At 49.3% G+C, this 483,602-nt stretch overlaps 12 protein-coding genes and 1 long non-coding RNA gene across 42 annotated transcripts; 6 read left to right on the top strand and 7 right to left on the bottom strand.

Annotated features, from left to right (window-relative positions):
- Positions 1-14,530: 14,530 nt before the first annotated feature.
- Positions 14,531-17,640, top strand: LOC129213224 (uncharacterized). Its single transcript, XR_008579392.1, has 3 exons — positions 14,531-14,686; positions 16,411-16,581; positions 16,842-17,640. It is a non-coding gene; the product is annotated as an uncharacterized LOC129213224 (long non-coding RNA).
- A 31,848-nt stretch (positions 17,641-49,488) lies between these two features.
- LOC129213418 (ATP-sensitive inward rectifier potassium channel 12) lies at positions 49,489-82,695 on the bottom strand. 2 transcript variants are annotated; one of them, XM_054843383.1, is made up of 2 exons: positions 81,857-82,695; positions 49,489-53,875 (listed from the first exon to the last, which is right to left on the bottom strand). In XM_054843383.1, exon 2 carries the CDS (start codon positions 53,715-53,717, stop codon positions 52,428-52,430), a length of 1,290 nt encoding a protein of 429 aa, XP_054699358.1. In that variant the 5' UTR covers positions 53,718-53,875; positions 81,857-82,695; the 3' UTR covers positions 49,489-52,427. The 2 variants fall into 2 exon arrangements, with proteins under 2 accessions (XP_054699358.1, XP_054699359.1); XM_054843384.1 differs by lacking the exon at positions 81,857-82,695 and adding an exon at positions 61,608-61,654.
- Positions 82,696-120,007: 37,312 nt separating this feature from the next.
- On the bottom strand, positions 120,008-154,529 carry MAP2K3 (mitogen-activated protein kinase kinase 3). 2 transcript variants are annotated; one of them, XM_054843243.1, is made up of 13 exons: positions 154,418-154,529; positions 134,924-134,956; positions 134,449-134,518; positions 132,529-132,577; positions 129,525-129,638; positions 128,912-129,031; positions 128,325-128,441; positions 128,111-128,162; positions 127,169-127,296; positions 126,458-126,535; positions 124,127-124,266; positions 123,300-123,345; positions 120,008-122,824 (listed from the first exon to the last, which is right to left on the bottom strand). In XM_054843243.1, the coding sequence occupies exons 1-13, from the start codon at positions 154,431-154,433 to the stop codon at positions 122,741-122,743; spliced, it is 1,047 nt and encodes a 348-aa protein (XP_054699218.1). In that variant the 5' UTR covers positions 154,434-154,529; the 3' UTR covers positions 120,008-122,740. The 2 variants fall into 2 exon arrangements, with proteins under 2 accessions (XP_054699218.1, XP_054699219.1); XM_054843244.1 differs by lacking the exon at positions 154,418-154,529 and adding an exon at positions 140,164-140,709.
- Positions 154,530-158,522: 3,993 nt separating this feature from the next.
- Positions 158,523-170,943, top strand: NATD1 (N-acetyltransferase domain containing 1). 3 transcript variants are annotated; one of them, XR_008579432.1, is made up of 4 exons: positions 158,530-158,808; positions 166,574-166,692; positions 167,518-168,955; positions 169,783-170,943. XR_008579432.1 is itself a non-coding variant. In XM_054843362.1 (3 exons), the coding sequence occupies exons 1-3, from the start codon at positions 158,712-158,714 to the stop codon at positions 167,632-167,634; spliced, it is 333 nt and encodes a 110-aa protein (XP_054699337.1). In that variant the 5' UTR covers positions 158,523-158,711; the 3' UTR covers positions 167,635-170,943. The 3 variants fall into 3 exon arrangements, 2 of the variants coding, with proteins under 2 accessions (XP_054699337.1, XP_054699338.1); XM_054843362.1 differs by having other exon boundaries at positions 158,523-158,808; positions 167,518-170,943; XM_054843363.1 differs by lacking the exons at positions 166,574-166,692; positions 167,518-168,955; positions 169,783-170,943 and adding an exon at positions 159,805-160,264 and having other exon boundaries at positions 158,523-158,808.
- A 2,677-nt stretch (positions 170,944-173,620) lies between these two features.
- On the top strand, positions 173,621-182,744 carry TMEM11 (transmembrane protein 11). Its single transcript, XM_054842743.1, has 2 exons — positions 173,621-173,770; positions 181,694-182,744. Exons 1-2 carry the CDS (start codon positions 173,706-173,708, stop codon positions 182,208-182,210), a joined length of 582 nt encoding a protein of 193 aa, XP_054698718.1. The 5' UTR covers positions 173,621-173,705; the 3' UTR covers positions 182,211-182,744.
- A 2,911-nt stretch (positions 182,745-185,655) lies between these two features.
- Positions 185,656-200,060, bottom strand: DHRS7B (dehydrogenase/reductase 7B). Of its 5 annotated transcripts, none has more exons than XM_054842742.1 (7): positions 199,521-199,643; positions 192,379-192,554; positions 190,791-190,906; positions 189,876-190,086; positions 189,110-189,202; positions 187,480-187,632; positions 185,656-187,133 (listed from the first exon to the last, which is right to left on the bottom strand). In XM_054842742.1, exons 2-7 carry the CDS (start codon positions 192,527-192,529, stop codon positions 186,928-186,930), a joined length of 930 nt encoding a protein of 309 aa, XP_054698717.1. In that variant the 5' UTR covers positions 192,530-192,554; positions 199,521-199,643; the 3' UTR covers positions 185,656-186,927. The 5 variants fall into 5 exon arrangements, with proteins under 5 accessions (XP_054698717.1, XP_054698713.1, XP_054698714.1 ...); XM_054842738.1 differs by lacking the exon at positions 199,521-199,643 and adding an exon at positions 198,994-199,296; XM_054842739.1 differs by lacking the exon at positions 199,521-199,643 and adding an exon at positions 198,581-198,945.
- A 17,371-nt stretch (positions 200,061-217,431) lies between these two features.
- On the top strand, positions 217,432-329,727 carry USP22 (ubiquitin specific peptidase 22). 6 transcript variants are annotated; one of them, XM_054842481.1, is made up of 15 exons: positions 218,169-218,287; positions 223,084-223,383; positions 259,151-259,283; positions 272,186-272,299; positions 272,836-272,880; positions 277,782-277,883; positions 301,893-302,062; positions 308,866-309,013; positions 316,238-316,343; positions 318,040-318,198; positions 320,374-320,500; positions 323,182-323,273; positions 324,774-324,836; positions 326,745-326,894; positions 328,761-329,727. In XM_054842481.1, the coding sequence occupies exons 3-15, from the start codon at positions 259,172-259,174 to the stop codon at positions 328,801-328,803; spliced, it is 1,431 nt and encodes a 476-aa protein (XP_054698456.1). In that variant the 5' UTR covers positions 218,169-218,287; positions 223,084-223,383; positions 259,151-259,171; the 3' UTR covers positions 328,804-329,727. The 6 variants fall into 6 exon arrangements, with proteins under 6 accessions (XP_054698452.1, XP_054698454.1, XP_054698453.1 ...); XM_054842477.1 differs by lacking the exons at positions 223,084-223,383; positions 272,836-272,880 and adding an exon at positions 252,137-252,217 and having other exon boundaries at positions 217,432-218,287; XM_054842478.1 differs by lacking the exon at positions 223,084-223,383 and having other exon boundaries at positions 217,433-218,287.
- Positions 329,728-334,442: 4,715 nt separating this feature from the next.
- Positions 334,443-341,752, bottom strand: TNFRSF13B (TNF receptor superfamily member 13B). 3 transcript variants are annotated; one of them, XM_054843001.1, is made up of 5 exons: positions 341,620-341,710; positions 339,306-339,446; positions 338,089-338,205; positions 337,183-337,434; positions 334,443-336,239 (listed from the first exon to the last, which is right to left on the bottom strand). In XM_054843001.1, the coding sequence occupies exons 2-5, from the start codon at positions 339,442-339,444 to the stop codon at positions 335,965-335,967; spliced, it is 783 nt and encodes a 260-aa protein (XP_054698976.1). In that variant the 5' UTR covers positions 339,445-339,446; positions 341,620-341,710; the 3' UTR covers positions 334,443-335,964. The 3 variants fall into 3 exon arrangements, with proteins under 3 accessions (XP_054698976.1, XP_054698978.1, XP_054698977.1); XM_054843003.1 differs by lacking the exon at positions 339,306-339,446 and having other exon boundaries at positions 341,620-341,752; XM_054843002.1 differs by lacking the exons at positions 339,306-339,446; positions 341,620-341,710 and adding an exon at positions 338,845-339,204.
- A 9,328-nt stretch (positions 341,753-351,080) lies between these two features.
- On the top strand, positions 351,081-439,586 carry MPRIP (myosin phosphatase Rho interacting protein). 10 transcript variants are annotated; one of them, XM_054842419.1, is made up of 26 exons: positions 351,081-351,676; positions 362,638-362,715; positions 364,517-364,582; positions 386,379-386,530; positions 389,628-389,712; positions 394,228-394,438; positions 395,441-395,600; positions 395,721-395,957; positions 401,906-402,047; positions 402,579-402,695; positions 405,321-405,377; positions 406,793-406,861; positions 407,093-407,182; positions 407,642-407,751; positions 408,710-408,748; positions 412,194-412,779; positions 413,703-413,819; positions 416,828-420,688; positions 423,563-423,710; positions 424,227-424,344; positions 425,057-425,216; positions 425,343-425,462; positions 425,980-426,066; positions 426,741-426,903; positions 427,366-427,451; positions 431,434-439,586. In XM_054842419.1, the coding sequence occupies exons 1-26, from the start codon at positions 351,557-351,559 to the stop codon at positions 431,503-431,505; spliced, it is 7,251 nt and encodes a 2,416-aa protein (XP_054698394.1). In that variant the 5' UTR covers positions 351,081-351,556; the 3' UTR covers positions 431,506-439,586. The 10 variants fall into 10 exon arrangements, with proteins under 10 accessions (XP_054698394.1, XP_054698393.1, XP_054698392.1 ...); XM_054842418.1 differs by having other exon boundaries at positions 395,688-395,957; XM_054842417.1 differs by adding an exon at positions 428,641-428,702 and having other exon boundaries at positions 395,441-395,957.
- A 360-nt stretch (positions 439,587-439,946) lies between these two features.
- PLD6 (phospholipase D family member 6) lies at positions 439,947-443,401 on the bottom strand. The gene is made up of 2 exons (XM_054843062.1): positions 441,345-443,401; positions 439,947-441,260 (listed from the first exon to the last, which is right to left on the bottom strand). Exons 1-2 carry the CDS (start codon positions 441,754-441,756, stop codon positions 441,019-441,021), a joined length of 654 nt encoding a protein of 217 aa, XP_054699037.1. The 5' UTR covers positions 441,757-443,401; the 3' UTR covers positions 439,947-441,018.
- Positions 443,402-443,524: 123 nt separating this feature from the next.
- FLCN (folliculin) lies at positions 443,525-455,238 on the bottom strand. 5 transcript variants are annotated; one of them, XM_054843057.1, is made up of 12 exons: positions 455,014-455,238; positions 453,865-454,143; positions 452,903-453,049; positions 452,011-452,232; positions 451,368-451,528; positions 450,554-450,645; positions 449,613-449,803; positions 448,337-448,450; positions 447,848-447,971; positions 447,368-447,499; positions 445,790-445,895; positions 443,525-444,995 (listed from the first exon to the last, which is right to left on the bottom strand). In XM_054843057.1, exons 2-12 carry the CDS (start codon positions 454,111-454,113, stop codon positions 444,794-444,796), a joined length of 1,740 nt encoding a protein of 579 aa, XP_054699032.1. In that variant the 5' UTR covers positions 454,114-454,143; positions 455,014-455,238; the 3' UTR covers positions 443,525-444,793. The 5 variants fall into 5 exon arrangements, with proteins under 5 accessions (XP_054699032.1, XP_054699034.1, XP_054699033.1 ...); XM_054843059.1 differs by lacking the exon at positions 455,014-455,238 and adding an exon at positions 454,905-454,996; XM_054843058.1 differs by lacking the exon at positions 455,014-455,238 and adding an exon at positions 454,706-454,956.
- A 1,183-nt stretch (positions 455,239-456,421) lies between these two features.
- COPS3 (COP9 signalosome subunit 3) lies at positions 456,422-471,383 on the bottom strand. 2 transcript variants are annotated; one of them, XM_054842925.1, is made up of 12 exons: positions 471,204-471,383; positions 468,451-468,580; positions 466,708-466,820; positions 466,559-466,608; positions 465,630-465,722; positions 464,735-464,914; positions 463,341-463,481; positions 462,002-462,175; positions 461,044-461,130; positions 460,588-460,701; positions 459,912-459,992; positions 456,422-459,651 (listed from the first exon to the last, which is right to left on the bottom strand). In XM_054842925.1, exons 1-12 carry the CDS (start codon positions 471,256-471,258, stop codon positions 459,598-459,600), a joined length of 1,272 nt encoding a protein of 423 aa, XP_054698900.1. In that variant the 5' UTR covers positions 471,259-471,383; the 3' UTR covers positions 456,422-459,597. The 2 variants fall into 2 exon arrangements, with proteins under 2 accessions (XP_054698900.1, XP_054698901.1); XM_054842926.1 differs by lacking the exons at positions 468,451-468,580; positions 471,204-471,383 and having other exon boundaries at positions 465,630-465,790; positions 466,708-466,797.
- Positions 471,384-472,990: 1,607 nt separating this feature from the next.
- On the top strand, positions 472,991-482,106 carry NT5M (5',3'-nucleotidase, mitochondrial). The gene is made up of 5 exons (XM_054843485.1): positions 472,991-473,613; positions 477,007-477,107; positions 477,591-477,651; positions 478,047-478,161; positions 478,369-482,106. The coding sequence occupies exons 1-5, from the start codon at positions 473,350-473,352 to the stop codon at positions 478,524-478,526; spliced, it is 699 nt and encodes a 232-aa protein (XP_054699460.1). The 5' UTR covers positions 472,991-473,349; the 3' UTR covers positions 478,527-482,106.
- Positions 482,107-483,602: the final 1,496 nt, after the last annotated feature.

Below are 483,602 nucleotides of genomic sequence, written 5' to 3'. Positions count from 1 at the left end.
TTGTCTTTATGCCATCTTAATCCCGGACCAAGCAGGAAGAGTTAAATGGTATGGATGTGCGGGAGGTTTTGCAGCACACGTTTCCTCCCTTTGACCCGTGCTGCTGGCCAAAATTCAGGGTCTTGTTGGTTGATCCAGATTGGAGGAGGAGTGATGAAGAAAGGTATTTCTGATGTATTTCTGGTTGCTTACAAGAATGCTCACCGCCCTTCTTTCCTGAACACAGGCGAAATCACGCAGTTGAGAGCCAGTTTCCTTGCTTATAGCTCCAGACCTGCTCCAGGCAGCAATGTGACCCCAAATCCCTGTTTCTTGTATTCAGTCCAGGTTTTATATCAGTGATTGTTCAGGCTGTTTGAAGTTTCCGTTCCCTGCCTGTTTCAATATGCTGTCTTTCTGTCTCCTCCTCCACCTGAACTGCATTGTCCATCCACACATAACCTTCTTTCCTTTTAATATCCTACCCAACACTGTCCTCCCAGAGCCTTCAGGTACTTGAGCAATCTTGCATTGTGGGTGGAAATAGACTTAACGTCTTCTTCAGCTACCCTAAATAAAGGAATGCAGTTAAACCTACCAGTTTCAAGAAGGTTTAACCCAACCTACAAAAATAAAAGCCTAATGGAGTGTTGCCCTGAGGTTTTCATCTTACTGCAGACCCCTCTAGAAAATGCTGTGCAGTTTATAAGTAATGGCATGGAAATAATAGGGAGTACGTCATTCAAAAAACCCAGAATATTTTGCAAAAGACATTAATAGATACAAAAGAAGTTTCCTTTTTCCGGTAGCAACCATAACACATAATATTGCAGCTTTGAGACCAAAGATTCAGTTGTGGCCTGAAAAGTTAAGTAACACTCTTCATTAAAGTTGCTGAAAAGGAGAAGTAAAAAGCATAAGACAAAACTCAAGGTCTCACCTGGGCCTGGTGGTCAGTGCTACTACAGCAATATGCAGGCGCAGCGTCCACAGGTGTGTAAAGTAGCACAGAGTGGCCTTCAAGAAGGTCGAGAGACGAGGATTTACCTAACTGATCCTGCACCCACTGAAACTGATGACAAAGCACCCAGCGTTTTTAATAAAGGATCAAACCTACACAAGTGGACAGATACAGTTCCGAGACATGTGGTTCGGCATAGGATGCTTCTTGGCTCCTAAACACTTATTTCAACCTGATGTCTTCCCACCAGCACAGGCTAAGCGGCTGCAGCCGTCATGGAGAAAGAGAAATCCTGGGCTACCAGCACTTCCAGAAGGTCAACGGAGAGGTGCATGTTTTATCAACCAGCAATTTGGAGAAAAGTTATGGTTCCAGGTAGCTTGATCCTATCTGTTATTTTTTAATTGTATGAACAGTTTGATGCGGTGAGAGCAGTGCAGCTGCTCAGCGTAGGTGTCAACCTCATTCATCTAAAATTGTGCTCACAGTGGAAACCAGACTCCTGAGCTGAATAGGATGAGAAAGGGGCTTGGAGTTTGGAATCTCTTCCATGGCCAGAATTCCTCAGGAAAATGGTGAATTGCCTTGCATAGATAATAATACCTAGGGATTGACCCAGCAAAAGCAGTCGAGAGAATTAACCTATGATTGTAAGCGGATTGCTTGCTCTGTGTTATTACAGAGCCATTTTCCTTAGTCAACCTCAAAACACTTTACGAAGGAGATCGCTTACCAATGATTAATGGTTTAGCATGTACATGGTTCTTTTCTCCTTCACAGCACTTGAGTATCGATGCATCTTCATGCTCTTCTGATGAAATGTGTAAGTTAATGTTATGATTATCTTTTCAAGTGGAGAAATTTGCGCCCTGTGTTTAGGACCGGGGAGGGGGAATTCCTCCCTCCTCCTTTTGTCCCATCTTGCTGGCCTCTCCTTGTATCTAGTGTCAGTTGCAAAAGTACCTTATTTTGTAGGTCTTTGATCAGCCTGCTGGTTAGCTAAATATATACCTGTGGGGAGATAATTACATGCTATCAGTAGTAAAGTGTAGTAAAATAATTTACGTTAATTAAAACACTTGCAAAACCAAAGCAGGAATTTTCACTAAGATAAATGTGCTGCAGTGACAGCTGTATCTGAGTCTGCCTGCTTCCCATAGACAAACATGAAAATAAAACCAGAGACCAGTCAAAAACAGTTTCTTCATGCTAAAAAGAGGAAAGACCTGTACCCGCTGGGAAGACCACGGTGGTATCAATCCAGGAGGGTAGGGCTGAACACATCTGCCACCTGTGCAAGCAGATCCGTGTTCACGAGCGTGGGGAAGATTGGTGTGATGAATCCCAGCTTACCAATGTGTCTGTTGGGCAAAGCGTGAGTGGCCCAGCAGGAGGGTTGTACAAATGGGCCTCATATTATCAGGGGAGGATTTGGAGACTAATTAAATAGTGTGACAGGGGCTTAAAAAAATCACCTCGTTACCATCTTTGAATCCACTGTCAGTTCCTCCTGCACAATCCTCAGACTTTTCCTCTTTTCCCACATTTACATCTGATGAAAATACTCAGCACTTTCACAGCCTTGTGTGGAAATTGTCTGTCTGACCTTCCCAGCTGAAGCAGTCGATGGCCATTCTCCCTCTGCTACCGTGTATTTTGGAAGAAGCTCAGTTGCCGGCATGAGTCTTATTTGGACCAAAGTCACCGGAGGGTTTGGGACGTTATCGCTTCCACTGCCCTGTGGCACCCATTGCCATTGCTTCCTGCAGATCTCAGACCACGGCTGGTCTCCAGCTCAACCCAGTGCATCTCCCCAGTGCTTCTGGAAGGGCTTCTACCCCGGGTTTCTCTTTCCTCCTGACAGCTGCAGTCACTTAACTTGTCATAGAAGATGTGCTTAGGAGCCAAGCACTACTGTTTCATTTAGATCCCATTCTTATTTTTTTTACCAGTGGGTGAGCTGAGCATCTTCTCAGAAGACACAAAGGAATCAGGAGGTTTGTAGGGCAGCAATGGCAGAGCCACAGCTCAGCCTCCACCAGCAAATTGTCTCTCACTAGAAATGTAGCCCAGGCCTTCCAGTTTGGTACTTGCACATCCAGAGTTACACCGTGCCTCTCTCTCCGATCAATAGCTGCAGTCACCGGCACAGGATTTGTGGCTGTGTTTGATTAGTTGGTGAGTGAGTTGGTAAGATACCTGCTCCTCCATCTGTTCTCCCTTTTCTCAGTGCTCCTCTGTGGCGCAGCATGGATGCACACGTGTTTCTTTGCATCATTCTCCCCCCGCACGTATCTCTGTGTTTTTGTTGTCGTACTTCACTCACAAATGAGCAGTGCTTTGCACCCCCTCCCCAACTTGCACCAGATCAAATTCTAGCTTTTTGCAAGGTAGTGAAAGTGCCATAACAGATCTGTCTAATCAGGCTTGCCCAGTGGCCATGTTATCCTCTACGCTCGGCAAGAAAGGAGCTTAAAGCCAGGGTGAGAAAGAGATTCCTCTCTAAAGATCAGCTAAGAGTCGGGCTCCTGCTCTGCAGCATGAGCTGGGAGGGACCGCAGGGGACTGGGACGGGGGAGCCAAGCTGCAGCAGGAAGTATTCAAACGTATTTCATTTCAGGGTGACCTTTAACAGGTGTGGATTTACTGATGGGGAGGGGAGAGGGAAGTAAGCAAGGGATTAAGGGGACTTTACCCTCCCTCCACTTTAAGCACCAGCTTGTGCAGCATTCCGGTACTGTGAGATGCAATTTGTGGCTGTATGGTTTTATATCTTCTGCCTCCCTCAGTTCTGGTCAGGGTTGTGGCTGCCCCTGGTCCTTAGCGCTGCTGGGGATTCAGTAGACGGAACACTGCACTGCGGGTGTCTCAGGTATAAACCTGGGGTGCGGGGTGGGCGAGAAGAATCACCCTCTTATCTGCAAGGATCGGGATTTAACCTATAGTGGAAGTGCACAGTTCAGGCAGACACAAGGTGTGTGGTGCCTTCCCTGGGTGACTTTGCCTGGAGATCTTCTCTCCTTGCCCTAGTGCTGCTGCATGCTGCTGAACAGCTGCTTTCCTCTAACCCACGGTCTGCGGCAGTTCGGTGATGGATTAAGGCAACTCTCCATTTTCCTTATCCCTCTCCAAGGGGAGTTGTAAAGTTTAATTAATTACATTTTGTAAAACATGATGAGATTCTTGGATGATAAATGCTATACAAATGTAGAGTATTTTTTAATGAGCACTGTATGACGGCTGCAACAAAATGCTTGTTTAATCAAACCGTTCTGAGCTGCAAAAAAATCCTCTCCCTGCTGCTATCAAACAGAACTGTTGCCAAGCACTCTGTCTTTCATGGGCTATTTGATTTGAGGGTCCCAAGGCATTTTTCGAAACTTTAACAAAATAAAAAGGCAAGGAGTATATATCCTTACAGTATATATCTGTATGTTACAGACCTTTCCCTTTCTGTATGCGTTTAGATGATGTGACAACACCATTTAGCAACAGGGAAGGGAAAGAGCAGCTCACAGTGGGGCTAGCTGTCATGGCTGTGTGGCAGGGGTACGTATACCCGCTCCAGTTTTGCCTGGCCGTGGCAGGCACCAGAGTTCTGGCACCATATATTTTGTGTTTTACAAGTTTCCCACAGCTGTGGGTATATGGAATCAGCCTGGCTGCAGCTTCTCTGGTGCTCCCTCCTAAGCAAGCAAGGTTAAAACGAAGTCTGGGGATGTTTGCCTTTGTTGCACACCGCAATGTAAGCCTACTCACAGAACTGAAGGTAGTTTCCGTAATGAAAATTGCAGCCTGCTGTAATTGTAAGCAGAGTGCCGTTTCTTTTGCTGGAATTCAGTCAGGAAAAAAGAGAGTAATTTCTGGAGCTAAAAGACCTGCCTTGGGCTGCTTGGTGGCTAGAACTTCAGCCTTACGCTTCCTCCAGAAAGCTGCTTCTGCTGTGATCGGAATGCTGAAGCATCAGATCACCGGTGAACAGAGGAGACCTACGACTTGAGGCAGCACTTGAGGCAGAGCCTGGAAGAAGCAGACTATAGATTTCCATCCAGTGATGACACAGCCCAGTCCGACCCAGCCTTTGGGATCCAAGGATGCTCTCGGCAGAGGCCTCTCCGGTTTCTGGCACTGGTGTTGTGGGACTGAAATGGTGGCAGCAGTCGGTCAGAGCCCCCTGTACTTCATCCGCACCACCATTTCCTTAAAGCTGCTGCTTTGCAAAATTCACCTCTTGTGGACCTTTTATAATCTCTGCTTCTTTTGGCCAGCTGGAGTTTTCCTTAAGGGGAGAAGCAGAGAACAGCCTCTGCGCAGATATTGGCTGGCTGTGCCGGGAAAGAAGAAGAAGACACAAGAAATGAGCTGTTGAACCCATGGTGATATGAGAGGGATGAGTGAGACATTTTAAGGAATAACCAACCAATCAACCGATCTCACAAGCAATTTGTCTTTCCTCATTATAAGGCAACACCATAGTGGGAGAAATGTAGGGCCATTCTTCAGAAGATTTATTGCCCTGTAGCATCTGCATGAGAAAACGCTAAGCACTGAGTAGAGCAGGAAATTGGAAGTATATTGCACAACCTGCAATTCAACAAAGTTTTTGGACCTTCTGTGGAAAGAGAGTGCTGGAGTTTCAAAGCTGGCTCTTGCTTGTAAGGCTTTCTCAGTTCTGGGAGAAGAACCAGTGTAGGTTTGGTTAGAGCTGATGGAAGCTTTGTCATTTACTGGGCTAGATAATAACAGCATCCCAGAGCGCTGCTTTAACCAGTACGGAGGAAAATACCTCCCAGTGCCATGATGGATCTAACTGTGCCTCAGATTAGTGAACCAAATGCATTTATGTGAGCTATTGGAGTTTACAGGACCTCTGACAAGAGAGGGGTGCCTGTGTTTCCTGCCTGTGAACATATCTCTTTACAGCCCTCTGTATGTACAGCATTTTCTCAGAAACCAGCCTCAGGGACAATTATACATTAATAGCTACTTCTTTCAGAAGCAGCCAGCCCTGCTCCTGAGAAACAGCTATTTTCAGGCAGTCTTGTTCCTGAGGAACTGCTATTTTTAGTGAGTTCTATTTCTGAGGCAAAAAAAAGAAGCAGCAGCCATTTCTGTATCCCTCCACCATGGCCCAGACCCACTGGCTGTGGTTGAGTTGCATTTTGCAATAAACATTTCCTCTTTGCATCTCAGTAGCCTGAAGAAAGTGGCTCTCCAGCCATTACAGAAAGCAGCAATCAGAGCTGGGGCTAATTATGCAGGAAGGGCTTGTGGGAGGCAAAGCCGTGCTCACATACTATAGATTCCATTAGAACAAGTAGGGAGATGTAATGGGGCTCTCCTGGGAGATGCAGGACTTTTAGATACCTAATTTGGAAGTCCGTTCTGGTATCCATTTTCAACATCCCAAGAGTAATGATTAATCCTGTACTCCAGGTTTCTCTGAATCAGTTTGTAGCTGTAGTAAATATGGGCTGAACATGATAACGTCATTGATGCTACGGGTAAATGACTTGAGGCAAGAGAAGCTCAGGTTTTGTGGCCGTTAACTCACTGTGCACAGTCATCTGGCAGCGATTTTGACTCAGGAATCTGCAGCTGAGATAAAAGAGGCTCCGTCAGAGCTGAGGAATGTGGTGTTTTGCAATATAAGTGTCTAATATGCTAAAGGCCCCATAAAGGCACCCCAGCAATGCTGTGTTCTCATTCCTGCAGCATCCCAACAGCATGGACCCGGAGATCTTCCATATGTTCTTGTGGCCATGGCCTTTCAAGGGGCATTTGCTAGATGCAACCACATGAAAATTCCAGTAATACCTTTTTGCTGTCCGCAGATTTAACGCAAATACTGGTGTCCTGATGCAAGGGTGAAGCGATTCTCACCGTGCTGAAGCTGTCCTGAATTTCAGCTGAGCCTATACAAAGTTCATCTCAGGTGTGTTCTGATCTCTTCCCTACAGCTACTTCTGCCTCTCGTAGGCATGTGGCTGGAGGTAACGGGTTTGGATGACAGTGGCATCGCAAAGGATGTACACTGGAACCGTGTCTTGGCAGGTTTCTATGTACTAGTAGGTCTTTCCTCGGCGGGGTGTTGCTATCCGGATTCAACAGAATCAGCAGCTTCAGCCTTTGAACAGGGTCACGGCAGTATTGAAAACAAGCCGCCCATCCTTGCTCCGGCACCGCTTGCTCAGGGGCTGCTCTCTAAAGGCTCCGGCGTGTGTGTGGTCTGAAGGTCACTTTTTCTTGGAGAGAGGCTCTTCTTTCCTGCCTGAGTGGGAAGGGGAGGCTGTTAGCAGTTCAGCGTTGTAAGCAGTTTCCCTCTGCTCTTGTGCAGGCAATACTGATGAACTTAGTCTCTAAGTGATGATTATTTAACTTGTTTTTAACCCTCTGCAAGAGAAAAACTTGGATGTGTTTGTCCTGCAAAAACGGACACTTCCCCCTCCCCTCTTTTTTAAAAATATTCCTCGTATTCTCCCATCTCCAGGAAAAGTCATTATCATCTCTCGACAGTTTCTTGCAACCCAATTGCCTTTGTATTCTGGTCATAAGCTGAGCATTGTTCAAAGTGCGAGTGAGTCGTGGCTGCTTTTATCACAACGAGAGCCCATTATTGGCACTTTTCCCTTTTTACTGCTTCACTAGAGAAAGGCGGGCGAAAAATGGGACAGAAATCTAGGAAATGAAGGGTAATTTACAGTTCACAAAGGAGCAGTAAAAATTAATTAGCTGTCTGAGGATCCATACCGACCTGGGCCGTGGAGTTTGTGCCAGCTCTTTGCATTGCATAAACTGTCTGTGCCGTGCTAGTCTGCTGAGATCAGGCTCGTGCTGTGAAATTAAGGCTCTTTACTGAGGTAGAAGTCCTTTGGGGCATGCAAAATGTGTATGCACACCTAATTTCGTGTGCCAAAGAGACATGATGGTGAATATAACTCAGGTCATTACATGCTCAACTGGCTACTTATGACGTTCACTATTAGTTGTCACAGTAACTGCTCATGTAAATTACGGATGCAGTTATCCACATAATTTAACACTGAGCTCCTTTGACAATCCAGGCCTAATTCCTCCTCCTTTTCCATGCTGGTGTCTGCACGAACGAAACGCACTTTACACGCCATATCTGTATGGTCCCGTTCCAAAAGGGGACAGAGCCCCAGAGGGACCGGAGAGGTGACAAGACAGTGGCCCAGCAGGGCCATGGGCCACTTTGGTCCTGCGGCGGGATGCAGGAGCTGAGTGACTCCAGCATCTTGCCAATCATGTTGCCAGCCCTCCAGTCAAGCCTGAGATCCCCACCTGGAAAAAGAACTTCACAAATCAGAAATGTCCTAAATTGGATCCTTTTTTGGTGCATAATTTTCAAAACTGTAATTTCCATTTGAGAACTATTTGTCCTGATCCTGAGCGTCAGCTGAACTCATTTTTTTTCCCTGTAGTTTAATTTAGGCAGCAGATGCCATCAGAATGTTAATGCCTTCTTAATTCTCACCTACATGCTTTTATTCTTATTAATTTGTTATCTGGGGCTTTAATATTCTATTTTTTTTCCTACTTTGATCAGTTGAAATAATTTGATGGCAGCATTTCAACAGGGCTTGCAATGGGAAAGTGTGTAATGGTGCATCACCAATGTATGTTGCTGCGTATCCTGCAGCGTGCTCAGCTGTTGTACTGTGAGAGCATGAATCATGTGATGTTTTTAGGTGATTATAGATGAGGCCTTACTTATCCCTGCTGTGAATAACTAGAGAGGGAACAAGCTTTAAGGACCTTTGCCCTGGTTCAGGATTTTGCCCAGTGCAATCTAAGGGCTGGCTACGCTGCCATCCGGGAGCGCGATCCTAGCCCATGGAAGTACAACTGACCTCGGGTGGCTGCCCAGCCACGGCACCCTTAAATAATTGGTACGGGGAGGCGATGGAGGTGTTCCCACGGGTCCCTGTTCTCAGCTCAGGGATGGTGCTTCCTAACTGAGAGCCACGGGGAGCGGGGCAGGGACCTTTCCCGGCTGGGATGCAGTGCTGGAGGATGCCAGCTCCCGGGACCGGAGGGCAGCAGGAGCTCTCTGCGGAGACGGGGGGGACACGGATGGGCTCAGTGCTGCTCCCCAGCCGGTACCAGCTCTGGCTGCGCAGGACTGTCTCTGTTGCTTGGGTGCGGGGACGCAGCAGGTTTGGCTTCTGAGACAGGTGTGGTGAATGTTACCTAGGAAGGGATGTTTCAAGCTGGCTAGAAGTAAGAAAAATAAAATTAAGGCGTTCCAGAGAAAAAGAATGGTTTTACTGATTTAATCAAAACACTTCTGCTGAAAGGAAGAGGAAGAAAAATGCCCAAGTCCCAGAGAGTTTCTGTCAGTGTGGTTCACTCCCTCTTGGCAGCAGAGAGAGGGGAAGCCTCGCCAAACCTTGCTGGCTACTTTGGTATGACTTCAACTAGTAAAGAAGCCTTTTTGCCCAGGAGAGGGTGGGAATGACCTGAATCCACCTGGAGGAGGTAAATAAATGGAGAGGGGAACTATCTGACCCTTTACGTTATGACAAAACTCTGCTTTTAGTGCACTCGCAGGTAGGTTTGGGGTAGGCAGCTGGAGGGTTATTTTATCACAACTAAAAGATACAAGATGAGATTTTCTAGAGGGACTCTCCCCCATTGTGAGAGAAAAGACAGGAGAAAGGGACGAGGATGAATCAACATTTTACTTGTTGCTTCTCAAGCCCAGTTTCTGCAATGGGTTCCAACATGAGCGTCCTTAGTGCTTTAAATTGGGTTTACCTACTCTTAAACTATTCACTTTCTCCTAGGAAATCTAAGTCTGTGGGCTTGCAAATACACCTTTTCCTAATGTCACTGGCTCCATTTTGGGAGGCACTAATTCAGGAGTAAGGGTGTGATTCTCTGTGTTCTTGTTATTGCTTGTTATTTGGGGGATGGAATATGTGTCTTGGGTTGTCCCCCAGGCTTTCTGGGAAAAGCATGGGACCACGTTCCATTTTACCCCTCCGATACGATTTGCAGACACCAGAGGGTCACAGCGAACATCTCTTCATTGGATCCTACCTACAGATGAGGGGGTGCAGAAAATTGCAAAAAGTCACGTGGTTAGCTTTTTGCAAAGAAGTTTTTGAAGGTGAGGTTTGTGTTCAAGCAAGCAATGGCCTGCATTTGCACTCCCAGCTGTGTCTGAGTAAAGCCCCAGACCAGATGTGCCCTTTATGGACTGTTACGAATAACCGGCTGGTCTGTGCGGGTTTTTGCACAGGATCTGTGCTCCAAGCCAGGCAAACGCTAGCCAGTACGATGTGCTCAGAAGTGCTGACTCTGTTCGTTGGAGCACAGTGACTCCAGATCAGAGCTTGCTCATGTCCAGGCAGCCTGAAGGGTGACCGAAGTGGTAACGAGCTTGTGAAAGAATATCTCCGCATCCAGACCAAAGACTGCGTAAGGCCGGGAACAGCTGCATCCAGCAGTTTGGTGGGAAAAATCTGAGTAGGGTGAAGCTGTGGCTTTCATTTGGGCAGATGTAGTCCATCTGCTGATGGGATCAGGGATGGGACAGCATCCTCTGGAAAGTTGGGATTAAGCTACACAAGCGGTGCATGCAAATTAGGCATCAGATTATGCACATGTGAACCATGACGGTCTTCTGGTATTTTGGCTGGCTTCCAGTTTCGGATTTGGAGTCCTTTGTTTCTGGTGCATGAAGGCAGCAGCTGATGTGCTGTGCCTCAAAAGATGTTTCTGCCCCTGACGTCCGGATTCCAGCGTGACCTGGTGCAATGTCAGTCGCACGCTCTGCACCCCCCCACCCCCCCGCCCCGTACTTCGCTCCACAGGAAAGTGGATCCTTCTGCAAACCAGTCCCAGCTTGGACAGAGACTGGGACAGAGATGCCAGAGGAAGAAGTTTCAGAGGCCAGGTCCTTCCACAGGCTTTGCCCTGTCCATCACCCTTGAAACTCAGTCCCATTAAGAGACGATAGCTTTCTGGCTGATGCGAACTGCTGCATGACACATCGGATATTGTGTATAGGACTTGAAGAGGTCGATGAGAGCTATCTGAATCATTCATTACCCGGTGAAGTAGGTGAGTGACTGCTATTGTCCTTATCCTTTTAGAGAAGGATGCTCCAGCACAAAAAGGTTGAGAGATTTAGTGAAGGTCCCTAAAGGAGGAAGCATAAGAGCTCAGAAATTGTGCTTGGTCCCATGCTCAGACAATTATTATTCACTCGTTTCTCTCTGAAAATCATGTACTAAGGATTAGTGTTGTTATGGCTGGTCAGCTTATGCCGTAGAAACACCATAATGTGAATATGGTCTTTTCCACTATTTTTTGGTAGTCCATGAATCAATCCCAGCTCACCAAACAGTTCCCACTGTGTCTCCATGATAAGCTTTCTCTCTTGGTAGGTGTTCTGTGTGCTTGGTTGGTCATTCGGTTCACATGGGGGTTTTCCTGCTTCTTGTTCTGAGGAATGAGGCTTTTTTTAAAAACAAGGAAACCCTAAATGTTCGATTGCTGCTAACATTCCCTGGGGCTGGGTGGAAGGGTTCATTCTGTAGGCTTCCTGAATGGTTTCTTTGGTTCCCAGCAGCTCTCGCACCATTCATGAACAATGTTGTTATTTGTGTTGACACTGACTTGGGCAGCAGCGGTGCAGAGCAACTGGGTGGTCCTTGTCCTAAGGAGCTACGAGACCAAGGTTTGCAGTGTGCTGCAAGTCAGGGCTGTGATCCTTCCAGCTCTGGTGCAATTGTGAGAGGTAAATAATAGAAAGGGCAGAGTGGGAAGAAGGTCTTCTGCCTCAGGTGTGTGTCTGAGGTAATTCCAGGGTGGTGGGGAATAGAGAAATTCACACATATACACTGGTAAATATGTATAAAGGAGGGACTTGAAGAGACCTTCTGTCTGTTTGGGAACAACCGGAATTCCTGCTAAGTAAGACTCAGCAATTCATGTGGCAACCAGGGTGGTCTTGATTTTTAACCAATAAAAGAACCAGCCTCTTGATCCCTGGCTCTTTTTTTTGCAGTATCTGTTTCTTTCTCTCTTTTTTTTTTTCCTTTTCCCAGCCAAACGCTCCAACATACCCAGAAAAGCCTGTTCTTTTTCCAGCTGGTCTCTGTGGAGAGTCTGTGGCCCTCTCCCATTTCAGGCCCATTTGACCTTGCCTTGTAACCAGATGTTTCACTGGAGAACTTACACTTGGGAGAGCCTGGGTTGCATTCAGCTGCTGGTGAACTCTCTGCCTCGGTCAAGAGGCTGTAAACAAAAACAGCCCAAGAAAAACAAAACCTTTTTTAAACTGAGTTGGCCAAGGACAGGACTGAATCCAGAGATGCAGATGGCTGTTAGCATGTCGGTGAGGATGCAGAGAGAAGCTCATCTGCAATCCCTGGTCTTCAAAGATGGGTTTCGCTTAGCTGAGGAATCATTTTTTTGGGATAACAACTATTGTTCCCCCCGGTTTCCAGGGGTTTGGAGATACGTGACACGGAGACCCCTTCCGATGCTGCCCGTGGTCCATCACGCTGTTTGCAGCTGTCGATGCATTTGAGTGAGTTTCTGGCCAAGAGTATTTAGAAAGTGGTGGCTTGCTGGCCTGAAAGTCTCAGAAGAAGGAATCACAAGAATACCATAGCAAAATGATTAGTCAGAGACATCCTTTCTTCTGTGAGGCATCTGGCGCTTGTAGACTGGTTTTCTGCAGAAACGGTCCTGTCTTCCACATTTGGGCAGGAGAAGATGTGAGCAATGTTTTCTGGAGTTAAAACTACAGCGGGAGTTTAGATTGTCAGGATGTTGTTCTTCAGTTTGGGAAGTGGCCAACTCTCTGAGTTTACCATTTTGCACAAGATACGGTGGGGCTGATCATTAACTTAGATGCGGTAAGAGCCTCACTCGCAAGATGGCATCTAGAACAGCACGGGGTCCCCTCATCCTGTTACAGTGACAAGTTACAGGAGTTGGGAGCTGCTGCCCCAGGCTCTTCCAGCTTGCTTGGGACCTGGGGTTCAGATCCGAGAAGGCTTTTTCCATGTGAGTTGTGCTTGGCCTGGTTAGAGGGCAGAGGAGCTTTGCAAACAGTGAGATTCGCCCCATCATCTCTGAACAGAATCAGTTCTGGAGCCTCAGCCATTCTCCGGTGAAAGGGCGTATTGACATCGCTGGGAGTGGGATTGTTTGGCACGCTGATCACTGCTGTACCAGGAAGGATGGAGGTCTGTGACTGAGCAGCATACACACAGAATCGTGTTGATATCCACATCAGTGATTTCTCCTCCACAAGGGTCAGGAGGGACAGCTCCTGTCCCTGAACATCTGCTACCACTCAGCAGACATCCACCGCTGCGTTGAGATATTTATCCAATATTCAGTATTCCCTCAGAGGGAAATATGCTGTCTCCTGCTCCTACATGTATACTAGCTCCACTTTCTACAGCCAAGTACCAGCTTGCTGCAGGAAATGTCGAGGTGACCTGGCTACAGCCCATGGCCAGTTTCTCCTCTGATCCATCCCTGGCCCCATAAATCATTTTTAATAACCAGAGTGCGCTTAATGCAGCAGTTCTAATGTGGGCTAGATCTGTTTAACCTAATCTGAGTATTAAAGCTGGTCACAGTGATATCTGAGCACCTGTGACTTCCTCAGACCAGGACTGTGAAGCCAATGGCTTTTCCTGTTCATGCTGTACTGACACATCCCTCTTGGGGTGATGAATACCTTCCCGAGATGGCATGAAGGTCAGTTACACCAAGGTAAGGAAGAGATGAATGGGACCGTAGGGTAGGTAATCCTTTCAGATTCCCAAATGAAAAAGTTTTCCGACTTTCCAGTCCTTGGCTTCAGCGTCTCAGGGAGACATTCCTCTTTTGTAAGAAGCTCTGGGGGTGGCATTGCTCAGCCAACTGGGCACAAGGAGAGAGCTGGGAAGAGGAAGGGATCTGATAACAGTATTTTGCCCTCTGTGCTTAGATCGACACTTCACTCTGTTTTAAACATCCGCTTCATCATTCCTGCTGTCCAATATCCCACTATGGCCCCAGCAAGAGCTATTTTAATCCCTCATCATTCATCGGGAGGCCCCTTCCTGTTCCCTTCCTATCTGGTCCCGCATGCATGTATGTGCATCTCTCCACCGAGAAATCCCCTGTGCTAGCTGTTGTCGGAAAGGTCACCCAGGGATATTCACAAACAGCAGGTGTAAAATTAACAACTGGTGTGATTCCAATCATCTGGCAGGAAGGAAAACATTGGACAATAGGTAGGGCCAGGGTAAAGTTTCCAGCTGAAGGCTCATTGCCTGATATAGGACAGCAGATCGGTGGGCCGGGAACTCTCCTAAGAATGTGAAACCGATAGGGTATTAGCAGGCCCTCTCTGCCCCTCCAACACAATTGTTTTCAGCTTGCTCAAAAATATTTGGAAATGTTACCGAGCAGGACGTGTGGGCGAGAAGGCATCCTCCAGCCAATCAGCCGGGTAGATTTCAGCCCTCCCCTTGAATTTCAAGCTTTTGTTTTCCCTGATGGAAAGGAAGGTGAATCCTCCATGATTAATTTAGGGATCTTAAAGCATTTTGGATGACTTCCTGCAGCAGACTAACAAGTGGTGCTCTCAAGGATTACGGAAATTGTGGAGAGATGGCAAGATAGATGGGTGGATATATGATCGATATGGATGCTGGCCCATTATCATTTTTGTTGGTGGAACTGATTTTAGCTGCATGAAACAATGTGAGTATCACTCAATAACGGCATCTTGATGGTATAAGGTTTTTGGAGGCATGAATGGTAGATCCTGTTAGACCTTGACTAGTGTCAGCAACCAGAATGGTGGCTTGAGTCCATGAGCACAGCAGTAAGATTTACTGTATAATTCAGGCTGTGGATGTACCCAAGGAAAGTTGGCAGCACTCAACACAATGAAGACAATGGAGAATGGAAAAAGTTGTTGAGAAGTTTGGTTTAAACTGTGGTGAGCTGAGTTGTTCTGCAAGTATTAGAGACTGCAGTAGCTGTTCCCAGCACGGAGAAAGAGTTTGGGCAGAGGTTCTAACTAACACACAGCCTTTCCTCTGCTAGAGTTCAAACACAGAGGTCTTGCCTCTATGAAGTAAGAGTAAACGTATGGGGATTGCTGCACATCAAGAGCGGTACGTCGGTGCCCACAGCTATCTGGCTTCTTCTCTGCCCTTCTCCACCCTCGAAGCTGTCAGTTAGTGTGACGTGACACCAGATTTCTTTTGGCAAAACATCACAACCAGAACTTGTAGGCTTCTGTTCAGCTTACACAGCGTCCATCCTTTGCTTAAACAGGTTTGGTACAAGCTCCATCCACCACAATACAATTAGTGCTGAAAAACTGCTCTCGCGGGTCTCTGAGCCTACGTAAGGACCCCATTGCGCTCGCTTAGCAGGGATCTCACACATGGACTGTGCTGACAAAGGATGCCTGGGCTGAGAGGAGGTCTGATAACGCAGTGTAACCCTGACATACGTTGTCAGCAGCGCTGCCATCGCCAACGAGAGCAAGGGGGAGGACTGAAATTCTCCCGTTCAATTGGGCGAATTTGACACCTTCTCGTTCTTGTGTCCTCGTGGCTCGGCCACTTGACATTTCTAAACATTCTCAAGCAAGTTCACTGGAAAACTATCCCATGTCAGGAGCTGGTGATGTCAAGGCTAATAACAGTCCTGGGGTCAAATCCTTCTGATCCTTCAGGCAAGGACCTCAAGATTTGGCTCCACGTCAATAACAAGGTCTGTCACGTCGACGACAGCTTATTATGAATCCCAGCGCAAGCCTTTCCCAAACAAAGTGCGTTCATTTGGTTTTCCATGCAGGGAAAGGTTAGCAGTTTCCAAAGGCGAGCTCTCTCTTCCTTGCGTGGAACAGCAAGTAAAACCAGTGAGCTTGGAATGGGCAACAGCTCTTTGCCTTAGAGCAGGAGACGGGGACGGTGATAAATCTTTATCTGAAAAATTCTTCTCTTCCCCTCTAGAATGGTGCAAGATTATTGTTTTCATCTCTAGAGATGCTGAGGGGTTTTTTTCCGTGTCCCCTTCCATCATTTGGATGCTAACAATACCACTTGGCTGCCTTTGTTAGTGTTACAATGGACCTGAGAAGGAGGGAGCTAGCCATATTGGGAAACGCACGGCTGGATGTCGGGGAAGGAGATAGCAAGGATCTTGTTGGCTCACACTTGTGCTGCCGTGAAAAAAAGAATTGTAGGATGACATTCACTTTGCTATTACATTATAATCCCGACAGCCTGTTGAGAATGATGCCACTGGAATGGTGTCCAATATGATAATTATAACCACTTCCTATTTTTAATTTCCTCTTAATAAGGGAAGCACTGGTCATCATCCTAACAATAATGATTCTGCTCTGCCCTTCCAGATGTCAGGACATTATAAAGCATGGGTTAACAAACACTGATGTCTCTCTACAGGCCTTTCTTCTGAACTGAAAGCTCCTGCGCAGCCCAGCCCACCCAGACACGAAGGGACAGGGACAAACCAGGGCGCTACAGAAAACGGGGTGCCTGCTTTTCTGTCGGCCTCATTTTACAAAGGAGTCTTTGAATCATGGAGAAATAAGATGGCTTGCTCCGTGTCCCTTGGTGAGTCAGTGGTAGAGAACAGATTCAGCTGTTCACATCTCCCCATTTTTCTCTGTCAAATTACCTTTTAGCTATTTTTTAGAAGGCATTTGACATAAGTTCCTAAATACGTAAGCTGATGTTCAGAATTGCCGAGTCCTCGCTAGTTCCCCTCCAGGCAGTACCTAAACAAGGTATCTGTGGGGAAAGCTGTCTTGTCTTGAACAGCAGCAACTGCTGATGGTTACTCCTCTTTACGCACTCATATATGTGTTTTGCAGGTGGAGTCCAGCTCTGCACACCCATCCAATCTGATGCACGCAGAACCAGCACAAGACAAGGAGGACCATAGCAGATAGCCCCAGTTTCCTGAAATGCTATTAACAACAACGTGACTAATTCACACATCCCTCCTGAAGACCCGCCTGATGATAGGAAGTCCTGTGGCTGGGAGGGTTTGAACTAGGGTTGTCAAAAGTTTTGGTTAAGGGAAGGTTGGTCCACATGGCTTGGCTGAGTGATGCTTCGCTTCTGAACAGCTCCAGACTCCAGAGAGTGGGTTTCTCATTTTGCAAAGTAATTATCTCCTGCTGGCTTATAGGAAGTTTCTGTAGGATCTCTCTCCATTGAAGGTCAGATTTCATGTACCTTTTGAGATCCTAGAACCAGGGTTCTGCTGTGCTAGAAAAGCAGAATGGAGAAGACTATATGAGGTTAGCAACATCTGAGCAAAACAACGTTTATGGCTCAGACAGCAATTCCAATTATCCAGCACTTAGGCATCGAGAAGATTCAGATAAGAGGTCTCAGATTTAGCTCCTCTCTTCTCTCTGCAAGTTAATGTGCCACTTTTCTTCTTCTTTTTTTTTTAAGCAGACAATCAAATCTGTGATAGCAAATTTCAAGTTAAAAGGAAAAGATTCTCTCTGCAGAGAATGGAAAGAACCATTTTGGATCTAGGGTGAGTTTTGTGATCCACCTGAAGCATGGGTAGCTGTCATTATACACATATTAAACAGAAGCTAGTGAGCTTGTTGCAAGAGTAGCTGGATAAAATCCTATGTTTTTTTAATAAAAATATTTGAGTCCTTCATTTGCTGTACTGGCTAAAACCTAAATGAGCTCCTGTTATGCTTCCATCAGGGCTATTTATACACTGTGACAATGCAGGAACCTAGTTTCTGACTTCTCCCTTAAATCTGAGAAAAGTCAATTGATAATCATATAGTTCCTGCAGTATTAGATCATATGAAAACCTTAACAAAAGCTCTGCTCTGTAGCCCCATCCATTTCTTCTCCATTGCAAGGGGCCAGATTGCCAAAAGAAGAGATTTTATCACCATGCTGATAAGAGTTATCTCCCTTCCCTGGAGTGTTTATACTGGTCAGTCCCTCTAATACGTAAGCTCTCATCTCCTGGCAGTTTCCTCATAGGAGAGCTTCCCAATTTTCCTTCTCTCCTCACTGCATAGCCACCCACAAACAGCTTTTCAGTCATCTGAATGCTCAGAGATCACTAGCATATAGCAAAGCTTTAAGGAGCATGTGCAAACAGCCCATATACTGATCCGACAGCACCGTGTTGAGGCTTGTCCTTATTTTCTGGGATAGGTGATCATCATCTTTAGAAGAGCTTCTTCCTTAACACCTTGCTTCTAAGAGGCCATCGATCCAACCCAGCCATGTTTTCCACAAGGAGAACCCTGGTATCCTTCTGAGCGATGCCCGTGGCTCTCACCCATTCTAGCTGCTTCTAGCTACCTGGGTTTGTCAGCAGAAATTTCTGCAGGGTCCTGACGCCTGACACCAGACAAACTCTGCTGCTCTGACCCTTTTCTATCTACCACAGAGTTGATTGAATCTCCCTCCCCCGCTCGCCCTTTACATTACGCTATGGGGTGGAGAGGAAGCAATCCTCTGAATCTAAAACTCTCCTACCCTTCTTTTCCCACACAAGTTAACTCCCAGCCCTTGCTTGCTTCTGCTCCAGCCCCCTTCTGAGCGTGCTCTCATTAAGACCCCAGAGGGAGGAGGTGATGCTCTGAAATTGTCTTAATTGCTCTTGTTTATGCTGGTTACGATGGCAATAAGTTGCCATGCAGAGGAGGCTTTCTTCAGATGTGCAGGTTCTCCATTGTTCCGTATTCTGAAGGATTGTCTGTAGGCAGCTCCAAGTCATTTACAACAATAGATTAATATGAAGATCAGTAATACTGGGTGACTCACAGTCACACACATGCGAGACCCGCCAATCGCTGTGACCTGCCACCGGATTTGAGGGGAGGTTAAATGTTGCTGGTGTGCTCTTGCAGGATGCTGAAGAGATAATGCTTTGCACTTGAACAGTTTCTGCTATCCAGGAGCTCCCCAAACATGAATGGAGAACGCTGTTTTGCTAGGGCAGGCAATGACTGTTACACTTGCTGGAATGCAGGGAGCGGGAACAGAGCGTGTCTTTTGTCCAATGTAAATTTTCAGGTGCCAAAGTTTAAACAGGGGTTGGGAATCCTGAGTTTTAGTCCCTGATCTATCTGCCAGGCACTCTATCATCCAGATCCTAAAGAGGATCTTCTATGTGTGTTGTGCACTATTTGTACTGTATCCCATTTATCACCCTTGAAAAACAACAGAGAACAGCTTCATCTCACGGGTTCTTCTCTAGACCTCTGCAGTACAGTGTCTGGGTCTTCATTTGGCAGAGACCCATTGGAGATGATGTTGGTATAACCCAGCTGGGGGTTTGCCCCTCTGTCCCACTGCTCAGACTTAGGGCTTCATGCTGGGACCGCCTATCTGGACTAGGGGTACTTTGCTTTTCATTCTTTCTTTTTTTTTTTTTCTTACTTTTCTGGATAGTCCCAGTCTGCCACATCAGTATCAGAGACAGCCTACATCCCTCTGATCCATCCCTTGAACTAACAGGTCCGTGTGCCATCCTTTCCCCTATATCCTTGGCTCAGGGATATATGTGCGCTCAGGGATATACGTGCCCTCCTACTATGTCCCCGCTAGTCCCCATTCCTCCAGGATCCACCGTTCTTCTTCCACGTGCCAGGCACTCGGTGCATCCCCTGCCTCTCTCACCCATCATTCTCCCTACATCTCCCCTCCTGTCAGGGGCTCATCATCCCCCCCATCTTTCCTTTCCCCCATGCTACGTGAAAGGGGAGATGCCCGCTCCCATTTTTCCCCTGTTTGGGAGATACATTATTCAAACAGAGGGGAACACAGGCAGAGCTGAGAAGAAAGCTGGGTTGTGCTGGAAGGGATTAGCAGCTGCCATCAAGCTGCTCTTGACTCTGAAGTCCATTACAGAGCTGGGTCAAGCTGCTGAAACTCCTCACCACTTTCCTATTTTCTGCCTATTTTCAGTTCTTGGATGCTGACAACAGCCCCATAATTTCCAGTGTCAGCTAGGTTTGGTGCTCCGTGTTACCATGTTGTATGTACTCCAGCAAACAGACAAGTGGAGAAATACTTCCCAGCTGAGAGTGAAAAATTGCCTTGCTCAGTCCGTAAGTTGTGTGCTTCGATGAGTCTAGCTAATTTTCTTCCCCATAGAAAACACTGCAGTTTCTGCATAATTTTGTGCATTACAGAAACACCAGACCTCAAGAGCCTGATGGTGGGCCAGGCCCCAAGTGTGTCGCCAAGCAATTACTGAGTCCCCGCCTGCCTCAAGCTGAATAAAACCTTGAGGCAGAAGCTGAGGACCTGACCCCTGATTAGTTCTGTGTGCTTTTCCATATTCATAACAATAGAAGTGTGCTTATACTGGGTCAGCAAAGGGCTGATTAAGTATCCTGTCTTATATATAGCCCCGAAGAGGGTGCCTAGGAAGGACTGTGAAGACTTTTTTGGAAATATAACTTACATAAATGGTTAGAAGTTCTATGTAATTAGTAACCCTCAGTGGATTTCTCTTCCACAAACTTTTCCATACTGCCCTTAAGTTCGTGTACATATTTACCCTCTACAGCATCCTACGGCAAGGCGATCCTCAGCTTAGCCACACATCTCCTTCCATTTGAACCTGAAGTCCCCCCGTTCCCAGGAGGTTTTGAACCACCAACATTTTAGCTAGCAGTGGTACACAGTCTCAAAGATTTTGAATTAACCGTATATTTAGCGGTAAAGTTTGTCTACTTTCTCCATCCATTTGAATCCACTATCTATCTGCTGTAAATCCGCACTGCAAGTGTAGTCACCATGCTGGAAGGAGAAATGCAGAAGAACTCGAAGGTCTTTGAAGGCAACAGTGCAAAGCACCTGCATGAGGTACCAGTGGTCACCTACGAAATAGTGCCCTTGGAGTCACCACACATTGCCATCACTAGACGGTGACATCTCCCAAGCTTTGGAGCAGACCTGGTTGACAATCCAGAAGAGGGCAATGGTGACACATCCTCACTGATGCTCTGAGCACCAAATCAGCTGAGGACAGCCACTGTAGGATTGTAGCCAAATAGCCAAACCACCTTGGCTAGCAAATCTGCATGTTCCTGGCTGTTTTGTGGCAAGCAGATTGAAGTGGGAGGCAGCTTTCAGCTACTGTCTCAGGTCAGATGGGACTGTCAGTCAATTGTTAATTATGACTCTTCTTCTTACTAATTTCTGTAACTTCTATCACCATGGCAGCTAACTGCCGTGGAAAGATTCAGCCAGAAAAAGGAGAAGACAACCAAACTTTTCATAGCAAGAGAACAGGAACAAGCTACAGAGGAGGGGGGGGTGGAGGAAGAGATCTGTAAATTGTCTTCTAGGAGAGTCTAACGCCATGCTCTGAAAGCTGGTCAGGTTTGGCTTTGCATGGTCCTATCAAAGGGAGTCAGACCAGTTTTCTGACTGTCCTGTGCCTGAGACCTTACGTGCAGCTAGTCTGGTCCCAGCACAGCACACGATGGGTACATGGTACCCGTTCATGGCGCAGGATGCTGGCCTCTGTGTCTTTTCTTACTCTGTGCCGATTACTGGAAAACTGCATTATTATCACATCTTCTCTGCCCTGACCTGGTCAGTCGATCACTTCTAATCTTTGGTGATGGCTGTGTGTCAGCATAGCAAGGGAGGAGGAGAAACTTGACAGCACTTTGAGCTCTGATTAATTTTTAAACTTCCTCTCTTTCTGCTTATTTTGTAGCTTTTGTCCCAATGCTGAATGTGTTCTTTCCCCCATGTGTCACTTCCAGGGGAATACTGTGGAGACGAAATGCCACTCAGCCATCACAGGGCGTTTTATCTGCGGGGACTGGGTGGAAAGCCATAGGCTGGGACCACAGAGGGCCCTAGGACAGTTGGCCACTTCTGTCACTGCAGCAGCCCGCAGGAACACGGTGCCTGAGCACTTCTGTAACATGGGCAGAGCAGGTTGCGTGGGATCGTTCAAACAACAGCCATTTTGTTGCTGTTTTGCAGCAACGCCACGCGATTCTTGCTAAAATGACTGTGTCTGGCCCATTCAGCAACCTTCATTTCTGATTAAGCTTTCCAGCCTGTAGGTCTCTTCTCTCACACCTTTCTAACCATTTCCATTTAGAAGGATTTAATTTAGAAACCCATTGTACCTGGCCCTGCATAGACCAAGCCCATTTATTTTACATAATGCATCAGCACGTCAGGGAAACAGACTCGTTCAAAGTCCTTTCTGAAGGGAAGGATGGACTCGTGCTTCAGGTATTGCTTTGAGATCTAGGAGAAATGGACCCTGTCGTGACAGTGTCCACAGATTTCCTGAGACCTTTATCAAATCACTTACCCTGCCTTGAACATAACTTCTGTATCTGGGAAATAATCAACATAACAACACTTTTCCCTACCTCTGGTTTTGGGAGGATAAACATAGTATCTAGGTGGCATCAAAGTCCTTGCGTTCTGTGCTTTACAAATAGAATAAAAAGCTGATTTCTGTGCTGGAGGGACTTCAGTGCGTAAGTGCAAGATGCAGGTGCAGGTCTGCTGAGAAGCAAGGAACAGGGCAGAGCAGACAGACCCTGGGCATTGCCCACCAGCTGCCTGGCTGCTGTCAGCCTTTCCGTCGGCATCTCGGCAGGGATGTGCAGGGAGAGAACAAATCGCTCCGGGGGCGTTCGCAGGAAGCTACCCCCGAGCACGAGGGAGAGGCACGGGACAACGCACACGAGGGGCGGTTTGAGAATCCACGTGGGTGATCTTCCCAGCAAGCCCGGGGGACAGGAGACGCTGTGATATGTCTGAAGGAGGCACAAACACCCCCCCTCCTCAGCAGAGATCTCAGCTGGCAAGATTTGATCTTGTCATTCACTTGAGGCTTTCTGTTTGCTCACCAAATGCCCCAGAACCTTGCTTTTCAAGTCTCTTTTCCTTCTCTTTCTTTGTCACTGCCACAGCAACACATGAGGTTGAGAAGTTACGCGCAGGGGAAGATGAGTTTGCACTGAGGAGGTGACTCGAATCCTTTGCGGACCCCACTGGAGCCAGCAGATCCGAAGGCAGGTGCTCTCCATCCATCGGACCACAAGCATGGGTGAAACTTCCAGTGGCTACGTGTCCTCCGGAGCTCTCGTCACCGTCAATCAAGCTCTTCCCCACAAAACAGTAGCGGAGGAAGCTCAGATGTATTGCTTTTTAATTTCAGTGCTGCCACAGTCACTGACGTCCTCGCTAATCCTCTTGCGGCAGCAGGCTGCTAATCAAAAACTCTTTGCTCGCCACTTTGGCATCATTCTGAGAAGCCATCGGAGCGCGGAGATGCTCAATTCCTCCCCCTCCACACACCTTCCATTGTCTTCAGGACTGACAGCTCTGATGTGGAGCAGTGATAAAAGCCAGCTGATGCTGTCAGGGCCTGGTACAATTGCACCGCAGGGAAAAAGGCGACTGGCTCTGACTCATCGTAGCCGCCTGGAGCTCGAGATGCCTCGCACGCGTGCTGTCTCCTGGCACGGCTCAGCACAGAGCGATGCACCTTTGGTGGGTTCTGGATACGGCCCTGTGAGGCCGGAGTTGACCATAGGACTATGAAAAGTCTAGCGCTGGTGGCCAGCTGCGTGGCCAGCCATCCTTTGAGATGCTAGAAAAACCCACAGGAAAAAAAAAAAGACTCATTTGCAGATCTCTGCCAAAGTCTTTGGTGTGCATGGGGGAATAAAGGTAGTTGGTTGGGTGTTCCTCTGCTTGACCTCTGTCCAGGGGTGTTTAGCAAAGCATTTGTGCAACTCCTGAGTGGTAATGTATGACAGTAGCACCTCTCCTTCAGCTCCTCACATGCCCATCCTTATGGAATGAGCTGAGCTGGGGCTGAATTGCTGGGAGGCTCCAAAATGCAGGCGGTCCAGTCATGAAATGCATCAGGAGTGCCAAGCCAAGAAGGTAAGGACATTCAAAGAGGGGATGTTGGACCATGATGTGAACTTCTGTGTGACCTTGAGGAAACTGGCTCAATGCTGCCCATCCTGGCCATGACAGCAGCTGAAATTGCCATTACTGAAGGTAGAAACTCAGGGGTCATTTCTGTTTTATTTTTCACTTTTTCCCAAACATGACATTGAATGAGAGGCATTAGGAGTTCCTCCTATAAATAGGATCACCCCTGTCAAAGCTGGTTAAGTCATACCCAGTGTCAAACCCATAAACAAGGTGCCTCTCAGATGCACTGTCTGGAGGGTGCAGAGGGGTGTACGGGGAAGTTTGACAGCTCCCTCTTTGACTAGTTGGCACTGGGACACCAGCTGTGTTCAAGGCAACAAACAAAATCACCCCCAGCTCCCATTTGGAGGATTCGGGGAGCGATGCAGGACAGAGGCAATGCAGTTCAGGACTGCTGCTATATGTTGTAGCAGAAGCGACGTCTCCCACCTACATTGTGAGAGGAGGCAGCTAAAGCATAGAATCATAGAATCATTTAGGGTGGAAAAGACCTTTAAGATCATCGAAGCCAACATAAGTGTGCAGGTGCTGGGACCTCCATGGCTGCCATCACAGCAGGGGTTAAGCACCCTGATTCGGTCCATTCCTTCAAGGTCTTTCCCCAATTCTGCCCTAGGGCTCTGGGATGACCTGGAAACCCTGCACTTTCAGTTGACTCAGTTTCCCCTGGAGGGAGCTGCAGTTTCCTCTTCCTTTAGAACTGCCCAGTTCTTCTTTAGCTCCATGAGAAGCAGCAGTTTCAGCGGCATCTATTACAAAGCGGCTTTGCCGTACTGAAAGCCAGCTGGGGCATGGCAGCGAAGCCAGAGACGCAAAGCAAAGCATCTTTGAAACAAGAGAGTGTAAGCGTCCTCCTTTGCCAGCTGCAGGAACATCTGGATGGAGCCGGCTTGGCAGAGCTGCAGGGGTCACCAGAGTAAAGCACCACGGGTGACTCCGTAGCAGAGCCCCTTGGGGTAGCGGGAGCTGGAGGAGGGACCCTGAGGTCCCCTTCGTTTTCCTTCTCACTCCTGGGAGCTTCTTCCCACCTCTTCACCAAACTTGGTGCTGCTCTGAGACTGGGGGCTGCAAGGAACCTGTTCTGCTGAAGTGATGCAAGTGAATGTGTCTTAAAAAAACAAAGAAGGATTTTAATTTTTTTTTCTAAAAAAACAGATCATTTCTGTGGTCTGATTTCCCCACAGATCCACAAGCAGTTGCATCAGTACAGCTGAGGGGGTGGAAAACTGAAGTGGGGGCAGAAAGGAACAAAAACTTTCTAAGTCAGCTCTACCACTGAAAATTTTCTGTAACTATATGGAGACTTATAGCTGCTTGTCCCCTCCAGACCTTAAGAGCTGTCTGGTTCTCGTGCGCGGAGACACAGGCAGCAGAGCAGAGAGGAGAGATGATTTGTCTGAAGCTGAACCGGGAGAAGCTTAGCAGGGGAGGAATCGCTACTTGTTCTGAGATCGGCTAATTATATTCTGTGTCCTTGGAAGCCAACCCTTTTCTACTCTGCTTGCATAATCGAGATCCTATAGCTTTTTACAGAAGTACGAGGGTTTCCCTCCCATCGCTGCTGTACACAGCAGCCTGTCCCACTGCCAGCTTCCCCCCCCAGAAGCGTCTGGATGTCAGTCCTGCATTCCCCGGAGGGCTGCTGAAGCACTTTGGATTCCTCGGAGATGGAAACCTTTCCAGAAACACAGGGTAGAGTTACTCTAATTCCTTGCTGTTTGGGATCAAACTGAAGCCTGCTGCTTAATGGGGGATAAGTGGATGTAATGCAGTCAGTCAATAACTTCACGCACACACGCGGAGCCCTTTGGATTACTGATTTCCAAAAGAGAGAGTCTCTCCCTCACGAACCCTGCAACTCACTGACTCAGCCCTGAGCCTTTTGACTTTGTTTTTCCTTCTTTACAAAGTGACTTGTACTTTTAATTCTCCCCCCCACTTACTCATTTTTTTTTTCCCACTTATTCATTTTTTTCCCCCATAAAAGTTTTCAGCTTGTCAAACGACTCTCCCTCTCCCTGTCTTTTTTTTTTTTCTCTTTGCCTTTTGCAGTGGGAGGAAAGATAATAATAAAAGGAGCAGTTTTCAAATAAAAAGCCCCACGTGTTACCTGGGAACTGTCTCTCAGCATCCAAATACCCGCTGGGGCAGAGATCGCTGAGTCCCCGCTGTTGTTTTGTACCCGCCAGACACTGTTTGTGTTTCGTCACTAAATGCTGCTGTCAGGTCTGTCACTCGGTACAAGCAGGACTGGCTGGGCCCTTGTAAAATCGGATTTCCCTTTACACCTCCCTGCGAAGCGCTGCTCGCTCCTTCCCTTCCTCCTGACAGGGGAAATTGCTGCTTCGGCTCCTGCCGTGGTAGTTCCCGGGCTGGAGGAATGGGTTCGGGGAGGTTTTAGCTCTCTGCCTCGTCGCCCCGAAATGCTCCTTGTCTTGGGCAGCCCTTTGGTCCTGCCTTACATCTCAGCGGGGAGGGAAGGGCGAGACGAAGGAGTCGGTGAACCTGCTGTCCTCTCTCTGTCGGTCCTCGGTCCCTGCTCAGCTTCAGGCTGAGCCCTTCAGAACTTCAGCACTCTCCGCAGCCTCTTGGGACATTTAGGTTTTGGCCACCTTTTTCACAGCCTTACTGAATTGCTCCTAGATGGAGAAACTTGCAGGAGAAGGAGCTGCGGGCCAAGGTGTTCCTGTAAGACCAAAGGACTTGAAATGGCTCCCTTGGGCACCCCAGATGGGGAGATGCCGGAGGCGATGGCCCTCGCTGCCGCACTTATCCCAGCCCTCTCCATTTGACTCCAAGGCTCATTTGACTTTATGAGGGCTGGAGAGACCAAGCAAAGCAAGCCCTGGGGGTCAGTCAGCACCAGCGGGTACAGCACATGCCTTTTCCTTCTCTCCTCTCCTTTCGTTCCTGCTGACAGCTCTCCCGAACATGTGGTGTCTGCTCGGCTCGGGAGCCTCTCATCAGGAATGAGCCTGTTGATTGGGGCAGGAGAGCATTTGAGAGCATCTCAAGTGGGGGCTGCCTTCCCTTTCACCTCCAGGACATCTCGATACCCTCGGAGCTCCAAGGAAGTTGAGAAAGGCAGGGAAAAAAGGGGAGAGATGCTGGAAGCATCTTGAAGCATGGAGATGCTCTGTTGGATGGAGAAGTGATTCAGGCATGAGCCCAAAAGCTTCCAGGTAGAGGGAGCACGGCATTTTCCCTCTCTGCTCTTTGCTGGAGCTCTGACTTACAACCACAGCCTGTCCTTTCCACTTCATCAGTGATGGGGGGCAGAGGAATTCACAGATCCCGAGTTACAGTCCCCACACCATCAGCCTCCCCCACGCTGAGGGTCTGGCTTGGGTCGCTGCAAAGGTGGAACTGGAGGCAACGTTTGGAGCTGCAGCAGAAAAAGCTCCTTTTCCTACACATCACTGGGTTTTGTTGACTGTAACAAACCTCTCCCTTGGCTGCTGGGACTGTGCTCTGGGGCTGGGAATGAAGTATTGCTCATCCTGCTCATCCGTTCATTACAGGAGTTTTGGGAATCTTTGTAAATAAGCCAAGAACATGAGAAATAGAAATTCCTCCCGTTCCAGGCCCTGCCTGACACTGCACAGATCCTTGGCTCTTGGCTTCTTTCTCCCTCCCAAGGCCTCAGAGAAGTCCTTCCAACAACACACCATCCTGCTCAGCCTCTTCCACCAATTAGCAGTTATCCATTAACTAGCCATCAATAATTCCATCAATCAGCCCATCTCTTGAGGGCCTCCTTCCCCAGGTGCTAGCAATGCCACTTTAGCACCAACAAGAAGGGAGCACTCAAGAGCTCTCTCTATATAAGTGCTTGTATAGGACCTCTTTGTTCTTGCTAAATTTATGGTGCTCTGGGTTTCAGCTTGTCCCCAGAGAGCTCAGGCTCAGCCCAATATCCTTTTTATCGCTGGGATCCTGTATTCTGGGCTGTGCTGGCAGAGGGGTGTCAGACCTGTTTGGCATAGATTTTCTTTTGGATTTGGAGGGAGTGTGTGAGCATGCTAGGAAGGTTTTGAAACAGCCCATAGTATCCTGTCACCTGGTCAGGTGTGATGGATCCAGGATGGTAAGAAATCAGCTGTATGTGTTGCAGTGGAGACTGTTCAATAAAATCTTTTCAAGAAGAAGGAAAGTGGCAGGAATCAGTAGAAGAAAGGATGTTTTCAGCCCTTGAAGGAGAATCTGGAGAAAGAGAGATCCTTTTTAAAGTGTAAAATGGTGTCACTAGGAACATAGTATTGTTAGTCCTTTGATGACAGCAGTTAGCTGAAAACAGGAGGACTTGCAGGCTATCCCAGGTAGGAGGAGAAAGCGGCAATGGAGTGGAAGCTCCTTTGAAGAACTCTGGTCCTACAAAGAAAGGACACGCTCCTGCTCGCCTGAAGCCTGCAGGAATCAGAGGCAGGGGACACGGCCATGCTCACAGCTCTGCCTGGCTGAGCCTGGAATTTCCCTACTGTTTTTCTCCCTTTTCCATGGTTTCTCCTGTTTACTTCCCCAGACCTGTGTACTCTGCATTTAAGACATCACCTAGCAAATTCCCTCAGCCCATTCCTGGGTGCTTTGTTTGTGCGTGGTTTGAGGTGCGGATTGCTGCTGGTTTATTATCTTCTATGAATGCCTGTTTCAAAGCTAAAGGTGAGCCATAAGGACAAGATCAAGGCAGAGGAGGAAGAGAGAAGGTAAGTGGATTAGCCAGGACAGCTCTGCGTGTCCAGGAGCTCTTAAACTCTGTGATGGTCTTGCAAGGGAAATGATGGGAGACTGGAAACTGGGGATGCCCAAACCTAGCCTAAGGTGGAGGGCAGAGAAAGGATGTGATATTCCCCGGCATCTGCTTTTTGTTCTTTTACCCTCCAGCTTTCAGTTCCTGATACAAGCAGGGCAGGACCCAGCTGGTATGAAGGGAGCCGTACCTGCTTCCATCGGCCAGGAAGGTGCGTGTGTGATTTGATGTGATGCTCTTAGTGCCCAGATACCTCTTGAAAACTTCTCCACCTTGTCTCTTTTCACAGGGCCGCAGGGGAGTGTGGCCAGCTATTTCCTAGTTCCCAAAGGGAAATGCTAAACAGGGACCCGAGAAACTATATTCCCAAATTCCAGTGATGCAGCTAGGCGGTGCGCTCGGTTCTGCTCAGGTAACATAAAGGAAAAGGACAGTGGCTGCAAATTAATTACTGTTAACGATGCCACCTTCCTGCAGAGCACAGCAATTTCTGCAGAGGGCACAAGGCTTGGTTTTATCGAGTGCCCAGCCTGTAAAGATGCCTTCTGGCATCCCTGCGCTGTCCGTGAGCCCATATGCTCCCAGTGGGAGCCACGGAGCCATCAGGCAGTGCCGGATGGAAGCATGTTTTGACTCATGGGTCAGAGGCTGTGCAGAGAAGTCTATCGTTCCCAGTCACTTCTTTAATTGACACAGTGAAAGAAGCCACATCTTCCTGCCTGATTCTGACTGGGTCTGTAATTGAATTCAACTCAACATCTCCGCTTCAGCCCCCCCGTCCCGGGGCCCGTCAATTAACAATGGATTTTTTCTCGCCTTGGGAATTTCTCCTTGCTCCCGTTCTTTTTATTTAATAGGATCTAGCGAGAAAACCGGTAGTAGTAAATCTCCCACCCCCCATTTCCTACCTTTCCCAAAGGTGCCTCGTGAAGAAATGTGCTTGGGCATTAAAAGAGAGACAAGTGAACTTCAGGGATTGAAAACGTGTGCAGCTTTCCTGCCTTTTGTTCATTCATCCTTTCTCTCACTCCTCTCAGGTCTTTTGTTTCTCCTTGCCAAAACTGCTTGCGCACACTTCACTCAGGATCTAATGAGACTGTTTTAGAAGCTGCGAAGCTGAATTGGATCCTTCTTTTTCTCCCCTCAGAGTGCAATGTCTGTTTAACCTTTCTCCCTTGGCATCCACCTCTCCTGGCAACCTATTTGCAACTTCTATGGTTGCAAAGAAATCCCAGTGCTGACTGGGTTTAAAATGGGGGTTGCTGGGGATGTCGGCGGGAGCATGTGATATGCTGTAGGGTACAATTTTAGGCTGGCTGCAGGGGGTAGTTACTCCATGGATCTGACTTAGCCTGGTCTCTCCAAGCCCTGCCAAGATGTAGAGGTTTTTCGTTGCTCCTTGAAATGGAAATGTAATTTGCATGTCAAAGAGTGAGAAAGGACAGGGGTCGGCAGTTCTCCAGCCTCTTTATCTTCTAGTCTCTCTCCCGCTCCCCACATCCCCCCCCCGGCTTTCCTTTTGGCATTTCTGTGCCGCTAATGAGTTATTGCTGCATTAAAGCTTCCAGTCATCACGGGAGAGATCTTGGGGTTTCTTAAACTGTAAGATCCTGTTGAACACCCTTGTTAAACTTCGCCCTTACTGCTGCGTGCGGGGAGCTTCCCACGCAGACCAAAGTTTGGTCCCCAGCCCACCGGTTCTCCTCCACAGGCGGTGACGTACGAGTCTCTGCACGCAGGAGGTGGTGAGGGGAGGGTGTTGGGGAGAACATGTCTCTGAAGCAGTGACTGTGTGGTGAATGTGCAGAGACAAGTGGATTGGGTTTGGTGGTTAGCCGGGAGAGAGCGTGGTGTCTCCGGTCCCTCCTTTTAGAGAAAGCCAGCTAACCCTGCTCCTTGTCCTTGCAGCCACAGCTGGCGATGGGTGGGAGGAAAGCGTGGAGGAGGGAATCCCTCCCTGACCCTCTCCTTGGTTGTCCACTTTTCCTGTGTACACATGAGAAGGGATGAAGCTGCCCAGGTTTTGTAGGAGACCTGGGTCTGTTATAGGTGACGCCTGTCTGAAGGACTAGAAGGCAGAGAGCTTTTTCCCTCCTCCCCTTCACTCTGTGATTCTTCCCTAGTTTCCAGGAGTTTTTCTAGTTTGTTGGGGTTTTTTGTTTTGGTTTGGTTTTGATTTGGGGTTTTTTCCCCCCACATGTGGCTGCCAGGTCTGCGCTACACTTCTCTGTGGGGATCCACATTCGCTGCCCAGATCTCGTGGAGCAGCCGAGCTAGGAAGGTGCTCATACACAGCTGGGAAGCGTACAAACCTCAGGGTGTTGCTTCCAGCTGCTTGCTCCCGCGCCCATTAAGACAGTACCTTCGTATGATGCTGAGGCTGGTTACACCAAGAACTCATAGGACAACACAGCTCTCTAATGTCCCAGATATACCAGCCCCTGCCATGACTAGCAAAAGCAACAACCTGCTCTCCATGTGCTGAGACTCCCTTTTAGCTGGCAGCAGCAGTCCTGGAGGCAGAGACAGTCATACCAACATGTGTTTGTGGCCTCCCTCCACCACCTGTGAGGAGGAGGAGAAGGAGATCCTTGTTGTTGGGTTGTGCTGAGACATGACTGGGATCATCGGCTTAGGGAGATTTAAGCGTTTGTTTTCTATTCAGGACCTTACTTTCCCAGGCCTGGCAGAGAGCAGGGGGAAGTCATCTGCAAGTCTGAGTTCAGGTCAGTGGGAGCAGGGCTGTCACCCTGCGCTTGTACAGGGTTGTTCTCACGCCCCGTTTCCTTTCTGGACAGAAAGAAGAGTTATCAGGAACCTGCACCTGCTTCCAGCTGAGGAGAGGAAATGCTTCTGGAAGGGGCAGAGGATGATGGTGGTGTCTCAGGAGTCCAGGAAAGTTCAGGGCTCTCTTGGACTCGGCATGGTAGAGACTGATATTGCAAGCTTGTGGACAGAGTGGTTGGAAAAATCATTGCCATCAGCAGGAGGGGGCTCGGAATTAAAGTCATCACCCTGATGATTTGTAGAACTGAGCTGCTGGTGTAAGTGTGAGCTGCCCCAGGCCACAGAGGACATGTTCCCCAGCCCATGGGTCAGTAAAGGCTGTAGCTTCCCTCCTTGCACTACCTGCTGCCTGGCTGCTCATGAGTCAGGAGCACCCCAGCTGCCCCCATCACCCCCTCAGCTGCTTTTGGGCACAGGTGGGGCTTTTGGCTTCATCCCACAGCAGTGATTTAGTCCTGGGGGCCCCCAGGTCTGTCTTGGTTGTGTCCCAAAAGCTGTGGAGATCCAAAGGAGATGTCCAGACAGCTAAGCTGCATGGCTTGAGGGAGGGGAGGGCAAATACATCAGAGTTAAGGGGTGATCGTGTTAGTGTGATGCATTAATGGGGAAATTGAGTTAAAAGGCTTTATCAGGGATGCAAAGTGAATTGGTGGGAGGCTGAAAGTCTCCTAATGGGTGCCCTCCCCTGGGTTTTCTACCCTCTTGTGAAGCCAGGATGTGCTGTTTTCAGATAGTACATTAACTTGACACTAAGAGACTTCCTAGAGGTGGGTGGGGAGGAGGAAGCCAGGCTAGAGTGCACAATGCTGAGAGATGTTGCTCCATCAGGGTCAAGCTCGACCTGAACTCCCCTGTGACTCTGGGCATGACCAAGAGCCTGGACACTCCAGCCATGGGGCGTGAGGTGGTGACTCAGCTCTGGACACCACAACCTCAGCCCTTCCCTAACACTGATGTGTCCTTGGAGGCACCTTCCCACATGAGGAGTTGGGCAACAGCAGAACCCGGTCCCCTCTGGCACAGGGCACCCAGCAGCTCTACTTACCTTTGTGTAATAAGGTTAAATCACTGCCTCATTAGAGCCCTCAAATTAAGTCACCACCTTGCCGGATCAATACTATTTTCCATGATGCACTTGTGACACTAAGTCCGGGAGATGGATTGATGCTGGGAGGCTGAAGCGCTGCAGGGGAGCTCCAGTTAGACCCAGCACTGGGCAGGGTTTGTTATCAGGGGAAAAACAGCAAATTTCCATGGAGAGCAGCCGCTGATGGGAGAGGCAGGAGGTGTGGTGGAGTGGAGACATGAGGAGAGTGCCTGTGTCTCTTGGCACCTCATGGGACTTGGTGCTGGACCCCATTTTAGACTTGCAGGGCTATTATAGGGAGAAGGTCCTTGTCTGTGAGAAGCCTGTGGCAGCAATGATTTCCTCCAGGTGTGTCTGCTCGTGAAGCTTGGGCTAGAATGGGCTGTTCTCTCCCCTCCCCTGCCCCGCCATTCCCCTTCTCTCTGAGCAAGGTCTGGGAGAGGAAGGGTCAAAGGAGCAGCTCCCATGGGGTGATCAGTGGCATGCGGGTGCCCAGGGCTGCCTGGTGCCATAGTGACCCCTCTGCAGAAGAAACACAGTCGTCCCACCCCAGCAGCTACCATCGCAGAGGCTCCCTGTCCCCACTGTCCATCAGATCTGCCACCATGTACTGGCTGGGGTATGATGAAAGGAGCCCTCCAGCTGCCTTGAGCCCTCTAGAAAGACATTAGCTGATGCCCAGCAGGTTGCTGTGGCTCAGCTGGGGACCGGATCCAAGTGAGGAGTCCCTGGTGCTTGGCTCGAGGGGAGTTGTGGGGCAGTTTGGGATTCTGGGTGCCAGATCACTGTGCTTTGAGCTGCAGCCAGGCCAGAAAAAGTTTGTGGCAAGAGTGAATCCTGGCAGTCCCAAATCCCAGCCCTGGGATGTTTGCACTTCTGCCAGCTCCCCACACAGGGAGGCTCAGAGTGGACATCTCTGCCCTTTCCAGCAGCGTGGACCAGAGACCACCCACCCTGCTCTGGGTGCCAGGGCTAAGGTCACTACTGCCTGCCTTGCCCACGTCCCTCGCCGCTCTGCCCCCGGGACCACTCAGCACACAATCCCCGGCGCTGGGGGCTTGTTCAGCTGGGTGGGTGGTGCGGGACTACGGCCCCCTTCCTGCTGCTGCAGCTAAAGCCACGGCGCTGGGAGGGGAATGGGACCAGTCTGCTGGGTGGGTTTAACCCTTCCAGGACAAGTCTGGCTCTGTTAAACCTCTCTGTGCAAAATCAGAACCTTCTGCAGAGCCAGCACTACTCATCCCCCTCACTGGGAGCAGGGGGGGGATCTTCAGAGGAGCAATTGTAGCCCTAAAACCATTCCTCACCCCCCCCAGCCCCAAACACCCCCTGCCCCCAGGGTGCCCACATCACTGCCAAACCAGAACTCTGGGGTGCTGGCTGTATTTTCTTTCTAAACCTGTAACAGCACAATTTATTTGAGAAGTTTGGCCTAAAATATGGGATTCCTTCTTTAATCCCCGCCCCCCCCAGCATGCCCAGAGGTGACCTAGCGGCTGTCACAGCCTCGTATTTGGGCAGAGGCGGAGGAGTGGGTACCAAGACAGCAGGTTGCTGCCCACCCCAAGGTGTGAGGGGAGGTGAGTGGGTGCTTCTGAATAAAATAGTAAGGCAACAGGAGGAGGGCAAAGCTGATAAAAATGCCCAGAGCAGCTGTGGCAATGTGGGCAATGAGGTGACACCGCAATCGGCTGTCACTTATTTTGAGGCTTATCGTCTCTGGCTTGCTTCATAAACCTTGTTCTTTCTGTCCCAAGAGCCCTCTTAGGAGCTGAAGCGTTTCTGCAACCCAAACGTCTCTGATGCAGCTCCAGCAGCGACACAGGAGAAAGCACAGGACCTGTTGTGAGGAGTGGGGGCTGCTGGCCTCTTTGGGATGAAAAGGTCTGATTTAAAGGTGAGAGGAAGGAAGAAACTTTCATGTGTTTCCGGCTCACGCAGTGAGCAGTTGATGAGCTGATCCCCTCCCCAGGGAGCTCATCCCTGGCCTGGAGAGCAGGGAGAGGACACGGAGCTCATGTCGGCGCTGCCGGGGCAGCGGGGCTGTGCCCGCGGAGAGCTGAGCTCTTTGTTCATCCCTCCCCTGCTACGAAGCAAGAGAAAAACACTCCTGCCGAGCACAGCCAGAAATAACCCAGGCCTCCAGCAGCCAAAAAGCTTCCAAGGGGGAATTTTAAAGTGCTGGGAATTTGGCCTCTCAGCCTGTTCTTCAGGCTCCTCTGCTGTCGTAATGTTCCAGGCAGGGAAAGGCAGACCCTGAACGCAGCCCTGCTCCTGATATCCAGGAACCAGCATCTCAACTGGGAACAGCTCACTCCCAGGTCACCCCAAGACTCGCTCGGCTCCTGTTTTCACCACAGCCTTTTCCATCACCATCGCTGTCACAGCTCCTGCTTTGAAAGGCCACTGGTGATGGACTTCAGGGGTTGTGATGCCCCAACATCCCTTGAGAGCCCTTCACTTTGCTGCATCGCTGGCTCAGGACGCCCCTGAGATGAGGCCACCTTGCAGTGACAGCCCTGCTGCCGGTGAGGCCAGAATTTGGGTGTCTAAGGGGGATGTAATAAGGATGAATAAACTTGATCGGTGCCATTGCCCAAGGGAGGAAGGAGTTGGGGGCAGTTAAAAACAGGCCATCCCTGTCTCTGGAAAGGACAGCCGATTCCTGCACTATCCAGATGGGATTTGAGTCACACCGTGAAGAGAACGGTCTCCCTGTGGCACGTGTCAGAGGCTGCAGGGAAGATAAATGTTGCTTCATTGCTTTGGCCCCACCGTTCATTCACCCACAGGGATCTTCTGGCCAATTTTTCTGTGTGTCAGCATCTTCTCACCACCCCAGAGCAAGGGCATCGTGTAGCAGATGCTCCACGGAGGAGGAGACACCTCGTCACGCAGCAACAGCTCTGCTCCAGCTCCTGGGCAGCTCGAGGCTGCTCCATCCCTTTGCTCTGGGATGTAACTCAGTGCGTTGCTCGACTTCCAGCATCCGCGGGCAGGATGCAGTCTTTCGAAACCTCCCGTGCCCGACCTGTGCCTGCACACCCCAAACTGCACCTCTGGTGCAGGATGCCAAGATGGAATGAACCAAGTGGTCTGGGCACATGTATGAGGTCATCGAAGACATACCGGCTTTGCAAAACAGATCCTGTGATGAATACAGGATCATCTATTTATTTTAAGTTTTATAGGGGGCATTTTCCCTTGCCAGGAGCCGGAGAATAGAGGACCCGGGTACCATCTGCCCAGGGGACTGGTGAATCATCCTATTTTCCAGTTAACCGCACTTGTTTGCTTTGGGAGATCTCCAAGTTAAGGGGGAAGAAAAAAAAAAAACCAACCCATGGATCTTTTCCCACACAATAAGAAAAATGCCTTTTTTCTTTTCTTTTTTTTTTTTTTTTTTTTTTTTTTACAAAAGCCAGTGTCAACTCTGCTTTTACTTAACAGTGGGCTGGATAAAAATAGACAGTGAAGTCATGACGCCTTCAGAAGAAGAACCAGGTATGGCCTGGGAAGAGAGGGGGGAGTGCAGTCAGGTCTGGGGGAGAGGGACAAAAAGCCAACGTGATGGGGGGCAGGCAGGGTTCTTGTCCCAGGACCACGCTGGGACACAGAGAGCTGCTTACCCCCGTGCCTTGTGATTTCCCCGGCATGTTGCTGGGAGAGGCAGGAGGCTCTTCGGTGCACGCACCACAGTTCAAGCTGTCGTTCACGTGGTGCGGATGGGGCTGCGGCCCAGCAAACACCAGGAGATCGGCTCTTTGCAAAGCTGAGACATTCAGAGCTTGAGGCACGCTGGAAAGCGAGGGTAGTGGCAGGGAAGGGAAGCCGAGGCGTTGTGCTCCTGCTTTCTCCAGGACCATATTGCTGCAGCCTCTTCTCTTAGGTTTCTGCTCAGATCTGGCTTTTTCTCCTGTTTTATCGCTGTGCCAGGCCGTGAGCACGCTGGGCTGGTTGAAAGGGGTGTACGTGTGAGGGACTTTGATGTCTCCTGCTCAGGGCAGGGGCCCTGGAAGCCACTTGGCCACCTGGAGCATGAGAAGGTGCAGCTGATGCCCACATCTCAGTTCTGCTGGTGGGAGGCTCCGGTGGCAGACCTTCACAGGGCTTTTCACACAGGGTCCAGGCATGTCCTAAGCTCGGCCAGGCTCTGCGCTGGGGTGGCTGCAGGTGAAGATCCTCTGGGACAGAGTCTCTGCTGTATTTCTGCATCACAGGAGAAATCAGGGATGTGAGGGCAACTCTATAGCCCCCCAAGGGAACGTGAAAGCCCAGCATGTCCCAGGGACATGGTGAATCCCCCCTGCAGGGCTGGCTTGTGTCAGATGCGTCGTGGTTGAGTGCTGAAGACAGACCCGAAATTGCTGGTCGTCCCCAGCCCTTGTTGCAATGGGACTCCGTGGTGTCCCCTCGGTCACCACGCAGCTCTGCCTCTGCCAAAGCCACAGCTACTGCATCGGCTTTGTGCTCTTGCAACCAAGCACCAACTTAGGTCATGACTGAAATGAGTTTGGCAGGCCTCAGCGCACCCTTCCATGGGGATTTCTTTACGTGCTCGGAAATGACATGGTAGCTGCAAGGCGATGCCAATTTTACATAGCAAAAGGATGCTGCACAGCAGGGGCAACGTCCCCTGCCAGAACTGGGGGAGCCAGAACTTCAAACTTTCAATTTTCAGGATACAAGGTGAAGATGTTTTTGCCCTTCTACTTAAACAAATAAAAACTTCCAAGGAAAAAATAATCCCTGTGGAAACTTTAGCCTCACCCACAAGGAAGGAACCTTCTATCAACAAGAAAATTCACATGGTAGGGAAAAAAACATGTCCTTTTCTACTCAGCAGCAAATGCTTCCATCCGCTCCTGGATGCTGAGCCATGGTTTCTCTGCAGCAGGAGGCTGGAGAGGCGCGAGGGGAATATCTGCATTTCTCCCCGATCAGTCACTGGAACTAGCATTATCGCTGGAACAATGGGCTCAGCCCAGGCCCGCCTTGCCAGAGCGTCTCCGCTGCAGCGCTCCCAGATTTATTTTTGTCCGGGCTTGGAGCGGGTTGCGGAGATCAGGTGACGGTGCCCGAGGAGCGCTTGGCATCGCCTGTCCTGCTGCCGTGTGTGCACATGTCCGTGGGAGTGACGAGAAGGCAGGGATGATGGAGCGGGGCTCGGAGGCAGGGTGGCTGCACTCTCGTTGCTGGGTCCTTTTCTCTTGGCTGAGCCCGCTCTGGTGACCAGCTCGCAGGAGAAGGGATGTTCTCTCACACTGCAGGGACCACCGGTGCTCCTGCTTGCCCTGGCTTATAGCTTTGCAGCGCAGTATGGGGAATCAAAACCAGTGACTGTGCTTTGGCACTGGGATTAGGACCTGGAAACCAGTTTCTGATGGAATGGCGTCATGGGCATTAAGGGAGGGAGGTGACCAAGGAGACACACAAAGGACTGTGGCGGAGCCGGGGAAGCCTAGCTTCCCAAGGACCAGTACAAGGTCTCCATCTCTGAGCTTGCCTCCTTTCCATAGGATTTCCATACTGGGTTGTGTTTGAGCAGTGACCGAGAACCCAGTTCGTTCCCAGTGCCCCCATGCTGTCCCAGAAGAGCAGTCAGCCTGGCAGATGCAGCTGAGAAATCCTTTGAGTTGGCTAGTTTGGCAAGGCAGCCAAATCTCAGCAGTCTTGGAGATAACAATAAATACTGAGGATCCCCGGGGTGCATCAAGGAAACCTGAGCTTCTTGGTGACTCCAGAAAGCACCAGGACACAGGGGTTTGGCGCAGAAGCTGGGTTCGTGGTCCTGCGCAGTCGGAGGGATGCTGGGATGGGATTTTCCTGCCCCCGCTCCCTCTCGGTGCCATGGGGATGTGGTACATTCCCAATGTGCAGTGCTCAGCTGTGCCATGCAGACCAGGCTGGCAACCAAGCCATTCGGAGCCAAACCTCCCAACCTTTGCTATAAATCAACCAAAAATCTAGGTCATGCCAGCCCTGGACTGTGACATGGTCAAAGCCTGGATCAGAGCCATGTGTGAGGGTGATCCAATCCCAGACTGCCCACGGTCATGAGCAGGGATTTTTGGAGCTTACTTCCCCCTGGCCCCCAAATATCTTCTTCTAAAAGCACCCAGTGAAGCTGCTACAGCAAGGAGCCAAACTCCGGCTGAAAACATCCCCCAGCAACATGGCTTGGACTCAGTTCTCCAGAAGTGATGTGAAGGTACCCGCGGGGGTTCAGGGACACCCCGCTGCCTGCCAGCATCCTTGCCCACACAGGGCCACCTTGCACACAAGAAACCATCCCGGCTCCGTCCCCAGCCTCCACCGAGCCCCTTCTCAGAGGCGAGTGTGGCCACCACCGGCAGGTTCGCCTCCTGCTTTCTCCATCAGCTGGAAACAATCTGTATCACTGGAAGTTTTTATTTCCCAGAGGGCTGTGAAGAGAGAGGAGCCTGGAGTTAATCAAGGTCTGGGGAGTGCACGGGAGCAGCCGTGGCTGGAGGAAGCTCACAGGCTTCTGCGCTGGAGGGGGGGCAGAGCTGCACTGGGGTCTGGGGAGATGGGGCGTGCAGAGGGCTGGAGGCTCATTCAACGAGCGGCAGCATGGGAACATGAGGAACAGGACCTTAATTTTTCAAGCGTGGAATGAGGAAAGGGACTAGGGTGCTGTGCCACAGCTGGGGGGCCAGGCAGTGCTAGAGGCACGTGTAGCATCACTTGATGCATGCGAGTGGCCCAGAGCCCTGTCCTGTGACTCCACGCACGGGTCCAGTCTGACCTCAAAGGGAGCTGAGTGCTCTGTGGCAGAGGCTGGGGCTTGCCCTGATCCCGGGGGTATTCAAACTGCGGTCTGTGAGCAGCACACTGCGAATGTCACCCTCCATGGTCGGGCCATCCTACAAAGAATCCCCTTTTATATAAATCCCAGCACATGATATGAGGGTGGAAGGAGCCTGCCCTGCCCCAGCAGGTCATTTCAGGCTTGGCTGAGCTTCTTTCCTCCTGAGGGGATGCTTGCCAGCATCTCAGAAATGGCACCGATGGGATCTGCAGCCCAGGCACAGCACCGTCAGTCGAGGACCTGCTCTTGCAGCTCGGAGCAGCAAATACCTCTTGCAGCAGGAGGATGAGGATGGACGGAACAAGAGCAGCTCCCTCTGCCAGCCTGGCACCGTCCTCGCCGAGCAGGAGGCAGCGGCACCTGCTCCCACGTCGGGAGCTCATGACTGAGTCCTCATGTGCAGCAGGGACACGGTGACAATCCCGGCCCTGTGGTTTCTGTGGCTTGTTGTCACGTGTACGACAGATGATTTAAGTTGACGCTGTGCCTCCAGGGGATGCTTTATGGCTTGTGGCATATGGAAATCTATGGACCCCTCTGGCAACAGTTGCATTGAGTCTAACACAGCTCCAAGGGACTGACCCTGCCGGCGCCTCCCAGCTGCGTTTCCCTGGATCACCGTGTTCGGATATCTCTGATGTTGAGATCAAAGAGCCCGTGTTCATCCACAGGACTGGAAACACCCAGTGGAAGGGATGCAGGCACAAAGTACCGTCCTCTTCTGCGCTCAGCGTAACCCTTACATTGCTGTGTGGGGAAAAGACGCAAACACACAGAGAAAAGTAAAATTGAGGATATCGCCTGTCAATCTTCCCATGGGGAAGATTACTGGACTGCTCTGCTCCATGAAATTCTGCAACATTTAATGCTGAACCGACCCACGGGAGCTGGCTGTGTTGCAGGTAAGGTGCATCCAGGTGGGATTTGTACTGGGGGGGCTGATGTGCACCCCAGTTGCTGGACCACCGCGATTGAGGCAACATGTCTTTCGGGGTTTATTAGGGAAAGCGTCAGGGACCTTGCAGCCTAACACTGTAAAGCAGCCACAACTGACAGGCCAGGGCTTCTCCTCTCACTCCATTGCTGTGCCACTAATTGCAGCTCTCCCTAATTAAAAGTCAGTGATGTGGCTTTGGCGGCTGCAAGCTGGGTCCCCCAGGCAGAGGTCAGGCGATGGAGAAGGACGGGGTCATCCCTGGAGCCCAACGCACTCCCAGCCGAGCCACAGTCGGGCACCGCAGAGGAGCCAAGCATCCGGGAGAGTCTTCAAAAGGAGGAACAAAATCGCTACCAACCTTGCTGGTGACATGGGGCAGCTGGGAGATGCCCCAGCCCCCGAGCCATGGCACTGAGCTGGAGGGAAATGCTCTGTGCCAGCTGCAAAGTCGCTTTCCAGGTGGCGATGGTGGGTCTCCGCTAACCACACCGCTCTGGGAGCTGGGGCTCTGCAGCGGAGGTAGAAAATCCCACGACAGACTCACATGAGCTGGCAATGCTCTGCCTCTCCCAGGGGAAGAGAAGGGCCAGCTCGCTGCCAGGCACTTAAAATAAGGCAAAGTAAAAGCTGGATGATCTTTAGAAGTGCAGATTCCTGTTGGCTTGTTGATTGCTGATCTAACAGCTCTTTCTCCTTCCTTATTTCCATGTGAGGACAACTCGGTTTTGGTTCAGGTATGTCTTCCCATCGAATAATCATCTCTCCAAGCAAACTCATCCTGAGCGAAGCCAGGAGGAGCAGCCAGATGCCAGCACAAATGTATCATGTAGGTGACTCTGGGGTGATTTCATTAAGAAGTGCTCGTGCTCCCCCTGCATCAATACAAATTCACAGACAGCAGTAAATTTTCACCCTGGGCACATCCTCAACCCAAGCATGTGTCCTGCTCTCTCAGGCTGGAGCAAATAACTTGACTTAGACCTTTTCATACCAGTACACGTCCTGGTTTGAAATCCACAGGCCAAGGGGATGTTAATTATATGTCAGGAAGGATGTCAGTTACGAGCTTGATAGATGATGCTTTTATCACCTGCAGAAGCCAGAGATGGGAATAGAGACCTCAGCCTCAGAGGTTGCTCAGCTGAGGTCTTGGGAGAGGGATGATGGTTTGGGAGAGGGTGACCTGCATGGCAGCTACCTCAATGGGACGGTACAGGGAGGGTTTAGAAGAGGCAGGACAGGCTGGGCTCTACTGGGCACGGACATCTTCCAGGTATCGGTGAGCAGACTTTGGAGAGTGGCTCGAAGCCTTCAGTGTGGCGCATCTCCCCGGGGAAATGGGGAGGATCATGCACAGCTCCTCTCCCTGGCCCGCAGCCGGGGAGGGCTTGCAGATGGAAAGCTCGTGGCTCGGGCTGGCTGCTCTCGGCAGGCTAATAATACCTCTGGGAGAAGGTCAGGTGGGCAGCAGCAAGGGCAGCTCCCATTACAGGCTGTCACCCTCGGCTGCCAGAGCCTCCAGAAAAGTTTGGGGATGTCTTGGAGGGGAGCTGGTACTACAGTCTCTCCTCCATCAGCAGTGCATCCTCCGTGTCACCACACTGTGTCCTGCTTCCCTGTCCCAGCAGGACCTGGCTGCCACCGGGCAGGCCCCCGTGCTGTCCCACTGCAGCAAATGTCCCAGCAGAGAGGGTTTTTCTTGCTGAAAAGCTGCTTAGCAGCTTATGGAAACAATAAAAGTAGTATTATCTTCAATGGCGAGGCAGATGGTTTGGATGATTGGTTTGACTTTTAAGCTGGATTTGAGCTACGGATATTCTGATTTTTAACAATTTTTGGCTGGTCAGACTCCGGCGACGTAATCCCCAGATTCCTGCTCCCCATAAATCCAGTCCTCTGTGCACTGGGAGCTGTGGGATGGAGACCTGCCCTGGAGCGGGGGGACACCATGCAGAGACCTGCATGGCAGAGGGCACCCAGACATTCACCACCTGGGCTGGCAACCACCTGACCCCGCTGCCACCGCCACGGCCACCGCTAGCCCTCCACGTGCCAGGTGTCACCGCTGCCACCGCAGCCTTGCCACGTCGACCTTGTGGGGACAATGCCCCTCTCTGCTCCGGTCCAGCGTGGGCGGCAGCGCTCTGCAAATCCATCGCTGGCAGGAGCCCAGGTCCGAGCTTCTCCCCCCTCACATTGTCTTTTTCAAAGGGATTTATTTAGACTTTCTCCTAATTATCAGGAGCTGCGGACTTCCCCCTACCATCTGAGCGCTGTTACCAGCCCGCAGCGCTCCTCCTGCTGACACCGAGCGCCTGTTCTTGCCGTCGCCCCCACACCCAGTGTCATTATGGCGCTGCCGTATGGAGTGCTCAGCAGACGTCGTCTCGCTTGTCGGGGCACGGCCGGGGACCTTCTCCATCCCTCCTGCAGCGGGGACCCTCGGCCATCCAGGACCCTCCCTGAGGGCACGGGGATCCGCCTTGCTCCAGGGCTTGCAAGCAGCCTCCGAGGCTTTTTGGGGTTGCCCCCGTACCCGTGTGTCTGGCTTGACGCAAGGCAAAGAAGGTGTTTTGGGGATGAAATCCAGGTTCAGCCCTGATGGGGTTGGAGAAGGCTCCTCCAGAGGGCAAGTCCAGCCAAATAAAAGCCATCCCTGGGGGTTCATGGTTAACCCCGGTGCTGAGGGACGTGCAGCACCCACCCAGGCACAGAGTAGGGTCTCAAGTTATTAATTACCTGGCCCAACCCCCCGGCTGCCCCGCCTGAGAAAAGCCATCATCACACCCAGCGCATCCTTCGTACTAGAATCGGTTTTATTTAGCAAATCTCCAGAGCATTAAAATAAAACTCCCATAAAACAAGGGTCATCTTTGTGTTTACATGGAATTTGTAAACTGGGCAAAAGAGGAAGACTTCTACAGAGGTCAAAGGTCACCCAAAACATCCCTTTAAGAGAAATAAACATCAGTTTTCTGTTGCAATTGTGAGCTTCGGTGCTGGGTGGCAGTTGCCAGCAAAGCCAAGGGTACAGGAGGGAGGGAGGGAGAGATGGGGGTGAAGGATGCGAGGTGGGGAGGTGTCTATGGAGTTCGGTTCAGTCCTGCAACCAGACAAAAAATCACTTCTCTGCTGCACCCAGGTCGTGAAACACCAGGGAAAAAACCCCTGATTTAAGGAGCAGGGGTGGTTTGGGGTCTGTGTGCAAAGGGCAGCGCAGAGGCTGCAGGAAGGCAAACCTGGAAAGGGCGAGCTGCGACTGAGCGCCAGCGGTACCCGGCGGGCACCGGGGAGGAAAAAGCAGCTGCTGGCAACGGGATGCAAAGCTGCTCCCCCCCCGCCAGCTACACACCGGGCAGCCAGGACAGCGAGCGTGGCCGTGGCCGTGGCCGTGCCCATGTGGCTGCGACGGCTGCGAGCTCGGTGCCCGATCCCCAGCAGCCTTTCCCCTGCCGGCTCCCGCGGGGCCTGGCAAAGCAGTGCCGGAGCTGCCAGGCTTATCTTTAGCTCTGTTCCTTCCCTCCCTCGCCCCCGCGCCCACCTCCTCGCCGCGCACCGCGTCCCCGGCCCCCGCCAAAACACGCCGTTATATAAGCGCTCGCAGCAGCCATCTGGGGCTGAGTCAGCCACGAACCCAAACGGACAGCAAGCCCACGGGGCGGGGATGCCAGCCCCCGGATAACCGGCTTTCGGGGTCATCCCCCCACCCCAATGCCATCCCTGGGTGTCCGGCACCCCCCCACCCCGGCCCCGCGTGGGTGCTGCAGCCGGGTGAGCAGGGACTCTGCAAGGGGACAGCGAGAAACGCCCCAGCCTGGGGGACGGGCGTGATGCTTGGGGTCATCAGTCCACTGGCAAAGAGGGGAAGGTTTAATTACACGCTAATGAGGTATTGCCCAAACAAATGTGCCAGCTGCAGGGGAAGGAGGAGGGAAAGCATCAACTGGCTGGGGAAGGGGGGGTTGGTCTGCCAGTTCCGACATGTCTCCTCTTCCCTCTCCATCCACAACCCTGACATCCCATCAGAAACCCTTCCGCACATCTTCTCTTAAAGCAGCACCACCGTCCCTGGTCTGACTCCAAATTTGTTAATTTGGGGTTTTTTTCCCCCAAAGCCCAGGGGCAGGGGTCTCCTTCACCTGCTTTAAATCACCGTTTTTCTCTTGGAGCAGCATCGTGGTGAGCGTTTGCGACCTGAACTTTGCAGTGTTGTGCTGATTCACGACGGCTTGTCACTGAAACTGCCTAAAACCGACAGAAAAAGGGACGCTGACTCATGTGTTTGCCTTCCCCAAGCGGGGAGAAATGTGAAAGGTGAACAAAGTACTTAACGGGTGATAATTACATTCAGTGCTGAAAAATTCAATCCATATTAATATATCCAGCATGTTATTACTAATAGAGGCTGTTTACAATTAAAAAAAAAAAGAGTATTTGAAGTTTTTAACCTTGACAGTGACCTTTTAACAACCAGTGTAAGGAAACCCCTAATTTTGTCCCACTCACACTTACAAATCTGTGTTAAGGAGAAACTCCAGCCGCCGCCTCCCTGGTCTCCCTGCAGGATGCTGGGGGATGCTTCCCATGCAATATCCCATTATACAGCGGGATGAAACCTGCCATGGGATGGGGTGGGATGTGGCACAAGGAGCCGGAAAGCCAGGCCCTCAGTGGGAGAGCTCTTGACATTGCCGTTCAGGGCAGGCGGAGGGGAAGAAACAATCAGAGAGGGTCCACCTTAATGCAGGATGAAAAAGCAAATTGCCAGCAGGAGAGCAGAGATGCTGCTCCGTTACTATGGTTACCCCCAGAGACAACCAGCATCCCTGGGTATCGCCCTGCGTACCCCGAGCTGCTCCCAGCCACCCGGGATGGCACTGGGCCAATTCGGGTGGGCAAGGGAACAAATTTGGAGGGGTTTGTGGGGTCTGAGCTTCTCAAAGCAGCCAGGAGGGAGGATGCAGCCAGGCTGGGTGGAGGAGCAGCATCTCCAGCGGGGCCGGGGCAAAGTTCCTGCCTCAACCCCTCTGAACCATGGTGTATCACCTTAGCACAGCTGGGGAGGATTTGTTAGGAGTCAGACAAATGTGGTGCCTTCCCTGCGTGGCACCATGGTTTTGTCCAGTGAGACACAGCAAGCCCTGCGCCGGCACACGCAGCCAGGATGGGCAGCTCAGCGTGCAAAGCCCATGCCGGCTCCATCCTGGTGGGAATCCAGAGCTAACGGAGGCTCACAGTCCCTCTGCCCAGTGGCAAGGGGTCGGTGCACCCAGGTTTTGGTGGTGGTGTGTTTGAGCCAAACCCATCCAAGCCGATGGAAAGACACTCTGCTTTTTGGGAGGTCAGAAACCTCTGCAGGGCACGGGGAGATGCCCTGTCCCCTGAAGCCAAAGGGAAAGAGGCAGGAGGGCAGTCAGCGAGGGCTGGTGTAATGCTGAGGTTAGAGAGGGTTTTAGCATTCAAAGACATCCTGAGTATTAAAAGTGCAGGTTGCCAGCTAAGAAACAGCCCCAACCTCAGCCCATAGGCTAGCATCCCTGCCAAAAACACCCTGGCCGTGCCTGAGAGCGGTAAGCAAGGTCCTTCCCCACAGAGGCAGCCACTGCCTTCCCCATCCCCACTGCTCCCGGCCACCACCACCACCCTTTCCTTTAGCTCTAACCCCCAAAGAAGAGGATGGTTGGAATGGAAGTAAAGCAAGGACCGAACGTCCTGGTAGCACATTTGCCGTGGTGCCAGCATCAGCTTGGCTCCCCAGGGATTTCTGCTACAAGCAGCCACTGAGGGAGGAATTCTGGAGGAGTGGAAACCATCCCTGGGGAGCTGCCGGCTCCTGAATCATTAAATGCTTCCACAAATGAAGCGATGGGGTTTGTAGTGCAAACTGCTGTGCAAGGAGTCACTGCCGCATGCAAAGCAAACCCTGAGAGCGGAGGCACAAGAGCTCTGGGAAGCTGCTGCACGGGCTGGTGCTTGTCCCCAGGAGAGAGGCTGACAGGGTCCTGCAAGAGCGTCCCCCGCGCCCTCCGTGGCATTTTCCTTTCCGAGATCCAGCCCATGTTTTGGAGGAGAGCAGGGAGGTTTTTCCCGTCTCACCTCCTGCCTGCCTGTACCAGACCATTACCTTCCCCAATAACCCCCGCTCCTCTCCTCAGCAAGAGAAAAGCTTCCAGAAAAGCATCTGGTCCAGATTTAAAGGCATTAAGAGACAGAGATCGGTAGCTTGTTCTAATAGCTAATCATTATTAAAAGATCGCTCCTTATTTCCAAGATAGATTTGTCTGGCTTCAGCTTCCAGGAAGAGGTGGTTATTATGCCTTTCCCTGGTAGATTAAGTTACGTCTTTGTACCAGTGTATTCTCCCCGTGACAAATGCTGTAATCAAGTCACCTCTCAGTCTCCCCCTTTGATAAATTAAACAGGCTGCATTCTTAAATCATGCTTAGCCCCGGCCCTATCTTTGGTGATTAGAGTGAGTGGCTGGCAGTGATTTTTTTTTAATGAGTAAAAAAACTCCCTTATGGGGGAAAGGATGGAGCTGATGGGACCCAACTGACCATCATCGGTGGGTGGTAGCTATCGGTTGCCGATTGCCTGACCCGGATTCAGACCCGTGACCAGCCTGAGAAATGATGATGAATAATTTCTCCAGGTTACCTTGGTACACGAGTCCCGTTCCCTGCAGCAGCCAGGTGCAAAAGCCAGGAGGAAAATCCAGGATGGCGGATCCAGGGGCTCCGTGTCCACCAGGCCATTAACCTCTCCATAAATAGCATCCCACGGACTTGCTCTGCTTTCCTTCGGCCGTGACGTACCATTAAAGACATTTAAACTGTCACTTGGCCGCGGCGTGGTGTCCCCTGAGGTCCCTGGAAGAGGCGATGCCCGTAGGAAGTAGATCCTCATGGAGCCCAAGGGCGACCAAGGTTGCTCCGAGAAGATTTGTTGGGTCAGTCGCGGATGACTGGGCTCTTTCTGCCTGGGCTCCAGACACATTTTCCAATCTCCGGGCTCCCCGCATGGCTGACCTGCTGCGATCCGTTCCCCTGGCGAAAGCCCATCAGGGCAGTGCAGCAAAGCAAATGGTACTCACATGCGGGGCTGTGCGGGGACGGGGGGGATCCTGCAGCCCCTTCATCCCACCGAGCATCCCTGCAGCCCCTTCCCCAGCGGAGAGGAAAAATTATCCTCTCCTGCAGGGTAACGAGGAAAATTCAGATTTGGGGTTTCTGCTTCTACTTAGAGGCAGCAGGATGGACGTTTGCTAAAAGGCTCCTAAAAAAAAAATAATCTGTATTTGGCCCACTGGCCCCCAGTCTTGCTCAAAGTTTGCTGCACATATATACTATATGTGTGGCAACTGATGGCCTCAAAACCGTGTTTGAAATTTGCTACAGGCAGACACTTCCCTGTGATCTTTAAAATATACAGCATGACGCGAGATATTTTAAATAGATCAAAATACATTTATTACATATTTATATTATTTTCTCTAGTCTATTTATATCTTTTGGAGACTCTTATATATAATATATATAATATATTTAAAATAACATAAAATTGGCCAGTTTTGTCATCTGAAATACATTTTACAAATATATATATACATTGTCACATATATCTCAAATATATGTGCAATGAGACAGAGAAACACCGGAGGTGGCAAAGGTACAGATACTGTCATTGCATCCATCAGCTTCTCTATCGCTGCACGTCACCATCCATCCCCAGCAAACGGACTCGGCGTTTTACTCCTGGGAAACCAGTGCTCCCAGTTGCCAACCTGCCCGTGTGAACTGGTGCCGGGTCTCGGTCCCCAAACCCCACGGGGCCAAGCCTGGGGGAGCACCGGGGTGTGTTCTGGGGGGGGGGGATGGAGGAAAGATGGTGCCCCCAGGAGGGGGCAGCGGGACAGATGTGCACAGCTGGGGCTCAGCGAGGTGACGTGTGGCATCGGGTCAGGCACCATCCCACATCCCCTCCGTGCTCATGACGCAGCCGGATCCTTCCCTGAGCCAACCCCCCCGTGGCAGCATCCCTGAATTGGGGGGGGTGGGAGAGCAGGGTCCGGTGCTCCGGCCAGACCCGGCTGCCACACACTCGTTTCGGCGTGCAAGAAATGGCGGGGGGACACAGGGGACTCTTTTGGTTGTCAGCACGAGAGGAAAGGAAAGAGCAGGAGGGTTTAAAAATAAATGTATTTGTTCTGCCTTATTAAAGATAGAAAAGGTGGCTCTGAATTCATCTCCTACAAAAGGTTTGAAGGTCAAGCAGGCACCGAATCGCGAAAGGTTAAGCGCTAAGTGATTGTCCCAGCCCTAAAAGACTAAGTGCACTAAATTCGGTTATGAGAAGCTAAGGCTTGTCCCGACGGCTCCCGGCCCCGGGGACCCACTGCCCGGCCGAGCGGGGACACATCACGCCTTTTGAGGGGAGAGGATGCTCCTTCCAGCTGGTGGGTTTGGGGCGCAGGGATGTGGCCGCTTTCTGCTCTCACTGGTGCAGCTGTTTGGGGTGAAGCCAAGCGGGAGCAGCAGCAGGTATGGGGTATGGCCCCCGGTCCCCAGGCAGGGCGGCTGCTGCCGGAGGCTGCCCTGAACCCCGGCCGAGGGCAATCCCTACGGGATGCTGGCCAAGAGGATTAGCGGCTGTCTCCTTTCTCGGACTCCCGCCATCTTCCAAGGATCAAGTGTAACGCTGGAGTTAACTCCACGGATGGAGTGGCCTCGGCTCGGAGGAAATGGCCGGCGGCTGTTTTGGGGGGCAACCTGTCCCCTCGCTCGGCTCCGAGCGCCCTTCCTGCCAGGACCCCGCTCCATCCCTGCCATGACCGACACCAAAACCCCGAGAGCATCCCTGTGCCTTTCCAGCCCCTCCAGGGAACCCGAGTGCCGAACAAACACCACTTTTTGACTTTTTTCACCTTTTTTTTCTTTTTTTCTCCCCCTTTCTTTGACAATTCATGTGATTAAAAGTACCGCTGGGCAGCCTTCCCAACGCTCCCTGATGGTAGGAAAAAAACCCAGTAGCTCAGAGCACTCACAGGTAGGCAAAAATAATATTTATACACTATGTACCAGCGTGGTCCATGGCCAGGACGAGGACTATACAGTGTATATATATATATATATATATATATATATATATATACGACAACTCGCCGGAGCTAGATCCTCACTAGTGGGGTTTGGGGAAGGGGGTGCATGAACGGGGGCTGGGGAGGGTCCGAACCCCCCTTTGCTATGCCGGCCACGGGCACTCCCCAGCCCAGTTCACATCTTCCTACACAGCAATTTAAAAATACATCTGTATATATTATTCTATTCTCCCAGGTAACACTGTACAATCATAGAAGTTTCTTTAAAAGCAATAATTTACTTAGACATCTCTATTTCTCTTTCATTTTTATACAAATATTTACTGTGATATATATATATTTATAAAGAAATTAACCCTCTGAGAATCCTACAGCAGCAAGATGTGCACCTTTTTTTTATAATTATTATTTATTCAAAAGAACCTAAAACCACTTAAAAGCATTTGTTTAAAAAAATAAATAAGTAGTGCGCACACAAAATCTCTCTGCCCTCCCCTCCATCCTTCCCACCCCCCAGATGCTATGAGGCAAAAAGTGGGTGGCAAAACCATCCCCCCCGGGAGCAAAGGGACCGACGATGGGATGGCGTCTGTGTTTCTGCGTTTGCTGCCTTAGAAACATAAACGTTGTGGCTGGAGCTCAATGACACGTCCCTACGTGTCCCCCCCGCTTTTGGGGACAGCCTGCTTGGGACACTCGGTGCCAAAACCGGCCGGCTCCCTCCCAGCGCTGCCCGCGGGGATGTTTTCTCCCAGTGGCTGTGTTTTAGGGGAAGCCGAAAATAGAGCAGCCCCTTGGTGGGCAGCACAGGGTGGCAATGATGGATGCTGGTGGGAACGGGGTGAGAAGGAACTCTGTGGGGACAAAGTGCCGGTCCCCATCCTGCAGCCGGCCAGCGAGACGTGATGCTGGGGGGCACAGGGCAGTGGGGGGGCACCGGGGCAGCCACTCCCCAGAGCCCTCTGCAAGAAGGAGACAGGGATGGGGACACAGGACAAATCCTGCCTCTGCCACCGATGGTTGGACATGCCACAGCAAGTTGTAACCCTGGGATACAGCTTCCCTGACGTGGGCAGGGGGCAGAAAACACCGGGAGCCCATCACAGCCAAAACGCTGCTGGGGACCCCACTCTCAACCCCTGCTCCCCGAGGCCAGGTGCTGCCAGGGCTCCGCACCCAGGGTCGGGTGCGGGATGCCTGTGGGTACCGAAGCCTTTCCCACGGCCACGGGGAGCAGGGACCCAGATTTTGGCTCCCAGAGCACCGATGAGCAGCACAGCCAGGCTGAAGGGACCTGCAGCCTGCATCTTCCCGGCTCCTTCCCTCTGCGCAAAGGCAGGGAGCGGGGCAGGAGCAAGGGCTCCCCATGCGCCGGGTGGTTTGCCTTGTGCCGTGGCAAAAGCTAAATCAGCGTGCCACCAAGGCCAGCCTACAGCGCAGCAGACGGTGGGATGCAGGTGATGCCACAGGGACAGAGCGAAGGGGACGTTGCCCCAGGGTAGGGATGCAAGTGGGGTGCTGGGGAGGAGGGGTAGAGCGCGGGATGAGTTTGCATCTCTAAGGCACAATCCACCTTGAGGCTGGGACGCGGGGACGGGTTGAAGCACAAGACGGGGTGGTTTTTCTTGACTGGCATCTGTTGTTTTTAGAAAAGCATCTGCCTCTGAAGCAGGACTCTCCGGTGAACGGGGAATTCATAAATCCCAGCCTGGCACAGAGACGGCTCCTGTGCTAGAGGAAGTGCAACCCAACAAGATGACTTTCACATTGATTTCCATGCCTGAAATAATTTTCAAGGGAGAAAATACCAAATTGGTTGGAAAAGTGGGAAAATACCCAAATCTGAGAGCTTTCCACTCTCCTTTTTGTGCTTTTCGCTATTTTATCCCAGTTACGGTGAAACTTATGAATTCCCCATCGGAGATGTTGGGGGAGACCCAGCACTTCAGCAGCTGATGCCCCAGACCCAATTGCCACCCTGAAGATCAATATTTCCAGAAATTGGCTAATTACTGTGTTTACAATGATTCTTTCTATTGCAGTCTGCCTTTTCCTTATTAGCTACTTTGCCAGTAATTACGCTACTCGCTTTCTCTGCCACAGACCTCCAGCCACTTATGTCTGTTTTCTGCCTACGAAGCCATGCCAGTGGGAAAAAAAACCACCACCCCAAAATTGTATGCACTCTTGACTTCTAGCTCTTGCATCTGCCCAGCAAGTCACCCCCTCAAAGGACCCCGGTGGCTTATTCATTCCCTTGTTCATTTTTAAAAAATACTGAATCACTTCTTTCAGATTTAATATTATTATTATTATTATTATTATTGTTATTATTATTATTTTGGTAAACAGTCTCCCAAACGGTACGGTGAAAAAATTTAAAAACCTCTCGCCTCCCTCCCCCCACTTTTTCCCAAAATTAAAAAGAAGTACGTTAATGTTGCATGTTATTTCAAGTGTTGTTCTTGTGCAACTGAATCAGACCGCCTGCCGGAAGGAGCAATTTTTTTGTTGTTACTGCTCAGTTAAAAAATAAAAGGAAAAAAAAGAAAGAGAGAAAGAAAGACTTGTTTCCTGATATTTCCTCTTTTTGGATCTCGCAGTGCTCGGCTCCAAGAAAACGCTGGCATTTTCCCCACGGGGAGAGCAAAGCCCCGTGGGGCCGCGTGGGGCGAGCGCCCGCCTGCACCCCACGGACCCTTCTCTCTCTGTCCATCCGTCCGTCCGTCCGTCCCCCCAGAGCCATCGGCCCCGCTGCAGGCGCCGGGCGCAGGAGACGCGCCATGGCCTGCCGCCGTCCCCTCCTGCAGACCGCTCAGTGGTTATTGCGATGAAACTGAAAACTATGAACGATACTAATTTCTCAAGCATTCCTATGGCACTTGCATTGTTCTGCATAAGTTGAGCGGGTTGTAGGGGAAGAGATTAGAGGAGGAAAAAAAATACCCTCGGAAAAGTCAATGGAAGGACCAAGAGTCATATTTCCGACTCCCTCCTGTACGACCGCTGATCCAACGCTATTGTGGCTTGAAGCCTATCGAACTCGTGCCTGTTGTCTGGGCTCAGGTCCTCCAAACCCCGGCTGTCATCATCTTCCTCTTCCTCGTCGCGGCTCATGAAGGCCAGCTCGTTCTCGTAGCAGAAGGAGTTGGTGCTGGGCAGCAGGAATTTGTTCTCCACCAAGTCCTTGGCGCTGCAACGGGGAGTGGACGGGACCTCGTAGGTTTTGTGGAAGTGGGAATAGTCTACTTTGTACTGGTTTTTCTCCTCGAACAAGACAGGCTCGAAGCGGTGGCCCCAGAGGATCTCGCTGGCCAGGTAGGAGCTCCGAGCTTGTGTTGTCATAGCGGTGGCTTCTACCATGCCTTCCAGAATGACCACAATCTCAAAGTCGTCTGTCTCCAAGTCCTGGCGACTGATCCCAAACAAGGGGCTGTCTTCATTGATCTCGTGGAGAATGGTGATGGGAGACACCAAGAAGATACGGTCCAAGCCTTTATCAAACCCCACGTCGATATCTATTTGGTCAAGTGGTATGTACTCCCCTTCTTCCGTGATCCTGGGCTTAATTAGCTGAGCTCGTACGTGGGCTTCTACTATGTGGCTTTTCCGGAGGTTCCCAACTCTCCACATCAGGCAGAGTTTTCCATCTCTCATTGCCACTACTGCATTATGGCTGAAAAGTAATGTCTGCGCCCGTTTTTTGGGCCTGGCCATCTTTGCCATTATTGCACCAATCATGAAAGAGTCAATTATACACCCCACGATGGACTGAACCACCACCATGAAGACCGCGAGCGGGCACTCCTCCGTCACACAGCGGAAGCCATAACCAATAGTTGTTTGGGTCTCGATGGAGAACAGAAAAGCAGCCACAAAGCCATTGACCTGCAGAACACAAGGCTTAAAGGTATCGTCTCCACCCGGGTTTTCTAGATCTCCATGAATGAGTGCAATTAGCCAGAAAATCAGCCCAAACAATAACCAGGACACCAGAAATGCCAGGGAAAAGAGCAAGAGCATATACCTCCAGCGGATGTCAACACATGTGGTGAACATGTCTGCAATGTACCTCTGCGGCTTGTCATCCATGTTGGTGAACTCCACGTTGCACTGACCGTTCTTCTTTACAAACCTGTTCCTGCATTTTCTCCTGGTATGGATTTTCCCATTGCCAAAGCCGTTGATACCTGGCATGGTGGTCAACCTCAGCCCGTCTTCCTCGGAGGACACGATGCTGTAAGGGTTGACTCTGCCTGCAGTCATCCCTGAGCCAAGCCCACAGTGAAGGTGAAGGGTCTTGTGACTCCCAGCGTCCCCCTGGCCCACCCCTGCCCACCCCCCAAATTCTGTTGTGGTGGAAGAGAAGTCCCAAGCTTCCACGTCTTGGCTGCCACGTCACCACACGGATCCTGTGAGAGGTTCTGCAATGAGAAAACAAAGACACAGCCGTTACCTCTCACGGCAAAAGGATCCAGGGAGGTGTTTGGCCATGGGTCTGATGGGGTGGGTGGCTGCATGTTGAGTGAGACCCCCCACAACTGTCCTTACTTTCCCTTCTAGGCTGTTCCCAAAAACCACACGTGAGGAAGGAAGAAGGTCTTAGAGTTTGTTCTTTCGTACTACAAAGTGAGTGAGCAAACCTTGCTGGGGCGATGCAGCATTTGTGGGACCTTCAGTGACACCAGTGGATGAAAAACCTTGGGTAGCACTGGAGTCTCTCCCCTTCGCTTTTCTCATGAGTTCTGCTGTTGGAGCGGGGTCACGCTGCTGGAGAGGAAACCGGAGAGGCCAAGCTGCTCTCCTTAGCACAGAGATATTAATAAAGGTACGCCTGAAAGCGGCTCCATCAGTTCACATTGCCCGTGCCAGATGGATCGCTGCCCAGCACATCGCAGCAGCGCTCGCCTGACCTCCCGAGCACCAGCTCTTCTGGGGTTGAGGGAAACCACAGGGAGATGTGGATTTAACCTCCGTCCCCCAGCCTGGGGATGGGAGAGGACACGGCCAACGTGGAGCCAGTTGAGGAAGGCCCCAGGAAGGCACTCGCTGAGGGCAGATGTTCTGAGGAGCAACTTTCCCAACGCATCCATTGGGACACGGAGCCATCTACGGTCACAGATGGGTTTTGCTGGCCAAGTCTTATGAAGGAACAACTGCCACTGGGGAATGGGGAGCTGTTTTGATCTCTCCTGGAGGGCTCAGCTGCAGGGTCAGGGACCTACATGCAGCTTTGCCTGGGAGAGAGGCGGCATGGACATGGGAGAGGTGGCCCAAGCCGGGTGGGCTTCCTGGTGCAGATGAGCCCATGGTGAGGAAACCCAGTGGCACCCTGCCAGGCTGCTGGCCCCCCCAGCCCATCTGCGATGGCACGTAGGGCTGTGTCAGGCGAGGGTCAGGATTGTGGAGAAGTTACGTGGCACGTCCCAAACACCCTAAAGAGATGGCACTGCGGGAACGCTCCCCAAACCACCCTCTGCCTCAGCTCATCCCATTCTTTAGCGACATGGGATGTGTCACTGGGGATCAAACCACCTTGCTAGCAATGAGACCTGCATGGGGCCGCAGTGCGGTGGGGGAGCAGGTGCAGAGCCCCGCACAACACGCCGTCCCCCCAGCGCAGAGGTGCCCGGCTCATGCCTCGAGGTGCAGGCGAACCCACCAGGCTGTACATGCTGTGTCGGATCCGCTGGCCCGATCAATACGGTCGATTCCTGCAATCAGCTCGAGCGCCCAGGGACACGCTGGGACGAGCACACCCTTTCCATTACACGGTGGCCAGGGCCAGCCCAGCGCCGGGAAGCATTGCCAGGCACAGCCTGCCCGGGGCTGCATCAGCCCAGCTAGCAGCGATACGCTGGATTGCCTTGTACAGAAATTTGCCACAAATCCAGCCTGGGACTTGGGGATCCCCGCAGAGTCCCAGCACCACAAGCAGGAGCACTAACAACCTGCCCAAACCTCCCAGGTGCTGGAAACAGACCCAGGCGTGACACCATCTTATACACCAAATAGCATATTTCCACCTGCTGCAAACCAGGCACAACCATTTTTTATCCAAAAAGCTAATTTTTCAAGCACCACAGTTATTTGTTGGTGTGTTGGCAGACCAAGCAATTGCTCGCATCCAGCTGGGGCAGTTGGCACAAGATCCTGTCCCTCCTTAAGGCCATGGGGAAGAGTAAAATAGGCACAAACCGTTAATATTTACAGCCCCATACTCACTGGAAATCAAATGGGACCAAAGTGGCCTTGCAGAGCTGACGTGTCAGACTGGCTGCAGGCTCACGCTGCCAAACTCCAGCCTGGTCACCCGTCCTGAGTCTTCCTCCTGACCACACTGGCTACGTTCATTACGGCTTTCTCTCCTCTTTTTTTAATGAGAGCTCAGCATTTGGAGACAAAAAAGGCCGCTTCTCCATCACCCCACCGGCGCACCCAGGGGAATACGCTGGATGCTTTTGCCACGGGATGAATTTACTGTTGGGTTTTTTTAATTAATTCTAGATGCATTTGAGAAGTGAACAAAATGCAATGAGCTCCCGGTGACCTGCGAGAGGATTAGCAGGGGTCTGGATTAACTGTGCTGGGAGGGGAGACGTACCCGGGTGACTGGGGAGGCAGCGGCGCTGCCCTCACCCAGGGGTGATGCTCCCGGGAACCCTCGGGCTCCCCAGTCACCTTCCCCCTCCCCCCTTCCCTCCTTCCTTCCCTCCTTTCTCACTTTCTCTGTTTCTTCCTTTCTCTCTTCCTTCCCGCTATTCATCTTTCTCTTTCCTTTCTTTCTTTCTTGCTTCCTTGCTTTCTTGCTTTCTTTCCTTCTCAATTTCTCGATTTCTTAATTTCTTATGTCTTAATTTGTCTTTCTCTTTCTTTCTCTTTCTTTCTCTCTTTCTTTCTTTCTTTCTTTCTCTCTTTCTCTCTTTCTCTCTTTCTCTCTTTCTCTCTCTTTCTTTCTTTCTTTCTTTCTTTCTTTCTTTCTTTCTTTCTTTCTTTCTCTCTTTCTCTCTTTCTCTCTTTCTCTCTTTCTCTCTCTTTCTCTCTCTCTCTCTTTCTCTCTTTCTCTCTCTCTCCCTTATTTTTCTCTCTTCCTCCCCCCCCACCCCGCCCCATGCCACTCAGGGCTCACCCTGTCCGAGCACCCTGGACGTTGGGGAACCCTCTGCTGCGGGGGGATGCCAGGACAGACCCAAGGGGCTGACACCGCTTCGGGGATGGGGCAGCTCTCGTGACATAGCCCACATCCCACCTGGGCCCCCACATTCATTCGGCTGTGGAACCGAGTCCTCCCCAAAGCACCAAAGCTCCTGGGGGGACAAACCCCCCCGGCCCCAGGCCGGCTGTGGCAGCACGGGGAACCGGCAGCTAAATAAAGGCGAGCAACGTGGATCTGTCGGAGCAGGCGGCTGCCTGCGGCTCGTACTTTATTTAGCACAGTTTTGTTTGGAAATACGCTTTCTCGAGTTCGCTGAAAGCTGAATTTCTGGTTTGGTTTTAATTTGAATGCTGGAGCCCCACGCTGCCGCTGCGGGAGGCTCAGGCTGGGAGAGGGCTCGTGTGAACGCGTGGAAGCCTAGGGCTGGAGAGGCTCTGCTGCCGGCACCGGCCCCATGGTCACCCGGCGTTTCCTCGGGTCGTGAGTGCCACCCTCCAGCATCGCCCACAACCAGAGCTGCCCAGGGCAGAGGAGATACGGGAGGTCACATCCCCCTCGCCACCCCCTTCCCTGGAGTTTCACACCCCTGACCATCACAATTTTACCCCCCGGGAACAAACTCAAAACTTCCCCTAATACCTGGAGCCCCTTAATCCCACTGCCGGCCCCAGCGTCGGCACAGACAAACCCGTGCTGGGAGTCGGGCAGGACCGGGACCGTCCCCTGCCGCTCGTGCCACGCGTCTTATGCAGCACTAATAGCGTTAACACGTAGGAAACAAAACAGGCCCATAATATTAATAGCGGGAAGGAACGGCCCACAGCTCCCCGCGGGCTCTGAACACAGCGACGCCTTGGACTACCCCAGCTAATGAGCTGACATTAGAGGCAGCGACTCCTGCCACTAAACTGCAGCAACCAAACTCCCACTGCGGAGCGGTTTCCCGCAGAGAATCCAAGTGTCTCCAGCAATCTGCCAACTGCACGGCTAATTTTATTTATTTATTTTTTAAAAGGGAGTTAAATGTTACAACAATATTCTGAACAGCCAGCGCACCGGGAAACTGTGTCGAGTGCCGGGGAGGTCATTAGTTAGAGCCGGCTGAATGTGTCGATGCGATTTATCACCACACCTTTCGCTGTACCTCCGGAGGGGATGTGTTTTGGGGCCAGGGAGGCAGCGACCAGGCTGCCGTTCCCCCCTCGCTTTGGATTTTCTCCCGACTTATGGAGGCGTGTGGGGAACGGGGCTGCGTTTGAGCGGGATCAACCCGGGTGGGGACTTGGAGGAGCCAAGCTGGGACACGCGGGTCCCCTGGCAGGAGAGATGACCGTCCAAGAGGGGATGGCATGAGGAGGTCACGCTCGGTGCTGCTGCCTGCCCTGGGCTGGGAGATAACGCTGCTATCTCCTGCAGCGATGCCCTTCATGCCCCAGCAGCGGGATGGCAATGTCAGTGGAGAAGAGGGAGCTCTGCTCCTGGCACGGGGCTGCGGCCATGACGGCACAGCCGAGGGTGCCCAAACTGCTCCTGCACACCCCATCCTGATGGAGTCACCCAGCTCTGAGCACCCACAAAATGAGGGGGGAGCAGCAGAGATGGGGGCTCCCCCAGCTGAGATGCAAAGCAGGGAGCTTGCAGCCGGCCCCCGACCGAGCGTGTCCCCACCGCGCGGGGGGAGCACTGCTGCCTGAATAACTCCTTCCTCTGACACCCTGTCTCTGGGCTCTTCCAATAAATTAAGGGTCGACACAGGGTGGACCAGACCCTGACAAATCCGGAGGATAAATGACCCCCTGCTTCCCCTCTGCTGCCAGGGAGGACAGGCGAGAGACTCCCACCACAGTGCGTTCCTAATGAGACAATACTGCTCTGTTTTCACAGGGACATGGGTAGAAAACAGCCATGGGCATGCACCCCTCCCCTGCACCCCCAAGCACCCCCCTAGTACCAGTAAGCAGCCGACACATCACTGTCTGCGAGACTTGACGGCGCACAGAGGAGGGAAACTGAGGCACGGGGGACAAGGAAGGCCCTTGGCGGGGAGACCAGAGGTGACGGGGTGCCTGGAGAGGTGCTGGCACATCCCCGTCCCCCTGAGCCACGTGCAGATGCCACCATGGACATGGGAGGAGAAAAGGAGCCATGTGCAGCACTCAGCACCCCTGGGACCAGGTGGCTTGTGCTTAAGCACCTCAAAAGTCCTGCTAAATGTGTCCTGGATCAGAGGAGATCCTGGGAAAGATGCCTTCGGAGGGTTAGTCCCCAACTCCGTGGCATGACGGGGGAGGGGGGGGGCGATGAACATTGCAATCCAGCCCGCTCCATGCCCGTTCCAGCACCAGCAGCACCAGCACCCAGCCCCGCTCCAGCACTCACAAGCCACGGTGACGGGACCCCAGGGCTGTACGTCTGCCCCCGCTGCCCCCCCGCCACTCCTGGGTGATGCCCCCCGCCCAGCTGCAGCACCGGGGGGGTCGGGAAACACCACAGCACCCGCAGTCCCCCCAGCCCACAGCCAGCCCCGCCGCCCCACTGCGTCCTGAAATCCCATCTCGCTCGCCTGGGAAACACCGGTTATTTGTCCGTCTGCTCGCATCCGTACGGCCGGACAGCAGGACATGGCTGGGGGTGAGGATGAGGGCAAGGGGGGGAAAAGGGCCTCAGCAGGTACAATCAGCACTGGGGGCTGCCAAAGGATGCCCCAAAACCCCAGGGGATGCAGCCAGACTGCCCTGCCCCTACCCTTACCCAAACCTGGGGTACCCGCAGCCTCTTCCCGCGTACCCCTTTCCCCACAGCCCCCCCGCAGCCCCCCTGCAGCCAGTCCCGGCTGCCCCGGCTCAGAGGACGGCTGTTAATACCCCAGCAAATCGCCCCGGGAAGGGGCAGAGCCCCGGCTGCCCCTGCGATCAGGGGGGCTCTGGCCAGACCCCAGGACGAGGGGGTCAGCCCTTACCTGGCACGTGCCCGGGGGGGTCTCCCCAGCGCTCCCCGGCCATGGCTGCGGGGCGCAGGGTGCCCCGTGGCCCTGCTGCAGCCCGGGCGAGAGACAGAGAGTTTTAATTGAATTTCTAGATTATCCTGGGGGAGAAGTTGTAATCTCCTTAAATCCAACCTCTGGTCGAGTCCCGTAACCTACTGTCCTGTGCAGGGGAAGGGATTTAGCAAGGGGGAGGGGAGGTTTCCCAGCCTGCTGATGCCCCGGATCCCGCACCCCGCAGGATTTGTCCCGCAGGACGTCAGAGATCTGCTCCCGGCAGCCCCACGGTCCTGGGAACAAAGGCTCTGTGGTGGCGATGCCCTGTCCCCTCTCCCCATGTCCTGCCACAGCGACCAGGGGTGTCCTGGGAGCCTCCCAGAACCGGCGGGGCTGGGACATGGGTGGTGGAGATGTCTGCTGCTGGGTGGAGGGAGCTGGCTACGGGGTCAGTTGGGCGTTTGGAGGGTAAAGATGAGTCCCCCCCGGGTGGGACTCGTGGCTGCGAGGTGTCTGGGGCTTTGAACTGAAATATCACCTAGCCTGGCTGTGCCCAGGGTGCCGGTGGGATGTGCAAGTCCCCAGGCAAGTCCCGTTCCCCGCCTGGGCTGCAGTGGGTGCCTCCCTCCTGAAAAGACCCATCCCTGGACCGCGTGGGCCAGAGGGTGTTTTCGGATGGGTGACCTTGGGGTGTCTTTGCGCCCACCACGTGCGCTCTCATCCATCACATGGCCCTGGTCTCTCCTGCATGCTCCCAAATCTGGATACATGCTGGGCTCCAGCGCTGGCCCCAAACCATCCCAAATGCCAGCAATGGGGCTGCGGGCAGACGATGGCAGAGCCGAAATCAGCCAGCTGCACTCCTGCCTGCCCTGCGCCTCCGTTGTGCCATTCCCGGGGCCTCTGCAGGGACTCAGGCTCCCATCAGGGATGGTGGGTTCCCATCCAGCACATGCCAAGAGGCTCTTGCAGGGGGAAGGCACCAGCCCTGCTCCAGCCCCAGCACGGGGGGATCACTCAGCTGCTAAAAAGCACCATGGAAAGAAAGGGAGAAGGGGACTGAAAGGGCAAATGTCTTCAAGTGGATTATATCACCAACCAGATGGAGATGAGCTGAGGGCTGCTGCATCAAGGGGCTCCCATGCCACAGGTAGCACCAAGGCAGCGCTCGGCAGCATCCGTGGGGTAGCACAGGCATGAATTATTTTAAGAACCCTCTCACGGAGCGATTGCTTCCTGCACCTTAGGGTTAGAGGCAGAAGGTGATGGATCTGGACCCCGTTCAGCCCCAGCTTGCCTGCGGCAGGACTAATCCTGCGTCTCCCACTTACCCAGCTCCCATCAATGTCCCTTTCCCAAATCCCATTACTCCCAAGGCAGGTTTTCCCATGGAGCTCCGCTCTCACCCAATGCAAACCCCCTCCCAGGAGCCGTGTCTCCCGCTTGAGGGAAATCGCGCGTGTGGGCAGAGCCTGCGCCCGGGAAATGTTTATCCTGAAGGCGCGACGTGCGGCAGGTCGGGAGCGATGGGGCTGCCAGCCGGAGCCGACAGAACCGTGAGCCGCGGGGAGCGTTTTGGCTGGGGAATCTCATCTCCTCCCAGAGAAGAGCGGGATGAGAATAAGAGCCAGCTCGGGATGCACAGGTCCCTTCCAGCAAGGGGAGATGGGATGTAAGCAAGGCTGAGCCATCAACCACTCATCAGCATCCTCCACTCTTTTTTGGGGCTTCAAACCCACGGTTACTCCTGCTCCGGCCAAGCTTTAGCAATTGCTCAACTCTCGGTGAGAAATACAACCCGTGCCCCACTGTCCTGGCCAATTTTCCTGGCTCCTTGGCCATGCCGGGATAAAGTTGCCATTTCCACCCCAAAAGCGACTGCGTTTCCAGCGCCTTTCAGCATTGCCGTGGGTTAAGGTGTTGGAAGAACCCTAAACTTGGCTTTGAATCCCAGGAGGAAGGAGATGGGGAGGAAGGACATGCCATGCTCGGGCAGAACCACCCTCCCAACCCTGCTTACCCTGCGATCGCAGCGAGAGCCACAGATGCTGAGCCCGATGCCGGTGGCCGAGGGAGCGAGCGAGTGGCAGGGACTTTGCAGGGCAGCACGCCGCCGTCCTGGCTAATTGCTCCCGAGCTCAGATTACAGCCTCTCCTCTTCCCTAAATGTACAGGAGCTGGCACCTCTGCTGCAGCCATGGGGAGCCACCGCCAGCGAGGGGGACATCCACCTTCGGTGACATTTCTAAGGGGTAGCAAAATTGCGGTCTTGGCAGTGTAGGAAGCCCAAGATACCTTAATGATCTCGGGTGACTGGAAGAGAAACAGCTCAAAGGGGATTTCAGAGATTTTGGGGATGCGAAGGACCAGCCATAAGGATGCAACAAAGTCAGACCTGAAGGATCAGACACTAGGCTGGGGCGAGGCAGTCGGTGGTCCAAGGCAAGACCTCGGATCTTTGATCTTGCCATTTAATGATGGCCATGACCCAAACCCCATCTTCAAGCATTTCCCAAGGGAGAAAGAAAAATCCCCTTCCTTTTCTGTTGGGGGTGACAAATTCCCCTGGCGCACACATGATGCTGCCTGTCATCTTCAAGATGAAAGAGGGCTTTGCACTGCTTTGCTGCTACTAGTGTTCCTCCAGCTCATGGCTCTGCATGCACCAGTTCAAGAGTTTCAGCGTCTTTTAAATCCTCCGAGGATTCCCTTTACCACTCTCGTTCCTCGAGCTGAGCCTGGTTGGAGGAGATCTCCTTCCCAGGAGGTACCGGGTTTCTGGCCCTGGGTTTCTGCCTTTTTCGCCTTGCCCCAGTGTCACTGGGGAGCTGGACACCCCCAGATTGCAGACATCACCCCAAATCCAAGTAGCTGCGAGGCCGGCAAAGCAGGGCAGGGTATTTTGGGGACCGTCTTTATCTGCCGCAGTGAAGATTTAGCACAGGCATTGCATAACGCCGGGGGGGCTCGCTGCTCCCCGTCCCCTCTCGCCATCAGAGATCAGCAGCTCAATTAATCCTCCCTCATTCCCTGCCTGCGGCTACCAGCCCCGGGTGCCCTCTCAGCCCGGCCCCGGCAGCAAGAAATCAAATCTCTGCCCGACGTCAGCATCTACCGGGGCTGGTACCCCACAAGCTGGGGGTGAGGGGGGGGGCACCCCACCACCACTGCTCAGGGCTCCCACCTCGTTTGGGAAGCCCTGTTCAAATGGGGGTGGCCATGAAGGTACCCACCGGGCAGATGTGAAAGTCCCTAAAATAACTCCCTTCTCATTATTTCTGTGCCCCAGCCTCTGGCGCTGTTGTGCATCACTTCGTTAAGGGGCCCGGCAGCTGCAGACTCTGTGGGCAGAGACCTGGGCATTTAAAAGGTTGTTTTTAAACCAGCGAGGTTCGGCTCACGCCCGGTTGCTTTCCCTCCTCTGCTCCTTTGCACAGCCCAGGTCACTGATGGGGGGGCTTGCTCAGGCACACACTGTGGGATTGCAAAAGCAATAAAGTAGAAGCCAGGAATCCCTTTTTTTTTTTTTTTTTGCCAGCCCTAAAATCCAACCCTGCCGTGTGTTCCTGGACAACCCTACAATAAACAAGGTGAGTGCAAAGCCCGGTGTTGGTGAGCCCGGGCACGGCTGTGTGTACACGTACAGGTTGACAAGGAGCAGGGCAAACCAAAACACCAGCAAGGGAAGATTTTGGGGGACAAAGGCAGTGGCATGCTGCTGCCAGCCACAATGGCCAATCTAACCCCTGGGGTCGCAGTCCGGCCGCCAGCATCCCTTGGAGGTATAAAGCCAGACGTCACGCAGCGTCGCGGCATGGCTGGGTGGCAGCGGGCGGGCACGGAGCAAAGTTCCCTGCGGCTGGGGCAGCGGTCAGGGCTGGTGGCACTGGGGAGGGTGGGACACGGTGACATGCCCCCGGTGAAGAGCCACACGGACAGTTACACAACGCCGCCCTGGCCGCCCTTGGCTGCGTGCACCATGCACGCTCCTATCGACACGGCCCCGGCCGCCCTCCAACATCCCCGCGGGGAGATAACTTTGCAAGTGGCATAAATGCAAGCACACGTGAGCAGGGGGGCCCTTCTCCAGCCCCCCCCCCAGCCCCGGACCTCCTGTAGCGGTCACCAGCGGTGTTTGGGGGTCGCCAGCGATGTTTGGGACTCGCCAGCATCCCACTGCCCCTGGCTCGGCTGTGCGGACGGCGAGGAGGTTGGGAGGGCTGTGACGGTGCTGTGCGGAGTAGGGGGGACAAGGGGAGCACCCACCACCAGCACCCCGCCAAGCCATCACAGCAGCTAAAAAACCGCACAGCCCCAACCCAGGGATTTTTAGGACATGAAGCACCAGCCAGAAGGATGCAACAAATTAAAACCTGGGGGATGTGACACCAGATTAGGGTAAAGTAGTCGGTGGCCGCAGGCAGGACTTTGGTTCTTTGAACTTGCCATTTAATGATGGCCATGACCCAAAAAGCACCTTCAAGTCTTTTTCAAGGGAGGAATAAAAATTGCCTGCCTTTTCTGCTGGAGATGAAAAACACTTGCTGGTCCCACCGGCGCTCACGCCAGCAGCAAGGAGCCCTCCCCTTAGCGCAGCGGCAGGGTGCAGCAGGGACGCTTTCACCCATAGAGAAGGGGAAACTGAGGCACAGCAGCTGGATGGGCCTGAGCGTGGGGACTGGCTGCAGCCCATGTCATCGCCTTCCCCCAGCCTGGCCTGGCCTGAGTTCGAGGTATTTATAAAGCCGATAAGGGAGCAGAAAGAATTTTCCAAACGCCGAGGTTACGTAACCTCCCCGCGCCCTCCGCGGACGTCGTCTGTAATTAGAGGCTGGGGTGGGGGGGGGGGGAAAGAAACTCTGTGCAGCCGGGCTCGCGGGGGGCACTGCTGCCAGTGTCACCCCAAAGGGCTTCACCCTCCTCTCCCTCACCGCGGCGGGTCCCCAGGGCCAGGCACCGGCACGCACCATCGCGTGGGACCCCATCCCTGGGGGACACCGGTGGTGTCACGGCCGGTACCCCCCACCCTGTGTGTGGGAGCCCAGGTTTTTGGCTGGGCTCTGGGTGGCTGATCCCCCCGGGGTGCGCACACCCCTCAGCCCATCCCGGCACGCGCTGGATGTCAAAGCGGATGACAGCCCGAGCGCGGCTGACATTGCCATGGTGACTATCGAACACTGCTGCTGGGAGGACGCGTGCGGAAATGCTGCACCGGCACCTGCCCCCACAAAGCACTGACCCCCCCCCCCCCAGGGACTGCAGGTACCCCCTGCCCCCCACCACCCCATTTCCACCACTTTTTGCCCCATTACACCCACAGGCAGCTTCCAAAACCTCCTCCATCACCTGGCAGCTGCCTCCAACTCTACCAGCCGTGCCTCAGTTTCCCCAGTCCTGTGCTTGCCGCCCGGAGGGGGGGTGTCCCCTCCCCGGGATATTTTTCTCTCGCCCAACTTTGGCCAAGGCAGCAGAGTTGGAGGGATGCTGAGCGAAGGCTCCGTCGCTGTGGCAACCTGCCGCGGCCGTCTCCAGGCGACGGCCCGAGCCTGTGCGGGCGCAGGGATGCTGCAGAGTCGCTCTGGAGGCAAAGCAAGAGGGACCAGAGCCGGGGGGGAAGGAATCCATAGGAATGCCAGCCTCCCCCCCCCCCCTTCACTCCCCTAACAAACCACAGCCTGGATCGTTGTAAGGGGGTGTAAAAACACCCCAAAAACTGCCACCGATTTGACTCAGGAAGCCAGCTGAGCACCGACAATCTCGTGGCACCCCAGGCTGGCTGGCGGTGATACCAGCAGGATGCTCCTGGGCGAGCGCGGGGCCGCGCCGTTTTCAGGGACACCTGCAGGGCTGTGGAAATAATTGCTGGTAATAAGCCTGTTAGCCTCTTAACCCTCATTAAGCAGCTTAGGGGGGACACGCGCCATTATACGCAAACCCGGAGGTGGAGAAGGCCCTTGTCAGGGCAAAGGGGTGTTACTGATGGGGACGGGATTTCAGCGGGTGCTACGGGGGTGCCATGGGGGGCACAGCTCCGTCCCTCCCCTCGGCAAGCTCCCCTCCTGCATCCAGCCCCCCCCGGTTGCTCTTTGCCAGTCGGGACCGTCGGCAGCTCCCGGCAGCGCTGAGCAGCAGGCAGGGATGGTGATGATGGGCCATCATACCCGTGTGACGAGTGTGGGAGGTCTCAGCCACAGTCACGCCGGCGGGAGGTGGGGGGAGCGGAGCGGCTGACAGCACGGGGCGACGGCCCGGCCAGTGCCTGACACCACAGCAGGGGAACGGAGCGGGACATTTCTAATCGCTCCAGTTGGAAAAGGTCCCATTTTTACATTTGCTAAATTAAAGGATGTCAGCATCTGATGCCAAGCTCAGACTCCCTCGGAAATTTAAACTAATGACAGCGAAGAAAATTAGCTGAAACCAGAGCACAAGCGCTCCCACGTTATCCAGCTGCACCAGCCCTGCCCAGCCATGACCACGGCAGGGTTTCGATGGCAGCTTGCAAAGCACCAGCCATCACAAAGATCTCAACTTTTTGCCCCAAAATGCAACCTTGCTCATTCTGCTCAGTCAGAAAGGGCATTGCTGGTACCTGGGTAAGCGAGGCTGCCATGCCGGGGTCCCCAGCGAGACCCCCATCCTCCTCCAGCCTCCCAAAGGGGAAAGAGCTCCCTCTTTCACGTATACAGCTGCTCTGCACAACGGGGTTTCGATCAGCACGGGGTGGAAATGGGGAGAGCAGAGTGGCGAGTGCGATGTCTGGATTTCTCCAGATCCGGTGATTCCTACAGCCGGCTCCATCCTGCCCGGCCCCACACGGGCAGGCAGCAGAGTCCTGGCAGAGCACCGGTGCCGCCGACTGCCGCACGGCCCCTTCGCTGCCCCTCTCCCCGATGGAAATACCTGGGCTGAGGCGAGGGTTTCGGTCCCCGGCGCTCTCTGGGCTCCGCTGGGGCGTTTTTGTGCTGCAGCTGAGCAAAACCACAGGGTGGTGGTTGGTTTGTTTTTTTTTTTTTCCTTTTATAATTTTCTCTGCAAGATAAAATTAAACAAACAAGCCCTTCTAGGAGCAGTGCAAGGAAGGGAGCCTGCTTTCCTACAGATGTGCATGTCCTCAGCGATTACAACCGCCGAATTAAGCTTTCCCTGTGGCTGGGACATTTGCACAATCCCCCTCCTTCGCCTCCTGTGGCCTTGCTGGTAGGAGACTGGCTCGCTCCGCAGCCTCCCTCCCCATGAGGTCATTACCCAAACACCTATTTTTCACAGAAGGATCGCGAATGTTTTTTTTTTTTCCCCTGACCTCATCACCTCACCATCAAATTAATGTTCTTGAGCACGAGGCTGGGAGCACTCAGCAAAGCAGCACACTGTGGCAGAGAATAGAATAGAATAGAATAGAATAGAATAGAATAGAATAGAATAGAATAGAATAGAATAGAATAGAATAGAATAGAATAGAATAGAATAGGAGTGGAATGCGGTCAGGCATCTCCCAGGGGACGGGGCTGCTGAGGAGGGGGAATGCTGTGGGTCAGGAGCAGAGAGGGGGTTCCCAGCTGCCCTCTGAGCCTCGGCTGCGGCCCGTAAACCAAAGAGGAAAGGCTGTGGCACAAGGATTGCAAACACACCTAAACTTTCCAGCTTCATCTGATTCAGGAGCCGGCGCAGAAGCTGTTGCCATAGCTTTGCAGACCACCGGTGGGTTTTGTAGCGCAATCTGGACCACGGATCTATGCAAATCCCCAAGGCAGAAGTCTTTATGGAGGCATATGACAACCGAAAAAGAATAGCGCTCAGTGCTCTACTCCCACATGCCACCCCCCAACTTCACCATCATTTAAATCAGTCTTAAGTTGGAAGAATTCAAATCAACACTGTCGTCACAGAGCCAAGCAAAGAGGTGACACAACTTGGATGCTGCCAGGGAAATTGCCCCCCTGAGACTCCAAACCCATCAGCCCATCACTTTTTGAAGCCCCATTGAGGAAAACAAATGAACTGGCAACCCGCTGCCCCCAGCCCTCCATCCCCTCCGGCCAGGGCTGCCGGCAGGATTTCCAACCAGCCTTCCCCCTGGGATCAACGGGAGGGGGACCGCGGGGAGAAAAAAATATCCAAGACATGCTGCTGAGGCTGGAGAGCCACAGTTGGAAAAGAAATCAAAGCTTCCAAAGAGAGAGATGCCAAGGAAATATGTTGTTCCCAAGAGAAACAGGACATTCCTCTCCAAGGGGGAGGAAGGGAGGAGGAAGGCTCGTACCACCTCTTTCAGCTACCCGGCATAGGTGCTCAGGAGGCTCCGTGCATGGCAGCCTGCTCGGGCATCTTGTCCCCGCTGTGCAGTGCTGCAGACACAGATGGCATCACAGCAACCGACTTTTTTTGTTGTGGTGGGGGTTTTTTGTTGTGGTTTTTTTTTTTTTTTTACCCTAAAAGCATGTTTTCAATTTTTGGGGAAAGGTTGCTGAGTCCTGCCAGCAGCAGCCAGGCAGACGCAGAACTGCTCTCTGGGCTCCTGGAGACCTCCCTGCCTTCCCACACCACACTTCCAGACCCTCCAGGGTCTCAGGGGATGCGGTTTGGCATCGGCAGACTCCTCGGGGCTCTTATGGGAAGGAGCTGGGGAAAACCAGGTACTTTGCTATTGCCAGAAATGCCAAAATCAGGTCCCAGTCCAGTCCAGAGGATAAAGGATCGGCAGTTTAGATTTTTCCTCTCAAAACATTTTTGGGTTGCACAAGCAATGGGATCGAGCTGGGAGCAAGCGGGGGAGATCATTTCAGTGCACTCCCGGTTGCTCCCCTGAAGCCACCCAATTTGGCTAGTTCAGCATAATTTCTGCAGCAAATTGTTCCTGCAGGAAGTTTTATACCTGTGCCCTTGGGCAAAGCCCTGACAGCATCCTTCGCTGAGAACAAGCTACCTGCCTCCTCAAGGCAGCACCTGGGGAGGAAGGGAGGAGAGGAGGACGGGGAGCAGAGTTGGCCCAGCTATAAATAACCCCATGGAAAGAAAACAGGAGAAAAAGCAGCAAATAGGAACCAATAAATCCAGGAATATGGGTTCGGCTACGGATGCTCTCTGCAAACAGCTCCTCATGGTCCATGTGACCCCGTAGAATCAGGAACAAGAGAAAATGGGATCCATCGCAGCTCAGCGGAGCAGGATGCAGCCCGGCCATCGCCTTTCTATGAGCAGCACATCAAACCAACCCAGAGCCCCGGGCAGGGTGCGCAGTACGCAACACATAGTTCACGGCAAGACCTCGTTCACTCTTCTTCATTAAAAAAGATAAAGATGAGAAAGGGGAGAGTTAAATTAAGGAGAGTTAAATTAAGGCGCCCGTTGGACCATGCCGACACAGCACTATCCTGGCTCATGGTGTCACTGGCACCGAACACCCAGCGATCCCATCCCCAAAAGCGCCCGCAAGCTGTGAAATAGCCTGTGTTTAAGGCAATCATTATTTGCAATCTGCGATCCCGGAGAAAAAGACAGAAAAAGCAACTTCTCGTTTTTACCAATAAAAGGGGAATTACAGAGGCTCAGTAAGCACGGTGGCCAGCAGGTCGCAACCAGCAGTGCTGGAGTGATTCATCCTAAACAAGATAGATTTAGTCAAACTACCCTAGAATAAGGAAGGAAACCAGCCCAGAGTTTGCCCTGCTGATGCCTGCACGGTATTAGCCCATGGAAGCGATGGGGCCAGCAGAGAGGAGACAGAGTGGGATCATCCCCACCGCTGCTTTCCCCACTGCCTCCAGAAAAATGAATTAAAAGCTTCAATCCCGGCTGCTGCATCTGGATACCGCACTGAAACGCATTAAAGAGGGTTTATTTTTTTGCCTCTTGTCCCAGCCCATCTTCCCGGAGCACATCGGTCCCTGTCCCCAAAGACTGCTGGAGGAGCCGGGGAACAGGCACTGCTCCTCAGCATCCACTGGACTAGTTTTCCCTAGAAAATTGTCCAAGCCACTTCACTTTTCCTTGTGTGTAACTTATTATTAAAGCTGAGCAAATAATTCAGGGCAAAAGCTCCAGGAACAACATTTTGCCTTTTCATTTTCCGCTCTCGAGCTGTCTGCGATTTTCCCAGCGCTCGGGGATGATTTAAAGACCTGTCTCCGGACGGGAGCGCCTTGCTGCGACGGCGGCTGCGAGTGTTTGATGGCCTGAATTTCACGTGTGCAGATGAGGACACACCGGACACGTAAGGATGGATGAGCCTTTCCTGGTACCCTAATTAGACAAGCAGCATTGGCAAGTGAGTTTTTGAGTGTTTTTATGAGTCTGAGACCTGCAAACACTTCGTGCAGGGTTAACGACTGTCTGTTCGTTAGGCAAGGCTCAATGATTGCTTTGCTTTATAGCTCATCATTTTTCCAGCCTACGGTACCAGCCCAGATGCAAGATTTCCAGGGAACACCTTGTTCCCGGCCTCTCTTTGCATCCCAAAACATCACTAAGGACACGGGAAAGACGTGAGGAGGATGGGACCACGGGCAGAGCCGCGGGGCTGTCAGGCTGCGACAGCTCTGACCTTCCAGCGCCGCAGCCATCCCAGGCATTTGCTTCCTCATTAGCGGAAAGGTTAGGGAGAAGGGATCGGCTCTGTGCAAACTCCCCGTGGTGCTCGCATGACGCAGGCTGGCAAAAGCAGCTCACCCCGATGCTCGGGCAAACACCAGCCAAAAAAAAAAAAAAGCAGGGAGGGGACAGCCACGGTGACAGCTTGCGGCACGGGGGTGCCCAAATCAGAGGTCCTGTAGTCATCCCCCCACCCCATCCACCACACCCTGGGAACCCCACGCTGGGGTAAAGCAGAGTCCGTCCTCGAGGCCATACAAACTCCCCGCTCCAAGAGGTGCCCTCGACGCCTTTCCCGGAGCACAAGGGCTGGTGTTACCGCGGCTGTGACCCCAGGCACTCCGCGGGGATGCGGCAGGGGCTGAAGAAGGGACTCCCTACCCCGGAGGTGGAGCGTGAGAGCCCGCCTTGAGGGAAATCACGTCCCATCGGGAGCCAGTCAGCCCAGCCCTGGAGAAAGGAACTGCTCCCAGGTTTGGGCAGGGCAGCCGCTGCCGCCCAGTGTGTTTGCTCTCGGGACGGAACAAACTGATGACGTTAACCTCCTGCTACAAAGACCCCTCAGAGCAGCTCACGCGCGGGACAGAAAGGAGCCATTGAATGCCCCCCAGCACCCAAAAGGGGCCGAGGCCGCTCTTGGGGCCATCCCAGGTGACCAAGCCTGCGGCTCCATTAGTCCCTGCTGGAAACCCCTCTCCAGCCGAATGGCTTTCTCCTCCCATTGCATAACTGCACTTTGTCGAGCAGACCCAGCCGCTGGCGATGCATTTTCTCCAGCCTCGCTGCTCTCCCCGGATGTTTTCCTTATTCCTTTCACTCGCTCTGGACCGTCTCCGAAGCACGCGGAGAGGGAACGGAGAGACAAACGCAACGCTCATCCCACCCATAAAGCAAAACCCAGGATGAAAAAAGGGGGGAAAAAAAGCACAGAGCGGTGTCAGGTGCCTCTCCCCAGCCCAGCCCCTCCCGGTTTGCCTGTGGGGGTTTGACAAAAGTGCTTTTTGGCTGACAAAATGATTACAGGGTGCTGAGACAGTAAGTTGCACATGGATTTCTTTCCTGCATTTCAAGCAGGGCGAGGACACGGCTGCAAAAGCAGCTGCACTTCTGGAGGGGTCACAGTGGTGGGGGAGAGGGGAGGTGGCAGGAGGGGGGATTTGGGGAGAGAAGGAAGGATATTTTCTGCTTGGAAATAAAGCAAGGAGCCGGCGGGTGGGAGTGTGCATGAGTGTGCAAAGCCAAACGCAGGCGATGCTGCAGGTCCATGATGGAGTGGGGACAGGTTTGGGAGGATGCTGTGTCGGTGCCTGGACCAGCCGCAAGTGGGAAGGGGAGAAGCTGGGGCCGCTGCCCCCCTGAGCAGGGTCAGATCCTGTGGCCTTGTCATGGTGGGGGGGGGGAGTTCAGCAGCGGCAGCGCTGGGAGCATGCGTGCAGCATGCGTGCATCTCCCCGGTGGGAATGTAGAGTGAATGGGGCAGAGCGGGGTGCCCTGGGCACACTTGGACTCCCCGTGCCTGCAGGCAGTGGGTGCTGGGCAGGGGGAGGAGGAGAGGAGGATTTCAGCTCCAAACTCAATCTGTTGGAGAACTTGGCCTGCTCCCCGTCAAGCTGAAAATAGCACATATGTAAGGACGTGCACGCAGTGCTGGCTGTGTCCTCACCGAGCGCTTCCTTCCTGCTGCGCTCCACGCAGCGCCCCGGCCCTCTGCCTGCCGCCTCCGGCCCCCCGCAGCCCCCACATCCCCCCCATGGGGGCGAGGTCTCAGGCAAGAGATTTTTTTTTTGCTCCTTAGAGCATCCTCATTTCGGCAAAGCAGGGCCGGTGCACGAATGCGGAGCTGGAGCCCAGTCCTTTCACCTTCAGCCGCTTTTCAGTTTACCGTGAGGTCCGTCCAGCGGCGGCATCCCTGCCGTTATCACCTGGAGCGGGTGAAGATGAGTGTGGCTCACGGCAGGAGCTGAGCTTTATTAGAAACAGGCATCTGGCTCAAGCCCCCCCTGCGGCCACCAGCCTGGGCTCGGGCTCAGGATGGGGCCATGAACACGCACTAGTGTCCAGGCAGCTGCGGCAGCGGGCGGGGAACCTCCACGAGTCCCCATTTCCCCTGAAATTTATCTCCAAACCCGTTACTGGCCATGGGAAAATAAAGACATCGTCCTCCTCCGTGGGGGCACGCGCTGCCTGGCCGGGGTCGAGCCCCAGCCCTCAGGGGGACGGTGAACTAGCAGAGCGTGCAGCAAGCTGGAGGATGGAGATAACCCTGGCAGCAGCTGGAGCTGACTCCTGCAGCAGAGGAGGAAGAAAAGAGGCCGAGCTCGCCGTGGGCATCGGGCACAGGAATAACGGGAGAGTTCTGCGGGACATTGGCCACAGCTCGGAGCACGGCTTGTGCAAAGCCACGCTGCTCTCCCGTCACTGCTTTAAATCCCCCCTAAAGAAATGTTCCACTAAAGGCAAGTAACCTGGGATGGAGGAAATATAGGGTTTCTCTGAACGAAGCTTTCGGGGTGATAACTGGGGGATCTAGTAAGTGCAAAAAAGGAAATAACACCAGGGGCTGGGGAGGATGTACAGGCAACCCGCACGGCGCTTGGCGTACGGCAGAAGAGGATTGTTGTAAGCCGCAGGTTGTCTTGCGCTCAGTGGGTTTGGGGTGCACTCTATAGCTGCTAGAGGATGATCTCCTAACCAGAGGGAGCGAGCAGCCCTCCGGCCAGGCAGTCCGGCGTTTCAGGGCATGGCCCCACAGCAGCACCCAGCAGGAGAGGTATCGCTTTGTGAAAACACATTTCTCACCCCACATCTCCGTTCTGCCGCGTTGTTGCTTTATGACGACGGCTGCCTCATGCTGCAGAGCCCGGCTGGGGACAGCAGCCGGACACCAGGGGACATCACGGGCTGGGCAGGAACCAAGCACAGCTCTAACACACGCTCGCATCCACAGCACACCAAAAATGCACCCGAGCATCGCCAAAACCCCACTGCTTTCCGAAGGCCTCTGAGGAATGGCATTAGCGAGCGTGTGGTATCAGCCCTCCTGAAACAAAGCCATTGTGGTCGAGGCAGGATCCTTATTAATTCTTTCCTCTCTTTCATTTCCATTTTTTCTTGGTTCCCTTTCCAACTGCTCAGGTAGGGCTGGGGTAGGAGCCCCCCCACCACCAGCCTGTGTCCCTGCAGCACGGTGCCACCGGCGTTATCGCTCTGTGACATGGGGAAGTGATGGGTGGTTGCATTTGGGGTCGATGGTGATCTCAGAGGCACACGAGGGGAAGGGAGCCCTGGATGGGGCAGAGAACCCTGGGTGGAGGGGAAAGGGAGGGTGAGGAGCACTGAAATAACACCCCAGGGCTGCTGGGGGCCAGGCAGCGGGGTGGGGGGGTGCACAGCTGCGTCCTGGCTCCAGCCACCCTCCAGCTGGGAGGATGGAGACACGAAACCGCCACTTACTGGTACGGCATCATCGTTTGGTGAAACATCCTGCTTCTCCCCAGACACCAACCCTGGGGACAGACCGCAGGGAAAGGGGTGGGACAGGACCCCCTCAGCACCCACAAAACCCACCCAGCGATCGCTTTTCCTGCCTCCACCCGCAGCACCCGCCTCGGCCACCAGCACCAACATACTCCCCCTCCACCCTTGGGGCCCCCATCACCCTCATCCCCCAGGACCCTAAAAAGCACCACTTTCCCCGCTACATCCCACATCCTTCGCTCCTGCAGTGCCCTCTGGCAGGAGCCCTGCAGTGCCCATCACCATCGATGCCATCGACGTGTCCCCAGACCCCGGGAGATGCCGACGTGCAGCGGCCCCTACGCAGGGGACAGCGCGTGGATGCTATATGGCCTCGGGGCTCCTGCGATGCCCACCTGCCCGCCGTTACATAAACTGCCTGGAGCCGGGACTGTTTTCATTTGTGTTGCCTACAGCACTGTGCTCTTCAACTTTATTTGCATAACAAATAATTAATAATAATTAATGACTGGGAGAATGGTGCGGATTGCCAGATTTTGCTAATTAGCAAACTAGTGCCATTGCAAAAGTGAGGCAGGCATCACGCGGTGCCCCCCTCTCCCCACCGAGGGTGGGCTGTGGCTGGGGACGCAATGGGGACGGTGGTCCCATGGGACTCTCGGCCCTTTTGGGGAGGAGGAGGAGGCAGCGGTGGTGATGGGATGGGTCAACGGTGCTCGCAGGGTTTCAGCTTGTGCCTCGACGCAGCCCTGCTCCGTGCCCGCATGCATGCCATCGCACAGCATCCCACACCCCGCTTTCTCCGTGCCCTTATTAGAGCCTGGGACAACACTACTTAATTGTCTGATGATGGCACCGCTCCATGTAATTAATGGGAAAACCGGCACCAGCTCATTAGAGAAAAGACTTTGCTCCAGCAGCCCCACAGCCGAATCGTGCTGGGGACGTTCTTCCCCCGAGTCCCCTTGCAGGTGGCACCTCCTCGGCCCGGGGGGGGGAGCTGAAAGCACCGGGGACACCCCGCTGCATCACCGATGCCAGAACATGTGGAGGAACGAGGGTGTGAGCTACCGGCTGGGCTGTTCGGTGACACTCAGGGTGTAGGGTGACACGGCAGCTTCTGCCTGGACCTCACACACCTGCAGGAACCTGGGGCCTGGCAACACTGACCCTGAGAGGGAGGGAAAAAGGGGAAAAGGGGAAAAGGGCAGGAAAAGGCAAAGAAATGGGTCAAGGGAAAGGAAAAGAAATAGGGAAAGAAAAAAGGGAAAGAAAAAGGGAAAGAAAAAAGGGAAAGAAAAAAGGGAAAGAAAAAGGGAAAGAAAAAAGGGAAAGAAAAAGGGAAAGAAAAAAGGGAAAAGAAAAAGGGAAAGAAAAAGCAAAAGGAAAAGCAAAAGCAAAAGAAAAAGAAAAAGGGAAAGCAAAAGCAAAAGAAAAATAAGAAAAAGAAAAGAAAAAGAAAAAAGAAAAAAATAAGAAAAAAGATGGAGATGAAAGAAGAAGAGAAGAGAAGAGAAGAGAAGAGAAGAGAAGAGAAGAGAAGAGAAGAGAAGAGAAGAGAAGAGAAGAGAAGAGAAGAGAAAAGGAGAGGGACCAGATTCTCCTGTCTTTGATCGCTCAAGCACTGCCTGCTGTACACACACGAGTGTACGCTTGTGCACACGGGAGCGCTGGGAGCAGCAGGGTGCTGGGGCGAGCAATGGCCAAAGCCCCCGGACCCGGGTGGCCAGCGCCAGGGATGAAGCAGAGCAAACTCTCTCCCTCTGGCCCCACCACGAAGGCCGTCAGGTCCCACTCGCTTTCCTTAACCCTTGCAGAGCCCCAGCGCCACTCGGCATCGCTCCCGCTGCAGCTCCAAACCAGCCCTGCGCTTTACACCACCCTTAGAGCAGAGTTGTGTGTAACTACGCTTCACCGGCTCTCCTCTGTAACTGCAAGTCCTTTGCTTCGCTGAATTGCTTCCCCTTCAGCACCACACATAATCCATTGCACTGTAATTATACGGGAATTTTAATATCTGATGTATTTATAAGATGCACTTAATTCATCAGCCCCTTTAAGTACATTGTCATTACAGCCTTCAGCGCGGTAGGAAGGATGACTCGCTGTCAGATGGAGATTAGCTGGCCCCTGTGTGTAACGAGTTTGAGGGCGTTCTCAGCCCAGCTGAGAACCACACTGCCAGACCTGGCCCTGGGGCATCCAAGGCTGGGGAGCAGGACCCCACCGTGCCGAGTGTCCCGGACCCCCCCAGGGGGATTGGCGGTGCCAGGGCTCCCCTGCACTGCTGCAGAGATGAAGGGCAACAGGATCCAGGTCAGCACCCGGCCCCCCTTTCCCAAACGTCTGACTCACGCGGCAGGGACAGATTTGGAATGTCAGAACACTGACTGGCCGGAGTTAGGGGAGGTTCATCCCTGCAGCCCGAGCACTGAGGGGGTCCCCAAGGGGCTCCCCAAGGCGAGGCATCCGCATTTGGATCCCTCCAAACCTACAAAGAAAGTAGCCACCACTGAAGGCTTATTTTTCCTGGCGTTTGTTTCGGTGGCTCCTTTCCAGATGCGTCCTAAAAGGGAACCAAAGGCCTTTGAGCCTCTTGCAGCGAGCACAATGCAATGATTTTCCCAGCCCGGGCAGGAGGGATGAGCTCACTGGTGTCCTTGGTTCCCCCTGGCTTTGGGGTGCGGGGTCCCTCTGCCATGCACCGCGGGCGCCAGGGCTGGCCGGGTTGCCCAGGGAGGGCAGCGGGCTTGGCGGTGTGCCGGGGGGGGCTGGGCTCCGTCCCACCGAGCCCCGGGAGAAACGCCAGCTGAGCCTGGGAATGAGGGGCAAAGGGGGAGGGAAGGGGGGGGTCAGGGACTCGGTCCCTGCGGGAAGTGCTGGCTCTCACTGGTGGGTGACAGCACATTTTTTGCACCAGGATCACACTGGGTTTTCCCGCAGCGCGGCAGTGATGTCCGCATTGCCCTGCCAGGCATCCCCGCGGGCGGGTGGCACCCACGGGTGGTGGCATCTGGCCCCACTGAGGCCATCTCAGCATTGGCCATGAGGCACCACGGAGATGCAGCCCAGCTGCCGGTGGCACTGGGTGACCCCGCACCCCCGGGGGGGGGTACAGAGACCTGCCAGGCGCCCACAGCATTGGGTGACCACTGGGACAGAGCCAGGGCCCCGCGTGCCTCCAGGCACAAACCCCCCTCCTGCTGCGTGTCACCGGGTCATGGCACATGCAGCAAGATCCAGAGCTGCACCTCCCTGCAAGGATGCTGCACCGAGCGCCAGCACGTGCCAACCCCAAGCGGGGACACCGGCTCTGGGGGCAGAGCTCAGGCTGGACCAGGGCATCTCCAGCCTGGGGATATCTGAGGGGCTGGTAATGTCCCATCTCCTCATCCAGAGAGACCCTGGTACCTGCTCCCCATGGGAGGTCACGGCCTCCTGCCTCAGTTTTCCCATCTGCACAGTGGGGCTATGGTCTCCAAGGAGGGTAGAGATGGGACCGTGGTTGGCAGAGGGTGCCGGCAGGGTCTCTAACCTGACCCCTCGCTTAGGACTGGGCAGGGCTCTCTCTGCTCTCCCCCTCCCCGGCCCCTCCTTCCGCAGGGGGGATTTCAGTTCCCAAGGTCACTGGACAGACAGGGCAGGGGGCACACTCCCCAGCCCTCGTGCCCAGCCAGCCCTGCCAACCACCCCCTCCACGTCCTGGCCACCCCCTGCGGCTCGCCTGCCCCCCAAGAATCCCGTTCCCTCCTTCCTCTCCCCAAAAAGCAAATATCCAGGGAGATGGGCTCCGCGCTGCAGCTCTGCCGGTGGCACTGGCGGCTGAGCAGAGCAGACTGCAGCACGGCCGTTACGTAAGCCCGAGCTGGGCTCCGGGGATGTAGGACACCGGGGTTATCCCCCAGCCTACCTGGGGGCTGCCACCCCCACCCCACCTCGGCCTCAGGGCTCGCAGAGCATGGGGGGGATGCCCCGCTGACTCAGTGCGCACTGCAAGGGGTAGCGGGGGGCTTGGGGTGGCCCTGGGGGTTGCTGTGGCCCTAGCGTGGGGCATGTGGTGGTGGCAGGGGGCAGAAGCCAGGGGACAGACATGTGCAGGAGGGTTGCATTGATGTGGGGCAGGGACTGGGGTGGGACGGGGCTGGGAGGCGGCAGGTGCTGCACCCACATCCCACTCAGTCCTTCTGCAGCCCTCAGCCATGACTTCACCAGGTCTTATCCGTGCAAGCGAGGGCACAGGGATGGAGCCAGGTGGCCAGGCTGTGACTCCTGGGTTGTGCCTCCCTCGGGGTGACTCACTGAGCAGGATGAACGCAGTCGGGGCAAAGGATCCCGTTCTCTTTCCCAGCCTGCATCCACCTGCTATGGCTGCATCCCCATCCCTGCATCTCTAGAGGGTCGGCATCCCTGGAGACAGCCTTCCTGGGGTCAGCGTCCTTGGCATTAGCATCCCTGGGACAGCATCCCTGCGGTCAGCTTCCTTGGGATCAGCATTCCTGGGAAGAGCATCCCTGACATTAGCACCTCTGGGTCAGTATCCCTGAGGAGAGCATCCCTGGTGCCTCCAGCACAGGCTGAGGAGTCAGGATCAGGGCTAAAAGGGAGAGCCTTCCCCCGCGGGACAGCCCCAGCATTACCTGCCCCACAGCCCTGCGGGGAAGCGGAGGTGAGGAATGGCACAGCCAGCATCACCACCCACAAAACACCCATGCCCTGTGCCGGTGGCACGGCGAGCGGGCAGGCAGTGCAGGCAGCACCGGGGGTCCCTCAGGACCAAGCCCTACCTCAGCTAACAGACTGGCAGGGGGCTGGCAGCATCCCCTGTTGCGGTGTGGGATGGGGACAGGGATGGGGAGCCCATGGTCCCCCAACCCTTGGCTTCTCTCTGGCTTTCTGGCAAACGTAGTCTGGATCCGGCCATTTCTGTTTGGGGATGGGGGGAAAAAAAAAAGCCCAGGCTAAGGCTCCCGGCAATAGGAGATACCAGAACAGGGAATTAATGTTAATTAATTCATAATGACGCTGAGATAGTGATACCAGATGCTTCAAAAGTCCAACAGGGGAATCTGAAAGCGCTTTGCAAAAAACCATCGCCCACCGGCAGTCCTGCCTCGCTGCGAGCTGGGAACAAGGGAGTAAGCTGTGAACCAGGGATCGAGCTGGGACCAAAGCACCAAGCTATAGAACAAGGGAACAAGCTTGGACCGAGCCAGGAATGGTGAGAGAGGGGCATGTCCCAGAGAGGTGACAGGCCCACAGTCACCCAGAGCTGTGGGGGCAGCACCGGGACCCCCCCAGCCACCTGCCACCCCACTCCCTCCTTTCTCCTTCCCATCCCAACTCAGAAGCTGGAGTGGGGCTGGGGCAGCAAGGCGCCCACCATGCTCTGCTCCCTGGGACTCAGGGGCTCTCTGGGCCCCTTAATGCTCATTTTTGCTCTCCTCTCCTCCATTTCAGGCACGCCGGGTGCAAGGCAGCTGGATGGGTGGGCACCCGGGGGCCCACAGGAAGGATGGAGGGACAGGTTCATGATCTGGGACAGGGACACAGGTCCTTTGCCAGGCAGTGTCCCCACACTTGGAGGACAATTCCCAGCTCCTGCAGCGAGTCGGTGGCACGAGGAATGGGTGCAAGCTGGGCTGGTTCCTCCCTTCTCATCCACGAGAGCCAGCCCTTGCCCTGCGCTGTCAGACCCAAACCGGGCTGGACCTTAGCCAAGAGGCACAGAAGAGCCTAGAAAGGGACTTGAGCCCAGGTGCCACCTCCCCAGCACTGGGGAACCCGGACCCAGCACCAGGAAAGCTGCAACCATGAACTCTGCAGAAACCACAGACAAACCCCTGGGCTTGGAGCCATTCGCCACCCTGGGACCCAGCGGTTGGGGGGGATTACGCTCTCCCTGCTGTGATACAACAGCACCTGCACCCAGAGGGAACTCCCGAAACGGGGCTAAGGGAGGTGGTTGAGGCCACGCGGGGCCCGGCAGCGGCGGAGCAGGACGGCAGGGCATGGCCGGGGCACAGCGCTGCCATCACTGCTTACATAAGGTGCCCGCTCCGTGTGCCACGTGCCCGAGCGGCAACGGGTGAGGGGGGCAGATCCGTCCCTCCAGCAATCCCCCTTAGTGACGGCACTCCCACTCTTTCTAGAGACAGCATCCTCAAAACGGCCAACCCATCCCCTTTTCTACCCGCGCAGAGCTTGGGTGAGCCTCCCATCTCTCTCAAGCACATTTACACCCTAAAAGCTGATGTCAACTGGGGAGAAAAATGCCAGATTTAAGCTCGCTGTGCCATTCCTCCAACAGCTCCTCCGAACTTTATCTGCAGCGGGGAACGATTCCCACCGCGCCGGCAAAGCCGTCCCTGCAGCCTCGGCCAGCAACGGGGAGAGGGGGAACCCACGGCAAGCCGTGGCCATGCCCGGAGCATCACGGAGCACCACGGCACCGTGCCGCGCAGCCAGGGGGGAACACCACCATCCCACCCCGGCTGGTCCCGAGGGACTCACCATATCCCCTGGGGTCATTTCAGGGCTCAGGAAAAAAATCCACCTTGACTTCGTAGGTAAAGCAACTCTTTCGGGTAAAGAACAGCAGAGGTGATACAGGATATCAAAGCGTCTCGCAGATGAGAGGCGAGAAATAAAGTGGCCTTTAAGGTGCCTTCCCCAGCAAAGCCGATGTTTTATTAAGTCTATCCGGCATGGATGGGAATGCTCGTTGTTATTCCAGGCCTGAAAGGAGCAGGCAAGGATTTTTTTTTATTTTTTTTTTTAAGTCTTGTTTTCATTATTTTCTGGTGGTTTCGTTGCTTTGTGCTCACACAAAGGGAATTTCACCTGCTGTTCAGAACAAAAGGCCCCGGAAAGTTTTGCGAGTGAGGAGAAGGGGACGAGGGGAAGGAGCTTTACAGAAGCAAAACGAGTCGTTGCAGGGTTTGTTGGGGGTTTTTTCGCAGCAAGCTGTAAAACATCCCCGGCTCTTTGGTGGCTGCGGGAGACCCAGCACCGGCACGCAAGTCCCCTGTCCCCACCGGTGTCACCCCCAGGCTGGGCGCAGGGAGGTCTCACAGCCCTTAGGAGATTGGGGTCAATTCGGGGTGCAGAGCGGGCTGTTGGAAGGCAACAGGATTGCTTCCCATCCTTTTTGCACACAAGCAAAGTCATCGCCACGCTTTCTAAGAACAGGAAAGAAAAAAAAATCCAGCCCTCGTTTGCCGACACCACTGCAAAACAGGTGGTTCAAAATCACAAGGGAGGGGGGAGAAAAACCCCTGTTTGGTGATTTTGCGCTCATATTCACTGCAAAACTGTCCGGGAACGAATGCTGCTAAATACACACCATTTTCGCTCTAACACTCTTTGCTCTATAATTAAGAGAGACTTCTAAAAATACAAATAGCCTCAAGCACCCAGAGAAGGCGTGCAGGTGCTGCTAACTGGAGGCACTTTAGTACAGCTCATTTTCTGGACAATTTTACTAGCCTGGCTCGCTCTCAGCGCCGATACTATTACAGTGATGCAATTATGCTGCTGCTGCTGCTGTCGTCGGCTTGCTTTGCTTTTTTCCCTGCGCTTTGCAGTTTGCCTTCGAAGCAAACACACACACATACACACACACCCCCCCCCAGCTCCCAGGCTCAGCCTAAGCGTGCCCCCCGCACCGGCACGCAGGTCCAGGCAGCTGGGAATCGGAGGGTCACGCGAGCGTGCATTGCACACGCGCGTGCATACACATGTGTGCACATGCACAGGGACATAACCCTGCACAGGCATTTCCAAAACAGCCAGTGTGCAAAAGTTTTGGCTGAGAAAGCGAGCTGGCCGGGGGAAGCAAGCAGAAGCGAGCGGGAGCCCAGCGAGGCACCAGTGCTCCCCGAAAGGCAGCGGCCGTTGGCCACAGAGGGAGGGGGCCCATGGCACTGGCACGGTGACGGCGGTCAGCTTTGCAAAATTCCCCCTCCCTTCCCCCCAAAACCTGGCATTTCGGGCACAGGGGTGAGGGGGGGAACTTCACCCGTGAGGCTGCCGCGGCGAAACTTCACCCTCTTATTTCTCCATTAGGGCTGCAATAGGTGGAAGTGATTGACTCACTATGAGACTGCTGTTTTTGCCTCTGACTTGGGATTAAGACGGAGCTGGAGGAGTGGAGGAGCCGTCGCCCGGGCTCTCTGGCAGGCAGACGCCGGAGCCGTCACTTACCTCTCACTGCATCCAGCCCCCCCCCGGCCGTGGGGCTGCGGGTCCTGGAGAGTTAGCTGGTGGGGGACCCCAGATCCACTCGGGTTTCTCCCAGGACCGACGTTCGGCTGCTGCTTCTTAGGCACAGACCCAACCCCTCCATTCCAAACACAGGGAAAAAAATATATCTTCTTCCAAAAGAAAAAAAATGGAAGGGAAAAAAAAAAAAAAAGAGGGAGATTTTAAAAAACCCCACGTTTTTTTCTTGGTTCTGTTTCCCCTGTCACCCCCTGGAGAAAAAAAGAAAAGATAAATCCCAGCGACCGAGAGATCCAGACTCAGGTGAATTTAGCTTCAAACTCCCTCTGTGCTTTCAGAGCCTTCACCCTCAAATGGGCTCTGGAAGATGCTAAGGGACCCATCGTCGCCAAATTGTCATCAAATATCCTTCGGGCTCAACTCCGCTCCTGCCCGGGGAGGGTGGACTTCTTCCCTGCTTGCTGCGTGCTGTGGAGTTGGCAGGGACCTGCCTGTTTCAGCCTCAGCGTGGAGGGTGGGTGAGTTGGTTGGTTGGTGTGGGTTGGTTTTCTTTTTTTTTTTTTTTCTCGCTGCTATTGGTTTTCTTGCTATCTGATCCTGAGCGAGCGCTGCAGCTCGCCGCTTCCCTGCTTTTTTCCCCCAGCTCCCAGCCTTTTGACAGGGAATGAAACACAGACACCCAGTGAGACAGGCTCCGGCTTCTACAAAGCTCCACTCCCTCCTACCGCCTTTGTCCGTGAACAGCAACTACTCCAACTCTGCCCGTAGACACAAGTGAACCTCTGCATCAGCACTTTCCTAATGGCTGCTTCGCCCGAGTCCTTCGGCCCTTCTTCTTCTTCCTCGCTTCCTCTCCTCCACCTTGATGGCTTCCGCTTGCTTTTTCTAGCCCAGCCCCGGCTCCGACAGCCACAGCCGCGATGAAGCAACAACCCTTTCCTGACGGATCCATCTCAGCTCCCCCGCGCCGGCTGCTGCGGTCGGGGGGTTGCGGCCCCGCAGTCCATCACCATCCTCTCTGGGCGCCTTCCATGAAAAATCGATGGCGGGTACCGCGTCCCCAGAGGCTTCGCTCTGCTTTTGGCTGGTTTAAGGGGCAGGGTCTGCGTGTGTGGAGAGGAGTCGGGGGCAGAGGGAGGGCTGGGAATCGAAGCCACTTCTTTTTATTGCAGGCAGGGATTTTTTTTTTTTTTTTTTTAAGATTGATTGGAGTCCAAGTTTATTTCTTGGTGGTGAGCATTATTTTAAGCCGTTTGGGAGGCTTTGGGTGTCTCCAGGTCACCCTGTCCTTATAACAGCAGGCCTTTTTGGAGAGGGTCAAAGTGAAACCCCGATCCGGCAGCCTTTCCCCCCCGCAGCGGGGAGCGGGCGGCAGAGGGATGCTGCAGTGGCCTCACAACCCCGGCTGGCTTCCAGCCAGAGGGAGATGCAAACCAGCCACCATCTGTAATTTTTGTTAGACTTCCTCCACACTCGGTCGCCCGTGAGATCCCAGGGCTGCTGCCTGCTCCTTTTTTGGGGATTCGCGGGCTTCACTCAAAAAAAAAAAAAAAAATCACAGGCGGGAGACCTCCAGCCTTGACAGCGATGCTCGACACTGCTCAGCCTGGCTGTCACGCAGCCGGCAGGTCATGTAAAAGCCATGAAGCCCCCCAGGACCCAGCACATGAAGAGGGTGCCTCCCCACCTGCCCCATCTCCCTGTCGCATCGCCTCCCACCCCTTCCCAGCCTTCTCTTCACTCTTTGTCTCCCATCACAGGTTTGGGACCAGCAATCCCTCCCTTTCCTCTTCCCTTTGGCAGTGTCCAGAGCAGAGACTTTCCTCATCCGCAGCTCCCATCCTCTCCCCAGCACAGCACTGGAGCATCGTCCTTCTCCTTGCCGCTTCCACACCCCCCCAAATTCCAGAGCACCTCAGGGCAATGCTTGCAGCGCTGCCTCCTCTCCTCTCTCCGCACTACCTTGCCCCGTCTCACCAGCCCCACAAATACTGAATTTTAACCGACACTTTGAAATCCCCGGATGAGAAGTGCTGCAGGGCCTTGTTCTGGCAGCGGTACACCTAAACCCCCATGGGTGCTCAGCTAACGGTGGGGATTTGGGGTTTACAGTTCGGAGGGGACACCAGCCCGCACGCCAGGCATGGTGACAGTGAGCACGACCACCCAGGGAACCAAGGGGCAACCATCAGCGTCCCGACCCCAAAACACTCCTCCCTGTCACCCCTTGCGCCCTGGCTCCCTCCTCTCCTGCCACCCACCATGCCCATGGCTCACGGAAAGCTTTCCGAACCGCCCCCGGTGCCCAGTCGGCCGTGCCAGCCCCAGGCTCCCCATGCCGGCCTGCCGGCTCCCTCCACTCCCTCCAGCAATAAATATAATTAACGTGCCGGGCAGCCCGGAAATTGGCCGCAGGGCTGGGGCGGGCAGCTGGCTGCAGGCCAGGGCCGGGCAGGGAGGCACCGTCCGGGGAGGGGGGAGCAGCTGTGGGGTCCCCAGCCCTGGCCCCCTCTCGCCTGTCGCTCCCCGGCACGGTGCTCTGCCGGGGCCGCCAATGGCAGCATCGAGCTGCGCGAGCGGAGCGTTTCTCTGGCAAAGCAGCAAGAGGGAGATGTTTGGGGGTTGTACGCAGGGGGAGACGTGGGCACCCCGGGGGGGGCTGCAGCCCTTAGGGTCAGCTGGGAGGGCAGGATGGAGCTGGGCAGCCAGAACTGGTGAGGCTGGTGTTCCCAGCGCCCTGCCGTGCTGGCGGCTTACCCCTCACTCCTCGGTTTGCTATGGGAAATGCAAAGAAGTAGCCCGGGATTTCCATCCCGGCAAGCCCTGGGATTCACCCAACCCACCGGGGAGCAGAGAGGCTCCCCACGTTTTTGCCGTCGGCTCTGTGCACCACTGTCCCAGGGCTGGGGAGGGCCGTGGGGAAGCCCATCACCCCCAGTGTGTCTGTCTGTGGGTGCAGGACCACAGCCCCGAGGACCCCCGTGGCCCTCTCGTGCTGGGGAACAGCTCGGGTGAGGATCCGGCCTTGCCCTGCAGCCAGGCCAGCTTCGGCTTTCGCTCAGGAGCCTTCGAAGGGAGGAAAGGAGGGCGAGAGGGCAAAGCGAGGGGGTGCCCCCGGCGGGGTCTCCGGCGGGCCCCTTCCTGACGCCTGCAGCGCGGCTGCGCGGGGCCGTGAGCAAGTCAGCACAGAGCCATTAGGGCTAATTTAATCAAGACGGATGGCCCAATTGGAGGGCTGCCGCCCATAAATCCCATGCTCGCGCTGCATTAGTGTCAGGCCTCCCGGAGAAAGAGGCTGAGGGGGAGGCGAGGGGGGAGCGGAGATGGGGAAACATGCTAAGTCACCGGTCCTCCCGATGGCACGGGACCGCTCGGAGCAGGTGCCACCACCCAGGTGTGCTCCCCATCCCGTGGTGAGCTGCCTGGCCCTGGGGACACAGTCTGCCATCCTCCAGCCCCTCCAAAAGCCCAACAGCTGGAAGAGGGTGGGATTTCAAGAACCTGGTTTTGCTGAACCCCAAAAGATGCAGGGTTGTTCACAAACCCCCCACACCAAGGCAGAGTTTTGCTCCCATGGGAATCTCCCTCACTCACTCCAAGGGATTTTGCAGCAGGAGGGATACGGGGTGCTGGGGAAAACAGGCTTGAAGCCCCACAGTAGATCACAGTGCCATCACTGGGACTCAAAAGTACAAGCTGAGAAAGACCCCAGGCTGAGGGATGCAGCATCCACCCCAGAGCCCAGCCGAGATACCCCAAACTGAAGGCATGCCAGCCCACCGCGGGGCTGTGGGACATCCCTGTGGGATGCCAGTCCAGCTCTCCCAGCACCCCGCTCCCTTCCCACTTCTGCTCCTAGAAAGACCATTTTTGGGCTCCAGGTTGCCATCAGATGACCCAAACCAGCCACGTCCCCTGTCCCCATCCACTCAGCACAGGCAGCGGGAGACACACGTGCCACTGTGCCGCACAAGCTGAGTCAGGAAATAAGCTCTCATCTATCAAAGTTAAAAATAGCCGTTATCTGTGCCATTAACACGCCTTGCCCCTGACTCTCCGGCCGAGCTGGCTCCCATCTCACCGCCCGCCCGCGCACCGAGGCCATCGCGCTCCCGGCCGAAAAATGGGCTGTGGGGAAGGGACCGGACGGCTGCCGCCATCTGCTCCGGGCACTGGCATCGCCATCAGCGCGGGATGCCGGCTCTGCCAGGCCACGCTGTTGGCCGGCACGGTGGCGCGGAGGGCCAAGTCCCGGCGGGTTTCGGGAAGACAATGGGCCAGGGGGTGCAGCAGACGGATGGGAGGACGGCGTGGGTTTGTGGGCATCACTCTCACCCCCGGAGCACTCACAGAGGCTGCACAGTCACCCGGCAAGGCAGAAAACAGGGGCGCTGGCCCGGTGCAGAAGAAAAGATACTTGTGCGATAGGGATGGGGGTTACCAGGGGGATCTCAGTCTGGGAGAGCGGCTGAGGACATCAAGCAGCAGTTGTATGATGGAGAGACGGATGCTCAGACCTAGTCTCTATGTCCAGAGCGCCTCGAGGGCTATGCCAGCAGCTGATTAGCAGGGAGCATGACCGAAACAGCTCAGGGAAGCTGAACGCAGGGCACAAGGAGTGATGAACAGGAGCACTGCCATGGATTGATCTGGAAAAAGGAGAGCGCGCATCCCTGCACACCTCTGGTTCCTGGCTGTGCTTCAGAGCGGCCAGGAGGGAGGGCAGGGAAGGAGCTGGACTGCCGGCAGGAGGAGCACAGCGGCCGAGGTCAGCACTTGCAGTGCTTTTATGAGACCACACGCAAGGTCCCAGGGACCAGAAAGTGCTGATGGGGGCAAGAATCGGCCACCACCGTGAGGGGTGCCGAGCGGCTCTCCGCAGGCTGGACACGAGCAGCATTGTGCCTAGCAGGTCCAGCTCCCTGGGCTCAGCACCTTTGCATCTGCTTGCCCGGGAAAGAAAAGCAAAGGCAGGACTGGGCCCGAGGAACCATCAGCCAGGAGCAACAATCTGTGTCCCATGAAAAGCCACGGAGCAGGTGAGCCATTTCTCCCCCAAAATGGCTAGCGCAGGGAAAAAAGACATTTGTATTTCTGCCAGACGACAAAATGAGACACCACTTATAGCCAGTGAAACTCTGCAGATTTTGCTAATAAAGGATTGCTCCGTCCAGCTTCCAGCTGGATTCCAGCCCCAGCCATGACACGGACACTGGCAGCATCAGCCGTCGCATCCCAGCACTGGCGTCTCTAAGCGAGCCGGCCCCATGCCACACCGCGGGTTCAGGCTCGCTGCAAACTCAAGCGCTGCCGCATGGCAGCTCCCGTGCTGAGGTTTGCTCCCACCCTTTGCATCCCCATGTTTGCCGTGGGGACCATGCTGCTGGGATTGCACCGTGTCCCTCGAGAGACTCTAACATCTCAGGAAATTTTCCTTTCTATTCAGCTCAATTTCACCCATTAGAGCTTGTTTCAGCAGGGTCCCGAGGGGATATCGCTCCCCAGCATCCTCCTCTGACTCTTCCTCTGCTTCTCTCCTCCTTCATGCGCACACCACTTGCCTCAGGGAGGCTGATCCTTGCTCCATCATGAGCAAAGCTGGTCCAAGCCATCACGTCCTCCATAAAACATGACCCTACACCACCCTAGTTGATGGCATGTACATTTCCCACATGGTCACAATATTTTTTTTAGGTATTCAGAGGTGCTGACCCTGCCTCACTGCATGCAGAGGGGACCAGGCCATGTCTGTGGGACAAATGCTTGAGGAGACCTTGGCCGGTGCCTTGCACCATGGCCAGAGGTGGGAGCCTGCTCCTTTCTGCAGCTGAAGAGCAGAAAAAGCGCCAGTTTGGGAAAACCATGTGCCCTCAGCATGACACCACCCTGAGATCAGGCCAGAGACTATGTCACACTGGGATCCTGCCCGGAAAATATAGGGCAAAGCAGGAGGCAAGAAGCTTATCGGCTGCTGTTATGACCTGCCCCCAGGATTTGGGGCAGCAGATGGGATTTCCTAGACCTCGTGCGTAAGCCCAGTGCTAGCTCCACGTCCCGGGCCAGCTGGGATGAGCACAGCTTTGGCTTTTTACCATGGGATGCTCCAAAATGAAGAGTGAAGGGCAGCTCCCCTGGGCTGCCCATGGTGCTCACAGCACCCAGGAGAAACCATGGATCCCCTCACTACTCCACCAGTGCTCAGCTCCCCTTTCCCTCACCTACAGGGTGGATTGTTTTAGGACAGGGAGGAGGAAAGAGCAGCAGCAACCAGCCGACCGATGGCTGCTCATAGCAGAGCCCAGGCGGGCTGGACATCCCGGGGGTCAGAGAGGCACCTCGCATAACCCGGAGGCTTTCCCAAAGGGCTCGCTGCGGCCCAAGAGCCCAGCCGGCTTCTTACATAAACGACCTCAGGGCAGCGCCTCCGAGACCACCAGACCAGGCAGCAGATGCTCCGAGGCAAAATCCACCCCGTCCTGAGCAGACGTCACCTAATCAGCACATTGGCTCCTTCCCAAGGCGGTCTTGGGGCACACAGTAAATATCTTATATAAGCACCTCTGGCCTGGGTTGGATCCAGCTCAGCCTTGACATGCAGCGGTGAACTCCTGGATGGAGGCACAAGAGGTGGCCCAAGGGGCCAGAAGGGGCTTTCCCCCACCGCGGACCTGTTATAAGGTTGTAGGACCCCTTGGTGACCCATCTCCACAGCTTTGCCAGAGGAGGCTCCAGGAGAAACCCTGGTGTATGGAGAAGAGCCGCCTATCCCCAGTGGCAAAAAAAAGGATGGAAGAAGGGATCAAAATGACAAGTCACTTCTGCCACAACAGAGGTTCTTCCTCTTTGTCTTGAGCAGCCTCCTGGAGCCCACCGGGGTTGTGAGGCTGGAGAGAGCTCATGGCCAGACACAGACAGGGTAAAAGCAGCCAGGCTGGGGCATTAGCAGGCTGCAAAGGATAACCTGTGAGCATCTACAGCACTTAAACCGTCAGCGCTGGCTTTCCCTCCAGGCTGCTCAATGAGGTGGAAACTGAGGCAGGGGCTCAGCTGACAGATGCTAATTCCTCCTTCAGCGTCCTCCCTCTGGGCTCACATCTCCGGGGGATTTACCCACATCTCTGTACAGGGGTTTTGGTTAAAAGAAAAAAAAAAATGGGCTTGAGACCCACTGTTGCCTATACCTGCCAGCACGGGGCTTAGGGGACTTGCCCATCCATGGGACATCTCCTTTCAACCAAACCAGACCACACACGAGCACGGCGGGTTCAGACGTGAGCAGGAGGATGCTCAGAGGCACAGGCAGCAAGTGGCCGGGGGAGCAGACAGGACACGACCTGCCCTCTGCCCGCCCCAGCCTCCCTGCTCCTCTCTGGCAGGTCACTTAAGCGCTGCGGCCACCGACAACTCGTCCCCGTCTTTCACAAGAGGCATTTCACACCAGCCCTCGCTGCTAAATAAAGCAGCCTGAGCGTTACTTACAGCACCCGGGCCAGTCCTGGATGAGGAGCAAAGTTAAACTCCTCCCTGCAGAAATGGCACCAACAGCTTCTCCATCAGCGCTGTCCCCCCCGGGCTGAGCTGGTCGTGCCGCCATCGGCCAGGGCTTGGGCAGAAAATAGAGTCGGACGGAGAATTTGGGTCTCTGTCACTGCAGCTGGCAGAGAGGAAAGCGTCAGCAAATATTTGTGCTCTCCTGTTATTGGCAAAGCCTCTTTGCCCCATCGCTGCCCTCTCGCAGGCAGCTCTTGGGGTTTGGGAAAGGGCAAACGGGTCCATCCAGCAGCTGCCCGGGGCAGCCACAGCCCTTGGACCCAGGGTACAGCAATAAATATAAAATCTTAACAAATCGCTCAAGACCCATCTCCGAGCATGCAGCATTAAGTGACACTGGGCAGCTGCAGGCTCCAGAGGCAAGCGCTCAAACTTTGCAAACGGAGTTGAAGAAACGGTGAAAACTGGCACAAAAATCCCACTTTTCATCCTCTGCTCAAAGCCACAGGCAAGACCTGCACCAGGCAGCTGGGCTGTGTCAGGGAAGCCAGGACAGCGAGAGGGAAGTCTGAAATAGCTGGATTTTAGGGAGTTAACAGGGATCAGTTGCCTGTGACAGGTATTCGGAGGATGGGGGCTTGGAAAACCGGAGGTGAGTGGTGCCCAGAGCTGGGTGGATGAAGGGTTGAGCATTCCTTTGGCTTGCTGAGCAAAAAAAAAAATATACATTCTGATGGAAACAAATTATTTAAGTGAAAGACAAAGTCATAAAGGTTTTTTCCATGAGGCTGAAAACAGTTTGCTCGATGCAAAATGAACCAGCTTCTCAGCACGCTATTGCACCCATTTGTAAAATCACAGTTCTCCTCCAGGTTAGTTAAAAGGCATTTTCCAGACCAGAAAAGGCAAAGCCCCATTTAAAAAAATAAATTAATCTCCAAACCGGGTATTCTGACTATTCTTGAAACAAAACCTTCACGTTTCTGAAAGCCGAGGTGAAACACCGTGATCTTCTCAGATGTTTCCCTCCCCCATTTTGTGCAAACACACGTATTTTCCAAACACTGTGTGAGTTTGGGATCAGTGCCAGCCTCTGCAGCGCCGGTGCTGAGCACGCACAGCTGCCGGCACACGCTGGATCGAAGCCGTGGCTGTGGCCGTAAGGGCAGAGCACCCCAGCAAAGCCAAGGGCAGGGAGCTCGTAAAGGGGTTGGGAAAGGCTCTTTCCCTTTTCCTGGGGTATTCATCCCTCCGGGGTGACTCAGGGAATCCCGCCTGGAATATGGGTTTTGCATGGCAGATTACATTGGGTGATACCTGCTGCTGCTGGATGCTCCAATGACTTGCAAAGACAAGGGAGGGGTAATTCCCAAATGGAGCTGTTAAGGATCTTCCTACATCCCCTTTTTCAGAGGGGACCTCACCCTCCTGCCGTGCACAGGTGGGACGTGCGCCTCGCGTGGGGACAGCAAGCGTGCGAAGCAAGAAGCATCGCATAGAGGAGGTCTAGCACCCAGGGAAGGTGAGATCCAGGTCCCTGGGAGAAGAGGAAAGTCCTCCCTCTGCTACAGCAGCCTGTGCCCTAAATTCAGCCCCGCTGGGCCGGTAACCTGGCTGTCACCAGGTACACATGCGAGAGGAGAAACGTATATATGTTCTTCCCCAAGGACTGCAGCCAGCACGTGGGGCTACCTGTCACGCCAGGCACTCTGCACTTTTCATCAAAGACACTTCTTTGGGATTTCTTGATTTTTTTCCCCTCTCTTTCCTTCCGTTCTGGCTGCTAGATAATAAAAGACAAAGCAGCAAAGGGCTGCCAGAGCCCAGCCCCAAGGGACCAGGACCCCTAAGTTCCCTCATCTCCCTTGATGTAAGGGAGCTTCCCAGCATAAATTTTTGGGTTAGTTTATCAGGGATCAAACTCTGCCTCTCCCCAGGGGATCTCCCACCTCAGTTCTATTAAAGAAAAAAAGGAAGAAAATTTTAAACCCCCCAACGTTTAACAAGACAGCTGCAGGGAGGCTACTTGACTGATTGAGTTTTTACCTGGCCCTTACAGGCAAGCTGAAGTACTTAACATAGAAATGAGGTTTAGTCACAGCAAGGCATTTGGGATTAGAGTTGGCTGGAGAAACTCTGATGGAACCACGTTCCTCCAGAATATGCACTCCTGTCAAAATTGAAATGCTTTGTGAGATTGAATAGGTTTAGCCAGAAGTTCATTTTCTAAAGAAAATCAGGGAGCAGGTAGAGAAAAATATGTTGACTGAAAAAAAAAAGTTTTTACTTTTGAGCCATACTGGTGTGTCTGTTGTTGGGGAGTTTTTTTGTTTCATTTTTTAAATCACACATTGCTCAGGGAGGAACCTGAAGAACTGTTTTCTCTCTAATGACAAATTTACCCAAACTCAGCAATTCCCTGCTCCCTGCTGGCTCACAAGCTGGTAGCCCTGAAGACATTTATGGCTCTGCAAGATACGCTTGCCGTTGGACTCCAAGGCCAGCACGACTCGATAAAAACACGCTATCAAAACCCACCTGGAGTGAGCCTGGGGAGGCAAGGAAAGCCCAGCAGGACCTGAGCAGGCAGCGTAATTGCAAACAGAGCAGCAATGACCTTCACTAAGGTGAGTCCAAAGCAGCAACTGGGAATTTCTCACCCCAACCCCACACATTTTGGGGAGCATCATCCCACTGGAAAGCAGCGGAAAGGATCAGGGAGCCCCTCAGCATGGAGAAGATGGGCGAGTAATTTAATTTCCATCCCAGATAACAGAGCCTGGGGGTTTCTGCAAGCCCAGTGGTTCCCATTTCCCTCTGCCAATATCCAACATCATTCCTGTTGGGTAAACTTATTACTTGAGTCTTGGCAGATACTTGTGCTCCTGGATCAGACGTGTAAAATGTCAGGGTCAGGTTTTTATCAGGAGGTAAGGATCTCTGCTCAGGTCAGACTCATGCTGGGTTACTGGGCTCTGGTTTGAGCATCGGTGGGGAGCGATGATGGCCTGGGCTTCTCTTCCTCCTCCGAGGCAGCACCCTTGAGCATCTGCCTGCTTACCAGGTAGGGGAAGGAGCACTGGGATTTTGGGGTGTTGGAGCCAGCAGCAACCCCCAGACCAGCCGCAGGGATTTTGCCCAGCCCTTCCCCAGGATCACAGCCCACGAAGGGCTGCAGCCACCTCCGTGCTTATTTAGCAAATGCCAACAGCATCCCTTGCTCATCTCCAGGAAGGAGAGACTCCAAACCCCTCAAGATCACGCTTCCCATCAGGCTGCCGCAGCTCAGTGTTTCCGCAGCCCTGCCCGCGGCAAATAAGCTCAGAGGAGCCACTTGTCCAACGGCAGGAGCCGCAGGCAGAGCTGCTAGACCCAGCCACAGCACAAACCACAGCCCGTATTACGCCAAACCCCCTTCCCCAGGCCGTGCGGGGCTGCAAGCTATACGAGAAGGTTTTGGGGGAACAACCAGCAGCCCGTGGTCCACGGGAGCAAATTCAGTTCAGCCCCGTTAGCCGCTCACTGCCGTTCAAAACCAAGGAGGGTCTGTGCCAGATCTCGGGCTGGGAGGTGCCCGTGAGCCCTCTGACTGCTGTCCCTGTAACCCCAGCTGCGTGCCCAGCCATTCAAATCAAGCAGTGTTGAGGGGGTTTGTTTTTGTTCCCCCCTCCCCTTGCTTTGGGATGAGAGAACCTTTATAAATGACTTCCGCTTAATCTCATTGCCAAGCGGACATCGTTGGCTTCTGCCATCACATCATGCTCTGAAGACAGATAGAGTTTTCTGCCCGGGCTTAAAAAGAACATTGTTTGCAGAACAGAGCGAACAACATGTGAAAAGGAGAAGGGAAAAAAAAAAAAAAGATCTGTGATGTTTGCTGGAAGAAAAACCTGCTCGTTTGTTTGGACAAGGATTCACTGCACGTACAATTTCAGGAACAAAAGAAGATGCTTGTTCTCCACTGTGTTTGTGGAAAGAGTCCTGTAAATATTCAGGGGTGTTTGTTCTGTGGTGAAGATCACCTACCTGCCTCCAGAAACTGCTCCCAGCATCCCCAAAAATCACTGCTGAGGGGTCCAACCCTCACACAGCCCCACGGGTCCAGACCCCAAATCCTTCCTTTATATTCAGTAGAAAACAAACCGCCTCTTCAAATAGAAGTAACTGCAATAATAAAACTCCTTTGGGCACAAGTTTTGGGAAGAAGCACGGCTCCATCTGACCTTTCTGGTACTCAACTAGATGTAGGTCAAATATTTTAATTGCCAAGTCACTAATCCCCCCACGCGCAGCATTTCAATATTTGTATTGCTGTGGACTTATTGCCTTCTGAAGCCGCAGGGGGAAAGAAATAGCTGCCTGGATTGATGGGATAGTAATTTCTGCCAAAATACAGCGCTGGATACAACTGCTCAGGATGAATGGTTGTGACTGCAGGGAAAAGTGAGCGGAACGGGGGGAGTTGCTGCTCCACCAGCTGCGTTTCTAGTTGGGTTCAAAGCTTTTCCCACCTTCCCAAAACAACAGCTGCATCCTCCAGCATCCGAGCACAACTGTCCCAACCTACACAGGCAGCACATCCAGCCCAAATACACCCATCAAACCTCCCCTCTCCCATCACCATCCAAAAAACTCAGAGTTGTTTTATTTTGGTAAGCAACCAAACAGCAAACCACCCCACCAGCGTGAGCTCTTGCGAGCATCCCACAGGCTCGGGCACTCGCACGCCTGCAGCACGGCCACCTCCAGGCTGCAGCGCTCGCTGCAACCCAAGACTCCTTCATCAGGGAGAGGGCTAGCAAATTGCATCGATGATCCCCAAGGAATTTGAAGAGACAGAGTGTAATTACCCATGATGGAATTTGGTTCGCACAAAAATAAAATACTACAGCAGGAGTCAAGACTCCCAGGTCACGCAGGGACAGACAGGAGGGAAGAGGGCCCTGAATCATCAACTCCAGACCCTGCCATCACTGGTAACCATGTCACATAATCCAATTCGGAAATCTATCATGGAAATCTTAAAATTAGCTCAATTTTCTACCCCCACCCACTGCTGCTGGCATCCTGCTCTGTAGCTGCCTCCTGACAGCACTGAGGATGCTCCGTTCCAGGCGTGCCCAGCTTGGGGTGGGCTTCCCCACATGTCAGGGCACGCAGAGGTCCCACATGGGCACACATCGCCCCGGGGCTGGTTTCCCAGCCGGGCACAGCCAGCCTTAGCTCAGTGACAGCATCTCGAGAGAGGAAAGAAAATGGGAGGGGGAAACGCAGTGTAGAAAGCATCGCATTTTCAGGCCAGAATTAAAAGGTCAATTACTTTATAATCACTCGGGTACAGGAACGGTCTTGCTCGTTCAAACAGGGCTTAACAAGACAAGGTCCTGGCCCAGAATAGAGACGTTGCTGCAGACCTGAGAGCAAATAATAAATTCTGATGAAGATGGGTTGCGTCATTAAAATGGAGTGGGCTGGATTCTGCCCTTCTATCTACCCCTGTAAATCCCAGACAAAGGATTTTCTAGATTACGTATGCGCATTCCTTTCCCTGCTGCTTCATTAAGTAATACACAGGGCCCGTTTCCCAGCACATGCTGGAGCACTCACCCCGGGTGTGCGACAAGCAGGCAGCCCTCCGGGACCTTGGGGCTGCCCAGGGAAGAAGATATCCTGGAGAAAGAAAAGAGTGTGGGTTTTTCCCTCCTCCCCCTCTTTCCCAATTGTCAGGGAGGATGTACCTTTGCCTTCGTGCGGTGGATGGAAAGCTCAGGCTGTGACACCAGCAGCCCACGAGGCTTGATGCGTGGCAAGAGGAGTTGGGCAATTTGTCTCGGCCACACCAGAGCCCTGGGGCACAGCGTTGTCTGCTGGGGCATCCTGGGGAGATGCTGCATTTTCAGTCTTGCTTTTGTGAATAAAAGAAAACTTTGATTTTTTTTTTTCCTCCTTAGGCTCATTCATGTAAATTTGTTCTTTGGGCACCTGATAGCAAGGGATGCCCCGACTTTGGGATGCAGGAGGATGGAAGAGGCTGTGCCTGCTGGGGTACAAGGCTCATACCCCTCCTTTACTCCATTTCCCCCAGATCTGGCTACTGCCAAGGGAGCAGTTTGTGTAACTGCCCAAAGCCCATCCCGTGGGGGGCACGGAACAGGTTCCAACAGAGGATGCTGGCCTCTGGACCAGACTGGTCCTTCAGTGCATGAAAACTCACCGGTGTCCCACAGGGACAATTATCAAATGGGAGAGTTAGTCATCCCAACCCAAAGCCATTAGTTACAAAACAGGGAAGAGGGCTTAAAGCTCTTATGCTTGAACATGTTAGCTCAGCCCTTCAGGGAACTCCTGATGTGCCAGAGCATCTAATCTCTGCAAATCACTTTTATTCTGCCTTGCTCTGGGTTTTCCTTTTTAATCAACTTAATCTTTATTCATGAGGTGTGTTGCTACATTACAGAAACGCCCAGATCCTGAGCATCAGGCTCAGGGAACGGAAATTGGGGAAACATGGTGTTTGTTCCAGCCGGGGCTTAAGGTCTGGAGCAATTTGTCTGGACTCGTGGCAGGCCCAAGCACTCCTCCACATCCCGGCAGGGAGGAGGAGGAGGGAAACGGCCCAAGTGCACAGAGGACAAGTGCTACACCCCGAGGCTGGCGTGCTTTGATCAGCACGTCTCATTGCTATATTTAATCAGCGAGGTCCACACTCACCTCATCTTGCCGATGGAGCCTTTTTTGTAAAAAAAAAAAAATAAAATTCTTTGAAATAAAAATAATAAATTAAAGGGATCAAAGAAATGAGCGACCAGCGAGTGACAGCAACACGAAACAAAGAATAAAGGAAGTGCTAATGGGATTTCGAGGGGAGAAGTGGGGCAGGAGGGAGGCTTTGGTCCTGGAGAGAGCAAAGAGATGGGATGCCAGGACCCCACGACCTGTCCCAGGACCCCACGACCTGTCCCAGGACCCCACGACCTGTCCCACGTGGGCTCAGCCTGTTACCCTGATCCATCCCCACCTAAGGCAGAGTTTTACAAGCCATCCCCAAGAAGGGACGTAGGCAGAGGACGACAGGAGGGAGCGTAGTTTGACACCCAGCACAAGCTCCCAGGCGCGGGATGGGAAACACCAGTGCCGGCCCTTCTGTTTTGGGAAGACAGCAGCAATTTCCACACGTGCTTCCCTGGAAGCAAAGGGCTATCATTGAGGGGTTCACTGGCTGAGTGTGACCCCATCCCCACAAACCAGCCCCAAAGCACCCCCAGTTTCCCCAGTGCAGACAGCAGCGCTCAGCAGCCTGCGGTGCCCTCGCTCGCATCATCCGAGGATCAGCTTCCCCCCTAGCCACGATCCAAAAGTACTAATGGGATTGTAATTCCTCTAATGAGCTGTAATTAATTAATTACCCTGTTAGCACAAGAGTTTTACATTTTTTGGCAAACACGGTGCCATTTTGTAGCTAGAGGGCGGCTCTTCCCCAGCACCATCACGCTCTGCAAACCCCATGTCAGCTCTGAGCACACGCTCGCTTTTTTTTTTTGCGCCCAGGGAGCTCATTCCCCTCCATCTCAATCCGACACTGTTTGTTCCTCAGGGAGAGGACCCTGGAAACAACCACACAGCTCACAGATCTCCCCCAAGTTACAGACAACCAAGTCAGACATTAATTCAGAGGGTTCACAGACATCTCCTCCATCAGCCCCTTGAGAACATCAATTCTCTCTGGCAAATTTAACAAGAAAAACACACCATAGGCAGAGAGTAAGAGATACCAGGACCCTCCGTGGTCCCTGCGGAGCAGGAACATGCTGGGGGAAATCCCCAAAAGCACCAAGGATGGAAGCAAAGCAGGCTGGTGGAGGGCAGAGGCAATATCTGAGCTGTCTGAAGCAGCACAGCAGCCCTGCGATGCTCAGAGCCGTGCTGCAGCCTCCCTCATACACAGGGCTGCACCCATGCACAGCAGCCACCTCTCCCAGCCTTGTTTCTCCATTACCTCCACACTTACTAATTGAAGGACTAGGGTAAAGGCATTAAAGTTCCAGGGACTGACACCTTCAGAGCAAAATGGACAGGTAGGGGCTGCTGCTAATTAACCCCACACAGCACAGGCAGCGAGGTGCGGGTCCCTGCCTGTCTGCCCCATGGACAAACCCTTTCCTTCCCATGAATCTTGTCCTCCCAGATCTGCTTTCCAAGAGCATGACCCCACACTACAGGGGAGGTTTGCTCAACATCAGTTGCCTCTAAAAAATCCTAAGAGAGGAGGGATCTTCACGCAGAGCACGGCATTTTATAGAGCACGTGGCTTTGCATGGAGCCAGCTCTGAGCAAGGGTTACGAGTTACCTTTGGCTGGCTGCGGAGGCTGAACAGGAGGGCTCTTCTGCGGGAGCAGATGGAGCTGCCGTGCCTGGGAGCCAGCCCAGCCCTGCTGCAGTGACAGACTGTCCCACGCTGCCTCCCCCAAAGATGCTGTGCTGTGACCCCCATGCAGGAGTTGGGCGGGGGCACCTGACGGGCAGAGCACCGGCACAACTCATTCCACCACCAAACCCTACACCAGGCAGCCCTTGCCTTTCTCCTCCTCCAGCATCCAACTCACCCTACTCATTTCCTCCTATATATAACCCAGCAGGCTGGGGAGGAAGATGCCTCTCCTCTCATTAGGCTCAGCTGGGCAGAGTGCACCATCTTCCCTCAAATACTCCCAGCAATTAAACTAATTGCATCCCCCTGGGTAGTTGATGCTGGTTCCCTGACCATGCAGTCCAGGCTGCCCCAGGGCAGAGGCTCTGGGTCCCTCTGCACTTTGGGGGATATGAGCCCCTTGCACACAGGATGGAATCCCCCAGATGAAACTCTTTAGACACATTATTTGCTCTTAGAACCTTCTTGAATGCGACCACAGCCTGCAGCAGCCAGAGGAGGTGCAGGAGCGGAGCCTGTCCCCCCACAGAGCGGCAGAGGTTCAGTTCAGAGGAGCCCTGCCCATGGGGTAGCAGGTCCGGGAGCGGTTTGGGGCTAAGAACGGGGGCCAGGAGTGTTCGGGCAGCCCCTTTGACTTCCCTTTGCTCGCTGCATCTCCTCCAAAATGTGCTGTTTGCATTAGGAAGCACGGACGAGTGGGGCCACCTGAGCCTAGGCTGTAGCCGGAGTCGGGTTTTGGTGTGCCAGGACTGCAGCTCGGCAATTAATCCTCCCCCGTGACACTGCCTGGGCCCGGGCGCAAGTGAGCATTACCTTGATTAAAAGCGATGGGTTAATGCAGCGCTTGGTCCCAGCCGCCTCTCAGGAGAGCGAGGCAGGACTGTCCCCCGTCATCGAGTCCAGCTCCCCGAATTGCAGGTGACAGCGGGGAGCCCGGTGGGTCCCCAGGACCCCGCTCAGCACCACGGGCCACCCGCTGCCTAACGCTCCCAGGGACCGTCCCTCCTTGCCAGGCAGCCAGAGGTTGTTTCCCTCATTAATCCAGCATTTGCTCCTCTGAGGATGCTCCTGCGCCTTCAAAGCGTCTCCTGCTTTGTCGCCTGCCTTTTCAGACACAGCAGACACAAAAGACCCTGTTCTCTCTGCAATGCCACCAGCTGGGTGCCTGGCCTGGGCGTGCACCAGCACCCCTGGGTGCAACCCTGGAGCCGAGCTAACGATGCTGCTGATTGCCCTCTTCTTCCACCCCCAGGTCGTTGTCCCAGTTTCCAGCTTGCTTTCACCACTTTGGCCTTTCAAAGAGATTTTTTTTTTTTTTTTAGAAGTTTCTTTCATGGCAATATTATAAATGTGACACCTTGTTTTTTGAAGGCCACCTTCTCAGGGGCTCTCAGAGCTGCCCAGGCACAGAACTGTCCTGCTGCAGTCAGTCCTGTCTCCCAGTCTGGTCCTGTTTGGGCTGCTCCCTCTCCTTCCCATCTCTGGAAGCTGCTGCCACCTCTCACGGGGATCAGCCGCAGGTCTCTTTTTTCCCCTTCTGCTGTTCTTGCACCTGCTTTAGTTTGCTTAACACCAAATATTTTATTACCACTCTGGAAAGTTACTGGGGAGATTTCCTAGAATAGGAAATACTCAGAGCTGTGAGCTGCTCCCGGGGGTGCACCAAGCCCAGGGGTGGTTGCAACCACCCTCACCCCGCGCGGAGGAGCTGGGCAGAAGCCAGCCCCAGCATTGCCAGCTTGCCCTGGTCCCACTGAGCACGTTAGGTGTGCTTCAAATATGCTTTTTTATATCATCATCCCTTTTTATTTGGGCGTCTGACCAAGCCGTGAACTTGCGCTGCTTCACCGGCAGCTGCCAAGATCTTCTCGGCGTCTGCCGGCGGGGAGGGCGGTGATCCGCTGCGGCTGCTCGGCTGGCGGGCGTCCACCCTTGATGCTGCCTCCGGTTTTTTTTGGCAAGGCAATGCTCATCCCCTGAGCGTGGTGCGGGGTGGCAGGACCCACCAGGCAGCCAAGGAGATCCAGCATCATGGATGGTTGCAGGGTGGAGAAGAGGGGCTCACACCAGCAGGTGAGCCCACGCTGACGTCTTGGCCCCGCGGGCTCCCCATGCCACCCCAATTCCCTGCGTTGGGTGTCAGGATGATAAAGCCGAGCCGAGCTCGCCGGAGCAAGCGCAGCACCCAGCAGCTCTCATAATTAATGGCACTACCAGCACTTCCCTGCTGGGCCATGAATAAAACATCCTTTCTGAGGACCCAAACTCTGAAAAATCTTTTTTTTTCCTGTTAATTAAATTTGATGGGACACTGTGCTTTTGTTATTTTCTCCTCCTGCTTAATCAGGGGGATGAAAGCTGATTTGGGGCCCCTTCCTTCAGACGGGCACCCCATTTCCTAAAGGGATGGTATAACTGCCAGGGACATTTCCACCCACAAATCCCCTTTCCACCCCCTTGGAAAAGCACCCACCTCTGCGGCTTCAAACCCGCTGGATCTCTAGGTTTGCTACAGCCATTGGATTTTTTGGCATTTCTGGGTTCTTCAGCATCCAAGAGCCTCTCCTGGAAACCAGCCTCCCCAGACCCTTTCCATCTTGCAAATGTTTTTGCTGCATACCTGGGTTATGAACATGAAGTTTTGGGTTTTCTTTATGAAGAAGGGGCTGCACCTTGTCCCTGACCACTTTAGTTTAGGAGGGATACGAAAGAGGGTAACGTAAGCCAAGGGAGTCCAAGCACTTCAGATTAACTCCTGGCATGACTTCCAGCACGTCTGGCACAGGTTACCCAGAGAAGCTGTGAATGCCCCATCCCTGGCAGTGTTCAAGGCCAGGTTGGATGGGGCTTTGGGCAACCTGGGCTAGTGGAGGGTGTCCCTGCCCATGGCAGGGGGGTTGGAACTAGATGGGCTTTAAGGTCCTTTCCAACCCAAACCATCCTATGATTCTACGATCGCTGTGCCTCAGTTTCCCCATTTCTCTGTAAAATCCACTAAACGCAGTGGAGGTTTTTGCCTACCTGCCTGGTTTTGACCTTTGGCTGAAGCAGCAGATGCTCGCAGGGGGCTGGGAACAGCTTGGGGGAGAGTGGATGGATGCAGGCTGCTCACAGCTGTGGGTCTCAAATGAGACCTTGTACTTTTTCCTCTGCCCACCCACCCTGACATGGCTTATATATTTACTTCCTTGATGCCAGCCAACAACTCACCATATTTGTCTGTGTCATGCCTGCAGCATGCAGGGGTTTGCGTTCCCAAGTGCTTTTTGGGAGGCTGAGCGTTGTGTTTGTGCCACAAGCCGGACCCACCCAGCGGCTTCTGCTGGGCAAGCAGTTCCCGTTGCCGCTTGGCTAGGGGACTCACAGCGACGTCCGAGCAGAAGAGAGCTGATGCCTGCACACATCCAAGTCTCTGAGCATCTCCCTCTGTGGAGAAAGGTGAAATTCCACCCCCGGCTTCGCTGGCTCCGATCCAGAGGAGCTGCATTAGCAGAGCTTTGCCAGGCCAGGATCAGACCCAAAGCCAGGTCCTGCCGTTGCAGAAGTGTCTCAGCCGCCCAAAGCGCTGCCGCCTGGCCACGCCGGCTGCCAGCCAGCAAGAGAGGATGCTGCCCTGCGCCGAGATCCCACGTGTGCTGGGACCAAGGGACCGGGAGCTGAGCTCAGGGCTGTGCCGTGCTGGGACATCGCAGCACGGTCCCCTTGCAGGTGACCACGGCCAGGACTTGCTGGTTTTGAGCTGCGGATCTGCGGGTCGTGTTGGGCGGCGCTCAGGCTGGGTAAGGCAGCACTGCCCACGCCATCCCTGGCCAAGGGGGACCTCTAGCAGAGATGCAGGCTCTGGGAGACACAGCAATTTCCTGCCTGAGCAACAAGCGCTTTACTTCTTGCCGGATCCTCTGCCAGACAATTTTCTCTCTCTGGGCTCCTTCCAGCTCAGCGGTCCAGCCCCCAGCGCGGTGCAGGGCTGCAGCCAGCAATCAACAGACCCAACCTGTTTGGGACGGTCGCTAGCACTGGCTCAGCCCCGCTCTCCCATCCTGCAAGGTGCCTTCTCCTTTCCACGCATGCCCCAGGGAGCTGATGGCATCCTCTGCATGTCCTCCCTTGCTTCTGTCTTCCTGAAGGTCCTGGAAATGTTCAGCTCTACACAAGATCTGTGCCGTAACTCTCAAAAGCTGAAGTGTAAGTGCTTGAAGTGCTCTCAAAGGAAAGAACTGGCACCTTTAGCAATAAGAAATATAGTCGCATCCACTCGCACAAGCTAAGGATGCTTCACTTGTTTTTTAAGAGGGGGGCCTGCAGAGGGAAGGGATCTTCTAGTAGCTTTGTCACCTCAGTGGAAGTCTAGAGCTAAGAAAGGAAATTGGCTCTGCCAAGGTGGAGAGGAAAATGAATGAGTAATCTAAACAGGACCACTAAAAATCCCCTAGTGCTCTACAATAAAGCAGAGATTAGCAGGAGGATTTGCAGCCACGCTGCAGGCTGGGACTCAGATCTGCCGCTGAGGTTTTGCATGGGCTTGTGTGAACCACTTCATCCCACCCGTCCTCCTGTTCCCCTGTCTGGGAAGCAGAGACAGTCTTGATTCCCCAGTAAAAACTTAATTTGGTGATGGCCGTGAAGTCCTTTGAGATCTCCCGGAGAGGGGAGAAGCCGTAGGGAGGCAGAGCACAGCATGCCGGGGTGATGGGGAACAGAGGTATGATCTGTGCTGCTTTCTGCAAGCGAACTCTTCCCTCGGATGCTTTCAGCAGCCTCAGCTAATCGCTCATTTGATGTCACCGGGATCCTGGCGCTGCAGATCAGCCCCAGCTCCGCACCACACCGCGCAGGAGAGGCAGCGAGGACTGCAGCAGCTCCCGGCTCCCCCGGCCCCGTGCCCACTGCAGCCGGTGCGTGAGGCTCCCAGCCCACCGAGACGGAAGTCCCCACCAAAAACTGCTTCATGCCACGCACCGAAGCCAACAGATTCCCTGTTGAGCAGGGGATTTTTATAAAGTGGTGAGATCAAGACCTCAAAGTAAGGGTGAAGCGCACAGAGGACATATAGGACACGAGTCTGGACCGCTTGATGGCCGGGGTGTCACCTCCAGCGGTGCCGAGGTGAACCCCTCCCTGCCTGTGTGTCCCAGGGCACCTCCCTTCATCTCCCTAGGGATGGAAATCAGTCTTCCTCACCCTGGAGCCACGGCAGGGACTGGCCTTTGCTGGGCACTGGTACCACGAGGCAGCAGGCTTTCCCAAGCCCTCCTTAATACAAAAAATAAAGAGGGATTTGAACTGGCCAGCAAAGACGGAACCAAAGCAATCCCAGCGGGAGCATATTTTTATAAGCCGGGGCTATAAGAGAAAGGGCAGGAAACCTGACACATCGCAAATCACTCTCCTGTCACTTGCTGTAATCTAGAAATGCTCTATTAAAAATAAGAGCAGCTCCGGCTGCCGGCAGCGAAGCAGAATGGAGGCCAGGGCGGAGGGCAGCTCAGGTTCGGGTCTGGCTGCCAGGTAGATGGAAGTCTCAGAGTAAACATTGCGCTGCTCTGCTACGATTTATAAATATATAGAACTGCCCGGCTCAGCGACACCCATCACCCACAGCCAGCAGACGTAGCTGGGGGGAGATGTGTCCCTCCCTCCTGCCTGGCCGGGCTCGTCTCTGCTGCTCGGTCGGGAGAGGGCTCAGGACAGAGCCCCATGTTTACAGATTGTCCCCGAAAATGGACTCCCCGGATGAGGAAGGGGCAGACAACAGGCAGGGCTCCTGCATCCTGCCTGCAGTAAGCAAAGGGCTCCTGTCCCCTGGGCAGCCAGAGGGGGGCGAGGGGACCCCCCGAACCCCCAGACCAGGGCTCAGCACCACCGGGCAGGTTGGCTGGTCTGGCTGATGGCAAAGTGTTGGGCACACAGGGATAGCACACCTCCTCCTCCTCCTCCTCCTCCTCTGGGTGTTTGCTCTTAATGAATCAGACCCAGCACTAACGAGGTCAGGAAGTCGTCTCCTCTTCCCTCAGCCATGGCCATGGCTGCTGCGAGCCCCCGCGGCCCACTGCTGAAGTGAGAGCAGCAAAAAACATCAGCTAACGGTGATTCATCTGGAAAATGAGGTGCCAGGGGAACGGGAGCTCTTTGCCAATTCAGCACAAAGTGAGGCAATAATTACGGGGGGGGAGCAAAAAACATTCAAGGGTGTTGAAGCACTTCAGGGCTTCCAAAAGGAGAATTTTTTTCTTGAGAAACACAGATTCCCATTTGTTTTGAGGTTTTCCAGGTGAGACCTTTGACAGCATTTTAACGTTTTCTATTTTCAAACCCAGCTGCTCTGATCACAGAGGACGGAGCAGCTCAAGAGGAGGCAAAAAGCCCCTCAGAGAGGATCAGGAGCCTCCTCCCTCCCTCCTTCCTCAGGTCCATCAGGGTTTCTGCCACCACGAGATCTATTTTCCCACATCTCTCCCACAGCAGAACCAAACTCCCTGGACCTCCTCAGTTCCAAGCACCGGTCAAGAGACCTGGGGATCCCGGGCATCTCCTGGCCATGGGAAAAGCCCAGGGAAGGGCTAGGCGAGGTGCCCCCACCCCAGCACCCTGCCGCACCATCTTCTGCAGCCAGTTCACATCAGCTTGGTCAAATAAAGCCCCATCTGTGCAGATTATTTACAGGAGGATGTTTGCTCTATTGCAGAAGCTGATTTGGTGATAAAAGTTTAAACAGGATGGAGAAGGGAGAACCGAGCAGGGTGTCCTAGAGATGGGACACGGCCCCGTGGGTCCTCCCCAGAGTCAGGTCCCCACAGAAGCACCCCTCGACCCCGGACACCATGAGCACCTCATTGACACAGACACAGAAGCTGGGATCCACAGAGAGCCACCGGCCCCAGAACAACCTGCCCTGCAGGTTATAGGAGACGCAAAATGACTTGTCCATACGCAGACTAAAAAATCCCTGTTGGTGACTGAAAGTCCAGGGAGTTCCATCAGATATCACCCCACGTGCTGTGAACAGCCCCCAGGAACGGGCACAGCAAAGCCACTGGTGAGCTGGGATGGGTAGAGCAAGGGAAACCCTTCGCAGAAACAGTTCCCACAAAAGCAGATGCCTACTCTTGCCTTGTTGCCCAGCTGGGAAAGAAAAGCCCTGCTCGGGGCTGGAGCACGTTGCTGCACCCCAAGGTAGACCAGGAAACCACCTTGAGTCCCTTCAAGCACCGAGATAATCCCCAGGCCACCACATCTATTCTTCCCTTTGCCATTGGGAGCAGATGAGGAGATCAGCCCTGGAGAAAAACACTCAGTTTCTTCCCAACCTTTCTTGGTCCCATGGGAGACGGCTGGTTTGTTCCCCGAGCCTCTAGGACACCTCTGGCAGGCATGAACTGTTGGAGATCATCCCTTTGAACCTCCAAATGCCCCTTCCTGGCAGGCAAGGAGCCTCCTCGACCACGGTAGGAGATGAAGCATGGCTGGAGCTGCCACACGCACTCACCCATCCCGTCCCGACTCACCCAAATAGACTCACGCTCACTCAGCTCCTTCTTTCTCAACACCCTGAAGATGGCTCCTGGAAGTCTCCTCTTGCTCCTGCTTCCAAAGCATGGGTGGAGAAAGATCTCACCTCTTCAGAACCAGCCCTCACCACCCTCTTCTGCCACTGGAACCCTGAGCCGACCACCACGTGTCCACTCCTCCCGTGGGTGAGGCTGAGGAGCTGGGGAGCATCAGCAGCTCAGAGAAGTTGTTTGCCCGTGGACGGATCAAGAGCAGAGAAAGGGCTGGGGAAGTAGGAAAACCTGCATTCAAGCTAGCAACACTTGCTCAACTGCTGGTTAGTGGCTCCACAGGAAACACCTTCCCGTGCTCACCTGGAAAGACATGTTCCCTGCAAGGCAAGGCCACCAGCGGACAGGGAGTGGACGGGAGACTGCAGGAAGTACACCCCTTGGCAGATGCAACCTCCTCTTTGCCACAGCCGGCAGCAGAGAAGAGGCTGCCAGCCAGTCCTTCAGCTCTCAAGACGCTTTTGCTCTCTGTTTTGCAGCATTGGTGTCTGCTATGGCCATTTCTAGAGGAAAAGGGGCTTTCTCATCTAGGACTAATCCAACCTGGGCTTGCTTCTAGGTAGCTCCAGCATTTGCTGTTACAATACACCTTCACACTCTGCAGTTTTATTTTAGACTGAAGCTGTGAGGTTGCATGTGAGGGTTTTGGACAAACGCTGCTCCCTGCCCCTTCCTGAGCTGCCCCAGGGCCAAGCAGCACGTAGCCAGAGCTCTGCAGGGACACAGCATGCTCTGAGTCCAAGCTATGTCTCGTTAAAACCAGCAACATGGGTGAGAAATTGGTAGACCATGAGGCTGTGGGCTTTCTGTTGCTCTAGAGTTTGTTTGACCCTTACGGTATGGTCAGATCCTGGGGGTAAGTATCAGGGGGGGTAAGTAAGTGGTGGGAAGGATCCCAGGCCTTACCACAAGCTCACCTGGACATCTCAGCACTGGTGAGACATTTCAGGACAGGTGATGCCCCTGACAGGGCTGGCTCAAAGCATTGCAAAGGGCTGGGGACAGCAGAAATCTGGAGCAGGAGGTTGGGACAACATCATACCAAACAGATCTCACCTACTTTGTGGAGAACAACCCAAACCTGCCTGTCCCAGTCATGGCAGAACTGCTAGGTGACAAGGAGAAGCCACTTAGGCTTGTCCCACCATGGAACTCCTCCGTGGCCACCCTCCCACTGCCCGTTCTCACAGGCAAGTACTAGATGTAGCTGCCATGCTTTGGGACACAACACCCGTGGCCCTTCCACAGACTTCCCCAGGAGCACAGGGTGCAGCAGAAGGCTCCTTGCTCTGTCAGGAGAAGGTTACTCAGATTAAAAGCATGTGCTTGTGTGTCATAAAACCAGACACTGCTTCCTCCTCCTACCACCTTCACCGCGGAGCTGGGTGGTATCTCCAGTGCTCACCACAGCACTCCAGCCACATGGCTGGTGGCCTCGCTGGCCAGGAGCACCTTTCCCGTCACATCCCTCCGAGGTGGCTCCACCATGTCCCCTCAGAGCACGGTCTGGAAAAGAGGAGACCTGCACAGACATGACAGGTACAATCACTTCCCCGAGGGGTCCAGCAAGGCGCTCTCAGCTGGCACCCAGCCTTACCTTGAGACATGGGACGTGTCATCTTTTCCCCTCCTCTGCCATGATGGTGCCAGATGCTCAGAGCAAGGCAGTGTAGGTCTGCTGTCATCAGTGACACAACTCATAGCCGTCTCCCAAAGGCTGGTCTCACTCCTCCTAGGTGTCGGGTACTTTTCATGCTCAGATGCCTCTGCAGATGCTGCTTCAAACAACTTCTGGATGGCTGAATAAGGTCTGTATCAGCTGCCTATTCACACCTCGATGAGATGTTCTGGTGCAGAGCCATGGCTGCCCTGGGCCCAGGAAGGCTGGGATATTAAGTTGGGAAATGCTGATTTCACAAGGGTCTCTAACCACACAGAAGCAGCAAAGCCATGCTTGGGAGAGCTGCAGATCAAAACAAGCTAGGAAGCATTTCTTGCCAGCCACAAGTGAAAGAAGGAGAGGAGGAGAACCAGGTGAAGCCAGGGACAAAGCACCATCTGCTGTGTGTCTTTGCAGGATGCCAGCCAGATTTCAGAGCCCTGAAATGGAGACCTCTCGTTTGCAAATATGTGGTGGTGTTTGGTGAAACCAAAGGGCTGTGGGGTCAGGATGAAACACTCCTCCATAGCCATGAGTCAGCCTGTAGCGCTGCTACGGACAGGAAGCCTGTGAGTCATGGGCTGCAGCTGGGTTGGAGATGACCACTAAGAACATCACTGTTATTTATAGGCAAGACACTGATACGGGCAGAAGACCCCAGCAGCTGTCCCAGGGCAGGGGCCAGACGGTGCATTGCCAGCACATCACATCCTGGACACCTGCTGCTCTCATCTTCTGCATCCCCATACTGGATTTCCAACCTGGAGCTGGGCTCCTGGTGTGCTGGATGTACCCCCTTCATCCAGATGACACTCCCCATCCAATAACCAGTCTCAACGCTAAAGCCAATGTCACTGGTTGCCTAAATACAGCATTTCCTGAGGCTCTCCACCCATGGGTATCACCGTTGAAAAGAAATGCATGAAAGAACAAACACAGACTTTGCAGAGGGATTTCTAACATAATTTATCTGTAATTCAAAAAGCACTAAGGAGATACAGGAACTCTTGCATGAAGCCTTTCTTCCACCTTGAAGGTTTGGTTTCTCTGGGTTTTCCAGCCAGACCCCATGTTGGTGGCTCGGGACTCTCCTCCCAACTCTGCAGCCAGCCCTCATCTCAGACTCATCCTCCATCCTCCTCTACGCCCTCTTTTTGAGGCATTTGGGCTGTGCCTCACCAACGGCGAAGGAGCAGCTGTGGGCACAGCATGCGGAGCTGCGAGGCCAGAAGCAAAGCTTGCCAAGAGATTTGAAGAAGGGCTGGTTATGAGTAGCTGCCCTTTGCTAGCTGGTTTGCTTCATGCCTTCCTTCTGACTGCGTGGTACGCTCAGCCAAATATCATTTAAGGTTTATCCACATGCTGATCGCCTTATTTGCCTTCAGAGCTGGAGCGAGATCTCTGTCCCCGGGGAGAGGCAGTCGCTGTTGCACCATGTTCAAAGCCAACGGAGGCTGCACGCGCTTGCTCCAAGCTTCACACGGCTGCCGGAATTGGTCAGGATGCTTTGGAAAGAAGTGGCTGATGCCTTCAAAGTGGAGTATGGTTTGATAAGTGGGGAGTGGAGAGAGACATTTTAGCTCCTACTGGGTAATTATCACCTACGGAAGGCTGAGGAGTTAGCTGGTGGGAGGGAAATTATAACCTAGCATAAAACCAATCTCGCTCCCTAATCCAGTCTCTTTAGTGTTCAGGAGTGTTTGGTCTAGTTCCAAGGCTCAGCTTCTGAAGGAGTCTGGAGAGGTCCCTTGACAGACCTCCAACACGGCTGCAAAGCAGAGACCGCATCCCTTTGTTCAGAGGTGTGCAAAAACGGGCGATGCTTCACAGGGAGAGGCTGAAGGAAAAAAAAATGGCTTCATTCAGGAGAACCAGTTGTGGTGGGACGAGAAGTGACTTAATTACAATAAGTCCCTTTACAGCAAAACTGCCAGGTGCTAAAAGACTTTTTAATTTAGCAGAGAAAGGCAGATCAACGCCAAGCATCTGGAAGCTGAACCCAGAGAAAATCCAATTAAAAATCAGGCAATGCTGCAAGTGGAACAAGCTATGAAGTGATGGATTATTCATTCCAGGATGTCTCAAATTCAAAGGAGAGGGAATCTAATAGATCCTTCCAGCACTATATCTGACGATGACGAACACTCCTACCCAACTTCTATGAGCATGCTCACTTCATGCAAAAGCAAGGCCAGGAATCTGGCCAAATGCAAAGTTCCTGTGCATGTGATGGAGGATGACCCACAAGTCCTACTAGGTAAGTCGCACTGTTTTATGCTTGGAGGCATTAATAACCCAGAACTAGCAGCCAACTCCATGGAAACCAACTGGTAGTTGGTGACAAGTTCTCCTGTTGCTATAGGAACAGGCCCCAAACAAATAAAAATTACCTATAATTTTTCCTCCCCAAAGTTCTCCCACATTGCATTTCCATAGCAACTAATTAGCTCATTAGTGATCTAAACCAAACCAGTGGACTGGTGGAAGTGCCCAGCTGCCATGCCCGCTCTGCTCTTATGGTTAGCTGAGAAGAACCATTAGCATAGTTTATGCCGGGTTTAAGGGGAAAGGCTTGAGCATGAGGAGTTGTATATGTCAGGGCTGGATTTCTTCATGCCTTCCCCATGATATCTCCAATACAAATATCACTCGGTCCCTTCTATTTCTAGCTGTCACCTTACACTTCAGTTTCTTGACCTCGTCGTTTCCTTTCCAGACTCCCCATGTCTCCTCCAGGCTCAGCATTGGTCTGTTTGACAGCTGCACGACTTGGCAATGTTCTCTCGTCCTTCTGGCCGTGATATTTGGATCTCTTGGCTTGTTGTTATCTTCTGCACCAAGCTAACACAGGGTCCTTGCAGGAGCCTCTCTTTTCTTTTACACTCCACAACTACAACCCTCCATCCTCCCCTGGCAGTTTACTGTCATGGGTCTCTTCCATCTCCAAGCCATGCTGGAGCACTGTTCAGCCACTTCCACCTAAGTCCCACCAGTCTGAGCCCTGGAAAGCCACCACTCAACCCTACTCGGCCAAACCAGCACCAATCACTTAGTTCTAAAGAGACCCACCACTGCCTTGTTTAAAGTAGCAATAGATGCTGTTGTCACCTTCATGGCCAAGGAAAGACTGCAGCTTTGCAGATGTAGGGCTAGAAGGATGCATTGGATCATGCTCTGTTGATTTCAGGACATCCTGGACACAACATGATCCTCCCCTGAGGTCGATGAACACATTCGCATTCCTCGTACTGCCTGTTCGGCAGAGCGCAGGCTGAGCAGCTTGAGCCAGGCTGGATAGCGTAAGTGCACGGGTGCTGTGCGTCCTGCCTGAGCTCAGCAGTCACAGGAGATGACAGAACCATCAGGTGTTAAAAAGTGACCAGGAAAAAAATTGTTATAAAAAAAAAAAAAGAACAAAGTGGCAGAATTGCTGTTGACAAGTGTTGGTGTAATTAACACAAACAAGTGCATCCAAGGAGATTAGATGCATTAAACCACAGTTGCATGCCCACAGAGAGGAGACGCTACCTTCAATTAGTGTCAGAAGCTTTGGAAACCAGAGATCAAGTCTGATTTCCTTCACTGTAGTAGAAATCCACTGAAACCTGAAATCCGCTGAAAATCCCCAGAAATCTGCTGACTTGGAGCGACAGGGAAACACAGCCCAGATCATCTTGGTTTTGTTTCCTATGATGTGAATATTTTGGCACCTCTCAAGGAGTTATGAAAATAAGGTATAAGGGGGGGGGAACCCCAAATCAGCAATGAAAGGCAAGCAACTGAGTGTCTTTGAAACTAGCAATCTTGGGTCTTAGTCTGGTGCCTTAGATACAAAGTGAGAACAAAAAACTCCAAAGTTAGGGGCATTCAAGGGAAAACAGCTTTTCTCCCCTGAATTTGCCCAGCCTCCCTTTCTTCCCAGCCTTTTGGATGGAGAGACCTACTTCTGGACACCGCAGGTCCATGCCGAGCTACTGGAGGGGAGTGAGTGCCTCAGGGACTCAAAGCCCGGCAGAAATGCAAAGTTTCTTTCTCCTGTTCCGTTTGTTTTCTCCATTCCAGCATTCCTGGGAGTCTGGATTATTCACAGAGAGAACAGCAGAGTATTCCTCACTCCAGAGAGCCGTGTCTCCAACCCTCCCTGGGAATCATGCAAAGCTGCCATGCCTTCACCTTTCGCTCCAGCGCGATGATTAGCAAACTGCTCCCAAGAAGAATATAAGTAGGTGTCCTTGGGGACAACCTGAATGGTCAGGACCTTCAGTTAGTTAAAGTCCTTTCCTGGGAGTTCTGATAGAGTCGGTTGTGCTGAACGTTTCTCCTGAGCCCCTCATAGAAATTGTTGATAAGTCAGTGGAAACAAGAGACCTGAGTGTTGGTTTCATCAAAGGCAAGAAAAGTTACCCTAATTTTTGTGGATTGGGTATCACCAGATGGGAGGGAACCTGTTGCAGAGACCACTGATGCCCACCCATTGCATCCTCAGCTCGTGATGCTTTCTGGTACAACCTCAGCTCCGCAGGCTCCTAAATACAGCAAATTCTTTGTCCTCAATGGGAGGAATATGATGTTCACGGTGGTGCTTTCTTCTTCCTCACTTTAGGATCCACTTGGGGTCATTTTTAGATGCTTGCTAACATTTTTACACCATGAATTTTCTCCACTGGTCTGCAACTCCACGTTAAAAATCTGAATTTACTATATGCCATGCCACTTACATACGTTAGCTACTATTTCTTTGTTCTCCTTTTTACCCCTGAAATCAGTTCTGCACGTCCTTCACTGATGAGTTGTTTATAGCCATGAGGTCTCCACTGCTAATCCTGGCACCCCAGGTCTCACCATCCCATGTCTGCGCTCCTCTATGCTGCATCCCACATCTCCACTTCTCATATCTCTCCTTTCATACCAGGCCTACATTTCTCTATCCCACATCATTATATTAAAAACCTATCTCATTCTACAAAGAATAACTGATTGCTACTGTTATCTGTATAAAACTAGGGCTGTACCGTACAAACAGAAGTAAAATAAATTAGCCACAGAAGCCTGCTCAATTAGAAAAAACCCTGTTACATCTAAACCAAGTAAAACAAAGCTACGGAAGGTCAAAAAAAGTTCAGACAGAGCAGGTCCACCAAGCCTCAGTCCTGAGGCCTTGCAAACTCAGTGCAAGGCTTATGGTCTCGTGCAATTGCAACACCATATCACAGGGCCACAGGTATCAGGGAAGCGGAGCCCCGTCGTCTCACCTCCACACGCCCTGGGGTAAGCAGCAGTGGCACCCCGGGGCAGGGGACAGTTGTGTCCCTTCGATGGCTCATTGACGAGGTTGAGGTCAGGATAGAGGATTGTTGTTTTCCCCCCAACTTGGGGAATAAATGCTCAGTGTCTCAGGCAAGGGACCACAGCCCCACTTGGGATCTCTGATGCCTTCACTGCTGCATCCAAGCCGCCGCCGAGGACCGGGGATGGAGGACAGGCTGCCGGCTCGCTCTTCCCCGCCTGCTTCATTACCTCCAAAATTGCACACACAATAAATGCCCAATTAAACACTTGCTGCCAGAAAGGCATCTGGAGCAGGGTGTAGCATGGCTCTACGAGGAATATTGCCCCCATCCCAGGGGCTGTGCTTCCAGGTGAGTTCACATAAATCACACATGAATTTCTGTAATTAATTGCTGCCGTCCCCAGCTGCACACGTGCTGGTGCAGCGATAGCAGACAGGGTGTGCATGCAGGGGAGGCGGAGAGCTGAGCCCACATCCAGACACCAGGCCAGGATGAAGCCAAGCTGGGTACCACACGTGCTGGAGCACCAGCGGCGGGGGACGCTGGAGGTGTTCCCCAACAGCCCCCAGCTGCAACAAGATGGAGCCACCCCAAGCAAATTGGCTTTTTTTGACCAGAAGCAAGACACCCTGTCTGGTTAAGTCCCCATTGAGACATGCAATAAATTCACCGAGCCCCAAAACATGATCTGATCCCAGGATGGATGGAGCTTGGTTCCTGGGTAGCTTCTCTGGTGTCTTGTAAGGACCAAGCAGCATCTGCACCAGCACACAAGCCCCCATCTCACCACCCCCCTCCACCAGCCCCATCACCGTGTCACCCATGGGAATCTGATTATCAGCGAGATCTCTGCTGCCGTGAGACGTGATCAAAACCACAATTCAATTAAATTTGATTGGATTGAAAGCTGAGGTTTTCGAAGAGACAGGCACGTACACTCAGAGTGGGAGGCCATGCCCCGGGAAAGCGGGCTGAGATTTGCAGGGTGAGAAGGAAAAGCTAGGACGTGGCTCTGGCCCCAGGATGAACTCCATCCCTTGGGGCCAGGAGCCTTTGCCAGTTCATACATCTGCCTTCTGGAGGATCCCAGATAGAGTAAGGTGAGCCCAGTCTCCCAGAGATGCTTTTAATTCTTTCTCATCTTTTGAAATCAAATAAAATTCTGAAGGAGAAACTTTGTCATATGAGCAACGGAGAGAAAGAAAAAAAAAGAACAAACCCCACATGCCTGGAGATGAAAGGGAATTCTAGATGGGTATTTCATCTCTTGCTCTTGTAACGAACGTGAAAACAAAAAAAGAAAGAAACAAACAAAAAATCCCAGACACGGTTAATGAGCTTTGCATTTAAATGTGGCACCAATGTCACCGCGCAGACTGTTCCTTCAAGGTCCCGCGTACCTGCTCACACTGGGCGATGGGCGCGGGACAGCCCGTCGGAGCAAATATTGGATCAGATTAAATTTCACTAGTGTTTACTAAATAAAACATGCCTTTCAAGAAATCAAGAAAAAGTTTGTTAAATATTTTAGTACATCTGGTCTCCTCTTCCCCACCCATATACGGACTTACAAAATGCTTTGCATATTTATTTTAGCATGCACTAGATTTATTTAAAAATAGCATCACCAGCACTGGAAACAGCCCACTTGCTTTTCATCTAGATCTTTGCATTGAATCAATGAATCCAAAATTAAACAAGGTTGGGTGAACTAAATCTATACAAGGACCTATTTGCTGATCAATACAGAAATGGATGCCTGGAATCTCTTTTCTGTGTGAAATATGAGGACTTATGAGAGAGAAATTGCTTTTGTCATTATATTAAAAAAATAAAACCAGATTTAATCTCCCCACATAAAATTATTTATTGGAGAGATGCTTTGTCCTAAATAATTCATGCTAGTTGTATAGTACCCAGAAGAGAGAAGATTCCCGTCTTCCATTCCTAATGAGAGGGAAAAAGACTCCAATATTTTTCTTTGATTCAGTTTCATCAGTGCAAGGAGCTGAAACTGTCCTTGGCTTCAAGTGGGTGTCCTCCCCCACCACTGCAGGGCAGCTGACTCTCCCAAAACACAAAGAGAAGCCACCACATGCTGCATATGGAGGGAGAAGAGCTTCAGACACATCTGGAGGCCAAACTCTGATGACCAGTAAGAGACACCTGGCCTTGGCATTGAGGTTCAAGGGATACTGATGATGACCGAGTAGCCAGAATCCATCTGGCAGAGGAAAGAAGGGTCTCCTGAAGAAACCACCTCAATATGGCCATAATATTAATCCAGCCTCTACTGTCTGTGGCTGGATGTGTTCCTCCGAAACAGGGGGGAAGGTGAAGCCGTCCCAGGCTGCACCAAGCATTGGCTCCTAACAAAGTGGAGCTGGAAGAAGGCCAGAAGTCAACCCAGGCCACCCCATATGAAGTACATGGGAGACACGAGCCACAAAGGTCAGTGGAAATCTCCCCTGGTCCAAAACAGGAACAGAATCAGGGCTGAAGAGCATGGCTTTGGGGGAAAGACAACAATTGGCTTTTTGGCCCATCTTGGACACAAAATTTGGGGCTGGCTTTGGGAACTGCCTTGCACAGCCATGTGCTCAGCCAGGTACCTTTCTCCTAAGCATGCTGCAAGAATTGATCCATCGAGGGCTGAACCTGCTCCACTCTGAATAAATCTGCATATCAGCCGCTTCCATGAATGAAAAATGCATGCACCAGTAAATTGGAGGTGAAATAATACATCTGTTGTCAGCACTCTTTTTTTTTCCTCCCCTCTTCCACGAGTTTCATTAAAAAGAGACGTACCGTCTGTGATAAAGTTAACACCACCAGTTCACTAATTGTTCCTGACACTTCCCTGTTGCTTTGATGATGGATTGCTGCAGAAACACCAGCCCCAGGCAGGCAGGGAGGAATAAAGTCACCTCTTCAGGCTATTTCTGGAAGAAAACACAGTGAAGCTGCAGAGATTGTGCCAGGGAATGGCCCCGAGCCGTGGCGAGGCAGGGGACACAGGGGTGGCAGGGGTGTCCCAGGGGCGCTGCGAGGTGCCAGCGCTGGATTCGGATCCTGCAGTGCTGCAGCTGGCTCTCTACGTGCTTCCCCTCAACGTGCAAGTGCATGAGTGAAAGGAGGAATGAGAAATAGGTGACCCTGGCCGGACACATCCCGGGGGTAAAGTGAGTTCAAAGGACGATCCCAGCCCCAGTTTCCCCGATGACCTTCACCCACCTGCATCTTTCAGCCCTTCTCCAGACCAGGAGCTGGGCAAACCCAAAATGGCTGGGTTTGGGTCTGGTGCCCACTTCCCAGGGTGCCGGTACTCCTGCCATTCGCACCCCCGCAGGAAGGGTCTCCATGGCGCAAAGGGACTGGGTGCTTGGTTCCCACCCACACCTCAGATGCTTTCAGCCCTCCCATGGGCACGGCAAGGGTGGTCATCACAGCGAGCTCCACTCAGCATCACCTCAGGATACCTGGAGAAGGCAGGTGGGGCGGTGACGATGCCAGTGCCCCCCACCTCTGCATCCCCGCACCGTCCCCATGCTGTCCCCCACCCCACCCCTGCGTGGCCAGCAATCAGGTTAGCAGCTTGCAACACACCCAAGCACGCAGCAAAAAGGCAACAGCTGCTTCCCACTGGCCCAGATCGAGGATTTTAATTAAGGAGAAGATTTGGGGGAATAAAGGGGAAGATCCCTCCCAAAGCCGTAATTAAAGAAACTCAGGGTGAGGCGGGACAATGAGAAAGGACACGTCCTGCTGCCAACGGGGCTCAGCTTGGGAGTGGAGACCCTCACCATGGTCCCGTGGCACAGCCCCCTCCCCGGGGGAGGTATCCCCACGCATGCAGGTCATGGAGACTGCTCCACACCCACAAAACCAACCTTTGAATTTTCGCTGAGGTCCCCCAGACCTCCAGCCAGGGTCACTGAATGTGGAGCAAGCAGGCACTCCAGCCTACATCAAACCCAAGTCCCTGGCGATTCGGCTCCACATTATGGCAAAGGTTTGCTGGGCTGGCGGGGCAGGAGAGTCCTCATGGCACGTGGTCCTGGCCCTGGTTCACAGCAACAGTCCCTTGTAAGGGGGAAGAGCCCCCAGCTGAGGCATGGAGCAAAGCAACAGACCCTTGCACATGATAGCCACAGCATAAGTCTCAAAAAAAACCCCAACAGCCCTAAAAAAAAAAACAAACCAACAACCCAATGTGGTGGGAAGACAACCTGGAGGTACCACTCCCTGAGAAGGGCTTCTCCCACCCCAACACCTCGCGCTGGCAGAGCCCTGGGAGCCACCAGCACCTCTGCACCCTCCTGGCTTACCCCAGGCTCCCAAAATTGCACCCAACAACATTGCCCATCGCTCTGGCCCAGTTTTGCCAAGTCATTCCCTGTCTCCGGAGCTGCACAGCACCAACCAGCCTGTATCAATCCGGGTGAGGCAGCGCCGGATTCGCATGGCAGCTGCTGCGTATTTACACAGCGATTACGAGCCCTGCGAAGGGGGGAGGCAAAGAGCATCACTGGGGCTCCCGTTCCCAGGGCTGGGGATGGCGGTGGGGGCAGCCGCACACCAGCTAAATGCCTCCTGCCACCAGGAAGGGCTCACCAGGCACGGTCTCCATTGCAAGGTCACCTCCTGGGGTACCCTCAAGCTCAACCTGCAACAGCTTCTCGTTGCAGACACAGAACAGGACCTGTTGCAAGTGGTGATATTCTGCAGGGCCTTTGCAGAGGGTCGAGATGACCTAGGAAATACTTAACTAATTGCCTCACTGAGCCAGAGCAGTGATGCTCTGGCATTCGGGGCAGCTTCAGACCTAAGCTGGAGCTTTTGTCTGAAACCTTGGATTTTACGAAATCTCAGCTTCCACGAGAAGAGAGCATATCACTCTAGAAGAGACATAAGTGACCCTGAGCAGTGAATGACACCAAGGAAAACACAGCTGATATCGAGGTAACTGCTTTGGTTCATCAAGGTTCCTGTCTCCTCCACTCCGAGCTGCTCCGAGATGTAAATCAAGTGTAAAAGCCACCCTGGCTCGCCAGGCTTCTCCGCAGCCCTCTGCCCACGTGCCTGCAGCACTCGCCATCGCTTCCAGCGTCTGGAAATAAACAGCCTGTTCCAGCACCGCTTGGTATTTTGAGAAAGGTTAACGCAGCATGTGAAGGGCCAGAGCCACCGCTCACGGGGGCTGGAAAACATCCAGGCAAACCTGCTAGAGGACCTGGGCTCCCTGCGTAGGAGGTGACCTCCTCAGCCCGTCCCCCCTTCCCCCCCCCCCCCAAGCATTCACTTCAACCTTCGGTATTTTCAGGCTTTGCACTGCTAAGGCTTCCTTCTCCCACTCCCACGTTTCCCCCCCAGCATTCCCACCTCTGAAAAATCAACAGGAATTTCAAGCCAAGAGGGAAGCCAGGAGGTCTGCGCTTGCTGGGCAAGGTGGGAGTTTCCCCCCTACTTTGGAATTCCGGCTGAAGGCAGCAGAAAATCACCCCAGTTTTCCAGCACCACATCAATAGGGCATTGCCGTAGGTCCTGGTGCAAGTCCCAGGGGAATGCTGCAGCAAAGCAGCTACGCGTGGACCGGTCCCATGGCTCACTCCAAAAATACACACACACACAGCCTGGATTTGCAAACCAGACTGCTAGGATGGACAGAAAAGGCTTAGAGATGCTTTAGCTGAGCCAGTGGTTAAAACAGAACAAAGCTTAGAAACTCATGTCCAGGGATGAGCAATTACTGGATAAAAAAGGGAGGGCACCAAAGTACCTGGACACCCACAGTTAAACCAGAGCTTGAGCTCTCCTCACCCCAAAACAAGCCGCCTACCCTTCTGCTTCAAGAGAAGTGCTGGGAGACATCCACAGCATCTCGCCATGGGCAGCAAACACCTTCTCCACCCAAGTGCACCTCACTTAACCCCTTCCCTCTCTGACAGGCTGCATTAGTCCCTCCAGGTGCCAGCTGAACTGATTTTAAAGCCTCTGACTAGCCTGGCTGGGCCTGGAAAGGCTGATCCATATTCCTGAGGTCTCATTGGTATTCTGCAGCTTCAGCTCATTAGCACTTAGGTGCTACAAGAGCAGGAGCATTGGAAGTTTCTGGGCGAGACATCTATTAGGGGAGGATTGAACACATCTCGTACAAACCAATGGCCTGTGTGAACTCTTTAATTTACGCTATCGATCTAGAAGGTGCCCACAGGCCACCTGAACCAAAAAAAACCCAACCTGCCCTAGATACAGTCTCAGCCACCTTCAGAAAAAGAAGAAAAAAAATAAGCAAAATAAATAACCCACGGCCCCAGAAAACTGGCTGCATCATCACACCCCCTGCTAATGCTATTAGCCAGCCCTCCTCCACAAATGGCTCTTCAGGAACGGCGTGAGCTCCAGCTCAGCAGCTCCTGGAGAGACCCGCCAGCCCTGCGAAGGGCCAGTATGACCAGTACAAACACCCACGCTGTACTGGGACAGCACATTTGGGGGTCTGCCCTCTTAGAGAGACCGTGTTCCCAACATGCTGCTCAGCAAAGGGCAGAGAAAGCTGCTGGCATTTAAATTGAGGAGGGCTGTGCTGCTGCAGCCCTGATGGTCCCTGTGTTGGATGTGATGAGTTTTCCCTTCTCTGCAGCAAGAGCCGTGTCCTCCTCACCCAGGTTTGTGCACTGCCTGTTTACACCTTGTGGTAGACCCACGGGGAAGTCAACAGGCAGAAATAACCTCTTTTTGCCTGTATTTGAGACAAATGAGGGGAAAACCCACCATTTCTCCTAATAAGGGAACTCAAAGTGATGAATTTTCCGCTTCCCCTGAAGTTCTTTCCTCGGAGGCACTGATGTATTTTTAATGGGTCTCGATGTAGCTATTAAGTCGGTAATTGGAACGGAGGGCCCCGTCCCCACGCCGCGCGGGTGGGCCGGTGGGTTTTCCCGAGGTCCCCGCTCCCCCACAGCATCGCTGACACCCCGCGGCCCCGCCGAGTTCCCGGTGCTCCAGGGACCCGGTGTCCCCGGCCTGATCCTGCCTGGCAGGGGGTGACAGGGAAAACGCGTGGGGAGGGAGCCGTTCCCCTTCTCCCCATCCCATTGCGTGGGGGGGGTGTGAAACAACACACGCACCCCCACACCGCTAAACCGGCGGCTCCGCCGCCCGTGGGGACGATGCTCGGGCGGACCCCCCCAGCCCTAATCCCCGCCACGCACCCCCGAGAGACGGCTGGAGGGTGCCCGGCGGTGGGGGGGGGGGCACAGCAGGTTGGGGGTGCGCGGGGAGGGGGCGAACCCCGCTGGGTCCCGCCGCCGGCCGAGGCGCATCCCCGCGGGCCGGGCGCTGCCTCCCCCTCGCGGCCGCGGGCAGCCCCTGCCGCCCTCGGGACCCCCCGGGGCCAGCACCCCGCTGCCCTCCTGCCCCCGGCAGCCCGCCCCCCCACCCCCCCCCCCACCCCCAAGCGGCACCCTCCCTCCTGCCCGGCCCGGGGGGAAGCAGAGGCCGGGGTGCCCCTGGCAGCGCTCTGGGGGTCCCGGCTCCTACAAGCCCCGGATCGGGACCAGTGTTACCCCACGGTAGGAGGAGAAAGCACACTAGTGGCAGGACCCCTCCCGGGCTGCCCCCCACCCATCATCCCCGGTGCACTCAGGAGCCCCAACAGAACACCACAGATGCTCAAACAGCAACAAGAGAGGCAACAAGAAGCAGGTCTGAGGGTGAATTTTATTGAAAACAATGACTGGGTTTAGTGGGTACAGACCGTTCTCGAAAATACAAGGCTAGAGGGGCTTCTGATGTGAGTCAAAATCGTCGTCCACCTTAAAGCCAAGCTGGATCCCCCAGGGCTGCCGTTCCCACCATGGCAGGAGGGACACAGCAGGACAGGAAAGCCTCGGATGTGAAGAGGGACACACAGGTAAGACTCACGTAGAATGAAGCAGAGCAGATGGCACTCGAAGGTGTGTTTGCCTCTTCAGCAAAGCCTTGCTTCATCCACAGGGGCCCAAGCCCAGCCTGAAGGCATCTCCCCAGTGTTTGAAAGGGCAGATGCTCTCTTTCCCCAAAATACAGGAATCAGGACTTTCTCCAGGAGGAGAAATGCAGCCAAAAAAAAAAAAAACCCTTAAAAAACATGCAAAAAACTTAAAAATCGCCATTCCCCAATGCACCAAAAAAGGGTGAGATACAGGAAGGGGAAAGGGGTTGAAACAAGGAGAGAAGGGAAAAAACAGAAGCTCAACTTCAAAACAAAAATCAATCCAAAGTAACCAACTATGAAAAAAATAATACAATTGTACATCTCAGCTGCAAAGCTGTGAGACCAAGCAGGTAAGGGGGTGGGTGCTCCCGGAGAGCATCGGGGTGGTTTGCAGAGGCAGAGCGGGACAGAGGAGGGAAAGGTGGAGAACATCAATCACTTTCTGATTTTGCATAAAGAGGTGGGGTGGGGGGGTCAGGGTCAAACAAGCTGAACAGGGTTTGTCCAGCTCAGCCTGGACTGGTTCTCTCGGGGTTTGTCGACCCAGGGAAGGGGATCAGAGCGGTGATGGGGGGGAAGCGCTGCTGCATGATGCCCCAACACGGGGGCATGAAGGACTGAAACCCATTTGCCTTGAAGCAGCTTCCCCCCCCAGGAGCAGCTCAAAGGAAGAGATGGTGTCAAGCAGCCCTGTCCCCAGGCACAGGGTCCCCAGCGCCGCTTCAAACCCCGGGCTGCAGGAGTGGGGAGCAACAAATTCACAGGGACTTCATTCTTCAGTGGGTGGGGGACCCTGAGCACTGGAAATGCACCCTGTAATCCAGACCTCTGGGGGATGAATTTCAGGAAAAACGTTTTTTAAAAGATTCAGTTAAAAAATAGATATATTTCTTTTAAAAAGGGTGTTTTCTAGTGGCCCCTTCCCCACCACCCCAAATTTAGCCAGAAAAGTGTTAGCCATTTCACCAAATCTGGCCACACAGACATTCACACATTCATCGATTTAAAAATATATAATATATATTGCGCACACACATACACACACAAATATATATTAGAAAAGAGAAAAAAATCCCTCTGAAAACTCAATCTATTAAAAAAACAACAAAATCCACAGCCGGTGCGTTTATCCCGTGATCATATACAGTAGAAGACAGAAATCCCTTTTCCTCCCGTAGCTCCTTGCAGAGTGCTCAGGCTGGGAGAGTGGGGAAACACATCAGGTTTTCACAGTGGATTTGTTAGCGGAGAAGGAACTGCTCCTCCCTCCTCCCACACAGAAGGGCTTTAATTTATAGTAAGTTAGATTAAAACTAGGAAACATGTTACAAAGTCCATTATATATAGACATAAAATGTACAACTGTCAGCAGCCCCCGTGGGAGTCACTGGGGTTTCGATCTTGGCTGACACCTCGGCAGGCAGCTGGAAGGTTCAAAGGCAGTTTCGGACACGAGGGGTACAAGTACGGCCTCCGAAATGAGTGGGCGTCACAGTGCGAGGTCTTACATGAGCTCCAGGGTGGAAGGGAGATAGAGCAATGTCTTCTCCAGGAGCCAGGGCAGGTGGAAGCAGGGGCTGCAAAAGGTATCAGATGCCCAGAGAAGGGATGTGTCCTCCCAGGCCAGGGCCGGAGGGGAAAGCGGCAGCACCCGGGACCTGCTTTTCTCCCCGTGTCACCCCGTGCTCGTGTGGGGAAGGGAGACGTGTGTGCTGGATGAAGTCCCATGGGGAGAGCGTGGGTTACAGCTTGCATGAAGGTGGGCTCATTGAAAAATGCTTTTTTTCCCTCTCAAGGGAACAGTGTATCAATTGAGGGAGGTGAATGCCCGGTCTAGTGCTGCCTCAAAAGGTCATTAAGATGTCAAGCCAGGCATTAAAACAGCCTCTGGTGTGAACAGCGGCGTGTCCAGGGAGCCCCACAGCCCCCTAAAAAGCTGTGTAGGCTCCTGGGGGCAAGAGTGCCAGGCACAAAGGGAAGGCGAGCGAGACCAGACCCTGGGGAAGGGGCTTTGGGCAGGCCCGGGAGAAGAGTGGGGCAAGCGCAGCAGCATTTTTTTCTCTCTGCCTTTCTCAGGCAGCAAAGAAACACAACCCCCCTGCGCTGTGCACCAGGCTCCTGGGGAGCGGAGATGCCCTCTGGCACCCTCTGCCCTGGCCCCGCTCAGGTGCCACAGGTACGGTCCTCTCCTCGGGAGGGAGACGCTGGTGTCAGCAGGGAAGTCCTGAGCCTTCAGTCTCCATAGCTTAGTTGGAAAGGTGCTGGCTTCAAAAGGCTCATCCTGCAGGATTTTGTTTAGAGGGCAAAGAGAAAAGAGATTGCAAGGCCGGATGGTGCCAGAGATGCCCACGGGTTGGGGAACTGCGATTTGTGCAAACCACCGTTAAGTCGAGTCCTCATTCGCTCTTCTGCGGGGAAGCCGGGATGGAGGGGACTGCACGAAGCCGTGAGGTTTGAGTTAGGAGTCTTCCCCGAGAATCTCTGTCACGAAGGAGGCCATGTCAGTCTCTTTGGTGTCGTGCAAGGTAAAGAAAGGGTGTTCCTGCCAATGAGACCAAAGACAACATCAGTTGACACCCAAGGACAGACAAGCCCAACAGCAGTCCCTGGGGGATGTCACGAAGCTGGCAACTTGCTATGGGAAGAGGTGGACACCAACCTTCTCCCCAGGCTCCCACGGACGCCATCCTCTAGCTTAAAGATTAACTAACGCTTTCAAGCGTTTCTAGGTTCAACTCCAGCGGGACAGCCCACCTTGGCAGCCGTACTACCGTCATCTGAGGTCTAAACTTGCCAAGAGCAGATAGGAGAGAGGGAGAAAACACCTAGAAACCCTGACCTTAACACCCATGAAAACAACATGCCCTTCCACCTTGGACACACTACACCCATCCCGCTCCGTGCCTGAAAAATCACCCACATGTCCTGTTGTCCCATTTCCCTAGGACCTGCTGGACCATTCATTCAACTTTTGAAACGCGTTATGATAACGACCAGCAGAAATGGTTTGTACTTACCATAAGTTCTAAATAGTTCATTCGCTCAGCAGGGTTCTTCCTTAAGCTAGAAGACAAAAGAATGGGAGAGAAAGGCTGTAGGATTTTTTTTTTTTTTGGCTGTATATGGTCTATCACAAGGGATCTCCCCTTTCCAAGCAACATAACATCCTTCTTATGGGCAGCACCCACTCCTCTCCCTCCTTGGCCAAGCAGGTTTGAACCACCAGCAAAGCGGCCAGGCAGGTAACTGGGAAAGGCCAACTCATGGTGTTTTGCCACAAAAAGCACAAGCCAAGCAGCTCACTGCAGTCTGCCCCGCACAGACCAGAACAAACACGGAGGAGAGGAGATGATTTCCCACCATCTATAGGGTGGGCAGATCATGTCAAGGCTCGTTCCAGCCTTGGTGGGCTCACCCCTGCCTGGCAGCTCCAAGCAGCACACAGGGAGCAAAGGGACACCCCGAGGGGAGCAGCTACTCTACATAGTACCCACAAAACCACAAATCAGCTTTCACCCAGTGGCACCCAGACGCTGCCAGGGGTTTGTTCTCGTTTCATTGCCGCTTTGCCAGAAACCACCAAAATTCCAGCAGCAATGATGACAAAAGGGGAAGAGAAACCTCCATGCCTTCCAACCAGCCTGAGTGAGTCAGGATGAGAGCAAAACCAGTTAGGGCAACGCTTCCTACCGTGGCTGAGCACCAGCCTCGGTACGGTGAAGTGGAGGGAAACAGGCTCCAAAAGGATAACAAACCGAGCCCCACACTTTGCTCCAACCCCCACGGATCAGGGCTCCTCTTCAGCCAAGCTGGGAGAAGCCACCAGTCCCTGATGGAGACTCACCACTGCGCCGTGAAGTCCACAAACTCCTTGGAGAAGCGATCGGTGGGCAGCTGGGGCGAAGGCTCCTCCACCACTTGCTTGAGCTGTTGGAAGGGGGTCCCCCAGGACTCGTACGGGAAGCGAAGAATGGCCAGCTCGATCTGAGGATGGAGACAGGCTGACATGAGACACCAGGATGAGCGCAACTCCACGCAGCCTGCCTACCTCAGCCTCTGCAGCCAGCTCGGATTCAAAATGAAAAACCTCTTTCCTTACAAACCATTTCCAATTTGGGTCATACCACTTTTTTTTTTTTTTTTTAAATACAAAGACCCAGAGGCCAAAAATACTTCGAGGCTGGCTCAGCATATTAATGCATTTACAGGAAGCCGCCAAAGATACGTAAAAGGGGATTATTTAAAAAGATAATAACAGCACATCGTTTCTGCACCAGCTTCCAAAGTGCTTTGCTCTCCCACAAGCCAGCCTCTGGGCTTCAGACTAGTATTGTATGAGCACACAAAAAAATCCACAAACCCAAGAAAAACTAAGTGCTAGAACATCACTTAAGAAGATCTTTGCCAAACCACCTCCATTACTGGGTCCTTCTGACAAGTCACCTCTCCTCTGTCACCCATTCAAGCAGGATAAAGCCCATCACAGCTCTTGGGCAGTCACCTCATGTCAAGGGTGAGCTCCCACCTCAAGACAGGCAGCAGAACATCCAGACCTGCCCGGCAAGGTGGGACATGATAGGATGGAACAGGAGGAATGAGAAACCTGAAAGGATGCAGGGCAGAGCCAGGGACCCCCACCTGCCTCTGGCTCAGCCTGGGGAGCTCAGCTCCTGCTGCTGGAAAACTGAATGAAGCCACCAGCCCTGGATTAGCTCTGCAACTCAATGGCCCTAAAACCAGCTGGTGTGACATCAATCAAACCCTCTCAGAAATAAAAAAAAAAAATAAAAAGAACAGGAAGCCAGCCCAGGAGGAAGACATTAGAGGGAGTCAGACAGGTCAGGGCTCTGTTCAGCTGCAGGCTGGCAGGCTTTCAGCAAGGTCCCCTCTCCCATCCAGCTTTGGAAAGGTTGAGAGGTTTCATCATTCATCCAATCTCCCATCTCACAGCTTCCTGCATCTCAGGACGAAAGCCGGACCTGTTTACATTTCCAGCCAGCCAGCCCAGCTCTGCTCCGCACTGGCATAGGGACACCAAGGAGAGGGGCTTGGGGTTGGCACAGTGGACAAAACTAGCTGGGGAAGAGGGAATATTTGCCAAGAGATCTGTGCAGTGCACACAAACATAAGGATGCGGTGCCCAAAACAAGTCACTGATAACAGGGCACAGGTTTAAAAATTCCTGAAAATAATCTACCCACAGAAAGACGGTCTCCTGGAAAGCGAGACACGCGTTCCCAGACGGCATCCCCTTCAAGCCAACAGCTGGGATTTCCTTTGTCCTCTGGTGCCAGAAGATTTCAGCTGCTTTCTGCAAGATCCGTTTCTTGCAGGAGGTAGATAAACCATCCTAAGCAGCTGCGATTTTGGAACCGAAAGTATTTCCCCTTCCTGTTGGCTGCTCTGAGCTACCCTGCAGGCAGGACTTGCTGCAAACCATGCACAGCACCCCTCGCTGAAGAAGGGCAGGCTAACGTACCCCGATCCTCCTGCAAGGCTTTGCTAACACGAGGGGGTGGTGTGCATGCAGACGGCTGTGACCCAGCTACAGCAAACCCTGCTCCACTGACTACTTCTCCAGCCAGCACACGGGGAACCGCAGAGCAATTAAAAACCAGACTCTTAAATGCCCAACTAAGCCCACTGTCATCCAGATATTGCCCCCTGGGACTCTGCCATCCACACCAACATAGTTCTGAGCTAACTGGAGCTATGTGGAGCTGGCAATGTGCACAAGCAGCTCTGTGAAACCAAGCAGAGGGGTACAAGGGAACCACCTGGGGATAACAGGCCTTTATGTATCCCCCAGGATCCAGCAGGAACATGCAAGAATGGAGAGGAGGAAAGAGAAGGGGCAGAAGACAGATTATCTCCTGGCAAGCTTGCCAGCCAACTCTGCAACAGCTGCAGCAGTGGTGGCAACCCCGGCTCACAGCTACCTTGCCCTGGGGTGAGGTACCCCTGTGTGCACAGGGCAGCAGCACCACCCTGTGCCCTGGGTACTTCATCTCATGCCCTGAGCTATCATGCTCAGAGTTTAACCCCTTTTGGTCAGCATCCACCCAGGGGTGAAGCCACCAGCTACCACCGCTCACGGCAGGGTTAAAGCCCCACCAGTCCAGACCCCGTCCCAACCCCAGGGCTACAGGGTGCCGGTCCAAGCCCTTGGTGTTACCATTGTGATTCCCAGACTCCAGACATCCGACTTCACGTTGTAGCCCTTCTGGTTCAGCTCAGGGTTTATTCTTTCCGGCTGTAACAGCAACATGGAAGATATTACAACTCTATCTTGTTTTCCCAGTGAAAACCCCACAGAGCAAATCTCTGGCTCAAAACCCAGGTTGGGTGGATTCCCCTGGCTCATGTCCCCACGGAGGCAGGGTCTGAGGTTAAATCTAGCACTGATTGCTCCACACGACCCACATTAACTCTCCCCTCCAGCTCCTGAGTGAAACTTGTACTATCCCTGCAGCACGATCCCTGTCCCAGGAGCACACAGATGCCACAGATGGCAGAGGAAAATTCATACTGACTTGAAAGGATGAAATTAAATGATCCTGTCAAGAAGAGCCTCAGCATTTTCTAGCAAACAAGGAGCAGCCCTTCCAACCACCACAACCAGCACCAGCCAGTCTTTTATCCTTCTGCAAATGGAAGGTGGCAGAGGAAGAGTCTGCTGTGGGATTAACACATGCAGCAAGGCTTACAGGGAGGGTAATCCCGTCCTTGGAGGACTCTGCTGAGTCAGGAAGCCCAGAGCACTCTGAAGTGGCTTCTATCTCAGGACAGAGGTGAACCAGGACTGATTTCTAAGCAGCAGACTCTTCAAGTAAAGGCTGAAGGCAGCCAAAGGCTGCCAGCTCCGGCCCCGCACAAGCACACTTACAGCCATGTAGGGTTTGCAGCCAGCATCCATGGTCTTTGCAACCGAGTCCACCAAGTAGCCGCTGATCCCAAAATCACACATTTTCACATGTCCCTCCTTGTTGATCAGCACATTGGAAGGTTTCACATCTAAGAGAGAGAACACGAGAGGACAGACTGGACCTTTGCAGAGGTATCGCAGAGTCTGAGACAAGACGGGAAACTGGGAGGGGAGCAGGCAGGCCCTAACACAAGGGAAGGGAGACAAAACCCCGCCAGTCTTATTTCAGCAAAAGTTGTTCACAAGTAAAACTATAGCTATGTCCCTCCAGGCAGAACAGGCCTCCTCTTTAATGAGGCAAGTCAAAAGGCTGAAACAAAATGTTGATGAGTTAATGCCCAGCTCCTTAGGAGAGATTTATGTGCCCAACACAGCCTTAAAAGCTCAACTCTACCAAGTTCTCAGGACAGCTTGTCTCATGCCCATCATCATCTGTCCACAACTACACAAGGAACTATACCAGGATGAAGAACAGAACCTGAGTGTTAAAATTCCCATCTGTGATTTGAAAGATCTCCTTCAGCCCTCACCTTGGTAGAACTACCCAGCCAGGAAGGCTAGGGGATTTTGTCCCCAAGAGCTGCCTTCAATGCATCTCTGTACTCAAAGAGAGCTAGAAGCGTCCATAAAAATACAGGTAGTGAGGAATTCAGTTATTATATTCAACCCTTCATCTGGAAAGGAGGATGAGAACATCATCATGCAAGCAGATGTGTGAAGGATACACCTCAGGAATAGACCTCAGGCATCTAGATCTGTCCTCCATGGTCCCAAGTACCATTAGACCCGCCCCGCAGGCATCCCAGAGGCACACACCACACATGTCCTAGGAAGGAGTCCTGACATAATCTACTTCAAGGCTAGATCTCCAGCCACATCACACTAACCCCATCCAGCACCTACCTCTATGGATTACGGACAGTTTACTGTGCAGATGCTCCAGAGCTCGTACAATCTGGGAACAAACACAATTAAAGAGTATCTGTTAATCACACACAGCACCAGCCTTCCACTGCAAACACACCACCCATTTCCACATGCTGTGGGCTTGAACAGAAACTTCCAACAGGCTCAGGGGATACAAAAAAACCCACATAAGAACTGAAGAAATACTCACAGACACAGCCATTTTCCCCAAAATGTCTTCAGGGATGGTTTTCTTCTTCTCCAGTACTTTCTTGTAGAATTTATCTAGGGAGGTGTCCATGAGCTCCATGCAGATCCACACATCACCCTGCGGACAGAAAGCAGTTGAGAGGGAACTCCCTGGAAATCCCCGAGAGCTGAAGGGAGAGGTGGGGACAGATGGACAAACAGACACTGCCCCTTCCACACAGGGCAAGCCAAGGTCCCTGCCGCACAGCCGCTGTTGGCCACACCACAGGCACACAGGCTTTGCACTAGATAGTGATGGGTACAGATGTCCAGGTACCACGAAAACTACCTACGATGGCTCCCTTTGAGGGTCTACCCCAAAGCTGGCCCAGGCCACAGACAACATGGTTGGGCACTTGCCATGGAAGTGAGGAACGGGACCTGCTCAACACTGCCTGATGGAGGCAAGCCTTTAAGTCATGGCAGCATCTCAAACAGCCCAGCTGGGCTGAAGAAAGCAGAGGTGGTTTGGGACAGTTTAGTGTCTCCAGCACAATTGCAGGGGCTGCAGGTGCTGTGCAGCCCACCACCCATCCACCAGCTCAGTACCTCACGGAAGAGGGCTCCGTAGAAGGTGACTGTGTAGAAGCAGTCAACTGTCCTCATGGAGATGTCCAAGTCCATCAATAATCTCTTCTGCTCCTGAGTGTTCACAGTCGCTCGAATCCTCTGAGACAAATATGAAAGAAGAAGGGTTTGATGTAGGTGGGATAACACCATTATCCCTCAGGCTGACTCAGAGGACCTGCAGTTCTGAGGCCAGGGCAAGTGTTTTGGGCTTATTTTGCAGCCAGTAGCACCCCAGGAGATGCCCAGATTGCCTCTTCCAGACAGCACCTTAATGAATGACAAACCCTTGGCAAGCTCTTCAGCGGATGCAGGATCAGGCCAGCCGCCTGGACAGACACTGTGACATCCAAGCCTTGCACTATCTAACTGCAGGCACCAAGCTTGGCTTTCAGAGCCTGCTGATCAACCCTACAGTGTCCAGCTGGTATCAGCACAGACCCTCCAACAGCCGAGCCACACCAGGGGCTGCCAAACTGAGACAAGTCTGCCCCCTCCCGTTGTGCTGCGACCGGTAGAATTCAGCACAGTCTCTCTGCTCCCTCGGAGCTACATGTCCTGACCTCCATGTCCATCAGCAAGTAGCTGTCCTCACCTTCACGGCCATGATGGTGCCGCTCTGTGCGTGCCGGACTTTCTCCACGACGCCATAGGCTCCACGGCCCAGCTCTGAAATTGTCACCAGGTCATCAGCTTCCACCTCAAAGTTCTTAAAGAAGAGAGACAAAAATCAGACACAGGCATGCTTAGAACCAAGGATATCAGCAGAGGTCCAACACTTGCAGCTTGTTTGTGCAGAGCACTTCTAAACAGCACTACCTACAGGACCCCAACAGCTCCTACACGTACCAGAGGCACCATGCTTAGAAAAGCTGGGTATTTTTTTTGCTCTCTTGAATCAGAGCCCAAACCTTCTCACCCTGTACTCACCAGGGCTCATTTAATTCCCCCTCTGCAGCTAGAGATCAGGACTTTCATCCTTTAAGCCAGGGCACGCTGCCACTGGAGAGGGCACCAGAGGTTGGTGCCTCCCTGCCTGCTCGGGATTACCCACACAAGGGTATTTCTGCAGTTGCTGAACTACTTGCAGGATTTAACAGCTCCTGTGCCAACATGGGCAGCAATCAGGAGCCTCTGCCACAGCTCCAAATCCCTGTGCACAGCCAGGGATCCCCCACCTCACCCCACATCCCAAGAGACCATCGCTCACAAACACACCTACATGTCTAGTAACACCTCTGCCTGTGCAAAGCCTTAGATGGGATGGTGCACGCAGCAACCCAGCAACTCAATTCCTAATTATCGGGGAGTTCAAATGGGTTTTACTTGCTTTCAATACTTTCTCCTGCTATCGGAAAGCAGCCAAAGTAAAATGTGAGTTAGCACCAACGAAGCAGCTCAGGCAAGTGCAACTACATGAGTTTCGCTTCAAGCTGGAAAAAAAACCCATCGCCAGTGCTCAGACGAGCGAGTGCCCCACGCAGCAGGGAGCCAGCGAACTCCTGCGCAACCCACGAACAAGTTTCCCTAAAGACGTGTTACCCTGTAATTGCTTGCTCTGCCGGGCAGGGCACAAACTGTTTGAGTGAGACATCGGCTATTTTTGGACGCTGCGTTCATCGCTCCTAATAAGTCACAAGCCTTCTTTTAGCCAGGCTTTATCCAGCCTCCAGTTTTCCTCCGGTCTCAGGGAACAAAAATATAATACCAGGATGCCAAATTGCCCCAGTAGCCACAAAGGCAGTGAGGGTGGGAAACATCCACAGCACAGCGCCGGATACTGTGCCTGCGAGCTACGCCCAGAGCGGAGAGGAAACAGCCTTTGGCGTTAAGGAGCCAAGCTGGGAGATGTGGCTGCCAGGCTCCTGGCCAGCAAGCTCCCCTCGGCGCGGGCCACGGCACGGCCAGCAGCAACTAGGTCTGCCGGACCTTCCTGCCAGCCCTGGCTCTGTTTATTTGAGCCAGATGTGCCTGGCAGGCGGCCGAGGCAGGGAGCAAGAGAGGTCTGTGCTTGAGCTCAGCACTGAGCTATGCACTGCCCAGCACAGGAAGGTGCCGGCCCTTTCCTGGGCAGGACGGTGTATCCAGAAACGAGGAGAGTGGGACTAATGGGGACGCATCCAACCCCCCACCCTGCCGCCCCGGGCAGCTGGCAGAGGAGCGGTGCAGGCTCGCAGCTCCTGCAGGGGCCTCCAGGAAGGATCTGGTGGTGCTTTTCAGGACACGTGTTCTGCTGTTGTTCCAGGTTATTGTTTGGGGTTTTTTTCCTGGCATTTACCCTAAGGCTTCCCCCAGAAGCTGGCGGTTCCCAGCACACTCCAGGAACCAGCCCAGCCCAGCAACAGAGGCGATGCACTGACAAAGCCGGCACTCCCCTCCCTGGCATCCCTTACTCTGTGCCCTGGGGGGCTTGAGCCAGTAGTGGGGACGCAGGGCATCACCCGCACAGCTCCAATGGACCCAAGGTCATCGTCCAACCCCACAGCCCAAAGCTGGCCTTCTGCCCAAGCCCTCTTCCTCCATCCCACATTGCATCGCTCCAAAAATACCTGGACTAGACCCCTCCTGCAAACACTGGTGCAGGCAGAGCAGGGAAGGAAGAGAGTCTAGAGAGCTTTCCCCAGGCTACAGCACTCTCCCATTGCACACTCCATGCCCAGGCTGTTACAGAGAGCATCTCTCCCCACACTATTAATACACGAAACAATGGCCAGAAAATTACACAAGCAGTGGGGTTGTTCCCTGGACCCAACCAAAGCTTCCAAAGCTTCCTCTCCTCTCCTACCTGTCCCTAAACCTAAAACCTCGCACCAAGGCCGAGGGGCCCAGATCCCATCAGCTGAGCCACCTCCCAGCCTGGAAGGTAAGCAGCTAGATATAGGGCTGATCCAATGCATGGTATTTTTAGCTCGTTTGCAAACAGCCTTCTGCAGCCCCAGGAGAGCCCGTAACAAGAGAATGAAATAAAAGAGAGACAGTGGCTATTTCTAGCAGTGTTTTTCATCAGGTCACTAAGGAAAGGCTTTGGAGAGCCAGAGAGAAGTTTTGCGTCCAGCTTCTCCTGGGCCATGGGCAGTAAAGCCCTGCGGGTCAGCAGGACAAAGAGGACTTTGTCTGGGGCAGTCAGAGAACGCGGTGAGGCCACACGGATTTAGGGTAGATGGGCTGGGTCCGTGCATTCAGACCGAGGTGGCTGGTGGGGCTGACAAGGGACCACTGTGATCTCCCACTGCAACGAAACTGCACACCCAGCCTTCGGCACCCACCTGCCTTGCAGGGACTGCCCGCAGGCAGTGAGCGCACGGGCTCAGAGACTCTCTTGCAGGCAGGGCAACATGTTCAGCTCCCCAACAGTCACTGCTCTAAGTACACACGGACACCCCATTGCTCCACAGGGGAAAGGTCCTGCTGTGGGACGTCTCATCCCTGCGAAGATGCATCCCATGAGGCTGCACCAGGATTGCAAGGTCCTCCTTGCGGGGTGCTCTGACATCTCAAGCTCTAATTTACAGGTTGTCAGGCATGATCTATAAAACTCCCCATACAAGGGGGCAAACAAAATAGGAAACAAGCAAAAAATAAACGACGTTGACACGTACTTTATCTCCAATGGTAATGAATGCTCTGGAATCCAAATTCCTTGGGGGCCTGCAAGAAAAAAAGAGAGAGTCAGGAGAAAGCCCAGCTTTGTTAACCCTCTTGGCCAGAGCCAGGTTCCGCGTTCCTTCAAGCACTTTCAGCCACTGCTTTCCACTGTGCCTTGTTGTCATGGGTTCGAACCAGTCCCCTCCAAACGCTCACAAATGCTTTAATTGTGCCAGTAACACCTCAGCCCACACCCACGAGGCACTCACTGCATGCAGCCAGCAAGAACCCCAGAGAGTCAGCTGGGTGAGACATGTATCAAACCAACAGACTACGAAACCATCCCTGCTCAGGAGCCTGAGGAACCGAGACCAACGGGATGAGACGTTTCTGTGGCAGAGCAGCTCAGCTGTCATGTTTTGACAGGCAGGTGCTGTAACAGGGCAGCCACGTAGCCCGAAACGCACGCCGAGGGAACAACAGGTAATTCCTCACCCGTGAGTCATTTGTGTACACTCACAGGCCTGTTTCAGGCAGCACAGCAGGCAGGACTTCAGCGTCACACTTTGCACAACACCATGCAGGCGAAAGTCTTCCTTTATGGCTTTTTTCCTCATCACTACCCACTTCCCATTATGGGCAGCACGGTACTTTTAGAGCCAACACGAGCATTTTGTCCCTCGTGCCTTGCTTCTCTGTTCTCCCCATCCCCCGGAACCTTCTAAGAGTGGAGATTGCCCAACTGGTTTAACCTCCCAATTCCCATCAGAGTAATACGGCAAGCTCCGGCTTCAAGGAAGTACTTCAGGTTCACAGCAAAAGCTTTGCACTGCACAAATATTTGCACTGCAGCTTGAAAAGTGCAAAGAAAAGGAGTTGCAGATGGCTTGTGCCAGCTTTTACAGGAGCACTCTGGGTATGCAAGTGCCCTGCAAACTCTCGCGTGACACTTTCTCCAGGGGAAATTGAAACACCGATAGGAGCAGAGACAGATGCAGCCGTGGGGGAAGGAGGTGGCTGTTGCACGCAGGGCTCAGCGTGTGCATGCAGGGCTGCACAGCAGTAACGGGGGAGTTCCCCTGACTCCCCTCCGACAGATCTGCCCTATCTGTCTGGGGTTTTAGGTAGCAATATCTCCCCTTCAGGGATTTCACTGCTCTCCTGGAGCTGAGAGGGTCTCTAGTAAGGGTCTCTGGAGCAAACACGGCTCAGCGGTGGAGACGCAGCGCAAGGTGCTTTGGAAGAGCACCATGGAAGAAGAATTTAAGCTGTCTGCTCTTTGTCAAACCAAGTGCTGCTACCCTGGGCTCTCCCCCACAACATAACAAGCATCAGCCATACAAAACAAACACGGCAGAGAGAAATTCCAGTGCCCTGAGATACTGCCGGGCACTGGCCCCTGGCACGGAGCAGCACAACAACACAAGACACCCATGCCCTCCTTGCACCAAGGCAGGGAGCTGCAAATGACTCAAACTAGCCCTGATGCACAGATCGGGGGAGGATGCCCTGCCATGCAGAGCATCTCCCAACCCTCATCTCCCTGCTCCTGCCGTGGTCGAGCTGCCACCATCCCTCTCTTCCCCTGCATTAAAAGCCTTCCGCTCTTCTTCGCTCAGGCAGATTTGCTCTCTCCACCATGTCTTTACCCTTCGGCATCACCATAGCCATGGCAGAAAGACTGAAGAGAGTCTGCCAGCAGTCTCCCAGCCTTTGCCTTTCAGCCATTTCAAGTCAAACAGGCACCTGTGCATGTATGTGCATCCACATCTGCATACATGTATAATTCCTTCTTATCACCTGCAAGCCAGAGCTTAAGAGAAAAAATTAACTATCCTGACTCTGTAAAGTCTACACAGGCCATTCCCCCTGACGCAGCGTTGAATCCAGCTCTGGAGAACTGCCGTCTGGCTTTAAGCAACAGAGACACTTACGCTGTGTTGGCAACGGGCTGTTTGATGGGGACACATGTTATCCTCAGCTCCCGTTTCTTCTTGCTTTTCACTGGAAGAAAAGATGCACACATGAGCAACCAGCATTTTTACTTTTCTTCCTCCAGCCACCAGGTAGAGGAGGCAGAGTGTGGGCCCCCTACACTGTGCAGCTGTGGCAAGATGACAAGAAGGTCACAGTGCTCACGACCATTTGCCCAAAATTTCAGGCAAGAGCCAGAAGCACAAGTGGGTCTCAGTGTCCCTGTCGAGCACTTGCCTGCAGAAATACCCAGGGGTGCACTCACAGAGACCATTTTTTCAAGTCTTGCAGCCAAGCACCACCTTGCAGTGCTCCTCAGACACCCCAAAAGTGCTCTTTACCCTTCATGGCCATTAACAGTACCCTCTCTTTGGGGATTTTAATTGCTGATGTTCAGGAGACGGGTTAAAGCTGCAGTTTCTGCTGGGCACTTACCTGGTTTATGCGGCTCCAAGGATCCTTTGGAATCTGAAAAACAGAAAGAAGACATCGGCTCAGCCTTCATCCCCCAGACGAGCCGGGTACCAACGCCGCATCCCTCACGGTCCCACGCACAGCCCAGGGAGAGCAATCCCAGCTGCGCCACAGGCAGAGGGAAGCAGAAGGGCTGCCAGAGCCCAGCCCAGGCCGATCCCCGTTTCTCCAGCCACAAGAGGTCCCCACGCCATCAGCAATGCTCCCAAAAACGCTCCCTGTCCAGCACATCCTTGCCCCACAGCCCCCCACAATCCCCCGAAGACTTCTTGGGAAGAGCCAGACCCGTTTTGCAGCGTGGGTTGGATCTGGCACGGACCTCAAGCAGAACAAGGAGTCACTCCCAGCACCCGACGAAGGGAAACCAGGGCAAAACCAGAGATGAGCTGACTCCAGTCAGTAGTAAACTGGCCACAAACCCAGGCTCACAGAGGCTGAGACCCTGCCGGACAAGGCACGACCTCATCAGGGGTGACTGGTGAGAGGATGCACTCTTCCTGCTCCTTCCCAACTCCAAACAGCACTGAGATAACATACCCCACTGCTGCAGAGGGAAACGGGTTTAGGCAGGGCCAGGGCAAGCCAAACATTTGCAGATGAAACTACAGGAACAAGAGGTAACCAGCACGGGGGGCCAGCGAGCAGCGACGGGCAGAGGAGACGTGCACAGGGCTGAGAATCAGCTCCCTGCAGTGTCACACAATCCCTGCTGCTCAATGAAGCTCCAGCCATTCCTCCATCAGCAAACAGCTCACCCACCTACCCCAGCTCACTGGGAAAAAACCCAAACCATTAAGAGTGAAGTGATACAGCCGAGAGTGTCGAAGTCCTGATTCCCCCAAGAGAGACAAAGGGGCAGCTGCACTTTGCAGCTAAAGGTGCTTCTGGTTGCACCGACCTGGAAGATGCATTAAAAAGCACAAACAGCAAGGTGTGCTCCAGGCACTGGGCTGGGAGCAGACGGCACAGCGTGAACTTGGACAGTCCTTCAAAACAGCTCCCACCTACCTGGCTCCTGGGAGCAGGCGTGCGGACAAAGTCCAGCACTCCAAAGGCTGCTGGGAAAGGGAGGGGTGAGGCAAGGAGCTGAGATTTCAGCAGGAGACACAGCACCAATCGAGAGGTCCCACAGCAGCAGCGAGACAGAAGGACAATGCGTGTCCAGCATGTTCCCAGCACAGACAGCCCCCATCCCCATGCCTGTCCCCCACCAGCTCCAGATGCCTCAGCTAGGACGGCTACCTAAACCCCACTTTTCCAGTCCTGTCCTTCCCCAAACGCAAACCTCGCTGAGGCTGCAGGTGAAAGCTGGTCTGCAAGATACTGCAAAGGTCCCAACTATGGGACCAGCAGCATCCCTCCCCGATGAGGGCATCGGCACAGATCAGTCCATATCCCCATCTTATCTGCCACATTTCCTGCATCAGAGGCAGCCCGTAAGGTCTGGGACCAGCACAGTTCCTGTGAGCTACAGGAGCAATGTGAACTTCCAGCTCAGTGAAACCAGCCAGCAAGCTGCTCTACACCAAACTGATCCCACTTGGCTGGAAACCATCTCTGGAGACCTGACCGTGTCACTGCAATCATGGCTTCTAATTTGTGAGCCTGCAGTTTCCCTTCGCCCTCACCCACTCAGCAGGGCTGGAAGCAGGACTATCAATAGCCCAGCATGCCCACTGATGACACTTTGCAAAACACCTGGTTGAGCAATGATGGGAGCAAACGCAAAACAGAGCCAAAAGAAAGATGCTGTCCACATGTTCAGAAATGCCTCCCCTTCCCGCATCCAGCCTCTCGCTACTGAGCATGGGGGGTTGACCACAGAACCTAAAAACCAGGGTCCCTAGAATCCTGCACCCAGACAAGTTGAGGAGCTCGCTGTGGCCACACATCCCATCCAGGGGGACAGATTTAGCTCACTGCTGACCGGGAGCCTTGCACCAAGCATTTCTTCCCCCGACCTGCTCTGAAACGCAGACAGAGGGTTTGCACACAGCTCCCCCAGGCAGTTACCAGCCAGACCTCTACACGAAGCCCTGAAACGCCCCCCCCATCCTGGCTGGTATTTTGCTTCATCTGTTTGGTCTCCCTCTCCCCAATTGCCATAGTAATCCTGTAGCCAGCACAAAGCGCCTTCTGTGCCGCCGGCTCCCCTGGCAGCGCCGGCTGCAGCGCGGTGACTCACGCGGCAGGAGCAGGGTCCACACGCTCCCCGAGCCAGGCGTCCCGCAGCCTGCGGCGTCAGCCTTTCCTTAGCCCTGGCTGCAAGAGCCAGGCCAGAGGGAGCTGGGAGCACCCAGCCCGGGGTCAGGAATCAATGGGGCGCGTTGTTCAGTGGAGCCCAAGCTTGCAGGCAGGAGGATTTGCAAGCGTGGCTTAGAGGGGCACTGAGGGATGGGGAGATGACCCATTACAAACTCCCTGCATCATACAGGATAGTCATTTAATATTTCTGTGCATCAGTCATCCCCTATGAACTCTGCTATAATGGGGGTCCTGCAAATCAGCCCGCTCCCCTGTACCCCCAAACCACTGCTGCTCACTTCCCAGCATTGTACCGCCAGGGTCAGTGACGATTCCCTTCCCATCCTGTCACACCTAGCCCCAAAATGCATTTCCTAGCTCTAACCTGAAAAAGCACCGATTAAACCGGAGGTATTCTGCTACCACTCCCAGGCTCTGGCTGGGCCACCTACGCTGCTGGAAAACCCAGCTCAGCCCATGCCTGCAGAAATACGATCAGCCACGATGCTGCCCTGCAGCTGGGGGAGCTGAAGCAGAGATTGGATTTGCCTATTATGGCTCTCCCAAAATTTGCCACGAGCTTTCCAGCACCCTGCAGGCTGGTCTGAACTCTTGCTTTTTGCTGCAAGCTTCTCTTGCTGCAAGCAGCGGCAGCATGGGTCTGGCCAGGCAGAGGTTGAGTGGGCAGACACCACTTCCCCTCGAGTACAGCCCGGAAAAAAAAAAGAAGAAAGGGAAAAAGAAAAAAAAAAGAAAAAAGAAAAAAAAAGAAGAGATGAGCAGTCCTGCCCTGAAGTTCTGCACAGCCTGCTCGGGGCGGGCAGAGCCCCGACATGGGAGGTGGGGGCACGGCACAGCCTCCCCGTTACTGCACAGCCCAGCGATCGCCCCCCAAGTGCCCGGAGGCTGCCGAGCTGCCTGCTGCAAGCCCCAGAGCTGGATGCATCAGCCCCCGGGAGGTAACCTCTTTCCTGAGCCTCTGCAGCCCCCCAGAGAAAGCCCACGCACTGTTTCAGGGCAAATGAGGGAGGAGGAAAGACTCGGGGAGAAGGGGAAAGAAAAATAAGACGGGAGGAACAAAAAGGCAGTGGGATGGGCATGACAAGACCTTGCAATTCAAGCCCTTCTGTCCTGAGTACATCCCAGGGCAGCATCTGCTTTTAGCCCCCGCAGGCAGCTGCTGTCAGCTCCTTCTCACCAGCGAGGCCTCAGCACTCTCTCCCCCATGTTTGGGATCCCGGTAGGGTTGGTGCAGGAGAAATTGCTATAACCTGAGGAACGTTTTATGCCACCAAAAATCCTAGAAACATGCTAGTTTCCCAGGGCACTGGGCTCTTGCAGGAGGGGTGGCTGCAAGCACAGAGCAACACAGTTTCCCTCTAGAGATCTCTCCATGTGGGCAAAAAGACAGCAGCAGGACAAGGCAATTTGGGGACATGTCCCGGTTACCCCTGCGAGCCCCAGGGCTCTGTCACCAGCCCTGAGCTGGCAGGACGGCTGGGCGCTGCCGGTGCGGTGCTCCGGGCAGCAGGAGGGGCTGCCGGCCGCAGGGGCCCACAAGTGCAGTGCCTTGCACCCAGGCAGGGGAAAATTAGCTGACAGAAGTTCCTGGTGCAGACAAGATTGTAACCCACGTGATACTGCAGGCATGTAACTGCATCCTTTATGCTAAGAAAGGAACCATTTCCTCCTAAAGAGAAAAAAAAAAAAGCCAAGCATATTTTTTCTCATGCTATAACCTCCACCAGCTAAGAACTGACACAGACATTTCCTGGAACTGCTTAATTCAATATCTGAATCCTCATCTTTGCCACCACCAACTTCAGGCCTATTAAGTTGCACCTCTCCCCAGGAGATTTATCCTTCGCACTCCATTGGCGTGGGCGGAGGGAAATGAACAGGACAATCTAAAGAACTGCAAATAAAACTATTTGCCTGAACCGACCTTTGAAATTAAACCTCCCCACTGCCTCCCCAGGGCTCTGGTTCCAGCCCCAGGTGAAGTCCTGGAGACGGCTGCAGCACAGGAGGCTGCTTCCAGAGCTGCACCACTTTGTTAGCACTGGGAAAAAACGTTTCGGATGCATCCCAGTTCTCCTAAATCCAAGGAGGAGAGTCAAATGCCACAGATGGGACAGAAGGCTGGAGGGTGGATCCCAGCCCTGCTGCAAAGAAAAAGCTGGAACAAAGAAGCATCAAAAAAAAAAAAAAAAAGAAAAAGAAATTAGAGGCAGGGTACAAAGCAGAGGGGAATTTGGTTGCTTTGGTCATGAGAGCCAGCTCCTCACAGGCACACTTCATGCTGTTTTCCACTGTTGAGAGTGGAAAAAGCTATCTGTGGAAGTGGAAAAAGGGCTCTCAACCTGCCGAAAGCCGTCACTCATCGGCCGCTGAGGTCCCGCTGCAGAGAGGGGCTCCTGCGGGTCATTGCTGCCCCGCGCGCACCACTTCTGCAAAAAAAGCGAGCAAGGAGGAAGGGAAAAAAAAAAAGCGCGCTTCAGAAAAAGCCCCTTGCAGCCCCAAAACAACCTGTCAGCCTGCACTGAATCAGAGCTCCTGACTGCCGGGGGCTGCCGTGGGTGCCCGCCTTTCCAATGCAACAGGCTTTTTAGCAGGGGAGAACCACGCAAGAGCTGCTGGAAAACCCTGCGTCCCAGGAATGCAACCAAAACCGGAGCCAGCAGCTAGCTTTACCCTCCGAATATTTTCCTTTAGCCATGCTAGATTTTTTTTTTCTTACAATTAAGATGCCAGTGTTTCAACCCTACACAAAACATCCAAGTTTCCAGTGCTTTAAAAATAGATCCCCAGCTGCAAATGCTGACCCTCCCACCCAAGCAAGTAGAAAGACTGAAACCGCATGGATTGACCCAAAAAAAAGTTACACGGCCCCTTTTAGCACCAGAATCAGCCTTTCATTCTCCCCCACCACGTGTTTTGGAAATTGCAACATCTACCTTGCTTCTTGTCCATGGTTTCCCAGAAATGAAGAACAGTGTCGGCACGCCTGGCAGAAGAGAGGGATGGGGGCGGACTGGAGGAGGGAGGGGAAAAAAATCCTGCAGGATCCAGCACACAGCACTTCTTGCAAGCACTGATGATTATTTTCAGTGGGAATGCATGGCCCGAAGAGCTCACCAGCTTCACACAACCCTTCTCGCCTGGCGTCCCCAGGTCCCAGGGGTCCGTGAGGCTAGGAGCAGCAGCGAAGGCAAGCGGGGACAGACAGAGAAGGTAGCACTGCGTTCCCTCATCGGCAGCTGCCGAGGTTGGCCGGTCTCGGCTCCGATTACCCTTGAAAGCTCAACAGTTGTAAAAACTGCAGCAGCGGAATAGCAGATGACGTCAACAGGAAACTGGGGGAGAGCCAGCTCCAGCTCCGGGAGCCATTGAAGCACTGGATTGCTACAGTGCATCCCAGTGGGACACGTTTTCTTCGGACAAATTAAATCATTCAAACCCAGTCCGCAGGCAGAAAGGCAGAGCCTGCTCCTGCCTCCTCCATCGCCCTTCCCCAGGCATCCCACGGGAGCGACCCTTGCTCGAGGACAGCCCTGCTGCCAGCCAGCACCAGCCAGTCAGCAGAGCAGAGGGAAGCCCACGCTCGCTGCTTTGGGCACTGAGGGGGTGCCGGGAGAAAAAGAGGTCACATTTCTTTGTGCTGCAGGTGACACGCTAATTGCTTTGCCACTAACAACTATTACCACAACAAATAGTAGAAATATTGTTCCATGACAATACCAGCACAGAGCTTAGCAGCTATTCCAGGGTGACAACCGAGACGGCATCTCTGGTGGCAAAATATAAATTGTTGCATGGATTTGGCTGGTAAATAGCAAGGGAAAGAGATGAAGGCATGGAAAAAAAAAAAAAGTCATTCATTTCTCTGCAAACACATGCAAGAAAAGCCGTGGCAAAGTATTGCTGCTCTTCCCCTTTCCCTCAAAACCAGCCCAGCAGAAGCCAGCGCTGACATTCCTGATCAAAGCCAGACTCTGCTTTGATGGGCTGCAGTTTTGTTTTCAATTTCCCAGTCAGCCTGGAAGGGAGATACTGTACCAGCTTCTTTACCTTAAACTAATTATAGAAAATACGCCTCTTGTTCGCTCCTGAGCTATTCCCTAACTTGTAGGCTATGCCAGGCCAATACACATTTGCAGGCAGAAAAGTCAGAGGTCAAGGTAAACGCACATACCAACATAATGAGTGACTCTAATTTTAAATAGTGTTTATATAAGCCCCAGAAGGACTGCAGAAGCTATTTTCTCAGGCACATTTCCACTCCCGGGGTATAGTTTCAGGCACAGATCATCAGCACATAAAGGATGCTGACGCAGGAGCTGCTATCGCAGACAGCGCCGACAGCCACCGGCACCCGTCCCCAGCACTCCTGGGGAGAACGATGCTGCATTGTCCTCCCGTCATTAACTCTCCGGCTTGACAGCTAATTCCCTGACCCAGACATAAGACACTGCAAGAATCTTCACAGACACCCACAAAGTCCATGCTGCTTTGGAGCAGAAAGTCCCTAACCCAGCAGGTGGGATGGGAAACATGATTTCCTTTGAATTAGTCCTGTTGGGTTTCAGTGCCCAAGGAGCAGGGGTGGTATAAAGCAGAGCTTCCCAACATCTCAAAAGCATCTTTAAAAAAAAAAAAGAAAAAAAAAGAAAAAAAGAAAACAAAACCAAACCCAAGCATCCTTTCAATTCTCACCATTGGCAGCTCTTTCAAAAGCTTGCCGACACAGTAGGAATTGCTCAGCCTTGAAAGACACACACCGTTTGACATTAATCATCCAGCTCTTTATAAGCTACAGGTAATCCCAGAGGAACGAAAGGCATCGGGTGTTTCACTGGTGTTCAGGAAACCTCCCCACCCCTCTGGGCTGGGACATCACCCCGTAACTGGTGAGGGAAGCCAGAGGAGCAAATACTGTGATGGGGAGAAGTCAAGGCACTTGCTGCAGGTCCAGGTTCACTGGGACAGAACAAGGGACAAGGTGGGGGTCCGGTGGGATGGCAGCCATGCTCCCAGCAGCCTCCTGCCAGTGGGTTGGCTTGAATACATGGAAGAGCACACCCTTAAAAATAGCAATGAGCTCAAACAGCACCCTGCCAATGCTGGGGCCTTCTCCCCTCCCTTCCCCTGCAGAGAGGCAGCATCTCCCAACGCCGGTTTGGTTAAGGCTGGGTCACCATTGCCGCCGGGGACCAGGAAGAGCCGCTTTGCCACAAGTGGCAAAAAAGGAATGCCCCATTTAGGGTTGGCAAGGAGCTTTTTATAGGTGTGTGTTTGGGGTTGAGAAAAAATTAACAGTTTCACCTGCCCTGAAAGAGGAGTCACTGCCGAACCAGGGGAGGGGGCAATTTTCACAGGATACCACTTTGCCTCTGACCAGAGAAAAGTCAACGCACCAGCTGGCCATGCCGTCCCAGTGCCATGGTGCCTGATGCCCACGGCACCTCGCTGTCCGACCGGGAACTGCAGCAGTTTCCCTGGCCAAGGCTGTAGCGCAGCTGCTGCTCCAAGCCCGGGATGCACTTGCCTTTCCACATACAAGGTGCACGTCCCACAGGAAAGCCCCACGTGCCCGAGCCATGCACGGGACCTGCAGCCTGGAAACTCTGCAGCAGCTCTATTTTTAAACAAAGCCTTTGAACCAAATCCAATCGGAAAGGGAACAGGGTCATCTTTCTCATCCCCTGGGACGGTGCTTGGGGATGATCCATCACTGATACCTCGCAGGGCTTGTCTCCTCTGGCAGAGCGGGATGTCACACCGATGGTGCCACCGGGGCTGGGTGAGGGGGAGACTGATGCAAAGGTGAAGGGTGCGACCTCCTGGTACCCTGCGAGGGATTTGAGGATGGGCACATTAGCCGAAGCTACCGAGAGCCAGAGCCCAGCATTCGCATTGCCACCTCTGGGGCTGGGAGCCACACCCGGCCTCTGTGCACCATCCAGATAACGCTGCCGCGAGCCGTGCCGGCAGCTCTGGGAGGATGTCACCGCCCAGTTACATTCCAGCTGTATTTTTAGGTTACCTGCATAACCCCGAGGGTTGGAAAAAACGTTTGATTTTGTGTTTTGTTCCCAGGTGGCAGCTTGCAGTCCCGCAGCCCTGTGACCATGGAGCGCACAGGCTCCACCCTGAGAAATCCACAGGAGCAGAGACCAGACTGCCTTTAGGAAGCTTAAAAGCACAAGCCAGTTGGCATTGGCGCTATGCTGTTATAGGACACGCTGTGTACATGCCAAGAGTCGTGCTGCTTTGCACCAGAGCTTGTGCAAAACCCCTGTGTGAAGGTGGTTACAGTCACAGGGGCATCTCTTTGGAGCAGGCACCGAGCCGGGGTGTGCGCAAAGCATCCTCCACAGGGCTGGAGACTGCCTCCTCTGCATCCATCACTCCGAATGGATTTTCTCCCCAAAAAAACAGCGGCACAGGCTGCACATCCTCAAAGCTCAGCTGCAGCGCAATGCCAACGCGGACACACCAAGGGTAGGCTGGGGGGCAGTGGGGAAAGTAATTAATGGGTAATTAACCCAACCCACTGCTCATCAGGAACCATGGAGCTGGGCACCTGCAGGGTGCACGGCCAGCCCAAAACCCGCAGCCACGAGCCATCTCATGGGACCGGCACGGGCTGCACCGACTCGGCTGCAGACGCTGGCAAGCCGCCATGAGACAAAGGTCTGGAAGCAATCCCAGCCCTGATGGCTTAGTTGTCAGAAGGCAAAGGAGACTGTGCTTAGAGAGAAGCAAAGAGCACACTAAAAAAAAAAAAACCAAACCAACACAGAGAAAAAGGAAGAGGCAGAACCACCATCACCTGTGCCCATCTCCCTGCCAGCCAGTACCCAGCCCTGCCCAGAGCAACGCTCCTCCCTTTGGCTTCTCAGCCCATAGACAAAGCCGTGAAAAAATAAAACATGTATGGAATTGTTGTGACTGGCTGGTGACAGTTTCCTGATGGGAGAAAAAACTCAAACTGTTTTTGGAATAGATCAGCTTGACAGGGGGCACATGGTTAGGTTTTTTTTCTTTCTAGGAAAGGAAGAGAGTCATTTGACTTGTCAATTGTCGGTTGTAACTCAACTCCAGAGTCAACAGACACTCTTCTTCTATCCAAACTGGTGCAATTCAGGTACTTCCAGGTGTCCCCAAAACTCTGTAAACTTGGCAAGAGAGCAAGTATTCCCCCTCTGCTTCTAATGCAATTCTTTTAAAAAAATTAAAATTAGCTTTCTACCATCCTTTCTCCAATTTATTTTGGGCAGGGATAGAGTGATTTCATCTCTGCAACTGATGTAAGACAGAGCAGGCAGCGGCTCTGAAAACAGAATTTATGGATGGGGAAAAAAAAAAAAAAACAACCAACCAAGGAAGGTTTTAGTGTCCACAGCTGCCTGCTTCAGGAGAGAGGCAGAAACAAGAGACCGACCCCAGGTGCTTCCCTGGCCTGGAGACTTCAGGCAGGAAAACCTTCGATTATTTCTTTTGGAGCAGGGTGCCGACCCAGTGGCTCATGGAAAGCAGCAGGCGAGTGCTGTGGCATACTCCTCCCCTACGACTCCTGCTGTCCCACACCAATTCTTTGCTCTTTTCGGTGCATCTTCAGTGCCATCCCTCTTCCTTGGTCCTCTCCCCACTCCAGAGAACTGAGCAGAAGACTCAAATGCAAAGGACTCATCACACCAGAGAGCTGGTGCAAAGCAGACACAGCCAGCTGGAGTCCCCGGTTTCTCCACTGAGTTTTTCCGAGAGAAGAATCCACCTGATGACGAGGTGAAGGGGGAACCGAGATGCCTCCCCGGGCTCGGATGAGACAAAGGAAAACCACAGGCTGAGAGCAGCCAGGGAATATGGAGACTGTCCAATTCCCCTCAGGCCACCGCTCATCCTTATCTCCTGTTATCGCACTCAAACCTCAGCGCCAACCAAAAAGCCTCAATCTTAACCACTAACGATGCTCCCAAGTCAAGAGAGGTGGCAGGTGACCCATTTGGTCCCCATGACCTGCTTGCAACAGGGGCCAAGAGAAAGGGCTGATGTAGCAAGGGGAGAGCTGGCTCCCGAAACCCCCAGGAGAGCTCAGCCACAGCGAGCTGGACCTGCAGCCTCTGTTCCTGACATGAACCACACCACCACTCTGACTCACGCCACAAGCCTCTTGCTCTCCCATCGCTGCTCCTCTGTCCCAGAGGACAGACTACATCCACATTCCCAGAGCAAGTCCCACGTCCCGCTGGTCCACGAGACCAGCTCCTGCTGCTCACCAGTTTAGGAAGGTAAAGTAAGATAAGATATATCTATCTTACAATGTAAGGCGTATATGTATATAGACATATCTAGATACGCATAAATATCTACATATAAAGACAAGCACCGCATACTTGCTAAGCTCCGTATTTTGCAGAAGTCACCTACAAATATTTCTTCTATGTTCCCCCAAACTCCATGCTGCAAACTTAAAAATACCCCCCCAATTAAAGGTAGGACCATCAGCACACTGAAAGCCACCGCCAGCCCCGCTGCCCAGCATCGCCCTCCGTGGTCCCCTCCCATGGGCTCTTATCTGAGGCTGCAACAGCTCCGCGTGGGGAAAACTCACATTTTGCAGCAGACTTGCCCAGTACCCGCAGGGCAGCTTTGATTCACGCCTGGGAAAGGCATGGGCTCCACGGGCAACACGACCACAGGTCAGCAGCGTTTCACCACCCCGGTCCCACGTGCCTGCCGGCAGGAAGGGCACAGCCTCGCTCCGCTGCTCCCTTTGGGTGGGCTTTATTCCTAACCCCCTTTTCTTCACTCCTCGCCTCTCTCTCTCAAATCCAGCTATTGCACTGCAATTTTTCAAACGTTCAGGGGAAGTAAGCATTGCAGGCTTTTCCTAGTAAAGGCGTCCCAGGAAGCCAGTGGTCTCCGCAGACGGGCCAGTCCCAACGCATCCGGCTCACGTCCCGGCTCAAGAGCTCACAGGCTGTGACTCAGTGACTTAGTTCAGCCTGCAGCTTCTCACGGGGCATGCTTAGGGCTTCCAAGAACTGTTTCCATTTAAATGAGAAATTATAAATTTTTAAAAATCCCCTTTACCCCTGAAGAACAAGCCTCACATCAGCGTTTTGGGGAAAGGAGCGGTGCTCTGCAGGGCAACGTGCAAAACAGCAAGGAGAGGCGCTGGAAGGAGACGTGTGAAACCTGTTCAAGATAAAGGGAAACACACACTGACTCCCGTCCCTGCGATGGTTACGCATGGTTTCCCTTGCTGAGCTGCAACTGTAAAATCCCACGGGGAAATCCACAGTTACCGAACAAGAAATTCTTTGTGGATCCAAAATTAAGGGTAAACTCTTGCAGCAACATGGAACATACACAGAAAAGGAAACCACGCGTACAGGAGAGCTGCTGGAGGAAAAGCTGAGTTGTTTTCTAGCACCTTAGCAAAGCACACGCAAGGCTGATAAGAGTTTCAATTAATATTCACCCACAATTTCTGCTTGGCGATTTCTAGAGGCACTTCCTCCACCAGCCTCCACTTTACTCTCATCACCCAGACATCATTCAACAAACCAGGCAGGGGCAGGCATAATTAATACCTGCAAAAAACTTCTTTTGGGCAAGAGAGCAGCATCAGCAGAGCGCAAGTGGCAGCCCGGCCACGGTGCAGCCCTGCAGGCAAGCGATGCTCACAGCCAAGCAATCGCAGGGATCAACCAAAAACCTGGAGGAAACAGGCTGCAGATGCTAATGAAGAGTTAACACGGGGGGCTGTAGAAGCAGCAGACCTAAAACACCCACCCCCACCCTCCTTTTTTGGCAGCCTTAGGCAGTGTACGACTGCTTCCAGCCTTAAGTTAAGCAGGAGCTGCCAAAGGGAGAAAGCCAGAGCGCAGAACGGAGGCTGGTACAGGTCCGTGCCGGTCCCCTGGCAGCATCGCCACCCACTCCCCCCCACCTCCAGTACCCGCATCCTCCTTTCTGCACCGTCACATCATTTGGGTCCTCTGACCACCGAGCTCTCCCCAACAGGGATGGTGGTTGGCAGGGACCATCGGGGGCGAGCCGGGTAAAGATTTGGCACAGAGTGGATGATTTTAGTTGCGGGGAGACCAGGAAAACCTTGAAAGTCAGCTGAGCGCACGTGCACACACGCAGAAATGCCTTGTGCTGCCCTGCCCTGTGCTGGCAGGGATTTTCTGGGCGCAAGCACGGGGTTTTACAAACAGGCACGTGGGGCTGCGCCTGCCACCTTCCCCCCGAGCACCTTTTGAAGGTGCTTGGAAGATGACAAAGAACAGCCAAAGCAATGTATCAGCACAAGACCGTTTCATCTTCGGCTGAGGTACAACTTGGCAGCATGTCAGGAGAGAAACCAAGTGGTCTGCAGCGGCAGGGGATTTTTAACTATGCAGAGCAGCTTTCTTAAAAAGCCTTGATGGTGAGCACATCTGGCTCTCAGAAAGCCATGTCATTTTTAGTGACGAGCTGCAAAGACATCCCTCAGGACAACACACCCCCTGCACCGTGGGGCACATGTTCAGGACTGACTCAGAGGGACCATCCTCGCCAGTCCCGGAGCTGCACGCTCTGCTGCTCCATCCTCTCTCTCTCAAGCCTCAAATTTGTCACTCCGACACCAAATAAACCAAGATCTCCATCCTACAGCAAAAAATACCTCTGCCACACGGTGCGCTTGCCCTTCACTACCTTTAATAGGAAACAGTCTCCTGCAGGGAGAGATGCGTGCAGCAGGAGAGGACATCTGCTTCAGCTACAGCAAATGCCCTCCAGCCAGCGTGGCCAACTCCTGCAGCACAGGCAAGCTGCTTCGTCAGCCGTCCCTGAAAGATTCAGGAGGGAATTTATATACACACACCACAAAGCAGTATCTAACTGGCCTGCAAGCCCAGACAAGCTGACACTCCCTAGATAACCCTGTCATTCTCCCCTAAACCACCCCAGCCCGTCCACGTACCCAGCCCTGCGTGTTTATGATCTGTCAGACACATGACTGTCACCTGCCAAGCCCTGCAGATGGGCTTCCTCCCGTCTGTCCCTCTGCCCTGCACCACGGGTCATTGCACCCTGGTCCCACCCGTACCCGTCACCGGCAGACAGTAAGGGAGGACGCGGCTCTCGGCACCGCCAAAGAGATGCTGGCAGCACCCCATCCCAGCCACAGGGTTTTATTCATTCCTTATGGGAAATCTCAGAGACCTTTCCGGGAATGAAATACAATCATTAAAGGCTGCTTTTAAGTTTCCTAAAAGACAGGACAGGAACTATGAAGGCAGGAGACGAGGCAGCAGGGTACAAACACCCCGCAACAAGGGGCGCTTGGTGCCCAACAGGCAGCTCCCGGAGAGGAGAGGGTCCAAGCCCCACCATCATCCTCAGAGAGGTTCATCGGATACAAGCAGTCAGGCTGATGCCAGTGCCAAACCACAGCTAAGGTTAGCAGCCTCTGATGGGAAATGACTTGTATTGAGCACTCTGGAGGTTTCTTCCTTTCCAAAACTAGATTTTTCTTTGTTTTTGGTGGTGGTGTGGGGGGGAGGAAGGGTGGATGCACTACAAACAACTTCTGGTAAGTTTTGTCTCCTCCTCATCCTGCCTCCTCTTCCACTCAAGTTATGTTTTTAACAGAAATTTATCTTTCTTTTAAGAAAATAAGCATTTCACTTGAAATTATGAAATTAAGGCTTAAAGCACAGGATAGACCAAGTTCAGCAGTGACCTCCCAGTGCTCAGTGCAGGCAGGAGGCCGGAGGCTGCGGCAGCCCAGTGGGTGCCGGACCCTCCCCAGCTCCTCGAGCACCCTGCCAGCCCCCAGAGGAGGAGGTAGCAGCCAGGCCATCCCCTTCACATGTCTCCTTCCCTGGCTTCCTGGCGAGCAGGGCCATAAAGCCATTGCTCCCAGGGTCAGGGCAGAGACATCCTGCTGTACCACACCCCAGTACACCAAACAGCTCCCCAAGGTCCCAACACTCAGATTTCAGAGAAACCGAACTCCAGCACTGGATGTCTTTAAAAACAAGACTGGGTGTCTTTTTTGCACAATCTGGCTTAATTCACCCAAAAGCTGTTGGACCAGCTGCAGTAATTCCTGTAAGCAACTTCCTGACCTCCAGCTGAGCACGATGCCCGTCACTCCTGACCTTAAAGCCCATGATTCAAGTGTTTCCTGATTTCTCCCTACATTAGATCCAGCAGCACACAAGGGCAATCATCCCACGCAGAAAAGCCCACCAGCCTCCGGGGCTGAAAAGGGATGTGCTCTTGCAAAGTGCTGACCATCTTCTCTTGCAACAGGTCGATGGAGCAGACTGCACAAAGGAGCCTGTAGTATTAAACCCACGGACTAAGCAAACCACGTGGACAACACAGCGCAGGATTACTGGGCGAAAGGATGCTGGAGAGGGTCTGCCTTGCTCCCACCTTCACCCCACTGCAGGTCCAGAACCTCCCCCAGCATTAGGCAGCGATACCCTCCCTTTCCTACCTGCTGGGACCATGAGACCCCCAAATCCTGCCCTTCCTCTTAGTCACACCATAACCCATTGCATCCCGCACAGGCAGCAACTCTGCTCCAGCCTTTTGCTGGTCGGAGAAGTGGCTGGAAGAGAAAGGTGCAGAGAGCAGAGACTCGGACCCGCTGCAAACCAAAGCCAGCTGTGCTGCAAAATGCTACCATGATATCTGAGATAGCTGCAGTTGTGCCCAGTAATTATAGTATTCCTTGAGCTGATGAACATTTACACTCACAATGCTGCCACGGTATCAGTGCACGCAGATAAGGGGCTGTGGGGAGATGAGGTATCTCCCAGGCTGAAAAAAAGAACAGGAACTTCCATTTTCCACCATAAAAAGTCCTCTCTGCCCCTTCTCCTCCACTTAAAATCCCTGGCTAACACTTGACTTGCACTACAGAGTGTTGTCAGCAAAAGAGGCAGAGGGTAGATCTAGCTCCACACGTACCCACAAGCAGTCCTGAGTCATGCCAGTAAAACCCCAAACTTTTTGTTGGTAGAGTAAAATCACGTCCCCAGCCAACAGAAGTTCCTCTCCCAGCTTTTCCCCCCAGCAAAGAGCCTGCCTGGGAGATGCCTTATTAACACCAGTGAAAACCATCTTCCGGCCAAAAACCCACAGAGCCCCATGTCTGCAGCGGTGGCTTCTCGGGTCACAAAATCACTGGGACCAGAAACTCGCACCCATTCCCAGGCACCCAAAGGGAAGCTCTTACAAGCACTTATGAGTTTCCTCCAGCAACGACCACCTTTGCAAAGCAAACTCCAGCTCAGCCCTGGACCACAGTCCAGAGCTGGAAAATAAAAGCAGGAGCCTTCAGGGAGACACATTATCCACTGAAAAAAAAAAGCAGGGGAGCATCTCTCCAGGGAGGGAAACAGATTGCTGAAGCACAGCTAAATATTTATCACGTCCAACATGATATTTCCCAGGCACCCACTGTTATGCTAGCAAAAAGCAGCACGAGAAGGAGGGCAGGAGCAAAGCATTATGCTCTCTCTCTGACTGTTATAATTAATTAGATGCAAGCTCTGTGATGCTTCAACTACAGTTAAAATAAAAACCTGACTCCGTGGGTTCAGAGCTCCCAGCTCTGCCACCCCCCTGCACACACGCACCCAGGGGACACCAGGCTGGCGGCTGCTCTGCCCGGGGGCGACAGGAGCCTGAAGCCAAAGCCCTGCTTCTGCAGGCCATGGCCCCACGTGTATTTTCCACAGAACTGCCTTTTTCTTGGGGGGAGGTGGCGGCAGGAAAAGTGTGAATGGTGCACAAGACAGTACAGGATTCACAGCCGACTGAATTGCATAACGGTGGTGTGTGCCCGCGGAGAGCATGGCCAGGGTGCAGGAGGGACAGGTCCCCACCGCTTATTTACCTACCCAGAATAGACACACCACCAGAACAAGAACCAGTTCATCCCCAGGTTCTGGCATTTCTCACCGCAGATTTTTCCAAGCCTCAGTTTCAAAGGAGAGCTGCCTCCCCAGAAACACAGCCCTGCTTGGCCGGTCCTGCCCCCTCTCCCCAACAGCACCCATCTTCCCCCAGGAAGGTCTCTCCCCTGTAGAGAAGGACTTGCTTTTGAATTACTCGGGCATCGGCTCTGGGTGAACCCAGGGGAGGCCAAGTAGGTCTTCTCCCTCCAGACCCCATCCACGCATCCTCCCTCCCCGCAGCTGCACGGCTGCTTCCTCCAGCAAACTCCCCGGTTTCAGGAGACACGCACCTCCCCATTGGCATGCTCCTGCCTGTCCCTCCAGGCTTCCCGGGTGTCAGGGGCCACCCAAGTCACAGTCAACAGCCATGGGGACAGCAGCATGGGCCTTCAGACACCCAGGCAGAAAATATGCCTCAAGCCCCAGAGGAAAGGCAGCAGCCTGGATTTGTACACAGCGTCTAACAGACCCTGCACCCTCCGTCCTGCTTCTGCATGCACCTGAGGGCTGCAAGCTCCCCACGGCTTCATTCCCTTCTGCTTTAACCCCTCAGATACAACGCCCCTCCCTTCACAGCATCCATTTCACTGAAAAAGGTGCAGGCTTTGTTGGAAAATCATGCCCAGGACCAGCCATGTGTTGCAATTTGCAGCTAGAGGTTGCGTCCCTTGCAAAGCCCTGCAAGGAGGACACAAGGCAGCTCCAGAGCTTTGCAAGCAATTCCTTCCCTCAGTGCCACCCATTCGATGAAAGACAGCTCGACGGAGCTTTGGTGACCTGAGACAACTGGGAGCTTTTGCATATTTTAGTAAACATCAGCATTGACAGTGCAAGATAACACCCAAATGGAAAGCAACATTTTCCCACACACCTGATCCTGCAAGATAATTTGGATCAACCAGATACAGGCAATGGGAAGAGGAAGAAAGCCGAAATCCTTCCTAAGCTTCGCATAATCCCCAGAAGGTGTTTATCTCGCAAGCTATGTTTAGCACAGAGCGAGGCAAAGCTCTCACCCAGCACCATTCCTATCGCGCGTGTCACAGCCAGCCACGCGCATCCCCAAAAACTCCCGAGGCAGGAGACAACCCCATGACTAAGCCAAAATGACGACAGGTGAGTTTTGGTACGCATCTATCATGGAAACAGCCAACCTGAGAACTTCAACACAGCACCTTTCATTTACTACCACGATCTACTCAAGCCCAAGAAGGGAAAGCAACCCGCAAAAGGAAACCTGAGACCACTTGCTGAATTTCCCTAAGGAAAACCAGGGAAATTTAGCTTAAATTCAGGCTGCCCAACAGGGGAGGCAGAAGGAGCTGCCACGAGTGCTGGCAGCAGCATCTGCAGTCCCAGCAGCAGATGCACGCACTCGGACCTATGAGCATCCCTATGTAGCAGCGGGCAGCCAGCAAACCTGCTTGGACAGCTGGCACTGCCCAGGCAGATGCAAAACTGAGAGGCACAGCAGACAGCTAGCAGGACGAGAGGAAAGGGTTCTGAAGAGGCAGCCAGGTTACATGCATCTGGGATCAATCCCAGTGCTGAATGCTGCCCCAGTGGAGGCAAAAGGGGCTTGGGTCAGATGGGGACCCAGAGCTGCCGGTGCCAGCAGAGACCGGGGGCACTCAGCACACACGCAATGCCTCCAGCACAGGGTATCAGGAGTAATTGTATGAATGAACCGGTTCGTCACAACCAACAGCCCCGTGCAACCAGAAACCTGCAGACACAGGAGGGTTCCAAACTTCCTCCGAGGAAAACACCACGGTCCCAGGTGCTCCTGCAGGCATCACCTTTTGCTGTCAGCCAAACCGCTTCCCCCAAAATCCTCCTGGGCCCAGCTCGGGCCTCATCTCCCACAAGGCACGATCAGTCCCTCAACCAGGCTCACCTCTTCCCTCCATGCACACATCCACACACCACCCACGGCACCTGCGAGCCGAGCGAGAGGTCTGGGCTCGGGCATCCTGGCAAGAGCCTTTTTAAGAAGCCCGGTTGATCCCTTTCAACGCAGGACAGTGGCTGGAGGCATGTGCTCCTACCTGTGAGTCAGCAGCTCCGCTCAGCAGCACCGTAAATCGCTGCTGATTCACACCCTGCTTACACAGCAAACAGGAAACTCAGGTCCACATTCCCTCCGGTTAAGACACAGATCATTTAAAAGGGGGGAAAAAAAAGTCACGCCGAGGTGCGTTCATCTGCTCACATGGTTCCTGACTTCAAGTTTCCAGTGCATCACTCCCGAAGAAGGAAAACCCCTCAAATTTTATTCCGGTGATAAGAGAGAGGCAGCAACCATACTCCGCACGCTCCCTCCTCTGCCTGGTCCGCACTCACGGTGCTGATGCAACCGGCTCCCCAGAGCACCGAGACACCAGCGAAGCCATTTCCCCGTCTTCCTCAACCCCAGCATGCTGGCGGTGTCATCCCGGGCCAATGCCTGCCAGCCGGCGCTCACCTTGGGACAGCGACCGGGCCACCTCAGTCACGGCAAGGCTCTCTAAATGACACCCGCGACACACGGCTACGTTTGCCAGCCACGTACGGGGGAGACAATGGGAAACTCCACCGCGGCGCTTTCAGCACATGCCAGCACCGAGCTGGATCCCAGCTGCGCCTCGGCCACCGAGCCGCCATGCCGTGGGGACCAGGATCCTCGGCCCCGTCCTTCCCGCCTCGTTAGGCCAGGACGAGGGCTCCGCTCATCCTTGGCGCGCTGCTCCGAGCCAGCCGTGACGCTTGCTGAGCTGCCACGGGCGGTTTCGTTGAGGGGGAGAGACTCCAGCAGCGACGGATGAAACTTGCATTTTTTGACCGTTACTTTGCACGGACAGGACCCTCACTCCCTCCCTCCCCGCAGGCCCAGCGGGCCGCCCGCTCCCCTTCCCCTCCACACACGCCCCGGGCTCTGCAGCTCAGCGGGACGCGGGAGCCCGGCCCCGGCGAGCGATGCCAGGCTGCAGGCGGGGAGCAGCGCGGCCCTCAGCCGGGACCAGGCGGGGAGAGGCACTCAGGGCCCACGCAGAGGAAGCCCCGGCCGGCGGCAGCGGGGAGCCCACGCCCGGCGGGTTGGGCAACAGCCCCGTCCCCGCGGGTTACGCCAGACCCGGCGACGCGGTTCAGCCCGGCCGCAGCCCCGCTCCCCCCCCGGAACACCGGGCCCGGGGACCCCCGGAGCGCGTACACAAACATACACCCCCCCCCCCCCCCCCCCGGCCCGCGGCCCTACCTCTGGGCAGCGACATGGCTGGCGGCGGCCCCGCGGCGCCCGGGCAGAGCGCGGCGCCCGGCGGACTCCGTCCCAGTGCGGCGACCGCCGGGGAAGTGTCGAGGGGAGGGGCGACGGACGGAATGCCCCGCCCTCCCGCGCTGCGGGATTGGTCAGCGGCGAGGAGGAGGCGTGGTTACTGCCTCCGCGGGAAGAGGTTCGCGATTCTCGGGCACGGCTGTGAGGGTGAAGTGAGGCGGGCGGGCGAGCGGCGCTGCCCCGCAACCGAGGCGTCTCCGCTGTCCCCGCCACCGGCGTGACCCCGCCGCGGCACCCGCGGTTTGGGGCGCGGAGCCCTGCTGGCAGCACGGCCCAGGGGGCCCCCGTCCTGCGCCACGCCTCACGCCACGCACCTGGCACAGGCGCACAGAGCATCGGGGCGAGGGTGCTGGGAGGCTGGTGCTGTGCAGCTGAGACCAGCCAAGCTCATCGCATCTTCCGAGGTCCCTGCTCTGGGCCGCCCGGGGTCAGACGTGTCCCACCTGCCCCAGCAGCTCCTCCGGGCTTTAGGAATAAGGAACAATGTGCTATGGCACGTCCCGGGGCAAGGATGCTCCCACAAATGCCTGAGCCCTATTGCCTGCAGAAAGTAGCAGCCAAACAGGGCAGGAGCGCTGTAGTGGAACAAGCAAAAATGAGATTATGAGTGTAATTTTCTGGCTGAAATTCCTAGGGTGATCCATACAGGTACAAAGGAGAGGTTGGAGGGCTGGCGACTGCGGACAGCCCTGGTGAAATCACAGCTGGTCTGTCACAGCCAGTTCCCAGCTCTGCATTTTGCAGAGCATTTTGGATCAGTTTGAGGGCTGGGAAACCTGTCTCAAAACCAGACAGCTCAAGGGAATCACTGCAGGGGGGAAGGAGCTGGGTGGACTGGTGTCTGTGTGAGGACTGGTCCCTCAAACGGACCTGCAATCCAGCAGCGATGGCGTAAGATCCGTCAGCTGCAAATTGAAGCTAGAAAAGTTCAAATGGGAAATAAATTACAGGTTTTTAATAGGGAGAGCAATTACCTTCCCGAGAGACGTAGCAGATTCACCACCTTTCAAGTCTTTCAACACAGGCGAGGAGTCTTTCTAAAAAAACTCCGCTGCAGTTCAACCGCAGGGTTATTAGCTCTGATGCAAGAGCTGCGGATGTCACTGCCTGGGCTGGGCAAGCAGGAGCTGGGAGCAGAGCGGACCTTTCTGGCATTTAGCCGTGCAAATCTCTGAATCAACAACAGTATTTGAACTCCAGCCTGGCTGATCTGAATGCTTTTGGGCTGGGCCAGTGTTTGGGTGCAAGATTCAGGGGGTGCTGCTGCAGGGCAAAGCATCATTAGCACCTTTCCAAACCTGGAGCAGGACGTGGACCTGTGAGGACCGGTGGGACCAGCTTCAACACCCGCCCTCGGTGGCACCTGGGGGTGTCATTGCAAGCACAGGGCACGACCCTGCTCTCCCCAAGCACGTTGCATGCTACACCATTCCCCCGCCTGCATCCCCAGGCACAGCTGGAGATCGCTGCCGGCCCCAGCTGCAATTACAGGGGTGGATGAAACAGCCGCCCAGCTTCTCTTCACCGGGCGCTTCACAAGCAGGGGTTTGTCAGCTGCTCCGAGGCCTCCCGGTACAGGAGCGCTGCAGAAGCATGAATGGAAATTTTTGTATGTTCAGCATCAAAATCCGATGGGGTGGGAAGGTGCGGGGCTGGGGAGGGAGCCATGCGGGCTGCGAGGAAGGGACCGGAGGCAGCATGTGGTCACCTTCTCGGACCTGGCACATTCTGCTGGAGAAGTGTATCTGGGAGATCAGAGGCAGCTGTAATTGCTGGCCTGAGGCAGAGGGAATCATCACAGGCGAAGGCAGAGCAAAGCATCCCAGCAGAGCCCAAATGCTCCCAGAAATTTTGGCATGGGTGCTGGAATTTTGGCACCCCTGGAATGCCGCTCTGCATTTCCAGGGTGCTGTAGGTAAACCTGTGGGTTTGCAGGCTCTGGAAGGAAAGCCCGACAGAGGGAGGGACAGAGGGAGGGGGGCATCGCTGCATCCCAGGGCCAGACCTCCACAGACACGCTGGGACCTTTGCTGCTGGCGCTTGACACTCGACTCTTTGGTGCTGGCCCCTCACTGCAGGGCTGCACCAGGCCTGGTTTGGAAATGCATCCACGGCAGGACGGGGTGTCCCCAGTGTCCCCAGCGTGGCAATCGGGGGAATCGCCGAGAGAGCCAACGAGGAGCCCCTTACCTTTGTCTGTGCAAAACCTGCTTCTCCTTTTCTCTTTCTCCTAAGGCTTCCCAGCAAAGCAGCTGACTTTCCCCTGAGCATCACTGTGCGCTGGGGGGCATCGGCTCTCCCTCGCAGCTCCAAGTGGGGTGCAGATTAGGCCCCCCTCTCCATCTGCCCCAGGCTCCCCCCTGCCCTCGGGCTCACACCACTCGTCTCCTTCCTCCCTGCAAAATCGCATCCGTGCTTGGCCTGGCTGTTTGCAGCCTGTTTGCGTTCCCCTGCGTTCCCCTGCTCCGGGTGTTTTGCTGTTTTTATCTTCCCGCACAGCCATACGGTGTGGAAGCACAGGCGGAGCGAAGGCTGCCAAGGAGGGGATGAGGAGAAGGACAACATCTCACCACCGCCATTTTCTAGCCTTTCATGGAGGAGGAGGGTAACGAAGCCCTCTCTCCTAGCTGACACCCATTTCTGCGGGCCAGCGGGTGCCGCGGGGGTGCCTGTGCTCGACGGGAGCAGGAGAGTGTGACCCCGACAGGACAACGCCAGCACCCGGCACCAGCACCGGCCGATGGAGCAGCACAAACCAGACAAATCGAGTGGCCTCATGAATTAATCAGCTGATGGACTCTAACTCAGGGAGCAGGAGCCAAAGGGATGAGTAAACAAAGGCCAAGCTACACGAGATGGTATTTAGGTGCCGAGTAGGTGCCGGTGAATTATTACAAGTTCCAGATTAATTCTAGGTGTTGCTGCTTTTCCTGTTGCACAGGCAGCCACCAGCCTGCCCCACTGCACAGCCAGCGTGCAGACACCTCGGACAGGCCCAGCTCCTACTTCTGAGAGCTTTCGATTCAAATATATCGAGGTGTTGCTGCTACAGCTCCACTGGCATGGAGACAAACGCCCCTATTTCCTCCCGCAGTTTTTCACATGCTGGATACACTGGGGTTGTTGAGCAGACCCTGATGTACATGATGCGGTGTGTGGAAGCTCAAGTGCTTCTGTTTTTGAGGGTGCACTTAGTGCAACTGTCCCACAAACAGTGGTTATAGAATCTGTGTCCCCCCCAGGTGCCTGTGGTGTCCTGGGACAGCTGACCCACGAGGTTTCCATTGCTTTTGGGAGCGCTGGGATGAGCAGCTCAGAGCTGGCTGTTCACGTGGTAGCATGGCCACTCTGATGAGCCTCCTCGTGCTTTCTGGGGCTTTTTGTGCTGCACGGTGACGGGACATGGCATCGCCCCGCAGTGGGGCTGGACCCCCCTGCCCTGGGAAAGGGCCTGCTCCTGGGGGGGGCAGAGCATCGCATGGGGTCGTGACCTGGGGCTTCCACCACACCCCACAGCGTGAGTGCAGGGCACCAGCACAGCACCAGTGCACGTGTGCTGGTTCAGTACCAGTACAACAGGGCAGCAACAGCACAGCACCAGTACACCAGCACAAAGAACCAGTACAGGGCCAGGGTACCCAGTACCGTAACTACTGTAGAGCAGATAGCACAGCGGGGCAGTACCAGTGCCCCAGTGCTGGGGCCCGGCCCAGCACCGCTAAGCCCGTACGGAGCACCCGGTGCGGGACCGGTGCACCGCAGCAGCACCGACACAGAGCACCAGGGCCGCACCGCCAGCGGGTGAGCGTGAGCCCGAGCCCGAGCCCGAGCCCGAGCCCGAGCCCGTGCCCGTGCCCGTGCCCGTGCCCGTGCCCGTGCCCGTGCCCGTGCCCGTGCCCGTGCCCGTGCCCGCCCACGCGGGGGCGCCGGGGCCCGCCGCTCGGTCCCGCTGGGGTGGGCGGTGCGCGGCCCCTTTAAGAGCCAGACGGCCGTACCAAAACAAAACGGCGGCGCGGCCATTGGCTGGGGCGCGGGCACGTGGCGCACAGCTGGTTTCCTGCGGCCGCGCGCCGGTGGCAGCCCCGCGGCGCCCGCCGCCACGGCCCGGCCCGGCCCGGCCCCGCCGCCGCTCCCGTTCCCTCAGCGCCGCCCTCGGGATTCCGGGGCGGGACCCGGCGCTGCCGGGGCTCCGTGTGGCGTACGGCCCGGCCCGGCCATGGCGCACTCGGCGCCTCTCGGCCTCCTGGAGCAGGGCTGCCCGATCCAGGTGGAGCACGATCGGAAGCGGCGGCAGTTCACCGTGCGGCTGAACGGTAAGGGATGGGGGCCTGCCCCCCCCCCCCCGGTGCCCTCCCTGCGCTTCTGTCCCCTCGGTTCTACCTCCTAGGGGGGTCCCAGTACCCACATCCCCCCGTCTATTCCCCCCCAGCCCTCCTCCCCCTGTGCCGCTGTGTCCCACCGCCCCTTCCCCTGTGTACCCCCGCCCTGTGCCCCCCCCGATCCTCTTCTGACCCCTCCCGTGCCTTCCCCAGTGCCCCTGGTTCCTGCTGGTGCCCCCTATCCTTCCTGCCCCGCGACAAGCTTGGCCCAGGAGATCTGGGGGGGCTCTTGGCTCCCTGGGTTGGTGTTGGGGTGTGCAGCCCCGTGCTGCCCTGGGCAGGTCTGGGGGGGGCTAGCTCGGCCCCCCCCCCCCCCCCCCCCCCCCCAAGACTAGGTGTCTTTGGGCAACATGGAGGTGCCATGCCAGGTGGGGGGGGGGGGCCGCACCTCGGTGTGTGAGCTGCTCAGTGGCTTTTCTGGTGGGATGCCTGTGCGGAAGCCCCTCGGGGGTTTGGGGGTCCCAGATCCCCAGCAAACCGGGATCCTCCCCGGTTCAGTAGGATCCACAGCATGGAGCCACACTGCCACGAGGATCCGTGGGACAGGGGCTGCAGGGATCTGGTGATGCGGTGACCCCCCAACAGATGTGTCATGTATCAGGCAGAGTGAAGAGAAAAGTAGGTGCCACCGATGTTTGTTTATGGCATGCCAATTCCTTTCCAGCCATCCTCGTAATGGTTAATCCCAAATATTCAAAAATCCCAATGTCTTTTCCCTGTTTGTTTGTCAAGGCCAGAACCACTCTGGGGAAAACAGGCCGCCTTGCTGCCCTACAGAAATTGCAGGGTAGTTGCCTTTTTAAAAAATAAATTAAAAAAATGGGTAGTTCAGAAATTATACAGACCGTGGGAGGCATTCTCAATAAAACAACAGGAATAGTCTGGATTTTATTTTAGACTCTTCTTCCCCCCACCCCATTTTTATTTCAGCCACTAATTACAAAGTGCAGGCTGGAGGCTCAGCAGTGGTGGAACAAGGAAGGAGACGTGCGTGCTGGGTGCAGAGAAAACAATTTCGCCAACTGCTTATTTCAAACAGAGAGAGATCAAACGAGGTCCCAGGTGACAGGTCCACGCTGCCATCGCGAGACTGTAGCACGGCATCACTGTCGGCAAAGTTCATATGTGCACAAAAGAGAGAGCTGAGGAGTAACAGTTATTAAGGAAATGTAATCTTTTTATCGTGGTTTGCTGAATAAAACCTCTGCCAGCCACGCTGTGGGCTGAGTAGCCTTTGCTGGCTGAACATGGATGAAGTCGGATCAGGAGAGGGTGAGCTTTCAGAGTGCGAGAATCAACTGTGGGACACGTGGCAGGAGTCGTGTGTGAATTGGCACAAAACCCCCTGCTTCAGGAGGGCACCGTCGTGGCTCAGGGGAGCCACAGCCTTCCCCAGGGTTGTAGGTGGGTCCCAGTGATCAGGGTTGTGTTTCTTCTGGGAGTTCAGGGAGGCTGAACCCTTTTTTGCGAGTTCAGTGCCAGCCACCTGAGGAAGCCAAGCCGAGCAGTGTCCCAGCATGACGGTGTTCCTGCTGCTGGGCTGACTAACATCCACACGGGACAGGTGATCCATCTCTCCTTCTTGTTAGGCATTTGCTGATAATAGCCAAGCCCTGGAAGATGGTCAGAAGATAACCATGTCTGTGGGAATACGTGGCAGGGTGTTTATTTCCTGGGCCGCTATCTTCATTGCGCCTGCTCCTGGCACAATGAGCATCAGTGGTGCTGAATGCTCTGGCGGGTTTTCCCTGCTGCATGCAGGGGAATGGCAAGAAATGGGTCAGGCACAGATTTTAGCTTCGGTGTGACCCACATCTCCCTCTGAGAGCACTTTTGTCCTGTGTTACTGTGCAGAGATGAACAGCAGCCCGTGGGGCAAACCTGCAGTTTGCTGGTGGGCTCCAGGGTCAGCTTGTCTCTGGTGTCTCAGTCCTAACTTTAGCTGGATACTGAGCGTGGGTGATGCTCTGGGCAAACACAGGTGCATCGGGCTCATGGACCAAGGAGCCAGGCTTTGCTTTGCTCATCTCCAGTAATAGCTGCTCTCTGGGCTGATGGCTTCGTGGTTTACAGTAGTGTGATGTTGGGTAGAAAACTTTGCATGGTGATACTTTTATGGAAATCCTTGTAGCGAGAGGCCTGAGACACCATGAAAGCTGTTAACTAGCTGTGAAAGTGTTTCAGCACTCATCACCCTGTGTTTGCCTCTGCACCCCCATGTAACCCTGTGTTGGGACTCCCTCCTCGGATACGAGAAAGATGAATTGCATTTGGTGTTTCCTGGGTTGCCCCCTCTCTTCTTTCCTCTGAGCCCTCATTGCTGCATGTGGCTCCTAAACTTCTGATAGAAACAGCTACTTTACTTTAAAACATTCCCCTTTTCTTTGCATCCCAAATGCAGAAGCATTGAGAAGCTGGAAGTAAAGCTGAGTATAACCAGACTTCACTGAGCTGCGTTATCCCTGTAAGAGGCAGGCAGAAAGAAGCCCAACTGGATTTGTAATCTGTTAAGATGTGACTAACAGCACGAGCTACTCAGAAACCTCCTCGTGCAGCAACTTTGCTGGAAAATATCAATTTGTCAAAGCTAAACACTTCCATGGGAATCGTATAGGCTGGTTGTGTCAGGAATAGTTGGAGGGTTTTTTTGATCAGAGATAATTTCTGGTCAAAACAAGAAACCCAAAAGACCCCCACCCCAAAGCAGTCAGCCAGTCAGTCCAGCTGCTGGCACTGTTGCTTGGGGCAGGGGAACAGAACTTTTAGCAGTGGCTTCTTTGACTTCTTGACGCCTGTCAAACACATCAGGCTCCCCGGTCGGGAGATGGGCTCACCGCATGCACCGAGCGGCTCTGGTTCCTTGGGGATGTGCGGGCTTTTTGCACGCCTGTGTTCCCATTCACTCATTGTGTGGGTGCAGCAAGCCATACTTCCCAAACCTCCCGCTCCTCCCCAGCTGGGTTTGGGCAGGATCCAGTGATTGGAAGCTCCTGCTTTGCTGGCTGCTGATCTGAGTCTCAGGAGCTCCTTGTTGGGAGTCGAGGCTTGGGTTTATTAGGAAAACTGGAGCAGGTTGTGCCTTGGTGCTTTCCTCCCTGCTGGGGCAGATGCCCTCCAGGAGGGGGAAGCTGCTGAGTTTGCAGTAAGGATGAAGGGATCTGGTCACTGGACACTGCATCAAGATGTCCCCGCTCTTCTTCTGCGCCACAGTTGTCTTGAGAGAGCTCCTAAACAGGAAACTGCTTCAAACCAGAGTGCCCCCCCGCTGCCGCTCCTGCAAGTGAGGCCCCTTCGTGACGGTTGCGCCGTCTCCGCTCGGCGCTGTTATGCTCTGTTGTGTTTTCTCTCCGTAGTAACATGCCAGTGGCTCCCTGGGGAGCAAGGCCAGCCTGTGGTACAGAGTGAGCTCCAGCCTGGGATGCATGAGCTCCTCGGGACGTCTCGTCCTCTTGGCTCGCCCCACGCGCAGCTTTCGGCAGCCACCTTTTGGCTCAGCAACCAGAAGAGCCGAGCTGCCGTCTGCCTCTGGGCTTTCCTGGGTCTGAGAGTGGGAAATGGCACCAGCTTTCTCCATCCTTGCTCTCAGGGAATGGCTTTGCAGCAGTGCCCCAAGGAAGCTGGAGCTCAGGGGCTGCCTCTAAAGGCCGGCAGCTGAGTGCAGAAATTGGCCCGCAGGCAGCAGCCAGCTCTCGCCAGGCCCCTGCCCTGCTCCGGTCCTGGGCACACAATGGTGTATTATGAGCTGGGATGGGGAGAGGGCCTCAGGCTGGGGGGACGGGTCCTGCTGTGCTGCTGGTGCTGCAGTGTCCCCTTGCCGGGCAGGTACTGTGCACACCCCAGGAAAGAGGGTCAGTGAAGGATGGGCTGGAGCAGGTTGCCTGTGCCTTCCTTGGCTTGGGGCTCGGACAGGGCTCACTGCTTGTTTCCCTGAGGCTGATGAGCTGCCTGGCCTGGGGACTCGTGTGTGGCGGTGCGGTTGAGCCTGCGGTGTGGGGGCCTTGTCTGCTGCCCAAAGCTGCCTGCCCTGCTGGGGTGGAAGCTCTGTGCCACTGGTCCCGGTGGAAACCCTCCATGGAGAGCAAGTTTAGACCTGGTCCCTCTCACACCTCGTGGAAACGCTTCCCCTTCCCCGTGTACGCTGTGATTCGAGGGAGGGAGGGCTGCGGGCCAGCTGTGCTGCCATTGCTGCCATTTTCATTGTGCAGCCTCCTCTTGCTGTGCTGATTTGCATTGACTCAGACTTCCTTGCTTGCAGTGGCCTTGAAGCCGAGGTGCTGCCGGGGGAGTGTCCGCGAGTCAACATCATGATCTGGCTCATGGGCCGCTGTTCAGGCCGGCCGAGACCCGAGTCTGTTTTGCCAAGCTCAATCTGTGCTGGCTGATAAAATCACTGCCCCAGAGTCTAAGCAGACAAGACAGACAGACGGGAGGCCAGCTTGTGGTGTCCCTCTTTTGCCATGTTTTGGTGTGGTTTCTGCTTGTGCGCCCCCTCTCCTTAGGGGGGATCATGACAAGCTGGGGCTGGGCTGCTGCAGCGAGGGGTCAATGCTGCTTCCAGCTCCCCCGGCTTTGCAGCATTCCCTTTGGTGGGAGCAGCCCCCTGTGCCCAAGGCACCACGTAGCAGCAAGGCTTCTTCCAGCATTGTATTGCAGCGAGGCGCCTCCGCTCCCTCGTCTCATCCCTCTGGCCCTGGGGGGGGCCTCTTGGTGGGAAAACAAGGGTTATGCCTGGAGCTGCTCATGGAGAGCCCAGGAATAGTCCTGGTTTGGGGGTACAGCCTGCTTTTCCTGGAGGCTCTGGGTCCCACTGAGGACGGTGTGGAGAGGATGTGCAGAGCAGCTGTTTTTGAAGGAAACAGGCTTTCCGCCAGCCAGTCCTTCCCCTCCCTTTGCAAGCCATTGGCCATCTTCAGCCTTGCTCAGCAGAGGAAGAGGGATCTCGATCTCCAGGAGAAGCTGTTCCTGCAGGACTGTGCCGTGAGCTGGCATCACTGCGGAGGCAGAGCTGCTGGGAGCGCACAGCCCAACAGCAGACAGTGGAGAATCTAGGTGGGATGCTGTCTCACAAGACTGAAATCCTTTTGGATCCCGGCTTGTTTCTCCTTTGTTGATCAGAGCTTTTTCCCACCTCCAGCCCCCGTGGTGGTACAGTCCTGTGTGTCCAGTTGTGCCCAGCTTATGGGTTTGGCTTGGCATGTTCTTGCCCAGAGGGGCTGCAGGGGGTGTTCGCGGTGACCTTTAAACATAACCACTCACCTCTGGCTGTCCCCACGCATCAGCTCCTCCTGCAGCTCGGGTGCTCAGTTTGTGGCTCTGCATCAGCCACCATCCTGCAGCAGCTGGAGACGAGGGACTGGGAGATGCTCAGTCAGCACAGCACAGCCCCGGGGCTGTGCAGGAGTGGGGACACAGCAGCGATCTCCTCCCAAGCTGTAGGTGTCACCTGCAGGGCTGATGCCAAACCCTGTGGCACGAGTGTCCCTGATAGTGTGTGCTGGGTGGTTCAGGGTCCCATCCTGAGGTGAGCATGTACAGGTGTGTTTATGTATTGGGCTGAACCAGGATGTTTTTCTGAACTGGGACCAGTTTCCCACAGCATTGGCAGCACTGGCTTTCTCTGCAGAGCCAGTTGTAAAACCCTTTGGGCTCTGTGTGTGTTCACCTGTATGCTGGTGGTACCCTGCAGCTCCCATCCTGGCTGGGGTTTTGTGGTGCTACTGTGATACAGCGAACATGGAGGGGAAAGTCTGTCCAGGGCAGATCTGAGGTCCTCCAAACATTGCATCATCTTCTGCTTTAAAATGCATTTCTATGCGTGATACTTCTAACCAGATCATATATATAAAACTACATTAAAAAAAAAAAAGACCTTTTGCTCTGTCATCACTTTAAGTTTAAAACTAAATTCTTCTCTAAGCTTCAGGCAGAGGATATGGAAAGTTTTGGCCTGAGAGGAGAGCAGGGTGGAAGGACTGGAGCATGTGGAAGCCGCTGTTACAAGAGCATTTTACAGCCTTGGGTGCTGCCAGCTCTGCTGATGCCACCTCAAAGAGAGCTGCCACTGAATGTGTTGCTTCCAATGGGTGAAGGCACCTGGCTTTGCCTGTGCCTGACCTGGGTGGGCTTTCTCTTGAGGGAGATGGGTCTGTGCTGCTGGGAAAGAGCTGGGCTTGCAGCTGCTCCCTTGGCTTTTTTTGGGTGTCTGGATCCACACAGGGAAATGTTGCAGTTCTCCCTTTTTTTCCTAGCAAAGATTTGCAGCTGTAAAATGGGGCTATAAGATCTCATCTGCACGGGTCTTGGTAATGGGGAAGAGGTGAGCACCTCTTCAGCCCCTTCCCCACCCCGTTACCTCTGCCTGTCCCAGCAGTTCACCCCAAACCCTCTGTCCTGAGACAGAGCGGGGTGAACTGGAGGCTGAGAGGGGTAGGACTGATGTCTGTAAATACTTGGGGGAGAGGTGGCAGGGAGGGAAATTATTTATGTCTACCCAAGAACAATGTGGGCGCAAGAACAAGTGAGTGGAAACCAGCAGGAATAAACTCGGGCTGGAAATGCAAGGGTTTCCATCCAATGTAGGTGGATTGAGTCTCCATGTAAAAGGAGCAGGAACAAAAACTTGAACTGCTTTTCTTGAAATACAAAATTCAAGTGGGATAATTTCTAGTGCCCCTCAAATACAGGGATCAGGCGAACTGGGATGGAGTTGTCAACTGAAATGCGATAAAATAAAGCACATTGAGCTCAGCTAAAGCATATAGTTCAAGTGAACCTTGAGGCCCTTCACCCTCCAATAACCATTGGAGGGGAAGGAAAGTGTTCCATTATCTTAATTGAGCTTGTCTCTTTGATTGGAAGCTTGCATTTCTAAAACTCGCTTTTAAATACAGAAAGCCTCTAGAAATGAAATGTTTTCTCTTGTGCTGAAGACAGAAGCTTGAGTTTGGCAGACAAAGCCAGAGGGGTGTTATTAACTCTCCTCTGATTTACACGTGTGCTGAAACTTCTTTTTTTCCTGTAACTGAACTGCTGTGAGAAAGGTCAGGGTGTCACAACAGGAAGCCTCTGTGTGTGTGTGCATGTAAATGTGTGTGCACAAACCCCCTTGCATGCCTGTGTGCACTTTCCTGTGTGTTTGTAGGATTCATCTCTCAGCATCTTCCCCAAAATGTGTCTGTCCAAATGCTGCAACACCTGGCCAAGAAGCCCTTGTCCTGTTTTATATGCTACAACAAAAAACTCTGCTGTAGAGAGAAAGGAATCGGCTGTTACCTGGGTCAGCTTTGTCCTGTTCCTCCTCCTCCTCCTTTTGCTCACTCCCCCATCAACACATCCCACCCCTCCCCACCAGCTGCCTTCCTACTCTAAATGTGTTGTGTTGGCACATCGGCCCTTGATTCAGAGCTGGGTCAAAAAGGTCCAGGGGCTTGAAAAGCCAGGCAGACCTGCCTCTGCTCGCACCTCAGTGGGGGGGAGACAAACAATGACATCCAAGAATCACCAAAAGCAAAATCTCTGCTGAGACTACCCAGCGCCACAGCTATTCCCGTGGGCACAAGGAGCCATGCGAGGGCTGTTGGAGCAGTCCCAAAGCTGCCCGTCCTGCGCTGTGGGCTCCCCGGTGAATGGGGATAGGGGGCTGGGAGCCTGGGGCACCCCGGGGACATCCCAAGCCTCACCCCTCTCTCACATCCCTCAGGTTGCCACGACAAGGCGGTGCTGCTCTACGAATACGTGGGGAAGCGGATCGTGGACTTGCAGCACACGGAAGTACCAGACGCCTATCGAGGGAGAGGAATAGCCAAGCACCTCGCAAAGGTACAGCCCCAGCTGCCCCTTCTTCCCTGGGCAGAAGCTGTCGCTGTCCCAGCTGCAGCTAGAGACCCTGGCTGAAACAAGGCCCTGTTGCACTGGCATTGCACGCGTGCCTCACGGGAACCATCCCTGCTCCAATGGGAGACAGGGGCAGATGGAAATCTGTGGTCAGATATTCCTATTTCTGGCAGCGAGAGGGGCTGGGTGAGTGCCAGCACATCCAACCGCTCGCCCAGGCTCAGTCCTTTCCTGCAAACAGCCCTCATGTCCACCTTGCAGGGGCTGATGCAGCACCTCTCCTGGGGGCTGTGCCTCTCCTGGGGGCTGCACCCCTCCTCTCAAAGCTTTGAGGCCCTCGTGAGCCCTTCTCCTGCCTTGGGCCCTGCTTTTGAGGCCCGCAGCCATGCAGGGAGAGCTGAGGAGCCATGAGCACAGTGGTCAGGGGCTCAGTGAGGGGTGATGCTTTGGGGTTACAGCTGCTCCCTGGCCCTGTAAGCCAGGGCAAATGGGTGACAAAGGTGGCCTTTGCATGATGTGGCTGGGTCACCTGCAGTGCAGCATCCACCAGGCTGGATGCGTTGAGGGTTACCTGGGGGTCCTGCATGCCTCTGGTTAAACTGGGGGCCCTGTGGTGGCTGTGGCAGGATGGCCATGCTGTGTCCCCAGCCTTCTCCCTCCAGCTGCCTCGTGCAGGGGGTACATGAGGGCAACCTGCCACTTTCCCCAGCTGTGCGGGGTACAGGAGCCCAGACCTCCGGGAGGCTTTGGAGGAGAGCGTAGGCTGGGGGTGCTGGTTGTAACCCATCTGTCCTCTCTGGTTGGTCACAGGCAGCCCTGGACTTCGTGGTGGAGGAGGACCTGAAAGCTCACCTGACGTGCTGGTACATTCAGAAATACGTCAAGGAGAACCCACTGCCGCAGTACCTGGAACACTTGCAGCCTTAAGGCAGGACTGTTCTGATGCCAGCGCACCTGTCCCTGACTGTTCAACGCGGCCTTCACTTCTCTGCGGTCTCAGGAAACCCCCCTCCCATGCTCGCAATTCCCATTTTTTTAAGCACATCCATGTGGCGCATGAGTGTGGGTGTGACCTCCTCCTCTCTGCCCACGTGTGAGCATGGCTACTGCCCTTGGGCCAGGCTGGCTCTGGGCGCACGGTGCCCCCCGGTGCTCTTCTTCCCAAGCCAGGGGGTGGAAGAGGATGATTTTTCCACCAAACTCCATCACGAGATCAGAGAATGACTCACTCTGCACCTCATCCTCTCCCCTCCGCTTGGCGACAGCTGTGAACTTGCTGGGGGATGTTGGTTAGGGGTGCTTGTGGGGTACCAGCCTCCTTTTCCTCCCAGCAGCTGGGGGAGATGCTGTGGATTAAGCCTTGTGGGACAGAGGGAGGTGCTGGAGGAGCCCCAGCCCCATGGCACGTTCATCCCCTGCAGCATCTGCTGGGCACCAAGCCTTATCCAAGGGGGATATCCACGTGGGGCACAGATGAGAAGACATGGACCACGGTGGTGCCTCGGGGGCTTTGCTGCACCAGCTGTGGACATGCTGGGATGGTGACACCTTCGAGGCTAGAGACAGAAGCCACATGAGGAGTGGGCTTTGGCTGCGGGGGCCGTGGCAGAGCACGTGCAGAGGAAGAAAGGCGGCTGAGTCGCAGACGCTGCTCCCTGGAGATGCCAGCTCCTGCCCAGCCTTCTGTACATAGCCCCGGCATGGCATCCCCGCAGGGCTGCAGGCCGTTGTTCCTGTCTCTGCTCCCTGCTATCACTGTTGTCTGTGCTGGTGTGGACACAGCCTGCTGAGGAGAAGAGCACCAGCCCTGGCCTAAGCAATGAGGGGACATCCCGTGCTTTTCCAGGCACCAGGGTGGTTTCCTGCAGCTGAAGAGGAAGGCTTCCCCCATCTCCCTAGACTCCAGCTCAGCACTGCTGCCTGCACCCCAGATCGTAAGGCCTGAGCTGTCATCTCATCCTGAGAGCAACGGGTAAGGCCTCTGGGACCAGGTCCTGGCCCATCTCCAGGGCTCGATGCTAGAGCCAGCTGCCTCTGCCTGGATGCTGATCACTTCTCCTCACGGCCTTTGGAAAGAAGCCCCGGCTGAGGGCATTGCCCATCACTCACTGATCTCCTTGCAGCTTCAAGCCCTGGGCACTGGCAGCACTCGGCCAGCAGCAGGGAGGAACACCCTCACGTTGCACTGTTACCTCCACGGATGATGACCTCGTAGCACAGCTCAGCGTTGCCACAGACGGAGGTAGAGGTAACACTGTGATGGCAGGGCACCGCCTTGCCCAGGCTTTCCAGGGCCTGAGCTAGACCCCAGAGCATCTCCCCCCGAGCTCTTAGGATTTTGTGGTGTCCCGGGGCTGGGCTACAGTGGGGGAGATGGTGCTGCCGGCACACCAGCCCCAAGCAGCTGCTGAGGGCTACGGCCAGGCAGAAGGAGATAAAGAGCCTTTCACCTGGAGGCCAAATCCAGACCTAGCTTATCTCTAGGGACTAAAGTTTACAATCTGTGCCATGGACCGAGTGAAGCCCTGGTCAAGAGGCAGCTCAGCCCTCTCCCAGAGCCCAGCGCAAAGTCCGCAGAGGCAAAGGCAAAAGCTCCTACAACTTTCTGTCCTGGTTGGGTTGGTCAGAGATGGAGACCCTGGGACACCCTGAGCTGTTCCTCCTGGCCACCAGGTCGAGGCGAAGCCCTGCCACCTGCCTGTGCTTTTGGGCTGCCCACCACCAGCATAGCGCAGCCCTCTGCCCACAGGTTTGAGTAAAACCTCCCAAGCTCCATCCCTGCCCTGCCACACCGCAGGCTGCCCATGTCTGTCACCTGCCTGGGGAGGGACCTGTGCCTTGTGGCAGACTCATCTCCAGCTTGTGCTGCTCAGGAAAGGCATCGCGCTCAGCCCTGCCACTGCCTCGTGCTTCTGCCCTCTTGCTGCCTATTTCAACCTGGCTGCAGCCTTCAGGATGGCTTAGAGTGACTAGGAAAGGGTCAAAGGTAACGAACTAAAGAAAAAGGGGCTCCAGAAGAAATCTGGGCTGCTAAATGTTCACTCTCTAACATGCAAAACACACTTCAACATCTAGTTACAGGAGAAAGGCTGGCTCTGTTATAGCCAAGTGATGACAGAACTCTTCATCCCAAGGTGAAGCTGAACAGTCTCCTCTCCTGCAAGCCAAGATAAGACACCGTTGTATCTTTGTCACAGTGGGACGGGGTGCTTGGAAGAGATGTGTGCCTCGTTGCCCTGTGGGAGCAATAGCATGAGCTCAGTGCTGCAAGCGTCTGCCCTGGTTTTGTGCTCGCTTCCACTGTGTGATGGTTCCCAGAAGTACCCTGTCATGTCTGCCATGTGAGTGTGGCTTGCTGGAGGGTATGCTGCGGTCACTGCACCGGCAGCGTCCCAGCGTCCAAGCTCAGCCCCGGAGCCCTTCGTGCTGCTCTGGCAGGAACCTCGTGCTTCCCGGTGCTGGATCACAAGTGGCGATCACTGCCTTACATCAGGCACAGCACACAGTTTTGCTGCTGCTTCCCTTTGAGGTGCTACAATCCCTCTGGCGTCTGACCTGATGGAGATGTGTTCCAGTGTCCGTGCCAACCGTTTCACTACTGTACCCATCCTCCACCCTGGCCTTTCCTTCCCCGTGGTGTTTGATGTCAGCAAATAGCAATACCCACAGGTCACCAGCGATGCCCCGGTCCATGGTGCTCCTGTGATCTGGCACTGCCAGGCGGGAGATGGCATGGGGTCCCTCAGCACTGGGCAGCCCTCCCTCCTGCCTCTGCACCAGCCGTCCTTTCCCAGCTTGCCTCTGCAGGACGGAGCTTTCATAGTCCTACGCTGCCCCTTGGTGCTGGCTAAGCCTGGAGGAGTCAGGGATCCTGGACTCTTTCCAGCAAGGGGACTGTGGAAGTGGTTTGGTTGAATATTGAGGTCCCCAAACCCATTTGAACTACAGACCTTGGTGAGTGGGGACATGCAGATTGCTGTCAAGCCTGCTTCCACATCACCCAACTTGAAACACCCCCTCCCTCATCTGCTTTCCAGCGTTGTCTTCCTCTGTCCAGGGTTTCCATTCTGTTGAATTCGGTGGTTACAATGTGCCTTTCCTTCTCAGGACCTGTTACAAATGACCTTTCTGCTTTTGTTTATGTCTAACATTTATCTTTATCCTTCCCTCTGTCCTACTATAAAACATGAACATATTGCATGGAATACAATACAATAAAAAGTGTGGCTAAACTGACCTGCGGTGGTTCTTTGTGCCGCCCTTGGTGGGAGGCAGGAAGAGATGCTTGCCGGACCAGGGGACCTCAGGCATCTGCAGCTCTGTGACTGCTGGGCTGGGTCACTTTCGCAGAGAGCTTGTTTCACAGGTCCTGTCCAACAACTCTGCTCTCCAGTCCACATCCAGGGTATGATTTTTGCTGCCTTGTTGCTGCGTATTAATATTCTACATAAACAATCTTTTCCTCATCCTCTAACAAACTAACCTCAAATCTCTTAGGGAGTAACTACTGTGCATATGTCTGTGTCTTGGAGGTGAGAGAAAAGGCAGAAGTTGGCAGATCTGCGTGTTGGTGTACTTGGCAGCTACTCTCCTACTGCCTAACCTTCCCCTCCAAAAAAATGGAGAAAATGTTCCTTCTCTCCCTCTCAAGGAAGAGGATCTTGTGGAAGAAGGAGCCCATCCAAGAGGTAAGGGTGATGGAGGGTCCGTAAGACCTTTGCTAGGTGCAGGGCAAAGGAGTCCTAGTCCCATTGCTGGCCACGGCTCCCTTTCACCTGCGGGCAGCCACTCTTGGCTTTTCATCACCTAACCTGGGTGCCTGCAGCACCCTTCTCCCATTGTGGAGCACCTTGTAGCCAGATCCCAGGCAAGCCCAGCATGCAGCTGAACAGGGAGACATGGGCTGAAGCTGTTGAATTCTATTTTGGACTATAGGGCTGGCTGACCTTGTGATGACTGCGTAGAGCTCGGGGTGAGTGGGATCACAACTGGTTCCTCTCCTTTGCCGGCTGATCCGCCCCTGCTCACGCTCTCTAGTCCTGCCTTGAGATTTCAGGCCAGTCTTCAGGAGTTACCCTGCAAATGCAGCCTCTGGTGAGCAGGCACTCAACAGTTGTGTTCATCAGTTTGAGATGTTTGAAAACATTAACCCATGAAAACATGTAAATAGCTCAGCTGGTGGAGTTGTTCCCTGCTGTACTCATCCAGAGCAGGGTGGGCAGGTGACTCAGAGCAACACAAGGCGCTTCCTTCCTTCCTGGGGCCAGTACTCCTCAGCCCCAGGAGCACAGCCAGAGCACTCGGGCTCCCAGCACAGTGTGTTTACGTCGCTTCCCAAAGCTGAGTGCAAGCTACGGAGGCTGAGGCCAGAGTTTCAATAGCTGAAAATGCCAGGGCTGGGGGGGAGAAGGGGCACAGCTTATTTACAGTTTTGATTTGATGCAACGTGACAAGTGACAAGTGGCCCCTCGGCTGCAATTTTGCTCCTCCCAAGGGACAGCACGGTAGGTTTGGGTTGTAGCACGAAACCGGGCTGTTGCTGGTAACACGCTCTGTTTACATTCCACATTCCAGACAGTCCGATGCTCTGGCCTGCCCCAGCAATGCTGCCGCTCAGCTGCGTGCTCTGCCAGGCTGGGCACGCTTCCCAAACACCTCCTGTTCAGGCAAATGCACCATTTACCTCCACCAAAAGAGCCAGACCCCCAAATTACAGCTGACAAAGCAGGGGTGCGGGAGAGCCCTGCAGTTCGGAAGCAACGCCTGGCAAGGTGGAGGCAGCCATGGGTTTATTCTCTTTAGTTACATTACATCACTTGGAAATAATGTTGTAAAAAAGACGCTTTTTCTAGGAGTGGGAGATGCAAAGGCAGCGCCCCACTCTTCTGAAATTCAGGGCTCGTCATGCTGCGGACAGCTGGCAGCACGTGTCTGTCCAAGAGAGGGGAGGCCGCGGAGCAGGGAGACGCTGTTTGTCAAGGGAAAACTAATTCCTGAGGAAAAGGCTCCTCTCCTGGGAGGAATCAGAACCGGGAGCTAGAGAGGGCCCTGGCAAAGCACAAGGATCCCCAAGATATGCTGTCCAAGCACCCCAGCACAGGTCCCCTTGGATGACCTTGCTGTGCTGGGGGGCTGCCCCTGGGCCAGAGGCTGAGGACAGGGTGGGCCCAGACACCCCCCAAAACCTTCAGCATCGGCCGCTGCTGGGAAACCTGTGACAGTGGCAAATCTGCATTTCCCTGTCTAGTGAAGTGTTTGGCTATAAACTGTTATTCCTCAGAGAGACAGCAGTGGTGGAGCCTTCCCATTCCCCGCTCCTCTTTCAGAGCTGAGGGGGGATAAACCGACCCCGACAAGGCTGCATCTCTCTTCCCCAGGGGTGTGCTGCTCTGAGGAGGTTCTCCGCTCCTCCTCCGCCTGTGAGAACAAATCGCGTGTCTCTTTTCGAGCACGACAACAAGGCAACGCTCCGGCCCTGGAGGACTTCTGTACCTCACCGAGAGCGGACACCGCTCCTGCCTACAGCCACTTCCACGGCCCGGACCAGGGCGCCGCGGCTCAGGCCGCATCCCGGCCGCACCCCCCTCATGGCGGGGCCGCGGAGCAGGCCGGGACTCGCCGCGGCGCTCCTCCCATGGCTGGCCCGCTCCTGTTGGGGCGCGCCGGCGGAAGAGGGCGGGATCAGGGGCCGAGCCAAGGGCCGCGGGGTCGCTCTGCCCGCAGCAGCCGACCGCCGGTGACGGGGGGCCCCACCCGGGCTCCCGCCCCGGTCCCCGTCCGGTCCCGCCACCGCCGCACCCGCCGAGGGGACTACACGTCCCAGGGGTCCCCGCGGCCGCGTAGTGGCGCGGGGCACTGTGGGACTTGTAGTCCGCGCGTGAGCTCTCCCCAGCTCGCTGAGTGGTTCCGGCGCTCCCTGCGCACTACATTTCCCGTCGGGCGGCGCGGCGGGCCCGGGGTTCGTTGGCGGAGACATTTGCGAGCCGAGAGTCTCCAAGATGGCGGCGTGGGGAAGGAGGCGCGCTGGCCCCGGCAGCACCAACAGTGGTGGCGGCCGGGAGAGGTGAGCTGCGGCAGGGGTGGAGGGCGCGGGGCTGCTGGGGCGCCTCGGGCGGGTAGGGAGCGGGAGGAGGCGGGTTGTAGCCGCCCGGGGCTCCCCGCGACCCCGGGGGCAAGGGCGGGGACCCCGCTGAGGGGAGCGTGGCCGGGCAGGGCGGGTGGGGGACGCGGCCCCGCTGAGGTGGGGCTGGGGCAGAGGGGCTCGCTGGGGCCGGCGGTCTCCCACTGTGGGCGGACGCGGGGATGGGGCTGCGGAGGGGGCCAGGGCCGCGGAAGGTCAGCGCGGCCCGCAGGGTGGCGGTGGCGGCGGCCGCAGCCTTTTCCCGCCGCGGGGATGCGGCGCTCGGGGCCGGGGTGGAGGAGGGCCAGCCCTGGGGAGGCTCCTTCCACGGCTATTTTTAAAGGTGGTAAGGGCAGCGGCGAGTCCTCCAGGGTGACCTCCTTCTGTGGGCGGCCGCGGCGGTCCCAGCCGCTTGGGGGGTCAGCGCGGAGCCGCCGCGCTTCCCCGATCCGCGGGGCCGGGGCGGGCGGTAGCGGCTGGGGCGGGCGGCGTTTGCCGCCTCGGCGTTCGCAGAGAGCTCTGTAACGCTCTCTGTTTGCCTCTGTCAGGACGGAGGAGCAGCTAGGACATGCTGGAACTACCCACGGAGTAGCTGCAGAAGTTCGGGAATCATAACTTTAAAACAGAAAAAAAGAGACAGAGGAGAATCTTGTTGAGCTACTTTAAAATCTGTATGCACAGTTCTTTACTTAAAATGTCTGGTTACATCCTGTATTTCCTTACGTTGGCGTTTTCCCTGTTTTGCCCCAGGGCTGACTGATGTAACCTGCAGCTGCTGAAAGCTGCTGTGTTTTTATTGGGAGTTCTCTTTTTGTCCTGCTGCCTTACCTAGAGACTCTGATATCACTCTTAATTCTTGCTGTGGCTTTTGCTTCATTTTGTTCCCCTGCAGTAATTCAACAGTATATTTTTTTTAGATGGTGCTGAATCTACATAGCCGAGGATAGCCACAAGTAGCCCTTAAAATTCTGGCGCTAATGTGAAATGCAGGAATGCTGTCTGTGTTCAGGGAATTTAAAAGTAATCGAACTGGAAGAGCCAATGGAATTACTGCATCAGTGTAGTTTATATAAACAACTAAGAATACCACAGAGCTCAGTGGCATAGTGGTAAAGCTGTCTGCACCCGGTGCTGGCACCTGCCCCAGCATGAGGTGTGGAGCTTTCGTGTGGTAGACCTGTCCTCCCAGCAGAAGTGAAGAAAAAAAAATACGGGAAAGAGCACTTAACTTCAATGAAAATTATTCTACCAGGATGAAAATTGATGCGGACTTAACAGCGAGTTGTTACCTTGTAACTTAATCTGTGAACTATACAATAATCTAATTGTAGTTTGCAGTGTTTTTTTAAGCTATGATTACTCTTGATCTTATGATCAAAAATACTTATTCATAAACATGAGTTACTTCATGAACCTGCAGCATATATTATTTTTCCTTTGGCAATGAGAACTATATAGTTAAGTATAAGAAAGCACAGAAGTGACATGGCAGAACAACAGATACACCATTGACCAGAGTTTCACAATCCCTCTCAAAAGATGGTGGTTCTGTTAGGTGTCATCTTGTACGAACGTGACGGAAGATCATACTTCTAATAGGTGTCGGGTGATGTCAGCTAGGTACTACTTCGGCTCTGCAATTGCAAGGAAGGAGATACGCATGACTGGGCCTCTGCCTCAATCAGTGGCTCATCCTAAATCACACCTACTGATCTTGTTTGGCTGCTGGCAGCGCGAATGGTGTAAAAGGCAGTGCTGACAGACCTGATGTCATCAAATGATGACATGCTTTTTATACGGTGAATACAGTTTTCTTACACTGGGCAGGATTCTTGTCCAAAGACACATTCCTTTGAACTGAATATGCTAATCCAGTTTTCCTCATAAATGAGCTGCTTCAAGGAGTTTTTATAGTTGTCAGCCAGCTTGTCTAAAAGGCATCTGTGTGTTGGGAGGTGGTGTGAGGAGACTCAGTAGTGAATAAAATACTGTCTGCTATTGGACTAGACCAGCTTTCATTTTTAAAAAAAATTTAAAAATGCAGCAACTCTATCTGTGGAGATGGTATCCCTTCATGAACAACTTTATTGATACAGGGAAGTCTGTAATTGGTCAAAAAGTGCTTTGCTCAATAGGACTAAATGTAAGGACGTTAATTTCAAAGGATGTTGGCTGTGAGCTCAAGCTGGTGCTCTGGTAGTGAAATAATAAGGTTAAACAGAATAACTCAAAACATTGAAGAGAACCAACTAAATATTTGTTTTTCTTCATTCTGGATAGACTCTTTAATGGAGACTGTCTAAAGGGAATTGTTAATCTGTAGACCAAAACAACTTTTTTATACAGAACAGACACTGAATTGTACTTAGTGTTTTTGTATAAAATTCAGCACGATGACCGCCAGAACACAAGACAGAATGCCGTTTGTTCCCCCGGGAGATGTTCTAACAAACTCCAGAAAGAACAGCTTTAATGTCATCACCGCTGCTTGTGTCGGCTTCTCTGCGCCCTTAAAGAGGTCTCTCCTTTTGCTACCTGCACTGCTCAGATTTCTGGTACTCTGTTTGCTTACAGCTATGATTGACCTATTTCCATTAGCCTGGCTAATCATTAGTTTACTTAAAATTGACACCTCCTTTTCATCTGGTGGCTGGAATTTTTTTGTTATGGTCTGGTGATGTCTTCCTTAGTGTTGTCTTCCCTTACCGAGGCTGCTTGAAGATCTCACCTACCTCCTCCTGTTCTCCTTCCTATTTGTATTTAAGGTACATCTTTTGAACTAAAGCCTTGCTTTATTGCTGTGCAATATCCTGTTCTTCCTCTGCTTTAATGCACGCGTTGGCAGCCTGTTGAGAATGGCTGCCTTAAAGCTGTAGGCCTGACAGCCATGGCTAATGGCCTGAAACTGGTAGATCGTGTAGACATTCAGCAGAGAAACAATTTTTCAGGGGTTTAAGCTCAGCTGTGTTAGCACTTTATGCACTCCATATCCTGGAGCTCTCCTGGGTAGAAAAAATACACTGTTGAATATGACTTTGAGGTGGAGTGTTTCCACTGACAGTTAAAGCCAGACCACAGCTCATTCCTTAATCTTGAAATTAAATTAAATTTCAAGAAGGGTTTAAGTGGGGGGAGAGAAGTTTAGGTTTTTTAATTTGTCATGCCTTGACTTTGACTTACTCAAGTTTAGCTGAGATGCTGCTAATCACCCCAGACACTGCTTTGGCCATCAGTAATGTCTTTTTCTGCAGTTCACTTGCACAGCCAGCATGAATTCCCTCTGTTGCATTGCTAAACTAGATTGCGTGTGTGTGCGCGCTGCTTGTGACAGGCGTTATCGCACTGCTGCAAGCCTCTATTTTCTTATTTTTTTTAACTGCTAATCAGACTGGTCTTGATTTACAGTTAATCCGATGTATGTTTGGTGCTCTGAGCAAGACTGTTGTCCAGGAATGTTGTTCTTTAAAAAAAACAAACTTGACCTACGTGTTACGGGAAGGGTTTTAAAAGAACTTTGTTTGCCCAGAACTGTACCTGTGCTTTGTGCAGATTGAGATTGTTTCTAATTGTGCTTCTGAACGTTTTGCAGACCTGAGATAGTTGGATGACTTGAAACCCTTGCCAAAAATCTGTCTGGCAGATGGAGGAACACCTTTAGGCTGAGGGCAGCATGCTCGTGAGGCTCTCATATTCTCCCCTGCAAGTGGACAGTGGTAGCAGGATTTGGGGTTTCTTCCGGGATGTTGTCATCTGCCCTGTTTTCAGGACTCTGTTCATTTGTTTCTTTTCTTGTCAGTCGGCACCTGGCAAAAGTTGGGTCTTTTTACATTGAGTGGCATTGTGCCTCCTCCTTAGAAAGGTATTTATTTCTTCATCCATAAAGACTATCCAATTGAAACTTAAATTTAACAGACAGGCTGCTGTTTTCAAGAGGCAGCTAGGAGACTGCTTCCAAGCTGGAGGCAGAGAAAAACGGAGCTGCTTTGAGGACTGCGACTGGGAAACTGCTGGAGTTGCTATTGTTTAGCCAGCTGCAGCACCCCTCTCCTGGTGCTCTCTGATATTCCCATGTTAGGAAGATAATCCAAATGTAATTTGAAGCTTGCCCTATAGCTAAGACAGACACTTCTGCCCCTCCTGCTGGTGGTAGCTCTGTTAATGACTGATTCCTTATTTATAACTTTGGCGATACCAAAATTTTACATTGGTGATTTTAAATTATTTTCATCTTTCTATGCTGAATACTTGAGTTGTGTCACATCCTCCCATCTATGCATGCAGTTGGTATCAGGAATGAGACATCTGAAATTTCTCAAGAATAGAATGTGTGAAGCTGCAATAGAATAAACTATTTGGATATAAGGTCCAGAACTATTCCTATAGAACAGCTGTACAACTTTTTAATGTAGCCCTCTTTTGTTGGGGTGGAGAGGCAGGTCCTGGAAAAGCATTTGATTGAATAATACTAATAACTGCTTTTAGGTTCATGTCTGTCTAGTAAATAGTATGCTGGGCTTCTGAACATGTGGTGGCATTTTATGGCTTCTGGAACTAGATCCTCTCCAACACTGGTTATTTACTTTTTTTAAAATGGAGTTTATATAAAATCACCACACTTCATAATTGGTGGATGTCAGCTTGGAGTTGATTGCATAGCTCTGCATTTTTGTTTGTCATCGCTGGGGGGCTGGGGACAAGCTCCAAAAGGCAAACTCCATAGCCTCCAGTGTTTGAGCAAATCCAGTTGCTTTGACTGGATTTGTTCGTGTGCAACTGCTGCATTCAATTGAAAGGCTGTGTCAGGAGAGATTGCCTCTGTGGATCGAGGTCCTCGGTCCTACTTTGCATGCCAACAAGGTCTAAAACCTTCTCAAGCCCACATATCTCATCTGTATCTCTACATTGTCTGAAAACAAACCAGTCTTCAGCTTTCCATTCTCCAGGGGCAGCCAGTTCTTGTGTGGAAATAATACGTGATAAACCCCACTTCCTCTGTTATAGAAATGGAGACTTTTTGCTTGCGTTGCTAACTCCTCATGTGTCCTGTTGTTTGAGCAGCTAATTTTTCATTCTTTGTCCTTTGTTTTTTGGATTGCCTGTTTTGCCATTTGCAGCTTCTGCACTGTGATAGAGATTTATTCCCATATTAGAGGACTAATTTGGAGAAACAGCATAGTTAGGGGGCCAGACCCTATCAGGGATGAAGCCTTTGTGTGGTTTATTTCCCAGTGATTTTTTTTCAACAGAACATATTTTAAGTTCTGCTTGTTTTGGCTTAGGAGGATTGTGCTTTTCTTGACTTTATTGTTATAAAGGCCCAGAGCGTGGTAAGCCAAAAGATACCAGAAGAGATGGACAGCACTGCATCAGAGCCTGTTGGATTCCTGTTGTCTTTGACAGGTGGCTGTTGCTTGTGGTATGGCTCCATTTGTGTACGTGATGGTGAAAGGAAAGAAGGGATATTCAGAGGGAAGAACAGGCAAGATCTGAGTGAGGAGAAATGAGGCTGATGGGTTTATGCAACCTGTCCTGATGCTAGGCCTGGAGAATCCCATGTAATGTAGTTACTTGATTTAATTCCTAGAGTTAGAAGCCCAGTTCCCTGTGGCTCTTGTACAGGCAGGGAAGAAATAAGCTTGCTTCACCTGTGTTTTCCCAGTGATGGCAGGGAGATCCTAGGGTGACTAGGCTATTGTGCTGTTCCTAAGCCTCTGTGGAGTTCGTAGTTGAATTTGGGTTCTGCTGGTCTGTTTTTCAGACCCATGCAGCATGTTCCTAGGTGTTACAGAATGCTGGAAACGCTCCTCGGTAGGAAACACTAATTTTATCTGGAGGGTTGCGTTAGCGCTGGGTCAGCTTCCAGCTTGAAAACGCCTTTCAGCAATAGCTTTTCCCTGAAGCTGTTATGCCTTAGCAAGTGGTCTCACATAGTCTGTGAGTGGTGTTTTACAGAGTTACCTTCAATCTCAGTACATCTTCTATAGTGAAATGGGAATTTCTGATTTGGAAGAAGCTGCACTTGAAACAGTTGTCATCAAGGAAAAAAATCCTTGGCAGAAACCATTATCAGCTGTGTCCTTAACCTATCGGTGCAACACCTGGTTAACTAGTTCTTTAAGAACTCTAATGTTAGCTGATACAATTATATTAAAGATGTAGTACTCAGTTAAATTTTTAACTGAAAGAGTTAATTGTATTTTTCCAAACAATGTCTGACAAGATGATGGCCTTAAAGAAGCAGCCCCTGGTATACACAGCATCCAGATGGATTTTTATTTTTCTTTCTACGCCTGAACAGGCCGGGGGAAATGCACTGCAGAGAACTCAATAACTAGCTTGTAAGCTGAATTTTCCTTGTAGTTTATATAAATTCCAGCCATACTTTTAATGAAACTGCTTATTACTCAGGTTTGAGAGAGGCTGGTGCATCTTGGGTCCTGCTGTTTGATATGTTAGCTGCTGTTCACAAAAGCAACTACTTCTGGCAACAGCTTGTAATTTAACAATATTCTTGATTACAGATGGCCACTGTACGATACCCTTTGCAGCATGAATGGAGCTGCACATTAAGGGTAATGTCTGGTAATGCAGCAGCTTGCGAACGTGTATTTTTCCTTGTGAACGTGTATTTTTCTCTCCTTATTTTCCAGTGTATGCACACGAGTACCATTGTGTGGAAATGTTAGTTTCATTCGCCATTTCAGCAGTGTCTTGCCTCCCAATATTGGGAGGGTCTAAATGCTGTTGGGATGAGGTTGTTTTGTCTGCTGTGATTAGGTCAAATATGTGTGCGATTTGTTCTCCTTCTGCTAAAGGAATCTGCTAGATATTTTTATCCTTGAGAGGCCACGTGCTCAGTTTTGTTCTGGTTAAGCGCAAGTGTGTCAGAAATAGTTATTTCTTCTGCTTAGAAGGGAGGGATTTTGCCTTGTTCTAGTGGATAGGTTTTTACTCTTTCTCAGCACAGGTTAACAGTCATAATCCTATTTCTTAGCAGTCTGTTATGTTAATGTAGCTGCATCTAAGGTGATGTGTGTAAGGAAGGTGGAAATCGATGTGATTTTAGATTTTTAGGTAGCTAAAAGCTGCTACTCAAATGGGGGATGTACAAGTCTTGTGAATCCCCTGTCAGTAGGGACCCTGCTCCAAGGCAAAGCAAGCAGTTCTTCACTGTTAAAGCCTACCTGGGTTAAAAAAATGTTCCTTCCTTGCTTTGCTGTGCCCTATTTCAGCAGAGGGAGTGAATCATTCTGTAAGAGTGCTCTGCTACCTCTTTCACCTTCACTTCCAGCAGCATTGGCCATACTTGTTGGATTTACTACGGAGGACTAAATAGCAAGCTGCATCAGTGGCAAAGAGGTAGTTACTGTGGGGAGAAAGCAAACACCTTCATCTGAAGGTGCTTCCTCTCTTAAAACCTTCCAGTGCAACTTTCCCTCTTGATGGATGAGTTGCTAGTCATCTTTTCCATGAAAACTCCTTAAGTCTGTGTGGCTCACTCATTCATTGCTGAGGTGTGGTATTTCCAGTATCTCTGGAGAAACTGCTTAGGAATCAGTGTGAGGAACCATTTCAGGATTGTTAACAAGATCCTGTTTTCTCAAAATGTTCTAGTTCCTCCAAGTTAGGAAAAGGTAAGGAAAAATAAGTTGCCTCATTTTGGCATGACTTCATGTACCACAGGCATAATTGGCTGATGTGAAATGAATCTTGAGTTGAAAAAGCTGCTTGTTGTTGAACGGAGGCAGTGACAGACTGAGGGGCTGCCCTCACTTTGGGCATTTTTCCCTCCTGTTCTCACAGCTGGGTAGGTGAAAAGTCTGTCTTTAAGCTCTGTAGTTTTAATTCTGTGTTTCCTGTTAACAGGGTCACCTTGTCCTCCACGGAATGTTACATCGTGCATGAGATCTACAATGGAGAGAATGCTCAGGACCAGTTTGAGTATGAGCTGGAACAGGCCCTGGAAGCGCAGTACAAATACATAGTGATAGAGCCCACTCGCATTGGGGATGAGACGGCCCGCTGGATCACTGTCGGGAACTGCCTGCACAAGACCGCCGTGTTAGCGGGCACCACCTGTCTCTTCACCCCTCTGGCACTTCCAGTAGATTATTCTCACTACATCTCCCTGCCTGCTGGTGTGCTGAGTGTGGCTTGCTGCACCCTTTATGGTATCTCTTGGCAATTTGATCCCTGTTGCAAGTACCAAGTAGAGTACGATGCCTATAAACTTTCCCGCCTGCCCCTGCATACGCTCACCTCCTCCACTCCGGTGGTGCTGGTGAGGAAGGACGACCTGCACAGAAAGAGACTGCATAACACGATAGCACTCGCTGCCCTGGTGTACTGTGTAAAGAAGATCTATGAACTCTATGCTGTATGACTTCAGCAGGGAAGAGAGAAACCCACAAAGACAAGTGTATTAAGACTCCCACAGTAACATTTTGTTTTTCCTCTTTGAGAAGCAGTGGAGACTGGGAAGGATTTGGTTTAATAGAGCTGTTATTTTTAAAATAACACATCACTGGTGCACCAAGGTTTTTCAGTTCTTCGTTACACTTAAGATGTGGATGTGTGGTGACTTGAGAGCTGTATGTTAGGCCGTGGGAGTCCAATCCAGCAGCGGAATGTCGATGAAAGAAAGCTATAGAAAGAGGGGGTGTGAGAGCTTCTTTCTTTTTTTTTCTTTTTTTGAAACATTTAAGTATATTGTTTAATTGTATTACACAGAACCAGCCAGAAGTTATCATTGACCATTAAAGGATGAGAATTTCAAATGCTTTTGCTTTCTTGTTACTGTTATCATAGTGCCCTTTTATAGCGTGCTCCCAGGGGATGGAGGTTTTGCTATGAGAACTCCAGTGGTGGTAATTATTTATGCATGCTCACACACAGACCTGATAGTCCTCTTGCCCATTGCACATGGCAGCAGCATCCATGTTAGCTCACAGCAGTTGAAGTTCTGTTGAAGGAATAGCTGTGGAGTGTTGCTTTCCCTCTTGCTTGACTAGTTTTCTTTCTTGGAAGAGGGCTTACTGGTTACCCCAGTGTTTATATCGTTTTGGTAATTGCTTAAACATTGATGGCTGGGGCTAAAGGTGTCCCAGTGCTCTGCTGCCCTGCCACCTCCAACTAGTACTTCTCTGAACAATGGAGATAATACTGTATGTTTCTAGCTACAAACACATTCTGCTCAGTTCCTGTACGAGTTCTTCCTTACATAGATACATCTCCATGAAACGTGTTTTACCATGTGCGACTGTGGACTGCCGAGGTGGGAGTCCAGCTGTCTTTGTGCTTTGTTACCGCTGCTGACAGTCGGAGGGCTGTGCCCTGACTGCGCAGTTCCACTGCTCTTGCTCAGAACACACACTTCTGGAGCCACCTGCTACTGCTGCAAGGCATCCACGTGACTGTGTCTTGTAACTGTGTTCTCTGGGATTTTAGAATTCAGTCTTGTGCATTAATTCATCTTTTAGCTCAAAATTGTCAAACTCTTGTTCTTAGAATGGGAAGTATTTTCTGTTTTGCAAGATCTGCCAGTTACTTGTAAAAGAGAGGGGCTTGCTTTCGTTAATCTCCTCCTACCAGATGGAAAATAGGTGTGGCTTGGCACAGCTTCAGGTGTTATGATCTAACTACAAGAGCAAAGCCCTGTAATAAAACTGCCTGCATACAGGTGTACTGCTTGCTTCAGTGGTAGCTGCAGTCTGACCTCCACAGCTGAAGCACTGACCTTGGAAGGGAGTCTCATGAGGTCAGAAACCAAATTCAGTAGTTCTATCTTTATCTTTCCAAATTGCAACAGCAGGCATCAAGAACTCTTCGCCTCCAGACTGCAGCAGGCTTTTCTGGCCATGGTTCCAATGCTTTTCTGCTGATGCAGCTTTTGTGTTGGCAGGGCGTGCATCCCAGTCGTGTGCGTGCTGGGCGAACGGGCTTTGCCAGGAGTTCTGAGCACGTGTGTTTACCATCCGCGCAGGCGGCCGTACCTGAGTGGGCACGTGGGCTGGAGGAAACTCCAGTGGCATCGAGACATTTCTAGGTGGCAACAGCTCTTTGCTGGTACAGTGGCTGAGTCGTCTCCCTCCAAGGTTAAAAGAAGCTGGGATCCGGAGCGTCTCTAATTATAGCAACAATGTACAGTTGCCTTGGCAGAGAGGAGGGGAAGAAATGCAGCTACTTCATCGTGCTGCGGTTAGGCCAGGACTGCTGGGCAGGCTGCCCTTCCAGTCCTGACGTCGTTTGTTCCTAAAGTCCCGTCTACTGGATGGATTTTAAACTAGTGACAGATCTGCTGTAGCCAATAAGTACTTCATTGCTGCAGAACATCCTGAAATATCCTTGTGCTAGCCACACAAAAGACATTCCTGCTCCTTTGATAATCAATGCAGAATAATTCTCAGGGCTGTTACTTCCTTTTCACCAAACCTCTGTGGTCCTGGGCACTTTGTGTTAAGCTTTCCCTTGTCTGGAATGATCACTATGGCAGGACTAACACTGTGTAGGCTCCCTAAATGCATGGCTTGCATCAAAGACTCGAGTTTAAAATGAGCAAGTTTCCTGTGTTCTCTCATTGCAGGAAAAAAGGTGAAAAGTCAGCTTTAGTGGTCACAACAGGTAGGTCTGTTTTTAAAACGCACCCTTTGCTCCATTCTGAGGTGGAGAGGACATAGGTGGGGTGTGGGGGGCTGGTTTTACAATAAATATTAGTGATGATTAGCTAAAATGCTTAGTGACATCCTGGCTATTAAGAAGTCAGTGCTGTAATGATGCAAAATGACCTGGGAGAATGAGAGGGGTCTCGACAGTCGTGTGTTTGACTGCATCGCACATGATGGTTGCTGTATGTGGGGCTTTGGGGTCAGTCTCTGCCCCCTCCCCCCCCCACCAGTAGTGGTGGGTTACAGTGGCTAGGGACAAACCTCCTTTCAAAAGCCCCACACGCTTTGCTGACCGTTATGGAGGCGCTCTGAAATGGAGTGTCCTATGTTCTTCCCATCACAGAGAGGGAATTTGCTTTCAAAGGGGAATGTGCTCGCTCTGGGTAACCTCTGACTTGGAGCGGTACTTCAAACAGTAGCTGCAGTAATTCTCACACGTAATTTTTTCCCTCAGGCCTGATGTGTTACACCCCTCAGCACCCTCGATGATGACACAGAAATGCAAAGTGGCCCCTTGGCCCTTCCGGGGTTGCCATGACTGAAACACCAGAAGACGGGGCAGCTGGACAAGACTGGCTGGAGTACTGTATTTTGCCAAGAAATGGAAGACCTGAACGTGCAAAACATGAAAGGAAAAGCACAACTAACACTTACAGAAACTCTTGTGGAGGGGGAGCGGAGGTAATGCCTTGGTTTCCTATCGTAACAGGAAAGAGATACGTACACCTGAAAGCTTCAACCTGCAATTTCAACCTTAGGTATTATGTAAAAAACCTGCAACCCCAGCCACAGTGAAAATGGTAGAGGATGTCCAAACTGAGAGGCAGCATTCTTATCATTAAACGCGTACTGGTCACCATCTAGGATGGATTCTCAGAGATCATTTATAAATCTGTAGTGGTCGAGAAAAGACTTTTTGAAGGAGAAGGTCCTGCTGAGCCTGCACACCTGTAATCATAGTTTTAGTGTGACTAATCCTCTGTGAGGATTCACACTATGTCCCTGTAAACTAGCAGAAGATGTAAAGAGGGCTGGGATAAAGTATGTTGTTCTGCAACTACTATTGGTACAATAGCACCTTGCGGGAATGTAAGAAAAGAAAACCCAAACCCTCCTGCTTTCCCTTCCTCTAATGTTACCTGCAAGCTGAAGTAGAACAAAGGATTAATTTCACAGCAGTTTAATTTATTTGTCATCAGATGTGCACTCGCAGGCAGGAACGTACAAGGCAGTACACGTGGAAAATGCTGGTAAGTGCATGGAGGTGGCAGCAGGGGTCTGGACCTTGGTTCCCACTAGTAGGCTTTATTTCAATTGTAAGTTAATTATTTCTGTCCTTAGTGAACTATCTCTGTGCAGTGATTCTTTTTTCCTAGTGGTGCAGGTATCCCTCACATGAGGACAAGGGGTGAGGAATGGAATATGGCACTCCCTCAGGCTGTCAGACTCCCTGGAGCCAGTGATATCTGAACAGGCGGGTATTGTTCCCCCTCTGGATGGGATCCTAATTAGCATCTGTGATTGCTTTAAAACAGATGAGAAGTAAGGGTCTGTCTCCTATGCTGTCCACCGTATGCACACAGACTCTCCTCTGCTTTGCCAGGAGACAGTGCCTGGCTTCTGAAGAATCACACCTGCTCTGTGCTCTAGGCCTGCAGGTGGACCAGGTGTGCTGCCATTAGCTGCACACTATTTACACGCAACAGTACACCTTGCTGTGCTATTTTTTATCTGTTCAGTGCTTCCCCTGCATTAACTGGTGCTGGGGTTAATACTGTACTGTCAGGTAGTACAGAGTTAAATGTACATCAGTAAGGCATTATTCAGACAGGTAAAACAATTGCCAAATAAAACATTTTACATCAGTTACTTTTTTAAAAGTGGCACTGGACTTAATATATCATGATTTGGCATGTTAACAAGCAGAGGCTCTGTGAAGTTTTCTACTTCAAGTAACACGTTCTAGATAAGATTGGAACGGGTGGGAAGGAGACACTAATAAGGAGGACTCCCAACTGAGGATGATTTCACAGAGGCCACAGGGTGGGGAAAGCTAAGATCTGCTCGTGTGAAGGCAAACCAGGGGTTTTATTTGTAGTGGGCCAGTAAAGCTGAGCCTGCCTGGAGTGAGGTGAGGTGCAGTCTTCCCACACATGGGCCTCCCCTACTGCAAAGTGTGTTCCCTTGAGTTACCCTCCCCTGCAGCCTCAGCTCTCCCCCTTTGTCCAAGCACCCTTCTTCAGGTGAGGTTTAGGTGCTGTCTCCCAGCAAGCGGGCCTGCCCTGAGGTGGGGGAAACTGCTTCCCACTCTCCATGCAATGGTAAATTGCAGAATTTTGAGAAAGGTTTTTCCTGCAGGAGCACCTCTGCTGATGTCTCAGCCAAACTGCAGGGGGTTGGCCTCTCCCTACAGTTACTGCTCGAATTAGCTGAGCTCTAAGAGTCCTTTGCTTTTCTCTCCTTTTTTGCTCTAGTTGCCATTAAGGTGAAGAAGAGCCTGGGGAAGAGGTTTCGCAGGTAGACAGCCAGGGAGGGTGTTAGACCAGCCACAAGTACTTCCTTCTTCTTCTGTCCCACTGCATTGAGAACCACCTGAGCGACCTCTGCGGCTGTCTGTCCTTCGGCGGTGTTCTTGTCCATAACTGCCAAAGGAAAGCCAAGTAAGCACCAATGCCAGCAGGTAAGCCCACGCTTAAGTACCTTTCCTAGGAATGCTCTGTTCTAACTGAACATAGCTGCTTGTATGGTTTTGGTTTTTACACCAGGAAGCACAGGCAGGTATAATTCACGGTTGGGCTAGAAGTCAGTAGTTGCTGTTTAGGAAGGTTAATTTTGGGGTGTTACAGTTCCTACTCTGCATCTAAAGTTGTCTTTTATACTTCAGGGCTAACCTGTGTCCCCACCAGAGGCCACATGTTGCAGGCACACTTTGCAGTAACTCAGTGATGAGGAGATGCTTTAGATATAGGGCACAAAATCATATCTCACCTCCATAGCGAGATCCATCTGCTGTTACAGCATTGAGAGAGAGGTTTGTCTGAATGTATCCGGGGCTTACCACTGTCACATCAATGTCATACTGCTCCACCTCTGCTCGTAGACAATCAAAGAAGGCCTGGGTAGCGTGCTTAGAGGCAGCATCTGAAAAACAGGAAAAGGACTATGCACAAAGGAGAAGGAGCAAGGCTGAAGGAAGATTCTTTCTCCTGAATGGGTTTTTTCACTGCAATGCAGCCACTTCTCAGCAAGAACCCAGCAGCTGTTCTCTAACTTGTAGAGTTTTTTTTACTGAATGCCAGCAACAGGTAGTGGGAGTGAGAGGCAATTTAGGAAGGCAAAACGTAAATACTCAAGTTAGAAACTGGCTAGGATCCTGAGCTTAATATCACAGCCATGCCAAAGGACTATGGAGTGAACCCAAGCTGCCTCCCACTCGTGATAAAGGAGACGCGAAGCCTGGCTGGGGAAGTGTTTGATAAGGCAGGCTGGGGCTGGGGGAATGCGATGCCAGTACAGGAGGGCAGAGCTGACATTTGTTGCCGAGTGCCCGGCTGGCGTTCGTGCGCTGAGCGCTATGGACTTGCAGAGCAGGTTCAGAGCTTGGCTGCACACAAGTCAAAACCTGATCACATGAGCAGACAGGAGTAGAGAAGTGTGGCCTAGGGCAGGATTTCCCCCTGTTAAATGGCTGAGCAACTCCTTTTGCTCACTCCCTTTCCATGTATGCTTGGTCGCTACCACCGTGACTGCCATCACGTCAACATGGCTGCAGGGCTGACAGCAGCAGCACAGAGCTGAGCGCAGGCTCCGTACCCTGTCTGAGGACCTAGGCGAGAGCCGAGCTCTGCACTGCCAGGCCCACGCAGCTCTGGTCACGGTGCAAGTGCTCTGGAAGCTCCTCAGAACACAGTTCTTGGTGCAATCATACCCACGTCATCTGCAAGACCAGACGGTGCAGACGTTCCAGGCTCTCCTTCACTCAGCATCATGCCCTACCATTCGTGCCATCCCCACTGTAGTTTTCCATTTTTATGTTTATTTTCAGTGATTTACAGATGTTTGTATACCAAACAGTCTCCTTTCAGTTCCTCTACCTTTTATAAGGCTTTTTCCAGTAATCTCACCAATATTACTACTTCTCATAACTGATTTAGCATGAAGAGTTTGCCAGATCAAGATCACTGTTCAGGCTGTTATTTTGGCATTGTTTGTACTATGGCACTTCAAAACTTATTAAAACAAGAAGTTCCTACTTTCTTATGGGAGATTAACCAGGCAAACAGCATGGATAAAATGCAATAAAATCATGGAATTAATCAGAAAGTTTATAGGGACTCACAAGTGATAAGATAGGAATATCAATCTGTTTTCAAGACATTGAAAGCATCTTCTGTTTCCCCATCCCTTAACAACCTTAGGACAAGGCTAAGATTTTGTATTTGAGAGTGCATTCCTCAACAGCTGTCAGTGATTTGTGACCACAGTAGGAATGATGCACAGCTCTGCCTTGCCTGCATGCAGCCAGCTCTATGGAGAGCTAATGTGGAAGCAGTAGCCAAGTATTCATTCGGTCTGGTGCCCCAAATACGTCTTCCCCATCTTCTGTGGAGGTACTTACATGCTGATCTGAAAGGAATGCTTATTTTGCCTTGAACGCTGCTGATGGCCACAATGTGGCCTTGTCTCCTCTTGATCATGGACGGGAGAAGTGCTAGCAAAAGACAGAAAAGAGCCATTCAGAATAACAGTCCTGCCATTACTGCTGTCAAGAATTGATGCTTTCAGAGCATTCAGAGACTCCTCAGTGAATTACAAGATCCTTGTTCAGTGTAGGGGTTGGGCAAGGGATAGTGCTCGGGATGCCTCTGCCTGAAGCTGCAGTCTGGGACGTTCACCTATCAGGAGATTCCTTGTGCTCACCAGGCTGCACAAAGGCTGGTGCAGTTGCTGTGATGTCCCACAGTCAGTGGGATTTGCTCTTTTCTGCCACCAGTACATCTTTCCAGTTCCTGCAGCTGACACCCTCCTGGCTGAACTTTCTGTAAACAAAGAAGCTTCCTAGGAAAGCTACAGCTTCACCTAGAGCCCATATTGTGTTCTCTAGGGTTTTATCAGAGCAGCCAGGCTAACCGTATCTCTCTTCATAAGTTCCCGCCAGACTACAGTCAGGAGGTGTTTTATCAAGGTGGTATCTCTAATCGGGTACTCCCCACACCATCATGCCCAAGCATCAACTTGAGGCCTGCCCATAAAACGAAACTTGCCTTCCCTCTTATACTGTACTGCACCAAATACAATTACAAACAGAAGTTAAGCTGTGCTTAGTTGTGTTGGCCTGCAGAAGGTATTGGCCATTGTCCCCTCCTAATCCGGATCATGGGTACCTTTGGTGAGGGCTATAGGACCAAAATAATTTGTTTCCATCACTTTCTTGTCCACATCCAGTCCTGTGTCCACAATTGTGCCGCGGAAGCTAATGCCTGCATTGTTGATCAGTATGTCCACATGACCCAAGTACTTCAGGATCTCTTCAGCAGCATTTAGGACAGTTTTAGTGTCCGAGAGGTCAAATACCACAGTGTGAGGTTTATGTGTCTGTGAATAAACAAAAGTTGGCAAAAGACCAGTTCAGGGTGTGCTGAATGTGCTGAATGTTCACGCTCATGATGGGATTTCCCAGCCCTGGCAGCACAGAAGCAAGGCCATCCAAACCTTGTGCATTAGAGTGCAGCAGTTCCATTTGGTTGGAACACACGACAGAAGCAGGTTATGCTCTCATCTTTACTGTTCCTGTAGCCTGTTCCTTATACCAGAGCCTAGGAAAGGGGCAAGTGAGATCTTCCTCGAGTACTAAAGTTTGCTATTGTCTTATTAAGGAAAATGCATCTGAAATAGTAAAAAACTTAACCCATGTGTCTTCTTCAGAAGCCAGCGCTACCTTTCTTAGCCCCTGTCAGCAGAACTAGACGTGAAAAATAAAAGCCAACAGAAGGAAAGTCACTTTTCCAGATTCAGTAGATGACATACAGATGCAAGGGGTCTGGGCACTCTGCACTCTGATATACTTCCACTTCCATTACAAGGCAGGGAGTCTTTCAGCTGACTTATTTTTGTAGGTTTTTTACAAGATATGACATGTCAGCTCAGTGTACTCTTACAGTAGTATCTATCCCTAACCACAGAGTTGCATTTTTCCTATTGCTCAACAGAACAGGCCACAAGCAATTCTGTAACTTCTGTAACAACATGAACAGAAATCCCAGCCACATGAGACAACAAGCCTCTCCTTCCACACTTACGTTCTTTCGGTGATTGGTCGTGGTAGATAGCTGCTGCACCAGGTCTTTGAGTTTCTCGCCGTCTCTGCCACAGAGCACCAGCTTGGAGCCAGCTGCATGGAAGGCTTTTGCACATTCTTTGGAGGAAGCAAGGAAGAGAGAAAAGTAGACATTTGAATGTCAGAGACAAACAGCAGACCAACATCATACCTGGTGATAGGCTAAAACCGCTTTTAGCTAGCGAGGATCTAAGGTAGCTTTATTACTCTGGAGCAATAGGCTGATTTACAGTGAAGTCGCAGCAAGATGCCATTTTCCTGTGACTTTGACAGACACACGACAGCGGTGAGGCAGCTGGTGTGTTCACAGTTACTGTGCTGGTTATGCAGTTATTGTGCTGTTTACCTATCCTCCCCATCAGCTGGTCGAATTTGCCTGTGCCTCTTAATTTTTGACTATATGCCCTTCTTAAGAGGGACTACAGTTACCTCATGTATGTCATCTAATGCAGTGGGGCCTGATCTTAGGAGTTCCAGTTTTAGTGAACACCTCCAAAGGTTTTGGAAGCCTTGGAACTAATGGCTTCATCGAGGTGATCCTTTTCGTCAAGGAAAGGCTGAAGAAGAGATGCCAAGGGATGCCATGCTCTTGTCCTCCTTTCCGTGCTACCAGCTGCTGAGGCAATTGCACGTTCTTCTGCCCTACCCCTATGTGATCCAGTGAGACAAATTGCTTATTTGTGCAAGAGATGACAGGGACAAAAGGTGTCTAAGAACACACAGTAATTAGAGGTAGTCTAGTACATTAATAACTGGGAGTGAGGGGAATAGTATAAGATCTTGCCAATGAGTCAGTAAGGGAGGAAACTTCACTGTATGACAGTGGAAATCTATGGTCATTCAGTTACTGAACACCCCTATCCTTAAGGACAAACTCACATGCAAAGACAGCATCAATGTAAGCTTTATTTGTTCTATAAATGTACTCATCCTAATGAAAGGCCTTGATAGCAGTGAGCACCTTGTCTTCTCTTCAAGAAAGCAGAATTAGAGAAAATACCTACTCACACAAAAAATAAATTTTATTTGGAAAAAAATATACTGTGTTTCTATTTAGGAAAAAAAAAAAACCCTCACTGGTGTTAATGTTGCCAAGAGTTTGAATTTAGAATGGATGGATTTGTACCAAAAAAAAAAAAAGGTACCTTAACTTGGGGGGCAGGGAGTAGAAGTGGAAGGTATGGCAGGGTATCTGGAAATACAACAAACATGAATGCAGAACACCAGTTCTGGGAAGTTTTGGAGAAACAATTTGACTTCCTGGCTTTTTCAGGATTTAAAGACAAGACCCCTGACAGTACAAGAACAGTACAACTTGTTCCTTACTTTGATGAGCTCCAGTTTATACAGCACGATTAAAATTTTCCTCACCAAATTTTGAGACTTTCTTGGATCAAAATTTGCGCTGGCTGTAGTTATAACTGGTATGACTGTGCAAGCTATGTCTCCCAAAATTCAGAGCAACGGGAACTTTCTGCTTTATTCCAACAGGTGCCCCTTCCACAAGCCTCTGCTTGTCCTGCTTTTGGTGCCTGCCTTCTGGTACCTACCTTTTCCCAGGCCAGAGGTAGCCCCTGTGATCACGACCACTGCTTCCTGGAGGTAAGCTCGCATCCGCATCCACTGCAGTAGCCGAAAAAGGGCAAAGATCCCCAGGCTGCCAAAGAGCAGTGGGATGATGACACTGCGTGTGAGATCCATGAGTTTTCTTTTCTGAACGGTCTTCCTAGAGCCACAAGATAAAAGGAAACAGATCATTTCACCATCAAGAAAATTAGCAGAGGCTTGAAAACTAGGGAAATCCTTTTTCTTAACCCTGCCTTAGACCACCAATAAACGAAATCCCATACAGAGGTATCTTCAACAGATTTCTTTATCCCTTTATTTAGACTTTCAAAAGTTCACATCAGTACCCAATGTTAAGCATTTAACCGCTAATCTGAACATCCCAGCAGAACACTTGGTGTTGGATCTTGTCAGCTGTCATGTAACAAACTTGGGTTCAGAGATGCTGTTCCCACGTTTTGCTCTAGATTCACTCTCTTGTATGAAGTTTATTTAGAGTGAAAGCTCCTCAGGGCTGGGATATCTCTCTGCATTCTTCTGATTGTAATAAAACCTCTTAGATTTCTCTAGAACAGCCAGTACCACAATATCTACATGCCAGAGACCAGTTACTATGTATTATCCCAGATGGATGTAAGCCAGTCTACTTTCTGGAAACGCAGAGTAAGTTTTCTCTCTGAGCACGTTATTTGCTCAGTGCACTGAAATCTGTGCTTCCATCTCCTGTGTCTTTCACCACCTGTTAGTAGAGACAAGTTATCTGATTTAAATGAACCACATGTCCAATCTAGTAGGCTAAAGCCTACATTCATGCTCTTTACTTTTAGGCCAACATTAATTATGGAGTTTAACAGCATGAACCTGTGTTCTAATATACTGAAATTAAACCTGTGAATGAAACCTAAGCTAAAGCTATCTACAAGACCTAGCTCATCCTGGAACTGGATTCTGATACCAATGCATAGCCCTAATCTCCTTGCTAAGCCATTGCTTTCAGGGGAGTAGTTTATGTTACAGCTTACTGCATGGCCAAAGAGTAAGTGATACTTCTGCTGTAAAAAAGGTCACTAATTTTCCCGCTGTATATACCCCCAAGGTTTTATGCTTGATGCCACAGTAAAAAGTCAGTTACAACCCCGTCCTGGAATCTATACGACTTTTGGCTTGTTCATAAAGTCAAAATCAAATATTAGTACATCTTCCCTGTTGTGCAGATAGTTTGAACTCTTGCAGTTTGAACTGCAAGATAGGTCTTTACCAGGAAGATACGGGAAAGGTCTGGGCACACAACTCATATGCTACTTCAAACAAAAGGACAGCATGAGAAGCAGAAAACAAGAGGTAACTAATAATGCTAAGCCAGAATTCAGTGTCATGAAGTAGGACTGAGCTTGCACGGAGCTGAGGGGATGGCAGAGGCTCTACGTGCCACAGAACAGAGCTAATGTGGAAAATGTCAAGCTCTTCCAGATTTTCATCCAGGGCTTTGACAGAATTCCTCAGGTAGCTGGTCAGTGAACAGACTAGCTTGCCGAAACAGTAATGAACTGTATAAAATAAGTATTTCTGGAGTTAATAGCTAGAACACAATAAAATAACACATAAAGATAGCTGAGCTATCTCTAAATAAGCTTGACAAGGTCTAAAAATAAAACCATCAAGTTAGTACACAACTCTTCTCAAGGTACTTCCCTTGGAGCTTCCCATTCCTGAGCTAACTCATGTATCTACAAAGTACATCCTTGTGTAATATACTGTGCATAATGCAGCTAGACATCCAGGCCACAAGCTCCCCCAGGCATAGGGAGTATGCCCAAAGTGGGAAATCAGAAACCCAAAAGGAGGATTAAACTCATTCCGTTGCAAAGCAGTGCATGAGCACAGCACCCAGCTGCTCAGACCAGCATCATCTTCTTCCACCTCTTTGTGCTGAGTGCACACAAATAGTGTGTGTTTTGTACGGATGTACAGCAGAGGACTGGTAGAGTTGATTTAACGTAAGAGTGCGTTTCACCAGTAAAATAATTCCTGGGAAAGAGCTGTTGAGACACGACCACTGGCCTTCTTTAAGCTGGGTAAGAAGAAGGTTCTCCTTACTAGCTGATGTTCAGCTAGTTGTTTAAAGCAGCTGCCCTCTTTATGTTGTCCCTTTTTTTTCTTTTTGCTCTCAATGGTCTCTTGAGATTCAGAAGTCAAGGTGTGGGCAGGGACAACAGGTGCTGTGCTGACATTGAGCAGCGTGGTTTACAGGACATTTTGGAACCAAAAATCTTTGGCTCCCATTTAGGACCTTTTGTTATTTCCAAAGTGGGAGCTGACAGGTGGAGTGGCACCTTCTTCATGAGCCCATGTTGAAGCTGAGGCATTTTAAAAATCTGATCCTGACCAGCTTTGCTTCTGATTTCAGTAAAATGCAGATGACCATAAAGCAGATGAAAAGGTAGCTGGGAAGATGGGGCTTTTCTGACACCTTTTCTAACTAAACCACACTAGGAGATAGGAGGGGTCCCATGTTTGATTACAGCATGGTTCTTTCAGATTCTTTGACAAAAATAAGGGTTGTGTTTGCAAGGACTGAACTCTGCCACAGAGGCTGGTGGAAAAGAGCCCCCAAGCCTATCAACTGAAAGCTAACCTGGTTTTGGTCAGGTAGCATCCATTGCTCATCAATATGAACCTGCTTAACTTATTCCTTAATCATATCACTTATGTACTTTCTAAACAAAGGTCTGCCTTTAATCCTTTTTCACTTGAAAACTATTTCCTAGCCTTTCATTGTTCTTTCTCTCCCCCACCTATTATATACAGCAACTGGGCAAATTTCCCACTCTCTGCCCAAAGGCTGCAGCAAGCCCAGAACCCAGTCAGCAGCAGCAACAACCCACTTTTGCAGCTTCCAGGCTAGAGTGTGAATCAACAGGTAACTCCTCCTGATATGGCATGGGGAAGAGAAAGACTGGATGAAGGAGGGTAGCAAGAGGGAGAAGGACTAGCCAGCTGATTAGAGATGTAGGTCCTTTTTTATTAAGGCATACAGTTGCAGTATCTTCTTCCAAGGAAGGTACTCAAATGGCCCCTTAAAAAAAGCCCCTGACAGAAAATCTCAGTTCAGTCAGGCTTGAGAAACAGAACAACCTAGATGAACCAAATTATTTTGGAAAGAAGACAGAATTCCTGTAGCACTTCGGTCCTACAGCAACAAGTTTTTCTTTTATTTCATAGACTGGCTTATACCACAAACCCATGAGTCCTTATTTTAGCTTGTCATATTGAACATGCTTTAAATAGTCATTGATAAAATAACTATCAGTGGGACAAGTGAACATGGAAATCAGCTCAAGCCATACTGCAGTATGTTCAACAATATCCGGCTCACAGAGCCCCGGGCCAGGCTACTGACACAGCAGGGTGGCAGTTATGTCTTGTTCAGTTCTCAGGGCTATTTAGTGGAAAACCCAAAGGAAAGAATTGCTGCAACCTGAAGGAGAAGTTATATTCTGTTCAGCATTGGGGTTATTTGTTGCAAAATCCAGGGGGAAAAAAACTGCAATCTGCAGGAGAATGAGATAGATCATAGATAAAAAAGGACTTGATTCACATCAACAAAAACGCTAAGTTGCAAGACAAAGGCTGGGAAAAGAAGATAAAAAGCATAAAACCCAACTTAAGATAGATAACTCCCTGAAGTAGCTAAAGACATCCCAGGGCACATAACACCATGTCACATTAAAAACGTGGGGGAGGGTGTGGAACACATGGCTTTCCACACCTAACTGGAGATGAAGTGGATATCCTCAGACCTCTCGCTCAAAGGTCTGAGACCTCACTGTCACCTTTGTTCAAAAACTTGGTGATTAATGCTGTTTTATAACTGTTATTAATTCTTGACAGATAATGTTTATGACACCAGGTTACCAGCAGGAGAGAAGCCACTGCTCATTATTGGTTCAAATAAAGTCCTGTAATTCTCAGTTCTCCGTCCCAAAAGGCAGGATTAGAATATGCAGGTTATTAGACAGCAGAACACCAATAATGTAAGCAAATACAGGTGATTGGAAGCTTTTTGAAAGGCTTACCAGAAAATAAATCACTTAAATCTATTTTAAAAAAAAACTTTCCCCTTAAAACAAAATCTGCATGTTGTCCTGTAAAATCCAGGACAATGATTTCTGAAGGAACAAGGATCTTGGTTAATAAGGTCAAGAGTGCACTAAAAGCACCAAAGATGACATCAAGTCCTAAAAGAAACTAAAACCGTGATAGTTTCCCTAAACACCTATTCTCCTTTAGCTTCAGCCACCTAGAATCACATTGTCCTTTACGTGACAAATGGCAGCAACTGGGAGGCTATTCTCAGAAATCAAAAGGTGCCATTTAAAAGGTGGGGGGATAAAAGGAAGGAAAAAAATAATTTTTTTCTAAGGAAGCCCTTGGCCAGAAGCACAGCAGCTCTAACCTTGGTTAGCTACCGACTTTAGTCTGAAGAAAGCACAATATCCTACCTTTGAAAAGAACTCACTTGCCAGTGACTCTGTGAGACGGTGTCTCCCTCTGGTCTTTTAACAGGACAGCCCTGACTTAAATTTGGAACTGGCGGCAGTCCAAGCAAACGCACTCTGTCCAATGCTAGCACAGCCAAGAACTGCCTCTAAAAACAAGCCTCAGCAGTACGGTCTGTGACCTTTGAAATGTGGGGGTAATTCAACCCCCAGATTAAAAAGGTAGAGGTGAGTTCAAAATGATAGAAAACTTACGATGACCCTCTGATTATTTCTAGCACTAAACAAATAAGTTCTAGTATTGAATCCAGAGCATCTGTAAAAACCAAAACTAGTCTTTACACATTCGACGGGGCGGGGGGGGAAGCAACTTGTGAATCAGTTGCAATTCTCTACTACTGTAATTAGTTTTGGGGTATATGCTGATGTTATAGTGCACACTCTAAAATGGGTATCATGCTAATTTAAACAGACTTTTAATTTCTTCTCTTAAAATTCTTGAGAACTTTGAGCACAACTGAACAGACAGATGAATTTCTCATCAGACTCTGCATCAAAAGCTGGTATTTACTGGGGAAATGGGCATTCCCTCCAGCAGACCAAATTCACTAAATCCCTTATAAGCCATGTTTGATGGGGAGAAAAGTGAGCATTACTTGCATTTAATATCAGCTAGACAGTTTTACTGACGCAACTGCTTTGGAAAGAAACTGAAATCAAACTTACAGACATCTAAGCCAGAAAAAAAAAGGTCACATAGCATTGTCTGTTAAATCAGTGATTTAATAATAAGCCAATGGGAAATTTGCTGACAATTTCTCTGATGCACAAGATCCCCATAAATGGTAAGTTAAACTTCAAAAAACGCATTCAAAACCCAATGAGAAAAAACAATGATTATATTAATTCAAACAATTGAATTACTGAAATGCCAGTGTGCACTTACATGCCTACATAATCAACTTTCATGCCAAACTTCATAAGCAGAAAATAATGTAAAAAATACACTGAGGTCATTAGAAACCAGTAAAACTAAGGAATGCAGGAACTGGACAGAGCCCCTCACTGCAATACGATCATTTCAACAGGAAGACAGAGAAGGGGTTCAGGAGGAGGAATACAGTAACACAGCTGGAATTCTCAAAAGAAACGATGGCAACTGGCATTATGAAGAGTGCCACAGAAGTGGTACGCACTGGTCGCTGGTAGGTCTCATTGTATGTAGCTGGCAACACGGAAGGAGTGTTTGAGGTTTGCTGAAGGGTTGGCAAGTATCAGTTGCAATATTTTGAATTAATTTTTTTCTAGTGCGATTTGAACAAGCTATCGTCTCACAAGCATTATTGAAGCAATGTCTAGGAAAACCATCTGTTGTATTTCAGTAGCCATGCAATGGCATCCTGCTTACGTTTTTACATAATTGTTATGCAAAACCACCACCTCACCCCATGGTACAGGGAGGGGGGGGAAATATGTTTCTAGCACTGAACACTGAGATTGGATTTGAGAAATCATCTTCTCATAAACCTTCCTGCCACTTTTATTCAGTTATAAGCTTCATTTCCAACCCTTCCACTTGGTGTTTGGGATGTAAAAGTAAACCAAAGCGGCACGATTAGAAAATTAAAACATTTGCTGTACCAGAGAAAGTATTTTGCAGACATTTATCAAATCAAGAATCACCTACAGCATAGTGAGAAAGTGAGAGCTGGCTCAACGTCTCTCCCGCGCCGATGTGTCTATAGCAGGTATTTAACAGCTGCAGCAGCGATGAGCTATGCACTCGAGAGCCCAGGGTTTCCCTGCACGCAGGTCGGGGCCACGTCGACCCAACCTCTCCCACATCCCAGACTTCCAGCTCTCAGAACACCGCGCCCGCAGCCCCCTGGCCACCTCCCCGCGGGTTCCCCGGGCGGATCACCGGCGGGTGGGGGTGGGCAGACCCCGCGGGCACAGCGGGGTGCCAGCAGCCCCGTCCCGCTCGCTGCTGAGCGGGGCCCTGAGGGGCCGCCGGCAGAAAGGGGTTGTCTCCCCGCCGGGAAGGGACCGAGGCGGCTGGGGGGGGGAGGGAAGGCGCCGGGGGAGGCCACCGGGCCGTACCTGGCTACCGCCGTCACCATGGCCACCGCCGGAAGTGCCGGGCGCATGCGCCTGAGGCGCCGCCGGGTCGCCCAATGACGGACAGCTCCTCCGCGACGCGAACCGGAAGTGGCTGCCGGAGGGCGCTGTGCCCTCTCCGGTCCTCCCGCAGGTTGCCGTCCGGCCGGGGAGCGGCGGTCCGGGGCCCGGGGTTCCCCCAGGCGGGTCTGGCCCTCCCGCCCGGCCGCGCCTTGGCGCCTTTCCCTCCCCGAGCAGCGCGGAGGCCGAGGCAGGTCGCCGTGGGCGCGGGGCTCCAGCCCTTCGGATGGGCTTTGCTTATCCCGTGTCTCCTGCCGGGGCCCAGCCGCTTCGTGGCGTTTGCTGCCCCGGGGCGGGGGAAGGCCGGAAGCGGGTCGGTGGGTGCCGGTTGGCGTCACCAGGCACGTGCAGCTGGGGCCCGTTTGTGGCGTCAGAGCGGAGACACGGCATCGCGGCTGCGCGGAGCCGGGCGGGCTGCGCCTGGGCTTGGGGGAGGTTTGTGTACTTACCGGTCTGACCGCCAGCCGGGATCCCCGAGGAGCTTGGGACATCTCCCATCCGCAGTGGTCGTTACGGGGTGCGCGCGTTGCTGATTGCGCTGCCCCAGTCTCTTCTTTGACGTCTCCGCGGGAAAGGTGGAGAGTGAGACGGTGCGATGCGTGACTGCGAGGAACGATGGATGGCGAATTCCTGTAAAAGGAGAAAAAGAGGCATTTCTGCAGAGTCGCTTTCAGCGCCGCGGTCGGGGGAAATCTGATTTCTGGGTTTTGAGTTGAGCCCTTCGCAGCGATGCTCAGAGACTGCAGCGGTGGTGCGGAAACATTTCGCTTGGTCTGTGATGAAGTGGGGCCCGAATGCGCTGCGGGTTCTGTAGCTGTAAATCCCCTCCTTGAGGTAACAGCACTGACGACCCGCAGTAAAGCGTTACCAGGCCGTAGCACAAATCTGACCAGGCCTTTGGGAACCCGAGGCCCCAGCGATCCCAAAAACCCGAATGGACTCGGTGGCATTAAGGAGCTTTTGCCCTGAGGAAGGAAAAGGTGCACGGCTTCACCCCAGCACAGGGAGCTTTTCCCTCTTTGTTACGGTGTGCATGAGCAGAAGGTACATTTACAGAGGCAGTCGGAAAGACTTCGGCGTTATCCAAAGGCAGTTATTGCCAGATGGCTTTTCCCTGAGCACAGCAGTGAGATAAAGGATAGCTTTTTACGTCAGCTCTTTGAAAGACAGTTTTATCATAAGTTATTATGGTAGCAGTGTTCTGCTCCTCTCTTCTAATAAAATACACTGAAGCTATGAATTTGTTTCAATAAGTTTGCCATTAGTAAGGGACCAATGTTTCAGGAAAAAGGAGAAAAGAATTCAAGATCTTCCTAAAAAATCACATTCTGGAAGGTCTGATGGTAATGCCCTTTTTTGGCTTTAGGACCAATGTGAAATGAAAGAGTCGGTTTTATTAACAGAAATGATATTGAAAAACAAAAGCCAGAAGGCGGCAATTTATGTCATGGCAACCTTACTGGAAGCTGTAGTCAGTTCAGTCTTCTGCAAATCAGAGCTGGAAAAAGGCATTTCAGCTCATCTTTCCCACCAAATCAGGGCAGGATGAGCTGCAGCCTAATGCTTTCTCTTTCTTAAGGACAGTGGTCACCTGAGAGCTCTGTCCAAGCTCCTGTGGTCCTTTACCTGGTATCTGCCAGCTCATTTAACGGGGAATCGTCTGTCACCAGACTGGCAGGTGCTGGCAAGGTTGACTGAAACCGAGTGCCCTGCAGTGACTGAGTCATGCGGCAAGGGGTTAGGCTGGAGCTGCAGTCAGAGAGGGGAATTCATTGAACTAAGGCTCGATGTGTTGCTTTGATTGGGCTTCTCTTTCCTTAGGTTAACCTGCTGTAATTAGCAGCAAATTCACTGTTAATTTAAACCTGCTGATTCCCACGCTGCACATTGGATGGCAGTTGGGTGACTGACTTACGTCGACCTGCCATTGTTCTCAGAAACATCAGAGGGGATTCTGTCCTGAATCGAGGACTTTTGTTTAGGAGACCTTACAGGCCCGACTGGTAAATGTTGGTATAATCTTCTAAAACTACACCTGCTGTTTTTATTAACGCTGTCTCCTCTTTTCTTTCTCACCATGTCAGGCCAGAACTGCAAAGGGCTGGAATCCTTTTAGCATTTTTACACTTCCTTGACAAACATCCTGCTGTTCTATCGCTGCCCTCCTGAAGTGTAGGAGCTCTTTTTTTGAGGGGAAAAATATCTCCAAACTCAAGGAACTATTTGCATTTGTGTTTGGTGACATCTGCTTTACTGCAGACATCACTGAATGCAGATCTACAGCCTTTTAACCCTGTTCTCTAGGGCAACAATTTTGTGCTCTAGTTCTTCCAGGCTCTTATTTGTCACCTTTTTTCAAGGAGTAGAAGATGTAGCTTCTCTCTTAAGAAAAGCTCTGGTTGCTTACACTAAGAGCAAAGATATGTGCAGAGATCCCCACAGGGTAACAAAAACCTTCCCCAGGGAAAACATCCTTGAACTAGTTTGAACTGAAAGCTCCCAATTTCACAGTGCCTTTGGCTGGAAAATGTAAATGTTCAAAGGACTGCGGCATGATTAAAGATTTTCTTGTCTCAGCCTCTGATGCCGACTTTTCCTCCTCCCCTCCCTGCTTGCACAGATTGGGTTAATAGCAGTGAATGAAAACAGACTAGGGCATTAGGGGAAAAAACAGAGACCGCAGGTAGAAAACAGAGAAAGGAGGGCTGCTCGAGGCTTCTTCCACTCTTTGCCCCTGCAGCTCTGTGCAGATCAGTCCGTGTCCCTTCCAGGCAGTGGACCCAAGAAGACGGTCTTGATTTTTGCACCAGCTACAGTTCTGGTTTGGCACTGGGCTCTGACTCAAAGATATCAAACTCTTCTTGGGGAACTCCTGCTGGTCACCAGTTTCAGCTCTTCTTTCTGGGGGAATTTTGCTCTAGGTTCAGTTCGCTGTGCTCCCCGGTTTTTTGCTCCACCCAAGTCTTTTTTTTTTTTAAGCTAGTTTCTAGGAGGTTTGGTTCCAGTTTTTTATAATTGTCTTCTCCAGACCCTGCACTGCAGCATTTCCAATCTCAGTATGAAAACAGTGTAGACTTAGCGAGACTGCATTTCTGATGTATTATTGTGCTGCAAGTCCCTGATCTTTGCAGCTAACCCAAAAGCCGGGGAAGAGGGAGCAATATCCTCTCCTCCTGCAGCTAAAGATCCTCAAACACACACCACAACCATTCTAACCTGGCTGAATGCCTCCAGGGGAGATAGTGATGTTTTGTCACATGCAGAAATGGAGACATGGCAAAGCTACTATTTCCATTGCTTTAATTGCTGAGGGGACAGCTCAGGCTCGGTGTGTAGGAACATCTCCTACCTGCTGATCTCAGGATATCCAACCCCATCTTTCCCTGCTGCCTTCCCTTTCTGTTTTAGAGTGGCAAAAGTGGGTAAGGTCTGAGGGCTGGGCCCTCAAGAGCTGTAAGGCAGCAGGCACGTATGCAGAGAAGTGTTTAGCCTACCCCTCTCTTTTTTTTTGGTGGGTTAGGAAAGAGTTAAATGACAACAGAGGGAGAGGCTGTGCTATTGTTCAGGCATCCCTGGGTCCAGGGTGGCTGGTCTCTATTCCCGGATCTGCCTCTGGCTTCCTGCATGACCTTGGGTCGGCCACTTACCTTTTCTTTTCCTTAGCTCCCAAATTATAACATGGAAATCATTCTCTTCCTGTGGTGCCTCGTTCCCTGCGGGTTTCAGGGTGGCTGAGATTCTCTGGTGGGAGGGGGACGACGGGAGGAGGAGAACACATTTCCACTGGAGAAATATTTACGCAGAGGGGAGCAATTCTGGGACATGTTCACTCAGATACGGCGCGGGCTGCGCATATGGTGATATTTGGTTTTTTTAGTAGGCAAACCTGTGGTGAAAGTCAAATTCCATTTGTCGTTGATGCAGCTGCCCGAGAGCAATGCCAGCTGCAGTGATCCTTTTCTTCACTAGATGGTGCTTTTGATCAAAGATTTGAATTACTGCAGTTCTTTTTCGCACAGAATTTCCTAATTTTTCTTCCCCAGTCTCCATTCCTTCCACTCTTCTTTCTGTGCTTTAACACTACGGGGGACACTTAATGATGCTGGATATTGAGCAAGGCTAATCTGGTGGTAATACAGGCTCCAAGCCACCCACACCCACCAGCCAGCTTGTGGTCTGAGCTTTGGTTTTTGAAGCGTGTATCAGTGCTGCTGGGCTGTGGCAGAGAATTGAATTCTTTCCGTGTTTTCTATTCCCATAAGGAAAAGGCTTCAAAGAGCAGGTCCCCTCCCCCTCTCTGCTGGTGAAGGGCATTTAGGGAAGCTGGGAAAAAAAATCCAGCTCTGACAGACGCATTTATTTAACAAACCGCTGCCTTTCCCTACCTTAGCAGAAGATTGGTTGGTTTGTTGTTTTTTTTTTTAAAGGGAATTGCTGCTTTTATATCCATCTTTGTATTCAGGAGATGGTTACCTAGCCAAGGTCATTGCTGCTGCATGCCAGTATCAAGCAGCGAGCCAGCCTCCTCTTCCTTGAGTGAACACTGATTTCAGTAAGGCTTCCCCAGGTAAGGAATGGGAACGGGCTTGAATCTGCCAGTGCAAGGTCCCAAGCTGCTGCTGGGTAGAGGAAGCTGCAAGAACAGCCTTCCCTTTGGTAAAGGCAGCAGAGGAGATGAATGAAATTGTAATCAAACACTTCCTGTGCAGACATGCACGGGGATCGGTTATTCACTCGTACAGTATGAGGCACAGCAGGGTGTGCGGTGGTGTGCTGTCATCATCCGTGACTGCGTGTGCAGGGCAAATCGGGCTGCCTGCTCCCAGCACCCCGGTCTAGCACCCACAGACAGTAACCATCCTGTGCTGGCCCCTTCCAAGCGTGCCCCGAGGCTCGCGTCCCTCCGGCACTCGCCTGCAGCGATGACGCTTGTTCACATTCGCACGCTCACACGGCTACCTGCAGCCTGCTGTGCCCGCGCCTTCGTGCCAGGCTGCCTCGCACGCCGCGAACGTGCATCCGGACACTCCCATCGGGGAGGCTGCGAGGTTACATCACTCACAGCTCCTTCCCCGTGGAATTTTACAAACATTAATGAATGGGGCTGGATTGCTGCTGTGATGCCAGTCAGCCATGCACAGATTTGTTGTCTGAGGCCAGGAGAGATTATGCTTCTGACTCTGGCACCGCACCAATGACAGCAATTCCATGTGTGTGCTGACAAGCCCACGAGGCCGGTGCCCACAGCAGCTCTGTCCTCACGTGCTGGATGTTACGCTTACGGCAGTGACGTCCCCACAGCAGGGACACGAGCTAAACTGCAGTGTGACACAAAACTCCTCTCGGGACTGGGAGCTGACAGTGATTTCTTTGTCATTCCCCTGTTGTCATCTTCCCACTGCACATATATTTGTGCATCATTAGTAAGATATTGCTGATGACTAAACCCTGGGTCTGCATCGCAGAGAAACAGTTTGAAGGAGCAGCCCAGGGCTGCAGGGTTCAAGCTCGTAAGAAGAGCGAGAAGTGGGGACAGTACATTTCCACACATCTATTAGATCTGGAGAGCAAACTACTCTCCCAGTCCCTCCTGGCTGAGACTGAATTGCATCACTGGCGCGTGCAGATATTTTTCCTGAAATCTGCTTGTTTTATTGTTTTCCTCTGACGGAATTTGCCAGCGTGTCCCAAATGATGTGGTTCTGAAATTTAAAAGCAACATACCTGTGTGGGGGAGAGAATGAGTGGTTCTCACTTTGCAATCTGGCTCTTCCCTCCCTCCTCCCTTTTCCCCACATCCCCATGTGTTATGGAGCCAGCTGCTCCCAGAATAGTTTGGGAATGAAATGTCACCGTTTGAAACTGGTGAGTCACACTTTTTTTTGGGGGGGAGGAGGGAAGAGAATACGAAATCTTGCGGTGTGGCAGAGCGTCTCCTGGTGAGTACAGAGAGATTTTTAAAACCACAGACTCCCTGATGATGGGGTTGAGGGGCTTTGAATAAAGGCTGCTGGGTGTGTCCACGCTGCTTTTTGCAGGAGGATCTCAAAACCCTCTGCAAACTTTGTCTTCCCTAACATGCCCACCGCAGCTGGATCCCAGTGCCTCCTCCAACAGGACTAGGTTGTATCTGTCTGACAACACACCTACAGTGACTCTCTTAATTAAGTCTCCCTGCACTGCTCTGAGGTATGTAATTACAGTGAGACCTGACTTAAGCAACCGCTCGAGGGACTAACAAAAAAAAAAATCTTTACTAGAGCAGGGAGGAACAGAATTTTACTGAATACATTTTTGGGGATATTTTAGGGGAAGTGTACTAAACAAAGGGGATTAATGATTCTGGTTTCTTCTCAGTGTATTCCAATATTAGGATGATGCCTTTAATATACTGGGTGTTAACATAATCAGGGTTTTTTTTTTTCCTTCCAGAAGGATACTTGAGATCTTTTGTCTTTTAACAGAGATTGCTATAAAAAAGTGTCAGAGCAAATGGTGGCAATGGTCTTGCGAAATGAACTATTGTTTATCAGAAGCTGAGCAGCTGTCCCTCCCTGCCCAACCCCTGTCCAGCGGTAAAAATTTTTAGTGAAAGAACAACATCAGGATTCCTGCTCTAGGGTGTTACAACCACCCATTTTTACGACTCTACATGGCAGCTCCGCCTAGTAGGTACCAAGAATTGTGTATCGTGAACTAAAGTACCACAGTAGTTGGGATACTAATGGTGTCTCCCAAAGAGCTCTAGCTGTTCCGGGCAGAGCGATGCCCCAGCCCGCTGTCGGAGGTCTCTGCCCAGTACCCGAGGTGGCAGGCTGGACTGCGCGTCACCGTTCTCAGCCCAGCATATTAATCTAAACTGCCAACTATTTCAGGTTGCATTACTATTCCAAGCACTACACTGTGGTGGCCATGGAGAAGATAATGCCACCCATTTTGCAGCCTCTGCTTCAACAGTAATGATCTCCAGCTGAAGGACAGGAAGAAGCTGGAAATAGTAATATCATAAATAGTCCCAGCATGGGCTGGCAGCCCTCCCCTCAGTCCCACCTTCAGTGGCATTCTGAATACATGCTGTGAGTAAAACTCCCAAATTGCAAGCCAAGCTATGCAGTTAACTTGGTGGGGATTTTGCAAGCATAAGCCCTAGGGGGTTTGATGCCATCTCTTGTCTGTTTTATTTGGAAGACTGAGTTAGTAGCAAGATTTTTATGAAGTGTGCATTTCTATCTCAAATTTTAGATAGCGTTAACTAGAAACCCACACACTCTATCGTCAATGGATTTCACAAAAATAATCTCTGGCTGCAGAAATTTGCTGCAGAGACTAACATTTTGTTTAATACAGAATAAAAAAACCTCAGAGACAACCTCGAGAAGTCAAATCTGGGTGCCATTCCACGTGCCTTTTTCTCAGCAGCAAAGCCTGCTTATCTGCCCCACGCTTTTCTCTTTTGTGTATCATTGTTGGCCTTTTTTCTCAGCTCAGACTGTTTCAGTGATTTGGCTTACGCTGCGGGTCTCCAAAGAGTTGAACCAGCAACGCTGCAGGAGCTGTAAGTTGCGGCAGCAACGTAGGAATGAGCCAAGGAACCAGGCAAGAAAAGATTGCCCCTATGGTACCTGCTCACTGTCAAGTTTGAACTTTCAGATATTCCAAACCCATAATTCTGATGTGAATGCCAGTGGATCGTCAGTTCTGAAGCATAACGACAGTACTTTAGTGATTGATATTGTCTTCTCAGCCTCAGTTTCTTCTAGGAGAGGTGTCCGCCTGGTATGTTTACCTCCCCAGACCTCTAATGGGAGTTCTCTTTAGCTTACAGTTTCCTGCAGATAACTCCCAAGATAATGCTGGGCACGATCGGTACAAATACGTCCTATTGAAAAGTAGCTTATTTCTTAGAATGAGGTTAGTGTCATTTCAAATAGAGTAACAAAAGATCAATTTACTGAGTATACAATTCACTCAAGTATTGAATTCAGTAAGCAGTTGAAGCCTCAAAGATAGGTGATGATTTCTTTAAAACGTAATGGATTTTTGCCCAAATCAGAGGATTTTGCCTCATGACCTACAGTGGGATTTCCCAGGGTGCCTGAGACCACACATCCTCAGCCTCTTAGACCTTGGCAAAACTGACACATAATGTGTGCAAGTCTTCCTAACATGAAAAAGCATTTCAGTTCATTCTGAAAGGCCAAGATAACTACTGATTTGTTTTGGGGAGGAAAAAAAAAAGGACAACCAAAATGACATTGGACATTCATTAGCGAAGCATTGTCAGAACACAATAGAAGAACAGACAAAAGCCAGTCCAGATTCTGTGGTATTTCCTACAGGGCTCCCCCTGGCACATGGTTATTCCCTGCCAATCCTTTTGTATTGTTTTTGATAATGAATAGAAGCTGAACAGATGATTGTTACATTGTCCACTAAGTGATTCATTTACATTAAATAGTGCTCCAAAAGTAGGCTTTGGGTGGACTTTTTTAGTCACTTCAGTTATTTATTTGTACAGTTTAATTACTGTCTTTTAACTCTCCACTGTACATAATTATTTCCTGATTGCTTCAGCTAAATTACGCGGGATGTAACTCCTGAAGTCAGTGGTCCAACAAGCACTGACATAAGAAGCAGCATCTCTGCATTTTCAAAGATGCTTAATTTTGAATGGTCACCTTTAGAAAACTGCTCCTGATTTGGGAAGGTGCTGAGGTCCCTAAGCATCTGTAGGTCCCTAGTGTCCTTGGTCCCTATCTCTGAAAGTTGGGCTACGAAGCACAAACTTTGCTGCATAAGCCATCACAGTTCCATTGATTTCCTTGTTAATCTCTCAACCCCTGCTGCGTGCCTGCACCAAGGTTTCTTTATTAATCCAGGGCTTCCATTACAATTTCAGGCTTTTCTTACAGAGGTCAAAAGTGTTGTGTTGTGTTGTTTTGTTTTGCAGGGTGTGACAGATGTTATGTGCTTGAGGGCATATTGACAGTACTGCAGTTAGAAGAACTTTAGTGCCAGAAGCTATTTAGCCCCAAATTCCCATCCAGAACTGCAGGAACACTAATTTGGATGTATTAATGGGTGAGGGAGAATGACACATACTGAAGGACTTTTTGATGGTTGAAGAATCTCAGGAAATCAACACTCTAGGCCTTTCCATCTCCCTGTGTCTGAGAAGTTGCATGACTTCCATTTGTTCAATGGCTGTAGTTACATTTCAAAAGCCCCAATTTCTTCCTTATTCTCTGTCCCCCTTTCGATGTACCACAAAGAGAGGTTCAGTGTGGGCTTTTGGTTGTGCCTGTGTGAAACATAGAGTCTGGGCCAAGGCAGCAAAGCAGGGAGGCAGGGGAAGGGAACAATCCTGATAGTATTGAGTTGTTCGTGTAATATGGCCTAGGTTTAAATCTCCCAGGACAGAGCAAAGCAGCCTTTGCAGTCTTGTCTGACATTTTCTCAGTCCCTTCTCCACCCAGTTAGGAAAAATGAAATCACCAGTCCTGTGCCTAGATATAAAAGAAAGAACAGAAGTTTGTTTTGAAGAGTTTATATGCCTGTACCTGCAAAGGTGAAGCAAGAAAAAGATTGAGTCTTTGCAACCGGTTTCCTATCAACTCATAAGCCAAATGAGCAGGGAGGACAAGTGCTTCAGAAACTGCCTTTGCCTGGTCTGTGATTAAAGCAAACTATCCACCCCTTAGGATCTCCCTGAGCTTTAGCTTTCTTTTGGGTTATATGGCATCTTCACAAAGCCAGATGAAACTCAGCAGACACACAAATAAAACTAGCCCTCCCTCTGCATAAAACCACAAAGTATTGCTAGGGTTTCCCTCACTGCCTTCCACTTTAACCCTCCAGCATTGCTCTCCTTGTATTCTTGTTCTCCCAGGAGCCCACATCGCTCTGTGTTTAGTGGCAGGCGATGAAATCAAACCGTGCATTAGCAGCTCCATAATAGCTTTGCTCAGTGGAACCCAGCTTCCTTCATTAATCCAGAAAATGAGAGTTGTTTTCGTACATTCGAGAAGCTAATTATTTAAGTGCTGGGAATTAAGGCTCATCAGATACTGGAGACTGATTTTGGTTTTGCTTCCCAGGGGATGGAACAAGATGGAAGGAAGCTGGTTTCGCACAGGTGTGCAGTGTGGCAACTCACCAGTACTTGGAGCAGGGAACAACAGTGTGCAGATCCTTGTCTACCTTAAACATAAAAGCCCCTCTCTTTGTATGTCCCTTTTCCTCTAGACATCACCCGATAATTCTTCCCATTCAAATAGATTTTTAAGTCACCACTGATCAAATAACTCTATAGCTTTATTTTTTTCTGCCATGAAAAGATGTACCTGACTTGTGGCTGACCTAGCCTGAATATTTTGCAATAAAACAATAATGCCTTGTCTCAGCTGGGTTTTTAGAGAGGGAAACGAGCTCACATCAGTGTCCTTCTATAATCAGTTATCATTCAGCCTTACCTGTGATCACCATACTCAGAGAGGGGCTTAGATAGAACAGCTGCTACCTAACTGAACAAGGGACCTTCCAGTGGCTTGGGAAACAGAAGATGAATTGGGTGAAAACCCCCCTTGTCTGTGGGAAACCACAGATGAGGACAGATCTGTTGTTCTAAACAACGTTTTTACAACAGAATGACTTTCAACAGTAGATGGGTGCTTTTGACTTTCTTCCCAGAAAATGACAGAGAATCTGTTGATGCTATTGCCAATAACTATATGCTAAAGAATGGGGATTTGGTTCTGATAGTGTCACTGGATGGATCCACTCTTTATTATGAGCAGTTTGCCAAGAACAAATTTTTTATTTTTATTGAGATAGCCAATGTCCTGTGTTGTCTTCAGAGACTAAGGGAGTGAACTTTTCTGTGTGTTCAGTTGAAGCCAGATGTTAAAGTATTGTCTGGATGTAATTGACTTGACAAATAGCAGGAGTGACATTTTAGCTCCATTTAAGTCAGTGGCAAAATTCCTGTTGAGTTCAACTGGGGCCAAGATTTCATCCTATGACAGTGCTGATGGGAAATCTAACAAACGGTCTTCAGAAAAATAAGTGCAGGCATTTTGTTTTTCTAGGACTCTTTTCAACCTATGGGCCATGAATCCTTGGAATTGTGTGTGCTACTTTGAAGAGGTCTGCAAAAGATCACAAAGACAAGGAAGCTTATTGTCAGTAGATTTAAATTAGCTATAGAGGGGTTTGTGATTCCAAGGGATAATTTCAGGAGTTGATGACAAAGTTCTAAGTCATCTCGATCCATTGAAATCCACATATCTTCGTACTCCTTGGACTAACAAGCATACTTCTGGCAGGACCTGTGCAGCTGGTCTAATCCTTTGTCATTGAACATTGTGGATTCAAGAAGCCGCTCTGTCCCCTGTACTAGGACTGAGCCATGTGGAAACCTCTAATCTGACACCTATCAGGTGCTGTTACTAACGGATTGGGCTGGAAACATAAACCTTTGTGTTAGAGAAGCTGGTCTAGCTGGGACTACACAACCAATTCAGTTTTGTAGCAAGGTCAGTACTTGGTCCCCAAGACAAATGAGCAGGTACACAGTGCTCTCCCTGCGGACTGTGAGGTGTCTGAAATATCTCATATGATCTTCATTGGGAACTAAAGGCAATCAGCTTCTGGCAGAATCTTGCAACAGATTCTACCTATGATATCTCCAGAGGTTTAAGCCCTGTGGTCAGACATACAACCTGATGTGCTTTAAAGGCTTTAGATTAAGTACTGGTAGTACTACTTGGATGGAAGTTCATAATGCTTACATGTAAAAAGGCTTGAGCTAGAAAAAAAAATCACTAAAGATTTAAAAATAGAGTCATTTTAAAATGTTAAAAAAGTGTTCTGTTTATGGTTTCAAAAAATTTTCCATGTGGGTTTTGGTAAGCAGAGTTGTTCTGTAAGCTCTTTCCTGTTAAATTGTGGGAGAATTTGTCTTTTTTAGAGCACCTGAAAAAATGCAGGAGAATTACTGAGGAATCTTCATGTATTATGTATTGGTTATCAGCATGGAGAGTCCTTGTGCTTGCAGGAGCAAATAGACTCTTTGTGACGAGAACAAGATGCCATGACTGATCTAGCATTTTAGCCATATGCACACGGGCTAACCTCTCTGTGTCTCTTACTAGAAGGTGAAATGGGGTTCCTATTTGGAGACCTGGGTCCAGGGGAAACCAAAAGGGAGTGAGTGCTGAAGTCCAGCATCTACCACAGAATACCCAAGCCGTGCTTCTCTTCTCTTTATAGGGAGGAGTACCTAGTTTGGAGTCTGCTTTGATTGCTCTACCAGAAGCAGGATAACACTTAAGGAGTAGTACTTTATGACAACATATTCCTGAGTTCCTTTCTCAGTTCTACCAAGCATGTGCAGAATTAAGAACTTTGCATTCTATTCAGTCCTTCAGTTTCAAACCAGTAAGCGATGCAAGCTCCTAAATAGCCCCCTTCTAATCCACTTTTGGAGCCAGGGTCTTCAGCCTCTTGTAGGTTCAAACTTAAGACAGCTTCATGTGTAATCAAAGCTTATGTGAGGAGTCCTAGCTAAATCCTTGATGTTGCTCATACAGCTGATGTAAGAGAAAGGTTCATGTTTACACAAGAACTAAATTGGACATTTCAATGCATGCCCAAGTGATAAAGTAACAATCAATTCATGGCTATCCAGCAAAGTCTAGAAGTGCCACCTTGGGATCGAGGATATAGTTACTTTGCTTTTCCGTGTGAAGAACTTTGCTTCTTCCCAGTTGAGCTATCATGTAACATAGATGACTCTCTGGAAGAAGTGTTTGCTGCACATTTGCAGTATGTTTTAGCTACTATCAACATTTATATTCCATTGTCATTTGGAGGTAAGCACTAATTAGCATAATCATCAATGCTTTAAAATTAAAAATTCCTCCAAGAGACACAGGAGGGATTGAAACTGTTTCCTGTCCCCAGAGGCAAATCCTTTCCCAAGCTATCTGCTGCACCAACAGGTTTTATTCTAGAAACATTCCCAAGCTATGCCCAAGAGTAAATTAAACTACAGCAAACTTGTAAACGTGTGTGTGTGTGAGTATTTTCTGCTCCTATTTTGTTTTGACTACTGCTCTGTGCTGCCGCGTCACCTTTACTGTGTGGGCTGGAACAATCAAGAAGTGTCTGTAGAGTCTTTAGTTTTTATACTTCTCAGGAAAGATTCTGGTGTCTTCACAAGATAGGAAGCAAAGGGCTTAATGACATTGCCCTCTTCTAGAGCTTGCCTCAAGCTCCCCAAGTCAGGAGCTGGCCTTAAAAAAATCTCAAGAACCATTCTTTTCTACACTGTTTTAGAGTGGATTTTTACTCTGGTTCCAAAATGATTCATTGACAACAAGAACCTCAGATTGGATTTCTGGCTTAAAGAGACCCCTCTTTATGGAGAATGAGGTTGCAGGAAAACCTTGGGGGAACTTTATGTTTGAAAGGTAACATCCATACCTTGGAAATGTCCCCTAAGAGTCGATCTTTAAATTTCTACATTTCTGCCTTTGGGAGGTGGCAGTGGGCCTCAGCTCCCATTGACAGTGTGGTCAAGGCTGGGTGTCCTGCATGTGGGTTCACTGTGTCTCAAAGAATACTTCTCACATCCTCAGCGGGTCTTCAAGTGGTGGGCCATGAAACCTCCGGGAGCAGGAATAGTTAAATGTTGTAATTGTTCTTGAAATGGCCAGAGAGAAAAAAAATTATTTTTCCAAAGGACATATTTCTTTGAGAGGGAAACACTAACAAATTGCAGGTGTTTCTTAAAACAATTGTGTTTATAAACTCACAATTCTTGATATTTCTGCATAAGACAAACACCGCCACACCCTACTTTGAGTAAACACAGGGACTCTGCAAGAAAGAGTTGCACAGAAATCTCCGTGAAAATTTCAGAATCTGCAGGGCATTGAACATATGTATTGTCTTTTTGGTATCCTATTTTTTCAGAAAGATGGACTTAAATTTCATTGGCAGAAATTCTCTCTTTTATCTTTATCTCCTGTTTTGATGTGGTAGCCATGGAGAAAAGCCCAAGATTAGTAACAGTAGGTTGTTGCAGAATAAGAATAACTTTCTACTTGGATTTAGACTGTAGTAATATCAAGGGGTTTGTTTAACTGGAAACACTCAGATTGTATAGAATAAATACTAGATGCTGTTAGGACATTAATCACCCATCCCATTCACTTCTATCCACCTCAAACTAAATGCTGGTAATCTTTAACTTCCCTCTGTTCTGAGGGACGGGACGTTTAGGTGGCTTTCACAGAGAAGGAGGTGGCTCTCTGCCTACTGCTTTTGAAAACAATGGTTAGTTCTCCTGAAGGTCAATGTGTTCATACTTCTGCCCTGCTACAGACATCAGGGCACCTGGATCCTTGGAACTTAACTCAGTTTGGCTAATAATGAATGAAATGGGCCGTATTCTGAAGCTGAGATGCCTTGAGCTCCACAAGAAAGCCAAGTTCAAAAGTACTATTTTAACAGCAGTGTCTAGCAGTGAGTTTCCAGATTCGCTCTGGAAGCCCATATTGAGAAACTTCAGAGAAAGGAAGGAAGTGGTGAATCTTTTCTCAGAGAACCTAGGAAGAGACTGAATGCTGTCACCGTTGGCCGTGGGCTAAGAAAGAGGGACAATAGTAGGAACAAAGACACCACACCTTGCTCTTGTTTGGCAAAGCAGGTTATGGGTGGGATTAGTGAATGTTTAACCATAAAGTTTCAGTTTTCCTAATACAGCTGATATCCATGCTGTCTGGTATATTACTTGATTTGCCTCTCCTTGGCATCTCAGCATGTAGCCTTGTGCACATTTTGCAACTTTTCCTTTAGAAAATTACTTTGCATTTTATAGCAACATACAAACCAGAGCTCTTCAGCATATTTAGGAAGAAAGAAATTTATGTTGCTTTTGCTGGGATGACACTCTAGGATGACAGAGATACATAGTGACACGTAGACATAATATCACATATTGCTGAGTTCTACCAGTCAACATGCCTTTACAACATGTATCTTGTTTCCAAATGATCACAGCTAATGTCCTGTTTTGATTCATGGTGATGGAAACTAGGCGTGGATGGCTAGCTAATTTTAAGGCTGCAGAGAGAAGGCAGATTGTCAGCAAGACCAGGGTGTGCTTGAAGAGTGGCTTCCGAATTAAAACTAATCAGTAGCTTCCTTTGATGGCCCTTTTGTGTCTGGGTGAGAAAGATCTGAGACAACTAATGTTTATTACTTCTTAATTTTAGTGGATGATGTCAGAATACCATCATGACTTACATATATTTATTTTGAGAAGATATAAGAGTTGTTTGATTAGTAAATGTAAAAGATCTATATTTTCCTGCTCGTTTTTCATTGCTAAAGATCTGGTAGATGTTAAGATTAAGGTTATTAAAAACAGCTTATGGCATTTCTTAGGCGAGACACCCTTCTGAATATGTCTGCTGTGGATTTGGTGTTAGAGTGATATTAAAGAGTATGGCTGATCACAGCATGTAAGAAGTTTCTTTGGTATTGTCTTTGTGAATATAGGACAAGTGTGCAGCATTTAGAGTACAATTCTGTGACAAGTGAAGTCAATAAGGAATATTAACATTGACTTAGTGGAAGTAGAAAAGGATCATTGCCAAACCCATGAGGCTGTTTTTTAACCTTGGGAGAGCCTTCTCAGATCTATAAAGGTTTCACTTTAGCTCAGTTTTTACTATTTATTATACTACCTCATAACCCTCAGCAATCCTCACTGGCCAAATGAAAAAAAAAAACCACCAACAAAACTCAAACAAGTCCCTGCTCCAAACAGCTCAGGAGCTACAACAAGCTAAGATGGAGATTTTGAGAGCAGCAGAGTTCAGGGAAACAACCTACTAATCATCAGGTAGACATTGGTATTGATATGTAAGTAGTTTATGAGCCTCAGCTTCTTTGTGCGCACTGCAAGCAAAGGGTTCAAAGGAAGGAAATAGGAAGCTACATAGGTATCATCAGGAAGCTTGTCCCAAGCATGGGAGACAGTATCGCTTAATTGGTTCATACTGTTTCTTATGTTTATAAAAGAGGCACTCAGATCGCGGGGAATGACTGTCTTTTAGCAAGACGTCCAGCCGTTCCTTGATATGGGAAATGCTCAACACTGGGGTCATTAAACTGTATTCATTAGCACCATAAAGGTGTCCCACATGTGCAGGCATCTTCTCACACAGAAAGGACGAGGGCTTAAAAGTCCCGTTATGGCTCATAGTCTCTCTGAGGCATTGGGGTGAGTAGGTGGTGTCAGAGCTGCAACACCCAAGTGACTGTGGTTGGAAGCATTATGCTGCTGTCATAGGTAAAGACGTCTGTGATGGATTAGCATGTGGAAAGTATGTGCAGCACCAGTTCTTCTTACCTTTTCAAGAAGAGGTGTAGGTTGCACACTTGCTACAATGACTTCATAGGTCTAATGATTATGTAGGGCCAAAGAGATGGTATAGCCTCACTCCAGATTTCGCATGTAATCTTCTGAAACATTCAGTGCAACTAGCAATGCTAGCAGCGCAACTGGCAACCTCTACCAGCTTGTGTACGCAGCGGGATAATCGGGCCCTTTCCTGTCTCCTGGCATCTTCTTTTTCTCCTGTGGGGCAATTCTAGTTTTATTGCTGGAGTTGTAATCCCCAAACTGTGTGGAAGAGGGATTTCAGAGAGAGGCTAACAAGCAGCATGAGCCAGGCAGACTGAACGATCTGTGTTACTGTTACAGGAGGTCACCTGGATGGCACACAGCTATACTGGCAGGACAGCGTGGCCTGCTGCTGCTTCGCAATTGAAGGTATAAACTCAGGTCTTGTGCTAGCCCTATATTCCCCAGTTGCTCTGCCACCAAACCTTAGGGTTATACATGAATCAGTCTATAATACTGCCAGATGTTCTGCTTTATTTTTAAAATGGCAGCACCTCTAAAGAAAACGGAAAGTGATTCTGTCCTCAGGTGATAGTTGCAATTGTCTTTGATTTCTGCAAGTTGCAGCAGCAGGCCAGGGAACTGGACAGGTCCTCATAAAAATCTGCCAGGTGAAGACTTCAAGGTTATAGCTCCTGAGAAAGAATGTAAATAGCACGTATTGAAAAATGGATTGACAAAATAATGCAGTGGTACTTAGCCACTACCTTTCTTACTGCACAGTCCTTCCAGGGCTTGTGTAAGAGCCTAGCCTCTGCAAAGCCTCCTGTCTCTCTTTTCACTAATGAGAGCAAAATTCCCATCCTTTTCGTCCTGCCTTACTCCACCGTTATGTAACTCCATCTATAGTGTGTGTGGCATGTGAGCTAAGAACTACATAAAGGTTCGAAATTTTTTCACTGTCTTCTCATTTCCTTGTATAGTCATTTATAGGAAAAAGCTGAAATAATACCAGTTCTGGCTATACACTACTTTTGTTTCTTTCCTGCGGAAACACCAGGAGGGAAGGATGGCAGTATAGAGGCACCATATATGGTCCTCAGAGCAAATCGGAGCGTTGCACAGACCTTCTCCCCAGACCCCAACGATCTCGATGCTCGGCGAGGCCTGTAACGCCCAGACCTGCCCCCACGAAGCCGCACTCGGCTTTTTGAACCTGCGAACGATAAGGAAGGGCCTGCTTCTCCTGTTGATTTTTGTCCCGCAATACCGGCTGACCTAACCGGAGCCCGCTGTGGCATATACCGGAGCCACCCCCGGGCGGGAGCCCTGAGCGGCGCGGAGGCCGTTAACAGCCGTCAGCACAGCCGCCCGGCACGGAGGCCAAGGCTGCCAGGCGGGCCCTCTGCCAAGCGCACAGGGGCACAGGCGGAGCGGGAGCCCTGCCCCGGGGAGCGGCCCGGGCGCCGCCGCCCCTCTCCCCTCAGGAAATCACTGAGGGAACAGCGAAACAGCCGGGACCAGCGGATGTGACAGCAGCACTGCCCCCACAGCGCAGGCTGCTGCTGGGAGGGACCGCCCCCTGAGCCGGCCATCGCCAATCCTCTCTCGCCTCGGAGCGTGACCGACGAGCGTCCTAACCAGTCCTGCCGAAACACTCGCCACACAGGCCCCGCCCCCTCGCTCCGTTGGTCGGATGTCCTGTCAATCGGCCGAGCCCTTCCCGCCCCTTTCCGGCAGGGGGAAATGCTAGGTAGGAAGGGTGGAGGGGGGAGAAAGGAAAGAAACCAATGAGGCGCTAGGGAAGGACACCTCGGCGGCTGAGTGACAGGCGGAGAGACCAGTTGTTCGCGCTCCTTCCCCCTCCGGCTCCCTCCCTCGAGGGTGGCCGGGCAGAGGGGGCGCACCTACCGCCCCTTCCCCGTTGGTCTATCCCACTCCGGGCCTGGCGGGCTAGGTTGAGTTAGCGGCTCGGACCATTGCACACAGCGGGCGGAGGGGGGTGCGGGCGAGGAGGAAGGAGACGACGAAGGAGGCGGGGGGCGGTTTAAAGAGACAAGAGCCGAGCGGGCGGCCGGCTGGGGGAGCAGGAGCGGCGGCGGGCGGAGACTCGCCCTCTTCCCCACACACGCTCGCTCACACCGCGGCCAGGGTCGCCGCCGCCAGCGCCCCCCCCCCCCTCCCCTTCCCCTCCGCCCGCCGTTCCACAGCGGCCTCTATGAGGTAGAAGGGAGCGGCGGCCACTCCGGGGGCGGCAGCGGCCGCTACAGCCGCCGCCTCCTCCTCCTCGCCTCAGAGAGCCCCATCTTTGTGTGTGAGGGAGAGGGCGGGCGAGAGGGAGTGCGCGCTGCCCGCCCGCCGCCGCGCTTTGTTCGGAGCCGGGGGGCCGTGGCGGCGCGGAGCCCCGGCTCTATGTGCCAGCCGCTCCCCGCGCCCCCACAGCAGCCCGCGGGGGCGGCGGAGGCCGCGCGGCAGGCGGCGGCGTGAGGGGCCGGAGCCCCTGAGGGCGGGCGCGCGGCGGGGGGGCGGGGGGGGCGCGCGGGCGGGCGCGCGGCCGCCCCGGCCCGTGCCCGCGTCCGTGTCCGTGCGGTTGCTGCGGAGGGGGGGAAGGGGCCGGCTCGCTGCCCGCCGGCCCGGCCCGTCTGCGGGCGGATTGATGTGGGGGGGTCTGACATGAGTCCGCCGGCGGCCGGGTGCTGCCATGTGACCGGCTTCAAGGTGGAGAACTGGAAGCAGAACCTGCGGGCGATTTACCAGTGCTTCGTGTGGAGCGGCTCGGCCGAGACCAGGAAGCGCAAGGTACCGGGGGCGGCTCGCATCCACCCCCCTTCCCCTCCCGTCCCTTCCCCACACGCGCTCCCGTCCCTTCCCCTCCCTCCCTCCCCCGACCCACCCGCCCGCCCTCCCTTCGCCGCTCACACGCACTCCGCCGCCTCGGCCTGCCCGCGGGCGCGGGGAGGGGACGGGACGGGACGGGTCCCCCGCCCTCCCTCTCTCCCCACGGGGCAGGTGGGCCCGAGCCTCCCCCAGCCCCGTCCCCGCCCCGCCGGCAGGGAAAGGGGCCCGGGCTCCGGCACGCGGCCGTGGGGGAGGGAGGAAGGGAGGGAGGAGGAAGCGGTCGGTGTCCCCGGCCTCCGGGGTGTGGGGGGGAGTACAGCGGGGCCGGGCACCGGGATGGAGGAGGCAGCCCGCCCCGGTGCCCGTCGGCGGGGCCTCCCTCCTTGCCACCTGCCCCGGCGGCGGGGACGGCTTTCCGCAGCGGGGCTGTACCGCAGCGCCGTCGCCTCCTCCCGGAGGTGCGGGAGGCAGCGAGGGTTTCCCGGAATACGGCGGCGGCGGCGGGAGGGGGGGGGGGAGGGGAGGCCCGGGGCAACGGGCACGTCCGGCCTGCGGCGGAGCTTTGTGCAGCCGGGGCGCGGCGGGGAGCCCCACGGGGGCGCGCCCGAGCCTGGGGGGCTGCGGCGGGGCCTCTCGGAGCAGGGCGGCGTGTGCGTGGGGAAAGCGGGGAGGCACAATGGCTGGGAGCGTGTCCCGGAGGCGAGGGGGGTACACGACACGGACTGGTTTATTTATTATTTTTCCTTAAAAGAAAAAGAAAGCTGCTCGGTCTGATAATCCACTTGGAAAAGGGGATTCCTGCTGTGGTGGGGCGGGGGGAGAAAAGGAACTGACTCAGGCTGGAGCACACGAAAGGGGAGAGGGGAGTTCGCTCTCGGAGTGTGTTGGTGCTTGGGCATGCACTGCGCAGGCATAACAGCAGGAAAAGAAATCCCTGTTAATGAGGCAAAACGCGAGGGAAAGAGCACTTTTCCCCACGTATCTTCTAAAATTATGTCCCTATCCACATGCGTGTTTCTGGAGGACCTCTCATAACTAGGCAACTAATTACTGTTTTCCCTCGAATCAACTAGTTTTTACTTCAAAGTGACTTGGCAGATTTCTGGCAGTCATCATATTCATGACTGAGGAGGGGAGTGCAACAGCCACACATAGAGAAAACTTGGGTTTTGGGACAGCACAGATTGTGTTTGTGTTGAAGCAACCCATTGAAAACTTTCTGATCCCAGTGGCTTTGCATTAAGCTGCTCAGCTTATTATTCATAATAGACCTAGAGTATGAAAGATGTACTTCAGGGATGAGGTGGCTAGCCATTTTCCTGGGTTTGGTTTATGTTCTCAGGACAATCCAATTTTCCAGTTTTTTACTTGAAGAGGAAAAAAATGGAATCTCAGAAGAAACTTACTTTAAATGTATTTAGTTACTTGATAGCCTTGCAAAATGTAGTCACACTTGTTTTCGGTATTTATAATCTCCTACAAGTCAGTATTATGAAGTAGATTAGTCAAAATCTGGTTTTATTTCACCTTTAGTGTGTCAAAATACAAATTGGTATTTAATACATGATACTTACATCTTAAATGGAGGAAAAAAATTGTACATGTGCTGTGGAAGAAAAAATTGACACGTGAGCTAGGAAGCTGTCTCAGACAAATATGAATCAAGTGTTATATGGAAGAATTAAAATTAAATCTCATTAGCAAAATTAACACTTTAGATTTTTTTTTTTAGTTTGGAGCATCTTTTGTAACCTGCATACCATTTGTATGCTGCAACAGTTTGGGTTTTTTCTTCTGAAATCTAATGGTAGTGATGTGTTCATCATTGCTTGAAAAACAGCTGGAAATAAATAATATTCCATTGTAATCAATCTGTTCTCACTTCCTCTTTGTACAGCCAGGCTCATAAAGCAGAACAGGATTGTTTCAAAATTATCTTATCATCTTATGGAAAACATCAGTTTTCCAAATACGTGCTAAAAATGTGTTTTTTCCCTTTTTTTTAAGCAGGTTACCAGTCTGAAAATAGTTGGAGTCCTGAATTCAGCCAACCTGAAATGATCACATATAGGGAATACATGATCACATATAGGGAAACATTTTGGCTAGCTGAATTTGGGATTCAATTCCCAGTCTATAGTCATAAAGACTGAAGAAAGTATATGAATGACAGTTACAGTACTTACCTCTCCTGCATATGGACATGAGACCTTCTTCCATGGAATTTTTCTTTACTGAAATTCTCTGTCCATATGTATGCCTTGCAGTTTTACATATAAAATTTGATAAATGCTGTTTTCTGTTTGGAGGCAGCTTTATAGTCTAATACCTAGAAAACAAACCTTTGTCCTTTAATATTTTATATATACATATATTATGTATATGTGTGTATATATATTTCAGGAGCATAGTTCTGACTGCTTAAGAGTATTTATTGGTGAGGATTCTTGTTCTTAATGCTAGTTGAAATGATGAGGTCAAATTAAAGGTTTGGTGAAAGGTGATACTCTGTTGCAAAATCAAGGACAATCACATTGTTCATTTATTACACAAAACATTCGACATATGTAGCTGATCATTCGTCGGAAGTGTTGGTCAATTTAACTGTTAGTGAGGTGAACCTAGCTGTAAAAAATGTCTTGGCTGTCTGGTGATAGCCAGATGTAAATTGTTAGGTTTCTAGAATGGTAACGTACTATCCCTCCTAAGGCTGTCTTAAAAATCTAGATAGCAATGGAAACTGCAGGGGGCAGAAAGTGTCCATTCCTCCTGCTTTACTTACACTGCCTGCTGCATTATGCTTTGGAAGACCATTTTAACGCTGCTTGCTGTTTGCTATTCATTTTTAGTACGTACCTTTTCTGCAAATAAGCTTTTATGAGCATCAGCTCTCGGTTCAGTATGCTTTACACCCCGAGTTTTGAATAGAATGGCTGTAAAGCACAGTTTATAGTTGGAAGGCTATCTCCTGAAAGTATATTTGAATTCTCAGTCAGAAGCAAGAGGTAATTGTGTACATATCTTTGTAGATACTGGAATTCAGGTGAAGGTTTTAGGAGTATGTTTGCTTCTGAAGCATTGCCTACACCAGGATTTGAGCTGTCGTCATGGTGCATCGTTGTGTCTACGTGAAGGAGCGAGGCTGTAGCTTGCCTCACCTTACTGCATCTTGGCCAAAGTAGTAAAGTGCAGCAGTCGTAGTACGTGCTCTTCCAGGCAAAGGCTTTGCGATGGTGTAGATGTGTTGCTGATAGTAAAGCCCAAGCGAAGACAAAACCTGTCTGTCACATTGTTTGAAGGGTGGAACAGGAAAAGGAGTAGAGGAAGAAATCTGAAGAATGCCTCTTGAAATTTTAATAATTGTGATTAAAAGTTGGAACTAGATTTCAGGCATTAAGTTGTATGTAAAGTCGCACAAAATTAGGGTTGACCATCTTGGCTTTAGGACTTTGACCTGTAACTCTTGATTTTTAATTCGTGGTAGTTAGAATCTGTTTAATAAACTGATGGCAAAGCTCATATTTCTGTAGGTCATGGACTTTACCTTGAATATTTTGATGTGGAAATTACCTCACACTTAATTAAGTAACGCTGTATAAGAAGTCCTTACATTCAACACCACTACCTCCCATTCAGAAATTATGGAACAGACAGAGGAGGCTGAAAAGACTTGCTGCCAGCCCTTCATGTCAGCTTTTTCCATTTTTCTGTAGGGTCACACTTGAAATGCTCTGCTTATTCCCTTAGAATTACAGATGAGAAAAATATGTTTTGCAGTGCTGAATGTATTTTTTGGTCCCCATCAGTGAGCAATTAGACATGTAGATGCATCTTTGTGTCTAGGAGTTGGTAAGTAATGGTTTCAATGCTTGAAGGGCAGCTGAATTTGCAATTAAATTCTATCTTACCGGACTACACACCTTGGAGGAAAACTGTCTGTCTCGTTCTGAACGGTTCTTATTATCACTGTTCTGAAAAGGCTCTCGATGATAAAAGTAAACTGCTCATCATGACCACAGTCATGATATGCACAAGGTCCTATCTGGAATTTCAGAATGTTTGTTCTGTGCTTTTGCCAATAGATCAAAGAATAATTGCCTGTCAGGGGTTGTACACCCTCATTGACAGCGGGTGCGTTCTAGCATATTTCTTCCTGTTTGAGAGCTTCTGTTGTTTTTTCCATTATTCTCTCTGCGTGGATCCTCCAGACTGATTGATGCTTTCAGATATGAAGAAACATTTTCTTTTATAGGTGATGACCTTTCTTCAGGTATCCTTCTCCCCATGTACTTGTGACCTCAGTCCTTCATTCCTTGTAATATTTGATAGATAATTGATTCATAGATACTTAAAACTGAAATGACTTTGGTTTATTTCCTAACTTTCAAAGTAGAAAAAGCTTAATAATATCTTAGCAAATAAATGCCACGTCATGTTTTGAGCAGCAAGTATTATTGTTTGCAGTCTAAATCAACACGTTAAGTTCTTGCTAAAATGACCTTGCAGTCGCAGGGTAAGCTAATGGTGGAACTTCTCATCGAATGCCTGTTGAGGCATGCTTGCTCACTTGCTTTCTCCCTTACAGCCTTGCCCCATATACCTGTCCAGGAACAGGGAAGTGCTGCTTAGGCGATTTGCTTTGTACCAAAGCAGATGGGCAAGGAGCTTTACCAGGCTATGCCGCCTTCTCAGGCTTGGTGTTTTGATTGCTTAAATTAATGAGGAAGTCTTAGCTTGTTTTTCTTTAACGTTTTTAGCATATGCACCAAACTTCTGGATTACAAATCCTGTGGAGAATTTGAAAGAGGAGTCCAGGATTCAAGAAGCATGTCTCTTTTTCAGCTGCATACTCTGCTTTGGCTGCCTGTGAACTGATTGACTCAAGAAGGATGTTCTTTGCCATGTGTTGTGGGGACTACCTTCTCCCTGAAAGCCCATAAGAAGTGTCAAAACCAACTGCAAGCTTCATTGTTCAGGAGGTCTCCAGTTTCATAACTGAACAATCTTCCTTAGTTCTTAACCTCTGAGGAGTAGCAAGGTCCTTAGACCTGTTGAAGGTAATGTTCTCTTTCCTCTTGGTGTGAAGACGCAGTCTTTGGTGTGAGAGGTATCCAGACATGAGATTTTAGCTCCATACACAGCAGAACCTTGCATGTGTGGGACAAAACACACTGAAAATGCTCCACTGAGCTTATGTCTTTGGTGTTGAAGAAGAATATAATACAACGCCTTCCTCTTCCTAGTGATGTTAATCCCTATTTTGTATCCTCTGCCATGTTTTTTAAAATAAATGGTTGGTTTCTGGGCCAAAAGTTAGAAATTAGTCTTGTGCTGTGAACTCTATGGTGGTGAATAGCCATTCTTGAGTTGTGGGATCTGAACCATCAGAACTTACCCGAACACTTACTCCTATCTCTCTCTCAGGGCAACACTTACAGTCTGATGTAAAGGTTACATAGATCTGTCATTGAAGCTGACTCATGAACAGTAGCTGTATTTGAATCATTTCCTTTATTTTCTTTAATACGGATGGAGAGACAAATGAGCACAATGAATGGAGTTTTCCTCGTACTTTTTTTTTATTCCCTGTTGCAGAGAAAGAAGATGGATCTGCACAAGCTGATGAAAAAATAGGGATATGCTGGACAAGAAGGCTCCTTTTTTTTCTGTAGTCTTATCAGCAGTCAGGGTTTGCTAATAGCCAGGCTGTTTGTTGGGAGCAGTTGTAGCATCTCTCTAATTTTGTCTGCAGTTAACGATCTTGCTTGATATTGAAAATGTTGAAAGCTTTCAAACTAGAATGACAACTGGTAGTGTGAAGGTGAGCAGAGTGGAATGGCTTTGTTTGATTTGTTGGACTATCTGTTGAGCTTTATTTTAAGCCATCAAAGCTTTAAACCCCAAACAAAGGTTAGCTGATATCCTCATTTTCTGTTTTGGACCTTAATCTGTAGCGTTAACATGAAACCGGAGCTGCAAATCAGTTTCAAACCTTCTACTCTCCTTCTTTCATTTGAGGATTTTCTGTCTTAGTAACTGGAGTAACAAATCAACGGGTAAATGCTACTGACTGATAGTGGAAGTTGCCTGCTTGTGAATTGCTGACTCCCCTTCTGACTTACTTTTTTTTTTTTTTTTTTGCTCAGACTCAAGTAATAGTATGTTTTCCTTTGGGATGTACTCTGGGGATCCTGCTTTGTAACAAATGCTGTTGTAACTATTAGTTTGATTCCCAACAGTGGCTGTGGTGGCTGATTTGTTTTAAACCACAGAAAGATTAACTTGGTTTAAAAGCTTGTGTTTCTCACATTAAACCTGGCACCCATATATTTTCCTGTTTGTGTGATTGACTTGGAACTATGATTTCTTTTCCTGGTAGATGTAGGGCTTTTTTTAATTTGCTGTACCTTTCCATTTCATTTGACTGATAGCTACTTGAAAACGTTGGGTTTGGGTTTAATACTTGTATTCTCATGGTTCTCCAAGTATTTATAATGTGTCTGCAGGACGTAGCAACATCTAAGATGAGGAGATACATATGTACTCTTGCTTATCTATCAGTTATAGTGCCATCACAAGAAAGGCAAGCTGAAGGTGACCTGTATGCATTTTGCTGGATTTACTAGAATTATATTTTTAAAAAGTAATATTTTTTTTAACCCATGCAAAGAGCCATTATTGTTAGAGCCTTTCTAGACTTGGACAGAAAGAACTGCCTGGAGCAGCTCTCTCCAATCTCTTGTTAACCTATGGGCAATGGAGCTAAGTGAGTGAAATGCAATAATGACATTACAGTTTATTATGTTATCCTGGACTGTGTTGTCAGCAAGCAGTGCTGGAGCGTAGGGAGAGCCATGTGTTATCCGAGAGGCCTGAATTGGGAACCTTTTCTTAGCAGAAGCAGTTCTAGAAGCTGATAGATCTATTCTGACTGGATGGAAGCTCTGTCCTGGTAGTTGTATTCTTTTACATATTGATTTGGCAGTCCTTTATGTACACTCTGCTTGATTCAAGGTAAGAACATTACTACATTAGCTAGTAATATAATCAATGTTGTAAAGAGTTACTCATTGCAAAATTAACCTTCATTCTGTTTGGTTCAAAACACTTTTTTTTCCAAGTGGTGGTACCACATGAATGCAACTTGCATAGCAACTCCAGAACGATCTGTGGTTTACTTTAGTGCTAGAACAGCTTCCACCATCTTGACCTATCTCACTTAAGAAAAAGAATAATTTTATCTATTTTAGGACCTGTTGACGATTAGTAAAGTGAACTGTTACCAGACACCAGTTGGCTCAAAGTAACCTGAGATTCACTTTATCAGTCGGTAACTGATTAGCAGCAAGCAGTCTATCTTGTCACATTCTTTTGTTTGTGAAATACAGCAAATACTCAACTTTTTTTCCAGTTCTCTACTTAGGTAGAATGTTACTCAAGTGTGGGGTTTTTTTAAACCTCTCAGTTATATGTAACACTAATTTTAAAATTCTTAATTTTTTTCTGTCTCTGCTGCTTTTCAAGTTGGTAAAGATAACTTTTTCCCCCCTTCTCATTCTTCTGTTCCTGTGTTTAATGGAGCTTGAAATTAACATGGCTCTTCTTGTCTACCTTTTGCATAGTATCACTAGTGATGTCAGCATATCCCTGGGAAATATTTCTGTGAAGGCCTACAGTGTACTAAATTTGTCATTGAATAAAAAAAATTGGGTATTAGACAAGGTGAAACTCACAAAAAGAAAAGTGGACATGGTCACAAAAGTTGTTTTCAACAAGCTTAAAAAAAGTGTCTTTTTAACATAAATATTGGGGCTAGTGCAGGTTCTGATGTCCAGTAACAAATTCTGAAATTAAACATGTCAAATATATTAAATATCCTCATATTAAAAGTACCAGTGAGAAGCAGCTCACTAAATGGGACACTGCCTTAGTAGTAAATCTGAAAAGAGAACTTAGGTTTACCTGTGCTTACGTGGTCTTGTTCTTAGACCGTGCTGGTTTTGCAATGTGACAGTTGGTTTGCACACACAGCTGAGCTCTTTTGCATGTACATGTAAGATGTAAAAATATAACTATTCATAAATTCAATGAGTTGTATTCATGTAGAATTAAATTGTGGAGGTGATTAATGTACATTTCAGTTAAGAGATTATTAGAACATCTTTTTCATTAGTGTTTTAATCTGGGGTTCTGTGTTGCAACTCTTGCCCTAGTATATTAAACCAAGCTTTCATCCACACACACACACATATATATATATATATGTTAATCCACAATTTAAAAAGTAGTATGTATAAATCCAAAGAGTAAAAGTTGCAAAATTAGTAATAACTTTATTTTTGCCTAACACGTGAAAGACCCTGCAGTATTTGAATGTAGTTAAGTGGTGGGGACGATGGAGTATCAAACACCGATGTGGCACCGAGTTCCATTTGTGGCGATTGCCTCGCTTGTCACTCAGAAGTTCATGCATCCAAGTAGCCTTTTTTAAATGGGATTTGGCTTTGGATTCATCTTACTGAATTGACTGCCAAGGCTTTTATATGTATGTTTTGCTTCTGTTCTTAAAGGACTTTTGTTTTGCATAAAGTACAGACTTGAATTCTATTACTTCATTGTGTGTGTTGGCACAAGGAGAGAAAACAGCAGCTTACAATTTTATTTTTAACTTCCCCCCACCCCAATTTCTGTTTTTAAAAAGAAAGATGAATCTTCCCCTCCTTATGTTTTTGAAGCACCTAATGTTGTTTCACAAAGTTTGTCTAATTATAGTTTGTGCTTCTGTCCTGTGCATTCAGACTTGTTATTGCATGCAAGTCAGATTTTAAGGGACCTTCTTTAGAATATACTTGGTAAATAAAGGCAAGATTTATTGCACAGCAGATGTATGATGATTTCATAAGTGAAGACAGCTGAGATAGCTGACTGATTTCAGTACCTCATTTATGTCAGGTGAGGTTTTGTGACCCTGTGCCCTCCAGTGACAAATGCAAAATTTGTCTTAAGGTTTTATGTTTTTCTTTGCTGTCGTTTGTAATCTTCATATTACTACCCAGTTCTGTTCTTAAACTGGATTGCTGTCCTGCTTGGCCCCAAGTGACCAGGGTGAAACTCTCATATAATCTTGTTTTCTGTACTTTGCTGACTTCTGTCATGCTCTCTTAGCACGCACATGCGCACCCCCAACACTTGTTATTGGTTATGTTTATCTGAGTGATGAATGCACAATTCTTTGGTTGCTCATGACTACATTTTGTATTTTTTTGGTTGTGGGATCATCTTAACAGTGATGTGGAGAACAGTGAGGAAAGCAGTGAAAATAGTTTCAAGAGTTATTGCAGTTATGTGCCTGAAGAGGAACAAGACTTTCTTTTGTTATTATAGGCCTGTTCCCTACATGAATTGATCTTACACTTTGTCCAGCATAATTTTATATTAGTACCCTTAGTGTGATGTGTTTCCTTGTCACACAGTAATTCTGCTTCTTATAACTTTTCTTGATGTGTAAGTGCCGGAGTTGCCCCAATAAATTCAATTTCTTTTCTGCATTTCTTTGTGATTTTTATGCATTGATTCTGTTAAGAATTGATTCAAACTTGCACATGCATAAGAGTTGCTCTCAACTACTTGTTTGCTAATTGAAGGGGCCTAAATCACAAAGTGGAATGGAATGGTACCAAAGTTCATAATTATATGGAGTATATCACTGTATATCTGTGATATAGTGCCAAGTGTAAAAATGAAAAATACATATGCAGCATTAGAGAAATTGCTTTATGATGCTAAGTAAATCTTTTGTTCGTCTGTGCAGTTAAGTATTTTACAAAAAGGAAACTTGAGGCGAGAGATCCTGATATGCCTGAGGTCACAGGGACATCTTGTAATTGGAATGCAAGTTTTCCTGCCCTTATTGAAAGATTTCAGGCAGTAGGAGGTGGGGTTTTTCTTCTGTCTTAGGCTGTGTACTGCAAAAATCTGTAGAAAAACAGAGCTTCAGCTTAGTGGTAAACTGAAGAATTAATTTATTATAGCAATTCTTTATAAAGCAAGCAATTTAATTCTGTAAGCACACTGTACCTGCAGGCTGAAACTGTTTTGCAGACAAGTTGTTTTAAGCAGTGGTAAAAGGAACACAAGAAAACACCATTAAGAAGGTGGTGAGTTAGCAAATCTGACACATTTTAAAAGCTTGAATTAAAGTTTAAAAACTGTGTAGGTACTAGTGAGACACAAGTAGTGATGGAATTGGCAAATGGTTTGGATGAGAAAAATGCCATTCAGCTACAGGACAGGGCAATATTTGATTTACCAGAGGAGAGCAAGAGGTGTGAAATTTGGGCCTTTCTGTGCACAATCACTGAAGACTAGTGAGTGGGGAACATGAAATCCAACTCTTGAGCTGTGGGGGTATGTGTGTCTTTCCTTAATAGTCTAAGGAATTACCAGCTCTTGCCATCATACCGTTAGCTACATCATGTTGGTGTGATTGTGCTGTGAACCAGAAAGAACAGATAAAGATGAAAAAGATATTTTTCTTCTCTTAATAATATGTCACCTGAAGTGGCTCTGTTATGTGTCAATGTAGGGTTGAACAAACAGCTGTAGCGTTGGTAGCTTGAGGGGAGGAGTGCCGGGGTGATGGGAGAGTACCTGAATGGTGATGCTTGGAGGCTGCACATGGCAGTTTGAGCAACAACTGCTACCTTCGTCCAGACTTTGCCACTGACAGATTGACTGTGTTCGAATGCTCTCCACGTACTAATGGTTTCTTCTGTGAAGTGTGGCTAATACTAACTTCATTTGAAAGGTTTCATGAAGTAACCTCTGTTACTGCACCAGTTGTGTGATTGTATCTGCTATTGTAAGTATTGCATGCTTTCACAGATGTACTGGGGTGTGCTGAGCCTGATACGTGAAATTTGTCTTGTGTTTGAGTCATCAGAACTTATTCCTGTATGCAAATAATTTGCTTCTACTCCAGTTTCCTTGTGAAAAATAAATGAACCGGGGAGTGCAGAATGCCTGTAATCTGTGATCAGCTATTACAGAAAATCCACTTTTCATATTGTATTTAATTTAATGAAATGAATAGTGTTTTTCTAAGTAATCAAGTTATGAGCCAATTGTTTCCCATCTACAAACAGGCCTTTCTCTGAGTTAAGATTTCTGTCTTCTATAATCAAACCCTGTTGAGATGGTTTAACTTTTTTTTTTTTGGTTGGTTTAAAGCATCTGGTCATGGGGCACGTGCCCAGATCATGCTCATGCTGCATATAGTTGAGGATGATGGGATAATGGGATTGTAAATTGGCTCTTTATGGTACTGGTTTTCCTCTGGCCTACTCTCTTCTGTAGTCTAGAGCAGCCCCAAGGCTGTTCTGAGCTGTGCCAGCTGGCTGTAGCTCTGCAGGACTGGGGTGCCAGATGGAGACAGCAGGAGAGCAGCAGCACTCCAGTAAAACCCTAACATGCTTCCTGGGGTCGAGGAGAGGTGCTGGCTCTGCAACCCCATCAGGACATCCTTGGGCAAGTGGCTGTGCTGGTACTTGGCTACTCTTGTACTGGTGCAGCCATGGAAACAGCTGGACTAGGGGGTCTGTGGGTGTTTTATTTTCAGGAGAAGCATAATGCTGGATTCAGCTTTTGAAGTATCTTGAGTGTGTTAGCATCTCCTTTTTCCTAGTTTATGCATCTGTACCGTATCTGTGAAATGTTAAATTCCATAGCTTGTACAGATAATCAAATTGAAAAAAAATCTTAGTATTGAGCAAGTGTGGTGTTTCCTGATGTGTTGTCCTGTTTTTTTCCTGACTACTGAAAAATGCTGTTATCTGTAAGATATCCAGACAAGAAAAAGCTTGTTAATGCTGATGGTTTTTCTTTTATTAAAATGAAACAAAACCCCCAAACTTTTATTTTACTGCTCAAGAATGACAACTTTAAACATGCTCAAAATGAAAGATATCAAAGTTTTAATCCATTTATTGGTGAGCTGACTTTATAGTTTTTACTGAAATAAATTTATTAGAATACCAGTGAATCTGTGGTTGGTGTTGCTGCATTCCATTGAGGTAGGCCTGCTGGTCCACCTCAACCCTGTGACCTTCTTTGTATTCAAGAACAAGGTTAGAGTAGTCTCCCAGCAGCAGCAGAATAGCCTCATTTGCAGAAGATGTACCCTGCAAAAAACATGCATTTGAAAATTTCCATCTTGTGGACTTGAGGACAGTAAATGGGGGAAACTCCTTGAAGAATTGTTATTACCTGATGGCTGGTCAAACAGTAGACATTTTCTAGAGGAGCTGAGATACACCAACTTACCCAGTGTTTCATCGCTCTCTTGCCACAGCAGACTTTGTTCTCATTGCCCCATTAATGCAGCTAACACTTCTAATCCAGCAGCCCAAAATAGCTGTCAAGCCTGGATTTTACTTTGGTGGCATTTGCTGCACAGATAGTTGCTATAACCCAACATGCTGAACTGTAGCTGGAAATAAAAAAACCCCAACTGAGGCACATAAGCCTATTTTGGTGAGATATTTCGTGTCTGATTTAAATAAGCTAATAAACTCAACATGATAGTATGTAAAAAGGCCATTCTCCTCAGAACAACAATTTACTGTCTTTGAGACACCCCCCCCCACCCCCCCCACCCCCAACCTCCAGAACTGTATTGATACTAGTGGGAATAGGCAAGGAAGGATGTGCCCTGTAGCTTCCTTGCTTCAATGATTAGCTGTGTTGGAGGAGTGAACTAGAAGGAGAAAGGACCACAGAAAGCGGTGGCTATCGTATTCCAACCTAAATGGTATCCATCTCTGCTCTTGAACACAGAACACTGGTGTTTTTGTGATCCCGTAGGACACTACGTATATTTAGGAGTCATCATTTTGCCTTGCTAGTAAGGAGGAGTGATTTAAGGCGATGTCTATCATGAAAGATACGCTAGCTTGAAATAATGAAATACTAGAAAGATGAGTATGGGGAGGAATAATTTACAGGATGCTGTGGGGGGATTAAAACCAAACTTTGTACATTAGTCCCCTTGTAATTTTGCAGGAGTTGGGGGGTAGTGTGTTTTTGTTAGGATTGATTTGGTTTGTTCTTTGTTTTCCTGAGTGATCAACCATAGATGGCAGCAGTAAGTGTGATCTCTGTGAATCATATGAATTAACACTCTGCCCCAGAAGAATGGAGTCCAGTCTGTGGACACTTCACAGTCAACTATCCTCCTTTGATGAAGACTGGTCTTCCCAGCCAATACAGTGTTCATTTTTTTCATTACAAGCCAGTATTAAAAAGCTTTAAATGCACTTTCCTGACTTTTTTTACAAAGTAGATTTTTCCAAACTGATTTCAGTTACAGGATCTGCTTCAACTCAGTGTTTACTCCTCTTTGCTAGACAACATTTTTGCTACCTTTATAAGTAAAAAGAAGCTTCTAATCTCAGGGAATCAGAGCTAATTTCCTAGCAAGATAGTAGATGAATTGTAATCACTGCCTTACAAAATTCTCAACACATACTGTTCTTCTAATTCTCTCTCGTGCTGTCAGATTTGAAGGTTTGGAGGTATGTTATATCCACTTAAAAGTATGTGTTTGAAATAAAGCTTTTCAAGGAAATTGTAAAAGTTTCCTTTTTGTCATGCAGAAATCTGTGTTCTATGTAAAACCATGCTGATTTTCATGCCCACTAGACTGTTCCTGTCACTTTAACATACTTTTATATCCAGCTACTCCTAATAGTTCATGAATTAGATTTTTTTTTTTTAAGAGATGAAATCCTTTTGTCCTGCTTTTCCTCAGTGCTGAATCCCTTAACCTCACCTATTCATATGCTTCAACTCACACAGCTTAACTTCTTAAAGTATTTCCTTCAAGTTAAGGTTTTGGAAGTAGAACACATAATCTGTGAAATCAATTTTATCAGCATTAATATTATACATTTCTTCTGGTTCATGATATAAAGTGAAGTTGCATTAGAGGTGAAGCTGATGATCGATGGAATCTCCTGATGGTGTTTATGGAAAAATTTCTAGTGAACCAGATGAAAGAGCAGAAGTCATGCTGTATAGTCCTATCAATCCTGCACAGCAAAAGAAGGTCTAAGTATGGTGAGTGTTCAAGCAGGAAGGAGATTCCACCCTGTTTTCTTCAGCTTTGTGGCTTTCTTTACTTCCCTCTGCAGTTTTTGTTTTGAGAAACTTGTGGTAAGGAGCTTTGTTTTCAGGTTTCTTCTCCTTGTGGTCGGTTAGCTGAAAACATGGAATGGACGACTGTGAATCTGCCAAACAGGACTCCTTGTAGAGTTGGTTTTGATATAATGTCATCTCTGTTCTTCCAATGAAACCAAAGCTCGGTTTGAATCTGCACTTAAGTGACAGGTAGTGGCACGTACTGTTGTAAAAGGCAAAAGATGTGACAAACACCGTAACTCAGCATGAGTAACGTCCTAAGATGGACTCGGTGATTGGTTTTTTCTACAATTTGCACCTAGCATTTGGAGTTGCTTATTTCGTGTCAGGTTGATTTGACCAGACACTTAATGGTTTTGTGTTAAGCAGGAGAGATCTGGTGAGCTGTTTTCTAATTTTTGTTTTTGTTCTGTAACTGTTCTTTGGAGCACATCCTCCATCATAGGCAGTACCTTGTTTTCAGGGGCTGGTTTGTTTTTTTTTTTTTTTTTCGTTTATATACCTTGAGTTTCACTTGATGTTCCTACTTCTTTGGCCGTACATTGCATTTTTCCCTAGAAATTATGTTTGTTTACAGTTTAGGCAAATATCTGTATTTCTGTGCTGTTAATTTCTTAACGTGAGCCCACCCTTTCGAGCCTGATCATGGAGCACTACTCCTGACACTATCTGAGCAGACTGCTCTTCATGCCAAGGTTGTAAGTGTTAATCTTGCTGCAGACTGGGGTGATAATTCATTGCTGTCACAGCAACACATGCTTAAAGTTGCTTCTTGCCAGATTTGTTGGCGATATGCTACACTAGAGAAAATTATTTCAAGAGTCTTATTGCATAGCCAGATGCTGTAGAACTAGTGCAGTCAACCTCCCCTCCCCCTTTTTTATGACTGTTCTGACTTCAGGGAGGAAAAGCTATTATATAGTGAAGTACATTCCTGTGGAGCACTAGTAAAGAGGTAGATGAACTTCTGATTGTGGCTAATTTTTCTGGTTTTGCTTGTAGGGAAGTTCTGTTTTGTGTTCAGGTTAAAAAGGAAGGAAGACTTTTAAGGTAGGGTGAGGGGAATTGAAAAAGGAATTAAACAGTGTCCCCCTTGCTGTTTTAGTTGTGTTGTCTGCAGTAGTTGGGTGCTGTGGAAGTTTTATGGTTTCTTTAAGAACGTGTGCTAATGACTAGATTGGCTTGATTCTGAAGAACGGTAACTTCTTCTGCCATCTGTGTCCTTACGGCCTTTCAAAAGGAGGAGAAACTTTGTGAATTCTTGTTTGGTGATGGCCAGCATATCTAGGCCCTGGCCTGTAAGATGCTGTTTGGTTTAGTTGCAACTACTTTAGGTAGTTATAATTTTATCTCACTTGGAATTTTTCTTCTATGCTGCTCTAAACGCCCAAGGATACATATCTTGATCCTGGAATCTATGGCTGTAACTTACAAACTCTTTGTTACTTGGGCTCACTGGAAGATGATATTGTAAGCCAGATCAGAGTGCAGGTCACCACTGGTATTTGGTCACATCTGTCCCTTGTAAGGCTTCTTGAAGCCCTTACGTCAGTAGCTGTTCTCTCTCTTAGACATTATAGAGCTCCAAAGAAGAAAATTGGTGGCTTTTTGGTACAGGATTTGCCCTCATATACGTGCTGTAGAAAAATGCAAGTTATGTAATGGATAGCTTCTGAAAAAACCCCTACCTTTTGTGCACAGTGGTGTTTACTGGGGAAGTGAGGTTTACTGATTGATTAGTCAGACATGAACTTGCTAATATGCCTTTCCCAGTGTATTTCCAGCATAAATCTCAATGTCCAGTGGCTAGGCATTGCGTCACCAACAACTTTATCCTCTCTTACACTTTAAGAGAAGTTGCCATAGAAGTTACGTTATTATGAATGTGTTCCTATAGGTCAAGACCCAGGCAAAAATGTGGTGTCGTAAAGTTTGCTCTAGTATCACCCAAATAATGTGTCGTGCAGCCTTTCCGGCTTTTTATTCTTTGTGCCTCAATTATTTGCACTACCAGATTATAGGAAGCGCTATCTTGAAAATCAGAACAAGGAAGGAGTTCTTCTAGAACTGAGTAAACCACCTCTTTACTTGGCAGGGATAGCTTTTAAGCAACTTGAGGTACTCTCAAGGCCTGAGGTGGTACTCTCAAATTCTTTTTTTAATCATGCTGGAAAGCGTAAAGACCATGTGTTTGTCCACAAAACACAGCACATGTTTATAACCATAGAAACAAAGAAAGAGATCAGAACTAGAAATCTGTATGGGATCTCATGTAACACTTTCGCTCTGCTCTATGTGAGATTACTGGTGATTTGCAATTGTAATACTTTTCTCAAGAATCCCCTGGTTTTGCTTCAAGCTTTTAACTGGTTTTTCAAGTGAAGTATGCCAAGGCAGTTCTGGTTTTTGCTCAGGTAAAAGACTTGGTAATTCACTTTCTCCCTCACTCCCGTGTCTTCCCTTGTCACCCCCAATGCTGTGGTTTGTGCATATGTATTAGCCTTTCATTTTTCTGCATATGGGGGTTTTAAGACCCCAGACAACTTTAATTCTGCTGCTGGGGTAGCCTGCACAGCTCTTCAGAGCTGCCTAGAGAAAGGTTGAGTTTTCTGGCCTCCACTGACATGTCTGAGTAAATGATAGATTGAGGCTGAATGTGTGTGTTTAGATGTTCAATTTATTACTGGTAACATTTCTGTAAGTGCAGAAACAGGGATTTGTTTGGAACAAACTCCAAGATGAGTTCTCTGTTCTTACCAAAATGCAGATTGCACTGTGGTTATTTTTAATAGTAATTTATTTTTTTTTAAACCAATGCCAAGCATGAACAAACTTCTGCTATTATGTTAACTTTGGTAAGGGGTCTGGAGATTTAATGAGCTGTTAATATACCAGCTAATGCCCTAACTAGCAGAAAGTGTTGGTAAGTCAGTCTTAGTTTTGGAAACAAGGATGAGCTAGATCAGCAGAAGAGCATACTAAAAAGTACGCCTCATCTGCCAAGGAATATTTGTTAGTATGTTGGGAGCAATAAATAATTAAGAGTTTCTGAAACCTGTTAATGTTCCTGTAGTATGGAGAAGAACAAGGAAAGCAAATAATAAATACTTTAGTTCTCTTTCCCAGGGAGACTGCCGTTTTGGATCTTCAAGTCCAAAGCAGCTGTTCCCCCCCTCCCAAATTCAATTGTTAAGTTGGGAGACAAGAAGCATTAAGCTTATCTATTTGCTTGAACTGATTGATTTCAAACCTCCGTCCTTTGCAGCTTTGGGGCAGAGTTTGTAGAGTCCTGCCTTTGCTGTTTCCCTGTTGGAATGCAATGTCATAACTTTTGAGATTGCATCAGATGGATTCCCTACTTAAGGGGAAGCCATAGATACCAGCAGACCATCCATGTCAATTTGGGAATGGAACTGAAATTCTGAAGGGAAGGCAGGACACACGGAACCCATGCCATCTGTCCTTTGTTTTTTTCAGGCTTCTCTGCAATTCAGTCTTCCACTTACATCCACTTGATATAAATTACCTTCTAGCACAACAAAAAAAAAAAACCCTTTTCAGTTTCTGTATGGAAAGTTAGTAAACTGAAAATAATGAGAGATACGATGTCTAATACAAAGTGAGGGAAGGTAGAACACTTGGAAGCAAAGCCTCTTGTTTTGGGTGGGGAGATGATGGGGGCAGAGAGTGTCATAATATGGTGGTTCAGGAAACCCTTGGTCTAAGCAGTGAGGATACACCAGGGAAGTAACTCGAGTGACTTGCTGCTTGAGCAGCATAGAACAAGCCAGAGTGCTGTTCAGGTGCAACTATCCCTCTGTATCTGAAAGGTGAAATAGGACTTCAGCGTGACTCTGTCAGAGTGGTTTTTAGTGGTATAGCTGATTCTGTCCATCTCAGCGCTGTGTTCTCATACGTGATGGCTAACATGAGGCCTTGGTGCAGGCACCGTTGGCCAAGTTTCATTTCCCCCACCGATGTTATAATGTCAGCAGAAATTACTGGGTAGACTTACCTCCCCGTTTGCATGAATACAGCTTTTTTATATGAGAGTGGTGGACCTTCTTGCTTTTTTGTCTATCTCTTAAATGCTTAAATTTTATGCAAAGTCTGTGTAGTTGCATGTTAAGTGCTACTGATAACTTTCTTAATTGGTGCATGTGTGTGGTGAAATTCAAATTTGAAGCCACTTAACAAAAGAAAATTTTTGTATCAGTCTGAAAAACAAGAACCTGTCACTTTTGTGCTGTAGTAGCATGTAAGAGTTCTTGATTGTACCACCATTCCTTGTTTTTAGAGAGAATCATGAAGTAACATATCAGCTGATGAGAAGCCAGTTGGAAATGATAACTTGTTTAAATTGGAAAACCAAATGAGTATACTCTTATGTCCCTCAAAAGCACTACTCATGGTATCTAATGTCTGTTAATAATTTCTTAGGAGAAATTATGGAAATACTACTCAATGCACTAATTTTCTACAGCTTTTCTAATTACTCTGATGATTTTTGAAGTGTAGATTTGTACCAAGGTACACTGGGGTATATTTGAACAAAATACAGAGCAATAAAACTGTAATTGTGATTCATGTATGGTCAACAAACAAAGCATTAATTTTATTAGTTTTGCTAGCAGTCTCTGTGTTTGAAGTGTGGGGTTGGTTCTTTCTTAAGCCTGTGCTTCATTAAACGTTTTGCTCTGTTCTGTCTCGTCTATCAGGCAGTGTCTCGCATTGAACTGGTGTTTTATATGTAGATGTATGTGTATCTGTAGGTAATTTTAAAAAAGTAAAGTCCAAAAATGTATGTAAAGACTGGTTTAGTAATTAGTTTTGGTAAAGCTTTCCCCTTCTGCATGGTATTATCTTAACTATAAAAGAAGAAAAATGTCACTTAGATTGTTACAGTCAGTCAACATTCAGTTATTAAGCACTGGTACACTGAACGGTCACTATTCCGTTGTATTAGTGATAATCCCTATAGCAGCCTTCCAGTACCTAAAGGGGCCTATGAAAATGTGGGAGAGGGACTGTTTACAAGGGCATGGAGTGAAAGGACAAGGGATGATGGCCTTAAGCTGAAGGAGGGGAGATTTAGATTAGATATTGGGAAGAAATTCTTCACTGTGAGGGTGGTGAGACACTGGAACAGGTTGCCCAGAGAAGCTGTGGATGCCCCATCCCTGGAAGTGTTCAAGGCCAGGTTGGATGGGGCAACCTGGTCTAGTGGAGGGTGTCCCTGCCCATGGCAGGGGGGTTGGAACTAGGTGATCTTGAAGGTCCCTTCCAACCCAAACGATTCTATAACTCTGCCATACCATGACTGCATCTGTATTGTTTTACTAAGAATGCAAATAATTATTATTGTAAGTAGTGTTAAAATTTATTTCTCATTTCAATCCCAGTGTCTCATGGAAGACTCCTGTTGAACTTTATCTCATATCATAAGAGACCAGAACTGTGTGATGAGAAAATGTGTTTTGGTGTTTAGAAGCCCGTAAGAACACTCACTTATTTCTTTTTTGTGATGTTGCTGTTAGGTAGAGCTCAGAGTATTTTTTGGCCAACATAAACGTGTTTCCAAATCTTAACTTTTTCAAGTCTCAGTTGGAATTTTGAGGGTTTAACACTTTATTTCATTGCACAGAATATCGTTGCCATGGATTTTTTTACTTTAATTAGTTTTTTGTTCATGTATATATTTAAAAAAAATACATGTATAGTCAATGCTAATTTACTTAACCTTGGGAAGGAAAAGTGGAGAATGGTAATATGAGATACTTCAAGGTGTGTGGTATCCAGTATAGTACAGAATCTGTTTCTGCCTTTTTAAGGATCAGGTTCACTAATTTAAAGATCAGTTAAAGAGAATTCAAGGTCTGCTGTGTTTTGTCAGAGCAGCACAGCTAGACCACATGCATAACTTATTTTTTCCCCTTTATCTTTTTTTGTAACTTCTCTGGATGTGCATGTCTATCAGTGTTACTGTCTCTCCTTTTTTGATTAAAAGAGGAATTTAGTAGGGTTTTTTAAATTACATTCAATATTAACAGTTACTCTGAATTCCCCCCCCCCCCATTTTCGAAGAGAATATTTGTCAGCAAAAGAGCTGCATAAAACTTTTGGAATAAGGAAGTGTCATCCCTTGAAATAGCTGCTGTTTCTGACTCTTTTTTTCCTCAGTAGAAGCAGAATCTAGCTGCCCAAGGAGAGAGAGTGTCTTCTTTTGCTGTAAAGATGGAAAGATGAAACTGCCACAAAGTACAGGTAGTGTTTTTGTAAATGCATACACAATTCCTCTGCTCCCTCCCCGAGAGTCTCACTGAAGAATGATGAGAATAGTGGCCACTTTTGAAAGATTGTCGCTACTGCAGAGCACCATTCTTTAGTCTCTTTCAAAAAACATGTTACAAAGAAAAGCAAAGGGTGGGGGGGGAATCTTTCCAGGCCTCCTCTTGTAATATTTTAGTCAGAATCTTCATTATGTTGACTGTTAGAGGTGAAATCTGACCAATATGTAAAATATGAAAGGACACACTTTTCTAGTTAATTTGTGACTACAGCTATGGAGGATTTGTTGTAAATTCTCCAAATCTGTTTTATACTGTATGTGTAGTGCAACGACTGTGAGGATGGACTGCATTTTGAATCAAACATAGCAAATCTGTATTTTAAGGTGTTGCAGCTGACCATCTTGTAATGCTTGCAAATCCCTTCTCTGAAGAACTGCAGAATGATTTCTTCTCTCTAAATGGACTTCTGGTTATTTCAACCCATTATCTGCTTGCCCAGCAGTCTTAACTAACTGGAATTCATCTGTATAGAACTGCCTTCTCTTCCTCCCCCTCTTTACCTAGCACCCCCCACTACCCCCCTTGCAAAGAAACAGGATTTCACTTACCTCTCTTGTTTACATATTGACCTGCGAGTTTGAACTTCTAATGTTCAAAGCGCTATGCCTTAGGGAGAAGTGTTGAGCTAGTCCAGGATTCATTTTTGTATGAACTGTAAAAGCCCTTCTCTTTCAGATGACCGCCTTACATTCTAAACCAAATAACAGAGCAACTTGTTTGCACAGTGGATTGTGAGGCTTTGCAGCTACTGCTTTTTCCCAGTAATGCTTTTTGGGTTTTTTTGAGAATTTAAAAGATTTGGTGATCTAGCTTTGTTTCTTGCGTTCAATTAAATCTTTTCATGAAATCTCATACTGCAGGCAGTTTTGCATTGGTACACAGAATAGTTACTGATGTTGGCATAACTAACTCCACACGTGCACAAGCCCATATTTTAGGATTATCGTCAAGATGTCAGTATTTTCTACTGTAGACACGGCAGTAATCTTTTTCCAAGTACATGAATGCTGGAGCCTTCTTTTCCCATCCATTTTGGAGCATTGTGTCAAATCTGAAGTTGTACTTGGAAGGGTGCTTGGATATTGCTTTCCTGTCCTGTTTTGAGGCTCAAGCTGGTATTTCTTCACAGCTCTGAGTAAGCTCTGCTGTCCTCGAGCAAGTGTCCTGAGAAGTGGGTTCTGTTTCATCATTAGACAGACTGTGGCAGTTTAGCTGACAGAGAGGAGACTTCTTTTCTTGTAGCTTGTTTGAATCGTGGCAGCCATATAAAGTGAGATTCCATTAAACAGAATTACGAGGTCACTGACTACGGCCCAGTATGGCTTTGTAGATGGCAGCAACATCCCATCTCTGTTTTGGATGATCAAAAAAATGATTTCATTTTGTCACAATTGTTGTCTGCATATAGCTCAATCGTGTTTGCTATAGGAGTTAAAGTAATTTGTTCCACCAATGCGTATTCCAATTTTGAGTTGTGCCTTTTTTCAGTTGGGAGTCCTCAGATCTATGATTTTTGCTTTCCAAATAGATTATTTAAATCACACTATTATTATATTTATACAACTGAAGTTGTCTCTTGTGTTCTGCTTTACATGAAAATGCATGTACACCAAAGTACCCTTAAGCTCTTCTGTAAGATAAACTGTAAATTCTGAGTAATTTTTTTTTTTGAAAGCGGTCTGCAGCTTTACTGTACAGATGCTCTCTTGATAAATGAAACACTGCTTATCTTAATTATTGGTGTTAATGGACATGCTGCGGGCCCGGTATTTGCTAATGTCAGGTAGAATCTATGTAATGTCTCTTTATGCTTGACAAATGTGACAGAGTTACTGTAGTTCTGACTGTCTTGTCTGAATGAATCAATGACATGTGCGTGAGTAGTTGCTGGCAATCACCTGTAATGCAGAAGCAGACTGTCTTCTTCCCTTCTTTGAAGCATCTTCCACAGGCACTGTTATTACTAAAATGCCACATGCTACTGATTTGTCAGGTGCACGTGCTCCAGAACCCACTCTGTAACTGAACGTCTTGTTGTTTCTCCTCGTGCATTTACTTGTTTTTAAAGGTGTCTCTGCTCTTACAGAAATGGATATGCTTCCATCCAAGTGTCTGATGTGAACTACTGAATGTCTTATGGCATTAATATAAGTAGACATAAATAGAGCAAGGCCTCTACAAAAAAACGTATCTTCTTCCCATCATACAAACTATACCTGTGTTCAGATACTAATTTTGGATAGAAAATTTGCAATGGCTTCCTGGAGCTCAATATGTACTCAAGAGTGCATAAAGTACCTTCTGAAACTATATTTACAGGAAATTGAGGCTCAAATTCCTTTTTCTTTCTTTTAAGTAGAATGGTTACGCTTCCTTAACGTGTGTATAGATATGTGCATAAGTTGTATTTCATTTGACAATGAAGATTCATATATGGGACGATTCTTTTCAAAAGCCAAGGTTTCCCCAGAACCAGTGGAGGAAAAGGGAGATGTGAATTAAGTTGGCTGAAACAGTTTTGATATTATTTGTAATACTCATCTGGTTTGCAAGTTATAGAAAGGAAAATAATTTTTTTTCTTGAAACATAAAAACCAAGCTGCCTTACAGAATTTGAAGGGTTATGTATAAATAGCTATTCCTGCTTACTTATTGTTTGACTTTTCTCTAGCAAAACTATAGTGATGAGTTTGCTGTGCAAAAACACTTGTCCAAAGGGTCCTGTTGAGTATGAACATATTTGAGGTCCTGTTGAGTATGAACATATTTGAGGTCCTGTTGAGTATGAACATATTTGATAAATCTTTTCTTTATTTTTCTTAGGAGATAAGTTTTACCTGGGATTGGTGAACTGGGGAGTCCTAATGCAGATCTTGGGCTAAACGCATGTAGGTAGTACTGTTCCCCCACTTCCCTCATCAGTTACCACTGCTTTCACTTGATTATCAGAAACGGGATGTCAGGAAATCCTGCTCTGATTAAGTCTTTTGGCACTTTAATTCCAAGAATTATTTCATTACTGAAAAAGAAATGCCCAAGCATGGGTTCACAGTACTGATGAAAAAACTCTTGAACTTGCCTGCAAACTTTCAGACAAATTTCCCCTCTCTTAGAGAACCTTCTCTCTGCATGATTAATCAGAGAATAACTGGAGTAATTCATTAACTTTGACAGGCAAATTGTCTTCTGCTTCAAAGTACTGTTCTTCTAGCTCTCTGGCAGTGGACAAAATTAAATCTTTAATAGAAATCTTAACGTCTTCACCAAAAAAGAAGTGGAAAATGTTATGTATTATGTAGTATGTTACTTTTTCTTGCTTACAGGGCACAGACTTTACAGCTAGTAGAGCATCTGAAAGGTGAGAGTGTTGTGTTTTCAATACTTCCACTGATGCGACGTGTATAATGGCAGTAGTTAAAACTGCTGAAGGTGAATCCATTTGTGTTTCTTTTTAAAATTAAGTCTTTGCTTTTGCTGAGATTTACAAGCTTTTTTTAATCTAGCTTTACGATATTATTCACCTTTAAGTATTTGTCTTTGGTAACTTGAGTTCCAGTATTTAAATTAAAAGAGCATTCTGTTGTAAGAATGTGGAGCAACACGCATATTATGCGTTCTGAAGTATTGTCAAAAAGATGCATCGTGGAATGAAACAGTGGCATTGTGTCAAAAGCATTCTGTCTTGATGGTTCCTGTTCTGCAGAACTCTGAATAGTTTCAAGAACTGGAATAGTTTTAGGATTTTTTTTTTTAAATTGTTAGCCTCAGCTTTTCAATTATTTAAGTAAAAATTGCGTTCTTTTCAGAAGGTTGCTAACAATTGTTTGGAGCTGGCTACCAGAAATGGTTCTCAGAACTCAATAGCTTTGTAAGATAAGTCTTTCCCCCATAAAAGTGTTGTGTTGCTGTTATGGGGGGTGTTTGTGTGTGTGGTTGTGGTTTGTTTTTTTTTGGTTTTTTTTTTTTTTTTTTTTTTTTTTTTACTTTTCACTCTCCTGAAGGTACTTAAAAGGAGGCTCAGCATTTGCTGTATTTGGTAGCATGAGGGTGGTGGTTTTTATCTTGCCAGGACTGGATAGCACTTTGGTTGAAATGCCTTCTTCCTTCCCATCTTTCATATTTTAATAGAGGTATTAGAATTTTTTGAAACCTAATTAATTCAGAAAGTGGTGTTTACACTGACAGATTGTATAATGCTTACGGCTCTGGGTATGCTTTCATGCTTGATATCAAGGAAGGAGGGGATGTTTTAGGTCCTGAAAGTAATATTATCTGCACTTAATTATATTTTCACCCTTTCTTCTGCAGCCCTTCCAACATCTTCCTTTGGAACAGTAGAGGGTAGGTGAAGCTTTTCTAGAGACAGGCTTCTCTTTAAGACATGGCTAGCAAAATGGCAAAAGTGGAGGTGCCTTGGTTTTGTTTCATTTTGTCCTTTAAAGAGCAAGGAAAATAAGAAGAAAGATCTGTTGTTGATATTATGAAATAGGCCTCCACTGTAATTAACAGCCTGGGAATTTTTCTGCTTGCTTTTCTTATCCTCGTGTTACGAAAGCTTGCTGTCCTGCTGGGATTTCTTTTTGGAATGCAGAGGTGTGTTCTAGCTAAAAGCATGTGCTTTGCCTAATAAGCTTTCCTAGCCATTAAGCCCAGCTGGCTGCTGCAGTCTGTATTTGTTTTGTCTTAACTAATTTTTATATCCATGCCTTAAATTAAACTAACACTTTTTGCATTAAATGACAAACCAAGCACAATGTCCATAAATGAAACCAAACACTATAATCTACTAATTTTTGTTTTCAATGTGCAGCATTATGTAATCAAGCAGCCTACTAAAAAGGAAGATGTGGAAATAATACTGGTGGCATGTAAATGGTGCTAAAGTGATCAGCCTTTGTTGAAGGGAATGTTTATATTGAGTTAAGAGTTTAGCACTTCCTCTTGTAAATACTGAAGACAAGGGAAGAGAACAGGGTCTGGCTGGTCAGCACAAAATGTTAGTTTTGTCACATCATCATATCTTTTGCTACAGGAGATGCTGCATGCCTTCAACGTGTAGCACTTAGCTGGAGTCTACTGATGAGTTAATTTTCAGGGTTGCTGCAGTCATGCAGCTACCTCTGAAGTTGGTAGAAGTTTCAAGTACTTTCTGAAATTCAGCCATGTGTCTTTCAAGTTTGGTCCAAATTATGAATGACTAGAATAAATGTTAGAAGATTAAGCATGAAATAGAAATTATATTTCCAAATAGTCAGAAATCCGTATTTACAAGTCTACAGCAGTGATACTGGAATTGTTACTGTAAGATTGTTCATGTATTTGTGGAGCTTTTTAATTTCTTTTTTCTTATACCCCCTTTTGTTCTTCTGTCTCAGTTTTTGTAGTAGTTAATGGAGATGTTTTCTCTCTGGCTAGGAAAACATTGGCCAATGGAAAAAGGAATACTTCTTTGTATGTTCTGTGGCTGCCTACAGATTTTGAGACTACTGGATCATACGTCCTTAGCTGTAGGCAAAGACTTACTGTGGCTGATACCTGTAATAGATGCATTACAGCAATGTGAGCTTTGCTCTCAACAGATGGAGAGCCGTAGCTACACACGTGGCTGGCACTACATCATCTTCGGTGCTTTTTTAGGTAGTGCTGCTTCTGTACTTCTGCCTTTCTGGCCTTGTGGGTGACAGCAACAGTTTGGATTCTGGCATGGTTCCCCTCACCTCCCCAGCCCCTTTCACTGCCAGCTGGGGCTGTGCACCCATCTTTCTTTTTCTCTTCTCCAGACCATTCATGCCTGACCCTGGTTTACAGCTGCAGTTGCCCCACTCAGTGCATGAACAAGAGATGTAGGCTTGTCTCTTCTCTAGCTGTATTGCTGAATATGACAATTTTTCAAACCAGTCAAATACACAAAGCTGTGACCACTTCCCACTCTGCTGCTAGGTACCAGAGGAGATTTTTCTTACAAGATGCAGCAACTGCTCAGTAGTTAAATAAAAACAAACCTCACAACAACAGTAATAAAACTGAACAACAACAGAACTAACTATCTTACCCTGTTTGGATGTTTATTCTCACAGTAATAAGGACAGACACTTTTCTTCTAGTGAATTCATGTAGTTTAAAGCTGCTATGAGTAGAAGCATTTCCCTTTGCTGCTAGGATGAGTGGCATCTGACCTGCACATAAACGCTTTCCTGTTCTCATATTCATTGTAGGCAAGCAGTCTGAGCTGGGTCACGATGAAGATTTGAATCTATTTGATGGTTCTCAGTGTTGCTCTTCAAAGAGTTGCATTGCAGTGAGGCTCTAGACCTTTTTTTTTTTTTTTCTTTATACAAATGTCAGTGGACAGATTTAGGGCCTGGATGTCAACTCTGTTCACTTACAGGTTTGCCTCATGTTTATTAAACTGTGCCTGATCAGAATCAAAGTTGATTTCCTGAAGTCAAAACTACTGATGATGAGACATCAAAAAGATACAAATAATTGCATTTGTAATTACAGTATTAAAAAAAAGGGCAAACTTTTGCATGTGACTAAAATAACCCCAACTTTTTTTTTTCTAATAACACTCCTTTTAGTAATGTACAGAATAACTAATAAAAATAGCAGGATGAGTTTCTCTAGACTCGATTTAAAAATCTCAATTCAGAGATTTGTCTGTTTAGGTCTTCTGAACAAACAATGACACTAATCCATGAAATCTAATCTGTTAATGGCTTACAGGCATCTGTGAAAATATATGGATTTTTACTTAATGCTATTGTTTGGTACATTAAAAAACAAAATGTTGTGTGGTTGGATATTGCTGAAAAAAATTAGTATGAGAAGGAGCTCTCTTTAGCTGTAGTCAACAAAAGAGGAAAGAAATGAGAATTTCTGCAAGGTTGTCATCCTTCACTTCTGAGGGGAAGGTTTCAGTGTTATAACTGAAACTTCATTTAAAAAAAAAAAAAAAGTAGTGTCTTTAACAGTCCTGACATCAGTGATGGAAATTCAGAAAATGCTTCACAGTCATGATGACCTTTACAGTATTAAAACCTGCCCAAGGATTCCTATCTCAGCTTCTCAGTAGCACTCTGAAACCATCAAGAAATGGTGCCCTTGCTTTTTTTTGAATTTGCTGCTGATGTTTATTTGAAGTTCGATAGTATGGGAGATGTGGAGTATTCAACCACAAAATACAAAGATTGTATATTACACTAGATGTTCAGTTTAAAGATAACCAAGTAAGGTTGGAGATGCTTCAAATGTAACAAACTTAAAATATTCTTTCCTTTATTAATGGAACTTTGGCTTTGAGATAATTAACAAAGTGCTTGGTAGTATCAGGGGCCAGGGGAAGGGAGCAGACAGCTGAACCTTTGTAGTTCCATGTTCCTACAAAAAGGCAAGTATTTTGTTATGGCAGCATTTTTTTTTCTTAACATGTGGACAAGATGCTCTAAACTCTGCTCCAAGAACTGAGTCTTATTAGTGAAGTGCCAAATTGAGAATGTATTTGATGTATTTTTGGTTTGTGTTGGGTTTGGGGGATGTTCTTTGTTTCTTTGTCAGGGCAGGGGATGCAACAGGTTGGAGAGTTTTTTGGTTGCTTCTTGATTCCATTTAGGTGATCACAAATTTCTCTACTTGGAAACCACCCCTTACCCAAGCCCTCCTGAACAACAGGAGCTAGAATTTCATGTGCCCTGATCTTGAGAGGCAGTAACAATTTAACTATACCCCTCCTCCCAATTAATTCCTTTGACAGGCAGGTAAAATAAATTTATTTTGCAAAACAATTTAATGTTCCAAATGGAGCATGAAGTGTTAAAACATAATAATTGGTTGTACATCCTGTGTAAAAAGACAGAGGCTCTTAGCTAAGAAACTGTCACCCACCTTCCTTCACACATTGTGATTAATGATTATTCTGTGGGGCTGCAGCAATTTGCAAACACTTTAAATGGATAAAAGGAATAAATTTTTGTCATGAGAATGCTTACTTCCTAGTTGTTTTGGGGTTTTTTTTAAAATGCTTTCATTACTCTTACAAATTCTAGTGTGAGAAATCCAAACCTCTTTTCTCTTTCAAAAGGTATTTTATGTTCATATTGCTTTAATAACAGTTTTTCTAAGCTGACTTGCATGTCTGTAGAGTTCAGAATATCCATCCATCTAAATCTTAAATCTTCTAAAGGGTGAATTCCCGTTTTGACCACTTCTGTGTTATCTCCATAACTTCAGGTTTGTGAATTCACATGAAAGTTTTCTAGTGAATGAAAGACTTCTTATTTTGTTCTAGTAAAATGAATTATTAATTTCTTTTGTACTGAGGTATGAGGAAATAGTAAGCTTCAGCTTACTAGATATCAAAGCATGTTCTGTGCAAGCATATTGAGAATTTGCTTTCATTCTCTGGATGTTCCTAGGCAGTAATGTGCTAGTTGGCTTAGACTGTTCCTGTACATATACAGCTAGATGAAGATAAAGATGTCCTCAGATGCTGATGTCTTAATATCACAAGCAGAACTAGATAAGCAAAATATCTAGTTTGTCCATTGTAGTTCCATTTTATGCTTCATGCTAGTGAAGGCACCCTTGTTTGAGACCCTGTGAATGTTCTATCTTATTTTCTCCGAAAGACTTGCTGTGTAGTTTAGAGGATGCACTACTTCTGTAATGAAGACTATTTAGCGCGTATGGCTTAATGGTCTTTTCTGTGTCGGCACATTTTCCTGGCATGTTTTTAAGGGGGAATGTGCTTCTTGGGAATGGTTTATGGTGCTTTGGGCAAATCTGTCTTTGGAAGGAGAATCAACAAATGTTCTGTATAGCTCTTGTAAAACCAAAAAGGAAGTTTATTTTATTGTTTTGTAAGGGTTTTTCTTGTAGGCACTGTGAGGGGACTAGAACTTGTCTTCAGCTCCTATTAGACAAAGAGGAAGTTTTATTCTTATGGCAAGAAGTGAGTTTGGCTTGTATGCCTTGTTTGTTTGTATGTGTCATCAGTGAAAGCTACAGTTGTCAGAAAAGTGGTAAGCAATGGGGTTAATTTCTGTACTACCAGTTGACTTGCTTTGCTACAGTGAATAGAAAAATGTCATGCATAATAACTCTAAAAGTCTTCACAGAATGGCGCATAACTCATAGGAAGCTTTTAAAAGCACAAATGTTTTCTACCAGACTAATGCTTTTTGGTTAGGCTCAACAATGGATCTACCCTATTTAGTGCAGCATTGTTGGGTTTTGGGTTTTTTTAATAAAACAAATAGTCGCTAATAGATGCACTCTGTCACTCTATTGCTGCTCATTTTCTACTAGTCTCCTTTTTTTTGCTGAGAGTATTTGTCTCATAAGTCATGCCACAGAGAATCTGTGCCGTAGCATCTTCCCATCCATCTTTCCTACTAGCAGAATTGCTTTGACTTTGATGTGGACTAATTAAGTTCACATATTTTTATGGACATCTTGGAGTAGTTAAAGAAAAGATAGCTGAAATATCTGTGCTTTTCTAAATGAGGCTGTAGGACTTGTTAAGGCTTTGATCCTAGTATCCTGAAGCTTCTTTTTTCTTTTCTTTCTGAAAGGATGCTATCTAGAGTATTTCCATCAAAGTAGTTTGGCAAACTTCCCGAGACCATACCTGGTTTCATACGAAGAATCAGATTTCTTAGTTTTATGCAGGGCAAAATACAATCTCTGCAGTGTGGGCAGGGTTTAGTAAGACTCTGCACAGCATCAGGCAGGTTCGTCTGTTGAGCCTGCTCCTTGAATTGCTTCCCAAGTCACGTGCTCACAGACTAGATCAATACATTACCTAATAGGACGTTTAAAAACATTTCACGATTTGCTGACATGGGGGAATGGTGAGGTAAAGTAATAGATTTTGTACTAGCTCTTAGAACACACTACTGCGGTATTGGCAAGCCCGTTGTTCTTATGTGAAATTCTCTACTGCAGTGGTGCATTGCAGGAAATAGATAAAAATCACCACACAGAACATACCCATGCATCATATATATTCGGGGAAAGAGATGTGCATTTGAACCTTGAGCGGCTTACATGTTTTCACAAGGCAAATACGCTTTCCATATTTAAAAGAATCTTACTGTAGAAGGACATGCAATTTAATTTGAACAAGATCCATTAATTTAAATGGTTTAAAAACACAATAGGCTTTTAAATACATCTTTTATAGAGTACTTGAGAAATCATTTAGATTTGTAAATGCTAGTGGTGGGGCTGAGCACCTACCAAAGGAGAAGCAAATGAGCAATTGCAGCATAGTCACTTGAATTCAGGAGAATTGCTTTGTTCTTGTTGAAATACAGCTTTTTACTACTGTGACTATATATGGGAAAACCAAAGTTACATCTTTAGTGTCCTCCTATTTTTCTCCCTTAGTTTGTGCAACTTTTTTCTCCTAAGTTTCATTTCAGCCTTGTACCTGCTGTTGAATTTTATGTGAAACAAAAATTGGAAAAAGTTATTGATTTTTTTTTTTTTTTAAAAATCTGATTTAATGTCCAGCTCTTGGCATAGCATATCCAGAGTAAGGAGAGCAGGAAAAAAAATCTGTACGTAGAGGTTAAATAACTAGTTAGATCTCTGATTCACCCCCAAACACAATTCTTAAGTTCATCAAAGCTCTCTAGTTTTAAATTGACTTGCACTGCTCTCTTGAGAAGAGCCCTTGAACCAAAGCTGTGTTTTTGGAGCTTGCACAGACTTTGGCTACAACATCGTTCTTATGTAAGAACACGTCTTCATTGTAGACTTGATCCAGAAAAATGTGTTGTCTCTCCCCTCATTTGGAGATGGCAGCACCTACAGTTGAGCCAGTGGAACAAATAATGTGAGTGCTCCTCATCAGCTTGAAGTCACCTGCCTTAGTTTAGAAAAATACATGTTAGGTGCAAATTGTGTGAGAGGAAGCAGAACAGTTTAAACCAGTCCCTTCCAGTAGTGTAAGGGGACAAGTAGGATGAGTTTACTGATGTTTTCCATCCTGCCGTTCAGTGCAGAGCCTCACTGAGGCTTTGATCTTATTAAATGAAGGACCATATTAAAGTCATTATTCTTGTTCTGAATCCTTGGGAAAAAATGACTTACTTGAAGCAGCTCACCTAGGAATGGGAAAGGTTGCTTTAGGATTGGGTGATCCTAGTGTATAATGGCATATAATATTAGCAATTAGTAGATGAGAACTAAAGTATCTGTCCTCAAGAGGTCTGGTCCTTTCTGGAAGAAAGGCTTCAGGAAGACTTTTCTGACTCCTGTAGATCAATCTTTGTATGTATTAATCCAGTATTTGTGGATAAGGAAGGGGGGAAAAGGAGGTTGTCTCTTCTGAAATAACTTTTCAGAGTGATTTTTTTTTTTTCCCTCTCTCCCTTGACTGTCTCAGAGCAGCTGTAGCATGTTTGGGTGCAGTAGAAAATGGTCTCTAACACTATTCTCTAATGCACTTCAGAATTCAGAAATGTGTGTAGAGTCATAGAAAACCTACTATATTGTCTGACATTTGGTATGTATAGAAGCATTTTTAAAGCTTTTTATGTAGAACCTGTTTGCTGTCTTTTTTTTGTTTTCTTTTAATGGACTCAAAGCTATTTCAAACTTGGTTCTTTCAGTTCAGATCAATGAGTCTCCTTGTTTTATACTGCACCGTTTTCTAACTGCTGCTTTGTGAAAAGTTACCCATATTTTCCTTAGCAGTGATAGGGAATGAGACCCTGCCAATTTAGGACTGGAACAGTATTGCCATGCAAACAAGTTAAGGTAACTATTCATTGTGCTCTAGAACTGCTCAGTAATATCCATTCCAATTTGGTGGTACAGTTTGAAGAAGGAAAGTGAACGCTCTGGCTATTGATTCATAAGTCAGTGGATGCTGGGATATTACCTGCTTTGTGAAAGTTTCTGGGATAACTTAATCCAGATTTTTCATCCTTCAGCAGAGTCGATAACGTTATTTCAAAAGATGTTTGTGGTCCTGTCATGGTTTGACCCCAGCTATGAAGAAAATTAACTCTGTCTCAGCTGAAACCAAGACAGGTCCTTCCAGTCTTATTCTGAATGTTTGTTGCTTCCAGGTGATGTGTCTTGCAGATGCTTTTAGATGGCCTCTCTTCTCGCATTTTACAAAACAGCCCCTCTGTATTGCTTATGCCCTGTGAACTTGAAGGATTTACATGCATGTTCTTCTTGTGTCTTGTCTCTAGATCAGTGTTCTTTCTTTGTTGCTAACAATACACTTTTGTATAGAGCATTTTTCTGGTGTGCAGCTAAGTCTTGAAAGCATGGTACCCCTCTTGTCATCTTAATACCCTTCGAGCAGAGAATAAAAACAATTGTTTACTATGTTCAAAGGCACAAGACAAAATACTGTCAGGCTTCCACAGTCATTTTTGTGGTTAATTTTACACTTGAGAAGACCTGTTCAGGAACTGGAAACAACCTAATTGGTCTCTTTTTGCTGATTTTTTTCTTCTTTTTTTTAAACTCAATTCTACCATTATTATTTATCTGGATGGGGATCCTGGTCCAATCAAAATATTTGTCTAACTGTGCTTTGGTTCCTGGTAGGTTAGCCACACTGCTGTTGTGGCAAGCCGTCACTCCTGCAGAAGGTAGCTCAGGCTGCTTTATTAATTAGGATAAACTGCCATTCTCCCTAGCCTCCAGAGAATTTGTCAGCCTGGCATCACAGCACCAGAGAACGCTTAGCAGAGCCTTGTCATTGCCAGATGAGGAAGTGGAGATAATTTGTCAAAACCAAAAAATGCAACTGAAAAAGGAATAGGATTAGTGTGCTTTTAAAACTTTTAGACCAAAAAGTAATAATTAAGCATATTCTTCAAAGTATTTTGATATTGGCCTGAAAAACCGCAAGTCTTGTTTCTCTTGTGTGATTGCTAGTGTATCTTCCATGAAGATGGGGCGGAATTGCCTTCAGAATTTGAATTGCAGGAAATATTTAATCATTCTTCTCTGACAGTAGGTACTGTGCAACTAATATTTTTCAAAATCAGGGTTAAATTAAGACAAAATGATTCTGAAGTGAGAACAGGTGAGTTTAATGTATATGCTGCTTTGCCTTATTGAAAGAAAGGTAGCTTGTGCCCTTGCTGGGATGCATCATCTTAAATAAGGAGTAATGGAAAAGTTTTACCAGTTTGGAAGAAAAAAAGTTTCTTCAGGTTGCTTTCTAGCATCTTTTGTAGCATGTTCAGTACTTTCATTTTTCCCTCTTTCACAGTGTTTTTTTCACTTACAGGCAGAAGTAGGATTTGTTCGAATTAGGTGTGGGTTAATCCAAGCTACAGAAGGACAGCAAGCTGCTCAGATGGTCATAATGGTATATTTTTATTTACACTCAGTTTGAGAACTGCGATGTTATTTAAGCTGTTTAATCTTTAATTATAAATTGTGATATCTTTGTCTTGAAACTTGTGCTCAGATGGTCAGAGCCAAGTGTCCTGTTGACAGACCAGGGAAGCTGTGTGGGCATCTTCTCTCTACCATACCCAACGGCAATATGGGAGCCAGCAAATACACCGGTGCAGAGCAAGCGCCTTAGATTTAATGTTTGCTGTTGAACAGAGCTGAAATATTTAACTGTCTCTTTCTGCTGCTGTCTAAGCAAATGTTTAGAATACCTCAGTTTAAGAAGTTACATGTACTTGGCTTTTTTTTTGAAGGTGACTTTCTGAACACTTACCAAACCACAAAATGATGTAACTAGTGTACGGTTTTGCTAGTACTAATAAAGCCTTTACTAGTACCCCTAACCTTAGTGGATCTGGAAACAAAATTTATGGTATTGATGGCATATTCTTTTAAAAAAATAATTGACATTTCTAGTAGGACAATATCATAATTAAGTCTTGGTTGCAGGAAGTGAGTGAACAATATTTAAGTTGATTTTTATTTTTTTTAAAGCTGATGTGTCAGAAATGTGCGCTGACTCAGAGTAACTCTGAATCATCCTATCAGCATGTGGAGGAATGATTTATATGCCATACTATGGAGAACTGTAGAATCAATTCCCTCTTTTTGTTTCTTGAAACCTAAGAACATGGCTTTGAAGTTTTAAGTATTTAAATTTATGAAATATCCCACCTACTACCCTGATGGATGAGGGGTCTGTGGCATGCCTGCCTTAGGAAAGCAGTACAGTGAATCTTGAAATTAATGTAGACTAAGAAGTGACAGAAATGTCGTAAGGCAGATTTGACCTACATTTGTTACTCTTGAGGTGCAAAGAGTACTCGAGAGTAATGAATCTTGTCAGCTGTGGTTTAATACTGACTTTCTCCTCCCACAAGGCAGAAGAAACGGTGCTGTTGGAATAGCCATAGGGTCTCCATCTTCAGTGAAGAAAGAAGCAGTGGTCGGTTGTATGACCTTTTGTGACTATCCATCCTTTTTCTTTCAAAAAAAAAATAGGCTAAGGGCAGCATGCTGTTCGTCACTCAACATACACTGCTGTGTCCGTATTATATTTGGACAAGAATTGGTTGCAACACAGATGAATAAGAAAAAAAAATAAAAGTCTGTGCCCAGGCTATGGGCTAGACATGGCAGGGTGAATAGGAGAGGCAAAACTTGACAGAGGATTGACTGTACCTAAAATGTGCATTTTAAGACCAGGAACTCTGAATATATAAGGAAATTATTAAATTTCCCTTAAATGTCTTGATCTGTTGCCTAGTAAGGCATTTGCACTTCATATCTGAATAGTTTCAGTCAAAAGTCTTTTCTGTTTTGAGTTTTTATTTTTTTCTTTCCCCTATTCTGCTGTTAAACTAACGAGCACCATAAACTTTAAATCAGTCTCCTCACTTTTGTTCATGTGTCTGTAAGAGATTAAGAATTCAAGAAAGTGGAGTTTCATTGCAGGAGCTGTCACAGCTTCCTCAGGCTTTGGGCAAGTGGACCCTTGCTTGTTGCTTTCTCCTACTTGCCTCTCCCATCAGTGTGTGGAAGCATCACTGGGAAAAGAGGATGGGACCTGAAAGAATGTATTTATTTATCTTGTAATACCTATTTTTAACTCAAAGCAAATTTAAACATAGAAACATAAAATTATAACAGGAGAGAGAGCATTGAGAATTGCAGATACTCTGCTTCCAGGTATCTCATAGCCACTTGCCACTTGACTGTAGGCCTAGCAGCTTCTCCTGCCTAAATAACTGCAGTGGTGGTTGTACCAAGGTTAACTTTGGAATAGATTTCTTAATTTCCCACAGAAATTCCACTTCCAAATTCAACAACCACACGTGGGACTCCTCAGTGTTTCCTTGAGCCTGGAGTTCACCTTCTTTCAAGTCCACTTCAGTACTGCCTTGTAACGAACAGTTTGTCTGAGCTGAAGTAATGCTTGTAAAGCACTAATGCTTCTCCTTGGGAACAAAGCAGATTATGGTGACAAACTTGTGTGTGGAGGGGGAATTTCCCACATACACCTGTGTTCAGTAGGTAGGCATATTCACAGCTGCACAACAAACACCTTAATCCGTGTAGACAGAGATTAAAGTTCTTTCTGAAGAATTAGACTTGGTTTTGGGCTAGAAAGTGAAGCGTACCCCTCTGAAGACTTTCAATAATGATGACAATGTATTAGAAAACTAAATATTTTCTCTTTTTGCTTCTGATGTGTCTAAATATTATGTCTGTTTTACACAAAAACTTACTTTAAAAGGTGAGGAAATTGAATTAGATTTGTATTGAGAAATTTTTACTTTCCTAATGCTAAGGATTTGTACATGATCAAACGTTTGCAGGGATCCAGTGTATTTGCTTTAAGACTACCTTAAGAATCTGCTTCTTTGAGTTACTTGTGAACACTTAGTGTGGCAACACCTTCTTTATGATCTTTTAACCTTCCAAGCCTCCCACTGTCTTGTTAGTGTTACCTAGTTCATCTTTTCCATGAACCTTTGTGGTGAATATGGTTTGCAGACTGTGAAAGGTAGGAGGTCTTTGGTTTATAAGCTTGTAACTGAAAACAGCTCTATTCTGAAAGTGCTTTCCTATATTTAGTGTGAGCATAAGAGGCAAGACTCCTTAAGTACCATAATGGAAAACTTCTTTAAAAAGCTGTTTTCCTCTCACGTACAATTAAATAAAAATTGAGCTTCTAAAGCTATTTCTGAAATAGCTGGAAATACAGAAGCATGGTTTGCAGTAGATAAGGTCTGTTGTCTGCCTCTTGCTTTTTCTGCACGGTTTGCTTTGCAGGGATAAGTATTGCCACTTGAAACTGCCATTCCTTGATTTGAGGAGCCAATATTATGTGAAGTTGAAACAGGTTTGTAGGGTTTTGGAACAACTGATGCTACGTGCCCAGTGTGACCTTTTTGCTTTAGGTGGAGCCTGAGCTGGCCCAGGGAAGGAGAGCAGGAATGGGAACTGTGGGACAGAGAACTGCTAGGGTGAAACATCGCCAGCTGGATGCATTCATTTTCTCCACCACTGTTTTGATGGTAGGATGGTAAACTAGTAATAAGCTGTTCAGACAATTTGGGAAGACTTGAAATGTCAGCAGTCTAGCTTATTTGACCTACTGATGCCTGCTGCTTTCTTCTTAACTCACTTCATATCATAGCTATTAACAATATCAAGAACAGATAGCCTTTTAGAGGTGGGACTCTATTGACCTGTGTTACAGCTGATTACAACCAGTTCCCTTTTGTGGGTCGTGCACTAGTTCTACATCCTTGTCTGCTAGGCTGTTTAAACCTCCTTTAAAGAAGGTACAGAACCATCGCTGAGGGTCTGGGCATGTGCGTTACCAGTGTCTTAGTAGCAGTAAAGGAGATCAGTAGAGGAAAAACCACTGAAGAGAGAATTGGGATATCTAATGTTGCTTGCTCCTGCAGATTTGTTGAAATGCTGTCGGTTACTCTGTGTGTGTGTGCGTGCGCGCGCATACACTTTATATTGTGCAGGACCATTCTTTCCAGTTTTCTATCACTTAAAAAACTGATTATAATCTTCCAGAAAGAAAACGCTCAGGGCCTCTTCTGGTTTCTGTGTGCGCTTTGTTAGAATATCAAAGCAAAATTAAAGGGAATAGACAGAGGTTCACTATGGACTGAAGGAAGACTGGCTGGGGATGTGAGGGACCAAGTGTGTGGGGAGAGAATAGGGTTAAAGATGGAGAGTGGAGTACTGGAGGGTGAGGAGAATAGAGGAAAGAAGCAAGTAAGGAACAGAATAGAATGATGGGGAACAGAATAGTAACGGGAGAGGGTCTGGAGGAAGGGGAAGACTCTACATGTATGTCTTAGGCTAAGGAAGGGGTGTTCTTGTATCTAGGAGGACATATCAGAGAAAAGGAGAAGGGACAGGTTGATTCTGCAGCCGAAATGCTGGTTGACTTTCCTAAAGCATCTGGACCATAAACAAGACCTAACTTGCTTTTTAAAAAAGTTGTGTTTTAAAGCGTGCTTGTGACTTTGTGGATCAGACTGATTTTGATTACTCATTTGCAGTATTCTCTTCTGTCTTAGACTGTAGCCTCAAGAGATGTGAGCAGGGGTGGGAGTGTTACGAAGCAAAGTAATTTGATTATTTGGGGTGGGGTGGGAGGGTGGCAGCTTTGTTTTAACTTAGCAAATTGTTTAAAAGCACAGACAGATGAAAAGGAGACAGCTAATCTAGTTAAGAATAGCCACTATGGTTTTTGATATTGATTTTTCTTCACTCTGTCTTTTAACCTTGTTTTCTTACAATTTTAGAAAAAACATCTTGAACAAAGATTAATCTACTAAACAAATACAGGATATGGATAAATAGCTTCCTTTAAATAAGAGATTGAACTTCTCTTTTAATTTACCACTATTTTTTTACATTCTTTGATTTCTGTTAATTTTCATTGAAATAAAAACTCTTAGGGTATGAATTTTCTGTGTTTAACCTAAAATGATTGAGTTTTACACGCTTATGTCATCTGTTTACAATACATTTAATGCTAAAATTTATTTTTAGCTGGCTAAGTAAAAGAGGTGGTTGCTAGAGTTGTTGTCATAGCAGCAATCTTAACAGATAGGCTGATCCTATTTAGCTTTTGCAGCCAAAGAGCGACCGTTAGGCAACAGTTTGACAGTTCTGCAGTATTTTTGTAAAGATGGAAATTTGCTGGTGGTGGTGGTGAATTTTTTTGGTACTGCTTTAAAATACTTCTTTTTGTAGGTGTGTGGAGTTTGATTCAACCGATCTATTTTCATCTGACAGAACTTAGGAGAACTTCGAATATACAACATGTGAGATTCAGGATTTAAGTCTTAATTTGTAGAAGCTTGAAAATTAATTACACAGTGCAGCATACTCTAAGCTTCTCTGTTGATTTTTTTTTTTTTTTAACAACCATAAGTATTCTGAAAGAAAAATGCCAGACTAAAAGAACAAGCTTGTGCATCATCTATTCAGCACTAATTTTAAATTGTGGCAGACTGGACAAATATTACTGAAGAACTTTGGGGGTTATTTTTGATGAAATGCACTGCCTGGGTTAGATGATAGCTTAGTATTTTAGTAATTCCGATTCTTATTTTTTTTAATATGGAGAGAAAAAGGTGCTTCTATATTGACAAGCAAAGGAGTAGTATTTTCAGATTAGTCTGTAAAATAAGGTGTACCTTTCAGTGATTTCTGTAGGTCTGAGCTGTTAGAGAAGTTCAGTTACTCTTAAACCTGTGTCTGAAGGCAATTGCTGTTGTCTGAGATGAAAAGTGAATTTCTGTGAGGAGTGTCTCCTGTCTGTAACTTCCAGTCAGATGGTATTGGACTTGAATTGTTTTTGCTGTTGTTGAGCAAAAGATTGATCCCTCAAATTCTCTTAAGTCTCTTTCTAGACAGAGTAATTTTTCGAAAGATTTGTTGAAGTACCTGAGTTTAATGCTAAGAGAAAGTTTTGGATGTTGTTGGCTTAAAGAGTGCTTCAGATATGATTGAGAGTCAAAAAGTCTACTTAACCTTGTAATTGCCTTTTTTTTTTTTCTGCAGGCCTGCTTGTTAAGATGTATTGTTATAGGGATGCAAACCATCATGTCAGGCTTATGTGCTTATTAATTTCCAATGAATCATGGTAACTTTCATCACATACCTCCCCATTCTGGGTTGCTCCGGGGAATAGTCAGTACATCGCTTTCCACACTTGGTTCAAAGCCAGTCGGAGAGTGGCAAAAGTGCCTTCTGTAACTCTTTGACTGTTATGGATTTCATGTTGCACCACTATTTCATGGGCTGGTATAAAGAAATCTCATGAATGAATCTGACCAAGTCTCCCAGCAGAGAAATGAAATGCAATATGCCCACAAACGTTGTATTACAGCTTTTGAGTGGATTGCGGAGCTCAGTGCTGTGAAAAAGCAGAGTTCATGCTGGGGTCCCACCACCCAAAACTGCCTCTTTCACCCCTTTGACCTCCCTGCTCATCATCTGCTTTCCCTGAGCGCTGACGTTCCTCTGAGTCTACTCCATCTCCTCCTCATCCCCCCAAACTTACTAACCTGACAAAAGATTAGTTTTAGTCTAGCTTCAGCTTCCAGGTTGGCAAGCTGAACCAGCTCAGCAAAGGGGCAGTTGAGCAGCAAAGCCCACAGCTTCAAGGTGGAGACTGTGAGTGGGGAGCAGCTCAGAAGAACTGAGCAAGAACAGATGCATCGAGACCTTACTCCCCTGGTCATCAGCATCTGTGCTGCTGTAACGTTAAGCCTGTGCTGCGCTAGTCATAATGCCCAAAGGTTTTACACCAGCAATGAATGTTTATGTGGCTCAGTGAGCTGGATGGAGGAGCTGATACAGGTTAATGTGGGGGGAGTGGCAGGTTCATTTCACACACATCTTTCTCCTGGCTTGCACATGGCTGTGCAGGTCATTCTGCTGGTCCGTGGTTGGTACGGGAACAGAAATGCCCAGGTAGAGTGAGGGTATGGTAGGATTGTTTGTATATTTTAGCAGCAGTGCCTGCTTCCCCCTGCTTGAAATGTTCCTTAAACTACAGGCTGAGAGTTGTAAATGAGTTGACTATCATCTGCTCTTACATGAGACCTGCTCCCGATCAAGACTTGGAAATGTTTTGGACAAATGGAAGAGGTTTTCTCTATTAATTTGTCTAATTGTTGGTTTTGTCACATGGGGGCAGAACTGTTTCCCCTGCTGCTTTGCAGCGTTCAGAAGGCACCGAGTAAAAGGGAAAGCTATCAGTTGGAACTACACCTCTTTAGTGGACTTGGAGGTACGTTTCTGTCAGTCATATTCTGTGTCCGTTTCTCTATTTCAGGCAAAGTCGTGCATTTGTCATATGTGTGGTGCCCACCTGAACAGACTCCACTCTTGCCTCTACTGTGTCTTCTTTGGCTGTTTTACAAAGAAACATATTCACGAGCACGCAAAGACAAAGCGACACAATTTAGGTAAGCTGTCATCCTGATATACTCACTGGTGCTTTTTAACTCGCTGCATTATCCCTGTCAATTCCAGGCCAATTAAGGTGCTATTTTATTGTGGCTACCTCATTAGACAGGGAGATAAATTTTATTTGTGTTTTGGGTTAGTTTAGTGGTATTATCTTAAACTTGGTGCTTACGCTTCTTCTGCATCACAGATAAGGTTTTTTCACAACTTCAGTTTTGAATTATTACTGACTGTTTAGTATCTTAGTACTTATGAATTAATGTCATATATAGGGAAAAATAATAAAAGTGCTTGTACACAGAGATACTTTTTTAAGTGTGAAAAATGGTGGGTTTAGTGCCTTGAACTAGAGCGCTTAGTGAAGTTTTCTCAGGAGGTCATGCTCACTTTTTTGTTCTTGCTAAGGAAGAAACCATCATTCCTATCACAAAGTTGACTAATCAAGTAACAGAATTATTTAAACTTTTCAAGTTTTGGTGTTTTGGGGGTTGTTTTTGGGTTTGGGGGTTGGGTTTTTTATTTGTTTTGGTTTTTTTGAGGGTGGTGGGTTTTGTTTCTGTTTTGGCTTCATGTTTGCAGTGTGGTCAATACTCTTAAGAAAACAGTTTAACTGATATGGAGTACCTTTCCCTCAACTGCCTCAAATGTTGGTAAAATGCCAGCAAGTTCTTTTATTCTGTCAGCTTTGGTGCTAGATAATGTTTAAAACCAAAAGCATTCAGTTTTGGTTTAAATTACTTATTGCTTATAGTTTAGAACATTTTAGAGTTATAATGCAAAATCCTGATCATTTTATATTAAAATTCCGGTTGTGTCAAAATGGATGTATACAATTTTGCTTGGTGTACAGCACACTTAATTTTTCTTCAAATGAAAATACATTCTTGGTGGATTGACATAAGAAAGAGGAAAAAAGGCATTATTTCATGGTATAGTTTTTTCTCTTGACCAGTGTGGCCACCATTCTCATTTAATTTATCCAAAGTGCTTATGGAACAAACTGTCTTTTATTTTCCATGAAAACTAAGATGCTCCAGAAGGCCAACAGTGCTCTGTACTCCTGTGCTTAAGAAACTGGTGTGTAAGTTTACTATTTATGGAAATGATTATTTAAAACAGCAAATCGTTATACTTCTTCCTCCATATGTGTCAAGAATGAAAAAAAAATTAGGATCCATATTGGTATAGCTTAAGCTTGTAAATGCCTTGAAAAATAGAATACTGGAACGTAGTACTGAATATCCATAATGTTTATGAAGTTGCTAGCCTTTGAGAGTGTCGTGATCATAATTCTTGATGTCAAGGTAGGCAGCAATATTCAGTACAAACTGAAGCACAGATAGCTGTACTTTAAATGATAAGTTCAGGAGGGAAAAAAAAATGTACTAGTATGGGAAGACATCTGAAATTAAGTGGTGATAAGGCCTCATCTGGAATCCTGTGTCTAGTTCTGGGCTATCCAGTAAGAGAGAGTGGAGCTACTGGAGAAAGTCTAGCAAGAGGCCACAAAGATGGTGGAGGTACTAGAACACCTCTGATGAGGAAAGGCTGAGAGCACTGTGACTGTTTAGCTTACAGGAGAGATGGCTCCAGGGGATCTCACAGGTGTGTACAAATATCTGAAAGAATTGGTAAAAAACGTGGAGCCAGGTTCTTTTCAATGGTGTCCACTGACTGTACAAGAGGCAGTGAGCACAAAATGAAACACAGGAGGTTCTGCCTGATCATCAGGGAACACATTTTTACTGTGAGGGTGACTGAGGAGTGGAACAGGTTGCCCTGAGGAGTTGTGGAGTATCCTCAGATATATTCAAAAGCCGTCTGGACGTGGTCCTGGGCAGCCTGCTGTAGGTGGCCCTGCAAGCTGTAGGGAGTGTTGGACAAGGTGACCTCCTGGCAGGAGTGCTGGACAAGGTGACCTCCGGAGGTGCTTGCCAACCTCAACTGTTCTTGGAAAACTGAAAAAACCACCCATACCTACCCTGTATGACGTTTATTTTTATTGCTTTTTACAGGGTGTAGTCTCAAAGAGCTTTTGAATTCAGTTCATTAGGTGAAATTATTTGGGAATATTTACCAACACAGAAGTACAAATTAGTCTAGGTAAAATCTATCTAGAGATTTCTGGTAAAGTGTGTGTGTATATATATATGTGTGTGTGTGTGTATATATGTATATAAAAACTTTTGTACCAATATAAGTTTATGGCCAGGTTTAAGGGTTAAAAAAAATACAGTGCTAAATTGAGACTGTAGACAGTATTTGCCTGTTTATCTGTGGATACTGTGTAAACACCGTAATATTTTTACCACTAAACTTACCATATTTTTGGAGAACCTTTTTGAAAAGAGCTTTGTAATTGTGCATGTTGTGAGCTGCTGTTTATCTGTGTATTTGGGAAGCCTAAATTCTTCAAGTAAATTTTTGTGCAAGGTAGAATTTGCTGCTGTCTGCTGTAGTGAAATATCTTCTGTTTCCTTAAAGGAGAAACAAAACTGGGCAGAGGAGGGAGGTTCTTTGAAGATGCAGTCTTGCTTGAAGACTGTTGTAGTTGTTGTCACGGTACTAGCCAATTAAGAATGTGTCAGATAAGGTACTTCCCAAAAGGAATAGCCTTTAGATAAAAAGGGCTTGAGTTAATTATACAAGCCAAAGTACAGAATACAGTATTGTATCATCACAAAAAGGATTCTTGTGCAGCTACGTATAATGTACTCAGTGCACAAATATGCATAATGTGAAGATTGTACAACTGCATGCTTGATTTCTAGTTTTGGAGATTCCTTTTCTCTCTCTGTTTTTTTTAATGTATGTTTTGGTGTTTTATTTCCAGCTGCATGTGAAATGAGCTGTAAAAATATTTTTGTAGTTTTGGTAATGCTTTTGGTTGCTTTTACTGCTGCAGTTTTCATTGGGGAAATAATATCTGATAGGCAAAAACGAGTTAAGTGCTTTGAAATTTCAAAACGAACAGGAATTATTTTAAAACACTTGGTGACTTTTTGCTGAGCCAACATCAGTCTCCATGGAGACTAGCAGGAACTGCACACTTAATCACAGATCTAAGAAATATCATAGATTTCAGTTGTAACAGCTGTCTGAGCACTGGAAGGGATGTTTTTGCAGCTAACTGCTATATGTTTCAGGAGACTTCAGGATCGTAGTCCAGAGTATTCTTAAAATACATCCCTTGTTATCTCTGCTTCTCTGAACAATATAAATTAGACACACTCTGACCTTATAGTGATACCTGTGCTCTTGCATCTGCTTGCCTATTCAGTGTATATTAATAACACTGTACTTATTTTAATATATTCCTTGAGTTGTGGATGTGGGTGATGGGTAAGTAAGATCTGGCTATATGAGCTGCTTTTTTTACTTTCTGCATTGCACAGTCTCTGTTAGTCAATCACCATGGCGGGCTGGGTTGGGAATTGTTAATACAATGTAAAATTTTTATACAGGTGTGAAAACCTTTAGGAAGAGGTAGGTAAGACTGGCTGTTCAGGACTTTGAAGACTTGGAATAATTCAGAATAGCCTTTTCCTGTTCTGTTTCAGTGTTGTTTTCTTATTGTGTAGGCATCCGGCATCCCTCATCCCCCCACAAATACAAAAAATGGTGTCATTTACAAACCCCTATGGGTATGTCCTAGGAGTGCTCAGAGATCATCTGTGTCACAATATGTAGTATGTGGAGTTGTCAGGAGCAGATAAGGCAGGGCTGTCTGTCCATACCCTCTGTGAGAATTGTAAGGTACTTAATCAAAGTCACTGTAATAGACATCTGACTATAGACAGTACAGATCTGAAATCCAGCAGCCTAAGGAAAGTGGTATCTTAGTCTGTGGATGCTGTTACTTCAGGAAATAGTTTCTGCTGTTGCAACTTTAATAATACAGAATCCTTAATTTTTCCCTTTTTGCTCTTCTCCCAATTTCATAAAACATGTTTTGCTGCTTTGACGTGGTTGTACTCACTGAAGCTGTATCATACATATCCAGCTTTCTACCTGGTGGTGGTCAACAGAGGTAGCTTAGAGAATAGACAGCAGTATAGTTATTAAGCATTTTTTCCCCTTGTTCTGCTCTCCCTTTTTCTACTGCTCAGCTCTTCAAAAACTTTCTGAACAGGAGACTGCTTCTAGGTGCTTGTGTTCCAGTAGCCTGTCCAGTGTTAAAGCCTGGTTCCTTTCTGGCACCTGCAACGTGCAAAGGCAGCGAGTTCTACGGTTTTCTGAGCTATGTGAAAAATGCATGTGTGTCTCTGCTTTGTTTTATAATGGATCTTGTAACTTTGCTCTGTATTTTTTTTGTGAGGAATTGAGAAATGGTGAGTAAAAGGTCCTTATTGATATCTTCTGGGATTCTTGATCTTTTTGATCTTGTCAGATGTTTCCTTTTCCCAACCTATAGAATCCTGAACTATTTTTAGCTTTTCTTATTGAAACTGTTGTATGATTCTCAACATCCTTATCATACTTCTGTTTAGTTCTAATGTGTCCATCTGTGGTGACAACTCTTTGGATTAATGCAGTTTACTAATGACTTGTATTCTTAGTTAATACTTCCATGACTTCTGTTTTGTGTTTCTTGATATGCTGTTCAACATTGAGCTGATGTTATTTGGGAGTTATCCTCAGTGACTCCAAAACCTCTTTCCTGAGTGGTAACTGTTACTCGGCTGCTATGTTATTGGTAGTGATTAGAGTTTCAGTCTTGGTGGTATTGCCCGTTTACTCAATATCATGAAATCCTGCTGGAGCTTTTGGCAAGCTTCAGATTTGATTATTCTAAATAGAACGTGTGTCATCACCATGCTTTGTCATCTTCCTATGTAATCCAAATCACGTTCCATCACGTGGGGAATCTACTGGTGGTTTCCGTCCTTGTAAAACTGATGGTCCCTTCCTTATCCTTTCTACAGTTGCTCAGGGAAGGAAAATACATAGTGGCTTAGTCCCGGAGTAGCAGGAAATTGTCTGTGGACTGTTGCTCTAAAAGAGAAGAGGTTGGTGCTGTAGAGAGTTCATCTTGAAGCTGTAGTAGTGATTCTTTTATCAGTTTCCTGGTTGGGACTGAAGATTCTAGGCAGATACCAAATGAAGTTTTAATATTCTCTGAGTGAATATCTTCTGTTTCTGTTCCGTAATGATTAAAACTTATTAGGGGGGTTTATCATGTGAGAAAACAAAATTGATGATTTTGAGAATGGAGTACATATGTAACCTAAGTGGAGAGTTTTCCCCCACATGCTTTTATATATATTTTTTTTTCTATATATATAAGTAGTTTATATATATATTTTATATATATTTATAAAAATACCAGTGTTTTTACCTAGCTGCAAGAAGAATCATTGTTACAGGCTTAGGAAAGTCCATTACAGATAACCTTCAGAGTTAGATTAGTTAAATTATGGCATCAAAGCTCTCTGTAGACCTATTTAAACTCCTTGGTAAGGAGCCAACTCGTGCATTTCCATGCTGTGCTTCTATCTGTTACAGATGCACTCTTAACATATGAGTAGTATCGTTGAAACAGCATATAATACAGCTTTTGGTTGAAGTCTTGGTCTGTTCTAAGGCCCTGTTCTGGAGTTAAAGAGTAGAGGTAGGTGAAATAGCAGGACTGAGGCTCAGTAGTTAAAAGACTAAACAAAAAATGGCTGGAAGACTGAAGTACCGTTCAATTTCTAAGGAGACTGGCAAACAGTTCATTTCAGAATTAGTCCTGTTAGAGTACATTCATTATTTATTATATCACAAACTGTTTGTTGAGGAACTGTTTTGTCTAAGTATATGCTCATGTAATGTTCAGTCCAATAAATACATTTGTGGTGAGAGGAACTGGGTGGGTGAGCATAATAGTAATGCTCATAGATTAAGTTGAGGATTTTTTGGTAGAATTCAGAAAGCTCCTACTTCCCCTAGAAAACAAATAACTGCATTTTTTTCATCTGATTCAGAGGAAACATGACAAAAAGCTGGTTTCTATACTTGAAGTCAGTCAAAGGAAAAAAATCTGGTTACTGCTGTTAATACATACCTGTCTGTCGAAATTTAATATGTAGAAAGAGAACACTTACCTAAAGGAATGACAGTAAAAGTTATTTAATTTTCATTTGAGTTGGAAGGTGTTGACTGTAGTGTTCATTCTGCATGGTTGCAGTGAAGTAGAGTTCTCTTGTAAAGAAAACAGCTAAGACTTTCATCGTACTCTATGTGGAAGGGGCAATTAAAGCTGATCCCAGCACAGTGTATTGCAGTGCTAGAGTAGCAGTTTGGGTTTTTTCCTTTTGCATGTAGGCTCAGAAAGGGGTAGAAAAGGTCATCTGGGCATTTTAGCAGCCTCTTGATTTGAATTCTGTTCTAATGTTTTGCTTGGTGTGGGTGTTCAGAAAAGTCTGTTAAGATGAAGGCAAATGGAAAACAGGATGCAGTGTTTTATAGTTTTGTCAGAGATGGATTGTGTCAGACTAGTATGTCTTTTTGATAATATAACTGACTTTCTTAGAAAAAGGAAATACACTGGACCTAATTTGTCTAGATCAAGTGAAGAATTTGACATTTTGCCCCCTTGGAGATTATTACTTGAGGTAGAAGTGGCAGGGATTAATATAAGAATTGTGGTGTGCATGAGGCTGGATAAAGGGAGACTGATGATGAATAAACTGAAAGCAGAATGTGTAGGACATGCAGACTTTACTAGCAGAACCAGTTCTGGTTTACTGCTATTTTCTGGTAATTGAAGAGAAAGAATTATATCTATGTATGAAATTGATGATGGTCCCAAAGTTCATAGGTATTGCTTATACTGAGGAGGGCTAGGTAGTGCTGTGATAAGAATTAAATAACCTCACTGACTACAGTAATAAAAGTGAGACAAAATTTGATAATAGTACAAACTGTACTTCAACATAATAATATCCTTGTCATATCAACCAGGGGGTCATTGATTGGAAGCAGAGGAGGAGGAAGGAAGCGTTTTGGATATGCAGGTCAGCCATAGGGTATGGCTTTGAACCTCCAATGTTCCTCATAGCCACTAAAAATAGTATTGCAGGCAAATTCTCATTTGCTTCTGTGATGCGCATTCCAGCAAGGCATTCCTATAGCTTAGCTCAAACTTTGAGCCAGACTGAACTCCTAAGAAGGCAGCAGGCATTTGTTAATCACAATTGTCTTCTGCTAGGAGCTGCTCTGGTAAGCGTAGGTAGTTAGGAGCTCCTGCAAGCCATCTCTCAAAAGCTCCTCTTAGTATCAGAAATGACTCCTGAAGAGGCCTCTGTACACCTGGAGTATTATTAGCCCTCAGAAAGCCAGTCTCATGAATTTACCTTTGTACTGCCAGCTCTGCGTGCATCTGCTTGCCTCAGACCCAACTACTAACTTCTGTGCAATTCTGGATCTTACTACTGCTTTTATTGAAAATAGTACTTTGAGGTAAGTCCCCATTGTTGATCAAATGAGAATATATACATGATATAAGCAGTTTGCATCATGTTAGAGCAACACAAAACTTGGTGGCTGTAATTTAGGGATTCTGCCCCCAAATTTCTGAAAAAAGCAGCAAGATAAAGTAGTGTTTAACAATTTCTCTCCTTTAAACCTGAATAATATTTTTGTGGGATCAAGAAAAGGTCCTTTAGCCAGGAGAATTTAATCTTTGTCACTTTTCAAAGGTTTGCTACAAACAAGGGAACTATTGAAGTCTGTAGGGTCAGAGAAGGGTAGGGAGAAGACTGACAAAAGGCAAAACATCTTTTATAATAGGAAGTGCAGGGCACTTAAGAATAAGCGTGCTATGTACTCCTATGTAGTATACTGGGTGCGTGCACACATGTATAAGTAGCATGTGCGATATATGTATTTCTGAATGAGGTCAAGGAGCTGAAGTTAATATTCTGCTCATAATTAATTAACATAAAATGTTTTGGCAGTCTGCCTCTATATTAACAGTTAAGAACATTTTTGGTATCTAGATTCCACGGGGATACTAGAACACTTTTCTTTCTCCTGAACGTCTCATCTTCCCTGGCTTGAATTCGCATGCTGATGTAGGATGATACTCTAAACCATCACAGAGGGAAGCGTACAGTGTAGAGGTTGGACACCTGGCTCCTAGTTTTGAGTGGTTTGCAGCATTGTATTGGGTACTTACCCTGTTTGGATTGCAGGCAAATCAGTCCCTTTAAACATTAAAATTCTAGATTCATATGGGGCCAGTAGGCATCTTGGAGACTTCAGAGCACAGCCTACAAAAACACTGCTTATCTTTTGGGTGCTAGTTTAAAAGAAGAAAAATAAGTACTTAGAGTAGAATGGATTTATCTCAAATACTAGGAGAAGAATATACCATTTCTCTTAAATAATGAATGTGGGAGGGAAGGATAATGCTTAACTGTAGCCATGTTTTTTAATGTGTATTAAAAGATTGGATATCTGATGCTGCGTTTTTGGCAACAAGAGGAAGTTTAGGGTTCTACCCTGTAATCCCCCACCCCACAAGTAAGTACCTGTGATTCTCAGTGACTTCAGTGGAAGCTAGCTTGGAGCACTGTTTAGCAGGGCTAGCCTTTTATTTTTATTTATGGATATAAATAAAAACAATGTATACTTGTTTTGTGACTTGTAGAGTTGATAAGGCTGTGATCACCTTGATAGAGACTGAAAGGATAAGGGAAAAGTGTGAATAGTCTTTAATGTGACTGCTTACTAGTTTCTGGCAAAAATTCAAATACTTGAGTTGATCAATGTCTTGGGTGAGTCTGCTAGTGTGTTTTGGCATTCCCCCCCCCCCCCCCCCCCCCCCCCCCCTTGAGATTAGTAAGGTTTTCTTACTCATATCAGTAAACATAATATCTTATCAGTTCAGGAATTCTGATCTGTGATGCAGTTTCTAGGTGCCAGGAAAACAGGAAGAATGCAATCAGATACTTGTTTTGTGCTCATATATCACATAGAAGAACAAGTGGAGAGCTGGCTGAAGTTTAGAAAAATCACTTCTTGTGGACTTGAGACTATTGTCTGAAACTGGTTTAATGATTAACACTTAATGTGAGAAATTAGGGAGTATGAATTAGCTTAGCATGTTGACTTTGAATACTGTGTAAAAGAATTAGCAATTTAGTCTCCTTTGTTACAGAAGCTGAACAAAATGTAGGTGACTTGCATAGAATGTGAGTGTGTGTTGATTTTTGGGTTTGTAACATGCCAAGATTGAGTCACAGAAATTCACAGTGGAATTAATTTCAATACAGGTAAAAATTGGCCTTAATTCTGTGTTGCTGTATGTTTTGTTGTACTTGAATGCAACCAGTGTTCCAAGGAAGATGATTCCAAAGCATGATTCACAAATAGGTCATATCTGATGGAAGGCTGTCGTATATTATGGTGAAGCATCCCATTTCCAACTGAGCAATGTTAGTTCTGTTCACCTGGGTCTTGCGAAAACTGAACATACAAGTTTCTTAACTGCATGAGACGAGACGTGCACACGCGCAGCCTGGACACGGCACGTTTCCCTGCTTTTTTAACATATCGTTGTTATGTTCCCATCATCTCTGGTCACAACATTTTCACAAGGATGTTAGTGGATATATTTGGCAAAGTAAAGCACTCGGGCTTAAACAAAACACTTGGTTCCCAGATGGACAGTTTGAAGACCTTTTGCTGCCTACATTTAAACTTTCCCCCCGAGCTGTTGTCTTTCAAAACTTATTGTCACTTGCACCAGTAGATAAAGTTGGTCTCATTCCTGCATGATCTTCTGTGATGCCTTATTGTTTTTCCAGGCTGATAGCTTTATTTTTAAATGAAAAATGAGGTATCTTTTGACTTTCTCTCTCTTGTTGCAGCCGTTTAGAATTTTGTCGATGAAGGGGTACAAGGAGATCGGCCTTTAAAATAATGGTAGCCTGTTGTCAGCATAGAAGGTATAAAAGCAAAGCAAAATATTACATTCCAAGAAGTCTTTAAATTCTTAAATTACTTTGTGATCCACAAGTAGGTATTTTGCATTTCTGAAACAGGAAACTAGATTGATCAAATGTAATAAAATGACATTATGATTCTTTTAAATTTCTTCTGGTTCTTCCCTATGAAAGAAAAAAGTATATTTCTACTGAATGTATATTTTATTTTTCCAGTGTAATCAATTCTATACTCGCATTAAGATAAAACTGAATTAAAATAGAGCGATTTCACACCCTGTCCCTTCCCAAGAGGGGTGGTGGTAGTGTTAGGAAAAGCTGATAGTGGAAGGTAGGAGTAGGAGCCATTCTGGAGTAGCCTTGTAAAAGGGATGTTTATCATGAGGAATGTGGGGCATCAGTGGATTAATCTGAAACATCTTGGCATCATTTCTTGGTTAGTCATTCCCAAACTTTTTATGAATTTGAAGCCTGTTTCTGTTGGATTTGCAATACCAAATACTAATACAAGTGATGAAATTTGTTACATGTACATTCTCATACTTCACTGTTGTAGTGGTTTTTACTGAATTTTCTAGTCAGGGGGTGTTTGGGGTAGAGCTTCAGCAATTTAGTTTTTTTAAAAAAATCAAACTCAAATGATACTAATTTGACATAATTAACTTAGGAACTTTACTAGTGGACTCTCTTCCTAGGATGCTGAAACTGAGCAGCCCTGTTTTGGCTTTCATGAGAAACTCCTGCCCTCCCTTTGTGCTATAACCAGGCCTGTATGGCCGCCTTGTCACTGGTGCTTGAGGTAATTTGTCCAAAACCTATTGCAGTCTTTTTAATGACATTGAAAGTGTTGGCATATATACAACCGCATTGTTCACATAAGTATGCTGGAGAGAGGACATTTTCTCAAGAGTCCTTAATCAGGCACTGGACAATTACAGCTTTTACTATGCCAGTGTTTCTGTTAAACTTTCTGATTCTTTACACCAGAAATTCATTCTGCTCTGAACGAGTGGTTTCTGTAAGGTGGTCTCTTGTTGGTCGTGATCTTGACATCTATACTTCATCGCTTATGCTTGTAAGTCCAGAAAGTTGAGAAAAGTGAGGAATCCTCTGAGCACAATGTATGCCTACCCATTCTGATGGTAGATTGAAATAGGACTCTGAGCACTAATACTTTATTTAACATTCTGTTATCCCTGTTCTATTATTTGAAGGGGAGGGGGGCTGTTTGTGGGATTTTTTAAAAAAATATATGGAGAGCAATATTTGGTTTTGTGTTTTGAGATCAGTAATTTGGATTTTCACCAATTCTTTGTTGAAAACTGTTGATAACTGGTAATGCACTAGATAATGGAGTAAATAGTACACAACTCTGTGGCTTAATTGTGAACACACACACACACACACACACACACACCCCCGCCCCGCATAGTGTGTTGTTACTGATCTCCCCTGCAGCTAAGATTCTTATCCCCTTTTGTGGTATTTTGCTAAAGGAGTTTAGTTAAGTCCTCTGGGCCCCAGGGTGAATGTCTGGTGTTCAGACATTACTCGAGGTAATGCAAGCAGTCCTTATCCTCTCCTGCAAACTGATTGTTGTCCAAATAGACAAAACAAAAGAATAAAATAATGAAGCACATAAGAAAGATGACAGCCAATAGACATTATGCAAACTTGTTTAAAGTAATTGTTTCCTTTATTACAAAATAGGAGAAGTAACAAACAATTTGATATAATCATTTAAAAAGTGATTTTGAAAGAGGAGAAAAAATGGCTGTACAGGACTAAAGGAGAGGGGTAGAGGCTGTGAAGGATGGATGAGATGTGGTTAGAAAGAAACCATACCAAGCTCACCAAAGCCACTGGCCCACTAATGGGAGAGCACAAAGACTTCACCTCTGCCTGATGAGACCCACAGCAGAATTGCTGCTGCGTGCTGTTTGGCTTATTTAGGGCTTCAGAGTAATTCAGTGCTGTTTCTTGCAAGCCACCTAATGTGGTAATGGTTTCTTTTGTTTAAAACAAGATCCCACTGTAGTGAGATTGTTTTAATGATGCTATTTATCTGGAAATAAAAAGAATTTGGAAATGAAATAAATGGAGGATACACTCTTGAGGGAGAATGGTGATGTGTTTTTCAGCTGTCTGCTAGATGCAGATTGTATTTTAGTAGCTGGCTAAGAATTTTTTTTTTTACTTTGATCGTGACTTTTTTCCGTATCTATGTACTGAAAATCGGCAATTTGCTATGATTAATTTGCACTTACTTCTTCCTCTGTATATGTTGAAGCAAAATGTAATTTCCCAGTTAGCTGATTTATTTCATTTCTTGGCTTTCTTTTGTTTAGGATTGTGTAAGAAAAATATTTCTAACATTGGTCAGCATTCATATGTCCATTCTAAAAGGGTGTGTGAAATGAGAAATTGAAAGATGTGTAACCTGTGGAATAAACTAATCCAGAAAACTATTCCTCTGGACGAGTATCTTTCAGCTTTCAGTGCTGTCTTCTGTTTGAACAGTCATTTGGATAGGTGCATTCTAATTATTTTAATGGTTTTGAATAGAAATTACTGAAGTCTTAGAAAAATACGATTCAAACTTACATATCAAATCTTACAGTACTAGTTCTGCATGTGTTTTAGTCACTGTAATTATGCCTTTTGGTTACTTATGTCTTAAAAGGTATATAGTGAATTACAAACAACTTGAAGGCAGCTAATGCTTTGTTGTCTTGCACAGTTTTCTTGCTGTGCCAGAAGGAATTGAATAACTCGTACTGTAACTGGAAAAATTTCCCTGGTTTTTTTCTCTTTTTTTTTTTCCCTCTAGATTCTAAGGTACAGATTTTACTTTTTGTGGGCTGCTGAGAAGAAAGAGTGCCTGACTTGGAAGCCTGCTTTAAAATGTCTTCTGGTTTATGAACTCACATCTTTTTTTCTTCCTCCCCAACTTCCCTTCTGTTTTGCAGCCATAGACCTTTTGTATGGGGGTATATACTGCTTTATGTGTCAAGATTACATATACGACAAAGACATGGAACAAATTGCCAAAGAAGAACAACGAAAAGCTTGGAAATTACAAGGTTTGGTTTTCCTGCCTGAATTTCTTGTTTCTGTTTTTAATCATACCTGTCCCTCCCATTTGTCAATGGCAAAAAACAGTAAGGGGAAGAAAGTGTTCTTTAAAGATAGTAGTGCAGGCCTTGGGAGAGAGAGATGTCTAGCTGTTACTGTCCAGAAGTTAGACTGTTAGTTTAACATGTGCGCCACACCTAATTGTAGCAAAATTACTTTATTTTTAATTGCAAAAAATATAAAAATGTCTACCATTAATCCTACAAAACTTGCATAATATCCAAGTCAGATCTGTATTAGGTAGAAAATGTAACAGTCTGCTCCTTTAGGCTAATTTAGGTAATAGAGGCAATAAATCTGTTCCCCTCACATGAAATGCCACCTTTGTGTGTGATTTTTTTTTTTTAATAGAACGTGCCAGCTTACTTACACACTTGTGCTTTCATGGTACACGCACAATATCTATGTAGAAATATTTACACACAAATAAATGTACACACATTTGTTTTATTCAGTTTGCTTTCCCTAATTTTTTCTTTTTTAGCCTTCACCCCAACAGTGGTTTCTCACTACCAGTGTACAATGACAGGTAAGAGGCGTGGGCTGGCGACGCACTTCACTAACAAGCGTCCCTTTGCTGATTATCCTGCCATTTTAGACATGAATCACAGTTAAGAATGCCAGTTTTATCGTGCAAATTGTTTTCCTCTTGTTTGGATATGTTCCAATGATTGAATAATTACAGCAGACTTGATTTCATGTGCCCTTTCCTTGATAGAACTACTCCAAAACAAACCTTTTCTCCTTTTTTGGAAAGGAAAGGAAGCAGCATTAATCTTTAACTGAGTAGTTTTTAAGCATCAGTTATAAAAGCTTGTCATCTTCCATTTCCAGTGGCCTCTAGGGGGTATGTTTTCTTAAAGTGGGAAAGTCTGTATTTGAAGACAGATGACTTCTGTCTAGTAATGTCTCTTACAGAATCCATGGCATCCTGTTTCAATGTGACAGCCTTAGTCAGGGCTGATATGACTTCAAACCATTCTTAACCTCATTTCCAATTTTAAAAATAGCAGCTAACATCGTATTAACTAGAGCTTTTCTGATGGCGTATCAAAAGCATAGCTGCTTTTACTTAGTTCCTACTACAGATCCCAGTCTACTTTCTACTTATTCCCCATTTTGTGGGAGTTGAGTCAGAGGAAAGGAGGATCGTGAGGTTCCCAGTGAGTCCTAGAACAAGAAAATACAACTTAAAATGCTTTAGCACAAAGCATTGGTTTTCAAAGCAAGACAAAATGGAAACATGGTTTTAAACCTTTCATTTGGGCTATGCATGTCTTCTGAAAACTCCTTCAAACCTTTCTAAGGTTAATCTGGGCACCAAATTAACCAACTACAACAACATAACACTTCATGATGCTACAGAAGAGGAAGGCCACCCAGTGCCTTACTTTTGAATATGTAAATTCAAAGGCAATTTCTTAATTATGTTGTCCTTAGCAAACGATCTATTTTTGCCTTCCAGACTGGGATGCAGGCAGTTTGTCCTCCAGTGGACGTCAGGCTGCTATAGCTTATATTCTGGGGTAGTTACAGCTACAAGGTGGTTCATCTTGTCATCTTGGACCACAAAGTTGTGCAGTGAAGGGAAGAATCACCAATAGGAACTGCCAGGCAGAAAACCTTCTCTGTACTGATTAACTGACTAATGAATGGCATATTAAATATAAATACGCATTCATATATATATATTTGAATACGCATATTGCAGCTTCTGTCCCCAGAGAACGAATCAAATGACCAATGAAGATACCAAATGACCAATGAAGATACCAAACGAAGGAATAGACAACAATACACTTTAAATTACTGGAGTACACAGCATAGACATTTTTCTTTAAAGTCATGGCATAGGAGCTTCTGTTTTATGGTTTTGCATTGTGAAACCATGTGTGTTTCCCTGCAAACTTATCTAAGGAATGAGAAAGGGATATACATGGGAGAAATAATGGAGAATTATGTCATCTTCTCCTTCTCTCTCTATTGCTTCAATCCAGCCCCTCCTTCCTATAGCGAGTCATGTTATCTGAAAATTTATAAAGTATAAAGAGAAGGGAACCTTCTTCCTCCAAACTGAATGTCAAGATTAGTACAAACCCAAAACTCACTGTCTTGGTTTATATTTCTACCACAAAGTTAGTTTACCTCCAATAATGTTGCCAACTTAACTGAAGAAGTGCATCCAGTCTGCAAAAACTGAGATTGACTTAAAAATGGAAGTGTCAGTGTTGCATATTTTCAAACTTCTATCCACAGGGCTTGAAAGGTGTTGGTATATACTTTTAATAGATGCTCACATAACAACATGATGCCTGGAAAAAAACTTTAAGAAAACCCCCAAATATAATGAGATTCATTTCATACTCTTGTAATATTAACTCCTAGTGTGATGAGTTCCTGTATCCAGCTGTAGTTCAGAGTTATATGATATAACACTGAACAAGTTGCAACTCTACCACTTCTTTTTTTTCCCCTCTGGTATTGAATATTTTTTAATAATGAGGGAGGTGAGAGTACCCGGAGCCATTCATTCTAATTAACGTTTGGATTTTTGGGAGGGGAAAAGGGGGATTTGCTGAAGTATAGCAAAGTAAGCAATCTTTATTAATGGTTACTTGCAAAATTGTGACTTTTATAAGCTAGAGCTTTCATTGCCTTTTCCTTCACTCATCCATATGTCCCTGAGAGAGTCTCTGAAAAATAACAATTTGTGTATTTGACCTAATAAAACTAATTCTTGGATGGAGATTTCACATGCTGACTTGAATCTCTGGCTATTTCATAGCATCATTTTTAAAATTATGAATTTTCATTCCTATAATGCTACTTCCCTTTAATTGTAAATGGTAACCTGTGCATGTCTTGCAAATCTTTGTTTAAGGTAGTTTATATTGGAGTTTTTGGCATGTTTGTGGTGTTATTAAACCTCTTATTAAACATTTTTCCTTTTTTTTGGTTGGTTTTTTGTTTTGTTTCAATTTTAAACACTGAACCATTCCTAATAAATGGTTCTGTCTCTCTTTTTTTCCCCCCAAACTTTCAAGAGTAATAAAACATCAATATTTTAAAATATATAGCTGGAACAAAACACTTTTTAATTTCTGTCTCTGACTTAACTTGCGCCCTTTCTAATGAAAGGCTTCTGTAAGAGTTTTCCATCTGTTTTGCTCTGTGTTTGTTGTGGCATTAACTGTACATGGTTTTCTGTTTGGTTTCATTTCTTTTTAATTGAACAATATTTGATTCACCCCGAATCCTGCAAAGTCATCCAGTGTGTCATGTTTAACTTTACTTGAAGATTTGCTCTTGTGAAATGCTTTGGTCCACTTCCTCTATAAGCATTTAAGCTATATAATTATATATAGATATATGTATAAATATATATATGAATAGTCCCACTGACATATGTGGAACTATTGCATGCCTAAAGTTGAGCGCACATGTGTTTCCAGGTGTGATTTTTGTTACATTTTATTTAAACCAGGATTTAAACATACCCAAGTTTGGGAGTTTTTTATTCTTATGATATTTCATCCCATCATCAGATGATACTAACTGTGTTTGGCCATGTTTAAACTACAGTGAACTCAAATGCAAGAGTTCAAGTTTACAGCTGGCCAGTGCAATAGCTGTTACTAATGCAGTGCTGAAAATTATTTTGAGCTTTTTTTTTTTAACAAACCAATTTAAACAAATTCCTAAGGGAGTATTACAAATACAAGAAGGGTTGCTGAAGCCATCTAATATAAAACTTGTTGCAAGCCAATGTTCTGTCATATGTGAACTGTCCATATGTGCGTCTCTAAAGTTGCTTCATTCGTTTGGCTATGCGTACTGTATAGTGTATTCAAAGCATTGCAGCTGTTTTATCTGATCAATCTGTTACACAGTAATTAGTTTCCTTTTCTGTTTTCCTGGGTGTGTAGCTTGATGCTGAACCTTGGATAAACGAAAGGGACTATATGATTCTGGTATTCTTTCTTATGCTTCTTGCATAATCTATTGTTGAATCAAATAAAGTGAGAGATGGGTGCATCTATGTAAATAAGAATTTTCTAGTCCTCAAGAATCTGAAAATGAGACCTTTTATTACTAGAACCTGGAGGGTCAGTAGTAACTATGAATTGAACGGTTTTGGGTGGGTAGCTTCTGACAAGCATAGCTATTTCTGAAAATGAAGATCAAAGAGCTATTAAAATTTAATGTATATTATGCAGAATATGTAAGCCTCTAGCTATATTTTCTACTCCCTTCTTCTCACATGTATGATTTATAATTTATTTTCTGTAGCACAGCACTGTTTCTGCTCCATGCATTCCGTGAAAAATAACTCTTAATTGACTTTAATCCTCAGTTTTAGAATAGATTGCTTGTCATCTTATTATTCTTTACTTTTAATGCCAAGATGGTTTTGTGACTCGCTATAATTGACCTTGCATAGTAATTTCTCTGTGCTACCTCGAATGCTACAGCAGTACTTAGCTGGTCAGCCCATGAGTCTTCACTGTTGTGTTTTTCTTGTATCAGATTTACACTGAACACAACTCTGTGCTTACTTAGATCTGTTCTCCGTACTACTTCCCTGACTCATTTCTACTACACTTTCCTTTATACAAAAGAAATGTGTTGGAAACACAGTGTTGATGTTTAGAGAGAATAATGACAATTTAGCTGCAGCTCATGAGAAAGGGTGCTTAAGTATTTGGAGAGTTCTGGTTGGTTGGTGGGGAAGGGTTATGTTTAAACCTACTGCTAATTGCATTTTTAGGTAATGTTACATATGTCAGTAAAGTGTATTAGAATTCTCAAGTATTAGAATTTGCTGATATCCAGTCCTACCTCAGTAGTTATAAGGAGAGGTCATACTCTACAATGGTATATCCTAAGACATGTAGTAACTGTTTAGTATATCGAATTCCAAAGTTCTGCTGTTCGTCTGTAAAGATTAGCCTGTATCTGTCCATTAAGTTGGATCAGTTTTGATTTATTTAATAACTTGTCAAAGTATGGCAATGAGATTTCTTGGTCATCCTGTATCTTCTCCTAAAATCATGTGGTGGTTCTGTCATTTGACCTCCTCTGAGCACAAAGAAATGCATTTTTGAGTAATAGTGGATTTATTCTTGTGTAGGAATTTCTTTTTAACTGAAAAGAAGATTATAATCCAGTAATGGAAAATTGATTTGGCTAGGTATTCTTTATAAGTAAAGAAGTGCTTTTCTCTTCTTTTCATTCTTATTTGTTGGAAGATTGGCCGATATCATTCTGAACGGTATTTTTTGGGGGGAGGGGTAAAAAGAAATCAGTTTCTTGTAGTTCTACATAGATTGAATCTAACTTAATGGACAGCATGTTGAATGTTTTTACTTGAACAGAGTTTTTAATGCTTTTACTAAACAACTTCCTGAAACTTTCTTTTCATCTGCCTAGGCATTGGAGAGAAGTATTCAACATGGGAGCCAACCAAACGAGAGTTAGAATTGCTACGACACAACCCCAAGCGGAGAAAAATAACCACAAACTGCACCATAGGTAAGTTCTAGAAATCCCTTCCGAAGCCGATTCTCAGCCACTTGTATGTTCAAAATTCTGTGGTGTTTTTCCATAAATATTTTTACCTTGAGTTAATTGTAGTGGATTTCCTTAACTGTTAGGATAACAAAGTAAGTTTTATCTTACACTACATTTCTCTCACTGTAGAAGGATAACTGCTCTGTCACTTCAGGTACTCGTGATGATTCATCTGTGTAACAGCTACAAAGCAGAACTTTCTTTAAAAGCATATTGACAAAAAAAAACTTTAGCAGAAATCAGTGATGTTAACTCAGTCTTCATCAGAGATCCCATGCAGGTGTGTGAAGGAAAATCCTGTACTTGAGGTGTATCCTTAACTGTAGCCGTCTGTTGGTAAATCTGATTTTAGCAGACAGAATAAGCACAGAGATGGCTTTCTGCTTCACATTCTAAACTCCAAATAGGGTCTTTTCAATTTCATATTGACTCTGAAAAGATGTAATTTGTTCTTCAGTGTGTGTCAAATAGCAGTTTTGAAATGCATATCAAATCTTTAATATTTAGAGTTAGTCTGGAGCAAAGAGCTCTCTGAAGTGCGGGTATATCTGCTTACGGCTGGAGAGTATTTGGGTAACAGCATTTTCCAATTTTTTTCTGCTGTCTTTAGGTTGGGGGAGCAGGGGGTTAAAACCAGCTTCCTGACAAGCTCTAATGAAGATTATTGGGCATTTTCCTATACTGTTAAATGCACAGTAACATTTTAATGGTGAAGGTACAAGGTTGGGGATGTAGCTATAGACATTGGAAGTAGGAAAGTGTTTTAAAAAGGTGTTTTTCCTAATTTTAAGCTGCATTTTTATGAGACTGCATCATGCTTTCAGCACATTTGCTTTTGTCAAAATACACTGAACATAATTGCTAAAACTTTCTGATGTCGTATTTCTAATACAGTAAGTCATATTTAATCCAAACTGTGTGTATATTTAGTGGGAAAAAGTGGACTGAGAAGCACAGAGTAAATTGAAAATGCATATAGAATGGTAATTCTAAAGGAGGGATGCATTTGCAATAGTGGAACAGGAAAGACAGTTGGAAAGACATCTGGACTTTCAAGCAGCCTAGGAAAAAATAACTAGGCAAATACTGCTTGCATCATGTTCACTCTGGGATTTTGTGTGTTATGAAACTCCAGTATGTTTTGTAAAGACTGTTACAAATTACTTAAGATAATGGAACTGTGCAGGGCAAAAAAAAAAATTGATACAATTCTGAAGGTGAATGTGACCTTTCTGAAGAATTGAGCACATTTCTATGCTTCTCTTAACAATCTGAAGGAATGCTATGCCTACTCTTAAAGGATTTTAAATTTTTTGGTCTGTTTTAAAAGGACATGTCTGGTTGCATGAAATCTCATACAACGCTGCATGGGCGGGGGAGCGCTCGTGAAACACAGGGGATAAGGGAAATGACTGATCTCTTTACTTCTGCAGGCATGCTTTTAATAATTTCTCCTACTGAGCCACGGAGCTGTCTATGTGCTGAGATTTAGAAAGAGAAAAAAAATCAAAGCACCCAAGAGACATAATGGAGTTTTGGGCTACAGTTAAAAGCCAAAGACTAGCTTTCTTTCACAAAAATACATTGGGGGTTTAGCTGAAGGAAGAAAAGACCTGCCATTGTCCTTGAGCCTTTTCTCTCCGTCTAACCTGCTGCTAAATTTATATCTGCTTCAGAGTCTTTTTCCCTTCACTTTCCTCACATTGACTTGTCTGTTTGCAGTTTCAGATCAGTGAAGAGCCTATATGCAGACTGAAATGCTGCAATTATCTGGACATTCCCATTTCTCTCTCTTTTCTAATACTCAGTTCTTTTGACATCAAGTTTTTATCAATCCCCTAGCAGATATTAGTGAATCCAGTTTATCTTCTGAGGTAGGTAAATGGCTCAGAGAATAGGCATGATGTCCAGTTTTAATGCTTCTGAAAATTAAGATTATGTTGATAACCATCTGTAAGCACTGCACATCTGTTGATCAGTTCTGTTTGCAAAAGAGTCTGTTAAAGCATAACCAGCTGCCTTTTATGTATAAAATGCTCTCTGCAAAGCTATTTTAAGAGGAATGCCACGGGTGTTTGCTACTTTCTGTCTTACCTCCAGGCATACACTGATGTCAGCTGGGAGACAGCATGTTTAACTGCTCTGCGACGACCTTCTGAAATGGTTATTGTGCCAATGCCTATTTCGGCATTTCTGTAGGGCAAGTGTATTAATATTATAACTGAAGTAGGTGAGACGATATTCTGAAACCTGGACAGGCATGGCCTTGAAAGGAGATACTGAACTTGTATGTGAAGGGCTTGCATATGATTTTTTAGCCCTAATAATAAAATACATTAAAATTGATGTTATTCCTATCTAGAACACACTTAGGTGGTAAACTATGTATTGTCGTAGTTTCCTGTTACACTTGAATTATTTACATGACTCTAATTTAGGTGAATGTTTTGCTCTACGGCAAAACCCCCTTTGTACATGAAGGGATTTTTTTGATTCCAGATTTGTAACAATCTCATGATGCTTCTCAAACAGCTAGATTTGTCTCCTACTTTTTCTGAGCTATTTGAACTTCTATACAGCTGCAGGATCTTTTGTTTTTCATTGGCACCATAAATAAAATCTGAAGAACAGTCAGTCATGAAATGAATGTTATAATAGAGGGTTGAACTGGTAGTTCGTTAGAGGAAATAATGTGCAAAACTCCTAGCTTTTGATTTAGTGAAATTAAATGATGTTTCCACTTATGTGACAATTTGAAACCTATTAATGAAGGAACTTCTTGTTCACATACTCAAAAAAACCCTAAGAAAACAAAAACTCAACAAAAAAACCCAACTTAACCCCATAAATTTTGCTCGGTTCTTTTTTAACATGGTATGTGTTTGGATCTCATAATTATTTTTCCAGCTCATAAGAAGATAGAGTAGGTAACTCTGCTTGGATCGCTATTTTGCCATTGAGCAAATTGCTCTTCAAATGAAAAACTCGTGCTGGGCACTGCTCCAGGCTATAGAAACTGCTGATTCCTGCCTTTTGGGATATAAACAAAGGGCTGTTACCAATGTTGTGCATAAGCATCTTCAAAGTGACTTGGAATGCACCGTTAAACAAGTGGAAATGTGGAGCTATCTACACGCAAGAAGCCATGATGAAAAATCCTCGCATAGTATGGTATTTATGTGGGGCATTTCATATTCTGATGTCCTAGCAGACTTGAAATGTTGATGGAGGTTCTGTATTTTGAGACGTTTGACAAGACTGTATAATGTACTTGGACTATAAACATATGCTTTTTGGTAGCAGCATCAGCTCAAGACAGTCTCAGACTTCACGAGTCCCTGATGCTATAGCGTGCTGCCTTTTTTATTGTGCTGGCACAGTTGTTTTCAGGTGAGCTTGATCAGGCTGAAGGGATGGCATATTGTAAGGAATGAAGAGAGTGAGTGGAAAGTCAAAATTTCCTAAGTGATTGTACGTTATTCTCAGCAGCAGCACGGAATTGTGGCCTAGACTATTCAATTTATAGAATATTTCTATTCATAGAAATGCTCATTTTGATTTTTGATTGAAGCTGGTGTTTCAGGCATCCTATAAGCACCAAAACTTTTATATGAAAAGTTATATAAGACTTAACAATTATTGAATTAGATTCTAACAGCATAAAAGGAAAATCTAATTTTTTAGCCTTTTCTTGTCTGTGAAGAGGCTGCATTCAGCAAGTGAGGGTAATGCCCAAGCTCGAAGTTCACGAGCAAATTCTTTATTATGGGCTTGTACTAGAAGTGAGAGTAATGCAGTATCTTTCAGGAACTATTTTCCAAAGCTCGTCTTGCTCTCCTATCATTAATACTCCCAGCAGATCAGTTCTCCTGAGTACATGAAGTATTAGCTTGGGATCAGCTGGTCTCTGATTAGCATATGAAGTGACTTTGTGGCTAAAGATTGGTATATTAACACTAGGACGAATTAGACTCCCAAGGCACATGGATAATTAGCAGGAACCACCTGGGATTCCCATTTGCAGTGTTGCAAAAAGGCAGAGGGGATCGCTTTTGTAGGAGAAGGAGCAAATCCTTTTCAGAAAGAATGAGGAGGTTTGGGGGAGGTGGCAGAAACAATAGCTACGTGGGAGTAGCAGGTGGTTTTTGCAGCTGTGCAACGCTAAGCAGTGTGATGTGACAAAAAGCAGCAGGAGCAGAATAAAGATTGCAGCAGAGCTCCTATGTAAAGGTGACAAGGGAGGAAGAACAGTGGCCTGGAAAACATTTCTGGTTCTCTAGACAAGCTACCGGGAGCGTTTTCACTTCTGTAGAAGTAGTGGTAACTTGAAGATGTGGAAGACTACATTAGTACTTGGAAGTTTTTTGTGAATGTACCAGCTTGCTGGTGTACTTTTTCTAGTTGAATGCTACTTAAGGTAGTTCAAATGGGAAAGTGGAATGAAAAACGGTTTGGTACAGCACCAGATTTTTAGCTGTAACTTGAAAGTTAGTGATTTGGAAGCAGTAATACTTTTATGTCTGAGATCTTGACCACACAAGGTGCACCTTGCAAAGACGTCTCTGATTCTTAATTTTTTTTAGACTGCTCTCTGATGAAGGAAAGGAAAGCCACCTTTAAGACTACTCAGGTGAACGTTTTCTCTGTGACTATTTTTTTTCATCTTACTTCATAATTAGAATCATTATCTGGTTGGAAAATTGTTCCCTAAAAGGTTGGATTAGTAACATAAAAAAAAGTTACCCTTCTATCAGGGAGATCGTTCTGTTCCTGCTTTACTTTGTCATGAGCTCTGACCATTGGACTGAGTTGCCTAGTATTTTTCCTAGGTCTGAAATTGATAAACCTGATAGTAAAAGTAAATTAAAAAAAACCCCCTCTCTTCTCAAAATTCCCTGGGAGCTTTAAGGAAAATTAGAGGGGTGTGAATCTGTTAAGAACTCTAAAACATACGCTGTGATTTTCTTGCTGAGGTTTTTAGAGATTTGCTTTCAGAAAGTCTTGCTAGACTTCGGAAGTTTACCTCTTTAGTAATATAAAACGTAAAGCTTTCCCCTGCAAAAGACATTTTGACCAGAAATTCCAGATTGGATGTTTCAGTAGCCTTTGTGTATTGATTGTCATCTGAGAGCATGTCACCTAGTGTTCCAAAGCTAGAGCCAGAAAGCAATTTGCATCACTGCTGTAATGTCACTCTGTATGGTTTATCTTCACAGCAGTCATTGAGTTATCTATGATTTAATTGCTCCTGGGTAAGCTTAGGGATGACCACATTATCACTGAAGTCCCTGCAGTGTTTACCTGCTTGGAATGAGCAAACTTTTGTTATAGAAACTTTTGTTATAGAAAAGGAAGTCACCTTACCTTCACATTTGAAGAGTTTACTTATTAACAGTGCTTTTTCAGAATGCTTATTTGATCCCTGGCTGGCTTCACTGAGGCACAAGGGGGGGTTCTGCTCTTACTATCTCAATATCTCAATTCTAGCCACGTGGTCCCACCCTCTCCTGGGCATTCACTCTTGTGCTGTCAATCTGGTTGCGGAGTCTGTTCAGTTCATTAACCTGGCAGAAAACATTATGCTTTGTGGTGCTGGTGGTTTTGCAAGAGCAATGTTCTCCTGCATTACCACACTCAACAGCTTGACAAAGGTTCTGACGCACACCCAAAGCTGGCGTGAGGAGCGCATAGCGCAGGAACGGGATGTGTGGCTGGGAGCAATGGGGAACCTCTTCTGCTGACAGCAAACCACACTGCATCTGAGCTGTAGTTTTGTTTGTCTACAGCAAAGCCAGAAAAGATTAACTACACTTGGATTCTCACTTTAGTAAGGCTTGAAATTAGAGTAAGCCAGGAAGTCAATTTTAAACAGAAAACAAATATATTTCAGGATCCCATGTGAAGAAGACAAATTCTTTGAGAAACTGGCATCAGTGATCATGCAGCCTATGTTGTTGCTTATTTAGCTTAATTTTTAAAAGTAAATATTACCTAATTCCATGAATTCTTTCTTCTAAGAGTCTAAAATAAGTCCGTTATCTTGTATTTATCAATGTACTTCTTTTTTTAAAGTCAATCAGTAGTAAGGCTGAAATCTAAATGATGTTTTTGGTTTATGCCATTTATTGTTCCTGCTGTAGTGTATATGGACAACCTCAAAGTTTATGGCTCTTCCTTTTCAGCCTCAGCCTTTAGACACAGTTCCCCTCCCCAAGAGCCAGGGGGAAGCAACTCTTTGGAAGTAACTAGTATAAGGTGTTTGCCTATCTTTTGCTTGATGATTGAAGAATAGTTGGAACTTGCAGAGTATATTTTTCAGCTTGTAAAGATTACTGAAGAAGGATTCAGATTCCTTTTACAAAGAACTTTTTTCCCCAGAGGTTTAGTCCTGCTTTGAAGTTAAAATGCTGTAACAAGTTGAAGTATGAACCAGTTAACATCTTTCCTCCAGGGAATATCAGGCAATAGTAGTGGGATAGCTTGGAAAATAAAATTATGTATTCAAGGAAATCATGGCTGGTTTTGGCCCTTGTTAGGCCTCCCAGTATTTTTTGGTTGATCTTCTTGCAGTGGCGTATGGATTGTTGAAGAAACCACTGGTCCTAACTTTTGTAGATCTGGAGTATTCTTAGTAGCTCTTAGAAATACGGTACTTTGAGATTGGGTTTTTTGCAATATCTGCGTTGCAGAATAAATCCCATGCCTCTGCTCTGTTTCCAGTAAAACTTAACAAAATGTCAAAAACAATTTTGAGGAGAAGTTACCTTGAAGCTTGAGCTTGGTGGTAGGCTGGCATTGGAAGGAGCTTTTGCAGTGGTGTGCTAAATGTGTTGTGGAGGAGATTCTTAGGTTCAGGGGTCTGCTTGAAGGTTTGAATTTGCATGGCTTTATGTGGGAGCAGTTTAAACAGAATAGCTTCTGAGTAAAACCTTTGGGTCTCTTTGTCTGAGTAGTGGGTTTTCATACAGGTTTTTGAACTCTTTAAAAAACTGTATTAAAAACTGTGAATAGGTTGACTTTTTTCCTTTACCTGTAAAGCTTGTTTTGCATGTTTTATTAATGGAGAAATAGGAGCAGAGAGAGACACCAATGTATAGGCATGTGCATAGCTGCAATAATATAAGATATTGCAAATGAAGAAATGTTGACATAAGCATCAAAGTTTGTAAAGCCGGAATTCTAATCACCAGGGATATTTACCTCAAATACAACCCCTGCAGACTGTATGAAGTTAAAACTACTTGTATGTAAAATAGATTGCATTTGGGGTTGAATTTTTCTGTTATCCTGTCTTGGAAAATTGCCATTCATATTCCTTGCATAGAAAATACTTTAATTTTGTAACTCTAGGTGACTCTTGGGGATTTGAGGCAAAGGAAGATACACTCTGTGTGTTCACAATGTGAAATTCCTTAGAAGACAGGGTTCTTAATCAAGGGCTTGGATCATGTTCCAGACTTCTAACTCAAACCTGATTTTCCTCCTCTGGACTTTATTAAAGTGGATCCGCAGTTGTTACTGATCCATACACATCATTTTTAGTTTACAGAGAGTGTTTCAATTTGACTTTTCTAAAACTGCGTTCTGCACTTCTTCAGTGAAACCTCATCATTTGGCTCTAGCTAGGTAGCAGCACAAAAAAGCCTTTTTTCCTTCTAGATGCTGATTCAACTTTAAAGTGCAAAATGTTTGCTGACTCAATTGTTTCTTACCTGTCTCTCTCTAATGGTAGTTATTTTTTCTCCTATGCTGTGCTTTCTTTACTAAGTCATTATATAACTTCAATATGCAGTCAAAACAGTAGGCTTTTAACATGAAAAATGCAGTAAATGTTAGTCACTTGTCATCATCTGCTTGAACAGGTTTTTATGGGCATGGGAGGTTTCTTATCAGGAAAAACCCAACAGCGGTATATAGCCAGAATATGATTCTGGCCCTCAGAGCAAGATAACTTTATTTAGAGAAAGTATTTATGTATGTTTGTTTACAATTAAAGAAAATTTATCAGGGCATTTCTTCAAAGTAGCGTTTAACTGGCTTTGAAAAAAAATCAAAGCAGTGGAAGCTTACAGAAGAACAGATGTGCTAGAAGTGCTTGGTGCAGACCTTACCCATCTTTGACAGCAAACTTGAGGTCAGCAGCTATGTCCTCTGTTTTCTTGACCATGCTATGCCAAGCTATAGACTATTGCTCTTTTTGTTGACATCATGCAGTGTTTCTCTAAAACCAAAGCCTTTGCTGAAATGGAGGGTATATTTTTGCCATACAGTGGTGCAGTCAATGCAAAGATACTTTCATAAACTCTAAATCAAGAACAAGATGAGGAAGTTCAGAATTAGCCCATGTAGCTACACTGATTATGGTCTTAACATGTGCCTGTCGTCTTTTCATGGGCAGAGACGCACCCTTAGCATAGAAGGTTCTTTTTCTTACTATTAAAAAAACCCAACCCAAAGAAACAAACTTTGATTTACCACTGTATTTTAGCCTGATTAACTCTGTGTCATTACAGAGAGCATGGCATTTTCAACAAGGCCAGTAATCTCCATCTCAGTTTTGTTCTTTTGTGGATTGCTTTTGGATTATATTTACTATGACCTTCCATTCTGCTCTTATGTATCTGCTTCTAGAGTTGGGCTTTGTGTGGACAGAAGGTAGATACAGTATATACTGAAACTAGGAATATGCATAAACAGCATGTGGCATGGTTTGTGTGTTGTGGATTGTTGGAATATCTCTGTGCCAATTCATCAACAATAATTTGTGCATATTAATATATTTGGATGCATTTAATTTCATTGGCAGTTAGCCTACTCCTTAAGTTATTAATTTGTGAAATCTGTGAGGAAGGGTAAAAAACTTGTAGGCAGCATATGGTGTGATATTGGGGGGAAAGGACGGCTGCGGGTGTGAATTTTATTTTGTCAGTTTAGTGGGAGTACCTCTTGTTCTTTAAAGATGCCATCTGCACAGGATTCTCACTGTAAGTCTTGTGCTTCTGTGCAGATCATGCAAGATCTCACTGAGCCTTTAAGTTTGGCTGCTTTGGGGGAGGGCAAAGAGAATATTTTATTCTGCACCACCTTTGGAAGCATTTTATTTTGTTTATAGGCTTTTTTTCTTTGCCATCAAGTTGCCAAATAAAAATACCTTGAAGGGTCTACAACTGAACTAGCTTTTAAAGGCTAGTTGTTGTAGTGTGTTGATCATGCAGTCATTTTGACAAACACAGTTCCTGTTCTTTGCCTGCTACTTTTCTTTTTGATGTTGGGTGTCTTCTATCTGTTCTCCCTGACCTTCCTACAATTATCAGATTAATCGTTATTTTCACACTCTGGTTCATAGGACTTTAATGTCTTGAACTTTGCTTTGTAGGGTGTGTGAGACAGGGCAGCTCCTTTTTTCAGTTCTGTGGTTGCTTTAGGAGCTTCTCCATGCCTTTATTCAGCTTCTTTAAATTCGTTCAGCTCTGTATATCTGAGTATACGAAGAGCACTGCAGTTGGAATGGCTCTGGCTTCATTGTTAAACTAAGGCATTTTGTGCAATGCATATACATATGCGTGGCATTTCACGTCGTATTTTCTGCTGTGCAGAAATAGGTGCCTGTTTGTCTCTCTAGCTCTTGATGTGACGTGTGCTTGGAGTGCATCGTGTTTCATCTTTTTCCTCCAGCTGATGGATCCTCAGATGTTAGAGGGATTGAATAATCGATTACTAAGTATCAAAACATTATGTGATTATTTCCAGTGCTGTATATGAAAGATGTTTCTTTCTAGTGCGTGTTCTGAAAATTTGAGATCCAGATTGCATGCATGCATTCCCCAGTGTCTTCACTCGCTGCTAAGAGATCCTGACAGAGATTGGATCAGGTTGAAGTACAACAGACAGAATTTGTTCAGTGGGTCTTGATATGCCAAGGTAGGAATTCAGTGAAGTTTGGTACAAGTTCTACTGCAGAACTTAATGTCTTTTTCAGCATTACTCATGTCAGCTCAGAGATTCAAGTAGAGATGATTCCCATGGATGATTACATATTGTATAGCTCTCTGGTTTTGAGAACATGATGTATGGGTTTCTTATTGAGACACCTGAGGGAGAAAAACAGTTTTGCGATGCAGATGGTCAGTAAAAATGTTGAAGATAAGAAATTATGAATATGAAAACAGACATTTTCCAAACTCTTGGGGGGAAAAAAAAAAAAAGGCTTTTATTTGCCCAGAGTGCTCATGGGTCCCCTTCCTGCTAGGTGACTCACCAAAAGGTTCAAAACTAATCTTGCATATTGCAGAGATCCTTAGCTTTTAGCTCCCTTTTCCCCTCCCACCCCATATTTACTTTAAACTTAAGCTTGGCTATGGGAGACAGGAAATGCATATGAATGCCTATTACATTTATAAATATTTTAACATCAGTTTTTAGGCATGAATTAACTATGTCACCTTAGTTTGTGAAAACGGCTTTCCCTGGCTTTTTTTTAATTTTATTTTTTTAATTCAGGGTATTCTTGACACTTATAATACAAGGTAGCCATTGCTTTAACAGGAAAAACAATTCAACTTCACATCCTGGCCAGGAGAAACTGCTCCTGGAATTTTTTTTTATCCTACCTAGATGAAAATCCAAACCTTGTGATCGATTTGATGTGGCTAGATTGGGCCCACAGAAGGCTTCTCTCTAGCTGTTATCTTTTCCTCCTTGTATGGAAGCATATGGGGAAACAAAACAGCTCATGCCATACCCACTCCAGTGCACAGAAATTTCTAGTGGAGAAAAACAGTAGTACTGCAGTATCTTGGACAAGTTGTCTCCTCCCTCATTTTAGGAGCTTTTGTAAAGCTATTGCTATTGAAGTATTAAAAAACTTACTCTAACTCAGAAGCTCTACTACTACTAGTAGAGGAACTTACCTGTAGATTTCATAGTTTATGGGTATCTTTCATATTAATGTTGTTGCAGTTCTTAAACTCTGCATCAGTTTATTTACCGAGATGACACTGGAACACTTCATAATACAAGTGCATCAGGAGATATTGCAGGATCTCATCACTGAAGAGTTTTAAGAACAATTCAGGGAAACATTTGTCAGGAACAATATAGGTAGTGTTAATTCTGCTTTGAGGTAGAGGGATAAACCAGGTGACTTCTCAAGATGTTCTACAGCTGTGTTTCCTCTGATTTTAGTGGAAGATTCAATGCAATTTTCACTCACTTTGTTTTGTTTTGGAAGCATGTTTCTTAATTTAAATTCACAGGAAAAAATACTTGCAATCCCTTGTCTTCCTTGAAACAGCTTCTTTGTATACATGGGCTGTATGAAAAATTAACCTTAAGAGGATGGTTTGTTTGTTTGTATTGCCAGATATTTTAGGAATGCTGACTCATTTTACCAGGTCGAGGGTGTGCACACATGAGCAATTACCATCAAATCAGAAGGATGAGAACTTAAAGGACATCAAGGGTTCCTACCGTGTTTCTATGCTTGGTCTTAACCCAAGCATTACAGTTCCTGCGAAGTAAATGACAGGCTGTAACCTCACAGCCTGGCTTATCATGCCCACTCCGTTAAAAGAGATGACTTGTCTTGTTTGAAGTGCTTTAAGCCTGGAGAAATAGAAATAAAAATAAGCGTAATTGATCAGTACTCTTCTGGAGAATCAGGGCACATGGTGCTTGCACACCACTGAACTCACAAAGTATCTACAGGTAAATGAAATCATAGGGAGTGTGCCCGAAGGCAAAGAATGGAAATTCCTCTGGGCTGTGAAAGGGGTCATGTTTTGGCATCATTAGTTTGTGAATTGGTTCAAAGATGTACATATTATAGAGAGTAATTTCTGTGGCACACTGTGTACATCAGGAATAATTTTCTGGCTTGGGGGTTTTGTTTCATCTGTGCAATAATAATATAAAATGCTACATTTCTTGTGTTTGATCGTACTCTGGGTAACTTGTTTGATCCACTTGTTCCAAGGATGTCACTTGCCTGTAGGTTCTTCCAACAATATATGTCTGAGTGCGGAAAGGCCGATCTGTTGCTCTGAGGAAGAATCTATAGTAAAGCCTTCTTTGGCAGTCATTGCTTAGAGATGTGCATTTTTCTCCCAAATCTCTCAAAGTTAAGGGTAACCTTTCTTGAATCTCATTTCCATTTGTTGCTGATTATTTCCATATCATTACTAGAAATTCTTTATTTAAAAAAGCTACAAACATCTCTCTCCTATGCTGAGCCTTTAGTCCAGTGTCGTTTAAATGTTATGTGATTGCTTTTAATTGAAGGTACAGCATGATACAGGGATACTGCAGAGCTCCTCCAGAATTGATTTGAAGCACTGCTGATAGCTGGAAACTTAAATTTTTCTTGACACATGCTAGCAGGTTGTCATGGTTTAACCCCACCTGGCAACTAAGCACCACACAGCTGCTCACTCACTCTCCCCATGGTGGGATGGGGGAGAGAATCAGAAGGGTAAAAGTGAGAAAACTTGTGGGTTGAGATAAGAACAGTTTTTAATACTATAATAATAATGTAATGAAAAGTAAAAGAACAAAAAGAGAGAAATAAACCCCAAGAAAAACAAGCGGTGCAAATGAAAAACAATTGCTCAGCACTCGCTGACCGATGCCCAGCCAGTCCCCGAGCAGTGATCACTGGCCAAGTCCCCCCACCTTTATACGCTGAGCATGACACCATATGGTATGGAATATCCCTTTGGTCACTGGGGTCAGCTTTCCCGGCTGTGTCCGCTTCTGGCTTCTTGTGCACCCCCAGCCTACTCACTGTCAGGGTGCAAGGAGCAGAAAAGGCTTTGACTCTGTGTAAGCACTGCTCAGCAGTAACTAAAACATCCCTGTGTTACCAATGCTGTTTTCAGCACAAATCCAAAACGTAGCCCCATACCAGCTACTATGAAGAAAATTTGCCCCAGCCAAAACCAGCACACAGGTATGACACGAAGGAAATGAACTGAAATACCAGATACAGACGATCTCTTTGCATTATCCTGTGACTTTTTTGCATTACTAAAGTGAATGAATGATGCATTGAGCTACAAATGCAAAAGTTCATATGCAGAATACCTGTGTAGTCTAAAAATGACATTGAGGATAGCTAGCGGACCCGAGTTCCTGCGTCCCTCCTTCGTTCTGGCACTGGCCTTTTGTCCTGACCCGTGATGAGCTGTGTGAACCTGCTCAAATGGGTCAAAGACTCAACGCTGTTTGCAAGTGATGAGTTCCTCCCCTCCAGGTGAGACTACTTTTCCTGTCAGATGGGCAAGGTGAACCCTTTCACCATGGAGTCAAGCCAGATGCCAGCTCAGTGCAAGGGGAACGTCCCTTTTGGCATCGGTGAGCTGTTAGATGGGCTTAGCTGTCGTGTGAAAATGCCCTTGCCTTCCCCCTCCCTGTCAAATCTGGTTCCTGTGTTTTGTATCGTGCTGTAATATTAATCTGGATGTGTGAACAATCATGGGATGAAGAAGTGGAGGGGGCGTTGCACACTTCTTCTGAGTTGGGTCATCTGGGCCATTCCTGATGGCTGACAGAGCTGCTTTTGGAACTGCTCCAACAACTGGGAGTCCCAAACTCCCTTGTTGCAATGTTTTCTGAGACAATTATTTTTAATATCTAATTAAATTTCACTTCTTGTGAGCTCGGTCTTCTTTTATTATAGTTTCAGTAGGCCACAAGAGTTAATTACAGTCCTCTCTGCAGTGGCCTGTAACATACTTGAAAATTGTAAGCCTGGCTGTTCCTCCATCAGCACTATCTTTTTTTAATTAATTAACTCAAACAGTGGGTCCTTCAGTTGTTTTTGCAGTCTCAAATATTAATTTCATGCAAATTTTCACTTGTGTTCTTGAATTCTCCCCAGTTTGCATAGATCTCTCTTTAAAATGGGTGCTCAGTTCCAGACATCATCCAGCTGAGGTTTTCCCATCACCAGGGCAGATTAATTACCTCCCAGGCCTTCTCATAGTCCTGTTGATTTTCAAAATGCTGTTTGTCTCAGAACTACAGCACAGTATTAAGTCATTGAGGTTGAGTTGCTATAGCCATTGCTCCTTGTTTTGTGTTTGTCCACTTAATTTTTCTTGTTTCCTACTTCCCAATTGTTTTTATTGAATTTAATTGATTTCAGATAGTTCCTCCCATTTAACAAGTTGCTCTTGAATTATCATTCTGTCTTCCAATTACATTTGCACTATCTTGATGTAGTTTGTCCCTTCTGTAAGTATATATTATGTGATGTAACTGAAGCTGTCAAATAAAAATAGTGAATGCCATCAATTCCCTGTTAACTAAGAGGGATGGGGACAAACTAAATGCTGGAAACACATTATTGGTGTCTCGATCCACATGAAGCCAATGCAAATTCAGCTCAGGCTCCAAGCAGCATGAATGTGCGCAGTGTCAGCGTGGGTCTGTAAACAGTATGAGCATGTCCACATGGCGCGGTGCCCGAGGTAATGAGCCTTCCAAGAAGTACTGGGGAACGCAGTGCAGAGGCACTCCGTCTGGTTGCATACAGAACGTAACCACATTTACTTGGTCTGGACTACTTAATCTTGCCTGTACAGAACTAGTACTTTTGTTTTTTCGTTGTGGTGTGGATGAAGTAGGTCATCCTCATAGACGTGCTAGAGAACGTGTTCATCTCTAGCGCTGAACGGATGCTACAAACATCCCTGTGCATGCATCCAGACAATTGAATGTAGGTAGGTTGTTACCTCTTGGTAACTTTTCATCGGGGTTTGGATATTTTAAGGGAGAAAAAGAGTAAAAACGATTGCTTTTGAATGGCAATCCTAACACAATATAAAAAAGGATAAGTCTGGAAGTCTGGGAATGTTGAGGTCACTCCAGAACTGCCCAGTTGCACACAAATATGCCAGGAATTACAACAAAAAAGGGACTTCAAATGGTCATGTGAACCTGAATGAAGTACTTGAGCATGCATTTAAGTGTTGCATTTAAGTCATAACCCTTAATGTGAGATAATTCTTACAGCAAAACTGGGGAAAATGACCTGACATGCTGTTTTCCATTTTTTGAACCACTTGGTAATCTGAAAGGTGCAGAATTGACTCTTTCTTTTCCTAAAAGCAAAACCACCCTTGGCCAGTAATGAATATCTTAAGAAAAAGAAGTAAATGGCAGAGCATCTAGTTAAGGTCACAACTTGCATTCAGTGCATGGGATATATTTCCTGGTTTGGTTTTTTTGGTTTTTTTTTTTTTCTTTTGAGTTGTCAGTAACTCGGCTATAGAGCAAACTGTGTCTGGTTAATTCCTTTAAACGGCCTGGCCAACCCATCTTTGCCTCTGGGTGAATTTTTATTAATAGGTAAACAGAGCAGTAATGAGGATGAATTCCACTTACAGCAATGGCATACCAGAACTGAGAACTTTCTGCGTTTAGTTGATTCATCCATCCAAATAGTCTTTGTCTTCTGGTGCTGGTGATCCATCCAAGGAGGAATACTTACTATATTCTGTTTCTTCCAACAGGTAATGATTTTCCTATACGTGTGCCATTCATGGCATACACTTCTTTCCTCCAGTGTACCATCTTTTGTAGCTGGACTCCAGGATTTTCAACTAGAAACAAACTCAAGAACAGTTTCCTTTTGTACACATAAGCAAACTTTTTTTCTGTTGAGCAATCTGTTATTTCAATAGTAATGGAAAAAATGCGGTGATCCAGAGTCCTTTTGCCAGAAATTGGAAGGTTAAAGATGGGTTTTCATTTAGTATGCAAATATTTCTTTTTCTGAAGATACTTTTTTTTTTATTTCCCTTCCAGAAAACCTTTTCTGATGTCATTGCCTTTCTGCCTGTGTAAGGCTGGGTAAACTTGTAGTTTATGGTGCAGTGCTTAATACAGTGTATCTAAAATAGTCCTATAACTTATTTTCGCTCTATTAACAGGAGTTGTTCTTCAGAGTCTTACACTGACTGGTTGCGTTTTGAGTGTCTTCCATGTTTTAAACTAGTTTGCTTATGCACCTTGGTTCTTACATTAGGGTTTCCCAGAAGGATGGCACTGGGGGAAACACACCAACATTGGATCAGGATGTGTAAGGAAAAAAAACCCACCTCATTCTTCTTGTGTGTTTATTGCTACTGCTCTACCCTGTCCAGATACAGATAAATTTACTTTCTGTTCAAATCCCGGTACTCTACAGAATGGACTTACTTAGGGTTCCCCCGAATGATGTGTGCACAGGTCGGATATTTAACGTAAAGTATGTGTCCACCAACTGCACTGGAGTGCATGTGTGTGTCTGTCAGGGCTTCTGGATGGAAGGGGCTGACTTTTTATTAGACTCCTGTCAGTGTCAAATGAAAATATTTGTAATTAAAACAGGAAAAAGAAATCCAAATTTGTGTAACAATATTACCTAAATACAATGTAGTCTCTCATTCTCCCAACCTCCCAGAACTGCAGCAATCAATGTGGCCTATGAATCTTGATGCACACACATGTATACATTTTTAGATAATGGAATAATATAATATAGAAAAATATTGAGATTAATATATAGAATATAACATATATAGACAAATTGAAAACATATCACAAATCTCTCTTTATAAGTTAAGAAATACTGCTCTAGAACTCTCTTCTGACTTGAGATTTAAAAGGCTTCACTTAAAAGTCAGGTAGAGCAGAAGAACGAGTGAAGTTCTCCAGGTTGTGCCTCAGTGGTCGAATAGCTTGAGGGGGCTGGGAGAGCAGGGGGGTGGTAGTGGAATAGTTCAAGAAAGGTGTATTTTTTCAGAAGGGATTTACAAGGATTCAAAATGAGGAATGACTAACCTGGCAACCTTGAATAACTGGAGAAAAGCAGCTAAGTCAGAAAAACAAGCAAAGGGGAACCTAAGCACATTTTCACCTGGTTTGGCAGTAACCAAAAGAGGAAAGATTATTGCCCCAAGTGTTCGTCTTAATTTCTTTGATATGTCATGTAATTCATTGCTAACTGCTTCCATCAAAAAAGTCTGTTTAAAAAAGATTTACTGATTAACCAGTCTGAATCAGTTTGGAGAGCACTTACTCAAGCAGTCACCCCAGCTTATCTGCTGGGGATCCGTAAGTACTGAGGAAGAGGGTGGTAATAAGGATCTAGTTTGTAATCTCCTCATGCTGATCAGCTGCAGGACAGAGCAGGATGTGTCTGGTGAGAAAGAGCCCGTGGTGACTTGGGGAGGTGGTTTCAGTGGGAAGTTGAGGTGCTAAGTGAGGTGAGAGAGGGTCAGGGCAAGGAGGAGATGCAATGGCAAGAACCCTGGTGCTGCAGCCGTCGTGTCCCTGATCTGGCAGCTCAGCGCTGCTCAAAGAGGGTGGGTGGTCTCTTCATATTGGTGGTGTTCTTTAATGTTACTGGGTTTGCTCTTGTTGTGGGAGCCCCTAGAACATTTTCGTGGTTTGTTCATTATTTTTATGTATCAGGATCTCACCACATCTTTTTCATTCTTTTAAATGAATTGTTTTAGTCTAGTCTTCCAGAGCCACATACCCATTTTCCCTTCCTGGTACCTTTTCTGTTTAGTGGGGGGTTTTTTTCTGTAGCTTGGTGATTATATAAAACTGTGAGAAAGGTTCAGTGTAGGGATGCACAGTGTTTTCAAGCTTAGCCTCTTGCAAATGTTTGGTGTCTTGCTTGCAACTCAGCAGTTCAACTGCTCAGCATCTTGAGTGGTTCATATTATTTTAGCATTATGCATTTTCTTTATCAAGTTTCTTCTGCCTTTCTATCTCCTAAATTTTTACTCTCTTTTGGAAATCCTTTTGAATTGACAGAATAGTTTTGCCGTTGTGCAGGCCTGTTCTTGAACATAAGCTACATTAACCAGCACTGCAGTACCTTATCTCTATTGCAGGTATTTGGCAGGCCCACTATGAACTGATTTTTTGGGGAGATGATGGGTGGGGTTGGATCAAAAGTGTATCATTAAAAAACCTTAACATCTGGCAAAGATGGTTATTGACTTATTGAAGGAACTCTGGGGTTTAATGTCAGTGTCTGTTGAAGTGTCCTCTCACCAGCAGTAAGACTGCAAGCCCACCTAAGGGGCTCATCACAAAGTTGAAGGTTCTCCTGCATTGCTGTTGCTGACTGCATGCTCTTAGACCCGAGGTCATGAGAGACCACCTTCATACACCACGTTCTCTGCAAGTGTGTAACTTGCTGCAGAATCATTGTTCTGTGCGTATAACCTTTAACTTGCTTCTAGGCAGACCGTATTCATTTCAGTGTTATTTTTAGTAGTTCTTGACCATACTCTGAAGTTTTATAGATGTTTCAAAGTTTGTACTTGCAGAACATTTTTGTTTAAATTGTTTTCTCAAACTCACTACATCTTCCTGAAGTGGTACTGCTGATGTGGCCTAAAAACCAACGGAATATTGTGTGGGCATTTTTATTAACTCTTGAAATAAAGGTGAAAGGAGGTGGGGAAATCCCTGACTGTTTCATACACTTCTATATACACTCCTCTAACAGGCACTGGAACCAAAGCCCATAGCAAAACCTTCCTGGTTGCTGGAGGCTTCCTCCTAGCAAAGCGTTACAGCATAGTCGCTGACAGGTGTTTCAGTTCAGCCATGTACCAGCTCGCATAAATGTTTTTCGTCCTTCTGTGTTCTTCATCAAAGCTGTTTGGGGTCTGTGTTATTTTTTAATACTATTTTCGCAGTGTTTAAAAATCAGTCAAAGAACCCACCCCCCCCCCCCAATTTCTGTCTTGATACGTTTCTGCAATATAAAGAAGGTGTAATACCTAAATACGATGGCTTATTACTGAAGAAATAAATTCATGCTTTTGCCTTGTGTCTTAGAAATGGTGGAAAAAGTACAAGATGTGGTTGGCAGCACTCAGGTGAATTTGAAGACAACTTTTGAGAATTTTATGTCAAAATTGTCCTATTAAAATATGAATTTAATGTGGTAAAACTGTTTGCTTGTACCCTTTAGGAATAAACAAAGGGAAAAGAAATTCATTCTTTAGCTATTCTAAAGCAAAACTATAAAGTTGTCTGAATTTAAAGAATACAACTTAGAAATTTTGGGAAACTCAGATTGTGCTCAAACACCTCTTCTTTTTTTCTTCCCTCCCCCAATGATTTTTTTCTTTTATGGTAGATTGCATGCTGTCGTCTGGCAGTAGAGATGTTGAATTGCAAAGTTGGTTTTTAAGATCATGTGGTTGAAATTTTTGCAGCCTTGCCTGCAGCAAAAGTTTATGTAGCTTTTTCTTAAACTGTTGTCAAAATAATTCATTACCTGAGTGTGTAATCGGTAAGTTTGTTTGTAAAAAGTGTTCTGTAAAAACCTCTGGAAAAAACCTTTTCTGATACATTCCACTCAGTTTTTCTGCAGTTACATGTGGGTTTCATGCAGCCACTGAGGAAGGATGCTTCAACTGAAGCATTGTGGAATAAATTCACCAAAACAGCATGGTTCGTTTTTGGTTTTTTTAATAACTCACTGTGATCACTAGTGTCACAGACATCATGTTTTTTCTTGTGTAGACTTGTAATTTGATGTATCTGCATGCTGTTGCTTTCTGAAATTAGTAGACTGTTTTTCTTTCCTTCAAAAGGGATTATCTTTTGAGAATAATTGCTATCACTAACTCCATTAGCAAAGCAGTGCCGCTTCTGGCATGCAAGTGGAGCAGTAGTGTATTGGCCTGCCTGGGGCCAGTGTTTGTAACCAGTACAATTTGGTGACACCTTAGTGATGGTGGTATGGTCTGCACCTGAAACTTGAGAGCCGAGAGAGAATTTGGGTTTAGTTTTAGGTATTAAGAAATAGGGGAGTTCTTCCTTGAAATGCATTTTCAGAAAGGTGCTCTCAAATCATATTGCAATTCCTGTCGTATGAACATAGGATGAAAACCCAAAATTGTTCTAGAAGTCTTTATTGCCATGCTGCACTGCTCGTTTCCAAGGGTTATGCTGAACTCTTCAGTGGGCACTTCCTCAGCTTGCACTGACTTCTGGTAGTGTCTGATGGAGCTTTGGAGAAACATCAACACCAGATGGGGATCTGGGAGGGCTGGGGTAGGGGACAAAAAAATTGCTCTAAGGTGTTGCTAGTCTCTGTTTAATGTAAAAAGGACCTCAAGCTGGCTGTGCTTTAGTTGATCTGAATCATTTCCTGATTGTCTCACAAAGCTGCATGATACAGTGACCTATGTTCTTGCTTCCAGAACCTTCATTCAAATAAATCACAATTTCTGTGTGGTAATATTTGTTCAGATTGGTTTGTTTGCTCTTTCCTATCCCAGCACAAAGCTTGGGTTTAGAGACAAACAGAACCTCTTCCAGCAGAGCAAGATAGGCACCTGATTGGTTTTTCTGTATTTTGTATTCTTGTGCAGTCCTCTCACTTCCCCCCTTCCCCACCTTTAACAGCTTTACAGTTGCATTTCACAGAGAAGTGGAATTTCCTTATCTTGTTTTGGTTTTTTCATCTTGCCTGCGTGGGTGGACTTGCAGAACCAGTGTTCTAGATCTCCCTGCATCACAAGCAGCATTGTTGCCCAGTATTGCAGATATATTACTTTGAGCATTTGAAAAAAAACAAAACTGGAAGAAGAGTGAAGAACTGAAGCTGACAAAGGTAAGCCAGCTGCTTAGAACCTAGTTTTGAGACCAAATATAAAAAGAATTTCCCAGATGAGTTTACCTGTGCCCAAGGCATTGCAGAAGTAGATTTCTTCTTTGCTTACGCCCTGCCTGTCCAGCTTGTGACAGGATGAGAGTAGTGGTCACACACCATGCATGATGGTGAAAGGGTATTTTCTTTTTTATGATTATACCATACATGACAATTTTGTCTTGACAGCAATATTAATTTATTCCAACGTTTACATCAGCAAGGTTCAGAAGTAAAACAGTGCTTGTCTGCTAACTATACTTACCACAAGAGCACACATCTGTGTAGAGAATGTATTATCTCACTGGTTGCTCTTGCTCATTTCAGAAACAGTTCATAAGAAACACAAATAAAGATAACACTACGAAGCACAGCAGAAGTGTGCAAACTGCCACAGCTTTATTACTAGAGGTCGGATTCTGGTGGCAATCCTTAGACCACTCCCTTCTCTGTTTAGATACGGTCCACTGACTAGATGCTACCGGCGACAACTGTTGATGCTAGCAGAAGTGGGCTGCTGCTGCGTTTGAGGTTTTGGCACATTATTTTTCTCTTAATTTATGGCCTGCATGTTGCAATGCTGACTATTTGAGTTAAATATTGCCAGGCTTTATTAAGGGAGAGGGAATAGGTGTGGCAGACACAAGTCTTTCCCATTATTAATATTTTATTGACCAGAATGCTGTATAGGCTTTAATTTTTAGCTATTTTTCTTTCCAACAAAACTCATTTTTTCCATGTAAGTTAAGCACAAGAAGATGTGTTGTGAATTGTCAGCTTTTGAGTTGATGTACATCAAATTTTGATGTTTTCCAAGATGCTGCAATTAGTTACGCAGTATGTTAACTGTAGTTGAACGCATCATACCTGTTTCATTTCAAACGTCAGTTTGAAACAGTGTAGCAGCTGCAGTCATTGCTCCCTCAAGGATAAGATTGATGTATACTGCTTTACGTTTTTCCCTTTTCAGCCAAGTAAGTTCTCATGTTTTGCTACGTTCACCATTTTTTTCTTAGGGTTTGGAATATTCACGTTTCAGCCTTGTCTGTTTTGCAGGTTACTTTCTCGGTTCATTCTGTGAAGTCATAGCGTATGAAGCGCTACATTTAGACCCATGAAAAACTGACACCAAAAGACCAAGAAAGTAGAGTAAACCAAGAGAGACTTCTGAGTTTGATGCCTGTAACTAGTCTTCTGGTGGCAACTTTGAGGAAGATTTGATTCTTGTGGTCACAGGGAAAGAAGGTCCAGCCACAGGCATGTAATAAATGATGATTAATAAATGATTCCAAAAAGCTGCCTTTATGTGTTTGCTTTTACTTCTGATTGCTCAATTAGGTATCAAGAAGAAAAGTGATAGGGTGAGTCTCTAGATGTACTACTGGTTTTCCACTAGTTTTCTGCGCCGTAAAAGCCGACTTTGAATTCTGGCGCTAACCAGAGGAAGTGAGTTTTCCAGGGAGAAATAGGGAGAGACTCTTCTCCTTCTCAGAATACCATGGTGCATCTCAGGCACGTCCAGGGAGCCTTACAGGATTCTGTTTGCACAGTCTGTGATTGAGATAAAAAAAGTTGTAAATGGAGAATACAGGGGAGAGGTAGGCAAGAGGTACCAACCAAATATTTCTCTACTTGCATAGCACGAACACCTTCCTGTTGTGACATTGTGAGGACATGTAGACTGGGGATTGAAATAGGATCGTGTACAAAGTTAAAGCATCACATCATATTTCAAGCTGCTCCAACAAATTAACTATTTAACACTTTGCTAATGTTGTGCATACACTTGTTGCCTCTCAGCATGAAAATAAAGCAAATCATTACAATAAGCTTTCTGCCCAGTAGAAGTTACTATAATGTAATGAGAAACTTTGTCCTGCACTTTGAGTAAATAGAAGCAAGAGTAAGCTGTTGGAAGGAGGACAGTGTTGCATTAGATACAGGAAAGAAAATGTAAGAGGGCTCTGTGTCCATTGCCTACAGCTCGGGATGCAATTCCAGCTGATGTAGTGCCGTTTCTGGTAACACTGCAACTGGACCACACCTCCTCCTGCTGAAAGTGCTCAAAGGGCTCTTTGAGCACTATCTGGTGTACTGCAAGGGAACTGCACCATTTTTAATTACCACAGCATTGCCAGCTGATACTTCCCCCCCACTATGGAACGGCAAGGAAATTCTTCGTTCTGTCAAGTAATCCTGGGTTTTTTTGTTAACTGTTTGTTAGTAATCCCATTTATATTGCAGAAGAGGACTATGTTAATTTTAAATTAATACCAGAATTGTATCTGTCAGTGTATTTTATCTTGTTTCCAAGTAAGTTTTTTATTAAAAATAAGCATTCTTGTCCACCTGATGTTCTTCTTGTTTAGCACTCCTGTATGGTGGTATTATGTTAACGTTTTGGAAGAATACTTGAGGATTTGAGCATGTTTTTCTTCTCACTTAGACTTTGCAAATGACTGAAAAGCTTTCCCCACTTCTAACCTCTCTTCTGTTGTGCAACAAAAGAGCTTTCCTTTAAGCATCTTGGTTTCCAAGCACAAGAAATCGTCTCTGGGCATTACTGAACGTTTTGACTTAAGGTGTGATGAATCCTCTTATGCCAAGTTGAATTTTTTGATGTATACTGTAGATTAATGTTTAACTTAGCTAAAACAAGTGTGGAACTAGTGTTGTTCGGAGTTTGTCTTTAAGGTTATCTTGTTCGAATGTCGGGTTTTGTATAAAAAAAAAAAAAAGATACGCTAAGTCTGCATTGGATGTCACAGCCTGACTCAGTTTTGTCAGGCTGTTTCCTTTGCTGCCTGTCTTAGAAAGATGATTGTTGCATTATAACAGTAAAAACCTTTATATTATAACAGCACAAAAACGTGACCTGCATGAGGGAAAGCCTTTTAAACTATCTGAAAACTTACTTACTGATTTATTTAAATCTATTGGTTTCTCACTGTAGTGACTTCCCAGTTGTTGTTATTGCACTTTGATATCAGCTTGGGGAGGGGGCACATGTTGGTGACATACAGCAAAACAGCCATTGCAAAATAATGCTATTGGTGTTGCTGCACTTTGAGGTTTCCTTTCTTCTTTCTGAAAATTTAAAAAACAATTCCTAGTGGCAGCTTGTGACTTGAGTACATCAAAACCAATAGCCTACCTAAAGCAATACAAAACTGTGTACTTGGAGCTGTGCATATACAGTAAATCTGTGGCAATATTGTGAAAACTATATAAAAATGCAATTATACCATTTTGTTAACTTGATAATGCTTATGCTTCCCCTCCCCCTTCTGTCTTTATAGGTCTACGAGGGCTAATCAATCTTGGGAACACATGTTTTATGAACTGTATTGTCCAGGCACTTACCCACACTCCACTGCTGCGAGATTTCTTCCTCTCCGACAGGCACAAATGTGAAATGCAAAGCCCCAGCTCATGTCTGGTCTGTGAAATGTCTACGCTTTTTCAGGAGGTGAGTGCCATTTGCCACAATAGCATCGCCTTTCCAAAGATGGTGGCTGTTTCTTAGCCCAAAAGGGATTGTGTTCTATTTGCAAATATAAAGGGAATGCAAATTGTTTCCCTTCAAGGTGTGGCAAAACAGAACAGTAAAGACCCTACCGTCAAAAATACCCAACTGCTGAAAAGGAAACTATTGGCCTCTTAAGTCGTATTCTTAAGTCACGTTGTTTAGGCAAAACTGGTATTGGAAATAATTAAAGTGCTGCCTGCTCTTCTGAGACTGATCTGCAAGTCTTTAGTCCTAAAGCTGAATGTGTGCTTTAATTAAAGGTGCAAGTTGTAACTGGAAAATATGTCACAGGCTCTTTGGGTGATAATGGGAACAAGAATAAAGCAATACTATATAGCATATCACCTTGTGGTTTAAGGCACTGGATTATGTAGGTCTGTATAAATATTTTAAAGATCTCGATTCAGTGCTTTCTAACAGGGAGAAACATCTTCGCTGTCATCTCTTACGTGGAAACCCATTAATGGCCAGGAGAACGTAGGAAAGTGAATGTGTTGGTACAGTTTGTGCCTTCCATGTACGAGCTGTTCTTTCCCTTTCTCACCCAGGTGACTGGCTTTGCCATGTGCCTTTCTCTGTAGGTCTAGTCCGTGCTGTATGAGACAGGCAGTCTTAATAAATAGAGCTTTATCAGCTACCTTAGTTCCATGTCAGTAATGTCAGGACTATGGCTAGGAATGGGCTTCTAGTTTTAAGATGAGTCTTTTAAAACAAACAAATCCAGTTCTGTGCCTTTCCCTCAGTGATAGGTCTGTGTTCTTGGTAAGTAAAAAAAAATAACTAACCAAAACCCGAAAAAAGCTATAGTACGTGCTGTCGCAGAGCATTTAAGATAGCTGGAGATGTCTGTACGCAGAGCGTGTCTTCTGTGTATGTGCTGTCATGGAAGTTTGTTCAAACTGAGACTAAGCTAAAATAGCTTTACCTTTATCTTGTGATTTTCAATTTGATTTTACTTCTGTACCTTTTCACCAGAGATAATTCTTTTTGGTCATTGCAGGTGAGTTAAACATACATGGAATGTAAAGTCCCCGTAGCCATTCCAGTACAAAGTTATTTTCTGCTCAGCACTCATGTGAATTTGCAACTTTTCATGCTGCTTATCAGTCATTAGTTGTATGTTATAATTCTTATTTTTTTGATTTATTTTTCAATTATTCCTGAGTCTGTTGGGAAAGGAGATAAAAACAAAAGGCAGGCATACCAATAGGTAGCAGCTGCAAGGTTATTGAAACCAGATGTGCAGTTAAATGGGGAAATACCACTCTGCCTAGATAAAAAAAATCAGTCATGATAGAGAAATACCAGTTTCTGTACACTGTTAATATAGAAACTTATTTGCTTATTTGAAAAAAGGTACTATTATAATCTTGATATCATTTCATCAAATTGTGGTATAAATTCTCATTCTTATGAATATCACCACATTCTATTTACACACATGCACTTTTAAAAAATCCCTTGGGAAAGGGGAAATGAGTATTACTTTAGAGATTGAGGGGCTGGAGGAAAGATCGAGACTGTCTAGGTAATGGCTTTTATTTCCATTTTTCTGTGTGGAGCCCTGATGATGGCCTAGGATGTCTTTTGCTAGACTACATACAAGCATGTAACAAAGAACAGGCTGTTATCCAAAATGGGGCTTAAATGCAGCATTTGCATTAGTTTCAATTGTAGTCAAGTTTAATTTCACACACAACTTTGGGAATCTCAACCTTCTTTTTTCCCAATCGTAATTCATGCCTACACTTGCATTAGTTCCAATAATTAATGCTCTGCAACATGAGGGTATGTGAATGAGGGAAGAGCCATATCTGTGATATCAGACTGTAAAGACAGCAGTACTGTAGTCTCTGTTCTTACTTCCATGTTGAGATACCGCAGCTAAGTGCTGTGGGAGGACAACAAAAAGTGACTCAACTACCTTGAGGTAAAACTTGAGCTTAGTCCTCCACGAGCAGAACTGTGGTGTCTGTAACCAGCTCAGTATATTTTAACTTGCAGGCAGTAAATACCATGTTATGTTTATAGCTCTGTCAGCACTCATTGTAAAATTCAGTTTCCCAATGAGTTTTAATTTCTATAAATTCAGAATTAAAACCAAAATGTTGCATTTGTGGAGCAGACCGGTTATCTTTCATGCCCCAACTATATGTAGTGGTTATGACAGAGATTTCTATGCTGTCTTTGCGGACATGAGGTCTGAATGAAGAAAAGCTAACCAGTGGAGATTTCAGTGCTATGGTTAAGAATTCCTTTGTAATTGAATTACTGGGGAAACTTTGGTTCAGGTTCTGTCTTGTTTTCACTTAGCTTTCCCACCGGGATTAACCGATGTAGTTATCCCAAGGCTTCTTACCCAGTGACAAATGATCAGGGCAAGGGTTAACTTCATCTTCCCTCCACCCTTCTTTTCTGAAGGTGTGATCTGAGGTAAATGGAATGCCAGGGGATCTGGTGAACGCATGCCAGTAAGAACTCTCCAGAAAAAAAGAGACTGTTTTGAACATTAAATGAAACTTACTATACATAAATAAGCAAGTGTTGCTATTTTGCTTCTTAAACAGAAAACACTTGGCTCTCTTTTTTTTTTTTTTTTTAAAGATGATTTAGTTATATAGGATGTGTGATTTCTCTGTGATAAATGGGAAGCTACAAAGTTCTTCCACCTTGAAGTAGGTCGATGGTGAGTAATGAGTGTCAGATGGCTTTCAGAATTGAGTTGGGGTGGTTTTTTTTCCTGGTAGCTTTCCTTGTGAATATGACAAGCATTGAAACTCTGTTTGTTTTAAAAATATCTGACTGCATCAATTAACGTTCTCATTTGTGCTACTTGAAACCTATTTCTCAATAGAATCATGACATGAATTGCACTGCATAAGAAAAGGAATGAAAAGGATTTGGGATTAACAGATAGTGGTGAAACTGGATGGAGGGAAGATAGAACACACAGAATCCGTTCATTGAGCCTTTTGGCTGAAAGGGTTTGTGCACTACTTTTTACCTACTGGTATTTGTGTTTTAGTTTTGCTTCGCCAATGAAAATTAATTTCAAGATGGTCCACACCCTAAGGTTTATCTAAATCCTTTACAGAGTGACCGTTCAGGATGGTAGGATTAGCCGATCTGTATCTTGGTGTAGTCTGTGACTGGAATAGCAAGAATACCTGGGAGTAGAGCAGAATGCAGTGCATCCACTCAAGATGTAAAGAACAAAGCCGCCTTTATTCCCATCATTACTCATCCTCGTGAGCCTATCAAAGTGCACAGCACAACTATACAGAGTTGAGAAGTGAGGACAAAAAGGAAAAGGAATGAGACAATTTATGGCTTAGTACCTTAAGATGGTACAGTGTTGCAATGGCTTACGTATAAAATAAGTTAAAAAAAAAGTACAAGGGACAAAAAGTAGTTAAGGCTCTTTGTATAGACAGAGGACTTCCATTTTGTAATGGAAAATACAGAAATTGTGCCGATTTAGCAAAATCTTTTCTCTAAAATAAGTGTAATACATACAGAGTGCATGCAAGCAGAATGTTTTTTCTAACTCCTTGAACCATTGCTCTTTGGGAAACCTCCAGTAGGTGTTCATTCTTCTGAAAGGCACATGTATTACCCACTCCCTTTATCCGTTGTAAATTTTCAGTGCATTTAAAGTCTTAATTGAGGACCAATTTCTAAGAGGAGGTTTTAGCTTCCTAAATTGGACTGGAGCCTGAGTCAGGATTTATGCCTATAAATTCTTGATTATAAAGCTCAGAGACTGTTTAGTTGATACACGTTCAGGATAGATCAAATGTATCTGTTTGTTCGCATAACTGGGAAACTTCTGTGCATGTGGTTTTTGGCAGGAGGAGGAGAAAGAATGCAAATGTGTGCGGTGGTGTGTGTTTGTTTTAAATCTGACTGGTATCTGTGTATTTTTGGTAACAATAATGCAAAATACAAAGCCTAGAATCCTCTAAATCCCCTACAGATTCTTCATTTTAGAATCCGAGAGCAAGTGTTTTAAGTGCAAAAAAAGAAAGTTACTGGTAACTTGGGTTGTGTATAAGAATGGAGGTTTTGAGTCCTAGTTTGTGTGGGTTTTGTTGTGTGTGGTTTTTTTTTTTCTCCTGGAACAGCAATTAAATAGTGTATCACCAAGCTTTTCAAATTGCTTGAACGAGTTCTCTCTAATATAAATGACTGATATAGCTGAATTGAAAACAAATTTAAACAAAAATTGTTTTAAGTTATGTTTGGAAGAAGTGTGCTATTGAAGCGTTTTAAAGGTGACTTGTAAATATCATTATTTATGTTTGCTACTTTAATGAAAAAGTTTGTATAATAGTGATTGAATGAGACTTTACATGGTCTTTTTTCCTTTTTATGGATTGGAACAGCTCGGATTGGCTGGTCTTCCCAGCAACAAGGAAATGACAGAGATGGGATGGATGTTTTATACATTCCAGTTAAAATATTGCTATTGAATGTGCTGAGAATTCTTCTGTTTCATTTTTGATTTATTAAAATAGTGAAGCTTTCTACCACTTCCATGTATATTCAACAGCATTCTTACGAGGTCTGTTTCTAGTTTCTGTGTGATAATAGCTAATAATTTGATGAAGCTTCTTGTTAGAGTCTTCTAATCCTAATGAAGCACTAGAGAATGTAAAATCTGCTGGCAGGTCTAGTGTCTGCAGCAGAGTAATTATGGAGAGTGCTGTTGGTTAAAATGACCGGAGAGCTCTGGGACTAATTGTAAGGAGTGACAGAACAGAGAAGTTTTATTGCTGCAGTTCCCTGAATTATGTTGAGCAGCAGCTGCGTCAGCAGATTTCAATTACCATACTCCTGCTCCAGTCCCTTGGTGTCATTCTTGTTGGCATCAGAGTTAACTATTGATCTTTTTATTTATAGAAGCATTTTGTGGTGTTTGGCTACAGAGGTATATCTTCTTGTTTGGAAAAAATGGAGCTTGCGATAAAGAAATTTCTTTGCAAGGAAATAGACTAAAACCCTTTAGAAAACCCTACAGATGTGAGGACTAGATGAGAAGGTTGTACTACCTTTTGCCTACCTGAAATACAGTATATTTTTATCTAGGCAGGTTTGTAGCACAATGCCTGTGCTCGCACTGATGTAAGATGCTTAGAGACTGGACAGGGGGAAAGAAGCCTGCTTTTCCAATGAGAGTGAGAAATTATATACTGCTGGGGTTTTAAATCTTATTTTTGTTCTGTGTATTTGCTGCTTACTGTCTTCTGTTCGGGAAGAGTAACTGAAAATAAACTGCCATTGATTTGATAGGATCTTGGCAAAACATAATTGCAGTGTTGCAGGCAACCTTTACTGGCAAATACCTTTTCCAAAGATTAGGGAAGGCAAAATGACTTACAAATTTTGACTTACTAAAAATAAATGTTACTCCATTAAATACAACCTGAAGGCCAAGTGAATAAACTCTTCTGGGCCTTTTCTGGCTCCCTGCAGGGATACCACAAGCATCTCTGCTTTTCTTTTGGAACTGGTATCGCAGTACAAGGGTTCTTGAACAGATAGAGAAGTCAGCTTGCTCAAGAAGGGACTGTTGGCTTTAATCTCAGACTCTGGGTGCCAGAATTGGCAGCAGAAGTGAGGACCCAAGAAGATGAAAGTAAAAGAATTGCAGCAGTAGCACTTGGATGGAAATGCAGAGGGTGAAGGACAGAGCTGAACCTCAACCCAGGGAAACACAGACCCTTAGTGGGGGAAGAAGGGTTGACGGTTGTTTTTTTAAAGTAGGACCTGGCGGGTTTTTATTTTTAAAAAGGCAACAAAAAAAGCCATAAATTTCTGCAGACAGTTATCTGTCCTCCTCTTCTGTGCTGATTTACCTCCCCAGCTGTGTGTCACCACTCAGCAGTGGTGTTTCACATCACGGTTTTGCTGACTGAATAATTTGTCTGTGCACACTCTAATATGCTTTTGGCAAAATCACCTGGGGCGATTTCAGTCACTACTGTAGCCAGCTCATCAGATTTTGACTGAAGCAGATTAAGAAGCAGATGCAGGACCCGGTCTGGGACCCAGATCTCCGGGCAGTGACACCCTGCAGGAGCAGTAACAGGCAGCTGACTTTGGGAATGGGAGAAGGAAGTGGTCCTTTCACCTCTGCGAACAGCTCTGCTGAATAAAGTTGTTTCTAAAGGCTTGCACTGCTGTAGCTATAAAGTGAAAGGCTGACACTGCCATGAGGCTGCTATCCTGCTTGTAAATTTTTCCCTAAGGTAGGACTGAACGCAGCCATTGGATGCAGAAAGTTACCACGGCTTGGGTCAGGGGCTGGATGGCAGTTGGCATCTGATATTCTCATCTTCAGTGTTTGTCCTGTTTTCTGGGGGCATGTAATTTGTAATCTCTTGTAAATGTAGGGGCGTTTTTTCCCCAGACTATTTTATTAAAAGCCAGATATCGGTAAGGAAATTCTGAGTGTTGTCCCCCCCTGTGTGGTTTTTTTGGGTTTGGGTTTTGTTTTTTATTTTAGGCTAGTCCATCACAAAATGAAGGAATTTCAAGGGAGAGAATTGAGGTGCTCAGTTCTGAGATCACTTCTTCAGTAGTCTGTGATAAAAAGCTGTCTCTATTTTATTATTAAGACTATCAGAATTAAATGGTTTAAATATATTTGACTAATTGCACTCGTTTAAGTTTTTAATAATTAAATTCACTGAGGCTGTGTAACTTGTTAACAGTCATGTCCTTTTCTTTGCTTTGAGCAGTTTTACTCTGGGCACCGATCTCCTCACATTCCATATAGGTTATTGCACCTGGTATGGACTCATGCACGGCATTTAGCAGGGTACGAGCAACAAGATGCACACGAGTTCCTCATTGCTGCATTAGATGTGCTACACAGACACTGCAAAGGTAAGGCTTGTACTGGGTCTTCAATCAACAAGGAATGTTGGATCAAAAGGAGGTAGAACAATCTCTTCTTAAATCAAGTGTAGTGTCTTCCAGTCTTAGCAAATTCCTTTTAAAATATTTGGTAGACTTAAAGAAAAAGACTTATAAATAAATAAACCATGCCCACTGTCAAAAATTACCTAGAGTTAGCAGCAGACAAGCCTGTACATTGATTTGAATCACCATCGTGATGTTCTCTCATTGGTTGTGAGTCACTGTCTTTTCTTTTAAATTGCCATTTTAATTCTATTTATACTTGAGGTAGTTAGAACTCTTACTCAGTGTGTCATGGGACTGACGAAAATAACATAGGGGAGGTTATGGCTGTTCTGCTTAAATATTATTCTACTGTATTTATGATGTCCAATTGCTTACAGAAATGTGAATAAGAAAAAAAAGTATTTGCTTTTATATCTTCTATTAGTCTGTATATATAAATGTACAAGATAGTGAAAAATATTCAGTGACATGCTTTTAGAGATGAAGTATCAAACTCTTGAATTGATTTGGTAATACCATATGAAATTATGTATTTCATGTTAGTTAGCTGATCTAAATCTGAACTGAAAATTTCCCAATCTGCCAATGTTTGGTCTAGCTTGATTCACTTAAGCACAGAAGTTTCTACTATTCTTGTAAGGGGAAAATAGTAGGGTTGATACTAGCAAAACAAAAAAAAAATCATTAGTCACTAAAAATAAGCTTTAAAGCACTCAACTTTCCTCTAGTGCTCTTAGAAAAGGCACTTAGAGGTAATTTTTTTGGCTTATCAGAGGACTAAAGGGAAGGCTGCTGCTTCTTTGAAACATTTTGAAGTCTTGCTTTTATCTTTGAAATAGTCTTACATGGTAGCAGATGTGCTTGTTCACATTCGTAATAGATGCCCTCCAAAAGAGTCTTCTCCAAAAAGAGTACTTCTAAGGACAGGAGTACATAGAACAGTTCTTTTGTAATTGTTACTGTCATTTGACAATCACTAACTGAAATTCAATAAGCCTAATGAAACTAGTGTTGAAGTACTGTAAGGAATAGAGTCTGTCCAAATACTGACCTCTCAATTCTTAACACTGAATAAACTCAGCTGCAAACAGAAATACTTCATGGTTCCTGTAAAATTTCTGAACCACTGATCTAACAAATTTTGAAGCTTTTTCCATCATCTTTGATATAAAATGATGTTCGTATCTCTTCTGTATTTCCTGATCAGTTCATGAAGGAGTATTTTCTTCTCAGAATTGTAAAGAAAAAACATGCAACAATAAAGGTCCCTGCGCTCTTTGCAAACTGATAAAGAATCTGAAAAGACTTTTTTCTTACTGTGGTTTGGCTTTAAATGAAGAATCTATCTGATATATTTTCTGCAGTTACCCACAAAATCAAGCTTTCCCAGCAGTTTCTCTATTCTTGGTTCTATTTGGCCTCTCTGGCCTGAATGAAAATGAAGCTGCAATCTGTCCTAAAACTTTGAAAAAAATTTCTGTTAGACATGCTTTGGAAAGAGTGTGTGCATGTGTGTGTGGATTCTTTTACTGCTGGTTGGATATCACAGATGTGTTAAAAACATTGACTTCTGCACTGGTACCAAGTTTCATAATGGTTTCAGCTGGTTTGAATCGAATTAGGGAGTTTTGCACCTTTAGTACTGAGCTTTCTTGGGTTGTGGCTAAGGTACCATTTACTTTCTATACAAGGACTGAAATTCAATTATTTAATGGATATCCTTAAGTTTGAGCCTCTTTCATGGACAATAACTAAGCTGTTGCAGTGGTACTAGTGGGAAGGCATTAGCACTAGATCCTTGACATCTGTGCACCTAGGTTTTTAAATTTCTGTTTCTGAAGAAATGGACTTTTATTAAACCACGGTAAATAATCTGTACCACATCAAGGTAATTTAAAAGAAGTGGTTGAGCAGTTGCGTGGGAACCAAACCAGTTCATCTAAACCAGAATTTCAAGTATGGTCATGATAAACCACTTTTGGAATAAACTAGTTTACGCTGTAATAAGTAAGTTCTCCCACTTATATACTTATGTATGCACACCAGACACACATGTGAAGTATACATATGTAAAATATTATTACTAATAGTGAGAATATGTCCTAAAGGTACAATAAGCAAATAATGCCCTCCCCTGCCAATATTAAATATTTATTTTACTGAATCAAAAAACCTTTTAAAGCTTCCAGTCAATAGTAATCAAGTTCTACAATTAACACACAGTGAAGTAAAATCAAGTCATGGGGAAAATTTTGCCCAAAACCCCCTAGCTTTGGATATTATTTGTGCTCACCAAGGCTTCAGGCACCAAAGTAAATGAGTGTTCCTTATGCTAAGAACTGTATAAATATCCAGTGATATTCGTTTGGCTGACATTGGTCATTTATCCATTTTCCATTCCATTTACTCAGCTTTCAAGGAAGTGTCCTAATGCAAGTCAGAGAAAGCTGTGAATGCTCGTTATTGATACCTGTCACTGCCTAAATTAGGAAAAATGCATGATTTTGATGTGTATTTAAAGATAAGGTTTGTAAGATTGCATCCTAAGAAGCATAAAGTTAACTGCCCTGAGATTTATTACATGGGCTGGCTGGCCCAGGTAGTTCTGTTGTTTTGTTTGGTTGGTTTTTTAAGGCTGGTTGAATATATACTTTGTGTTAGTGGCATCTGAAGTTTTGGAAGCCCAGGATACCTGTATGATCACCCGTGTAAATCATGTCTCAGGGGTGATAGCTCTCTTTGTGCCAGCACTGCTGTTGTGGAGCTGTGGCATCTGTTCAGGGCATATTGTGAGCACTTACAGGGCTCCTCTGTGCTGCTGGAGTAATATCAAATGTTTCTGAATAAAAGGAATCCAGTCTGTCATGCCTATGCATCACTGTTTTTCGTTCCAACAGCTGGAGGAAGATGGACTAAGTGGAAGGTAGCATTTTGGTGGGAAAAAACCCCAACCCTAAGCTATTACTTATTCTTTTTTTTTCTCTACCATTCACCCAAAGTGTGCATAAGGTCTGTCCTTAAATGCATACTCCAACTAAAAAAGCAAGAGCTTTCTTCAGTCTGAATTCTTTTCCAACATTGCTACTATAAATGACATTTAAAGTTGTAGCTGCGTTTTGTGCTGCTCTAGTCTCTCTTGCTAGTTTTATAGCGCTCAGAGTTCTGCAGTGTCATTGTACATTCGCCTTTGTGGTCTTTCTCACCGCAAAAGCTTCCAAATGAAACTCAAGACCTTACTCTACATCAGATATTAGCTGCTTCACCAGAGTTATGATATAAACAGCCTTCCTGTGTAGGTAGTGGCCACTTTCTTTGTATGTATTGTTTTTGATCTTTAAAATGCATGGCAACTTTGGTTTTTCAGTCTCTGAATGTGTTTGGATTATAGAAGATGCTGAAAATGATCAGATATCGATATGTTGCTTCTTGGGTGTGTTATTAGATCTTCTGTGAAGAACAACTACAAGGTAAACCCCACTCTTCATGTGGGATCCTTCAGGAATTCCAGAGCTCTTCATTTGTTAAAGGAATGTACATAATGGGTATTTCTGCCTGGTCCGTAAAGCATTAGGTCAGCTTTAGTCAGCGTGACAGATACATCTTAATTATCGGTGCTCTGGAAGAAATTCAGGGTTCTAATTCTGCAAACTCCCATGAGAGTGAGGTTCCAGTCATCCAAACACTTTGTAGTTTACTAACTTTCTCAGATATACTCAAACTTGGAGAAACTTCGACCAGAATTGTTATTTTCTTGTATGGAGCAAGACTGCAATTCAAAAGTTAATGTTCAGCCCAGTGAAATCACTGGTTGTATGTTTTGTTTGTTTGTTTGTTTTATTGCAAGAGCAACAACAATCAAACAGCGGAGTGGCAGAGATGGGCATTTGTACTCAGAGGCTCAAAAAGCAAGATACAAAAATTGAAGTAATTCTGTATTTTTATCCCAAACTTTATTCAGCCAATGTTACTCAGTTATCTAACAAAAAAAGCATAGTACCTTAAAGCTGATTATTCCTCATTTATGTAGTTTTCATGAAGCATTTTGCATTCATCTTTAACAAGGACTGCTACAAAGCAAATTTAAAGCCTGGTGCTAGAGAATGCTGAGCTGAGATTTGGGACTAAAACACTATCCTGCTCTGTGAATTCTGCATGATATTCTTAGGAACTGATAAAGCATATGCTTGCAAAACATGTCATCTGCTATGATCCATATAAATTTATGTGTACACTGCTTTGTCATGAAGAATAACGAGCACATGTTCAGGTCAGTGGGGGCTGAAGTAAAGCAGAAAGCTAACATAACGTATTGTTTTGATAAATGCACCTTTTAAAATCTGGCAGTTTTTTAATTCCTTATTTAAAATACATAATGGAAGTTGGAGGCAAAACTTCTTTATTTCAAAACCAACAGCAATATTAAAAAGTAATCTATAGCTGTTCTTACGGTTGTTACGTATGATTTACCTTTAGCAGTATATTAAATGCGTATGTGTTTGAACACAAGTTAATATGCTCAATTATTGCACAGATGCAGTAGTGACTTCTGTTTTTCTTTTACAAAGAGTTGCATTTAATTTGAATCCAAACTTTTAAACTCAATTTTCTGCCATTCTCATAATTACATTAGTGTATACATTGATGTATTTTCAAGTTTGGTTTTAGACTTGTGCTGACCAATCTCTTACAAAAAGCTGCTAATTTCCCTAGTAGGAATTATGACGAGCTTTAAAAACAAAAATGTACAAAACTAAAACCTACTTTGTAAGACAGAAATGTTGAAGGGAACCTTAACTTGAGCACAACAATCTAGCAGCTTCTAGTTCTCAGCTGCATAATATACCTCCTCTCAGCATCTGTTACATATTGACAAGTGTGAGTAGGTGGTAATCTTTTTTTTTTTCCTCTTCTCCAACCAAATGTCATGGGAAATAACGTTGAGTGGGTAATGCCCTTCTGTTTTGCTGGGAACAAGCTCGCAGGATATTCTTTTGAGACCCCTCGTCACTCATCCTAATTGACTTGTATAATTGAAAAGGGAGTACTCATTCTCTCCCGTAGGTGGACATGGCTGTCTATTAAAGGTGTCCAGCAGGGATGTTACCTGTGGTCTGGTGAAAAATCTTGAGACACTCTTTCTCTGCTTCTGCCCCCTCGAAACAAAACAGGGGGAGATAATGTTTCAAAGGGTGAGATTACAGGGATGTGGCAGTTGCATGTTTTTCCTTTAAAAAGTGGAGTTTTAAAAAACAAGGATAAAGCCCAGTAAATACTTTTTTTGAAAATCCACATGTAGTCTTTAAAGCTTATAAGTGATTTTTTTTCTAAAGGTGAAAAATGTCTTGTACAGTCTCTACACTGTATGCTCTATTCATTAGCTTAGCATAATTGAGACTTTAAAAAGATCTCAAGTTCAGTAAGATTTAGCTGAAATCCCCATCAAGAAATGCCTGAGATTGGGTCCGATAACCCCCAGCTTGAACCTTGTACATTTGAAATCTAATTTTAGAGTATTTTGTTCAAGAGCCATTTTAAGGAAACAATATGCTTTTTCTTGGCAATTCAAACAAAAGTTTCTAAAGCGGGCAGCTGAGCTGAGAGCTTTTCTGAGGCATTTAGGATCTAATTAACTGAAGTGGCCCATTGCAGCTTAGTAGGTATCACCTACGTCTGCTTTTCCACACTTAGTATCAGGTGGAACCTCTGTCAGTTTGCATAATATTTTCCAACAAACTTCTAAAGCTTCATTGGAAGGGGAAAAAAAAAAAAATCTCATTCCTTTCTGCTGAGGAAGACTCCAGCCAGGGCAACTTAGACGCAAGAAAAATGGTGGGGTTTTGCCCTATGCTTTTAGTTTCTTTAGGTGTGTGTTTTACATGCTTGACTAGAAATGAACTATTTTTGAGTAATAAGCTCTGATTTGAGGAGTCAGCATCTTAGTATTTAATTTCTGAAACTGAAATACTTCCTAATAAGTTAAAAATACTAGTAAATCTGACAAAACTTGATTCTGTCTTAGCAGTTTCTGTTGTAGGAGACTGGGAGACATCTGAAGATGTTCTTTACAAAATAATTAGCTGTTGCTGTAATTGAGTTTGTATGTGCATCTCTGTTTACAAAGCAAACCCAACTGCATCTATCCTACCCAAGGAAATAAGTACAGTTTTGGAAATCAAAGGAAAAGAGTATCACTCCTAGTTCACCTATAGGGAACGGAAGGAGTATGTTTTAAAGCTGAAAATTGTGCCAAGAAATTGTTGGTTATTTAGGCCAATTCAGCTTTCTTAGGCTAACCAGAGCATTAATGTCAGCACTTCAAATCATAAAAATGAGTTGCCGTGCTCCTAAGACCTGCAGTGACAGTTCATAATGCCTAGAAGATGGGTATGTGTTCACTGTGCCCCTTGGGAACTTGGGGGATTGCCATGTCTCTGAAGAAGCTGGAGGAAGACACAGCACTTATCTTCCCACTTCAGATAAGGACATGTTTCATTTTCTCACTGGTGAAAACTTGAACGGAAGGGACATGTTTACGTTGAAAGGACAGGATGCAGGCAGCAGGCTGGGGGTTAATGGGTCTTAACAAACCTCCTCCTCTCACTCTACTCTGAGAAGTTGCCTGGGATAGAATTAAAAAGTAGCATCTGCTGACGTTTCTTCTCTCTGTTCATTTAGGAAAGTAATGTGCTATTGAATGCTTCGCCTCAGCAGAAATTAGTGCTTCTGTGGTAAAGAGCTGGCCATTTGTTTAGATACAAATGTTTCACGGTGGCCCTCCTAAGTGAAGTTTAAATGGTCTTTTTCATGAACCACTTTGGCATCTCCTTCATCTTAGGAACTGATCTTTACACCAGATAGTGCAAAGCAAATCTCTGTAAAGGGAGATAATGCTATACCCTGAAAAAGGGTTGGCTGACAGCTGATATGGCATAAAGCTTCACCTCTGCAGGAGTTAACTGCATTTAATCACGTTCTGATTATATTCTGTATTTTGCTAGGAATTCTCATCTTGTTTCCTCGTTTTTCTTTAATCCACGACATTTTCAGAGTTCCATATTGTTACTGTGAACTTGCAGTATGTTTATAAATTTGCGTTATAAAGAGTTACTGGAGAGACAGTCCAAGACAAACCGCTGTTCCCTAGGAGGATTTTTGACTTCTGAGTTTGTGTTTGCATTCCTCCAGGTGATGATAATGGGAAGAAGGCCAACAACCCCAACCACTGTAACTGCATCATAGACCAAATCTTCACAGGCGGACTGCAGTCTGATGTTACCTGTCAAGTCTGCCAGTAAGTAATTTTTTTCTGATTTGAAGCTGTACACCCTCCAGTGCAACAGTGTACTGAATCTTTTCTTTCTTGAATTACCGATAAAATAGCAGCAAAATTCCAGTAAGACAAGAACTGTTTAAATACAGGATCAGCTAAATGCAATTAATTACTATTTAACTGTCATATATTAAGACATACCAAAAAAGCTACCTGGAAATTACCACAGGTTTATGGACATAAACTTAGTCTTACAAACATAGTCTGTAAGAGGTTGTTCTTTCCCAAGTTTGTAAGGAAAAGACTTCCAAGATTTCTTTGGTTTTGAAAGCATGTAATTGCCACTACATTTGAAGAATATTCTGATATGCAACCATATTTTCCTTCAGTTAGGAGCCTCGTGTATCATCAGGAGAGGTTGCAAAGAGGCTGATACAAATATAATCTCAGGTGCCAGCAAGTGAATGTTTTACAAGAGTCAAGAGAAATGTATGTGTTATCTTGCTCCAGTACACAGAGCAAAACGACTTCTCTTTCAAGATGTTTGGTGTTGCCATAGTGCAGAAGTCAGAGTTCTTGTTTTTTTGTTCTGTCTTGCATTCTTTATAATTACGCACGCCGTCCTGCAGATGGACTGTTGTGCTGTGCTTGTTTGGATCTGCTTTTATTCTCAGCTTCCTGGAGAGATTTGCAGAAGATTTGCAGTAAGGCAAATGTATGAAATTTTGTTCTTTGCCTCGTAGAGCCACAGAATCCTTATATGATAATAAAAGCTTGATGTGTTATGACACAATATTAGCATTGATGAAACTTCAACAAAAGAAGTTTTCTTTGGAAAATTGACAACTTTTGCACAAATGAAGCTGGAGAAAAGGCAGAATATTGTAGGCTTAATGAGATCGCAGAGTGAAAGACACTAGTTTTAGAGGAAGAGAGAACTCAAAAAATAAGTGTAATGAATGCAAACAGAAAATGCTTCCAAACTAGGAACTTAGAGCTCTGAAGTTCTGGACTTCTCTTAAAAATGTAAACGCTGGAAGAAAAGATTTGAGTCAACATAAGTTAAAATTTTGAGAAGGTTTTTCCATAGTTTAGCTGTTGGCTTGTCTTCAGCTGTCTTGTAGAGAAATCTGATCAAGAACATACACTACTTCTTGATACGGTTATTCTTTGGCCTCTCAAATTCCAAATGCTGTAAGAGATGCTAATATGAACTGCAAAGCTTACTTCAGTGCATTACTGTATAGCAGAAGTATTTGGAGCTCTCTTTATTGAAGTAGTCCTAAGCACCATCTTCCATGTTTTGAGCAGAGAACCATGCTTCTAAACTAGTTGGTTTGCATGCATGTACCTATCGGGAGAGGTGTTAGCTGGTTTATACTGGTCAGTAGTATGGCCGGTACCTCTATCTCTGAGTAACCCTCCATGTGCACTTTGACTCACAGGGCTCCAGTGAGTGGGAGAATGTATTAAATGCCTATATTTTGCATTTAGTACATCACATACATTTCCTAAAACATACGGCTTTTAAATATGCAGAAAAACAGTCCCTTGTGGGAAAACATGCTGGAGCAACTATATTTTCTGTCATCTTTGAGTGCCCTCTAGGGGTGATGTAGATCCCATAGTTCTTAAAAGTATCTCGTGTGCACCCTAAAGTGAGAGAGACTGTTAATTTTACTTCCTTTAAACATGTATTAAACTTTCTTTTCCATAGTGGCGTTTCCACAACGATAGACCCATTTTGGGACATCAGTTTGGATTTGCCAGGCTCCTCCACCCCGTTCTGGCCACTGAGTCCAGGGAGTGATGGCAGTGTCGTAAATGGGGAAAGCCATGTATCGGGCACCACCACTCTCACAGACTGCTTGCGAAGGTATGAAATGAGACAAATACAATTTTGGTGGGGTAAAAAGAATTTGGATTCATTCTGTTCTCCAGGTGACACTGAACAATGGGAGTAAGTGATGCTTTGTCATGGCATTATCCCCAAAGAGCATTTTTATATGTATTTTAGTTTGTTGCATAAGAGAAAGTGAGAATGCAAAGAAGGCTCAGAGCAACAGCAGGCCTAACAAAATAAGCAATCAAAACCAGTTGCCATGCGATGCAAAAACCCTCAAATTTTACATTGGCTGCTGCCAGGCGATGAGGTTTTAAACGATTGAAACCACTGGTGCCTGTCTCCATGTTCTTGGTTGTCAGCTAAGCAAGCACATAAAGAGTTCACAATGCATTTAATATTTGTCTAAATTATAACACCAAGTATGAATCTGATTTTGCTCTAAGCAGAGCTGAGGGTCAGCTACTGTGAGCTTAGTTGCGGGGATGGCATTAAGAATTAAAGGAATGGAGCTTTCAAAAAGAAAAGGTAATTCTGAGCAGGAAACTTAGGCATCTTGGAAACAGGTAACCAGAGAGACTTGGATCTTTTAGCTGATCTGAAAATCATTCTCTTGTGGCAAATGCAGATGTTTGACAAAGATATTTGTCTGAGGAAGAGGTTACCTGTAGCCTGGGGCAGAGCTAATTCTCCTGAAATAAAAAGTCACCGCCTCTGACATCTGATTTCTAACCTTCTTGATACTTTTAAGATCAATAATTTTAAGAAAATAAGGGAACTAGTACAAATGAAAATTTGATGATGCGGGAATGCATCAAGAAGCAAACCGGTCAAATATGGGTGATTTTCTTCAATATGGGGATTAGTAGAATCAGAGAGATGATGATAGGGAAGGAAAAACATTCAGGTTCAAAAATACTCTCAAAGAGTATGGAATTTGGGAAGAAGTTGAACTCTAATGGATAAAGAGGATGAGTCTAGGTTTTTACTCAAAAGTTAGCAAGCAGGGTGAATATTAGAGTCAAACAGGGAAGGTCTGTAACTTCATGTCAACCGGTGTGGCCGTGCAACTTGAAGCTTGTTTGAAGAAGGAAGGGTTAAGCAGGAATATGGCAAAAACCAGAAAGATGTAGGCACTCCTAACAACAAAACCAACAAATTTATAAGCCTTTTTACAGAGACAAGAAAAAAAATCAGAAAACAACTCCAAAACATGAGAATGGTGGTATGTAGACTAGCTGAAGGAAATTTTGTTCCGCAAACAAGGGGAGACCAAGACGCTGTGATGATCACTTAATGCTGGAGGCTGCACTGGCCATAAACTGAATGAGATGAGGTAGTGACGAGCTGATCCCATGTTGCCCTCATGTGCTTAGTGTGTGCATTAATGTAAAACGTTCAATTATATTTCAAAATATTTAATCTCAAAAATACTGGTTGTAAAGCAGCTTCTGGGGCGATGATTTATTTGCCCTGTGGAAGTCTAAACTTGGAGGAAAAGTCTTAGCAGTCAGTCCATCCTCCTGGCCTTTTCTGTGCTGACAGTTTCTGAAAAAATGTGAGATATTTTGTTTTAATGTGTTGTGAGAACATAGAGGTAGTATATTTTCTCTAAGCAGTTCCCTATTCTGTAATGGTCTCTTCTTATAGCTCCCTTGAGCAGTTCTGTCTGAAAATTTTGAAAGAGATTTTTCTAGTTGTCAACACTTGGCTTTTCTTGGAAGATAGCTGTATTTTGAAAAGAACGTTGTGTTTACAGCCCTTTCCATCTCAGAGCTTTGATCCTAGCCCTGGAGGGCTACAAGCTAGAAGAGTGTCCTGCAGATAGCATGCAGCTGAGCACAAAACTCGTGTCATCTTGCTTCGGAACTTCCATATCAATGTTTTTGGGTTTGAAACAAAAGATCTTTGCTATCTGTATGAAAATTAGCTGTCCTGTTGTAGGAGATGAACAAATATTTAGCTCCTTTCTCAGACACTGATGCATTTCAGTGCAATATTCCCAAGCAGAGCAATGACAAATGTCAGATTTGGATATCTGAACCATAGCACTTTATTATGTGTTGGGTTTTTTCAAAATGACACTTAAGCCATGAACTCTGTCTTTTGTGGCGCCAGTGACCCACAAGTAAAAGAAGTGTTTTCAGCATGTGTGGAAAATTGTCTGATCATTTTGTTGTATCCCTTTGCTTTTTAATATTTTTTCAGGTTTACAAGGCCAGAACATCTAGGAAGCAGTGCCAAAATCAAATGTAGTGGTTGCCATAGCTACCAGGAATCTACCAAACAACTCACTATGAAGAAGTTACCCATTGTGGCCTGTTTTCATCTCAAAGTAAGTTCACAGGGGGCAGACAGAGCAGAGGACATGTATTCCTCTCTGAGAGGGTGAGCTAAATTCCTGGATATATCTTCTGGCTTTCACTGACTAATCTTTTATGCTATAAATTATACAAAGAACAGCTTGCACACCCAGCCAGATTTTCTATTAAGGTAGTATTACATTATCTATAATGTGGCTTTGCAGTATGTCTGTGGGAACCTAACTAATCGGAATCTAGAAACAAAATGGAAGGCTAGTACGATACCAGAGCCAGCATAGAACCCAATCTCCAATAACACTTACTCATCCTGGATGGTAATACTTTTACCCTACACTTCTACTGGAAGAATGATTGGTGCCCTCAGATAGTTTAGTCCTGTACAATTTATGTCTTAAATATAAAGAGTCTGACTGTGGTGCAAAGTAAGCAGCTGTCGCAGAAGATGAAGGTCATTCTGTGTCAAAAGGCAAAAGGTCCTTGAAAAGTGATGCCACAGGCCTTTGTAGAAGCAGCCACCATGGTAATTTAACTGCATCTTTGATCTGCTTGAGCTTGTCAGATGCAGACCTCTAAGGTCTTGAGTGTCTCCTGGGACAGAATGACAAAGTCCTCTCATTGCTAGGCAGCAACTGATGATCACTGGCCTCAGCTCTTACTATGACCAGTGTTTCAAGAAACTGCTTATCTGATGATGATACTAATGTCACATCAGCTACATAAAGAAAAACAGCATTTTACCTACGGCCATGGTGACTGGAAACAGATTTTAAAATGCCAGCCTATGTGCTGTGTACAAATGAAGGCTTGTATTGCTTCCCTTTCCAGTTGGGGAATGGTGAATTGACAGAACACACACTCCAGCCTTTTGCTCTAGAGACTTCGTTCAGTTGTTCAATTCTTACATGGTTTTTACGCTTTGAACTTCGGTAAAACACCTGGGTAACTTTAATAGTGTTGGAAGTAGACCTTTATCTTGTAGCTGTCATGGCAAAGTGCGTGCTGAACTTTGCTATAGAATGCAGGCAGTTTTTCTGATTTATTTTCCAGTAGCTCTCTAAGCTAGGTCAGTACGTTCATACTGGAAAATCTAATAATCTGTGTAACTATAGTGTCATGGTCTCACTGAGCAAGTCACAGACTGTATTCAAGAAATGATTGTAGTTTGGAACCATTAAATTACATACAAACTCTGTATCCAGTGTAGCAGCAATTTAAAATTTATTTTCAAAATCTGGCTGGTACGAAAGCTTGTTAATGAAATGCAGAGGGCTTGATATGAAAACAGAGTGCCGTAGGAAGGTCTGTATTTGTGAGAAAGGATTGATTCTGTTTTCTACTGGAAAAAGGTGTTACAGGTGGAAAGAATTGCCTCTCCTGTAGAGGCCTTTTCAGACTGGGACAATCCCGCCTTCAGATGTTCACCCCCATATACCAGCAGTTCTTCAGTTGCACCTTGAGTATTAACCAAGGCGATATGCAATGTGATATGCCAAAGATATTAGCCTGAATATAGATAGTAGCACAGTTCCTTTGTTCTTTGGCTGTTTGTGGTCTTCCTGAAGACCATTCTTGCATGAGTGGCTTGAGGTTTCAGGAGTGTTTGGCTGGCTGCTTGGCTTTTGGGGGAGTTTTGGGGGTGTTGGGCTCTTGTTTTTACTTTACTTTTTATTTTTATTTCATTATTACAGAGTCATTGGCAAGATATGCCTAGGTGATTCTGTTCTTTGGGCAGGGCAATGTGAATGTGCTCAACCCCTTTCCTACACTCAGTTCAGTATTTGTGTAATCCACAATGATTGAGGATTTTTTTGAAAATAAATTACTTTTCCTAAGTGATTGTGTTGTCCTGTCCATGCAAAATGCAAATTTCATTTCACATGTTAAAGCAAAAAAGAAACACAAAAGATAAGAATTACAGAAGTCTCAGCTTTTCACGTCTGGATCTGTTGCTAGGGAATTGTTATGGCACCACAATTGGAAAATAATTAACTTGAAGTGTAAATAGAGCAGAATTTCTGAGAAATGGGGAGAGAAGCTGCCTTTAAATAGAAACTCATTCATCTCTCTGTTATTTGTTCCTCTTTCCATTTAATGTTCAATTGAGAAGATGAGGAGAGGATGGTGGGTATCGCAGGCTCCTTTTGGCGAGGGGACAAGGCTTTTTTATTATCATATTCCATTTTTGCCTTAATTTGAATTGGTATTCCTGTGTAGGCTTGACTCCTGTCACTTGAGATGATTGGATGGGTGGATTAAGCGTGTGAATCTGATGGCAAGCTCTCATTGTCACCAGTTTTGTATGCTAGTGTAGGCTGCAGCCATATATTTGAATAGTGCGTAGTACAAATGAACACTGGTTTGGGTAAAGGCTGTGTGTGCTCTCTCTGTTTAATATATTTTTCCTTAATGCCAGTTGGGAATAAATTTGTATGTCTAGATATTAAAGTAAACAATCTAGTTAATACTGTATTTTTCCCCCACAAATTTGGGTTAATTTTCCTGGTAGAAATGTGTTAGCATTTACACGGGGGTTCCCAGCCCACGTAGTTGGTAGAAAAAATCTGGGGGTGTCCCTGGATACTGACTGCTAATATGCTTTCATGTTACTGTTCCTAAGCTTAGGACATTTATAAAAGACAGAAAACTTAGCTTTTCTCTAAAGAAAAATAAAATTCTTCCACTTTGTCTCCAGCGGTTTGAACACTCAGCCAAACTGAGGCGAAAGATCACTACGTATGTCTCATTTCCGCTGGAGCTGGACATGACACCATTCATGGCTTCCAGGTGTGTACCAAGTTCAAAATCCCCCAAAGACCTGGACAGAACTGTTTACCAGTTCATACATGTGCATCATGAAACATGGAACATCCTTGAATCAAGGTTATAGAACAGTATGTATGGTGATACTTCTGCTGTAAGCTTCTCCTTGAAATGTGCATCTTCTCTAAAGTAATTTTTAGATAAACCGTTGAGTTTTGTGTGTCAGAAAAGGCTTTATATTTAAACATTAATTTTTTTTTTTTAATTAATGTGTGTTATGTTTCTGGCTGCATGTTAAACTTATAGACTCAGATCCATCATGCCTTCAGATCTCTGCTTTGGTCCCATCATCTGAGTGCCCATCCACCAGTCATCTTGTGTAATTAGGCAGCCTAGACCTAACCTACTGCCTAACCTAGTATTTCTGAAGTTATAAAAAACCTTCCTCTTTATTCCTGCACACATGCAAATCTGGGGTTTTTTGTTTTGTACCTTCAACTTCTGTTTAAAGAATGCTGCAAGAAGAAAAACCATAGGTGAGATTAGAATAGATATTTCTAATTGGTATTTAAAGAGAAGCAGTAAGCCTTGTCCCACCTCCCAGGTTTGTGAAAGATATGACATTTATATAAATACACCTTTATGAAAAGATTTTAATCAGCTCAGTTAACGAGTATTTGTCAGATATTCCATTCAAATATACAAGAGGATATTGAGACTTAATTTATGTCTGAAGTAATGCAGAAAGCCCCAAAATATGGCATCTTGTAACACAGGGGCTCTATTTGATGCTAAAATTTTATTAGTAATTTCAAGCTTGCCCTGCCCCATCCCCTCCAACCCCCCCTCCCCAAAAAGTAGATGCTCGTGCCAGGAGAAAAAGGAGAGCCCTGAAGCTCTGTTAAATGGCATTATATCAAGAATATATGGTTTATTCCAGAATATTCTGGAGATTTTGAGACTTCCCTGTTTGTCTGTGGTGAATTCTCCCTAGATAGAACAGGCTCTGCTGATGAAAAGTATCGAGCATAATGGAATATAGATGGGATAATCAGCAGGCATAACTCAGTAATCTGAATTTCATCGGCTATGAAATCAACGGCATAATCCTATTGCTGCTGTCAAAACACAAAATGAATTTACAAGTCAGAGCCAGGATGATTGACCCATCACAGGATAAAGGATTGATGTAATTAGATATTTTTCCAGGTTTAAAATACAAATCTTTTCTTAACCTGTTTTTAAGCTTTTTGGATAGGGCATTTGACGTAAACAGATCTGTATTTGCAGCACAGAAGCCTTGACCAGGAGGAGAAATGGTGTTTCTTATGTAGCATTGCCATGAGAACAAATAAAGCATCTTTAGCATCCTAATCAGCAGCCCTTCTCTGCTGCTAAGCAGCATTGTGCTTTTGAATAAGGACCTGGATTCGGCAAACAGGCTGTGTCATGTAAAACCTATTTCCTTGGTTTGGGAAGCCACTGCTTTAAGTGACTGGATTTTTGTGTGTGTATGTGTTGCAGTAAAGAGAGCAGAATGAACGGGCAATACCAGCAGCCGACGGATAGTCTAAACAATGATAATAAGTAAGTGGTTCATTCCATGACTTCTTTTGTGAAAGGTAGTTGGCTTCTAGGAGATAAACAGTCTGCTGTATATCCTGCAGTGCGAAGTGCATTACCATATTTGACAGCACAGTAAGTCTGAACTGTTGCAAAATAAAGCTTCGTTCGCTACAATTGCCTGCCTTTTGGTGGGTTTGTGGCAGCTGACTTTCAGACCTGAAGGTGATAACCCCGCAGTCAGTCTGTGAACTAAATGAAAAGCTACGGTTACAGTATTAAAAGGGATGGGTGTTTCCTTTAAATAATCCTATTTCTATTGCAATAGCAAAGGGACTTCCAGAGGACTGAAAGAAAGTTTATAGAACACTGACACTCAAAGTCCCAAGTAGATGACTCTAGTAATTCTGGGGTCTCTTGGCCAGGTATTGGTTCCACTCAAAATAAATGATGGGCTGATATGGGACTTGCTCAAGAATGTAAAGAGAGTGAAATTGAAACCAATATCCATAGCTTTATGGGCATAGAGAGGGTCACACAAACCTTATCTTTTTTTTTTTTAATAAGATTACAAATTTGGTTGCTACAGTCATGTGCTGATGTGTATTTAAATTCTTCATTTGGCACTAAAAGTTTCATTAAGAAACTGGAAACACACAATAGATTTAAAAACTAGCTAACTAGTCTTAGCGCAGTTGTCATACCAGCACATACCAGGCAGGTGTTAAGTGTGGTCCTATAGCGATTGATTCATTAGATGTCTGGTGTTCAATAGTGTCAGCAGAGATCTGAAAGAAAACACAACTGATCACTTTTGAGGTTTGCACATGACTTAAGTTGGAGAAGTTGCTAGCAACGAAGAGGATCAGGTAATGAGAGCAGAGGCATCTGGGCTGCTTAGTAGGCTGGATGCCAGTAAACAGCTGGGGCAATCCTAGAATCCTCCATCCAGGACTAAAGAGTGGTGTCCATCCTAGTTGGATTAAAGGACTCCACTAGGAAGACAGTGACTTTCTAGTGGCTCTGCAGACAGTCAACTGAATAGGTGCCTTGTTGCGGCACCACTGTGTCAAAAGAGCTCTGTGAATTTTGAGCATTAAGTAGGACAATATCAAGGGAGATTAGAGAGATTATTTTACCATTGCGTGGCTGTATTTGTATCCCAGTTTGAGGATAGCATTTTAAGAAAGAGTTAAAGAGAGTGGAGAACATTTGAAAAAGAGCCGCAAGTATATTTAAGACTGGAAACAAAATCTTACCTTAGAACAAAAGAGCCAAGGACTTCAGTCTTCTCCTTTTTAAGAAAAGAAAAGGGGGAGGGGAAGTTAGGAGCAACTTGATTAGTTTATCAGTATCTTTGGAACAGAGATGTGTCTGCTAGTTTTCAGGCTGGCAGGCAAATGCACAGCAGCATCTGAAAGCTTGGAAGTTGAGGCTGAATAGACTCAGTATTTCAAAATAGGTACAGACTTTCCAGATTCAGGACAGTTGATCAGTACAGCAATTTATCACTAGAAATATTTAAGATTACCTCCTTCCCTATCCCCATACCTCAAATGCATTTTTCTGGTTCACTAGAGTAACTAATTCAGGGAAATAGAAGGCCAGGCTAGATAAACAGCAGTCCTCTTCAGGAATGCATCAATATTGATCTAGTTTAGAAGAAAAATCTTTGGTAGCCAGTATGGGTAAAGCTGTTGGCTATCATCAGACTGGAGTGTTGCAGTAGTAGCAAGACAGAAAAAGAAAAATGTTGATCTTTTCCCTGGGCAAGGATGCCCTCTTCCCAGTTAATGTTAAGAGCTGGTGTTATATTGATGAATCAGATCCTTTACTATTGCCATATGTGTTTATAAACACAAGCTTCTGCCTAAAATGTCAGTTGTTTTTCCCCTTTTGATCCTTTTCCTCATTAACTCTTTTCTCTACCAGGTATTCCTTGTTTGCAGTAGTTAATCACCAGGGAACCTTGGAGAGTGGGCACTATACCAGCTTCATCCGGCAGCACAAGGACCAGTGGTTCAAGTGTGATGATGCCATTATCACCAAGGCTAGCATTAAGGATGTGCTAGACAGTGAAGGGTAAGTTGTGAACTGGAAAGGGGAAAGGAAGGGAAACTTCAACCTTTGAGTTTTCCTTACTTTCAGTTAAAAGACCCTTTCATCATAGAGAAGACTGAATTTCTCTCTTTGGATGTCTAATGTCTCTGTGTATGTATCAGCACTTTAGAATGTTGCTTTATAATGCTGGATTTGTTGAAGGAAGAAGAGGGGAAGGATTAGGGACATCAGCTGACTCTGCAGTGTCTGTAACTGGTGCTCACATCCCAACTCTTGCTTGCTAATGGAAGGGACTCTGAAAACCAAAGTGATGTGATCATCCAGTGCAGGAGCAGGGGTGTTCCAAGTGTTTCCCTCCATGACACAATCCCATCTTTGTCTGCAGAACCTTTGGATTACTATGAGTGTAAAAGGTTTGAAGAAAAGCCATTAAGAAAATACTGTGAACTGGAGTGGCAAGGCTATATGGGAGGCAGGTATAGAACATGAGCTGTTTCTTAGCTCATGGCTTTAAATTGATTCCAGATTGACATTGTGGTTTCAGATATTTGCATTAGACAAGTATTGGGAGCGCAGAGCAGTAGCTTGCAAGGGAAGTATCTTGCTTGGTGCTCTGCATTTGAGGGAAGCATTGGGGACTGGTACGTGTTTCAGGAATAAGGTAACTTAAAATCCAAAGTCTTCATTTTGCATTTTCAGCTATGGAAAAATAAGCCAGTATTGTTCTTGTTTTAATTATTCCTGACATTTCCGTTGATTGCTGCAGGCACAGATGTTCAGTTTGTAATAGATTTTTCCCATTTTTTCATACTTTTTTTAACTTCAACCAGGAAGTAAAAAAAAAAAAAAATCTATCCTGTAATATGTGATTTTTAGTGTTAAATGATTTGGCAAAGTAACTTTTTGAGGTCAGCAGAAAAAGGAGTTTGTTTTTCTTCAGTAACAAGTGGTTAGCTCTTGCCCCGAGATGGAGTATGTCTGGAAGAAATTGCCATAGGCAAGGAGGAGAGGATACGCAACACAACTGCTGCCCATCCACCTCATTAAAGGCTGGTTTGAGTTCTGATCCTTTTTCCCTGGTTCAGATAAAGGCTGACACTAAGTAGATCTGTGTTGTATAAGGGAAGGTCCACAGGGCGTGGGATGGAATGATAGTAATTGGAAGGTCTCAGAAGCACTTTGAAACATTTTAAGAGTCACGCAGTGACCCTGTCAGTGTGTGGCGTGTAAAGAATATGTAGAGATGAGTCTGCTTCCCTCTGACATGGAACTGCTCAAGGGCTGGGCTCTGTTATGTAGTAGGACGCATAAAGTAATTAAGGACAGGAAGAATTTCATCCTGTTAAACCACCAGATTTGAGTACAGATTGAGACATTAGATATTTGAGTTGGATTTGATTGGGACACATGAGTTTTCACCCACATGCCTAGTTCTTTGTTTCGCTTCTGTAACAGTAAATGGCAGGTTGCAATAGTCCAAAGCGTCTGGTGCTTTGGTAGTGTGACTCCAAAAGAACAGTTGCATCTTAAAGCACCTCAGTTGTATTTTGTGTCACGATAGTGTTAAATGGATGTTGCTTGTCTGGGTGCCAACAGGGTTCAATCTTCTGGAGCTTTCAGGTTCTAAATAGATTGTACAACAAGAGGATTGACTGTTTCGTGTACAACTGTTCAGTTTCCTGAGTCACTGGTAAAATTATTTCAGCTGGCTTCCCTCCTTCTCATCCACGGTTACTGCAGGGAACTGGCATGTCCCTGGAATCGCTTCAAATTGCAAAGAAAAACAAAATTAATTGTCCTCATTTTTTTTATGATCGCATCAATGGAAATACTAATGTGCTCCAACGCACACTAGAAAGCTGAAACTGTACCTCTGCTTTCTTGCAGATATTTGCTGTTCTATCACAAACAGTTCCTGGAGTATGAATAGCCTTATCCAGCAGCCTGTGAGATACAAACAAGGAAGAAAATAAGCAAGCCTTCTGAATCGACACACAAACCTACCTGAAATGAAAAGACCCATTACAAAACAACTAGCACTGAGCTGTAACAGGACCTACTTGACACTGACTCAAAGCCTGGCGGAGTAAGAAATGAACAATGTCCAACGTGTATGCGGTCCCGCAAGGACAGAACGGGGGAAAAAAAAAAAAGAGGCTACAGTCAGTCACTTAACAGAGGAAATATAAAATGAAAGGAATGCTCTGGGTGGGGGAAATGGGAGCAGAGGAGTCCGGGCACTGGTACATCTCCTATGTTCCTCCAAAATGTGTGTGGGAAGGCAAGGGGTTATACCCTCATCTCCATAAAGCATCTTCTCCATTTGGTGCTTCAGCTCCAACGACCAATCATATAACAGTTAAAATTAAAAATCCAAGCCCATTTTTTATGCATATGGGTCTGAAAGCAGTAGAGTGGAGGAGGAGGGGATGACACAACTAAAGGACTTTGCAAGTATCTTTTTATTTGTGAATTTTAGTTATTAAATAAATACAGTATGAAACTATTAGGCTCTTTTTTTTCAACAACCATAAAAGAAATCCTGGATTGTGGAACTGAAGCTACAGCACTAAGACAGGTTTTCAAGCATGCCTGCTTGCACAGGTAATGTTTAATGCCATCGGACTGCTCATCAAAAGCATCAGCACAGATTCTTTTCTGTTTGAGCCCTTTTTTGTTTTGTTTTCTATAAATAGCTATTTTCTTAATTTTTTTCCTTTTATTCCCTTTTTTCACGAGAATGAAATTCATAAATGCAACCATCAGTAAAAATGAATGAATTGGCGTGTTTATACTGTAAGAGTGGTCTTGGTTCTTTTTTTAAATCTTGTGAATAAGTTTGAATTTCTCAAAATTGCTTGGTTTGTTGTTGCTGGTTTTGGTTTGTTTTTCCCCTGCTGCCTTCCAAGGGCACGTGTGTATGTGTGTGTGTATATATATATGAGACACTTGAAAGAACCTCAGTATTGAAAAATGCACCATCTGTTAGAAACGGTTGCTGCTGGGGGCAGCATTGAGCGATGGATCTGCTGCTATTGAGCACTTCTGCAGTGCACTCGGGTTTTTAAGTAAACAACACATTTTCCTGGTATGTGCTAGGCTGGTACTGGTTCCTTGTATCCTCCCACATGTATTAACTCCTCACGTCCTCTTCTTGCAGAATCACAGCCTCAGTGTCCTTAGCTTGCAGCACTTGGTGCACCAGCTTACTCCTGCTTTGTCGCTAATGCGGTTTTGCTCCTTTTCTCCCCCTCCATTGCTGCCTTTTACAGCGGCTCGTTGGCTTGTCGAGATACCGGCGGTAACCGCTGGTGTGCTGTATCTTGCTCTCAGGAGGCTGGGCTGCGGATTGAATCGCAGCCCATGAGAGAAACCAGCCAGAACATACAGCTGAAACGAGCAAAAAGAGCTTTGTTCTCTCTCCCTTATGGAACCTAGAGAGAGCTATGTGTAAGAGTTAGACACTGATAAATTGGTGCAAGAGCCACACCAAAAAGGCCGTTAAGCTCTGCATATATATCCAGACAGCCGTTCTTCGACGTTACCAGTGTGGTTAAAAACATGGATGGGTCTAACCTCTTAGATTCTGTGCTCTAGCAATGAGTCCCAGGTGTCTAACCTGCCTGAGACAGGGGTGGAAAGTGGTCTGATAAACAGAGGAAATAAGAGGAAAACAAGGGAAGCGAGTTAGTTTGGTTTTTAAATCAGCATCTTCAAGAGCAGCTGAACAAAAGGATGGTGGAATTGCATTTGATCTGTACACAAACTGGAAGAGTACAAGGCAGTTTTGTAATCAAGAGATTTCTGTGACAGCTTGCAACAGGGAAGGAAGAAGGGACGACTAATTGAAGCACCTCGAATAGCAAATCAGACATAGAAAATGTACTGTACAGTGTGGGAGTTACCTAGGCAGCCCGCTTGCTGCAGGAGTGATGGTGTACTCTGGGTTTGTAACCTGTCTTTCCCTATCGTCATGCCTGAAATAATCTTCAATTGTAATTGGGTGCTGCAAGATTTAACCTGAGCGTTCTTGTCGCAAATGAAAAATTGCTGGAGAAATGCAGATGAATGGTGCACCCGCAGGAAAGGGGGGCCCCTCCTTCCCCGAATTGGGCACGGTATCGTGCAGATGCTTGACGACGCTTTCTGCTACCTTTTAATAATGCAGCAAGCTTGCAGAGGAAGACAAGAATCAGCCTTTCATTATTCCCAGGGCTGCTGCAGTTGGCGTCCCCACCTTGTCCTCTTGCTGGAGGAGGAGTGCCACCGCGCGGCGGATGGTTTTTGCTTTGTGATGCCGAGGTCTGAGCCTTTGGCTGCTTTTTTTTGATGCTGGAGCCTGAACAAATGCATTCTGTTTTCCACTAGCACACGCTTGGCCACCGGAGCTAATGCAGTCTGTTTCGTTAATCCTTTAGAAACAAATTGTTTAGGGACGATGCCAGCCATATAAATCGGTCTTAATTTTTTTCCCCCACCCCTGTAAGGCTGGTGAAGAGGGCTGTGCTCTGTGCAACTGCACCAGCGCAGATGGTTTTCAGTGGGAGATGGAGAGCGAGGTAGGTTTTGGTGCTCTGTTTCTGGTTTCAAACACAGAATTCCTGGTGTATTAAAAGCTCCTATTCTTTTCTTTTCCCCCTCCCCATACACACACCACCCACCACCCCCCATGCCTCTCCCCGAATCGTACCAGGCATGTTTCTATTTCCAGCAACAGTAAATCAGCGCAGGTTGCTAGCGGAGGAGAAGGCATTTTCCCTCTTCCTATAAAAATGGACGAGCAGCTGCTGTCACACGAGCAGCACTGCCCCTCCTCATGCCTTTTCTCAAACACAGCCTTCTCTTACCCTTCATCTCCTCAGCAGCAGCCACTCAGCTCGTCCTGGGTTTATTCCCTGCAGAACCAGGAGGTTTCTCTGCGCAGAACTCTCTTAACGTCACCTTCAGGAAGACGCCGACCACAAAGCTCCTTGCAGTGCAGCAAGACACTAACGAATGGCTGATGAAGTTATTCCTCCCTAACGTGCTGGCAGACGGCAGTGAGCGGCTGCCTCCTCCATGAACAATGACTGCGCCGCTTCAGCTGCTGCCCTCTTCATTTTGGGGTGCAGTTTGGGGTTGGCTTGTTTATTTTGAGGTACAGGTTTATATCGGCACAGCTTGGTCTGCTCCGAGGAAGCATCTGCAGAAAAGACTGAAAACAAAGACTGGTGTGGTGATGCAGGCTCACGTTGGAGCAGGTATTCTGTTATCTACCAGCAACGGACACGGCTCTGCGTGGGGCACAAAAACAGCCACAAAGTGGCTTTTGGTATAATATTTTCTTGTCCCTCAGCCACTTGACAAGATAAAGCTTTACTCGATGCTGGTGCCTAATGAAAACCTGAACAAAAGCAGAAATGTGCGAATTGATTCATCACCTCAGGTGGATGCTCTTGCTCAAAATCAGTGCCCTTAATTCCACATTCCCCGCTGGTAACTGCGTGTGTCCTGTGCTTACCGTGTCCCTCTCACACTCAGTGTGCTCCATCGGGGCTGCAAACGTGATACCAAATCCATTGATTCCTCCTGGTTCTCCAGCATCTAAGGGTTGTATGTGGTAGCCTGTGTATTATTTTTCACTGCTAATTTGTTCACGTTGCTCCATGTTACCTTGTATACGCTGAGAACAGTAGCTCCATTCCCTGAAGGAGGCGCGGCACGTCTGTGAGGGTGAAGAATGTTCCCCTCTTGCGTATCGGGGATGAAGGACTTTGCTTCTGATAAGCATTTTCCCCAGGTTCTGGGCCACCGGGCCGTGTGGTGATGAGAGGGACAGCCCAGCCCAGGCTCTGCCTCGCTGCAAGAAGGCAAGTGGCCGCCCGGGCCGGCTGGAGCAGGAGCTGCCGCTTGCCAGCGCCACACAGGCTGAGCCCTGGTGCTCGCTGGGGTAAATGCTTTCCTAAAAGCTTTCTCATTTGAATAATTGATGCCACTTGATCCTCAAGAGATGCCCTAATTGCAAAACTGGTGGCATGGGTTCAGTTATTTCTATCCTGTTTTTAAAGAAGGTTCTGAATCTCGTTGCACAAGTAGCGTGGCCGGGGGTTCCCGCAGGTGACGAGCACCTGTCCCTGGAGGGGACGCTTCAACGTCCGCAGGGCACCAGAGCCAGGCTGAAGCAGCGTGTCCCCAGCGCTGCCCGCAGGAGCTCTGTGCTTGGAAGGGGCAGTGTGACGAGGGGTTTCCTTCTCCTCATTCCCCTTCCTCGCCGGGAAGTGCTTGGGCAGAGGAGGGCACGGGGCTGGGCTGCCGGGGGGACCCGCTGGTGCTGCCCCAGGGTAAGTGCAAAACCCCTTCACCCTGCAGAGGCTGGGGGGGGGGGAGACCAAGAAGAGGAAGAGAGGCAGAACCTGCAGCACTGCGGAGATCGAGGGGGAGATCAAGCTTGGGGGGGGAGGCTGGGCAGGAGCGGGAGGCCCAGTGAGAGTGGAGGACATGATGCTGCAGAAGGCCGTGGAGGGAGTGGGACACTGAGCAGCAGTGGGGGGTGAGGAGAGGCCAAGAGGCTTTGGGGGGGGCGAGCATGAACAGGAGCCCGGCAGGAGCAGGGCAAAAGGCTGAGGGAGGCAGGAGACGAGTGTGAGGATGAGCAGGAGTGGAGGCTGAGTGGGAATGTGAGTGGAGCCTCAGGGAGACTAAAGGGTGTAGGAGATGAAAGGCAGAGCAAGAGCAGAGGGCAAGAAAGAGTAAGGCTGAGCTGTAACAGAAACACTGGGGGAAGCTGCGGTAGAGATGAGGCTAAGCAAAGATGCAGGCTGACGAGGAGTTGAGGCCGAGCAGGGGTGGGAGGCTGAGGAAGGGTTGAGGCCGAGCAAGGTTGGAGGTGAAAAGAGGGTGAGAGGACAAAAGTGGGTGGTAGTCTGAGGAACAGCTGAGGTTGAGCCAGAGTTGAGTCCAAAATGGGGTGGGAGGCTGAGGAAGAGTTGAGGCTGAGCATGTGTGTCAGCCAAGGTGGCTTCTGGGGAGGTTTAGAGGAATTGGGATGCTAATGATGTTATGGTATTTGGGACCATGGGCTCAGAGAGTATGGGAGCTGAGGCCATGGGAACTGACGCCGTGAGACCTGAGGCCATTGGAGCAGATTCTACAGGAGGGAAAGGACAGGAGCTACGGCCGTGGAAGATGATGCTGTGGTGTAGGAGGCCCCAGGGGAGATGGTTGGGTGAGAAGAAATGCCAGCAGGGAGAGGGAGGCTGAGCTGGTAGGGAGGCCAAGAGGGGAGTGCGAGGCCAAGAGGGTCTTTGGGTTGAGAGAGAGGGACGTAGCGGAGGAATGAAGGCTGAAAGGCCCATGGACTATGGGTGCCAAGAGAGGGTGGGAGGCTCAGCAGTGGAGGTCTGGGGGAGGCCTAGCCGGTGGAGGCTGTTGCTGTCCCTGTACCCTGTGAGCAGCTTGCTCGTGGCCAGGGCTGGTGTTTTGTTCACTGTGCATATTGGTAAGCCCTTGCTCTCCCCATCGTACCGTGGGGTGGTGGCCTTCAGGGCTCACCCATCGTGTTTAGGAGACCCATCTGAGTAAAACGAGATCTCAGTTTTGAAAAGGCTTATTTTCTCCTCTCAATACAATACAAAACTCATCCCTTGTGCTACTGCGGGATAAGGACTTTGTTAAACAGGGGGAAGAGGTGAAAGGCAATACACAAGGACAACGAGATGGAGAATTGTTAGGTTGGTTTCTGGAGCAATTCAAGACAGCAAAACTTTGTCCCACGTACCAGCTGTCGGACCAATGTGCGGGCTCTTAGTCCTCCCCTTAAACAATCTCTTGCACTTTTTAGTTCTAATGGGTTTCATGTGGTCCCAATGCCTTTCTGCTTTGTGACCGGACATCACTCATGGCACTGGCTTTGTCGTGGTCATCCCTCAGGCGGTGCCTTTGCTAGCGACAAGAAAGCATTGACATTTAAATACATAATATAGGGGGACAGAGCCTGCTCATGCTTCCTCCAGCTGTATACTTTCCCAGCACCAATTTGTGCATATATTGACTCATATTTATTCTTCCAAGTTTGAAGCTCTAGTTTGAGAAATGGGAGGGGATGAGCTCCTACCCGGAGTGATTTCTCAACAAGTAAAAAATTCCTACACTGTCCTTTAGTGAAAATGAGAACTTCAAGTTACATGCTGAAACCCATATTTTTCCATAGTAGCTTTCAAAGCCAGGTCAGATAAAAATCTTCCCTCAGAGCAGCTGTATCTCTAGCTGGTTCGTCACTTTTACCAGCTATTTTGAGTAACCCAAACCAGACATACATAAATCCAGTCTTTTAGAAAGTTCTCAGCCTTGGATGAGTTTTCACATTTAAATCCAATTGCATCGGGGATTTTGGTGCCTGTCCCAGCTCCTCCCATGCAGCATCGTGTCTGTCACAAGGCAAAGCCTTGCTGTTGCCCATGGCCCGTCCTCCCCTCCCAAGCAGCGTTAAAGGCTGCTGGTGGAGCTTTCCACATGGTGTCCTACTAAATTTTCTGTCCTGTAAAGAAATTTATGTTAAAGTCAGAAAACATGCCACTCCTGAGTGCATGGCAGTGGCATTCAGTGGACATTGTAACTTCCACGAGTAACTTCTTGGGTCTGAGTCCATGTTTGAGATGCTTACAGCTCTGCTTGTAAACCGCTTGTGTTAGTAGTGGGAAAGGTGTGCTCTCCACGAGGACCAGTGGACACCACAGTCTGATCCTGGCTCTGCTTCAACACCCTTTGCAGAGGCAAAGTGATGCTGATGGTGGAACCAGGATGAAAAGCCCCACTTCCACTGACTGGGACGCACGGGGGAATCTGCAGAGGTCAAGTTGGAGGATGAAGACACCACTAAATGGGAAGTGACTTCTATCACTGGGAGTGCCCAAGAATAATGAGGATTTCATTTCCTGAGTGGAAGAAAACAGCACTGGCTGCAGCCTACAGCCCTTGGGCAAAGACCGTGCCAGGTCCACCGGTCCTGGTAGAAGCCGTTACAGTCACTGGAAACAGAGGGTGAAGCAGCTGTGTTTTGGGGGCAGAGGGAGCATCCCTCCTTTCTGATCCTGTGGAGGAACATTCACTACCGTCATGCCATGAGCGTCTTCTCTTGTGAAGGAGAACATATGATTTTGAAGTGGCCATCGTCAGGGCTGGGAATGGCCCCAGCGCTTCCCGTGCTGCATATCCCGGTGTGAGAGGGAGCGGCTCTTTCCCCTATGTGATAGGAGGTGCCGTGGCATGATTTGGTCTCTTGTACAGCAGAGCCATGTCCAGGGAAGCAGAAGCCACAGGTTTCCACTGGCTCTGGGACCCTGCTGCCAGTGGATCCATCACCAACGCTGCCCGCTTCCACCAGACGATCTGCAAACAAACTTTGTATTAGCTTAAGGGTTTTTAGGAGCACCTTTTGCCCAAGAAATGCTTTGCAGTGCTGCACTAGACCCTATAAAGAGCCAATCCTGGAACTGAAGAGGACATCCATGTCCCACCACTTTGATAAAGCCCGTGGCACAGTGTTGTACATAATGCATCGCCTGTGTGCTCACACCTAGTCCTCCAACCCTGGGAGGTGAGGTCTCAGCGGGAAAATGGAAAGTGCCTCGGACGGAAGGGCTGGAGGTTTAGCACTAAAGCAATTGTAATATTTATAATGTTACGTGTAAATAGGCTTTTCATTAAATGCTGCTTTTGTAGCACATGCAAATGAATGGTGCAGCAGCGTCCAGGCTGGCTGCTCACAGCAGCACAACCCACAATGCTCTGTGGGCTGTCAAAGGGCTCTGCTCTGTCATCCAAGATCTGAGAAGGTTAGACTGGGGGTATTAAAAAGTACACAGTAAATCTCTTTGAACGTGGTGGCCTCCCTTAAAAGCGAACATTCCATGCCAGCATGTCCTTTGACCAAAGCAGATGGGAATGGCTTGAATTACAGTTCTGCTGGAGAGTGACTCCAAGCCGCACACTGGCTCATGGACTTTTTCTCTGTGATTTTTGACGTCCAGCATGACTGGCTTTGAGGTGTATGTATGTAAATGTGTATGCGTATACGTGCATCAGTAGACAGACCTTTTTATTTTTGCAGGAGAGTGACTGAGAAGGGAGTTACAATGGAGAATGCGGGCATGGGCATTCCATCCTGCTCCTCTTCTGGGCTCCGATGACCCGTGTTGCGTGTCGTTTGCTTTCTCTGCCTACCCCTCTTATGACCTGGCTCTGCTCTCTGTCCCTCCCAGCAGTACCTGGGAGCCTGCCCACCGCACGCTCCTCATCCTCTTCCAGTCCCCGCAGCACAGCCAGCACTCACCTTTGGAGGAGTCCTCCCCGCCGTGGCAGGTCCCAGCGCTGGCTTGGCAGGAGACCACCTCTCCCTTCCTCCGCAGGTGGGTCCAGCCCAGGAGCAGGGAGCAGATGAGGGCGCAGAGGCAGAGCCCCAGCAGCAGGTACACCACCAGCCACGGCTCCTGCTCCGCACACACCTTCTGCTCCAGCACAGCCACGGGCGGCGAGGCTGAGACCAGGGCGGCTGGCACAGGGGGGGTGGCCACCAAGGCACCCGCTGTGGGCCAGGCAGAGATGAGTGTGCTTAGAAACCCCTTGGCTACAAGTTTCACACTGTTGACTTTTTGATAGGGAAAGGCTGTTGCTAATGGAACTTGTGCACTCTGCTTGGAAAGAATTTGAAAGCAGCTATGCACCTCCTCTGTTCGCTTGCATTTCTCTTCCATGGCAAGTTAGAGGAGACCCATTCCCACCCCCCTCCCTTCTCCACTGATCACTTCTCAACCCCAGTGTGGGACTTATATCTCAGGGAAAATAACCCGTCTTCTCCCACTCCCCGTCCCCGAGGGCTGGAGGCAGCTCAGCAAGGTGGGAAACGCAACTGCTGATCCTGCCCCTGGCTGGTAGAGCCGAAGGACAGGTCTGTAAAACACCGACATGCAAAAGAGAAAACGTGCTCGCTGCCCTGTCTGGGGAGGGAGAACCAGCAGCCAGTTGTGTGATGGAGAAAACAGGAGAGACACAGCCTCTCTGCTTTGCTTTTCCCCGGTCCCAGTGAAAGGGCAGCGCACGCAGACAACCTCCAGCACAAAGAGAGCGGGGTTGCTGCCCCTTCCTTAGCGTTGCTCCCATACCCTGGCTCATCTTCCAGCCCAGCCCTGGAGGTCCTGCCCCACATCCCTGCTCTGCCTGCCCTCGCACGCAGCCTTACGTTCGCAGGACGGGGCACATTGCTTCGGGTGCTGCCCGCAGACCGTGGTGCAGTTGATGCATCTTTTCAGGAGCTCGTCGTAGTAGAAGCCAGCTCTCCTGTTACAGTCCATGGACTCTGTGTGATGGAGGAGAACACGGTGTCCTGAGTATTCCTCCTCCCCTGTCATTTGAGCACGAGGCTCCCAAACCACTGCCCTCCCACCACCCCCGGTGCCTGGGTTCGTGCAAGGACGAGCCCACGGCTGCTCTGAACAAGCTCACGGCTCCGACAGACGCAGGGCGAGACCTGCGTGCTGCCGTAAGAATTGGCAACCTCTCCAGGGCTGGCAGGGTGACAGACCCAGGGGATTCGCGGTGCTGTTTGGCCGTATGATGAATACTGGGGAAAGGCATCTGCCGTCAGCTGCACAGGGAGGGGACAGTACGCAGCCAGACACGTGCAACCGTACCCACCCGCGGCAGCAAGTTGCTGGTTGCTGCTCTTGGAGCTGCTGCTGCTGCCCTGGGGCTTGCACGCCTTTTCAGGACACACCAAAACCTGCCCGAGCACTGACTTGGGACCCCGGGGGCAGCATCTCCTATCCTCAACAGGGAGACGTGACTTGTTGCTGCGTGCAGCCCTGCTGCAGGGCTGGGTCCCTGGCCCTAGGACAGGGTGCAGCAGTCCTGGACTGCGGCTCGATGGGGGGGGGAGCAAGGGGCCATGCGCAGGGTTTGGGTGCAAAGTGCATCTGTTTCTTTTCTTCTTCCTTACCTGTTATCACTGCACCTTGGTGCTTGCCCCAGCACAAGGCTCGCAGTGCAGCATTGCACACATACAGCCTGAGTTTATAATTATCCACATCAACTGAACCTGATGTATCTTGAGGCCATGCCTTTGGAGGGTGGGGTGTCACCTATGGGGAATACGAGTGTCGATGCAGCTCTGGGAAGGCTCCCTGTGACCCCAGAAAGGAGAGGAACAGACATGGACAATCTGATCCTGGTCTGTGCTGAGCTGTTGCCAGACCTAGCCCATCGCTGGGAAGCTGTCATGTTCCCCAGTGGTTTTGGCTTGAAGCTCTGTTAAGCTGAGCTGGGTCCGAGCCTGCCCTGTGGTTCCTCCCGGGGCCTGATCTCCCCTCCCAGCTTTGCCCCATCGCTGCCTGCTCGGTCCAAGGACAGCCCCGCAGGCAACGGCCCCGCACTGCCCGCGACCGGCCGCCCGGCACTCACCGCACAGGGCAGCACACCTCCTCACTGTGGGCTGGCCGCATACGAGGCTGCAGGGGATGCACTGGCAGACAAGGGTGTCCCAGTACTGCTGATCGGTGCAGTTGTTCATGGCATCCCACCTGACGTGCGTCCCATCCATGGCTGCAGAACGGGAGGTGAGTAGGTATGGGGTGGCCACCTCGTCCCTTTGCTAGGGCTGGGACCCCTCGCAGGGGGGTGCCCGGCTGCGCCCCAGCCCTCTCTGGCCCTAGGCTTGGGCAAGTGCATACAGCAAAATCTGCTTCAGGCTTAGCCGTCCCTTCAAACCAAAACCCTCCATGAGCGTGTCCTGTGCTGGTCCCCGGGGACCCTGGCTTATAGGCGGCCCTGGGCTGTGCCCTGAGGGTCTGGAGATGCACGCAGCTGCCTGCAGCAGTAAAAGCAGTGGGAACTGCTCCTGTCTTTATATTCCTTTCTGAAAATAACAGAAACGCAACCAGAATGACCACTTGCAACGTCATCTGAAACAATTTTTAATTCTGGAAACTTCTGAATTCCTCTGTGGCATCAGGGCGGTTTGTGCCGTCCTGTGTGTAATTTCTGACATCTCCCTTTGGTGTTCTGGCATCATAACGAAACTCAATTTTGATGTGTAAAACTCCCCTAAGCAGCAGCAGGAGGGGCGTCTCTCGGAGAGCTTTAGGCGCTGGTTTAACCAGCACCAGCTGGGACGCCTGGAGGGGGACGTGCTCTTGTCCCCGGGCAGAGCTGTTCATCCCATCCTCCTCTGCCGCGGTGCGCCCGGTGCCTGTGTGGGCTGGATGTGATGCCAAAGGCACCGGCAGCAGCCCTCAGCGGCACAAAAATGTAGCTAACAACTTACAATTTTAAGAATTAGCTTGCTAATGAGCATTTACTTCTTAGCAGCTGAAATATTTGTGCATGTCCCATATCTCTGTGGCCTTACCTGTGCCATCGCAGGGTTTGGCCTTGGAGGCAACCCAAGCAATGGTCCTGGTCCCTGGCCGTGCCCCTGCTGATCCCCCACCGCTCGGCAGTACCTGCCCCCGTGCTGCCCCGTCTGCGGCAACCGCGACCGAGCAACTGCAGGAAGCGCTAACCCAGCATGACAGTGGCCACGGTGGAAATGTGCCGTTTGCTGACCGAGAGGGCTCGTGGGCGACCGCATCCCTCTGCGGAGTCGCGCTGGGGAGCCGCAGCTGTTTCCTGCCGCTGCTGACAGGACTCAAAAGGTTTAAAACTCCCCGATGCCGGAGCACGGCGCTGGCCTCCCCATGCCCAAAGGCTGCACCTTGCCTCAGCCAGAGGCTGCTCCCCAGCCATTGCAAAGCCAAACTCTGATTTTTATACAGAACCCCCCCTGCGCTCTGGTGGGGATCTCTCCTCTCTGTCTCTCTAGGACCTGGGAGTGTGCAGCAGTCGCGCACTTTGCGTGTCCGTCTGTCCTGCCGTTGCCCGCACAGCACCTTCCCTGCAGAGGGGCTGAGGACGGGCTCCCTCTTCTGCGAACTGGCTCCTACCTGGGGCAGCACATGTAAAACCCTCCCCTTCTCAGGGATAAATCCACTCTGCGCAGGGATGCTGGCCTGATAGTCCCAGTTGTTCAATTAACATTGCTACAAAATTAAATAATTACTTCCTGTTGAGCTGACTGAAGGCATCCCCCAGGGCAGAGCAAGGCTCAGGCCGATGCACTCTGATGCTCTTTGAAGATATTTTGTACCCAAAGAGAAGAAAGAGGAGACCCCCAGGGACAGCCTGGCCGTCCTTGAGCTGCGGTGGGGTTTCACATGGGATAACTGCATGGGAAACGGAGATTTGGGGCTGTGTCTAAGCTGGGGGGGCTGCAGGCTAGGCAGGTCCTTCCCCTCTGCTCCCAGGGCAGGTCCAAGGTGGTGTTTGACCCCGTCTAGGAAAAATCCTACCCCATGGCTGAGCTCCCCTCCCCGGGGAGCCTCAAGGTACGCGTGGTGCTCCCAGCATGGCATGGCCGGGCTTTGCAGCCGTGCATTTTCCAGCAGAGCTGGGATATTTTCCACTCTGTCTCTGCACCCACCAGGGACCAGCACCCCAAACTCTCCTGTGGACCCCTCATCCAAAGTGTTAAGCGACCGTTTCATCTCCAGCCCTGTGGCACTGACTGTCTTCAGCAGGGTGGAAGCCCTTTGTGGTGGCTCTGCTTCTCCAGTGAGAGCCCAGGGAGACCCTCTGCTCCCAGCCAGCACTCTGGAAACGTCACTGTGGCCCCGAGCCCTGGCACAGACCAGCCCCTCACCCTCATCTCCCCGCGCAGCCCCTCCGTGGGGTAACTCACATTTGACTCTCCCGCGGCGTCTAGTCCCCCTCGGCTCCTGCCATTGCACTGCGAGCTCCAGCCCCAACCCTGCGCGTGGCTCGGGAGGTTTATTATTAGAGATAGATTTGATTAATGCCTGGGCCATGCGTTTCCTGGGGTTTCCCCTTATCCCTTTGATGCAAATTGGTCACACGCACAGCGCGTTGCATTGGCTCATCGGGTGCCTTGGGCTGCCGGGGGCTGGGGAGGGAGGCACCCTGCGGGGCGGTGTGTCACCGGGTGCGGGGAGGGGTGGCCAGGGCCAGGCGGCCACGTTGCAGAGGGGCTTGCAGGGGTGGGGGGCTCTGCGGCACCTGCCCTTGCGTTGCCTGGCTGCTGCGGGACGTTTTCTTCTGCAGAGAAGGATGTATTGCAAGAGAAGAGACGCTTACCCTGCGCCAGGAGAGCCGGCGGGCAACCCTGTGGGTTATTGCTTTCCCGGGCTTTGCTGAGAAGGAACAGCTACGGCAGAGCAAGAGGCCGTGCAGCCACAGGGGATGCCGCTGCCTGGGGCCACAGGTGGAGAGGAACAAGTCCCCCCCTTGCTGGGGCTCTGTGTCACGGCCAACGCCGCACGGCACCAAGGGCCGGTCACCCTCACCTGCGGCTTACCCTGCCTCCGGCCGGGCCCCAGCATCGCTCTGTGCACCCATCCTTTCCCCGTCTGCAGGATGGCCAGCCCACGCCACTGGCCTGTCTCCTGCTCATGGCACCTAGAGCATCCTGTGAGCCCAAATAAGATGCTTTAAACGCTGCTTTTCTCTAGCGTGCCTGTGTCTCAGAGGCAGGAGGGCTGCGCTGTCCTGTGCTGCCCTGCGCGGGCAACCGAGGTCCTGGCTGGGCTCGGGGCCTGGCACTGCCCTCTCCGCTGGCAGCGGAGGCGCACGAGGCATTAACGACACAGCAACACAGCTTGGCTTTCACAGAAGGAAAGAGCTACCTCTGCACTGCTGGCAGCCTCCAGGAGCAGAGCTGTATTTTTATTTCTAGATCTCACCTCACCCTGCAAGTAGAATGGGCTCGCTCAGCAAACCTGCAGAGGAGCAGCCAGGCGGCACCCCCAGGGCTGCCTCAGAGGTGGGGTTCAGACCGCACTGTGCTGCCGAGAGCATCTGCCCTCACTTAGCCGGGAGCGGGCTGCCATCGCCGCCACAACTGTCCTGGTGCCTCCGACCGGCAAAATACCCCGGGAAATCTGCCCGGTGGCACGATACCAGGGAGCATCTATACCGGACTGCGCGGTTCCCAGTTTCCCCCCTTCCCACTGCAGTACATTCATTTCTGGAGGTTTCTCCCCCTTTCTGGCAGAGGTGCCGGGCAGGGCTGTGCCGTGGCTGTGGCCAGGCTGCCAGGAAGGGGCGAGGGGCGCGGGGGGCACGGCGGGACAGTGACTCAGCTCAGCCCGGCGGGACCTTTCTGCAGAAGCAGCTGAAGGGGGAAGGAAGAAGCAATACCTGTTACTTTCTATAAACATCAGCAGGATGGCGTCAAGGTTTTTTCCGTTCAGTTCAAAAACTCCTACTTTGTGCTTAGCATGGTGATCTGCAACCGAGAGAGACCAAAAGGCCGCTTGCAGGGTGTAACGCTCTGTGTCCATTGCAGGGACGTCGGAGGCTGAACCCGCTCACAGGGAACAAAGCCCAAAGCAGAGAACCCCAGCACCTCCTGGCTGCCCAGCACTGCAGCAGCTGGATGTGGCCCATCACGTCCCAACTCCTGCAGGAGGGAGGGAATCGGTGTCGGCACCATCCGATGGACCACGGGGCTTCGAGCGAGTACTGGGAGAGGAGGCACACCATGGCCACGGGGACACTGCAGCAGCGATGCTGTGCCGCGTGTCGTGGCTCGGCGTGTGCATCTGACACTAAGGACGGGATCACTGCCGGGCTTGAGTCTCCCACTGGGAAGACCTGTGGAGGGGCCCGGGAGGGAGCAGGAAGGCAGAGGCCTGGCTGGGAGGGGGGCTGCATGGTGAAAGGGCTTGGGGGGAAAAGGCACCTTTGAGTGCACGTAGCTGTTGGCCGTCCATGCACAGACTCGTCCCACGAGCGCTGTGCCCCGGGCAGACGGCAGAGCCTGCGGCCCGTTCACCCGCAGAGCTACAGCTGACGGTCAAGGAACTCACGATTCTGGCATTGCCTGTGCTGCTCGAGCGTGGCCGAGCATGGCCCTGGAGCCATGGCCCCAGCCCTGCCCTCTGGCTCTCGGGGTTTTGCAGGGGAAACCTGCCTCTGTAAATAGCAGCATGAGACTCGCAGTTTCCACCCTGGTGCGTCCTCAAGAGGGAAGTGAGAAGCACTTGGGGGTGGTTTGTCCCTCCTCGCTGAGCAGAGATCAGGCAGTGTGATTTCAGCTTTAAAATTCTCGGTGTATGGTGTGACCGGTGCCCCGGCAGCCTGACCCTCTGTGCCCCGAGCAGCATCACGCCCTCCCACAGCTGCCAAGGACGGTGTGAGGCTCTTAAGCACACTCAAACATGGTCCCCTGTGAGCTGCCGTCTCACAGCCAAGGCGGTGGCTGCCAGCCTGCCCTGCCTGGAGTCATCCTCGTGCTCTGGGACACAGGCAGGGATCAGGCAGCAGCCGCCAGCACCCTGTTCTGGGTTCCTGGATTAAACCCTTCCTTTATGGTGTGCCACTGGTGGGAGAGCATTGATCAGCAGTTCCCCACGCAGTCTCCCAGCGTGGTGCATCGCTCTGCATCCCTTTGCATGGCTTTGCATCCCCCTGCGTTGTTTTGCATCCTTCAGCACCCATCTGCGTAAGGCTCCAGAGGTGCCACGGTCCGTTTGGGGTGATAGAGCCCGGTTTTGTCCCAACAATAAAATCTTTTTTTCTTCTGTGCTTTTGCCCCAGTGGAATTGCTGCAGGAAGAGCTGCAGGTAACAGGCAGACAGGGTGGATAATGTTTGGCTCTGAAAACTTTGGGGGGGATGCCTCACCTTCCCTTCGAGCAGCTTTGCTGGGATTTCTTCCTCCCAGCCTCTCCTCAGCCCGTCTGCCTTTTGCAGTCCCTGTGCTTGGGCAGGTCTGGGCCTTGGCCAAGGCATTTGCTCGCACACGTGCTCCCTTTGGGACCTGAAAAAAGGGGCTGGGGCTGGGGGAAGGGAAAGAGGAGTCATTTTGGGTTGAAACTGGCAACTGCGAGGCTGAGCACAGATGGCTCCAAGCGCGGCTGCTGAGGACTCATTTCTTTCACCATAATTCCCTGCAGACGCGTACTCTCAAATGCGTTGGGGTCAGGATGCGCCCGTCCCTTGTGCACTGCCCGGCTGTGGTCCGTGTCCTGCCACCGCTGCCGATTCCTCGTGGCAAAGCACAGAGCTGCTACGTGGCCAAAGCCACGGGGTTGCCGGTGCGCGACAGCCACCGCCGCTGCCTGGTCGTTCGGTGCGGGCAGGTGCCCGGCCAGGTCCGTGGTGGCACACGGGGTGCCTGTGCAGGACCAGCGCCCACGCGCAGCTGCAGAGCCGTGGCCGTGCCGTGGCCTTCATGTTCGTGAAGAACCACCACGCCGTGCTCACGGCCGCGTCTCGAGCAGCCCTGGCTGCCTGCCCTGCCTGCAACGCCGCAGCCCAGCCGGGAGCCGAGGGCAGCGACGGCTCAGCTTTGGGGGGGGGCGGAGAGCCCCGGGGTGCAGCTGCAGCTCCCCACTCCTGCAGCCCAGGGGTGCCCATCCTGGATGCAATGCCGGTCCGGGCGTGCTCCCGGCTGTTTGGGTGTCTCCCCAGGAGATGGCACCCTTGGCCAGCCCAGCCTGGCTCCCCGCTGCGGGTGGGTGCTCTGCCTGCCTTTGCAGCCCGGGCACCCTCCCACCGGCCGCTCCAGCCCTGCCTTCGCCCGGCCAGGTCTGTGCCAAGGAGGACGCTTCCCCGCAGCAGCCAGGCAGGCTCCTGCCCCCTCCCCGGGGCCAGCCGGGCCCCAGCGGCTCCGTTTGCACCAGCCCCTTGTGCAAGGTGGGGTTCAGTTGCCCCCCTACACCCCGCACTGCTCCATTCCTCCCTTTGCACCACAGTCTCATCCTGCCACCTCCCCACGGGGCTGCAGCAGGGCATCACCCCAAGGATGCTCAGCGCCTGCCTGTGCCCGGGCGCTGCGGCAGCGCCTGTGCCGTGGGCTCTGACCCTGAGCAGCGGCTGTGCCGGGGGGGCTGGGGGTGAGCCCTGGGGTGAGCCAGGCTCCAGAGGTGCCCATGTGCGTCATCGGGGGTGATGCTGCAAGATCCACCTTGCCAAAACCCGGCGCAGATCAGGAGAGGGAGGCATTACTGAAAACCAGGGCCGGCTCCCCAAACCCTGTAGCCAGCCAGAGAGCAAGGACAGCCGGATGGGAAAAGACCCGGTTTGGCCGAGGCCTGGCACGGAAGCGAGGATAAAACCCTATAAATGTGTAGCAAAGGGGCAGGGAAAGGAGACATCAGTGCCGGGGCTGCGTGCTGAGGTGTAACGCGTGGGTGGGAGATAAGGGAGATGAGTCAAAGAACAATCTTTGGCTGGAGCAGCTAATGGGATAACATGTTTTTAACCTGACAGCAACAACTCCCCGTCCCCACCTCTGACATCGCTGGATTTTCTCAGGACGAGAGGTGTTTTTGGCAGGACCCTCGCAGGAAGGGGCTTGCAGGCTGCTGAGGAGCTCTGCTAGTTTTTAACACTAAAAACCCTGGGGAAATTCTGGAGGGCAGCCAGCGGGAGTCTAATATTTAAAAGAGATAAAAGGGCTGACCCTGGGAATTACAGACCAGGTAGGCTGATCGCAGTCCCTGGGCAAATTATGGGCTGGGTAATTGGGGATACTGTCAGCCAAAAATTGGAAGCTAAAAATATAATTAAGGTCGTTAGCTTGGTTTCATGGATGGCAGCTCCTGTCAAGTGAGTCGGCTTTGGTTTTTGGCATGACTCTGGGCTGGCTGATAAAGCTAATTGTGTTGCTGCATTATAATGGGTTTCTCCAAAGTATTTAATTTACAGCCATGTGACATTTTCATTTGTGAAACTTGCATTATATGGAGTCAGCAGAGCAGACATCCAACGACTGCGGCTGGCAGCTCAGGGGCAGTGGCCAAGGGGGCTAGCGATGGAGGAAGCTGGAGGGACCCGGTTTTGCACAGGATAATATTTTTAACACGCTGAGGCTCATGGTGAGAGGAGGGTCGGCAGGGCAGGCAGCCGTTCCCCTCGCAGGGGGATCCGCTCTGCCAGCCCCACCAGGCAGGGTCCAGCCAAAAGGCAGGGAGGGCACGTGTGGGAACAAAAGAGCCGGATTTTCCCTCTAAAGCCCAGCGAGGTCCAATGGCAGGAAGCAGCCATGGGACGCGGTCACCGATAACCTGACAGGGAGCTTAATTAACCGTTGGCCCGATTTTAGGAGAATTGGTGTATTTGGCATCTCTGGACAAAAGGAAGTCTCTGCTTGGTGGGACATGATTTAATGCGGCTTCTGCGTGTGTGTGTGCGCGCACGTGCATCCAGCAAAGCAGAGCTGCACTGGACCATCCTCGTGGTCTTTTCCAGCCCCACGGAAGCTGCATCCTCCTCTCTGGGCTGCATTGACTGCAGTCGAGCACTGTGGATTTCCTCCAGCGGGAAACTTGGGTCCTTTTGTCTTTCCCAATGGGAAGATGGGCACTGGGTAAGGCACAGAAGCAGTGCCTGGGGCAGCCCGGGGGACTTTCCCTCCATCCGTGAGGGTGTTTTTCACCCACATCTAGATTTCTAACCTGTGGGTTTCACCCCTGTTAGACACAGGGTGGCCTGAGGGGCATCTAAGCCCCCCAAGCCAGTGGCTCCCCTGCCAGATGTTCCCCAGGGAGGGCAGCAGGGCTGAGGGCTCTGGACCCCCACACGGCTGGCTTAGCTGTCTCAAGGGGCTGCATCCAGCCCCCCACGGCTGGGACTCCACTCAGTGCAGGGCAGGGGGAGGGGAACCTTCGCAGGCGCCGCTCGGTCCCAGCCTGGATCCAGTGGGGATTCCAGGGCTTGCCAGCTTCAAACCATGAATCCTGCCCTCTCCCCTGGGCATCCATCTGTCTGGCTCCACCATAATGACGCGAAGTGGCGGCGCAGAGAGATTAAATGACTTGCCCAAGGTCCCACAGGGAGCAATGGCCACCCGGGAGGAGCACCTGGCCGTCCTGCTCCTGTCCCGGCAGCACCCGGCCCCACGGGAAAAAGAGCCGCATCGCAGCTGCAAAACGATGCACGGCCATACATCCCATGTCCGCATCCTGGTGACGTCCTCACAGGTGGAGGTGGTGGATGGTCCTGGCAGGACGTCCACACCACAACAGGGAGCGGGTGCTGCTCTCCTCTCACCGGTGGGGTTTGGTGCGAACCCTATTCTGGAGCAGGAGGGTTTTGCCGATGCCCTTCCCAGGCTGGGGCTGGTGCAGCCGGAGCCGGTGACTAACACCTCCTGGTTTGCGGCTTGTTTACCTGGCGCTGGGGCTTCGGTTTGGATTGCTGACTCACCGCAGCACCTTCCCCCTCTGCCACTGCAGCTCCCTGATGAATACTTTCCATTTTCCCATTACTTTAATTGCCCTTGTTTGAGAAAACTGCTCCAAACTGGCTCTGGGCTGATGAGACCTGTTATGCACGGCTGCCCCAACCAGGCATCCCCATGGCTGGGGCAATGGGGGGACAGCGGGGTGGGACACCCACCTCCGTGGCACACATGGGGGACTGTGGCCATGCCAGGGCCCGGGGCGCGCGGGGAGAAACGTTGGCAGTGAGTTTTCAGTGGTCCCGCCGGCTGCACACGTTGAACGCGGCACACGGGCGGCCGGTGGTGCACGGATGCCGGCTCCGGCGCAGCTGAATGCAGCTCGACAGGTTTGCAGAGAGGCCTGTCCCGTTCGGCTGGATTTTTGGAGAGGCTGGAGCCAGTCCCGGCACCAGCTGCTTCCCGCGAGGTGCTGCTGGCTCCGGTGGGGCCGTGCGTGGCGCCAGGTCGTGGCCCCAAGTCATGGTGCAGCTTGGCCACGTCTCGGGGCAGGCACAGCCTGCGGCGTGGGAGACGCCAGCCCCGGCTCCGTGCTCTGTGCCAACGCTGTGCCCTTTCTTTGGGGACAGTGCCCTGCGGTGCCAGGGAAAAAGCAGCCCCTTCACTTCTGGAGGGACCTTCCAGCCTGTGGGGTCCCTGTCCCATCTCTGTGCACATCAATGGGGGGAGACACACGGGCCAGCCCTGTCCCCCTCTCCCCCAGCTCCCCCCCAAGCCCTTTCAGAGGTGTGTCACCCTGCTCGTCCCAGCCTCAGTTGGGCTGCGCTGGAGGATGCTGTGTGCTGGAGACCTCATGTTGGCTGTGGGGGCTCACGGGGAGCCCCGAGGAGGTGGCAAAGAGCTGGGGACCATGGGGACAGCACATAGAGGTGCTCGGGAGATGCAGAGGGGTGTTTTGATGGGAAAAGAATGCGGGGCATCTCTGGGACCCGTGGGATGCAGGGCACGCCAGGTCCTCAGCAAGGGATGTGGCAGGGAATAATCCAAAAACATCAGGGATGGAGAGATAGAGAAGAGGAGGATCAGGGCAGGATAAAAGCTGCTTGGGAAAACTGTCTGCCCTCCTCTGAAGTGCAGGCATTCTGCAGTCATGTGCCAGGTGAACCCTGGACCTACAGCAAGGGCATCAGGGTCTGTAAGTCCTGGAGGGAAAAAATCCTCCCTCTCTGGGGACCGGCCATGCTGCTTTTACAGCTTTAGGGTCAAGGGAAAAACAAGAAGATTCACCCAAATCAGTGATGGGGGCGGGGGGCTGGTGGCCACCCCTCAGCCTGCACATCCCTCCCGGGAGCATTGTATGGACTTGGGGCTGCCCGGTAGCTGGCGCGGGGCCGGGTGAGGGTGCAGCCGTGCCACGGGTGCAGGAGCGGGGTCAGCCCTGCAGCTCCGCTGTCCCGTCCTTGTGCTGTGCGTGCTGCGAGAGGCGATGGCAGGAGGGAGAGAGATGATTAAAGCAGCCTTTGATGAAACAAAAATTAATAAACAAGCAGGCAATTGTGCTGGTCTTTATTTACTCCAGGATGACAGCTCGGAGCCGGCGAGGCGAGGCCGCCGAGGCCAGGCCCCACATCAAACAGTGGGGCAGTGGCGGGTGCAAGGGGACCACGCCACCGCCCCTTCGACGGGTTTTTCCTGGTCCCAACAAACCCGGGAAGGTCGGCATGGCTGTTCCTAATAGCAGGGCCCCATCCCATGCTGGCGGGGGATATTGGGGTGAGCCGGAGACGCTGTGTGTGGGACGTGCCGGGCTGGGGTGCGTTTTGGAGGTGCTATTTGGCACGTTCGCCCCGTCCCCCTCCTTTGTGTCCGGTGTTCCCACATCTCTCCTGCCCCGGTGATGCTCTACAGGCACGGAGGTCCCTGCTCTGTCCCTTATCTGGTGCAGAATTAGGGCTGGGAGAGTAAAACCAGACCCAGCGTGTGCCTGCGGGTCAGTCCCTTGGCCAACCCCCGGTGCAGAGCCGGGAGGCCAAACCTGCACCCTCACCCGGGTCCTTATCGCCTGGTCGGGTGTATTTACCTGCCGGTGCTGCCGTTTCCACTGGATAAAAATGCACTGGACAAACAGAGGAGTTCCCCACCGGCCCCGGGGCAGTGGCACCCCTGTCCCTGCTTTGTCCCAGTGGGTCCCCAGCACCGCAGGTTGCACAGCTGCAGAAGGGGCACAAGGCTGCTTTGCGCCCCCCCCCCCAACGAATTTGGGTGTCCAAGAGGGTGATGAACCCCCCCCAGGGTCGGGGCTGTGGGGACAGGGTTAATGGGGGCAGTGCCTTTGCTGCAGGGGTTTGGCACCCCAGGTCTGTGCCACCCCAGGGCCACGGCACCATGCACTGCCCCAGCGTGGGGGCAGCGGTGTGGGCTGGCACCCGGGGGGGGCTGCACCCCGGGGCACCCTTCTGCTGGGGGGGGGGGGGGAGCCGGCTGTGGGGATGCAAACCCCATGTGTTGCATCGTGTGTCCCCACTGGTGGGTGGCCAGGAGGGTCCCGGGCCGTGCATGTGGCTGTACAGTGGGGAGGGGTGTCAACGCACAATGGGGGGACGACCCTGTGTATGGGGGGGCCTGTGCACAACGCGGGGGTCCGTGCGTGCTGTGGGAGACAAGTTGGTACACAACGTGGGAGGGGCCGTGCGTGGGTGAGGTCAGTGCAAGGGGTGGGGGGGCCGTGCAGGGTGTGGGGGGCCGTGCACGGCAGGGCTGTGCGGCAAAGCGCCGAGGGCAGAGTGCGGGGGGCCCCACGCAACCCCTCCCGCGGGGGCCGTGCCGGGCCGGGCCGAGCCGAGCCGGGCCGAGCCGAGCCGAGCCGGCCCCGCCCCGCCCCGCCCCCAGCTGTCACCACGCCCTCCCCTCTCCTTGCATCCCATTGGCCAGAGAGGCCTTTTGTTAGCGGCGGATGCCCGCCTCTTATTGGCGGGTGGGGGTGTCCATCCGCGCCGGGGGTCCGCCCCATCTTCCGCCTGGCTCCGCGAGCTGGAAACTTTGCGGGCAGCGCAGTCGGCAGCGCCGGGCACCCAGCGTCGGGCACCCAGCACCCAGCGCCGCACCGGAGCCGGCGGGGCCCCGCACCGCGCCGCCGGGCATCGCCCAGCTCAGCCCAGCCCAGCCCCGCAGGGCGGGGGCACCGCGGCCCTTGCGCGCCCTTCGGCGCCGCCCGGCCATGCGCGCCCGCTGAGCCGCAGCGGAGGTGGCCGCCTTTCAGTTTGCTCCCGTCCCCGGTTTTAATTTTATCTATTTATTGGGGTTTTGTGGTTTTTGTGTTTTTTGGGGGGTTTTTTGACGCTCCCCGCGCTCCGCAGGCGCCAGGCGGAGGCCGCGGCCCGCGGTGAGGGCGGGCGCGGGGCGGCGATGGGCGCGGCGGCGGGCGGGCGCTCCGCGGGGCGCTGAGCGGGCGCGCAGCGGGCGCGGGTCGCGCCATGGCCGCCAAGGACAACCCCTGCAGGAAGTTCCAGGCCAACATCTTCAACAAGAGCAAGTGCCAGAACTGCTTCAAGCCCCGCGAGTCCCACCTGCTCAATGACGAGGACCTCAACCAGGTGGGACTTTACCCCCAAAACCCACTGTTTTCTCCCCACAATCCGCCCCGGGGCCCCGCCCCCACACGTCCGGCCCCAGGGTGCCCTGGGTCCCCGTGGGGTGTTTCCTGGCCCCGTGGGTAGCCTTGGGTCCCGTGGGTGCCTGATGGCCCCACGGGTACCTCGGGGTCAGCTGGGTAGCTCAGGGTCCCACGAGTGCCCCCATGGATAGCCCAGGATCCTGTGGATAGTGCAGGGTCCCATGGATGTGCTGTAGGGTCCCACAGGTAGCACAAGGTCCCACGGGTGCTTGCTGGCCCCACGGTTAGCATGGGTTCCCTTGGGATCTCCAGGGGTCCCACGGGGTGCCTGCTGGTCACATAGGTATTGTAGGGCTTTGTGGGTGCCTGCTGCTCCCGTGGGTAGTGTGGGCTGTCAGGGGTGGTGTGGGGTCCCGCGGGGTGCCTGCTGACCCCGCACAGAGACCCACAGGTATCTGTGAATCCCATGAGGTGTTCAGGAGCCCCATGGGTGCTCCCTGGTGCCGTTAGGGTGTCTAGGGGCCCCATGGGGTGCCTGCTGACCCCACAGATATGTCCCACGGGACACCCTGCATCCCCACAGTGCCTGCTGCTCCCTTAGGCCATGGCCCACCCAGTGTCTCCTCCCCTGGCGCCTCACCCCTTTCCTGAGGCTGTTTGGGGACCAGCACCTGCTCTTGGGGTGGTCCCAGCACCTCTTGGGGTGTATGGCAGCAGGTGGGGAGTATCCTGTGAGCTCCGTTGGAAGATCTCGAAAGTCCTGGGAAAAACTTGGCTGCAAACAAGACGTTGTCGCCTCCTGGATGTGCCAGACATGGCCCTGGACCCCCCACCCTCGGCCCCCCCACCATACAGCCCCTCGCTTTTCCGGGAGGATGGGAAGGCAACCTCTGTCCCTTCCCGGTGAGGGCCCAGCGTGGGCAGGCTGGGGGGCTGCCATGGCTGGGCCTTCCTCCTCCTCCCCTTCCTCCCAGGCCTGACGCAGGCCTGGAGGCCCTTGCACCCGCATCGGGGTGTGTTGTGGGGTGTGGGGGCCCGTCTGTGGTGTGGGGGTGTGGGGAGCAGGGCCGCCCTCCCTCCTCCCACACCTTTCTGGGCCAGGGCTGACATCCCCGCTCCCGATCCTATTATGGCAATGAGATCAGACATATTGCTGCGCTCGCTGGGGGGGCGGGGGGGCATAATGAAATCTGAGGGCTAATATGGAAAAAATGTAACTGGAAAAAATGCCGTGGTGTGTGCGGGAAGGGGCGGGCGGTGGGGAGCGTCGCGGCCGTGCCCAGACAAAGGAGCCGTCCCGGAGGGGGCTTGGGAAGAGCCCCCTGCTCCTGGCCGGCCCCTTCCTGCTGTCCTGCCTGGGGTTTTGCTGCCTCCTGGGTGCAATGCTTTTTTATTTTTATTGGGGGGGCTCAAAGCATTGCACGCTGCCGCCGGTAATGCCTGTCTCCCCTGCCGTGGGGGGCCTGCTGCCCTCCCTGGGGACCAAGGGCCCAGAGCTGTGTTTCAGGCAGCCCCTTGTTTGCTTTGTTCCCGTAGGGGTGGCGGGTGGCCCCGGGGGGCTATTGCTGCGGTTGGCTCCTGTGGGGATGGGGTCGGCCCCGTGGCCAGATCCAGGCCCCACATGGGGACTCGGGTTGGGAAAACGGCACAATCCTGCTCGGCTTTTCCTTTGCAGCTTGGGTGAAGTAATCCCACTTCCCAGATAAGATGGTGGCTCTGGTAACGTGTGATGCATGCACGTACCCTCCCACCCTGCTGTGCAGCCCCCCCATGCTGAGGAGCCCCCGGCTGCTGCCAGCCCAGCACTTCCCCACCAGCCTGCCCACCTCTCCTCCGAATTCATGCCCCTTGTCAGAGGAGGAGGAGGCAGCTCCGCGCTGCAGAGAGGAGCCTGGCTGGATGTGGGGGTGTGCTCGCTCCGAAGCACGCCCAGGAATAACGGTTCATTTAACAGCTCTGAATTTTCTTGCCTTTTAATTTTATTGTTTTTTAAGCTTGGTTTGGGTAGGGGGGATCGCAGACTGTGGCGTGGGGGCTCTGTACTCAGCGTGTCCTGCTCATCCCATGGACAGGGACTGTGTTGGTGATTATCTAGAGTCAGGCTAGAAAAGTCTTTTTGAGTCATCTGACCTTTCTACTTGGCTTGCAGGAAAGGTGAAGGTACTTCACGCTTACGCACTCATGTCTTTTTTGGATTTTTATTCTATAAAAATACCTGTGTGAGTGTTAGGAGCTGCCCCTCCTGCTTTCTGGGGTGCTCCAGGGTGCTGGAGCCGCTTGGGGCAGAGACCAGTGTGTGTTTGCAGAGTCACAAATAATTAGTGGTAGCAGTGGGTTCCCATTGTACTTGGGAACTGAATTAGGAATGGGGCTGGGAGTGGGGAATCCAGCCCCAAACGTCAGGATTAATGAGCTCGAGCTCTCTAATAATAATCGGACTTAGCGCTTCCAACTTCAAAGGGCTGCGCGGACGCTAAGTCCCTAATCCCGGGAGCGCTGTGTTCACGAGTTGTTTTTGTGCGTGGCTGTGCTGCTGGCTGGAGGTTGGTGTGACTTGGGGTGGGTACGTGTGGTCCCACCACCCATTGGAGCCTTGGCCATTCCCCCAGGGCCGCAGGCGGGAGGTGATGTGCCCTTGACCTCCCCCCCACCCCCCCCCCACCCCACCCCACCTGTGTTTGATCTTCTGGGGCACCCACATGGCATGGGAAAACTGGGTCAGTCACTGTGTCTGCTCCCCCCTTGGGAAAATCTGTTGCTGTGGATCTGCTCTGATGAATGCGGGCCCTGGCGTGGGCGCTCAGAACTCTGCCATCCTGTGTGGCAGCAGGATCTGGCCCGTGCTCCCTGGTGGGCATGGTGCTGTTGATGGCTCTGTTCCGGCTGCTCCACCCACCCATTGCCAGCTCCCCTTGTGCTGCCTGTTTCCTGGCAAGGGAGAAACTCCCTTTTCATGGGAATTCCCTCTTTCCTGACAAGACAGGCCTGCACTGGCACTGCACGGTCCCTTTTAACCTGCGTACCTCCTGTGGAGGTCAGCTTCCCAGAGACTGCCCCGGGAGGGTGGATGGTTCCCAGGGACCTTCTTCCATCTCCAGGAGAAAGCTGGCCTGGGCAGAGGGGCCCTTTTCCCAGAAAGCCACCCAGGGCTCTGCGGGTGTCTCTGTGGGATCCATGCTCTCCACACCGGTCGCACTGGACCAAGCCGTGCCTGCACACGCATGCCTTTGGTTCGTAAGGAAGGTGAAGCCCCCCCACAATAGCAACAGGCTGGGAATTAACCTCAAAATTATGCTTGGCCTGAATTGGAAGAAGAGCAGAGTGTAAAGCAGTTGCTTTTAATTTTCTCCATGCATGTGCTCTCTTGGGGCATGGGGACTGGCACAGATAGAGGAATTTGAGGACATCTTTCCAGCTACCAGTGTCTTTTTTTTTTTTTCCTTTTTTTTTTTTTTTTTTTTTGGAGACTGTGGCATGGATGCCCAGAGGACCACCCGGTTAGAAAATGGAGCTTGCAAACTTTTCCCACTGCCTCCTCCCACCCTGGCCTGTGACACCCCTGCTCAGTTGCAGGGGGGGGTGGTGGTGGTGGTGATTTCCATCTCTTCTCTGTTGGACATTATCACTTTCCTACTGTTCTATACTCTGAACAGCCAACCTGCAGCAGCCCCAAGGCTGGAGAGTATCAGCGTTGGGTCGCAGGCTTGGCTTTGCTCTGCAACATTGCAGCAGTGGGGCCCCCGAGCTGGGGTCTTATCCTGGCTTTGTGTGTTGCTTGAAGGGTGGCAGGGTGAGGGATCGTGTCCTGGGCATGCTTTTGCCTCCACCCCCTGCTCCTCAGGGGAGGAAAAGCCCCCTCTTTCCTGGAAAGCAGCCCCTGTGCTTGCATTCCCTGCTCCCAGCTGCTTGTATCATGCTGCAAAAATCTGCCTGTATTTGACTAATTATTAGGACCGAACAGGGGGAGATTCTCTGCAAATGTCAAACCCGCCTCCGTCAGTGGCTGCAGCGGGCAGGGACTTGGGGGGGTGCTGCCAGAGGAGCTGGGGTTGGCAGAGTCATGGTGGCTGTCCGCTGTGGGCAGCAACCCACCCCCGGAGAGCGGTGTGCAGGCAGCGAGTACTCAGGAGGGATGTCATGTTGGGTGCTGGGGTCAGCTTTGGGTGCGCTTAACCATCCGTGTGGGCCAAGGGAAGGGGCGTGGTGGTGCCTTTGGGTGCTGGAGAACCGTCCCCTTTGCGCACTTACTGCTGTTTTTTGCATGGCGCTGCACCTTATCTGCTCTGGTACCTGAGAAGGTGATAAATTCCCTCTCCAGCGCTCTGGAGAGATGTTGCGGCTTCTTCCAGGCGCTGAGGAAGCCCCGTTGTGGGAGGTAGTTAGATACGCCTGCTCGCTGTGGGGCATGCCAGGCTTCGAGGCTGCTTGAGGAGGGGGAGCTGGTATTGCAAAGCCCGTTCCTTCCCATTCCCATTTTGCTGCTGCTTGACAAATTGCCCGTGCACACTGCAGCTGGCCTCTTCCAGCTCTTGCTCTGACTGCCCAAGCCCGAGTGCAGCCCTGGGGCCAGGGCCAGGGTATTTGCAGAAGGAGACCGGCTGTTTACACGAAGGGCGAATTCAACCTTTCCCCTTCCTGTTCCTCTGGTCGGTCGGTCACTCCCGCTGCCCACGCGACAAACTGCTTGGGCAGCTCCTTTTTTTGGGGTTTGCCGGTGCCGGTGTGCCAGGAGGGCTGTGCCTGCCAGCAGCCCCGCAGCAGCGGTGCCTCGTGCTCCTCACACCATGGGTCCGGTCTGTCTGGTCTGGTTTGGCCTCTTCCTGCATGGTGAGATGTGTTGGTGGTGAAAGCTTGGCCTGGGTGATTTGCAGCTTTGGCAGTAACCAGCTCATGCCCACAAATGTGTTTTTGCAGGAGAGTGGGAGGTGGATGGAGAGAGGGGGCTGTCCCCATGCATCCAGGGCTGTCCCCAGGAGCTGCCTGGGTCTTGGGCTGGAGAAAGCTGAACTTGGACCAAACCTGGGGGCAGCGAGCAGCTGCCTGGATGCAGGCAGAGCTGGGGGATGGAGAGCGCTTTCATGCTGGGAGCGGTTGTGGACACCCACTGGCAGCACGGTAACCTCCTGTGCTCGGGTTTGGCCCCGCTCCGTTGCCCATCACCAAGTGACATACAGTGGAAGGGAAATGCTGTACGGGCAGGGAAGCCAAGATGTAAGTGGCTTAACTGCTGAGGCTGGGCAATGTCCCTGGCCCTTGGGATTGCCTCTGGAGCGTGGGTTTGCACAGTGGTGTTTGCAGAGCCTCCTGCCGACTGGGGTCGTGGGTCTCCAGCGGTCCATGCAGCATCCTGCTGGGAGCACGCAAAATGTTAAGCGATGCCTGTCTCTCAGTTCCTAGAAGCCATGCTGTGGGCGGGAAAGCCTGCTTGAGTGTCGCATCCCATTCCCGCCCCAAACACCATGTCACCTTCCCCATTCCTGCCAGGTGACAGCTGCTCCGACTCACCCATCAACGATCTTTTCTTGTGCTCCAAGGTGTGCAAAACTGAGAGCAGAGTGGAGCTGAAACTGCCCAGATTTCCTCTTTTGAGGTTGCAACCACAGCATTTGCAGTGACTTTCCCCTTGAGCTGTGCCAGAAACTGGTCCCTGCCTCTAGGGAGCCCTGAGCGATTTGGGAGTTGACACACAGCGGACAGTGATCTTGCTGTCTCTGCTCTGGGACTGTGGTCTCCTGTGGGTCCAGCTGAGAGCTGTGACCCTGTTACTGAGTACCCAGAGATGCATGCAGGAAGCAGCAGGCGCTGCTGTTGCTGCTTTGAGAGGCCCCTGCGGTGAATATTGTGACTAAACCCATAAAGGTGGTGGGATGGGAGCTGTCGTGGGTTCACCCATGGCCTGGGTCAGGCTGAGGCTGTTGTTTTCTAGCAGGGCTGCTGGAAGTCCCAGCACAGCTTCCCCAGTGCACAGGGCTCCCTGCATTCAGCGTTGGGGGCAGAGACTACAGCTCCGCTGCAATGGTCCATTTTTTTTCCCCTTCCCGCTCAGTTGCCAAGCCTGAACAAAACAAGCCCTGCCTCCACCCGAGACAGGCTGATTACGTCTGCCGGCAGCCTAAACAGATTATCCCTCCCACCACGCGCTCAGCGCCAGGAGTCTTTCCCGACGATGGATTTGGACTTCCCTCGGAGCATGTTGGGGTGGGTGGGGACGGACTGGCTGCAGGGGCATCCCCAGCCCGCCTGGGCGTCCCGGCACCACAATGAGGATGTGGTTGCGCTGCCACAGGGCTTAGTCCGAACCCTAAAAGGAGATGTGGATGTCAGCAAAGCTCTCCCATTCCACCTTGTGCAATGAGCTCCTACGGGCACCGTGTGGCTCTGCTTGGTGCTGCTCAGCAGCCTGCTTGGCTGGCTGGTTTGTATGGGAGAGGGAAGAGGTGAAGATACCGCCGACAAACTGCAGGCATGAAAGCCTGTCCAGCGGGCATGCTGGTTGGTGTCACAGCCCACCTCCGGCCCTGTGTCCTGGTGTTCCGTGGACTGTCAGGCTCCTGTGACCTGTCCTGCCTGCTGGAAGCAGGTGACTGTGCCCTCTCTGCCCTGCAGCCCTGGGGATGTGCAGTGATTCCTGTAGTACCCTGGGCTTTGGGAAATGCTGAGTGGCTCTGCATGTCCTTCAAGCCCAGTCTCCTGGCTGGTGGGAATCACATTCCCAGTGCTGGTGGAGCTGGGTGGGGTGGTTTGTCGGTGCCTGGGCAGCATCAGCACAGCAGCTTGACAGCTTTGTGTAAACTGAGCTGGGGCCGCTTCCTTCTCCGCTTCCTCCCACCCGCCGTGCTGCCAGCGCCAGCCCGGGGCCCTGGGCTGGAGGCAGCGTCCTCCCCTTGATGCAGTGCAGGCCCACAGGCCGAGGGGATGGATATAGTGGCCAGGGCAGCGACCTGAGAGGCAGGTGAGGGGCTGCAGAGCACCCACAGCACAGCTCCGGTGGCAGGCCCTAAAGCAGGGCAGGGCTGGATCAGAGGCGGGATGGGATACCTGGGCGTTCCCAGAGGTGCGACAGGAAGTGGAGTGGTGACGCGGGGGCGTTTCTGCCTGAGTCAGCCTCCCCCAGTCCCACAGGACAGAACCAGGCACTGTGGGGCTCCAACCCAGCCGCACCTCCCATGCGGCGGTACCCCTGGAAGGCACTGTGACTATAGCACTTTTTTTGGGTGGTGAGGCACCTGCAGATCTCTTCTGGGGCGGTGAGGCTGCGACTTCGGCACCTCCTGGCCAAGGTCGTTGCGGGTGGTTGGCTTCGTCACCACGAGCCCTGCCGGAGGAACCGGCTCTGGTCTTCCTGCCTGCCCTGCGAGCGTAGGCCCACCCCAGACGTGGATGCATCGCACTGCCAGCAGCTGCCCTCCGCTCTGCTTTCCACGTCGTTTTGTGGCTCACCCTTCAGCCAGGTATCGTCTGGATAAAAGCAAAGCCGCCCAGGGCCTGAGCATCCTGTGTGGCTGCTGCCTGCAGGGAAACTGCCCGGAGCTGCCCTTCGGACGTCGCTGGAACTCTGCGTGTCAAAGGCATCCTGGGAACCCTGGGGCTGCTCTAGTGCCGTCCCTTAATGTGTAGTTGGACGGATCTGCTTGGACAGGGGAAGTTTTTGCTCTGAGCTCTTGCTCAGTGCTGAGTGTTGCATTTTCCTCTCCTTGCTGAGCTCTTTGGAGGAAGCTGAGCTGGTGTGAAGCGACGTGTGGCTCCAGCTCCATCTTGGTACGGTAACGCTCCTCTGGACCTGCCTCCTGCAGCAGCGTCAAGCGGGTTTATTTTAAACCTTGCTTCAGCAGGGCCGCTCCAATGCAGGTGCGATGGGTTTATTTCAGACACTTTGTGCGCTAGTTCATATCCCTTTTATTTAGGCTTGTACCTCTCTGGGCATTTGCCTGGTTTTAGCAGTAGATTGTTTTGATTTGGCTTTAAAAAGCGCTGCTGAGCATTCATCTGTTGGCGGGTGGAACCAGGCTGCCCACGCCGGCTGGCTCTAATTCATACCTTTCAGCTATTTTGGTTTCAATATCTGAAATAGGATGCTTCTGCTGAAATAAGTATAGCCCACTGATGCTTTTTTATGGTGCTGGTAAAGCAATGACCATGCTAAGGGCATGTATTTCAGGTGCTTGGTGCTTTATATATGGTCACTTGAGCCAAAATTGGAGTGGTTGAGGGCAAAATAATGTCTGGTGTGGGGTTCAGTCCACACTGAGGTTAAGGCTGCTTGCTGCTGACCCTGGTAATGGTGTCCCCTGTTTGGGTTTCACAATTACTTCATCCCCAGCGTGACACTTGGATGTGCCTGCTGCCTGTCACGCTGGGGGCTGTGTGGGGCTGGGTGCTGTTGGGGTGCAGTGGGGCGCCTGGGGTGGCGTGGGACAGTCCTGCCAGGAGGGCTGCAGTGCTGTGGCTGGTGTTGGGGAGAGATTTTGCTCGTGGGTCTTTGCTGGGTTGAGCACTTGGCCATGCCCAGGGGCTGTGCTGGGGCATGGAGGATAAAACTGGGGGACAGAGGAGGGCTGAGTCCTGCAAGCAGCTTGGCTGCCCATAGTATTGCTGCCGAGGGCTCCTTGGGGTGCTGCCTTGGCGTGGGGGTACCAAGCATCCAGGATGCCGCATACTGCCTTTGCTGTCATCCTCTTTGTTCCCGGGTGGTGAAGGCCACTCGCAGTATCTTCTCAGGCACTGGAGCTGGTTGCTCAGTGCTCGCTGTCAGTGCATCTCGTGGGAGTTCGGGAAGCCCCCTTCCCTGCCGCAGTGACCTGTTGGAGGCACTTCGTGGCTCCCTGGTGGGTCACTTTTAGTTATTTATTTGCAATTTTGCTTTTCCCCTTGTAAAACAGAAGAGAAATTTGTGAAAGGCTGTTGCAAGCGGCCCTGCACAGGCCACACCGGTGGCTGCGGCCACATCCCAGCACAGCGGGGAGCAGTGGGAGCCCCCATTCCAAAGTCCTCCCCTCACGTGGGCACAAGATGCGTCACGGGCACCTTTGGGTGGGGGTGCAGGGCGTGCTGCTGGCGGGGCGCGCCGGGGAGTGGCGGAGCACAGCTCACCCTGCTGGGTGCTGGCAGCGTGGGCGGCACGGGGCTGGGCACAGAGCGGGTGCCGTGCCGGCTGGGGGGCAGCATGGGGGCCACAGGCGAGCAGGGCACCGGCACCCAGGTGAGCAGGACGGGGGGTGAAGGGGGACGAGGGACTCCTCGCCAAACCCTGGGAGGGCTGGGGGCTGCGGTGCCTGCGGGGTGCCATTCTGCGCCAGCAATGCCACTGGTGTGGGTGAGGCTTCTGCTGGTCATGCAAACAGGAGGGTGCAGGGGTACCCTGGGAGGGAGGAAAGCAACTTCCCCAAATTGGATCCTACTCCCAGTGCTCCATTTTCATTGTTTTTAATCCCCTTTAAAGAGAGGGGGAAGGAAGGAAGGTCGTCTCAAATCATGTTTTCCTAGCTGCTGGGAGAGCAACACCTAGAGCTGATACATCACTTTGTGGGGAGGAAAAAGAGATTTTGTTATTTCTTTTCACTTTATAAACAGTAAATGGGCTCCTCCAGCTCGTTTCCAGTTTGCTTACTCAGTGCTTCATGCGTTTGACAGTTTTTGGTGCATAGGCAGTTTCTTCTATTGTTTGCAGGGATTTTTCCAGAGGGGAAACTTTTTTTTTAACATTACAAAACCACAGAAACTGGCAGGAGGAATCTAGGGGAGGTACCGAATTGGAAACAGTTTTAAGCTTTAAGAAAAAAAAAAGGAAAAAGAAAAGAGTGAAAGCAACAAGATAAATAATTTCGAGAGGAGCTGGGAATGTGTGTCCTTGTCGCTGTGCGGCCGAGTTGGGGCTGGGCACGTGTGGATGTTTCATGGTGGAAAGCAGTGTCCCTGTACCCAGGGGCTCCTGAAGCTGGATCTGCCCTGGGTTTCCTCCCTCCTGTCCTGCCCTGGTGCCTCCACAGAGCTGCCTCGCCGGTGTGGCAATGCCTCGCCACTCTTGCACCAGGATTTGGCCCCAGCCCTTGCCAGGAATGGGGTTGGCTAATAGTTTGCAGCTTGACAGGCAGCAGGAGCTGCAGGACTTTGCAGGGGAGGACATGCCTGGCGTCCATGCCCATCCCATCATTCGCTGTAGCATGGGTCTGCTTTGCACCGGCTGCTTCTGCACCCACACCACTGGTGGAAAGTGCCTGGATATTTTTTTTTCCACTGATAAATGGCAGTGCTGCAAGGCATTTATTTCCGGGTATTCTTTCCCTTTCTCTTCCCGGCTGGCTGAATGAGCTGTTTTCCCTCCCGCTTGGCTCTGACCTTCCTGCGCGCTCAGCTGTGGGCTGCTGGAAGCTGCTGGTGGGGAGGAGCGGGCTGGCAGAGGCCACCCCTGCGGGGAAACGGGTGTTGGATGTGCACGGCATGGGAAGCGGCTGTGAGCTGGAGAACTGCCAGCGCTGGGTAGTTTTTCCTCTCTTAATTAACAAAAGAAAAACATCGAGTTCTCCTTTCGAGTATGCTTTTGCTTTGGAGTAGAGGCATGCTGCTGATGGCGAGAGGAAGAGCTGTCAGTGAGGACAGGCTTTGCAGCTTGGCAGTACCCGGAAGGTCGGTGCTCTTGGTGCAATGCCATGCAGAAGCAGCCGGGTTTGGTGTTTGTGGCTGGGGTTTTACCTCTCCCAAGTCCTCATCTCGGTCCCGTTTGCACACAGTGTATATAACACCACAGGTTGCCAGTAAGCATCATGTTCCCTGTGCTGGCAGGGCTGAGTTTGCCTATGGGCAGGAGCCTGAACTCGTGCAGCTGCCTTCGTGCTGGGGGCTGGTGTAATTTCCCATGGTCCCTGACCATTGATCCCCTGCAGTGCTGGTCCGCAATGAGCAAGTTTCCTGTGTGTCTGATGTTTCTCTGCTGTTTCTTTGCAGGCCAAACCCATTTATGGTGGCTGGCTGTTGCTGGCCCCGGAAGGAACGGATTTTGACAACCCTGTCCATCGCTCCCGGGTAAGTGAAGCCAAGATACCCTCTCTCTGTGCTGTGGGTGGAGGGTGGCAGGAGGAGCAGTGAGGGCCTGTCCCTGCCTGCAGAGGTGGCTGCAGCCCCGGGAGTGCTGCAGGCACCTCCATGCACCCGTCCCCTTGTGCAAACCAGGAAGCCAGGAGATGTTTTCTGCAGCAGGGCTCAAATGCTTTCTCTGGGATGCGAGGTCTTCTGTGCTGGGCAACAGGCTGGGGCACTGCAGTTTTATTGCTTGCTGCTGTTGCTTTTTGATGCCTTGATGCTGGTCTGGTTGGTCTGACACGTGCCACGCTGACAAGAAGGCACTCGGGCTGGCTGAGACCGTCAGCAAGGCACTTACGTTCCCTTTGGTGCTTGGAAACAACTACTTGATTTTCTGCAGCTCATTATGGGCATGCCCAGAGCCCTGGAGGGAGGCTGCATCCCATCCTCTAATGCAGATACCTCGGTGTCAGGCAGGTCCTGCAGCAAGGAAGGGACTGAGAGGTGATTCCTGTTTGCTGTAACTCTGCAGAGCTCTGAAGCTGAGCGTGTTGGCAGCAGAGACCCGCAGACAGAGCGGGGCATGCTCAGCTCCTGCCCAAAGGGGTTCGCTTGTGCCTTGCAGTAACAGCAGCATCATGTGGGGTTGGAGCATCCCCCGCTTTCCTGCCCTGGGCAGTGTGAGGCGCAGAAAGATGTGGCCAGGCTGACGTCCTTTCACTGGCTTGTGACGAGGACTCCCTGCCTGTCCCCAAGCTGCTCTTCCAGCAAACTTGCTGCTGAGGCCGCCAGGACAGGGCTGTCTTGTGCGTGGGAGGGATGGCAATGGTCCGTGAACCCTCTGTCACGCAGCCAAAATGCTCTCAGAGCTGCTAGTAATAAAAAAAAAATCTCTCCCGAGTGAACAAGAATTGGCTTCTGAGTTCAGCCTGGGGTATATGGGTCGTTATTTGGAGTCACAGCCAGTCGCAGGCTTGCTGGCCCACCATTGCGGGGACATGGGACTTGGGTCCCCCCTGGAGTGAAGGCTGCCTGCTAAGCTGGGGCATGCGGAGGTCCACAGGGTCCTCGGTAGTTTTGCTTGTCCCTGAGCACCTTGGACTTTGCCCAAAGGGCCGAGAAAAGCGAGATAAGAATTGCTGCACTGGGGCTATGAATCTAGGACCTTTTTTATTTCAGCCTGCTCAACCAGTTTTTGCTCTTGGCTGAAAACAACCTGGCACACACAAAAAAAGGTAATTTTCCAGCCAGATCAGTCTCCAATCTGTTTTGCTGTGTGGCTGCAGAAGCAGCAGTGCCAGTGTGGTGCCGGGGTAGGAAAGACCATCTAGGCAGTGCCACCCCTGGAGGTGTAGCCACCATCCAAATCCAGCTGATGCACTGCTGGGGACCACCTAGCATGACACCCTGTCACCCTGCAGCTGGATGAAGCCAAGGGCTGGGAGCACTTAGTTGGGAGATCCCTCTGGTGTCCTGCAGGACTTGTGTCTCTTGGAGAGCAGTGATGAGATTTGTGGGCATGCTTCAGGAGGTTTGGGGTGTGAGAGGCTGAGCAGAAATACTTCTGCAACATTCATCGCCCTTTAGGAACAGTCCCTGCAGTGTTGGGGGTGCCCCCTTCTCTTTTGGCAGCTGTGGTCCGGTGCTCAGTGACACCTGGGCATGTGCCCTGTTGTCACGAGTCCCCTGCCATGAAGGGGTTTCGGTACCTTTTCTCTGCCTCAGCGTTGTGGGGCGCAGCTCTGGTACCCCTGATGAGGCCTGTGGGCGTTGCTGTGACCTGCCTTGCTGTCTTCTCTTGCAGAAATGGCAGCGTCGGTTCTTCATCCTCTACGAGCACGGGCTGCTGCGCTACGCCCTCGACGAGATGGTAAGTGCTGCCTGGCGGAGGCACACGGCCATGTTCATTGAGGCTGTGGGGATCAGCCAGGGCCACCTTTGCTGCCCTTGGAGGAGCCTCTGGTGATGTGCCTGGTATAGTGTGGGGAGGTCTCTGCCTAACTGGCGAAGAGTTTTTCTTTGGGCTTGAATTTACAGCCAGGTTGGGTTTGCATGGGAGCTTGGTGGACGGTCAGTGGAGCATGATGGGTGTTTAGGAGGCGTGTGGGTCCCCACGTGGCTTGGGGTTGATCAGTTGCCGACATCCCGCGTCGGTGGGGTCCCCAGGGTCCCCCCCCACTCCTTTCCACCCTGCCCTGTGCCAGCTGGGGTTTGGCGGCGGTGAATTGCCTCAGCAGAGCCTGGGAAGGAGGCCCTGCCTAGCGATGCCTCTGAAAAGTAGGTCAGCTGGAATGCCTTCCCACTGCTTGCCCACCCTGTAGCCATGGCACGCCGCCGGCACTGCTCCCCTCGGTAGAACAGAGCGGGGAGACGAAAGGAAACCCATTTGCTGCAAGCTGCAAAATGGGGATGATGAGCCCAGCAGGGTCAGCCCTGCCGTGACTGCCTTGGGCTGCCGATTTATCCTCCCGGCTACAGCAAGCCTGTGGGAGGGTCCCAAGGTTGAGCATGCTGGCACAGCACGGCGGGTGCCTGTGTGTTGGGATCCGCCTGGGCGGAAGGCTCACGAAGCTGGGTGCATCGGGACGTGGGGAGTGTATGTGCACACACATGGAGCTGGGACGTGTGGGGACCTGTGTCTGTGGCGGGGAGGCTCCCTGCGAGGGCGGCATGCCTTGGTCCTCCGCCGATGCCTCCTGTGAGAGCACTGTGGGACGGGGAGACAAGGCAGCACAGCAAGTGTTGTTCAAGTTTCATGCCTTGTTTGTTTGTATTTTTTCCTGGGGTTGATCCAAGTGCCCTAAATAATTTAAATGTCTGGGGTAGGAGCGGTGGCTTTCAATACATTTTTAGTATCTCATCAACCTGGCTCTGCACTGGGCTGGTGTTTCATGTCCTACAGTGGCAGGAGAGTGGTGTGTGGCTGGATGGGATGGGGAGATGCCCTGATCCAATGAGAGGTAGAAGGACAGGAAAAATGGGGTTTAATTTTTTTTTTTTTTTTGACTTTGCATCCTTGAGAGGTTGACCTGCCCCAGGCACTGCTGCCCCTGACAGGAGCAGATGGGCAGTGCCCCAGCCCCGTGCCCTCCTCTCTGGACTCCTGTGTCACTGGGGACTGTTGCTAGAGAGCACACAGAGGATGGCGGAAGCATCCCACAGTTCTCCAGGCACTTCTTGGGCTTTTTCCCCTTGAGAAGGGTAAAAATGGAAAAAACAACAAACAAAGGGAGCATGCATGTGGGCAGCATGGGTTGACCCGTGGTGGTCCCAGGCTGAACCCCCTCCTCAGCCACTGCTGGGTCCCTGCACCCCTCCAGCCCTGCGTGCTCTGTGGGACTGCTCTGACCCAGCAGAGCACTGCCGGGATGGGGCATCATGACTGCTGTCATGGCCCTTCATGGTGCAGTGGGTCCTGCAGGAGGGCTTCGGTCCAGCCTTGTCATGGCCACAGATGGAGGAGATGGTCACAGCTCCCTCTCCTCATCAGGGTCTGACACATGGTGTAAAACATACCCTCCTGACCTTTCTGCAGAGCACATCACTGCGTGGGATCCATACTGCTGTTTGCACCGGCTCTGCTAAAGGTGTCACCTGGCCACAGTTGGGCACAGCCTCCCCTGGCCCCTTCCAGCCCGTGGCACTGGAGCATCCCCTGCCATGCTGGCTGGGCTTGGGCAGAAGGAAAAGGCTCCAAGCAGGGGGGAACAGGGGGTTTTGTTGCCGCTCAGCCCACGCAGGAGCGGGGCTGAGAGGCTGAGGGAGGACAGACGGACCATCTTCTTCCACTTGCGAGAACGTGTCCCCTCAGTGGGGCCAGTCTCGCTCCCTGCCTGCTGTGAGGCTGTGTTTACAGGGGGTCAGGTAGCTCCTGCACACCTTTTCTGCTGGTCCCTGGGAGTAACCCGTTCCCATTGCCATGCAGGTTTCTGCTCCAGCAGGACCGTGATCCCAGTACCACCAGGCTCCCAGCAAGCCCCCTTATGTCAGAACCAAGACCCCACGCAGGTGTTAGCCCTCAGCCTTTGGCTGGCCTGCACGAGGAGGGGGGACCTGTGGGGAGCAGCTGGGTGTGGTGTGTTGAGCACACTGGGGCTCAGCTGGGGTGCAGCTTTCCTGCCTGGGCAGGGACAGAGTGTGGCTCAGAGGGTGCCACGGCTCCAGTGGGTTTGGGACCTACAGCATCAGACTGTGATGGCTGAGTCTTGGGGGTCACTGGAGGGAAATGATGGCACTCAGGTCAGGCTGTCAGCAGGCACATCTCCACGGGGGATGCGAGGACCCAGCCCTGTGCCCACCACACCTCGAGCGTTGCTGGCTGGGGTTGCTGGGGGACACTGGGTTCTCGCCCAAGGTGCTTGCCTGCTCCCTGCCTGTGACTCTTCACCCCTCTGGCTGTGCCAGCTCCTTACAGTGTCTCCACCACCTCCATGAGCCAGGGAGGAGTAACAGGGCTGGGACCTTGCCCAGGAAGTGCCTCTCCCACGCACAGCGGGACACTTTTTTTGCATGGGGGATCCACTTTGCAGCTCCTGCAGGGATCATCTACCCCCAGTGTGCAGCAGTTGCTCCCCCAGGAGCCAGGTGGGGGTCCCATGGGGACCTCAGTGTGGAGGTGGCCTCTGCAGCATGCTGGGAGCCGGGTAGCAGCTGGCCAGAGACCTCCCAGGCAGTTGCAAGTGGGGATTGAATTGCTCTGCCTTGAACCTGTTAGACATTAATTTTGTGGGTTTGACAATTTCTGCTCTTATTAAAAGTGGGAGGGGTGGGCCTGGGTGTGGAACCCCAGGCTGGCAATGGCGGTGGAGATGCTCCTGTGCCTGGCCAGGGAGACCCTGCATCTCATTCCTGGTGAATTGGAGAGCAGAGGGGTGTGGAGGGGTGGCTTGAAACCCATCCATGAGCTGGGGAGACCTCAGGGGGTCCCCAAAGATGTTGGTGCTGCAGTACACAGAGGCCGTGGGACGGGGCAGCCTTGGGCACAGGAGCCTTTTGCCGTGGCGTGGGTCAAGTTTGGTGTTGGATCGGAGCATTTTGGGCAAGGAGATCCCTTAGGAGAAGGTGGGACAAGCAGGCACCAGCACCCTCCTGAAATGTGCCCACAGGTGTCCCTGAGCTGATCCCGAGCCTGTGCTCCTACTTGGCTGCCCTCTTTCTGTATGCCCATCCTTTTTCTCTGCCATATTTTCACTCTGAAAACCCAAACCAGTTCTGCACAAAGGCCGTGATGGGGAGGATGTGCACAGGCTATGGGCCTCCATCCCCTCAGACCCAGGCTGAGCTGCCAGATTCGCTCCCTGGGGTCTCCCTCTTTCACACTGGGTGCTATTCCTGCCAGCAGCCCCTGCCTTGTGCCGGCACTGCACCCAGAGACTGTGTGGCCGCTGGGAACACCAAGCGGAGCGCATCCCTGTCCCCTCCACAGGGAGTGTGCCAGCAGCCGTTCTCGGCTCTGCCGAGCCCTAGCTAAGCCAAGCCTGCTCAGACGTGCAGAAATTCCTCCCTCCCAGCCACGGGTGGATGCGGAGGTTGTGCGATTGCTCGGGGTTGCCTTCGCATGCTGAACCGCTGCGATTACCCCTTGGCGCTAGCTTGCTCCTGCCATTTGATAAACCTCTGTGCAGGGCTGAATTATGTTCAGGGGCTGATATTTCTCTGCAGCAGCTGGAGGATGGTGAAAACACTCTTATATTGAGTTGAGGGAAGACAGAAAAGAGGGTGAACTGTAGGCAGGGACAGGCTTGGAGACGAGCCATTGCATTGTGAGTGTCCGGGGACGTTTGCCCCTGTGTACTCTCTAGTCCTGTGGCACTTCCTTGGTTTTCTAGAGAGATGCATTCCCTGGTTTCCCGTTGCACAGCATGTTAGTGTGAGGCTGGAGACTGCCAGAAAACCTAAGCCAAGGGAAATGCATCCAGAAACTTCTTTTGGAGGTGGAAGAGTCACCCGAAGAGCTTATACCTTTGGTACTTCAGGATATTTGAAGCTAGAGAGGATAACATCCTTAGCTTGTAGGGAAACAGCCCTGCCCAGGCTGGGAGGGATCACAGTCACTTGAGGGGACGAGGGGAACCTGTGCCAGGACGATGAGCAAAACTTCCCCTGGCTGCTGCCTGCCCGGCGGCTGCATCCCGGCACGCTCTGTCCAGGGGGAGATGCCCAAACTGGTGCTGGCAACTGCACCTTCTGATGTCTCATGCTGCGAAAGGTCTCAGCCCTCCTGATACAACACCCTGTGGTCTGCAGCAAAACCGCTGCTGCAGCAGGAGAGCAGCCTGGCACCACAGTGCTGGGGCGGTTTGGGAGGTTTTGGTTGAGGTATAGCAGCTGCCACAAAAATAGTGCTGGGGTAAGGGGATGGAGCCAGCAAGTGGCAAGTGCAGAGCATTTGCCTCCTTTTGTTTTGATTGCTGCGATCTATAATTAGCGGCCGATGTCTCTATAAATAGAGCCCTGCTGCGTGGGAACGTAGTGGAGAGGCAGTGGGTGTGCAGGAGGGGATGGATCCAGCCCCGTGGCAAGAGCAGGTCAGAGAAGAGGGTCTGGGTCGCCAGCCCAGTTTTTTAATGACTTGTTACATGTCCGTGGGCCAGGCCTAATCTCTTTGCCTCAGTTTACCCCTCTGCCACTTCCCCTGGGCTGGGGTTTATGCTAGGTTGGCAATTGTGGCAGTGCTTTGCCCCCAGCAAGAGCAGAGGGGCAGCTGCATCCTCCCTGAGGGTATTGTCCCATCACACCAGGTCTCCTTTCAGTGGCTGCCTAAGACTATTAATTTTGGGCTTTTTTTCTTTGTAGATATGCTGGTTTGAAAGCAGGACAAAATTTAGGCTCACCTGGGAGCGTCTCAAACTTTTTGTTGCTATGGATAACAACAAAAATCCCCGTGAAGGATCAGGATGGGGCACGATGTGTCCTTCTCCCAGCAAACTGGCCTTGCTCCATGTTTGGCGCCTTCCAGCGTGATGGGGCAAAGTGTGAGGATGGGCTATGAGCCCTGCCTCTACCCTACCCCTTATTTGTGGAGTCAAGTTGCTTTCTAAAATTGGCAGAGGGGACATTAAGACTGCTGTTTGGGAGGGAGGTCTAAGAGGATGCTTAAACCAGTAGTCAGCTGCCTCTGTGCCAGAGTTTGGCTCATGCGTATGGAGTTGGGTGGTTGCATCTTCTGCGGTGCTGTTGCAGACCCTTCCTGGGCTCACAGCGTGGCAGTCCTGCTTCTAAGGACTCAGGCGGATCATAATAGCGTTAACCTCCATATGATGGAGCGGACATCCCTGCTCTAGCCCATGATGGCTGAGAGGGAGGTCAGGAGGGACCTGGGAGCTGATAGGACCAGGACAGGATGAAGAGCGAGGCTAGCCCGGCATCTGGCAATGGTTAAAGGAGCACCAGGACCCCTGGGCCATGAGTATAAATAGGAGAAGAGAGGCCAGCTCGGAGGTGGGAGGTCTGGCACTGCGCAGGGGGCTGCAGGGTCACATCTGGAGCCCTGTGCGACCCCAAGTCCTGCTCCCGGCCGTGGAAACCTAAGGAATTGATAAATGGGTAAAAAAGGAGAGTGGTATAAGCATCGGTGGCTGCTGGTGGGGGATCGGAGGGAGGGAGGGATGTGTGCCCGATGATGCTGTGATGTGTGTAATTATTGTTTCCCAGTCGACTCCCCTCCAAAATCCTCTTTATTTGGAAGAAAGGGGCATTTTAAAACGTCACTGTCAGCAGAGCTGTGCCGTGTTAATTTTCATCGTAGTTCCCTCCTTTGTCATCTATATTGTTTTAAGAAGCCAAGAATCTGTGCATGTGTTTTTCTTCTCCTTTTCAGATCAAAGCAGTTTACTTCAGTCTTGGCACAGAATAGAAATTCATTGGCAGGGATTAAAAATGAACCTTAAACATCCTGGCCTCTCTGTCCTTACTTTTTCCACACGTTTCGCCATTTAAGTGTTTCCAAGCTCTCCCTGCCCCCTCCTCTGTGGGAGCACCAGGCTGTACAGACCCCCCCTTCCCCTCGTCCTGGTGTTTCCCCCCACGGATGCGATTTTGCCTGTGCCTCTGTTTGCCAGATCTTCAAGACTTTCGGTTTCTGTTGAGCATAAAAAGCTTTTGGTTTGAATCAAGGCATGTTTCAAATTTAAAGCAAGCTGAAACAGAAGGGGGTGGAGGAGAGCGGCTGTGCGAGGCTCGGATGGCGGCAGGGACCCCCCTCAGTTTTTTTTTCTAGGACGTGGGTCTGACTTGGTCTTGCAGCGGGAGGACTTTCTTCCCGGCTTGTCTGGTTTTTGGTTCAACCCCAATGGAGAGGGAAAGCCACTCCTTGCACAGCCACATCCTGTGATGGTCTGGAGGTGATGTGTCACCTCAGTGAATGCTGGTGATAGTGCCCTGCCAGTCCCACCACTTTATGCAATGGTGGGAGGAAATGGCTCCGTCCAGGAGCTCCTGGATTCATGGTTGTGGTGTGGATGGGAAATCGTGCAGTATGTGAGCCTGGTGGGATGGGAGTGATGGGCAACGGTGGGCAGCAGAGCCGAGGAAATAACTGGTTTGGTGGGGAGCGGGGTGGAAGATGATCTGTGGGGAGGTGTCACCTGGGATGTTTAGTGCATATCTCAAAGATGATGCAGTAGAAATAAGGAAATGTTGGGAATAATTGTGGAGCAGTGATCCTTTCTCCTCCAGGACAGCTGGGCAAGAGAGGGACACCAGAAGTCAGGGTACAAGGAAGAGGGGACAAAACACATCCTCATGAGTGCTTTACAGGAGATGTAGAGACAGCACAAGTGTTGGTGGTTCCCTGCAAAGCTCAGGGATCTTTGATGTATTTGTTGTGTTTAATTTTCAGTAGTGCTTTTGGGGGAAAAAAAAAAAATCCATGAACCTCCAGGGAGCCCTGGGAGCTCGTTCCCCAGGACATCGCTGAAGCTGGGGCGAAGCAGCCTTGAAGGAGTTAGGAGGACATGCAGATCCTCGTTCGTGGTCTTTCTAATATTGATGTCTGTCTTGATGCTGATCCAGTGCCATTTTGTTTACTGGGGTGGGGATCCCATAACAGTGGCTTCAGGGGGATTCATGTCTTCCCTTTTCTGTTTGCTCAAAGTGTCTGGCCCCCGTTGCTGCTGAGGTGGGTCCTGCTGTTGAGACCCTTGTGGGCGGCTCCATGAATGGCTCTATACTCTCCTCTCTTCTATTTTACCTCTTTTAGTTTGGTTTAGCATAGTGTTAGGGGAAGTAAAACTGCTGAGCTGCAGAGGGACAGTTTGTGGGGGCTGAGAGAACAGGGCAGGGCTCCTCCAGGGCTGGCTCCAAACCCAGTCCTGGCAGCTAGGTCCATGGCCAGGGACCATTACTGGGGCCCCAGAAGTGCCTGTGTTTACTGTGAGCTTAGGTGGATCAAGCCAGCTGTTTCTGTTCACTTCTTCTTGAGTGTGGATGGAGGATGGTGATGTCCACGTCCAAGCCTCCTGAGAAGAGCGTTCAGTGCCTGCAGGACCCGCTTGGGAGAGGACCTGGTGTGAAGCAGTCCATGGTGGGAGGTTTAGGAGTTAATAGAAGGCGAGAGGGTGAAAGCAGAGTTGGGAGAGCTCCATACAGCCAGCGACCTCCTAATGAACGAGCAGCTTTGATGACCTGGCCCAGGTGCTTCCTTCCTGGAAACAACACAGCCCCTATTGTCTTCTGCAGGGCGAGCTGCAAAGCTGGAATTGCTCTTACGCTGAGCAACAAGAACAGGTTCAAGTGGCTCTGTCCTTTCTGCTTTTTCCTTACTCCTCCATCTTCTGAGACCTAACAAAGATGTTTGTGTAGAAGATGTGTGCAAGAGCAGTGAGGGAAATGAGCTGGATTATAAATTGGATTTATCTAGTTTATGGGAGGCAGAGTGATACAGGCGCTTGCAGCAGCTGGAGTTTCTTCTTTGTGACTTCTGGAAACCTGGGCTCTGTACCCAAGGCCTCCAGCCTGGCTGCAGGCTCTCAGTGAAAGAAAAATCATGATCCGCTGTAAAATGTTAATGCAGAAATCAAACCCACCTCTAATGACATTTAGCAGCGAAGATGTCAGAGCTGGTAGTGAAATGACACAACTAATTGCTCGGCATACGATTACCCTCATGTGAGTCCTTCGGGCCCCGGCTGGCGTTCCCACCCTCCGCCTCGCACGGTGGCCTTGGACCTGCCTTTCCTCTGTGTCCCACCATGCCGTAAATGTCTAACAAAACACAGCACTCCGGCAACAACCTCAAATACTGCAGCAGCGAGTGACAGATGGTAGCTCTGGTATTTACTATGGGCAGTTGCTCCAGTTGCTTTTTCCTTGTTTTCCTTTTTTGTTTTCCTTTTTCTTGTTGAAATGAAGGCAGTGGGAGCTGTGCTGTAGTCCCCGCAGGCAGCAGAGGAAGGGGCTGCAGCAGTGGGTGCCTTTGGTGCATGTCCCATCGCAGCTCTCTGCGAGCCTGGGCAGCGCTGGGCTCCCAAGCATCCCCTGGTCCCTGGGTGGCCGTGCCCGTCTGCAGAGACACGAACGACCAACTCACCCAACAAAACCACAATTTTTTTTTTTGCCCCATTGTTGTTTGGTGCCAGGGAGGGGGTGCGAAAGGAGCTGCCTGCAGCATGGCCCCCGTACCTGCCAGCTGTACCATGTGGCAGTGGGGATGGGGTTGGTTTTAATTCTTTCCAGCCCTGTCACGGGCCACTGGCTGAGGTCAGCGAGGACCACCAGTGGGCTGTGGGCTACAGGTTGGGTAATGCTGGGCAATAGCACCCCTTTTCCCCTCATATAAAGGAATCCCTGGAAGAAACAGCATCCCGATGGCAGGCATATCCCTGTTCCCGCAAAGGGTCCCATCTCTGCTGGGTGGCATGGGGTATCCTGGCCTCACCTGGTGGGATTTGGTGCTGCAAAACACTTGGTGACAGCTCAGAAAGGAGGATGAGGATGTGAATTGAACAAGGCAACAAAGCTGCTCCAAAAATCAAAGTGCGTTCCCCCTTTTTTCCCCGGCAGAGATCCTGTATTCATTGATTGTTGACATGACATATGTGGGTTGGAGAAAGGCAGCGGCGGCTTCTGGCAGGGGAGGAAGGGGCCGGGGGGGCTGTGCAAGCCGAGATGCTGATTACCGGGGGCAGCAAATAGCTTGCAGCTGCCTCTGCTCAACACACTCTTTGTGGTGCTTGCAGCCACTCTTTGGACGCAGCTATTTTTAATTTCCCCAAGCGCGCGCACAAAGCAAAGGGGGTGGGTGATGCCTCCGGCATCCCCCCTTCCTGCCCCCTGCTCCCACCCTCTTCCCGACCAGCCCCCTGCTTCCTGGCTTCCAGGGAATGGGGGGGAGCTGCTCTGCCCCGGGTTTTTTTTTTTTTTTGGGTCCGCCTGGGAGCCGGCCTCAGCTTCCCCCCGCCCTGCGCCAGTGTGTGCGGGGAGCTGGGAAAATGCAGAAATAAATAAATACGCAATTAGGCAGGCGTCCAGCCATGGGGGGTGGTGCTGCAAAAAACAGGCTCCAGCCAAATTTTGGAATGCCTGAGAAAGCGGCTGGAGCCGCGGGCGAGCGCAGGGTTGTGGGCTTCCCACCGCTGCTCTCCTCCCGGCGAAGGGGCGGCTGCGGCCCCTGAGGAGAAGGAGGAGGAAGGAGGGTGACAGCTCCCAGCCTTGTTCTCGGTGCAGGGGGGGTCCCCCCATGGGTATCTCGCAGAGTCTAGGACGAGGCACGTTTGTGCTGGAGGTGTGATGAGAGCGAGGGGTCTCAGCCAACCCTTGGCATGCTCTTGCCACAGCTCAAGAGCAAACTTTCTGCTGGTGTTTTTGGGGCTGAAAGCCGAGGTGTGCACTCTGTTCAAGCAGCAACACGGTTTGGGGTTAATAAATTACTTATTTGCAGTCCTTGTTTCTCTGTTACGGTAAGCATTAGTGAATATTATATTTCTGGTTTATCCCGGACATGCATTATTCATTGGGTTTGGAGTCTGTAAAAGGGACATTGTCAGGTTAAAACTTGCATGGAGACAAGCCGACGTCTTCAGTGAGGTTTTGTAAACGGCTTTTCTCAGGGTAACTGAATGCAGGGTTTTCGCAGAAGTCTTCCACCTTTTGTCCGAGCTGTTTTGAGGCATTTTCTGGTGAAAAATGAGAATTCTTGGGCAGGTTTTATTACTGGTCTTGCTCATTGAGTGGGCTGCAAGGTATATAAGGTAGAAGAAAAAATGCCAGCAAAATACTGCTTGGTCATCATACCAGATCATGTAACAGTGTGTGAATGTGCTTTTTTGCTAGTAGGTATTTTCTAAGACCTTTTTATTTTGCCCTGTCCCTTCAAAGCTGTGGAAGAGACTCTTCCCTGCAGTCACTGAAGTCTGACTGCAAGTAGGCAACAAGGTAAAACAGCCACTTAGTCTTGCTGAAAGTTAAAATTACCATAGGAAAATCACGTGTGCAGCAACTTCACGTTACCCTTCACCTCCTTCCCGCAGGATCCAGGAGCTGATGTGTCTGTATATATTAACACGGCTTGCACCCTGCCACCTACCGCGGGCAGCACGGCTCCTCTGCAACCTCCTCTGCTTTTAAGGGAGAGCAGGTCCCTGGGGCAGAGGTGCTGCGTGTGGGGCTTGGGCTGCTCCAGGGTCCACGGAGAGCTGGGGAAGGCTCCCACCTATCAGGGAGGGTTTTTTTCCCCATATTTTCCTGGCATGCACCCAGGGCCATGCCACGTCTCCGTTGCCATTGCACCCCTCGCTGTGGGGCTGCGGGGATGTGATCCCAGGGGTCCCTGCTCTTGCACACCCTGTGCCATGGGTGCTGTGGCTCCAGGTGCCGTAGCTGTGGCTCTCCATGATTCTGTGGCCAAAGAATGCCCTGAGGACCCGCAGCAAGGCCCTGGGCTGCTCTCTTGCTGCAGCCCATGGGTGTCACCGCTCTCCTCTCCGTCCCCATACAGTGATGCTTGCAGTGTTTCCTCTCCCATGGGTGACAGGGTCCCTGGGGAGAGGAGGCAGAGGGGACAGGAGCACGGTTGGTTTAGACATGTTCCAGCAGCACCCTGCGCTTGCAAGGGATTTCCACTGATGCTGTGGCTGAGGAGAAAGGGTGGGTTTTTGGAGCACGCCCAGCCTTGGCCCTTTCCTCCCTGTTTCATCAGCCCTGCTGCAACCACATCGATAAAGTCACAGCAGATCACCGGGGCACTGGGGAGCTACTGGGATATAATTAGGGTTTTGGTTCACTTTTCTGGCTGCTTTCCCATTAGGGGAGGGACAGCAAGGATTATGGATGGAGCAGATGTCTGGAGGAAGGGGGTGTTTGGCTTGCTTGGGCAGTTAATGCCGTTCGCAGGCCGATGCAGGGGGGCGAAGTCTGTCATCCTAGGCATGGGGGATGGAGAAACCTCCTCAGGCTCATCCCCCTCAGGTGCACCAGCCCCAGATTGCTCCTCCCTGCTGGGGCCAAATGGCTGCCCCGAAGGAGAGGTTGCAAGGAGTGCTCCCAAGGAGCAGCTCGCAGCCATGAGCTTGCTCCTCTCCCTGAACTCCTCTGCAAGTGCAGGAGCCAGATGGGAGCAGCAGGTTTAGGGAGAAAACACTGCTCTCTTGGGACATGGGGACGGCTCCAGCAGCCTGGTGTATTACTCCCAGCCTTTGTCCCTGGCCATGGCAGGCACTCAGAGTGCTTTTTCTCCCAGGTGCCACTTGCCTTTGAATGCAGCGGTGCCTGCCTGGCCAGGATGGGTCTTTGCTGTCTGCATTGGCGCCTCCACTGCACCTTGCATGTGGCAGCAAAGCCCAGCTCAAGTTGTTGCCAGGTGCTCTCCTTGCACCACAACAGCCGTGTGCACCTCTTGGGAACTTTTCTCCTTGGAACTGCCTTTCTTGGCCTCCCATTTTGTGCCATTCAGTGGCCAATGGTCAAAGGTTGGAAAACACTCACCAGCCGCTGCCTTGGCTTTGGGGAAGGTCTGCAGAGTCCAAGCTTGTCTGGAAGCTGCTGGGAGCAATGCAGAGCAGAGCAGGTATGGGGTTTTCTATAGGGGTGAGGCATGGGGTGCAGGGTGTGGCTGCTGTTTGGTTGGCAAACCCAACCCAAGCTGTTCTGCTTGGGTTGACCTTCACACCTTCAGCTGCAGACCCCCAAGCGCCCTGGGAGCCTGGCTGCATGGTATTCCCAGCCCGGCAGGAAGCTCTGCAAAGCTCGTAAGAGCAGTGCTGGGGAGTAATGAGATTTCCAGGTTAATTTGGCCGGATTCAAGAACTTCCACTGAAGCATCTGCGCCCGTGGGAGTTGCTCGAGCCTCCAGCAGATCTGGTGCTGCAGATCCCCAGGGCTGTCCTCGCCTCGTTTGCAGTCATTGAGCACTGGTGCAAGATGCTGTATTGACAGTCCTCAGGGGTGAAGGTGAGGGCTTGGGGGAAACCCCACCATGGTGGCAGCGCCATAGTGCACGAGTCCCGCAGGAGATATGCAGTGTGAGACGTAACCGGTGTCTGCTTTGCTACAGCCAGACTGGAGCCTGCTATTTCCCCACAAAAGGGAAAGCAGGCGGGTGCGGGGTGACCTGTGTACATGTGATGGGGTGGGAAGAGTGTTGACCACAAATAAATTGCCTTTGCCCACTGTAAAGCAAAATTTCTCAAGCAAATTTTCAGTTCAGCTGAGCCCAAAAGAAGCCAAACCAGGGAGAAACCACAGCCGGGGCCCTGTAGTACAGCATTGGGTCAGCTGGTCGGATGGAGTTGGCTTGAGTGGGTCTAACCCTACGTCTTGTGAGAGTGTTCAGCAGAGCTTTCCTGACTTTGTCCATTGCAAGGTGGTGCTTGCCTTATTTTTGTGTTTTAGTGAAAAACTGAAAATTTCTAGTTCATTTGGAACTGAAAGTTCTTTGTTTTCTTTTTCTTCTACTGAGACACCAGGAAATGTCTTGCCATTTTATTTACTCTTTTATTGTGGGAAGCACTTGCCTTTCTCTGTGTGCAGTTCACTGTGCTTCTTGAGCTGGCATAATGCAGGGCCTTAAATTATCCAGAGCTCAAGACGATGGCTGTCGGAGGTGGCTTTGCACAGCTGTGATGGTGCTGATGGCTCGGTCTGTTGCTGTGTGTTTGCTCTGATTCCTCTGCTCGGGTGTGTTTGCAGGAGAGGTTGTGGGATGGCTGGAGACCAGGAGATCTGTTCTTCCTTCCCCTCTAGGCTGGAGGAGAGATGGATTCACTTAGGGAGGTACAGGGCTTCGATTTAATTTGCTGCTTCCCTTGGATGGCTCATACCTCAGCCATGCCTATCCTTGATGGTTCAGAGAAGACAAAAGCAGCAGCTCCTTCCACAGCCCCTTCTCTCCTCTCAGATTTCTAGTCTGGATCTTCCCAAGTCTCTCCACATGGTCTGATTTTGGGTGCCAGATACAGTGAGGTGACGTCGTACATCTCGGCCAGTGCCTGGTCTCCGTGCACTCTGCAGCATACCTCCATGCTGCAAGGCTGGTGGCACCTCGGGTGGCCCTTGGCTGTGGTCGGAGTTGCCCCTAGGTTGGAGCAGTGCTGAACAAAAGACCTTGGGAGTCATTCCAGTGGCACTTGGTGCTGTAAATAACATTGAAGCCCACATCAACTGCAAATGTTTTCCCACTTTGCAAGAAGACTGGCTCCAAAATCCAGCAGCAAGGCAGCTTTGCCCTGGGTTAATCTCCTCAGATTTTTCCCAAGGTGCGAAGCACTTTTCACTTAAATGTCTTTCACACCTTTTCGTAGGTGCCGTAAGGATCCTGAGGAAGAGCATTGCCCTTCTTGCCAGTTTTTCTACTTAATTCTAGGCTCAAAAGTGAAAGGTCTCTGGAGAGTCAGTGCAGCAGCCTTGGCCCTGGTGTGAGTGGTTAGCGGGGCCAGCCTGGGCCATTGGGCAGAGCCTGCCCCGATTCGACCTCAGCTCTCCAGCACAGCTGATGCCCAGGTGCGTGCTCGAGCTGTTTCCTTCACCCCTCATGAAGGAGAAATCCAGGTCCAGCTGCAGCTGACCAGGACTGGCCAGCATGGGTGGAGATCATCCTGCCTCGATCCAAGCTTTCCACCTCCTGACTTGTCTCCAAAATTGACATCACCATGTCTATGACCATCTCTGTGTGTGGGTGACCTTATGAGTCCTGCTATGGGGATGTGGTTTCTGATGTTTTGGTGAAACCCTTTGCTCCTGGGGAGGAACATGCAAGCCGGCGTGCATGGAAGTGGTGGTGAGTGCCTGCACATGCGTGCCTGGCAGTGCATGGTGCAGAGACCACCTGGGACTTGTCTCCTACACCGAGGGGGTGGAGAATAAAGTTGACAAGGCCAATTTGGAACAGTGCAATTTAAAATTCAAATATCAAGATGCAAATGAAACCCGCCTTTCCTTCCCACCCCCAAATGACTGCATTTCCCTCTGCAGGCAACTTGCATGCCGTGGTTCCTGCACTAGGCTTCGGTCCCTTGCCACGTGTACGGTCCCGGCGCTTGATCTCGCCAGGCTTTTGCCATCGGGTTGATTACCATGACAACTCGCTTGAACGCTGCAGATATGTGCTTCCCCCTTGGCTGGGTAGCTGCTGTGCCTACGTGTCGAGGAACGGGGAAGATGCCACACTGGCAGCTGCAAGCAGATGGGGTCAAATCCGTTATCATGTATTCCTCCCACCCCTCTTCTAGGAGGGGAGGAGGACATTTTGCATTTTAAATGCGTTTAAATCCCGGAGAGCAAGAAGGAAGAATAACTCTTGGGTTTGCAAGGCTGTGAGATGGTGCCTCCAGCATGGTGGGGCTGGCAAGTGCCTGTGCAATGCTGAGCTTTTGCTTTGGTCTCCAAAGAGCTGAGATGGTGGCTCAGAGCAGCCCCTTGACCCCCATCCTGGTGGGACTTTGCTCTTGTTCTCGTCACGGTGCCAATGTTCTCTGCATCTTCTGTTCCTCATCCCCTCCAGCAGCGTTGGACATGGAGCATGTGTGTGCACGGGTGCAAGCTCCCCCAAAGGGCTCCCTGGATTTGGGGATGCTGCCAAGGACCCAGAGGGTTGGACCCCAGCACCGAGGGAAGTTGCACCCACTTGGTGACCATCACCGGGTTTGCTGACCCTCCCTTCCTGGTGCGGGCGGTTGTGTCAGGACGGGATACAGCCATCCCCGTCATGCGTGGACCCCTCGGAGGCTGTTCAGCAGGAAAGAGGTTAACAGGAAGGAGGCAGGCAAGGCGCTGGCTGCCAGCTCCCGACCCCGCTTTGGGGTGGGGAGCAGCTGGGAGCTACAAGAGCAGCGCGAAAATCGCCATATAAGGCCAAGACGAGCCGGCTCCAGCCTCCCGCACAGCCCCGACCAGGCTCCCTTCGCTCCGGCGTGCGCTCCCCAGATGGGCACTCATGACGACAGGGCTGCAGATGGGATGCGTGGCCCCAGACTTGCTACCTGGGCACCCCCAGGATGGGTGCTGCCCGTGCCTCGCCGAGGTGGCGCCGGGTGGGAGAGGAGCCCGAGGGTGCTCGCGGCCAGCTTGCGGGCAGTTTGCAGGCAGCTCGCGGCCAGCTCGCGACCTCGTTCAGTGTTTAGACTCGCTGTCTGTGGACGTAAACACCGACTCAGCTTAAAAGCGGCCCCTGGCTGAACTCTCCTGCCCAGCCCCTGCACTTCACCCCCTCCCCAAACTGCTCCCAGGGAAGAAAATTCCTTCCCCCTGGCGAAAGTGGAGCTGATGTTGTTTTATCTCCTGGTAGAGGCTCCAGAGTGCTCTACAGGGGCCCGGCATGCAGGGACAGGCGTGTGTGGGGTTTGCTAACCCATCCTCCCAGCCTGCCTCCCTGACCCGGTTCCTTGGGGTGGGTGACCTGGGGCTGTGGGGAGCTGCTCCAGCAAAACAAATTTCAGGAGCCGGCTGTGGGTGCCTGTGATGAAGAAGCAGGGGACAGTGATGGGGAAATGTGTGTTGGGGCCGAGGGAAGTGTTACGGCATTTATCCAACCAGGAAGGTGTTCCTGCATCACTGGCTGCACTCCTCGTGCTGACACAGGGCAGCTGCTGGTGGCATCATGAGCCAGGTTTGCTGCCGGTGCAAAGCCACGCTGGCACGTGCCAGGGCCACATCTGCAAAGCACTGCTGCTCCATCTGTGGAAGGGGCAATGGCTTCTGGCCGGCTGGAAAGCCAGGGCAGCAGTGAGATTTGGGGGCATCTTCCCCTGTTCCTTGCACAGGGGCACGAGGTATGCATGCAGAGGTGCTGGCGGGACGCGTGTTGCTTGTTACCTCCGTTGCATTCCCTTGTCCATGGTAAAAACTTGCTTTTCTGTTGCCTGGTGCATGGTGTGAGCAAGCCAGAGGCTTCTCGGTGGCTTCACTGAGCAGTAGCTGCTGATATGGGAAGGCTAAAAGTGGGAAAAGTGTGCTCAGGTGGCCAAGAAAAGATACCTGCCTCCTGCTTGGATGGCACAGGGAGAGCAGAGAGCTGCCGTGGGGACAGCAGAAATGGGAGAGTGCTTCTGCTTGCAGGGAGGTGTGGGATGGAGGAGCACAACCTTCTGCTTCCCTTTGATGGGTGACTGCTCCAGTCCATCCTTTTGCAGAGCCCGCAGAGGTCGTTTTCAAGAGCCTTTGTCTAATTTAATAAAGCCAGGATGCTCAGCCTGTTAGACGATCTATAAGTGTAATAAAATCTGCCCGCCACAGAGCTGCGGTCGCATTGTGGCTGTATTGATAGCCTCGTGCCTGGTGGCAGGAAGCCTAAAGTGCTCATTAAAGCCCTGCTGCTCTGCCAGCTCCACTTGCCCAGCGCCTGGGCAGCTCCGGCCACACTGTGGCCGCCCACCGGCAGGCTGAGTGTAGCCCCAGTAGTAGCCCCCAGCCGAGCCTGCCAGTGGAGCCAGCCCTGCTGCGTGCACGGTGCATCCCCAGGTGGGATTTAGGGAGGCCGTGCATAGCCTCGCATGGCTGAAAAGGGAGCTCCCTGTGATTTTTTCAAGGAGTTGGTGCTTTCATGCTGATGGCTTCTGGGTGGGAATGGTGGAGGCGGCACTGGTGTGGGCTTCCTGTGCTGCGCTGGTGCCAGGAGCTGCCTGTCCCGGCTGCATTGCTGCCCTCACCTGAGGCACGGTTGTCTCCACATTATTCTGATGTGCCTGTGGCGATGGGGCAGCCGAGTCTTGCTCCCTCCCATGCTGCAGCCCAGCCAAGATCACGCTTGCATCCCGCCTTGAGCACTGTGATCAGCTGAGCCCAGGCACCAGGGATGGGTGAAGCTTTTAGCAAACACTGCAGCTGCCTTTGCAGAGGACTCGAGTGCTGCGAATGAGCAGCGTGCTCCTTGGCAGCCACCCTCATGAATATTTTAGCTCAGAGAATTAACATTTGTCAAGAAGCATTTATGGAGGCAGCGTGGATGTCTCTTCCCCAGGCGCTGCAGGCTCACTGCTGCTCTGGGGTGGTGCTGGGAGCCAGGGCAGAGCCAGTCGGAGCCTGAGCCCTTCCTGTCCAGCGTCACGGCGGAGCAGGACAGCAGAGCCGCTATCTCCCCCTCGGGACAGCCGGGCCCCGGTGCCAAGGCAACCAGCCCGCCATGCGAGATAGACAAATGGTTGTGGGGTTTTTTTTTTTTTCCCTTCCCCTCCTGGTTCTTGGCAGAAAGTAAAATGTCCCTTTTGTTTAGTTTCCTCCTCCCCCTGCCCCATCGCCTTTCTTTAAAGGTTGTGTTCCAGATTTCATCAACCCACGTTGTGTAATAGCCCTGGAGAACAGCGTGGGCATTGGCCGTGTCCCACTGAGGCCATGGCAGAGCTGCTCCTCAGGATCCTGACCGCAGGGTTACCTGCTCAGAAAACATCTTGTGTACAGCTGCTGAGCAAAGTTCTGTTGTATTTTGGATCAAGCTCCTACAATGCCCACACGTTAGAAATGACAGGGAAGGTAGTTGGAGAAAATTTGGAAATTGTTGAATCTAAAGAATCCTATATTTCTGTCTCAGACCTGCAAAACCGTATGGAACTGAGGGACTCTTGCAGATAAATCCTGTTGATGTACAGCATCAGCCCCATGCGCCCATGGAGCATCCAGCACTGTGCATCCTGCCACAGCACCTGGCTCTCCCCAGTAATGCTCTGCTTGGGCTTGTAAGAGGTCTGCATTCTTTCTTTCCCTCCTTTCCACTGTCCAGGTTGGGGGATGCTGCAGTTGCTGGGCTCTGCATCTTAAGAGCATCCATCCGAAGGTCCCTGCATCTTGTCTGGAGGCCGCTGGCATTGTGGATGTGGAGAGCATGGTGTGATTCGTGTCCTGGGCACCCAGGAAGGGAGAGGAGGAGGAGGAGGAGAACATACTATAGGCTTTGTGTAGTAAGGAGGGGGACACTGTGCGCACGTGTGTGTGTGTAAATGTGGATCTGTCATACCAGAGGGAAACAGCAACACAATTGTTTCTTGGCTTCAGTTCCTCTGCTGATACTGGCAGCGTGGAGAGCTGTAGCTGCTCATATGGTGCGGGTGCTGCCTTCTCCGTGCCGGCACATGGTGAGCAATGGGGGGCTGCTCCGCTTGCTGGGCCAGAGGTGACCGGTGCCACCGAGGAGAGCTACTGCTTGTGATGGTACCCATAGTGGTGTCCTCTGCTGGTGCACCCTGTTGGGCTTCCTCTCCTCTCCCCAGTTAAAAGACACACCCAGGCACCAGACCCAGTCATGGGGTAGCTGTGTGCTCCATCCTTGACGGCAGTATGGGAAATGGCAAAGGTAGGACCAGCGCCTGGGGATAGGGTTGTCCCCGAGGCAGGGACCGGCAGAAGCCAGCAGCTGGAGCAGGAGCTGAGCCTGAGCGTCCACTCCTACCTCACCTGGACACAAAGCCTCCCCATGGCCCCGGGGTCTGACGCTGGGTTCAACTTTGTATCAAAGCATCTGCTCTTCAAAGGGCTGGTTGAAGTCCCAGCCTTGTTATTGTTTTGGCGTCTCTGCTGTGTTACACCTCCCTGCTCTTGCATTTATTTATTCCCTTCCAATTGCTGGAGCCATGCAGTCCTCACCTGGCCTGGGACCAGTCCAGGGACCAGCTCTGCTTGTCCTCCCCTGGGGATCCCCAGCCCTGAGAAACCCCTCAACATGGATATGGGTGCTCAGAGGCAGGGAAGGGGTCCATGTGTCCTCATCCCCTGCTGCAGAGCCTCTCCCATCTCCCCTGCTCCCACACCACTACCCTGCAGCTTCAGCACGAGGGCTGTCCCTCTTCTCCTGGTTCTTTGGGGACAGCAGCCGTGCGCCATCGCCAGCTCCTCTGCCAGGGATCCCTGGCTGGTTTTGAGGTGCTCCTGGGGTGCAGTGCTGCCCAAGCCCCGTCCTTTGCCTCGGTGGAGTTTGCATGTGTGCGTACATGTTTCTACCTGGCACGATTTGCATTTCGCTTTGCTTCAAAGTGCCTGCGCTGCCTCCAAGGAAGGAAATAAATAGGTTTAAAGGAATTTACATCCCGAGTGAGTGAAGCTGCTGGTCAGTCAGGTTTCATTTGCTGCCGAGAGGTGTGGGGGTGCAGGGGGGCTACTGTGGGGTGGAGGATTTGTCCCTGGTGCCCATCCTTGTCCCCAGCTGCAGGTGCAAGGAGAGCAGTCTCAGATTTGCTTGCAGCTCCTCTCCTGGTGTCCTGGGTCGGAGGCACAGTGGTGGACAGGGACCCATGCGTCAGGCTGTGTGTTCACCCTCACAAGGAGGGGTGCACGGCAAAACCACTTCACAGGGCTGGCATGGCGGTGTGGGGGCCCCAAACCAGCTCCTCCGCTCCAGGCATGCTTGGGTCAGGTCTGGGTGTGAGCAGTGGGGGAATCTGCCTTGAACACTGCCATGGGGTTAAAGAGGGAGGAGAGCAGGCAGGTTTCGCAGGGAGCTATCTCCTCTCCTCCTGTGCCAGCTCCCTGCCAAATCCCTTCGAAGCCTCCCAGGGAGTCGAGGGGTGCCTGTGGCAAGAGGGACCAAGTGGCCCAGAGTCCCTGTGAAGGACTGGGGCTCCCTCCTGGAGCCACCCTCATCCCCTTTTTCACCCATACTGGTTGCGTTCCCTGGTGCAAAAATGCTCTGGGTAGGGAAGGGGGTCGGACCCAGACCTTACAGTCCTGGAGGCTTTGGCTTTGCTGAAGGCCAGCGAGACAAAAACGTTTCCAAGACTCCACTTGGAACAGGAGAAAGTTTTTCCGTTGGGTTTTTATAGCTTCCGGAAATCGGGGTTTTATTTTTGTTGTCTTAAGACAAAAAATCCTCTTAGAGCTGACTACCCGCAGTGGTGCAGGGCGGGCAGCTGTACATGCACCGTGCCAGGGGTCTGGGCTCCGCTTTGCTTTCCCTCCTTCCCTCTCTCCATCCCATGGGGTCTGTGGATGCTGATGCTGGTTTCCATGAAGGAAAAGAGAAGGTTTTGGTGTCCCTCATGTAAAACTGGTCCCATTTGTGTGCCCATGCTGGGGACCGATGCTGCAGCACCCAAGATGGCTCCATGCCACCCCTGGGCTGTTGTAGGATGCTCCCGCCTGGGGACATAGCTGTAGGGAAAGCCCTTTTCCTGGGAAAGGGAGCTATTTCCCACAGCCCACAGATGGGTAAAGCAGGGGCTTTGTGGGTCTGATCTGAATTTCCAGGGGTAGTAAGCTGTGGCCATCGAGCTCTCCCCAATTGCTCCTTCTTTGCATGGCACAGGCTGCTTTTGGAGGGGTTTTACTGGCAGGGGAAGCGGTTTCCATGGTAAAAACCATAATAACATTGCCAAAAGTCCATCTGCCTGTTGGCCCAGCCATCTGGAGGGCACAAGGAGGCTTTGGCAGGGTGAGGAGGTGGCTGCAGGCTACTTTGGGTGCCCGTTCGGTGCCGTGGGCAATTTGGAGGGGTCCCTCCGCTCGGCCATTTATGCCCCAGGTGCAGGTTTGCATCAGGATGCGGGGGGGATCCCAGTGTCACCGAGCTTGGTGGGACACAGGCAGGCTGGGGATAGGGGAGACATGGCATCACTGCTTGGGGAGGGAGGGCTGCAGGCACCATGCATGGGGAGCGGGTGGCTGTGCTGTAATCGGATGAGCCAGCCCCGCTCCAGATGGACCTGTCAGCTCTCGTCAGTGCTGACACCCCTCTGGGTCCCTCTGCGTCCCCTTGGGCCAGGGGGGCCATTGCCTATACCACTTTGCTGTGTCTGCTTGGAGCAAGGGGGCTGGGAAGTGACACTGTGTTTGTAAAGCCCATCAGACAAACAAGGTCCCTTCCATGCTGCAGTCCCCAAACCCCATGTTTTGTTAACTTTAATGGGAAAAAGCTGGCATGTGCGTCTGTATGTCTATGGTGCCTGCCCCAGGTGCCACCCCACCAGATAATTTGCAGCTGCAAACCCAAAGCCGGACACTTGGTGCCTTGCCTTGGTGTTCCTGTGCTGCAGCGGGGCAGCCATCCTTCCTTGGACATTCAGCATAGGAGAAGCGTCTTGCTGGCAGCAGTGGACAGGGCTGGACTGGGCTGGCAGGAGTTATACCTGCTGGTCCGTGTCCCCACATCTGCAGCACAGGGCTTTGCTGTGTGCCATCCTGGGTCTGGGTATTCATGGGCAGAGCATCTTGGTGTGTTGGATCCTAGTGTCTACCAGGAGAGGTTCTGGGGCTCGACTCTGCACTCATCTGCTCGTCTCTTCTTAAACATTACTCCTTTCTCCTTCCCCTTGCAGCCGACAACCCTTCCGCAGGGCACCATCAACATGAACCAGTGCACAGATGTGGTGGATGGGGAGAGCCGGACAGGGCAGAAGTTCTCCTTGTGCATCCTGACGCCAGAGAAGGAGCACTTCATCCGGGCTGAGAACAAGGAGATCATCAGCGGGTGAGTGCAGGTCCAGGGCCGAGCTGCTGCAGGGCCCTTCCCTTAGCCGAGAGGAAGAGGAGGGCAGGTAGGACTTTGCCCAGGGCCGGGTGCTGTGGCAGTGCGTACCCAGGCTGATCCCCAAGTGACAATTGCAGCCTGCTGCAGTGACAGTCCTGGGGGCCGGGCGTAGCTGCTGTCTCACAGTCAGCTCCGCTCTTCTCTGCCTTTTTGGCAAATATGGGGTTTCTTTCCCCTTCCGCGCTCCCCTGCCTGGTGGACCCCTGCCGTTGCCTGGTGCGCTGCAGCGGAGCGGGGGCCTGAGCACCCCCTGAGCCACCAGATTTATGGTGTGAGCGTGAGCACTGACTTCAGTGGAGACCTCTGCGGTGGTGGATGATTTAAGTCCTTCCTCCACGCCTAGTGTGCTTGCTCAGCCGTGCTGGGCTGGAGCCTGAGGCTTCCCAACATGCCGGACACCTTTCAGAGCCAGTGCTGAAGGAAGCTCAGCCTCTGCTGGGAGCTGTGGCCAGGCCCCAGAGCTGAGATGCTCCTGAGTCACTTGTTACTTATGAAGGCCACCGTTTTCAGGTCAGTTTTGTTGTCTGCGGTTGGGCAATATCCTGCTCCCTGCTGCAGAACAACACTCCCAGCAGCATTTACCCCCAGGAGCAAACTGAGCTACACTGGAGTGTTTGTGGGATGCTCAGAGGGAGCATCTGGTGCCGAGGTGCTCCTGGGCTGGCCGTGGCAGCCTCAGCCCCAGCAGAAAGCAGCTGTTTACTGGCCAGGGGAAAACGCTTGGCCACAGGGTGAGCACCAGGATGGGGCTGGAGCTGATGAGGGCTGGGGTGACCCCACAGTTCTTTTAGGACAGCATCCAATCAGACACCCAGCCCGCTGGCAGAGGTCCTGTCCCCACACCAGCGGCAGGTCCCGTAGTCCCGGGGCTGGCATGTCCGACCCTGCGTGCCATGCACGCTCTGGTCCTCATCTGTCCCTGGGCAGACATGGCTCCTGGGGCTGCCTGCTCTGCATTTACCCCGTCCCCATTCACATCCGCATTTGCAGCGCTTGCCTTGCCCGGCTCGTTCCCTGCGGGCAGGCTGGCAGAGGGGGCGGATGCAGCCCACTCCCCTGGTCCCAGTGGAGCACCTGACCTCCGAGGATGATTAAAATATCATCACTCATAGGAGAGCCTGCTGCTGGGATGCAGTTGCTCAGCAACGCTGAAGATTAGACCACTAAAATGAGCAAATCGTGGTAGATTTCCTGACTCCAGGTGTTGGATGGTGACCTAGAAACATCCTTGTTGATTGCTCACATGCTGGCTTGGGTTGAAGCCGGCGCTGTGGAGGGTGCAGAGCCATACCGCCAGCTCGCAGTGACGGACTGCAACGGTGCTGCTGTTCACCTGTGAGAGTTTCCCATGTGGGATGTCTGGAGCTTGGTGCCTCAGTCCCAAAATTTGTTGACATTTGAAACTAGAGCAGAACGTTGAAGGGATGAAGCGCTCGCTCTTTCCCACACTTCCTGAGTCACGGCGTCTCCTGCTTGCCCGAGCCCTGGCAGCGGCGGAGTCAGTGCTTTCTGTTGAGATGATTTCTATTTCCAAGCATTTTCTTTGGTTGTGACTCCCCCCATTTTGGTAAATACTGGCTGAAATAAGCATTTTTCTACTAAGAGCTTGGGATTTTTATCAGATACATGTTTTCTTGCCTTGAGACTTCCCTGCTCTACTGAGACACGTGAGCGTGGGTGATTCCCTTTCTGTGCATCGCCTTGGGCCGGCAGACCTGTCCTCCGGCAGCACGGCCTACCCCCGGCCCCGTTTGCAGCGATGGGGTTCCAGTGACTGCAGGGCCAGGGTGCAGAGGCACGGGGCAATCGTAGCACGGTGGAGCCAGCTCCTCTCCTCCAGCCAAGGCAGGAGCAATGGCCGTGCCCCAAAACATGGCCAACCCCCATGCCCTGCTCTTTTCCCCCTCTTCCCACTCTCCAGTTTGCAGCTCAGCCTTTTGTTGCTGGTCCTGCCCGCCATGCAGGAGGGAGAGGCATTGCAGAGCAAGGTGGGGCTGATTTATTGTTCATTGGCCTGGCGCTGGATTTTGAAGCAGCGCGTTTGCTCCTGACTGCAAGCATTAATCATCCTGAAACAGTCACAGTCTGGATCTGAGCCAGGCGGGTTTCATATGCAGTTGCAGCACGACAGAAAGATTTCTCCAGCCAGGGGAGAATTTGTTTTACGTTCGTTGCATGCTTCTGGCATTTATTGCTTAACCAAAACCCACTTGATGTGGTCATCTCAAAATGCTTTACAGCAGCAGCGTGCAAAGTGGGGGGAACAGGAGAGGGAAGCAGGGACATCTGAAGCAGGGATGTTTCCCAGCGGTCCACGGATCCCCGTGGAGTTCACAGAGATGGAGGGGCAGGTCATCAGGCCATGGCAGGAGGGCATGGGAGGGTCCCCCAAACAAACGACTTGCGCAGGGGATGGACTTCTCAAAGCCAAGTTCACACTGCTCTTTCTTGGACAAAAGCACTTTGTGTGCAGTGTGCAGGCATTGGCATTGCTGAAGGGGGAAGGTCCTGCCAGAGGCTCTGTCCCTCTCAGCTGTCTTTCAGGATCCTTGAATCCCTGTCCTGTGTCAACCTTGGCTGTGGCCTCGCTCTTGCAGTGAGTGGGGTTTGAGCCAAAGCACGCTGGGCTCATCCCTCCTCCCGCCCTGTCCTGCCACGTTTTTCTCCCAGGAGCTGGTTGGGATGATTTCTGGATACTATTTGCCATGTTGACACTGACCAGGTTGGAGAAGCTGAGCTCTTCTCTGTGCCCAGCACCAGCTTGGGGTTGTGCTTATGGCCGAGTTACAAATCCGGGAAGGCTGAGGTTACTGGTGAAATGTGGACACTCCATCTCTGGAGCTTGCAGGCAGCCTGCCCCAGAGGTGGGATGGGGCAGCATCTCCTGGGCAGTGTTGTCAGAGCCACCCATGGGGGGAAACAGCTTTGGGGTCCGCAGCCTGTGGGAAGCTACCCCATGCTGAGGTGCGAGCGTCGTTCTTATCCCTGCGCGCTGCCTTTCGGCGCATACCTCACCTTTTACTTTCTCTGCCTGCAGGTGGCTGGAGATGCTGATAGTCTATCCGAGGACAAACAAGCAGAATCAGAAGAAAAAGAGGAAGGTAGAACCCCCAACTCCCCAGGTAACTCCAGGGACACATACACTGTTGTCTGGTCCCTTGCCTCCCTCTCAGGGTCACGGCATTGCTCTGCTCCTGGGAAGATCCCCCTAAACCAGCCGGACCAGTGGGCTGCCAGCCCTCTGATGCTGCCTGCACAGAGGACCAGAGCTGGGGCGGGCTGGGGCAGCCGGACGGTGTGAATTCCTGGTCATCGCTTCCCAGGGTCACATGCTGCTGCTGCTTTCCTGTCTGCTTTGGGGCCATGTTTTGCCCCCCGGGCGCTGTCTTGTGGCACCAGCCTCGCACACACTGTGCCAGGAGCGAAGGCACATGGTCCTCCTGGGGGACTGGGGAGAGGTGCTGCCTGTTCATGGGCTGTTTCGGCAGAAACAGGCTGAAATTCTATCTGGCTCTGGTTACCCTCTTTGAGATGACCCCAGAGATAATGGGAATGAAAGGAAAATACTAAAGGCCAGGGCCAGGCTGGGAGCTCCGGGGGCCGGAGACGGGCTCTCCAGGGACCCAGCGGTGGCTTCGTGCTCACTTTGACTATAAATGGTAAAAAGCGGGGCTGGCCGTGACTCACTCGTTCCTGCCGGGCTCCCACGTGGCCGGAGTGGGGGAGAATCCCACAGATGGAGAACGTGACCCCAAGGCCACCCTCGTCCCTCGCCAGGGCTGAGAACAACCATGTCCCTGAGGCTGCCTGACCTCCAGGCGCGCGTCCCACCGCCGCGGGGAACCGGCTGGGAGGGCTCCTCCAGCCGAGCCAGGCTGCAGCACTGGGGGACTGAAAATAGCATCAGGGCTCCCCTGAGCCCTGGTTTTCAGGTTCCCTTTGATGAAGTCCCCAGGATGGTCCTGGTGGTGCAAACCGAGCCATGGGTGGGGTTTGTATGGCATTTGTTTGAATCGAGTTTCCACCACTCCACTGGGTAAAGAGGTTCTGGGCAATGGGAAAAAAACTGGGGGGGAAAGATGATCCTTCTTTGCACCAAGCTGGAAGTCTAAGCCACCCCCTGCCAAGGGCTGGGGTCATCACTGCCCCTCAAGTGCTGGCTCTGGTGATGCTCCAGGGAAGACGCCTCCTCCTTCCGTGGCCAAGAGCTGACATGTTACAAGTTGCCTGTCCTCAAGCCCCAGGCAGGGGGCTGCCACATTCGGGGCACTCCAATGAGCTGATGCAGCAGGGCAGGGATGCTCATCCCATCCCTGGTGCAACACTAAACCCAGCCTGGGTTCAGGAGGGGGACGGAGCGGAGAGGAGAAGGGGCGCAGAGCCAGAAAAACATCATTGTGGGTTACATTTCATCACCATGGCAACTTCTTGGAAACCGTACAGGATCTGAGCTCCTGAGCACCAAATAAGGGAAGCGGCTGCGGGAAGGATGCTGGCTCCCCACGCGGGCAGACGGGCTCCCCAGGTGCTTGGGGATGGGGTGAGCATGGAGCCTGGTGGCACTTTTCCCCACCTTGGCTTGGGGTGGACCACCCTACTCCAAGCCCCATCCCGCTTGCTACCCTCCTTCCACCCTCTCCATCCATCGCTCCCAGCCCTGCAGCACCAGAAAAAGACTCAAATTCACCTTTGCAAAACCAACCTCCATGTGGGACTTGCTGCCAGACGGATGCTGCACTGTGTCAGGCACTCCACAAGCAACTTGCAAAGGCAGAGGAAGCATCTTTCCTCTGTCTCCTTAATCATGCCGATGCAGGCAGCTGGTCGGGGGAAGGAGAGAGGATGCTGGGGACAAAATCAGCACCAAATCCCCCTCTGTGAAATGGCTTCTCCTGAAGTTGGCTGCTGTTCAGCTCACTCTCTGTGTGCCAGCGGAGAAAGCCTGATCTCTTTCTAAAGACAGCTGCCCGCTAATCCGGCAGCGGATCATGTCTGAGAGCCACTCAGGAAGGGACAGACACCTTTAATTTAAAACAATGGATATTTCTGCTTTTTCTCACTCCAACGTAGTTTTTCCTTGTCCGTGCTACAGCAGAGCTTGGCTGCAGCCAGGCACTCCTGGGGCATCAGGGCCATTTTCAACTCTCCCCATCATTTTGCATCTCCCCCCTGGAAAATCACTGGGGTGGGAGCAATGCAGGCGAAGCTAGGAATATCACTCCAGCTGGAGATTTTTGGACAGGAATTGTTAGGTGCAATCCTAGAGGTGTTTTCACCTTCGCTTTGCAAGCAGGTTGCATCTTAGGGGAAAGAGGGCAGGTTTCTCCTGCAGCTTTTGCCATGCTCCGGCAGAGCGGTGCAGGCAGTGGGAGAGACTGGGCTTGCTGCCTTTGCCTGCCTGCTGTCCCTGGGAAATCGAGACAGGATTTGGGGCTGAAATCTGGGATTTGAGGCACAGCCCTCTGTTGCAGAATGGGTTTGCACAGGGGGACGACAGGCTACGGTAAGCAGAGCGTGCCCAGACATAGTTAATGCCGGTTTTGCCGAATTTGGTGCATGCTCCTCTTTGGAGCTGTTCATGTCGCTGAGTGGCAAAGACTGAATTTCTCTGCTTGCTTATAGACTGCTTTTTGGCCCTCGAATCTGTCAAATTAAATACGTATCTGCAAATAATTATACGAGGGTGTGTGTAAGGAATGTATAATAATATATATCCTGAGCTTGCGATTGACTTTGGGCTTTCAGATCAATGACTGAGAGAGTGGTTGAGGTTGGAAGGGCCCTTGGAGATCGTCTGCTCTGACCCCCTGCTCAAGCAGCATCCCCTCAAGCAGGATGCCCATGAACTCTGGATCATTTACCTCCAACACTGCATTCCTTTAGAGTGAAATTTCCAAGTTGTTTGTTTTGTTTTGTTTTTTTTAAATTGAGGTCATTTGCTACTTGTTGTGGCTGTACATGGAGCCAGGACACGCTCCCTGGGAGATACCCCAGTGGCTCCGGCGCAGCCCTGCAAATGCTGATTTGGAGGTGCAGGGCTAAAACCCACCAGCGGCTCTGCTGATGTGGGAGGAGAGGATGGAGGGGATGCTCTTTGCAGCCCATGTCCCCAGGCCGTGGCTGCTGGCTCAGGCGCTCCTGGATTCCCCCTGCTCTGTGGAAAGGGAACAAGCATCCGGGAAGCTTCCCACAATGCAGAGACTTTGAAGGGGGGCTAATTGTCATTGATTTATTAGTGGCTTCAAGAAAAATAATCTGCTAATGCAGAAGCTTAATACGACAACAGCAAAACATCTGCTAGTGAACAAGACAAACCCTGAACAAGTTGTGAAAGCTGCTTCGTCTTCTGGGGCATGCACTGAACCTGGGCTGCCTGGGCTACTGCCACCAAAATGGCGTCGGCATCAGCGTCCAGAGCTCCGCAGAAGCGTTTAAGGTGATGGGTGTTGTTTTAAAATAGCATAAGGCTCAATGTGATGTTATATTTCCTTTTTAAAAGAAGCAGCCTGTTGGGTGAGCAAAGCACCCGCGAGGAGTACAGCGCCGGTTGGGTTTTATTCTTTTTATCAGTGGCCCGTAGCAAACCAGCTGTGACAAACAAACAACACAGCTGCTGGTGGCAAGGAATTAATTTTCTCCTCCATCCCATGTCCTTTAGCTTGATTTTTATTTTTTTTATGTTAGTTAAACACTGAGAAAATTCAATCCTGGCAGATGGGACCCAGGAGAGAAGCCTGGTCTTGGTCTGTATTTGTGACAGGCAGCGGCTGCCTGTGAACCAGCCCAGAGAGGGACCAGGGATGTGCAGAAGGACTGGGGACATGGAGAAGGATTGGGGACATGGAGAAGGACCTGGGGACAAGCAGAGGGAAATGGGGGATGCTGAGTTTATTTGCATCAATTACAGAGGATGCACTCTCACCCCAAACTGGGTTTTGGCAGAGGTGAGGGGAGCATTTCCGGGTTCCCCATGAGTCAGGACCCAACAGACCTGTTTTTCTGTGGGGCCTGCAGCGTTGCACGTGAATTCGGGTGCATAGCCCCACGTGTGCACTGGGCAGCTTTTGGGAAGAGCTGCTGTGCCAGACATAAGCGGAGCTGTGCAGGGCCCTGCGTGCCAGGGACAAGTTGAGCTTTTCCCAAGGAGTTACGTATTGGTGGCCGCAGCATCCTGCGTGCCACACTGGGAAGGGCAGTTCCTATCCAAAAACAAAGCCGGTGAGCCCCTCCACTGCCACAGTGCCTGGCCGAAGGTCTCCTTCGTTTGTCAGCTCACCTTTGCTCTGGATCTTTTCCCAGCTGGATGCGTGGGGAGGTGCGGCTGGTTTTGGGAGCCCTCCCTGGTGATGGACGTTTCCTCTCTCGCTGTGAGAGCGGCGATGGTCCCTGCGGCCAAGGAAGTCCTGACCCATCGCCCTGCCATGCTGCCCTGGAGGAAGGTTTCCACCTGCAAGCTTGTCCCCTTCGGAATATGCAGTGGTGGCACATGGCTGAGCAGCCCTGTCCCCATCCCTGTCCCCGTCCTATCGTGGCATGCGTCGTGGGCAGCACCCAAGCCGTGTGGGGGACACCGCCTGTGGGGACAGTGGAGCTGGGGCAAACCCCTCTAACCCTACTGTCTCCCCCATTTTCTTTAGGAGCCTGGTCCTGCTAAGATGGCCGTGACCAGCAGCAACATCCCCAGTGCAGAGAAGGTCCCTGCCACCAAATCCACGCTTTGGCAGGAAGAAATGAGGGGCAAGGACCAAGCGGATGGCAGCAGCAGCATCAGCCCAGCGCAGAGCCCTGTGCAAGGCCAGGCCGGGGCTGCCAGCTCCCTGAAGGATCCCGTGCTGGACAGCAAGGAAGGTGAGGGACAGGGACAACACTGCGGTGACCTGGTTCGGGCAGCTGAGCTGGCAAAAAAACACTGTACAGGGAAAAGTTTTCCACAGATTTGGTTCCCAGAGTATCCCAGCAAGGAGGGGGAGGCAGCCCCCATCCCTGCTGCGTTGTGCGGAGGCCCGAGCGGGACCTTACAGGATGGAGTTCAGGAAGGAAGAAAAATTGCATCACATGCTGGAAAACCACACAGCATGGGGCCCAGCCTGCCCTGGCAGGGAGATAGGGCTGCCTGGCCTCGCAGGCAGTGTTGCCCTTGTGCTGGGGGGGGAAAATGCCTTTTCTAGCCCCGCCATGTCCCCGCCTGGGGCATCCAGAGGGCGTGGGGCCACGCTGTGCTCAGCCCTGCTGTTGGAGCTGCCAAGCCCTGAGTGCCGCTTCCTCCTCCGGCCCCTGCGTCAGGGTCCTGTTTACATCTGGTCTCCCCGATGAGTCCCTGGAAGGCGCCGGGGCAGCAGCATTGTTCTCACTGGAACAATAGGGGCTGGGGACTTTTCCTGCTGGGGCCATGGACAGGTCCCACACACTGCGGCTGTTTCCTTTATCTGCCTGCTCGGATGGGGGATGCTTTCCGCCTACTTCCCGCTGCCAGGAGCGAGGTGTCCATCACCTTGCACCCATGTGGTCGATGCCAGGCTGGGAAGGACTGGGATGGAAGTGGGTGCAGAGCGGTAACCCCAGGCATCTGTTTCTTGGTTTGAAAGTTTTGGTCTTTCAACTGTGCAAGCCCAACCCAAGGGTTGGACCAGCATCCCCAGCTCCGTGTAGACCATCGCACCATCTCCATGGGCGTGAAGGGTGGTCAGGGTGGAAAAGCCAAGGGTGCAAGAGGTGGTACAACGTGGGACTGGGGCCTGGACTGTCTCTGCTCTCATTTCCTGCCCCTGTCCTGGGTGGAATCAAGGCGATTTTTGTTAAAAAGCAGAACTCCAACTTGAAACTAAGTGTGGTGACTTCTCTGTCCCTTAGATGAGAGCTCCATGAATGGAGACCGGATAGACTGTGGGCGGAAGACGCGTGTCGAGAGTGGGTACTTTTCCTTGGAGAAGACCAAGCAAGACTCGAAGCTGGAAGAGCAGCAGCTGCCACCCCCGCCAAGCCCACCCAGCCCCAGCACCCCGAACAACAGGTACAGTTATCCCAAATCGCCCTCGCAGGAGCATGCCCAGCCCTTTCCTTCCCCAGGTACCCGATCAGGCGACCGAATGATTCACAGCTTCTCTCTGAACTCCTTGGACTCGAAGAGCAGTAGCCCCATGCACAAGGACTCCAGCAGCAGAGATGTAGGAAGGGGAGCTGAAAAATCGGGGCGTCCCCTTTCTTTTAAAGCCAGCCGGCAGTACACCACCTTGGCCGACGTTCCCAAGGCCATTAGGATCAGTAATCGTGAGGCCTTCCAGGTGGAGAGGAAGCGGCTAGAGCGGAGAACCCGGGCCCGTAGCCCTGGGAGAGAAGAAGTGGCCCGGCTCTTTGGCAATGAGAGAAGGTAAGGGATGAGTGGCTAATCTCCTCCTTGCATGCTTGCAATAGCAGCGAGGCTGGGTTCCTGCCGCAGCCCCAGACGGAGCAGGCGGTATTTGCTGGGCGAAGCCCCTTCGTATTACAGTGCTCCTGGGTTTAAGGACGCCCATCCACACTGGGCAGAGGGATGTCCTTAGTAGTGCTAGCGGTAAGGTGTCACCCTGCCTGGCTGCTCTGGGGACAGCTGGTAGAGGTGGGTGATATTTGGTGGCCGTATTTGCAAGCAAGCCCACCTTCCCAGGCGCAGCACATGCTGGCAGCTGGCACCATTAATTAGGTTAGCTTTCTAAACGGTGTTAGAGCCGGGTGCGTTACGCAACTGCTTAATGAGCTGAGAGAGGTTTCAAAATGCCACGGCATTAATCTGGGAGAGGAGAGGCGGGTGCAGTGCCGAGGCAGAGCGCAGCGGGCTGCAAAACAGCTTAGTGCGGAGGAGGACAGGGAGGGCGTCCGCACGCGCGCCTGCACCGCGCACCGGCATGCTTGGTGCTCTCTGGGCGAGGTGAAAGACAGGCTCGACTTGCCTTGGGAGAGACATTTGTGCTGTGAGGGCAGCAGAGCAAACCGGGAGACAGGCCCCAGGCGAGAGGGCCGCCTGCCAGTCTGATTTTCTTGCCCTGGTTTTCCTCCGGGCATGTTCTCTCTTGCACGATTTCAGCAGGCACTTCTCCTCTGTTTCTTCCCAGCCCCTAAAGGACTGTTTTCCAGCCTGGCTTCCTCACGCCAAGAGCTGGGAGCGGGTCTGGGGAGGGCAGCACAGCTTTGTGTCGGTGCCACCGGTTGGCAGGAGGATGCCAAACCCAGCCTGGCCTCGGCAGCATGCACAGTGAGTGCCAGGCTGGGGATAAAGGAGAAGACCGTGGGTTTGGCTTTCTCTGCCTTGGGAATTGGGTGGGAGGAGAGGGATGCCACGCATGGCCACCCTGGCTGGGGACAAGGCTGAGGAAAGGCTGGTGACTGCAGACTGAACTTTGCAGACTGAACTGGTGCAGCATGTTGGTCCAGGCATGGGCGAGATTGTGGGTTTGCTTGCACAGGACGTCCTGGCCAGCGCCTGCCCCAGTGTGAGAGGACAGCACGTTCCTCCGGTGCCAACAGTCCCTTGCTCCAGCTCCAGGGGTATCGTGCAGCACCGGGATCTGGGCACAGAGCTGGGATGTGCCAGCTGAGGACAGGGAGGAGCAGATTTACAGACAGATAATGGGGCCCGGGAGAGGATGCTGCTGCCAGAGACTGATCTTTTTTAATGTCAGCCCCACTCATTGCCTGCTGACGGGTGCCTTTTCCCAGGGAAAGTCTTTTTCCCAGCCCAGCTGAGCTCCTGGGGCTGTTAACAGGGTTTTATTGTTTTATCAATATTGGCAAAAATTTGCCTAGGTCAGCTCAGGGCCTTTTTCAGAGCAGGACGGGTGTAGGGAGAGGAGTGGGCGCTGCACCAGGCACAGAGGTCTTGCTGCCTGCAAGACCAGCATTTGGGAGGGGGGTGATGGCAGAGAGCAGGGCGAGGGGTCCCCACCTGCCAGAGGGTTTGGCTGGGGATTGCAGCCGGTGGTGCCGGAGGAGCGTGCCCTAAGCAGGGGTGGCTCAGGTGTTCAGGGTCAGGCACGTTTGCTTACTCCTCTGGTAACCTGGGAATTGGTCTGTGCAGGTGGTGTGGGGGGAGAGGCCGTGTGTCCCAGAGCTCGGGTGGACTTGTCAGGGCACAGAGAGGCAGTCCAGCATCGCACCAGAGAATTAACATTCACCAGCACCCTGCTCAGCTTGGCTTGGCTGCTTTTTAAATTTGAGTTTACTTAGTCCGTATATCCCTCTCATTTTTCTCCTCCAAGCTCAGGCTGTGCTGTTTGAGGTTGAGCAAATACAATAACTCACTTCCATGCTGTGGGGTCAGTTTTTTCCCCTGGGTTTAACACCATTTCTAATAATCCTTCTCAATAACCCACTAACACATCTGGGAATGCTTGCCTGAAATCGCTTGCCTACATGCCAACCCTATAGGTGCCAGCCGGGCATCGTTCAGGTTGGCCTTTCATCTCTCAGTGCAGCCAGACGAACTTGCTCTGATTCTGTTGGTGTTTTCGGCTCTTCCTCCCGTTTTCCATTTACCCACCGTAAATCAGTGTGAGTGTCAGAACTATGGATGGAAAAGAATTATTTTAGGTACCTGGTGCTGCATCCTGAGTGACACACCTGTAGGCTTAGCTCCAGATAAAGCTGGTTTTCAGGCTTCTTGTCCTGTTTCCTTGTAGTAAGAGATATTACGTGACTTATGTCCAGAACTGGGCTGGAAATTTTCCGTGTTGGCCATTTATACCTGTCGCTGACTCCACACCTCATGCAGACGTCTGAGCTCACAACCGCTCAGAAACATGAATCAGAAAACAGGAGATAATCTCCATGATTTTGGCACACGTGGCAGAGCGACAGAGTTTGAGTTCCCTCTGCTGGCACGTGGCAGGACGGGGCTGCCGGCACCGCGTTGCCAGCTCCGCGCAGGGGGGCCCGACCGGCCTGGGGAGAGGGTCTGTGTCCGGAGAGTTCAAGCCGTGCATCCAGTCTCCTGTCTCAGACCCACCCCTAGGGCAAAAGAGCAGGGACAGCTCTTTGGAAAGCCCATGGATAAATCTTGAAGGCTGTTTTGCACACAAAATCACAGCGGAGAGGGCTGCAGGGACAACCTTGAATGCTTGTCCCCATATCCCAGTGGAGCTCTGCAGCTGTGAGGATAAATCCTGGCACATCTCAGGAAGGTGTCAGCAGCTTTGGGAAGGAGACCACCATGGGGTGGGGAGTCCTTGGGGTGCAGAGACCCAGAACCTCTTCCTCTGGGTGTGCAGCTGCAGGCTTACCTTCTTCCTGCAGCTCCCCGGGGACCATTGGGATTTCTGGTTGGCAAACTTGGCTTTTCTTGCACACTTCCAGGGCTGCAGCCTCTAAAACCGCGGCTTTCGCAGTTGACCTCATGTTCTGCTCACACTGGCAAGAGTCTGCTGTGGCATCTGCCAGATCTGCTGTAGGAGCATCGTCAGGGTTGTGGAGTGTTTCTAGCCTCGATAAATAGCAGAGCTGCCTGAAATTGCTTAAAAGACTTTTCTTTCTCAAATTCCTTCTCTGGAGCTTCTTGAGCTTTAAGGCTCTGCCCTGAATGCTGCTTCTACCCATAGAGAGCAGTGCACGCTCTCCCAAGTATAGTTGTTTTTTTTTCTTTTATAACTATCCTCTTCATTTTTGTGGACCTTTTGGGGAAATTCCTCTTCCTTTTCCTGACACTCGCTGTCTTCCTTGCTGCTAAATAATGAAGGAATCCAATAAAAAACAAGCCCTTTCTTCCAATCAAAGAAAATCACTTTAACGATAGCTCATGCTGGTCTTTATAGCTTTCCTTCCCACCGCACACGCCCCCCCTGCCTAACAGCCGAGATCCTGCAGCTCGGGTTTAGTGGCCTGGAAAAGATTAACAGCCTGCATGGCCAAGGAACTCCTTGGGATGAGCTTTGTAGTTGAGAAAGCACTAAATGGCACCACAGCTTTCAAAACGCTTCTTCGTACCTGTCTGCAGCCTTGTTTTGTCAACACAGCGCTGCTGTTCAGAGGGAGCAGCTCTCTCCTCGGCACGGCGTGGAGGAGAGGAGAGCCCTTCCCCTCCCTGTCCCCCCAGGATCTCTAGCAGTAACCTCTCTGAAATGTTGAGCTAATGGGAAAAAAATGATTCTTTCCTGTAATCCGGATGATATTAACCCTTGGGGCTGTGATTTGGTTGCAGTGATTTATTTTTTTCTCCTCCCTTTTTCAATGACGAATTACTGGAATGATTTTGATTTTGTTTTGTATGTAGATGCAGATATACAATTTCCTCTTCTGTTCATTCATTTTCCAGCCTTGTTTTCTTCCAGGTCTTGTTGCTCTCCACCTTCTCCTGCTGTGTTGCTGTGTGACGTGTCCGCCTTTACTTCGCCTGCTTCGCTACCATCTCATCTCAATCTCAAGCCGTAGAACAACCTGGTGGTGCAGCCCCTTTCATGAGAAATCAACCTGCTTTTAATTTTGTTTTATGTTTTTTGGTTGGGTTTTTTTTTCTCCTGATTTGTTTTTCTTCAGGCCTTCACCTAGTAGGGCAACAGACAATGTTAATTCACGGACCTCTTACTCCCTCCTAAACTGAGACTCAGAGAAGGCTGGGCCAGTGTAAAAAGGGTTAAAAAATTCTGACTCCAAAACAGTTTCCCCGTCTGTCAGTGAACAGAGGATCTGGATTTATGCTCCACAGGCTGGCTTATGTGATCGGACATCTCGTGAGCAGAACACCCCAGGGGGATTGGGAGCTCTGCACGAGCCCGGGATCTGCCCGCTCCCAATCTGCAAACTGGGAGGCAACAGATGTCCCGTAAAATCATCAGAGATGTTTGAATTTACAAAGCAAAGTCTTCCCCACCAATTTTGTCCCTTCCTTTTTGGTTGCGGGCTTCAGCGCCTGGTCCTGGCAGCCTGACTCTGAGCAGCAGTGGGGGGCCCCCAGCCCGCTGGGGGATGTGATGTGTGCTCAGATTGTTCGTCTCATTTCTGGAATTTGGTGCAAATGTTGGTTGAAAACTGAACATCTCATGTTTTTTGAGTCCTTAACCTGCTGTTCCTTTTTGTGGGAGATGTTAAAAATGTTTTTTTGGATAACTTGTTTCCCCTCATATGGTTGCCATTGTGATTTTCATGCACATCAGAGGTTCACACAGAGCAAGCAGCCCCAAGTTTAGGTGCGGCACGCATGGGTCCAAATTTTGTGTCAAGAATCCACCTGGATTGAGCTTTATGGGGAGGTTCAAAATTGAGCTTTAAACCTCACAGCTTGGAGCTCAGCTGGTGCGTGTGTTGGTGGTGGGTTATTGCTTCACGTTCCCAGGTTGTGATTAAAGACCTGAGGTTGATACTTGCTCAAACCCCCGGGCATGCAAACTTAGACACCAGCAGGTCCTTTGAAAATTCCAGTATTTCCTCTCCTGTGGGTCAGCGAGCAGCTTTTCATGCTGAAACGGCGTTTTCAATTCCACCTGCGAAGGCCTGTTGTTTGCTCGTTCTTAGGAGCATCCCATTTGGCTTTGGTCTGGGATTGGCTCCTGTTCCATTCACATTTCTTCATAGTTCTCCTCCGTCCTTGGAGACGTGTGCCACGGTGTGATGGGCCACTGGGGTGGTGTCTGAGAGCCCAACTTGTGCTCCCTGCTGTCCATACTGGATTTGCAGACCAGGTTGAGAGGAGGGTAGAGCCCCGGGGTTTTGCAGGGCATGCCCTGCTGTGCCTGCACAGGGTTCTCCTCATCTTCTCATGCCTCTTTAGCTAGCACACCCTGCGAGTCCGACCTGAGGGCGCCTACGGACACTCCTCACTCTGTGCAATCCTGTGGGGCTGAGTTTTTACAGGGTATTTATTGCAGTGAACACACAGGGTGACCCGTAGGTACCTGTTATCTCTGCACCCCAGTTTGGTCTGATGTGTCTCTTGCTCTGTGGCCTGGGGGTCTGTCGATAGCTGCAGTGCTAGAGAGTAAAGACAAAGCTTAAGCCAAAGCTGCTCAATAATCCCTGCTTCTCAAAGGTCTGTAAAATTTTCAAATAAAATGTTATTGCTGGTATTGCAATGGTTTTCAAGATATTTAAGAAGATACTATTTGTGGAGCTGAGTAGCGTGAGGTTTTTCCCCACTTTGGCTGCAGGTAAAGTGGTGCATATCAGATCGGGGCGTTTTGCCCTGGATTTGTGCACGCTAGAGCTTGCAGAGAAACAGGGACCAAAAGCCAGGTGTGCATGAACACTGGGTCGAGCAATTCTGCAGCCTTAAATTTGTGGGATTGTACAGCTCAGCGCAGTTGCTGTTCTTGTGTTTAAACTGGCTCTGGTTTCCTCTTTCTCTCTGTTTTCCAGGCGATCCCAGGTAATTGAAAAATTTGAGGCATTAGATATTGAGAACGCGGAACACATGGAAACGAATGTGTTGGCTGGTGCTGCCCTTTCCAGTGAGACGCGGCAGGGCAGGAGCGAGAAGAGGGTTTTCCCACGGAAGCGGGTAAGCTGCTCAGCTGAGGTCTCATGGTGGGGTTTGGAGGATGGAACCTGGGATCCAGCAGCCCAGTATATAGGGTTTAGCTATAGGGTTTGTCCCTGGGTGGCGCAGGGGATCTGGAGTCACAGGCAGACTTGTGCAGGAGCCAGAATGCTGTGTGTGCTCAGTCTGTGCAGGTTTGCTGCTTGCTGTTGTGTTCCCTTGGCCCAGCTGCAGATCAGAGTGGAAAATCAGGCTGTCTTTTCTCCTTCCTCCAGAACAGAAAGAGGGAAACTTCAGATCTGACATGGCAGGACACATCAGGATGGGGTGTAGTAACAGAAGAAACAGGCAGGCTTCAGAGTCCCAGTTGTGCTTAGATATATTGGGAACAAATTAATGCCTGAGAGGCCTGAAAAAATGTATTGCCAATGAAATGACTTGTTCTGAGCCAGAGATGCCCCTTAAAGATGCGGATTTTTATGCCACGAGCCGAGAGAATGGGACTCTCTGTCCTAGTTTCTGCGCTGATCTGGGCTAACGCTATTTACACAGGACTTCACTTGCGAAGGTGCAGCTGTGGGCTCCATCCTGGATGTGTCTGCGTCTCCTCTGTCCCCGCATCGCCGGGCAAAGTCACTGGACAGAAGGTCCACAGAGTCCTCTATGACGGTGAGCCACTGCGGCTGTGTCCTCTGCCTTGGGGGAGCACGTGAGAGGCCCTTCCTGGGCAGGTCCTGTGAAAACTTTACTGTGCTGCTTTCCCCAGAGCCAGCACGTAGGACATAGGATATGCTCTGATTCGGAGCAGGTTTCAGTGACTTGGCTTCACACTGCACACTTGGTGTGTTAAAGAGAGCTAACGTGTCCTGGCTTTGTAACGATGCTTCCTCGATGTTTATGCAGTTGCAAGTGGGTGTCAGTGGGACAAAGGCTGCGAGGAAGGGCTGAACCTGCCCTCCTGGGCTTTCCTCCCTTTGCATATTTCAAATGCTCACCAGACCTGGAGGCAAACAGTACAGAACAAACACAAAATGCTCTCCTCTCACCACCCTTCTGTAGGAACAAAATAAATACACTTGCTAACCTCTCAAAAAGATTACACAGCCACTGTAAATATGAGCTGCATTTTTTGTGGATGGACAGCTTCTGTTGAAGGACTTCTCAGAAAAATGCAGTAGCTTAGTGTTTCTGTAGTAGCTTTTCATGTAGACTTGTACAGCCACAAGAGTGATTTTTAAATTCTTGGTGGCAATAAAAAGGTGCAAGAACCGCACATTAAGTGGCAATGCTCATCATCTAATGAAGGCAACAAAATCATGCAATCAGTGTGAAGAAAACCTTTTCCTTGCATTAAATACACCTTTATTGTGCCATTCCTGCTATAAAAGTAGCAACATAAGAAAAACTTGCACACCTGCCAGCTTGCAACCATGATTGCAAGGCTCTCCTCTGCCTGTGGGGTTCACTGTGTCAGATCAGATCGGTTATCTGTCAGGATAAAAGCAGAGGGAGAGTTCATCCCTTGTTAGGCTCAGTGGGTTACAGCAAGAGCTGTGGCTTGCGCTACGTGGGTATCTCTTCCATCAAGTGCTTCATCTGATTTTGGTTTCTAATGTCTACACCCTTCAGTGGCAGCTGGTCCCAAGCTTTTTGTGCTTCAGCAGCTTTGCAGCTTCAGGCAAAGGCTGCGCTCTTCTGCCTGCTCAAGCACTGGGAGGAAAGCAAAGGGGTTTCTGTGGAGGAGCAGGGATCTGCAGGAGAAAGCTTCCTGCTCCGGGTGCTTCTGTAATGTCTTGCTGCAGCCCAGTCTGAAATGTGTGCATGCACTGTTTAGCAGCATCTTTCCTCTCTGGCTGCTTCTACACCTTTGCTTAAATTTTAAGGAAGCTAAGAAGTGTAGTAAAGTAGTATGAATGCTGCTAAGGAGGGATTTATCTGCTTTTGCAGAAGATTCTTGCTCTGTGCTTCTTCCCAGTCGATAAATAATAAGCCCATGAGCAACTGTAACACTTGCAGTCCTTGTTTTCCTTCTCTGCAAAGTGCATGCTTGGGAGACAGTTATTTTTGATCCAAGATGTGGATCCGTTGCTTGACGCTCTCATGTTGTACAAGAAAGAGCTTAAACAGGACCCAGATCCTGGAACCACGATCCCACCTGCGCTTTGGCAGAGGAGAAGCAGGCAGGCAGGCAGTGATATCGCGCTCTCAGGGTAAATTAGGGCTGAGATTAGAATGCCCAGCTCTCCTAGCCTACTTCAGAGATGGATGTAGTCATTGCAAATGCAATTTTCTCTATAGTTTGTTCGTGGCTTATCACTGCCTCGTCAGCAGGTCCTGGTGGGGCTTGGTGGGTTTATTGCCTGCAGCCACATCACAGCCAGGGCTGCTCAGGCTGGCGTCTGTCTGCTCCCTCCTCTGACTCTCTGGGGATTCGGGAAGGGCAGGGTGGCATTTACTTTCCCCTATGTTTTTGTGGAGCAGGGCTGGGTTCTCGCCACTGTGGGAGCACTCAAATGTGGGATGTGCCACCCCACAGCATAGGTTTGATTGAATAGGCTTCCAGACCCCAGTTTTCCATTGCTCCCCTTGCTATAGCCCATTTCAGACACTACAGCTGCATTTCACACACTGCTATCCTTTCCTCCTCCGCTCTGCAGCACATGGAGCAGCTGGAGGAGCTCAGCCTCGAGGGAGTGAAAGCATTTCCACCACATCCTTCCCTGCGCACGGGCAGGGCTGGGAGGAAAGGCTGGTGGGAGTTATCCCACGCTGTCTTCATTGCTTTTCTCAGAGCTTCAACATCCCCATGCACCCACTTTGGAGGAAAGAGCAGGTGTCGTTTGGGTGGTGCAGTACTGGGATTCCCTGTATTTCCAGCCTTGGGAACTCAGTCTTGTTTTGAAACCTGCAGCCTTGCATCAATAGCACATAGTTTGTCCTTTGTGATATATAATAGAGGGACAAAACTGCCTGCAGTCTTGCTAATTCCTTTCTTCTTCATCTGTAATGCTGGTGTAGCAGTAGGAAATTGCAAGAGCAGTGCTGAATAAACCGTACAGCAGGTCTCTGTTCCTCCTGGGAACGAACGTTTAGCCACCACACAGTGTAATGGTCCAGTTTGGACTGGATCACCTTTAAAGGTCCCTTCCAACCCAAACTATTCTATGATTCTATGAATTTAACTGTTACTGGTCTCTTTTATTGCTGCGCTGTGTTTTATCAAGCTGCTGCTGTTGTCTTCTGGGCGCAGACGCTTCTTCCCTCCCCTCTGATCACCTCTCTCCTTTCTTGCAGCCTGACCTGCTGAACTTCAAGAAGGGCTGGTTGACAAAGCAGTACGAGGACGGGCAGGTGAGTCCAGGGGAAGCTCTACCCTTCGTGTCAGTCTTCGGTGCCACAGTCCCAGTTTCTGGCAGCTGACACCCACTCCAACGTCCTGGTGCGGTGCAGGCTGTGCATGGGGCTGCTTTTGGCACTGACAAAACCCCGATGTCCTCACAGGGTAGATCAGTATTGGGCCGTGCTCCAGATGGGAGAAACCAGAGGTAGGCGCTTGGGCAGAGCAGCGACAGGGAATTTGTACAGCTCTGGAGCCAGGCAGCAGTGGTTGTGTGCGAGCCCTGTGCAAACGATGTTTGTCTTGGAGCAGGAATAGCTGGTGCTCTGTTCTAGGGAGGTTTCAAAGCCCCACAGCTGGATATCGTGTTGTGGGTTTCTAGGGAGTCAGGGCAGCTTGGATAACAGCACTGGTTTCGTGTTCCTGTTCTCTATTAGTCTCATCTCCCTTGTGACGCAGCAACCTCTTTGGCGTCAGTAATGAGGCTCAGATAAGGTCTCCTGAGTGCCAGGGAAATGGCAAGGCCAAGAAATAAATAAATGCCTCTGAGTTGGCACTGAGGGAAGCAGCCCCTGCCGCTTTCCTCCTGTCCATTCCTGGAGGGGTGCGGGATGTGCTGCTCTATCCGAGCATTAGAGATGGGCACTGATGCCGATGTGGCATGGGTGCCCCGGCTGTTTGCAAACCGCCCCTTCCCTGGATTTCCTTCCCTGCTGCTCAGCCCATTGAGGGAAAATGAGGGTGACTCGCCCACAGCTGTGGGCACCATGGCCCGGACTCCACTGCAGGTACCCGCTGGTGCCTTGGGCCGTGGGGCCGAGGGCAGGTCTGTAGGCAGCCAGAGGGGCAATGAGCTGCTGGAACGAGTGCTTTATTAACTGAAAGCTGCTTTGGATAAGCCTGTGCCTTGCTGGGAGTGTGCAGAAGGTATATTTGTATAGAGCAAGGGCCAGGAATAGGCTCCAACTCAATTTCTAGGTACTGCAGATAAAACATGAATGTTTTACTGCTTTTTGGTTTTGTTTTTTCTTTAAAAGTCCCTCCAAGGCTTTCAGTGCAGCCACTAAAAGCATTGTCTTGCCAGCAGAGCTAATGGGAAGGCTCCGTCTGCCCCTGTGGCTCTCGCAGCGTTTCACCGTCACATGCAGGGTTGGTGCCGCTGAGGGTCCAGCACTCTGCCAGTGCAGCAGTGCTGGGGAAATGGGATCCTGGCAGTGCAAACCATCGTGGTGTCCCTTGCGTTGCTGCCTGTTCAGGTGTCCACCCTGGGAGGGCCTCTCAGTGAAGCTGGGTGCGGAGCTGGGAGCGGAGATGCTCTGAGCTGCTTCCCTGCGGGGCGTCTCTGCCAGGTGACCTATGACAAGCTGCCCAAGCTCCACTGGTGGGGAAGGAGCAGGATTGTAACTGCCCTGTCTTGGTTGTTTCCTAGTGGAAGAAGCACTGGTTTGTGCTGACCGACCAGAGCCTGAGATACTACCGGGACTCGGTGGCGGAGGAGGTAAGTGTCTTCCCCATCGGTGTTCAGCCCATCGCTCTGCACCCAAGTGAGCCCCAAGTGCTCCCAAACTGACCTCGGGCAGGTGGTCTTCCCCGATGCCGAGGTCCTGGACCATCAATTGCTCTTTGCAGCTTCATGCTTCTCAAGGACCCAGCCACATGCCTCCCCATGAGCCCACCACACTTTGGGGTTGCAAAGCCTTACATCGTCTTTTACCTCTTCCCTCTCCAGGCAGCTGACCTAGATGGAGAAATCGATTTATCAACATGCTACGATGTTACTGAGTACCCAGTTCAGCGAAACTACGGCTTCCAGATACACGTAAGGAAAATGTGGGGAGGAGGAAGAGTCTGGCTGCAGGGCAGCCGTTGGGGTTGCTCATGGCGTGCTGCTGCTCGGGGATGCTTGTCCGTGGCAAAGGAAACATCTGCCCCAAACACCTAAGAGAGGTCACGCTGCATCCCCTGCCATGCTCCAGAGAGCTATGGCCTTGGGTTTGAGAGACAGTTTTTTGGTTCACAAAAGATGGAGGGGGAAACGGAAGGTTTTTTCTCAGCCCTAGGGTCTCAGCTATGGCAAAACTAGCCTGATTGCTGAGAAACACTGATTCCCACCGTGAGTGTGCTGGGGGATGGAGGGGCTGGGTGCAGCCTCTCTGCAGCCAGTGAGCAGGGCACCAGTGCTGGGTGCTCAGGGCTGGGTGCAGGGTGGTGCTGGGGGAGTGGGAAGGTGCCAGTGGGTGCAATCAGCCGCTCTGAGCCGGTCCTCCTCTCTCCCTAGACGAAGGAAGGGGAGTTCACCCTCTCTGCCATGACGTCGGGCATTCGCCGCAACTGGATCCAGACCATCATGAAGCACGTTCGCCCCACCACTGCTCCTGATGTAACAAGGTAAAGGGGGGAGTTTAACAGCCCCTGTGGTTGTCTGGTTTGCTATGCAGGAGTAACTGTTACTTTATCCTCTTTCTTTCCTCTTCCTGAGCCTGTCCGTTCCTGTCCGTTCCTGGAAGCTGTGGCTCTTTCTCACATCCCTCTCTGTGGGCTTAATTTGGATACGCTTTGTGGGGATGCTGATACGCTGAGTTACTCTTATGTGTGCAGATTTCAAAGAGGGTTGAAAATGTGGCTTTAATTTGTGCATAGGAATATGAAATACTGTTCCTATACCAAGGCTCCTCTGGATTCCCACCAGGTATTGTGAAACCACTTGGATTCAGTTGTGCTGGGTTCCCCCTTTCCTCTGGCTACTGTTCAGCACGAGCTGCCCATCCCCTCTGCGGGTCACGGCAGCACGAGCCCAGGGTTCAATTTAGAAGCTGTTTGGCTCTGATATGTTTTAAACTCCAGCCAGAGAATTGTCTTCCCTCCTCTTTTGATCTTCCAGATAACTGCCGCAGCTCCTTCCCCTTACGCGTTAGTAATGCTTGCGTCTCCTCCTGCCGTCAGTGCCAGAGGAAGGGACCCCCCGCTTCACAGAGTACCTTCTGTGAGCGCTTGCGGCTGCGGGTAAAGGGTGTTTGACCTCCTCACAGCTAACCGCGCCAGCCACACTTGTACGGGCCACCTCTTACAGGCTTCATGGACACAGCCGCACCATTAACTCCGTCTCCTGTCCTTACTGTAGCTGCAACAAGCAGGTTTTTGCCAGGTTTGTCCCCGTATTGATGGAATGGCTCTTCTCACCTGGTGCTATTGACCTGGAGATGCTCCAGCCTCTCCTTCCCTATCCCGCTTGGCACTCGGCCACCATTTCCCAGCCCTGCCCGAGCTCTGGTGGATCTCGCGGGGGTCTCGGGGAAGCCGCCTCTCTCCTCATTCCTGTGTATGTTTGATTTCCATGCAATCCCAGGAAAAACTTCTCTTTGAAACTATCCGTGCTGAAGCCCAGGTTGGAAAACTGTGTTCTCTCCTGTATTAACGTTTTGTGGTTTGTATATCTCGTGATTCACTGCATGCTCCTCCTTTTCTGCACCTCGGATGGGAAGTCCTGCAGTTTCCATTTATTTTTCTTTCTTTTCTTTTTTTTTCTTTTATTTTTCCTTTTTTTTACCTTTTTTTTTCCTTAAATAAGAGCCAGAGAGAAGGGAAGAAGCAACCTGCTCTTGACACTTGATTTCCCCACACTGGTATCTTCCGATGTGACTAGATACGAAGATGAAGACCAAGGAAAGTTGAGGGAACCTCTCTGCCTTTAAAGACCCAGATATATTTATAGCCTAACAGGTTACTGCAGCATGATAGTCCTGTGCTCTGCTTCTGCTCTGAGCCCACGTGAAGTGGTTTGACTTGGTTTACCCCAGTGAGAGGGTCCAAGCACAGGTACCAGTTGGGCAGTAACTTGTTACGCTGCATAAATAGACCGCGAATCTCCATCTTGAGCTGGGGAAAAGGGAGTTATAGGTGCACTTTTGTTGTTTTCCACCAAGCTAGTTTCGGATAGGGTAGAGTCAACATTGCTGAGAAGTTGTTGCTGTGAGCTGAGGGGCTGTGCCATGCGTGAAGGGGGCTGTGTTTGCCCAGTGCCTGCTCGCAAGCCCTTTGCCACGTGTGTGGATATCCCAGCCCATCCCGCCTGGCTTCGGGCACGCCATTCACATCCGCACCCAGGGAGCGGCTTGCAGACAGGGCTGTTGGAAAGCCAAAGGACAGACTGCCAAAGGCTCGTCATGGAGAGGTGGCAAACGTCTGCACAGTGCAGCTGGGGTGCGAGAGGGAAGTTAGTCTGGATGCTCGGCTGTGCTGGGAGGGTGGCAGTGTTCACCCTGTTCCCGGGGCTGATCTGACTCCGCACGCTCCTGCAGCCATCTGCCACATCTTGTTAACCTGCTGCCAGGTCTCCACCGAGCCAAACACACGTTCTCTTGATTACTCAAGTCCTAATTACTGTTTATATTGCTCCATGTGTCAGCATCTGGGGAGGGGGGCAACTGCTACACCGCTCCCTGCCCTCAGCAGTGCCCTGCAATCTGTAGAGGCACTAATTACACTCTGCTGATGACGACCATGCAGATATAAAATACCCACAAGAAAGAAGATGGCCATTTTAGCGCTGGGTCCTTGTTCAGTTCCCAGCCCTGGTGAGGCTGAGTTCCCCAGTGACCCCCCCAGTTCCCTGTAGCCTTCACGTCCTTGCACGCTGTGGCAGCATGCTCAGCTCACAACTTGCGCCGCTCCCACAGCCACCTGTATTAAAAACTTTTTGTTTTGACCTATAAATACCATTGAGAGGCAAAGACCCCCCTCCTCTCCCATGTGATTTGAATTAATTTGTCTGGGATGGAGGAGATGTGAAATGTTTGAGCAGAATTAATAGCCATGGGGCACTTGCGGGAGATAAAACAAGAAACTTTGGGTCAGTCTTCTGAGTCTCTTAACTCAGTTCCCAGTGGCCATCCCTCCACTTCCTGACACACATCCCATATCCTTTAGAAAGCAGCAGAGAAGAAATGAGCTTACGAGAAATGTCACCTCTAGAAATGCCAAGATTCTTCCACGTGGTATTTAGAGCAGCATAATTTCTGTCTCTCAACAATGTCTGGGGGGCCCCAGGACCCCCTTTTTTCCCTTGCACTCTTCTCCATTTTAAGACTCCATCTCATCTCTGCTTTACTTATTTAAAATGCAGCTGTAATCACTAACTGACTCCAGATTGAGTGCCTGGCTTTGGAGTCATGCAATATCTTCTAATGATTGAGGAGCAAGGAGGTTTCATCATGGTGCCTTTTGGGTTTATTTTATTAGCTGCAAGTGACAGAGGTGAAGAAGGAATTATCTCCGAGCTGGTTTTAGCCTGTAACTGCCAGAGTTTCTTGAAACCTAGCTCTACTGAGCCTGTGGTTTGATCGTGGATGAAAATGCATTGGAAGATGAAAGTGCATCGGAAGATACTAGCCCCGGACCCATGCAGAGTCATCTCTTCTGCTCCATTCTTTGTTTTGGGCACATGCACATACATGAGGTTGCTGGCTGTGGGAGCTGGGGTGTGTTACCAAGGTGGGAGGAGAAGCCATGCTGCTGCTCCCTCCCGGTCACGGCAGTTTCGGTGCATGCGGTCCCATGGGTCAGAGCCCCGTTAGCGGTGGTTTGCCTGCAGCAAAGGGCCTGTGGAGCTGCTTTTCAGCTCTTCCCACTGCACCCTTCCAGAAAGCTTGTCGAGGCTGTGCTGGTGGCTGGAGCCCGGGGGGGATGCTGCGGTTGTACTGGAAGGGGGGAGAGCCAGGAGTCAGCCTGAGCAGCAGGGCTGTGCCTCCCGGAGGCATCTCGGGGGCTTCTGAGAGCAAAGAGGTTTCAGCAAATGCCTGCCACTCCCTCGGGACAGGCTTCCTCTGCAAACTTAGCATACTGCTATTTTCTTTTTTAATTTTGATTTGCATGTTGCCAGGCCGGCATGTCTACATTTAATAAGCTAATACTGCATTATGAATTATCCATAGGTTGGATACGGTATTGCCTTCCCCTATTAACTTTCCCTGCTTGACGAGTATGTCTCCCCCCTCAACCCACCGCCCTGTAACTCAACACTAAAAACTATTCCTTGCTTGAGAAATCGGCATTTTCAGTGACTTCCGTGGTGTGTTGAATAACTCTTGCTCTCCTTGCTGCACTGACAACTGCACATACAGCGTGCAGCCCCCGTGCCACAAGGCTGGTTTCATCAGGGGAGATCTGTGCCTTCAATGCAGACAGTAGCACGGAGAAGTTTTCGACCCATTAGTACCCCGACTTTGCCAAGCTCGAGGAAAACCATCCCCCTGTTACCCAAGACCTCTGGGACCTGCTCTGTGCTTCTCTGCGCCACAGCTCTGAAGCCAGACTGACTTTGGTGGGACTGGTGGCATCCTCCCCGCAAGCACGTGACTATGGCCGCGTTGACCGGCATGTGTGCATGGAGCCCCGCAGCCGGGGAGGCGGGCGGCGAGCCAGCTGGTGGGCGCCAGAGGAGCTTTTGAAGCCTCTTCCCCGCCTGGCAGGACGGTTCGGGGTCGCTGCCTCAGCTGTGGGCTGCTGCTGGGTCATGGTTGCCGGCCCTGGGGCGGCTTCTGAGGAGGAGCGAGGTCGGGATCGGCCGCTCTCTAGGGGCCGGGGGGTGCCCAGGAGCAGCTGGCGCCGCTTGCACCAAGGCTTTGCACACCAGCGTGACCTGAGGGAAGGGCAGTGGTGGCTCCTGTGCCTGAGAGGCAATGGGAGACGGAGGGGCAGGGGAGCACCCACATGGCATTGGCTTGGGCTTCCAGCAGCCCCTTTCCACCCGGCTCTTTGAGACATGCATGGGAGCGCCTGGCCGTCTCGAGCACCCACTGATGCTTTCCTTCGCCCTCTCTCTGTCCTTGCAGCTCCCTGCCAGAAGAGAAAAACAAAACAAGCTCTTCCTTCGAGACTGGTCCAAAGCCGAGTGAGAAGCCGGACGTGGAGCAAGCTGAGCTGGACCAGGAGCAGAAGCGGAGCCGTGCCCGGGAGCGCCGGCGAGAAGGACGGTCCAAGACCTTTGACTGGGCCGAATTTCGCCCCATCCAGCAAGCCCTGGCGCAGGAGCGTGCAAATGCTGCAGACTCCTCCAAGAGTGGCTCTGCCGCCTTTCCCAGGGATGCCGGTGCCACCGACGCTGACCCAGGAGAGCTGGAGCGGGAGCGGGCCCGGCGGCGGGAGGAGCGACGTAAGCGCTTCGAGATGATCGATACTGTGGACGGGGCAGGGTCAGAAGAGGCGCTAAGGATGGAGGTGGACCGGATCCTGCCTGTCCCGGCGGACATCAAACCGCAGAACGTCCATGTGGAGATCGAGCAGCGCTGGCACCAGGTGGAGACCACCCCGCTGCGGGAGGAGAAGCAGATCCCCATCGCGCCCCTGCACCTCACCCACACCGAGGACCGGGACGAGGGGCTGACAAAGCAGCACTTGACCACGCTGCTGGAGAAGGAGGTAAAGCGGGGTGCGTGGGGTGCAGGCTGCTTACCAAAATGGTCTTCAGGCCACTGCAGGGACTGTAGGAAGCCTGAGCAAGGCTTAAAAAAGCTACATTTATTCCTACTTCATAATAGCAACAAGTGGGGATGCTATAGGGTCCCCTGGGGAGCTGGCAGGGCACAGATCCGTGTCCGTTCCCGTACAACTCTGCCGGCAGCTTTCATGTTCCCACGGCTGCAGAAGGGGTTAGTCTTGCAAGGGTGGTATTTTGTTACCCCCTCCCATTTAACGCAGCCTACACTTTTGTTGGTTGTTAACCAGCCTGCCTCTGATAAGATGGGTACAATTGATGTTTATTAGCCAGACTCTAAATTGAAGTTCATAATTCTGTGTGCCTGTGCAGCTGTAGAGATTTGTGTCTGCAGTTATGTCTACAAAACTATAATCTAGCTTGAATTATAGCACACACCACAAAGGTTCCCTTTTTGTGGAGCCTACATCAAGCAATCACAATTTTAGGAAAAGAAAGGTGGAGACTCAGCTCACTTGGAAGAGGTCCATGCCTGGGATAACAAAGGTTGTTGTTAGTTGGGATTAAGGTGTATTAGCAGGAATGAAAGGGGTGCAGGCGTGGAGTAACCAGGAGTACCGCCAGTCCGAACCGGGTTGGGATTTGCCTGGGTCATGCCTGGCACGAGCTGGTGCCATTCATCCTTCACCACAGTGAGCTTTACGAATTAAACTAATGCATAACTTAGTTCTTTCAGGGGGGAGGGATTTTGCCTGGCAAAATGAAATCCAGATCCCAGAGCAGAGCAAAGCAGCAGTGCCATCAAAAGCCCCGTTCATTCTGCTCTATGTCCCCTCCGAGCTGCTTGCTCCTTATGGCCGACCCCCTGCCCACTCCCGGGATGCTGTCTCTGTTCTTGTCCCTCCAGCTGGAGCAGAAGCAGAAGGAGGCCTTGGAGCTCCTGGAGCAGAACCGGCACCTGCAGGACCAGCTGAAAGTGGCACTGGGCCGGGAGCAGAGCGCCCGGGAGGGCTACGTGTTGCAGGTAGGAGCGTGGGGAGGAGAGAGAAATCCGTTTTACTCTGTGCCCGAGGGGGACCCTGGTGGGCTTCAGTCCAGGGTGTTTGTGGAGGCATCCTGGTTGACGCAGAGAGGTGCACCACTGAGGAGGCTCCAAGAGATTTGACCTTATTGCAAATATTGCTAATTCTGTAGCCTTACAGGATCATCTGCTTAACAAAACCTTTCCAACCCCTACTATTCTGTGATTCTGGGATTCTGGGATGCAGTAGCCAGAAGATAGCATTACCTACAGGTGTCCCCAAGGGAAAACAAAACACAGCCATGGTGGGCAGATGGAACCTCAGCAAAGTCCAGCTCTGATCCATTCTATACTGTGTTTGCCTATGCAACAGCTGTTTCCTCCTTTCTGTGCCTCAGATATTCCCCTCAGGCAGTGGGGTGCACACAAGGCTTTCTAAGCACCTTGTAGCCCAGCAGTTGCTCGTGGCCGGAGAGTTTATGTGGCGGTTGCATGGGCAAACACAGCACACGCAGGTGTATCTCCCGGGCCCGCTCCCCGCAGCCAGAGTGGGATTTGCACCGGGTCGACCTGTTGTCTTGGATCACTTTGGTGGTTTCTTCTGTTACAAGATGCCTTTCCTCAGCAAAGCCTAAAAGTGTTTTGGAGGTTCTGGCAAAAAAGATGGGAGGGTCTCTTGGGGAAGCCTTTCTTCCCCTCCTCCAAACAAAGCGGACTTTTTCCAGCCCTTCCTCTGGGAGCATCCGTGCCTAGAGGAGCCGTGATACCTGCAGGGCAGCTTCTGCCTGCTCTCATAGGTCCGTAGTCCTGTTTTGTGCAGGGGAAGCATTTTCACCTACTCAAATCTACTTGGCCAAACTGGCTCTGGATTGAAGTGGCCGTGTGTGGGCCGCATGCTGCGCTCCCGTGGCAGCAAACCCGGTGTTGATGCTGAACCTTGCATTCTTATTTCTCACAGGAGAAATTTCCCCTGAAGAAGTTGCACAGGCAGTGGAGCTAGCGCAGGCAGGAGGGCATCTTGCCTTCCTTGCTGGTGATCTCCTTGGAGGAGTTATTCATGCATTTGTTTCTGGACTCCCTGAGCTGACAGTGCTTGCTTGGAGGAGTTCCATTTTCACTTGGCAGTGTTGGAAGAATAACTCACTCCCATTTCCCAGGGGCAAAGGCATCCGACCTCCCTTTGCCTGGAGCCCAGAAAAATCAGTGAATGGGGCTAAAAGCTGGATGCTGAATCCACTATCAGATTGGCCATGTTGAGGTTGGCCATAGCGCCTCGATACAAGGAGGGGGGGGCAAGAGGTGAAGTCTGCAGAAGGGCTGAGCAAATCATCACTGCAGTAAGAAATGACCCAAACTTTGACCTAGAAGTTGGAGAGGGTTTTTGGAAGGGTTGGAGGATTTTGCTTGGATTAAAGTCCTGCGGCAGAAGGGAGTAACCCCCTCAAACCCTGCTGGGGTGAAGGGAGTGAAATCACTGGGGGGGTGGTTCTGCAGCCCCAGCCTGCGGGCAAACGTCACAGCCTTTTTTTGGACGGACTATCTGAATTTCATGTGCCCCCCACTTCCATCACGCCTAATTTTGCAGAGGTTCCTGCATTGTCTGTGGGGAGGTATGATGGAGGAGCCTGACTGCTGCCACCCATCCCTGCTGAGCTGCCTGGGGGGGCACCAACGCCTCCTTGGCAGCATGACCAGCCCCATATGGACCCCCAAGCACTGTCCTGATACATGACACTGCACATTTCATAAGGCAGCTGCTGAGATACGCCCCCCTGATGCATGTGCCATGCACTGAAGTCTCTCCGGCCTCGTGTAACCCCTCTCTCGCTCTGAGCTTCCTCGGGACAGGGCACCCCAACTTTGAACCCTACCGGGAAAAACAGCAGGGGCTCCTGCTCCTTGCAAACAGACCGGAGATGTCCCCCGGCTCTGGTCGTGGCGGGTGGGAGGGGTCACGTACTAACCTGTCCCGGGCGGATGTTCTTGCATGTTTTTGGTGTAAAGCATGAAATTTAACTTAACATAACTGAGTGTCACATCTGTGGGCTTTCCTTATCAGCAACCAGAGTACAGCAAGGCAGGCCAAATTCCTAGGCTTAACGCTGTGCTTCTCTCGCCTCTTCCTGTCTGTGTATTTTTTTTAAAGATACATAATTTCTGTTGCCTTTTGCATGACTCTCTCTGTGAGTTTTCTCTTTGCATGCTACATCATTGCTTTGGTTTGAACCTCACAAAGGTTGGTTTCTTTTATTTTACATCCTCATCACACCTTTTCCCTCCCTTCACTTGTCGGGCTTTTTATTTTGTCCTTTGTTTCTTTATTTTGCAGGTTAGAGAAATTAGATCCTCCCTAGCCTTAAACTTTAGCATAACAACATCTCTTTAATGCGATGAGCAGCCACTAAGTCCTGTTTGGCAGTCACAGAAATGACATCGCCACGCCAGCTGTCCTGTCTCCCTGCGTTTGGGTGGGATGTGATGTCATTTGCTGTCACCTCATTTTCTGTTGTTGCTTTTGGTCGGTAGGACTGTGTTACCTGAACTGTGCACTTTTTGTTTCACAACAAAACAAACAAACATGCTAAAAACGCAGTTCCTTTCTTGTCAACCTGTTCCCATCCCCTCCTCCTTCTCACCCTTCCCGTTTTTTCACTTGTCTGTCTGTCTCTGTTTTACTGCTGGTGTTTCTTTTTCATTGTTTTTTGGTTCTGTTTGATTTTGGGTTTTGTTTTTTTTTCCTTTTAGCCTGTTACTGTACAGCTGTTTTGATGTTGTGGTTCGTGTTTTCTGTTACTGGAAAGCAGTTGTCGCTCATTCAAAAAAGAAAAAAAAAAAGTTGGTTAAAACAAACAAAAAAATTGTGCCAAGAGCAAATCATCCCAATTGGAGCATGTGGGTAGCAGCCAAATAGCTGCAAGGAGCTTTTCCGTGGCCTGCCTGGCCAGAGGTGTGACACTCAGAAGGGAGAGCCAAGAGTGTTACTAATCTAGTATTTAATCAATTTTTTTAAGACCGAGGTGGCCGCCTCGCCATCAGGTGCCTGGCAGAGGCTCCACAAAGTCAACCAAGACCTCCAAAGTGAGCTGGAAGCCCAATGCCAGCGTCAAGAGCTGATCAATCAACAGATTCAGTCGCTGAAGCGCAGCTACGCCGAGGCCAAGGACGTGATTCGGCACCACGAAGCTGAGATTCAGAGCCTGCAGGCGAGGCTCAGTAATGCAGCGGCTGAGCTCTCCATCAAGGAGCAGACCCTGGCCAAGCTCAAGAGCGACCTGAGGAGCGAAAAAGAGAAAGCCAAAGAGCAGCTGGAGGAGTGGCAGCACGGCGAGGCCACGCTCAGCTCCCAGCTGAAGGCCAGCGAGCAGAAGCTGAAGAGCGCAGAGGCTCTGCTCCTGGAGAAGACCCAGGAGCTGCGGGACCTGGAGATGCAGCAGGCTTTGCAGAGGGACCATCAGAAGGAGGTGCAGCGGCTCCAAGACAGGATTGCAGACCTGAGCAGGCAGCTGAATGCTAGCGAGCAAGCACGGATCCTCATGGAGGAGAAGCTGCAGAAGAATTATGAGGCTTTGCTGGAGAGCTGCGAGAGAGAAAAGCAGGTTTTAATACGGAGTTTGAAGGAGGTAGAGGATAAGGCCAACGAGTATGAGAACCAGCTGCAAAATAATGAGCAGCAAATGGAGATTCTGCAGAAGGAGAAGCTGAGTGCAAAGTTCGAAGGCAGCGAGCTTGTCCACCAGCTGGAGGAGCAGCTGGTGATGAAGGAGGCCAGCATCCAGAAACTCGCAGAGCACATCAAGGAACTCGAAAGAGAGAGAGATCAGCTCAAATGTCGTTTCCACGAGCTCATGAATCAGGTTGCCGAGTCGGATAACGAAGTTGCAAAGCTGCAAGCAAAGCTGAAAATGGAAGAAACCAACTACCACAATCTGGAGCAATCGTTCGAGGAGGTGTCGGATCAGTTCCAGGGTGTGCAGAAGGTGCTGAAAGAAAAAGAAGAAGAGCTGAGACATGTTAAGGAAATGCACTTGAGAATTGTGGAGAAGAAAGATCAAGATCTCAGCGAGGCTTTGGTTAAAATGGTTGCTTTAGATAGCAGTTTAGAGGAGACTAAAGTAAAGCTAAAGGCCAAGGAGGAGGCTTTAAAGAAATTAGCTAGTGTAGGCACAGGTCCATGTGCTGAGGAGGTGGAAGACCTTGGCCCCAATCTCGAGGCTGATGAAAGTCACCCATCCCAACTGGGGCAGCCTCTGCAAACTCAGGATATCCTCCCAGCTCTGACTTACGCACTGAAGGAGGAGGAGGAGGTTCTTGAGACCAACCAGAGGCAAGCAGAGGAATTTGGCTCCCCATCCACAGCTGTAGAGCTCCAGGACCAAGAGTTAGTTCAGAAAGCCTTAGCAAAGCCTGAGGTAGGAATCATGGGGGCCAAGAGGCAAAGAATCCGTTTCTCGAGCATCCAGTGCCAAAAATACATCCATCCAGATGGATCGGAGAAAAACTGGACAAGCAGTACCTCTTCAGACACGAGCCAAGACAGATCGCTGTCTGAAGAAAGCATGTCATCAGAGCCAGCTCTTGGTTACCCATCATCAGGGACAAGCGACTCTGAGACCTACCTCTCAATCATCCATTCCCTGGAAACCAAACTTTATATTACAGAGGAAAAACTCAAAGATGTAACGATGAAGCTTGAAAGCCAGCATGGCCATAATCAGGAGACGCTCATTGCCCTCCACCATCAGTGGGCCAGCACAGAGTCTCAACTGCGGGAACAACTTCAGACCAGCTTATCCCAAGTCAGTGCTTTGATCTCACAGCTGGAGAGTGAGAGGCAGGAAAAGTTCAAGCTCATAGAAAATCACGTTAGTGAGCTGGGAGGTTTCCAAATGAAAAATGATCAAGCGCTGACTTGCTTAGAGAAGTGCAGGGAGCAACTAAGATCTTTGCCCAAATCAGACAAGGAAAAAGAGGGTGATTTGTTCCTTGTTACTCTGTCCAGCATGGAAACGACCTTATCAAACGCAATCCAAGCCTTGAGAGGGGCGCCAGTCCCGTCGGAGTATCAGCAGAGTGAAAGCCTTATCGTGGAAAGCCCCACTCCAGAAGAAGTGTTTTTGGGAGAAGAGCATGTCTCCAAGGAGCAGCGAGTGGAAATGTTTGATGCCGGCCAGCTGAGATGGCTTTCTGAGAGAGTGGCATTTGAGGCCTCTCTCATCAGCCAAATAGCAGAGTCTTTGAAAAATGCAAGCTCTGAGATATCTCAGCTTCTGAGAGAGATCCAGGGAACAGCCGAGGTGGTTTTGTTGGAGCCGGCAAATATTTCTCATACAGCAGTTGACTTGGCCAGCATCCTATCTAAGAAGCTGCTGCTGGAAGGGGAGTTCTGGGGCCAGGTGGAGGAGCTGAGAGTGCACTTGAGCACCAGAGAAGGAGAAGCTGAGGGCAAAACAGAAACAACAGGTTTGGGCTTTTCTCCATGTTTTCTCAGTGCTGTAGCAGATGCTACGTTGATCAAGGCAGAACTTGGGTTTGTCGCACAGAAAATGAGAGAATCTTTTCATCAGAGATTAAAAACAATTGAAGAAGACCTTCATAATACCAAAACAGCTCTCCAGCAGCACAAATGCATGTTGGAGGAGATCATCAAAGCGTACAGGACTCCTGATTTTGACAGAGTTATGCACCAGATTTCTGAAGCACTTGAAATTCAAAAAGATGCTTCAGAAAGAACCCAGATCTCCTGGGACGGGAGCCATCTCCAAATGGTGCCGTGTCAGGAATTAGCCAAGGCGGAGGAGATTGGCAGCCTGCCGGACCGTAGTAGTGAAGCTCTTGTTTCCATTCAGGAGGATCTTGCCCAACAACTAAAGGACAAATCAAATGTTCTGAAGGAAATATCTGTTGCCTTACTCTCTCTGCCTCCTGAGGAGGCAATGAGAGACTGTCAGAAGCTCCTGAAGATATCTCAGAGTCTTTCATATCATTCGTGCATGGGAGACCTTGAACAGTATTCTTCTTTGTTAGTCCAAGATGCAATTGTTCAGGCTCAGGTTTGTTATGCTGCTTGCAAAGTCCGACTGGAGTACGAGAGAGAGCTGAAGTCCTACAAGGAGTCCTTGCAGAGCATGGACGCGCTCTGCCAAGAGCGTGTGAAGACAGTCTCTCTCCTTCGGGATGAGTACGAAGACTTGCTTAGAAAGCAGCAGGGTGAGTATGGCGAGGTGATCGCCATGCTTGAACGGGAGAACGCCGATCTCAAAGCAAAGGTGTCCCAGCTTGACAGTCAGCGAAGGGTCTTGGAGGAAGAAGAGCATAAACACAGCAAGAGCTTGAGCGAATTGCAGGGACGGTATGAGGAGGAGATTCGAAACGTGATAGAGCAACTAAACAGGACAGAGGATGCTCTGAAGGCTGAGAGGACGGAGGGCCTCAACCAGCTGGATGCCATTGTCCGCGACAAGCAGAACATGGAGCGGTATCACCTGGAGCAGATGCAAATGCTGGAGGACAAGTTCCAGGCCAAGATCAAGGAGCTGCAGGTCATCCACAGCGAGGAGCTGCAGGCGCTGCAGGAGCACTACAGCCAGAACCTGCAGCGCCTGCAGGAGACCCTTGATGAGTACCAGAGGCAGCACCCGGAGGTGTCCCCCGTGGCAGGCCCAGGCGGTGGGGATGCCTGGGTGGGCGGTGAGGTGGGTGACACCGGGCAGGGCCCCAGCAGCGACCTGGACTCCATGCACGGCCTGAGGGAGCGCATCCAGGAACTGGAGGCCCAGATGAACGTCATGAGGGATGAGCTGGAGAACAAGCATCTGGAGGGGAATGCTTCCACCTTGAGAGAAAAATACCAGAAAGACTTTGAAAACTTAAAGGTCTTGACACGTTTAACGCTTTACACTTTCCACTGCTGAGTGTACAGGAGGGTGTGTTCAGCCCTGGGGTTTGTTTGCCGAACCAAGGGGTGTCCCCCGAAAGAGCCAGCACACCGAAGCAAGCCCCAAAGTGTTAGAAAGGCCTCCGTAAAGCATGGCATTTCCCTTTTCTCCATGCTGGGGTATTCTAAATGCATTGCTGAGGGCTCGGTCTCAGTGGGAGGGTTGGTTATTGGAGGCGGTCTCTGCGTGTAGAGGGAGGGAGGGTTTCCAGGTAGCTTGGTAACTCCACGTTATCCTTCAATATGAAGACTGCAGTGTTTCTTCTCGTACCTGAGGCATTTGTTTTGTTTGTGACTTCCCTTTAAAAGCATTCCTCAACTCTGTCTTTCCCTGATCAAATCTCCAGTCTGATCAAATCTCCAATCTGTCTCTGCTGCCCTCAGAAATGTAAGATGAAACGGAAACTTAATGCTCTCAAAATATATGTTCCTGGGGAAAGTAACTGTAAATCGATGCCACATTCTGTAGCAAAGCACAGCTCCTCTGCAAGGCTGCAGGAGAACCACCCTGGCGTTGCACACCAGCGATTCTTTACACAACAAACAGTGCACAGTTACGGGAAACCCAGGCTAGGTGCAGAAAAACCCAGTGGCAATGAATTGCCTGCTCCACTGGTCAGAACTGGCTGTAAAACCAGCCTGAGATGGTACAGCGTCTAAAAAAACCTCTTGGATTTGGTGTTTTGCATTTGATCAGAGAGCATTTCCAGTTAGGAAGTGGGTTTAGGGCAGTAGAGGACTCCGGCGGCACCCAGGGAGGCTTCCAGGTTGAAGGGGCAGGCGGAAGGTCAGTGACGGAGGCTGCACACAGAGGCCACACCGGCGAGGCTTTCATGGAGCAGTCATTCTTCAGAGTCAGCAAAAATGAGGGAGAGCTTGCTTCCAGCTGCGAGGTCATCAGCGCACGTTTGGGCTGGGGGTAAAACATGGCTCAACTCTAGCCAAAAGCTGGTTTCAGCCTGGGGAGAGCAGTAGTTCTGCTGCGTCCCATCAGGGGTGAGTCAGGTGTCCAGGGGAGGGAGAGCTGCTGGAGAGATGGAGAGGAAGCGATGGTGTTCACTGAACGCTATCATCTCCTCCATCTTAACTCTTAGGAAGGAAAAATCCTTCTTGAATTCCCTGCTCAGGTCAGTGGGACACACAGGTAACGCCTTGTCCTGTGAGCCAGGCACCAAACAAGGATGCTTGTACTGGGGGATGCTGTTGCTTTGGAAGAAGCAAAAAGGCCAGAACCAAAATAGAGGCTGAAAAATAACAGCAAGCAATGAACCTGACGTCCTGCCTCTGCTTTCAGCTTTGCTCTGCCAAACTTGCAGTTTGCCTGACAGGAAGGCAAGCAGCATCTTCTGGGCAGAGCAGTCCAGGAGGAGAGCAGAGCAACCCGGCCTGCCTGCACATGTCTGTAGGAAGCAGAGGGACAGACAGCAAAATAGAAACTTCCCTTGGTTAGAAAGTTAACTGGGTGATTGTAAACCTGTCCGATTTTCAGGTTAAAATGTGTTTGATTCTTCTCTTCTGAAGCTGATGGAGAACGTAACATCAGTAACAGGAGATACTGGTTTGTACGTGTTCAAATGTCCTGGGTTTATAGCAATGCATTTACAATACATTAAATACTGAATCCCCAGCCAGACCTATGGAGGAACATTCACCATTTTCCTCCAGCATTAGAGGTGTAACGAAGAATCCTGCAAGGCTGCTTCGTGCTTCTCCGTAGTCAGCCAAGTTCAGACAGGTTCTGGCGTTGAGTTACAGGTTTCAAAACAAAAAAAAAAGGCTGCGAAAATGCAGGATTCAAACTTAAAGAGGAGGAGTAAAAGCACCAGAGGTGAAAATTGGGAATGAGAGTGGGACGGGTTACAGAGCATCAGACAATGAAGTGATGCTGAAGAGTGTATGTTAGTGTAGGCCAGCGGGTGTTAGACTGTCATGAGCACTTTTGTCACCGTGGGAGTGAATTTGTCCCCCTTCATTTTCCCATGGAGTCCCACTGGCTCCCTAGGTGGCAGTTCTCACTTCCCGTGGAAAGCATGAGTGTGAATCAAGAAGAGATCCATTGAAATCGGGAAATAAAGCCAGCCTTTAACATTAAGAGGGAGAAAAGCCCGGTGTGGTGCTTGGCATCAGGGTTGTCCCCAGATGTCTGGTGGGGCTCGTGCGCTGCAGCCCCGGTGCCTGCCCCTTCCCAGCTCGTGGCTTGAGCCTGCCTGTGGCTTTGCTGTCCTGGTTCTGTCCTGCAGCCGTGTGTCTGTCCAGGATCCCGCTGGAGGCAGGAGCGGGGTCTGTGCCTGGGGCAGGACCCGGCTGGTGACTCCTGAAGCCCCAGAGCGCTGCTCCCATGTCCCTGCCTAAGTTCACTCCTAGTAATTCAATCGGCAAATAACTGCCCATGCAGCATTTGAAGCAATACTTGGTTGGGAATTAAGGTCCTTTTGCTGTCATGAGTCATTTGTTTTCCACCCCAATGGTGGCCCCATAAAATCAGGCATTGTGGAAGAGAGCAGAAGGGTCACAGTAGGCTTTTTTTGTTGTTTTTAACATATATTTGCATTCCCCAGTCGGGTCTGACCCCTGAGCTACCCTGTCCTTCCTTTTCACCAGAGCTGTCAGGGGTCAAGCTTGACAGGACAAGCTCCGACCTCACGAGGTCTGTCCTCAGCTGGCTCCTGCATGGTTGGGGAGGGAGAAGATCCCCATGATGGAACTTTGGTGCTGACCTACCCGCTGGTGTGCGGCTCCTGGTGGGCTCACCACCGCTGTGACACCGGCCCTGTGCTCCTGGGCCAACCCCTTCCCCTCATCCCTTTTGCAGGCAACATGTGAAAGGGGCTTTGCAGCCATGGAGGAGACACACCAGAAGAAGATCGAGGACCTGCAGCGGCAGCACCAGCGGGAGCTGGAGAAGCTGCGGGAGGAGAAAGACCGCCTGCTGGCAGAAGAAACGGCTGCCACCATTTCAGGTATGGGGACACACCAGAGGGTCCCTTGTGGTGGGGCAGCTCCGTGTTGATGGGGACATGGGGATGGCGTTCGTTTGCTCCAGTGTGGAGGAGCAGAACGTGGGGTGGGATGAGGGCTGGGTGGGGATCACAGGGTCTGATCTGTTTTTCCATTCCATCTCAGAACAGTGTTAGTCATTCCTGTGGTTAATTTATTGCCGATTCCACACTGAATTCATTCTTCAGTGCCCCAGGGAGTTTTAGAGTGCTGGAGCCCAGGGTCTCTGTATTAGGAGTCCCACAATCCAGGAACCAACATGTGAATTGGACCATCGTTTGGACTTCATTAAAAAGTGGGATTTGCAGAAGCCCTTTTGCTGCTTTGCAGCCAGGGGCACAGACTGAAGGGGCCACGAAGCAGTGGGAGGTTTGCTGGGATGACTCGGGTTTTGTACCTTTAAAAAACAAACAAAAACTCAAAAAACCTGCCCCTGGGTGGAGCGGTGTTGGGTGCTAACACTGTGCTGTCCCACACAGCCATTGAAGCCATGAAGAACGCGCACCGGGAGGAGCTGGAGCGAGAGCTGGAGAAGTCCCAGCGCTCCCAGATCAGCAGCGTCAATGCCGACATCGAGGCCCTCCGAAGGCAATACCTGTAAGACCATCATCCTCCATCTGTCGCTGTGTCTCGCAGGGAGATCCAAGCATGTGGGAGACCCCTTTCTACCCTTTGATTTCAGCAATGAGTTAGGGGCAGACCTGTCGTCGCGAGGACCTCTTCCCTTGGTCCCGACCCAGCTGCACCCATCGGAGGCTCCTGGTTGCCTGTAATCTTTCAGGCTCCAGGTCAATGTCCCCATACTACCCAAATTCAGCTGCTTTATGGTCACCAGAAGTAGCAGATGTGCAGACACGATGCTGCTCTTCATGTGAGGGTTGCTTAACCAAATCTAACCAGGTGAGGAGAAGGCACTTAGCTTTTCGTGGCAAGGCTGTCCTCACGTGGCTGCTGAGCAACACAGCCAAGCAGCTTTAGTAATCTTGATGCATCTACGTCAGATGTGTAGGTGTGCAAACACACCCAGTCCCGAGTACCCAGAGCAAACCTGATAGATCTCAGTCAGTGTTTGGAAACGTGAGGAAGTCCTGCCATTCAACCTAGAGAGAGACCTCCTGTCCCCTTCGGTGGTGCCAGGAGAGGGAAGGGCTGGCTCACTCTGGGCTTGAGGATTTTCCCAGAGGGAGTATGCAAGTCCTCCTCCTCCTCAGTGCTTAGATCCCTGCTGGGTTCTCCTGTGGTGCTGGAGGAAGTGTGGGCATGGGTGGGTGTGTGTGGGGAGGGCACTACCCGGCGTGTGTTTTGCCAGGGAGGAGCTGCAGTCGGTGCAGCGGGAGCTGGAGGTGCTTTCGGAGCAGTATTCGCAGAAGTGTTTGGAGAACGCCCACCTGGCGCAGGCGCTGGAGGCTGAGAGGCAGGCCCTCCGCCAGTGCCAGCGGGAGAACCAGGAGCTCAACGCCCACAACCAGGTGAGGGTCCCTGCCATGCCCAGGGCAGCCGGCGCGGTCAGGGGTGACAGGCGAACTACGTGGTGAGCTCTGTGCTGAGCCGTGGCCATGTTCCTCCTTTCCACAATGGCTCTTTCCTCTTCCTAGGAGCTGAATAACCGCCTGGCTGCGGAGATCACGCGATTGCGGACCCTACTGACCGGGGAGGGCGGGGGAGAGGCTGCTGGATCGCCTCTCACGCAGGGCAAGGATGCCTATGAGCTGGAGGTGAGCTCTGCCGCTGCCACACCGAAGGGGCAGCATTGCGGGCACAAGTGCCGGTGGACCCCCAGGAGCATGCCACAGCCATCCGTCCCACCACGCATTGGGTCTGCGTGGCTGCTCAGCACTGTGCATCGTGGGGTGCGATGGGGCCAGGAGCTTTTGGAGTCTTAATCTTCCCTTCTCATTGTGTCGAGCCAGACACCAACTCTTCCTTCTCCATCCCCTGCTTGTCTCCTGGGATCCAGTCTGCACAAAGCAGTGGGGACTAACAGAAACCGAGGGGTGTGCAGGGAGCACATCAGTGGTGCAAGCTTGGGCAAGGTTCCATGAGACCCAAGAGTAATTTTCTTGTGTGAGCCAGAAGACAGGTGAACCAGCAGCTTTGCAGTGCTGGTGTGGAGCCGGCGCGGGACCGAGCCTCCCAGCCCTGGCTCGGTTGTCACCAGGTGCAGTGGGCAGGCATCTCGGGATCGCACTGTGTCTGCTCGGGTCCGAACATGCGCTGCTTTTGTTCCCACAGGTCCTGCTGCGGGTCAAAGAATCAGAAATCCAGTACCTGAAGCAGGAGATCAGCTCCCTCAAAGACGAGCTGCAGACGGCACTGAGGGTAATGCCCAGGGACATTCCTGCAAATCCTGTTACGGGCTGTGCTCTGCTCCTGTGTGTGTCTGTGCTTAGATTTCAGCTCACTTATTCCCACATTTGAAACAACATTTAATTTTTCCCCTGAATGGAACTGAATACCCATTTTAGTGTGATCAGTAAAGCACTCCATGACTGTATCAGCTCAGGACTTACTCCTTCTCCCTTCTTGTGGGAAAACATCCTCTTCAGTGTTTTTCCCTATTTCCTGTCACATCAGATCAGATTTGAAATGGCAAAAATAATCAGTGTTAGAGATCAGCCCAGCCTCCCAGCATTGAATCTGGTTTGCTCTGGACGGCCTCTTTGCCAAGGCCATTTCTGGGAATTCCGCTTGAATTCCGTGTCTTTGCTAAAATTAAAACCCACAAACAATCCTGTAACGAAGGGGCTGCATGCACAGGCAGCGCTGCATGCTCACCGCTGGCCTCACAGCTTTCTGCCTATCTTGAGTCCTGTACCACGGTTAGACATGGCTTTGAGAGCGTCTGTGAAATGCGTTGCCCTGGCTGAACATTTCTCCCCGCTGCTGGCTCTTCTGCCATCGGCGTTTGCCAACCTCCTCTTCGGTGCATTCACAACCCCCTCGGCTCCAGCTGTCTGTCTGACTCCGTTGGGTTGTTCTTGCTCCTTTGGCAGGATAAGAAGTACGCCAGCGACAAGTACAAAGACATCTACACGGAGCTGAGCATCGTGAAGGCCAAGGCAGACTGTGATATCAGCAGGTTGAAAGAGCAGCTGAAAGCAGCCACAGAAGCTCAGGGAGAGAAATCCCCTGTGAACACCACTGTATCGGGATATGGTCAGTTCTCCTCCAGTGGCTCTAAGCAATCGTGGGTTTCCTGAGCTAACGCATACATCCTAGCATACAAGTCCTTGTGCAGCAGTGGGTCTGAGTGGTGCTTTTTTGCCGTTTCATGCTGATTCCAAACCTCTGCTCCTTGCAGACAGTCTCACTGGAAACGGCAGGGACCAGGCAGACCTGAATTGCCCTCCCGTGGCAGTTTCTCCTTGCAGCCCCACAGATGGGAAGCTGGTGGGCTTTGAAAGCCGCCCGGCATTTTGCGTTGAGAAAACCTCATGCTACACGCAGTGCAGGGGAGCAGAGACCCCCGAGAGTCCCCTCTGCCCTTCCAGCAGTGCTGCTTGAGTTGGGCTCATCGGGGCACTTGGCTGGGCTGGGAGGACAGAAGACCCCTGGTCCTGCTGCTTGCAGGAAGCCCACGGGCACCACGTTAACACTGTTTCTTTTGTTTCTCCCCAGATATTATGAAATCAAAAAGCAACCCTGATTTCTTGAAGAAAGACAGATCCAGTGTTAGCCGGCAACTAAGGAATATCAGGTCAAAGGTGAGTGCAGATCTCCTTCGCCGTGTGATGAAAATGCGCAGCGTTACTCTCTGGTGGGGGTCCCGGGTGGGAAGAAGTTGGTAGGGGAAGAAAACTGAGAATTTCCCGGTCACTAGTGCTAGCCTGGATGGCACTGGGGAGAAGAGCGAGCTTTCGGCTGCGGAACGGCTGGCCGTGCACCCAGGCAGGGCCCGCTCCCCCCGCGACGCCCGGCAGGGCACACACACTCCTGACCCTGCAAGGCGTGAAGCTGCTCCTCACTTAAAAAAGGATGAAGTTCACCCTATTCTTTGGTTCTTTCACAGGAGGACTCCCAGTATTTGCTCCCCATTTTCAGTTGAAATTTAGGTGGTGTCAATAAGTGGAAATGTGCACAGCAGTCTAGGTTTTACAGTGTTCATCACTGCAAGATTTTTGGTCTTTATATGGAATGACGATGCCTTGGTCCTGGGCATGTTTAACACACGCTTTGCTTGTGTGTTAACGTGGTGCAGATGGCCCTGTGTTTCTCTGGCCATTCTGGACTCGCTGTTGGTCCCAAAGCCCAGTGATGCTGTGCCAAGCTCACCTGTAACACGCTTACGTCATGTTACACGCTGGCTGTTCCTGTGGGACCACAGGGATAAAAAAGGCAAATAAAGCTGCTGAGAAGTCATCGTTAAACATAGGTCAGTTGGAAGGAAGATCAGCATGGGCAAAACCTGCTTTGCCTCTCACCACTGGATACATGGTGTCTCATGCTGGTGTTCGAAGTGGTTGGGACTTTGGGCAGAGCGAGAACCCAGGCAGGCAAAAGGCCTCTAGCTCGGTGCCCGTGCCGGGGAAACGGTCACCACCCAAGTTCTGTGACCAGCAGGTCATCAGCTTGGGACGTCTGCGCTGCACTGAATAAATACAGAAAATGTCTCTGCATTTCAGGGGCAGCCCGGACCTGCTGGGCCAGGTCTGATGTTGGGTTTCCCTTCACCACTTCCAACTCAGACCATTTATCTCGTGGTCCCCCGTGTGCGTTGCTTGGTGGGGAAAGGAGGAGAGGAGAGCAAGCATGGGCTCTGCCTGGGCGCGCTGCCTGCTCACATCGCTGCCAGGGCGGGAGGGCTGGGGCTGCGCGAACGCCAATGCATTTAGGATTTATGAGCTTCTTGTTTTGTTTTGTTTTTTTTCTTTATTTTGCTTTTTCCTTCAACAGTCCGTTATTGAGCAGGTCTCATGGGATAACTGAAATGAACCCGAGTCCAGGTTCCCTGCCACGTAGGTAAACAAACCGGCACCCGCCAAGCGACGCAGCTGCCCACTGGAGTGGCCCACTTTTGCATGCACTGCTCACACCTCCACGGCAAACGAGAGCCCTTCTTCTCTTAATGACTGACTGGTTTATTTACGGCTAATTATTTTACTGGGGGAGGGGAAAGTGAAGGGGAGAAGTCAGCGTACCCAAATGCAGTCTCTCTGGCTCTTCCCTGGGGAATATGGCTTTCTTGTCTTCCTGCTTCTCCCACCCTTGCCAACACAGCTAACCATCATGGAGAGGATTTGGACACGGTGGGGCACATTTTCCTGTTTGCTGTGTTGGGAGCGTGGGACACTGAGTGTGCATGCTTGAATGACACTGCATGCCTCAGACTAAACTTCAGCAACATCCAGGTCTTGTAGGAAAAATTGCTGTTTTGCCGTTAGCCAGATGGAGGAGTGGGTCAGTGATGCCTGTAAATGCGTTTCCCACAAAGGCCTGTACCGTGTAAAATGGGGGCCCCCATCTCAGCTGCAGAGGGGATGTCCTGGGCTGCCCTAAATTTCCTTCACCCATAATTGCTGCTTCTTTAGGTTGATCTGTGCCTGAGCAAAAGAGTCTTCCTTGCCCAGTAACCTCCTCCTCCTGCTCTCCAGCTCCCCGTGTCCACCCCGCTGCTCTCCATCCCTTGGCACTGTGCCTCCATCCCACACCCTGGCCTGAGGCTTCCGAGCTCATCCAGCAAAAGGAAGGAGCTGATGAGAAATGAGGCTGATCCTAATGCCCCAAAATATCTCAAGTAACTGGAGCAGTAGTTAATTTACTGGCCCATGGTAAAGACTGAGGTTAGAGCACCTGCAGCAGGAGGTTAGAGAAAAGAGGGGATCTCCCCAGCACAGTGGCTGGGGGGTGGCTGGAGAGCCCCAGGAAATCTGATGGAGGATCCCTTTATCACAGATTTCATCCTGCATTAGCCTTCCTTCATCAGGCTCCCCTCATCAGCAACTCAAATGGGTTGTGAGACTGCCTAAGGGGTGAATTTGCTGGAATTTGTACCACCAGGCAGAATAGTCTAATGGTTTCTGTTGTCTCCTTCCTGCTAATGAGAAATCAGATATACAAACTGGAATGCAGGGGTTGCTGCCCATTTAAAGAGGCCCAAAGTAAACTTCCTTTAGGAAGTGTGTGCTCAGAGACTCGAATCCCAAGAGACTCTGCTGCCCATTGAAAAGAAAGCATACAGCATTTGTAAATTCAGACCAATCCATGTTAGTGCTTTCATTTCCGTGCTGCTTCCCAAAGCCGTTCTGTATTTGTGGGCCTGTGGGAGGAGAAACATGTAAAGAAATACAGTAACCATGGGAATCTGCACAGCCTCAGGCCAAGTTTATCATGGAGTCCTGCCTTGATAAACACAAGTTAAACAAAACCCAGCCCCAAAGTCTAACCTGCTGCTGCGATTGTACAGTCCTCTGCCACTGCAGTCAGGGAAGTAAAAGCAAAAGGGGAGATGGCCGCCCCTTGATAAAGTAAAGGGGCTTTGCGTACAGGTCTGTGCTTTTGAATTGGCCACGTCTTGGTCTGTAAAGGAAATAATCTTCCAGCTGCAGAGTGAAGTCCTTGCAAGTTGCAGGAATTGGCTTGCAGGCAGCGGTTACCTGTGGGGTAACTGTCCCAGAGCAGATGCAGCCCAGCAATGAGAGCCTTTACAGCGCCTGGGGGCACAACCAGTGCTCTGTGGGCCGGGGAGATGTCTGTGCCTCCTCAGCAGCAACAAGCAGGGACAACTCACTGGTGCTCTGCTCCCCTGAAACTCTTATCCCATAGCTTTGGTGCTGCAGGTAGGAGGGAAGGCTGGCTTTAGACTTGTGCATCTCCTCGGGCTAGTTTCAGGTTAAAGCTGTTGTACAGCGGGCAAGCAATTTGCTTCTGGGTTTCTACCCCTCACATTGTTGTTCTCCTGGGTCCCCATGTGTAGGCAAGAGATTTTACAAATCCAAATGCCGAGGGCTAGCGGGGTGGCTAGCTGAGTGTCGTGCCTTGAAATCCGGATGCTGCATCTGAATTGGATCAGCCATCAGATCCTGCTAGACCTGAAGCAAGCATTTAGCGAGTCCTCTGTCTAACCCTGTGCAGTAGAGGCAGCTTTGGCTTGGGAGAGCCCCCAGGCTGGGATTAGAGAAAGGGTGGGATTGTCATTGGCAACAAAAATGCAGTTTCCAGGGCTGCTTGAGCAAAGCCTGCACATTGACCGGAGCCAGGAGTGTCCCAGACGGATGCATGTTCAGTTGGTGCTGCAGTGGTGTGGACAGGCGGGGAGGAACGGCATGCAGGTCCCGCTCAGCAGCGTGGTGCTTTAGCATAGCAGATCCGAGCTGACCTGCCGGGGCTCCTGCAGTGCTGGAGCTCCACTGAAATTGCCCCAGCCACCGCTGCACCACAGGCTCCGGGGGTCATTTTCTGAGTTGAGCTAATCCCGCTTTCAGCATGGTGTGCCTCTCATTTGCTGCCGGTACGTCACCTGGTTCATTTGCAATCTCACCCTCTCTCTAGGCGCCATTCACGAGTAACCGCCTTCCATAACCGTGTGTTTTCTCTTAGCATGTCCCACTAATCTCTCCGCCAAGGAGGCCATTCTCCTGCTGCCCACGTCTCCTTTGCCTGAGCATCGCACCCTTTCCGTGTGTCAGATGCCCGACGCTGCCTCCCGCTTGCCCGTGTCCGACGCTGTCTGTCTTTTGTCTCTCCCAGAGTCTGAAGGAAGGCCTGACTGTGCAAGAACGCCTGAAGCTTTTTGAATCCAGGGACTTGAAGAAAGACTAGTTCTCCCCGCTCCGCTTGACCACGCGCACCTCCCAGCTTGAGGCAGCACAGCACCAGCACCGTTTGTCTCTCGTTCCTTACGACTGTCCTTGCTGTTGTTCGTCTTGACACCCCTGACGGGACCTGGCGCCGTGGTGGTGGTGCCCCCCGCCGCCCCCTCGCCTCCCCGGCTCCTTTCCTTGCTTGTGAGATGCTCCAGAGACTCTGAGAGGGAGAGGAAGGGATTGGGGTGGGTTTTCCCCCCCCCCTCTCTTCGGCGCTTTGTAGGAGAATCCTTCCTTTACTGTAAACCTTTACACTAAGTGTCAGTATTAAGGCTCAGTAGCCTGTTAATAAGCTAGCTCTGTCGTACCAACCGTTTTGGTATGCAAGCAGGGCCTGGGTGGTATCGGCCATACCTAGCTCTTACTGCTGTCAAGAGACCCAGTGCTCAGAGCACGCCAGGAGCCTAATCTAACCATTGATCTCGATTGCATTACTTGCACCTACAAGGGGGGAAAACCTGGGGGAAGCTGTCAGGGAGCGCAAGTCCGTGCCAGCGTACGCAGCCTGGAGGTACAACACTGACATCTCGCTGGAGAAGGATGCAAGAAATGATTCTCCTGCCCCGTGACTGTGCCGTATCCTGAATGTAGGCGATACCGAAGCCTGGTGAGCTTTGGTGGCTGCCCGGGTGGTTGTGGATAGGGAGCTGCAGATACTCACGTGCACCGTTGAGTCCGCCCCATCGGCGTGTCTTTGCTTCCCGTCTCGCTGGTGGTCGGAGTCGGTGTTTCAGGGGCCGAGCTGTAAGATCACTTTCTTGCCTCTGTTAGATCAAGCCCAGCACTCTCTTTTTTTTGCTGTTACTCCCTTCCTCTCATTGAGTCCCGTGTATCCCAGGGTCTGTGCGCATGTGAAACTCCCTTTTCCTAGTCAAAGGAAAGTAGACTAGAAAGTAGAGCCAATATTGACTGAAAATGCACAGTGCTCAATGCATATAATGCTCCTTTTTTATCAGCTTCTTGAATTCAACTCTTCTTGTCAGCAGGGCAGCTCCTATTTTAATTCTTTAATCTTTTCCTGAAATAAAAATCTCAAAACCAGTATGTGCTTCAGACCTTCTCAGTCCTAATAGCTTTTGTATTTAAAGCGTACAATTTAGCACCATCAGGCCGATAAATGGATACAAACGAAAAGTGAGTTGAGGGTGCTGGTAGCACTAGATGCAGCACACAGCCAGCTGAGCAGAGACTCTTCCTAGAAGAAGCCTACGCTGCCTTGCAGCAGGGCTGCCCAGGCACAGTGGCTTCATCCTGGGCTAAATTTCAAGACGCCACCTGTAAAGACCCGAGGTCCTGCCTCACCGATCGCCTTGGCCGGGAAGCAGCGCTGGCACGTTGGCTTCCCGGCCCCGTTGAGCCGCCGAGCGACCCACATCACATCGGGCTGGGCTGTTAAAGATACACCCTAGCCTTCACGTGGAGCAAAGCTTCCTCTTGTCTTTTGGGCGCTTAACATGTGGTTGAAGCAGGCAGCTCTGTGTGCTTTTGCAGCTGATTTTGGGTCCATTGTTAGGCAGGCGGTACAAACACAGCCCTCAGCAAACTCTCACTGCCGCTCTGGAGCGGTGAGCACCACGGGGCTGGTGACAGCCATCTCCAATCCTGCCAGGCTGGACCACAGCCGGTGCCAGAGAGCTTTCCCTCATCCTCCCAAGTCTCTGTTTCAGCCACCAGACCCTCAGCAGGAGATGGCATCATCTAACCACGGCGTGAATCAGGTTCTCATCCAACTTGTGTGGCCTTGCCATGGCCAAGCGCTCAGCTCAACACCTCCCAGGAGCCCCAGTTGTCCCCAGCCAAGATGCCAGCGCTGTGCAGCAGGCAGAGCACATGCGGGGATGCTCTCCCGCTGCGATGCTCTGTAATCTGTGCCTGGGTGTACACGGAACTCCTGGAGATAGGAGCAGGGTAGGAAAAGATGCACAACCACTTGGATACAAAGGCTTTTCCCTTGTCAGCAGGCGTGTGCCCTCTAAGATGTTTTTGATGTGCAGCCACTCGCCCTAATCCGAGCTCACCGCAGCGCTTTCCATCATCTGAGCACTGAAGGACCCAAGAGCCTTCCCAGCTGTGACCCATCTGGGCCGCCTCTCCGATCAGCCGCTCCCAGGAGTCTCAGTGTTGTTCCTTGGATTGTGTTTGCTTTCACCCATCAGTCAGCGGCTGCCTTAGTCCTCCTCCCATCCCACCATGGAGGAATGTGGCCTGTGCACACAAAGCTGCTCACCATCAGCTTCTCACCTGTATGACAGGAGTCCTAACTGGGGAGCCCCAACATGGAAATGGGCACCTTAGTGCTATCCTGGGGCTGCGGACATAACATGCTGAGCTAACTAGTGGCCATCTAAAGCAGAGACTGTTGTTGATAAACCCATGTACGTTGGTAATACTTAGCAGTGGCTTTTTATAGCTATGGCGTGGGGTCCTGCTTCCTTCCTTCCAGCTGAGGACATCCAGATGCAGCCCTCCCTGCCTCTAGCCCTTCCCAAATTCAGCCTTCTCCAGGTCAAGTGTGAATGTGTTGTGCTTAGAAGTCCACTTCTGGAAGAAGAGGGTCTTTTGTCACTAGTTGTGTGCGTGGTTTCTCTCTCTCTCTCCCTGCCGGCATCTTGCACTTGACTGAAGCGAGAGGTCTGGGTCTCTGATATAACTTCACAGTTGGGTGAAGGATGCGTGTTTGGGTCCCCATGCTCACAGCAGTTGGGAACGTGACACTTCAGTGGCACCTACGACCAGTTAAAGGCAGTCTTTGAGTTAAAGCGGGGACACCAATGCCTGCCACGCAGAGTAGATTGCAGGAACAGCAGAGACGTCGGTGCTGTGGCCCAGGTTCATCTAAATTTGGGCTATCACTTGGGTGGGAAGGTGACTGTATTGTGTACACCTTTCTGACCGTGTCAGGAGATGGTCGTCTGGCACAGGTGCCTGGCTTGGTCCCATCCAAAGTCATCCATGCAGCTCTCAGCAGGGATAAGCTTTAGATTTCATCCCTAGCTGCTCCGGGTCCATGCGTGGTGAGCTCTGCTGTCTGGCAGCTCTGTGCCCTGTGATCTGGCAGAAGCCTTGGGGTGCAGCATCAGGACAGTGCGTTGGTCTTCTCATTGTCGTTGCTCTTCCCTTACAAGACATCACTGGCTCCAGGAGGATGCCCTCCTCCTCCTCCTCTTCTCTCAAGGCACCTGGTGGGACTTTTTGTCCTTTTTACCCAACTGAGCTGAACATGTGCTGGTCTCTTTCTGGCCATGTGGACGCTGACCTTTCTTACGTCCCCTAGCAAATCCTGCTTTTTCTTTGCATACTTCATTTGCCTAGAAGCACTTATTTTAAGCGTGAGGACTAAAAGTTACATACTTTGCTATTTGCATTGGCATGTCGGTGGTGTGGAGGACACGAGCTGGACCCTTTCTGATACAGGACCATGCCACTGAGCATCGTGAGGCTTCCCGCGGAGGGATGTTTTCTGCTGTACGCTTGTTCATACCAAGAAATCTTCCCTTGCAGCTTAGTGTCCTGTCCTGCCTGGGACTGGGTATTGAGCCTAGTGAGTAAGAGCACTTGATTTCTTTGCCAGCGCTCCTGCTTCGAGCTTTATTTCTTATTGTAGGGAACAGCTGGGTAAGTGAAGGGCAGACGCGGAGCGATCCAGGCGGGGATCATCCCCAGCTTTTGACTTGGCACGTGTAAATACATGAATATGGTGATTAAAGAAGAGGGTGAGGATGGGCAGAAAGGCTCTGCAGTGTGGTGGCAAAGGTGGCAGCGCTTGGGTGGTGGATAGTGCAGGAAGGCTGAAGAAGGTGCAGTGAAACAGGGCACAGGGAGCTGTGCAAAGTCGGTGGGTACTGAGGACAGGGAGGGTCCAGAGATGTGCTTTCTGCTTGTGCTTGGGCCCTAAATTGCCCTGTGAAGAGAGGCTGCGAGGGGTTATTCTTGTTTGTATATGTATAAAACCATACTGGTGTTTGGCAGGGGGAAATGTCACCCAGGAACACTTGTATAGCTCTTTTCCTTCTCTGTGTATGTGCCCATACGCTAAGCAAGGGATCAGCTGTAACTTCTGGGCCACTTGTGTGAATTCTTCAGCTGAGGTAACACACACGGTGTTTTGCATCTCTCCGGTGAGGCACTGCCAGGGGATCCGGCACCAGCAGGAACGAAGCTGGACTTTCTTCTTCTCTCTTTCTTCTAGTTTGTTTTTAACCCTGTTGTACAGAAACATCAGTCCTTGCATCACACTGCCCTTTTATGGGCTCCCTGAAACATCTGACAAAGGATTTGGATTAAGGTTTGCTAGGACACCTGCGTGAACAGGATCAGAGCCAGGGGATCAGCTTGCTCAGAGGTTTGCTGTCGGGGAACTTTGATTTAATACATATTGGCCAGCTTCTTGGGACCTTCACACGGCAGGTAAACCAGGCAGGTTTGCTGGGGGGAAAAAAAAACCCTGGCACTAACTACAGGTATAGCTGAAGTAAAATGTGTTAGGTGGCAGGAGGACAGCCCCAGGGAACACAGCGTGTGGAGGGACGGGTGGGACTCGCCACCATCGTCATGGGGTTAGCAATGCTTAATAAGCCAAATGCATTAATCTTATTGCTGAACTTCATGGGTTTAAAGTATTTATCCATAAGCGAAGGGGTCTTTTATGAACACGGTGGGGGGTCTCATATGCTGTGGCTTTTAGGAGCAGCCATTGCCACTGGGGAGTTAGGCTGGAAATTAAAGCAGAGAACCCGGCTCTGCTGCTCAGAAGGTGCGTCAGAGGCTGAGCAGTGGCCTCTCGGCATCGCCAGGATCAACTGCACCCTTTGGGGCAGTACTTCACCGGGTGGGACCGCTGCATACGATGTCTTAGGGCGATAGCTGTGAGTTCTGGAGGTCACAAAGAGGAGGAGAAGGAGGGATGATGCCGTGGCGTGCCTGAACTACTGCTGCAGGCTGTGCTCCAGGCTTCGGGCTCTGCTCCGCTTGCCATCTGGCAACTATCTAAGCATCGCTCCAAAGCGAGAGGCGGTACCTTACCTGCCTTTACATTGAAGAGAGAGAGGGAACTTGCAGCACCAGTAAATAGCTGAAAACTGAAATACTTCTGCAGAGAGCAGTGCTTTAAAAAAAGGAAAAAAAACCCCAGACATCTGGAAAGCTTTTTCCTGATAGCAGTGGTGCTTAGTTATCCTTTCGCTTCTTCCTGCTCTAGGCTTCATCCATCTCTCAAGATAAATCAGTGGCTATTTAAATTAGAAAGTGTGTGGAAAGGGGGAAGAAAGCATGGGGAGGAGGGTGAGCAAGAGGGCGAGCTCCCCGCTTGCACTGGAGGCTTTCAAAGTCCGGCCGCATCGTCCGGCTGCCCAGCGTGGCAGTGTGACACGGCTCCGGCCGGGGGCTTTGCCTTTTGGCGTGGCCAGGTGCCGGCTGCGCACGACAGGGCGAGTCCTCGTAGGTGCCCTGCTGCAGACGCTCTCCAGGACACCGTACGTACAGGGTGTAACACGTGGAGTGCAAGCTGCTGCGGTTTACACAGTTGTACGCTACTGATAGTACCGAAATGTGAGGTCTAGGAAAAGCCAAGTGCACCGAAGGTGCAGACACAGATGCTCCAAGTAATTTTTTTTCCTGTGCAAAATTCTCCTGTCATTTGCGCCATCTCCCCTGCAACAGACTGACTCTGTCTTTAAACGTGACCTTTTCTTTGCCCGCATATAAAAAAAGCAGCAAATTGTGTTAATTTCCTTCAAAACTAGAACTGTGTGCTGGCTGGCAAACCAGAAAAGTCATTTTTGGTTTGGTTTTTTTTTTCTGTATCAGAGGAGGACAGGACTGCATTAGTAGTGCTGCCCCCAGCATTGTAACACGTTGCTTGCCCTTCCACCAGGCCTTTGCATTTTTTCGTGGTTCAGATACATACTTGGTTTCTTGTGAACACTTAAGCACATGCGCGCTTGGTGTAGCTTGCCTTTCCTCTGTAATATTTTTTCCTTTTTTTTTCTTTTTAGGAAAAAAAAAAGCTTTGTTATTCTTTTCTTTTAAAAAAGTAATTTAAAACCTGTATAGTATTCAGAGCACGCAATGTAAATATTTATTACTCAGAAATTAGTGGAGGGTTCTCTTTTGTGACTAACTTGTGGTTTTGATTTTTAAATCTTGTTCTAACACAGACGTCCCACGCGGGGGCTGGGAGAGGAGCACCGAGTGTAATGCGTCCAACCCTGATAAACTGTTTGTTTGGTTTTGATGACTGTTATAAATATCTTTTCAAACCTTTTCTGCTGACCTACACCTTTAGTTCCGACAATCCCCGTCCAAAGATTGTGTACAGGCTGTTTGAGAACTGTAATCTTATTGCGCTATAAACCTGGGGTTGGTTTTGTTTGTTTTTTTTTTATTCAGAGAACTCAGTAATCTCGTATTTGATGGTGGCATTCACACCGTGCACGTGCAGACTGTTACCGATCGTTGCACAGAGCAGCAGCACCTACTCGGTGACAGAGCACACGCAGCTGCCCTTGCACAGTAGCTGCGGGCTGTTGCAGTGAGCGCGAGGCACCGGAGTAACGCTGCAACTCGCTTGTGCAGCGCATTCAAGACGCTCTTGGGCTTCACAAGGGAAGGACAGACCCCGCTGTACAGACACAAATCCTACAGCGGCACGGACGTGCGCTGTAATTACAGTACGTAACTGTTCAAACGTAACTTTCAGTACAACGTAGCTACTACTGAGTTTTAACGTAGGTACAAAGCATTTCCTACAAGAGGATCCAACGTACTGCCGCAGGAGCAGGGAGCACCAGGCTGCAAACACTGCGGGGGTCGGCCCCAGCGGTTCGCCCTGCCTCAGTTTGAGACTACTAAAAGAAACCGAGGGTGTGGGATTTACTAGCAGAAACCTGATGAGCCAGACTAGTTGGTACCAACTGAGCTAAGCCAGCTGGCCGTGAACTCGTAAATAATGAGTGCAATTACGATTATTTTCTTCATGCTTTCTTCACACGCTGCCTGTGTGCAGGACCGACAAGAACACTCACTCTTTGTTCAAAACTAGAGACAGCAGAGTATGATGTAAAATACTACAGACTGTGGTAAGTAGAAAGCAGATACGAATGCGCAGCCTTTCACCCGTGTCCACCCTCCTGGGACCTGGAGTTCTGGATGACTTGAGATTTTAAAGAATCATTTATTTGAAAGGATGAAGCTTTGGGGAGGAGAAGGAAGCTCGGCCAGTCTGTGGGTGGTATCTGAAGCGGCACTGGTTGTTGTGGTACTAATGGTCAGTCATCCTCCACCATCCTAATGAGAACAGAAGTTTGTCTTAGTTCTGAGCACAGCTTTAACAGACAACCGACCCGTAACCGAAGGGGACTCATTTTGGCTTAAAACCACGCACATACCATGCTCTACTGCTTGTGCTCCAGAAATGACCCCAAAGAATTGTGAGTAATGATGATAAAGAGTAATTCCCTGGTTTCTGCGACGATACGACACAGCGGCCAGCCCTCCGCCTCCACCCTGCGATGTGGCCGAGCGGCAGAGCAGGGCGGTGGTACCCGGGCAGCACCAGGATGCCGCAGCCTCGCGGGTACTGGAAACCCCCCATGGCTCAAACCCAGGGTCCGTCACCGCGGGGCGGTGGGGAGAGGAGGCAGCGCAGTCGTCTTTGCGCCCCGTCCATCCACAGGGCGGAACGGCCTCTTTTAAGGGGCATTTTCCACACAGATTAGTCCAGGAAATAATGTCTCAGACGTCGTATTTTCCCTCCCCAAAGGGGAGCGGGTGTTGGAGGCTCCTGTGTCTCAGTATGTGTGAGTTCCTCCCTCCTTCCTGTCTCCCTTCCACTCCAGTTTATTTCAGTGCTTTTTTAAGAGCCACTGGTCCTGATCAACTGCTCACTGTAATAGAAGAGTCACTTTTTCTCACAGTATTTATTCCTTCCAAAATCTTGTGTGACATGCTAGGTTCCCATGGATGTAGCTGATCATTTTTATTTTGTAAATATAATTACCTAACTTTACATTAACTATATCGTAATAAACTATTTTTGCACCACCCTTTGCATGCTGCGTAGTGAGAGGTTTCTTTCAAGAAGGACACTGGTAAAGAATGGAGCAGAGGCCAGAGCCTGAAAAATGAGTGAGCTCTTTGCTGTTAGTCACACTTCACAAAGAAAATGCAACGGGTAGCAGTTTAATAACCACGTCAACCACAGAGAACAGTAATGCTTTTTCCCCCAGACACATGCCAACTTTCTCAAACCGAATAGAACAAATCTGCCACCTGTTGATGTTACTCCTTGTATCCTAAGTAACACCTAAGGATCTACAGAAGTTTTTAATTATTTGGATCTGTGGAACAACCAACCCATAGGACTGCCTGGAATGCAAAAACCAGAAGACGATGTTGAGCTTTTCTGTGAAAATGGTTTATTACTAGTGCCAATCACAGCACCGCTGTATCAAGCAAAACTGGTAACAAAATGTTAAGACTTTTTTTCATTTTGAGGCACTTTATATTCAGTATAAAGTAATTCTTACACAGATGCTATTTAGAGTTTTGAAATTCCTGAGTTTACACCCATCTTTGTTCCACCCTGAACTGTAGGGACAGAGATCTTACCATATTATTATTCATTATCTCTTGCTATTCACTCGCTGTCCCCCACCCTGCTGCTGCCAAACACAGGCGGTTGAAGTTGCCGAACCAGAGCAGGACACGGTGTCTCCACCGGAATGAACTGGGGTTTCCTCCCACCGCTCCACTCTGGAGCCGGTGACCCGACTCCAGCCGTGTCTGCTCTCAAGACAAGACCAGCTGACCCCAAAGAACAGTTTCTCTCTTTTTCCAGACTTCCCTACACTTGCTTGCTGGAAGACAAGCTGTCATTAGTATTTGTTCTCACACTTTTACACTGGAACTCTGCTCATCTTAAACCAAGGGAAACGGATACACAATCAAAATGTACTTCTAATTTAGTATTTCCCACAAATTGCATTTTACAAACTTTCAACAATGAATGCCAACAAGAAATGTAACTAAGGTGCTTAATCTCTCTATACAAACTCTAGCTTTGCTGTAGCCCTCTTAACTCTTCTTTAGAGTTACTGGACAGGAGCCATTGGGCTACAATTCCATTCTGCAGTATCCCAAGTTGGAAAATGTCCTTTTTGCCACTGAAACACGTACCCAGCACTGCAGGAACATACCTTGTCTGCGCCAGGGCACGGCAAAAGCCTGCCTGTAGCTTTAAGTGCTATCAATCAGTCCTATCACACCTATCCTCACAAAACAACTCACCAACCAGTTGGGTCAGCCCCTCTAGCACGGGAATGACCCACAGCAAGGGATCTGTGGCACTTCAGGGTAGAGAGCACTTACTTAAATTACACTCAGATGGGTAATACAATGATGGCTATATGTAATATTAAAGTCCACAAATGCTAGCTGTTAAGTACTCTACCAGCCCTGTGAGGCAGCTAAATCATTTATTGTCTTTGGAAAAAAATCTGTAGTTGATGGGATTGTACTCTTCCCAAATCCTTTCAAACTCATCCAGAAAAGGCTTCACATACTCGGCGTCTTCCACGACCAGCACATTCTCTCGGTTGTTCTGGATAGCTTCGGTGGTCCAGTTGAGGGAGCCTGTGATGAGCATCCTCCCGTCCACGATCGCAAACTTGTGGTGCATGTAACCGTTCTCCTGGTCATGGCGCACCTGGATCCCTACCAAGACACAACCGAAGCTGTCACCCAGGCCACAGCCAGCCCTGCCCCGCAGAGCCCCTCGCCCAGGGGCGGCCGCCTCACCCGCATGCCGGAGGCGGCCGATCTGGGAGCCCCGCAGCCCCATGTACTGCGCGTCGGTGACGACGCGGACACGGACGCCGCGGCGGTGGAGGAGCTGGACGGCGCGTCCCAGCTGCGGGCTGGAGAAGGCGAAGAGGCAGATCTCGAGGGAGCGGCGGGCGGAGAGGAGGCGCCGCAGGAGGCGGCTGAGGGAGCAGTCGCCGCGCGGCAGCGGGCAGGGGCAGGGCTGGGCCGCCGCCCCGGGCCCCGCCGCCTCGGCCAGCAGCTCCTCGGTGCAGCTGGGCCGCGAGGGGAAGAACAGCACCTCCCGCACGGGCCGCTGCCGCCGCCGCCAGGCCGCCAGGGCTAGGGCCAGCACCGCCGCCGCCGCCAGAGCCAGGCCCGCCCGCCGCTGCGCGTCCACCGCCCACATGACCCCGCCGCCTCTGCCGCGACGCCGTCCGGCGCATGCGCGGTGGCTCCGAGCAGGCGAGCGCGGCTGCGGCGGGAAGTTTCTTGAGGGAGCGTCCCGCCGCCCCGGCCGTGGGTGGCGAGAGGCACCGCGCCGCAGCAGCCTCCCCGAGCCCCGACCCCACCGCCTTCTCGGCCTGCGGGGGGGACTTGGGCTGTTGTGGGGAGAGCTGGGGCTGCGGGAGCGACGGATCGCGGGCTCCGCTGAAGAGCCGCTCCCATCACCCGGGCGCACCTCGTCTGAAAACACGTCCCTCCTCACCGCCTGCAGCCCAGTGACCGGCTGGCAGCCAGCTACGCTGCACGTACCCCAGACCCCTTTAAGCTGCGTCCTGCAGCAGGACTACTGCAGAAAGGCTTTGGCTGTCCCTGCAGCCCCAGCAGCTGGTCTCAGCCTGCAGCTGCGGTGCTCGCCTCCCTCCCGGGAACACACCGCTCAGCCATGCAGAAAAGGAAATCTCAGCGGAATAAAGAAATATCCTGCTTTAATCAGTTTGTCTTTAAGGCGTATCGTTTAGAGGGAAGGAGAGTGGTGAAAGATGTCTGCAGACATGCTTTTTTGTTAATTAAGTTGTGCCAAGAGGAACGTGCGCATTCCAGCTATGGCTGACGGCAAATCGAGCACCCGCAGCCTGATCTGCGGGAACTTGCCCAGGCAATTATTCGGTAATCCCGCGAACAGATCTGTTCTGGCAGGCAAGCACAGCGGGTTTTATGCTAAGCAGAAACCCCGGGTTCACAGACTTCAGCAGCTCTCCCCCTTCTTTCCTGTGGTTATTTCATACGTGTTAAGTCAGTGGTTTCCTTGCCCTGGCTCAAAAATGACACGTTATCCAGTCTGGTTGTCCGTGACACAGCCCTGTTTTGGATCAGGACGGAGACAATCGATGTTGCATACAGCTCCCTGCTTACACAAGCGCAAGGAAGAAGCAGCCTCAAGCCTGACCTGGTGATCACCTTTTTGCTGTTTTGGAAGAAACCCCACCTCTGTTCAGAAACACGGGCTTTGCTAATGGGTGCTTATGCACCAACTGCGGGTTAGACAGACTAGTTTTAATGTGGGATTGCTTGGGAGAGCTATTCTTCAAAAGGTAAAAACAGTTCAGCAATCGAAAAGGTCTAAATGCCAAATAATGTCTTACCTGTTGCGTTACACAGCTCTGAATTGGATCATAAGTTTTCAAGTAGAAAAATAAGAGTACTACATCATACAAAAGGTAGCCACGAGAACAAGCACCGACCTAGTACTACAGATTCGGACTCACTAGTGCACGCTTTTCTAATTACGTCTGTCCCTTGTATCCCACTATCAGTGGGCTTTGTTTTCCCCTCAGGAGTAGCACCTAGCACACAGGAAGCTTCCCTTCCTGTGGAGAGAGCTTGAGCACCTCTCTTGTCTCCTGTTTCCTTACTGACAATGGGGAAATTTTTGCAAACCCTGAAATTAAATAAGCGGTTAGTTTCTGAAGGGACAGAGTAATGCCTTTTTCCAAGCATCTGTTTGCTATTTGAATATCCTGTGGTTATTTTATGTCCAGTCAAGCATTTTAAATTAATATATCTGAGCAACTCTGCTCCGTAGGTACAAGAAACTAATACATACACAGTTAAGGGGAAAAGACCTGTTAAATTCTGTAAATTAGATCAAGGCTAAGATGCAGGAATTACCTTGTGGATCAACTGCTGCTTCCCCGCACACCCGCACATTGCAAATCAACACAAAACTAGTCTTTGTCCATTTTACAAAAATAGCTCTTAATGAGATTTAATGCCTGTCTCCATATTACAGATGTTCCAAACAAAAATCAACCTGCATATTTTATACATAAGAACAGAACTCGTGACAAGTTGGAACATCCCCTCTGAACTTTGAGTCTCGTTCGAATGAGTGTAGAAGGTCACCTGGGTAAAACCTGCCTCTAGATTAAAAACGTCTGCGGTAATGTCAAGTTTTCCCAACAACAATCCAGAAAAAACCCCAAAAACAAACAAACAAAAGACTTCACAACAGAAACAGTAATTCCTTACAATACAGATAAGGAATATCTGTTTAGGTAATTAAAAAATGCACCAATGTTTCCATGAACTATTAAGCATTCAAAATGGCTACTATAGAGTGATATAAGAAGGGAGCACCTACAGGTTGGATCTTTTCTGCTTAACTTAATTAGGAAGTTAGAAAACTATTTCTGAAGACAGAAGAACACCAGCAACCTTATCCTGGTGAGGTTATCTTCATTACCTGGAAGTTTTGCAACCACAGGCAAAACAAGGCGAGTATTCTACCCTCGAGAGAGGCAAGCAGGCTGCACACTTTGAGCTTCTTCTATTACGATTCCCCCTCCCAGACAAGATTTCCAAAGCAAATGCTGAAACTGTGTCAAGTTAAGATATAAATAAATAAAGTGGAGTGACAGGACTCCAATAGGATATCCTGACTTATGCTACAGCAGAAAATAGTCTCTTCTTAAATCCAAGCATAAAGTGGTTTGAAATAATTTACACGTGATCCATACCCTGTGACATGTCACTTATTTTTGGTTCTTGTTCTCTCAGGCATTTAGGAGATTTATGTGGGATTCGGAGAGATTAACTGTATCCACTCCCAGGAGTTCTCGATGTTGTCACAGGTATCCAAGTCTTGCCAATGAAACATAAAACTGAGGTCTACTGCTGCACCATAATGCTTAATGAGGACAGTACAGGATTTTAATTACTTCACACTGATTCTTTGAGTGTTGCTGTATTTTAGTCTTGAGTGTGGAGGTCTAGATTTAGAGTTGAGTTTCAGGACAGACAGCAGCACTATTTATCAGCACTTATTAGTCCAGTCTCACAGCAATTAGAGAAGACTCAAGTCACTCTTCAAGTTAGTTTGAGGACCAGAAGAATAGCGATGAAGTTTCACTATCCGCCTAATGCACATGCCGCAGGCTCAGCAGTGGGAACTTGGGGTTCCCTGCTATTATCTGAAGGCAGCAAGTGTGGTCGGGCACCCTTTAGTTCCGGGACTCTGAGGACGTTGGGCTGCGAACTGTTGACATCAGGTGGGACTTGTACGTCTTGCTCAGGCCAGTCATCCAGAACTTGAGAAGCTTGACGTTGTCCTCCTCCGCAGCTCCCAAAATGCTCAGCAGTTTTTGCGTATCTTCCTTGGGTCTGCTGTCCACTTTAGTGAACTTAAAGAGGACCTTCACTTTACTGCCGAAACAAGAAACTCCTGTCACTATGACAGTGGACTCACATGCATCAAACAGGGAACAAGCAGTAACTGTAGCTTCTCTTGGTACCTACTGCAACTAAATGTTAATAAAAGCTTCAAACAACATCCCATGGAAACTATTCTCATGCTTTGAATGAAGAAAGCGGCGGGAAGAAGAGGACAAGAAAAGGGGGGATTAGTTAGGGGGATTATTCCTTTCAGTAGTAATATGCATAATTCTAGTTTGTTTTTTCATCCTAGTGGAAAGTAAAACAATTAATTGTGACAACTGGGAGTCTCCCTGGGAGACACATCTAGTGCCCGTCTGGCCTTCAGGTAAATTCACAAAATCATAGTGTTCCATGAATTATTTCACATGACTGTCTGGTCTTCCTTTATAACTGCTTGCACCTTTGAAATGTAGCGCCTGAAGGTGCAATCATGACATCTGTTTGGCATGTTATCTGCACTGGAATATAGCGCACATTGACAGGCATATATGTATTTGCATACTTAATCCTCGTAAGGTATACAAAGGCAGACAAGTATTGTCACGTCGGTAATCTACAGATGCATGAACTGAAGCGTAAAGGTTAAGAACCGCTGAAAGCCAAAAAGAGAGTTAGGACTAGAGTAGAACAACTCCGATATTCTTAGCTCCCAACAGTAAAGCCAACTAGTCTCAAGACTAAAGCAGAAGTTACCTGACTACAGGTTTGTCCTGTACTCTCCTGTAACCGTTCCAGGATTAGTGCCAAAGCTGTTTCTCTGAAAGCAATGTAGTTGTACTTACTTCATCCACTCCTCCTTCAGGCAAACAAGGCACTGATCCACAACATCTACAGAAAGGTTCTGGTTGGTCAGGGCGGCTTCGATCTTGTTCAAGATTGTAGGGCCAACTACAGGGTCAGAAAGAGAGGGGAAAGGGTGAGAAACAGGACACACAAGCTACAGCTTACCTACTTACACCTTTACTAGGAATTGTTAGCAAAGACTAGACCATTTGTTCTATGGCCTGTTGGAATTACAGACAAGAATACACATTTGTTCCACCTCTTATTCTGTTCCAGAGCACTTGCCTGCACTTGTTGTTCACCAGTAGAGTCTGGTGCATTAATGCAGCTTCCTCTATATGCAGAAAGCTACGTTATTAATAACAGCACAGCCAATTTCAACATAGAATTTGGTTTGATTAGTTCACAGATAATAATCTTCCTCGGGTCAGGAAGAAACCTACCAATTCTACAAGGTGGAAAACTATACCCCCCAGTGGCCTGCCTTGATTTCACTTCCATGGAAGAGGAGCTAAAGATCATCCCACTAGAAAAATGTCTGATTCATGAAGCAACATGGAATTTTGTGAAGGATCCTGGGACATGCACACAGGTACAATATGCATACATATATATAAAAATATCAACCCTCAATTTTATAGTCTCCACTTACTCTTGATTTAATGTTCCTCTTGTTAAGGGTGGTTCCAGGATACTTAGTAAAAAACCAAATGGATAACCAACCCAAGGCATTCCTTTCCTGTACCACCTTTTGGAATTTCCTAGGAGGCTATTTTCCCAGCAGTCCATGGCCTAATAAGTTTGATGCTGTGGTGGAGAAAAGATCCTTCAGTGACTATTTTTGTCCAGAAGATTCTGGACATGCCACTGGTTGGATGCAGAGCAGACTACTGCAATTGTACATGCAGGACCTACAACAGCTCCTGGAGCACAGGAAGAACACTAGAGAGAGTGTCTCTGCTTTGCATTGCACCTATACCTTCAGAGGACAGAGCAGGAAGGATTAGCCATCTGTGAAGTCTTTTGAAACAGTCAATGAGGCCAATTAATCTAAATTAAGACTTCCTAGAAAACACGAGACTGATGGACCTGACTCAAATCACATCTAGCTGCAAGTGTTCAAGTCCTTGAACAAAGTGAGGAGAAAAAAATAGGTCTGGGATTTCTGTATCAGTCATACTTGTCTATCAAGTGGAACATGGGGGATGAGTAATGTCATGGTCCTTATAAGCTAGACTTACTCAAAATAAACACACAAGTATTCCAGGATAGAAAACGTTCATTGTGGGTTACAGACAGATTTCCCTACAACTGCTACTGTTCTCATGTTACAAAATTCGTTTCTCATTTCTGAAAACTAATAAGCAAAATGCTGATCAGGGAAAGCAAACCCTTTGTAATTAAACAGACTCTGGTAAACCTCACCTAAAATAGCAGTACCCCAGTTGTATACTGACCTGGCTTTCTACTCAGACTTCTTTAAGGGCTAGTACACGAACAGCATAAAAACCAGTTAAAGATCAAGATGCTCTTTAAACCTAAGTAATACAAGTTCTTTCTGCTTTCAAATCACCCACCTCGATCTGCGGCAACAGGGCTACCGCTGGTGACAACAAACTCATACTTGTTGAGGGACTGCTCATCATCAAACAGGGTTGGGTAGAGACTGGACCGGGTAGCAGTGCGAACTTCCACAAGGACTGCAAACTCTAGAGCAACAAGAGCCCAAAAGAACATTAACTGTACTAGCCCAGATTCTAAAATACAGCTACATACCCTGCTCCAAGAAAGCACAGCCCTCTCAGCTTACAATACTTGACCCAGCATTAGCCTTTTCCTCAGTAGGAACCAGGGCTGTCAGCTATAGTAAGATCAGTGCTCAAAGCAGGTGCCCTGATCAGGCACGGATATGGGGAAAACAAACCAAAGTGATACAGGTTTTAGTTCATGCAGCACTGTTAGGCTATCTGCCAATACTTAATTAAAAAAATAAATACAAAAATCTTGTGTCCTTTAACACAAGATGATAGGGAGAGGGTTCTGCACCAGGTTCTTACCAGATGATAATATGTGGGATGGGATTTGGACGTGTGGGCTAAGCCCTAGGAAGTTACACCGATATGCCTCTTCATATTGGTCACTGTAGGGGATGATCCGCACACAACCAACAGGCAGCATGGTCTAAAGAAGGAAGGAAACATGTCAAGAGAAACACTGGAGCTAAACTAGCGAAGTACAATTTTCTCCCTGACTTGGACAGCCAAGACGCAGAGCACTGCTCATGCAGACGCTCCTGATTTGAGGGATTAGAAGTATCCTACTCAGCTTGAAAGACTATGCAGCTGCTGAGGACAACCAAGACATCCAAAGGTTGAGGGTTTTTTGTTTGGTGGGTGCTTTGGGTTTTTTTTGTTTGTAGAAACAAAACCACACAGAACACATTCTCTACAGGATTACATGTCAAAGACAGGTCATTATGAAGGCTGGACTACTAGAGAAATATATGTAAAAATATGCAGCCAGGAAACAAAGGAATAAGTTTCTACCCGTAGCACATCAAAAGCAGACTGGACAAGATCTGAATCTCGAGCTTTCCAGATGACCTGGTTCCCCATCAGAACATGCCAAGCCAGCATGCGGAATGCTGATGCCCCAAGAACCTGAAAAAAAAAAAACCAAAACATTCTGCATTGGACATTTCATTAATTTTCATAACCAGTCTGCCCTGTCAAAAACATGACTGTCACATAAGAAAATGGCTAGAAATGAACAGCAGAAATGAACATGAAAATTTAGCAGGTCTTGTGCAGAGAGCAACAGCTCTAAACCACAGCACCAAGATCAAGTATTTCTTTGGCAGGCGCGAAAGGTGTCAGGCAAAACAATATTCGCCCCCATCTATGGTTTCAAGAACAAACAGCAGCAAAGTACCACTTTGCCAACATGCCTAATCGATGATCCAATTCACTATCAAGCACATTAAGAGAATTACAGTTTCATTTCTAGGTTGCTCCAAATTCTTCAGCGCTCTGGCTGTACAGCATCAATCAGCCCACTTGTTGGCCAAATTAGCAGTTTTGTTAAGATGGATACAGGCTGTCTGGGACTTCTATTACATGATAACAACTTTCAGGGATTTTGCTGATCTGGGTTATGTTCACAACAGCAATTCAGGCATGAAAGGTGACACAATATTCTTAGACAAGCCTCTGAAGGCACACACTTTCAATACAGGTGTGTAGTTCAATAGCTTGAAGTATTTTAAATTAGAAGACAGTAGAACAAAAGGAGGCTAAAGACATAAAGTAGGTATTTGTCAAGAGTGTCCAGGAAAACAAGCTGGTGTGAAAGAGGCTGTGGGTCAAGTGCACTGAACCTTCCCTCTCAGCCAGGTAACTGGAAGCACTGGATAAAAGCTAGATCTGTACAGAACCAATTGTTTTGTTTGTACATGATTTTTTCTCCTCTGAAACACTTTTAAGCAAATAATACTTGGCTTTGAAAATGCTGCACGACCTCTGCATTAAATTATTGTCACTATTCTTGGGAAGAAGAAAAGTGCAGAATTTAAGAGAAATCATATGATCCCATCCCACATGACCAATGATCACTAGAGGCCCACGTGATCTCAGAGGAAGGGGGAGTCCTCAGAGATGCAGTTAAGGCTGTGTTACTAGTTGTGTAGGCACTGTGTTGAACACAGAACCAGGAAAGAAGTGCAGACTGCAGGAAATAAACACATCTTTTCAAAAAACATTATCAGGAGAAAAGAAGTTAGTAGCTCGTGAATTCAGCATCAGAGTAACTGTGCTCCTCTCTTACCTGTCTCATGTGCCTGAGAGAGCGAAAGACAGACAGCCTTCTGTGAGCTACATTCCAGCTGTTGCAATCTGGCATCAAAGATGTTTCAGGTGAGCATTTAGATAGCTCCTGCCCTTCCACAACATCTTGCTGGGAAGAAGGCTTCTCTTCTTCCTCGGAACCATCCCAGCCTTCCGACTCTTCTTTCAGGTCTAGCAAAAAACAGTAGAGCGGTCATAAAAATTGCTGCTCTCTAGGCATGGGAACTGCCTCAGAAGTGGCTACACACACTGCAGCCCTCTGATTTTGGCTATATGTGGGGAGAGTTCAGAACGCAGTGACTGAAAGTAGAGGTGTCACAGACACACCTGAGGTGGTAATGAAGTTTCATAGTTCAGACATACTATAACCACTGAAGGGTCAAGAAGGAATTTTCACCTTCTACAGGACACAAAAACATCTTTTGACCAGCTATGCGTTCTCTATTCTTGCTTTAAAAGTCATAGCTAAAGCTTTGAGGCAAGTTTTGTAGCTTCTAGTCTAAGTGGATTAATAAAAAATAATTCAATGCAAGAAAAAATTATGATCCTTTGATTTTAGAAATTCTGTAGAAAAAGGAGCAAGAAGTCCATGTGTTGTGACTGAAAATTCTTCTGGCCATAGAGATTCACTGGGAGGGCCAACCGAAGCCAGAGAGAACAATAATCATGATGACACAACACTCCTACACAAGTAACAAACCCCACACGTGCATGCAGAGAGCCTGCGGGGCCAAGGGCTTTGATTTCACATTCCTGTCAGAGTCATCTCCGTATAGGAGAGCACGTCAGCTACTGCAGAGACTACCACTAAGGTAAAGCTGATGGGAGATGGCTGCACTATGATGCAGACAATAGGACTTGGTGGTTTACCATCCAAAACATTCTCAGAGGGTCTTCCAGCTCTGGAAACTTCGATCTCACCTGCAAGTTTTTCCATCTGAACGAGAGTGTCTTCTGTTGGTGCTCCCTCCAGAAGCTTCTCTGTAAGTCGGCTGCCACAAGCTTTCAAAAGCCTGGAGACATGGAAAGAAATAGAAGTAGCGTTCACTAAGCCTACTTGCTAGGTGCAAAAAATCCCAAAAAATGACTTGGTGCAACAAGCTCAACAAAAAAATCCAACTGCTAACCAATTTGTGTTTCCTTTCAACACATCTCCATGCTTTCCTCAGTGTGGTAACTATCAACCCATTTTATAACCACTGTCACTGAAAGTCACCGAAAGGCCTACCATTTTGCGATTACTTTGTGCAACATACTCATCCCCCACCCAAGTCACATGCCAGTGTTGCAACCCTCCCTGTGGCATCTTTCCAGGGAAGTATGATGAGCGAGTCAGGCACTGGAGCAACTGGACTCCCACAGACATACTACTGTGCCAAACGGTGTGAATCCAAGGTACAACAAGCTGGGGGTAGGAGTGTCTTTTCTCGCTTTCTTCCATACTTACTTTTTTAACTGCAAAGCCTTTCCATCTAAAGAGACGTGGTTTTCATTAGCAGCCACATTAGTACATTTACTTCACAGCAACAAGAAATTGTTTTGTCCTAAAGGCATCAGCAGGCTGTTGTCTTTCTGTGCTTAGCTCTTTCCCATTCAGAGACTACTTAGCAAAGTCCAACTTACTACCTCAAGAAAAAAATACCCAAACTCTCAAATCACATTTCCGCCCTTTCAGAATATGGCAATATTCTCTTTCTGAAGGACTTCTAGAAGTTAGATACACAAGTGGCATTACCAAGCAAAGGACGTATGCAAACATGCCCACAGGTTTTCATCGTTGGTCAGTGACGTTAAAGAGCGGGCTGCATTGCCGTTCCGCTGGTGCAGGAAGGGAGTGAAGGCCGTGTTCATCCGCTGGGCACGCTGAGGGCACCCGTACTGCTCTGCTTCGAACACCTACACCACAGAAGAAGGGCAAGGTAAGAGACTGAAAAAGATAAAAGCTTACATAAAGCTGAGCCAAAAAACTCCAACAAAAATATAAAGCGAAAAGGGTGCAGTGCACACAGTCATCCAAAATACATTGTAAATTACGGGAAAATAGAGGGAAGGGACATCTTATTCTTAGATTGACTAAAATCATCATTAAGTAACATTTGCGCTCCAAAACCATTGTCCTTCACAACTTTAGTTACTTAAATTCCTAAAAGAGCTATTGTCTAGCAGTTAGGAACATGAAAAGTGTTATGAGTGGCTTAAAATGAGAGAGACACCCTATTCCTTCTCTCCTACATGCCCAGATACGTACCATCCTCTTGTCAACCCTAATGACCACCCTGGCTACAATGAGCTGGATCAGCTTCTTGACTCAGCTATAAATCAACTATTATAATGTTTTACTAAATGTTGAGTCAAATGGACTCTGTGCACTGACCTACCTTAAGTGCTTTGCCCTGAAGCTCATCAATGATGCCTCTGATTTTTCCCAACAAGAAAGGCCACGAGTTGATGAGGTAAATCCGGTCCATCATGATAGTGATGATGCTGTACCAGCGCTGGAAACCTCGAGCCAGGCTGTCTTTGATAAAGAAGGTGTGGCTGAACACAAAACCATGCTGTTCATCTCCGAAAAAAATAGGGCCTTCACGTCCTGGGCAGACCTGAAGGGGAGGGACACATACACCAAAGTAGTTAAGCACGTCACACAGCTGAAATGGTAATAAACTGAATAAAGCTTCCTGCTCTCTAACAGAGAATAAAACATGCCTTTTTTAGGCTACTATCCCAAATCCAGGGTCAAACAGACCTCCACAGGTATCCGACAAATACTACAAAACCTTCAATTTAACTGTACTTTAAGAATTCAGCTCTATTCAACTACGATACTGTTGAGAATCCACAAGGGATTTTGCTGATCCTGACACACAAATGCTCATTAATCTGTAAGGTTCTCCCTTCAATTCTATGAGATGTTGAATGTTAATGGTCTACAAAGATCAAATATTTCTTGGCACTGAACAACAGATACCAACGTTTTTACAAAAACAATTTATCTTACATATAAAACCAATAAACACATAGGAGTAAAAACAAGAAAGGGAAATTTTTGGTCTCACAAGGTGAGAGGAAGGAATCCTCAAGTTTATCAAAGATCAACCTTAAAAATTCCCACCAGTCCTGGAATGAACAGGATGTGTCTGTCTTTCCAGCTCCTTTCCCTCCTTGTTTCAGGCTGCACAGAGCAGCCAGGCTCAGCAAGGCGCTATCTTGGATTTGAAACGATACAAGAGGCCATAAACAGGTCTTCTCCCTGTACTCCAAGACAATTACCTCACAGCTCAAACTGCGAACACAGGCCTGGCGCACAATGCTGAACAGCTGGGGGTGGTTTGGGTGCTGGTGACTGACGTACTTGATTGAAGTTTCTTTGTCATGGCTGACGTATCCAGGATGTCCTCCTGCAAGAGAGCGGCAACCCTGAAGACAGAAAAGCAAATCCAGCCATAAATGAGCATGCAGTTATCTAAGGTTTCCAAAGGCCTCTGCATATTCCCTTCAAACCGTAGGGAAACATTACTTACACATATAGATAAGAACACAAATACTTAGAAGTCAAGAAATATGTCACGGTCAGGATTTGAACCCAGCTCCTCACACAGAACTCTGTGCGATATACCTCCTCTGCTCTTATGCTCATCTTCCACTATTTAATTTGATTGTGAATCTGGTGCTGGCTCTACAAGTGGTAAAATTCAGTTAACGGCAGCTGTGAAACCAACTGGCCTAACAAAACTGGCCATAACCTAAAGGACAGTAAACAACAAACACCTCAGAACAAGTACTAATAGTAGACAAGCATGAGAACAACTGTGAACATACATTTTCTCCACTGTTTTAATTGCTTTTACATTTTTTCTATTTCCTAATCAATACTGCTCTTAAAATTATTATTTATAAATTATCAGACCTAATCTAATAAAGTGAATGCTCTTCAAGGATGAGGAGAGCATTTCTCAGCCACAAGAGAATCACAGATCACAAGGCTTAAAGAGACCTCAAGACACCATCTTGCCAAGGTCTACATACTCAACAAGAGTTCCTTCATCCTCTTGTTATGGATCATTACAGTTTATGAGTACTCGGAGATCTTCTGGTACTAGCAGTTACATACAAAAGGCATGCAGTTCACTTTTTTTTTTCCCCTCTCTTAATTCAATTTGCATTACAGAATCCAAGAGCCCTTTAGTTAAGCCAAGGGCCACCGATGTCCACACGCAGATCTTCGCACTTGCCTCACACATGTCTGACTTCTTCGGCCCTGGGCTGCTGGAGTCGGCGCTGGCACCTTCTGCTGGGCTGTGTGAGCGAATCCGACTGCTCATCTGAATGCCACCTTCTTCCTCTTCTGCCTGCTCATTCTGCCCAGAGATATCGCCACTGCTTGCGCCTTGGGGAAGCGGTGAATGTAGAACCTCAGTACAAAAAAGGGTGCGAGGACCGTGGAGCTCACAAAAATGGCAGAGAGCAACAATAGCATTCATGGTGAGAGCTCAGCACATGCGTCAGGCCTCCTGCAGGCAAGGAGGAAAGCACACAATATTAGCACAACAGATATTAAAGCATCTCTTAGTCCTCACTGATCCAAGTCCTGCTCCATATCCCTCCAGGAGCGGCTGGCCTTAAGCTCAGCCTATGGGACGAGCACAACTCCACCACGGGGTGACCTGACCAAGGACCAACCCCTGACGGGATGGGACTAGAGCAGACCGATCCCCCCGTGCCCGGGTCCCTGACTCTGAGCCGGGATACCTCAGGCCCCACGGGCGTGGAACGGGACTGGACCGGACCCCCCCGTGCCCGGACACCTCCGGTCATACGGGGCCAGGCTGGGTGCTGACAGACCAGTCCTCCGTGCCCGGACACCTCGGGCCGTGCCGGGCCCGGCGCAGCCTCCCAGAGGCCTCAGGCCGTAACGGGTCGGGCCCGGCCCTGCTCAGCGCCCCCGGACCCGAACGCCTCAGGCTTAGCCGGCCCCGGGCCGGCCTACCCTTCCGAGCCCCGGCCTCCCCGCTCCGAGACCGACCCAGCCCAGGTTCCCCGTGCCCGGACACCCATGTCCTGGTCCCTACTCACCGCAGCTCCGGGCTCCCCCGCCCCGTCCCGTGTCAGCGGGCGCCTGACACAGCCTGACCCACCGGCCCGTACCATCCCTACCGGCAGCTGGGGGGGGAAGAGGGGCAGACAGCTTCCCGGCTGCCAGCCCGCCGCCGCCACGGAGCGGCGAGGAGAGGGAGAAGAAAGCGGGAGAGAGGGAGGAGGAGGCCGTTCGTACCGCGGTACCGAGCCGGTCCTTCCTGCTGCCCTCCCGAGGATCCCCCCCGGGTGCGGCAGTGACTCGGCCCACGGCCGCCCCGTCCGCAGGGGCTGGGCAGAGCCATTACCTCAACGCGAGAGGGGGGAAGATGAGACGATCCGGAAGACGCCTCCTTCTTTCCCTCGCTATCCCCTGCCCCGCTGCGGGGCCGCAGAGAGCGGACAATGGGGTTCGACCCCCGGGAGCCGAGAAGGGACCAGCCGCCGCCTGCGGCCCCGCAGACGCTACACCCGGAGCGGGCTCCGCTCTCCCCGCGGGGTGATGCGGGCCGCACGGCGGGTCACGTGACCGGCGGCCTCCGGGAGGGGACACGGGGCGGGGCTCTGCTGAGGTGAACCGCGACCCCGCGCCCGCCTGGGGGCGGCCGGTCACAGCGCGGGCCCCGGTCACAGCTACCCGGTGGTAGGAGCAGCTTCGCAATCGGCTCCCGCAGAGCCCTGTTACCCTCCCGTGTCCCCCGCACAGCGTGGCTGGCGTGCTCACCGCAGGCTGGGCCCGACTCCTCCCATAAAGACGCTCAATAGGAGCGCTGGCCGTACCCAGCGCCTGTCCTAACTCCTTAAACTACTCGGAATATCAGATCAGGGCAGGCGAAGGCTTCCATCAAGTATTGTCTTTTCCCACCCCCTTTATAAAGCAGTTGTATCAAGGTGTTTCCACAGGTAAAGCGCCCAGGTCAGAACTCCGAAGGAAGGGCGCCGACACTTGAGTTAAGCCCGTTCTCGGCTCCTCAGTACAGATAGTCTCTCCATTAAACTACTCCAGTTTCTCTTTAGGGGATCAAGCTTTATTAAAGGATTATTTATCTCTAGAAAACTATGATGGAAAGATAAACCAAATTCCATGTGAACTATTAATCTCCCTAGGCTTAAAGTACTGGACACCCTTTCCCTTTACATCAGGGCTGACCCCTATAGAGTTTTAAATACTCAAATCTGAACAAAAGTAGTAAGTCTTCCACAAGATAACAGCGTAGATCGTTCACCTCAGTAAAACTTATACATAAATCTCATAAAGAGCAGCTGTCACCAATACCACTACAATATATGCCTCTGGATCCAAGCAGCCCTGCATGGACTAATTAATTATGCCTCTGAAGAACACGATACTCAGACAGTCAGTGAGATGGATGATTAGTGTAACACAAAGATCAGATACGAATAGAAGTGTTTAATCCAAAATCCATCTAATCCTGGAGCCCACCTCAGACAAGGGCCAGTAGCAGCACTTTCCAAGGAAGACAAGACTGCACAAAAACCCTATTTCTACTTGAGAGGGTTCAAAAGAGCTCCAAGAAGCCACCAGCAGAGCTTGAACAACTCCTGAGCAGAGGGCGCTGCCGCACGCAGCGGACAACTAGCAGCTTCCCACCAGTCAGCCAGAATCACGTGTCCTGAGAAGTGACAAGACGCCCCCCCAAAAAAACCTAAGAAAAAGCCAAATACAAAAGACCTACTATCTCATTTAAGACAAACTAAGAAGGACTCATTTGTTATCTTTATTTTCCAATAGTACATTTAAACAACTTCTCAGGACTAACCTCCTCAGCCAGTTTGGCCATGCAGAAAACATTTCCTAGGTTATACAGGTCACCTATGACAACACATACAACAGGTCGTGGTTGTACTGGAGAATAGAGAAGGGAAGTTGTATAGGAGAAGGCAGCTGGAGTTAAGCAAAAGCATGGGGTGCAATGGCAGCTACAGGCGCGTGTGTTAGCAGAGGTCACTAACTGGGGCTCCTCAGTGGCACAAGAGGAGGGGGGGTTGTACACAAACAGCTTCTAACCATTGCTTTTTAGAAACGTTTTATTACCTGCTAAGCATAACTGGAGACCCCTCCTGTGGCTAAGAAGTGTAGTTGCAAGTCTAATGCTACCTTCAGACCTGCATTTTGGATCTTTGTTAATTAAAGATGCATGAAAATATAAGTTATTAAAGCATGCACTCACTATTTTGTGAGCACATCTTGAGGCCATGCACAGCAGGAAGAACTAGCCACAGGACCTGAGAGTCTTATTCTGGAGGAGCATAGCACGCAGTGTTCTTTTATTTGATCAAAAGTCCTTCCCTGCAATAAATACAAATTAAAACCAGAAAGCTCAAGTGTTCTCAAAGCATCTCAGCTGACCACAGCCCATGCAATTAGTTCCAAGACTTGAAGGAGGAACTTCATTAAAAGTCTGACTTAATTTCAACAGTATCTCAAGACATGCAGATGCCAGACCATATGTGTTTATCAAACTATTACTTAAAAGCCCTTCCCCGAAGCACTTTCAGTGAATGCTTTATCTCTACTGATTCTACAGGTGGGACCTGACTTTGAATTTTCAACAGCAATCGGAGTTTAACAGCACAACTATGCACATCAGAAAAGGAACTCTAGCAGTTCTTTAAAACCATTTGCCCTCTTAAAAATCAGATTAAGAAAAATAGTGTAATATATCATTTGAAACTATTACGTAGCTATTTCTACCATCCTTTTGATGCATAGTATGGATTTATTTTATCTACTTTAGGCAAAAAAAGAAAAGAAAATGTAGCTATTTGCCAGCTGCATGTATTAGTTTGCTTGTAATTCCACAGCTAGAAAGCCCTAAGCCCACGCTCACTAACAGCAACTAGTGGTATGAAAGCTCAGCCACAGCCAAGTGGACGTTTCTGGTTCTTCTCCACCTTCAGGAAAGCATCCTGCATACATTCTTCCCCCGCAAGTGAGCCCTTGGCAACGAAAGGCGAGCCATCCACATTTTGTATAGGTGGCAGTTTGGAGTTAGTCATTTGCAGACCTTTCTATGACTACCGCACATGGCTGTAAACACTTTGACAACCCAGCGTTGTGCTTGAGCCCACAGCATTACTCATCTGCTAATTTAGTACTTCCACAGTACTGGAGAAGAAAATTGTATAAGCATCTTCAGCATTGAAATCACTGCAGGATTAACTAGGAAAAATACTTCAAAAATCATAAATATCTTTAATTACAAGACTGGTAAGGCAAGTTATGAAAAAAAAACCCATAAGATTTTGCTTTAAGATCAGGTGTAAAAGTTGCCTTCAAATACGGAAGTCTGTGATAGGAAGCACAAGTACTCAGTGGTGAGCTACTAACACTATGGACCTATGCTGTGTTCAATGCTAAACTGCTATTTTGTACTTTAAAAAACATCGTTCACCACCTAGAGAACAACCTGGGGACACATCTCTTCTACTAGAGAGCATACCGCTGTCACAGAGGCTCTGCTAGAATTAAGACACCAATTTTAAGTGAAAACCTCAACAATTCTGTAGCAGAAGCACAAATGGAGTATTTTCAACCTTGGGTGACCTCGGTACATATGAGCTTCACATGGCAAGAGCCAGAAACGCTTAGCTCCCACTTAGGCTCCTGCAAAAAAGCTGGCAGGTTAGCAGTAGCAAGCAGCTCCTAGTCAGGCATTTAAGTAGGAAGCACTGGATGCTGAGCTTCTCGCGTTCTGACTCGATGACAGGTTTATTGATGCCCAATAGTAGATTTGCACTGACATGAAATGTTTCAAAGGTGTTTTAACAGTGAGAATCTTCAGATACATGAGAGCTACAGAAAATTAAAGAGCCCACTGATTTAAGGGGTGAAGCACTTAAGAATCCAACAACAAAGTTTTTACATTTAAAATAGCGAATTAAAAACCAGAGAGCATTCCAGCATGTTATCTCCAAATAAAGTCCTGCATTTTGAGAGCTGTATAGAATTCTATGTTCTATGGAAAATTATTTTCTTTGGAAACAAAGATCTATAGCATGGCCTTCACTTATTTTCACCACAGAAAAGAATTAGCCTGTCAAATACCTTCGTGCCAATTGAATAGGAACAAAAATTTAATTTTTTTCAGTGTGAACAACTTCCTATCTAGAATCCTCCAGGGCACCAAGGTGTTCCAAACATCCTTTTCTTTAGGTCTACTAAGTTTGATCTAAGAGCAAATGTCACTAGGAGATATTTTGTACCAGAAACTCAAAACCATAAATAGCTGTCATGCATGGATTCCCTATAGTGATTTCTGCTTCTCAGCAAAACTGCCTTACAAGGACTCGTTAATATGCTCGTCCTTTTGGGAAGAACACAGTTCTTATTTCATTTAATAGACAGCAGCCAGCTACACTGGCCATATGCAAATTATAATGTAGAGAATTTACTTAAACTCCATCTCTCTTCCCCACCACACATATGATAAATCTGCACTTTGAGCCAACTTTAAATACAGAATAATGAACCAGTAATTATCTTGTAAGTGAACCAACACTAGTTTGTATTCCTCCCTGAATAACTTTTTTTTTTTCAGAAGAGAAAAAAGGACTGCTACAGAAACACAGCAACATTCAAACCCTTTAAAACAAAAGGTAGATTATTTAATGCATTAACGATGTTAATCTGAAGATAAATAAATCCACAACAGACTTTTAAGTTTCTTTTGAGATTTCCTTTTTCTTTGCAGAGAATATTTCTGATATTATACAGTACTGAGAGGGTGTTCTTTTATTTTCTTAATGTCCAGGTGAAAAGCAAAGCTCAGTTCTCTCTGCTCTCTTCGTAGAACTCCTCAATGCCCTATTCCAGGCGTGATTCTTTCATAAGCTTTTACTTGAAAGCGGAGTGGTGAGCAACATGAATTTCAGGAATAACTGGATGGTTTGGTCCCTGAGTCATCTTCTTGAGAGCCCATACTCTGGAAGGGAGAGAGTTATTTCTTTTCAAAAACAGGTCTGAAGGTTTACCTTTGAGACACACAGTTTTTTTTGAAGTTAGCAGGCAGGAAAATAAAGTGCATATGAAATAACATGCAATTCCTTTTTGTTTTAAAGCATGATGTTTATGCACATATTAATAATACATAATTATTAACACCATACATACTGACATTCAGCGCAACACATACTCACTGCACTGAATCTCGTACATACTCTTACAGGACACTAAATCAATTACCTTCTGCACAAACTGAGGGTTCACAGTGATCTCTTGATCCATGGCTTTCAGTCGTTCATCAAGCTCTATACATTTCAGCATCTTAAAAATATATATAAGTTGATTACTTTGTCCAGCCTGTACATGATCTTCAAGAGATTTCACAGCTGTGCTACGTGGCACCAATAACTTTTGCCATCACAAAAGCTCCATGTCAAAATGTTCTCATCCCTCATCTCCCAGACAAAAGTGTCAGACCGTTTTTTTTATTCCCTTATTTTGATCCATGTCTTCCTAACAATCCCTTTTAAGGCCACTGACAGTCCCATGTGCGTCAACCACCTCAATTTACAGACAGGTTATTGACAGCCAGTGGAAGTGATCCCTGAAGCCTAGAACTCTAAAAATAATCTTTCTAATCTGGTCAATTCAAGGAACTTCCCATCACCAACATGAAGCAGTCAGTCTACCCAAACATTGAGCTGTACAGAAGATACAACAGGGAATGCATTGACAGTAATTGACTATCAATCTAAAACCTTTAAATAGCAGTACTGTGAAATAGTTGAAAACTGATTTATAGTCCTCAAACTCTACATATAAGTTACCTACACTGGCTTATCCCAGTAGCTCTCTGATTACAAACTAAGGTTCTTTGGTAGGAATTCCAAAAGCAGTTAATATCTTAAAGATTTACCTCCTGATCAATGTTATGAAGCATAGCTGGATTGTTATATTTTTCAGGATTATCATGGAAACAGACCATACCATCTTTCTGATTAATACTTGCAAAGATTTCACCATCTTCTATCTGAAATGAGAGAGGGTTTAATGTAAGGTATCACTAAGAACAGAATTTCAGGTAACTACAACACATGGACTCCTTGTGGAATCATCTTTAACTTGTTTGCTTTTTATTTCCTAACTGCTTCCCAAAGACAAATGATGCATGCCTTATCTTAGGCAGAGAATATCTGTAAGATTTTTTGACAACAGTCTAAACACTGCAGCAGATTGACAGTATTTTCTCCACCCTGAAAAAGAACCATTCTTCAGCCATTCAGAACATGCACTGCCAATCCAAACACTTAAAAGAGTCTTAAATTGGATCAGTTTTTAAGTTAGGATAGTTTAGCCAAGTCACAAGTCTTACCATGTGGAGGACATATTTTTCTGCTTCTTGGGGCCCCGACAACTGCACTCGACTTGCCATGTCTTGTAATGACAATGTTAAAAAAGTCTGAAATTTAGAAAGTATTAAACGGTTAAAACTAGATGCTAACAACTTTCCCTATCAATCCTTCACGGCCTATGCAATCTTATTTTGAAGTCTGATGGGAAGAAACAAGTGGATCACAGTTATTACTTATAAAAGCACCATGAGAGTGGAGTCAGTTCTTCCTCCAAAGACATCTGCTTGTTACACTGCGCATGTATGTGGACCAAACTAACGGAGTCATTACTCATTTCTGAGATTCCTTTTCACCCCAGACACACTCCTGACCACATCCAACCTCTCCCCTCATCTTTCTACCTGAATAAGGTGACTGTCCATGCCTTGAATTTCCTTCAAGATACGTAAGTATTATTGCATTACTTCTGAGGTTAGTTCTACGGCAACAAACATCATCTGAGCTTGCAAAAAAAGACCTTTCCCCTGATCATCTTTAAGGGTTAATCTGATCTCTCAGCCGAAGGACCACATCACTGCTGCAGTTTTTCCTTTTACTTCAGACACTTCCAAAATCTATCCCACTCTAATGCAGTAACCTGTAAAGTTCAGGTTTCCTATTTTTCAAATAGAGATGAAGGTCATTTGGTAGCAGCGCTCACAACTTTTTTGATTATCTATGAAAATCTCATGGGTAAATCCCTCTGATAGACAGACATATTGAACCTCCTTCTAAATAATGCATAAGTAGCCAACTGAATTGGTTTTCTATATAGAGCATTTTAGTCTCATTTGTTCCAGAGACACAAGTCTCAGTTTCAGTCATTTCTCTATGACATCACTACATTATCACTTTGCTCTGAATTGAATACACTTCAGAAATTCACTCTAAGAAAAACTAATCGCAATTTCTCAGCAAAACAAAACCCCTACATCTTACCTTGGTTAGCCTCTGAATATTCTTTTTGTAGAGAGATGACAAGCATTGCTTCACCAGCCCCATATTGTTATCCCTTGTGAATGTTTCACTGTGTTTGTTCACCAGATTTCGAAGCTCCGAGGGTTTATTGGTTGAATAAACTTGCGCTAATTCATGGTAAGCATTGCTAAGGGGCTGCAATTAGAAAAATGAGAACCCTTCTTAAAGAACATGATGTTCAACCAGCCTCACCAAATCTATTCACTATTTCAACATGAGAAGCCATGCAGGCATAAAAGTAAATTTAAGTAGCTCAAGCATCTCATAAAAAAATAAGCAACGCCCACACATGGCTTTACAGCGATGATAGATCCTCGTACACTCAATCTGTATTACTGCAATATAAAATTTAGTAAACATCACTCAAGGAGCTCTGTATGACAGTTCTCGTCATGGGAGAGCAAGAAAAACTCCATTAGCTGACCAGCATATGAAGTAAACTGAATTCAAGTTAAGTAGCATATTGACTAGTCACTGCCCAGGCATCATATTTGTTCTACCCTTGACCACAATGAATCACAGCATGGACAACAGAGAATGACAGGGTAAAGACTAGTTTACTTAAATTACTTTAAAATGGCAATTGTTTGAGTTTGCATATTAGTATCTGAAGTTAGAAGATTTTTGGAACCCTTTAAGATTTTGGTCACAAATCAACAGATTCAGCGTTAATTAAAAACTAACTTTCAAAAGCGTGTTGTTTATCTAGAATCAGAACTCTCTTGCTAACAGTTTTGTCTTCCACTTACCTCCTAATCAGAATGCTCATGGACTCCAAACATGCAGCTTTTTCAGAAGCTTTTATTCCTTATAAAGTAGGAGTTTTGGAATAAGCTGTTTAGCATTTCTAACTTCAACTAAATGAAATTATGGGTTGAAATTTTTTTTTTTTTTTTTTTACAAGAAAGACACTGTATATTGAAAGCCAAGTGCAACACAAGTCTTGTTTGATTTCTAATGTAAAATGCTATAAAGGGATGTGCAGCATCAGCAAAGAGAATATTGGTAAGTGCCATTTAACCCTAACATTTTCCCAAATTTAAGGTTAAAAACCTGTATCACCAATATGAACAATACAGTTTGTTTGTAATCGACATAGAAGCTACCAGACAATTTTTAGCTATTGTACACTAGAAAGGCAGCAAGAGATTGGTTGTACTCTGGCACATTGCATGTTATTTCCTGTGATCTGCAATGTTAAGCAGTACCATCAAATAAGGGTAGGGAAAAAAATATTTCCAACATGGTTTACAAATTCAGATTTGTCGTTCTATTATTTAGCTGTATTTGCAAGACTTACCTTGATGAATCTGCCAACTATCTGGGAAGTGTATTTTGGTAGCTGCTGAACTTTGCCAAGTAGTATCAAAGAAACCAGAATATACTTTTTATATGATTCCAACATAATATGACTGACTGCCATGGCTGGAGTAGTTATTGCCTAAAAAAAAAAATGGAATAAAATTTAGTATACTTACTGGTAGATCCTGGTAGCTATTTTGTATTAACAAAAATCTCAGTTTAAAGCTGCATGCAGAAAGGATACAGTGACATATGAAATTCAGCTTTCAGCATTAAAGTTTAACTAACTTCTGTCAAAATTAATTATCAAAAAATGTCCTAAAAAAGTAAATTCTATACAAGCTACTCAAAACATATCATGTTACAGCGATGCCGACCTTAAAATAACCCTGTTAAGATCAAATCAAAATTTCTTTCCTTGGTATACAGCTAAAGCTGTACTAGAAATCCCCTCTAGCTACTTGTTACCAGGAATGACTCTACAGTTCCTGTAGAATCTGGATTTCCATGGATCCTTAAAGAGATTTTACAAAGCTATTACATCATCAGATCTCATATTTAAGTAAGCTGCAAGAGTTCTGCAGGATAGGGAAAAGGGATTTTAGTTTACTATGATACTACTAGCTACTCAAGAGCTGACCGCTGTTTACAGAAAAGAAAAATGCTGCACCAGTTTATTTTGCTCATTTGACAGCATCTCCCCCTCATACACACAGAAAGTTTTCCCAATTTTGCGATTTTCTCTTTCTTCATAGAGAAAGTAAAAGCAGCAAATATTTTAATAGCCTTGAATAAGTCTAACTCCCCTCATAAAATTAGCAAAGGTCTTAGCAAAACCACTGAACTATTTTTTCTTTAAGAATACATAATTCTGAATGTCAGCCTGTGAACTGTTTCTATGCAAGCAGTAATAAGCAGGCATCTGAAAAATATTTATAGTGCGATAAATTTAACACCAACCTTTGAGTTGCATAGTTTTATGGTGCAATAGTTACTCGGCTGTAAGGGACCTTCTTAAAGGTAAATACTCTAAAGACAGTTTGCTTGTTACTTTACTTTATACATTAAAGAGTACCATTCAGGCTGTACCTTTCACAAAAGAGCTAATAGTGAACACTAACCCAAATCAGTTTTTATGTATTAATATGATGGGCACACGTGCTAAACCAAAACATCCGTGAATGATGAGCTGCAGTACAGAGCTATTAGTAGAATTATATCCTTAAGAATGAAAATAACTGGAGACTGCTTGTACTTTACATTAGATTTGTAGCTTTTACTGATATCTTTGGTGGCAATACAGAGGTGCTATGTTCTCTCTGAGCTATTACACATCCTACTTTTGCCTTTCAATTGATTACACTTTACACTTACCAGTTTATTTAAAGTTACCTGTTCATAAAAGTAGAGTGCTCTTTCAAAGTTCTTTAGCCCAGTGTAAATCATCCCACCATAGTAGTAGTAACATAAAAAGTGCTTCGCATCATATGCCCCATTCTCTTTACAAATATCCATCATGTCCACATCTAGATACGGGAGGGCAGGTTTAAAGCATTTTGCTAACAAACAGAGCTACAAGAAAATAAATCAAGTTTTCATAAATTAGCCATTTTCATTCAAATTTCCATAAGGAAGAAGCTGAAACTAAATTCATCTAGTACTATTTAATAAATCTCACTCCTCCAAGAGGGGAAAAAAACCAGTGCATGTCAATAGTGCTGTAACACAGATTATTCATTGTATCATTGTATTTGGAAAAACCCTTAACACTGACTGCGAACTGTTACAAGTTTTCTGAATCCTAAAGAAATTAGACTCTGACAAAGCTGCTTTAAACTCCAGGCCTTCCAGACTACTGTGCTGGCAGCGCTAAATATTGCGCTAAACATTCCTGTCCAACCCTAAATCCCAGGAGCCAAGAAAGAGACAGAAGTGCAAATCCAGGCCAAAGACATCAAGGCAAACATGCCTTTTGTCAAACTTGAGCAAACAGTGTCTGGATATTACACTTGTACTGCCTAAGAGAAGCTATGCGTGACTTTCAGCCCAGAGAGAAGGGATGTCAAAGGACTTTCAGAAGTCATCAACAAAAGCAAAGATCTAGGGACATGTGCAGAACATTTGAAATTAATAGAAGGGGGTTTTATTTTAGTATATCATATTATTTATTATTGGGAAAAAAGTTATCAGCCATTTTTACATTGCAATATGTGAACATGCATTTCCTCAAAGGGTTATAGGTATTTTAGAAGCTTTTACTCTCAAAGAGCCCTTATGCACTCCTTACCTGGCAGAGATCTGCATGTATTGAGGTCAGCTGGTTTGTGTTCATCTGCATCTTGTCTATGGCTTGTCTGAGAATGCTAATTCCTCGCAGGGGCTGTCAGAAATTACATCTCTTTCAGATAATTTCTCATAGATGGCAGCACATTGGATCTTATGTTGACACTTACAAATGAAAAATAACACTAATTGACAGGATCCATTAAGTAATAGTTAACCTGAGGTTCCCTTTTTGCAGGATACTGCAGTCTCTCAGAAAATAAAATTAACCTTGGCTATACAGCTTCTCCTGATAAACTAAATAAATTCTGCTCCACAAAGCCAACCTCATCCGGAATACAGTAATTTGTATCAATAACAAAAACTTTGGACGCCATCTAAACTCTCGACAAATAACAAAGGCGAGCCTCTTGCTCTATTCCACTTAGACCAGACTTGATCTTGACTTCTATTTCAGGCTAGATTTCACTAAAATGGCCTGAAAAAAGCCAGTATCTTAACAACAAAAACATTGGTCAAGTATTTCTTAATCAAGTTTCCTTTACATTTTAAGAGACTTCATTACGAACATTATATAACACTGGTAAGAATAACACTGAAACTAGTATCACTGACCCACCAGCACTGGTAATTTTTGCAGCTCTCTCCCACTCACGCGCACATTACCTGAAGAACATTCTTGCTACTACAGACTTCCTAGTGTGAGAGAGCACATTTTTAGGTGACTCTCCCCCCCCAAAATATCTTCCTTACATTTTCCTTAAGGAAATCTTAAAATCTTGGTTTAGGTTCATTATTTCTCAGTAAACTTAACAAGTAAGGAGCTGCACAAAAATACTTAACATGAAGTTAGCGACAAATATTTATGAAGCTAGTAAGAGACTGGAAATGTTCCCTTTAAGAGCTCATTTGTACTAGATGATACTTGCTCACCTGTTTTCTCTCCACAAGCGCAGTTGTTAACTGGTGGCACAGGCCAGCAACTAAATACAGTAAAAAACAAACAAAAAACCCAGAGTAAAAAATCAGTAATATCAAACTATCAAAAAAACATGTAAACTCTGAGAGTAAGTTTAACTTACAAGTGTCTGTTGCATATCTAATGTGTTCCCCATTACAAGTGCTGATAAAAAGCTGCACCTGTGAGAATAACGTTTCGAAGTCAGGGATGCTGGGCATAGAAAACTTCACAAACCTAAAACAAGGCAAAACAAAAAAAAAAGATTTAACACCTAACATTTGGAGATTCTTAAAAAAAGCTTCATCTTCATCATGAAGTCTCTGCAGATGCACAGAGGTGCTTGCAAACAAATCCAAAGTGTTTATGACAGATGGCATATGATTTCCTCAGGAGCTACAGAACACTTGAAAATATGTTTTCCGTGCACAACCCCATTCTCAATCTAGTGCAAACTACAATTTAGAACAAACTATGGTGAACAAAGATCATTTTGTCTGGTACAATAGTTACAATCTTAATAGAAACACGGGCTAACGATGATGAATTTTAATACTCAGCCACACAACTTCTCTGGGCACTTTTCCCTATCCTGCAGCCATCTCCTGCTTGAACGTGCTCAAGATTTCTCAACTATTAAGTTATTAGACTGGTATCTCTTGATAGGAGCTCTTTCTCTTCCAGTTTCTTTTCACCTCTAGTAGTTCCTTAGCACCCTATAGGCTGCAGACTATGTGTAGACACGTTGCTGCTTCTGTAAGATGAACTACAATCATGCTTAGCTAGAGTTTTCATTGCCCTCAGATATGTATCCTACAAATACAGAAAAAAACCCCTGTTTAATGCTGTTGGGAGGTACCCAAACCTGCCCATACTTCAGTTGCTATATACTGTAAAACGCAGTTCAAACTTAGCTAGATCATGAACTGTCCTTCCCCACAAGGCTTATGGCTGTCCAGGCTACGTGCTGCCACCCCTTCCCTGTCTCTTGAGAGAGTCTTATTCTACCAGCATAGGAGTTTGCCATGCCTCAGTTTCAGCCAGAAGAGCTTTCCTATATGCTCCACTGATACCATCTCTTCAAAAAACACGTTTTACATTTTATAAACAAGTTAACTTCCTTCCTCCACCTGTTTTGCTGTTTTCATGTACCCCATGATACGATTCTTCTGCTAATGCTGTACCGATGCCCTGCTTTTTGTAAATTCCATTTGTAAATTCCATAATGCATTCCATGCTTTCCTTTAAAGGAGAACTTTAAAAGAATAGTGGAACCTGCAGATGCTTTACTTGCAGTTAGATACAGCTAGAAACAACAGTTTGCACTTCTGGGCCAAACATCCTCACCTTACCTCAGCATCACCAAGGCAATTCAAGTATTATCTTAAACTCCAGACAGCAGCAAGAGCCTCGATGCTGTCTGGAGACAAATGCCCAAGAACTATGATAAGAACCCATGCTTCACCGGAAAAGTGCATTGCTCCACGCTTACAGTTCAGTGCACTAATGCCCTGTCAATCAAGTTTTAAAAGCTAGTTTTATACCTTTTTGCTGAACATGTATGGAAAAATACTTTTACAGGCGTAAACAAAAAAAATTAATACAGCCTCAAGGAAAACAAACCCCCAATGTTACCATTTGACAGTAACGGCATTTACAAGCTCCAGAGGTTTTTTCTTTTGAAAATACAAATTTGCCTTGGTATTTTTATTAATAAAATGTGCATCATTGATGGAACCTAAGCACCAATCTAAGAAATGCAGATTGAAAACATTTATGTCCAAAATAAAAACATTTGGTTGACAATTCAGCACATTGCCTGAAGTTTTAATACTAAGATATTTAATTAAAAGAAAGCAACACTTACAAGACAGCAAGAACACCTAACGAGTGTTCCTGCACATCCAGGGCACCAAGCACTGTATCCAGATGGGAAAGATTTTTTGCTAGAAGTTCTCCACTTTTATTGATCAGTTCACAAAGCTGGGTCATTTGCCCTGAAATACAAAACATCATTGTCAAACTAATTAGAGAACACTCATGCATTCCCATACTTCATTACACCTTGCTGCCGTACATAACCTGCAGAAAAAATAGTATCACCCAGAGAATTGACTTTTCTGTAATACGACAGGCATTAGTTTTCAACAAGCAAGGAACCCACAATATGTTTTTTATAAGGTGACAGCAAAGCTTCTGGCCTTTGGGATCGCAATGGAGGCCCTCAGAAAAACAAACATAATCTGAAAAGCAGCATCAGCTCAGTTCGTTAGAGAGGGAGCTTCATGGTCTCGTATCAACACCAAGCGCACCTAAGCCAAGTCATCGAAACTTTGACCAGTTTACTGTGATGCAAAATTGTACCTCATGTGGGTACTTTTATCTACATTTGTGTCTTCTAGGTGTTATAACGAGAAACCAAACCAAAACAATACCAAAAATAGTTTCCTCAGCTTTCTAAGAAATCCCAATACCAGAGCTTGTTCCTTGCTGCCTCTCAAGTGCCCTATCCACTTTTCAGGTCTGCTCCTAAGCATTTTTTTAAATTTGACATTAAAATGGCAACCAAGAATCAACAATAATAGGATTTAAAAATCTGTTCTTAAATTTACTTTGTATAATTAGAACTACAATGTTATTCTACTCATTGTAAGCTATGAACACAGCATGAAAGGTAAATACTTTGAATTATGAAGGTACCGTAAGCTAAAAAAAACCTTACAGACAAAGCAGGCCAATTATCATGAACTACTTTCAAACCATCCCCTCCCCCAATTATTTGAATTAAAACTACGCCTTTCTGAAGCAGAGTATTGTTTCAGTGTACAATCCTTGTAGATTAGAGAGAAAAAGAAAGAAGTTCTCTCACCCTTACAAAAATCTTCATAAAACAAAGAATAGTGCCTCCATTCATGGACATTTACACTATCCTCAACACTCTGGCCTTTTCCTTTGAAAAAGAAAACCTGGGAAGCCCTAGCAATGAAACATTAGCTTTGAAGTAACAGCAGAATCAAAAGTTCCAAACTGGGGACCAGAGCCTAGGAACTCCAGAAATCAGTTGCCAAAACTGCTCTCTCCACATGGAATTAAAACTCCAGGCATAAGCATGGAGAGGAATAGGGCTTGTAAAATGCTCTGAAGTTTGGTAACTGTATTCAAGCCTTGCAAAGCCTTAGTTCTAGTGTCCTCCCTAGTAAAAAAATCCACCCATTCTACAACTATCATCCAGCATTCCCCTAAAAAACAAAGCAAAAAAACCCAAACCAAGCCTCTACACACAAATACACACTGAACAACTCACACAGTGTAAGGAGAAATACCGACACCAAGCCCAACTAAATGACCATTTATGTCATCTCCCGTGCAGCCAAATGCTGATACCCAATGACCAACACTACCACAAGTACACAGACTTCTGTGTGCTCTCATAACGTCCAGCAGCCTGTCTGGTGGCTGGATTTTCTTTCTCAGCAAGCATCTATCTGGCTCATCCCTAATGGGAGAACTTCCACAAAGTCAACCAGTTTCCCCTCAAACCTTTTGCATCCACAGAACCTTGCAATAAAGAAGTCCTCCAGTTAAACTACACACGTACAAAGAATCATCTTTCATCTGGTTTGTACCCGCACTTTACAGGTACAATTTGTCTCTTGTATCTAATATCCTAAGTAAAAGCACATTTAATAAGTTACACTAAAGTAAGAAAAAATTTGAGCTCCACCCAAAAGTAACTGCCAGAGACAAAGCCTGGGGCCACAGAGGAAAGCATCAATTTTTGACCACTTCCAGAGAGTGAACATTCCATGTGGAGAAACACTGCGAACACATTTTAGGGAACATCAACACAGCAAGTTCAAGAACTCCTGCGTCCACACACAGGAGAATGAGGAGTCTGGCAGCAAAACTGAGAAGGTCTAAGTATGGTTATTAAAATACTTTTTGAACACTTGGTTATGGCAACTCTGACATACAGTCTCAGGTCTCCTAGCACATGCTTCATGGTAGGGCAGGACTCTTCTGTCCGTGCTTTATTTTGTCCCCAGAAGCTAACGCTTCTGAAATGTATTTTAAAACACACTTGCCACAACTTGCACGCTCACCGCTGAGGTGACAGGCTGAGCTATATAATCCCAGTTAAGGCCCCTGCAAACCCCGCTCCTCCTCCCTGATTTTCAAGGCTCAGATTTTGGCATGACCGCCGGAGCCGGCTTCACTCCACTCAACCGAGAGCTCCAGCTACCAAAACCCACAACCTCGCCGCTGCCCTGGGCGAGGAAGCGAGGAGCACTGCGAAGGGCACAGCCGGCCCCTCATGCCCTGTCAAACCAGCGGCGGCTAAACCCCTCCGGGATCCCTCCGAGGCCGCCTCTGCGTGCGGAGAGGGAGCCCTGAACTACAACCCGGCAACGGCCCCGCCGGACCCACCAGTCCCCCTCGGGTGAGCAGAAGCGCCGGACCCCCGCCTGAGGGAGAACCGTGAGAGGGGGCAGGCCCCGGCCCGCCCTCCCCAGCCGCGCGGGGCCTGGCGAGCTCCGCTGGCCGCCGCCCCCTCCTCAGGCCCCGCTGTCTCCCCGCCGCCACCCGGGCCCACACGCGGTTCTCCCCCCTCACGGTCACCTTGGGCCGAGAGCTGCCGGACGCTGTTGACGAACTGCTCCAGGGCCGACGCCATCTTGGCGGCTGGCGGCGCGGCCGCGCGCGCTGCGGGCGGGGCGAGAAGGGGGCGGCGCGGGCCGGGAGCGGCGAGAGGGAAGCGGGAAGGAGCCACCGCTACAGCCGCCGCCTCCGCCAGCCAATCAGCTGCCGTGGCGGAGACCGCCCGACGCCCGCCGATCACGTCACTTCCGCCGCCTCGCCAATTCTCGCGAGAACTGCCGTCGTTATGGTAACCGCCGCCTTCCCCCTCCGCCCGCCCGGAAGTGTCGATCCCGCGTCAAGAACAAGGGAGGCCCTTTCAGCGCGAGAAGCCGTGACTCAGCAGGGCTGGGGGGCGGGGTCGGTGACGTCGTCATGGCGTCACACCTCCGCCCGGAGTGGCGGTCTGTGGGGAGGTGACCTCAGACCGCGGCACCGAGTCTTCAGCGGGCGCCTGTTCCCACCTGCTCCCCGGCGCGGCTGCGCTGTACGAGGAGATTTAATTCCTTTTATGCCCTTTGACGGGGGTAGTACGGTGGCTGAACGCTGGCGGTTGTCTGCTTCTGTGTCACGTTCGCCGTAATAGCAGCGAGCCGGATTTGAATTCTTCATTCAGCTTCATTTGGTTTGTATAAATGGAAGCATATCGTCACTCCCTACAGGAGCTGAGCTGGGCTGCTGCGGGCTGGGAATTTGCCAATCCTTCAACATACCGTGATGAAGAAAGAAGTTTTTCTGCCTCTCGTGGAGATGTGTGCATATTCTCTCCCTGCTTAGTCAGAAACACCAAGTTGTGTTGAAATCCCATTCCTTGCACTAATACTTCTGGTGCAAGTGAAAAGCAAAATACAGACTTGAAACTGCACACGTTTTCCCTCCCAACCTCACTTTTATGTTTACCCTCACGTACAGCCTGGCTGCCAGTTCCGCTCCTTCCTTCCTTCCCGCCGTGACCTTCCCCGCATGACCTGATCTCCACAACTCATTTGCAATTTGCCCTTTCTGTGAAACAAGGACACTATATTCCACTGGAAAACATTCTGGAATAGACAGATGAAATATTTTGGAACCACTAAGCTGTATTATTGCTGTGGACCAGAATCTTTTCTTCCCCAGCTCAGCGGCTGCCTAATCCTGTTAGTTGCACTCAGAGGCCTCCCCCTTCTTTAGCAGCTTTAATCCCCGCGGTGTTTTTTGACCAGAGTGATCTTTGTTCCTATGTCAGAATATATGGTGTGCCGTCAGTGCTTCTTTTAGGTCCGGGTGTTGTCTTTTAAGGGTTCCTGTCACCCGTGGGGACAGAGCTGTGTCACACCGAGTGAGATCCCGGGTAGAGTGTGCCCCCTCCTCATGAATTTGTAGAAATGGGTATATTTTATGTCAAGCCATAGCCGCAAAAATCACGCTGTTACGCGTGCCCCCAAACATGTCCCCACCACCGGCTCCAGGCAGGGGGGGCACGGGGGGCAAGGGGGGTCTCGGCAGGGGATGGGGGGAGACAGGGTCCGCAGCAGGCAAGGGCAGACATGCGGCGGCCTCGGTGCCCCCCAAGGCTGGCAGCTAGGGAAACTGAGGCAGGGGCTCGGCACCCCGCCGCCCCGCGGAGCCGCCGCTCCGGGGAAGGGGAGGGAGCGGGGCTGGGACAGGCTTAAAGCGGGCGGGAGGCGCGGTACAGCCGCGCTGTCGCAGGGCGCTTGTGCCGCTTTAAGGCGGTGCCGCCGCTCCGGGCTCGGCCAGGCACCGGGAAGAGGAACTGGGCTTTGCACTGCCGGGGCGAACGCACCGCCGTGCCCCGGGCGTCCCGGCCCCCCGCCCGTCGCCGCCGCTGCCGCCGCTGCTGCTGCTGCTGCTGCTGCCGCCGCCGCCGCCTGCTCCGCGCACGCTGCAAGGGAGGGATGGGGCGGGGAGGGGGAGGAGGCGCTGGGGGCGAGGACGGGCCTTTGCATCCCCACCGCACCCCCCTGCAGCCCCTCTGCTCCCCGGTGCATCCCCCTTGCATCCCCCGCGCTTCTTTCTGCTGCAAGGGGACGTGCTTGCCAGGGCCGCCTGCTTGCAGGGTGCGTGCTTGAAATAAAGCCCCCCTCGCCCGGAGATCCCCCCCATCCCCTGCTCCGAGCCCCCCTCCATCATGATTTTGCTGAGCAGCTTCTTGCACCTGCGGCCTCGGCGCTGCAGCCCCTTTGCAGGGCTGGGCAGGGGGACCGGCCCCGCAGTGGGGACCCGCAGGGCTCTGCGGGTGCTGGTGGACATGGACGGGGTGCTGGCCGACTTCGAGGGAGGCTTCCTCAAGAAGTTCAGGGCCAGGTACCCCGACAAGCCCTACATTGCCCTGGAGGACCGGAGGGGCTTCTGGGTGTCGGAGCAATACGGGCGCCTGGGACCTGAGCTGAGTGTGAGTTTATGCATCCCCCGGCTCTGCGCGTTGTTGCTCTTGTTTGCTCCGCGCCGTGCAGCTGCAGCTCTGGCCCTGTGGGACCCGCTGGCCACCAGCTCGTGGGTGCAGTGCTGGGGAGGGCTGTGGGTGCTGGCCAGAGCTCCCACCGAAACACAGGTACAGGTCTACACGCAGGAGGGCTTCCAGCTGTGCCTGTTTTTCCCAGAAATCCAGCATTTTTCATTCACATCTGTCTCGTTTCTCTGCGTGCATGGATGGAGATAGATGCAAGGAAAGGAAATCTTTCAGAACATCACTTTTAAAATACCCATATTGCCTAGCTGGGTTTTTCTAGCTCTGATTTGGCCTAGCTGCGTGGATTGATACTGTTCCTAGATGGATCATTTACTTCTTCCACAGCAATGTGAGGGGTGGAACGCAGCAGAGAAGTTGAGAGCAAACCATGCAATTGATGCTTTATGTGAGGGCTTACTTAAAATTAAAACAACCCCAAGCCCTCCTATGCCTGAAAAATACTGTATCCATTTTAATAATTAAAGCCTAAAAGTAGAAGCTCTCCTTACGTTCTACTTTATCATTCAACGAAGGGCTGAAAGTCAGTTTCTGCCTCTACAAGTTTCCCGTCTGGATGGGATGTCTGTGGTCTTATCTGCGGATTGCAGTTGCACTAGTGGAAAGGTGTTACAGCAAATAAAAAGTACTCTTGTCGTTAGTGGTATGATGGCTACAAGGAAGAGAGTGTTAATAAGGTCTGGGCGCTCTCCCACTGACAAAGTCCTAAACAGCTTGATGAGCTGAAGGAATGATGCGTCCTCTCTAGCTGGGATTGAAGAAAAGGAAACAGAGGACATCATTCATGCAGTAAGGCAGATGCTAAAAGTTTGGCAGGGGTAATGCATGTTAACTCATTTTTTTTCTTGATCTTAACTACTTTGGATGTGTTAAATGAAGTGAGCTCATCTTGTGTCTGCTGGGATCACGTAAAACCACCAAAACTTTGGGCTGAACAAGTAATAAAACTTTCACAGACTGACCTCAGGGCAGCCCTGATTTCACCTGTGGTTTCAGACCAGGGATAAAGAGAGTAGGAGACACTCTGTGGCTACAGGCACATGGGCTGTTCCAGACCTCCTTTGTCAGAGAGCACCATCGACCTGCTGGAGGAGACCAGAAAATAGGAACCAAAGAGTTCAACGAGCTGAAGGTCCGAGCTCTGAAAGGGAGAACAACAGCTGAGCCATACAGCGAGCACACAGACCTGGGAGGATGGGGAGCCCTGGACGGGCAGGGCAATTGCTCATGGGGAGAGATAACAAGAAGGAAATTGAGGGTCTGTCCTGCCTGGCATGGGGATTTTTCCATCTGCCAGGCAGCGTGCTGGCTGCGGTGCCACAGGGAGTTATTCTGGCTCTGGGAGCTGAGCGGGTCTTCTCTTCAAGATGAGCTCAGTTCTTCCCCCATCGAGCTTGATTGCAAAATGCTTTTTGACATAAGTGGAAGCAGAATAGCAACGGAAGTCCTTGCTGTAAGAAAACACTTCAGCATGGTTTGAAGTGCTTTGCTGATCAGGCCACATTTCTCAGATGTCTCTTATGCAACTACAGTCAGTATCTTAAAAATAAAACATCGTTGCCCGCCAGTCTAAGGCAGAGCAACTGGAGTTTGAATGTTTGCCTGCCCCGGGGCAAACTGTTAGGGTAGCTGTTCTCGTCATGGTGCTAGGAGGCATTTCTGCTGGCTCTCTTGCACCAAATCAGCATATTTCATTTTGAAGGTGTATGAAAAAGGCTTTTCTTCCCTTCTCTGAACCACTCAATGTTTTCTGCTGCTCGGGCAGAAGGGAAGAGTGTGACAGTTGATCTGAGTTGTCTCTCCTTTTAAGTTGGGTACCTGGTCTTCTCACCTTATCTGGTATTTTTTGAGAAATACAGGGTTTTATTCTGGCATGTCATGTTAAATGCTCTGTGCCCAAATATGTTATGGCTTCTTGCATTCATCTTCTGAGAGCAGGCAAGGTGTGCAGCCAGTGTCTTGGCACAGGCAGCCAGCAGGATGAAGCAGAACGGGAGTCCCCAGGTGAGCCCTGTGTTTGCTCTGGAGCGTTGCTGCCCTGAGCCTGGAGTTCACAGCGAAGCCCCAGTTGCATGTGGTTGCCTGCTTTCTTCCCCCAGTGCAGGCGTAGTAAAAGCAAAATGTGGTGGGGCAGACTAGATTCTCACTCATCAGACGGGAGGGAGCTGCAAGTGTAGCTGGCGTGTCCAACCAGTCTGGTTTTTGCTATGAGCTTTAAGAACCAGCACATAAGCATCGCGGAGGCTGCTCTCCCCTACCCTGATGCTCTGCTGGCTCCTCCATACTGTGCAATACAAGAAGGCCAGGATGGGCTTAAAGTTCCTTTAGTCTCTATTCCCTTGCCTCAAATACAGAAACAGAGGTGTTCAAAGTCCAGATCAACCCTTCAGGACAGGGCTCCCTTCAAAACTTCTCCCAGTTGCAGCTGCTCAGCTGCATTGCAACACCAGATCGGGGCTGCTTCCGCTGCCCGCAGCAGCGTTGCAGCACTCCCAGGCTCTGCTCCCTGAGCACCCAGTGTCTGTGCAAAAGAATTACTTTTCCTTGCAGCTGGCAAGCCATTACCTATTTGAGGGAGCACAGGGGATGCTGGTCCTTAGAGCAGCAGGCAGCCATTGCAGGCAGCCCCTGGACTCTGCCCTGCCCCAAGGTTTTGCTCCCTGTGGTCTCTCTCTGCTCTGCATTCGTTCCCTTGCACCATACCAGTGCACCCCAGCTGCTGACCTGGATGTTATGTGTTTCAAACCCTTGTCTGGAGATGCTCCATTTGCCTGGTAGACCTTGCCCAGGCATCCCTGAGGAAGAGTATCTGCATTCATCCTGACATGTAGTTCATCCGATAATATACTTTCTCCTATGAGAGCTGCCCGGCTGCTATTTTAAGTGATCTGACTGAGAGAAATAGGTCAGACAGCATCTGTGGCTGAACAGCATCACATTACAGCAGGGTTACCAGGCCACGTCAGCTCGATCCACGTGGAAGTGCCCCTCCAGATGCAGACCCAGGGTTTCGTTTGGTTCTGAACAATCTCTGTGTTTTGCCTTGAAGGAATGTGCTGCTCTCTCTGTGTCTGGGGCTGCACAGGCAAAACCAAACCTGCTCCAGAGCATCTCTGATATAAATTGTATGGGAAGGGTGCCGGTTGGCAGGTGGGGAACAGAGGAACCCACAGAGGCAAAATGGGTTAGCAGGAGGGACCGGAGCTCCCACCTTTCTCACTGTCACCATCCTCTGTCCTAGCAGAGGGTGAGGAAGAGGCACATGCCGAGCGCATGGCAAGAAGCCCTGTGCAGTAACTGCTCTCTTTCCCCTCGCAGGAGAAAGCCATCAGCATCTGGGAATCCAAGAACTTCTTCATCGAGCTGGACCCACTCCCTGGGGCTGTGGAAGCTGTGAAGCAAATGGCAAATTTGGCAGAGTGAGTAGGAACCTGCTGGTGGTATTTGGGGATGGACAGGGAAGCAGCGGTGGTTTTGCAGGCTCATCCTCCTCTTGGCAGAAGCGCTGAAGACAACGTCAGTGTTAAAAATGCCTACCAGCCTGCTGGGCATGGGAGGAAAGAGAGGGCTTTGACTCCTAGAGCAGTCACCAAGAAAATCAGCCACATGCATCCCCTTTTCTTCAGCTCTCTGCTCCCAGCAAGGGTGGCGAAAAAGGGAACATGCCTGTGGTGCGGGTGCGGGTACACGTCCTGTGGTTGGGACCTTGCGAAATGGGGGATTAACATTTTAAATCACTCCGGTTTGATCTGTGGTGGGGGGTCTGCTTTGGGTGCCTTCCTGCTCAGACACTGAGCAGGGTCCTGCAGAGGCAGCTGGATGCACTTCAAGGGGGAGCACGGTCTGATCGGTGTGTTTGGCCGTGAAGTGACACTCTGCTGCCATTTCTCTCCTCGTGGCAGCACCGACGTGTTCATCTGCACAAGCCCGATCAAGAAGTACCGCTACTGCCCTTACGAGAAGGTGAGCAGGTCCGAATCCCAGCTCCCCCTCCCATACTGTGCTGCCCGGTGAACGCCGGCTGACTCCTGCATGCCTCTGGCTGTAAACCGGCAGCGATATTTCCCTGCTCCACCGGTTTTGTTCTTAAGCATCTTCACAGAGTGGCAGCTCCACCACCAGCCAAGCTCTGCCATTTGCATGCACTGAGGTGCTTGGTCTTAGTATTTCACCATGATGTCAAAAGCTACTTGGCTTTAAAAGAACTTGTGCTCCAGCAGCATCCGAATCCTTCCCACTAATGAACTTATTAAGAGAAATGTCCTCCCTGTGTGGGGCCAGGGCTCGTGCTGTGCTGAGCAGCCCCTGCCCCGTCCATCAGCCTTCCCTGCGCTCACTTCTCGCTCCTCGCCTTCCAGTACGCCTGGGTGGAGAAGCACTTTGGCCCCGAGTTTCTCGAGCAGATCGTTTTGACGCGAGATAAGACGGTAGTTTCTGCTGACCTCCTTATAGACGACCGACCTGATATAACAGGTAAGGGAGGTGCGGGGTGGCAGGAGTGACCAGAGGCAACCCCGATGGGCAGACGGCATCCCTGGGTGATGGGCACTGGTCCTTCCCTGCTTGATTAGGCTCTCGTTAGGGGGTTGTGTCTGCAGGCTCCTCGTGTTGGAGTAAGGTCAGCCTCTGAGTCTCTCAGAGGAGTTGTCCAGAAAGCCGAGCTCTCTCCTTGCTTTGCAGGAGCCGAGCTGAACCCCAGCTGGGAGCACGTGCTCTTCACGGCCTGCCACAACAAGCACCTACAGCTGAAGCCCCCCAGCCGCAGGCTGCAGTCCTGGACCGATGACTGGAAGGCCATTCTGGACAGCAAACGCCTGCCGCCCGGCCAGACCGCCTAAACACCAGCCTCCCACGGCCACCCAGGGCTGCGGCCACCCACTCGTGTCCCTTTGGAGTCCTGCTGAAGGCTGAAACCATGGGTGGACAGACAGACAGATGCTGTCCCTGCTGCGGGGAGGAAGAGGAGGGTGAGCTGAAGCACACGGCCACCCAGACAGTGGACCTTAGCCCGTCCATGCCACAAGGGACCAGCAGCAAGATTGGCCCCATGGACCCGGCAGCCTGGCTGGGAGGCATTTCCCACTGGCTCCTGGGGTGTCCGCTCCATCTGCACCCCCGTGAGGCCAGCCTGACATTTCTGATGGATGAGGTCACCCTCAGCATGTCACTGCCCTTGTCTGTGCACCATGTGGCACACACCAGCTCTCCATCCTCCTCCCTGCGTTATGGTCGAGGATCATGCGGGTGGTTTCTTTCATCCTTGCAGGGCTTCATACCCAGGGGCTGCCTTGGGGGATGTTTCCTCCCGGCCGGTGCCCGGGTCCGGGGAGAAGCACGGCCGGAAGGGCAGGGGGAGCGGGTGGATGTTGCCCAGGCTCCCTGCACCGGCTCAGCTGTGCTCTTCCTTGCAGCTGATGCAATGGGACAGCTACGCGCTTCCCTGCAGGAAAAGTCCCTGCAGCGGGATATGGGGACAGTACCACTCCTTCCGTGGATCCGGTGGTGGGCAGAGAGCCCTGAGGCACTGTCATACCCAAAATGTAACCGTCCTCCAGCTGGCGGGAGGGATCCCCACTTGCCCTCTTCCCTGAGGAGCTGCCGCAGCTTTAGAGCTGGGGCTTTAGAGCTGATCTGGGATGAAGAGAGGGGATCTTCTCCCACCTGCTCATCACTCGTGGGCTGCTCACCTGGGGCATCTCTGGGGCAGCGAGCGGGTAGCAGCAGTGCCAGCACCCAGCCCTTCCTGGGAGCTGGGTGGTTCCTGCAGAGCTCATGGCTCACCCTGCCAAGCAGTGATCGGATTGGATTTCAAAGCCAGGAAGGTCTGCACATGCAGGCTGCATGATCAGATCACCCCATCTGCCGCCTCCTGGTAGTGTCCAACATCAGCCTGCCAGGAAAGCGCTGGGTGTGTATCCTCTGGGCACCCTGCTTCCACGCAGGAGGTCCTGGGTGCTGCATTCCGCCAGGGTCAGGCACGGGGACAGTCGATGCTGCGGAGCATCCTAAAGCCTTCGGTGCGGAGCCGCCTGGGAAGATGCTGCTAGGTGGAGGAGCTACAACATCACTGAGAAGTGGGCAAAGCAGAGGCACCACGGGTGTCCAAAGGGCAGGTTGAGGGTTGTGTTGGTGGAGGATTGTCACAGCCGCATCCATGGATGCTGTTTTCGGTCCTCACGTACCACAAGGGATGAAGTTCTGGGGACGTTGCTGTTAAAGGCTGGGGAGCCCATCAGCAGTGCCCACAAGGCTCTGTCACAGGGTTAGTTTGTTCTGCAGCTGCCTGCAGCTCGTGCGCCATCCTGGCTCTGGATGTCAGGGGCCAGGGCATGCTGCCGGCTCTGCTCTGCTCGCCTCGTGCTGGGACCCCTGTGGCAAGGTGTTCGGCTGCTTGGCCAGCGTGAAGGGGCTGTGGCACACGCAGCTGTCTGTGCCAGCCACCACTGCTGGATGACCGTGCTGGGGGTGCTGGGAAGCTGCATCTGGGCACCGAAAAGGGAGCGTTTGGACCAAGGGGCAGCTCCAAGAGGGATGCTTTTTGCACAGCTGTGCCCACAGCCTCTTCCTCCCCTGCCCATCTATCTCATACTTGCCTCGCTGAGCCTGCACCAGCCTGGCCTTGAACTGCAGTGACCCAGCTGACACTGGCGGCGGCACCAGAAAGCAGCCGTTGCTGCTTCTCCTCCGCCTGGCCCCAGAGAAGAGACATCCCAGCTGCTGGGAAGAACTGGGCGTCCCCTCCCTGCCAACGGCCGGAGCCAGTGCTGGGCTGCCCCAGGCAAAGCCCCGGGGATGCGCCGGGTGCGTCAGGGCCGGCGTGCATGTGCGTCACTGCTGACACCGCAGAGGCCACACGGCCCCTGCTCCCGCCTGCCCCCAAGCTGTCCGGGATCCCACCGTGCGGTCCCGCTCTCCTGGCCTGAGGACTTGCTGGCTGCGGGAGTAAAATTCCCCACTGGGACACGCAGCCCCACGGGCGGGGGCGGTAGCCAGGGCTTGGCCGGGGTTAGCCACCCTGCACTGCTTGCTCACCATGCCTTTGGCTTGCCTCTCTTCTATGGGCCCCCGTCAGCAAAGAACTATGTGAGCTCAAAGCTACATAGCCAACAAATAACCTATTTCGGCCGGCCCCCCGCCATGTCCGGGACCTGGAGGGGCTACTGAAGTTGGTGCTTCCGAACCCGTGCCTTCCCCGGCTGTTGCGGGGCCAAGGACGAAGCCCACATGGTCTCGGGTCTTTCTGAAAGCTGCCCCATCTCTTGGGATGGGGTGATTGTGTAAAGACAGCATGGTTTGGTTTGGCCCATGGCAATGGGAGTTACATACCACAGGGATTATTTTTTTTTTTTCTCATTTAAACCACTGTGTGCTTCCCTGGGTGGTGGGTCTGGTTTGAGGGGTGTATTTGGGGAGGGGTGTTTGCAATGTGCAGCCACTGGAGATGCAGCCCCCTGGCCAAGAGCCGCCTTGGCTGGGGGTTTGCAGGCAGGGAGCTGGGACAGTGGGTGAGCACCATGAGCAGCCGCTACGGCTGCTGAGCATCACGGACCCCTCCGCCCTGCTGATGCCCTGCCGGCTGCTGGCCCCATCGTGCAGCCAGGGTGGCCTCATGGGGTCCAAGCTGTTTTTTTTCCCAGCAGCACCATTTAAACATGAGTTGCCCAAGTTCTTTGGAGCCTTCTCGCTGCCCATCCTCGAGCCAAAACCGGAGCCAGCATGTCATTATGGCAGCTGCCCAAACCAGCCGCCTTCCCCACGGCTGGGGTGGACCCAAGGGACATGGCTCTCTAGGTGGCAGCCGGTCTTTCCCCCTTCGTGGAATGTGTGATGCTGAAGAGACCACGTCGGTTCACGCCAAATATACTTGAAAGCAGAGCTGGAGTTTCTCATGCACGAGGCTCCGACTCGATGCACAGAAATCCCGAGCAGGGAGTGGCCTGTTTGCTCCTGCTGAGCTTGGGGCCGGGAGGTGGCTCTCCATCACCCGACGGATCGGCCCTTTCAATGTTCAAGCCCTTCTGTGGCCAGCTGAGATGCACAGAGCTTTTATTTTTAAATGCACATCTATAAAACCGAGGCCGGTGAGGAGCACTGCAATAAACACTGGGTTTTATTGGCATCCAGCTTCCTAGAAATTGAGTTTGGGTTTTGCAGTTTCCCACCCATGGCTCTGCTCTCTGCAGGGGAAAGGGGATGGGTGTTCCCTGTGGGCTTGGGCAAGTCACCATGTCCAAAAAGCCTGTAGCCAGCCCCAGCAGTGCCATTACCCCATTAGACAGAGTCCCTGTGGGCAGAAATAGGAGTAGGTTTAGGTAGCAATCAGCTTCCTAAATATCTTTTATAACAAATAAAGCTGTAAAGCGTGTTTCCCATTGGACCACAGAGCAGAAGCAATAAAAGGGGCTGGAGTTGTCACAGGCTGCCTCTCCATGGGATTTTGTACCTCCTCCATCGCTGTGGAGCAGTCCACATCCAGGCACACAGGCTGCAAGGTGTCCACAGGCTTCCCCTGCCCGCTGTGGGGCCATGGCACGAGGACCCCTGCGCTTGACCGGCATTTGCATGCTGTGAGCAATGCCGTAGCCCTGCCAGACACCCGCAATCAAAGGCAGGGAGGATGGCAGGACCATCCCAGCAGGGCTGGGGAAATCTCCATTTCTGGATCGGGCTCCAGCAGGTGATGCTCCAGTGGCCTTTCCTGGGCTCTCCTTGTAGAGAGGGATCAGCCCAGCACAGAGCAAGCAAGCACTGCTGCTGGGACAAAACATAGGAACTGGTTTTTCCCCTGGTATTCAGTGCAGTGCTGACTTATTACCACATGCAGATTGAAAAACAGCTTGATTTGTCTCTTCCAGCTCAGAGCACTGCACTGGATGGTTACAACCACTCAGAGGTTAAATTAGCCCATTCCTTGGCGAGTCCAATCTTGCCACAGCTCAGTCCCTGCCTAGATGCTATAGCAAGGAAAAGTGTGGTATGTGCCATAGGTCGTGCCCGAGATGTGCATTTCTGGGCCTGAGCCCTGCTCAGCTGCAGCTGGACAGCGTGAGGTCTGACTCTGCTCCCCTTGACACCACAGTCAGGAGTGTCCCATGGGAAGCAGTGACCTGCCCCAGCGCACCATGAGACAGTGGGGAGGACGGGGCATCTGCACTGAGGCTGGGATGTGTGGTCCTCACACTGGGGTGACTCCAGGACACGACACGGAGTGCAGGCAGGATCACATCTGTGAGCTGGAGGTGCAGCCCTGCTGGGGCTGGGACACCCAGGCCAGCATGGATACCAGGGCAATTCAGCTGCCAGCACGGGCAGCACAGCCTGGACTGGGTGTGGGTCCCCGCAGACGCTGCTGTGGGGCCCATAACACTGCCCCAGGGCTGGTTTGGGCAACAGGCGCCTCTCTGCCCCAGCCACCTCTCTTTACCCACCATCCTCGCCCTGTGCCAGAGGTGCCAGCTCCCCAGAGCAGAGGCTGTCCCTTCCCCGGCACAGGGACAGAGGCAGTGGGTTTGACACCAGCCCTGCCCTGAGCTGGGGCTGCCGCAGCAGTCACACTGGGGATGGGGCCGTGCATTTCCCAGCAAAGGATGGAGCAAGGTGGACGGACCGTGTCCCCACCGGCCCGGTGAGGGCTTGCAGAGCGTTATGCAGTTGACTTGCAGGTCTGCAGCTGCGTCTGCTCCTTCATGCTCCCCTGCATGCCTTTTTTTCCTTGAAAAGCCTCAGGTTGCAGATATCACGTATCTTCCAGGTGACAAGTACAGTTTCCAAGGCAGGTGGAGGCGGAGAGGAGGGCGAAGGAGGTGGTGGTGACCTGGACCTGGCCCTGAGCACAGGGGAGCGCTCTGGGCCACTGCCGGTGGGAGCCTTCACGCCCTTCCCGTGGCCATGGGCTGCTGGACTAAGGTGGCCCT

This window comes from Grus americana, chromosome 15 (genome assembly GCF_028858705.1).
Source record: "Grus americana isolate bGruAme1 chromosome 15, bGruAme1.mat, whole genome shotgun sequence".
In the NCBI taxonomy this organism is placed as follows: Eukaryota; Metazoa; Chordata; class Aves; order Gruiformes; family Gruidae; genus Grus; species Grus americana.
The sequence above is the reverse complement of the archived record's forward strand: the minus strand, read 5'-3'. Positions and strand labels throughout refer to the sequence as shown.

What these genes read in the sequence shown, in the direction of transcription:
- LOC129213418 (XM_054843383.1), bottom strand. Translation starts at nt 53,717, where the DNA reads ATGACTGCAGGCAGAGTCAACCCTTACAGCATCGTGTCCTCCGAGGAA.
- MAP2K3 (XM_054843243.1), bottom strand. An exon ending in ACGGAGCCCTCTTCCGTGAG is followed by an intron (nt 128,442 to 128,911) that starts GTACTGAGCTGG and finishes TTCTGTCCGCAG; the next exon opens with GGTGATGTGTGGATCTGCAT. An exon ending in GCTGCAAACCCTACATGGCT is followed by an intron (nt 126,536 to 127,168) that starts GTAAGTGTGCTT and finishes TTGCTGTTACAG; the next exon opens with CCGGAAAGAATAAACCCTGA.
- NATD1 (XM_054843362.1), top strand. Translation starts at nt 158,712, where the DNA reads ATGGCGCACTCGGCGCCTCTCGGCCTCCTGGAGCAGGGCTGCCCGATC. An exon ending in GTTCACCGTGCGGCTGAACG is followed by an intron (nt 158,809 to 166,573) that starts GTAAGGGATGGG and finishes CACATCCCTCAG; the next exon opens with GTTGCCACGACAAGGCGGTG. An exon ending in TAGCCAAGCACCTCGCAAAG is followed by an intron (nt 166,693 to 167,517) that starts GTACAGCCCCAG and finishes GGTTGGTCACAG; the next exon opens with GCAGCCCTGGACTTCGTGGT.
- TMEM11 (XM_054842743.1), top strand. Translation starts at nt 173,706, where the DNA reads ATGGCGGCGTGGGGAAGGAGGCGCGCTGGCCCCGGCAGCACCAACAGT. An exon ending in AGTGGTGGCGGCCGGGAGAG is followed by an intron (nt 173,771 to 181,693) that starts GTGAGCTGCGGC and finishes TCCTGTTAACAG; the next exon opens with GGTCACCTTGTCCTCCACGG.
- DHRS7B (XM_054842737.1), bottom strand. Translation starts at nt 200,021, where the DNA reads ATGCCACCGAGTCCATTCGGGTTTTTGGGATCGCTGGGGCCTCGGGTT. An exon ending in CATTCCTTTCAGATCAGCAT is followed by an intron (nt 187,633 to 189,109) that starts GTAAGTACCTCC and finishes CCTGTTTTTCAG; the next exon opens with ATGCTGCCTCTAAGCACGCT. An exon ending in AGATGGATCTCGCTATGGAG is followed by an intron (nt 187,134 to 187,479) that starts GTGAGATATGAT and finishes TTCCTTTGGCAG; the next exon opens with TTATGGACAAGAACACCGCC.
- USP22 (XM_054842477.1), top strand. Translation starts at nt 218,162, where the DNA reads ATGAGTCCGCCGGCGGCCGGGTGCTGCCATGTGACCGGCTTCAAGGTG. An exon ending in GACAAAGCGACACAATTTAG is followed by an intron (nt 259,284 to 272,185) that starts GTAAGCTGTCAT and finishes TCTGTTTTGCAG; the next exon opens with CCATAGACCTTTTGTATGGG. An exon ending in AGTCTAAACAATGATAATAA is followed by an intron (nt 324,837 to 326,744) that starts GTAAGTGGTTCA and finishes TTTCTCTACCAG; the next exon opens with GTATTCCTTGTTTGCAGTAG.
- TNFRSF13B (XM_054843001.1), bottom strand. Translation starts at nt 339,444, where the DNA reads ATGGATGGGACGCACGTCAGGTGGGATGCCATGAACAACTGCACCGAT. An exon ending in ATGTGCCCCGTCCTGCGAAC is followed by an intron (nt 337,435 to 338,088) that starts GTAAGGCTGCGT and finishes CCTGGCCCACAG; the next exon opens with CGGGTGCCTTGGTGGCCACC. An exon ending in CGGGGAGGACTCCTCCAAAG is followed by an intron (nt 336,240 to 337,182) that starts GTGAGTGCTGGC and finishes GTTTGTTTGCAG; the next exon opens with ATCGTCTGGTGGAAGCGGGC.
- MPRIP (XM_054842414.1), top strand. Translation starts at nt 351,557, where the DNA reads ATGGCCGCCAAGGACAACCCCTGCAGGAAGTTCCAGGCCAACATCTTC. An exon ending in AACAAGGAGATCATCAGCGG is followed by an intron (nt 386,531 to 389,627) that starts GTGAGTGCAGGT and finishes CTCTGCCTGCAG; the next exon opens with GTGGCTGGAGATGCTGATAG. An exon ending in GCCCTCCGAAGGCAATACCT is followed by an intron (nt 424,345 to 425,056) that starts GTAAGACCATCA and finishes GTGTTTTGCCAG; the next exon opens with GGAGGAGCTGCAGTCGGTGC.
- PLD6 (XM_054843062.1), bottom strand. Translation starts at nt 441,756, where the DNA reads ATGTGGGCGGTGGACGCGCAGCGGCGGGCGGGCCTGGCTCTGGCGGCG. An exon ending in CGGCCGCCTCCGGCATGCGG is followed by an intron (nt 441,261 to 441,344) that starts GTGAGGCGGCCG and finishes GTGTCTTGGTAG; the next exon opens with GGATCCAGGTGCGCCATGAC.
- FLCN (XM_054843057.1), bottom strand. Translation starts at nt 454,113, where the DNA reads ATGAATGCTATTGTTGCTCTCTGCCATTTTTGTGAGCTCCACGGTCCT. An exon ending in TCAGATGGAAAAACTTGCAG is followed by an intron (nt 449,804 to 450,553) that starts GTGAGATCGAAG and finishes GTTTTTTGCTAG; the next exon opens with ACCTGAAAGAAGAGTCGGAA. An exon ending in CTCTCAGGCACATGAGACAG is followed by an intron (nt 448,451 to 449,612) that starts GTAAGAGAGGAG and finishes TTTTTTTTTCAG; the next exon opens with GTTCTTGGGGCATCAGCATT.
- COPS3 (XM_054842925.1), bottom strand. Translation starts at nt 471,258, where the DNA reads ATGGCGTCGGCCCTGGAGCAGTTCGTCAACAGCGTCCGGCAGCTCTCG. An exon ending in ATATTCAGAGGCTAACCAAG is followed by an intron (nt 461,131 to 462,001) that starts GTAAGATGTAGG and finishes TCTAAATTTCAG; the next exon opens with ACTTTTTTAACATTGTCATT. An exon ending in ACCCTCAGTTTGTGCAGAAG is followed by an intron (nt 459,652 to 459,911) that starts GTAATTGATTTA and finishes TCTCCCTTCCAG; the next exon opens with AGTATGGGCTCTCAAGAAGA.
- NT5M (XM_054843485.1), top strand. Translation starts at nt 473,350, where the DNA reads ATGATTTTGCTGAGCAGCTTCTTGCACCTGCGGCCTCGGCGCTGCAGC. An exon ending in GCCTGGGACCTGAGCTGAGT is followed by an intron (nt 473,614 to 477,006) that starts GTGAGTTTATGC and finishes TTCCCCTCGCAG; the next exon opens with GAGAAAGCCATCAGCATCTG. An exon ending in CAAATGGCAAATTTGGCAGA is followed by an intron (nt 477,108 to 477,590) that starts GTGAGTAGGAAC and finishes TCCTCGTGGCAG; the next exon opens with CACCGACGTGTTCATCTGCA.